The sequence below is a fragment of the Heterodontus francisci genome, chromosome 5, assembly GCF_036365525.1.
Source record: "Heterodontus francisci isolate sHetFra1 chromosome 5, sHetFra1.hap1, whole genome shotgun sequence".
NCBI lineage: Eukaryota > Metazoa > Chordata > Chondrichthyes > Heterodontiformes > Heterodontidae > Heterodontus > Heterodontus francisci.
The window spans coordinates 60909697-61466344 of record NC_090375.1 but is presented as its reverse complement, the minus strand read 5'-3'; the positions used below and the strand labels follow the sequence as shown (position 1 = coordinate 61466344).

Genomic DNA, 556648 nt, shown 5'->3' with positions numbered 1-556648 from the left:
TCTCTTTCTCTCTATCTTTCTCTTTCTCTCTATCTTTCTCTTTCTCTCTATCTTTCTCTCTCTCTCTATCTTTCTCTTTCTCTCTATCTTTCTCTTTCTCTCTATCTTTCTCTCTCTCTCTATCTTTCTCTCTCTCTCTATCTTTCTCTCTCTCTCTATCTTTCTCTCTCTCTCTATCTTCTCTCTCTCTCTATCTTTCTCTATCTCTATCTTTCTCTATCTCTATTTCAGCTTACAAGCTTCAAACTCTGCTTATTGACTGACCACCTTTGCATACTCTGGCAACAATCAGAAACCCCACTGGAGGAAATCATCCACATCACTGTCTCTAAGAGACCCACTGAACCAGTCATCTACCTCTTCTAACTAAAAGCCTCAGGACCACTGAATTCAGCTGGAAGCCAGCTGAATCACCAAACCCCACAGACTGTATACCCATTTTTTCTATGGACTCTAACTCAACCAATCTACCTTTCCCCACTCTGTAAACTATTTGTGTGTGTGTAAACCTCTAATGTCTGTGTGTCAGTGAAAGTTGCCATGTAGTTTATTATTTTTATTAGTTTGTTTTAGGTACAATAATGTTAACCTCATTCTTTGTTAAACTCAGGAAAACATGCCTGATTGGTTCTGGTTATGGTCATAGCAAATAAGTAATCAAACACCTACTGAATTGGCCAGCACATCCACTTTACGAAAGAATTAAACCTGTTGTGGTCAAACAAGGAGATGGAAAAGGGGGAAGCCCTTCAACCTCTCCTCACTTGACCGTAAGAGAGGAATTAAACCCTAAGTTTGCGAATGTGAAATTCTTTTCCAAACTGGATGTCAAAAACAGGTACTGGTCAGTCCATTTGGTGAAGTCATCTCAAGAACGAACTATGTTTCGTACTCCATTCGGAAGATACCGTTTCCAAAGATTACCACTTGGGCTGTCCATTAGCCAGGATCTCTTCCAGCAACATATGGACCGCATCACTTGTGAGCTCGCAGGACTTAACTGTATAGCAGATGACATTGCTATTGTTGGCAGAATGAAGCAGAGGAGCATGACTGTAACCTACTTCTCCTCATGGAAGCAGCACACCAAGAGGGACATGTTTTTAACAGCCAGAAGTGCAACATCAATGTGAAGCAGATTAATTTCTTCAGGTCCATCTATTCAGATGTAGGTGGAAGACATGACTGCTATGCCAAATCCAAAAGACAACCTAGATTTGCAATGTTGCCTAGGCTTATTTAACTTCTTATCGCCATATATTCCACATTTTGCGCAAAAATCTTCATCTCTTCAGGATCTCCTGAAGAAGGAAGTTCCATTTGTGTGGCACAAAGATCATCAGCACCATAACCCTACCTTCCTAGTAATGCTGTATATAAGTTAGCATCTTCAATAAAAGATCCCACCTTTTTAGATTGTGTGATTGGTGTGTTTGTGTTAAGCAAAAGAATACAACAGTCGCCACCCCGCAGGTTAAGAGTATGCAGGGAGAGGGGAATGGATGACCACCAGGCAGACAAGAAGAAACAGGCAGGTGGTGCAGGAGTCCCCTGAGTGCATCTCACACTCCAACAGGTATACAGTTCTGGATACTGATAGCTTATCTGGGGAGTGAAGCCAGAGCCAAGTTGGCTTAGCTGTGCATGGGGGCACGAAGACTGGAAGAGCAATAGTGATAGGAGATTCGATAGTTAGGGGAACAGACAGGCAGTTCTGTGGCCACAGATGTGAATCCAGGTTGGTATGCTGCCTCCCTGGTGCCAGGGTCAAGGATGTCACCGAACAGCTGCAGAGCACCCTGAGTGGGGAGGGTGAACAGCCTGCAGTCATGGTCCACATTGGTAACAACAACATTGGCAGAAAGAGGGATGTGGTCCTGCACTTAGAATTTAAGGAGCTAGGTAGGAAATTAGCAAGCAGGACCTCAAAAGTAGTAATCTCCAGATTACTCCCAGTACCACGTACAAGTGAGTATAGAAATAGGAGGATGAAGCATATGAATGTGTGGCTGGAAAGTTGGTGCAGGAGGGAGGGCTTTAGATTTCTGGGACATTGGAACCAGGTCTGGGAGAGATGGGATCTGTATAGGCCAGAAGGGTTGCAGCTAAAAAGAGCTAGGACTAACTTCCTTGCAGGCTGATTTGCTAGTGGAGAGGGTTTAAACTGACTCACCAGGGGTGTGGGAACCAGGAGGTTAAATGAGAGGAATATCAAGGTACAAAGAACAGTATAGCACAGGAACCCATTCGGCCCTCCAAGCCTGCGCCGATCTGATGCCTGCCTAAACTAAAACCTTCTGCACTTCCGGGGTCCGTATCCCTCTATTCCCATCCTATTCATGTATTTGTCAAGATGTCTCATAAATGTCTCTATGGTACCTGCTTCCACCACCTCCCCCGGCAACAGGTTCCAAGCACTCACCACCCTCTGTGTAAAGAACTTGCCTCGTACATCCCCTCTAAACTTTGCCCCTCTCACCTTAAACCTATGTCCCCTAGTAACTGACGCTTCCACCCTAGGAAAAAGCTTCTGACTATCCACTCTGTCCATGCCGCTTACAACTTTGTAAACCTCTATCATGTCGCCCCTCCACCTTGGTCGTTCCAGTGAAAACAATCCGAGTTTTTCCAACCTCTCCTCATAGCTAATGCCCTCCAGACCAGGCAACATCCTGGTAAACCTCCTCTGGTAGTGTGGCGACCAGAATTGCACGTAATATTCTAAGTGTGGTCTAACTAAGGTTCTGTACAGCTGCAACATGACTTGCCAATTTTTATACTCTATGCCCCAACCGATGAAGGCAAGCATGCCGTATGCCTTCTTGACTACCTTATCCACCTGCGTTGCCACTTTCAGTGACCTGTGGACCTGTACGCCAGATCTCTCTGCCTGTCAATACTCCCAAGTATTCTGCCATTTACTGTATACCTCCCAGCGGCATTAGACCTTCCAAAATGCATTACCTCATATTTGTCCGGATTAAACTCCATCTGCCATTTCTCCGCCCAAGTCTCCAACTGATCTGTATCCTCTGACAATCCTCATCATTATCCGCAATTCCACCAACCTTTGTGTCGTCCGCAAACTTACTAATCAGACCAGCTACATTTTCCTCCAAATTATTTATATATACTACAAACAGCAAAGGTCCCAGCACTGATCCCTGCGGAACACTAGTCACATTCCTCCATTCAGAAAAACACCCATCCACTGATACCCTCTGTCTTCTATGACCGAGCCAGTTCTGTATCCATCTTGCCAGCTCACCTCTGATCCCGTGTGACTTTACCTTTTGTACCAGTCTGCCATGCGGGACCTTGTCAAAGGCTTTACTAAAGTCCATATAGATAACATCCACTGCCCTTTCTTCATCAATCATCTTCGTCACTTCCTCAAAAAACTCAATCAAATTAGTAAGACATGACCTCCCCTCCACAAAACCATGCTGTCTCTCGCTAATAGGTTCGTTTGTTTCCAAATGGGAGTAAATCCTGTCCCGAAGAATCCTCTCTAATAGTTTCCCTACCACTGACGTAAGGCTCACCGGCCTATAGATTTCCTGGATTATCCTTACCACCCTTCTTAAACAAAGGAACAACATTGGCTATTCTCCAGTCCTCTGGGACCTCACCTGTAGCCAATGAGGATGCAAAGATTTCTGTCAAGGCCCCAGCAATTTCTTCCCTTGCCTCTCTCAGTATTCTAGGGTAGATCCCATCAGGCCCTGGGGACTTATCTACCTTAATGCTTTGCAAGACACCCAACACCACCTCCTTTTTGATAATGAGATGACTGAAACTATCTGCACTCTCTTCCCTAGGCTCATCATCCACCAAGTCCTTCTCCTTGGTGAATACTGATGCAAAGTACTCATTTAGCACCTCACCCATTTCCTCTGGCTCCACGCATAGATTCCCATCTCTGTCCTTGAGTGGGCCAACCCTTTCCCTGGTTACCCTCTTGCTCTTTATATACGTATAAAAAGCCTTGGGATTTTCCTTAATCCTGTTTGCCAATGACTTTTCATGACCCCTTTTAGCCCTCCTAACTCCTTGCTTAAGTTCCTTCCTACTGTCTTTATATTCCTCAAGTGCTTCATCTATTCCTAGCCTTCCAGCACTTACAAACGCTTCCTTTTTCTTTTTGACTAGGCTCACAATATCCCGTGTTATCCAAGCTTCCCGAAACTTGCCAAACTTGTCTTTCTTCCTCACAGGAACATGCTGGTCCTGGATTCTAATCAGCTGACGTTTGAAAGACTCCCACATATCAGATGTTGATCTACCCTCAAACAGCCGCCCCCAATCTAAATTCTTCAGTTCCTGCCTAATATTGTTATAATTAGCCTTCCCCCAATTTAGCACCTTCACCTGAGGACTACTCTTATCCTTATCCACAAGTACCTTAAAACATATGGAATTAGTGCACAAAATATTGGGAGAGATTGTTGCACTAGAGTAGGAAATAGTAAGTTATTAGTTGGTTCAGAACAAGGGGGAAAGTAATAAAGTCTAAATTAGGTTTACTGTGCATGTATGTGAATGCGTGAAGGGTGATAAATAAAATTGGTGAGTTGCAGATGGAGATGCCATGTGGAAATACGATGTTGTGGCTATAGCAGAGACCTGGCTCAAAGGGAAGGACTGGGTATTAAATATTCCTGGATATAAGGTGTTCAGGAAAGGTAGGAAAAGAAGGAAGTGGGGTGGGGGGCAGGGGGTGGCAGTGTGGATTATGGAGATCGCTGCAGTGCTAGAGAGAAATGATGTCTTAGAGGGTCAAGGGCAGAATCAATTTGGCTAGAGTTTAGGGGAAAAAAAGGTGCAGTTACATTGCTCAGTGTAGTCTATCGGCCACCAACTAGTCGGAAAGATCCAGAGAAACAAATTTGCAAGGAAATTACAGAGTGGTGCAAGAATTATGGAGTAGTTATAATGGGAGACTTTAATTATCCAAATATAGACTGGGATAGTAGTACTGTAAAGAGCAGAGAGGTGCAAGAGTTTCTAGATTGTGCTCAGGAGATTTTCTACAGCAGTATGTTTCCAGTCCAATGAGATGGGAAGCACTGTTGGATCTGGTTCTTGGGAAGCAGATGGGCCAAGTGGATCAAGTGTCAGTAGGGGAACATTTAGGGACAGTGATCATTGTATCATAAGGCTTAGGTTGGTTATTGAAAAGGACAAGGAAGAATCAGAGTAAGAATAATTAACTGGGGGAAAGTCAACTTCAATGGGGTAAGAATGGATCTGACCCAGGTAAATTGGAATCCGAGGTTGGCAGGCAAAACTGTAACTGAACAATGGGCTGCCTTTAAAGAAGACAAAGTTCAGGCACAGTCAAGGTATATTCCCAAGAAGGAGAAAGGTAGGGAAAACAAATCCAGAGCTCCTGGATGACAAAAGAGATAGAGATTAAGATGAAGAAGAAAAAGTGTGCTTATAACAGATGTCAGGTGGATAATACAACAGAGAACCAGGCTGAATATAGAAGGTTCAGAGGGGAATTGCAAAAGCAAATAAGCAATGAGAGAATATGAGAAGAGACTGGCAGCTAACATAAAAGGAATCCAAAAGTCTTATTTTAGGCATATAAATAGTAAAAAGGTGGTAAAAGGAGGAGTGGGGCGGATTAAGGCCCAAAAAGGGACGCATGGAGGCAGGGGGCATGGCTGAGGTATCAAATGAATTTTTTGCATCTGTCTTTACCAAGCAAGAAGATGCTGTGCAGGTCATGGTGAAAGGGGAGGTAGTTCAGATGCTAGAAGGGTTTAAAATTGATAAGGAGGAAATATTGAATAGGCTGTCGGTACTTAAAGTTGATAAGGCAACAGGACTTGATCAGATGCATCCAAGGATACTGAGGGAAGTGAAAGTGGAAATTGCGGAGGCACTGGCTATAATTTTCCAATCTCTCAGACTTGGAGTGGTGTCAGTGGTATGTAGAATTGAAAATGTTACACCCTTATTCAAAAAAGAGTGTAAAGATTGTTACAACCAGGTGAGAAAGGGGTCTAGGGGTTCCCTCTCAGCCTTTTCCTGGTTTGACCGTAACAGGGTTTAATTTTTAAAACATCGTGTTTTTAGCTTCCCCTCAGTGAATCCTTGTTCACTGCTTTCCAATTGTAATGGCAAAGAAATCAACCAGACAGGTTTACTTAGATTTAAACAAGAAAGTTGTAAGTTTATAAACCTTAAAACTCTAATTCGTATAAAACTACTAAAAATACAAGACATGACCACACAAGCATGCATACGCAATAAACACACATGCAGATAGAGACAGAAAAGGAGAAAGAATCAAGGGGAAAGGTTTGAAGCAATAGCTGGAGTTCATTTACTGTCTTTTGAGGTCGATGTAAAATCTTTGATTGCAGTTAAACCTTGATGTTTCGTTGGGGCTCAGTTCACGCTTTGGTGGATGGAATGCTGGCTTTTTACACAATCATTGTGTGGTGATCAAAATCCATTTGGGTTAATTGAATTAGGGAGCAGTTCCATTGTCTTCTCCATGCAACTGTCTCTTTGGAATGCAAATGTTTCCAGCCACTGTCCTATTAAAATGCAGGTACAGATTTAAGGTAATTGGCAAAAGAAGCAATGGTGACATAAGGAACAACATTTTCACACAGCAAGTAGTTACGATTTGGAATGCACTGCCTGAAAATGTGGTCGAGGCAGGTTCAATCAAGGCATTCAAGAGGGAATTGGATTATTATCTGAAAAGGAAGAATGTACAGGGCTGTGGGAAGAAGGCAGAGGCATAGCACTATCTCTTCAGAGAGCCAGCAAAGAAATGATGAGCTGAATGGCCTCCTTCTGTGCTGTAACCATTCTATGATTCTATAGGTGTTCAAAATCAGGAGGGTATAGACAGTGTAGACAGAGAGAAACTGTTCCCATTGGCAGAAGGATCGAGACCAGAGGTCACTGATTTAGAGTGATTGGTAAAAGAAGCAAAGGCAACATGAGGAAACATGGTTTTATGCAGCAAGTGGTTACAATCTGGAATGCGCTGCCTGAAAGGGTGGTGAAGGCAGATTCAATCATGGCTTTCAAAAGGGAATTGGATAAGCACCTGAAGGGAAAAAACTTGCAGGGTTACGCGGAAAGGCTAGGAGTGGGACTAAGTAAATTGTTGTTGCAGAGAGTAGCACGAACTCAATGGACCAAAGGTCCTCTAGTTCTACCACTGAGCAAAAACTGATAAAGACAATGCGTTGTTCACATTCTTTCTAATTTTCCTCCTCCTTCATCTATGGGTGCCAACACTTGCTACAGCATGATTCCATGGTTACAATGTGACAGGTTGTGTGTTTTGCAAAATTCTAGAAAAGGAGTGCCAAGATATTGTTCAACCATGAATGCCATCATCGCCAGGCATGTTCATATATGCATGGTTTCCAGTAGGGGTCCAGGGGCAAGATTCCTCACTAGGTCAGGGTGCCAAAGGAAGGTGGAACATCACCTTTGATGGTGGATGGGGATTGCTGAAGCAATTATAATAAGGTGGTGCTCAATTCTTAAGATATATTTGGCAAGTCGTGCAGCTGAGGGAATGCTTTTCTTGTTACAATTACCCCAAATTTTCTTATTCACTTTATACTGAAATCTCAAAATGCTCAAGTTTGTTTACATAGCTTGAGGTTCTTTTCAGTGGCTGAATGCAGACAGCTTATAAATAGAACGCATAAATGAAGTATTGTGAAATTGCATTATTGTCACTTCACTGGTCAGAAATTTCTCAGTCAGCCTCTCACATAATAATGTATTTCATGAAGTGATTTTTTTAATTCTTGTAGGAAGGAGAAACCTAAGAGGAGATTAGGGATGGGGGTGGAGGACATCAGTCAGTCAAAATGACAGCTGATTTTGTTTTCCTGTTTGTGGTAGAAAATGGTATCCCATTTGGATGCTTCTTCAAAGGGATTCGTATTCCATCATTAGAGCTGGGTTTTCCGCCCTCTCATGTACACACTTCTTGCTTAAATTGCAGTCACTTTTCCCACTGACAGTTTGGCAGGATGATGACTGGAAATAGTTTAGCAACTACGCACACAACACTAAGCTACTGCTCTATGTCCATCTTCGAGAGCAGCTGGTTGCTGCTCCAGCCACAAGTTAGCACTTGCTGTTGTTACGGCCAGGTGAGGAGAGGGTCTCAGGCTCCCCTCTTGCCCTTCCTCTTCTTTGACCACAACGGGGTTTATTCCTTTTAAACAGTGATTGTGCTAATCACCTCTGTGAGTGTTTTACCTTTTTACCTTTACTGTGATCATGAAAGAACCAATTGGACAGGTTTTCTTGAGTTTAAACTGGTTGCTGCCTGTAGCAGTTTGTAGGCTTGGAGGGTTAACAGTCGCAGACAGTTTTCAAACTTGATGTTTTCTGGGGAGAGAGAGAAAAAGAGAGAGAAAGGGAAGCAGGCAGCTTTCTGCTGCTGCACACTCAGTTACTGCTTGTCTTCTGTGAGTGTAACAAAACTCCTGTTTTTTTCAGAGATGGACAGACAGTCACATGGTTCACTCAATCCCCTTTGTTTTTAATGGGATGCAAGGTTTAGAATTGGCTCCACAGGTTCCAGGATGCCAATATTTACACTCGGAGGGGTTTGCTCTTTCAAAGTCAATGTGTCAGGATGGCCTTGACTGCCTTGCTAATAAAGCAATTCTAGGTAATTCAATTACTTGGAGCAGTTCAATCTCCTGGTATTTCAGATGCAAATTGCAGTGGCTATCTTGGCTGCTGGATTTTTAAAAGTCATTTTAGCATTTTTTTCCCATTAAAAGTCTAATGTAAGTTTCCAACAAATGAAATTAATATTTCTCATTTGGGCTATGGGGTTTTCTTGACACTGGAAATCTCTTCTTAATCCACAATGCCCCCTTTCTCTTTTACTTTTTTTCAACACTTCCAATTTTGCATCTTGTGCCCCTCTTGGTCCCTCAACCCACTCACTACTACTCCTCCATTTTGTGCTGTCATCCCAGGTTTGCCACCTTCATGGTTTCTCTCTGCTCCAGTCCAGGCATCCTGCACTCTATTCTCCACCATTCCCACAATTGGCCCTCATAAGGTAGCAACCAACTTTGCCTAATCTCCCTATACAAGCACAACTCCCATCTATCTGCATCTCAGAAGATCAACCCATTTGACTTCATCCTTTCAGAACACTAACCCTACTGCTCCCTCTGACAGAATCTATCGGTTTCCTACTTGGATGCAGAATCCTGGCCTCAACCCTGCAGCCCATTAAAGTTGTCAATCATCCTAAGTTTAAACAAATACTCCTTATATCTGTCCGAAGCTTATCTTTTAAAGTATCAACCTATACTTTCTGGTTCTGCTACACTTGTATGCCTAAATGTGTCATGTTATGTTTACCTTCTCTATCCATGTGAGTTTTATAAGTTTCTCTAAAAGAGGTAGCTGTGGAGAAATGTGGATGCACTGGTTATGATTTGCCAAAATACCTTAGCTTCTAGAACAGTCCCAGAAGATTGGAAGTTAGCAAATGTAACACCGCTATTCAAGAAAGGAGGGAGAGAGAGTACGGGGAACTACAGGCAAGTTAACATGAGATCAGTCATCAGGAAAATTCTGGAATCTATTATTGAGGCAGTCTTAACAATACACTTAGAAAACCGTAGTTGACAAGAGTCAACATGGTTTTATGAAAGGGAAATTGTGTTTGACAAATTTATTGGAGTTTATTTGAGGATGTAACTGAAGGGTTGCTTTTAGATGTAGTATACTTTGATAAGGTGCCACGCAAAAAGGTTAATATGGAAGATAAGGGCGGTAATATATTATGGAGGATTGGTTAACAGACAGGAAGCAGAGTAGGGATAAATGGACATTTTCAATTTGGCTGGCTGTAACTAGTGGAGTGCCACAAGGTTCAATGCTGGTGTCTCAAATACTTACAATCTCTATTAATCACTTAGATGAAGAGAACGAGAGTGATATATTCAAGTTTGCTGACAATACAAAGAGAGGTGGGAATGTAAGCTGCAGGGAGGACACAAAGAGGTATAGACAGGTTAAATGAGTAGGCAACAAGGTGGCAGATAGAGTATAATGTAGGGAAGTATGAGGATATTCACGTTGGTAGTAAGAATAGAAAAGCAGAATTTTTTTTGAAACGGCATGAATCTTTTAAATGTTGATGTTCAGAGAGACCTGTGTGTACTCGTACAAGGAACACAGAAAGTTAGCATGCAGCTACAACAAGCAATCTGGAAGGTAAATGGCATGCTGGATTTTAGTGCAAGGGGATTGGAGAACAAGAACAAGTTTTGATACAATTGTATAGGGCTTAGGTGAGACCACACCTGGAATATTGTTCACAATTTTGGTCTCCATATCTAAGGAAGGATATACTTGTGTTACAGACAGGTGGGAAATGATAGGGATGGTTTCCCTTTTTCACCTCTCAACTGACCGAGGACAACATTTTTGTTAGAAATGTGTTTTAACCTGAGTGTTTTAAAGGTCAACAAAGGCAAATGACAGGCTTTCTCGTAGGTTTAAAGAAAGATAAATGTTTATTATACACTTTGCAATGTCATCCTTTCTCACACGCATACAGAAACACACAAGAAAAGAGAGATTAAAAGATAACATGCATGTAGATCTGATGGTTTTTAAAAAGAGTTCACAGCAAATCTTGAGTTCTTACAGGGGGTGAAGATTTTTAAGAAAAGAACAGGCCTGTTTTCCTTTTTCCTGGTTTGTTGAAGACAAAACTTGGAAAGTTCAAGGATGGAAAATGTGTTGTTGCAGACTTTGGTTGTATCTCAGCCACAGTTCAATGTTGAAAACCCTGGTACAATTTCTCAGGTAGGGAGTTCAAGGCCACTTCCGGTCACTGCCTAACTGTAGTTTAAAAATGGTATGCTTAGGCAGGGTCTTTCTTCTTCCACTTGAGCAGATGGATATCTTCTCTCAGCCTCTGCCTTTTTCTGCCCAGTATATACTTTTATTAAGCTCCTTATCAGACCCTTGGGTTTTTTTGTCATGTGACCATGGTTTCTCTTTACCATTGTCCTCATAAATGGTATTTGATGGTGGGGCCATTGTTAGACAATGGGGTCTGGGTGTCACCCATCTTCATTCCATTTTGATAAAGTGGAGTTTTTCACACCCATTCATTTGAGTTTGAATTTGGAGACACCATGTCCGCTATGCCATTGTTAACCCAATTTGTTGGAGAGGTAGCCATCAACACAAGATGGACCGTTTACATTTTAATGCCTTCTCCAAGGCAGGTCCAGATGTGAAGATTGATACGGGGCTCTTGTAATTTCCATGTGTATTGGCAGTACAGGATAAGTTCACCTGACCTTTCTAGCTTGTTTTATCTTGAGGGAAAGTGTCCATTTTGGTTTGTTTCATAAGTTCATTGTATATGTTACAAGGATTTCCTGTTTTTGTATTAAAATTTGGGATTATATCGATCTAAAAACTAAAAAGGATTTCAGTGGACATTGAGACATCTGGAGATAGCTGAACTTTATTGATGTTTTTGAAAGGAAGTTCAACAAAAGTTGAACTGATAAACAAGGATGGGAAAGTAGGTAATTTCAAGGAAGCCAGCAGGGGGGTTGACCTAAGTGTTACCCTCTGTTGTGACAATGGAGAATTTATGACTTAGCATGTGACTCGTTTCTGAACGGTTTTGGTTTTATTCTTGAACTTTAAAAGCCAGTGGGTTTGGACAAAAGCAGGCAACTGGAATTTGATTTTGACCTGCCTGGAGGTCAGAAGAACCAGAAAAGTATAATCTCTCTATAAAAAATCCTTGCTGTTGAAAAGCAAAAACTTGTATGAAGTGGTACTGTTGCCTTCTGTACTTTCGAAGAAACCCTGTATCTGCAGAAATCGTGCATCTTTTTAAAAAAAAAAAGGACTTTTGCAGCAAATGTGAGAACTGACCCCTGTTGCTACACAGCTGATGGAAGACCTATGTGAAGCTTTCTACCATTGAAGTTCTTTGAACGCCTACCCATCATAGACTATTCATCAACCTCGCATGGAAAGACTTTGAGTAGCATCCAACTATTCGACCTTTGGTCACCTCGCCAAACCGAAGAACTTCCTTCCAGATCATAGCAGTCCAAGTTTTTATTATTCCTTTCATTCCTTTGAAACAGCTGGAAACCAAAAATCCCTTTTTTCCTGGGTAATCAGTTTTTGGATGGATGTAGGGAAAAATAAGGAGCTTTAATATTTCAGTTTATATATGGATTTACTTCATTATTGGTTAAGACTTGGTTTTATAATGAATGGTTAATTTTGTTGTTTATTAAAGAAACCTGGTTGGTGTGCTTTATTCTGGGGACAAATAGAGTATCTAATTAGTTGTTTCAGTAAGTGGAAAATTTATTGGTATGCTATGACCTATGGAGAAGTTGGACCTTGGTTGTAACATATAGTTCATAATTCCTCCTTGCGTGAGTGTGACATGGCCTTGGAGATGATGATACAGCAAAGCTTCATGAGATTGGTTCCTGGGATGAGAAGGTTTTCCTATGATTAGAGGGTGAGTAAATTAGGGCCTACATACTCTCTGGAGTATAGGAGAATGAGAGGTGATCTCATTGAAATATACAAGATTCTGAAGAGACTTGACAGGGTAGATCTAGTCTATCCTCTGGTTGGAGAAGTTACAACAGAGGCACAGAGTCAGGATAAGGCGTTAATCATTTTAGGACAGAGATGAGGAGAAATTCAGTCACTCAGAGGATTGTAAATCTTTGGAATTCTCTACCCCAGAATGTCGTTGATGCTCCATCATTGAGTATATGCAGTGCTGGGATAGATAAATCTTTGATCTCTCATGGATATAGGGAGTGGGTGGAAAAGTGGAGTTGAGGCAGAAGAACAGCCAAGATTGTATTGAATGGTGGAGCAGGCTCGAGGGACTGGATAGTCTATTCCTGCTCCTGTTTCTGATGTTATGAAATGGAACCTCTTTTGCCCACACCACTGCTTCAGCCACATGCTAATTTGCATGTGGTATGGGTAATAACCCAGAGATCATAAGTGTTGAGGTCTTGGCACCCTCAAAACAGGACCTCTTGCCTACTCTTCCCTAGATTGTTGGTCCCAACATGGATCTGGCCCCTCCCTGTCCAATATCCTTTCAAGTTGATTCGAGATATCCCTCACCCAGATAGGCAACATACCATGTGGGACTCTCAATTCTGCTTACAAAAGGATGCCATCTACCCTATCCCTTCCAACTACCATTATGTTTCCCCTTTTCCTCCTCCTCCCACTTTGGACAGCCTCTTGCTCCAAGGCGCCATGGTCACCATTCTGGCTGTCCTTCCAACAGTCTTTATCCTCACAGGTGGCAAGTACATTGTACCTGCTGCATAGAATCAGAATTCTGCAGATACTCATTCTCTATAGCACCTGGGCTCCCTTTACTCTGCATGCTACTTGTATGCAAACTGTCCAGATATTTCTCTCCCTTTTGTGTTGCAGTGTCTTTACTCACACTCCAGCTCAATGACTCTGAGCTGGAGAGGTTCGAGGTGGAGACACTGCAGATGTATTCAGTCAGGATCGTCTCCGTGTCCACGAACTCCCACATAGAGCAAATTGTGTGTCCAGACTGCAGTATCATATGTTTGTCTAGATTACTTATATTACTGAAAAAAAATATGCTGTTGACAGCACTTACTGAACAATCCCAAGTGTGCTAAGAATTACACTAACAACTAATTTATTATCAGTTGGGTTTACAATGTAGCTCACTTACACTTGCTAGAAGCTACATATATTCATACGCAGGGACCTGTCCTCTACAGGCAAAAAGGAACATGTCCAGGTGTTGCTCCTTTTTTGAATTAAACAAAAGCATGGGGAACAACAGCTCCCTGGTGCATTCTCCATGGCAACCAAGCAGTATAAATTGTTGCTCCCTTTGAAATTTGGCATTCTTGTATGTCCTGATGAAAGCTAGATGAAAAGCTTCAACAGCATGCCACTTTCTTCAGCAATACTCAGGTTCTATACTACCAAGTAACTATTTATTTATATTACTTATATCTCCTTTTTAGTTCATAGCAGATTTTTCTTTTTCTATGCTAAAACACTGGACAAAATTCTAAATAATCACTCCCCCAGACTTGAACGAACCACTACAAGTACTGAGGCAAAAAGCAGCTCCTCCTTCCCCCTTTGCACTGAATTTCCACTTATTAAATTCTTAACTTATGTTCTCATATCTCTGAGATTCCAATTCTGAGAAGTATAATTTTAAGGCTGAAAAACTCATGTTTATCTGGATCCTCAGTACCTCTTTACTGAAAACAATGGGCATACATTTCCATTTTTTCTGCTACCCCAACTCAACAGAATACAACTTGCCAGGCATACCAACTGACGTTATTTCCCACCATCTTGAATCGGTAATGGCAATTGTAATTCATAGAAATCCTTTAACTTGGCAAAAGCATCCCAAGAGCTTTTACTGAGGAGTGAAGAGATACTAAAGCCACAAATTTAACTCCTGGTCCGGAGTTGTGCAAGTGGAGGGCAGGGTGGGGGAAAATCGGATGGCATACCAACTAGGTATAATGTAATATATTATATAAAGTATGATCTGATAGCCACGACATGGATTGGGACCTGAATATTGAAGGGTACATGGCATTTAGGAAGGACAGGAAGATAGGAAAAGGTAGAGGGGTAGCTCTGTTAAATTATTGATGGTATTAGTGCAATAGAAAGGAATGACCTAAGTTCAGGAAACCAGGATGAAGAAGCAGTTTGGATAGAGATGAGAAATCATAAAGGCAAGAAGTCACTTGCAGGTGTGGTGGACAGCCACCTAACATTAACCATACTGTAGGACGGGGTATAAAGGAAGAAATAATGGCAGCCTGTCAGAAAGGTACAGCGATAATCATGGGGGATTTTAATCTACATATCGACTGGAAAAATCAGATGGGCAGAGGTAGCCTAGATGAGGAGTACATAGAATGTTTTCAGGATAATTTCTTTGAACAATACGTTCTGGAGCCAACCAGAAAGCAGACTATACTAGAACTGGTATTGTGCAATGAGATAGAATTAATGATCTCATAGTTAAGGCGTCCCTAGGTAGCAGTGATCATAATATGTTTGAATTTTACATTCAGTTTGAGGGAGAGAAGAGTGGGTCCAAGATAAGTATTTTAAACTGAAATAAGGGCAATTATAAGGGCATGAAAGCAGAGCTAGCTAAAGTAAGCTGGCAAATTAGGTTAAGGGATAGGTCAGTAGAGATGCAGTGGCTATTTAAGGGGATATTTCAGAATACATAGAATAGATGCATTCCAATGAGAAAGAAAAATTCCAAGGGTTTTGTTAGATACTTAAAAAAGAAAAGAGTAAACAAGGTGAACATTGGTCTTATAGAAAGTGAGTTTGAGGAATTAATAATGGATAATAAGGAGATGGCAGATAAATGGAACAGGTATTTTGCATCTGTTTTCACCATAGAGGATACGAGCAACATCCCAGAACTAGCTGTAAGTCAGGAAATGGAAGGGAGGGAGGAACTCAAGAAAATTACAATCACCAGGCAAGTGGTACTGAACAAACTGTGGACTGACAAGTCCCCAAGTCCTGATGGATTTCATCCTTTGGTGTTAAAAGAAGTGGCTAGTGAGATAGTTGATGCATTAGTTTTAATTTCTAAAATTCCCTAGATTCAGGGAAGGTTCTGCTAGACTGGAAAATAGCGAATGTAACTCCTTTATTCAAAAAGGGAGAGAGACAGAAAGCAGGAAACTACAGGCCAGTTAGCTTAACATCTGTCTTAGGGAAAATGTTAGAAGCTATTAGTAAAGACCTTATAGCAGGGCACTTAGAAAAATTGAAGGTAATCAGGCAGAGTCAACATGGTTTTGTTAAAGGGAAATCATGTTTAACCAATTTATTGGAGTTCTTTGGATTTACATGTGCTGTGGATGAAGGGGAACTGGTGGATGTATTGTACTTAGATTTCCAGAAGGCATTTGGTAAGGTGCCAAAGGTTATTGAAAAAAATAAAAGCTCATGGTATAGGAGGTAACATATTGGCATGGATAGAAGATTGGCTAGCTAACAGGAAACAGAGTAGGCATAAATGGGTCATTTTCTGGTTGGCAGGATGTAATGAGTGGTGTGCCACAGGGATCTGTGTTGGGGCCTCAACTTTTTACAGTATATTAAAATGACTTAGATGAAGGGACCGAGGGTATAGTTGCTAAATTTGCTGATAACACAAAGATAGGTAGGAAAGTAGATTGTGAAGCGGACATAAGGAGTCTACAAACAGATACAGATAGCTTAAGTGAGTGGGCAAAAATCTAGCAGACGGAGTATAATGTTGGAAAATGCAAAGTTGTCCATTTTGGCAGGAAGCATAACAAAGAAGCATATCATCTAAATGGTGAGAGATTGCAGAGCTCCGAGATGCAGAGGGATCTGGGTGTCCTAGTGCATGAATCGCAAAAGGTTAGGATGCAGGTACAGCAGCTAATTAGGAAAGCTAATAGAAGGTTATCGTTTATTGGGAGGGGTATTATACTCAAACACAATCTATAACATAATGGCCTGGCATATTCCCCATTCTACCATTACCATCAAGCCAGGAGACCAAACCTGGATCAACGAAGAGTGGAGGAGGGCATGCCAGGAGCAGCACCAGACATACCTCAAAATGAGGTGTCAATCTGGTGAAGGTACAACACAGGACTAATTGTGTGCCAAATTGCATAAGCAGCATGCAACAGACAGAGCTAAGCGATCCCATAACCAATGGATCAGATCTAAGCTCTGCAGTCCTACCACAGCCAGTCATGAATGGTGGTGGACAACTAACTGGAGGAGGTGGCTCCACAAATGTCCCCATCCTCAATGGTAGGGGAGCCCAGCACATCAGTACAAAAGATAAAGCTGAAGCATTTGCACAATCTTCAGCCAGAAGTACCGAGTTGATGATCCATCTCAGCCTTCTCCTGAAGTCTCCAGCATCACAGATGCCAGACTTCAGCCAATTCAATTCACTCCGCGTGATATCAAGAAATAACTGAAGGCGTTGGATACTGCAAAAGCTGTGGGCCCTGACAATATTCTGGCAATAGTACTAAAGACCTGTGCTCCAGAACTTGCCGCGCCCCTAACCAAGCTGTTCCAGTACAGCTACAACACTGGCATCTTCCCAGCAAAATGGAAAATTGCCCAGGTATGTCCTCTACATAAAAAGCAGGACAAGTAAACCCGGTCAATTACCGCACCATCAGTCTACTCTCAATCATCAGTAAAGTGATGGAAGGTGTCATCAACAGTGCGATTAAGCGGCACTTGCTTAGCAATAACGTGCTCAGTGACACTCAGTTTGGGTTCCGATAGGGCCACTCAGCTCCTCACCTCGTTACAGCCTTGGTTCAAACATGGACAAAAGAGCTGAACTCCAGAGGTGAGGAGAGAGTGACTGCCCTGGACATCAAGGCAGCATTTGACCGAGTATGGCATCAAAACTAGCAAAACTGAAGTCAATGGGAATCGGGAGGAAAACCCTCTGCTGGTTGGAGTCATACCGAGTGCAAAGGAAGATGGTAATGATTGTTGGAGGTCAATCATCTCAGCTCCAGGACATCACTGCAGGAGTTCCTCAGGGTAGTGTCCTAGGCCCAATCATCTTCAGCTGCTTCATCAATGACCTTCCTTCAATCATAAAGTCAAAAGTGGGGATGTTGGCTGATGATTGCACAATGTTCAGCACCATTCGTGACACCTCAGATACTGAAGCAGTCCGTGTAGAAATGCAGCAAGACCTGGACAATATCCAGGCTTGGGCTGATAAGTGGCAGGCAATGACCATCTCCAACAAGAGAGAATCTATCTATCTCCCCTTGTGGGAGAATCTAGAACCGGGGTCATTGTTTAAAAATAAGGGGTCGCCCATTTAAGACCAAGGTGAGGTGAAATTTTTTTCTCTGAGGGTCGTGTGTCTTTGGAACTCTCTTCCTCAGAAGGCGGTGGAAGCAGAGTCTTTGAATATGTTTAAGACAGAGGTAATATATTCTTGATAAGCAAGGGGGTGAAAGGTTATCAGGGGTAGGTGGTAATGTGGAGAAATCAGTTCAGTTATGAACTTATTGAATGGCGGAGCAGGCTCAAGGGGCCGAGTGGCCCACTCCTGCTCCTAATTCGTATGTTCATATGTTAACTCTGCAGTGTGAGGCATGACAGACTTTAAATCTTCGATCTCCCCCCCACAAACCTGGCAGGAAGCCCTAGGTGGCCGGCCGGAGTAAGACTTCCAGCAGCAGGAAGTTACTGTCAGGTAGTCATTGAGCGAACAGTCCACAGCACTCAGGTGTGGTTGGGTTGGACTCATGGTTGGGGGGAAGAGAAGCCCCAAGCCTACATGAAAACTGAAGAAAATTCTACTCGCTTTTTGTCTCTTCTGGCCCTGGCTCCTGATTGGAACCACCACAGACCTTATCTCAGTCAAGACCGGGGTCAAGCAAAGCTGTCATTACACCAACGCTCTTCTCCATTTTCCTCGCTGCAATGCTGCACCTCACCTCCAGCAAACCACCCACAGGAGTGGAGAGAATCTACAGAACAGACAGGAAACTGCTCAACCTATGCCGCCTTCAATCCCAAACCAAAATCACTTCAATCTCAGTCGTTGAGTCTTAGAATGCAGATGACGCTCGCGTGTGCGTTCACTACAAAACTGGCTCCAGATCATTGTCCATTCCTTCTCCGAAGCATATGAGAAAATGGGTTTTTCACTAAACACTCGGAACATAAAGGTCCTCTTCCAGCCAGCTACCACAGCAAACATCGGCCCCCGTCAATCAAGATCAATGGTGAATTCCTGGAAAATGTGGACATTTTCCATGTCTTTGGAGCCTCCTCTTCGCGAAGGAAGACGAAGACAATAAGGTGCCTCATTGCCTCCAATGTGCCAACTCAGCCTTCGCTATCTGAGGGAGTATTTGAAGATCAATGTTCCCTGCACTCTGATATGCCTTGGAGACTTGGACAATCAACAGCAGGCACCTCAAAGCATTGGAGAAGTATCACCAGAGGTGCTTCCACAAGATCCTCCAAATCCGGTGGCAAAAAAGGCGGTCCAACAGCAGCTTCCTCTCCTAAGCCAACTTGCCCAGCATCAAGGCGGTAATCACAAAAAAACAGCTCCAGGCAGGACATGTCATCCACATGCCTGACACCAGACTCCCGAAGCAGCTGTTCTACTCAGAACTTGGTCACACAGGAGATTCCCAGGGCAGTGGAAACGCTTTACATGTCCTCAAAACATCCCTGAAGAGATCAAACATCCCCATAGAGTCATGGGAGTCCCTGGCTTGTGACCATCTGAGATGGAGAAAGCTCATTCGGGAAGGCATGGTACACCTCGAGGGACTTCATTGGGAACAAGCAGAGGGGAATTTGAGGCATTGGAGGGAGCACACAAACCTCCAAACTACTCATCTACCTGACCCTTCAAGTACTATACATTGGACTCATCAGCCATCTCAGAACCCATCGAACCGGAGTGGAAGCAAGTCATCCTTGATCTTGAGACACTGCCTAAGACGACTTAGAGAATTGCAACCGCTACACCAAGAAATATCACACTTAAGTCAACACTACTCATTGCTGTGCAATACACTTGGGTGCGATACTCATTAGCACAAGCAGTGGGTTTCTGCTTCAACACAAAAGGATAGATGCAAAAATCGATGAACCAAATGTTTAACTTGGCATCAGGATTTCCTCAAATCTTCTGCAACCGAGAGCAAATCTACATAAAAGTTGAGCTGTTTTTCTTCTACCTGCTGCTAATCTTGTGGTAATTATATTTCAAATGCAAAAGAGCTGTGAAGGATGAGCTAAAATGTGTTTTTGGTGGAAGCAACTCAAACACTGTACAATGTATTGTACGTGTATCTAAAGAGGATATTGCTCAAAGTTACAAATGCAGCAAACGGATGATTTACCATGGTTATAAACACAACTTAAATTAAAATGCCATTGCCAACTACAACTCCTGTGGATTTGGTCAGCTGTAAATAATGCTGTGTACATTTGGCTTCTTTAAAACTATCCCTAGTTATCATAGTTTTTGGTGTTCGGTGGTGTTACAGTACCGAACCCCAAATGGCAGTGATTAAGAACATCTCTCTGCTCTTGTTTCCTGTTCTTTTCTTTGCTACTTCTCAGGAAGTGAGCATCACTGTCAAGACCAGCATTTATCGGCCATCCCTAGCTTAAGTAGCGAGCCTTTTTCCTGTACTGCTGATGGTACTGGCTTGATTGAGCAAGCCACTTAGTTCTGTCACTTCAGAGGGAAGTTAGGAGTCAACCACAGTGTTGAAGGACTGGAGTCGCATTTAGGCCAGACTGGCAAGGACAGCAGCTTTCCTTCCTGAAAGAACATTTTTATGACCGAGGCGGGAGAAGTGCACTGTTAATTCAGTCCCACTTCTCCACAGATCACAGCATATCAATAAATTTTCCCACTTTCCAAAGCAGTCAATTAGATACTCTATTTGTCCCTGAATAAAGCACACCAACCAGGTTTCTTTAATCAACAACAAAATTAATTATAAAACCAAGTCTTAATCAATAATGACGTAAATCTATATATGAATTGAGATATTAAAGCTCCTTATTTTCCCCAACCCTCATGCATATGCACATACATCCAAAAACTGGTTAACTGGGGGAATAAAACAGGATGTTTGTTTACAACTGTTTCATAGGAATGAAAATAATAATAAAAACGTAGTCTGTCATGATCTGGAAGGCTGTTCTTCAGTTTGGTGAGGTGTCCCAAAGTCAAATAGCTGGATGCCACTCGAAATCTTTCCAGGCGAGGTTGATGAACAATCTGTGATGGGTAGGCGTCCAAAGAACTTCAACCGTAGAAGACTTCTCATAAGGTCTTCCATCAGGTGCGCAGGAATAAGGATCTTCTTAGGTCTTACAGCAGCAGTATAACAGTTTCTTCCAATATTCAGGATTTCTTAAATGCAGGAGGCAACAGTACAGCTTGATGCAGGGATTCTTCAGAGACAGGAGGCAATAGGAATCTGCCACATTTAAAATACAGAGTTTCTTCTCAAGAGATGTAGGATTCCTTTAGAGAGGTGATACTTTTTCTGGATCTTCTTCCGATCTGCAGGCAGGTCGAAAATCAAATTTCAAATGCCTGCTTTTTGTCCAAACTCACTGGCTTTTAAAGTTCAAAACTGAAACCAAAACCTTCCATAAACAAGTCACATTCCCAGTCATAAACTGTCTCCTGTCATAACAGAGGATAGCTCTGAGGTCAACCCCCTGCTGGTTTCCTTGAAATTACCTACATTCCAGTCCTTGTTTACCAGTTCAGCTTTAGTTGAACTTCCTTTCAAAACATCCATAAACTTCAACTATTTGCAGGTGTCTCAATGTCCACTGAAATCCTTTTTCAGTTTTTAAAAACACAGAATCCTAAGTTTCAAGAGAAGTAAAAATCCTCATAACACTTACTCCCTTGACGAAATGAAATGCCATTCTTGAATGTGTTTCATTACAATGCAAAAAAAAAGTCAACATTTTAAACACATTTTCGCACTCATGCTCCCCATTCACTCGCCTTGTGGTTAATACAATTTTCTTTGTGCCATCTTTACTCATATAACTCAACAAAGTTAGATTTGCACAAAGCATCTGCAATAACATTATATTTTCCTGAAATATGGACAATCTTTAAGTGATAAGGCTGTAACAGTAAACTGCATTGGAATATTCTGGGTTTTAAATTTTTACACAAAGTTGAATGGGTTATGGTCAGTATATGCCAATGTTTCTCTGTAGTCGTGGCGGACATATACTTCAAAAAATGTTTAAGAGCCAATAACTGACCTAATGCTTCTATTTCCCCGGTGGAATACTTCTTTTTTGGTGGGAATTCAGTTTTTTAGAAAAAAAAAGTATCCCACTGGTTTTCCTATGCCTGATTCATCATCTCGTAACAGGATTGCACCAAACCCCAGGTCACTAGCATCAATTGCTAACTTGAAGGGCTTATTAAAATTTGGAGCAGCCAACACTGGTTCATTAGTCAAAATAGCCTTCAGCTTTTCAAAAGATGCCTGGCACACCCCTGACCACACTTCCTTTGTTTTCTTTTTCTGTTGCAAATCTGTTAGTGGAGCAGCGACAATATGGAAATTTGGTACAAACTTTCTGTAGAGACCACACATCCCCAAAAAGCTCATTGTTTCACGCTTAGTCTTAGGGATAGGGAACTCCACCAAGCCTTGTACTTTCACTACTTCTTGGCAACAATTGTCCTTGCCCCACTATATGCCCAAGGTAGGTCACTCTTGTTTATGCAAATTCACTTTTTGCCAGATTTACCATTAAATCAGTTGCTTGTAATTTTTTTAAAAAGAGTTTCTAGCTATTTCAAGTGTTCATTCCAAGTGTTACTATATATTAGCACATCAAGATACACTACACAGTTGGGAACACTGACCATCACTTGATTCATTATTCTCTGAAAGATTGCTGGGGCATTTTTTAGCCCGAATGGCATCACTCGGCACTGGTAAAGACTGCCTGGCATGACAAAAGCTTATATTTCTTTAGCTCAGGGTGTTAATGGAACTTGCCAAAATCCTTTTAACAAATCTATCTTTGTAAGAAACATGGCACTGCCCACTCTGTCAATACAGTCACCAAGTGAAGAATTGGGTAGGAGTCTGCCTTTGTTACTGCATTGACCTTTCTGTAGTCTATGCAAGGTCTGGTTGACCCATCAGGTTTAGGCTCTAATACTATTGGTGAGTTCCAGCTGCTTTAACTGTGTTCAGTTAAGTTGTTTTCCAGCATGTATTGGATTTCTGCTTTTACTTGGGCCTGTTTGGCTGGACTTAAGTGGTAAGGATGTTGTTTCATAGGAACGGATTCCCCTACATCCACATCATATGTGGTTAAGGTTGTATATCATGGCTTATTCCTACAGGCCCTTTTAAATGCTGTGAGTAGCCTTGTTAGGTCTTCTCATTGTTCTGCATCTAAATACAAAAGCATAGTGTCCAATCTTCCCAATCATTCCGTATTAACTAACCGGATAGGAGGTGGTTCAAATTGAGAATTGTCTAGGCTTCCTCAATATCCTTTTCATTCTTAACTGTCTCTATTACCTGATATACCTGTACTTGCTTATCCTCCTCCCTGCAATAATATTGCTTTAACATATTGATGTGACACAGCCGACTCTTTTTTCGGTGATCTGGGGTGTCAACCAAATAATTTACCTTACTAATTCTTTTGATCACTTTATATGGACCACTGAACCGTGTTTTTAATGGTTCACCCTGTAAAGGTACTAATACTAACACTTCATCCCCTGGTTGAAATGTTTGGGTCTTTGCATGTTTGTCTGCCCATTCTTTCATTGTGGTTTGGGATGCTTTAAGGTGTTCCTGAGCCACATTGCAAGCTTTCGTGAGCCCTTCCTGGAATAGGGATACATAGTCTAGTACAGAAGACTCATCCCTCTGTTCGAAAAACCTTTCTTTTCTTAGTTTTAGAGGACCTCATATCTCATGTCCGTAAACTAATTCAAAAGGACGAAAACCTGTAAACTCGTTCGGTGAATCTCTAGTGGCAAAAAAGAACGTCTTGCCCTTTATCCCAATCATGGGGATATTCGTGACAGTATGCCCTAATCATTGTTTTGAGATAGTTAGAACCATAGAAAAGTTACGGCATGGAAGGAGGCCATTCAGCCCATCATGTCTGCGCGAGCTGAAAAACTAGCCACCCAACCTAATCTCACCTTCCAGCACCTGGTCTGTACCTTGCAGGTTACAGCACTTCAGGTGCAGGTCCAGGATAGTTTGATGGTACCTTTCTAAAGCTCCCTGTCTCTGTGGGTGATATGCTGAAGACTTTAAACTGTGTCATACCCAAATTACCCATAACCTCTTGAAATATTTTAGACATAAAATTGGAACCTTGATCGATTGAACTTCAATTGGTAATCCATATCTCAAAGAATTGGGTTAACTTCTCTACTACAACCTTAGCAGTAATTGTTGTCAAGGGAATGGTCTCTGGAAATCGAGTAGCCATAGCTATGATAGTGAGTATATATTGTTGTCTTGCTTTTCTCTACTGCAAGGGTCTACCAAACAGTCTACCAATGCCCTATTAAATGGTTCCCCAATAACTCATACGGGAATTAGAGGTGCCAATTTAATGGCAGGTTGTGGTTTTCCCACAATCTGGCACGTATGGCATGTTTTACAAAACTGCACCATGCCCTTGGTAAGAACTGGTTAGTAATAATGGTGATTTGTATGTGATTTGGTCTTCTGGATCCCCATATGTTCTGCTAAAGGAATTTCATGCGCTGACTGTAATAATTCCTAGCGATACTTAGGTGGTACCACTATCTGTCAAACAACCGCCCAGTCTTTGTCCGCAGGTCTGTGAAGTGGTCTCCATTTCCTCATCAGAACCCCATCTTTAACATAATAGCCTTCTGGAACTCTTTATGTCTCAGCTTCTGCCAGAGCTGACTGCCATTTTATTTAACTCTGGATCAGGTTGTTGTGCTGTGTCATGCAGGCCCCCACCTGCCAAGAATATGGCACATAGGTTTCGCCACATGGACATTAACTTTCAAAATTGTTGCTGGGAAGAAAAGACGGCCTATTACAGGGGGTTGCCAAGCCCCTGGCTAGAAAGACATTTTTTTCATGCAGGCAGACAATGTTGGAACAAAGGAACCAGACCCTCCCCCAATACACAGAAGAGACCCGATCAAACCAGTCAGTCACGTGACCACATACTGGCCAACTGGGGGAGTTTTAAATTGGAGAAACAGTGTTTGAGGACAGAAAGCTGTTTGCTCCTGGATTGACAAGGCCTCTAGTGGCTGGCTTGCTGCAGCCTCTCCTGTCTGCTTCCGTCTCTTTCTTACGAACTCCAACACCCATTGAAGACACATGAACCCCAAGAGAGAGAAGTCCCCAATAGTGAACAAGGTTTAAGAAGAATACGAGGCCCCAACGAAAAGCAAGATCTACCTACTATCAAGGATGACAGTGAGCTCGAAGCACAGTAACAAACCCCCTTCAGAGATTGCCTCAAACATTTTCATTTATTTTTCTTCTGCTCCTATTTGCATGTGTGTATCGTGTGTGCATGCTAGCGTGGCTGAGTCATGTATCCGTAGACGTTAACCGAATTAAAGTTTAAGTTTTAATAAATTTAATTTTTCTTTGTTAAACCTAAGAAAGCGTGTTTGTGCTCATTTCTTTTCCTTATAATTGGAAAGAGGTGAACAAGGATTCACCAGGGGGAGCTCAAACCACGGCGTGTTTAAAATTAAAAGCCTGTTACAATAAGAACAGGTGAAGGCTGAGAAAGACCCCTTGACACCTTTCTCACCTAGTCGTAACATGCTTCGATAGAGAAGATTTGTTAAACACCTCATTTGGATTATCTAAATCCCCATGGAAAGTTTCAGATATTTGGCTGTCTGTGGTACCAATTTTACCTCCGACAATGGAACTTGTTTAGCCATTGCTCCGGTTACTACACACAAAAAAAAAATTCCTGGAACTTTGTCCTGTAATTGTTCTGTTTCTTTAACAGCACTTTGACTATGGGAGAAACTAATGCTTTTGCTCCGGCCAAATCATTTCCTAGGGATAGGTCAATTCCATCTACCGGCAAACAATGGACAACTGCAAAAGTTACCATCCCAGACATTAGGTCACACTCTAGGTGCACTCGATACAAAAGGTAACGTTACATACTCCCCGCCAACACCACTCACTAAAACCTTAGCATTCAATGCGCTTTCTGGTGGAAATGTTATGCCTTTCCCCAGCAAGTGTGTTTGGACTGCTCCTGTGTCCCCAAGTATAACTATAGGTTTGCCTGCCTCACTTAAGGGATAAGGAGTGACTTTTCCTTTCGACAAGAATTCCCTATAATTTTCAGGTATCTTATTCTCAATCCTTATACTCACATTGGTTTTTGTATCTGGTTTTACAGCTGATCTGCTGTACTCTCAGTCACAGCCCCTTTCCCTGCATTAGCTTTGTGTATCCCAACGAGTCTCATGGGTTTACCTCGCAATTTCCAGCATTCTGAACGAAGATGTCCCACCTTGTGACAATGATAACACTTCAGCTTGTGGATCTCACTTCCATCCTCAGCACCTTCCTTTCTGGCCTGAGGAGGTGATCCTTGGGCATTCCCAGCTATTCCTTCTTGTCCCCAGCTACTTACCTTCCTTTCACCCTCCCACCTTCTATCCTTCTCGGGTTTGTGGGGGTGATGGACAAAGGGTTTGGGCTTATTCACAAACTCAAAATCATCAGTGATTTCTGATGCTTGTCTGGCTCTTGCAACCTTTTGGTTCTCTTCATGAGTTCTCACTACCGGAGGGAGTGAATTTTTAAATTCTTCCAGGAGAATTAGTCCCCTAAATTTCTCATACGTGGCTTCCATCTTTAGTGCTTGTATCCAATGACCAAAATTAATTTGCTTTACCCTCTCAAATTCTACAGAAGTGTGCTCAGCCAATCTCTGAAACTTCTGTCAGTAAGCTTCAGGGACTAACTCATATGCAGCGGGAATAGCCTTTTTTGCCATCGCATAATCTGCAGAAGCCTCTTCAGAAAGCATGGCATAAACTTCATGAGCTCTGCCCATCAATCTGCTTTGAATAAGCAGTGTCCAGCTTTCCTTTGGCCATTTCATTTGTTTGGTTATCTTTTCAAAAGGAATGAAACATGCCTCTATGTCCCTTTCATCAAACTTAGGGAGAACTTGTATAAATTTAAACAGCTTTTTGCTGGGTCCTGGGCTGGACTCAGATTCTTCCTGACCAGAATTTTTCCTGGAGTGAAGACCAGCCTTTTGTCTTAGTTGCATCTCTCAATTTGAATTCCCTTGCTTCTCTTTCACTTTCTCTTAGAAATTCAAGCCTAAGTCTTTCCAATGCTATTTCTTTTTCTGTTTCCTGTTGAACCCTAAGTTTTTCCATTTCTTGTTCTTGCTCAAGCTTTTTCAGTTGCAATTGAATTTTAGCTAACTTTTTTAAAAATTCATTCATGGGATGTGGGCATCACTGGCTAGGCCAGCATTTATTGTCCATCCCCAATTGTCCTTGAGAAGGTGGTGGTGAGCTGCCTTCTTGAACTGCTGGGGTAGGTACATCTACAGTGCTGTTAGGAAGGGAGTTCCAGGATTTTGACCCAGTGACAGTGAAGGAACGGCGATATAGTTCCAAGTCAGGATGGTGTGTGGCTTGGAGGGGAACTTGCAGGTGGTGGCGTTCCCATGCATCTGTTGCCCTCGTCCTTCTAGGTGGTAAAGGTTGTGGGTTTGGAAGGTGCTCTCTAAGGAACTAACTCAACTGCACCACCACCTGACTTACTGTCTCCTCCTTCTACTTCAAATGTTGGGCTATGACATCAATTATCTCTGCTTTTTTAGCACCTGATTTCAATTCTAACCCCAATTGTGCTGCCAAATCCTTTAATTTAACCTTGGTTAAGATTCACAAGTCACTGAGGGATATATTCTCCTGCCCCAGAAAAGTTTCTGCAACTGCTACAGACATTCCGGTGGTATAGACTTTACCCGATTACACAAGAAATCTGGTTCTTTTGTTTTCCTCTTTCAATTATTATTACTCCCCTTACAATTAAATGTTATTGGCGTTGGACTTAATCCCGATAAGAGCCTCCAACTATTATGTTACGACTGAGGCGGGAGGAGTGCACTGTTAATTCAGTCCCACTTCGCCACAGGTCACAGCATATCAATAAATTTTCCCACTTACCGAAGCAGCCAAATAGATACACTATTTGTCCTTGATAAAGCACCCCAACCAGGTTTCTTAAACAGTTAATTTTGTTGTTGTTTAATTATAACAAAGTGACTCCTGACAACACAGCCCAGCGCCAATATCATCAGAACGCTCCCAGATTTGCACATGCGCAGTATGAAGCCTTGCTGTCAGTATGGTGCTGCCTATGTGCAGCCTATGTCAGCAACAGACTTGCCAGGATTAATTCATGCACGCACATGAAAATGTCATCGCATACCATAACGTCTGCTCACCACTCGTTCCCCGCCTTGCCACTTCACCTACCGGTGGCCCACTCACTCCCGATCTCACCACTTCCCCTTCGGCCACTCGCTCCCCGCTTCACCTCCTCGCCAACCTACCTGTGAGCCACCCGCTCCCGGCCTTGCTGCGTCCACCCCTCTGCTCTGCTTCCACACTCCCTCTTGCTTCTGGTCCCTGCTCCCTCCCCCGATCACCGCCTTTCTTCCCCGCATGGGGGAAGCGGGGGAGAGAGAGTGACAAAATAGGTAGGGGAGGGAGAAAGTGACAAGATAGGGGAGGAGACTGTGAGTGGGACGGAGCAGGGAGCAGAAGCAGGAGGGAGCAGGGAGCAGAGGCAGAGCAGACTGGATGAAGCAGCGAGGCTGCAAGCGAGTAGCCCACAGGTGTGAGTGGAGGGTGAAGCAGGGAGTGAGTAGCCAAGGGGAGAGAAGTGGCGAGGTGTGGAGCAAGCGGCGAGCAGACTTATGCGGGAGGCAGCGGCAAAAAGAAGCGCGATGACAGGAGGGAGTGGGGTACAATTGGGGGTGGGATGGAGGCAGCAATTGCAGCCACCATGGGCATTTGGGTTTGATTTGTTTTTGTAATAAATTGAGCAGTGCCATCTTTACTACTGGCAGCTGCCAAAAACGTCGCAGACACTGACATTTCAGTCCATGAGCCTGCATTCGCACATGCGCAAGTACTGCATCACCTAGTGGTTGCACTGTGAGCAAACGCAGCCTAATTATCAAACCAAGTCTTAACCAATAATAAAGTAAATCTATATATGAATTGAGATATTAAAGCTCCTTATTTTCCCTAGCCTGCATGCACATACATCCAAAAACTGGTTAACTGGAAGAAAAAAGGATTTTTGTTTACAGCTGTTTCATAGGAATGAAAATAATGAAAACTTAGTCTGTCATGATCTGGAAGAAAGCTCTTCAGTTTGGTGAGGTGTCCCAAAGTCGAATAGTTGGATGCCACTCGAAGTTTTTCCAGGCGCGGTTGATGAACAGTCTGCAATGGGTAGGGGTCCAAAGAACATCAACCATAGAAGGCTTCACATAAGCTCTGCCAGCAGGTGTGCAGCAACAAGGATCTTCTTAGGTTTTACAGCAGCAGTAAAAGGTTTCTTTTAATATTCAGGATTTATTAAATGCAGGAGGCAACAGTACGGCTTGATACAGGGATTCTTCAGAGACATGAGGCAATAGGAATCGGTCACATTTGAAATACAGGGTTTTTTCTCAAGAAATGTAGGATTCCTTTAGAGAGGTGATACTTTTTCTGGGTCTTCTTCTGATCTGCAGGCAGGTCAAAATCAAATTTCAAATGCCTGCTTTTTGTCCAAACTCACTGGCTTTTAAAGTGCAAAACTGAAATCAAAACCTTCCATAAACAAGTCACATGCCCAGTCATAAATTGTCTCCAGTCAGAACCGGGGGCAGCTGAGGTCAACCCCCTGCTGGTTTCCTTGAAATTACCTGCATTCCAGTCCTTGTTTACCAGTTCAGCTTTAGTTGAAAGTTTTCCTTTCAAAACATCCATAAACTTCAACTATTTGCAGGCGTCTCAAAGTCCACTGAAATAATTTTTCTGTTTTTAAAAACACAGTATCCTAAGTTTTAATACAAAAAAAATCATTGTAACAACATTAATGAGCAATGGGCATTTTATAACAATCCAACTGCTTAATGATCACTTTTACTGTTACCAGTTTTTCTTTTTAAAACAGAGTTCAAATTCTTAAACTGCCCTAGTGGAATTTGAACTCATTTGCCTGGAGTTTCTGTTCAATTGTATGGGCTTTTTCAGTACAATTAGCTGGTATCAGTACAACTGGTGCAAAATGATTACAGAATTTTAAACACTAATTGCTTTCATTGCAACTCGAATTTTTAGCAATCTTTTGTGCCTATGTTGAAAACATTGCTGGCCATGTCCCAGGCTGAATTAATTGCCTCTGGGAGTTTCCATTAATTATGTTTGTTTGCTTGTCGTTAAGGAAGCTCAAAAAATTAAGCTGGATCTTATGGCCACAAGGATTCTGAAGGGGCTTGACACTGGGAAATTGTTTCCCCTGGCTGGGGAATCTAAAACAAGGGGACACAGTCTCAGGATATGGGGCCAATCAATTAGAACTGAGATGAGGAAAAATTTCTTCACTCATAAAGTTGTGAATCTCTGGAATTCTCTACCCCAGAGGGTTGTGGATGTTCCATCATTGAATATATTTAAGTCAGAGACAGATTTTTAGCCTCTCAGTAAATTAAGGGATGTGGGGAACAGGCAGGAAAATGGAGAAGCCGCCGAAGATCAACCGCGATCGTACTGAATGACGGAGCAGTCTTGACGACTGTATTGTCTACTCCTGCTCCCATTTTCTATATTCTTATGGACACTAATACGTGTATATTGAAAATTTAAAAAAATATAATGACATGACTACTGTACCCCAATCTAACCAGGAAAATAAATTGTACATTTTTCAAAAAAGTTATTTGCAATAATTTAAAATCGGGTTACTCACAGGTGGTGGATTGACACTGATTTATTGCGCCCAAAGGAGAACTTCTATCTTATTCTTTGTATTGTTAATCCAGACAACAACAACAAAGAACAAAGAACAGTACAGCACAGGAACATGCCATTCGGCCCTCCAAGCCTGCGCCAATCTTAACACCTTCTGCACTTCCGGGGCCCATATCCCTCTATTCCCTTCCTATTCATGTATTTGTCAAGATGTCTCTGAAACGTCGCTATCGTATCTGCTTCCACCACCTCCCCTGGCAGCAAGCTCCAGGCACTCACCACCCTCTGTGTAAAAGACTTGCCTCGCACATCCCCTCTAAACTTTGCCCCTCGCACCTTAAACCTATGTCCCCTAGTAACTGACTCTTCCACCCTGGGAAAAAGCTTCTGACTATCCACTCTGTCCATGCCACTCATAACTTTGGAAATCTCTATCATGTCGCCCCTCCACCTCCGTCGTTCCAGTGAAAACAATCCAAGTTTTTCCAACCTCTCCTCATAGCTAATGCCCTCCAAACCAGGCAACATCCTGGTAAACCTCCTCTGTACCCTCTCCAAAGCCTTCACGTCCTTCTGGTAGTGTGGCGACCAGAATCGCACGCAATATTCTAAATGTGGCCTAACTAAGGTTCTGTACAGCTGCAACATGACTTGCCAATTTTTATACTCTATGCCCCGACCGATGAAGGCAAGCATGCCGGATGCCTTCTTGACTACCTTATCCACCTGCGTTGCCACTTTCAGTGACCTGTGGACCTGTACGCCCAGATCTCTCTGCCTGTCAATACTCCTAAGGGTTCTGCCATTTACTGTATACCTCCCACCTGCATTAGACCTTCCAAAATGCATTACCTCACATTTGTCCGGATTAAACTCGATCTGCCATTTCTCCAACCGATCTATATCCTGCTGCATCGTCTGACAATCCTCATCACTATCCGCAACTCCACCAACCTTTGTGTCGTCCGCAAACTTACTAATCAGACCAGCTACATTTTCCTCCAAATCATTTATATATACTACAAACAGCAAAGGTCCCAGCACTGATCCCTGCGGAACACTAGTCACATTCCTCCATTCAGAAAAACACCCATCCACTGATACCCTCTGTCTTCTATGACCGAGCCAGTTCTGTATCCATCTTGCCAGCTCACCTCTGATCCCGTGTGACTTCACCTTTTGTACCAGTCTGCCATGCGGGACCTTGTCAAAGGCTTTACTAAAGTCCATATAGATATCATCCACTGCCCTTCCTTCATCAATCATCTTCGTCACTTCCTCAAAAAACTCAATCAAATTAGTAAGACATGACCTCCCCTCCACTAAACCATGCTGTCTTTCGCTAATAAGTTAGTTTGTTTCCAAATGGGAGTAAATCCTGTCCCGAATAATCCTCTCTAATAGTTTCCCTACCACTGACGTAAAGCTCACCGGCCTATAATTTCCTGGATTATCCTTGCCACCCTTCTTAAACAAAGGAACAACATTGGCTATTCTCCAGTCCTCTGGGACCTCACCTGTAGCCAATGAGGATGCAAAGATTTCTGTCAAGGTCCCAGCAATTTCCTCCCTTGCCTCCCTCAGTATTCTAGGGTAGATCCCATCAGGCCCAGGGGACTTATCTACCTTAATGCTTTGCAAGACACCCAACACCTCCTCCTTTTTGATAATGAGATGACTGAGACGATCTGCACTCCCTTCCCTAGGCTCATCATCCACCAAGTCCTTCTCTTTGGTGAATACTGATGCAAAGTACTCATTTAGCACCTCGCCCATTTCCTCTGGCTCCACACATAGATTCCCATCTCTGTCCTTGAGTCGGCCAACCCTTTCCCTGGTTACCCTCTTGCTTTTTATATACGTATAAAAAGCTTTGGGATTTTCCTTAATCCTGTTTGCCAATGACTTTTGATGACCCCTTTTAGCCTCCTAACTCCTTGCTTAAGTTCCTTCCTACTGTCTTTATGTTCCTCAAGTGCTTCGTCTGTTCCTAGCCTTCCAGCCCTTACAAATGCTTCCTTTCTCTTTTTGACTTTCTTTCTTTTTTCTTTCTTTTGGGCCTCCTTATCTCGAGAGACAATGGATACGCGCCTGGAGGTGGTCAGTGGTTTGTGAAGCAGCGCCTGGAGTGGCTATAAAGGCCAATTCTGGAGTGACAGGCTCTTCCACAGGTGCTGCAGAGAAATTTGTTTGTTGGGGCTGTTGCACAGTTGGCTCTCCCCTTGCGCCTCTGTCTTTTTTCCTGCCAACTACTAAGTCTCTTCGACTCGCCACAATTTAGCCCTGTCTTTATGGCTGCCCGCCAGCTCTGGCGAATGCTGGCAACTGACTCCCACGCGTTTTCCAAGCTTCCCGAAACTTGCCAAACTTGTCTTTCTTCCTCACAGGAACATGCTGGTCCTGGATTCTAATCAGCTGATGTTTGAAAGACTCCCACATGTCAGATGTTGATTTACCCTCAAACAGCCGCCCCCAATCTAAATTCTTCAGTTCCTGCCTAATATTGTTATAATTAGCCTTCCCACAATTTAGCACCTTCACCCGAGGAATACTATTATCCTTATCCACAAGTACCTTAAAACTTATGGAATTATGGTCACTGCTCCAGAAATGCTCCCCCACTGAAACTTCGACCACCTGGCCGGGCTCATTCCCCAATACCAGGTCCAGAATGGCCCCATCCCTAGTTGGACTGTCTACATACTGTTTCAAGAAGCCCTCCTGGATGCTCCTTACAAATTCTGCCCCATCCAAGCCCCTAGCACTAAGTCCGTCCCAGTCAATATAGGGGAAGTTAAAATCACCCGCCACCACAACCCTGTTACCTTTACATCTTTCCAAAATCTGTCGACATATCTGCTCCTCTACCTGCCGCTGGCTGTTGAGAGGCCAGTAGTAAACCCCCAACATCGTGACTGCACCCTTCCTATTCCTGAGCTCCACCCATATTGCCTCGCTGCATGACCCCTCCGAGGTGTCCTCCCGCAATACAGCTGTGATATTCTCCTTAACCAGTAATGCAACTCCCCCACCCCTTTTACATCCCCCTCTATCCCGCCTGAAGCTTCTAAAGCCTGGAACATTTAGCTGCCAATCCTGTCCTTCCCTCAACCAAGTCTCTGTAATAGCAACATCATATTTCCAAGTACTAATCCAAGCTCTAAGTTCATCTGCCTTACCCTGTTATACTTCTCGCATTGAAACAAATGCACTTCAGACCACCAGTCCCGCTGTGCTCAGCAACATCTCCCTGCCTGCTCTTCCTCTTAGTCCTACTGGCCTTATTTACTATGTCCTCCTCATTTATTTCACTAGCTGTCCTACTGCTCTGGTTCCCACCCCCCTGCCACACTAGTTTAAACCCTCCCGGGTGACGCTAGCAAACCTTGCAGCCAGGATATTAGTGCCCCTCCAGTTTAGATGCAACCCATCCTTCTTGTACAGGTCCCATCTATCCCTGAAGAGAGCCCAATGGTCCAGATATCTGAAACCCTCCCTTCTACACCAGCTGCTCAGCCACGTGTTTAGCTGCACTATCTTCCTATTTCTAGCCTCACTGGCACATGGCACAGGGAGTAATCCAGAGATTACAACCCTAGAGGTCCTGTTTTTTTTAAACTTACTACCTAACTCCCCCTGCAGGACCTCATCACTCTTCCTGCCTATGTCATTTGTACCGATGTGTACCACAACCTCTGGCTGTTCACCCTTCCCCTTCAGAATGGCCCCTGTCCGTTCAGAGACATCCTTGACCCTGGCACCAGGGAGGCAACATACCATCCTGGAGTCTCTTTCACATCCACAGAAGCGCCTATCTGTGCCCCTGACTATAGAGTCCCCTATAACTATTGCTCTTCTGTGCTTTGTCCCTCCCTGCTGAACAACAGTGCCAGCCGTGGTGCCACTGCTCTGGCTGCTGCTGTTTTCCCCTGATAGGCCATCCCCCCCAACAGTATCCAAAACGGTATACTTGTTCGAGAGGGGGATAGCCACAGGGGATTCCTGCACTGACTGCCTGCCCCGTCTGGCGGTCACCCATCTATCTGCCTGCACCTTGGGTGTAACCACTTCTCTAAAACTCCTGTCTATGACGCTTTCCGCCACCTGCATGCTCCTAAGTGCATCCAGTTGCTGCTCCAACTGTTCCATGCGGTCTATGAGGAGCTGCAACTGGGTACACTTCCTGCAGATGGAGTCGCCCGGAACGCTGGAAGCGTCACGGACCTCCCACATCTCACAGGTGAAGCACTTCACCCCTCTCACTGACATTTCTAGCACTAATTAATAAATTAATTTAAAATAAATAAATGCTTATTAAATCCTTACTAAATTATGACCTCCAGATAATGAGCCCAGTAAGATAACCATTGCCATACCCCTATGGTTCATATGTCGGTTTGGCTCAGTAGCGCATGCAGTCAAATTCCACTCTAGGACCATTACACATAACCTGGAGTGAAACTTCAATTATTGAGGGAATTCTGTATTATTGGAGGCCCCATCTTTCAAAGTAGGCATTAAACCAAGACCATGCCAGCTTGTTCAGGTAGACATAATATTTGAAGGAACACGGAGTTCTCGCAGTGTCTCAGCCAATATGTAATTCTCAACAAGCATATCTGAATTGCTGATTTGTGGGACCCTGTCGAATGCAAGTGTCATGTTGCCCACATAGCAACAGTGACTACACTTCCTGTGAAGTGCTTTGGGATGCCTTCAGGATATAACCAGCTGCTATATTGAAAACAAGTTCCTCTTCCCCTGCATTCTTCCTTTTATTCAATCCTAACACCTCAATTATGTTCGAAATCTGACGAAGAATCCTTACCAAAGCCATTCTGCTTTTCAGATATTGACCTACAAACATACAAATTAGGAGCAGGAGTGGGCCACTCGGCCCCTTGAGCCTTCTCCACCATTCAATAAGTTCATGGCTGAACTGATTACTCCACATTCCCACCTATCCCCGAAACCTTTCATCCCCTTGCTTATCAAGAATCTATCTACTTCTGCCTTAAAAATATTCAAAGGCTCTGCTTCCACTGCCTTTTGAGGAAGTGAATTTCAAAGACTCTCAACCCTCAGAGAAAAAATTTCTCCTCATCTCGGTCTTAAATGGGCAACCCCTTATTTTCAAACAGCAACCCCTAGTTCTAGATTCTCCCACAAGGGGAAACATCCTTTCCACATTTACCCTGTCAAGACCCCACAGGATCTTATGTTTCAATCAAGTTGCCTCTTACTATTCTAAATTCCAGAAGATACAAGTCTAGCCTGTCCAATCTTTGCTTGTAAGACAGCCCACCCATTCCAGGTATTATTCTAGTAAACCTTCTCTGTACTGCCTCCAGTGCACTTACATCCTTCCTTAAATAAGGAGACCAGTACTGTACACAGTACTCCAGATGTGGTCTCACCAATGCCCTGTATAGCTGAAGCATAACCTCCCTACTTTTGTATTCAATCCCCCTCATGATCAACGATAACATTCTATTAGCTTGCCTAATTACATGCTGTACCTGCATACTAACCTTTTGCGATTCATGCGCTAGGACACCCAGATCCCTCTGATCGCAGAGTTCTGCAATCTCTTACCATTTAGATAATGTGCTTCTTTTTTATTCTCCCTACCAAAGTGGACAATTTCACACTTTCCCACATTATACTCCATTTGCCAGGTCTTTGCCCACTCACTTAACCTATCTATATCCCTTTGTAGTCCCCTTATGTCCTCTTTACAAGGTACTTTCCTACCTATCTTTGTGTCATCAGCAAGTTTAGCAACCATACCTTCAGTCCTTTCATCAAAGTCATTTATATTGTCATGCAGGCCCCCACCTGCTAAGAACGAGGTACACATTATTTCACCACATGAAAATTTAAAAACTTAAAAATGTTGCTGGGAAGAAGAGGGTCTATCACAAGGAATTGCCAGACCCCTCGCCGTAAACACCTTTTTTGCATACTAGATGACAGTGTTGGAACAAAGGACTTAGTCCCTGCTTCTCCAATACACAGAAGACCTGGTCAGACCAATTTAGTCACATGACTAACTGGCTGTTTGAATTTGAACTTGCCACAGAGTGTTTGCACTGGAGTGCTGACTTGGGTTGCATTAGAGTGTTAAAGTGGAAGTTTGGTGACTGAGGAAGTTCGGTGAGGAGGGAGCGAGGAGCTCCTTTCATTTCCTACCTGTCCTCAGAGTGAGGGGAGCCGAGAGTTTCCAAAGAGCACAGCTGACTGGTGAGTAAGTCCTGGTGGGTATTTTCCAAAGTGGATCGAACTGTAAGTCATTGTTTCAGCAACACTTAGTTGTTTTTTTTTTATTATAATCTTCTAAGGTTTTAAATTTAAAGGGTTTAGTCATGGCAGGAGAGCTTGAAGCCGTGGTTTGCTCCTCTTGCTGCATGTGGGAATCCGGGAACATTTCCAGTCCCCGGGACCAGCATGTGCGCAGGAAGTGTATCCAGCTGCAGCTCCTGGAAGCTCGGGTTTCAGAGCTGGAACAGAGGCTGGAAACACTGTGGAGCATCTGCGAGTCTGAGAGCTTTGTGGATAGCACGTATAGAGAGGTGGTCACACCGCAGCTGAAGGGACTTGAGGAAGGAAGGGAATGGGTGACCACCAGGCAGTCCAAGAGAATCAGGCAGGTAGTTCAGGAGTCCCCTGGGGTCCCACTTGCAAATCGGTATTCCATTTTGGAGGCTGATGAGGCTGGTTCCTCCAGGGAGTGTGGACAGAGCCAAGCTTCTGGCACCGCAAGCAGCCTGTCTGCACAGGAAGGGGGGAAAGAGAGGAAGAGCAATAGTAATAGGGGATTTGAGTGTCAGGGGAACAGATAGGCGCTACTGTGGCCGTCAACGTGACTCCAGGATGGTGTGTTGCCTCCCTGCTGCCAGGGTCCGGGATGTCACTGAATGGCTGCAGGGCATCCTGAAGGGGGAGGGTGATAAGACAGAGGTCATGGTACAAATTGGTACCAATGACATAGGTAGAAAGAGGGATGAGGTCATTCATCAAGAATTCAGGGAGTTAGGCAGTAGACTAAAAAGCAGGTCCTCTCAGGTTGTAATCTCTGGATTACTCCCAGTGCCACATGCTAGCGAGTATAGAAATAGGAGAATAGCACAGATGAATGCGTGGCTTAAGAGATAGTGCAGGAGGGAGGATTTAGATTCCTGGACTACTGGGACCGTTTCTGGGGAAGGTGGGCCCTGTACAAGTGGGACAGTCGACATCTGAACCAGAGGGGGACGAACAACCTTGCTGGTGGGTTTGCTAGTGCTGTTGGGAGGAGTTTAAACTAATTTGGCAGGGGGAGGGGATGCAGACTCCTAGCAGAATAGGGACACAGCTAAACACAGGAAAGCGAACAAGTCAGAGGGAATACAACAGAAGTAAGTTTCAAGGGAGTAAGACCAGGATGGAAGACCTCTACCTTAATGCCAGGAGTACTGCAGGTAAAACGGATGAGTTAAGGACAATGATTGACATGGGGAATTGTGATATAGTAGCCAGTTACTGCAGTAAGGAGAGATGATATCTTGGAGGGGGCATCAAATGAAGCTTTATGGGTAGAGTTTAGGAATAAAAAAGGGACAGCCACATTGCGAGGTGTTTATTATACACCCCCAGATAGTCAGCGGGAAATTGAGGAGCAAATATGTGCGCATTTTGCAGAGGTGTGTAAAAATAATAGGGTAATTATATTAGGTGATTTCAACTTTCCCAACAATAATTGGGATAGTCATCGTGTTAAGGGCTTAGATGGAGTGGAGTTCTTAAAATGTATACAGGAGAACTTTTTAGCTCAATATGTTGAGGATCCAACAAGGGAGGGTGCAGTGCTGGGCCTAAATCTGGGGAATGAAGCCGGACAGGTGGTTGATGTGTTGGTGGGGGAACATTTTGGTGATAGCGACCACAACATGGTACAATTTAAGCTTGTTATGGAGAAAGAAATAGACAAGTTGCAAAAAAAGGTTTTGGATTGCGGGAGAGCGAATTTTAGTAAAATAAGGCAGGATCTGGCCAAGGTAGACTGGAAAGAGTTACTTGTCGGGAAATCTACAGAAGAGCAGTGGGGGGCATTCAAAAAGGAAATGGGGAGGGTACAGGCCCAACATGTTCCCTCTAGGGTAATAGGTAGGAGCAACAAGCCCAGAGAACCATGGATGACCAGAAACATTCAGGGTACGATGAGAAGGAAAAGAGAGGCTTTTAGCAAATACTAGAAGAGCAAATCAATGGAAGCATTAGTGGAGTACAGAAAGTGTAGGATGGAGCTCAAGAAAGTAATTAGGAGAGCAAAGAGGGGATATGAGAAAGCTCTGGCTGGTAAAAGTAGAGAAAATCCCAAGATATTCTATAAGTATATCAATGGGAAGAGGATAACCAGGAAAAGAGTAGGACCCATTAGGGACCAAGGGGGAAGTTTGTGGGTGGAGACAGAGGACATTGGTAGGGTGTTGAACGAATACTTCACATCTGTCTTTACCCAAGAGAATGAGGATGTAGATATGGAACTTAGAGAGAGAGACTGTGAGGTTCTTGAGCAAATTGTCATAGGGAGTGACAAGGTATTGGAGGTTTTGGAAGGCTTAAAAGTAGACAAATCTCCAGGTTCGGATGATTTGTGTCCCAGGATGCTGTGGGAGGCGAGGGTGGAGATTGCAGGGGCTCTGACCCTAGTTTTTAATTCCTCTCTGGCCACGGGGGAGGTGCCAGAGGACTGGAGAACAGCTAATGTGGTCCCACTATTTAAGAAAGGTTGTGGCGATAAGCCAGGGAACTACAGACCAGTGAGTCTCACGTCAGTGGTAGGGAAACTATTGGAGAAAATTCTGAAGGAGAGAATCTATCTCTACTTGGAGAGGCAAAATTTGATTAGGAATAGTCAGCATGGCTTTGTCAGAGGGAGGTCATGTCTAACAAATTTGATTGAATTTTTTGAGCATGTGACCAGGTATGTAGATGAGAGTAGTGCAGTTGATGTAGTTTACATGGATTTCAGCAAAGCCTTTGACAAGGTCCCACATGGGACACTTATCAAGAAAGCAAATGCACATGGGATACAAGGTAACTTGATAATGTGGATTCAAAATTAGCTTAGCTGTAGAAGACAGTGATGACAGGCAGCTGTTTTAGTGACTGGAAGCCAGTGTCCAGTGGCATACCACAGGGATCGGAGCTGGATCCCCTATTCTTTGTCATTTATATAAACGACATAGATGACTATGTGGGGGGTAGGATCAGTAAGTTCGCGGATGACACAAAGATTGGCCGAGTGGTTAACAGTGAGGTGGAGTGTCTCAGGTTACAGGAAGATATAGACGGGATGGTCAAATGGGCAGAAAAGTGGTAGATGGAATTTAACGCTGAAAAGTGTGAGGTGATACACTTTGGAAGGACGAATGTGACACGGAAGTATTCAATGAATGGCCTGACACTGGGAAGTTCCGAGGAACAAAGGGACCTTGGAGTGTTTGTCCATAGATCTCTGAAGGCAGAAGGGCAGGTTAATAGGGTGGTGAAAAAGGCATATGGGACACTTGCCTTTATCAATCGAGGCATAGATTACAAAAGCAGGGAGATCATGTTGGAGTTGTACAGAACTTTGGTAAGGCCACAGCTGGAGTACTGTGTGCAATTCTGGTTGCCACATTATAGGAATGATGTGATTGCATTGGAGGGGGCGCAGAGGCGATTCACCAGGATGTTGCCTGGGATGGAACATTTAAGCTATGAAGAGAGGTTGGATAGGCTTGAATTGTTTTCGCTGGAGCAGAGAAGACGGAGGGGTGACCTGATCGAGGTGTACAAGATTATGAGGGGCATGGACAGGGAGCAGCTGTTCCCCTTAGTTGAAGGGTCAGTTACGAGGGGTCACAAGTTTAAGGTGAGGGGTGGGAGGTTTAAGGGGGATTTGAGGAAGAACTTTTTTACCCAGAGGGTGGTGATAATCTGGAATGCCCTGCCTGGGAGGGTGGTAGAGGCGGGTTGCCTCACATCCTTTAAAAAGTACCTGGATGAGCACTTGGCACGTCATAACATTCAAGGCTATGGGCCAAGTGCTGGCAAATGGGATTAGGTAGACAGGTTGGGTGTTTTAATGCATCGGTGCAGACTCGATGGGCCGAAGGGCCTCTTCTGCACTGTATTATTCTGTGATTCTGTTTGAAACTCAGAAATCTGTTTGCTCCTGGACTGAAAAGATCTCGCTCCTGTCTGCTCCCATCTCTTTCTCACGGAACTGAAGACCCATTTAAGACACATGAATCCCAAGAGAGAAAAGTCTCCTGTAGTGAACAAGGTTTAAGAAGAATACTGGGCCCCAACGGAAAGCAAGACTACCTACAATCAAGGACTACAGAGAGCTCGAAGCACAGTAAAACCCCCTCTTCAGAGTATGCCTCAAACATCTCTACTTTGCTTTTCTTCTGTTCTTTTCAATCTCCATTTGCATGTGCGTATCGCATATGCATGTATCTGTGAGCGTTAACCAAATTAGAGTTTAAGTTTTAATAAATTTCACTTTTGTTTAAATCTAAGAAAGCCTGTTCGTGCTCATTTCTTTGCCTTAGAATTGGAAAGCGGTGCACAAGGATTCAGCAATGGAGAGCTCAAAATACTGTGTTTAGAAATGAAACCCGTTAAAATAAAACTAGGTGAAGACCAAAAGAGAGCCCAAGACACCTTTCTCACCTGGTCGTAACAGAAATTCTGGCGCTTGTGCAGGATTTTACACACAGACAAACGAGAGAAATTGGAAGTGGGAAGCCAAATTATTGCCAATCAAAAAAGAGCAAAATTAATACAGGTTTTCTTATGGTTGCATCTGATTGAATACTAACATGTAGCAACTGAAGCGAATAGCTCTCCAAGCCAGGGCGAAGTAACTTGGGATAAGTTAAAAGCACTGTCTATGGAAGAGTTGAGGAAAATGACTGAGCAGTGTGGGATCACTGTACGTGGCAAGTCAAGGAAGTCTGAACTGCTAAGGTTAGTGGCCAACCATTCTTCCAGAGAGTGAGAGAGTGTGTGAGATCTTAAAATACAGCTCAGCTATGAGACTCTCAGAGAAGTAATCCTGTTAGAAGGATTTAAAAACTCTCTCCCACTCTCAATAAAGACCCGTGTGCAGGAGCAGCGGGTTCAGGGAGCCCGGCAAGTGGCCCTTCTGGCCAATTAATTTGCTTTAGTTATAAAGGGGAGAAGCTTTCCTAATCAACCTCACAAATCCGCAAAGGACAAAGGGTGGGAAGATGATCTCCACACAGGCAGTCCTGGGACAGCAAGGAAAGCAGGAGACACAGGGGGCCCTCCTCCCACCAAAAAGGAAGGTGCTGTGAGCAAGAGTGAGACACGGAGATCTGCGTGCTTCCATTGTAATACAGCAGGGCATTTAAAAGCTGATTGCTGGAAACTAGAGGGAAAACTGGTAGGGTTAATCAGGGCACATCTGCTCAGTGCAGATGGGACCCTGATGGAAAGCACAGAACAAGCTGTGGTTTTAACTGCAGTAAGAGTGCAACCCAGGAAGCTTACTACAGCCAGTGCAGGAAAAGTTAATAGGATTCCTGAAGGTTATCAGGCTTTTGTGTCAGAAGGGAAAGTAATCCCATACCCCTCGAGTGAGGCAAGCAAGCTCATAGTGATTCTCAGGGACATGGGGGCCAATAGACCCCTTTTACTGGGAAAAGGCCTGACCTTTCCCCCAGGGAGGGCAGTGTATGCCTGTACCTGTACACTGGGTGCACCTGGAGTACGACCTAATTTCGGGACCAGTGTCGGGATTGTAGGGATTGTCCCTAGTTTGCCTGTGGATGGGGTTGACCTGCTCCTAAGTAATGATCTGGTAGGGGTGAAGATGGTAGTCCCCCCCCCCCCCACCCGCAGTAATGAAAGAAAGACCACAGGAGGTCAGAGAGACAGGGCAGTGGCAGGAGACAGTTCCCTGCAGTTTCCCTGAATGTGTAGTGGATCAGGCCATGATCAAACCAACTCCCCAGAGGCGGCTACATAGCCACTGCAGGCAAATGACCATGAGGTCTGCCTGTCTGAGACTTTCTTTGGAAAGTTAAGGAGACCCAGGGAATGAATTAAATGGATTTCCCCCAGCTGAGTCTCAGCGAGCAGACCCAGTATTGCAAGAGATAGCACAGGCTGCCCAGTCAGAAAGTGAAGCAGAGGGAGTCCCTGATTGCTACTATTTAAAGACTGAGGTACTGATGAGGTAATGGAGTTCTCCTCACAGACCTGAGGGCAAGGAGTGGACAGTAGTTTACCAGTTGGTGGTGCTACAGAGGTACCGGAGAGAAATATTAAGAAGGGCCCACGAGACCACAGTGCCTGTATACGAAAGACCAAAGCCCGCATAAGACAGCAGTTTGACTGGCCAAAACTCCATAAAGATGTGGTGGAGTACTGCAGGAGTTGCCACATGTGCCAGGTTGAGGGGAAACCCCAACCAACAGAGAAACCTGCATACTTAAGACCTGTACCGGTGTTAGGAGGACCCTTCAGCCAAAGGCTGGTGAACTGTAAGGGACCCCCGCCGAAAACAAAAGGGGACAGGCAGGCACACGGCTGGCAAAAGTTTAGAAAGGGAAGGGAAAAAAGGGACCAAGAGGGCAGGTTAAAGGAAGTCCAGGAGGAATTCCGGGTGAAAACCCCTACTGTCTGGTCAACTGACCCCAAAAATGTGAAAGGTTAGACCCCACATCCTCCTGTGTAAACGTAGACTCTAGAAGCACCCCACCAAAGTTGCTAACATCATTTACAGGAACCTGCAGAGACAAAGAGAGACTTCTAGGGGGCATAGAAACCATGAGGGGGATGCCTCACCTAGTCAAAGTGCCACTGGAGAGTGCAGTCAAGTCTGCACACATACTTGCAGGTAGGCGTATCCCCAGAGAACAAAGGGGAGAAGAACCATGTTCTTTGGCAACTGGGCTGACCGATCCTTTGTCCCCTTCACCGTCAGGTCAGATTACCTGAAGGTGCTGGGGATATGGTTCGGAAGGGCCGGGGCGTGCACCAAAACATGGGAGGAGCGAGTAGCCAAGGTACGACAAAAGTTGGGCATGTGGGGGCAGCGATCTCTCTCCATGGTGGGTAAGAACCTGGTCATCAGGTGCGAGGCGCTCACGTTGTTGCTCTACGTGGCGCAGGTCTGGCCCATAGCCCACTCCTGCGCCGTGGCAGTCACCCGAGCCATTTTCCGCTTCGTCTGGGGATGTAAAATGGACCGGGTCCGGAGGGACACGATGTTCAAATCTCTGGACAAGGGCGGGAAAAATGTACCCAACGTGGCCCTCATCCTGATGACCACCTTCGTGTGCGGCTGCATCAAGCTGCGTGTAGATCCCCAGTACGCAAACTCCAAGTGTCACTACGTGCTGAGGTTCTATCTGTCCCCGGTGTTGCGAAGGATGGGCCTGGTCACATTGCCGCGGAACGCTCCATGCAGTTGGGCGGTGCCGTACCACCTATCCTTCGTCGAACAGTTTCTGCGGGAAAACACCTTTGACCACCGGTCCATCAGGCAGTGGTCTGCACGGAATGTCCTCAAGGGCCTACGGGAAAAGGAAACGGTGGATCCTGTCGGATGGTTCCCCGAGCAGACCGTCAAAGTCATTTGGCGGAATGCCTCATCACCAGAACTTTCAAACAAGCACCAAGACGTAGCTTGGCTGGTGGTGAGAAGGGCCCTCCCCGTCAGATCCTTCATGCACACCCGAAGTCTCGCCCCCTCCGCACAATGCCCCCGCGTTGGCTGTGGTGGGGAAGAGACGGCCGCCCACCTCCTCCTGGAATGTTCCTTTGCAAAGCAGGTGTGGAAAGAGATGCAGTGGTTTTTGTCAAGGTTCATCCCAAGCAGCTCTGTAACACAGGAGTCTGTGCTCTACGGGCTGTTCCCAGGGACACACACCGAGACAAACATCAACTGCTGCTGGAGGACTATCAATTCGGTGAAAGACGCCCTTTGGTCTGCCTGAAACTTGCTGGTCTTCCAGCACAAAGAGTTGTCCATCACCGAATGTTGCAGACTGGCACATTCCAAGGTCCAGGACTACGTGCTGAGGGACGCACTAAAGCTTGGGGCAGCCGCAGCAAAGGCTCAATGGGGAAAGACCACAGTGTAAGGTTCCCCACCAAGCTGGACTGAGGGGCTGGATCCATGGGAAACCCCTCGAACTGTATCGTTAATATTCTCAATTGCTGTAAATGTAAAACTGTAATGGACATGACAATTGTGAAACGGAAGGGTTGGGAAGAAACTCATGACAGTATTGAAGGAAACTGATCTCCCTTGCAATGTTTGTATTTTTTGGTGCTGTTTGGAAACTGTTTGGCAATGTAATTTTTACAGATTTTTATGAATAAAGTATATTTTGGAAATAAAAAAAAACAAAAGGGGAGAAGAAACCATGATCATTGCCTTTTGATCCTGGGTAGGCTTTGAGTAAAATGGCTATAACCAATCTTCAAACTTCAAGCTAGGGAGTGCGGACCACCGTTCGGGTGGTCGTGAAGGACAAGGAAGGAGATGCACCGGTCGATCGCACCTTCTTCATCAAGAAAATCCTCAATCGATTGCTGTGGATTTCAAGCTACGGACGTCTTCTGCCTGCAGGATTTCCCCAGCAGTGGATACTTCGACGTGATGTTCCGGAACGTGGCGGGATGCATCAAGTTCCTGAAGGCGTTCAAGGAGAAAGGGGACCGGGCGCCACTGTCGATCCTCAAAGTGGAGCCGCACTTCATGCTTCCGTCACAGCAGGATCGGGTGATGACGATTCACCTCGACAACCCCCATGTTCCGGTGGTGGATGTACTCACCTTTCTCGCCAGGTACGTCGAGGTGGCCGGCAGCAGCACTGATGTCAAGGACCCATTTGGGATTGGGACCAGCAAGCGGTAGGTCAAGGTGACCTTGAAGGTCGATGCCAGTGGAGCCATTATTCACCCTCCCTCCAGCTTCGCTATCGGGGGAAGTCGAGGCTTCTTGGTCTACGCTGGGCAGCACAGAGTTTGCCGCACCTGTGGCAAATCTGGTCACGTGACAGCAAACTGCAGCACGGTTGTTTGCAAGAACTGAAAGGAGGAAGGCCATCAGACCAAGAACTGTAAGCAGACTAAGTGTTGCAACTTGTGCGGTGCGGCAGGCCACCTCTACAAAACCTGCCCCAAACGCTGCCTCAGTTATGCTCAGGCGGCAAGGTCCAAGAAAAGGCCAGGAGAAGATTCGACGAAGGCATCCGGTGCTGGAAAGGAGACCAGCCACCTTCTCCGCAGTGAGGAACTTCAACCTGAGAAGGAAGGGGAGGCAGCTGAAACCAGCGACCCAGCACCTACCCTGCGCTCGGAAACTCCTCCTCCACAGACAGAATCAATGGAGGAGGAGACAGCAGATGGACAAACAGGTCAGTGGCAAGTGGTACAAAGGAAAATCACAAAGAAAAGACCTCCAAAAGCGGAACAGGCCACCACCCAAACCAGTGGCAAGAGGAGGCTACCTTCTGAGGCAGACTACAACAGCTCCTCTTCACTGGACGAGGAAGTGCTGGAACGATGGCCCCTTTAAAAGAGGTGGCAGAACTCCAAGGAGCTGGAAGATAAAGCCCCCCAGCCCCCGGGCACTGGAAGCTGTGATGGGCCCGGCGTGCCCCAACCCCAAAGTGCCACACCTAACGACATGGCCAGCGCATCCCACAGAGAAAAGACACGTCTGGCACACCTCAGCTCCGGGAAGCCAGGAGCAGTGATGTTTTCGAGGAGGAACAGAGGAAAGTATTCAGCATGGAGCTCGGTGACCAGTGGTGTTCCACAAGGATCTGTTCTGGGACCTCTGCTCTTTGTGATTTTTATAAATGACTTGGATGATGAAGTGGAAGGCTGGGTTAGTAAGTTTGCCGATGACACGAAGGTTGCTGGAGTTGTGGATAGTGTGGAAGGCTGTTGTAGGTTGCAATGGGACATTGACAGGATGCAGAGCTGGGCTGAGAAGTGGCAGATGGAGTTCAACCTGGAAAAGTGTGAAGTGATTCATTTTGGAAGGTCGAATTTGAATGCGGAATACAGGCTTAAAGACAGGATTCTTGGTAGTGTGGAGGAACAGAGGGATCTTGGGGTCCATGTCCATAGATCGCTCAAAGTTGCCATCCAAGTTGATAAGGTTGTTAAGAAGGCGTATGGTGTGTTGGCTTTCATGAACAGGGGGATTGAGTTTAAGAGCCGCGAGGTTATGCTGCAGCTCTATTAAGCCCTGGTTAGACCACACTTGGAATATTGTGTTCAGTTCTGGTCGCCTCATTATAGGAAGGATGTGGAAGCTTTAGAGAGGGTGCAGAGGAGATTTACCAGGATGCTGCCTGGAGTGGAGGGCATGTCCTACGAAGAAAGATTGAGGGAGCTAGGGCTTTTCTCATTGGAGCGAAGGAGGATGAGAGGTGACTTGATAGAGGGGTACAAGATGATGAGAGGCATAGATAGAGTGGATAGTCAGAGACTTTTTCCCAGGGCGGAAAGGGCTATCAACAGGGGGCATAATTTTAAGGTGATTGGAGGAAGGTTTCGGGGAGATGTCAGAGGTAGGCTCTTTGCACAGAGTGGTGGGTGCGTGGAATGCGCTGCCAGCGGTGGTAGTAGAAGCGGATACATTAGGGGCATTTAAGCGACTCTTGGATAGGTACATGGATGATAGTAGAATGAAGGGTAGGTAGTTAGTTTGATCTTAGAGTAGGTTAAATGTTTGGCACAACATCGTGGGCCGAAGGGCCTGTACTGTGCTGTACTGTTCTATGTTCTATGAAGCAGCAGAGGACAACCCAATCCTTGCTGCCTACAAGACCCCCCCACAATGTCACCCCAGCAGAACAAACCCTGCATGAAAAACCAGGAGGGGTTTCTGAGCCCAAGTAATGTGAAACAGCTTGCTCACACGATGGGGATGCGGGAACATCCCGAAGGACTGGGACTAGCAAGGACAAATGATATGGGAAGCAACAACCAACTTTAAAAAAATGGGTGTAAGGATTGCTTCCATTAATGTTCGTAGCATTAAATCCACAACGCGATATGTTTCAACCTTGGATTACCTAGCCAAGGTCAAAGCCAACCTACTGTTTAAGCAGGAGAGTGGAATACTACACCTCAGCACCTACAGGGAGTGGTCGCAATGGTGGTCCCACGGGCCATCGATCTGGTCAGGGGGTAATGAGTGCCGTTCCTCCGGCCTGGGTATTCTGCTGCGGGGAGGTAACTTCACCATCTCCGAAGTTGAGGTGGTGGTGGGCGGTCGCCTCCCCGTAGCAGACATAATGTACAACAACGCTCCGTTCCGGTTGATCAACGTGTACGCCCCGGTACAATGCAGCGAGCGGCTGACCGTTTTCCAGCAGCTCCCACTGCTGCTGGCGACATGCAGGCCGGTCATCCTAGGCGGTGACTTCAACTGCATCATCGATGCGGCTGGACGATCCGGCAGAGACGATAGCAAATTGGACGCTACGTCCAGATTCCTAATAGAAACGGTTAAAGACGCCAAACTGCACGATGTCTTCAGCAAACCTGCAGACGGAGCGCAGCGCAGATACACATGGTCAAGATTGGACAGGTCTGCCCGTTCCAGGATTGACTTCCTGTTTGTGTCCAATGCTGTCACGGTCGGATCCACCGACGTCAAGCCAGTGTTCTTCTCTGACCACTGCCTCTTACTGGCCGACTGTCACTTACAGGACGACCAGCGGGTTGGCAGAGGGACGTGGAAGCTCAATGCGACACTGCTGACCCCAGAGAACGTTGAGGAACCCAAAAGGGATTACAAAGGTTGGAGGACCGTGAAACCCCTCTTTGAGTCTCCAGTTCACTGGTGGGAAGTGATCAAGGAGAACATCAAGAGGTTCTTTATCCACAAAGGTGTTCAGAGGGCGAGAGAGAGAGAGAGGGAAATGTCCCGACTCCAGAAAAGTATGCAAAATCTGCTCCGGCTGCAGTCGATGGGAGTCGAGGTCAAGGAGGACCTCCAAGAGGTGAAGCGCCAGCTGGCCTCGCTCTTTGCCACGGAGGCATCCAAGATCATCTTCTGGTCCAGAGTCCGCTCCATCGAGCAGGATGAGACGTGCTCGCGTTACTTCTTCCAAAAGGTACACAGAGAGAGCTCTGTTATCGGCAGCTTGAAGGAAGAGGATGGCTCAGTGATGTCATCGCAGTCCGACATACTAAGGATCAGCAAATCCTTTTATGCTGGGCTGTATGACGCAAAGCCCACAGACAGCAGAGCCTCCCAGTCCTTCCTGTCATCTATCACAGAGGTCTTAGATGACAGTAGGAGGGAGAGACTGGACAAGCCGCTAACTCTGGACGAGCTGACAAAGGCCGTCGAGTCCATCGAGACAAGTAAACCTCCCGGAAGCGACGGCTTACCGGTCGAGTTGTACTCGGCCCTGTGGGACTGGGTCGGCCCGGACCTGCTGGAAGTATACGAGAGTATGCTCCTGGCCGGCAGCATGTCAGAATCCATGAGAAAAGGCATCATCACCCTCATTTACAAGCAGAAGGGGGAGAGGGCAGAAATCAGAAATTGGCGGCCCATCTCGCTGCTTAATGTTGACTACAAGATTCTGTCCAAAGCCATCGCCAGTCGAGTCAAGTCTGCTCTGGAGCTGGTGATCCACCCAGATCAGACCTGTACTGTACCCGGCAGGAAGATCTCTGATAGTTTCGCGCTACTCAGGGATACGAGCGCCTATGTACGGGACCGTAGGGTGGACACCTGCCTCATCAGCCTGGACCAGGAGAAGGCTTTTGACAGGATATCGCACACCGACATGATGGACGAGCTTTCCAAAATGGGGTTTGGGGAGGGAATCTGCAATTGGATCAAACTGCTCTACACAAACATCAGTAGCGCAGTCTCAATCAATGGGTGGGAATCGGAAAGTTTCCCGATCCAATCTGGAGTCAGACAGGGCTGTCCTTTCTCCCCGGTCTTGTTTGTTTGCTGTATTGAACCCTTTGCTGAGTCTATTAGGAAGGATGCGAGCATAAGAGGGGTGACAATCCCAGGCAGTGGAGGCACTCAGGTGAAAACCTCCCTGTACATGGATGACGTCGCCGTCTTCTGCTCAGATTCGCTGTCTGTGGGCAGACTGATGAGCATCTGCGACCAGTTCAAACTGGCCTCAGGAGCCAAAGTTAACCACGGCAAGAGCAAGGCCACGTTCTTTGGGAAATTTGTCCCCTTCACCGTCAGGTCAGACTACCTGAAGGTGCTGGGGATATGGTTCGGAAGGGCCGGGGCGTGCACCAAAACCTGGGAGGAGCGAGTAGCCAAGGTACAACACAAGCAACCTGGGAGGAGCGAGTAGCCAAGGTACAACACAAGCTGAGAATGTGGGGGCAGCGATCTCTCTCCATTGTGGGCAAGAACCTGGTCATCAGGTGCGAGGCGCTCACGTTGTTGCTATACGTGGCGCAGGTCTGGCCCATCCCCCACTCCTGCGCTGTGGCGGTCACCCGAGCCATTTTCCGCTTCATCTGGGGATCCAAAATGGACCGGGTTCGGAGGGACACGATGTTCAAATCTCTGGATAAGGGCAGGAAAAATTTACCCAACGTGGCCCTCATCCTGATGACTAACTTTGTGTGCGGCTGCATCAAGCTGTGTGTAGATCCCCAGTATGCAAACTCCAAGTGTCACTACGTGCTGAGGTTCTATCTGTCCCCGGTGTTGCGAAGGATGGGCCTGGTCACACTGCCGCGGAACGCTCCATCCAGTTGGACTGTGCCGTACCACCTAGCCTTCGTGGAGCAGTTTCTGCAGGAAAACACCTTTGACCACCAATTCATCAGGCAGTGGTCTGCACGGAATGTCCTCAAGGCCCTACGGGAAAAGGAGACGGTGGATCCTGTCGGATGGTTCCCCGAGCAGACCGCCAAAGTCATTTGGCGGAATGCCTCATCACCAGAACTTTCAAACAAGCACCAAGATGTAACTGGTGGTGGGAAGAGCCCTCCACGTCAGATCCTTCCTGCAGGCCCTAAGTCTCACCCCTCCGCACAATGCCCCCATGGTGGCTGTGGTGGGGAAGAGACAGTTGCCCACCTCCTTCTGGAATGTGTCTTTGCAAAGCAGGCGTGGAAAGAGATGCAGTGGTTTTTGTCGAGGTTCATCCCAAGCAGCTCTGTAACACAGGAGTCTGTGCTCTACGGGCTGTTCCCAGGGACGAACACCGAGACAAACATCAACTGCTGCTGGAGGACTATCAATTCGGTGAAAGACGCCCTTTGGTCTGCCCAAAACTTGCTGGTCTTCCAGCGCAAAGAGTTGTCCACGACCGAATGTTGCCGACTGGCACATTCCAAGGTCCAGGATTACGTGCTGAGGGATGCACTAAAGCTTGGGGCATCCGCAGCAAAGGCTCAATGGGGAAAGACCACTATGTAAGGTCCCCCCACCAAGCTGAACGGAGGGGCTGGATCCATGGGAAACCCCTCGAACTGTATCGGGAAAATTTTGTGTGCTGTAAAATGTAAAAATGTATATGGCATGACAAATGAAATGGAAGGGTTGTGAGGCAACTCATGATTGTATTGAAGGAAACTGATCACCTTTGCACGGTTTGTAATTTTTGACTTGGTGCTGTTTGAAACTGTTTGGTAATGTTTTTTTTTTTACAGATTTTTATGAATAAAGTATATTTTGGAAATAAAACAAAAAGGCGAGATTAACAAAGAATCCTGAAGTCAAAAGAATTTGCATGACTCAGAGTTCAAGATAGACCCACTCATTACTAACTCTCCGGAAAACAAGGGGAAGTTAAAGCAGCACTGGCACCCAAAAAAGGATCATTTTAATAGCCTTTTAGATTGATGAATGAATGGAAATGAAAGAGAAATGCTTGGTTTTTCTTTCTGTATCTTATATTTCCCTCAAACCTTGTAATGATATGCGCTTATTTTTTTCCAAATCGCATTTCATTCCCCTGGGTGTGGAGGTGTCATGCAGGCCCCCACCTACCAAGAATGAGGCACAAATTATTTCACCATATGAACATTAAAAAAACGTTAAAATATTGCTGGGAAGAAAAGTGGGCCTATAACAAGGAATTGCCAGGCCCCTCGCCGGCAACACCTTTTTTCCATTCTTGCAGACTGTGTTGGAACAAAGGACCCACACCCTGCTTCCCCAATACACAGAAGACCTGGTCAGACCAGTTTAGTCACATTACTAACTGGCTGTTTGAATTTGGACTTGCCACAGTGTGTTTGAAACTCAGAAAACTGTTTGATCCTGGACTGAAAAGATCTCTCTCCAGTCTGTTCCCATCTCTTTCGCACGGAACTGAAGACCCATTGAGGACACATGAACCCCAAGAGAGAAAAGTCTCCTATAGTGAACAAGGTTTAAGAATAATACTGGGCCACAACGAAAAGCAAGACTATCTACAAGCAAGGGCTACAGCGCGCTCAAAGCACAGTAAAAACCCCTCTTCACTGACTGCCTCAGACATTTTTACTTTATTTTTTTTCTGCTCTTTTCCGTCTCCATTTGTAAGTGCGTATCGCGTATGCATGCTCGTGTGGGGCGTGGCGTGTATCCATAGGCGTTAACCGAGTTTAAGTGTAAGTTTTAATAAATTTCACTTTTCTTCTTTTAACCCAAGGAAGCCTGTTTGTGCTCATTTCTTTGCCTTATCATTGGAAAGCGGTGAACAAGGATACACCAAGGGGAAGCTCAAAACACTGTGTTTAAAAATTAAACCCTGTTACAATAAGACCAGGTGAAGACTAAAAGGGTATACCAGAGTTACAATGTGGTTGCCTTCATAAGTGGCATACCTGGAACTTAATCACACAAGATAATTACAAATGGAGGTCATTCAAGTCATAAGTTATTGATATAAAGATACAGCAGCACCTGTGAATATTTTTACCTTCACCACATTATCTGCAAAAGCATTCTACATATATGATTACAGTCCCAAGAACTTAGAACAATTAATGCTAGATTTACTCTTCAATACTTTGAACCCATCTCCTTATCCTACTCTCAAAATGTAATATTCTGTATTTGTTTTCCATTCCCTCAACTCTTAGACAACCCTAAGATCACTTCTCAGACAACTCTTTTCCAAGTTTTCAAAAAACTAAGTATCTTCAACCTTTCCTCAAAACTAAAACCCGACACTCGGGATCCACTCCATGGTTCTTCTCAACATTGCCTTCAACCTTAAATATCTTCCTTGTTTTGCAGCAATAAGAACAGGACACAGTACAGGGGAAGTAGTCTGAACACTGCACATTCTAATCACAACTTCCTGATTTGTGCTGCTGCTCGCTATTCAAATCAACTTTCTCTTTGCTATGTTGATCAGCATTGGTTGGACATGATGAGATTTGAGTCCACTAAGACTTCTTATTCAATTTCAGTATCTGCCTTCAGAGGTTATTGGTCATCATTGCTTACTTGACACATCACTGTTTTGCCAGAGCTTTGTTTTTGTTCTCCAGATTTGGCACCACCACATAAAATGCCATTCTCCAGTTGTCCTTCAAAGATAGTGTCTTAACATACTACATTCACAATCTACTAGTGGTGGATATTGAATTCAGTGGCAAGGGCACTGATTGAGTGCACACTTTGTCCTTTTTTTTTATTATTAATTTTCTAGATATGAGCATATGACAAATAGTCAGGTGTGAGCTACACATTGTAAAGAACTCAGCCACTGCTCTGCTCTAGCAGCCAGTGTTGATACAGCTGGTCCATTTCATCATCTGATTAATAGTAACCCGCACCCATGGATGTTAATGGTGAGCCTTTGTTGGAGATGGTTAATTTTTAGCACTGACACAAACCATATTACCTGCCACTTCTCAGCACAACCCTCGATGTTGTCCAGAACCTGCTAGGCGACTCAATTATTAGAAGTCTTTGAAGGTGGCAGGACAAGCTGAGAAGGCTGTTCATAAGGAAAATGAGATATATGTCTATGTACAAAAGCGAGGAAGTTACGCTAAATCTTCACACAACATTGGTTCACCCCAGCTGTCGTATTGTACCGAATACAGGGCACCACACATATGGTTGTTTTCATAAGAGCACAACAGGTAAGGGGAAATTGAATAGAGGTATTCAAAATCATGAAGAGTGTGGGGAGAGTAATAAAGGAGAAGCTGTTTCTGGTATCAGAAAGGTCAGTAACCAGAGGACAAGACTTAAGATAATAAGAACAAAAAATGCTGGAAATACTCAACAGCAGGAGCTGAAACATTGGCTGGAATTTTTCGGCTCCTGACGACTCCAGGGCGGAAGCAGCCGAGTAAGCCAAAACCGCGCCACGCCACCCACCCACCGGCATCATGCGGGGCAACCAATTAGCGGCTCCACGGTGTGTTCGGCACCCGACAAGGCAGGTGTGGAAGCTTCAAATCAGTATATTTGGGGGCAGGGCCAATGTAAGCCCTTTGAAAAGGCATACAGCATTACAATGGAGCAGCTGCTTAGGGGAATACATTAAAGGCCTGCTACCCGACCCGAACCCAACGACGTGTCAGATTCCGGTCGGGTTGGGTTGCACTTCCGGGTCCGGCATTCGGGCTCGGGTCGGACACACTTTATCACAGGTAAGTGGCTCCACTGTTAATTTAATTTTTGGACTAGAAAGGTGGTTTTGTTAGTTATCTTAAGCTTGTGCAGATTAGCAACAAAGTGAAAAATGGAAGTCAAGTTAAATGATCGGGTCAGGCGCGGAACAAAATGGAAGGATTCAGGCCGGGTCGGGTTTTTTTTTGCAGAACCGAGCAGGCCTTTAGAGTGCATCGGAGGAGGAGCTGTGAGTGTAACCAAGGCAACTGCAGAGGTGACCAACTGACTGTAAAGTCAAGAAGTGAAGGAAGACAGTGCCCAGGGGCAGGGAAGGAGAAAAGATTTGCAGAAGAAATGCAGATTGATGGAGGGGAGAAGGTACACCGCAGCCCCCAGATTCTCAGAGGAATTTCTGCAGGTCCTCCTCCAGGTGGTGGAGGCCAGGCGCAACATATTATTCAATGTCGATGGCCAAAGGCGGCTCGCAGGCGAGACCTAGAGGGCCTAGCTGGAGGTCGCTGAGGAGGTCAGCAGTCGCTGTGTGGTATGGAAGACATGGCTCCAGTGCCACAAGAGGCTCAATGGCCTGCTTCGTTCTGCCCGGGTAAGGGGTAATCCTCATTAATCTCATTGTGAATGTGTCAGGGAAGGGTCAGTTTGTCCTAACGATGCAAGGTGGTAACCAGCAATGAGCAGTCCGTGCCTGCTGCATTGTATTGGGACGCAAGATGGGCAGGTCTGAGATGCATAGTGATCCATATGTGTTCAAATTGGGCACTGCATTGCAGTAGTGGTGAAAAGCAACAACAAACCCAATGAGTGAGGGTGAGAGAGACCAAATCATATGTCGAATCTGAGTGTGCTTGTTTAAATAGGAGAAGAGGGCACACAATGCCCAAGAGGGGGCCCGGACCAGTGGTGGCCATGGCAATCAGGCATACCTGACCAGTATGAAGGAGGATGCCATGATGCTGGCAGGGGAGGACGGAAGACGTGCCGTAGCAGATGGCGAGGTTGGCAGCCCTGGCTGTCAGTGAGTAACCCATACTGTGGTGGGAGGCTGTTGAAGTGGTGATGGTCTCATGCACTGAAGTTTGCTAATAAAAGTTTATTCACAAAAATGTGATCAGAATGCAGTAAGGGACATGTGCCTAAATCCGTGGTGCTGATCAAACTGATCAGTTTGATTTTCCCTGCAGGTGAAACACATCAGCATCCAGGAGGGATCCCGGGGGCTCAATTGACCCCCTCTGAGGATGAGATCATCGCCGCAGAGGGTGCACTGTCACAGCATCGCACTTCACCAAGCACCAGAGAGACTTCCGCTATGGTTGGGATTACTGTCTCCGCGGAAACAATACCACTTACAGGCATTAGCACAGCACAGCAGCTGGACCAGCCACCAGAGGTAAAACCTGCCGACGCCTCACACACAGAGGCCAGTGCAGAGCCGCAAGCTGATGACACACCCCTGAGAACATCCATTCGGCAGGAGATGTTGCAGGTTCAACATGAGGTGCATGGACATCTGGCGGAGTTGTCAGAAACACTGCGAGCTGCAGCACATACTCTGGAAACGTCCATCCAGGGCACGTCAGCTGCAAACTCCCAGGCATTTGTCCATCTGGCATCCTCCATTGACAGATTGGCGGCTGCAGTGGAGGGGTCAGTACTGGAAGCCATCCGTAATCTCAGGGGGAGTGTAGCCTCCCTGGACCAGGCCATCAGGGCGCAAACTGCGGCAGGTCGAGGCTGCTCATCCTTGGAGGACAAGTCGAGCCTCAGAAGGGCACAGGGGCAGCAGCCAATAGCACATGGGAGCTCCTCTCAGGACGCTCCTGATGCATCATGCAGCTCCTTGCACCCTCTGCTAGTGACATGTCAACCTCAAACTCCCAGGGTGTTCGTGGGTGCTCCTGATATTTCTCATGAGCACGCTGATACGCCACGACCTGTATGGCCGCGAGCAGGCAGAGGACGTCAGCCAAAGCCATCAACAGCAGGGTGGCAGCCCTATCAGCCGCTTGCCTCTGGTGAAGCTGGTGGCAAGAGATCGTCCATTGGTAACAGCACCCGCAAAAGTTTTAAGAAATCATCGTAACATCACTTCTGATTCACTGAGTTACCTTCTGACTATTTATTTGAATTGGACATTGGATCACTGTAAATAAATTTGTGCTTTGAACATTTAACTTTGCATAGGTCATCCATGAGGTTGCATCAGACATGGTTGCTCTGCTCAAGCGGTTATATATGAGATGTCACACACTTGGGTTGGGTTCATCATGACATGATGCTGTTTTTAAGCTGATCATCTCTTCCCTTGGATGTGTGTGTCCTTCCCGTATCGAAATCTCACAATGGCTTATTGCATGCCACAATGTTTTATCTTTGCATGGAGCGATCCTCTCAAGAGAAACACTAGCCTATTAGGGCCTCCTGGGTCTCTCTTGTTCTTAATTCCAGAGAACATTCTGCTTCCTCTCCCCTGCCATCATATGGAGGGTGCTCAACGTCCTCATCAAAAACTCCATCTTCATCTGAAGACGCCTCACTATGACCTTGAACCTCCTCAGTGGTGTCTCCCCTTTCCATCGCAAGGTTGTGCAAGCACAGCAAACGACAATAATCCTGGATACCCGTGCTGCAGTGATCCACCGGAATGGTCCAGACACCGAAATCTCATCTTTAACAGGCCAATTGTTTGTTCGAGTGTCACTCTTGGCAGGGCTCTCATTGAAGCGTTCCTCAGCATGACCCCTTGGGATTCTCACAGGTGTCATTAGCCATGTCATCAAAGGATAACTCCTGTCGTCAAGTATCCAAACTTTTAGTCTGTCCAGAGGACTGAAAAGAGCAGGTAGCTGGGAGTTTCCGAGAATGTACGCATTTTTTAAAATTTATTCATGGATGTGGGCGTCACTGGCTATGCCAGCATTTATTGCCCATCCCTAATTGCCCTTGAGAAGGTGGTGGTGAGCTGCCTTCTTGAACCGCTGCAGTCCATGAGAGGAAGGTACACCCACAGTGCTGTGAGGAAGGGAGTTCCAGGATTTTGACCCAGCGACAGTGAAGGAACGGCGATATAGTTCCAAGTCAGGGTGGTGTGTGACTTGGAGGGGAACTTGCAGGTGCAGGTGATGTTCCCATGCATCTGCTGCTCTTGTCCTTCGAGGTGGTAGAGGTCGCAGATTTGGAAGGTGTTGTATAAGGAGCCTTGGTGCATTGCTGCAGTGCATCTTGTAAATGGTACAGACTGCTGCCACTGTGCGTCGGTGGTGGAGGGAGTGAATGTTTGTGGATGGTGTGCCAATCAAGTGGGCTGCTTTGTCCTGGATGGTGTTGAGCTTCTTCAGTGTTGTTGGAGCTGCACCCATCCAGGCAAATGGAGAGTATTTCATCACACTCCTGACTTCTGCCTTGAAGATGGGGAGTCAGGTGGTGAGTTACTCGCCTCAGGATTCCTGGCCTCTGACTGGCTCTTGTAGCCACGGTATTTATATGGCTACTCCAGTTCAGTTTCTGGTCAATGGTAGCCCCGAGGATGTTGATAGTGGGGTTTCAGCGATGGTAATGCTATTGAATGTCAAGGGTAGATGGTCATTGCCTAGCACTTGTGTGGCGCAAATGTTACTTGCCACTTATCAGCCCAAGCCTGGATATTGTCTAGGTCTTGCTGCATTTCTACACAGACTGCTTCGGTATTTGAAGAGTCGTGAATGGTGCTGAACGTTGTGCAATCATCAGTGAACATCCCCACTTCTGACCTTATGATTGAAGGAAGGATTGTGGCAACTCCCTGGGTACCTTGCACAAACCTGCATGATTCTCTTGTGATGATCGCATACAAGCTGAACGTTCAATGAACGGAAGCCTTTTCTGTTAATGAATGCCCCTGAATGACCTGCTGGTGATCTAACTGCCACATGCGTACAGTCCATCACACCCTGAACCATTGGGAACCTCAGCTATTGCGCTGAATCCTCTTGCTCTTTCAGCCTGGCTGGTGTTATCAGTTTTGAAATATCTGAACAATGCATCAGTCACCACCTTAATGCAGTGGTACACAGCTGCTTGGGAGACTACGCACAAGTCTGCCGTCGAAGCCTGGAAAGAGCGACATGCATTAAAGTTAAGGGCGACAGTCGCCTCGAGAGCAACTGGCATTAGATGGCCGAAGCAGTTTGAGGCTACACTGCCACCATTTCAAAGAAATGTCACGGTCTCACGTGACAAATGCAGCCTTCTTCTGCACTGGCATTCCGACAGGTGCAGGTAGCTCAGACGCAGCCGGTATACCCTGCCTGTTGGGTAGGTTGTGATATGTGTTCGCTCTCGGCCGACTGCCACCCGCTTTCCGTTCCACATAACAGGAAGCCACTTGACCAGCTGCTTGCACATGCCCATACCCAGCTGTCCTTTGGTCCCTGATTGGGGCATGGTTCTCCTCCTCTGAAGAGCTGCCTCCAGAAGGCACAAGCCCCATCGTTGGACTGGTTATCAGATTCAATGACAGAATCTCTTAAGTTCTAGCTGGCAGGACAGGCGCACACACAACCCCCTTCCTTCCACTCACTGACTGACTCAGGACAGATAGGTCCTGAGCTGCAGTGAGCCAGACTCAGTTGGAGCCATCTGCACAAGCTACAAATGTCTACAATGTATCTTCTTTGGCCTCCTTGTCTCGAGAGACATAGAACATAGAACAGTACAGCACAGTACAGGCCCTTCGGCCCACGATGTTGTGCCAAACCTTTAACCTGCTCTAAGATCAAACTACCTACATACCCTTCATTCTACTATCATCCATGTACCTATCCAAGAGTCGCTTAAATGTCCCTAATGTATCTGCTTCTACCACCACCGCTGGCAGTGCATTCCACGCACCCATCACTCTGTGTAAAGAACCTACCTCTGACATCTCCCCGAAACCTTCCTCCAATCACCTTAAAATTAAGCCCCCTGGTGATAGCCCTTTCCGCCCTGGGAAAAAGTCTCTGGCTATACACTATCTATGCCTCTCATCATCTTGTACCCCTCTATCAAGTCACCTCTCATCCTTCTTCGCTCCAATGAGAAAAGCACCAGCTCCCTCAACCTTTCTTCTTAAGACATGCCCTCCAGTCCAGGCAGCATCCTGATAAATCTCCTCTGCACCCTCTCTAAAGCTTCCACATCCTTCCTATAATGAGGCGACCAGAACTGAACACAATATTCCAAGTGTGGTCGAACAAGGGCTTTATAGAGCTGCAGCATAATCTCGCAGCTCTTAAACTCAATCCTCCTGTTAATGAAAGCCAACACACCATACGCCTTCTTAACAACCCTATCAACTTGGGTGGCAACTTTGAGCGATCTATGGACATGGACCCCAAGATCCCTCTGTTCCTCCACACTGCCAAGAATCCTGTCTTTAAGCCTGTATTCTGCATTCAAATTCGACCTTCCAAAATGAATCACTTCACACTTTTCCAGGTTGAACTCCATCTGCCACTTCTCAGCCCAGCTCTGCATCCTGTCAATGTCCCGTTGCAACCTACAACAGCCTTCCACACTATCCACAACTTCAGCAACCTTTGTGTCATCAGCAAACTTGCTAACCCAGCCTTCCATTTCCTCATCCAAGTCATTTATAAAAATCACAAAGAGCAGAGGTCCCAGAAAGATCCCTGCAGAACACCACTTGTCATCGAGCTCCAGGCTGAATACTTTCCATCTACTACCACCCTCTGTCTTCAATAGGCCAGCCAATTTTGTATCCAGACAGCCAACTTTCCCTGTATCCCATGCCTCCTTACTTTCTGAATGAGTCTACCATGGGGAACCTCATCAAACGTCTTGCTAAAATCCATATACACCACATCCACTGCTCTTCCTTTATCAGTGTGTTTTGTCACATCTTCAAAGAATTCAATAAGGCTTGTGAGGCATGACCTGCCCCTCACAAAGCTACGCTGACTGTCTCTGATCAAACCATGCTTTTCCAAATAATCATAAATCCTGTCTCTCAGAATCCTCTCCAATAATTTGCCCAGAACCGACGCAAGACTGATTGGTCTATAATTCCCAGGGTTATCCCTATTCCCTTGCTTGAACAAGTGAATAACATTTGCCACCACAGTGCATCTTGTAGATGGTACACACTGCTGCCACTGTGCGTCGGTGGTGGAGAGAGTGAATGTTGGTAGATGGGTGCCAATCAAGCAGATTGCTTTGTCCTGGATGGCGACGAGCTTCTTGAGTGGTGTTGGAGCTGCACCCATCCAGGCAAGTGGAGAGTATTCCATCATACTCCTGACTTGTGCTTTGTAGATGGTGGACAGGCTTTGGGGAGTCAGGAGGCGAGTTACTCGCCTCAGGATTCCTAGCCTCTGACCTGCTCTTGTAGCCACGGTATTTATATGGCTACTCCAGTTCAGTTTCTGGTCAATGGTAGCCCCTAGGATGTTGATAGTGGGGGATTCAGCGATGGTAATGCTATTGAATGTCAAGGGGAGATGGTTAGATTCTCTCTTATTGGAGATGGTCATTGCCTGGCACTTGTGTGGCGCGAATGTTACTTGCCACATCAGCCCAAGCCTGGATATTGTCCAAGTCTTGCTGCATTTCTACACAGACTGCTTCAGTGTCTGAGGAATTGCGAATGCTGCTGAACATTGTGCAATCATCAGCAAACATCCCCACTTCTGACCTTATGATTGAAGGAAGGTCATTGATGAAGCAGCTGAAGATGGTTGGGCCTAGGACACTACCCTGAGGAACTCCTGCAGTGATGTCCTGCAGCTCAGATGATTGAAATCCAACAACAACCATCCTCCTTTGCGCTAGGTATGACTCCAGCCAACGGAGGGTTTTCCCCCCCCCGATTCCCATTGACCTCAGTTTTGCTGTGGCTCCTTGATGCCATACTCGGTCAAATGCTGCCTTGATGTCAAGGGCAGTCATTCTCACCTCACCTCTGGAGTTCAGCTCTTTTGTCCATGTTTGAACAAGGCTGTAAGGAGATCAGGAGCTAAGTGGCCCTGGCAGAACCCAAACTGAGCGTCACTGAGCAGGTTATTGCTAAGCAAGTGCCGCTTGATGGCACTGTTGATGACACCTTCCATCACTTTACTGATGATTGAGAGAAGGCTGAAGGGGCTGTAATTGGCTGGGTTGGACTTGTCCTGCTTTTGTGGACCAGACATACCTGGGCAATTTTCCACATTGCAGGGTAGATGCTAGTGTTGCAGCTGTTCTGCAGCACAGGTCTTCAGTACTATTGTCGGAATATTTTCAGTGCCCAAAGCCTTTGCAGTATCCAGTGCCTTCAGTCGTTTCTAGATATCACGCGGAGTGAATCGAATTGACTGAAGTCTGGCATCTGTGATGCTGGGGACTTCAGGAGGAGGCCGAGATGGATCATCAACTCGGCACTTCTGGCTGAAGATTGTTGCTTCAGCCTTATCTTTCACACTGATGTGCTGGGCTCCCCCATCATTGAGGATGGGGATATTTGTGGAGCCACTTCCTCCAGTTAGTTGTTTAATTGTCCACCACCATTCACGACTGGATGTGGCAGGACTGCAGAGCTTAGATCTAATCCATTAGTTATGGGATTGCATGCTGCTTACGCAGTGTGGCATGCAGTAGTCCTGTGTTGTAGCTTCACCAGGTTGACACCTCATTTTGAGGTATGCCTGGTCTCCTGCACTCTTCATTGAACCAGGGTTGACGGTAATGGTGGAGCCAGCTTGGTCAGTAGTGGTGCGACCAAGCCACTCGGTGATGGACATTGAAGTCCCCCACCCAGAGTACATTCTGTGCCCTCGCCACTCTGTGCTTCCTCCAAGCACTGTTCAACATGGAGGAGAACTGACTCATCAGCTGAGGGAGGGCGCTCGGTGGTAATCAGCAGGTTTCCTTGTCCATGTTTGACCTGATGCCATGAGACTTAATGGGGTCCAGAGTCGATGTTGAGGACTCCCAGGGCAACTCCCTCCCTGCTATATATCAGTGTGCCGCCACCTCTGCTGGGTCTGTCCTGCCAGTGGGACAGGACATACCCGGGGATAGTGATGGCAGAGTCTGGGACATTCTCTGTCAGGTATGATTCCGTGAGTATAACTATGTCAGGCTGTTGCTTGACTAGTCTGTGGGTCAGCTCTCCCAACTTTGGCACAAGCCCCCAGATGTTAGTAAGGAGGACTTTGCAGGGTTGACAGGGCTAGGTTTGCCGTTGTCGATTCTGGTGCCTCGATCGATGCTGGGTGCTCCGTCCGGTTTCATTCCTTTTTATTGACTTCGTAGCGGTTAGATACAACTGAGTGGTCTGCTAGGCCATTTCAGAGGGCATGTAAGAGTCAACCACATCGCTGTGGGTCTGGAGGCACATGTAGGCCATACCAGGCAAGGACAGCAGATTTCCGTCCCGAAAAGGACATTAGTGAACCAGATTGGTTTTTACAACAATCGACAATGGTTGCATGGCCATCATTAGATTAGCTTTTTAATTCCAGATTTATTAATTGAATCTAAATTCCACCTTCTGCTGTGGTGGGATTTGAACCAAAGCAATACCCTGGGTCTCTGGGTTACTCGTCCAGTGGCAGTACCACAACGCCACCGCCTCCCCCTAGGTGTAGTATCGACTTCCCACTGATACCATTCACTAACACCTTGGCATTCAGTACACTTTGATGGAAAGGTTATGCCTTCACCCAGCAAGAGTTTGGGTGGCTCCTGTATCCCTTAGTATATACCTGCCTCACTTGAGGGATAAGGAGTTACTTTTCCTTTTGACAAGAATTCCCTGTAACTCGCAGGTATCTTGTTCACGTCCACTGTGCTCAGTGGTTTTTGTACTTGGCCTTACAGCTGCAATCAAAACTACAGCCTGATCTGTTATACTCTTGGTCAGAGCCCCTTTTTCTGCAGTGGCCTTGTGTACCCCCAATAGGTCCCATGGGTTTACCCTGCAACTTCCAGCATTCTGCATGAAGGTGTCCTACCTTGTGGCAATCAAAACACTTTGGCTTGCAGACCTCACTTCCACCTGCATCATATTCCTTTCTGGCCCAAGGAGATGATCCCGGGCCATTCCCAGCTGTCCCTTCTTGTCCCCGGCTATTCGCCTTCCTTTCACTCTCCCACCTTCTATCCTTCTCGGGTTTGCGGAGGTGACAAAGGGTTTGGGCTTGTCAACAAGCTCAATTTTCAGCAATCTCAGCAGCCTATATGGCTGTTGAAACTTGCTGGTTTTCTGCATGGCTTCTTGCTAACGGAGGGAGAGAATTTAAAAATTCTTCCAGGAGAATTATTTCCCGAAGGTTCTCATAATTGACCACATTTAACAATCAAAATTAATTTACTTGCCCATCTCACTTTCTATATAGGTCTGTCTCTGGAGGTTCCGAATTTTTTGCCGAAAAGCTCAGGGACCAACTCAGCGAAAATAGCCTTATTTCCAACTCAATCTGCAGAAGCCTCCTCAGAAAGCACAGCATAAACTTCATGAACTCTGCCCATCAACCTGCTTTGCATAAGCAGTGTCCAGCTTTCCTTTGGCCACTGTGTCTGTCGAGCTATCTTTTCAAATGAAAAATGCCTCTATGTACCTTTCTTCAAATTTCAGGAGGGCTTTTATAAATTTAAACAGCTCTCCGCTGCGTCTTCAGCTGGAGTCAGAGATCTTTCCTCACCAGGACTTTCCTTGGCGTCAAGGCATTCTTTTGACTTAGTTCCAGCTTTGTAAGTTTGAATTCCCTTTCTTTTATCTTTGAACTACTCTCTCTTTTGCCTTTCCTCTCTTTCAAGTTTCTCCATTGTCAATTCTCTTTCCTGTTCAAGCTCAAGTTTTTTCATCCCTTTTTCCTGTTCAAGGTCAAGTTTTATTCGTGTCCAATTCTCTTTCCCGTTCCAGTTCAAGCAGCTTCATCTGCAACTGAATTGTAGCCAATTCAACTGGATCATCTGGATTGCCTTTTCCTCCTTCCAATTTCAAATGCCGTGCTGTTACCTCAATTATGTTTGCTTCTTTAGCTCCTGGTTTTAACTCTAACTGCAATTTTGCTGCCAATGCTATTAGACCAACCTTGGTTAAGTTTCTCAAATCACTTTGGGATAAATCCTCCTTCTCCAAAAAGGTCGTAGCAACTGACAAATCCATTCCGGTAATGTAAAATTTAAACTTTACTCTAATGCACAAGAAGCCAGTTATTTCCTTTTCCTCTTTTCAATTATTATTACCCCACTTACTATTGCATGTCATCGGCTTTGGGTTATCCCACACAGAGCCCCCAATTATATGTCATGACCGAGGCAGAAGGAGTGCACTGTCTTTCTCTTGTTCCACTTCTTCACAGGTCACAACATATATTTAAATGTTTACCCAGTTACCATTATGGTCAATCAAATACTCTACTCTTTATCCCAGAATAAAATACACCAATCATGTTTCCTTAATAAACAATGAAATTATCAGATTATAAAAAGACTTATCCAGTAACGAAGCAAAGCATTAACACAGATTGAAATATGGAAGCTCCCTGTTTAACTATCCCACAAACACACTGGAAGGGAGAAAAAAATAAATTTTCTCTGCAGAGGTATTTTACAGAAAAAGAGACAGAAACAAATACTTTAACCAAATACTTGTTAATTCTTGGTCCAAGTACACATAGATGGGTCACTGGGATCTTTTCTGGAGCAGTTCTTTTCAGGCAGCATCAAGAATTAATCTGGCAGGCCTTCCAGGAATGTCTCAGGAGCATGGCGGCATCAGGAGTTTTAGCTCTCACACACTGGATTTGCAAGGTTTTTCCAAAGAGGTAGAGAAAGAGGAGTCTTTTTCTTTTTAAATTAGGTTACAAATCCAACTGCTTTCAACAGTCCACACCCCAACTGAACCAAAACAATATCCTACAAGTGAAACCTTCTGACCACCGTAAATCCTGACATGTCACTTCTCTGTAAACATCTTCCCCAAGGTTCCTGTTGTTGAATGAGCTTAAGGCATGTGACATCCAGTAAAGGTTTGTTTTCAAACAAGACCTCTGTGACCCTTGTAAAATAAAACATCCATGAAATTGATTTATTTGGGAAAACTGAAACAATGTCCATAATTCTAAAATAGGAGTCCTCAAAAACAAAATTAAAAAAAAACACTTTCATAACACTATCTATGCTAATATATTACCGCCAACTCCACGAGCCCTTATTTTGCATATTAACCTTTTGTGCGACACCTTATCGAATGCCTTTTGGAAATCCAGATATACTACATCTACTGGTTCCCCTTTATCTACTCTATTAGTTACATCCTCAAAAAAGTCTAATAAATTTGTCAAACAGGATTTCCCTTTAGTAAAACCATGTTCTGATCATACTGTACTTTTCTAAGTGCATGACTAAGACTTCCTTAATAATTGATTTCAGCATTTATCCAACGATTGATGTTCGGCCTAACTGGTATGTACTTGCCCATTTTCTCTCTCCCTCCTTTCTTGAAAAGCGGTGCAACATTTGCCAACTTCCAATCTGATGGGACCGTTTCTTAATCCAAAGAATTTTGGAAAATCATAGCTAGTGCAGCCACAATCTCTGCAGCTATCCTTTTTACAACCAGAAGATGTAGCCCATCAGGTCCTCGAGACTTGTCACATTGAACTCCCTTAAGTTTCTCCAATATTTTTTCTCTAATGATATGAATTTCCTTAATTTCCTCACTCTTTTTAGTCCCTAGGTTATTGTATTTCTGGTTTGGAACTTGTGTCTTCTACTCTGAAGACAGACACACAATTTTTGTTCAATGCCTCTGCCATTTCCTCATTCCCCATGATGATTTCTCCTGTCTCTGCTTCTAAGGGAACAACGTTTACTTTAGCTACTCTCATTCTTTTGATATACCTAGGAAAACAGATTGTAAGAGTTTTTATATGACTGGCTAGTTTACTCCTGTTCTATTTTGTCCTTTTTAAATCAACTTTTGGTGGCCTTTTGCAGGTTTCTAAAACACTCCCAATCCTCAGACTGGTTACTCTTTTCTGCAACATTACAAGCCTCTTTTAATTTATTATCCTTAACTTCCTGAGTGGGCCACACAGGAGTCTTTCTTGCTGAGTTTTCTCTCTCAAAGGAATGTATTTTTGTTGAACATTTTGAATTGTTTCCTTAAAGGTTTTCCAATGTACACTACAAACAGCAAGAGTCCCAGAACTGTTCCTGTGGTACACCACTGGTCACAGGCTTCCACTCGCAGAAACAACCCTCGACCATCACCCTCTGCCTCCTGCCACTAAGCCAATTTTGGATCCAATTTGCCAAATTGCCCTTGATCGCATAGGCTCTTACCTTCTTAACCAATCTCCCATGTGGGACCATATTAAAAACCTTACTGAAATCAGTGTTTTTTGATTCTTGCTATTCCTTATTCCCACCCATACTGATTCTACTTCATGATCTTCTGAGGCCAGATCCTTTCTCACTCATGCCCTTACGTCATCCTTTACCATCTGTGCTACCCCGCCTCCTTTGCTATTCTGTCTTTCCAAAATATTGTGTACCCTGGAATCTTTATTTCCTAACCTTGATCACCATGTAACCATGTCTCTAATGGCGATTAGATCCAAATCATGAAGTAGCGGCACAAATAGAGGTACGTCTATCTTATCGCAGATGCTTAGCACATTCAGATAAAGAACCTTTAATTTCATTTTTTTTTTGCTTCTATTCCCTTCAATGACCTTAATTACTGATATACAATTTTTGTCCCTTCCTGCTCATCTTTACCCACAAAGCTACACTGTTCTGATGCCTTGGCCTTTCTCTCTGCATTTCGAAATATCCCCTCTCCCGAACTCTTCTCTCCCCCATCCCCCACTCTTACTTCATAACCTTGAGTCTTATGTGCTGGTTCACTCTTGAGTTTGTGCACACTGTCCCTTGTCTAGGGTAATTAGGGATGGGCATCAAATGCTGGCTTTGTCAGCGCTCACATCCCATGAAAGAATGAAAAATAAAAACACTGCCCTAGTTATACGACTTGCCAGAACACTGGTCCCAGCACAGTTCAGATCTAGACCATCCCAACAGTACAGCTCCCACTTTCCTCAGTACTTGTACCGGCAGTCCATGAATCAAAACCCATTTCTCCCACACATTTAACTGTCAAAGGAGCCTTGGTGAATTGCTGCAGTGCATCTTGTAGATGGTACACACTGCTGCCACTATATACCAGTGGTGAATTGAGTGAATGTTTATGGTGGTGGATGGGGTGCCGATCAAATGGGTCGCTTTGACCTAATCAACTGCTTTATTGTTGAGCTTTCCTCTCCAGTTAGGAGAGGGGCTGCATTCAGCTTCATTCACAACTCCATAGAATGATAGTGGCAGCAGTGTGTACCATCCACAAGATGTACTGCAGCAATTCACCAAGGATCCTTTGACAGCACCTTCGAAACCCACGACTTAAAGTCACTGGCCTCAGGAACTCTAGTAGTGACATTGAGGTTACAGTGATTGGTCTCCGACAATTATAATCATCTGCCACTGGAGTTTTTTCCCCCCAATTATCTCAGTTTAGCTTGGGCTTGCTGGTGGCATACTCAAATACTGCCTTAATAAGCAGTTACCCTCATCTGTCTTCTACTGTTCAACTTTCATCAATGGCTGGATTAAAGATACAAGATCTGAAACCCCAAATTATGCTGGAACTCAAACTTACCACAAAGAAAATGGTGCTGTTGGTTAACAATGTCAATTATTTCTTCAGTCACTTTGCTGATGATTGGGAGGAGGCTCACAGGACAGCAACTGGCTGGGTTAGATTTTTCTGTTTTGTGAATAGGATAGGCCTGTGCAATTTTCTACATTGCTGGATAAATGCTGTTATTGCTGCATTGGCAAGTCCCAAGGTTTCTTTGACAGCACCTCCCAAATCCACAATCACTACCACCAAGAAGGATAAAGACAGCAGGTGCACAAGAACACCACCACCACCTGCAAATTCCTTCCAAATCACACACCATCTTGATTGGGAACTATATTGCCCTTCCTTCGTCTCTGGATCAAAATCCTGAAACTCCCTACCTAACAGCACAGTGCGAGTGTCTACAATGCATGGACTGCCAGTTCAAGAAGGCAACTCACCACCACCTTCTCGAGGGCAATAAATGCTGGCCTTGCCAACACATATCCCATCAACGAATATAAGGAAAAAAATGATATAGCTGAGCTGGGGGGGCAGCTACTTCCAGCGTAGAAGTCATTAGCAGAATATCTCAGACATTCTCAGCCACTTTTTAAACATTAAGTAGACGGAGAAGAATAAGCTGGACAATGATACCTCTGATGCTGGAGCCAGAGGATGCACTGTTAGTTGGAAGATCTTCGCCAGCACTTCATGCTTCTCTTGTACACTCACAAACCAGGTTCCACATGGTAGAGGCTAGGATAATCATAGCGATGCCTGCCTACACTAGTTGTAGAATGGTCCACCACTCACTAGATGGGTTAGGGCCATGAAAGTTTGCTCTGATCCATTAGCTGTCTATAACCATTTGCATTTGGTGTTTGGCATGCAAGTAGGCACTGTTATAGCTTCATTAGGTACATGCCTCATTCTGAAGTATGGCTGATCCCATAACATTCTTCTACATTTGCTTTTGAATCAGGGCTGACTGTCTCAACACCACAGTATGTCAAAGGGTGCTCCTCGCTATGAGGACAACTTTATGTTATTGACTTGTATGCATCCAGCATCCCCCTTCCCAGTAATAACAGGACTGTACTTAATGTCAAATAACTCACTAACAGAAGGTCAATACCCATACCAAACAACTCAAAATGCTCTCCCAAGATGTATTACCATATTGGAACAGAATCCATTAATTGTTCTGCAGGACAAAGACGGCAAAATAAAAAATTTACACACACGATCAAATTTACTGAAATCCAAGTCATTGTGTCAGGCAAACCCCGCCCCCCCACCGCCCCCATTCCAAGACTGAGGCAGAAATGATTTCGCCACATGAACATTGAAACTTAAAATTGCAAGCCCCTGACTGGAAAGACACTTGCATAGAAACCAACAGTGTTGGAACAATGCGGACCCAGTCGTTGCTTTCCCAGTACACAGAAGTAGTGGTGGTCAGAAGAGTTTTGGTCACATGATTGATTGTTGGAGGTTTTGAATTTGAACTTCCAACAGAGAATTTGAACTCAAAGCCATGTGCTCCTGGTTGGAAAAGAACCACCTCTCCAGTCCTGCCTGCCTCCATCTCTTTCCCATGGAACTGAATCTTGTGAAAACACATGATCAGCGAGGAAAGTCTCCTACGTGAACAAGGTTCAAAAAGAACACTGGGCCCTGACGAACAGCAAGACGACCTACAATCAAGTGAGTTCGAAGCACAGTAAACAAGAAACTTTTCTAATATTGCCTCAACCCCCCTCTACTATATTTTCCGGTCCTCTTTTCTGCCCCTATTTGCATGTGCGTATCGCGTGTACATGCTAGCATGGGCGCATCATATATCCGTAGGCGTTAACCGTATCAGAGTTTAAGTTTTAATAAAATGTCATCTTTCTTCTTTAAACCTCGGTAAACCTGTGTGAATTGCTTTCTTTGTCTTATAATTGGAAAGCTGTGTACAAGGATTCACAAAGGGGCAGCTCAAAACATTGTTTAAAATTAAACCCTGTTACACTAAGACCGGGTGAAGACAGCAACAGACCCCTAGACACCTTTCTCACCTGGCCGTAACAAAATGGGTTTAATAGTTATCAAGAGGACATTAACTACTTAACCAGCTATTGCTTATTAAATACAAAGGCAACATGGTTCATTTTCAAAGTGAACAATGCAATTCAACTCCTAAAACAAATGACCCAGATACACAAAAACTCTAACAAATAAAGTCCCAGAGACCTTTTTTTTTTAAATTTGGTTTTAATTTCACAGGTAGAACATCACACCCTAAGCAGTACCCAGCCAACTAAGTCACAAAGTCATTGGGGGAGGGACACACTGGAGAGCAAAACAGGAGGAATAACAGAAAACATTGTTAAACTAGTATTATGGATTGGTAGGAAGCGGACTCAAGCCCACATTGACCCATGTGCGAAAAACTGTCAGACCCCAGCTGCGTCAGTACCAGACCTGCAGAGTGCAGGCTGCCACTAAGAGGATCTTGGGCAGGGCTGAGAGAATCAAAAGACTAAACTGCTTCTAGCAAGGCCACTAAATTAATTTGAGGAGCTGGCTTCAGTACCACTGGAAAAGCAAATCTACCAGCTTTTAAGTTACACCTCTATATACACACATGGTCTATACTCCTGAAACTAAAGGAGACGAGCATCGTAAGGTAATAAAAACAATCAAGCTTGATGCAGAGTTGTGTAATAAAATCGTTTTTAAAGAGGAAGGAGAAAGAATATGAAAAAAAATTATGATAGTCAGTGTCAACCATGATATCCACACCTATGCTGCTTTCAGACATATCTTTACACTTGAGCCATCACCATGGCATCATAGCATCAGACAACATAACTGCTGCTGCTCTTTAAATTATTTAAAAAAAACACTGCAATTCTGTAACAGCAAGAAAAAAGATTTCATTTTTCAAAGAAAAATAAAATAAAATTACCCCTCCCTCAAAGCCTTCCTCACACTGCTTACTTGGGACAGCATCGCTCAAGTACAAGTCAAAATTAGGATTCAAACTGTGGTATCCTTGAAGTACAACTCTCTGAAGCAGTAGCCACCGACTCACTCTAGCTAATGGTCCTCTGTAGCCCAGCAATGTAATCAGTCAAAAGATGGCACTGCACTTTCTCCAACCTTAAAAGGAAAATACAGAATACCTAAGTAAAAGAAGAGGGTCCCTATGCTGTTACTTCCGATATTTCCTGAATGAAATAGCTGAGACCAAAGCCCAATCCCCATGGGTCGGAGGAACAGCTCCTGTATCATTCAGGGGTAGGATTCTCCGAGGCGCAAGTTCAATTCTGCAAAGCACTGCCACAAAGCTAAGTGCTTGGTCCTTTGTGTATGAAATAATAGTACGCCACAATATCCTGTGCTATCTGAGATCTTGCAGCAGCGGTTTCATCAGATCTGTCCAAATGGGTGGTCTACATCACATGGCTCGCTGTCTCAAACTGAATATACATCGTACAAAACGTTTTGCAGATGATGGAAATCTGAATATTAACAGAAAATCCTGGAAACATTTTCCAGTTCGGATGAAAGGTTACAGACCTGAAACATCAACTCTTTGTCTCTCTCCACAGACGTGGCCTGACAAGTTGAGTATTTCCAGCATTTTCTATTGATACACATGGCACATTGGTCAATTAAACACGAATCAGTGTTACTCTCCAATAAAAACAAGTTAACTAGATTTGTTGGCTTCCCAGCAGCAATTAAACTTGCATCTTTCATCACCACTCTTACCCCACTACCCTGTTTCAGTTTACAGATAAAAGGGCAAATCAGCTCTGATTTACCAGGAGTATCCAAGCTTTTAGGCATTATTTAACCATGAAGCTGTGGGGCTATACCAAGTTTAAACAGATGTTAACATTAAATTTGCAAGTTGCTGATATGAACCAAGCTCAATGTTCCAATTTAGGATTTATCCATTAATGAGGCAACAATGTTATGAACAGCCCTTTCCAAAGTCCAGGCCCAAGTAATTTAACTATTGATTTAGAAACCTCAGCTCAAATAGGATCGAATTGCCTGGGCCTTGGATGTAGTTTGGACCCTCCTGTGATGCACCATGCTGCAACAGCAGACGAACCAATTCAATCACACAAATACAAGTGGCACTCAATGTGGACTGATTCCATCCCAACTTTCTCACCTGTCGGCCCTCCCCAGATGATAGTACATGCCAGTGAACCTGAATTCTCTGGGATTTGCACAAGAGAGTTTTTTTTTAAAAAAAACACATGTGGTTCCTATATAGTAGTTTTACAGGACATCACTGCTCAAGGGAAACTGCAGCCCTGAGCTAAAAAACGTAAGTACTCCAATTATAAGGGCTATATGTAGTCTATCACTGTATTATGCATTTGTTCTGTGAACCACAGCTCGGCTATTTTAAGCCTACCTGCAACACAGAATTCAACATAGGAAAGGAATGTATTTTGGTATGGCCAATGTTTTCCAAACTTGATATGCTAGATAGATATTGCTGACCGAACCAGTAGATTCACTTTTGACCTTAAGGACTGTATTGTGTGCGAGTTTGCAAAATGTTGTCTAGAACTTAAGAACACCCTTATGCCCACGATTCAGTTTGTAAATTTACAGGCCAGGAATCATCCAGATTCCACCCCAGCCTGATCAGTTTCAACCAAGACAGCAGTGGTGCCAAGACTCAAGGAGAGAGAGAGAAAAAACAAAACCAGCCAGGGTTTCCACTCCCAATTGCGAGCCACTGACTGTGGTGCTACAAAGCAAAGACACGTGAACATCAGGCGAAATCAGGATCAGCTGTGGTACCCCTCTCTCATTCACTGTTTAGGCTATCCCAGGACCAGTGCTTTCAAAAGGAGAGAGGGAGAGGGAGAAAGAAAGTGAAAGGAAAGTGGGAGGCGACAGAAAGGAATAAAGAGAAGCTCCCAACATGAAACTCCATTAGTTGATTAAACTTGGCCAACATTAGAGAGGGAAAGAGGTTTTGCTCCTCCAACAATGCTGCCTTCTAGTCAATAGTCTAAACCTACATTTATATGCTTCCCATCTGAAAACCCTCTTTTGCCACTGTGAAGCAGATTTACAGAACTGCTGACTGAAAGGGACATTATTTCTGATCATGAATGAACGCCCTGAACAAACCAGTCTATTTCACTACAAAGACCACAAAGGAGGTAGGGCAGAAGCAGTGCCCAGTTGCCCTGAAATCCACAAAAAACAGGGAGGCAGACAAGTAACCTGGTATTGTTACTGGAATAAGTGACTACAATGTGTTTTAAAAAAAATTTTTGCCAAATAAATTTTGGTTCTCCAAAAAGAAAACTTGACTGCAATAAAGAGGGGGAGCAAAAATAAAATGAGGAAGGCAAGCATTTGTAATTCAGTGTCTTCAAGAAGGGAGGTAGCTGGACAGAGGCTAGTAGGAGATGGTTGCTTGGGTTTAAGTCTCCTACTGAGAGTATCAGGTTGTTGTATTCCATTCACACTGGTTACGGCACTGCAGGCGCTTGTGCTGTCGTTGTGGGCACCACGACACCTTCTGGCTGTATGGCTGGGCCTGGATCTGCAGAGTCAGACAACAAGATCAATAAGCTTTTAACACAACAAAAAGGTTACAGACTATGTTCTAAAGAAAAACACTATTTTCCCATTTGATCTCTTCCTTCCAGGATACCAACCATACTCGCTTTCCCTTTACATCTAAATGTACAGACAACAGGACCTCAGTTTAAAATCTCATTGGAAGGTTGGTACATTGCAGCATTCCAACACTGCTTACATTAAGTGCTCATCTCGTGTGATGGAATGCCAAAAGCATCTGACCCCAAGGACAGGGTGCAATCAAATAAATCAAACTGATGCTTGAAAATGAGGAAACATCTTGGATTGCATGAGTCCTCATGGTGCAGGGTCACATTAAAAATTAAGAACGTTTGGAGTAACAGAGGTCAGGCAAAACTCTACCTAAAGGGTAATGTGGAGTAAGTTAGCAGTGAAGAACAATGAGGTAGACAATATAAACGGGGTTAAAGCAAAATCTGTTTGTGGAGAGAGGGATTGAGTGACCTGAATCATCCCTCAACCAACATTATAAAAGCAAATTACTGGTTACTCATTGCATTGCTGTTTGAGAGATCGTTCTGTGCACAAACTGGCTGCCATATCCACCTACAAAACAATAGAGACAACACCTCAAAAAGAACCCATTGTCAACGTCCTAAAGCACTTCATGACCAATGTAAACTGAGTTGAATGACAAAGTTTTTTATGTGGTGAAATTGAGCCATACTCAAGAGACTGCATTAATAGAGGATTGAAGAACTACTGACATTGTACCTCTGTTTAAAAAGGAAGCAAGAGATAGACATCTAAAAGCACTTTACAGTCAAAAAGCCATCAGAAACACGGCAGCCGATTTGTGTATGAAAAGGTCCAACAGCAGAATGATGACCAAATAATCTGTTTTTAGGCGTTGGTTGAGGAATAAATATGAAACAGGATACTTGGGTAAACTCCACTGTTGTTCTTTGAATAGCGCATGGGCACATGAAAGGGCAGCCAGGGTCTCAGTTTAACATCTCATCCAAAAGACAGCATCTCCATTGTTACAGCACTCCCTTAGAACTGCATTGGACTGTTGGCCTACATTTTGAAAGAGGGGGAATGATGCAAATATTGTAGTTAAGGAAGAGGGGTGAAGTATTGGATGTGATCAACATAGGTAAAGAGGACGTATTAATGGGATTAGCATCCTTGAAAGTTGATAAATCACTGGATGAAATGTACCCCAGGCTGTTAAAAGAAGCAAGAGAGAAATAGTGGAAGGTTTGACCATCATTTTCCAGTCCTTGCTAGATACAGGTGTGGTGCCGGAGGTTTGAAGAAATACTGACATTGTATTTCTGTTTAAAAAGGAAGCAAGGGATAGACCGAATAATTACAGGCCAGTCAGCCTAACCTCAGTAGTGGACAAATTATTGGAATCTATTCTGACAGACAGAATAAACTGTCACTTAGAAAGGCACAGATTAATCAAGCATAGTCAGCATGGATTTCTTAAGGGAAGATGGTGTCTGACCAACTTGATTGGATTTTTTTGAAGTAACAAGGAAGACAGATGAGGGTAGTGCAGTTGATGTGGTCTACGTGGATTTTAGCAAGGCTTTTGACAAGGTCAGACATGGCAGACTGGTTAAAAAAAATCCCAGGGGATCCAAGGAAATGCAGCAAGGTGGATACAAAATTAGCTCAGTGGCAGGAAACAAAGGGTAATTGTTGACAGGTGTTTGTGATTGGAGGGCTATTTCCAGTGGTATTCCGTAGGGCTCAGTACTGGGACTGCTGCTTTTTGTGGTATATATTAACGATTTGGACGTAAATGTGGGGGGCATGATCAAGACGTTTGCAGACGACACAAAGATTGGCCGTGTGGTAAATAGCGAGGAGGATAGCAGTAGCTTGCAGAAAGATATTGATGGCCTGGTCAGATGGGCAGAAAAGTAGCAAATGGAATTCAACCTGGAGAAGTGTGAGGTGATGCGTTTGAGGATGTCAAACAAGGCATAGGAATACATGATTAATGGGAAAATACTGAGAGGTGTAGAGGAAATGAAGGACCTTGGAGTAAATGTCCACAGATCCCAGAAGGTAGCAGGACAGGTCGATAAGGTGATTAAGAAGGCATATGGAATCCTTTCCTTCATTTGCCGAGATAACGAATTATAAGAGCCGGGAAGTTACGCTGGAACCGTACAAATCATTGGTTAGGCCACAACTTGAGTCGTTCGCGCAGTTCTGGTCACCTCATTACAGAAAGGATTTAATTGCACGAGAGAGGGTACAGAGAAGATTTACGAGGATGTTGCCGGGTCTTGAAAAATGCAGCAATGAGGAAAGGTTGGATAGGCTGGGGTTGTTCCCCTTGGAGCAGAGAAGGCAGAATGGAAATCTGATTGAAATGTACAAATCTTTGAGGTGAAGGGTCTATTTACCTTAACAGAGAGTTCAGTGACTAGGGGGCATAGATTTAAAGTGATTGGTAGAAAGATTAGAGGGAAGATGAGGAAAAGTTTATTCATCCAGAAGGTGGTGGTGATCTGGAACTCACTGCCTGAAAGGGCAATTGAGGCAGAAACCCTCAACTCGTTCAAAAGTAGTCTGGATATGCACCTGAAGTGCTGTAATCTGCAGGGCTATGGACCAAATGCTGCAAGGTGTGTTTAGAATGGGTGGAACGTTTTTCAGCTGGCACAGACACGATGCACCAAGTGGCCTCTTTCTGTGCCGTAAACTCTCTATGATTCTATGAAAGGAGTATTCGGGACAAAATTAATAGTCACTTGGACAAATGCAGGTTAATTAAGGAAAGCCAGCATAGATTTCTTAAAGGAAAATCATGTTTCACTAACTTGCTGGAGCTTTTTGAAAAGGTGACAAGAGAGGGTTGCAGTTGATGTGGTGTACATTGTTTCCAGGTTTCCATTCTTTGTTAAAATTTGAGAATCTACATTTTAAAAATTGGAAAGGAATTCATGGACATTGTATCATCTGGAGATTGCTGAACTTTGTGGGCGTTTTATTTTAAAAAGGAAGGTTGACCAGTCAGCAAGTTTTTACTGGAAGGCACATGATTTCAAGTGAACATAGCAAGGGGTTGTTGTGACAAGAGAGCATTTATGATCATAGGACTTGCCTGGAAAAAGCTGGTTTCATTTTGAACTGTTAAAAGCCAGCTGGAGAAATTGCTGGAGCTTCTAACAAAGGCAGTGTAATAATTGTGGGGGTCTTCAATCTTCATATAGACTGGAACAATGAAATTGGCAAGAGCGGTCTAAAAGATGAGTTTGTAGAATGTTTTCAGGACAGCATCCTGGAGAAATACCTTGTGGAGCCACCTAGGGATAAAGCTATCTTAGATCAAGTATTGTGCAATGAAACAGGATTAATTAGCAATGTCATAGTAAGAGATCCATTTGGAAACAGTGACCATAATTATTTTTATTCATGCATGGGATGTGGATGTCGCTGGCTAGGCCAGCATTTATTGCCCATCCCTAATTGCCCTTGAACTGAGTGGCTTGCTTGACCATTTCAGAGGATATTTAAGAGTCAACCGCATTGCTGTGGGTCTGGAGTCACATGTAAGCCAGACCAGGTAAGGATGGCAGATTTCCTTCCCTAAAGGACAGTCGTGAACCAGATGGGTTTTTACAACAATCGACAATGGTTTCTTGTTCACCGCTAGACAAGCTTTTTACTTCCAGATTTATTAATTGAATTCAAATTCCACCATCTTCAGTGGTGGGATCTGAACCCATGTCACCAGAGCATAAGCCTGGGGCTCTGGGTTACTAGTCCAATAACATTGCCACTACGTAATGTTTTGTCACAACATGGAGCCACAGCCTCAAGTCATTGGGATTCGGGTGAGCAGAGATAGGTTACTGGACAAATATACAGTGGAATGAGGTGATAACAGAAGTTTTCCCAATGTTGGTCTCCATGGGATCAGTCATATCCTTAGATAAATTACATCCTTGGTCCAAACATGGACATAAGAGCTGAACAAGAGGTGAGGTGAGAGTGACTGCCCTTGGCATCAAGGCAGCAGTTGACCAAGTGTGGCATCAAGGAGTCACAGCAAAACTGGAGTCAACGGGAATCAAGGGGAAAACTCTCCACTGGTTAGAGTCATACCTAGCACAAAGGAAGATGGCTGTGGTTGTTGGAGGTCAATCATCTCAGACCCTGGACATCAGTGCAGGAGTTCCTCAGGATAGTGTCCTAGGCCCAATCATCTTTAGCAGCTTCATCAATGACCTTCCCTCCAACATAATGTCAGAAGTTGGGATGTTCGCTGATGATTGCATAATGTTCAGCACCATTCGTGATTTCTCAGATACTGAAGCAGTCCACGTCCACATGCAGCAAGACCTGGACAACATTCAGGCTTGGACTGATAAGTGGCAAGTAACATTCACGCCATTCAAGTGGCAGGCAATAGCCATCTTCAGCAAGAGAAAATCCAACCATCTCCCCTTGACATTCAACAGCACTACCATCGCTGAATCTCCCACCATCAAAATCCTGGGGGTTACCACTGACCAGAAACTGAACTGGACCGGCCGTACAAATACTGTGGCGACAAGAGCAGGTCAGAGGCTGGGAATTCTGTGCCGAGTAACTCACCTCCTTACTCTCCAATGCCTGTCCACCATCTAGAAGGCACAAATCAGGAGTGAGATGGAATACTCTCTACTTGCCTGGATGGGTGCAGATCCAATTAGACTCAAGAAGTTTAACACCAACCAGGACTAAGCAGCCTGCTTGATTGGCACCCCATCCACTACTTTCAACATTCACTCCCTCCACCGACAGTGGCAGCAGTGTATACCATATACAAGATGCACCGCAGCAACTCACCAAAGCTCCTTTGACAACACCTTCCAAACCCGCGACCTCTACCACCTAGAAGGACAAGGGTAGCAGATGCAAGGAAACACCACCTCCTGCAAGTCGGTGTTGGGACCCTTGCTGTTTGTAGTGTACATGAATGATTTAGACATGAATATAGGAGGTATGATAACTAAGTTCGCAGATGACACAAAACTGGTGGTGTCGTAAACAGTGAGGAGGAAAGCCTGAGGTTACAGGACGATATAGATGGGCTGGTAAAATGGATGGAGCAGTGGCAAATGGAATTTAATCCTGAGAAGTATGAGGTGATGCATTTTGGGATCACTAACAAGACAAGGGAATATACAATGGATGGTAGGACCCTAGGAAGTACAGAAGGTCAGAGGGACCTTAGTGTACTTGTCCATAGATCACTGAAGGCAGCAGCACAGGTAGATAAGGTGGTTAGGAAGGCATATGGGATACTTGCCTTTATCAGCCAAGGCACAGAATACAAGAGCAGGGAGGCTATGATGGAGCTGTATAAAACGCGAGTTAGGCCACAGCTGGAGTATTGTGTTCTGGGCACCACACTATAGGAAGGATGTGATTGCACTGGAAAGGGTGCAGAGGAGATTCACCAGAATGTTGCCTGGGCTGGAGCATTTGAGCGTTGAAGAGAAACTGAAAAGGCTAGGGTTGTTTTCCTGAGAGCAGAGAAGGCTGAGGGGGGACATGATTGAGTTATACAAAATTATGAGGGGCATTGATAGGTTAGATAGGAAGCCACTTTTTCCCTTAGCGGAAGGGGTCAATAACCAGGGGGCATAGATTTAAAGTAAGGAGCAGGTGGTTTAGAGGGGATTTGAGGAAAATCTTTTTCACCCAGCAGGTGGTTGGAATCTGGAACGCACTGCCTGAAGAGGTGGTAGAGGCAGGAACCCTCACACCAATTAAGTATTTAGATGAGCATTTGAAACACCACAGCATACAAGGCCAAGTGCTGGAAAATGGGATTAGAATAGGTGCTTGATGGCTGGTGCGGACACAATGGGCCGAAGGGCCTGTTTCTGTGCTGTATAACTATGACTATGACCATCCTGACTTGGAATTACATCGCCATGCCTTCACTGCCACTCGGTCAAAATCCTGGAATTCCCTTCCCAACAGCGCTGGGTGTATCTGCACTACATTGACTGCAGCAGTTCAAGAAGGCAGCTCACCACCACCTTCTCAAGGGCAATTGGGGATGGGCAATAAATTCTGGCCTTGCCAGTGACGTCCACCTCCCATGACAAAAAGAATTTAAAAAATAAGCACACTCCCCCCAACATCCCAAAAGATGAAAAGGCAATTCCCACTTATGAAATAGGTATTCAAAATTTGATATCAAATTGAACAAAAACTGAAGATATTAGATTTGGTTTTCTTTAATGCCTTCCCATCTATAAGATCACAGGACAACTACCTTCCTATCCTACAAAAGCTGTATATTTCAACAACATCTTAGCTCAGCTGGTAATACTGCCCCCTCTGAATTAGAGGACTGTGGGCTTCAGCCTCATGTTGACTTCAATCTATAATCTAACTGTCCATTCAGTGCAGTGGTACACAGAGTCAATGATTCTGATAAAACTACATCCCCGCCTGCCTCTTGAAAAGGGACTTCTCAGTGCCCTAGCCAACATTCCTCCCTCATCTACCAAATGTAGATGAACTGATATAAAAACAAGAAATGCTGGAAATACTCAGCAGGTCTGGCAGCATCTGTAAAGAGAGAAGCAGAGTTAACGTTTCAAGCCAGTGACCCTTCATCAGAATCAATAGATGAACTGCTGTCTGTTTAAAACAATTCATTGTAGGAAAAGCACATATTTCTGTCCTTGACACAAAGAAGTGAAAGCCATATTTCTGAAGAGCCCTTACACATGCCATTCGTGGCAGCTGCTGGTCGTGGGCCCATCATGTTACCATGTGCTGCTGATGGCACAACGGTTGGGTTTGAATGGGGGGGTGCTCCCAATGGCATATTCGGCTGAAGGTTCGGCATCATCCGGCCTGCCAATGGCTGCCCCGGCATCAGCGTCGCAGCTCCTGACATCTGACCTATTGAAACACAAGTATCACAAACCACTTAACTAGACTTACAGGAATTATCAAAAGTACACACTCAACCCAGCATATTAAAACTCAAATCCATTTACATCACCATATCCAATTTGACATTTTGAACTAAAGATGGGCATCAACCATGGGGACTTCAACAAGCACTTTCTTGACCGAGTGCCAAACACTTCAGACGGTACAGCAAAGGCAAACTGCAGAGCAAAGCAGCCTTTATACAGAGTAATAGCTTTACACCAGATGTAAAACACAAGCTGAATTCAGAACCAAGCTCCTTTCAGTCTGCCTCAACAATTTGGCCTCGCAACTGTTAATCTATCCACCTTCCACACAGTACGTCATTGCAGCTTTGGTGGCGTTAAGAATTCAAATCACTTCAAGTGTGCAAGTTTCCCACATCATGAGTTAAGACAGTCAAATCTAGACTCCAGAGGTAAAACTCTTCAGCACACTTCACGACCCAATCACTTTCTACTCATCTAATTTAAGGATCTCAAGTAGAGAAGTAATAAAGCATTTCCTTCAGGTGTCAGTGCTGCTTCAGTCGTTCAATGGTTTTATCAACATTGCCAAGGAAAACCCAATTCAATTTCTGGAGCACAATGAATTTGCTGATGAGTATGTTTAAGGGACTACAGTTGGTCTCAAGGGATGGAGGGAGGAATTTCCAAGTACTATCCAGTGATCCCGACTGGAAGGTCAGTGACCTTAAAACAATATGGTCATGGGCAAAGATTTTGTAATTCAAGATTCTCTCAAGTGGATAGTCAGAGTCAAAGAACAAAGAACAGTACAGCACAGGAACAGGCCATTTGGCCCTCCAAGCCTGCGCCGATCTTGATGCCTGCCTAAACTAAAAACCTTCTGCACTTCCAGGGTCCATATTCCTCTATTCCCATCCTATTCTTGTATTTGTCAAGATGCCTCTTAAACATCTCTATGGTACCTGCTTCCACCACCTCCCCCGGCAACAAGTTCCAGGCACTCACCACCCTCTGTGTAAAGAACTTGCCTCGCACATCCCCTCTAAACTTTGCCCCTCGCACCTTAAACCTATGTCCCCTAGTAACTGACTCTTCCACCCCAGGGAAAAAGCTTCTGACTATCCACTCTGTCCATGCCACTGAAAACTTTGTAAACCTCTATCATGACACCCCTCCACCTCCGTCGTTCCAGTGAAAACAATCCAAGTTTATCCAAACTCTCCTCATAGCTAATGCTCTCCAGACCAGGCACCATCCTGGTAAACCTCTTCTGTACCCTCTACAAAGCCTCCACGTCCTTCTGGCAGTGTGGCGACCAGAATTGCACGCAATATTCTAAGTGTGGCCTAACTAAAGTTCTGTACAGCTGCAGCATGACTTGCCAATTTTTATACTCCCTTTTATACACCCAACACCTCCTCCTTTTTGATAATAAGATGACTGAGACTATCGACACCCCCTTCCCTAGGCTCATCATCCACCAAGTCCTTCTCCTTGGTTAATACTGATGCAAAGTACTCATTTAGTACCTCGCCCATTTCCTCTGGCTCCACACATAGATTCCCTTCTCTGTCCTCGAGTCGGCCAACCCTTTCCCTGGTTACCCTCTTGCTCTTTATATACTTATAAAAAGCCTTGGGATTTTCCTTAATCCTGTTTGCCAATGACTTCTCATAACCCCTTTTAGCCCTCCTCACCCCTTCCTTAAGTTCCTTCCTACTGTCTTTATATTCCTTAAGGGATTCGTCTGTTCCTAGCCTTCCAGCCCTTACGAATGCTTCCATTTTCTTTTTGACGAGGCTCACAATATCCCGTGTTATCCAAGGTTCCCGAAACTTGCCAAACTTATCCTTCTACCTCACAGGAATATGCTGGTCCTGGATTCTAATCAACTGACGTTTGAAAGACTCCCACGTCAGATGTTGATTTACCCTCAAACAGCCACCCCCAATCTAAATTCTTCAGTTCCTGCCTAATATTGTTATAATTAGCCTTCCCCCAATTTAGCACCTTCACCCGAGGACTACTCTTATCCTTATCCACAAGTACCTTAAAACTTATGGAATTATGGTCACTGCTCCCAAAATGCTCCCCTACTGAAACTTCCACCACCTGGCCAGGCTTATTCCCCAATACCAGGTCCAGTATGGCCCATCCCTAGTTGGACTATCTACATATTGTTTCAAGAAGCCCTCCTGGATGCTCCTTACAAATTCTGCCCCATCCAAGCCCCTAGCACTAAGTGAGTCCCTGTCAATATAGGGGAAGTTAAAATCACCCACCACCACAACCCTGTTACCTTTACATCTTTCCAAAATCTGTCTACATATCTGCTCCTCTACCTCCCGCTGGCTGTTGGGAGGCCTGTAGTAAACCCCCAACATCGTGACTGCACCCTTCCTATTCCTGAGCTCCACCCATATTGCCTCACTGCATGACCCCTCCAAGGTGTCCTCCCGCAATACAGCTGTGATATTCTCCTTAACCAGTAATGCAACTCCCCCACCCCTTTTACATCCCCCTCTATCCCGCCTGAAGCTTCTCAATCCTGGAACATTTAGCTGCCAATCCTGTTCTTCCCTCAACCAAGTCTCTGTAATAGCAACATCATATTTCCAAGTAGTAATCCAAGCTCTAAGTTCATCTGCCTTACCTGTTATACATACTTCTTGCATTGAAACAAATGCACTTCAGACCACCAGTCCCGCTGGGCTCCGCAACATCTCCCTGCCTGCTCTTCCTCTTACTGTCCTTATTTACTGTCCCCCTCATTTATTTCACTTGCTGTCCTACTGCTCTGGTTCCCACCCCCCTGCCACACTAGTTTAAACCCTCCCGCGTGACGCTCGCAAACCCCGCAGCCAGGATATTTGTGCCCCTCCAGTTTAGATGCAACCCGTCCTTCTTGTACAGGTCCCATCTGTCCCTGAAGAGATCCCAATGGTCCAAATATCTGAAACCCTCCCTTCTACACCAACTGTTCAGCCACGTGTTTAGCTGCACAATCTTTCTATTTCCAGCCTCACTGGCACGTGGCACAGGGAGTAATCCAGAGATTCCAACCCTAGAGGTCCTGTCTTTTAACTTTCTACCTAACTCCCTAAACTCCCCCTGCAGGACCTCATTACTCTTCCTGCCTATGTCATTGGTACCGATGTGTACCACAACCTCTGGCTGTTCACCCTTCCCCTTCAGAATGCCCCCTGTCCGTTCAGAGATATCCTTGACCCTGGCACCAGGGAGGCAACATACCATCCTGGAGTCACTTTCACATCCACAGAAGCACCTATCTGTGCCCCTGACTATAGAGTCCCCTATAACTATTGCTCTTCTGTGCTTTGTCCCTCCCTGAACAACAGTGGTGCCACTGCTCTGGCTGCTGCTGTTTTCCCCTGATAGGCCATCCCCCCCAACAGTATCCAAAACGGTATACTTGTTAGAGAGGGGGATAGCCACAGGGGATCCCTGCACTGACTGCCTGCCCCTTCTAGCGGTCACCCATCTACCTACCTGCACCTTGGGTGTAACTACTTCTCAAACTCCTGTCTATGACACTTTCTGTCACCTGCATGCTCCTAAGTGCATCCAGTTGCCGCTCCAACTGTTCCATGCGGTCTGTGAGGAGCTGCAACTGGGTACACTTCCTGCAGATGTAGTCATCCGGAACGCTGGAAGCGTCACGGACCTCCCACATCTCACAAGTGAAGCACTTCACCCCTCGAACTGACATTTCTAGCACTAATTAATTATATAATATAAAGTAAATAAATACTTATTAAATCCTTACTAAATTGTTATAATTAACGATATGGTCCCCAGTGCTCGATTCCTACTATAAATATTAAATGCTGACTAAATACAGTAATCTCCTCCCTCTGGTTTAGTTACTCTACTTATTAATTAGTTAATTAGGGTTTTAATCAATTCTTACTAATGTTTTATTTTCAAATTCAGTACAAATTCCCTACCAGCCAATCAGGTCACAGCTTTCCTGTGACGTCACTTTTCAGTTTTTTTTTTACCAGAGGTAACTTTTTTATACCGGTCCGGAACTCTGCCCTCAAAGTCTTCTCCGTGAATGTCATTTACAGCTGGCTCTCCATGGAGCTATGCTGTCAGTCCCACTCCCCGTAGCCCTGCCCTATTAGAGCTTCGAGCCAGAAATTTAATCCTCCAAATAAGGTTAGGTACTTACCAAATGACTTGACTCAGGGAAACAACAACTGTGAGTATGCAGTTCTGGAGCTTGGTCTTCTCAAGTCAAATCCAAATTCCCATGACAATCTGCCAGTTTATATACCTTTGACGACACATCACTAATCATGTAACTGCCTCCCAAAGCTACTAGAGTCCTTTTTTATACTGGAGAGCAGCCAATGTGGCTGGTGACAATTTGCCATTACCAGAAGCATCAAGTACAAAGGCACTGCCAGCTATTTCAGGCAGTTCGACCATTAAGCGCTTTCTTCTCAGTCCCTTCCTACTCTCTATTTCTCTCTAGTTTGTTTTAATTAAGCAGTTTCATAAGGATTGCTGCATTTTTCATTTCAAATTGTTGCTACTGTTCGATCTAGATAAAAGTAATATATTGGGTGATAAATTCAACACAGACACCAAGACAGATCTGGGCAGTAATGATCCTTTTCCGAAAATTTCTTCACCAGATTGAAACTAAAATTATCGCTGGAATTAAAAGATATCAAACATGACACTTAAATGAATCAAACAATTCAACTGGTCAGTGTAGCTCTTTCAGAAACTGTGGGTGACTCTTAAAAAGAGCCCCTGATATTTAATGTCCCACAGCCAAGAACCTTGCGTCAGCTCCTCCGTTACAAACTTTTGACAGGATACTTCCTAAGATGTCATCTCGAAGAAATGCAGTACATAGTAACATTTGTTTCCCTATAATTTATGAAAAAAAACGAATAAAACACTTAGAAAAATACGTAACAAACCAGCTTAATGATTGCACCATTGACATTTAGTTTGCACGATGGTTAAGGGATCCTGATTATTATAAAGGAATGGCAACGCCACTTCTTCTGCAGTACACTAGTTTATTTTTAATTTGGGGGGGGGGGGGGGGGTGCTGGCCAGATGTTTCATGGAGATAAAGATTGAGATGTGAAGTCAATTTCAAATATATTTAACAAGAAATCAAATGAATGCCGCAGTGAGTTTTTAAAAATTAATTCCCAGAACATGGGTACTGCTGACAAGGCCAGGACTTGTTGTGCATCTTAGTTGCCCTATGTTGGTTCCAAACTCTATGCCTTAATTGGGTATTTGCTGCTTATCTGCAGATGTTTAGCATTAGTTTCAGCACCTAAGACCTTCATTGAAATGAACAGCGACTCAGTTGGATTCAACTGTCATCGCATGGAGCAGATAATTTGCATTCACACAAACTTGCTCACTATAATCGGGGGGACTGTATATATGACTAATAGGTAAAATCATTGAACATGGATGAAGGTGACCTTGTTACTAGTGTGCAAGTGCTCTCCTCACTGATGTGCACAAACTGGCTGCCGCGTTTCCAACAATACAATTGGGAAAATGCTGGAATCTATTATTAACGAAGACTTAACAATGCACTTAGAAAAGCACAGTATGATTAAAACAAGTCAACATGGTTTTACTAAAGGGGAATTCTGTTTCACAAACTCATTAGAGGTTTCTGAGGATGTAACTAGTAGGGTAAATAAAGGGGAATCAGTGGATGTTGTATACCTAGATTTCCAAAAGGCATTTGATAAGGTGCCACACAAAAGGTTAATTGGCAATATAAGGGCTCATGGTGTTTGGGGTAATACATCAACATGGACAGATGATCGGTGAACAGACAAGCAGCAACGAGTGGACACAAACGGGGCATTTTCAAGTTGGCAGGCAGTAAACGGTGCAGTGCCACAAGGATCAGTGCTGGGGTCTCAGCTATTTATAATCTATATTAATGACTTAGAAGAGGAGACAGAGAGTAATGTATCTAAGTTTACTGATGATACAAAGGTGAGTGGAAAGGTAATCTGTGAGGAGGACAGAGGTTGCAAAGAGATATAGACAGGTTAAGTGAGTGGGCAACAAGATGGTAGATGGAGCATCAAGTAGGGAAGTGTTAAGTTATGCACTTTGGTCATAATAGAAAAGCAGAATTTTTTTTTTTTTTTAAATGTGAAACTTGTAAGTGATGTTTAAAAAGACTTGGAAGAGCTTGTCCAAAATGCAGAAAGTTAACATGCAGGTACAGCAAGCAATTAGGAAGGCAAATGGCATGTTGGCCGAAATTGCAAGCGAATGGAGGGCAGGAATAAGGAAGCATTGCTACAATTGTACAGGTTTTGGTGAAACCACATCTGGAATACTGTGTGCAGTTTGGATCTCCACATTTAAGGATATACTTGCATTGGAGGCGATGCAACAAAGGTTCACAGATTGGCCCGTGGGTTGACCGATGATGAGAGGCGAAGTAAATTTGGCCTGTATTCTCTGGAGTTTAGAAAAATGAGAGGCGTGATCTCATTTAAACAAAAGGTTCTAAAGGGGATGGATAAGGTAGACAGATTATTTCAGCTGCTCAGGGAATCAAGAACACAGGACACCGTATCAGGATCAGGGGCTGATAATTTAGGACTGAGATGAAGAGAAATTACTTTACTCAAAGGGTTCTGCATCTTTGGAATTCTTGACCCCAAAGGGTTGCAGATGCTCCATCGTTGAATACATTTATGGCTGGGATAGACAGATTTCTGGTCTCAGGGAATCCAGGGGTATGGCAAGCAGTTAGGGAAGTGGAGTTGAATCCCAAGATAAGCCATGATCGTTTTGAATGGCAGAGCAGGCTCAATGGGCCATATGCTCTGCTCCTGTTGCTATTTCTGGTGTTCCAGTGTTCTAATACCACAGTGACCAGATTTCACAAGTACTTAAATGGCTGTAAAGTACTTTGAGACATCCTGAAAGGCACAAAAGTCTCTTTTTTGCTCTCTCTACTTGGTCCCAGGGTGAAGGTGCTTGCCCCTCCCTGCCACTACTGATGCTCTTCCTAATCCCAGGAATTCACCTGCTGTCCCCTCCTTGCCCCAGGCTTTGACATTTGCCTCTCCGACTGCTAAGTATGCTGGTGCTTGCCCTGGTACACTTTTATTTTTATTCGTTCATGGGATGTGGACGTTGCTGGCAAGGCCAGCATTTATTACCCATCCCTAATTGCCCTCGAGAAGGTGGTGGTGAACTGCCTTCCTGAACCACTGCAGTCCTTAGGGTGTAGCTGCACCAACAGCGGTTAGGAAGGTAGTTCCAGGATTTTGACCCAGTGATAGCAAAGGAATGGCGATATAGTTCCAAATCAGGATGGTGTGTAACTTGGAGGGGATCTTGCACTGGTGGCGTTCCCATGCATCTGCTGTCCTCGTCCTTCTATGTGGTAGAGGTTGCGGGTTTGGAAGGTGCTGTCGAAGGAGCCTTGGCGAGTTGCTGCAGTGCATCTTGTAGATGGGACACACTGCTGCCACTGTGCATCAGTGGTGAAGGGAGTGAATGTTGAAAGCGGTGGATGGGGTGCCAATTAAATGGGCGCCAATTAAGTGGGCTGAGAGTTTCTTTTGTTGTTGGAACTGCACCCATCCAGGCAAGTGAAGTGAAGAGCATTACATCACACTCCTGACTTGATGGTGGACAGCCCTCACTGAGCCTGCCCTCTTTGTCAGGCTCTTTTGCAGATGCTGCCCTCACTGGAGGTTTTTGAGCTCCAGTGCTCAAACACCTGTTTTGACCTTTCACTAACCCCCACCCCTCCTTCCCAAGATATTTCATGGCATCTGTACTTGGACATGAAACACAATTAGTTTATTTAATCTAATATTAATTCTCCTTCTTAATGAACTGAACATCAAGCTTTTACAATCATAGCCAAGCATTCGACAATTAGCCAACAGACTGCATCTCAGAAGGATGGGGTTTGGTTGAGGTGGGGGTTGACGTGCGGAGCAGAACGGCATGGAGGGTAGGTTCAAACATTTGTATTCTTGCAGCCAATGCACTTATGGACGAGGTGACTTCAAAGATTTGATTCTTGCATTCAGCTGGAACATGAGGCAATATAGAATTGTTTCAGAAAGAGGTGGTCGATGGAGGACCAAAGAAACGTTAAACAGCTGTTACTGCAGGACTGTTCAAGGCCCTGCAGTGAGAGCAGAAACCTCAAAAGAGCTCTCAAAAAGGTTTGTTCACATTGGAAAATAGCATATGCCACTCCATCATTTAGCAAAGGAGTACAGGGGCAAGCAGGGAATTGGAGACCGGTTTTTGGAAAATTAAGAGTATATAGTTAAGGATAGAATGACTGAATACCTTGAAATTTTGCAGCTGATCAGACAGCACCAGCTAGCATTTATAAATGATCGGTCCGGTCAGCCAAACCTGATTACTTTAATCACCTCTTCAAAAAAATTCAGTGGACAAGAAAACACCTATGGACGGTGAGCCTTACGTCAGTGGTGGGAAAGTTATTGGAAGGGATTCTGAGAGACAGGATTTATATGCATTTGGAAAGGCATGGTCTGATTAGGGATAGTCAGCATAGCTTTGTGCGTGGGAAATCATATCTCACGAATCTGATGGAGTTTTGAGAGGAGGTGACCAAGAGGATTGACGAGGGCAGGGCGATGGACATTGTCTACATGGACTTTAGTAAGGCCTTTGACGAGGTCCCGCATGGTAGGCTGGTCCAGAAGGTTCAAACACTTGGGATCCAGGGTGAACTAGCCAATTGGATACAAAATTGGCTTGGTGATAGGAGGCAGAGGGTGGTAGTGGAGGGTTGTTTTTCAGATTGGAGGCCGGTGACCAGTGGTGTGCCGCAGGGATTGGTGCTGGGCCCTCTGTTGTTTGTCATATATCCTAATGACTTAGATGTGAATGTAGGGAGCATTATTAGTAAGTTTGCAGATGACACCAAAATTGGTGGTATAGTGGACAGTGAAGAAGGTTGTCTAAGGTTACAACAGGATATAGATCAACTGGGAAAGTGGGCAAGGGATTGGCAAATGAAATTTAATGCAGACAAGTGTGAAGTGATGCATTTTGGGAAGGTAAACCAGGACAGGACATATACAGTGAATAGTAGGGCCCTGGGGCGTGTTGTTGAGCAGACACCCCTTGCGGTGCAAGTACATAGTTCCCTGAAAGTGGCAACACAGGTAGACAGGGTGGTGAAGGAGGCGTTTGGCATGCTTGCCTCCATCAGCCAAGGCATTGAGTACAAGAGTACATAACGTTGGTTAGGCCGCATTTGGAGTCCTGTGTGCAGTTCTGGTCGCTGCACCACAGGAAAGATGTGGTTAAGCTAGAGAGGGTGCAGAAAAGATTCACAAGGACGTTGCCTGGTTTGGAGGGCTTGAGTTATAAAGAGAGATTGGATAGGCTGGGTCTGTTTTCCCTGGAGCGAAGGAGGCTGAGAGGGGACATGACAGACGTATATAAAATTATGAGGGACATAGATAGGGTAGATAACCAGAGTCTGGTTCCCATGGTAGGGGTGACTAAAACTAGAGGGCATAGATTTAAGGTGAGAGGGAGGAGGTTTAAAGGGGATCAAAGGGGTAAATTTTTCACACAAAGAATAGTGGTATCTGGAATGAGCTGCCTGAGGTGGTGGTGGAGGCAGGGACAGTAGCAACCTTGAAGAGGCATCTGGATAGGTACTTGAATGAGCAAGGCACAGAGGGATAAGGAATTAATGAAGGTAGGTGGGATTAGTATAGATCGGCATTATGGTCGGCATGGACACGGTGGGCCGAAGGGCCCGTTTCTATGCTGTACGACTCTATTTTGCTATTTATATGTGCTTCTCAAAGGCATTTGATAAAGTCCCTCATAAGAGATTGTTTTGAAGCTCAGAATTGAAGGCACATTATTGACCTGGTAAGGAAATTGGCTGAGTGGCAGGATAATGTAGGAAGTGTAGGTATAAATGGAAAGGCATTCCAATTGGCAAGATGTGATCAGTGGTGTCCCACAAGGATTTGTGTTGGGGTCTCAACTATTCACCACTGTATTTATTAATGACTTCGATGGCGGGATGGAAAGCCACATATCCAAGTTTGCCGATGACACCAATAGAAGGCATTGCAAGCAGTGTGGATATAAGTGTAAAATTACAAGATGATATTAATAGGTTAAGTGAATGGGCAAAACCGCAGTAAATAGATTTCAATGTGAGACATCATCCACTTTGGACCTAGAAAGGAGAAAACAGTATTCTTTCAAAATGGTGAAAAGCTAGAAACTTTGAGGCCCAAAGAGACTTAGGGGTTCATTACGTAGATTGTTAAAATTTCATGGACAGTTACAGAAAATAATCACAAAGGTTAATGTAATGCTGGTCTTTCTATCCAGAAGACTAGAAATACAAGGGGGTAGTAGTTGTGTGACAGTGATACACAACCCCAGTTAGACCACACCTGGAATACTGCATTCAGTTCTCAACACACTTTAGGACCTTGTAGGAGGTGCGGTGTATGTACACCATAAAGATACCTGGACACCAAGGGTTAAATTACAATGAAAGATTCTACGAACTACTGTTAAATTTCTTAGAAAATTTAGAAGGTTAAGGGGTGATTTAATCATAGCTCTCCTTAATATCTTGAAAACAAATTGGGTACATCGAGAAAAACAGAAGTTAGTGTGAAACTATTTTCTCTGGTTGAGGAATCTAAGAATGGGGGTATAGTCTAAAAATTAGTGCTAGGTCTTCCAGGAGTGAGGTTGAAAACACTTCTCCATGCAAAGGGTGGTAGAGGTTTGGAACGCCTTTCGCAAACGGCAGTTGACTCTTGGTCAATTGCGGATTTAAAATCTGAGATTGGCAGACTTTTGTTAACCAAAAGGTATTAAGGGATATGGGACAAAAGCAAAATAGGCTGGATTTTCCCTGCTGAGAAAATATGGGGGTGGGGGAAGAGAAAGAGTCAGGTCAGGTCAGCTCCCGAACTCATTGCCGCCGCTGGGTAACTTTCCCAGGGACGGGCTGGGGGTAGGATGGTCTGCACGTTCCGTGGAGGCGGGCAGCCAGTTAAGATGTTTAAGGCCTGAAACAGGTCTGATTTTGCAAGCTCACTGGCATTTTACCGCTGGCGCAGTGGCCCCCACTGCTGCATGCGGAGAACACCAGCTTAATGGGGGATGCATCCCTGCAGCAGTCCAGGGGGCCCATTGGATTCAGAGAGTCCAAAGACAGGAAAGGCCTCACCCACAGCTCAAATGGTTCACCCAGAGGGATTTCTACTTCGATGGGCCTAACAGCCCGCCCATCATAATTTTTAGTTTAGATCCATGCTTCCAAGGGCACCTCCATGTTGAGGTGACCTCGCAGTCCCTGATCTGCCTCAGCATCCTCTCTTGGTGGGGCCGCTGAGACTTCAGAGCTGCCAGTCGTCTGAGGGCAGAGGCAGCCAATTATGAGGCCTCCTCAGAGAAGACTGCGCTGTTGATTTTGCTGCCAGCAATTGCAGGCTCAGGGTCTTCATTTGGTCCCAATGCACTGTCCCAAAGAACATGGTAAAATCCAGCCCATGAAGTTAGGTCATAGATCAGCCATGATCTCACTGAATTGCATAACATGCGAGTGGCTAAATGGCCTTGTCCTGTTCCTTGAAAAGGTGGGTGGGGGGGGCGAGTAAACAAAGCAGCACCTGCAGAGGTCACTCCTTACTCCCCCCCCCCCGCCCACCCCATTAATAACAATCAGACTCTACAGCAATCCCATTTCCACCTCAACCCATCTCCCTAACCACTAGCAAACACATTTAGGGGAGATGATCCAGATAAAAATACAAAGACAACAATTCCCAGATGATCAAGCTCAGCTTGTGATGTTCGCTGAGCCCAACAATTACATTCCAGCATGCAACTCACTTCTGGGTGTCCATTATTTGATGCATATAAAACATCCAAATACCTGGATTAGATTCCAAACTGTAATTCACTCTTATTGTGCTGTTTTGCCACAGGAGGATCTGATGTCTGTTTCTGCACTGTGTGTGTCTTGGAATAACTTTCATATAGAAGATACAAATACATCAACATACGAAAAAAGTGGATAACATGTTTATTGGGATGGAGACCAATAAGAACAAATCAACTGTACAGCGCATGAAAAGGTCACATCCAATACGCCTGCATTAGTTGCACTCTAATTAGTGCATGCCTGTGTATGCACAATAGCATGGGAGTGAGGAAAAAAAAAAAGAGAATGCAATGGTGAGGCAGCAAGAGCACAAGTCAAATTGGAAATTAAACTAGTCAGTGCTGTAATTAATCCCATTTCAACATGAAAAGCAGATCACCAAGTACTCACCCGGCAATAATAGATTTCCGATCTAATAAACTGTTTCACAACATTTCAAGGTGGAAAAAATTCAAAAAGAAAAAAGTTGCCTATGGAAATCCAGGGGTATGTGGCAAACTCATTCTACAGATTATATTCTGAAAACAGAATTTCTGCCTTATTAGTGCGCACTTTTCCACAATGCCCAGCAGATTTACAACCTCATTCCAGCCAGACTAGAAAGATATTCATTTCTGTTTACCCTCCAAGAGATGGGGTGTGTGTTCAACGTTATTGGAATGCCAAATCCATTAGCCACAATAAACTTGGCCCAAGTAATCAGGCTGCGTGTCACTCCGCAGGGTCACACTCGGCCCTGTTCAACTGATGCTCAGCATTTTTAAGTTAGACAGGGCTTGACCTTTCTGCTAATGTGGACCTTCTTCTCGTGTTCTCAAGCCGGTGACTTCGAAATTACCATCCACAAATAGGGTGCAAAGTCCCATCAGTCCACACCAGTGTCAGCCTTGACTTCGTGAGTAGCACTGAGTCAGAATTGTGGGTTCAAGTTCCAGTCTAGAGTTTAAAGCCCATAATGTAGACTGGCTCCTCAGCACAGCACTGCAAGAGAGTGCTGCACGGTTGGAGGTGTCGTTAAACCAAGTCCCCATCTGTTTTCTCAAGTGTTCATAAATGATCCATAGCACTACTCAAAGAGCGAGGGAGTGCTCCCAGTGTCCTGGCCAATGTTTATCCATCAACTAACATTGAAATAAAACAGATTACCTGATAATTATCGCATTGCTGTTTGTGGGACCTTGCTGTGCATACATTGGCTGCCAAGTTTCCTTTGATACACCACTGACTACATATCTGAAGTACTTAATTGGCTGCAAGAGACTTTGAAATGTCCAGGGGTCATGAAAGGAACGATATAAAATGCAACTTTGTTCTTTTATCCTCCACATGAGCAGTAGTCCTAAGCCCATTACTTGCTCTGTTCCCAGAACACTTTATTCTCCTTTTTACAGTAGGCTGTCAGAAAACAACATAATGGGAGAGAGTACAAGAAATTTGAGACATAAAATTTAGCAAGCGTACCATGCTTGGGAGAAACAAGTGTCTTCAGAATCATGTTTCCCAAAGATGTCGATAACTGGGTGTTTTCTTCACCTTATGTCTTGGTCTTCTGTAGACTAATTGAGGGATCGAATGCCATGATTCGCCAACAACTCCTTCACTATTATATGACTACGAATATGGTGGAAAGCAAACTAGATAGGAATTGGACAAAAAAAAAAATCTATGCATCCCGTCAGGCCCTAGCCGTTTGTCCTCCTTTAGCTTAACTAATCTCTAATACTTCCCTTTTGTAAAGGAAGGTGTAGCAAGCAGTCAGAGCAGAATATGCCAGGTCTGATTCTGGGTCTGCGCTGCATCTGCTGATATCAGTTGAGGCAGCCGTTGCAGCATTGCAATGGGCTCCAGTTTCCCTTGTCAGATTAAAAAAAAAAATCCCACTTTTGCTTTTAAACAATTCAGGAATTACTCCATCCACAACATCCTTCTCTTTTGTAAACATTGGTGCAAAGTGTAAAGGAACCCCTGCCAAATATTCTTTACTAACTCTGTCCTCTCCTCGTAGGTGCCCCAATTCACATTTAACAATTTCTAATATACTTGTAGAACATAACTTTTATTTGCTTGCAATTTGACAAACACCTTGCCCAAACCACTCCACATGTTCAAGTTTTAGCAAGGTATTGGATTACATCAGGAACAACAAAGCCATATCCTATCCTTAGCAGTCACCCACTCTTTCCAGCAGGAGATATCAGATGGAAAACTGCAGCAAGACCTTATCTTTCTGGCATTTTCTGTGACACCGACCACTCCCTGGTGTGCAGCAAAGTCAGACTCAAACCAAAGAAGCTACATCACTCCAAGCAGAAGGGCTGCCCGCGCATCAACACCAACAGAATTTCTTATCCACAGCTGTGACATAAGTTTTTAAATTCACTCCTTCAAAACACTCCTACAAGGGATGCAGAAACCAAGTGGGCCCACATCAGAAGTCATCAATGCCTCAGCAATGACCACCTATGACAAACATGAGAAGCAGAATGCAGACTAGTTTCAATCTCACTTTGAAGAGCTGGAACCTGTCATAGCCGCTAAGCACACTGCACTGTTGAACTACAAGAAAGCCCCCAGCGAGTTAACTTATGTAGCACTTAAAGCAGCCAGAAGTGCTGCACAAACAGCCAGGCGCTGCGCAAATGAAGCGACAGGCAGGATAGAGGGGGATGTAAAATGGGTGGGGGAGTTGCATTACTGGTTAAGGAGAATATCACAGCTGTCGTGCGGGATGGCACCTCAGAGGGGTCATGCAGTGAAGCAATATGGGTGGAGCTCAGGAATAGGAAGGGTGCAGTCATGATGTTGGGGGTTTACTACAGGCCTCCCAACAGCCAGCGGGAGGTAGAGGAGCAGATATGTGGACAGATTTTGGAAAGATGTAAAGGTAATAGGGTTGTGGTGGTGGGTGATTTTAACTTCCCTTATATTGACAGGGACTCACTTAGTGCTAGGGGCTTGGATGGGGCAGAAATTGTGAGGAGCATCCAGGAGGGCTTCTTGAAACAATATGTAGATAGTTCAACTAGGAATGGGGCCATTCTGGACCTGGTATTGGGGAATGAGCCCGGCCAGGTGGTCGAAGTTTCAGTGGGGGAGCATTTCGGGAGCAGTGACCATAATTCCATAAGTTTTAAGGTACTTGTGGATAAGGATAAGAGTAGTCCTCAGGTGAAGGTGCTAAATTGGGGGAAGGCTAATTATAACAATATTAGGCAGGAACTGAAGAATTTAGATTGGGGGTGGCTGTTTGAGGGTAAATCAACATCTGACATGTGGGAGTCTTTCAAACGTCAGCTGATTAGAATCCAGGACCAGCATGTTCCTGTGAGGAAGAAAGACAAGTTTGGCAAGTTTCGGGAAGCTTGGATAACGCGGGATATTGTGAGCAGAGTCAAAAAGAAAAAGGAAGCATTTGTAAGGGCTGGAAGGCTAGGAACAGATGAAGCACTTGAGGAATATAAAGACAGTAGGAAGGAACTTAAGCAAGGAGTCAGGAAGGCTAAAAGGGGTCATGAAAAGTCATTGGCAAACAGGATTAAGGAAAATCCCACGGCTTTTTATACATATATAAAGAGCAAGAGGGTAACCAGGGAAAGGGTTGGCCCACTCAAGGACAGAGATGGGAATCTATATGTGGAGCCAGAGGAAATGGACGAGGTGCTAAATGAGCACTTTGCATCAGTATTCACCAAAGAGAAGGACTTGGTGGATGATGAGCCTAGGGAAGGGAGTGCAGATAGTCTCAGTCATCTCATTATCAAAAAGGAGGTGGCGTTGGGCGTCTTGCAAAGCATTAAGGTAGATAAGTCCCCAGGGCCTGATGGGATCTACCCTAGAATACTGAGGGAGGCAAGGGAAGAAATTGCTGGGGCCTTGACAGAAATCTTTGCATCCTCATTGGCTACAGGTGAGGTCCCAGAGGACTGGAGAATAGCCAATGTTGTTCCTTTGTTTAAGAAGGGTGGTAAGGATAATCCAGGAAATTATAGGCCGGTGAGCCTTACGTCAGTGGTAGGGAAACTATTAGAGAGGATTATTCGGGACAGGATTTACTTCCATTTGGAAACAAACAAACTTATTAGCGAGAGACAGCATGGTTTTGTGAAGGGGAGGTCGTGTTTCACTAATTTGATTGAGTTTTTTGAGGAAGTGACGAAGATGATTGATGAAGAAAGGGCAGTGGATGTTATCGATATGGACTTTAGTAAAGCCTTTGACAAGGTCCCGCATGGCAGACTGGTACAAAAGGTGAAGTCACAGGGGATCAGAGGTGAGCTGGCAAGATGGATACAGAACTGGCTCGGTCATAGAAGACAGAGGGGATCAGTGGATGGGTGTTTTTCTGAATGGAGGAATGTGACTAGTGTTCCGCAGGGATGAGTGCTGGGACCTATAAAAATTGGCAAGTCATGTTGCAGCTGTACAGAACCTTAGTTTGGCCACACTTAGAATATTGCGTGCAATTCTGGTCGCCACACTACTAGAAGGACGTGGAGGCTTTGGAGAGGGTACAGAAGAGGTTTACCAGGATGTTGCCTGGTCTGGAGGGCATTAGCTATGAGAAGAGGTTGGAAAAACTCTGTTTTCACTGGAACGACGGAGGTGGAGGGGCGACATGATAGAGGTTTACAAAATTATGAGCGGCATGGACAGAGTGGATAGTCAGAAGCGTCAGTTACTAGGGTACATAGGTTTAAGGTGCGAGGGGCAAAGTTTAGAGGGGATGTGCGAGGCACATTTTTTTTTTTTTTTTATACACAGAGGGTGGTGAGTGCCTGGAAGTTGCTGCCAAGGGAGGTGGTGGAAGTAGATATGATAGCGACGTTTGAGACATCTTGACAAATACATGAATAGGAAGGGAATAGAGGGATTATGGGCCCCGGAAATGCAGAAGGTGTTAGTTTAGGCAGGCATCAAGATCGGCGCAAGCTTGGAGGGCCGAATGGCCTGTTCCTGTGCTGTACTGTTATTTGTTCTTTGTACTGGCAACACCTATGCAGTCGTATTTAGCTGGCCTCCGACACCGGAAACTTCAGAGGAATGTATGATGGCATTAAGAGGAGATCTTTTGGGTCAACCATCAAGAAGATCGCCCCCTCAAGTCTAAATCAGGGGACACAATCACTGACCAACACAAGCAAATGGACCGCTGGGTGCAGCACTACCTAGAACTGTACTCCAGGGAAAATATTGTCACTGAGACTGCCCTCAATGCAGCCCAGTCTCTGCCAGTCATGGATGAGCTGGATGAACAGCCAACAAAATCGGAACTCAGTGATGCTACTGATTCTCTAACCAATGGAAAAGCCGCTGGGAAGGATGGCATTACCCCTGAAATAATCAAGAGTGCCAAGCCTGCTATACTCTCAGCACTCTACGAACTGCTTTGCCTATGCTGGGACGAGGGAGCAGTACCACAGGACATGTGCAATGCCAATATCATCACCCTCTAAGAACAAGGGTGACCGCAGTGACTCCAACAGCTACCGTGGAATCTCCCTGCTCAGCATAGTGGGGAAAGTCTTCGCTCGAGTCATTTTAAGCAGACTCCAGAAGCTGGCCGAGCGCGTCTACCCTGAGGCACAGTGTGGCTTCCGAGCAGAGATCCACCATTGAAATGTTGTTCTTCCTTCACCAGCTACAGGAGAAATACCGTGAACAACAGATGCCCCTCTACGTTGCCTTCATAGATCTCACCAAAGCCTTTGAACTAGTCAGCAGATGTGGTCTCTTCAGACTACTCGCAAAGATTGGATGTGCAAAGCTACTAAGTATCATCACCTCATTCCATGACAATATGAAAGGCACAATTCAGCATAGCGGTGCCTCATCAGACTCCTTTCCTATCCTGAATGGCGTGAAACAGGGCTGCGTTCTTGCACCGACACTGTTTGGGATCTTCTTCTCTCTGCTGCTCTCACATGCGTTCAAGTCTTCAGAAGAAGGAATTTTCCTCCACACAGGATCAGATGGCAGGTTGTTCAACCTTGCCCGTCTAAAAGCGAAGACCAAAGTACGGAAGGTCCTCATCAGGGCACTGCTCTTGGCTGACGTGTCTGCAGAGACTCATCAATAGAATTGCAGCTGCCTGCAACGAATTTGGCCCAACAATCAGCCTCAAGAAAACTATCATGGGACAGGACGTCAGAAATGCTCCATCCATCAATATCGGCAACCACACTCTGGAAGTGGTTCAAGAGTTCACCTACCTAGGCTCAACTATAACCAGTAACATGTCTGTCGATGCAGAAATCAACAAGCGCATGGGAAAGGCGCCTGTTGCTATGTTCAGACTGGCCAAGAGTGTTGGAAAATGGCGCACTGACAGGGAACACAAAAGTCCGAGTGTATCAAGCTTGTGTCCTCAGTACCTTGCTCTCCGGCAGAGAGGCCTGGACAACCTATGTCAGCCAAGAGCGACGTCTCAATTCATTCCATCTTCGCTGCTTCCGGAGAATCCTTGGCAATGGGTGGCAGGACCATATCTCCAACGCAGCAGTCCTCGAGGCGGACAACATCCCCAGCATATACACCTTACTGAGCCAGCGGCGCTTGAGATGGCTTGGCCACGTGAGCCGCATGGAAGATGGCAGGACAGCGAGCTCGTCACTGGTATCAGACCCACCAACCATCCATGTCTCCGCTTTAAAGGTCTGCAAATGCGACATGAAGTCTTGTGACACTGACCACAAGTTGTGGGAGTCAGTTGCCAGTGATCGCCAGAGCTGGCAGACAGCCATAAAGGCAGGGCTGAAGAGTGGCAAGTCGAAGAGACTTCGCTGTTGGCAAGGAGAGAGCCAACTGTGTAACAGCCCCAACAACCAATTTTATTTGCAGTGCCTGTGAAAGAGTCAGTCACTAGAACTGGCCTTTCGAGCCACTCCAGGTGCTTACCCATTGTCTCGAGACAAGGAGGCCAAAGAGCGAGAAGAGACTTTCTTAACTCTCACAAAGGGAACTGAAGCCAACTACAAAACCCCAACTGCTGCTTTGGATGGGTTCAGCAGTCAAAATCAAATCTGGCATATTCCCTCTATGGCTTCGGACATGCCTGGTGGTACCTTTATGCACTCACTGTGACACTGCAGTTTCTCTCACCCATTCCCTCCCATCACCGCTGAATAGGAAGTTTGCTCGTATTTCTGGGAACCGAATTCTCTGCTCTGCATGTGATAAATACTTAAAATCAACAAGTGACCAGTAGACTTTAACCAAAAAGAATCTGAATTTAATAGTGCCTGTGCCTCGCTCAGGATGTCCCAAAGGTCTTCACAATGGCAAACAGGAACATAATAGTAATGTTGCTAGACTAGTAATCCAGAGACCCAGACTAATGGCCCGGAGACAAGTTCGAATCCCACCAAGGCAGCTGGTGGAATATAAATTCAATTGATGAATAAATCTGGAATGACAAGCTAGTATTAATATGATCATGAAACGATCAGATTGTTATAAAAATCCATCAGATTCACTCATATCCTTCAGGGAAGGAAACCTGCCGTCCTTACCCAGTCTGGCCTACATGAGACTCCAGGCCTACAGCAATGTGGATGACTCTTAACTGCCCTCTGAAATGGCCTAGCAAGCCACTCAATTGTATTGAACCCCTGCAAAACAAAATGTCAACTAAAACGGAGGTACGGGAAATGGCAAAGGTCCACCCTGCCCAGTCAACTTTGCAAAGTTCTCCTGCCCAACATCTGAGGACTTGTGCCAAAATTGGGACAGCTGTCCCACAGACAAGTCATGCAACAGCCTGACAATCATACTCACTGAATCATACCTTACAACCAATGTCCCAGACTCCTTCATAGTCATCCCTGGGTATATTGTGTTCAACCAGCAGGGCAGCCCCACCAGAGGTAGTGGCACAGTGCTTATTCAAGTGAGAGTTTGTGGCCATGGGAGTCCTCAGCATTGCCTCTGGACCCCATGAGGTCTCATAGCATCAGGTGTAACACAGGCAAGGAAATCTACCTTTTTCCCTCAACTGATCAATCAGTACTCCTCCATGTGGAGCAGCAGTTTAACTACCCTTGCATAACATGGCAGCTGCGACAGTGCAGCACTCCTTATGTGTTCAAGTCTCAAGAGGTCTTCAGCTCATGGCCCTTCCAACTCAAAGCCACAGCGCTACCACCGAAGCAAAAGACGCAATGACGTCACTATGCAGGGTCACTTGCTACTTTCATATTTAACCTGCTCAGCATAGGGAAACAGCATTCAAAAGTATATTGGCACCAATTCACCCTAGAGTTAGAGCTCAAAATCTCTTTGCAGACACTGTTGGAGCTTTTTCAAGTTATCTTTCCCCAGACACAGTAAAAGATTTTCACACGGTTAGAGTAGAGTTGCCTCAGAATGAACCTGAAAACTTGATTGAAGCCAAGTTCTCAACAGAAGCACAGAATACCAATGTACCAAAATGCAATGCATTGAGTAGAATCCTGGGCCAAGCACAGTGTTTACCTATTTGTCTATCCTAATGCTATGGATGCAAAACTGCCACAAATGGACTGTCAGATTTCACCCTGAGCACAAAGACATCTAATCACTTTGCTGCAAAAAAGAGAAATCAAATCAAAAAAGGCAGGCACACATGAAGGTTCCTTCATTTCATCTGCAATTTATAGAAATCCTGAAGTAACAAATAACAGTAGGCCAATTCAGACCCTTCAGCCTGGTTCAGTCATGCAATTAGATCATGGCTGATCTCTACCTCAACTCCATTTAACCAGCTTGGTTTCATATCCCTGGATACCCTTATTCAAAAAAAATCAATAGTGGCAACAAAGTTCTGGAGTTTTTTTCTTTAAAATTACCATTTTCTCCCCCCTCCTTCCCCAAACACCGTACCTCCAAGTGGCCATTATTCATGTGCAAGCATTGGCAGTGGAGATAATTATTGCTCCTGCCAGGCCCAGGGGTTCCAGGATGTAGCATCCAGTTACTGCACCAGCTGAGATGCAACTTAGAGGCCAACAATAAATCCCAGACCTTCCAAGTCTGGTAATACTCAATAAGCCATCAATGCACCTCAGAACTTTGTAATGCTGAGTGGCAGGATTTAAGAACTTGCTCAACATTTGCAGGTTACCAAAATCTCAAGAACTACTGGAATGCCACACAATTTTCCCCCATTTCTGCTCTAACACTATCTTTGAGCAGCTAATTACAGCCATTGCTAAAAGGGCTGAACACAGGTCATCAGGTTTCTAAACGCTCCTGGTGATTGTTATAAACCACCTAGATCCAATTACTGTACAGTTAGCTGAATTTTTACATGTCAGGATGCAGACAATGCCAAGTATTTATTGCCCACTGCGAACTGGGTAGCTTGCTAAGCCACTTAGGAGGGCAATAACAGTCAACCACGTTGGGTGTGCAGCTGGAGTCAGAGAGGTCAGACCATGAAGTGATGGCAGTCTCCCCTCACTTAAGGTCATTAGGGAACAAGTTATAATTTCAGTCGTTTCATAGTAATTTTTTTCAGCCCACAACCCTAATCTCTCCAACTTCCCTTCCCATTTTAAAGCCTCCCCAAGTATCTTAACCACTCTGTCAGCCACCACTACTACTCACGACCTTCTCACCACTAAAGTAGTTTGGGATATACACAGCATTAAAGATGCTGCAGAGACATGGTTGCTGAAGAACATTTGGTGGTCAGAAATCAAACAAATAATTGTACATATTGAATCAATAATCTTGGCAAGTTGCATAGCAAGCAGAAATAAAAACAATGAAGTTTGTTTCTAAAGGATTCCATTATACTTGACACTGGATGAGTGAAGATGCATTCATCTGAATTGATTTTTTTCCTTTTTGATATGCTGATTCTATTTGCTATAAGCAAATACAACAAAAAGCTCAGTTTCAAACTAAGTCTGTTTCAAAATGAAATTTTGTTATGACTAGAGGAATGAAGTATTAACAAGTAGAGATTACTCAAGCCCCACAGATCAGGAAGCTGCCAGGTTTGATTCTTGGTCTGTAGAGTTAGCTCTCAGCCATAGAGGAAGTACAGCTAGTACAAGATTTGAGCTCATTACATAAAAGGCGACATTCTCACCCCACTGGCAATCCACTGCTGCCAACTGAAATGTGTGGATAAGGGGGGGAACTGGGGTTGACTGGTGGTGATATTCCAAACAAGGAGTCAATCGCTTCAGTAAGAAAGAAAATTAGATTCATAGAAATTACCATTTAATTATTCCTTTCTAGCTCAGGCTTTATATCATTAATGCAAGAGAGTAGTGCACACAAACAGAACACCACCTTATTATGCAGGTATTTAATTGATTCAATGAAGGGCGTCACTTGCTGTCATTCCCTCTGCAGAACTCAGTCCAAGGGGAAAATAAGAGACAGATGGTATAAAGATTAAGGACAACAGAGCAGATAAAAGCAACAGCATGAGCACCATAAGAAAAATCAAAAAAACGCCTACGTAGACATAATTGGAGAGCTTATTTGACTAAACGTAAAACATTGCTGCTTTAATATAGTCGTGCATTAACCCAATTAAGCACGCCAAGTAATGCAGCCAGGTGACGACATCCAGCTTCATCCTCTGTTGACAATCCAACTTGACGGCTTAGCTGATTTGCTGAAGTTTGCTGGCAAAATGCCTTCCATTAGCACCAGGTTTTGTTTTTCGACCATTATGAAAACACCAACTGTTGCTGAGGGGCACAATGACCTTCCCAGCCAAAGGGTGCAGAGCAGTGTTGCAATACAACTAATGCCCCAGCTAAGACCAGCGAACTGTACAATCTGGGAATTGAATGACACCTCAGCTCCCCCCACTTCCTCAATTTGGAAGTCAATATCCTCCTGTCCTATCTGAAACTCTCCCTCCATATAAAGATTCCTACACACATTCAGTAATCCCATTCCCATGAACTTGATCGATGACAAAATTATCGCCAAACACCCCTGCATTCCTCAACACCTTAGCCTTCGCCAAATCTTACTTCCTTCAGCATCTGTCCCTGGGAGAAAAGAAATCTCTACATTCTTTACAACCACACTTTCAAACTCTGAACTGCTGGGCCTTTGACCAGTCATTTGCCACAACACCAACTCTCGATATATTCCAATACTCTGATATCTCCCGTGTTCAATAGCCTCGTCCCAACAAGACCTCCCATCTCGTCCAGCAAAGTTCTTTCCCCTGCCCCTTACCTCCAAGTATGTGGAACTCATGTTTTTTTTCTCTCAGCAAGATAGCAACCACTCAAAGCTACTTGTGCTGTTTCCCTCCATTTCCCCAAGACCCAGAACAAACTGAATGTCCTCTACCCTCCCTAATCCTATCAGGCTAACTCAGAATCCTGGTGAGCTGACCGAAACCCCACCCTATGAACTTCTCCACCTTTTGCTCCCTCAAATCTACTCCAACTAAAGATTTACCCATGCATATTCCATCCTGACTCCTGTGCTAGCTGACATAAATGGAATAAGAAAAGGTCATTCGGCCCTCGAGCCCACTCAGCTATCCAATTAGATCATGGCTGACGTGCACCTCAACTCCCAGTTCTCCTCCTTTAAATTCTGCCTCCCTTACCCTTGAATAACACAATACATCTCAAAAACAATTCCTGATCCCACACCAGCCATTCTCTTCAACTACTGCCCTAAAATTCAACATCTTTAACCTCATAATCCTTCAAGAAGTTGTCAGTTTCTTGCTCTGTGCACGCCTCTGCCACAACTCTGTCAATTCCTCCACTCTGGCTTCAGCCTCTGCCACAGCACCTGAACAGTCTTCAGCAAAGCCTCAAAATATTGTGACCCTGGTACATTATACCTCACCCCCCAGCAGCTTTCAGCCAGTCACACCTTCCTCCTCCTACATCTCTCACGGATTGTCCAGCTCAGTGGGACTGCCCTCACCTGAATCTATTCTTAGCGATACAGTCATTCGCAGGGCATCTCCAGGAATGACTTTGCTTTCCACTCTCACACTGTTACCCATCATGACCCCCTTGGCCACTACACCACTCATCTCATCTGCAAGAACTTCTAAGCAACTTTGTCAGCCAACAGTCAGCTTTGACATGCATGTTGATGACATCCAGCTCTTCCTCTCCACCACCTCTGAACTCTTCCAGCACTTCTGTGACGTCAGGCTGTTGGTGCAACATCAAGTTTTGATTAAGTCTTAATTTTATGAAAGGCACTGAGTAAAAAACATAGGAAAAAAAATAGAAAATAGGAGTAGGAGGCCATTTGGCCCTTCAAGCCTGCTCCGCCATTCATTATGATCATGCCTGATCATCCAACTCAGTAACCAGTTCCCGCTTTCGCCCCATACCCTTTGATCCCTTTAGACCCAAGAGCTATATCTAACTCCTTGAAAATATACAATGTTTTCGCCTCAATTGCTTTCTGTGGTAGTGAATTCCACAGGCTCACCACTCTCTGGGTGAAGAAATTTCTCCTCATCTCAGTCCTGAAAGGTTTACCCCGTATCCTTAGACTATGACCCCTGGTTCTGGACTCCCTCACCATCGGGAATATTCTTCCTGCATCTACCCTGTCAAGTCCGGTTAGAATTTTATAGGTTTCTATGAGATCCCCCCTCACTCTTCTGAACTCCAGCGCATATAATCCTAACCGACTCAATCTCTCCTCATACGTCAATCCCGCCATCCCAGGAATCAGTCTGGTAAACCTTCGCTGCACTCCCTCTATAGCAAGAACATCCTTCCTCAGATAAGGAGACCAAAACTGCACATAATATTCCAGGTGTGGCCTCACCAAGGCCCTGTATAATTGCAGCAAGACATCCCTGCTCTTGTACTCGAATCCTCTCGCTATGAAGGCCAACATACCATTTGCCTTTTTTACCACCTGTTGCACCTGCATGCTTACCTTCAGCGACTGGTGTACGAGAACACCCAGGTCTCGCTGCATATTCCCCTCTCTCAGTTTACAGCCATTCAGATAATAATCTGTCTTCCTGTTTTTGCTACCAAAGTGGATAACCTCACATTTATCCACGTTATACTACATCTGCCATGCATTATCCCACTCACTCAAATTGTCCAAATCACCCTGAAGCCCCTCTGGTTCCTCCTCACAACTCACCCTCCCATCCAGTTTTGTGTCATTAGAATGAAACAACTTACTTAAGCCCCCATCATAAACTCCACACCTCACTGCTGACTCCATCCTTCTTCAGTTACCATCTTACCTCAACCAAACTATTCACAAGCTGTGTTCTGTTCAGCTTAGAGCGAAATTTCTAACCCGTATCTCCTCCACTACAAAGACAATCTGGTTGCAACTCCAGAATCATTTAAAACTCTGTCCTGTCCTTCGCTTATCCAGCAACCCCCAGACACTCCACAACCCTCTGACCTACACTAGCTCCCAATCCCTCAACATTACAAAACTAATTTTTCTTCTTGTATGACTTCAAACCTTCTCCAGCTCGACAACATCTCCCCACTGTCAAACCCTGCATTCCTCTGACCACAGCCTCTTCTCCATCTGTCCCTCCATTCAGCCTACCATCTGAAGCCAACTCCCATGCATTTCCTTCCTTAAACCCGTCAATTTCAGATTCTCCTCAAAATCCAACACTTAGACCTAGTTGTTGGTCACTCTCAATCTCTTCATCTCCTCACACTGCTGTAATGGCCTGTGTTACGACTGACCGCTCAAGTCAAAGCCCCCAGTCAAAATATACGATTCTGATTGTTGTGGGAGAAATGCACTGTTGATTCAGTCACGTCCCACTACACTTCGCCTAACATATCATTTTTAAACTTTCCAAACTTAAGACCCAGCCAAATTGTACCATCTATTAATCCCTTAATGAAGCCAACCAAACCAGGTGCCTTCAGATCAACAAATTAACTGTTTAATTCGAAAAACTAAAGCTATAAAGATTTAAAACAGAAAAATTAGTGTCCTTACATATTTACACTCCTGTCAAAATGAAATCTTCCAGAGTGGAACAGTCTAAGGTTGCTTGAAGTAAGTATAATAAATAAGGTTTAAATAAAGCACGCGCAAGCGAGGGAGAGCGCGCGCGCCAGCGAGGGAGAGAGCGTGAGCTCTCTTTTCCTTCAGTATATGCTGGTCCAGCTGTCTGTGTATCTGTTAACTGTGTTTCAAAAGCCAGTTTTTCAACTAGTTTCAAACATCAATAGGCAACATTGTAACTCGTGTCTTTGGTCCTTGCCGTATCCTACGGCAAAAAGAATACATATTTGAAACTGGCTGTACCCTATGGCAACGCGAATGCATCCTTTGACTCAGTCTCTGGAGCTTGCTGCCTTAAAGTAGTACTGATCCTGTTACAGCCTTAAACGCACACCACATACGTCCTGGAAAAAAAAAATCTACAGGTTCGTAACACCCATGACCCATTTCTTCTTTAAAAGACGCTGTATGAATATAAATAGGCAATTAATAAGTAAACATTGCCAATGGCGCTACACTGTATGATGCATTCAGTTTTTCCTTTCAGGCGAAACACATGTCCCACCAGTTACAAATTTCTGTAAAGACCAAATCTGTCTCGGACTTCAATGCCACTTCCATAACTAGCAAGGCTCTTGCAGAATTGCTCTTGGAAGCCGATGATAATGATTACCAATCTGACAACTGATAGCAATCTTCACTTTTGTCTTCAACCTCTCTGCTCCATCAGAGCCTACTTTGTAGATAATGCTGTCTGAATTTACCTTCTTTGTCCCTATATACAAAGAGTGTCCCACTCTTTCTTTCAACTTCTTGTGTTTAATGAAGAACACAATTGCAGGCTTAATATACTGTAAAGAAAAAAAGTAGCAGTCCTCATTGATTGACACTTTTTTCCTGTTTGGCCTCAAGGTATGAGGAACATTGCCAAGGACATGTTTATTGCTCATCCCCAATTGTCCTGAGGTGGCAATGGTGGGCCACCTTCTTGAATCATTGTAGTTTTCACATTGTAGCAGTGGTTTTCAACAGTAAGGTAGCTTCCCAGGTCATTTCATACAGCACGAAGAGTCAACCAGAGTTACCGGAGTCACTTGTAAGCCTTACTTGGGGTAAGACTGGCACGATACATTAGTGAACAATTGGGAAGCTTTCAGGGCCTTTTTTTGGTGCCAGACAAACTAAATTTGTTCAATTCAATTTTAGTTGAGAGTCCAACACCAAAACCACTACAATACCATACCATAATTACAAAAGGTCAACAAAGTGCCAAATTGCCAAAAAAGAGGTTTGCCCTTATTTTGATGAAAGAGGGAGCAAGAACAAAGATTGAGAACACAAGGAGGGTGCAGGATGGGAAGAGTGTCTATAAGCAATTATTCAAGACAGAAGTCTTAATATTTCAGTCTCCGCTGCCTCCAACCTAAATAAAAAAACAGCAGAGACAGGATAATGTGAAATGAAGCAGCAGCATTTTTACACCCACCCCTTTAAGAGCTTATAGGATTACCGAATGCTCCTTGACCTTTTCTGAAGCCAGTAAAGTAATTGTTGAGAAAAAGAAAAGTTACATTTATAAAGCAACATCCTCACATCTCAAATCACTGCACATTTAGTGTGATAAAGAATTATATAAAAACTTTTGAAATCTCTCCAATTCCATAAAACTGCCAGTTGAAAGGAATACTTACAAATATGAAAATAATGACCAAGAAAAGGCCAGCTGATCCATCAAGCCTATCCCACACTCATGAATCCTGGAACATGATTAAAAGCCCTCCCTCTGCTACAGCCATGTGATCACAGAGAACTCAGTATTAAATAATCATGAGGCAACTTTAGCCAAGAGAATACTTCCACTCAGATGTCAAAGAACAAAATTCCATTTGCAAAGTCAACACTGAACATCACTAACCTGTCAACCTCGAATCGGAAAGGCCGCATGCAAGGATAACTGGCGTGGGAAATTGAAACCGAACATTGGTTCATAAGGGGTGCTGTTCTAAAGCTGAGGTAACAAGGCATGGTTGGGACAGTGCAAGGGAGTATCTAACTGGATCATCTCTAACCTACAACCACTCTATGCTGACAGCTGATTGAACTATTCTATTCCCTGGTGCTGAAATCACAATGTGCTTAAACATTCAACCTGTATTTTAACAAAAAAAAATCAAAACGGAAAATTTCAAAGCAAAGCACTCTCCTGCTAAATGTCTTTGTATCCCACAGCTCTTGCACAATAGAATCCATTCCTCATTCCCCGTAAAAGGACAGACGACCTGACGGGAACGCTAAGAACTTGAAAGAATGACTGCTTTGGTCAACAATTCATCTCAAGCAATAAGAAAAAAAACACAAATACAAAACTAACTCTGATGAAGCCACTCACTCAAAATACAAAACTAACTCTGATGACACCTCTCTTTTCATTTTATCAATCCACCAATGTTTCACCAAGGAATGAACAGCTTTCCCAAAGCAATGAAGTGACACACTGAGAAGACAGTGTCCAGAATGACCATGCCAAACACCATGTACTCAAACACAAGCAAATCTGCAAAACAAAACTTGGAAAGCACAGAAACTGTTATAAAGAAAAGGCATAATGTTAAAAACATTACATTGAAATGGCTTCTGTTGAGTATCCAGCACCCAGTAGGGCCTGATTTCACCAGTTTTGCCCAATGAAAATACAACTGAAAACAAATCAGTAGCCAGTGATCTTTTCAAATATCATGTTGATTGCTGGTGGACGGAAATGAAACGGAAGATCTTAAATACAAAGTTTGTGGAGCACCAAGTGGCATGTTATTTGCAGCAAGGCAGTATCTTGAAAGCTTTCTTGGAGATTTTTCAGTTTAAAGGTTGATAATTTAAGAAAAATTACTCTCTAGACATAGATGATGCTGACAATGCCACATTCATTGCCCTTCCACTGTTGTACCGAGACAGCAATTGTGAATCTTCTCAACCGCAGTGGTCCTTGGTGATTTTCAAACAATAGCATTAGGTAGGGAGTTCCAGGATTTTGATCCTTCAACGTCCATGTAGCAAGATTCTGGAGTTTCTGACATAAAAACATCAGAATACTATTACAAGAACTTGAATGGCTCAATGCAGATGCCCATTACCACATGACTGCCAGTGGTGGAATTTAAGTGCAAGGGCAACATTTGTTCATGCTTATGCAATTTGAATCAATAAACATGCTTGTGCATGTGTCTGGATTGAGCTTCGCCAATGGAGATTGCTTCGCTCTCAGTCTGCGCTGAATTTTCTTCAAACTAAGCAAGTGCTAAGCAAAAACACATTATTGGGATTCCAAGAGAAATGGCGAGAGAGAGAAATTATACAATTTACTGGATCTGTAATTTCATAAAAAGACCCAGCTGTAGTTATAAACTTCGCATTCTAATTGCAGACTGCATCTGCAGATAATATTTTGAGTTGTAAAACAACAAACTTAAGTGCCGCTGGTGGTGGAAGTGGTAAAAGTAGTTTGAGGTGTCGATCAAAAGCATCATGCAAGAAAGTATCAGCTTAAGGTTAATTTTTTTCTGAAGGAATATGAATACCAATGTACTAAATCACTTCAGCTGATTGGTCATACAAATAAAACAAAGATTCTGCATGCAATGAGCGACAAGCAACATACGTTTCAGCACCCAGTAATTCTGCAGTCCTTACTGCTTGACCTTAAACCTTTATCTGCTGCTTTGATTTACTGCATTTACTTTAATGCAAGAAGCCTTACAGGTAAGGCAGATGAACTCAGAGCATGGATCGGTACATGGGATTGTGATATTATAGCTATTACGGAAATGTGGTTGAGGGATGGGCAGGACTGGCAGCTCAATGTTCCGAGGTACTGATCTTTCCGGCGTGTCAGAGGTGGAGGTAAGAGGGGAAGGGGAGTTGCATTATGGAATAGGGAGGACATCACGGCAGTACTTAGAGAGGATATCCCGAGAGGCAACGTCCAGCTTTGATGGGATTATACTATAGGCCCCCCAATAGTCAGAGGGAAGTGGAGGAGCATATATGTAGGGAAATCACAGATAGGTGTAGGAATTATAGGGTTGTAATAGTAGTTGATTTTAACTTCCCTAATATTGACTGGGACTGCCTTAGTGCTAAGGGATCAGATGGGGAAGAATTGTTAAATGTGTCCAGGATAGTTTTCTGAAGCAGTATGTGGATGGCCCTACTAGAGAAAGGACTATACTCGATCTGCTCTTAGGAAATGAGGATGGGCAGGTGGTTGATGTGTCAGTGGGGGAGCACTTTGGGACCAGTGACCATAACTCTATTAGCTTCAAGATAGTTATGGAAAAGGAAAGGACTGGTCCTCAGGTTGAAGTCCTAAATTGGGGAAGGCTAATTTCAATGGCATCAGACAGGAATCTCAAAAGTTGAATAGGAGAGGCTGTTTACAGGTAAAGGGACATCTGGCAAGTGGGAGGCTTTTAAAAGTGAGATAGGAAGAATTCAGGGCCGGCATGTTCCTGTTACATGGAAGGGCAAGGCTGGCAAGTTCAGGGAACCTTGGCTGATGAGGGATATTGAGGGTCTGGTCAGGACAAAGAAGGAGGCATATGTCAGGTATAGGCAGTTGGGATCAAGCGAGTCCCTTGAGGAGTATAGGGGATGTAGGACTACACTTAAGAAGGAGGGCGAAAAGGGGCCATGAGATTTCCCTGGCTGATAAGATAAAGGAGAATCCTAAAAGATTCTATTAGTATATTAAGAGTAAAAGGGTAGCTAGGGAGAGAGTAGGTCCCCTTAAGGATCAGTGTGGCAAACTGTGTGTGGAGCCATGGGAAATGGGCGAGGTCTAAATGAATATTTCTTGTCAGTATTTACAGTGGAGGTGGTCATGGAAGCTAGTGAGTTCAAGGGGGGGGGGGGGGGAAGGAAACACCGATATCCTGTAGCATATCAACATGACAAAAGGAGATGGTGTTGGAGGTTTTGAAACCCATTAAGGTGAATAAATCCCCAGGGCCTGACCAGGTGTATCCGAGGATGCTATGGCAAGCAAGGGAGGAGATTGCTGGGGCCCTGGCAGAGATTTTTGTATCATTGTTAGCCACGGGTGAGGTACCAGAAGACTGGAGGAGAGCCAATGTTGTGCCTTTATTTAAGAAGGGCAGCAGGGATAAGCCAGGGAACTGCAGGCCGGTGAGCCTTACATCAGTGGTGGGAAAGTTATTGGAAGGGAATCTGAGAGACAGGATTTATATGCATCTGGAAAGGCATGGCCAGATTAGGGATAGTCAGCGTGGCTTTGCGTGTGGGAAATCATGTCTCACAAATTAGATGGAGTTTTTCAAGGAGGTGACCGAGAGGATTGACGAGGGCAGGGCGATGGACGTTGTCTACATGGACTTTAGCAAGGCCTTTGACAAGGTCCCGCATGGTAGGCTCGTCCAGAAAGTTCGAACACATGGGATGCAGGGTGAGCTAGCAAATTGGATACAAAATTGGCTTGGTGATAGGAGGCAGAGGGTGGTAGTGGAGGTTTGTTTTTCAGATTGGAGGCCGGTGACCAGTGGTGTGCCGCAGGGATCGGTGCTGGGTCCTCTGTTGTTAGTCATATATATTAATGACTTGGATGTGAATGTAACGGGCATTATTAGTAAGTTTGCAGATGACACCAAAATTGGTGGTATAGTGGACAGTGAAGGTGGTTCTCTTAGGTTAGAATAGGATATGGATCAACTGGGAAAGTGGCAAGGGAGTGGCAAGTGGAATTTAACGCAGACAAGTGTGAAGTGATGCATTTTGGGAAGTTAAACCAGGGCAGGACATATACAGTGAATGGCAGGGCCCTGGGGAGTGTTGTTGAGCAGAGAGACCTTGGGGTGCAAGTACATAGTTCCCTGAAAGTGGCAACATAGGTTAACAGGGTGAAGGCGGCGTATGGAATGCTTGCCTTCATTGGCTGAGGCATTGAGTACAAGAGTTGAGACGTCATGTTACAGTTGTACATGTCGTTGGTTAGGCTGCATTTGGAGTACTGTGTGCAGTTATGGTCGCCGCATTACAGGAAAGATGTGATTAAGCTAGAGAGGGTGCAGAAAAGATTCACAAGGATGTTGCCTGGTTTGGAGGGCTTGAGTTATAAAGAGAGATTGGATAGGCTGGGTCTGTTTTCCCTGGAGCGAAGGAGGCTGAGAGGGGATATGTTAGAGGTATATAAAACTATGAGAGGCACAGATAGGGTAGATAGCCAGAGTCTGTCTCCCATGATAGGGGTGACTAAAACTAGAGGGCATAGATTTAAGGTGAGAGGGAGGAGGTTTAAAGGGGATCAAAGGGGTCAATTTTTCACAGAAAGAATAGTGGGTATCTGGAATGAGCTGCCTGAAGTGGTGGTGGAGGCAGGAACAGCAGCAATATTTAAGAGGCATCTGGACAGGTACTTGAATGAGCAAGGCATGGAAGGATATGGAATTAATGCAGGTAGGTGGGATTAGTATAGATAGGCATTATGGTCGGCATAGACGCGGTGGGCTGAAGGGACTGTTTCTATGCTGCACGACTCTATGACTCTGTGATTGGAAGAGTGACCCAAATGTTTGCCACAGCTTCTCAAAGATGCCCAGGTGAAATGTCATCATGCATACAATCTTCTCCAAATAAACTACCACAACAGTACTCCACTCTAGCTGGTAACCTACCTTATCATGTAATAGCTTAAACACTGCTTATTGGCAAATCAGAAAATGACAAACATTTGAACACAAAATTAACTCAATTTAGGAAAATAGGGGGCACAAAAACCCTTTCAAAAATAAGTAATACAGACTGCACAACTACCAGGCACTGCAAGCATCAGGGTTTTAGATTAGATTAGATTAGATTAGATTAGATTAGATTAGATTAGATTAGAGATACAGCACTGAAACAGGCCCTTCGGCCCACCGAGTCTGTGCCGAACATCAACCACCCATTTATACTAATCCTACACTAATCCCATATTCCAACCAAACATCCCCACCTGTCCCTATATTTCCCTACCACCTACCTATACTAGTGACAATTCATCATGGCCAATTTACCTATCAACCTGCAAGTCTTTTGGCTTGTGGGAGGAAACCGGAGCACCCGGAGAAAACCCACGCAGACACAGGGAGAACTTGCAAACTCCACACAGGCAGTACCCGGAATCGAACCCGGGTCCCTGGAGCTGTGAGGCTGCGGTGCTAACCACTGCGCCACTGTGCCGCCATTAGTTTCCAACTGTGTTGTGACTTATTGGATGAGGCACAGCCACATGGTATTATTTGTGGTATGTCCCTCCCACACACTGGTCAATTTGTCTTCTTTTCAATAAGACCTTCAAGAGTGCCCTTAAAACATTTTCTCTGTCGTGGAGAGCAGGTGCCATCTTTAAGTTGAGAGAAGAGGATCTGCTTCGGAAGCCGACTTTTTGGCACACACCAGTTGTTATGGCCAGGTGAGGGGGTCACAGGCTCCCCTCATAATAGAAAGTGTACAAACAAGAAAATTACAGCACAGGAACAGGCCCTTCGGCCCTCCAAGCCTGCGCCGATCCAGATCCTCTACCTAAACATGTCGCCTATTTTCTGAGGGTCTGTATCTCCTTGCTTCCTGCCCATTCATGCATCTGTCTAGATACATCTTAAAAGACGCTATCGTGCCCGCGTCTACCACCTCCGCTGGCAGCGCGTTCCAGGCACCCACCACCCTCTGTGTAAAGAACTTTCCACGCATATCCCCCCTAAACTTTTCCCCTCTCACTTTGAACTCGTGATCCCTAGTAATTGAATACCCCACTCTGGGGAAAAAGCTTCTTGCTATCCACCCTGTCTATACCTCTCATGATTTTGTACACCTCAATCAAGTCCCCCCTCAACCTCCGTCTTTCTAATGAAAATAATCCTAATCTACTCAACCTCTCTTCATAGCTAGCGCCCTCCATACCAGGCAACATCCTGGTGAACCTCCTCTGCACCCTCTCCAAAGCATCCACATCCTTTTGGCAATGTGGCAACCAGAACTGCACGCAGTATTCCAAATGTGGCCGAAGCAAAATCCTCTACAACTGTAACATGACCTTCCAACTCTTGTACTCAATACCCCGTCCGATGAAGGAAAGCATGCCGTATGCCTTCTTGACCACTCTATTGACCCGCTCAGAAAGAGGCCACTTGGCCCAACGTGTCCGCACTGGCCGAAAAACAATCCACCTATTCTAATCCCACCTTCCAGCATTTGATCCGTAGCCCTGCAGATTATGACACTTGAAGTGCATATCCAAACTCCTGTTCAGGCAGTCAGCTCCAGACCCCCACCACCCTCTGGGTGAAAAAGTTTTTCCTCATCTCCCCTTTATTTTTTTCTACCAATCACTTTAAATCTACGCCCCCTCATCACTGACCCCTCTGCTAAGGCGAACAGACCCTTCACCTCCACTCTATCCAGACCCTTCAAAATTTTGTACATGTCAACCAGATCTCCCCTCAGCCTTCTCTGTTGCAAGGAGAAGAACACCAGCTTATCCAATCTTTCCTCATAGCTGCATTTTTTCCAGTCCTGGCAACATCCTCGTAAATCTCCTCTGTACCCTCTCTAGTGCGATTAAATCCTTTCTGTACTGAGGTGACCAGAACAGCACACCGCATTCAACTTGTGGCCTAAGCAATGATTTATACAGTTCCAGCATAACTTCCCTGCTCTTATATTCAATACCACGGCTAATAAAGGAAAGGATTCCATTTGTTTTCTTAACCACCTTATCGACCTGTCCTGCTACCTTCAGGGATTTGTGGACATTCACTCCAAGGTCCCGTACTTCCGCTACACTACTTAGTATTTTCCCATTAATCGTGTATTCCTTTGCCTTGTTTGACCTCCCCAAATGTATCACCTCACACTTCTCCAGGTTGAATTCCATTTGCCATTTTTCTGTCCATCTGACCAGACCATCAACATCTTCCTGCAGCCAACAGCTATCCTCCTCACCATCTACCACACGGCCAAACTTTGTTGGCCGCAAACCTCTTGATCACGCCCTCTACATTAACATTAAAATTGTTAATATATACCACAAAAAGCAGGGGACCCAGTCCTGAGCGTTGCAGAACACCACTGGAAACAGTCTTCCAGTCACTAAAACATCCAATGATTACCCTTTGTTTCCTGCCACTGAGCCAATTTCCCTGGATCCCATAGGATTATTTTTTTAAACCAGTCTGCCATGTGAGACCTTGGCAAAATCCTTGCTAAAATCCATTTTGACCACATCAACTTCACCACCCTCATCTATCTTCCTTGTTACTTCTTCAAAAAATTCCATCATGTTGGCAAGACAAGATCTTCCCTTAAATCCATGCTGACTATCCTCGATGAACCTGTGCCCTTCTAAGTGAGAGTTTATCCTGTCTCAGAATAGATTCCAATAATTTTCCCACAACTGAGGTTAGACTGACTGGCCTGTAATTATTCGGTCTATCCTTCGCTCCCTTTTTAAACAGAGGTACAACGTTTGCAGTTCTCCAATCCTCCAGCACCACAACTGTATCCAGTGAGGACTGGAAAATGATGGTCAGACCCTCTGCTATTTCCTCTCCTGCTTCTTTTAACAGCCTAGGATATATTTCATCTGACCCTGGTGATTTATCAACTTTTAAGGACGCTAATCCCATTAATACTTAATCTCTCCCTATGTTTATCACATCCAATACTTGACACTCTTCTTCCTTAAATACGATATCTGCATCATCCCCCTCTTTTGTGAAGACAGACGCAAAGTATTCATTAAGAACCAGACCAATATCGTCCGCCCCTACACATAGGTCATCTTTTCGGTCTTTTATGGGCCCTACTCTCTCCTTAGTTATCCTCTTACTGTTAATGTATTGATAAAACATCTTTGCGTTCACCTTGATTTTGCTTGCCAATATTCTTTCATGCCCTGTCTTTGCTTTCCTAATTTACTTTCTGATTTCACCCCTCCACTTTCTATACTCTCGGCTTTCTGTAGTATTGAGTTCTCGGTGTCAGACACAAGTTTTCCTTTTCTGCCTTGTCTTGCCCTGTAGGCTCTTTGACATCCATGAGGCTCTAGATTTGGCTGCCTCACCCTTTTTCCTTGTGGGAACAACTTTACTCTGAACCTCTTGAATCTCCCCTTTGAATGCCTCCCACCATTCTGACACTGATTTACCTTCAAGCAGCTGTTTCCAGTCCATTTTCGCTAAATCACTCCTCAGTTTAGTAAAATTGGCCTAGCCCCAATTGAGAATTCTGACTCCTGTTCTATCTCTGTCCTTTGCCATAATTATGTTAAAGCTGACTGAATTATGATCACCTACCACCAAAGTACTCTCCCATTGCCAATCCTTCCACCTGCCCATCTTCATTTCCTAAAACTATGTCTAAAACTGCATCTCTCTTGTTGGACTTGCTACAAACTGGCCAAAAAAGTTCTCCTGAATGCACCTCAAGAATTCTGCTCCCTCACTTCCTTTCACACTAAAACTATCCCAGTTAATATTGGGGTGGTTAAAATCCCATGCAATTACTGCCCTATTGTTCTGGCACTTCTCAGAGATTTGCCTACATATCTGCTCTTCTTTCTCCCTCTGACTGTTTGGGGGTCTACAATACACTCCCAGCAGTGGGATTGCCCTTTTTTTGTTCCTTAGCTCAATCCATATGGCCTCATCGGCTGAAGCTTCCAACATATCATCCCTCCTCACAGCTTTAATAGTTTCCTTGACCAAAATTGCCACTCCCCCTCCTTTCTTATCGCCCTCCCTATTGTGTCTGAAAGCCCCGTAACCAGTAACGTGAGCTGCCATTCCTGTCCCTCCTTAAGCCATGTTTCTGTCATAGCTATGATATCATACTGCCACGTGTCTAACTGCGCCCTCCGCTCATCTACTTCATTTGCTATACTCCTTGCATTGAAATAGAAAACCTTGAGCACCGTCAAACTCTTTATTTTCTAACCCTCGTTTCCTCTGTATTCCAGATTCAAACACGAATTTTCTGCTTTCCATTTTAATTCCTGATTTTGTCCCAACTGAGTCTACCCTCAGGTCCCCATCCCCCTGCCAAACTAATTTCAACCCTCCCCAACAGCACTAGCAAAACGTCACGCAAGGAATTCAGTCCCAGTTCTGTTCAGGTGCAACCCGTCCGGTCTGTACAGGTCCCATCTCCCCCAGAGCTGGTCCCAATGTCCCAGGAATCTAAAGCCCTCCTCCCCTGCACCAGCTTTCCAGCCACGCCTTCAGCTGTCTTAACCTTTTATTTCTATACTCACTAGCGCATGGCACTGGGAGTAATTTGGAGATTACTACTTTTGGAGGTCCCGCTTGCTAATTTTTTCCCGGGCTCCCTAAATTCTGACCGCAAGACCACATCCCTCTTCCTACCTATGTCGCAGGTTCTGATGGGGAAGCATGACTGCTGGCTATTCACCCTTCCCCTTCAGAATGTTCTACGGCCGCTCAGTGACATACTTGACCCTGGCACCAGGGAGGCCGCGTCTGCGGCCACAGAAAAGTCTGTCTGTTCCCCTGACTATTGAATCACCTATCACTATGGCTCTTCCAGTCTTCCCTGTACCCCACTGTGCAGCTGAGCCACCTGTGGTGCCATGGGTTTGGCTCTGGATGCACTCCCCAGCTGAAGCATCCCCTTCCTCAGTATTCAGAATTGAATACCTGTTGAACAGTGAGATGCACTCAAGGGTCTCCTGCACTACCTGCCTGATTCTTTGACTGCCTGGTGGTCACCCATTCCCTCTCTCCCTGCATACTATTAAGCTGGAGGGGTGACCACATCTATAAATGCGGTATCCATGTAACTCTCATCCTCATGAATGCACTACAGTTGCCACTCAAGTTCCAAAACCCAGAGCTCAAGCTGCTTCAATTAACAACACTTACTGCACATGTGCTAAAGATAGTCACTTCGTCACCCAGTAAATTGCTGGTGCCTTTAAACCTCCATTCCCAATAACACTTAGCACTTTCAAAACATAACCACTACAATATTGTACAACGACAGGATAGGGTAATGTATTGGCTCGAGTACACTCACTGGACTAATACTCCAAAAAAGGTAAATTCAAATCCCTCCAAGGCAGTTTGAGAATTTGAGTTCAGCTTAAATAAAGTCAAGAACATTCTCTCACACAATGAGGCCCTGGGACCCTCTCAAAGTCTACATATGACTTCAGGCTCACACGAACATGGCGGACTCTCAACTTCCCTTTGAAGTGGCTTAGCAAGCCGCTCAATTGTATCAAACTGCCACAGCACTGTATCAAGGCCAGTAAGATAAGTGCCAGCCTTGACAGCGTATGAATTTTTCTTCTTGGGGAGAAAAGGGAAGAAAAGCAGAGACACTTTTGTTTTATTATACAACAATACACAATTATGCAGTGCCTTTTAATGTGCTGGAGCAGTCTGACAAGAACTGGCACCAAGCCAAAGGAGGAGATATTAGGAAAGGTGAAAAGTTTGGTAAAGAGGTAGTTTGTAAAGGGGGACGGGGCTCCTAAAGGAGGAGAGCGTGTGGGACAGATTTAGGGAGGGAATCTCAGAGCTTAGGACCAGAATGGTTGAAGGCACAGCAGCCAATAGAGAGAGGTGAGGGGAGTGAAAAGATGCCAGAATTAGAGGGACCAAGAGGTCTTAGGCTGCAAGAATTTACAAAGATAGAAGGAGGCCAGCCCACAAATGGATTTAAACATGAGGGTGAGAATTTTAAATTCAAGGCATTGGTCAATCAGGAGTCATGCAAGTCACAAGTACAGGTGTCATAGGGACTTCTGGTGAACTCGTTTATTAAGGATGCAAGATGGGAGGTTGGCTGAGAGGGCATTGAGTCCTCATGAGGTAACAAAAAGCATGGATGACGGTTTCAGTAGCAGATGGGCTGAGACATTGAGGTTACAGAGATGGATGTAAGTGATCTTTGTGATTGAGATAATATGCCCTGCATCAGTGTAATCAGAATCCTCGAATCTTAAAACACAGAAGTGGGACTATTCAGCCTGCCATCCAAGTGCAAGCTCAGTAAAGAGCATTCTCCTGCCTATACCCTCATATCCAAATATTTATCCATTGTGCTTTCAAAAAGGTGTTGGGATTCTGTTTCCATCATTGTTGCTGGCAGGGCGTTCCATGGCCTAAAAACCCTCCATATAAGAAGAAAATTCAAATGTTCTCCCTTTAATCTTAGAAATAGTTTCTCCCAAATTAATCAAAACTCTTCAAACTGCCAAATCAGGAAAATCTCAACTTCTGTTCTGATCAAAAAAAAAAATTCCAGTGTCTCCTCATCTCTTCTGCAACCACTCCATTGTCTTGATGACCTTTCCAATACAGGCTGTCCAAAACTGGACTTAATATTGTAACTGTGCTCTCTTTGCTTTTATATTCTGTGCTCCTTTTAATAAAATTAGGATCTTGTTTTTCTTTAAAAGAAACAGTTGTTTGAACTTACTCGCACATCCCCTATCTCGACTTCAAAAAAAAGCCATCAAAACTTGGCGCTGTGTCTACACGTTCCATTAATATTGGTTTCATAAGGATAAATAAAAGAGGGGAGGGGAAGACCAAAGTAATGAGAATGTTAAATGAACAAAATGGTAAGAAACAGAATTGAACACAAACAGGAAAAATATTGAAGTCGAGAAAATGTTTAACGAGCTTGCTGGTTGCATAACTGGGAACAAAAGCAGTTGAGACAAGCTCGCACTGGCAAATCAAAGTGTGTGGTAAAAATAAATAGCAACAGATAAATACAAGTATTACAATAATTGATGACAACAGATTTAGTGTAATTTAGTGTCTCCGACAAACCACTAATATTAATGTACAATTTATGACAGAGTGGACAGAGCGAGTTACCACTTGTGAGGAAGAGCAAAACTAGATGTCATCAACCTAAGATAATCAAGAAATCAAATAGGAACTTCAGAAAAAGCTTCTTCACCCGAAGAGTAGTAAGAATGCGGAACTCACTTCGACAGGGTGTAGTTGAAGCGAAAAATTTAGATGCATTTAAGGGGAAGCTAGATAAGTACATGGAGAAGGCAATAGGTGGTTTTGTTGATAGAGTTAGATGAGGAAGAATTGGAGGAGGCTCAAGTGGAGCAGAAGTACCGGCATGGATTGGTTGCAAATCAGCACTGTCTATTCCATGTAATTCTTTTCTCTCCATCTCTCTCTCTCCTCCTTTAAAAGGTCCTCCTTGCAACTGAACCAATAAAGCTTCTGGACATCCTTCCTTTGGTTCAGCATTCATGTATTTTCCCATTAAGTCTCTGGGAAGTTTTTTTTAAAGACTCTTTTCAATGTTAATGCCAATGACAAGTATTGTTGTATTCACTGCCCAAATGCCACAATTTTATATTAAACCCTATATGCAGTGAATGCCAGTTTCTGAGTGGGCAACAAACTGTTTGGACAGATAACAAGCCACAAGAGGTACACAAGAGTGTTACCAATTATTGCCATCCCTGCTTGCTGCAAAATTCTATAGCCGAGAGTTTCTTAGTTTTTGCTGCATCAGCACTTGACGTTCATGTGTAAAACTGTCACGATAGATGGCCTTTTCCATAACTGTAGGTGATAATTAAATGACTATTGAAGGGGTTAAGTAGAAACAAGTTGAGCTTTAGAAAAACATCTCAGCAGAATTTAACAGTCAGGTTGAGAAAAGAGACAAACATGCTGCTGGGATAAAAGGGCAGGATTAGGGAGCAAAGGTTGGAGCCAGGGCCTCGAGGCCACTGTTTCCGTGGAAGGTTGGTTTGATGGGAAACAAAAAGATAATAGGATCGGTATGGAGCCATCTGGTATGTGTATTGATAAAGTTGAGGATGTGTTCTCATTGGAATGTGTAATCAATCGCCATTGTTTTATGATCAATCATCCGTTGTTTGAACACATTGCATGATAAGAACGGCATACAAGTTTGTGCTCTTGAATGTAAAGTAAGAGTATTACCCTGGAATACCCGAGGTGGAGTCTCTCCCTACGTACACTTTAATAAATTGATTGAACCTGTACCTGAGCCTCTTCGTGTGGTGGTAGGTTTGTGGGACAACTCAATCATGGAACTTTAAAATTATACTGAATCTGGACAACTGGCATGCTTCAAAAAAAAAAAAAAAAAAATTCTCTCCTCCGAATCCATTAGCCGCACAATACACTAAAGATGCTGGTTCTTACCAGACTAGTTACAACAAGGGTCATTGACCTGAAATGTTAAGTATTTCTATGGATGCTGCCAGACATGCTGAGATTTCCAGCATTTTATGTTGCCATAAGTAATAGACATGGTGGCAGCCTCCAGTACCTCACCTTGGTGATCATAGTTCATGTGTATATCTGGACAATGAGTAAGGGTAAGGGTAGCCTCAGAGGTCAGCCTCATCCAAAGCCCAAATGTGAACATACACAGATTCTAGCAGGAGCTAGAGAAAGCAGAATGGAGTTAAAAACTTTGGTCAATGTGCCCCTTCCGAGCAATCCACTGGTAAATAATGTTAATCATTACATAAGATACTGGATCCAAACCAAAGACCTCAAGTTCCTTTGCCTTACTATCACACCATATGATGTCATCACCCAGCAAAGCATGAAGGGTAGCTACGATGGTGAGTAACTGAGATGACAAGCGATAATTGGGCACATTCTGCCCATTTATTCCATTATTAGTTTGCACTTTGGTTAAATCGATCTCTTATTTCCCCGGTGTGTGAACAGTCTACTGACCTAGCTGTTGCTGCATTTGATGGTGCATCATTGGATAAGGAGGTGGTGGCGTTGGACCTTGTTGCATCATACCCATAGAACCCAGCTGCTGTATACTGGGAGCAGAGGGGGTGTTTTGCGAATGCTGCTGCTGCTGTTGTTGCTGCTCCAGCTGCTGTCGGGCTCTCATTTCAGCATATTTCAACTGTTCCATGTGGAAGGCCTGCCGCTCCGTGAGCAGCTGCTGTCGCTGCTGCTCCAGCTGAAATCAAGTGCAAAGACAACACACGTGAATGCTGACCAACAAATGAGTGTGTAAACTAATGTTATGCCCTTCAGTATACTGCAGCATACTTCTAAGCTGCCAGGGCTACCAAATAACTTCCATAAATCTTGGTGAAAATATGGACAGTGCGCATTAGTAGATTATTCGACCGTGCCTGGTGTTGTGGTTAAACCTAAAAATCAATCAGATCACACACTTTGAACTGAAATTTAGAAATCGTATTCTGCACAGTTCAGTACAACAGTTGGCATCTTCACCAATTGGTTCATCAAGGAATTTACACATTTATTAAGGGCTATGGTTTTTATTTTTCTTTCCTTTACTACAAGAGAATTTATACAAGTTTCTTTTACTTGAACCTCACAGACCGCTCAATGCATATGATCATTTACAGACAGGCACTCATTCTAGTTTTTGGTAATCTCAAAGTTATTTCAACACCCTGGCGCAACTCTATGCAAATCAGTTCATTCCATTTGTTGACTCTAATTCCAAACTAGCATCATAGGCGTATCATCATAGAACCATTACAACACAAAATGAGATCCCATGTGCCTTCTCTTCAAAGCCCTCAGGTCGGAGGGGAGCAGAAAATGGGATACATGGAACGCACAGATGAAGTATTTAAACCAGTTCATTTATATGTTTTTGGCAGGAGGCTATTCACTCGATCTAGCCAGTTACACTTCGTTAGCTGCAGCAAATCTATATTTTTAATGCCAATTTCATAACCGTTCTCCACATTACTTAGTTTCCAAATAAGCACCTATCACATTTTTCAACAGGTTAATTGATTGTCCAGTTTATGGTCTCCTGCGACAGTCTTTTATAGAATTATAGAATGATACAGCACAGAAGGAGACCATTTGGCCCTCTGTGCCTGCGCTGAATCTTTGGTGGAGACTTTCAATTAGTCCCGCCTCTTTGCTCTTTCCCCGTAGCATTGTAAATTTCTTCCCTTCAAGTTCACTATTAAACCCCTTTTTAGGAATAGAGGAACATAGGAAATAGGAGCAGGCCATTCAGCCCCTCGAGTCTGCTCCACCATTCAACTATTTCATGGCTGATCAACTACCTCTATGCCATTTTCCTGCACTATCCCCATATCCCTTGATATCCTCAACATCTAGAAATCTATCAATCTATGTATGAACTGACTCAATGACTGAGCATCATACACATTATATTCCATCTGCTATGTTCTTGCCCACTGACTTTGCCTGTCTAAATCCCCCTGAAGCCTCTGTGCAACCGCCTCACAACTCACATTCCCAACTTGTTTTGTGTCATCAGCAAACGTGGAAATATTACATTTGGTCCCCAAATCATTGATATAGACTGAATAGCTGGGATAGATTATTATTAGCTGGGACCCAAGCACTAATCCTTGTGTTACCCCACTAGTCACAGGCTGCCAACCTGAGAATGACCCGTTTATTTCTACTCTGTTTTTTGTCCGTTAACCGATTCTCAATCCGTACCAATATTTTACCCCTAATCCCACATCATCTAATTTTGCTTTCTACCCTCCTGTATGTGACCTTATCGAAAGCCTTCTGAAAATCCAAGTACACCACATCCAGTTTCCCCTTATCTATTCTGCTAGTTGCACTCTCAAAAAACTCCAACAGGTTTGTCAAACATGAGTTCCCTTTCATAAATCCACGTTGACTCTGACCAATCCTACCATTATCTTCGAAGTGCTCCGTTATAACATCTTTTATAACAGATTCTAGCCTTCTCCCTACTACTGATGTCAGGCTAACAGGTTTGTAGTTCCCCATTTCCTCTCTATCTCCATTCTTAAATTGCAGGGTTACATTTGCTACCTTCCAATCTTCAGGAACCATTCCAGAATATATAGAATTTTAGAAGATGATCAACACATTCATTATCTCCGCATCCAGCTCTTTCAACACTCTGGGAAGATGCATCATCAGATCCAGGGTATTTATCAACTTTCAATCCCATTAATTTTTCCAGTACTACTTTTTCACTCTTACTACGTTCTTTCAGTTCCTCATCCTCACGAGTTCCTAGGTTCTTGAATATTTCTGGGAGATTTTCTGTATCTTCCTCAGTGAAGACAGACGCAAAGTATTTGTTTATTTCCTCTGCCATTTCCTTATTCGCTATTATCAATATCCATCTCCGCCCGTAATGGGCCCACATTTGTCTTTGCTGATCTTTTCCTTTTTACACACCTATCAAAGCTTTTACAGTCCGATTTTATGTTTCTCGATGGGTAGGTCGTGCCTCACAAACCTTATTGAGTTTTTCGAGAAGGTGACCAAACAGGTGGATGAGGGTAAAGCAGTGGATGTGGTGTATATGGATTTCAGTAAGGCGTTTGATAAGGTTCCCCACGGTAGGCTATTGCAGAAAATACGGAAGTATGGGGTTGAAGGTGATTTAGAGCTTTGGATCAGAAATTGGCTAGCTGAAAGAAGACAGAGGGTGGTGGTTGATGGCAAATGTTCATCCTGGAGTTTAGTTATTAGTGGTGTACCGCAAGGATCTGTTTTGGGGCCACTGCTGTTTGTCATTTTTATAAATGACCTGGAAGAGGGTGTAGAAGGGTGGGTTAGTAAATTTGCAGATGACACTAAGGTCGGTGGAGTTGTGGATAGTGCCGAAGGATGTTGTAGGGTACAGAGGGACATAGATAGGCTGCAGAGCTGGGCTGAGAGATGGCAAATGGAGTTTAATGCGGAAAAGTGTGAGGTGATTCACTTTGGAAGGATTAACAGGAATGCAGAGTACTGGGCTAATGGGAAGATTCTTGGTAGTGTAGATGAACAGAGAGATCTTGGTGTCCAGGTGCATAAATCCCTGAAGGTTGCTAACCAGGTAAATAGGGCTGTTAAGAAGGCATATGGTGTGTTAGCTTTTATTAGTAGGGGGGTCGAGTTTCGGAGCCACGAGGTCATGCTGCAGCTGTACAAAACTCTGGTGAGACCGCACCTGGAGTATTGCGTGCAGTTCTGGTCACCGCATTATAGGAAGGATGTGGAAGCTATGGAAAGGGTGCAGAGGAGATTTACTAGGATGTTGCCTGGTATGGAGGGAAGGTCTTACGAGGAAAGGCTGAGGGACTTGAGGTTGTTTTCGTTGGAGAGAAGGAGGAGGAGAGGTGACTTAATAGAGACATACAAGATAATCAGAGGGTTAGATAGGGTGGATAGTGAGCGTCTTTTTCCTCGGATGGTGATGCAAACACGAGGGGACATAGCTTTAAGTTGAGGGGTGATAGATATAGGACAGATGTGAGAGGTAGTTTCTTTACTCAGAGAGTAGTAAGGGCGTGGAACGCCCTGCCTGCAGCAGTAGTAGATTCGCCAACTTTAAGGGCATTTAAGTGGACATTGGATAGACACATGGATGAAAATGGAATAGTGTAGGTCAGATGGTTTCACAGGTCGGCGCAACATCGAGGGCCGAAGGGCCTGTACTGCGCTGTAATGTTCTAATTCTAATTCTAATATTCTATTGCCTTTGTCAAATTCTTGGTCCTCCATTGATGAATTCTAAAATGCTCCAATCCTGAGGCTTACTACTGTTTTCAGCAACTTTATAAGTCTCTTCCTTTGAGTTAACATAATCTTTAACTTCTCGTTAGCCACAGTTGGATCACCTTTCCTATTGGGTTTTTGTGCCTCAAAAGGAATGTAAATTTGTTGTAAATTACATATTAATTCTTTAAATGCTAGACATTGCCTGTTTACCGTCATATCTTTTAATGTAGTTTACCAATGTACCACAGCCAGCTTGCCCCTCATACCTTTGTAGATTCCTTTGTTTAGATTTAACACCCTAGTTTCAGACTGAACATCACTTCCAAACATAACGCAAAATTCTATCATATTATGGTCACTTTTCCCTATAGGCTTCTTTACAAGATTATTTATCAGTCCTTTCTCATAGCACAATACTAAAACTAAAATAGCCCATTCTCAAGCTGGTTCCTGAACATACTGTTGTAGAAAAGCATCTCATATACATTCCAGGAATTCGTCCTCCACAGCATTAGTGCTAATTAGGTTTACCCAGTCGATGTGTAGATTTAAGCCCCCCCATAATTACTGTATTAGCCTCGTCACATGCACCTCTAATTTCCTGGTTTATACCATGCCCTATATTACCATTACTATTTGGTGCCCTACAAACGATTTTTGCTGCCCCTTGCTGTTTAAAAAGTTACCACTGAATCTGTTTCCACCACCCTTTCAGGCAGTGCATTCCAAACCACAACAACTCACTGCTTAAGAAAAAAGTTTCCTCAGATTACTTCTGTTATTTTGTAAATTAATTCTGTGTCCTCTGGTTACTAGAAACAGTTTCTCTTTATTTACTCTATTTATGTGAAAATGATTTTTGTGGCTTGGTTACGTTCCCTTGTACAGGATACGACGATGGAACAATCTGCATTTATATAGCATATAATACATAGCACAAAAAAGATCCAAGGTGCTTCAGAGGTGCAAGGAGAAAAATCTTAGCCAAAGGAGGAGGAATTAGAAGGGGATAACCATAAGCTTGGCCAAAGAAGTCAGTATTAAGAAGGATCTTAAAGGAAGAGGGGGAGATAGAGTTGTGGAGAAGTTTAATGGAAAGAATTATAGAGCATAGGGTCCAAGCAGCTGAAGGCACAAATGCTAATAGTGAGATGAAAAGACAAAGTGGGGCAATGACAGAAGAATGGAGGGTTTTTGGGGATATCGGGAAGAGAAAAGCCAGCCTCTATCTAACCGCCATTATGATTTTAAATGGCTCATTAAGGACGTTATAAACTAATCTCCCTGAAATATAACCCAGTCACTGATTTTTTTTTCTTTTGAAGGTTGTGCCCAAAACTGAACACAATCCTTCAGCACTGTGAGCAACTGCAGGAGCACATCCTCGTTCTTACGTTTTATGCCTCCGTAATCAAGTACAGTTTCTGACTCGTCTCCAAATGTTTTTTGAGACAGTAATCTAGCTTAATGACTAATGCACTGAGGCCCCGAAATTCTCTTGTCCTTCCAATAATAGAACTATCCCTAATGCTTGGCTAATTCTATTAGTGCAACATTCATGTTTAGTTCAGTACTAATGCACCTGTTTTAAAACAAAAATACAATTAGCCTAGGGAGACCAAAGCTTCCCAAAACATGTCAGCAAATGTCGCCTTCAATCAATGTAATAGATTGCTATTTAATGCTGCACCTTTATCATATGTACCACCACAACACAAGCGAGGGCGGCCCAAACTCAGCTTGCACTCAGACACTGACAAGGGCAGTAACAGCAGGCAAGTCGGGGCTGCAGTTTTCTTATAAAAATTGAACAATCCCCTGTTTTCAAATGTTATTAGCACATAACTACTTCACAAGTGGATGCAAGTCTCCTGACAGAACCGTGCCCCATTGAACTACAGTGTGGATGTGTGAGGGGGCGGAGTTGCTTTCCATTAGAAGGACAACATATAAATCTTGACCTACTGACTGCTCCAGCCCACCTATCAATTGCTCAGTTGTACTGTGCTTTTGCATCCTATTTAAGCTAATGTAGTTAGTGCCAGAAACAAATTTATGGCACATACATTTGCCAATGCTAATTAGCCTGTTTACAAAAGGAATAAAACTCCACAAAGTGAATACATTACCCAGTGCAGTATAATTACATGCACCAGATCGGTTAACAGGCAGCTACATGCCAGAATAAAAATTCTGTTTCAGTTCAAGTGCCTTTATTTAAATAAACGTTGTAAATTAAGCATTCATCACTTCTTGTCTGCCTTTCCCAGTTAATAATATACAACAATATGGTGAGTTAATTATACAGCAGTCTCTTTATGGAGAGCACACTATTCAATCAACAAGCAACACTCTTCTGCAGTTTTCTGATTCCTATGTTGTAAATTTAAGCATCATTTAATAAGATGCAGTTCTTCAAAAGAGTGCTTTTAACACATGTAGGATATATTCAGAAAAACAGAGAAGCCCAACGCAACCTTCTCAAATGTAATCCAAGAACATACATTATTCAAATGAGATAACATGCTTAAAGATGAAAAATCTTAGGACCACAGCTCCTAATTGTTTTTTTGCCAATACGATCCCACACACAGAGCTTGCTTTCTTTCCCTCGCTCACTAACAAATGGCTGAGTATACTCAGCTGGTTGGCATTCCCTTCCTGTTCAGATTCAACAAAAAGGAAAAGGTTATCCTGGTTGCAGCTATATTTCGACCATGTCAATACAGTTATGCTTGCTCCAAGAATGAGCAACAGACTTGTAAGTATCAGTACTTCACAAATAGCGCTACACAGCACAAAATGTTCTCCAGACACAGCCGAAGTTTGGAATGACAAATTATATTTGAGAGCCTTTCACATTTCAAGTCATACACAACACCATTACAGTTGACTGAATTGGAACAATGGAGAGCCATATCGTTAGCTCAACTATTTAAACAGACTAAATACTAATTGGGCTGTGGAAAATCAGCAAATGAGATAATTATAGGCTCAAAAAAAAGCACATCTTCTGCATGACCCCTGAAGATTTAAAATTTAAAATAGTTAGAATCCACCGATTACACACATTCATATCTTATTTGAATAATTTGTGCACACCTGCTAACTCTTGACTTACATGGAGCTTGCACGACGGCAAGACTTCCACCCATGTCACTCACTGGTTTCAGTGCTGTTTCTGGCCGTTCTTAATGCACTTTTAACAACCTGCATTTATATAGCACCATTACATTGCATCTCAGAAAACATCTGAAAGTGCTGCAAACAATAAAAAAGAAAGCCAAGTACATTAGGAGGGATGGTCACAAGCTTCAAAGATGCAGGTTTCAAGAGGCTCTTTAAGCAGAAAATTACAAAGCAAGGCATCTAGGCAGGTGAAGGCATGGCAAGTGGTGGGGGAGGGTGAAGAAAATGGAGAGGGGGCACTAAGAATCACAGGAACCGAGTGTTTGGAGCTTCAGGTCACAGGGATAGGGAAGGGTAAGATTATGAAGAATTAAACACAAGGATGAAATTTTTCAACTTCAACAGGTTAAAGCTTGAGGAGCCAATGCAGGTCAGCGAGCACAGGGATGATTGGCGAATCTGACTTGGTGCAAGGCAAGAGTTTTAGATGGGCAGCAGTTTATGAAGGTTAGAGAATGAGAAGCTGGACAAGGAAGCATTGGAATAGTCAAATCTGGAGCGAACAAAGGCATGGATGATGCATGGGTAGATGTTGGTAATACTAGAGGTGGGAGTAGGCACACTGTGAAGACAGAGTTGCAAGCCGAGCTCAGAATTTAGTAGGGTGCCAACGTTTTCAACATTTTGTTTGACAGTTGTCAGGGAGAAAATGGGATCGCTGGCAAGGGAATGGAATTTGTGGCCAGTTAGCTTCAGTTTTTCAAGGGTTGGCAGGTCATGTAAGACTGAATGTCAAACAAGCAATGCAACACAGAGGCAAAAAGATAGATTGAGTCTTGGGGAGGTTTAGCATTCAGCAAGGGAAGGGGTCAAGCCAAAGAGACAGCTTGAACAGATGGTCTTAAACTCAGTGATAAAAAGGTTCATGAGCTCCTTGCACTTGTAGGGCAAGAGCAGAAGACAAAGAGGAGGGGATTTGAAGAGATAGTTTGTATTGGAGTTTGGAAGCTGAGTGTTACCTTAACATTCCAAACTAAGATATTGTCTAGATAGTTAAATATCGCAGCATGCTTTTCCAGAAGGCTAAGTAGTCAGAGAATAGAGCTCCTACAATAGCCAGACGGACCAAATGCTGGAAGGCGGGATTAGAATAGGTGGATCGGTTTTCGGCTAACACAGACACAATGGACCAAGTGGCTTCTTTCTGTGCCTTAAACATTCTATGATTCTATGGTAGCAGACATGATAAATGGAGTCAAAAGGCAATTAGTAGTTTCTGGAAAAAGAGAAGGTGGAGAGAAGACCATGTTTCAACAAGTTGGACCTAATGACCCTTCTCTTGTCTTAAATACACTTTTGATGAACTGCACAATCTTATTGGCAGTTCTTGTTAACCACAAATATTCCAAATAAAGTCCTTACTGCTTCTCTCTCTCGGTCCATAATAGTTTCCAATTCCTCAAAGTGGCGAAGCTTTATCTCCAGTTTCTTCATTTGGGTTTCAACCAGAAGAGCTACAAGTGATTTGATCTTCCTCTCCTCCACTGCTGCAAGGTGCTGAAATAAATGTGCAGCAGGAAATTCAGTAACCAATTCTGTGAGGGAAAACAAAATCCAGCAAAAATTCATGAACAACCCCCTCCCCCAGCATGGATTACATATTTAACAAAAATAGGAAAAAAAAAACAAAAAAAAAACAAAAAAAAAAAAAACTTAGGTTGTCTAAGGATATAGATCAGCTGGGAAAGTGGGCAAGGGATTGGCAAATGGAATTTAATGCAGACAAGTGTGAAGTGATGCATTATGGGAAGTTAAACCAGGGCAGGACAAATACAGTGAACGGCAGGGGCCTGGGGAGTGTTGTTGAGCAGAGACACCTTAGGGTGCAAGTACATAGTTCCCTGAAAGTGGCAACACAGGTGGACAGGGTGGTGAAGGCGGCGTATGGCATGTTTGCCTTCATCAGCCGAGGCATTGAGTACAAGTGTTGAGACGACGTCATGTTACAGTTGGTTACGTAACATTGGTTAGGCTGCATTTGGAGTACTGTGTGCAGTTCTGGTCGCCACACTACAGGAAAGATGCGATTAAGCTAGAGAGGGTGCAGAAAAGATTCACAAGGATGTTGCCTGGCTTGGAGGGCTTGAGTTATAAAAAGAGAGATTGGATAGGCTGGGTCTGTTTTCCCTGGAGCGAAGGAGGCTGAGAGGGGACATGATAGAGGTATATAAAATTATGAGAGGCATAGATAGGGTAGATAGCCAGAGTCTGTTTCCCATGATAGGGGTGACTAAAACTAGAGGGCATAGATTTAAGGTGAGAGGGAGGAGGTTTAAAGGGATCAAAGGGGTAAATTTTTCACACAACGAACAGTGGGTATCTGGAATGAGCTGCCAGAGGAGGTGGTGGAGGTAGGAACAGTAGTGACATTTAAGAGGCATCTTGAATGAGTAAGGCATAGAGGGATAAGGAATTAATGCAGGCAGGTGGGATTAGTATAGATAGGCATTATAGTCAGCTTGCACGCAGTGGGCCGAAGGGCCTGTTTCTATGCTGTATGACGATGACTCTACAGCTAATGAAAACCTGGAATCAAAAATGTTGAAACACCACAAATCATCTGCAGTTAGGTTAACAGTCTCAGATGAGACCCTTGGGTAGAATTATAGGCAGTTATTTTCCACATAGTTCGTTGTTCAGTGAACATGCCACCGCAAGTCTTCTCCAATTTAATAGATCAAGTCACTTACAGTTTACCATCCAGGTTTCAATTCTGTCAAATTTGAGAATTATTGGAAGAGAATGTTGACTTTTCCACCTCCATAAGGCTTTCTTTGGAGAGCACAATGAAGTGTAAATGCCATAATAATCAAGTGACAGATTGTGAATGATGCGCAATGAGCTGGGGAGCCAAACTTGTATCAATAGGTTCAGATCAACACAAACAGAATCTTCTACAGCACTGAGGGACTGCTGCAGTCAGAAGCAGCATCCTTCAGTGGAGGCTTGAATCCAGTCTGCCATATGAATCTGATATCCAGTTGGTAGAATGCTTATTTCTGAGCCATACAGTCAGGATTTATGCCTGGAATATAATCAAAGTTTACAACTCAATGCCGTACTAAAGGTGTGCAGCATCATCAGAGGTGCCATCTTTTGGACAGGATGGTCAACTGAGGCCCATCTGTTCATGTGGACATGAGATCCCATTACAATGTTCAAAGCAGCATAAGGAAGGTATCCAAATATGCTGGGCAACATTCTTCCCATAAGGAGCACCTCGAAAAGAGATGAACTACTCATTCATCTCCACAACGGAATCTTTAGGCTTATTGTTAACATTCCCACTGGTTAGTCAAAATGAAACCGGTTATGAACCCCATTCCAGGCAGTCCTGGTGAGTGAAGACATCAGCTCCGCTTCCAGTTGAGTTGACATTCCATGTGATGATACCTGGCGAGGGTAAACCCCCTGGACCTTGTGGGTTGTGGCACCCTATAAAACAGCTGGTATATAGTTACAAGCACAGAAGGAGCATTCACTTTTCGCCTATCAGGCCGTTAATCAGAATGCAAATGCTTCTCCCACTGAACATTACTCTGCAAGGGAAGGGCATGGAAATGAAAACTTCCTACACCGTAAAGTTTTCTGGGCACAAACTAACTACTCCAGTTCTTGACATAACAGTGGCAGCACCTACAAAATGCAAATAGTTTGACATACATGTAAGGTGCTATGCAAATTCGTTTCCTTTCCATACAACTGCCCATAAGTGAATTGGTGTGTCAAGTGCATCCCCAAAAAAGGCAAGCATGAAAAAAATTCAACTTGATCCCTTTAGATATAATAGCTGCAACATCAGCTGGGGTTAGAAATAGAGACATAGAACTAGCATCCACAGCCAGAGATGTACATTGCTGCAGTATGTATTGGCTTTATTGCTATTCAATGCCCAACAGAAGAGAATAGCACTGGGTTGGCAAAGTGGCGTCCACTGCCAAACTATTGCCAAGATATTCAAATCCTTTAATGGCAGCACCCAGAGGATGAGTTTGAATGACCTCTGCTCAAGCTTGATGCAACTCAAGAAAGGGATAATGACTGTACCACACACTTGACAAAACGAAGAATATGTCTGGTGGCCTTTGCACAGCAAGAGGCAGAGGCCAATTTTAATTTCTACAGAAGGAAACAAGACAATATCCGTTTTTTTTTTAAATTAAAAAAAACTATCACACCACAACCTTGAAATAACTGACTTCAGTGAACACATGGGGTTTCCATTTCACATACTACACAGCAAGATCCTAAATTAATGCACTTTCATATCAACGGTGACAAGCCTGAATCAAACACATAAGCTTCTTCCCCTTCCCAATCTACTTTAAACATCGGCAAATCCTGCAACCTCAGTTAGAATCATTACCCTAACTGAGCAGAGACCTGCACAATGAGTTAAGTTTTCAAACTATGCACACACAAGCCGGTGAGTTAAAAGGAAGGATACAAGTTGAAAGTGCCTTGTGTGTATTCTTGCAAATATCTGCCACACTGCTGGTGAGCCACCACACTAAAACATGTGCCACATTACTATCCTGCTCTCAGTGTCCCACCACCATCAGCAGCCACCAGATTGCAAAGCACATTGGAACGAGGTGCTATGTCAGTTAAGTGCTCAACCGCTCGACTCACTAAAGGATGAAAGCAGCCTTCTCACAAAGCTCTGGTTCAGCCGCAACTAGAGTGTGTGCCCAGTTATGGTCACCACACTTTAGAAAGGATCTGAGGGTCCTTGAGAGGGTGCAGAGCAGATTTACCAGAGTGGTTCCAGGGAAGAAGGATTTTAGCTACAAGGTCAGTTTGGAGCAACTGGGGTTGTTCACCTTAGAGCAAGGAGGTTGAAGGGGAGATTTGATAGAGGTGTACAAGATTATGACCATTTTCGATAAGGTAGACAAAGAAAAGCTGCTTCCATTAGCTGATGGTACAAGAACGAGGGGACAGAGACTTTGGTTTTGGGCAAGAGATGCAGGGAATATGAGAACGAACTTTTTTTAATGCAGCGGGTGGTAATGACTTGGAACTCGTTGCCTACAAGGGTGGTGAAGCGGAGACAATCAAATGATTCCAAAAGGAAATTGGAATGGCACTTGAAGGAAATAAACTTGCAGCATTAGAGATACAGCAGGAGGAGTGAGACTGACTAGGTTGTTCGAGAGACAAAGCAAGGACTCCATGGGCCAAAAGGTCTCCTTCCGTGACAATCACTGCATGGCTGGGCACTAAACATTCTAGGATACATGGTGTTCAGGAAAGACAGAAGGAAAGAAAGTAGCAGCATTACGGAATACTGTAAATGCTGCAGAGAAAGCCCCCGAGGGAGTCAAGGACAGAATGGATTTGGTTAGTTGAGAAACAATAGCGGTTAGCACCGCAGCCTCACAGCTCCAGTGACCCGGGTTCGATTCTGGGTACCGCCTGTGTGGAGTTTGCAAGTTCTCCCTGGGACTGTGTGGGTTTCCTCCGGGTGCTCCGGTTTCCTCCCACAGCCAAAGACTTGCAGGTGATAGGTAAATTGGCCATTGTAAATTGCCCCTAGTGTAGGTCGGTGGTAGGAGAATTCTGGGGATGTAGTAGGGAATATGGAATTAGTGTAGGATTAGTATAAAATGGGTGGTTGATGGTCGGCATAGACCCGGTGGGCCGAAGGGCCTGTTTCAGTGCTGTATCTCTAAATAAAAATAAATAGAGGGACCATTAACACTACTGGTGTATTCTATAGGCCATCAACCAATGGGAAAGATATAGAGAAGTACATTTGCAGGGAAATTACAGAGGTGCAAAAGTAACAATTAATGAGCGCATGGATGAACTGCAACAATTGTTTATTCCTGTCTGGCACAAAAGTAAAATGGGCAAGGTAGCCAAACCATGGCTTACAAGGGAAATTAGAGATAGCATTAAATCCAAGGAAGAGGCATATAAATTTGTAAGAAACAACAGATCTGAGGATTGGAAGCAGTTTAGAATTCAAAGGAGGACCAAGAGTTTGATTAAGAAGGGAAAAATAGAGTACAAGAGCAAGCTTGCAGGGAACATAAAAACTGACTTACAAGATTCTATAGGGATGTGAAGAGAAAAAGATTACTGAAGACAAATGTAGGTCCCTTACAGTCAGAACCAGAAGAATTTATCATGGGGAACAAAGAAATAGCTGACCAACTAAATGCATACTTTGGTTCTGTCTTCACAAAGGAGGACATAAGTATCATCCCAGAAATGCTAGGGAACACAGGGCTTAGTGAGAGAGAGGAACTGAAAGAAATCAGTTGTCGAAAAATGGTGTTGGGGAAATTGAAGGCCGATAAATCCCCCGGGCCTGATGGTCTGCATCCCAGAGGACTTAAGGAAGTGGCCCTAGAAATAGTGGATGCATTGGTGGTCATCTTCCAAGATTCTATAGATTCTGGAACAGTTCCTACAGATTGGAGGGTAGCAAATGGAACCCCACTATTTAAAAAGGGAGGTAGAGAGAAAGCAGGGAATTGTAGACTAGTCAGCCTGACATCGGTAATGGGGAAAATTCTAGAGTCCATTATCAAAGATTTTATAGCAGAGCACTTGGAGAACAGTGGTAGAATTGGACACAGTCAGCATGGGTTTACGGAAGGGAAATTATGCTGGACAAATCTACTAGAATTCTTCAAGGATGTAACTAGTAGAGTTGATGAGAGGGAGCCAGTGGACGCGCTTTATTTGGACTTTCAGAAGGCTTTCGACAAAGTCCCACATAAGAGATTAGCATGTAAAATTAAAAGCGTGTGGGATTGGGAGCAGTGTATTGCGACGGATAGAAAATTGGTTGGCAGACAGGAAACAAAGAGCAGGAATAAATGGGTCTTTTTCCGAATGTCTAAGTGGGGTATCGCAGCTATTCACATTATATATTAATGATTTAGATGAGGGAACTAAATGTAATATCTCCAAATTTGCAGATGACACAAAACTGGGTGGGAGGGTGAGTTGTGAGGAGGATGCAGAGAGGCTTCAGGATGATTTGGACAAGTTGAGTGAGTGGGCAAATGTGAGGTTATCCACTTCGGTAGCAAAGACAGGAAGGCAGATTATCTGAACAGCTATAAACTGAGAGGGGGGGATATGCAGCGATACATGGGTGTTCTCGTACACCAGTCGCTGAAGGTAAGCATGCAGGTGCAACAGGCAGTAAAAAAGGCAAATCGTATGTTGGCCTTCAAAGCAAGAGGATTAAAATACAGGAGCAGGGATGTCTTGCTGCAATTACACAGGCCTTGGTGAGACCACACCTGGAATATTATGTGCAGTTTTGGTCTCCTTATCTGAGGAAGGATGTTCTTGCTATAGCGGGACTGCAGCGAAGGTTTACCAGATTGATTCCTGGGATGGCGGGACTGACGTACGAGGAGAGATTGAGTCGGTTAGGATTATATTCGCTGGTGTTCAGAAGAGCGAGGGGGGGATCTCATAGAAACCTATAAAATTCTAAAAAGACTTGACAGGGTAGATGCAGGAAGGATGTTCCCGATGGTGGGGGAATCCAGAACCAGGAGTCATAGTCTAAGGATACGGGATAAACCATTCATGAAGAAATTTCTTCAGCCAGAGAGTGGTGAACCCGTGGAATTCGCTACCACAGAAAGCAGTTGAGGCCAAAATATTGTATGTTTTCAAGAAGTTAGATAAAGCTCTTGGGTTTAAAGGGATCAAAGGATATGGGGAGAAAGCAGGAACAGGTTACCCAGTTGGATGATCAGAAATGATCATAATGAATGGCAGAGCAGGCTCAAAGGGCCGAATGGCCTACTCCTGCTCCTATTTTTTATGTTGCTATGAGGAACTTCACCCTAATTTAGATTAGGCAGCAATAATGTAAAGGGCAAGACGGGGACACATTCTGAAGTATTTTCAGGAGAATGTTTTTATTCAGTGTGTTTCTGGCCGAGGAAAGAGGCATTGCTGAATCTGAAATAAAAACAAGAAATGCTGGAAATACTCAGCAGGTCTGGCAGCATCTGTGGAGAGAGAAGGAGAGTTAATGTTTCAGGTCAGTGACCCTTCATGAGAACTGGCAAATATCAGAAATGTAATAGGTTTTAAGCAAATAAAGCAGGGGTGGGGCAAGAGATAAAAGAGGTGGTGTTGATAGGACAAAGGGTCACAGAGAATAACTGTCCAGAAGGCCATGGAGCAAAGGCAAATGGTATGTTAATGGTTTGGTGAAAGACAAAGCATTAGTGCAGAGAGGGTGTTAATTGACAGACAAATGAACAGACCTGGCCCAAAGCATAAACATGAACAAACAGTGGGTCGGCACAGGAGAAACAAACCAGACAAACTAAAATAAAAAATTTTTTAAAAAGAAAAAATAACAAAAAATAAAAATAAGGGGGGCCCTCTTATACTCTGAAATTATTGAACTCAATGTTCAGTCCGGCAGGCGATAGCGTGCCTAATCGGTAAATGAGATGCTGTTCCTCAAACTTGCGTTGATGTTCACTGAAACACTACAGAAATCCCAGGACAGAGATGTGAGCATCAGAGCAAGGGGTGGGGGGGGGGGGTGGGTGGGGGAAGGGGGGGGCAGTGCTGAAATGGCCAGCAACCGGAAGCTCGAAGTCATGCTTTCAGACTGAACATAGGTGTTCAGTGAAGCAGGCACCCAATCTGCGTTTGGCCTCCCCAATGTACAGCAGCGAATACAGGAAACTAAACTGAAAGTACAAGTAAATCGCTACTTCATCTGAAAGGAGTGCTTGGGGCCTGGGATAGTGAGGAGAGAGGAGGTAAATAGGTAGGTAGTACACCTCCTGTGAATGCATGGAAAGGTGCCATGGGTAGGGGATAAGGTGGTGGGGGAAATGGAGGAGGAGTGGACCAGGGTGTTGCGGAGGGAATGATCCCTTTGGAAAGCGGACGAGGAGGGAAGGGGAAGATGCGTTTAGTAGTGGCATCACGATGGACATGGCAGATGATGATCCTTTGGATGTGGAGACTGGTAGGTGAGGACAAGGGGAACCCTGTCGTGGCTCCAGGAGGGAGGGGAATGGGTGAGAGTAGAGCTGCAGGAAATGGGCTGGACATGGTTGAGGGCCCCGTCAACCATAGTGGTGGGGAATCCTCGGTTGAGGAAAAAGGAAGACATATCAGAAGCACTGTCATGGAAGGTTGCATCGAGTAGATGCATCAGAGATGGAGAAACTGGGAGAATGGAATGGAGTCCTTACAGGAGGCAGGGTGTGAAGAAGTGTAGTCGAGGTAGCTGTGGGAGTCGAGACTGTTTGCCTTTGCTCCATGACCTTCTGGTCACTTATTTTCTGTGACCTTGTCCTATCAACACCTTCTCCTTTGTTATCTCTTGCCCCATCCCCACTTTATTTGCTTAAAACCTATTACATTTCTAATATTAACCAGTTCTGATGAAGGGTCATAGACCTGAAACTTTAACTGTGCTTCTCTCTCCAGCATCTGCAGTATTTTGCTTTTACATTGCTGAATCTGGTTCAGGGGAATGAGGTGGGTTAAGTTGGTTCAGCATCAGGAGAGGAGCTTTTAAGGAAAAGTGATAACAGTATAAGGTTTAGGCTCACCATGGAAAAGGACAAGGAGAAATCTGGAGTAAAAATACATAATTGGACGAGGCCAATCTCTGTGGGGTGAGAAAAAAATCTGGCCCAGGTAAATTAGAAGCAATGGTTTGCCAGCAATACTGTAATTGAACAACTGGCTGCCTTTAAAGATGAGATTATCTGGGTACAGTCTAAAGAATGTTTCCAAGTATGGGGAAGGCAACCAAAGTCAAAGTCAGAGCTCCCTGGATGGAGAGAGAGATAGACTGCAAGGGCGGCACAGTGGCGCAGTGGTTAGCATCGCAGCCTCACAGCTCCAGGGACCCGGGTTCGATTCCGGGTACTGCCTGTGTGGAGTTTGCAAGTTCTCCCTGTGTCTGCGTGGGTTTTCTCCGGGTGCTCCGGTTTCCTCCCACAAGCCAAAAGACTTGCAGGTTGATAGGTAAATTGGCCATGATGAATTGTCACTAGTATAGGTAGGTGGTAGGGAAATATAGGGACAGGTGGGGATGTTTGGTAGGAATATGGGATTAGTGTAGGATTAGTATAAATGGGTGGTTGATGTTCGGCACAGACTCGGTGGGCCGAAGGGCCTGTTTCAGTGCTGTATCTCTAATCTAAAATGAAGCAGAAAAAGGCATATGACAGATGTCAGATTAACAATGCAAGTGAGAACCAGGCTGAATATAGAAAGTACAGAGGGGAAGTGAAGAAAGTAGCAACAGAAGCAAAGAGGGATCATGAGAATAAACTGGGAGCGAATATAAAAGAGAATCCAAAAGTCTTCTTTCGGCATATAATTAGTAAAAAGGCAGTTAAGATGAAGAGTAAGGCCAATTAGGAACCAAAATGGGGAACTATATATCGAGGCTGAGAGCATAGCTAAGATACTAAATGAGCACAGTGGCGCAGTGGTTAGCACCGCAGCCTCACAGCTCCAGTGACCCAGGTTCAATTCTGGGCACTGCCTGTGTGGAATTTGCAAGTTCTCCCTGTGTCTGCGTGGGTTTCCTCCTGGTGCTCCGGTTTCCTCCCACATGCCAAAGACTTGCAGGTTGATAGGTTAATTGGCCATGATAAATTGCCCCTAGTATAGGTAGGTGGTAGGGAAATATAGGGACAGGTGGTGATGTGGTAGGAATATGGGATTAGTGTAGGATTAGTATAAATGGGTGGTTGATGGTCAGCACAGACTCGGTGGGCCGAAGGGCCTGTTTCAGTGCTGTATCTTTAAACTAAACTAAACTAGCACTTCGCATCGGTCTTTGCCAAGGTAAATTTGTCAGAGTCATTGCAAGGTAATAGAAAGGATGATTATACTTAAAGTTGATAGGTCACCAGAACACGATGGGATGCAGCCGATGTTGCTGAGGAAAGCAAGTATGGAAATTGCTGAGTTACTGACCATGACCTTCTAATCCTTCTTTGATACAAGGGTGGTGCCAGAGGACTGGAGAATTGCAAATGTTACACTCTTGTTCAAAAAAGGGTGCAAGGATAAAGCAAGCAATTACAGGCCAGTCAATTTAACCTCAGTTGTGGGAAAGCACTTAAACAATCTGGGACAAAAATGTCACTTGGACAAGTGTGGATTAATTAAGGAAAGCCAGCATGGATTTGTTAGAGGCAAATAGTGTTTAATTTACATGATTGAGTTTTTTCGGTGAGGTAACAGAGTGCATAATGCAGCTGATGTGCTCTATATGAACTTCCAAAAGGCTTTTGATAAAGTGCCACATTATAGACTTAACAACAAAATTGAACTGCATGAAATAAAAAGGGACAGTGGCAGCATGGATACAAACTTGGCTGAGTGACAAGAAAGTAGTAGTAACAAACAGTTGTTTTTCAGACTGCAGTAAGGTTTACAGTGGGGTCCCCTGTAGTCGGAGTTGACACAAAACTTGTCAGTATTGTGAACAGCGAGGAGGATAGCAACAGTTTTCAAGATGATACAGGCTGGCTGTTGGAATGGGCGGACACGTGGCAAATTAAATTTAATGCTGAGAAGGGTAAAGTAATGCATTTTGGTAGGACAGGCAATAGAAGGACAGGCAATAGAAACCGAAGGGTAAAATACAAAGGGTACAATAAAAGGTGCAGGAACAGAACGACCTGGGTGGATATGTGCAATAATCATTGAGGGTGGCAGAGCAGGTTGATAAAGTGGTCAAAAAAGGCATATGAGATCCTGGGCTTTATAAATACAAGCATAAAATACAAAAGCAAGGTGAACCTTTATAAAACGCTGCTTTGCCTCAACTGAAGTAGTGTGTTCAATTCTGGGCACCAAACTTTGGGAAGGATGTGAAGGCATGAGAGAGGGTGCAGAAAAGGTTTACGAGAACAGTTCCAGAGATGAGGGACTTTAGTTACAGGGATAGACTCGCAAAGTTGGGGGTTCTTCTCCTTAAAAAGAATCATAGAATGGTTATAGAACAGGAGACCGTTCAGTCCATCATGCGTGTGCCATATCTCTGCAAGAACAACTCAGCTAGACCCACTCAACCACCCTTTCCTCCTAGCCCTGCAAATTCTCTCTTCAGGTGCTTATCCAATTCCCTTAAGGCCTCAATTGAATCTGGCACTGCCACACTCTCAAGGCAGTGCATTCCGGATTTTCACCACTTGCTGCATAAAAACGTTATTCCTTATGTTGTCTCTGGTTCTTTTGCCAGTCACCTTAAATCGGTATCTCCTGGATCTCAATCCTACTGCCAATGGGAACAGTTTCTCCCTATCTACTCTGTCTCAGAAGAACAGCCCTAGCTTTCCCAATCTATCCACATAGCTGAAGACCCTCATCCCTGGAACCATTCCTGTAAATCTTTAGCATACCCTCTCCAATGCCTTGACATTTTTCCAAAAGGTGTGGTACCCAGAATTGGACATTACTCCAGTTGAGGCCAGGTCTTGCTGCATGTGGGCATAGACTGCTTTAGTACCGAAGGAGTTTCGAATGGAACGAACACTTTGTAATCAATAGTGAATATTCCCAGTTCTGAACATATGATGGAGGAAAAGTCAGTGATGAAGCAGCTAAAGAAAGTTGGGCCGAGAACATTGCCCTGAGGAACTCCTGTAGTGATGGCCTGGGGCGGAGATGATTGGCCTTCAACAATCACAATCAAGTTCCTTTGTAATAGGTGCGACTCCAGCCAGCAGCAAGATTTCCAATTCACACTGACTTCAGTTTTACTGGGGCTCCTTGGTACCAAACTCGGTCACTCCACTATTTAGTCACAGATTCATAACAGCACAGGAGGCCGCCATTCAGCCCATTGAGTCCAATGCTGCCTTGATGCCAACCATCACCACTGGCCAGTATTCTCATGGTTGTTTGTGGGACCTTGCTGTGTGCCAATTGGCTGCTATATTGTCCTACATGAAAGAGACTGCACTGACAAAGTACATGACTGGAGCACTTTGAAATGTCCCGAGGTCACGAAAGGCACTATAAAAAGACAAGAGTTTTCTTTTAAACTCATCACACAAAAACTTAACAGTTGAATATTTTAAAAAAAAGTTACCTTTGCCTTAGTAGCAGCTGAAGCCAGTGCTGCCGCGGCAGCAGTGACAATGTTCCCTTCGCCAATGTGATGTTCTAGCTTCTTCTTCCCAATTTCCAACTCTTTGTCTTTGCCACTGATGTCTATGTTCTCCTTGTTCTCTTCTTTATCTTTTTCATCTGCTATAACTGTCGGATCAAAACACCAAGTAAATTCAGAAAGATGTGGAAATTTAAACATAGCTCTTGGTTTTGTCCACTTATTTTTGTTCCTTTGGGAGCTGAACAAACCAGTTTGACGTTCAAAACTAGTACTTGATCTTCCATAAAATACATTCCATCGAACTGCTTTTGCTGTTTTCTGACACATGCTTTAAAAATCCAATAAAGTCTTGCCAGTTCTCTCAGAAGCAGCGCTGGTGCAAAGGTGTCTCATTAGTAATTAAGCACTAAGTCTGGCAGATGTCAGGGACTCACACCTACACAGAAAAAGATGAGTGACACTGTGCTGTGGGTAATTCACTTGCCATGCACTTTGTAAAACTGAACACAGTCCCAAATGTTCTGCACTATTACCCCATACCCCACAAACTCCTCAAAATGACTGAAGACAAACTCAGAACTGATGTCAGAAAGCAAACGTAAAATTTACAACTGGAAATAGGATGTTGTCCGCAACCAGTCCCTGTTGGTGTTCACCCTCCACATGAGCAGTAGTCCTCATCCCATTTTCCCATCCTGTTGTCTTTTCTTCAACCTTCTATCCAACCCATTAAATGCTGGCATGGTCTCTGCTCCAATCATAAAGTCTGGTTGCTGCTGTCAGTCCCTCAAAACAAGGATGACATCTGCCAGGCTTCATGAATTGTGTCCTCAATTGACGCAACCAGCCAATCCTGGAGCCATAGGTCTTGTGGCAGAGGGAACAGGAGTTGCCCTGAGAAATTGAGGGGTGGGGAGGTTCTCAAGCCAGGGTTCTGCTCTCTCTCCTTGCGCTTGCATCGCTTCTCCACAGCAGAGTTTTAGATTAGATTAGAGATACAGCACTGAAACAGGCCCTTCGGCCCACCGAGTCTGTGCCGAACATCAACCACCCATTTATACTAATCCTACACTAATCCCATATTCCAACCAAACATCCCCACCTGTCCCTATATTTCCCTACCACCTACCTATACTAGTGACAATTCATCATGGCCAATTTACCTATCAACCTGCAAGTCTTTTGGCTTGTGGGAGGAAACCGGAGCACCCGGAGAAAACCCACGCAGACACAGGGAGAACTTGCAAACTCCACACAGGCAGTACCCGGAATCGAACCCGGGTCCCTGGAGCTGTGAGGCTGCGGTGCTAACCACTGCGCCACTGTGCCGCCATTAGTTTCCAACTGTGTTGTGACTTATTGGATGAGGCACAGCCACATGGTATTATTTGTGGTATGTCCCTCCCACACACTGGTCAATTTGTCTTCTTTTCAATAAGACCTTCAAGAGTGCCCTTAAAACATTTTCTCTGTCGTGGAGAGCAGGTGCCATCTTTAAGTTGAGAGAAGAGGATCTGCTTCGGAAGCCGACTTTTTGGCACACACCAGTTGTTATGGCCAGGTGAGGGGGTCACAGGCTCCCCTCATAATAGAAAGTGTACAAACAAGAAAATTACAGCACAGGAACAGGCCCTTCGGCCCTCCAAGCCTGCGCCGATCCAGATCCTCTACCTAAACATGTCGCCTATTTTCTGAGGGTCTGTATCTCCTTGCTTCCTGCCCATTCATGCATCTGTCTAGATACATCTTAAAAGACGCTATCGTGCCCGCGTCTACCACCTCCGCTGGCAGCGCGTTCCAGGCACCCACCACCCTCTGTGTAAAGAACTTTCCACGCATATCCCCCCTAAACTTTTCCCCTCTCACTTTGAACTCGTGATCCCTAGTAATTGAATACCCCACTCTGGGGAAAAAGCTTCTTGCTATCCACCCTGTCTATACCTCTCATGATTTTGTACACCTCAATCAAGTCCCCCCTCAACCTCCGTCTTTCTAATGAAAATAATCCTAATCTACTCAACCTCTCTTCATAGCTAGCGCCCTCCATACCAGGCAACATCCTGGTGAACCTCCTCTGCACCCTCTCCAAAGCATCCACATCCTTTTGGCAATGTGGCAACCAGAACTGCACGCAGTATTCCAAATGTGGCCGAAGCAAAATCCTCTACAACTGTAACATGACCTTCCAACTCTTGTACTCAATACCCCGTCCGATGAAGGAAAGCATGCCGTATGCCTTCTTGACCACTCTATTGACCCGCTCAGAAAGAGGCCACTTGGCCCAACGTGTCCGCACTGGCCGAAAAACAATCCACCTATTCTAATCCCACCTTCCAGCATTTGATCCGTAGCCCTGCAGATTATGACACTTGAAGTGCATATCCAAACTCCTGTTCAGGCAGTCAGCTCCAGACCCCCACCACCCTCTGGGTGAAAAAGTTTTTCCTCATCTCCCCTTTATTTTTTTCTACCAATCACTTTAAATCTACGCCCCCTCATCACTGACCCCTCTGCTAAGGCGAACAGACCCTTCACCTCCACTCTATCCAGACCCTTCAAAATTTTGTACATGTCAACCAGATCTCCCCTCAGCCTTCTCTGTTGCAAGGAGAAGAACACCAGCTTATCCAATCTTTCCTCATAGCTGCATTTTTTCCAGTCCTGGCAACATCCTCGTAAATCTCCTCTGTACCCTCTCTAGTGCGATTAAATCCTTTCTGTACTGAGGTGACCAGAACAGCACACCGCATTCAACTTGTGGCCTAAGCAATGATTTATACAGTTCCAGCATAACTTCCCTGCTCTTATATTCAATACCACGGCTAATAAAGGAAAGGATTCCATTTGTTTTCTTAACCACCTTATCGACCTGTCCTGCTACCTTCAGGGATTTGTGGACATTCACTCCAAGGTCCCGTACTTCCGCTACACTACTTAGTATTTTCCCATTAATCGTGTATTCCTTTGCCTTGTTTGACCTCCCCAAATGTATCACCTCACACTTCTCCAGGTTGAATTCCATTTGCCATTTTTCTGTCCATCTGACCAGACCATCAACATCTTCCTGCAGCCAACAGCTATCCTCCTCACCATCTACCACACGGCCAAACTTTGTTGGCCGCAAACCTCTTGATCACGCCCTCTACATTAACATTAAAATTGTTAATATATACCACAAAAAGCAGGGGACCCAGTCCTGAGCGTTGCAGAACACCACTGGAAACAGTCTTCCAGTCACTAAAACATCCAATGATTACCCTTTGTTTCCTGCCACTGAGCCAATTTCCCTGGATCCCATAGGATTATTTTTTTAAACCAGTCTGCCATGTGAGACCTTGGCAAAATCCTTGCTAAAATCCATTTTGACCACATCAACTTCACCACCCTCATCTATCTTCCTTGTTACTTCTTCAAAAAATTCCATCATGTTGGCAAGACAAGATCTTCCCTTAAATCCATGCTGACTATCCTCGATGAACCTGTGCCCTTCTAAGTGAGAGTTTATCCTGTCTCAGAATAGATTCCAATAATTTTCCCACAACTGAGGTTAGACTGACTGGCCTGTAATTATTCGGTCTATCCTTCGCTCCCTTTTTAAACAGAGGTACAACGTTTGCAGTTCTCCAATCCTCCAGCACCACAACTGTATCCAGTGAGGACTGGAAAATGATGGTCAGACCCTCTGCTATTTCCTCTCCTGCTTCTTTTAACAGCCTAGGATATATTTCATCTGACCCTGGTGATTTATCAACTTTTAAGGACGCTAATCCCATTAATACTTAATCTCTCCCTATGTTTATCACATCCAATACTTGACACTCTTCTTCCTTAAATACGATATCTGCATCATCCCCCTCTTTTGTGAAGACAGACGCAAAGTATTCATTAAGAACCAGACCAATATCGTCCGCCCCTACACATAGGTCATCTTTTCGGTCTTTTATGGGCCCTACTCTCTCCTTAGTTATCCTCTTACTGTTAATGTATTGATAAAACATCTTTGCGTTCACCTTGATTTTGCTTGCCAATATTCTTTCATGCCCTGTCTTTGCTTTCCTAATTTACTTTCTGATTTCACCCCTCCACTTTCTATACTCTCGGCTTTCTGTAGTATTGAGTTCTCGGTGTCAGACACAAGTTTTCCTTTTCTGCCTTGTCTTGCCCTGTAGGCTCTTTGACATCCATGAGGCTCTAGATTTGGCTGCCTCACCCTTTTTCCTTGTGGGAACAACTTTACTCTGAACCTCTTGAATCTCCCCTTTGAATGCCTCCCACCATTCTGACACTGATTTACCTTCAAGCAGCTGTTTCCAGTCCATTTTCGCTAAATCACTCCTCAGTTTAGTAAAATTGGCCTAGCCCCAATTGAGAATTCTGACTCCTGTTCTATCTCTGTCCTTTGCCATAATTATGTTAAAGCTGACTGAATTATGATCACCTACCACCAAAGTACTCTCCCATTGCCAATCCTTCCACCTGCCCATCTTCATTTCCTAAAACTATGTCTAAAACTGCATCTCTCTTGTTGGACTTGCTACAAACTGGCCAAAAAAGTTCTCCTGAATGCACCTCAAGAATTCTGCTCCCTCACTTCCTTTCACACTAAAACTATCCCAGTTAATATTGGGGTGGTTAAAATCCCATGCAATTACTGCCCTATTGTTCTGGCACTTCTCAGAGATTTGCCTACATATCTGCTCTTCTTTCTCCCTCTGACTGTTTGGGGGTCTACAATACACTCCCAGCAGTGGGATTGCCCTTTTTTTGTTCCTTAGCTCAATCCATATGGCCTCATCGGCTGAAGCTTCCAACATATCATCCCTCCTCACAGCTTTAATAGTTTCCTTGACCAAAATTGCCACCCCCCTTTTCTCGTCTGAAAACCCTGTAACCAGGAACGTGTGCTGCCATTCCTTAAGCCACGTTTCTGGAACAGCTATGATATCATACTGTCACATGTCTGTCTGTGCCCTCAGCTCATCTGCTTTATTTGCTGTACTCCTTGCATTGAAATAGATACACTTGAGCACTGTCAAACTCTTCAATTTTCTAACCTTAGTTACCTCTGTCTTCCAGACTCATCTATTAGTTTTCTGCCTTCCATTTTCATTTGATTTTGTCCCGATCCTCATGTCGCCAAGCCCGCCAAACTAACAAAACGTCCCGCAAGGAACTCAGACCTGGCTCTGCTCAGGTCCCATCTTCCCGAGAGCTGGTCCCAAAGTCCCAAGAATCTAAAGCCCTCCCTCCTGCACCATCTTTCCAGCCATGCATTCATCTGTCTTATTATTCTATTTCTGTACTCACTTGCGCATGGCACTGGGAGATTATAACATTTGATGTCCTGCTTACTAATTTATTACCTAACTCCCTAAATTCTGACTACAGGACCTCATCCCTCTTTTTATCTCGGTCATTGGACCACGACTGCTGGCTATTCACCCTTCCCCTTCAAGATGCTCTGCAGCCGCTCAGTGACATCCTTGACCCTGGCACCAGGGAGGAAACACACCACCCTGGATTCACGTCTGCGGCCACAGAAATGCCTGTCTATTCCCCTGACTATTGAATCACCTATCACTATTGCTCTTCTCGTCTTCCCTGTACCCAACTGTGCAGCTGAGCCACCCGTGGTGCCATGGACTTGACTCTGGCTGCACTCCCCAGGTGAAGCATCACTTTCCTCAGTATTCAGAACTGAATACCTGTTGGACAGTGAGATGCACTCATAGGTCTCCTGCACTACCTGCCTGATAGTCACCCATTACCTCTCTCCCGACTTACTCGTGATCACCCCACAGCTCAAATCTAAAAATGTGCTTTCCACGTAGCTCTCATCCTCACGAATGCACCGCAGTGCTGCCAGCTGCCGCTCAAGTTCCAAAACCCAGAGCTCAAGCTGCTGCAATTGACAATACTTCCTGCACAAATGGTTCGCCAAGATACGGAAAGTATCCTGGAACTCGCACATAGCACAGGAGGTGCACTCTTGAGGTTGAAGCACCCCTGTTATTCCTTTAATTATTAGTTGGCCCTTTGCTACTGCTAAAAAAAAAACTTAATGCTACAACACCTTAGAATTAATAAAACCTTACGAGTACTAATAAATCCTTCTAAAAATCAAAACAGTTCACTAGCTAAAATAAAACAAACTCAAAGAAAAAAAATTATACTCAGCAGCTACTTATTTGTTCCATATTAATACTTCTTTTTGACTCCATTAATCTGCCAGTTGTTGAGATGCTATCACCCAACTATTTACACATGTACCCTAACAGTAGTGTACTAACACAGCTATTTACTGATACTCCCTAATAACAGTTACTCACCAACCAAACAGGGCCTTGGTGAGACCTCATCTGGAGTACTGTGTGCAGTTTTGGTCTCCTCAGCTGAGGAAGAATGTTCTTGCTATGGAGGGAGTGCAAAGATGATTTACTAGGCTGATTCCTGGGATGGCAGGATTGACGTATGAGGAGAGATTGGGTCGATTAGGCCCATATTCACTGGAGTTCAGAAGAATGAGAGAGGATCGCATAGAAACCTATAAAATTCGAACAGGACGATACAGGCTAAATACAGGGAGGATGTTCCCGATGGCTGGGGACTCCAGAACCAGGGGTCACAGTCTTAGGATACGGGGTATGCCATTTAGAGATGAGGAGAAATTTCTTCACTCAGAGGGTGGTGAACCTGTGGAATTCTCTACCGCAGAAGGTGGTGGAGGTCAGGTCATTAAATATATTCAAGAAGGAGATAGATACGATTTCTTAATGCCAAAGGGATCAAGGGATTATGGGGAGAAAGCAGGAACAGGGTACTGAATTAGACGACCGGCCATGATCTTTTTTGAACGGCGGAGCAGGCCCGAGGGGGTCGAATGACCTACTCCTGCTCCTATTTTGCTATGTTTCTAATCGCCTTACAGCTTTCCTGCAATGTCACTGTTCACTTTTATTTTCAACTCCGTCGCGCCTGGACTCCTCTCTGCTCCGCTCTCCCGGAAGGCAAGTGTTGTAGGCCTCAATCCTTGGGCTGCATTTATCGGCTCCCCGCTCAGTGTTCCTTTTCCATGGTCTTCCGGATGAAGTTGTATTATTGAAATCTTTGGCTGGTCAAAGTGCACTTTCCAAATGGCCAACATGGCTATTAGTTTTGTTGGAGATAGGCTTGTGTGTGGTTCGCTTCACCTGGTGTCTCTGTCAGTAGCAATCTGTAGACCTGAACGGTCCACAGTTGCAGGCAGTTGTCAAACTTGCGCAGTTAACTGGAGAAAGGGGGGGGGGGGTGAGGGAGCCCAAGAGATTGAGAGCAGGAATCATCTTAGCTGCATCTACCCTGTCCATCCCTTTGAGTATTTTTGTAGGTTTTAATGAGATCACCGCCCATTCTTCGAAATGCGAGAGAATACAGGCCCAGTTTCTCCAATCTCTCTTCATAGGACAGTCCCGCCATCCCGGTAACAAGTCTGGTGAGCCGTTGTAGCAATCCTCGATGGCAATAAATATCCTTCCAACGATAAGGGGACCAAAACTACACACACTACTCCAGCAGCGGTCTAACCAAGGTTCTATATAATTGAAGCAAAACTTCACTACTCCGGTCATCAAATCCTCCTGCAATAAAGGCTAACATACCATTCGCCTTCTTAATTGCTTGCTGCACCTACATGTTAGCTTTCAATGACGTATTGACGAGAACTCCCAGGTCCCATTGTACTTCTATACTTTGACAACTTTCCATTTAAGAAATACTTTGCACATCTATTCTTCCTACCAAAGTGGATAACCTCATATTTTTCCACATTATATTCCATCTGCCACGTCTTGCCCACTCACCAAGTCAAACCCCCTCGAAGCCGCTTTGCATCTTCCTCACAACACATTCCCATCCAGTTTTGTGTCATCCGTGAACTTTGAAATACTACATTTGGCCCCCACATCCAAATCATTGATATATTGTGAACAGTTGGGGCCCAAGCATTGATCCCTGGCATGCCCCACTCGTCACAGCCTTCCAACCCGAGAATGATTCGCTTATTCCTGCTCTGCTTTCTGCCTGTTAACCAACCCTTAATCCGTTCCAGTATACTACCTCCTATCCCATGTGCTTTACTTTTGCTAACCAACCTCTTGTGGGGGACTTTACCAAAAGCCTTCTGAAAATCCAAGGATACCACGTCCACCAACTCCCCTTTAATCAACTCTATTAGTAACTGATTTGAAGTCCAATTAAGACTTGGGTATACAAGGAACGACTGCTGGGTTCAGGGTTTTTGTTGGATGAGATGGAAGAAGGAAGGCAGTTCAGAAATTATAATTACACAAACAGGCACTCTAGAGCAAATTGTACCAGCTGCAGTCCCCCTTGGCAGTCCTTCTGAGACCATGGAGTCTCCACTACAAATAATGCAAACTTCATGTCTCAGGTCTCCGATCTGCCAATGGAAGCACAAAACTTTAATAGCATCCAAATGCCATTCCATTAGAGCCCTCATGATGTAAAAACACAGAATAGCCTCAGTACCCATGAGCCAAACCAGATGAACAAAAGTAACTGGACAACAAATTGGCAGGTTTCATTAACCACTGCCTGCAAGTTAAACGTGGCCATAAGTGCACTTCAGTCGCAAAGAATCACACCCCACTCATTTCATTCAAACTGCATTTAGCCAAACAGAACTATATAGAAACAGCAATCAATCTCAGGAGAAATTATTCAGTGAACACATGCATTATTCAGCACCACTACAGCAACAAAATGAAAAGCATCTATTCAAGAAGCAAAATGGTCTTGAAACAGAGCCCCACTTCAAATCCCACAATTTACCTAACTTGACAACATCAAAGCTTCTTCAAACCCTTACATTATTTTGAATGGAGCAAGGCAGTGCCCAATGTTTCTTTGAGGTTAGTCACAATAGTAAAAAGGAGAAAGCAGCTGAAATCCAGCCATTCAAGAAAAAAACACTCCATGCAGTAACTCGGAAAATTTAAGAGCACAGGTCCAAAAAAGTACAAGAATATTACAAGATACATCAGACATTAAAACTGGACTACTAAAATAACTGAACAGTATAATACCCTGCAGGCGACACAATCTAAATTAACACCTTCCCCGAAATTTTCCCTTCCTCCCCTCTGAGCATATTGACTCTTTGGGATGCAACAGTATAGTGGATATGGCACTGGACAGGCAACCCAAATCATTTCCGTTCAGCAAACTTTGAAACTGAATTCAACAAATGTGGTAATCTCATGGCAGCATTTAAAAATATGGTAACGGAAATCAAAAAAGATGGTTTTTAAAAGCCGACCAGTTCACTTTCTTCTGGGACAGAAAATGGCTCATCCCACCCAGCATGTGACTCCAGAGCCAAACTAAGAATTTGATCCTTAACACCTTCTGAAGTGGTCTTACAACTGACATTTAAAAGGCCAGCACCACCTTCTCAAGGCAGTGGAGAATGGTCAAAAATGCACCTTGGTCAAAAACAACCACAGAGAACAAGAAACTCTGACTGAGTGTTTTGAAGCTCTGATGCCTTGCCCACATTCGCACACTACAGTGCGCACTGACAAATTAATTCACAAATTGAGAACTATCAGCTAAATTGAATTGTAAGAAAAGTTCGCATACACACAGGTCACACAACCCTTCTCGATTTCTGTGGTTTATTGCTGCGAAGCAGCAACTCAAGAGCTGATATTTCGTGCAACTGTTTCATTCCCATTCATACCGCAGGAGAAGAAAAGCTGCAAATTTAACATGCCGCTGAAATATCTTAGAATGCTGCATACAACTTGACTGGTCTGTCATCAATAAAAGAGAGAGAAGGATTGGATCTGAGAAGCAGTTTTGAAAAGTGAAAAACTGAAGTGCACTGTATTGATTGCCCTTCAATACATTCGATTAACAGAATATCTAAAGTTGACCTGGTAGAAGTGAACAAGGTTTATTTTGTGGAACATGAGAATGATAATTCAATTTCAAAAGTTAACTTTTCAGCTCCTCTGAACACCTGCATGCCTTTGCCTTGGTCTTCAAGGACGCAACTCAGGCTAAAATCACAAAATGAAATTTGGTGTACATCTCAACCCCCATCTCAACTTACCACCCACACATCTGTTCATGACAAGACTGCTCCAAACAACTTACATGGCTTCATCACCTAAATGTCGAATTTCTCCATAAACACCACGAGCTTCCCAAATCAACTTATTACAGATCACAACTTGTCGACCATTACATCTTCTCCAGCCTTGTACACGAATATGTACCCTGCAGTCCTCGACAATGAGTTACACCAGGCAGTTCCTTAGTCAGTAACTGTGGCCCAGTATGTGAACTTTCTACTCAAATCCTCGCATTTTGTCACTTCCCTCTATGATTAGAAAACCCTTACACTCCCTACACTACTAGAAAACACTCAACTTGGCCTCCTGTTCGCAGTCCATTTTCAAATAATTCTATGCCATGAAAGACACCTCTTATACCTACCTGGCTTAATGTCTGTGCTGGTCATTTCCCCTTCCATGGGTTTCTCAGATGTCAGCTCCTTGGGAGACGGGACCGGCATCTTCTCTGTACTCTCAGAGGCTACTTCGGTCTCTTCTTTGTTTTCCACCTAGTAAAAGGCAAACATAATTCCCTTATCAAGTTTTCTTGTCTGTAGTGGAGTAAGATGGTAAAGTGAATCATATAAAAAGTTGCAGAGAGGGCAGGAAGAACAAGGATGGATAGTGCACCAGGCTTATAAATGTTAAACCCCAGAAAGCTCATTAGGAAAGGATACTGCTGGAGCCCATCTTTACTCAGCTGTACATTCACATTTACTGTACAGCGTAAAAGGATTATACATATGCAGCTCCGGGAGAGGGGGAGAAGGGGGGAAAGGGAACAATTCAAAAAAAGCAGGCAGAATGGAGGACGGGGAGTAGCTCTGATATATTATCGTTTACGAAGGACAGTCATAAGCAAGTATATTGGTACAGATTACGAAGCAGAATTGTTAGATATGGTGATTAGAAATAATAAAGGCCAGAAAGGGCTGGCGGTCAGCATTTTTAGCCCCTGAAAAGTCGTTTTTTAGTTATTTCGTTGGACAGAGCATTGAGCAAGAAAGAGATTTACCAAAGAAATATCTTAATTGTCGGGAACTTGAATCTGGACACCAAATTGGCATTGATAGTCCGGAAGATGAATTTGTACAATGTTTTTGCAAGATTTTTGTAGAACAGCAGTTTGGGATCGTGACTGCTGGCCCCATTTCTTTGCTTGTTTTTTATTTCGCTGGTTCGTTTTTCCCACCCCTTGTTCATGTCTTGGTCTCTTTGCTATGTCTTTGGACTGCTGCTGTTCTACTACTCGCACCTCAACCGGACACCTTTTGTTCCTTTGCTTGACATTGTGCCATGAGGCCTTGTCGTTTGGTCTCTCCTGCCCTCCATCCTGTTGTGAACCTTCCTTTTTATTGTTCTAACACCTCCCCCCCACCCTCCACCACCTCACTCAGTCCCCTTTTCACTTGCTCAAAGCCTGTTGCATTTCAAGCTTTTGCCAGTTCTGGTTGGGGGGGGGGGGCGGGGTGGAGGGCGGGGGGTCACGACCAGAGACTTGACTGTTTTTCTTTCCATGGATGCTGCCTGACCTGTTGAGCGTTTCCAGCATTTTCTGCTTTTGTTTCAGGTTTCCAGCATCTGCAGTATTTTGCTTTGGTCCCCTAGCTTATTGGTAGTGGTAGAATGAGGAATGCGACGGGCCATGAGGTTACCAAAGTGATTGAATACAATTCTGCTGACGGCCTGCAGTGCCTCACGAATGCCCAAATTTGAGCTGCTAGATCTGTTCTGAATCTATCCCATTCAGCACAGTGGTAGTGCCACTCCTCAGTGTGAAGATGGGAATTGGTCTCCACAAGGACTGTGCAGTTGTCACTCCTAACCATGTTGTCATGGACAGATGCATCTGTGACAGTTGGACTGGCAAGGATGAGGTCAAAAGTATGTTTTTCCCTTTTGTTGGTTCTCCCATCACCTGCTGCATGCCCAGTACGGCAGGCATGTCATTCGGGACTCGGCTGGTTTGGTCAGTAGTAATGCTACCAAGCCACTCTTAGCGATGGACGTTGAAGTCCCCAACCCAGAGTATGTTGGGCTACGGCCTGCACATACATGATGGGCCAAGTGGCCTCTTTCTGAGCCTTAAACATTCTATGATTCTCTGAATACACTATGGAACCAACTAGGAACAAGGCAGCTTTAGATCTCGTATTGTCATAAGACGGGGTTAATTAGTAATCTCACAGAAGAACTTGTTTTGGGGGGGCGGGGAGAGCCATATAATAGAATTGAATTCCATATTAAGTTTCAAAGTGACATGCTCAAGTCCAAACCAAGATTCTTAGGCTTCCACGAAAGTCAATTATGCAAATATGAGGGGAGATTTGGCTAAAGGTGATTGAGTAAATAGACTAAAAGTTATGGTGTCAAACAAACACTGGGCAATATTTAAACTAAAATGAAGAGGCGATAAAGATATAGAAAGACTGCTTGCTGATGACCAAGCTCGCAGGAAAGCAAGCTGTGAGGAGGACACAAAGAAGCTGCCAAGAGATATCGACAGGTTAAGTGAGCGGGCAACAAGGCAGCAGATGGAGAATAATGTGGGGAAGTGAGAGATTATTCACTTTGATAGCAAAAACAGAAAAACAGAATATTTTTAAATGTTGATGTTAAGAGGGACTTGGGTGTACGTGTACCAGAAACACAAAAAGGTTAGCATGCAGATACAACAAACAATGAGGAAGGTAAATGGCGTGTTAGTCTTTATTGCAAGGAGATTGAATTACAAGAATAAGGAAGTCTTGCTACAATTGTACAGGGCTTTGGTGAGACCACACTTGGAATACTGCGTGCAGCTTTGGTCTCCATATCCAAAGGAGGATATATTTCCCATGCAGCTGGTACAGCAAAGTACAGATTTGTTCACGGAATGAGGGTTTTCCTATGAGAAGCTGACTAAACGAAGCCTACAGTCTCTGGAGTTTATAACAATGAGGTGACCTCATTGAAGCAAAGATGATTCTGAAGGGGCTTGATAGGGTAGTTTCCCCTGGCTGGGGAATCTAGAACACGAGAGCACAGCCTCAGGATAAGGGGCCGATCATTTAAGATAGAATCACAGAATAGTTTTAGTGCAGAAGGAGGCCATTCGTGTCCGCATTGGCTCTCTGAAAGAGCATTTCCCTCAGTTCCATTCCTCCGCCTTTTCCCCATAACCCTGCACGTTCTTCCTTTTCATATAATTGTCTCATTCCCTTTTGAATGCTTCAATTCAACCTGCCTCCACCACACTCAGGCAGTGCATTCCAGACCATAACCACTCGCTGCGTGAAAAAGTTTTTTCGCATGTCACTTTTGCTTCCCTTACCAAATACTTTAAATCTGTGCCCTCTCCTTCTTGATCCTCACACGAGTGGGAACAGTTTCTCAATTTGCTCGGTCCAGACCCCTCTATGAAATCACCGCTCAGCCTTCTCTTCTCCAAGAAAAACAGTCCTAACTTCTCAAATCTATCTTCATAACTGAAATTCCTCATCCCTGGAAAAATTCTCGTGAATCTTTTCTGTACTCTCTCCAATACCCTCACGTCTTTCAAGTTCGGCACCCAGAACTGGACGCAATACTCCAGCTGAGGCCGAATTAGTGTCTTCCATAAGTTCAACATAACTTCCTTGCTCTTGTACTCTATACCCCTATTAATAAAGCCCAGAATACTGTATGCTTTATTAGCCGCTCCCCTAACCTGTTCTGCCACCTTCCATGACTTTTGCACATATACATCCTGCTCCTGTAGTCCCTTTAGAATTGTACCTTGTATTCTATTTTGTCTCTCCATGTTCTTCCTACCAGAATGAATCTCTCTAAATTGAACTTAATCTGCCACCTTTCTGCTCATTCCACCACCTTGTCCATGTCCTTTTGAAGTTCTACACTATCCTCCTCACAGTTCACAATGCTTCCAAGTTTCGTATCATCTCCAAACTTTGAAACTGCGCCCTATACACCATGGTATAAGTCATTAAACAAAAAAATCAGGAAAAGCAAGGGTCCCAACACTGATCCCTAGGGAAATCCACTAGGTTGCAACGGGACATTGACAGGATGCAGAGCTGGGCTGAGAAGTGGCAGACGGAGTTCAATCAGGAAAAGTGTGAAGTGATTCATTTTGGAAGGTCGAATTTGAATGCGGAATACAGGTTTAAAGACAGTTAGTGGTAGGGAAGCTGCTGGAGAAGATACTGAGGGATAGGATCTATTCCCATCTGGAAGTAAATGGGCTTATCAGTGATAGGCAACATGGTTTTGTGCAGGGAAGGTCATGTCTTACCAACTTAATAGAATTCTTTGAGGAAGTGACAAAGTTGATTGATGAGGGAAGGGCTGTCGATGTCATATACACGGACTTCAGTAAGGCGTTTGATAAGGTTCCCCATGGCAGGCTGATGGAGAAAGTGAAAGCGCATGGGGTCCAAGGTGTACCAGCTAGATGGATAAAGAACTGGCTGGGCAACAGGAGACAGAGAGTAGCAGTGGAGGGGAGTTTCTCAAAATGGAGACGGGTGACCAGTGGTGTTCCACAGGGATCCGTGCTGGGACCACTGTTGTTTGTGATGTACATAAATGATTTGGAGGAAAGTATAGGTGGACTGATTAGCAAGTTTGCAGACGACACTAAGATTGGTGGAGTAGCAGATACTGAAGGGGACTGTCAGAATACAGCAGAATATAGATAGATTGGAGAGTTGGGCAGAGAAATGGCAGATGGAGTTCAAATCAGGGCAAATGCGAGGTGATGCATTTTGGAAGATCCAATTCAAGAGTGAACTATACAGTAAATGGAAAAGTCCTGGGGAAAATTGATGTACAGAGAGATTTGGGTGTTCAGGTCCACTGTTCCCTGAAGGTGGCAACGCAGGTCAATAGAGTGGTCAAGAAGGCATACGGCATGCTTTCCTTCATCGGACGGGGTATTGAGTACAAGAGTTGGCAGGTCATGTTACAGTTGTATAGGACTTTGGTTCGGCCACATTTGGAATACTGCGTGCGGTTCTGGTCGCCACATTACCAAAAGGATGTGGATGCTTTGGAGAGGGTGCAGAGGAGGTTCACCAGGATGTTGCCTGGTATGCAGGGCGCTAGCTATGAAGAGAGGTTGAGTAGATTAGCATTATTTTCATTAGCAAGACGGAGGTTGAGGGGGGACCTGATTGAGGTGTACAAAATCATGAGGGGTATAGACAGGGTGGATAGCAAGAAGCTTTTTCCCACCAGAGTGGGGGATTCAATTACAAGGGGACACGAGTTCAAAGTGAAAGGGGAAAAGTTTAGGGAGGATATGCGTGGAAAGTTCTTTACGCAGAGGGTGGTGGGTGCATGGAACGCATTGCCAGCGGAGGTGGTAGACGCGGGCACGATAGCGTCTTTTAAGATGTATCTAGACAGATACATGAATGTGCAGGAAGTAAAGAGATACAGACCCTTAGAAAATAGGCGACAGGTTTAGATAGAGGATTTGCATCGGCGTAGGCTTGGAGGGCCGAAGGGCCTGTTCCTGTGCTGTAATTTTCTTTGTTCTTTATTCTTGGTAGTGTGGAGGAACAGAGGGATCTTGGGGTCCATGTCCATCGATCGCTCAAAGTTGCCACCCAGGTTGATAGGGTTGTTAAGAAGGCGTATGGTGTGTTGGCTTTCATTAACAGGGGGATTGAGTTTAAGAGCCGCGAGATTATGCTGCAGCTCTATAAAGCCCTGGTTAGACCACACTTGGAATATTGTGTTCAGTTCTGGTCGCCTCATTATAGGAAGGATGTGGAAGCTTTAGAGAGGGTGCAGAGGACATTTACCAGGATGCTGCCTGCCTGGACTAGAGGGCATGTCCGACGAAGAAAGATTGAGGGAGCTAGGGCTTTTCTCATTGGAGCGAAGAAGGATGAGAGGTGACTTGATAGAGGGGTACAAGATGATGAGAGGCATAGAGTGGATAGTCAGACGTTTTCCCAGGGTGGAAAGGGCCATCACCAGGGGGCATAATTTTAAGGTGATTGGAGGAAGGTTTCGGGGAGATGCCAGAGGTAGGTTCTTTACACAGAGAGTGGTGGGTGCGTGGAATGCGCTGCCAGCAGTGGTGGTAGAAGCAGATACATTAGGGGCATTTAAGCGACTATTGGATAGGTACATGGATGATAGTAGAATGGAGGGTAGGTAGTTAGTTTGATCTTAGAGTAGGTTAAAGGTTCGGCACAACATCGTGGGCCGAAGGGCCTGAACTGTGCTGTACTGTTGTGTGTTTAGTTTAGTTTAGAGATACAGCACTGAAACAGGCCCTTCGGCCCACCGAGTCTGTGCCGACCATCAACCACCCATTTACACTAATCCTACACTAATTCCATACTCCTACCAAATCCCCACCTGTCCCTATATTTCCCTACCACCTACCTATACTAGGGGCAATTTATAATGGCCAATTTACCTATCAACCTGCAAGTCTTTGGCATGTGGGAGGAAACCCACGCAGACACAGGGAGAACTTGCAAACTCCACACAGGCAGTACCCAGAATTGAACCCGGGTCGCTGGAGCTGTGAGGCTGCGGTGCTAACCACTGCGCCACTGTTCTGTGTTCTAAACCTTCCTCCAGTCCGAAAAACATCCATTAACCGCTACTCTTTGTTCCCTGTCACTCAGCCAACTTTGTATCCATGTTGCTACCATCCCTTTTATTCCGTGAGCTGCAAGTTTGCTCACAAGTCTGTTGCGTGGCACTATCAAATGCCTTCTTAAAGTCTGTGCACCACATCAACACTCTTATGTCCTCAAAAAACTCCAGCAAGTTACATGAACATGATTATCCCTTAAGAAATCTATGCTGGATTTCCTTAATTAACTCGCATTTGTCCATGTGACTATTGATTTTGTCCCGAATTATTTTTTCTACAACTTTTCCCACCAGCAAAGTTAAACTGACTGGCCTGCAGTGGCTGGGCTTACCTTTACACCCTTTTTTGAACAAGGGTGTAACATTTGCCATTCTCCAGTCCTCTGGCACCACCCCAGACTCTAAGGAAGACTGAAAAATTATGGCCAGTGCCTCTGCAACTTCCACTCTCACTTCCCTCAATATCCTTGGATGAATCTCATCTGGTCCTGGTGTTTTATCCACTTTAAGTACAGATAGCCTATCTAATACTTACTCTTCTTCAATTTTAAACCCCTCTAGTGTCTGACTTACCTCCTCTTTCAACATTGCCTGGGTTGCATCTTCTTCCTTGGCAAAGACAGATGCAAAGTATTCATTTAATACCTTCGCCATGCCCTCTGCCTCCACGTGTAAATCCCTTTTCTGGTCCCTAATCGGCCCCACTCCTCCTTTTACTACCCTTTTACTATTTATGTACCAAAAGAAACCTTTGGGACTTCTTTTAATGCTAGCTGCCAGTCTCTTTTCATGTTCTTTTTGCTCCTTTTATTTGCTTTTTCACTTCCCTTCCGGACCTTCCACATTCAGCCTGGTTCTCAAAAGCATTTTCTACCTGGCATCTGTCATAAGAACACTTTTTCTTCAACTTAATCACCTCCTCTTTTGTATCCAGGGACCTCTGGATTTGTTGGCCCTACTTTTCCCCTTCAAGGGAACGTACCTTGACTGTGCTCGAATGATCTTTTCTTTGAATGTCACCCATTGTTCATCTACTGGTTTTCCTGCCAGATTTTGACTCCAATTTATTCACCCCAGCTCCATTCTTATCCCACTGAAGTTGGCCTTCCCCCAGTTAATTCTTCTTACCCTGGATTGGTCTTTGTCCTTTTCCATAGTCAGCCTAAACCCTATGATACAATGATCACTGTCCCCTAAATGCTCTCCTACTGATACTTGACCCACCTCCCTCCCAAGAACCAGATCGACCAGTGCCTCCTTTCTCATTGGACTAGCAATGTCCTGTTACAGAAAGTTTTCCTGAACACATTCTAGGAACTCTTGCCCCTCACTGCCCTTTACGCTATTATCCCAGTCTATGTTTGGATAATTCAAGTCCTCCATTATGGCTAACCCACAATTTTTGCCTCTCTAATTTCCTTGCAAATTTGTTCCTCCATGTCCTTCCCATTAGCTGGTAGCCTTCAGACAACACCGAGCAATATAACTGCACCTTTTTTGTTCCTTCGCTCCAGCCAAATTGATTCTGTCCTCAATCCCTCTCCAACATCCTTTTTCTCCAGCACTGCAATGCTCCCCTTAATCAATACCACCACCCTTTTTGCCCTTTCCTATCTTTCATGAACACCTTGTATCCAGGAATATTTCACACCCAGTCCTGCCCTTCTTTGAGCCAGGTCTCTGTTTATAGCCACTACCGCATGGCAATCTGTGCCTTTACCTTACTAATCTTATTAGCCACACTCAGTGCATTCACATACATGCACATTAACCCTCATTCAGACTTTATTCCTTGCTCCCTTACTCTGACCCCACCTAATAACATACTAATCCCCACTCGAGTGCTGTCTACCTCCCCCAGCATTCTGTGCACCTTGGTATTCCTCTTTGATACTTGCTCCTGGTTCCCACACCCCTGACAAGTTACTAGTTTTGCTTTCCTCCAATCTGAGCTCCCCCTCAGGTTCCCATCCCCCTCAATTTAGTTTAAACCCTCCCCAACAGCACTAGCAAATCTCCCTGCAAGGATATGCGTCCCAGTCCTGTTAAGGTGTAGTCTGGCCATCTTGTACAGGTCGCACCTGCCCCAGAACCGGTCCCAATGCCTCAGAAATCTGATGCCCTCCCTCCTACACCACTTCTTCAGTCACGTGTTCAATCGCTCAATTCTCCTATTCCTATGCTCATTTACATGTGGGACTGGGAGTAATCCTGAGATTACTGCTTTTGAGGTCCTGCTTCTTAATATCCTTCCTAGCTCCCTAAAATCTGCTTTCAGGACCTCATCCCCTTCTTACTTATGTCATTGGTACCAATGTGGACCACGACCTCTGGCTGTTCACCCTCCCCCAGAAGAATGCCCTGCAGCCGCTGTAGTACAAGTCGTATAGAGAGGGAGTTCCAGAATTTCCACACAGTGAGTGACAGTGAAGTAACAGCAATATAGTTCCAAGTCAGGATGGTGCATGGCTTGGACAGGAACTTGCAGGTGGTGATGTTACCATGTATCTACTACCCTTGAGCTTCTGGGTGGTACAGGTCGTGAGTTTAGGAGGTGCTGTCAAGCGAGCCTTGGCGAGTTGCTGCAGGGCATCTTGTAAACGATACACTGGTGCCATTGTGCATCAGAGGTGAAAGGAGTGAACATTGAAGGTGGTGGATGGGGTGCCAATCAAGCAGGCTGCTTTGTCCTGGATGGTATCAAGCTTCTCGAATGTCGGAGGAGCTGCACTCATCTAGACAAGTGGAGAGTATTCCATCACACTCCTGACTTGTGCCTTAGAATCATAGAAAGTTTAAGGCACAGAAAGAGGCCAATAGGCCCATTGTGTCTGTTCTGGCCAAAAAACGATCCACCCATTCTAATCCCACCTTCCAACATTTAGTCCGTAGCCCTGCAGATTACTGCACTTGAGGTGCATATTCCGACAGACCTTGGGAGTCAGGAGCCAAGTTACATGCTGCAGAATTCCCAGCCTCTGACCTGCTCTTGTAGCCACAGTATTTATATCGCTGATACAGTTAAATTTCTGGTTTATGGTGATCCTCAGGATGTTGATGGTAAGGGATTCCACGATAATAATGCTGTTGAATGTCATGGGAAGATGGTTCGATTCTCTCTTGCTGCAGATGGTCATTGCCCAGCACTTGTGAGGCACGAATGTTTCTTGCCACTTATTAACCCATGCCTGAATGTTGTCCAGGTCTTGCTGCACGGGGACAAGGACTGCTGCAGTATCTGAGGAATTATGAATGCACAATGTTTAGTACCAAGCATCAGTGAACATCCCTACTTCGGACCTGATGGAGGGAAGGTCAAGTCCTCAGATGTTAGTGAGTGGGACTTTGCAGGGAGTGCCTTTCTCACTTCTGGTGCCATGGTCATCCATCCGGTTTAATTCTTGATTTGACTTCGCTTGTAGAGGTTTTAATGCAACTGAGTGGCTTTCAAACTATTTCAGAGGGCAGTTATGAGTCAAGCATATTGCTGTGGGTGTGGAGTACAACGTAGGCCAGATTGGGTCAACGTGGCAGATTTCCTTCCTTGAAGGACATGAGTGATCCACATATGTTCTTACAAAAATCTGGTAGTTTCATGATCAATCCTGAGACGAGCTTTTCATTCCAGATTTATTGATTATTTAAATTCAAGTTCCCCCAGCTGCCATGGTGGGAATTGAACTCTTATCCAAGCCTCTGGCTCACCAGTCCAGTAATGTTAGCACAACTCTACCGTCCTCGTGCTACTATTTCTTAGGTTCTTATCCAGGCTGACATTCCATGCAGTACTGAAACAGTGCAGCAGTATCTGAAAAAATCTTTTCAGATAACACTTCAGATCAAGACCTTACTTGTCTGTTGAGGAGGATGTTTTAAGACCCCATGACACTGCAGCAAGGAATGCTCCCTTTCTGAGCGAAGAGTAAAACTGGATCAACCAATGCATGGGAAACGACAAAGGCACAACCTACCCACAAAATTAGAACAGTGTAAGACATTTGGACAGCTCTTGTATTTGTGTTATGCTGTGAGACATGTGTTATTATCTGCTGCATTTCTGTTCATAAGTAAAAGGTAACCTGTTAAGGTGTGAACCAGCGTGTGGAGCCTACTCGGTGGTAAAAATGTGGAGGCAAGGGACATTCGAGATGAAGGGAGAAGAATCCTGACCGAAGACATAATAGCTGGGGTTCATATTGGACTTTTTAAAAATGAAAAGACAGCATAACTGAACTCAGCCCCACACACATACACAGTCAGGACATGCCGCTGATGTGGTAGCCTGGACTGTTAAAACAAATAGCCTGTCTGCAACCACATTCACCGACAATGGCCTTTAGAAATGTGTGAATGGTTTCCTTCTTGCCTCATCAAGATGTAGATATCACATCCATGTGTGGCAGGCACCCAAGAACTCCCCCTGCTGAGAGTGGGATATGACCACATGCAGATGGTCTTGCACTGAAACCCAATCAGATGACCCAATTCAAAACACTGCCTTATATGTAAAAGGGTCAGGGTCAGAAAGGGGTTAAAAAAAATTATATTTCCAAAATATACTTTATTCATAAAAATCTGTTAAAAAAAAAAAATTACAAAACAGTTCCAAACAGCACCAAGTCAAAAAATGCAACAATGCCAAGGAGGTCAGTTTCCTTCACTACAGGAATGAGTTGCCTCACAACCCTTCCATTTCATTTTTCATGCCATATACATGTTACAGCAAACAATAATTTTCCAGATACAGTTCAAGGGGTCTTCCATGGCTCCAACCCGGTGGGGGGACCTTACACTGTGGTCTTTCCCCATTAATCTTTTGCTGCGGCTGCCCCAAGCTTTCGTACGTCCCTCAGCACGTAGTCCTGGACCTTGGAATGTGCCACTCTGCAACACTCGGTCGTAGACAACCCTTTGCGCTGGAAGACCAGCAAGTTTCGGGCAGACCAAAGGGCGTCTTTCACCGAAAGGGGTAAAAAGCCACAGCTCACTAGGACATTGTTGCTGCAGCCGGGAAGTGTGACTTGGTCAGCCACAGGAAGTCATGAGGGAGAACTTGTTCGCAACGAACCTGACCACCTGGGAACGAGCTCTGTATGCGGGTCTAATAAGCAACTGGTGTTCCAAGTATACACTACTGCTTGGTGAGTTAATAAAGGTGTTCCACATAAAGTGGAAATTGTATCCAAAGTCTGTTTCTTGCTATTGATACTCAGGGGTCAAGACCTTAGAGGGAATTGAGACCCCCTTTTAAGAGTCTTACACAAGCAACAGCCGGACATAGTCAGACTCATTAAATCATACTTCACAACCAATGTCCCAGATTCCACCATCACCATACCTGGGTAAGTCCTGTCCCAACAGCAGGACAAACCCACTAGAAATGGGAACACCGTGGTATACAGTCAGGAGGGAGTGTCTGTGGGAATCCTCAACATTGACTCCAGACACCATAAAGTCTTATAACATCAAGTCAAACTTGGGTGAGCAAATGGCCTGCTGATTGATCAGCTGAGGGTGGGTGATAGCAGTAATCAGCGCTGCTCCATGTTGAGCACCACTTACAAGAAGCACGGAGGGTAGCAAGGGCACAGAATATTCTCTGGGTGGGGGTTTCAATGTCCATAACCAAGAGTGGCTTGGTAGCATCATGACTGACCAAGGTAGCAGAGTCCTGAAGGACATAACTACCAGACTGGGCCTGCAGGAAGTGGTGAGAAAACCAAAAAGATGGGGAAAAAAACCTACTCGACCTCGCCCTCACCAATCTACCTGTCATAGATGCAAACGTCCATGACAGTACTGGGAGGAGTGAAAATGGAACAGTCCTCGTGGAGATTAAGTCCCATCTTCACACTGAAAACAATACCGCCATGCTAAATGGATAGATTCAAAACAGATCCAGCAGTTCAAAACTAGACATCAGTGGACTATGTGAGCCATCAGTACCTCATGTAACCTCATGGAAGCTTCACTAACTGAGTAGTTGTGAATGATAGTGATCATTGTACAATCAGCAAACATTCCCACTGCTGACCTAATGATGGAGGGAAGGTCATTGAAGCAGCTGAAGATGGTTGGGCCTAGGACACTACCCACTTTCCTGGATGAGTGCAACTCCAACACTCAAGAAGCTCAATATCATCCAAAACAAAGCAGACTGCTTGACCCCATCCACCACCTAAAACATTAATTCCCTTCACGACCTGCGCACAGTGACAACCGTGTGTACCATCTTCAAAATGCACTGCAGCAACTCTCCAAGACACCTTCGACAGCACCTTCCAAACCAGTGACCTCTACCACCTAGAAGGACAAGGGCAGCAGACACATGGAAACACCACTTGCAGGTTTCCCTTCAAGCCATGCACCATCCTGACTTGGAATTATGTTGTCGTTCCTTAACTGTTGCTGGGTGTAAAACCTGGAACTCTCCCCCTGAACAGCATTGTGGTGTACCTACACCACATGGACTGCAGCAGTTCAAGGCGGCGGCTTACCACGACCTTCTCCGGCCATTGGGGATGGGGAACCTTGCCAGCGATGCTCAAATTCCACAAACGAATAAAAAATAACATTCTTCCCTCAATCAATGCCACTGTTAACAGATTAACTGGTCATGTATTTCATGGCTGCATGCCTGTCATCTATTTGGTAAGAATGGAGTCTTCACAGTTAGAGTACTTGAACAATAAGTCACTGCATCAAGTACTTTGGGATGCAATGTCACCACTAAATGGGACTACACAAACTGAATAATCCCCCAGTGTGCAAAGCACTACTGCACTCACTTTTTCTGGTTCTTGACCTTCAGATTCCTGCGTTTCCATCTTTTCCTCTTCAACATCTGCTGCATGAATAAAAATTTAAAAGTTAGAATATTCCAAATACTTGTTACATTTCCAAGTTTAATAGTGAAGAGCACCCAAGAGTCACACTTCACTTAGTTTCTTTGTAAACTTATGTTGCAATTGCTGTAAACAAAATTTACCATTCTAATCATCTCATGCTAAAGACATATTGGTACCTGCTTCAACATAGATGATAAGCAACAGCATGCAATCAGAACATGCTGGTCATCACAACCAATATCACAGGAGACAATCAGGAGCAAGAAGCCTGGTTGACCTGCTCCCATGCAAGGTCATTGGAAGGGCAGCCAATTGCAGCTGTACTTCTAACTGCGCAGATCAAAGCTCTGACTTTACGATCTGTATAATTAACGAGTGTGAAAAAGATACGCATTTCAGTTTCACTTGCGCTTTTTATTACATGTGTTGACTGGTTCCTTTTGAGTTTGCGCACTGAGATTTGCCAGGAGCTGCTGCTAGTGCTGTTGCCTCACTGGTAAGCAAATCCTAAATGAGAACACCAAAATGTCACCATCAGCAAATTCACATTAATGAAAATTGAGGACATGGATTTAACCTTTTGACCTGGAGGTTCCCAGTTATCAGCGCAATTCAACTGAAATCAGCCAAACTTGCAGAGATCACAGAATTCTAAATGTTAATTACTTGATGGCAAATTGCTGTTTAAAAAACATCGCAATGGAAGCTCGGCCCATCAACTAAACTGGCCACATACCCAGACTGAAATAATGAGCGTAGCAAGTTTCTGCTAGTAGACGTTCGAGGAGGTTCTTAAAATAAATTTTCCTTCTTTTTAAGGAATACGGCATCAGTACACATGATTTAATTTACTGTAAAACTGATTGGTGTCAGCTGTGCCTCGGTTGGTAACACGGTCACCTGAGTCACAAGGTTCCTGGTTCAGATCCCACTCCAGCACTTGAATACAAAAAGTTACGCTGTCTTTTGGATGAAAGTATAAACTGAGGCCTCATCTGCCTGTTCAGGTGGAGGTAAACGATACCATGGCACTACTTTAAAGAGCAGGGAAGTTATCCCTGGTGTCCTGTCCAATATTTATTCCTTCAATTAACATTTCGAAAAACAGATTATCCAGTCATCACATTGCTGTTTATGGGAGTTTGACGTCGTCAAAGTGGCTGCTGTGTTTCCTACAACACTGACTATACTTCAAAAGTACTTCATTGGCTATAAAGCGCTTTTGAGGCATCCAGTGGTGGTAAAAAGCACTAAATAAATGAGAGTCTTTCTTTGCTAGATTAATGTGAGTCTTTCTTTAAAACTAGTGAATAGTACAGTACAGTTTTTTTCAGTGATTTAAAATTAGGTTACTCACATGTGGTAGACCAGACACATATTTTGTGATAAGCCTATTTTCAGCACCAAGTTACAACCCTAATGACAAAAAACATTCCTTAAAATACAAGGGGGGAAAAAGTAGGTTCTATGATATTGCCCGATTGCACTGGTGCATGGAAGATCTTACATTTGTGATAACGCAATTGAGTTGCAGATACTTTAAAGCACAATTCACTTGGGGGGGGGGGGGGGGGAGGAAGAAAAGAGGGGGGAAAAAAAGCACAATTCGTGCCCAACATGCTGACTGCATCCGAAGCAGAAATTCCAGCCCTACATGCAAGTTTCCAGGTTCTTTCGTGCTCACATACGTGGCTAAAAATAACTGGCTTAGTCAACACCAGTGAGTGCCTTCACTCACTTGGCCAACAGGCAAGGTAAAAACAAAATCCCAAGTTCAAAACCTACCAATGAGCGGTGGAACTGAATTAGATAGATCAAAGAACTTGTGAGCTGGCATTTGGGGGGGGGGGGGGGGGGGGGGGGGGGGGCGGGAAATGACCACAAAAGCTACTGGATTGTCTTAAAAACCCAACTGCTTTTCTCATGACCTTCAGGGAAGCAAACCTATGATCTCGTCTGGCCAGCACAGAACCACAGTTGCTTGTGTGCTTGACTCTTAATAGCCCCTGCAGCAGCTTAGCATGACAATCACTACCTGGTACGTATTTCAAGTTGGGCTGGGCTTGTGCTGAGGTCGTGACGGGTAGCGTGCTGTGGAATGCAGTCGAGGGCACTCGCAGCCAGACACGAGATCGAAAAGTCCATCCGACAGCTAAAAAAAAAAGGCTGCCAGTAGACGGAATTCCTGCCGAAATTCTAAAATACGGCAGAGAGTAAAGCCTGGCTACCCAACCGAACCCGACTAGACCCGACTACATGTCGGGTTCAGGTTGGGTCGATATTCAGAGTCTGGCATTCAGGCTTGGGTTGGGTCGGGCTGGAGAGTGCTGCCTCCGGGAACTCACGGGATCAGGCACACCCATGATACCCCACAACTCCATCTGCAGGAATTGCCTGCTACCAGAACAGATGAACGGGATCACAAGCATTACCATTTGGACAAGGCAGAACACAATAACATGTTTGATACCATTAAATTTATTGTGATATTTGTGTCCGGTCAGGTCAGGCGCAGTAACAAAATTCAAGGATTCGAGCCAGGGTTGGGCTCGGGTTGGCTGTGGTCGGGTCAGGCCCAGGTCGGGTTTCAATTTTATACCCGAGCAGCCTTTAGCAGAGAGGCACTCTTGACACGAATATATGGTCTCATGTCCCTCATCTGGAAGGAGGGTAGCATGTTCGGGGATCTCAGAGATGCCGTAATTGCGACAATCTTCAAAAAAGGCGACAAGACCGACTGCTGCAACTACAGAGGGGTGTCCCTGCTGTCCGCCACAGGGAAGGTCATTGCAAGAGTCCTTCTCAACTGCCTCCTTGCCGCAGCTGAAGAGCTCCTGCCAGAATCACAATGTGGATTCCGTCCATCAAGAGGCACAGTGGACATGATCTTCATAGGGAGCAGCAGCAACCTTCATACATGGTCTTCTTTCCCTTAAAGGCCTTCGACTCTATCAATTGGGAGGGATCATGGCACAGACTCCTCAAATTTGGCTGCCCGGAGAAATTTGTTACCATCCTCCGCCTGCTACACAACGACATACCAACAGATCTGCCACTGACCCAATCTGAGTGCAAAGTGGGATCAAGTAAAGTTGTGTCATCGCACTAACACTCTTTTCTATCTTCCTCGCCTCAACACTTCATCTCATCTCCATGAAGCTCCCTACCAGAGTAGATCTACTCGACAGCACGAGCGGGAAACTACTTAACCTACATCACCTCCAGTCCAGAACCAAAGTCACCCCAACCTCCATCATCGAGCTGCAGTTCACTGACTACGTTTGCATATGCGCCCGCTCAGAGAGAGCTTCAAACGCTCATTGATGCATTCACTGAGGCGGATGAAAGAATGGGCCTTAAATCAAACATCTGGAAGACAAAAGGTCCTCTACCAGCAGGCTTCTGCAGCGCAACACCGCTCCCCAACTATCAGATCCATGGTGAACCACTGGACAGTGTGGATCACTTCTCATACTTCGGGAGCCTTCTCTCAGCAAAGGCAGACATAGACGATGAAACTTAGCATCGCCTCCAGTGTGCCAGCACAGCCTTCGGTCGTCTGAGGAAAAGAACAGTTGACGATAATGACCTCAAACCTGGCTCTAAGCTCAAGGTCCACAGGGCTGCAGTGTTACCTGCACTCCTGTATGCGTCACAAACATGGACACTGTACAGCAGACATCTCAAAGCCCTGAAGAGATATCACCAACAGCACCTTTGCATCATCCTGCAAATTCAGTGGCAGGACAGGTGCTCCAATATCAGCGTCCTCCCGCGCGCCAACATCCCTATTATCGAGACACTGGTCATAGCTAGTCGGTTACATTTAGCGGGCCACATAGTCTGAAAGTCTGACAAGACTCCCAAAACAAGCTTTCTGCTCCGAGCTCAGTCACGGCAAGAGGCTACCATGAGGGTAGAGGAAATGCTACAAGTAGGTCCTTAAAGCCGCCCTGAAAAAATGTGTCCTCTCTACTGGTTCATAGGAATCTCTCACCCGAGACCCCCCAAACTGGAGAAGCAGTATCCACAAAAGGTGCCAGCCAGTTGGAAGAACGTCGACATGCCCAGGCAGCGACCAAGTGCAAACAGCGGAAGGAGTGTTCAGAAATTGGAGTATCTCATTCACTCGCCTCACCAAACACCACCTGCGGCACAGTGTGCAGATCCAGAATTGGACTATTCAGTCACTTAAGAACGCACAACCCTACAGTGGACGAAAGTCATCCTCGTTCCCAAGGGACTGCCAAAGAAGGGGAAGTACTTAAAGCAATGAAACACATGCAGATGCACCACACAAGGCAAAATTCAGCTTCAATTTGTTTTTTTTATCTACATGGCTTAGAGGCAAGCTAATGCCACCAGACCACAACAGCCAGCAGCAATTGTAAACAAAAGCCTTCTCTGCTTTACTCCCTCTGTTATTCTCCTGCAACCATTCATACATCCTCTGGACAGGTTTTGTTTGACTAATTTCTCCTATTGTCACTTCCCTTGGTCTTGCACCATCATTTCTCACTAGTGAGAGGGACCTGGTCATTTGTGAGGACAGCATGGAACAGGCTGATATGCTCGAACAGGTTGAGGTTAAGAGGGAGGATGTGCTGGAAATTTTGAATGATATGAGGACAGATAAGTCCCCAGGGCCAGACGGGATATACCCACGGATATTACGGGAAGCGAGGGAAGAGACTGCTGCGCCTTTGGCGATGATCTTTGCGTCTTCACTGTCCACTGGAGTAGTACCGGGTGATTGGAGGGTGGCAAATGTTGTTCCCTTGTTCGAGAAAGGGAATAGGGATAACCCTGGGAATTATAGACCAGTCAGTCTTACGTCGGTAGTGGGCAAATTATTGGAGAGGATTCTGAGAGATAGGATTTATGATTATTTGGAAAAGCATGGTTTGATTAGAGACAGTCAGCATGGCTTTGTGAGGGGCAGGTCATGCCTCACAAGCCTTATTGAATTCTTTGAAGATGTGACAAAACACATTGATGAAGGAAGAGCAGTGGATGTGGTGTATATGGATTTTAGCAAGGCGTTTGGTAAGGTTCCCCAAGGTAGGCTCATTCAGAAAGTAAGGAAGCATGGGATACAGGGAAAGTTGGCTGTCTGGATACAAAATTGGCTGGCCCATAGAAGTAGAGAGTGGTAGTAGATGGAAAGTATTCAGCATAGAGCTCGGTGACCAGTGGTGTTCCACAAGGATCTGTTCTGGGACCTCTGCTCTTGGTGATTTTTTTTATAAATGACTTGGATGAGGAAGTGGAAGGCTGGGTTAGCAAGTTTGCCGATGACACGAAGGTTGCTGAAGTTGTGGATAGTGTGGAAGGCTGTTGTTGGTTGCAACGGGACACTGACAGGATGCAGAGCTGGGCTGAGAAGTGGCAGATGGAGTTCAACCTGGAAAAGTGTGAAGTGATTCATTTTGGAAGGTGGAATTTGAATGTGGAATACAGGCTTAAAGACAGGATTCTTGGTAGTGTGGAGGAACAGAGGGATCTTGGGGTCCACGTCCATAGATCCCTCAAAGTTGCCACCCAAGTTGATAGGGTTGTTAAGAAGGCGTATGGTGTGTTGGCTTTCATTAACAGGGGGATTGAGTTTAAGAGCCGAGAGGTTATGCTGCAGCTCTATTAAGCCCTGGTTAGACCACACTTGGAATATTGTGTTCAGTTCTGCTCGCCTCATTATAGGAAGGATGTGGAAGCTTTAGAGAGGGTGCAGAGGACATTTACCAGGATGCTGCCTGCCTGGACTAGAGGGCATGTCCTACGAAGAAAGATTGAGGGAGCTAGGGCTTTTCTCATTGGAGCGAAGAAGGATGAGAGGTGACTTGATAGAGGGGTACAAGATGATGAGAGGCAGAGATAGAGTGGATAGTCAGAGACTTTTTCCCAGGGTGGACAGGGCCATCATCAGGGGGCATAATTTTAAGGTGATTGGAGGAAGGTTTCGGGGAGATGTCAGAGGGAGGTTCTTTACACAGAGTGTGGTGGGTGCGTGGAATGCGCTGCCAGCGGTGGTAGTAGAAGCAGATACGTTAAGGGCATTTAAGCGACTCTTGGATAGGTACATGGATGATAGTAGAATGAAGGGTAGGTAGTTAGTTTGATCTTAGAGTAGGTAAAAGGTTCGGCACAACATCATGGGCCGAAGGGCCTCTACTGTGCTGTATTGTTCTATGTTCTATGTCTGTCATTTCATCACGACCGCCCTCCATCCAATTACACACCCTTTTTGCTCTTTCCTGTCCCTTTTCACCTGTTCGATACCTGTTTCTAACATTTTGTCCACAACATCTTACAGTTCAGACAAGAAGTCACAAATCTGAAACGTTAATACTGCATTCCTTCACAGATGCTGCCAGACAGGAGTGTTGCCAGCCTTTTGTTTTTTCCTCAGCCTTCCAGCATCTGTGTTCTTTATCCTTTTGCAAAGTAAACGAGCAAAATTTGCCTTGGTAGCTGTCAGTTTACATTATCAAAACAGCAGAAATTACTTATGTTTTCTTGATTTTAACTTCTTAAATTGAGATTAGCAAGATTGCAAAGCCCAAATATGGTCATACACACCTGCCTCACTTTCCTCCACCAAACTACCCCATTCAAGCACAAGCTGGACCGATACTCCTGTGCAGTACTGAGGAAATGGTCTATTAACATAGGTGGTCTTTCAGATGAGAGGCTAAAAAAAAAATTAAAGGCCCCACCTACCTGTTCAGTGGCCACTCAAGATTCCACAGGACTATTTGAAGAGCAACAGGGAGTTATCCAACCACTCTACCCACCAATCGTCAATCCATTTAACCAAATAACACGACATTGAAGCCAGATATAAATGCAAGCTGCTCTTCTTGTTGATCACTTTTTTCCCCCAAGTTTGTGCAGATCACTGGTGGAGATGTCGACTGTAGTTGGGTATAGTCCTTTAAGATCTAAGTTACCATGTTTAATACCTTCACTCACATCCCTTCGCCAGTTTTCAAACCCTACCAGCTCCTCGTGCCCTAAAATGACTAAGATCATTCTACATGCCTTGAATACCTCCTCCCATAGCTCATCAGTCGCCTCAAATCATACATCGCTTCACAAATTTAATACTTATCATAAGAACTAGGAGCAGGAGTAGGCCGTCCAGCCCCTCGAGCCTTCTCTCCACTTAACTGCGCTCTCACCGTATCCCTTAATTCCTTAACTGTTCAAAAAGATATCTACCTTAGCATTAAAAACGTTTACTGAAGAAGCGTCAACTACTTCACTGGGCAAGGAATTCCATAGATTAACAACCCTCTGGGTGAAGAAGTTCCTTCTAAATTCAGTCCTAAGTCTGCTCCCTCTAATCTTGAGGCTATGCCCTCTTGTCCTAGCTTCACCTGCCAGTGGAAACATCCTCTCTACTTGTATCTTATCTATTCCCTTCATGATTTTATATGTTTCTATAAGATCCCCCCTCATTCTTCTGAACTCCAATGAATATAATCCCAATCTACTCAGTCTCTCCGCATAAGCCAACCCCCTCAACTCCGGAATCAACCTGGTGAACCTCCTCTGCACCCTCTCCAGTGCCAGTATATCCTTTCTCAAGTGAGGAGACCAAAACTGCACAGTACTCCAGGTGCGGTCTCACCAGTACCTTATACAGCTGCGACATAACCTCTCTGCTTTTAAACTCAATCCCTTTAGCAATGAAGGACAAAATTCCATTTGCCTTCCTAATTACTTGCTGTACCTGCAGACCAACCTTCTGCGATTCATGCACAAGGACACCCAGGTCCCTCTGCATAGCAACATGCTGCAACTTTTTACCATTCAAGTAATAATCCTTTTTACTGTTACTCCTACCGAAATGAATGACTTCACATTTATTAACATTGTATTCCATGTGCCAGCCCTTTGCCCACTCACTCAATGTATCTATGTTCCTCTGCAAAGTTTCACAGTCATCTGCACACTTTGCTTTGCCACTCATCTTCGTGGCATCTGCAAACTTCGACAACCTACACGTGGTCCCCAACTCCAAATCATCTATATAAAAATTGTAAATAACTGCGGTCCCAACATTGATCCCTGAGGCACACCACTAGTGACTGATTGCCAACCAGAATAGCACTCATTTATCCCCACTCTCTGCTTCCTGTTAGTCAACCAATCCTCTCACCATGCTAATACTTTACCCTGAACGCCATGCATCCTTATCCTTACTTACTCCTTGATTGCCTGTTCCCTTCATTCCACCATCCACAAGTGTCTCCAAGCACCATACATACTTCAGCTTTCTGGAAAGGTCTTTGGCAGCACTTGTACTATGTCACATCCTGCCCCTCAAAAGATTTAAAACATATTCCATCATGAGACATTAAGCTGAGGCCCTCTCAGGTGAATGTAAAAGATCCTATGGCACTGTTCAAAGAGCAGGCAATTTTTCATGGTGTCCTGGCTAATATTGATCACTCAACCTTCATCACTAAAACAAGCATATGGTCATCATTGGCTGTCATGTTTACAACAATATAATGGGGACCAAACTTCATCAGCTGTACAGCCCTTTGGGATATCCTGAGTTCTTGAAAGGTACTATATAAAAGCAAGTTTTTCCTTTTCTTAATCCTGCTTTGCCACCACTCATAACACCATCTTCTTCCTGTTTCCTCCTGCTCTTCGCAGCCTTTAACATGACCCCATAATTCAATGCAAGGAACCCACGAGAAATGCAAGTTGGCACAAGGAGTGCAACAAGACTGCCAATTATCTCTTCTGCTCAAGTCATTTTTGTAATGCAGCACTCCAAAACAAACAAAAATGTCAAAATCTTGAATTGCAGAGCATCCACACCATCGTGCATCAATTGATGCAATATACTTGCAATCACCACTCTCACTGGTGTTCATTTATAAAGCACGCTGCCGCTCTTGACCCTACACTACACGTCAAGATCACCACTTTTATCTCAGGAGATTGCAGTCAATGGCAGCTGACTCTCCTGCCATCAGTTTGGCCCAGTAATAGCCCTCTCACCTCAAAGACCAGAATTTGGGTTTCACCTACACTCCAGGTTATAAGTGAATGAGCTGGCATGACTTTTATTTATATCATTCTCGGGCTCTGGGCGTCATTAGCAAGTCCAGCATTCACTGCCCATCTCTAGTTGCTCATCATGACAAGGTGGTGGTCAACTGGTCAAGATACTCTCTCAATGCTATAGGTTGGGAATTCTAGGATTTTGACCCAGTGACAATGAAGGAGCAGTGATTTGGAGGGAACTTAGAGACGTTAGTATTTCCAGATGATGTTTTGGAGGTGCTGTCGGAGAAGCCTCGCCAAGATACAGTGCATACTGTTGGCTGAGGGATAAGTATTAAACATAGAAAATAGGAGCAGGAGTAGGCCGTTTGGCCCTTCGAGCCTGCTCCGCCATTATGATCATGGCTGATCATCCAACTCAGTAGTCTGTTCCTGCTTTCACCCCATACCCTTCGATCCCTTTAGACCCAAGAGCTATATCGAACTCCTTTTTGAAAACATACAACGTTTTGGCCTCAACTGCTTTCTGTGGTAGCGAATTCCACAGTCTCACCACTCTCTGGGTGAAGAAATTTCTCATCTCAGTCCTGAAAGGTTTACCCCATATCCTTAGACTACGACCCCTGGTTCTGAACTCCCCCACCATCGGGAACATCCTTCCTCCATCTACCCTGTCAAATCCTGTTAGAATTTTATAGGTCACTCTTCTGAACTCCAGCGAATATAATCCTAACCGACTCAATCTCTCCTCATACGTTAGTCCCGCCATCCCAGGAATCAGTCTGGTAAAGCTTTGCTGCACTCCCTCTATAGCAAGAACATCCTTCCTCAGATAAGGAGACCGAAACTGCACACAATATTCCAGGTGTGGCCTCACAAGGCCCTGTATAATTGCAGCAAGACATAATTGCAAGAGGATTCGAGTACAGAAGCAGGGAAGGCCAACATACGATTTGCCTTTTTTACCGCCTGTTGCACCTGCGTGCTTACTTTCAGCAACCTCTGCACGAAAACATCCAGGTCTCGTTGTATATTCCCCTCTCTCAGTTGAAAGCAATTCAGATAATAATCTGCCTTCCTGTTTTTGCTACCAAAGTGGATAACTTCACATTTATCCACATTATATGGCATCTACCATGCATTAGCCCACTCACTCAACTTGCCCAAATCACCCTGAAGCGCCTCTGCATCCTCCTTACAACTCACCCACCCACAGTTTTGTGTCATCTGCAAATTTGGACATATTACATTTAGTTCCCTCATCTAAATCATTAATGTATATTGTGAATAGCTGGGGTCCTAGTACCGATCCCTGCAGTACCCCACTAGTCACTGCCTGACATTCGGAAAAAGACCCATTGATCCCTACTCTTGGTTTCCTGTCCACCAACCAAGTTTCTATCCATCGCAATACACTAACCCCAATCCCACGCGTGTTAATTTTACATAATCTCTTATGTGGGACTGCGTCGAAAGCCTTCTGAAAGCCCAAATGAACCACATCCACTGGCTCCCCCTCATCAACTCTACTATAGTTACATCCTCGAAGAATTCTAGAAGATTTGTCAAGCATGATTTCCCTTTCATAAACCCATGCTGACTGTCCAATTCTACCACTGTTCTCCAAGTGCTCTGCTATAAAATCTTGGATAATGGATTCTAGAATTTTCCCCACTACTGACGTCAGGCTGACTGGTCTATAATTCCCTGCTTTCTCTTTACCTCCCTTTTTAAATAGTGGGTTACATTAGCTATCATCCAATCTGTAGGAACTGTAGAATCATGGAAGATGACCACCAATGCATCCACGATTTCTGGGACCACTTCCTTAAGTACTCTGGGATGCAGACCATCAGGCCCTGGGGATTTATCGGCCCTCAATCACATCAATTTCCCCAACACCATTTCTCTACTCATACTGATTTCCTTCAGTTCCGCTCTCTCTCTCACTAAGCCCTGTGTTCCCCATATCTGGTATGATATTTGCATCCTCCTTTGTGAAGGCAGAACCAAAAGTATGCATTTAGTTGGTCAGCCATTTCTTAATTCCCCCATTATAAATTCCCCTGTTTCTGACTGCAAGGAACCTACGTTTGTCTTCACCAATCTTTTTCTCTCCACATACCTATAGAAATTTTTAGTCAGTTTTTATGTTCCCCGCAAGCGTGCTCTCGTACTCTATTTTCCCCTTCTTAATCAATCCCTTGGTCCTCCTTTGCTGAATTCTGAACTGCTCCCAATCCTCAGGTCTGTTGTTTTTCATGGCAAATTTATATGCCTCTTCCTTGGATCTAATGCTATCTATAATTTCCTTTGTAAGCCATGATTTGGCTACTTTTCCCATTTTACTTTTGTGCCAGAGAGGGATAAACAATTGTTGCAGTTCATCCATGCGCTCTTTAAATGTTTTCCATTGCCTATCCATCGTCATCCCTTTAAGTAAGGTTTCCCAATCCGTCTTGGCCAACTCGCGCCTCATACCTTCGTAGTTTCCTTGATTAAGATTCAGGACCCTTGTCTCAGAATCAACTGCATCACTCTCTATCTTGGAGAATTCCATCATAACATGGTTGCGCGTCCCCAAGGGGTCTCGCACCACTAGATTGTCAATTATTCCTCTCTTATTACACAAGATCCAATCTAGGATGGCCAGTTCTCTAGTTGGCCAGGACACAAGGGAGATTGTACTTTTTCTTGGAAACAGTGCCATCTTTTACACCCAACCAAAAGAGCAGAAGAGTCCTCAGTTTAACGCCTCATCGAAAAGATAAGCAGTCTAGGACTCCCTCAGTAGTGCACTGAAGTGCCAGCTTAGATTGCGAGCTAAGTTTCACTAACATCTGCTGAGATGGCAAGTCTCAACTGGAGCAGTCAACAGAGTCAGTACTTAACTCAGTGCCATTAGAGATGGAGCACATAATGTTAACATCTGATCATTTTTCCAGTGTTGGGTGATGCAGATTTGGACATAACTGTAATGGTCCATTTCATTGAACAGCCTGGCTGTATGCACTGCAGATTTCATGTGTATCTGTATGAAGCAACGATGATTGCTGGTAATCTTGGATCATCAAAAAGCGACTAAGCACGTCTAATAGTGTTATGAATTCTACACTTCGCCACATGATTGGGTTTTAAAAATTGTCATTTTTCAAATTTAAGATGGAGGTAGGGGGAGAGCGAGGGAGTGGTTTGGGGGGGGGGGGGGGGGGGGGGGAGAAAAGAGAGCACGCGAGAGAGGGAGAGCGACAGAGAGGAGGTTCACAGCACTTATTTTAATAAGAATGGTCTCACTGAGGTCGTTAAAAATGCCACATTTCCAAGTGTGCCTTACTTCAAATGGAGATGCTAAACAAAGAACATAACCCTCAACCATCACCACACACAATAACTGGCCATTCAACACACTGTCTGTGGCTACCATGTTTCTCTCCAGAACAGACACTGCATTTGAAGTGCTCAGGTACTAAATAAAACTCGGTAGTGAGACTTCATTGCAAAAAGAGGACAGTAAAATTCAGCAAACTGGGGAAGAACTCATCAATACTCAGCATTTGCACATGCAAATCCTTACAAATTATTTTTTGGGACTATATTTTATGAAAAACTGAACACTGGTGGCAATTGTTAACTGAAGTGATGAGTGTCCACTTCAATATTAACAATCCTTCTCAGCTCATCACTCGCAAGACCATACATTGAAGAAAGCTTACAAACAAACATCTCATTTCCAGAATCAAGAACAGGAAAAGCACATTACAACAGCTCACTCTGCTGCATGCAGATGCCAGCACATCAGAGCCAATTACCCAGCTGCAGTTTGATGAGGGAAGATGGTTGAGCCTTTTCGACAGGTCAGGCCAAGCGTGATGGAAGGGATGTGGAAAAAAACCACATAAACCGCCAGTTGGCAGGATGCTACCTCTGTCTCATGAATACAATTACCAAACGGTTTGCCTCCTCTGAAAGGATGCTGTAGGTGGTTGGAGTAGTGTGCATCAGTGTAATCAAAGGTCTCTCTCCCGCTGAGGAGCGTGCCACCCCCCCCTGCTGTCTTCCCCCACCCCCCCGCCCCAACCCCAACTACAGTAGCAAAACATGAATAGTAGGATGTACAGCAGGGTCACTGTATTACACATTTTTATTTTCAACACATCTTCGAAAAATTGTCAGATTAACATGCTGGCTGAATTAGTGAGTGCCGAATGCAACGGAGTTCTCTGCACCAGAACGTCCCAAGTTCAATCCCTCGTCTATGTAGCAGTACCTGACTTCAGCCAGGGTTGGTAGTCAATCTATGACAATTGGCTTCAGCACACTTGGGTACAGAGAAAAGCAGAAGAGTAAAGGAATGTAATCAGTTATTCCACTCTGGATTACAACGGTTATCTCCCCCTTGCAAAAGGTTCACATGAAGTTAATGAGTACAGGAATTCCCTTTATGGATAAATGGGCATATACTCCGCTTAAGCTCACACATGGAAAATAGTCACTTGATTCAGCCACCAAAAGTGTACTGGTAATCATGGACCTATACCACAGCATAAGTCTGTGTTCAAAAGGAAAGACAAAAAAAGTACAGTGCAAAGGAGACACACTCAAGCACCTGTGCAGGGCCAGTGACAGACTAATGTGCGCAGAATCCTGCGGTATGGGTGGAAGGGGTGGAAGTGGGATTACTTGTAGATTGTTCTAGCTAAGCGTTAGTGCTGACAATGGACAGAATACCCACATTGTGTTGTAAACCTCAAAAGGTTCTTTCAGAGTCGTGAACATTTATTTAGGGAAGGGAGAGGTAGCGAGAGAACAAAAAGAAAAAAATCAGAGGGGGAATAGTTGAATCAGAAGGTTAGTTTATGAGCCATTTCACATATTAATCATAGGAATCATCAGTTGATCCAAAACTGCGCTGCTCATAGCCTAACATGCAATAAGTTCCATCACCCATCACTCCTATGCTCAGTGACTGACATTGGTTCCCAATCCATCCATGTTTCATGTTTCAAGCTCTCATCATTGTGTTCAGAGAATCATTACAGTGCAGGAGGTCATTCGGCCCATCATGTCCACACTGGCTCTCCGGAAGAACAATTCCCTCAGTTCCATTCCCCTACCTTCTCCCCATAACCTGGCGCATCCTTCCTTTTCATATAACTGTCTCATTCTCTTTTGAATGCTTCAATTCAACCTGCCTCCACCATGTTCTCAGGTAGCACATTTTAGTCCTTAATGACCCACTGCTTGAAAAAGTTTTTCCTCATGTCACTTTTGCTTCTCTTCCCAAATACTTTAAATCTGTTCCCGCTCGGTCTTGATCCTTTCGTGAGTGGGAACAGTTTCTCTCTATCGACTCTGTCCAGACCCCTCATGACTTTGAATACCTCTATGAAATCACCACTCAGCCTTCTGTTTGCCAAGAAAAACAGTCCTAACTTCTCAGATCTATCTTCATAACTGAAATTCCTCATCCCTGGAATCATTTTCGTGAATCTTTTCTGCACTCTCTCCAATGCCCTCACGTCTTTCCTCAAGTTAGGCACCCAGAACTGGATGCAATACTCCAGCTGAGGCCGAATTAGTGTCTTCTATAAGTTCAACATAACTTCCTTGCTCTTGTACTCTATACCCCTATTAATAAAGCCCAGAATACTGTATTCTTTATTCACCACTCTCTCAACCTGTTCTGCCACCTTCAATGACTTATGCACATATACACCCAGGTCCCTCTGCTCCTGCACCCACTTTAGAATTGTACCCTTTACTCTATATTGTCTCTCCATGGTCTTCCTACCAAAATGAATCACTTTACATTTCTTTGCATTGAACTTGATCTGCCATCTGTCTGCCCATTCCACCAACTTGTCTATGTCCTTTCTAAGTTCTGCACTATCCTCCTCACAGTTCACAATGCTTCCAAGTTAATCATCTGCAAACTTTGAAATTGCACCCTGCACACCATGGTATAGGTCATTAATATACATCAGGAAAAGCAAGGGTCCCAACACTGATCCCTGAGGAACTCCACTACAAACCGTCCTCCAGTCTGAAAAACATCCATTAACCAAGATTCTGTTTCCTGTCACTCAGCCAATTTCATATTCATATTGCTACCATCCCTTTTATTCCATGAGCTACAAGTTTTCTCACAAGTCTGTTGTGTGACACTATCATATGCGTTTTGAAAGGGCATGTACAGCACATAAACAGCATTGCTCTCATCAATCCTGTTATCTCCTCATAAAACTCCAGCAAGTTTCTTAAACATGGTTTTCCCTCAAGAAATGCATGCTGAATTTCCTTAATTAACTTGCATTGTCCATGTGACTTTTGATTTTGTTCCGAAGTATTTTTTCTAGAAATTTTCCCACCAAAGTTAAGCTGACTGGCCTGTAATTGCTAGGCTTATCTTTACACCCTTTTTTTCAACAAGGGTGTAGCATTTGCAATTCTCCAGTCCTCTGGCACCACCCCCTGAGTCTAAGACAGACAAATTATGGCCAGTGCCTTTGTGATTTCCACCCTCACTTCCCTCAGCATCCTTGGATGCATTTGATCTGGCCCTGGTGCTTTATCCACCCTAGGTACAGACAGCCTATCTAATACTTCCTCTAAATCAATCAATTTTAAACCCCTCTAATGCCTGACTTACCTCTTTCAACATTACCAAGGAAGAAGATGCAACCCAGGCAAAGACAGATGCAAAGTATTCATTTAATACCTCAGCCATGCCTTCTGCCTCCACATGGAAATCCCCTTTCTGGTCCCTAATTGGCCCCACTCGTCCTTTTACCACCCTTTTACTTTTTATATGCCTATAGAAAACTTTGGGATTTCCTTTAATGCTAGCTGCCAATCTCTCTTCATGCTCCCTCTTTGCTTCTCTTATTTGCTTTTTTACTTCCCTTCCGGACCTTCTATCTTCAGCCTGGTTCTCGATAATATTTTCTACCTGCCATCTGTCATAAGCTCATAGCACACTTTTTCAACTTTATCTTAATCTCTACCTCTTTTGTCATCCAGGGAGCTCTGGATTTGTTTGCCCTACTTTTCCCCTTCAAGGGAACATACCTCAACTGTGCCCGAATTATCTCCTACTCTTTAATCCACTAGTTTTCCTGCCAGATTTTGACTCCAATTTATTCACCCCAGCTCCATTCTTAACCCACTGAAGTTGGTGTTCCCTCAGTTAATTATTCTTACCCTGGATTGCTCTGCGTCCTTTTCCATAGTCAGCCTAAACCTCATGATACAATGATCCCTATCCCCTAAATGCTCTCCGAATGATATTGATCCACTTGGCCCACCTCACTCCCAAGAACCAGGTCTAGCAGTGCCTCCTTTCGCGTTGGACTAGAAACATACTGCTGTAGAAAACTTTCCTGAACACACTCAAGGAACTCGAGTTCCGAAGAAGGGTCACTGACCCGAAACGTTAACTCTGCTTCTCTTTCCACAGATGCTGCCAGACCTGCTCAGTGAATCCAGCATTTCTTTTTTTTGTTTCAAGGAACTCTTGCCCCTCACTCTACTTTACACTATTATCCCAGTCTATATCTAATTAAAGTCCCCCATTATAACTACCTATAATTTTTGCACGTCTCTAATTTCCTTGCAAATTTGTTCCTCCATGTCCTTCCCACTAGCTGGTGGCCTTTTGACAACACCGAGCAATGTAACCGCACCTTTTTTTGTTCCTGAGCTCCAGCCAAATGGATTCTGTCCTCGACCCCTCTGACATCCTTTTTCTCCAGCACTGCAATGCCCTCCTTAATCAATACCAACCCCCTGCCCCTTTTCTATCTTTCATGAACATCTTGTATCCAAGAATATTTCACACCCAATCCTGCCCTTCTTTGAGCCAGGTCTCTGTTTCTTGCCACTACTGCATGGCAATCTGTGCCTGTACCTCACCAGTCTTATGAACTACATTCCGTGCATTCACATACACAGTAACCCTGATTCAGACTTGCTTCCTTTCTCCCTTACTCTGACCCCACCTAATAACTTATTCCCTACTCTCATGCTATCCATCTCCCCCAGTATTTTGTGCACTTGGTATTCCTCTTTGAAACTTGCTCCTGGTTCCCACACCCCTGACAAGTTACCGGTTTTGCTTCCCTCCAATCTGAGCTCCCTCTCAGGTTCCCATCCCACTGACAATTTAGGTTAAACCCTCCCAAACAGCACCAGCAAATCTCCCTGCGAGGATATTCGTCCCAGTCCTGCCAAGGTGAAGCCCATCCATCTTGTTCAGGTCCCACCAGCCCCAGAAACAGTCCCAATGTCTCAGAAATCTGATGCCCTCCCTCCTACGCTAGTTCTCCAGCCACGTGCTCAAATCGCTCAATTCTCCTATTCCTATACTCACTTGCACGTGGGACTGGAAGTAAACCAGAGATTACGGCTTTTGAGGTCCTACTTTTTAATATCCTTCCAAGCTCCCTAAAATCTGCTTTCAGGACGTTATCCCCCTTACCAATATCATTGGTACCAATGTGGACCACAAGCTCTGGCTGTTAATCATCCCCCAGAAGAACGTCCTGCAGCTGCTCAGTGACATCCTTGACCCTGGCACCAAGGAGGCAACACACCATCCTGGAGTCACGTTTACTGCCGCAGAAATGCCTATCTGTTCCCTAACGTATCCCCTATCACAACTGCTCTTCCACTCTTCTTTGGCCCATCCTGTGCAGCTGATCCAACTGTGTTATCACAATCTTGGCTCTGACTGCACTCCTGAGGAGCCATCACCCTCACCAATAACCAAAATGGAAAACCAATTAGCGAGCGAGATCATATCAGGGGACTAATGCACTACCTGCCTGGTTCTCAAAGACTGCCTGGCGGTCACCCATTCCCTCTCTGCCTGTATGCTCCTAACCTGCAGTGTGACCACCTCCCTAAACATGCTCTCCATGTAGCCCTCCGCCTTCCAGATGCACAACAGTGACTCTAGCCGCCATTCGAGTTCCGAAACTCTGAGCTCAAGCTTCTGCAGGCGATGACACTTCCTGCAGATGTGGCTGCCTGGAACACATGGTGCTTCCATGACTTGCCACAGGCTGTACATTACACTCAGCAGAGCTGCCCTGCCATACCTTGACTTTACAGACTATTTATCATAAGTAGAATAGCTCACCAGGTACTCACCAAACAGCTCTTTCCACTGCACCAAAACAAGAACCAAATACTGGAGGGTTAAAGAAGCAGAAAAGTAAGTAGAAAATGGAGCAACTCCGCCCTTCTTCACCAAACACACCACTCACCAAACTCGAATCTCCACACTCAGCTTGCAATCTGCACACCAATTTGAAATCCCTCAATGACCCTGCCCCACCCTCTCTCCATCTCCAGTCTGACAACCATCTGTGCATTCCTCCAATTCTGGCCTCGTGTGCACCCCTGATTTCCTTTGCTCCACCATTGGTGGCTTTGCCTTTAACAGTTTCAAGGCTGAACTTTGGAATTTGCTCCCGACACCTATCCACCATTCTCTCCTCCTTTAGGAAGCTCCTTAAAACTCATCTCTTGAACCAAACTTTGGACTACCTGCCCAAATATCTCATGAGGCTGGTCATCAAATTTTGTCTGACCATGCTCCTGTGAAACACCCTGGGACATTTAACACAATCAAGACACTAGATAAATGCAAGTTCTTGTACTCCTTACAGGAAGCGTAGCAACGTGAGTAGGTCATTCAGCCCTTCAGCCTGTTCTGTCATTCTGTTAGGTCACAGTTGATCTGTACCACAACTCCATCCACTTGCTTTTAGTCCTTATATCAATACCCATATATATTTAGCTATCAAAACTTACCCAAAATTTAAATTTCAGTACAGGATGTAATTCAGTCAATTGTACTGTTGCTCGCTCCTCCACCAGATCTCAATTCTACTTCTTTGTACCCTTCAATATTATTTTTTTCTTCAAATGTTTTTCTAATTGCCTCTTAAAAGTCATTTAAGAAAACCACGAAAATGGAGGCTGCAGTTTAGACGAATGATGTTAGAAGAACTACTAAAAACCACATCTGGTGGGTTTTCCAACCAACTTGGGATCGGTTTCTACTTGGTGTGAAAATCCTTCAGCCATTCTGAAGGGCGAAGGACAAAAAATGAATGTTTCACGCGCCATAAACTTAGCGACATTAAATTTCAATCAGGAAATTACAAACCGAGACTAATGTAAAAAACAAATGGACTTAAAGCAGCTTACTCACTGGAAAAAAGATCATGTCCTTATTCACAATTCCCTGCCCAGCCAGTGACTTCATTCATCAGGGGCACAGGACAACAAATCGAAGCAGTATGTCAATTGCATTCAGTCACATTAACAGTCAAATGTCAATGCTTCAATTTCAAGGGATCCACAGGAGGCAGCTTATGCTGCTGAGATTTAAATGGCTCCAAAGACAATGACAGGAGCTTCAAATACCAGGTGACTTGCTGCACTCGAAAAACGGAACTAACTTTGCTCCTACAAAGTATTGAAGCTCTTGAATAAGCCAATTTCACTTGCTCTTCTCAAGGATGGCAGCGTTTCGTGTGGGATACAGTTTTCGCATCTTGCAAGTAAGCCACTGTGTAGAGATGGGAGAGAATTCACACAGGCAGCAGAACCCCCAGCTAACTTTTTTCCCTTCCTTACTCAAGGGTGTTGAGGCCAGATACAGTGTCCCAAATAGTCCCCTGCCTCAATACAAAGCAATGAGTCTGAGCAGCTCAGTGCGACACTGGGTAGTGCACTTACCCAACAGGTCATCAGGCACCACAACGCCAATGAATTTAGAACATGCCCATGATGCTGCAGATACCAATGCCAGTAGTTATGTAGAATTACAGCATTCCTCCCAACAGCAGGTCATAAACCAACATTGGGAGATGTCTGCCAGGTCATCAGCCTGACTCTTAACCAGGAGAAATACATGGCATGAGGAGTGGAGGAAAAGCAAAATTGATGAAGATTCCTCACATTGAGACAACACTAACCTGAAAATCACCAGAACAAAAAATGAAAGTTCAATGCAAACCTTAAAGCTAGATGAAATATGCTGATAACCATCAAGAGCAGATTTGTTAAGAAAGTCATTTGGTGGAACTGAGAAATAAATGTCAATGGTCGCACTCTAATCAAAGTTAGATGCAAATGGGAAGATTCATCCCGCAAAAAATATTCTTGTTGGGGTAGCATGGGCTCCTTGCCTGCAGGACATGAGTGAACCAGTTGTGTTTTTGTATCGATCAAACTGCTTCCACAATTATTCTTCTGGTGACAACCCATAAATGACCAGATTTACTGAATTTAACTGAATATCCTGTGAGGGCATTTGCGCTTGCAAAGTTTCGTGGTGAATTCTCAATGAACAGGGCCTCAAAGCACAAATGGTTACATCTACTTGACCAGGCAAACATCAGGTGCAGTGCGACCAAGTTCAAGAGAAAGCTGAATAGGACTTTTTGGCAAAAGCAGCTGCTCAGGATAATGCAAAAACAACCCAAGGAGCACGGAGAAAACACATGGGAAAAAAAAAAAAATACAATTTTGAAAGCCTTAGGATTAATGTTCCCTGTAAAGGTTTGTTGTTCAGCCCAGCCAGTTTTTTTCAATGGGCATGACCTTTAATATTTTTTGGACAAACGCAGTATTGAATACCGAAAAAGGGGTGTGTGGTGGTACCTTCAAGGCTACAACTTAGCCAGAATATTGCTTGGGACCAGTTAAGCAGAACACAAGTTTTTTTAAAAAAAAAATAAAGCTCCCCACATGGGGAGGCGGTGGCATAGTGGTCTTGTCACCAGACTGGTAACCCAAACACACAGGATATTGCTCTGGGGACAGGGGTTCAAAACCCACCACAAAAGGTGTTGGAATTTGAAATCAAGTAATAAATCTGCAATTAAAAGCTAATCTAATGATGACCATTGTCAATTGTTGTAAAACACATCTGGTTCACTAATCTCCTTTAGGGAAGGAAATCTGCTGTTCTTAACTGGTCTGACCTACATGTGACTCCAGTCCCAAAGCAACGCGATTGACTCTTAAATGCCCTCTGAAATGGCCCAGCAAGCCACTTAGTTGTATTAAAACGCTACAAAAGCAGTAAGGATTGAAACCGGACGGATCAACCAGCATCGACCTAGGCACCGGAAATAATAACGGCAATCCCAGCCCCGTCAACCCTGCAAAGTCCTCCCAACAATCATCTGGGGGCTTGAGCGCAAGTTGGGAGAGCTGTCCCAAAGATGAGTCGAGCAGCAGTCTGAAATAATCATACGCATGGAATCATACCCAACGACGCCCCAGACGCTGCCATCACCATCCCCGGGTATGTCCTGTCCCACCAGCAGAACAGACCCAGCAGAGGTGGTGACACAGTGGTATACAGTCAGGAGGGAGCTGCCCTCAACATTGATGCTGAACCCCCTGAAGTGTCATGGCATCAGGTCAAAGATGGGCAAGGAAACCAATGCTGATTACCACCTACTGTCCCACCCCCAGCTGATGAATCAGTGCTTCGCCATCTTGAACACCACTCGGAGGAAGCACCGAGGGTGGCAAGGGAACAGAATGTACTCTGGGTGGGAGACTTCAATGTCCTCACCAAGAGGCGCTCGGTAGCACCATTACTGACTGAGCTGGCCACGCCCTAAAGGACATAGCTGCCAAAGTGGCTCTAGGGCAGGCGAGGGACCCAAGAGGTAAAAACATACTTGACCTTGTCCTCACCAATCTACCGGTCACAGATGCATCTGTCCAAGACAGTACTGGTAGGAGTAACCACCGCACAGTCCTTGTGGAAACGAAGTCCCGCCTTCACATTGAGAATACCCTCCATTGTGTTGTGGCACTAGCACTGTGCTAAATGGGATAGATTTCAAACAAATCTAGCAATGCAAAACTGGGCATCCATAAGGCGCTGTGGGCCATCAGCAGCAGAATTGTACTCAACCATAATCAGCAACCTCAAGACCCGGCATATCCCCCATTCTACCATTACCATCAAGCCAGGAGATCAACTCTGGTTCAATGAGTGCAGGAGGGCAAGCCAGGAGCAGCACTAGGGATTTTTCTTCCAATATTCAATCATGGGATGTGGGCATCACTGGCCAGAACAGTATTTATTGCCCATCCCTAATTACCCGAAGAGGTGGTGGTGAGCTGCCTTCTTGAACTGCTGCAGTCCATGTTGGGTAGGTACATCAACAGTGCTGTTAGGAAGGGAGGTCCAGAATTTTGACCCAGTGACAGCAAAGGAACGGTGATATAGTTCCAAGTCAAGATGGTGTGTGGCTCGGAGGGGTACTTGCAGGTGGTGGTGTTCCCATGCATCAGCTGCCCTTGACATTCTCGGTGGTAGAGGTCACGGGTTTGGAAGATGCTGTCCAAGGAGCCTTGGTGCGTTGTTCATACCTAAAAATGAGCTGTCAACCTGGTAAAGCGACAACCTAGAAATACTTGCGTGTTAAACAGCGGAAGCAGTATGCGTTAGACGAGGCTAAGCGAGCCCACAACCACATCAAATGTAAGCTCTGCAGTCCTGTCACAACCAGTCGTGAATGGTCGTGGACAATTAAACAACTAACTGGAGGAGTTGGCTCCACAAACATCTCCAACCTCAGTGATGGGGAGCCCATCACATCAGTGCAAAAGATAAGGATGAAGCATTTGCAACAATCATCAGCCAAACGTGCCGAGTGGATGGTCCATCTCGGCCTCCTCCCAAGGACCCCAGCATCACAGGTGCCAGTCTTCAGCCAATTCGATTCACTCCACATAATATCAAGGAACAACTGAAGGCACTGGATACTGCAAAGGCTATGGGCCCTGATGATATTCCGGTAAGGGTCCTGAAGACGTGCTCCAGAACTTGCCGCAGCCCAAGCCATTCTGTTCCACCCCCCATGCAGCACTTGCTTAGCAATAACCTGCTCAGTGACACTCAGTTTGGTTTCCGCCAGGGCCACTCAGCTCCTGAACTCATTACAGCCATGGACAAAAGAGCTGAACTCCAGAGATGGGTGAGTGACTGCACTTGACATCAAGGCAGCATTTGACCAAGTATGGCATCAAGGAGCCCTAGCAAAACTGGAGTCAATGGGAATTGGGGGGGAAACTCTCTGCTGGTTGGAGTCATACCTAGTGCAAAAGGAAGATGGTTGTGGTTGTTGGAGGTCAATCATCTCTGCTCCAGGACATAACTGCAGGAGCTCCTCAGGGTAGTGTCCTCGACCCAACCATCTTCACCTGCTTCATCAATGACCTTCCCTCCACCAGAAGGTCAGAAGTGGGGAGATTCACTGATGATTTCACAATGTTCAGCACCATTCACGACTCCTCAGATACTGCAGCAGTCCATGTGGAAATGCAGCAAGACTTGGGCAATATCCAGGCTTGGGCTGATAAGTGACAATTAACATTTGCACCACGCAAGTGCCAGGCAATGACTACCTCCAACAAGAGAGAATCTAACCATCCCCCCCATGACATTCAATAGCATTACGATCACTCAAGTCCTCATCAACATCCTGGGGGGGTTACCATTGACCAGAAACTGAACTGCAGTAGCTATATAAATACTGTGGCTACAAGAGCAAGTCAGAGGCTAGGAATCCTGCAGCGAATAATTCATCTCCCAACTCCCCAAAGTCTGTCCACCATCTACAAGGCACAAGTCAGGAGTGTGATGGAATACTCTCCACTTACCTGGATGGGTGCAGCTCCAACACTACTCAAGAAGCTCGGCACCATCAAGAACAAAGCAGCCCGCTTGATTGGCACACCATCCACAAACATTCACGCCCTCCATCACTGATGCACAATGGCAGCAGTGTCTACCATCTACAAGATACAGTGCTGCAACACACCAAGGCTCCTTAGACAGCACCTTCCAAACCTGCGACCTCTACCACCTAGAAGGAGAAGGACAGCAGGTGCATAGGAACACCACCTGCAAGGTCCCCTCCAAGCCACACACCATTCTGACTTGGAACTATATCGCCGTTCCTTCACTGGGTCAAAATGCTGGAACTCCCTTCCTAACAGCACTGTGGGTGTACCTAACCCACACAGACTGCAGCAGTTCAAGAAAGCGGCTCACCAACACCTTCTCAAGAGCAATTAGGGATGGGCAATAAATGCTGTCCAAGCCAGCGATGCCCCCATCAAAGCCTGGTTACCCGACCTGAACCAGATTACGCGTCGGGTCTATATTCCATGTCCAACATTCGGGCTCAGGTCAGGTCGGGCTGGATTGTAGTGGCTCCGTGTTTCATAAATAAATGTATTACATTTTAGCAAGTGTTTTTTCCACTTCTTGGTGTGCAAACGGCTCCTATAATTACTTCTGATCACAGGGGATTCCATTCATGGAGATAGTCGGGTCGGGTCAGGCATGAAAAAAAATTCAAGGACTTGGGCTCCAGTTGGTTTCGGTTTGTCTGTGGTCAGGTCGGGCCCGGGTCATGTTTTAAATTTCTACCCGAGCAGGCCTTTAGCCCACATTCCATGAACCAATAAAAAAATTATATATCTCATATAAAACAAGAAAGAAGAGAAGTGAACACAGCGGCAGAAGGGGACTTAACCCTATACAAGTCACAATGACCAATCATAATTGTACAATGAGCGCAGTTGGGGCCATTGCCTGGGGTACCGGATATGTAGGAACAGAATGCTGAAGTCAGTTTAACTTACCAGTTTTCTCTGGTTCCTCTGGGGCAGTGCCTGCAATGCCACTGTTTTCCAGACCATAGGAAGGATCCACTTTTCCAGAAGACCGGGCCATCTCTTGTACCTTTTTCACATGAGCTTCCACCAGTTCAACTGGCACCTCCTCCCTCACATGTGAAAATTCCTCTGCCAAGAGAAATATAATTACATGCAAATGTCCCTCAGTTAACATGTTACTCTAAAGCATTTTTAAAAGCAGATTCTCAACTTCTCATCCAACCATGAATATCAACTTCAAGCATCATACAAATCAAATGATACAGTCCCTCTTCTCCCACAGCAACTGCCAATTAAAATCCAACACCAATAGATTAAAAACATGATCACTCTTGATTGCTGCAATAAGTGAAAACTGCATTAATCTTTTGCAGAATATTAATCATTTGCAGAATATTAAAGAAATGTATCCAAATCATCATACTGCGTTCTAAAAGGTAGGCGTTATTTACATGCGTCTCATATCTGTGTCTGGTTACCACGTTCAAAACTGCAAGTTGCAATCAGTTGAGACAGCCATTTTCCAACACCATCCTTGCTGTGACATAAATGATAACATGAGTGAAGATGCAAACGTATAGAGCACACTGCAGCACAATTGGTCAAATGGGCATGCTTCATGGGCTTGAAATGGAAAAGAGTCAAATCAAGAGACTTCATAGGAACGGAACTAGATAACTGGATTAACTGGCCAGATAGATGGATCAGTGATGTCCTGATCAAAACACTCTACGCTCAATTATACTGTCATAGCAGTGATGGATTATGCAAACTGTCTATTCCAAGAGAGATTGTAACCACAAGTTTAACTAGCATAAAAAAATTATTAAAATATTAGATATTGTACGTTGCAGGAAGTGGTCACTCAACAGGCTGGAAGAGCTCAGGATAGTAAATAGGTGGCCATCCAGAAGAGTAAGAAGTGCAGGAGCATTGGGAGTGACACCACCTTGAAGGAGTGCAGTCCAGATCATGGCAGCAATGGCAAAGGAGTGTACAGGAAAAAACAGCAAAGATTGGAAATGCAGTATTAATAGCAGATTCCATAGTTAGGGGGCCGAACAGGCATTTCTCTAACTGTCATTGAGAGTTCCATATGGTGTGTTGTCTCCCTGGTGGCAGGGTAAAAAAAAAAAAATCACGGAGAGGGTGCAGAGTATGCTGCACCGGAAAGGTGAACAGCCAGATGTTGTGGTACACGACAGAGAGCAGGCAGTGAAGACCTACAGTCTAATTTTCAGGAGCTAGGGAGGAAGTTAAAAAGTAGGACCTCGAAGGTTGCAATCTCTGCATTACTCCCAGTGCCACACACAAGCGAGTAAAGAAATAGAAAGACAGGGAGGATCAATGCATTGCTTGAGGCAGGGCTTCAGATTCTTGGTACATTGGGACGAGTTCTGGGGTAGAAGGCACCTATTCAAAAAGGGACGGGATGCTCCTCAATGGGACTGGAATGGAAGTCCTCATGGGGAGGTTCACAACTCCAGTTGGGGAGCATTTAAACTAAAATCGACAGGGAGATGGGCTCCAGCATATACAAGTAGAAAAGAGGAATAAGGTGCATAAAGTAGTGACAGTGTTGGATAGTACTAGAAAAAGTAGTTCTGTATTAGATAAGGTTAGTAAGCTACAAGCACAAATAGCCATGTAATGTTGCAGTGATATTGGAAATGTGGCTGAAAAATGGTGAGGACGAGGATTAATATTCAAAGATACAAAGTGTTCAGAAAAGATAGGGAAGGAAAAAAGGGAGGGTTGCAGTACAGATTCAGGAAGAGATTGTAGTGCTGGAGAGAGATGTGGCAAAGACAGAATCCATTTGGGTAGAAGTGAGCAACAAAAAAAGGGGACGAACATGCTACGGGGCATTCTTTCGGCATCCAAACATTAAGAGACGGACAGATAGAGGAGCAAATGTGCGGGGAAATTAAAGGTGTGCAAGATATTGGCGGACTTGAATTACCCAAATATTGATTGGGATAATGTTCGAGTAAAGGGAAAGGAAGAGGAAGAATTTCTGAAATAGGTTCAGGAGAAGTTCCTGACCAGTATGTGGAGACCAACTCAGGAAGAGACATTGCTGTATCTAGTGCTGGGAAATGAGGCGGGCCAAGTGGACCAAATGTCTGTGGGGCAACACTTGGGCAACAGTGATCAATGCATCATAAGGTTGAGGTTAACAATGGAGAAGAGGAGCAAGGAACAATCTAAATTAGACCTTCTGAATTGGAAGAGGGCTCCTTCAATGGGAGGAGAGGGGATCTAGCCAGAGTAAAATAGAACAAAAGACAAACAGGGAAAACGAACAGAGAAATGGGTGATTTTTAAAAGGAAGACATGTCTCAGTTACAAGCGAGGTACATTCCAAAAAGGGCGAACAAACAAATAGCGTATAATGCGTGTCAGGCGAATTCTTCAAGCAAGAACCAGGCCAAATTGAGAGGGAGTGAGAAGGAAAGCAAGACTGGCAAAGAAAATATGAGAATAGAATGGCAGTTCAGATAAAAAGGAATCGAAAAATTTTGACACGTAAATAGTAAGCATGTAGGAAGAGCTGGTGTGGATCCTATTAAGGACAAGGAAGGTGATATATGCTTAAAGGCGCAGGGCAAGGCTAGAATACTTCAGTACTTTCTCTAAGTGTTTACTGAGACAAAGGATACACACAAAATATAAGAAAAGGAAATGGTAGAGGCAATAGATGATGTGAAAAGTGATTGGCACCCATGTACTGGAAAGGCTTACTATGCTTAGGGTGGATAAGTCACTGGTCAGGATGGCTTGCATCCCAGGTTGCTAAACAAAGCAGGAGTGCAGATAGCAGAAGGGCTTGCCTTAATCTTCCAACCTTCCCTAGATACAGGGAAGGTGCCAGAGGATTGGATAGTGGCAAATGTAACACCCTTATTCAAGGAAGGGTGTAAGGACATCCCTAGTAACTACAGGCCAGTCAGTTTATCAGCAGTGGGTCAGGTTTTAGAAACGGTAATCTGGGGGTGTGGGAAAAAAGAGAAAATCAACAGGCACTTGGAGAGGTTTGAGTAAATTAATGAGAGCCAGCACAAATTTCTAAAAGGCAGATCATGCTTGACTAATCCAACTCATGTTTTTTGATGAAGTAACAGAGAAGGCTGATGAAGCAAAAGCAATGGATGTTGTCTAAATGGATTTTAAGAAAGCTTTTGACAAAGTACCACAAAAAAGGCTGGTCACCAAAATTGAGGCTCAAGGAATGAGGATCAGTGCCAGCTTGGATTTTAAAAAAACTGGTTTAAGGACAGAGAACAGCAAGTGGTTGCTGGTTGCTTTTCAGACTGAGAAATGGTAGACAGTGGTGTTTGTTCCCCAAGGTTCAATGCTAGGACCACTGTTCTATTGATTCTCCTGAATGACTTGGATATTGGAATACAAAGTAAAATTTCAAACTTGGTCAATGATAGAGTTTGGAGATGTGGCAGACAGTAAGGATGATACCAATCAACTGCAAAAGGACACAGATAGGCTAACAGAATGGACAGACAAGTGGCAGATGGAATTTAAGAGAATTAAATGAAATTAAATTGGTCCATGTAGGTACCAATGACATAGGGAGGACTTGGAAAGAGGTTCTGCAAAGTCAGAATGAGGAACTAGGCAGCTAATTAAGCAGAACTTCAAAGGTAATAATCTCTGGATTTTTTCCTGAGCCACGTGCAAATTGGCAGAGGGCAAATAAGATGAGAAATTAATGCGTGGCTCAAAGACTGGTGTGGTAGAAGTGGGTTCCGGTTCGTGGGGCACTGGTACCAGTACTGGGGAAGTAATGGCTGTACCACTGGGACGGTTGACACCTGAACTGTGTTCTAGCGAGTTGCATAACTAGGGAAGTGGAGAGGGTTTTTAAACTGAATTGTGGGAGCAAGGCATCAAATTTGGGAAGATATGGTAAATCGAGTAGAGACAAGGCAAGAGAGAAAGGTATTAATATGGGAAATGATGAACAGACTGTGACAGGAAGGGACAGAGTGTACAAATTCAAGAGTAAATCAACAGATAAGGCTATAGGTTACAAAAATAATAAAAAAGGACAAAACTAAAGGCTCAGTATCTGAATGCACGTAGCATTCGAAACAAAAAACAGATTGAGAGCATAAATAGAAATCAAGTAGTACAATATGGTTGCCATTACAGAGACATGGCTGCAGGACGACAGATTGGGACCCGAATATTGAAGGGTGCATGGCATTTAGGAAGGACAGGAAGCTAGGAAAAGTCAAGAGATAGATCCGTTAATTAATGATGGTATTAGCGCAATAGAGAAGGATGACCCAAGTTCAGGAGACCAGGATATAGAAGCAGTTTGGGTAGAGATGAGAGATCATAAAGGCAAGAAGTCACTTGTGGGAGTGGTGTACAGGCCACCTAACATGAACCACACTGCAGGACGGGGTATAAAGGAAGAAATAACGGCAGCTTGGCAGAAAGGTACAGCGATAATTATGGGGGATTTTTACCTACATATTGACTGGAAAAATCAGATGGGCAGAGGTAGCCTAGATGGGGAGTACATAGAATGTTTTCAGGATAATTTCTTGGAACAATACATTCTGGAGCCATCCAGAGAGCAGGCTATACTAAACCTGGGATTGTGCAACCAGATAGGATTAATTAATGACCTCATAGTTAAGGCGCCCCTAGATAGCAACAATCATAATATGATTGAATTTTACATTCAGTTTGAGGGAGAGAAGAGTGGGTCCAAAACTAGTATTTTAAACTTAAATAAGGGCAATTATGAGTGCATGAAAGCAGAGCCCGCTCACGTGAACTGGCAAATCAGGTTAAGGGACAGGTCAATAGAGATGCAGTGGCAGACATTTAAGGGAATATTTCAGAATACACAAAATAGATACATTTCAACGAGAAAGAAAAAAGTACAATCCGCTATCTGTGGTTAACTAAAACAGTTAAAGATAGTACCAAACTTAAAGAAAAATCATATAATTGCAGAGGGGAGGCAAGTCAGAAGATTGGACAAAATATAAAAAACAGCAAAGGAGGACTAAAAGATTGATAAGGAAGGTAAAATTAGAGTACGAGAGAAAGTGAGCTAGAAATATGAAGACAGATGGCAAGAGTTTCGAGAGATATTTAAAAAGAAAAGAGTTAACAAAGTGACCATTGGACCAACAGAAAGGGAGTCTGGGGAATTACTAATAGATAATAAAGGAGATGGCAGATGAATTGAAAAGATATTTTGCATCGGTCTTCACTATAGAGGATACAAGTAACGTCCCAGTATTAGCTATAAATCAGGAAATGGAAGGGAGGGAGGAACCCAAGAAAATTACAATCACCAGGCAAGTGGGACTGAACAAACTGTTGGAGCTGTGGGCTGACAAGTCCCCAGGTCCTGATGGACTTCATCCTTGGGTGTGAAATGTGGCTAGTGAGATAGTTGATGCATTCGTTTTAATTTTCCAAAATTCCTGAGTTTCGGGGAAGGTTCCATTAGATTGGAAAATAGCGAATTTAACTCCTTTATTCAAAATAGAAGGGAGACAAAAAGCAGGAAACTACAGGCCAGTTAGCTTAAGATCTGTCTTAGGGAAAATGTTAGAAGCTATTATTAAAGACATTATAGCAGGGCATTTAGAAAAATTCAAGGTTATCAGGCAGAGTCAACATGATTTTGTGAAAGGGAAATCATGCTTAACCAATTTACTGGAGTTCTTTCAGGGATAAAAGGGTTGCAGTGTACTTCGATTTCCAGAAGGCATTTGATAACGTACCACAAAAGTTATTGCAGAAAATAAAAGTTAATGGTGTGGGGTGGGGGGGGTAAACATCTTGGCATGGGGAGAAGATTGACTCACCAGCAGGAAACAGTAAGCATTCCTGGGTCATTTTCTGGTTGGCAAGATGTAAGGAGAGGTGTGTCACAGGGATGTGCGCTGGGGCCTCAACATTTTACAATTTATATGAATGGCTTAGATGAAGGGACCAAAGGTATGGTTGCTAAATTTGCTGATGACACAAAGACATTTAGGAAAGTAGGTTGTGAAGAGGACAAAAGGGGGCGACAAAGGGATATAGATAGGTTAAGTGAGTGGGCAAAGACCTGGTAAATGGAGTATAAATATGGAAAATGTGAAAATGCCCACTTTGGCAAGAATTTAAAAAAGCATCATCGAAATGGTAAGAGATTGCAGAGCTCTAAGATGCAGAGGGATCTGAGTGTCCGAGTGCATGAATCACAAAAGGTTAGTGTGCAGGTACAGCACATAATTAGGAAAGCTAATAGAATGTTACTGTTTATCACGAGGGGAGTTGAATACAAAAAAGTAGGGAGGTTATGCTTCAGCTATACATGGCATTGGTGAAAACACATCTGGAGTACTATGTACAGTATTGGTCTCCTTATTTAAGGAAGGATGTAAATGCTTTGGAGGAAGTACAGAGGTGGTTTATTAGACAAATACCTGGAATGGGCGGGCTGTCCTACGAGGAAAGATTGGAGAGGCTAGGCTTGTATCCGCTGGAGTTCAGAAGAGTAAGAGGCGACTTGATTGAAACAGACAAGATCCTGAGGGGCCTTGACAGGGTGGACGTGGAAAGGATGTTTCCCCTTGTGAGAGAATCTAGAAAGGGGTCGCCAACTTAAGAGCGAGATGAGGAGAAATTTCTCTGAGGGTCGTGAGTCTTTGGAATTCTCTTCCTTAAAAGGCGGTGGAAGCAGAGTCTTGGAATATTTTGAAGGCAGAGGTAGGTAGATTCTTGATAAGCAAGGGGCTAGAAGGTTATCGAGGGTAGGTGGAAATGTGGAATAATCAGTTCAGCCATGAACTTATTGAATGGCGGAGCAGGCTCGAAGGGCCGAGTGACCTAGCCCTGCTCCAAATTCATTGGCTCGTATTTTAATTGTGAGGTGTTGCATTTCGGCAGGAGATAGGGAGAGACTACATAGATTAAATTGCACAATTCTGAAGAGTGTATAGGGACAAAGGGACCTAGAGATTCATGTACATAGATCTTTGAAGATGGCAGGACATATTGACAGTAGTTAGCAAAGTATATGGGATCTTGGGCTTCATAAATGGAGGTATCGAGTACAAAAGCAGGGAGGATATGCTGAACCATTATAAAGTTCTGGTTGGGCCACAATGAGAGTATTGCATCCAGTTCTAGTCACCATGCTTTAGAATGTGAGGGCCCTTGAGAGGGTGCAGAGAAGATTTACCAGAATGGTTCCAGGGACGAGGAATTTTAGCTACAAGGTTAGGTTAGAGAAGCTGGGGTTGTTCTCCTTGGAGCAAAGGAGATTGAGAGGAGATTTGATAGAGGTGCACAAGATTATGATAGGTTTGGCTAGGGTAGACAAAGAAAAGCTGCTCCCACTCTACAAAGACTAGGGTACACAGATTTAAGGTTTTGGGCAAGAGGTACAGGAAAGATGGGAAGAACAACTATTTGACGCAGCAAGTGGTAGGAAGCAGAGATCAAGAATTTTAGAAGGAAATTAGACACTTTGAGGAAAATAAACTTAAAGCTACGGGGATAGAGCCAGGGAATGGGACTGATTGGCTTGCTCTACCGAGAGTCTGCACTGGCTCGATAGGCCAAATGGCCTCCTTCTGTGCCATTAGGACACTCTTAACATATGAACATAAGAAATAGGAGCAGGAGTAGACCCAACGGCACTTCGAGTCTGCTCCCCATTCAAAATGATCATGACTCATCTTGGGCTTCAACTCCACTTTTCTGCCTGCTCCCTATACCCATTGATCCGGAGACCAAAAATCTGTCTCTCTCAGCCTTAAATATATTCAATGATGGCATATCCACAACATTCTGGGGCGGAGAATTCCAAAGATTCACAAACTTTGAGTGAAGATATTTCTCCTCATCACAGTCTAAATGATCTGCCCCTTACCCTGAAACTGTGCCCTTTTGTTCTAGATTTCCCAGCTAGGGGAAATGTCTCAGTATCCACCCTGTCAAGCCCTTCATAATCTTTTCTGTTTCAATGAGATCACCCCTCATTCTTCTAAACTCCAAAGAATACAGACTCAATTTCCTCAGCCTCTCATCATAGGACAACCCTCTCATCCCAGGGACCAATCTAGTGAAACTTCACTGCACTGCCGACAATGCAACTGTATCCTTTCTTAAATTTGGAAACCAAAATTGCATACAGGATTCCAGGTGTGGTCTCACCAAAGCCCCTTACAATTTTAGCAAGACCTCCTTATTCTTGTATTCCAAACCGCTTGCAAAAAAGACCAACATGCCATTTGCCTTAACAGCCTGCTGCGCCTGCATGTTAACTTTGTGTGTTCCTTGCACGAATACACTCAAGTCTCTTTGAATATCAACACTTAACAATTTCACACCTTTTAAAAAATATTCTGCTTTTCTATTTTTACGACCCAAAGTGAACAACTTCACACTTCCCTACATAATACTCCACTTGCCATCTTGTTGCCCACCTACTTAACCTGTCTACATCTCTTTGCAGCTTCTTTGTGTCCTCTTCACAGCTTGCATTCCCACCTAGCTTTGTGTCATGAGCAAACTTGGATACATTACTCTCTGTCTCTTCATCCAAGTCATTGTAAATAAATAGATTGTAAATAGCCGAGGCGCCAGCACTGATCCTTGCAGCACTTCACTAGTTACAGCCTGCCAACTTGAAAATACCCCACTTATCCCGAGTCTCTGCTTCCTGTTAGTCGACCAATCCCCTAACCATGCTAATCTATCATCCCACGAGTCCTCATCTTCTGTATTAACCTTTCGTGTGGCAACTTATCAAATACCTTTTAGAAATCCAAGGTATACTACATATACTGGATCCCCCTTTATCTACCCTACCGGGGGGAATCCAGAGTAAGATGTCAATCTAAAATTAGAGCTCAGCTTTTCAGCAGCAAAATCAAAAAGCATTTCACATGATCGACAACCAAAATCTGAAACTTCCTACCCCAGAATGCTGTGGATGAGCGGGCAACTGAAGCTTCTAAGCCCACAACTGATAGATATTAGATAAGAATATCCTACCAAGAGATAAGAAACAAGGATGAATAAATGGAGTTGACGTACTGTTCACACATGATCGAACTGAATGGCAAAGCAGACTCAAGGGGCTGAATGACCTACTCTTGTTCCTACAAAATATCAGCAAAATTTTAATTATTTTTCTCAGGAGAACTATCCTTTGTGTCTAATAACTTGAAATGCAGTCACTTGAGATGGTACTGCCAGAGTGAAAATACTTGATTTTCATATAGCACCCCTCACAAATATCTCCAATCACTTCATGAGGTGAAGAGTACACCACTGAGCAGAGAAGAACAAAGCTTAATGGTGAGGAAATGCAAGTGTGCTTGAAGACGCAGGCTCTTCAGGAGATTCTAAAGAGATAGCACAGCAAAGTTGTTTAAAAAGAGAATCCCAAAGAGGTGCATTGACAAATTTCTGATTCCAACTGCAGAAAGGAGGGAAACAGATGGTACGGGCTGGAATATGCAGCTGAAGATCACTCAACAATACAGGCAATCTGCAACTCTCCTACTGATATGGCCAGTGCACTGACTAAGTTTCTCAAATCCAAGCAATCACATGCGAAAGAATCCGGCAATAATGAGGGGTTATAAGGTTGCTAGAATTATTTTCCCATAATGAGGGATTACATTTTTTTTTTTATCTAAAGTGTTCATCTTCCTAAAAGGTTTACAAGTTCATGGACATGCCTTTGTGAAGGTTTGCCTCATCTTAGAGGCAGCTGTCACAAACCCCACCACAGTAAAACATGGATAACAGTTTTACAAATGGTCACGGAAAGTACCACAGTGTAACAGTTGCTAAGATGGTTTTATGCGGACAGCCCGAAATCACAAGCACCTGAATTTTTGATAAAAGTGACCAAACCCAAAAAACTGAAATTATAATCTTGAAAATACTGTTAGATGGCTAATCAAAACTGACCATTATGAGAGAGACTCATAGCTTGCTGCGAGCCCAGCCTCTCTTCGGAATCAAAGAAGGTGGATCTTAACTAGAAATCAACAGTTATAGAGCCTTATTTTGAGAATTAAAGGGGACGAACTTACCTAAAGAGGAACACCCCCATATGCAAGAAATTAGTTAGGTAATTTGAAACAGAGTATAAATATTGGAAGCACACATCGGATTTTTCGATTCGTTGGACTCGCTCCAACATGTCTCAGGGTATATGTACGACTATTGGGGTGCGGCGATAACAGTTCCCCCCCCATTAACTGGGCAGAGACATCGCACTAAACGCTGCAGTCTTCTACTCGAGGATTTAAGGTAAATGTAACTCAATTATGAAAGTATCATAAATATTGTTAAAGTAAAATATTTAAATTTAAAAGTGGATTCTCTACTAGAAATAAGGTTGTACTTTCCTTCTTTGCCTGAACTATTAACGTTGTGATTGACTGCCTCACCAACTGTGAATGACAATTTCAGTTCAATAAATTTAGAAATTATATTGTCTCTCCGTCTTCTGTATTGTTAACTCGTGAACCCATCGCCGTATGCTCTTTGCTGGAAAGGTACATTACGGAGGAGAGATTCCTGGACCCTTATAATACCTGTATTATATAATCTGGCTGAAACGTGTTCAAAAAGCTATCTGGAGGACATTGATATTCTCAGCTGGTTCATAGAAACATAGAAAATAGGAGCAGGAGTAGGCCATTCGGACCTTCGAGCCGGCTCCGCCATTCATTATGATCATGGCTGATCATCCAACTCAGTAACCTGTTCCCACTTTCCCCCCATACCCTTTGATCCCTTTAGACCCAAGAGCTGTATCTAACCCCTTCTTGAAAACAATGAATGTTTTGGCCTCAACTGCTTTCTGTGGTAGCAAATTCCACAGGCTCACAACTCTCTGGCTGAAGAAATTTCTCCTCATCTCAAACCTGAAAGGTTTACCCCGTATTGTTAGACGATGACCCCTGGTTCGGGACTCCCCCACCATCGGGAACATCCTTCCTGCATCTACCCTGTCAAGTCCTGTTAGAATTTTATAGGTTTCTATGAGATCCCCCATCACTCTTCTGATCTCCAGCAAATATAATCCTGTCCCACCGGCAGGACAGACCCAGCAGATGTGGTGGCACAGTGGTATACAGTAGGGAGGGAGGTGCTCTGGGAGTCCTCAACATAGACTCCGGACCCCATGAAGTCTCATGGCATCAGGTCAAACATGTGCAAGGTAGCGTCCTACTGATTACCACCTTCCGCCCTCCCTCAGCTGATGGCTCAGTACTCCTCCATGTTTAACACCACTTGGAGGAAGCACTGAGGGTGGCAAGGGCACAAAATGTACACTGGGTGGGGGACTTCAATGTCCATCACCAGGAGTGGCTCAGTAGCACCACTACTGACCGAGCTGGCAGAGTCCTAAAAAACATAGCTGCTAGACTGGGTCTGCGGCAGGTGGTGGGGGAAAACAACACGAAGGAAAAACATACTTGACCTCGTCCTCACTAATCTGCCTGCTGCAGATGTTTCTGTCCATGACTGTATTGGTAGGAGTGACCACCGCACAGTCCTTGTGGAGACGAAGTCCCGCCTTCACATTGAGGATACCGTCCATCGTGTTGTGTGGCACTATCACCGTGCTAAATGGGATAGATTTCGAACAGATCTAGCAATGCAAAACTGGGCATCCATGAGGCGCTGTGGGCCATCAGCAGCAGCAGAATTGTACTCATCCACAATCTGTAACCTCATGGCCCAGCATATCCCCCACTCTACCATTACCATCAAGCCAGGAGACCAACCCTGGTTCAATGAAGAGTGCAGGAGGGCATGCCAGGAGCAGCGCCAGGTGCACCTCAAAATGAGGGGTCAACCTGGTGAAGCTACAATACAGGACTATCTGCGTGCCAAACTGCGTAAGCAGCATGCGATAGACAGAGCTAAGCGATCCCATAACCAACGGATCAGATCTAAGCTCTGCAGTCCTGCCACATCCAGCCGTGAATGTTGGAGGACAATTAAAAAATTAACCGGAGGTGGTGGCTCCACAAATATCCCCATCCTCAATGATGGGGGAGCCCAGCACATTAGTGCAAAAGATAAGGCGACAGCATTTGCAACAATCTTCAGCCAGAAATGCAGAGTTGATGATCCATCTCTGCCTCCTCCTGAGGTCCCCAGCATCACAGATGCCAGACATCAGCCAATTCGATTCACTCCGCGCAATATCAAGAAACGACTGAAGGCACTGCACACTGCAAAAGCTATAGGCCCTGACAATATTCCAGCAATAGTACTGAAGACCTGAGCTCCAGAATTTGCCGCGCCCCTAGCCAAGCTGTTCCAGGACAGCTACAACACTGGCATCTACCCTGCAATGTGGAAAATTGCCCAGGTATGTCCTATACACAAAAAGCAGGACAAATCCAACCAGGCCAATTACCGCCCCATCAGTCTACTCTCAATCATCAGTAAAGTGATGGAAGGTGTCATCAACAGCGCCATCAGGCAGCACTTGCTTAGCAATAACCTGCTTAGTGATGCTCAGTTTGGGTTCCGCCAGGGCCACTCAGCTCCTGACCTCATTACAGCCTTGGTTCAAACATGAACAAAAGGGCTGAACTCCAGAGGTGAGGTGAGAGTGACTGCCTTTGACATCAAGACAGCATTTGACAGAGTATGGCATCAAGGAGCCCGAGCAAAATTGAGGTCAATGGGAATAGAGGGGGAAACCCTCCGCTGGCTGGAGTCATACCTAGCGCAAAGGAAGATGGTTGTGGTTGTTGGAGGTCAATCATCTGAGCTCCAGGACATCACTGCAGGAGTTCCTCAGGTTAGTGTCCTCGGCCCAACCATCTTCAACTGCTTCATCAATAACCTTCCTTCAATCATAAGGTCAGAAGTGGGGATGTTCGCTGATGATTGCACAATGTTCAGCACCATTCGTGACTCCCAAGATACTGAAGCAGTCCGTGTAGATATGCAGCAAGACCCGGACAATATCCAGGCTGGGGCTGATAAGTGGCAAGTAACATTCGCGCCACTCAAGTGACAGGCAATGACCACCTCCAACAAGAGAGAATCTAACCATCTCCCCTTGACATTCAACAGCATTACCATCACTGAATCCCCCACTATCAACATCCTAGGGGTTACCATTGACCAGAAACTGAACTGGAGTAGCCATATAAATACCATGGCTACAAGAGCAGGTCAGAGGCTAGGAATCCCGAGGCGAGTAACTCACCTCCTGACTCCCCAAAGCCTGTCCACCATCTACAAGGCACAAGTCAGGAGTGTGATGGAATACTCTCCACTTGCCTGGATGGGTGCAGCTCCAACACCATTCAAGAAGCTCGACACCATCCAGGACAAAGCAGCCCGCTTGATTAGCACTGCATCCACAAACATGCACTCCCTCCTCCACCGACGCACAGTGGCAGCAGTGTGTACTAACTACAAGATGCACTGCAGCAATGCACCAAGGCTCCTTAGACAGCACCTTCCAAACCCACAACCTCTACCAACTAGAAGGACAAGGGTAGCAAATACATGGGAACACCACCATCTGCAAGCTCCCCTCCAAGCCACACACCATCCTGACTTGGAACTATATCGCTGTTCCTCCACTGTCAGTGGGTCAAAATCCTGGAACTCCCTTCCTAACAGCACTGTGGGTATACCTACCCCAAATGGACTACAGCTGTTCAAGAAAGCAGCTCGCCACCACCTACTCAAGGGCAATTAGGGATGGACAATAAATGCTGGCCTGGCCAGTGTCACCCACATCCCATGAATAAGTAAAAGAAAAACTACTCAATCTCTCCTCATACGTCAGTCCCACCATCCCAGGTTCCTTTTCTTTTGGGAGAGTTAGATCAGTCCTTCAGACCCAAGTGTTTCCAGGATCTACCTTTTTCCAAACTGAAGAGAGCGTGATCATCTGAGAAGTACACCTGATCTGGGATAGCCCCAAAAAGGGGCTAGGATCATCATCCACTACACACAGGGATTAATTATCCGTCCTCTTCCTTGTTGGTTCCAGTAGCAAACAGGTCACCATAGTCATACATGAATCACCTTTTATGACATGTCGCACTGCATAAAATTTCAGACATGCACCCCTCTTAACAAAAGGTAGACAAAAGAGTCAAGTGAATGATCGCATTTGTTCAATTTCACTGGTACAGCCAAGACAAGCTTCTCACTGATCTGTCATAATCGTGTGTGGCGGAGCGAAGGTGGATAGCTCATTTAACAGGAAAGCTCGAACAAGGTCAGTGGCGCAGTGGTTAGCACCGCAGCCTCACAGCTCCAGCGACCCGGGTTCAATTCTGGGTACTGCCTGTGCGGAGTTTGCAAGTTCTCCCTGTGTCTGCGTGGGTTTCCTCCGGGTGCTCCGGTTTCCTCCCACATGCCAAAGACTTGCAGGTTGATAGGTAAATTGGCCATTATAAATTGCCCCTAGTATAGGTAGGTGGTAGGGAAATATAGGGACAGGTGGGGATGTGTTAGGAATACGGAATTAGGGTAAGATTAGTATAAATGGGTGGTTGATGGTCGGCACAGACTCGGTGGGCCTAAGGGCCTGTTTCAGTGCTGTATCTCTAAACTAAACAGGACTGTCCTCAGTTGTCTCATTAATATTTGAAGAGATTCATCAACCAAATTTGATAATTCTGGCTCAGTAAATGCACATATTTACCTCGATGACAAAGCAGCACAGTCCCCCATCCCACGTCTCCCACAGAGGTGTATACACAAAAGCACAGATAATTTTCAGCCACCCTATCTGTCGCTCCCACTGGGATCGGAGAGAGCCCGATTTGGTGCTCAAGAACCTTCAATTTTATTTAACACCATATAAATTGCAAGCAGCTGCTGTCCACCATTCTGGACCTTACCCTAAATTCAGCATAAATTAAAAGGGAAGAGTAAAAAGCATTGTTCATGCTATCAAGAAGTGGTTAATAATGAGCAGGAAGGAAAGGCGATCAAAGGTGTGGAAAAAGAAAATTGGTTTTGAAGGAGACAAAGAGAAGTCGAGACAGGGTTGCATATTTTCCTCTTGCAGGATGGCAGTTACTTGGAGTAAACTGCAGCCAACATTTTACTTGGCAACTGTTGTACATCTGCAAGTTTGTCTGCCTGCCTGCTCCAAGGGATATGAAAACGCATCAATAGGAGGGTCAGTCAGGTTGGTTTTCTGGAGGAATGAGATCAAATAAAGGACTTTACTCATCCAAAGTGATCATCATGCAGGAAGTGAAAGTGATATGTCAGGCAGAGGCAGTTGGGATTGAGCGAGTCCCTCTAGGAGTATAGGGGATGTAGGACGACACTTAAGAAGGAAATTAGGAGGGCGAAAAGGGGCCATGAGATTTCCCTGGCAGATAAGGGAAAGGAGAATTCTAAAAGATTCTATAAGTATATTAAGAGCAAAAGGGTAGCTAGGGAGAGAGTTGGTCCCCTTAAGGATCAGTGTGGCAATCTATGTGTGGAGCCATGGGAAATGGGCGAGGTCTTAAATGAATATTTCTCATCCGTATTTACTGTGGAGGTGGTCATGGAAGCTCGTGAGTTCAAGGGAGGGCACACCGATATCCTGCAACATATCAACATTACAAAAGGAGTGGTGTTGGAGGCTTTGAAGCGCATTAAGGTGAATAAATCCCCAGGGCCTGACCAGGTGTATCCTAGGATACTATGGGAAGCAAGGGAGGAGATTGCTGGGGCCCTGGCAGAGATTTTTGTAGCATCGTTAGCCACGGGTGAGGTACCAGAAGACTGGAGGATAGCTAATGTTGTGCCTTTATTTAAGAAGGGCAGCAGGGATAAACCAGGGAACTACAGGCTGGTGAGCCTTACGTCACTGGTTGGAAAGTTATTGGAAGGGATTCTGACAGACAGGATTTATATGCATCTGGAAAGGCATGGTCTGATTAGGGATAGTCAGCGTGGCTTTATGCATGGGAAATCATGTCTCACAAATTTGATTGAGTTTTCCGAGGAGGTGACCAAGAGGATTGACGAGGGCAGGGTGATGGACGTGGTCTACATGGACTTTAGCAAGGCCTTTGACAAGGTCCCGCATGGTAGGCTGGTCCAGAAGGTTCGAACACATGGGATCTAGGGTGAGCTCACAAATTGGATCCAGAATTGGCTTGGTGATAGGAGGCAAAGGGTGGTAGTGGAGGGTTGTTTTTCAGATTGGATGCCGGTGACCAGTGGTGTGCTGCAGGGATCGGTGCTGGGCCCTCTGTTGCTTGTCATAGATATTAATGACTTGGATGTGAATGTCAGGGGCATGATTAGTAAGTTTGCAGATGACACCAAAATTGGTGGTACAGTGGACAGTGAAGAAGGCTGTCGAAGGTTACAACAGGATATAGATCAACTGGGAAAATGGGCAAGGGAGTGGCAAATGGAATTTCACGCAGACAAGTGTGAAGTGATGCATTTTGGGAAGTTAAACCAGGGCAGGACATTTACAGTGAATGGCAGCACCCTGGGGAGTGCTGTTGAGCAGACACCTTGGGGTGCAAGTACATAGTTCCCTGAAAGTGGCAACACAGGTAGACAGGATGGTGAAGACGACGTATGGCATGCTTGCTTTCATCGGCCGAGGCATTGAGTACAAGAGTCGGGACGTCATGTTACAGTTGGACATAACGTTGGTTAGGCTGCATTTGGAGTACTTGGTACAGTTCTGGTCGCCGCATTACAGGAAAGATGTGAGTAAGCTAGAGAGGGTGCAGAAAAGATTCACAAGGATGTTGCCTGGTTTGGAGGGCTTGAGTTATAAAGAGAGATTGGATAGGCTGGGTCTGTTTTCCCTGGAGCGAAGGAGGCTGAGAGGGGACATGATAGAGGTATGTAAAATTATGAGGGACATAGATAGGGTAGATAGCCAGAGTGCGTTTCCCATGGTAGGGGTGACTAAAACTAGAGGGCATAGATTTAAGGTGAGAGGGAGGAGGTTTAAAGGGGATCAAAGGGGTAAATTTTTCATACAACAAATAGTAGGTATCTGGAATGAGCTGCCAGAGGAGGTGGTGGAGGCAGGAACAGTAGCGACATTTAAGAGTTATCTGGACAAGTACTTGAATGAGCAAGGCACAGAGGGATATGGAATTAATGCAGGCAGGTGGGATTAGTTTAGGTCGACATTATGGTCGGCATGGACGCAGTGGGCCGAAGGGCCTGTTTCTATGCTGTACGACTCTATGACAGCAATTAACAGGTTTACCTAAACAACCATTCCAGATCACTGCAAGTGCTGTGGTGATCTGCACAGCCATTGTGTACTGAAGAAAAAAAAACTTAAACCTACATCACTCCTTTCACAAGATCAGTGTGTTCCAAAGCATTTCACAGACATTTGATATTTAGTCATTGTTGTAACCTAGGAAAACAGCAACCAATTTGCACATAGCACAATTTCACAAATAGCACTGAGATAATAACCAAATGATCAGATTTTGGTGTTGATTGAGGGATCAAGGGACCGAATGAACTCCCCTGCTCATGAGAATCATGCAACAAGACCGGTTATGTCCACCTGATGGGAAAGATGGGACCTCAGATTCAAGTCTGATCCTAAAGTCAGCACCTGTGACAATGCAGTACTCCCCTAGTACTGCACTTGTATATGCTAGGATTTTGATGCAGATGCCAGGGTGCTGACGCATAGCTGGCAGCTAAAGTTTTGCTAATTCCTGATGCTCTGCCAGTGAACTGCTGCTGTATACAAAGGTTTTGCCTCAAGATTCTAATCAAATTAGAAAATCCCAACATAATATGACTCTATAATGGGCGTCCACAGTTCTTGAAACATCCACAGCTAGAAGGTTTACACTTAAGTAGAATATCTTTACCCGAAAACCAGTTACAGCACCAGTTTCAAAGCTTCTCAATTTCACTGCTCAACTTTACAACCAGGCGATGTTCAGGCCAACAGATTCACCTGTTTTCTCTTTCTCATGATAACAGAGACATAATTGTTTTCCTATATGGCCTGTTAACAAGCCAGAAGACTGGTGTCCCATCAGCATCATCCTCCCAGTGTTTCTTTTGCAACGTCCTAATAGGATGGTGCACCATATTACTGGCTACAAAAGTTCAGGTCATGAATGGTTGGCATCTTCCATCTACTGAAGATGATGGACTCACATTAAACAATCCATTTAGGTGGGATGTCTTCTCTTGGTGCACCTTAGTTGACAGCTGTGAAAGCCAATCCTCAAGTTGCATGTTCTGCCACAAGTGCTGCATGTGAACATAAGACAAGAAATAGGAGCAGGAGTATGCCAATCAGCCCTTCGAGTCGACTTCACCCTTCAATGACATCATGGCTGATATTCTATTTCAACACCACTTTCCGGCACTATCCCTTGATGTTTTTAATATGTAGAAACCCAATCGATCTCAGTCTTCAACATACTCAATGACTGAATCTCCATAACTCTCTGGGGCAGAGAATTCAAAAGATTCACCACCCGAGTGAAGAAATTCCTCCTCAACTCAGTCCTAAAAGGCCTGCCCCTTATTCTGAGACTGTGTCCCCCGCTGCGAGTTGGTGTTTTTGACATTGGCGCCTGTTGCCAAGCTGCTGTGGCAACCGGTCATTGTGGTTGTGCACACCAGTCCACAGAATATGTTACCATTTCCCTCTTTCGCCAGTTCATGACTCCCAGGTGCGATAGTCGACATTTAGGGCTTTCATGTCACATGTGCAAACATCCTTGAAGTGGAGCTCTCGGGATCCAATGGTCATCTGGCCCCAGCTACATCACCAGACAGAAGGTCCTTGGAAATGCAACAGTTTTCAATCCTGCGGACACGAATGCAATCCTATAACTGCACACTGCTGAGTTCCAATTACAACTCTGCAGGATGATGAAGCACTCCGTGCAGCTGGACCTGAACAACATTCAGGCTTGAACTGATGAGTGACATGAACGATACTTGCCAATAACGCGGCAGGCAATGATCATCTCCACCAAGAGGGTCTAACAACCTCACCTTGACATGCAACGGGATTATCATAGTTGAATTCCTCACCAACATCCTGGGACTCACCATTGCCCAATAAATTAACTGTCTCAGCCACATTAACACTGACTACAAGAACAGGTCAGAAGCTGTGAATTCTGCAGCAAAGTGAAACGGCTGACTCCCCACAGCCTTTCCACCATCTACAAGACACAAGTCAAGAGTGTGATGGAACTCTCTCCATTTTACATAGGATTACATAGGATATACATCACAAACAGGCCAGCCAGGTCTATGCTGGCATTTATGCTCCACTTGAGCCTCCTCCCATCTTACTTCATATAATCGATAATCCTAACTCTCTATTCCCTTCTCCCCTGTATGCTTGTCTAGCTTTTCCTTAAATGTGTCTTCGCTTCAACCACTCCCTCTGGTAGAGACTTTCACATTAACACCACTCTGAGTCAAAAAGTTTCTTCTGAATTCCCTATTGAATTTCCTGCTGACTATCTTATTTTGATGGCCTCTAGTTATGATCTTCCCCACAAGTGGAAACATCCTTTCCACATCTACCCTGTCAAGACCCCTCAGGATCTTGTATGTTTCAATCAAGATGCCTCTTACTCTTCTAAATTCCAGCGGATACAAGCTTAGCCTGGCCAATCTTCCCTCATAAGACAGCCTGCCCATTCCAGGTATTAGGCTAGTAAACCTTCTCTGAACTGCCTCCAACACATCCTGCAAGTTCCCCTCCAAGTCACACACCATCCTGTCTTGGAAATATATTACTGGTCCTTCATTGCTGCTGGGTCTAAACTCTGGAACTCCCTGCCTAACGGCATGAGAGGTGTGTGCGTACCACCATGACTGCAGTGGCTCATCACTTTTTCAAGGGCAATTATGGATAGGCAATAAAAGCCTGTGACACCGACATTCCAGGAATGAATTTAAAATAAGGCAAAAGGCGTACAGCACTATTTCAGTACCGCCAATGGTAAATTACAAATGTGAAGGTCATTGGTTCGGCCACAACGGACACACGGTACAAAGTTTCTGAAGGTATACCGGAGGACAACTGAGCCGATAACAGAAATTAAGCATCTCTACAAGGAGATGAGGTAAACAGCGAGCATTGAGACTCAGATACAGAGCGCACTTGACATATTACTGGCCTAGTAATGCCAAAAACTAGACTATTAATTCAGAGAATGCAAGGTTCTGCCATAAGAGATCAAATTTTTTTTTTTTTTTTTAAAAGCTGGATAGTGACCGTGAAGTGGTCAGATTGTCGTTAAAAACCCATAGTTCACTCATGACCTTTAGGAAAGAAATCTGCCACCCTACCAGGCATGGTCCATGTGTTTAGCTCCACACTAAAGGTGGTTGAATAAACTTCCAAATAGCTTAGGGCGCTACGGAGTTGTATCAAAGCAAGTAATGAGGGATGGCCAATAAGTGATGACCTTAGCAGCAAACTTCACACCCAGAGAATGAATTTTTTTTTTTAATAAAAGGCTCAAGGAACATTTTCCAAGTTGTCCAGATATAATGGTGTACAGATAAACTCGACCATAATTAAAAGTTTGACAAGTAAACAACCAGTGAGGGCAGCATGAAATTCATTAAAGTCCGGCTCTCTAAACTGAAATACTTCGCTTGAATCATGTGTGGAGTACAGGGAAACCATGGAAGTAAATAGTATCAGCAAATTCGGGGGGGGGGGGGCGGGGGAATCATGAATATGGAATGCATTTTTAAAATCCTAAACAATGTGTTTCTATTACCACAGTGCAATTGGTCAGCAATTCCCTTGGGGCCAGAGAATCAAGAGGTTCACAGCACAGGAGTCCATTCAACCCATTGTGCCTGGCCATAATCCCACAGTCCTGCTCTCTTCCCAAGAGGAAGAAAAGGATAAACAGTTGGAAAGCTGAACCTGGCCAGACAGATATTTAACAATCCAAATAGGGAAAAGGCATTGGACAGCATTAAACTGGAAAAAGATGCAAAAGGGCAAGACTGATCAGCAGACATGGTTCAATTGTGTGAAGCATCACAATCATGCCAGTTATCCACAAATTAGTGTTTTGCAATCTGTTATCCTCTCCCCATGACACCAATTCTTTGTTGCAGTAGTTTTTTGCAGTGCCATATTGCTCCTATATCGCAACCGAGTAGTCAATCTTCATCTGTAGCATTAAGAGTATTTGGTTATCGAGGGTATCTCAGTGTAATCCATCTCAGTTTTTCTAATGAGAAAATCATGAGGGGTCTGAACAGAACAGATAATGAAAAACTGCTCCTGTTGGTGGAAGGATCGAGAAGAGAGCACAGATCAAAGGTAATTGGCATAAGCAGCAATGGGGACATAAGAAAACTTTTTCACAGCGAGTGGTTAGATTCTGGAATGCACTGCCTGAGTTGAGTGTGATGGAGGCAGGTGCAATTGAGGCACTCAAGACAGCATTGAATTGTTATCTGAAAAGGAAGAACGTGCAGGGCTGCAAGAAGGCGGTGGGTGAGTGGCAGTAGGTAAATTGCGCTTTCGGAGAGCCAGCACAGACATGATTGGTCCAATGGCCTCCTTCTGCACTGTAACAATTCTGTGATTCTGAGAGCATCAATAGGGTGCCACCATTAAAGCAAGTGACTTTTATTTATAGTGATTTGTTACCAAGTGCCTGTTTTTCATAAAAAGTTCTGGAGACAGTGTATTCCATGTCTTACCTTGCACCAGGGCAAGAAAAAGTTTGAAGCTCCTTGTATAATGGCCCGATTCAAGTTCAAGCCAAACTGCAAATTTAAGATAACTAACTAACTGGTTTAAAAAACAAACTATTTTACATTCCAGGCAAGGAGAGAGACAAAATCACTTGTGATTAAGTACTGTGAGTAAGTCAACAGCCTCGCTACATAAAGGAATCATTGCACATCAGCAACTGAATGGTGATTCACAATCAGATCAAATACATCAGCGAGTGAGTTATAAAGGTATAATTCCAAGGTATTAACCAGGGCTCACCAGTATTACTCTCGCCCCTCTCCAAATGCACGAACATATAATCTAGGCTGGTATTTGAGTGCAGTACTGAAGGAATACTGCACTCCCTACAGTGACATCTTTCTGGTGTGATGTTAAACCGAGGCCTCATCAGCCCTTTCAACTGGATGTAAAAGATCCCAGGGACGCTATCAGAAGAAAGGGTGAGGAGCTCTCCCTATTATCCCTCAACCATGATAAAAATAAATTATCTAGTCATGTATCTAACTGCTGTTGGTCAGACCTCGCCTTGTGCAAAATGACTGCCATCTTTTCCGACATGACAACAGCGAATACATTTTAAAGGACTTCACTGGCTATGAAGCACGTTTTAATATCTTGGGTTACAGAAAGAGTAATAAAAATGCATCTTGCAAATCCAAAACAATCTCAGGTAATGCCAGAAATCAGACAGACAAACATCAGAGCCCTCCGAATAAATGAAGCGTGACAGGGTGGATGTGGATAGGATGTTTCCTCTGGCCAGTGAGTCTAGAACCAGGGGACACAGTCTCACACTAAGGGGCAGGCCATTTAAGACCGAGATGAGGAGGAATTTCTTTACTCAGAGGGCATTGAATCCGCGGAGTTCTCCACCCCAGAGTGCCGTAGAAACTCAATCGTTGAGCATGTTCAAGACAGAAATTCACAGAGTCCTGAATACGAATGACATCAAGGGATATGGAGATAGTGGGGAAAAAAGGCATAGAGGCAGATGATCAGCCATGATCTGTTTGAATGGCAGAGCAGGCTCGACGGGACGAATGGCCTACTCCTGCTCCTATTTCCTATGATCCCATGAAGCCTCATTTTAGGGTAGGGCTCATGAACATTAAGATAACACAGATTGCAAGGACAACATTTAAACATGCCTTACCCAAAGCAGCCTTGGCAGCAGCTGCAGCCACTCGGGGATCCACAACAGAGGCTAGGAATGCCACAGTGCTCATAACAGGATTGCCAGACTGGCTGAAAGGAACAGGCTGGAAGGCCAGAGGGCCAAGGGAGGAGTCGGTGTCTTCCAAGTAAGGGTCTTCAATGGGCAGTCGCAGGAAGTTCAGTATGCACTCATCCTGAGTGCGGCTCCCGACGTGCTCGGATACTTTGTTCCAGTCATCTTTGTACATTTCCAGAGCCTACAAAGGACAACAATAAACAGGTTTTGTTCAAATAAATCAGTAGCATTTACTGATTTAGCAAATAATACTTGGAGCCAATTAAGGAAATTGGGAAAGCTCAGGACATGACCATGAGTGCAATCCATCTGACTGATACCAAAAATTGATCACTTACTCCCTCAAATATCCATGCAATTCTTTCTTCAATTTCTCTTCACTACCTTTCTCCTCGGCAGTCTTGTCGATGTGTAAAACAGTTAAATGTGAAGTGTTAGCATATTTCCCTCTTCTGAACTTGAACTAGCAGGTGACACTCTCAAACAGCCATATACAGAACTCTAAAGACCACTGAAGTTCATTTTCTTGTGCAACGATTACCGAACCCCCATAAGCTGATTTTTTTCCACGGACTACTTACATGTCGAGTAACCGCTTCACCTCCCCCAACCCAAGAATGCATCATGGCTAATGAAAAAAATCACCGTGTGCCAATTGAGTATGTATGTATGTAGAGATAAAGCACTGAAACAGGCCCTTCGGCCCACCGAGTCTGTGCCGACCATCAACCACCCATTTTTATACTAATCCTACGCTAATTCCATATTCCTACCACATCCCCACCTGTCCCTATATATTTCCCTACCACCTACCTAAACTAGGGGCAATTTATAATGGCCAAATTACCTATCAACCTGCAAGTCTTTGGCTTGTGGGAGGAAACTGGAGCACCCGGAGGAAACCCACGCAGAGACAGGGAGAACTTGCAAACTGCACACAGGCAATACCCAGAATTGGAGCAGTGAGGCTGCGGTGCTAACCACTGCGCCACTGATGTAGCGGCACAGTAGCTCATGAGCATGCTAACTCATGCTATTTTGCCTTCTGTTGGCACACATCATAAAATACAGCACAAAAAGGAGGACATTTGGCCCATCATGGCTATTTTGGCTCCAATAGGATTAAATAGTGAACAATCCCCTGGCCCTGATGATCGGCATGCTACGGTTTTAAAAGTAGTAGCTGCAGAAGTAGCAGATGCATTGTTTTTGATCTTCCAGAATTCCTTAGATTCCAGAATGGTTTTTAAAGATTGGAAGGTAGCAAACATAACCCCATTATTGAAGAAAGGAGGGAAGAGAGAAAATAGGGAACCATTGGCCAGTTAGCCTACGATCAGCAGAACGCAAAATGCAAGAATCTATTAGTGATGTGGTAATACAGCACTTAGAATTAATCATATGATTTAGCTGCGTCAACAGGACTTATGAAAAGGAAATAGTGCTTGACAAAATCTGTTGAGTTTGAGAATGCAACTAATAAGATTCATAAGGGGAGTAAAAAAAAAACAGTGGATATAGTATATTGGAATTTACAAAAAGCATTTGAAAAAATGCCACACAAGAGGTTACACAAAACTAGGACTCATGGGACTGGGGTAATATATTAGAAGGTAGACAGTTTAAGATCTCATCCACCAGTCAATATATTTCCCACAATACACTGCCACAAACTCAAAAGGTAGACAAAAGCCAGAGCTCCCAGGATGAAAAAACAAGATCCAGTATGAAGCAGAAAATGGGTACATATGACAGATGTTAGGTGATAATACAAGTGAGAACTAGGCTGAAGGTGAAAAGTTCAAAGGGTAGGTGAAGAAAGTAATCAGAGCAGCAAAATAGAGAATCGAAAGAAACTGGCAGGCAACATAAAAGGGATTTCACAAGTCTTCCGTCGGAAGATAGTGAAAGGGTGGTAAAAGGGTTAGAGGGGTGGGGCTGAATCGGGACCAAAAAGGGGATTTATGCATGGAGGCAGAGGGGATGGCTAAAAGGTACTCAATGAGTACTTTGCATCCATCTATTTACCAAGGAAGATGCTGCTGTTAAAGTCACAATGAAAGAGGAGGCAGTTGAGACACCGGGTGCTCTAAGAATTCATAGAGAGGATGAATTGGAAAGGCTGGCTCCAAGTCACCATGACCAGATGAGATGCATCTGAGGATACTGAGCAAAGGAAGGATGCAAATTGCAGAGGCACTGGCCAGAATCTTCCAATCCTCTTTAGATACAGGGGTGGTGCCACAGGACTCAGGAATTGCAAATATTCCACAGAATAAAAGCATAATAGTGCAGAAACTGGAAATCTGAAACAGAAACAGAAAATGTTTGGAACACTCAGGTCAGGCACCATCTGTGAATAGAGAAACATAGTTAATGTTTCAGGTCAATGACCTTTCATCTGTTTTTATTGCAAATGTGTCCACTAAAAAAGGGTCGAAGGATAAGCCCAGCTACTACAGGGCTACCTTGGTTTAACCTTGATGATGGCAGAGCTTTTAGAAACAATAATCTGGGACACAAATGGCAATTGGATAAATGTGGATTCATTAAAGAAAGCAAATCAGGTTTAACCAACTTGATTAAGTTTTTTGATGAGGTAACTGAGGGTTGGTGAGGCCGATATGGACTTCCAAAAGGTATTTGATAAAGTGCCACATAATAGGCTTGTCAGTAAAGTTGAGGCCCATGGAATAAAAGGGACAGTGGCAGCATGGATACAAAGTGGCTGAGTGATGGGAAACAGAGTAGTGGTGAACAGATCCTCTAAGGACTGGAGGGAGGTATACAGTGGGGTTCCCCAAGGATTGGTACTTGGACCACAGCTTTGCTCATCTACATTTATGAACTAGATGCGAGTGTGCAGAGCACAAATTCAAAATCTGCAGATGACAAAGAACTTGGAAGTATTGAAGAATGAAGAGGACAGGATGGCTTTCAAGAGGACAGACAAGCTCGTGGAATGTGCAGACACATGACAGATGAAATTTAATGCAGCAGTATGAAGTAATATATTCTGGTAGGAAGGACGAAAAAAGTCAATACAAAATAAAGAATACAATTCTAAAAGGCAGTGTGGAATGGAGGGACCTGGAGATGTACGAGCACTAATTGTTGAAGGTGGCAGAGCAGTTTGATTATGTTGTTAATGAGGCATACCAGATCCTGGGCTTTATCGATAGAGGTATGGAGTACAAAAGCAAGGAAGTTTTGGTGAAGCTTGATAAAACACTGGTTCAGCCTCAACTGAGAGCAGGGTGTCCAATTCTGGGCACCACATTTTTGGAAGGATATTAGAGAGGATGCAGAAAGATTTACGAAAATGGTTCCAAGGATGAGGGACTTCAGTTATATTGATAGATTGGAGAAGCTGGGACTGTTATCCTCAGAGAAAAACAGAAGCTGGAGAGGAGATTTGATAGATGCGTTCAAAATCATGAGGGGTCTGGACAGAGTACAAAAGTAGAAACTATTTCCATGAGCAGAAGGGTCGAGAACTGGAGGACACCGACATAAGGTGAATGGCAAAAGAACCAAAAAAGGAGACATGAGGAAAAACTTTTTTTTCTTTTTTTTTATATAAACGCAGCAAGTGGTTAGGTTCTGGAATACACTGCCTCAGTGGTGAAGACAGTTTCAATCGTTGCTTTCTAAAGGGAACTGAATAATTATCTGTAGATAAAAGAATTGCAGGGCGACAGAGAAAGGGCAGGGGAGTGGAGTAAAGGCGTGCTCGGGTATACAATTTAAACCCGACCATATCTAATCCGAACTGGGCCAGAGTCCTTTGGTTTTTTCCCGCTCCCGGCCCGACTTGACTGCCGGAAATTAAAGACACTTAAGTCTTACTCCCCTTTCCCTGCCTGACCAAAAAGCAGCACGCCCAACCCGACCCAAGCCCAAATGCCAGACCTGGAACAGCGATCCGACCCAGACACATGTTGTCAGGTCCAGGTCAGATGGCTATGCTGCAGAGTGGAACAAGCAGAGTTGTCCATGCTGGCTTTCTGCAAGAGCATGAAAAGCCAAATGGTCTCCTTCTGTACTGGAACCATTCTGTGATTCCATGATTGTCTCTAACAATGCAGCACTCTGAGCCACCAAATGGCTCTTGACCGAACATTATTGGTGTTGTACAGCTGCCAAATCTGCCTACATAACAGCAGTATTCCAAACACGTTCCTACAGAGAAGGGTTCGAAAATGTAGCAGAGTATGATAGAAAGCAATATAAATGCAAGTAATGAGAATCAAAACAAAGAAATGATAAACTTACACAAAACATTCGTTAGGCCATAGTTAAAGCAAAGTGTGAAATTCGAAGCAGCCTGTTCTAAGGGAGGCAGCAACAGAATGTTGGAAAGAGACCAACTGAAATGAAACCAGATTTGAGATTCTAGTTGTAAAGAGTTCAGCCTTTCCACAGTAATGGAAAGTTAATCTTCTCTGCTCCTTATTCCACAACTTGATCTTTTTACCACTGATACAGTGCATTCAGCAGTCATACCTTCATAACTTCATACCAGTGTCACAGCAGGGCAGTCTGGTTTAATCCCATCTCCCTGACCTATCCTTGTATCGTTAATTTTCTTGCAGACAAGTATTCCCCAAATGGTCATTTAAATGTGACTGACTCACTTCCAATATAGAAACTTGCATGTATATAGTGCCCTTAATATTGTAAAAGTTCCAAAGTTGCTTACTGACTAACTAACAAAATCTGACACATACGCACAAAGAGACAAGTGACCAAAAGCTTGGTAGAGGTAGGTTTTAAGGCAAACCTTAAAGGAGGCGACACAGAGGTGTTCAGGGAGGGGAATTCCAGAGCTTAAGATCTCAACAGCCAATAGTAGTGATAAGAAAATTGGGCTTGCGCAAAGAGGCCAGAATTGGACGAGCATCAATATCTGAGGGTTGTCAGGCAAAAATAGCCCTTTGCATTGAAGGACAATTCGCCATTATCCTTCTGGCTCTTCAGTTACAGATGAGCCAAGCAGTGGAAATAATATTTTACTTGTACCTTTTCAAAACTTGGAACTGCTTAGATTCCACCAGCTCTCCAGTGCATACAGCTTTGGATTTTAAAAATCATAATTTCCCTCATTGAAGACTAGCCAAGCTACCTTCCACCTTTTCCATTCTTTCTAGAATGGGTGCCAAAGTTTGCAAGCAATATTCCAACTGTTTCCAGATCCATGTTTTTAAAGTCACCAACACCCTTGCTTAATATAGAAGACAGTCACAAACTTGTATGGTGATAGCTGCCATTTTTCATGCTGCCGACTGGAAGCAAGAATGGAAATCACCAAACTGACAGGGTCAACAGAGCCTGGAAGCATGCCATCTCTAACTAATCTAACTAACCAACTAGACTGAGTGCAACAAGTTTGATTGATACTTCCTGTTTGCAGAGGATTGCAAGGAAGCACAGACCATATTACAAAATATACACAGCTGAATAGTACAATCAACTAATTTACACATCGTCTCTTCACAGAGCTCTCAAAATAAATGACAAATTATTTTAATGCTGTATTCTGGAACTGCTTCTTCAATAACTAAATATTCCAGCCAACCCTGCAAGAGTGAAGTTATGAATGAGAAGCACTCACCTCAAGGAGCAACAGAGTTTCCTGGTCCGTCCAGTCCCTGGCTGCACTGGCCTTACTTTGCTGCAAGACAGAGGCACAGAGAAATAGGAACATTCAAAATGAAAAAGCACAAGAACAAACAGTTTCAATCCCCGTTTTCGATACTTTTGTTAATTTTCATACGGCCCTCTTTCTTCCATCCAAGGAGCAAACCATTGCTAGCATACAATCTTGCAGAGGTCGACAGCTCTTTGATGCTTGTCCAAATGGCTATGCTTCACAGAAATACCGAGAGCACAGATAGGATATTAAACTGTGGAGACCAAAGCCAATTGAAAACCTGTACCCATCCAATGACAATAACCAGAATTTTCCAGAGGGATTGTGGGATGGCAGCAAGGATCAGCTTCCTGTTCCATGCTGAGAAACACTCCAGAAACCCTAATACTTACACAGTAATATATGAACAAAGAACAAAAAAAATTACAGCACAGGAACAGGCCCTTCGGCCCTCCAAGCCTGCGCCGATCCAGATCCTCTATCTAAACCTGTCGCCTATTTTCCAAGGGTCTGTATCTCTTTGCTTCCTGCCCATTCATGTATCTGTCCAGATACATCTTAAAAGATGCTATCGTGCCCACGTCTACCACCTCCGCTGGCAACGCGTTCCAGGCACCCACCACCCTCTGCGTAAAGAACTTTCCACGCATATCCCCCCTAAACTTTTCCCCTCTCACTTTGAACTCATGACCACCAGTAATTGCATCCCCCACTCTGGGAAAAAGCTTCTTGCTATCCACCCTGTCTATACCTCTCATGATTTTGTACACCTCAATCAGGTCCCCCCTCAACCTCCATCTTTCTAATGAAAATAATCCTAATCTACTCAACCTCTCTTCATAGCTAGCGCCCTCCATACCAGGCAACATCCTGGTGAACCTCCTCTGCACCTTCTCCAAAGCATCCACATCCTTTTGGTAATGTGGCGACCAGAACTGCACGCAGTATTCCAAATGTGGCCGAACCAAAGTCCTATACAACTGTAACATGACCTGCCAACTCTTGTACTCAATACCCCGTCCGATGAAGGAAAGCATGCCGTATGCCTTCTTGACCACTCGATTTACCTGCGTTGCCACCTTCAGGGAACAGTGGACCTGAACACCCAAATCTCTCTGGACATCAATTTTCCCCAGGACTTTTCCATTTACTGTATAGTTCACTCTAGAATTGGATCTTCCAAAATGCATCACCTCGCATTTGCCCTGATTGAACTCCATCTGCCATTTCTCTGCCCAACTCTCCAATCTATCTATATTCTGCTGTATTCTCTGACAGTCCCCTTCACTATCTGCTACTCCACCAATCTTAGTGTCGTCTGCAAACTTGCTAATCAGTCCACCTATACTTTCCTCCAAATCATTAATGTACATCACAAACAACAGTGGTCCCAGCACGGATCCCTGTGGAACACCACTGGTCACACGTCTCCATTTTGAGAAACTCCCTTCCACTGCTACTCTCTGTCTCCTGTTGCCCAGCCAGTTCTTTATCCATCTAGCTAGTGCACCTTGGACCCCATGCGCCTTCACTTTCTCCATCAGCCTACCATGGGGAACCTTATCAAACGCCTTACTGAAGTCCATGTATATGACATCGACAGCCCTTCCCTCATCAATCAACTTTGTCACTTCCTCAAAGAATTCTATTAAGTTGGTAAGACATGACCTTCCCTGCACAAAACCATGTTGCCTATCACTGATAAGCCCATTTTCTTCCAAATGGGAATAGATCCTATCCCTCAGTATCTTCTCCAGCAGCTTCCCTACCACTGACGTCAGGCTCACCGGTCTATAATTACCTGGATTATCCCTGCGACCCTTCTTAAACAAGGGGACAACATTAGCAATTCTCCAGTCCTCCGGGACCTCACCCGTGTTTAAGGATGCTGCAAAGATATTTGTTAAGGCCCCAGCTATTTCCTCTCTCGCTTCCCTCAGTACCCTGGGATAGATCCCATCCGGACCTGGGGACTTGTCCACCTTAATGCCCTTTAGAATACCCAACACTTCCTCCCTCCTTATGCCGACTTGACCTAGAGTAATCAAACATCTGTTCCTAACCTCAACATCCGTCATGTCCCTCTCCTCGGTGAATACCGATGCAAAGTATTCGTTTAGAATCTCACCCATTTTCTCTGACTCCACGCATAACTTTCCTCCTTTGTCCTTGAGTGGGCCAATCCTTTCTCTAGTTACTCTCTTGCTCCTTATATATGAATAAAAGGCTTTGGGATTTTCCTTAACCCTGTTTGCTAAAGATATTTCATGACCCCTTTTAGCCCTCTTAATTCCTCGTTTCAGATTGGTCCGACATTCCCGATATTCTTTCAAAGCTTCGTCTTTCTTCAGCCGCCTCGACCTTATGTATGCTTCCTTTTTCCTCTTAGCTAGCTTCACAATTTCACCCGTCATCCATGGTTCCCTAATCTTGCCATTTCTATCCCTCATTTTCACAGGAACATGTCTCTCCTGCACGCTAATCAACCTCTCTTTAAAAACCTCCCACATATCAAATGTGGATTTACCTTCAAACAGCTGCTCCCAATCTACATTCCCCAGCTCCTGCCGAATTTTGGTATAGTTGGCCTTCCCCCAATTTAGCACTCTTCCTTTAGGACCACTCTCGTCTTTGTCCATGTGTATTCTAAAACTTACGGAATTGTGATCACTATTCCCAAAGTAGTCCCCTACTGAAACTTCAAACACCTGACTGGGCTCATTCCCCAACACCAGGTCCAGTATAGCCCCTTCCCGAGTTGGACTATTTACATACTGCTCGAGAAAACCCTCCTGGATGCTCCTTACAAATTCTGCTCCATCTAGACAGCACAGGGCGGCACAGTGGCGCAGTGGTTAGCACTGCAGCCTCACAGCTCCAGCAACCCAGGTTCAATTCCGGGTACTGCCTGTGTGGAGTTTGCAAGTTCTCCCTGTGTCTGCGTGGGTTTTCTCTGGGTGCTCCGGTTTCCTCCCACAAGCCAAAAGACTTGCAGGTTGATAGGTAAATTGGCCATTATAAATTGTCACTAGTATAGGTAGGTGGTAGGGAAATATAGGGACAGGTGGGGATGTTTGGTGGGAATATGGGATTAGTGTAGGATTAGTCTCAATGGGTGGTTGACGGTCGGCACAGACTCGGTGGGCCGAAGGGCCTGTTTCAGTGCTGTATCTCTAATCTAATCTAGACCTCTAACACTAAGTGAATCCCAGTCAATGTTGGGAAAATTAAAATCTCTCATCACCACCCTGTTGCTCCTACATCTTTCCATAATCTGTTGACATATTTGTACCTCTATCTCACGCTCGCTATTGGGAGGCCTGTAGTACAGCCCCAACATTGTTACCGCACCCTTCCTATTTCTGAGTTCTGCCCATATTGCCTCACTGCTCGAATCCTCCATCGTGCCCTCCTTCAGCATAGCTGTGATATCCTCTGACCAGTAATGCAACTCCTCCACCCCTTTTACCTCCCTCTCTATCCCGCCTGAAGCATTGATATCCTGGGATATTCAGTTGCCAATCGTGCCCTTCCTTCAACCAAGTCTCAGTAATAGCAATAACATCATACTCCCAGGTACTAATCCAAGCCCTAAGTTCATCTGCCTTACCTACTACACTTCTTGCATTAAAACAAATACACCTCAGACCACCAGTCCCTTTGCTTTCATCATCTGCTCCCTGTCTACTCTTTCCCTTAGTCACGCTGACTTCATTATCTAGTTCCTTACAGGCTTTAGTTACTACCTCCTTACTGTCCACTGACCTCATTTGGTTGCCATCCCCCTGCCACATTAGTTTAAACCCTCCCCAACAGCGTTAGCAAAAGCACCCCCAAGGACATTGGTTCCAGTCCGGCCCAGGTGTAGACCGTCCAATTTGTAATAGTCCCACCTCCCCCAGAACCGGTCCCAATGTCCCAAAAATCTGAACCCCTCCCTCCTGCACCATCTCTCAAGCCACGCATTCATCCTGACTATTCTTTCATTTCTACTCTGACTAGCACGTGGCACTGGTAGCAATCCTGAGATTACTACCTCTGAGGTCCTACTTTTTAACTTGGCTCCTAACTCCCTAAATTCTACTTGTAGGACCTCATCCCGTTTTTTACCGATATCATTGGTGCACAACGACAACTGGCTGTTCACCCTCCCCCTTTAGAATGTTCTGCAGCCGATCGGAGACATCCCTGACCCGTGCACCTGGGAGGCAACATACCATTCGGGAGTCTCGTTTTCGACCACAGAACCGCCTATCTACTCCCCTTACAATCGAATCCCCTATGACTATAGCCCTTCCACTCTTTTTCCCGCCCTTCTGAACAGCAGAGCCAGCCACGGTGCCATGAACCTGGCTACTGCTGCCTTCCCCTGGTGAGCCATCTCCCTCAACAGTATCCAAAACGGTATACCTGTTTGAGGGAGATGACCGCAAGGGACACCTGCGCTGCCTTCCTGCTCTTTCTCTGTCTTTTGGTCACCCATTTCCTTTCTCCCTCAACAATCCTCATCTGCAGTGTGACCAATTCGCTAAACGTGCTATCCACGACCTCCTCAGCATCGCGGATGCTCCAAAGTGAGTCCATCCGCAGCTCCAGAGCCGTCATGCAGTCTAACAAGAGCTGCAGCTGGACACACTTCCAGCACGTGAAGGAGTCAGGGACATCAGCCGTGTCCCTGAGCTCCCACATTGAGCAAGAGGAGCATAACACGGGTCTGAGATCACCTGCATCAACTAACTCATGAAAACTGTTGATACAAAACAGTATCCTAGCAATTATACCAGTTTTATTAAAGTGCATTGAATAACAATTTTAGATTGTAAACTCCATCCCCATTCTGTTTTGTTTGTCTTTGCTGAAGGGTCTTTTTCCCTCATTTCCTTTTCTTCTCTTTTGATGGCAGCTATTCAGGATCCTGTCATTCACATTTCCTCCCATCATAACTTTTGTTCCTTGACTTGTGCCATTACAACTTCCTTTGGCCTTGCACCTAAAAACCTGTGTCATTTAATCTTTCCTGCCCTCCAAACTGGCACAGACCTTCCCTTTTGTTCTTTTTCCCATCCTCAGCTTTCACTTGCTCAAAACCTCTTACATTACAGTGGAGGTTGCATCACTGAACACATTCAAAGCTGAAACAGATTTTTGATCTGCAAGACAGCGGAAGGTTATGGGGGGCCAGGCAGTAAAGTGGAATTGAGGCCATGATCAGATCAGCCATGATCTTATTGAGTGGCTGAGCAGGCTCAAGGGGCCAAATGACCTACTCATGCTATTTCCTATGTTCCAACTTATCCCAGTTCTGAGGAAAGCTCACAGACCTGAAAACATTAACTTGGTTTCCCTGTCCACAGATGCTGGCAGACCTGCAGAGTATTTCCAGCATTTATTTCACGTTTCCAGCATCTGCAGTACTTGGATTTTTTTTTTTTTATTATACAAAATCCAACTTGGCATAACCCAATTTGATTTACAATGAAGTTTTGATATTTTTAATAGGACAGTGAACATGTTTATGATCTGCAATTACATACACCAATTTAAGAAACTGAAGATTACTATTCATGATTTATCACCTGCAAACTCCTGCTCAAAAAAGGACCGAAATGTAAAATTTGCAGCAAAATGAGCAGGGTTTAAAAGCAATAATCAACTGAGCTATAGACGTAAAGATTGGGTAAACCTAATCAGCACAAACATTATGGAGGATGAATTCCTGGAGTGTGTATGAGACGGGTTTCTGGAGCAGTACATTGAAGAACCAAGTAGGAAGCAGGCTATTTTAGATTTAGTATTATGTAATGAGAAAGGGCCAATAACCTTGCTGTAAAAGGAGCCTTTGAGAAATAGTGACAATATGATAGAATTATATATTAAGTTTGAAAGTGATAGTTATGCAGAGCCCCACCTGCCAAGAATAAGGCATATTAATTTTGTCATACAAACACTGATTTTAAACTGTTGCTGGAGCAAGGAAATGACTTGTTAAACAGATCAGCTGTGGCTGGAAAAAACATCTAAATGCCAATAGACAGTGCTTGTGGAGACAAAGGACCACTCCCTGACACATTCAACCCACAAAGGACTTCGATCACCAGACATTGAAGGTGAGGAAGTTCACATTCCAGGGTGACTGCAAAGATGGCCAAATCCACAAACAGATGCGGTCAAACCAGCTGGTCACATGACTAACCTGCTGGGCAACTTGAGTTTTTTTCTTTAATTGGACTGACAGTTTGAGGGAAGAAAAAAAACGGTTTGATCTCGGACTGAAGACCTTTCCTGTCTGCTCCCATCTCTTTCTCACGGAACTCCAAACCCGCTGAAGACACGTGAACCTCAAGAGAGAAAAGTCGCCTACATCGAACAAGGTTTAAGAATACTGTGTCCCAACGAAAAGCAAGACCTACCTACAATCAAGGACTCTACAGCGAGCTCTAAGAACAATAACCAAAAGCATCTTCAGATATTGCCTCAAACTTTTCCACTTTATTTCTTCCACTCTGTTCTGTCTCTATCTGCTTATGCATGCTAGCGTGGGCACGACATGTATCCATAGGCATTAACCAAATTAGAGTTTAAGTTTAATAAAGTTCAACCTTTCTTCTTTAAACCCAAGAAAACCTGTTTGGCTGGTTTCTTTGACTTATAATTGGAAAGCAGTGAACAAGGATTCACTAAGAGGGAGCTCAAAACAGTGTTTAAAAATTAAACCCTGTTATGTTAAGACTAGGTGAAGGCCGAGAGGGAACCCTTTCTCACCTGGTTGTAACAGTGACATAATTCATTCCGAAACCAGGATCTTAAATCTGAACAAAGGAAACTATGAAGGTACGAGGGGCAAGTTGGCTATGATGGGTTGGGAAATCACAGAAAAATTTAACAGTAGACAGGCAAAGGCTAGTAATTAAATCAGTATTACATGGTTTAAAACAAATATACATTTCTCTAAGACACAAAAATCCAACGAGAAAATTGTTAGCCACAGTCGGCCTGAAGATTGGGAGCAATTTAGAATCCAGCAAAGGATGACCAAGAAACTGAAAGAAAGGGAAAAGAGAATATGAATGTAAGCTGGCAAGAAACATAAAGCCGGACTGTAAAAGCTTCTTTAGTTATGTGACAAGGAAAAGATTAGCAAGGACAAATGTAGGCCCATTACAGGTGGAGACAGGAGAATTTATAATATAGAATAGGGAAACGGTGGAGAAGCTAAAAAATTATTTTGTGTCCGTCTTCATGGAGGAAGATACAGAAAATCTCCCAGAAATGCTAGGGAACCAAGGGACTTGTGAAAATAAGGAACTGAAAGAAATTAGTATGAATAAAGAAGTAGCACTCAAAAAATTAACTGGATGGAAGGTTGATAAATCCCCAAGACTACATGAGCTACATCCTAGAGTGTTGAAGTAGGTAACAACAGAGATAGTGAATGCATTGGTGGTTATCTATCAAAATTCTATATATTCTGGAAAAGTTGCTGCAGACTGGAAAGTAGCAAATATAACCCCACTATTCAAGAAAGAAGGGAGAGAGAATAAAGAAAACTACACTCCTGTTCGTTTGATGTCAGTAGTAGGGAAAAAGTTCAATTTTTTAAAAATTCATTCATGGGATGCGGGCGTCGCTGGCCAGGCCAGCATTTATTGCCCATCCCTAATTGCCCTTGAGAAGGTGGTGAAAATCTATGATAAAAGGATGTGAAAACTAGACACTTCAATATTATTGGGCAGGGTCAACATGGATTTATGAAAGGGAAATCATGTTTAACAAACTTTTGGGAGTTTCTTTTTGAGGACATTACTTGTAGCATAGATAAAGAAGAATCAGTGGATGTGGAGTATTTGGACTTTCAGAAGGCTTTTGGAAGTTAGTAAACAAAATTAGAGGACATGGGATTGGGGGGTAATATACTGGTGTGGATTGAGAATTGGTTAACCTACAGAAAACAGAGTGTCGGAATAAATGAGTCATTCTCAGTATGACAGGCTGTTACTAGTGGGGTACCGCAAGAATCAGTGCTGGGGCCACAGCTGTTCACAATCTGTACAAATGATTTGGATGTGGGGACTGAAAGTAATATTTCAAAAACTGCCTGATGATACAAAATTAGGTGGGAATATAAGTTGTGAGGAGGATGCAAGTTGGCTTCAAGCGGACCTGGACAGGCTAAGTGAATGAGCTAGAACATGGCAGATGGAATATAACCTAAGTGTGAAGTGATCCACTTTTGTCGGGAAAAAAAAAAAAGAGTATTTCTTAAATGGAGAGGGGTTGGGAAGTGTTGATGTCCAAAAGGACCTGGGTGTCCATGTTCATGAGTCATTACAAGCTAGCATGCAGGTGCAGCAAGCAATTAGGAAGGCAAACTTTATGTTGGTCTTCATCGCAAGGGGTTTTTGAGCACAGGAATAAAGACATCTTGTTATCGAGCCTTGGGTGATATCACACCTCGAGTATTATATCCAGTTTTGGTCTCTTCACCTAATGAAGGAGATACCTACTCCTGCTCCTATTTTCTCCTTTCCAATGAGCTCCTCTCCCCGACATCATAAGGCAAAGTCTCAAGCACGCGTCTTCAATACAGTTAAGGGCAATTACTGCAGGTCCTGGATTGCAGGATTATTTGGAGCCAATGGGAGGAATCTCAGCACTCTCAATTGTATTAGTAAGCCACACTAGCTTGTAAATCACCACAGACAGAGCCAAGTGATCCCACAATGAACTGATCAGATCAAAGCTCTGCAGTCCTGCCACATCCAATCATGGATGTTAATGGACAATTACCAACTAACTGGAGGGTCCATAATATCCCCAACCTCACTGATGTCAAGACCCAGCACGTGAGTGTAAAGGACAAGGCTGAAGCATTTGCAACCATCTTCAGCCAAAAGTGCAGAGTGGATGATCCACCTATCTCCTCCCGAGGTCCCCAGCATCATAGAAGCCAGCTGTCAATCATTTCGATGCACTGCACTTAATATCAAGCAATGCTGAATGCACTGGATATAGCAAAGGCTATGATGGGCCCCAACATCCCAGCTGTAGATTTGTACTCCAGAAGCCGAGCTGCTACAGGACAATTACTATATTGACATCTATCAGACCATGTGGAAAATTGCCCAGTTATGTCCTGTCCACAAAAAGCAGGACAAATCCAACCCAGCCTATTACCACCTCATCACTCAGCAAAGTGATGGAAGGCACCGCCAACGATGCTGTAAAGTGGCACTTACTCAGCAATAACCTGCTCACTGATGCTCAATTAGGGTTCCACCAGGGTCACTCAGCTCCAGACCTCATCGCAGCCATGGTCCAAACATGGACAAAAGAGCTGAATTCCAGAGGTGAGGTAAGAGTGACTGCCCTTGACAACAAGGTAGCATTTGACCAAGTATGGCATCAAGGAGCCTTAGCAGAATTGAAGCCAATGGGAATCAGGGGAAAATTCTCCATTGATTGGAGTCAAATGGAGATGACTTAGCCTCCTCAGCCTCAGGACATTGCTGCAGGAGTTCCTCAGGGTATTGGGCTCAGCACAACTATCTTCAGCTGCTTCATCAATGACCTTTGCTCCAACATATGGTTAGAAGTGGGGATGTCAGTTGATAATTACACAGCATTCAGTACCATTCGCAACTCCTCAGATACTGAAGCGGTTTGTGCCCACATGCAGCAAGACAGCACAACATTCAGATTGGGCTGTTTAGTGGCAAGTAACATTCGAGCCACAAAGTGCCAAAGACGATCACCAACAAAAGAGAAGCTGATCATTGCCACTAGACGTTCAATAAAATTGGCATTGCTGAATCCCCACCAACATCCTGGGGTTATTATTTACCAGAAATCTAACTGGGCCAGCCATATAAACACTGTGGCTACAACAGCATGGCAGCTGGCTGGGAATTCTGCAGCGAGTAACACCTCCTGATGACGCAAAATCTGTCCACCACCCACCAAGCACAAGTCAAAATGGGTAACAGAAGTTAAACTAGATGACATTTCTGTATACTTAAAGCAATTAGAATGTGACCTTCAACGAACATTACTCTTCTTCAGCAGATCCAAAAGCTGATAGAATTGTACAACACAAAAGAAGCCTGTTCCACCCTATCCTCCTTGTGCTGACTCTGAAAGAGCGATAAACTAGTGCAGCTCCCTTTGCCCTTTCCCCATAAGACTTTTAAGTTCTCAAACAGCTATCCAGTTCCCTTTTAAAAGCTATTCGGGATTTTGGTTCCACCACAGTTAGTCATGGAGTCATTTACAGCACAGGAGGCCATTCAGCCCATCAAGTCCATACCAGCTCTCCGCAGAGCTATCCATTCAGTCCCACTTCACCCACTCCCACTCCGTAGCCCTGCAAGTTTATTTCTTTCAAGTGCTCATCCAATTTCCTTTTAAAATCACTGATCGTCTCTGCTTCATCTATCCTCATGGGCAGTAAATTCCAGGTCATTACCATTCACTGCATTAAAAAGTTCTTTCTCACATTACCCCTGCATCTCTTGCCCAAAACCTTCAATCTGTGTCCAGATTGTCCTTGCACCATCAGTTAATGGGAACAATTTTGCCTGGTCTAACTTAGCTAAGCATGTCATAATCATGTACATCTTCCCTCAATCTCTTGGCTGCAGGGAGAACAACCCTGGCTTTTCTAACCTAACTTGGTAACTAAAATCCCTCATCCCTGAAACTATTCTGGGAAATCTCCTGTGCATCCTCATATATCATTCCTTAAGTGTGACGACCAGAACTGGATGCAATACTCCAGTTGGAGCCTAACTAAAGCCTTATAAACTTGCATCATAACTCCCGTGCTTTTGTATTCAATGCTCCTATTTAAGAAGCACAAGATCCCATATGCTTTACGAACCACTCTCTCAATGTGTCCTGCCACCTTCAAAGACCTATGCACATGAACGGCCAGATCCCTCTGTTCCTGCACACTCTTAAGAACTGTGTCATTAAGTCTATATTGCCTCACCCTACCCCTTCTGCCAAAACGAATTATCTCACACTTGTCTGTATTAAACTCCATCTGCCACTTGTCTGCCGATTCTGCTAGCATATCCATGTCCAGTTGCAGGTGGTTCATATCATCCTCACTGTTTGCCACACCTCCAAGTTTTGTATCATTAGCAAATTTTGAAATTTTGCTCTCTATTCCAAGATCCAAGTCATTTATATATAGCAAAAAAAAAGCAGTGGTCCCAGCACTGACCCTTGGGCAACAAACGGTCCACCATCCTCCAGTCTGAAAAAAAAAACATTTACCACGACTCACGGTTTTCGGTCCTTGAAGCAATTTCTTTAGCCAATTGAACACTCACCCTCCTATTCCACGAGCCTCAATTTTGTTATCCAGCCTTTTAGGTGTTATTTTATCAAACACATTTTTAAAATCCATATAAAAAACATCCCCCACATTTCCTTCATCAACCGGTTACTTAATCAAAAAATTCAAATTAAATGAGTAAAGCACGATCTGCCTTTTACAAATTCATGCTGGCTATCCTTAATTAACCCAAAGCTCTCCAAGTGTCTGTTGATTTTTTTCCCTGACTGTTTCTAAAACCTTCCCCACCACTAATGTTAAACTAATTGGCCTGTAGTTGCTAGAACTGTCCTTACACCCTTTCTTTAATAAGGGCGTCACATTTGCCACTCTCCAATTCTCTGGCACCTCCCCAATATCGAGGGAAGATTGGAAGATTATGGCAAGTCCTTCCACCATCACCTCCTTCAGCAGCCTGGGCTGCAAGCCATTCAGACCAGGTGATTTACCTACCCTAAGCATAGCCAGCCTTTCCAGTACCTCCTCCATCTCAATTTTTACCCTATCCATTGCCTCTACTCTCTCCGCTTCTACCAATATTCTGTCAGATTCCTCTTGCTCAGTAAACACAGATACAAAGTACTCAATAAGTATTCAAGCCTTGCCCAGTGTCTCTAAAAATATATAACCCTCTTGGTCCCCAATAGGGACCACTCCACCTCTTAATATCTGCTTACTATTCACACGCTGGCAGAAGATTTTTAGGTTCCCTTGTACGTTGACTTCCATTCTATTCGCATTCTCTCATTGCCAGTCTAATTTTCTTCATCTCCCCTCTCAACTTATTGTATTTAGCCTGGTTCTCACTTGAAGCATTCACATGACATGAATCATACACCCTCTTTTTTTCTGTTTCATCATAACCTCTATCTCCCTCGTCAGCCAAGGAGCCTTGTTTTTGGTTCCCCTACCTTCTGCCCTTGCTGGAATGTACCCAGCCTGCACCTGAAGCATTTCTTCTTGAAGATAACCTATTGCTCGGTTAGATTTTCCCCATCAGTCTGGCTAGATCCCTTCTCATCGCATTGAAATTAGCCCTCTTCGAATCTAGCCAACCTATCTTGTATTGTTCCTTGCTTTTCTGCATTACAAGACTAAACCTTATGATACGATGACCACTGTTACCAAAGTGCTCCCCCACAGACACTTGGTCCACTTGACCCACCTGATTTCCCAACACCCAAATGAGCAATGCTTCCTTTCTAGTTGGGCAAAGAACATACTGATCAAGGAAGCTCTCCTGAACACAAATCAGAAATGCCTACCCCTCCTTTCCGTTTACTCTAAAACTATCCCAATCGCCATTTGGGTATCGAAAGTGCAGTGGGATATTCTCGATCCCCAGAACCCTATGCTCTAGACTAATCATTTCAGGCAAAAATAAAGCACTTACTTTGGCTAAGGTGCCCTTCTTGGTATACATGTCAGTACGCAGGCCAAAGTTCTGTAGGTCAGCCGGTTTGTCCTTTGGCTTTTCTGGAAAGTTCAACATCTGCTGAGAGGCAGGAATCTGCACAGGAGTTTGAGATTTGAGTGGACATGGTAGAAAATAATAATTACATACAAACATACGAATTAGGAGAAGGAGGCCATTCGGCCCCTCGAGCCTGCTCCGCCATTCAATAAGATCATGGCAGATCAGTTTGTGTCTCGAATTCCACACTCCCATCTACCTTTGACAACCTTTGATTTCCTTGCCTAAGAAGAATTTATCCATCCCCACCTTGAAAATATTGAATGACCCTTCCGCTACCACATTCTGAAGCAAGAGTTCCAAAGTCGCACAACCCTCAGAAAAAGATTCTCATTTCTGTCCTAAAAGGGCAACACCGAATTTTAAAACAGTGCCACCCACCCCCCCCCTCCACTCCACAAAGTCTGGATTCACCCACAAGAGGAAACATCCTTTTCACATCCAACTTGTCAACACAGTTTAGGATCTTATATACATCAATCAAGTCTCCCCTCACTCTTCTAAACTCCAGTGAAACAAACCCAGTCTGTCCAACCTTTCCTCATAAGACAACCCACCCATTCCAGGTTTCAAACTAGTAAACCTTCTCTGAACTGCATTCACATCCTTCCTTAAATAAGGAGACCAAAACTGCACACAGTATTCGAGATGTGGTCTCACCAATGCCTTGTATAACTGAAGCATAACATCCTGATTTTTATTTTCAATTCCTCTCGTAATAAAGGATAGCATTCACATTAGCCTTCCTTGCTACTTGCTAGATCTGCACACTAACGTTTCGTAACTAGAACACCTAGATCCCTTTGCAACTCAGAGTTCTGCAGTCATTCTCCATTTAAGTAATACTCTGCTTTTGTATTCTTCCTGCCAAAGTGAACAACTTCACATTTTCCCACATTATACTCCATTTGCCAGATTTCTGCCCACTCACTCAACCTATCTATATTGGTCTGCAACCTCATGTCGCCTTCACAACACACTTTCCGACCTGTCTTTGTCTCATCTGCAAATTTAGCTACCAAGCCATCGCTCCCCTCATCGAAGTCATTGATATAAATTGTAAAACATTGAGACCCCAGAACAGACCCCTGTGGGACTCCACTCCTCATGTCCTGCCAATCAGGAAAGGACCCATTTCTGCATACTCTGTTTTCTGCCAGCCAGCCAATCTTCTATCCATGCTAATATGTTACCCCCTACACCATGAGCTCCTACTTTGCGCAATAATCTTTTATGTAGCACCTTAAAATTGGAATTTGGAAAACTAAGTCAATTAAAAGGAGTTCATTGTTGGCTTCAGACATATGAACCAAAGCATTCAGTTACATCAATGTCCCACATGAATTACATGTAAATAGGAAAAGAGAGCATGCAACAGAAAATAAAGGAAAGACAGGAGAAAATATCAGGGAGGAAAGAACACAATGGTGTGTAGTGCATGGAGAGAAAAAAAACAACAGCTAACTTTGCACTTGCAAAACCAAATCCAAACATTTAAGGCAAAGCGCACATGGTGAAAATCCGAAATAAAAATAAGTTTTTGAAAAGGACTGATATACCCAAATTTCAACCCCTTTTTTCTCCGGTCACAGGTAACGAAAAACTGGTGTGCATTTTCAGAGTTTACAACCTAATGGGGCCCACTTAAATGAATGCAGATCATGAGAACTTATTTCCACAAAGCCTTCAGGAAAGAGAAAACTATATGTAAATTGTAACATGAAGCAATTCTGCTGCTCAGTTACTAAATCAATTGGTAAATACCCCACCAAAACAGGCTACATGAATGAGAATCGTATCTGGGGGTGGGGCATAGGGAGAAGGGAAGAAAGAGAAAACGTGCAGTTGATTTTTCAGGTCTTACCTGAGGAGTCCTGAGATGAACTGGTACCAAGCCCGAGGGAGTATCTGCAAGAACATTGAAGTGAGGGGTCGGAGGAGGACCCATGGGCAGAGGTCGACTGTCAGCGTCCACCTGGTAATTCACAAGGCCCCACTGCTCCAGGAATGCATGAACTCTAAAGAAATAGTGTGCACATGAATGCACACAGTACAATGTCACAGCATGCAATCTGCCAACAGTTATCTGTTATTTTGATGTTACCTCAAGACCCTCACACACTGCAGGTATGATCGGTGTATGCAGTGCAGTTCGAAGTTAACTCCCTCAAGAAACAAACTTCTGAAGCTATGAAAAAAGAAACGCCCTTTCCAAACCCCAACCCAAACAAGTCTTCAAAATCCAACCATTAAATTAAAAACTTCATCTAAAGCCAGTAAAAAGTCAAAATTAAAAAAAATGCACTGACAGGCTCCCACGTTAATAGGAGCACCATTATAACTTTAGTACTCCACACATCAAAGATGTCATTAACTGAGGGAACAAAATAGCCTTTAGATTGTGAAGGAACAACAGTAAAACTGTCAGCTTGGTTCCATGGTAGTACATTCAACACAGAACCAGGGGGGTTATGGGTTCAAAACACAACCTGAGGTGATTCTGCAGTTCAGCACTCTTCCAGTACTGAGCTATTAGAGATGCCATCATTCACACAAGATTTTAAACCAATGTCCCAACTGTCTTCAGGTTGATTCAATGGATCCCCTAGCATTATTCTGAGTACAGGGAGGGCCACCATGTTCCTGTTAACAGTCAGCACTCAACCAACATCTGTAAAACATTTACCTCCTCTGCTTTGCGTAATTTCACTACCTTCAAATTGGCTGACATTTTCTGACTGTGACTGCACATTTCATAATTATTGAATTAGTTGAAGTATTTTGGGACAGACAGGAAAAGATCAAAATAAAATGAAAATTGAACTGGACAAACCAGTTCCAAAAGTGTGTGCTGGACTCAGACCTGAAGTACAAACCAGGCCACATCAAGGTTCATGTGGAAAATGGAAAATGAAGCACTGCTACAGTGGAGTTCACTGTTGGTTAGGGCTGAAGCATACTATTGCAGCAGACCAGAAAAGCTTCACTTCTGTCCCTGACTGATATCCATGCTGGATATCCAAAAAGCAAAGTGTTCAATGGACTCGCACTCCTATCAATCCAAAAATCCATGCTACCATGCCTTCTCTGACCCCAGACCACTGCAGACTGCAGACATCATAATAGAGCCTTTTTTTCTTTAATAGGATGTGGGCATCGCTGGCAAACCCAGCACTTGTTCACCCCTAATTGCCCTTGACAACTGAGTGGCTTGCTAGGCCATTATAGAGGGCAGTTAACAGTCAACCATATGGCTGTGGGTCTGGGAGTTACATGTAAGCCAAGGACAAGAGTGAACCAGATGTGTTTGTGACAATTCATGATAGTTTCTTGGCACTATTACTGAGACTAGCTTTAATTTCCAGATTAAGCAAATGAATTTATTAATTTGTTGACTTTATTAAATAATTGAATTTAAATTCGACCAACTGCTGTGGTGGGACTTGAACCCAGGGAATTAACCTGGGCCTCTGGATTACTACTTCAGCGACATGACCACAATGCACCATCTAACCGCCTGATGTTCGGATCACCCAATTTGTACTTTTCAGCTGAGAATACTGGACAATAAGGAGCAGGAGTCGCAAGTAATTTTTACCCTTCCATGGTCCTGACGTTCACAAGTAATCCCAGTAACCGAATTATGCCACAGGTGCCATCAACAAATTCGCACAAACCCAGCAACAAATTGGTGACTTGGATTTATATGGTTCAATGCCACACCAAAGGAGCACTTGCACTCCACTAGGCATCAGGGAAACCAAAATACAAACAATGAAACACAATTGAGGGCACAGGCAATGCTAACAAAGTTGCCATTATTGCTGGTCCCCTATTGTCCAGTGGTGGTGGCCAACTAAGCTGCATTACAACACAGCAGCCTCAAAGGTACTGCAATGTGTCAATCCCAAAATGCTTCACAAGCAATTCATTAATTATGAAGTGTGAAATCACAACAGGGTGCCACTGCCATGCAAAAAATTTAAAAAGGGTAGTGCAGTGAAAAAATTGGCCATGAACAACAATTAAATTTAGAGGGAACACTGGTGGTGGCTGCCTTGTTGAACCACTGCCGTCCATAGATGATACTCCCACAACAGTTTCATTGGGAAGTTCAGGATTGTGTACAAGTAATGCAATGAACGAGCAGCTACATACTTTCAAAGTCAGGGTGATGTGTGACATCAAGTGGAACTTAGGAGACAACAGTGTTCCTAAGACATTGCCCCTCATCCTTCAGAGATCAGGTCACAGGGCTGGAAAGCACTAAACTCAGAATTTGGTGAGTGAGAAAATTTTAAGGGTTAACCTCCTTAGAAAATTTAGTTAAGTTTTACATTTAACATTTAACTTAACTTAAACCTTAACTTGTAGTTTCTTGTAGTGTTCGTGGTAAACAAGCTGCCTACTTGCAGCAGTTGCACAGTTAATAAATGAGGTGACTTGGTCATTACTAGTTCTAACGTCGTCGGGGGCTGACTCAGTTCTTTGGAATTTTTGCGACTATAAATACAGGAGGCTTTTGCTAATGGACAGAGTGCCAAACTCAGGAAAGCTGGTGTGAGGAAAGGGAAGAGGTGTTGTTCTAGTATTTTGAGAATACAGGGAGTGGTCCAAAAGAGGGAGCAGGAGATGGCAAGAGCTCAGGGTTGAGGTCTCGAGGCATTAATTAAAATTAATAATTTAAACATGGTATGAACTAGATTCTAAAAGAGGACAATTTTTTTTTTAAAAAAAGGTCAAGGTTGCCTGCACCATGTGGGAACTTCAGGACACCTCATGTGACTTACGAAACTACGTGCGCTGGAAGTGTCTTCAGCAGCTTCAGCTCGAGCTCAGGGTTTCTAAGTTTGAGGGGCATCAGGCAGGATGACAGTTTCCTGGATTGCTTGTTCCACAAGGTGGCCACCCCACAGGTAGTGAGTGTTCAAGAGAATAGATGGGTGACCATCCGGAAGAGCATGAAGAGGCAGGAGGCGCAAGAGTCTTTGGAGTGCGTGCCACTCTCAAACCAGCACTCAGCTTTGAGAGACTGCAGAAATAAAGACACCTTGAAGGAATGCATACCAGACCATGGCACTAATGGGCAAGGGACTACAGAGTGTGTAAACGCAATCGTTAAAAGGATATTCCATAGCTAATTGAGGGTCAGACGGGCATTTCTGTAACCATTATTGTGAGTTCCACATGAAGAGTTGTCTCCCTGGTGCCAGGGTCAAGGTCATGATAGAGAGGGTGCAGAATTTCTGCAGGAAAAAGGGAAAGCCAGAAGATATGGGACAATTTGGTACCAACGACAAGAGGGCAGTTATTGAGGTCCTGCAATCAGATCTCCAGGATCTCGTGAGGAATTTAAAACTTCGGACCTCAGAAGAACTTTCTGGCCAGCATGTTCATGGTCTAATAAGGAATGAGTCATTGCTGGATCTGGTGCTGGGGAATGAGGTGGACCAAGTGTCTGTGGAGGAACACTTGGATAAGCGTGATCATATCATGAGGTTTAAGTTAGTAATGAAGAGCAAGGAACAATCTAATGTAGAACTTCGAAATTGAAGATGGCTAACTTCAGTGGGACGAGGGGGGATCTGGTAAAATGGAACGAAAGATTGACAGGAAAAACTAACAGAGCAATGGGTAATCTTTAAGGAGATGCTCTTTCAGGTATTCGATGAGCCAAGTGGCCCCTTTCTGTGCCTGAAGCTTTGTTTGATTCTATGATTTTACAGACTGGTACATTCCAACAAAGGCAAAAGGTAGGGGAACCAAAACCAGGCTTCTTGGATGACGAGGGCGATAAGAGAATATGAAGGAAAAAAAAAGGGCTGCGTTCAAATATTTAAGTAGACATCTCCTTCAACTGCTCATTGTTGGAAGCTTTCACACAAGGTAACTGGTGCGCCCTTCCGCAAAATACACCATCCTTACCTCATTACTGCACAAACGTCACCCGTTAAATTTCTGCGACAAGACGTACTGGTTAGATACTCCTGAGGATTTAGCCGATAGGTGTCGATCATGAAGTTTCGATACGCCAAATATCTGTTCGTGTATGTACACAGGAAAAAAAATAATGACTTTTTCCAGCTCCAGATAGCAGTGAGATAGTAACATGAAATCAGACAAGATTAAAACTTGAGGTTCTGCAAATAGTTTGCCAGCCAGAATATCGCACATTCCACGTCGATGTTCAGTGGCTGTAAGCAGAGCCTGTTTAATGAAATACTGCCCAAGTAGGGAAAAAACAAACACTGCCTGTCAAGACACTGCAGCTTTTCACTCATCCCCCAAAGGGAATTTAAACAAGTCCTTTGAATCAGTATTATTTTATATAGTTTTGAAATTAGTTCTTGGTGTCCTTGATTTACAAGCCATGAAATTTTATGCAGGGCTCACTGTTCACTGTAAGCATGAAGGCACACACATTAAAGAGAATTAACAACTGTGATGCTGTCAGCACAAGTTTACCAAGAAATCATGCAGTGATACCATGCAGAACCACTGGGAAAGTCAACTTTCACTATATTTATTTAGCAACCAATTTAGCTCACTGCAGGTACGTTCTTCAGGTGGAAAACAGTTGAAATATATCCCAAGATATATTCTTGAAATGAACCTACAAATGTACTAAAAGAAGTGGGAAAATAATGAATATTCACGTCAATCCAAAATGGTTTTACTGAAGTTTAGTTTAGTTTCGAGATACAGCACTGAAACAGGCCCTTCGGCCCATCGAGTCTGTGCCGACCATCAACCACCCATTTATACTAATCCTACACTAATCCCATATTCCTACCACATCTCCACCTGTCGCTATATTTCCCTACCACCTACCTATACTAGGGACAATTTATAATGGCCAATTTACCTACCAACCTGCAAGTCTTTGGCATGTGGGAGGAAACCGGAGCACCCGGAGAAAACCCATGCAGACACAGGGAGAACTTGCAAACTCCACACAGACAGTACCCAGAATTGAATCCGGGTCGCTGGAGTTGTGAGGCTGCGGTGCTAACCACTGCGCCACTGTGCCGCCCAATGGAAAGTCTGAATGGAAACCCCTACAAACTCTTGTCTAGCCATTCTTGCCCTTGGTCCTTGATCTTAGTTAACCCCGAAGCATGAAAAAGTACAGTGCGTATGTGAGATTCAAAACCACATCAGGATTTTGGTATTGTCTTAAAAAATGTGTCAAAAGTGAAACGTGACTGCAGCAAGTTAATTATTTCCTTGTTTAATGTACCTGCTCCTTACAGATACAGACAAACAATACAAAAAAATACTGGGCAGTATTTAACCCATCTGCAACCTTTTGTTTCTTTATCTGCTTTCCTGATCAACATTCCTGCATCTTTTGTTTTGAAAAAGCAAAATGACATTTCTGTAAAATGGCAAATGTGATTCTTCTTCACTCGACAGTGAATGATGCTGGAAACGCTTTATCCAGCACTGGGTAGATGCCAATTTTAAACCAAAACTAAAGTAAAACAGAACTCTACGTGAGAAAATAAAATTATGTAGTGTCATTTACTTAGCAGCAATCTAATTTGTTTCATTACATTACAAAATCCATTTCAAAAAGGAATGAATCTTCTGTTGCGATACAAGATAAATGAATTGCCTAGAAAGACAGATCAACATAACTGAATATGACTCATCACAATATAATTATCTCACAGCACCTACCATATATACTCAACATAGCAATTCAGGTTTTATAAAAAATAAACAAATTTCCACATTGAAGGTTCTGCTCAAAAAAATCCACAGTCCTTGAAAATGATGAGTATCAAAACGACTGAGCATGGCAAGCTTGGACAGAGGGGCAAGGAGGAAAAGTTGCCACTTAAGTAACTCAGCACTGGAGCAGCGCAGTAAATTGATAGATAAGTTGTTATGGCGCTGTTACTAGCATTAGTCATAAGCAAAATTATGACAGAATGAAACCTGGAGTATCCAAAATGCTCAAATACACAAACATGCACACAAACGACAATGATGCCAGTCCACCCATTGCAGAAACACAGTTTTAATCCCCGTTTCTATCTCAGCCTTAGGGAACCATCAAGCAAAGTACAGGCATGCCTTGCTGGGCAAAGTGCCAGGGGGGTGGTGGGGTTTGGGCTAGGGGCAAGGACACCAGCATTAAGCTGCTGCCGCATACCTCTAACAGTTGAAGAACAGCACTGGTGCAAGCAAGATTCCAGCCCCAGTTCACCAGCAAGATTGTAGCTCCAAGTACTTCTGAGAGAAGATAATGGGGTTCAGACAGGAACCCACACAGAATGGAAACAGAGCCTCAAAAGCGAAAGCTCAAACTGCAATGAAACTATTTTTCATTTCCATTTAATTAAATTCAAATATTCGATAAACTTGTGTCAGGTATCAATATTAACAAGGGTCATTTAACAGGGTCATGTAACCCATTACGCAGCAATCAGTTTTATCCAACTGAACCCATCAGCTGCAGCTTATGGCAAAGAACAATATCCTCTCCAGTGAACATTAAAGTGATAAACCTTGAAAAAATGGCACTTGGCAATTATTTTCAAACTAATAATGACAAAATAAAAACATAGAAAACACAGTTCAGGCTAATTTTTTATGTACATTAACTTCAATTTATTCTGTATACTTACATTTCTGGGCTTTTGGACTTATTTTTCCCATTGAAGAATTCTGGCAAGGCACGACGTTCAATCTCATGTATACTACAAGATAGGGAAATTCAATTAATTAACTCCTTCAATTAAGTAATTTCTATTACTAAATACATGTCAGAAAGGAAGTCAAGAACTCAACACATCCCTACAATGGAATCAAATTCTGGAAAAATAGATAAAACACTGGCAAAAAGTAGTATTATGGAGCTGAAGTCTCTGAAGTTCTTTAGGGAAAAAACTGGAAGGCAACATAATCATTTTTTTTTGGAAACTGTCATATTTTAAACATTTCATTTGAATCTTTAGGTGATGAAACAAAAATGCATTTACAATCCTCCACAAAACTATTCCCTCCACTGCATCAAAACATACCAGTGAAGTTTTGGTAAGATCTTGCAGCTGTGTAGATTTTGGGGGAAAATAATGAAATCCTGTGAGCCAGCATACACATCAACATAACGCTTTGGCCCCAAGAGATACAGGTGCACAACTCAACACCATGATTCCACACACAGCAAATTTCCACTCCCAGCCTAGCTATGAGAATTGACAAAATATCAGTATAAGTGGAGAGAGCAGAAGCAATACATAGGGTATAAATTGAGGTAGGTACTAAAAAGGCTGGCTACACTTAGGGTAGGTAAGTGACATGGGCCAGATAGCATGCATCCCAGGCTGCGAAAGGAAGTGGTGATGGTGATATAAGATATGCCTGCAATCTTCCAGCAGGGGGGGGGAGGAGACGAGGGGAGGGGAGGAGACGAGGGGGGGGGGAGGAGACGAGGGGGGGGGAGGAGACGAGGGGGGGGGAGGAGACGAGGGGGGGGGAGGAGACGAGGGGGGGGAGGAGACGAGGGGGGGGGAGGAGACGAGGAGGAGAAGAGGAGGAGGAGGAGGAGGAGGAGGAGGAGGAGGAGGAGGAGGAGGAGGAGGAGGGAAGAGAAGAGAAGAGAAGAGAAGAGAAGAGGAGAGGAGAGGAGAGGAGAGGAGAGGAGAGGAGAGGAGAGGAGAGGAGAGGAGAGGAGAGGAGAGGAGAGGAGAGGAGAGGAGAGGAGAGGAGAGGAGAGGAGAGGAGAGGAGAGAAGAGGAGAGGAGAGGAGAGGAGAGGAGAAGAGGAGAAGAGGAGAAGAGGAGAAGAGGAGAAGAGGAGAAGAGGAGGAGGAGGAGGAGGAGGAGGAGGAGAAGAGCGGGAAGGGGGGGAGAGGGAGGAGGAGGAGGAGAAGAAGAAGAGAGGGAAGGGGGGGGGGAGGGAGGAGGAGGGGGGGGGCAAGAGTAGGATAGGGAAAGCGGTGGGGAGGGGAGAGGTGAGGGGGAAAGCACAAGAGACAACATATACTAAATGGGACCTACGGGTGCCTGTGCTTCCATCTTGGAAGGTGGCAGGGCATATTTTCAGAGAATGGTGAGCATAGCATATGGGATGTTATGATTCATAAATAGAGGCATTGAGTGAAAAAGCAGGAAACGTGCACTCAACATTTATAAAGCTTTGGTTAGAACACAACTGGAGTATTGCATCCAGTTCTGGTCACCACACTTTAGGAAGGACGAGGGGATCATCGGGACGGTGCAGAGATTTACCAGAATGGTTCCAGGGATGGGGGATTTTAGTTAGGTTAGGTTGAAGAAGTGGGGTTGTTCTCCTTCGAGCAAAGGAGATTGAGGTAAGATTTAATAGAAGTGTACAGGATTTTGACAGGCTTAGATAAGTTAGACAAGGAAAAACTGTTCATTAACTTTTGGTACAAGCACTAGGGGACACAAGAGATGCAGGGGGAATATGAAGAAGCACTTCTTTTACGCAGCGAGTGGTGATGACCTGGAACTGCTTCCACCGCCCTTGTGGACAGCGAGAGACCAATGACTTCAAAAGGAAATTGGATGGCCACTTAAAGGAAAGTAAACTTGCAGGGCGACAGGAACCGAGCAGGGGAGTGGGACTGACTGAATAGCTCAGTGGAGCGCTGGCATGGATTTGATCGGCCAAATGGCCTCCTTGTGCCATAAATCACTGATTAAAGTAGGCCAAAAGGTAAGGGAAGTCAGGAAAAACTAATGCTTAACCTAAACAATTGATTTACAATCTGTAGTGTCTGTGTGGCATGTGCAAACTTGAGAGGGGGTTGGAGAGGTACCTATAATTAAAAGCACATACTCGGGAGCAGCAGCGCAAATAAAATGCAGGGTGGGGGGGTGCACAGCACAGTTGCTGAAAAAGGTTGCGGGGGGGGGGGAAAAAGAGTGGGCAGGCAGGGGAGGTAAATTCTTTGACCAGGATAAAGATTCAATGCACACTGTACCAGACTCAAGTGATACTTCACTATCAGGAGTGTCAAAACTGGAAGCAATTTGCCTGCAGCAACATTTGACAGTCATAACAAAAAATGTATTTACTCCCAAACTTGATAAATTGCAAGTCAATAGTCTTGGGTTTCTCACAAATCTGTTATACCACTGGGTGTTAATGACGTCATCCAAAGCAAAGTCACTGGAGCTCAGGGGGGAGCCCGACAGTGTGAGGGACCTGTATACAACGATCACTGTAGCTTGCTACTGTAAAATAACCTATTCTTGAATAGGTGTGCGTAAGATTAGGGCTTGGTTCCATCTCACATGATTAAAGATTTTCTTTTACTTGGATAACTTGTAGATTGACACTGCAGCTAGAAATTAAGTATATTTCAAGTTGTTAACTCCCAGGATGCTTTAGGGTTTAATGCATCACTGCACAACTCAGCCAACAGTGTTGTTTCACTTCTGCTGAGGTGCAGGATGTTGGTTGCAAGATGTGACTTTTTGTCGTCAAATGTCAAACGAAACAGTCAAGACAGTCTTGAGATACGAAGTGAAACAATAGGCGAGAAGGGTAAACATGTGGGGATTTTTGGAACATGAATTTTTGGGGGACTTGTTCACACAAACAATCGTCATGCCATAACTGATCAGCAAGGACAATTTGTGTGGCTGTAGACTTATAAAGGCCTTGAGCTTTCCTCAACAATTTGTTTTCAAGGAGGATCAAGATAACATCCCTACCCAAAGGAACAAGAGAGTTCGTTTTGTTTATTCCTGTCTCCTGCATAAAGATATCGTGAGGCTCAAAGACTTGGTTGAACGCAATAAAAGGACACATTACAAGCAACTTAGGTTTGTCAAATTCGAATCATCTTACACGAGGTCAAGAACTAAAGCTGCAACAAACTAACTCTTCCCAACCAGTAACCTATGTTAATCAGTGCACCCTGAGGGATACTATTTCACCTCACTAACATTGCCAGGCTCAAAAGACTTCTACCAACCAACAATTTTAAGTCAGCAACCTGAGGATGTCAATTCAGTTCCCTCAAGCACCCGTGCTCACTGACCTACATGGGCTCCCTGGTCAAGCAATTCATTCTGATGAAGGGTCACTGATCTGAAACGTCAACTCTCCTTCTCTCTCCACAGATGCTGCCAGACCTGCTGAGTATTTCCAGCACTTCTTGTTATTGTATTAAAATTCTCACCCTTTTTTTCAAGTACCTCCATAACCTCGCTCCTTCCTATTTTGGTACTCTCTGCCAGCGCCACAGCCCTCGATATAACTGCACTGGGCTATTCCTGGCCCTTGGAGCATGCCTGATTTTAAGTGCTCCACCCTTGACAGCCATGTCTTCAACTGCATAGGCCCCAAGCTTGAGAATTCCCTCCCTTCAGCTGTCCGCCTCTCTACCTCTTTCTTCCTTTAAGATGCTCCTTGAAATCTACCACTGGCCAAGCTTTTTGCCATCTGCCCTAACATTGTCTTACATGACTCGGTGGCCAACTTTGCTTCCTAACGCGCGTGTGAAGCACCTTGGGATGCTATATTACATTAAAGGTCCTGTGCGAATACAAGCTGCTGCTATCAGGCTCAGGAATACTGGAGTTAACTCTCAATTCAGGTTGTTAAGCAGCATTGAAAGGTGAGTGAGGCACCCAAGGTGGCTTTTCCAGGTGCCTTCAGAAATAGCGACATGAACAACTATCGCTAGCCACAAAGGGGCCTCCATTTGCTAACCCGCAAAAAGACACAAGGAGCGATCCAGCGACCACAAGTTGAAGTCACAATTGACTGATCAAGTTGCGGAAGCAGTTGACAGCTAACAATGCAGAATCTGCCTGAAATACAAATCATCACCAGCAGCCAAAACAAATACAGAACTTGCAATTTAAAGTAGCGTGTCAGCCAGACAATTCTTACCGCCCCAGCCAGTACCCTGTTACCATCTCTACTGAAGTTACATTCTTGCACTCAGTATCACCTCTGATCCAAGGTGCTGTGCTACTCACTGTAGGCACTGAACACTTAAAAAAAAAAACCTTTTTCCTGCAGTCGCGGAGACCCAAATTTAAAACTTTTATTATCTTGGTCAATGAATTGACTGCCTTCAGCTCTGCCAAAAGTCTGATCGAGAGTGGCAGCAGTGCAAGTGTCAACAGGAGACATAAACACTGGGATGCTGGTCTCATATCATTGTGAAAACCAGTGAAATATAATGGCACACAGCACCTCCACGGATGTTACTCTATCTCCCTCATACTTTCAGGGTTCGTAACTGCTCCCATCCAGCCCCATGACATGACTGATTGCGTCTTGTCGAGGTTCCAGTTTGCACTTGAAAATTGAATTCCACAACTGAGGCTTCCAATATCCTGTATTTCATTACCTCAAAGTCCCACCATATCACATTTCTCCCCTTAAAGTGAAATAACTTGCTCCTCTGTCTCTGGAAATGCTGCTCAGTTTTACACACATGGGAAGAAGGATTTCCTGCTGGAAAGCAAAGCTTCTGGCATCACCAAAATACAGTTAGGAAGTTCACTGTGCAAAGAGGTCATAAGAATCAATTACAGCCCAGCACTTGACAGCTGGGAGCATTTAGAGCTCCAAAGTACTGTGTCACCTATCCACAGCAAACCAACCTTCATTGCTAAATTGGTGAAGGCTGCACGTGACTGGCAGAGACAAATGTCCAGGGTTTGATTCTGTGACTTGTTATAATGCTTCCCCCAGCACTCGCCCGGAACTCAATCTCCCCTCATACAATCTCTGAGCTCAACTTGTCCATGAAACCCACCTCTTACTCCCTCGATTCTATTCCCATTAAACTGCTAACCATCCAACTTAACTTCTTGGTCTCCATGTTTCACCGATATTGCTCACTGTTCTCTTCAGGTGTTGCCCTCTCTCCTTGAAATCTGCAGTCAGCATCCCTCTCCTTATAAAAAAGGACCCTTGACCCCACCATCTTTGCAAACTACCTTCCATCTCAAACCTCCCTTTCCTCTCCAAAGTCTTGGAAAGTGTAATCACCTCCTAAATCCGCTCCGGTCATTCCTGGAAGTCCATATTTGAAACCCTCCAAATCAGGTTTCCACCTGACCACAGTACCAAATCCCCTCTTAAAGTCATAAATGACATCCTGTGTGACTGTAACCAAGGTGACTGCCTGCAGCCTTTGTCAGCGTTGACCACACCATTCTCCTCCAACACCTCTCCAATGTTGTCCAGTTGACGGGCACTGTTCTCACCTGGTTCCATTCTTAACGAACTGTAGCCAGAGAATCACTTGCAATGGCTTCTCTTCCTGTTCCTGCAACGTTACCTCATATCCTCCAAGGATCTACTCTCAATCTCCTATTTCTCATCTACATGCTGCTCCTTGGCGACAACAACCAAAAGCACAGCGTTGTGTTTTACACGTGTGCTGACAACACCCAGCTCGTCATCACCACTACCTCTCTCGACTCATCCGCTGTTGCTAAATTATCAGACTGCTCATCATACATCCAGTACTGGATGAGCAAACATTTTCTCCAGTTAAACATTAATACGACTGAAGCCATTGACTTCCATTGCTACTCCAAACTCCGCTCGCTAGCTACCGACTCCATCACTCTCCTGGCCAGTCTGTTTGCAATCTTGGTGTTACATCTTACCCGAGATGAGATTCTGGCCTCATTCACACGATCAATAAAACCACCTATTGCCACTTCCGTAACATGTCCCGACTTCGGCCCGTCTCAGCTCATCTGCTGCTAAAACCCTTATTCATGTTTTTGTTACCTCTAGACTTGACTACTTCAATGCTGATGGCCCACATTCTACCCTCCATAAACTGGAGGTTATCCAAAACTCTGCTGCCCATGTCTTAATCGCACAATGTCCTTTTCCCCTGTGCTTGCTGGCCTGCAATGGCTCCTGGTCTAGAATGTCTTGATTTTAAAATGCATCATAGTTTTCAAATCCTTCCATGGCCTCGACCCTCCTCATCTCTAATCTCCTCCAGCACCACAGCTCTTCCAGATATCTGGGCTCTTCTTAATCTGGCCTCCTGAGAATCCCCGATTTTAATTGCTCCACCATTGGTGGCAGCACCTTCAGCTGTCGAATCCTTAAGCTCCAGAATACCCTCCCCTACACCTCGCGGCCTCTCCACCTCACTTTCCTCGTTTAAGACACTCCTCAAAATGTACCTCCTTGACCAAGCTTTTGGTCATCTGACCCAATATCTCCTCATGTGGATCAGTATCATAGTTTTATAATGCCCTTGTGAAGCACCTTGGGGCATTTTACTACGTTAATATAAGTTGCTGTTGTTTTGTCTGTGCTAAGTTATTTCATCTCAAACAAATTAACAGTTACATTTCTGACCTGTTATAGTCAAACCAGGCTGAGTAGCTGGGGATGATGATGTGATGCGTCTGTTCTGTGACGTTATCCTCCGCTTGATCCACAGGACGGATGTGATCGCCTTTAGCATTGGCACTGTCCTCTTCTTCCTAGTGAATAATTTGCCAATCACTTCGCTCTCAGTTCAAATACTTTAAATCAATGACATGCTTAACAACTGAAGCATTACTATTGAGAACACACGTTCAGATTGGCAAAACAGCTTTGGATCTGGATATAAAAGGGATTTGAATCAACCAAACTGTCAGTTTAAAATTGACAGATTTCCATTAAAATCTAATTGTTTCTTATATACAGGAAAATTGATTATAAAATTATTACTTTGCATTCAGAACTTCTGAATTGCAAGTCAAACAAAAGAACAAACAACAAAGAAAAGAACAAAGAAAAGAACAAAGAAAATTACAGCACAGGAACAGGCCCTTCGGCCCTCCAAGCCTGCGCCGATCCAGATCCTCTATCTAAACATGTCGCCTATTTTCTAAGGGTCTGTATCTCTTTTCTTCCTGCCCATTCATGTATCTTGTCTAGATACATCTTAAAAGACGCCATCGTGCCCGCATCTACCACCTCCGCTGGCAACGCGTTCCAGGCACCCACCACCCTCTGCGTAAAGAACTTTCCACGCATATCCCCCCTAAACTTTTCCCCTTTCACTTTGAACTCGTGTCCTCTAGTAATTGAATCCCCCACTCTGGGAAAAAGCCTCTTGCTATCCACCCTGTCTATACCTCTCATGATTTTGTACACCTCAATCAGGTCCCCCCTCAACCTCCGTCTTTCTAATGAAAATAATCCTAATCTACTCAACCTCTCTTCATAGCTAGCGCCCTCCATACCAGGCAACATCCTGGTGAACCTCCTCTGCACCCTCTCCAAAGCATCCACATCCTTTTGGTAATGTGGCGACCAGAACTGCACGCAGTATTCCAAATGTGGCCGAACCAAAGTCCTATACAACTGTAACATGACCTGCCAACTCTTGTACTCAATACCCCGTCCGATGAAGGAAAGCATGCCGTATGCCTTCTTGACCACTCTATTGACCTGCGTTGCCACCTTCAGGGAACAGTGGACCTGAACACCCAAATCTCTCTGGACATCAATTTTCCCCAGGACTTTTCCATTTACTGTATAGTTCACTCTTGAATTGGATCTTCCAAAATGCATCACCTCGCATTTGCCCTGATTGAACTCCATCTGCCATTTCTCTGCCCAACTCTCCAATCTATCTATATTCTGCTGTATTCTCTGACAGTCCCCTTCAGTATCTGTTACTCCACCAATCTTAGTGTCGTCTGCAAACTTGCTAATCAGTCCACCTATACTTTCCTCCGAATCATTAATATATATCACAAACAACAGTGGTCCCAGCACGGATCCCTGTGGAACACCACTGGTCACCCGTCTCCATTTTGAGAAACTCCCCTCCACTGCTACTCTCTGTCTCCTGTTGCCCAGCCAGTTCTTTATCCATCTAGCTAGTACACTTTGGACCCCATGCACCTTCACTTTCTCCATCAGCCTGCCATGGGGAACCTTATCAAACGCCTTACTGAAGTCCATGTATATGACATCAACAGCCCTTCCCTCATCAATCAACTTTGTCACTTCCTCAAAGAATTCTATTAAGTTGGTAAGACATGACCTTCCCTGCACAAAACCATGTTGCCTATCACTGATGAGCCCATTTTCTTCCAAATGGGAATAGATCCTATCCCTCAGTATCTTCTCCAGCAGCTTCCCTACCACTGACGTCAGGCTCACCGGTCTATAATTACCTGGATTATCCCTGCTACCCTTCTTAAACAAGGGGACAACATTAGCAATTCTCCAGTCCTCCGGGACCTCACCCGTGTTTAAGGATGCTGCAAAGATATCTGTTAAGGCCCCAGCTATTTCCTCTCTCGCTTCCCTCAGTAACCTGGGATAGATCCCATCCGGACCTGGGGACTTGTCCACCTTAATGCCCTTTAGAATACCCAACACTTCCTCCCTCCTTATGCCGACTTGAACTCGAGTATTCAAACATCTGTTCCTAACCTCAACATCAGTCATGTCCCTCTCCTCGGTGAAACAGAATAGTAAGCAGTTTTTTTAAAATATAAGAGCGAATGACTGCAACAATTTGTGGTGTTTGCAGACCTAGGTATGGACGTACGCCTGTTTCCACATGGCAATCAAGCCACTGCATGTTCAAAGAAGAGTGCAGGAGGGCATGCCAGGAGAAGCACCAGACATACCTAAAACTCAGGTGTCAGCCTAGTGAAGCTACAACACTTGCATGCCAAACAGCAGAAGCAGCATGTGATCGACAAGGCTAAGCGATCCCACAACCAACGGATCAGATCTAAGCTCTACAGTCCTGCCACATCCAGTTTTGAATGATAGTCGACAAATAAACGACGAACAGAAAGATGAGGCTCCACAAAATATCCCAATTCTCAATGAGGGGGGAGCCCAGCTGATCAGTGCAAAAGACAAAGCTGAAACATTTACATCCATCTTGAGCCAAAAGTGCTGAGTAGGTGATCCATCTCAGCCTCCTACTGAGGTCCCCAGCATCGCAAATGCCAGTCTTCAGCCAATTCGATTCACCCCATGCGATATCAAAAAACAGCTGATGGCATTGGATACTGTAAAGGCTATTGGCCGTGAAAACATTCCAACAATAGCACTGAAGACTTGTACTCCAAAACTGGCCGTGCTCCTAGCCAAGCTGTTTCAGTACAGCTACAATACTGGCATCTACTTGGCAATGTGATAAATTTGCGCAAGTATGTCCTGAACACAAAAAGCAGGACAAATCCAACCCGGCCGATTACCACCCTATCAGTCTACTCTCAATCATCAGCAAAGTGATGGAAGGTATCAACAGCGCCATCAGGCAGCACTTGCTTAGCAATAACCTGCTCAGTGACACTCAGTTTGGGTTCCGCCAGGGCCACTCAGCTCCTGACCTCATTACAGCCTTTGTCCAAATATTAAGAAAAGAACTGAACTCCAGAGGTGAGGCGAGACTGACAGCCAAATGCTACCTTGAAATTAAGGGACGAGTATAGCATCAAGGACCCAGAGCGAAACTGGAGTGAATAGGAATCGGAGCGGGGGGGGGGGGGACTCTCCGCTGGTTCGAGTCGTACCGAGTAGAGGAAGATGGTTGTGGTAATAAATGCAAAATACTGCAGATGCTGGAAATCTGAAACAAAAACAAGAAATGCTGGAATCACTCAGCAGGTCTGGCAGCATCTGTGGAAAGAGAAGCAGAGTTAACGTTTCGGGTCAGTGACCCTTCTTCGGAAGATGGTTGTGGTTGTTGGAGGTCAATCATCTCCGCCCCAGGACATTAGTGCAGGAGTTCCTCAGGGTAATGTCCTAGGTCCAATCATATTCTGTTGCTTCATCAATGACCTTCCCTCCATCATAACATCAGAAGTAGGGATGTTCACTAATGATCGCACAATGTTCAGCACCATTCGCGACTCCTCAGACTGAAGCAGCCCCTGCCCAGATGAAGCAAGACCTGGACAACATCAGGGCTTGAGCTGATAAGTGGCAAGTAATATTCGCGTCACACAAGTACCAAGCAATGACCATCTCAACAAGAGAGAATCTAACCATTTCCCCATGACATTCAACGGCATTACCATTGCTGAATCTCCCACCAACATCCTGGGGGTCACCAATGACCAGAAACTGAACTGGACCAACCACAAATACTGTGGCTACAAGAGCAGATCAGAGACAGGGAATTCTGCAGCAAGTAACTCACCTCCTAACTCCCCAGTGCCTGTCCACCATCTACAAGGCACAAGTCAGGAGTGTGATGGAATACTCTCCACTTGCCTGGATGGGTGCAGCTCCAACAACACTCAAGAAGCTCAACACGATCCAGGACAAAACAGCCTGCTTGATTGGCACCCCATTCACCACCTTCAACATTCACTCCCTCCTCCACAGATGCACAGTGGCAGCAGTGTGTACCATCTACAAGTAGTTCTGTAGCAACGCACCAAGGCTCCTTCAACGGCACCTTCCAAACCCACGACCTCTACCAACTAGAAGGACAAGGGCAGCGGATGCATGGGAACATCACCACCTGCAAGTTCCCCTCCAAGCCACACACCATCCTAACTTGGAACTTTATCGCCGTTCCTTCACTGTCACTGGCTCAAAATCCTGAAACTCCCTTCCCAACAGCACTGCGGATGTACCTACACCGCAAAGACTGCGGCGGTTCACGACCACCTTCTCAAGGGCAATTACGGATGGGCAAAAACTGCTGGCTTAGCCAGCAAAGCCCATATCCGATGAATGAATAAGAAAAAAAGGTAGAACTAAAGTCAAGAGCTTTGCCATAGACAAATAGGGGAAAAAAGGTGCACTCTGAAGACTGCTCTCAACCTCCTGGTATGGCAATCAAAATCAGCACTTCAGAGAGCCGGTAGCTCATCACTTGTTCTCCTAAGGTACAGTTGTATCTGCCCTTAATATATACAGTTCTACAAAAATGAAGCAAAACACAGACTTCGAGAAGTTCGTTCAATACCTTGAATACAACACCTAAATTCCTGCAAAAATCATGCTTTGCAAAAACCGATATTATACTTACCATTACTTCCAGTTTCCAAACTTGTTAAGTATCAGTCTCAATCAAACTATATTAAAGCTGATCCACTGACAGCATTCTCACCTCTGGGTCAGAAGGCTGCAGGCTCAAGTCCCACTGTCTGACCTGAGCAAATTAGGGAAGCAAATTGCAGTCAGAGCTCTCGCCTGTTAGAGGAGGCCCCATCAGTGGATATTAAAGATCCCATAGCATTATTTAAAGAGCACAGAGTTTCCCCGTCCAAATTATTTTTCCTTCTACTGACTTCACCAAAAATTGATTTGCTGCATATTAGCCTCAGGGCTGTTTATGGATCATGGAATTCCAGTATAAACACAAGCATTGTGTAAGGCACCTGTTGAAAACTCTCCTTTTTAATTTACCCATGTTTTTGTTTTTACACATTTTATTCCCCTTTTACTGGGGGTCTGGAGTTGCTGGAGAAAAAAAAATGAGTCAGCAACTGCAGGCAAAGTTGTGTGTAAACAGGTGACAACCAATGCCAGGAAGGAAATTATCAGCACATGCACACTTTTAGTCTGCTACACATTCTTCAAATCAAGCCCAAGTGGAGTAGACCTATGGGGTTTCTGGGTGTGGGTACATGTAGTTAACTAGGAAGGAGGCAACAGTGATCCAGGGTTGAGACTGCTCATTTTGCTTTTTGGGAGGGGCGGGGTGGGGGGAAAAAGCAGCCAGGGACAGTGGAATGAATTTTGAGAGAGTTGAATAGATAAAAAATTTTAGGGTGCATCATGGTGTGGGTAACGACGTGTCAGGACTGATTAAAACCGGACAACTAATCCAGCAAAAAAGTCAACTTGGATTTCGTCACTCAACAGAAAAATAAGACCAAACAAATGTGGAACAAATAAAAACAAAGTGCTGGAAATACTCAGCAGCTCTGTGGAGAGAGGCAGAGTTAACGTTGCAGGGTCTGTGACCTTTTATGTGGGGCAATGTCACAAGATGCCACCTTTACCAGGTTACAAAAAAAACACCACTAACATTATTTATTTTAATCACTAACATGATTATTTACACAAGAAATAGTCAAAAAACCCAAAATGTACTCATGATGCATGTGAACACCACAATCTGCATTTGCAGCCTGTAGAGACAAAGACTCCTGCAACAAATTCCTACCTATACTTTACACCTTCAGTATGTGACAAGATAGGCTGCCCACACTGTGCAAAGCTCTAGAGGCAGGGAAGTGAAAGTTGCCAAATATATCTGAATAATTCCCTTGTCCTCAACATCCATGACTTGACAATCATAAGGAAACTGCCTCCCGCCTCCCCACCCCCCACCACTCCAAATAGCATGCCACGTCAATACCACATTCACACCTGCATTGTCAATGCAAGGCCGATACTGAAAAACAGCTCTGGAGCCTAACAGATTAGTTGCCATAGTTACCATCTCCAGGCAGCGACTGGGTAAGCAAAACCACCTTTTTCTGTTAATTACCTTCCCTCCTGCAGACAATGGCTCATCCTCTTGCTCATCTGCAATGAGATTAATTCAGGATATGTATTAGCTTGCATAGGCATGATTGAGCCCTTAGAAAAGGTGAAACAGATATCAGCAGCCACACTGTAATCATGGGTTTTGTCATGGAGGCACGATCTGCTGAGCTACCACTGAATTACCGCACCGAGAGGTTCCATATTTATCATTTGCAACAGAGGCCATAAAGTAACTTGTATGCTTTTTTAAAAAAATTTTATTTCCAAAATATACTTTATTCATAAAAATCTGTAAAATATACATTGCCAAACAGTTTCAAACAGCACCAAAAAATACAAACATTGCAAGGGAGATCAGTTTCCTTCAATACAATCATGAGTTGCTTCACAACCCTTCCATTTCACATTTGTCATGCCAATTACATTTTTACATTTACAGCAAATGAAAATTTTCCCGATACAGTTCGAGGGGTTTCCCATGGGTCCAGCCCCTCAGTTCACCTTGGTGGGGGGACCTTACACTGTGGTCTTTCCCCATTGAGCCTTGTTTTGCGTCCCATCTGATTTCATCTGCACTCTAACAGTGGCAAACAAACTACACTGCCATCATCAGGATGATAGTGAAGCACATCTTGGATAAACGGTCGAATTTTATAGCCAATGAATCAGTCGCAAGCAAGGCCCTGGTCTTTCAAAGCTAGCACTGCAACTGTGACAATCACGGTCCTGTGTTTGGTAGTCAGTGTGGTTGACCACATCGCTTATCATTTTCACCAGGAGAACTTAAAGCAATGCTCCAGTCTTTCGCCCCCACCCACCCCCAACAGGTCTCCTCCCAGACTGGAATTAGGCAGAGTTCAACAACAGCAGGTTATATTCATGACAGCAGCACAAAACAGGTTACAATGCTACTTAGCTTGCCAGACAAAATTCTCAAGAACGATCACCAAAAATAGTGACCTGCCAAAGGATCATTTTGTCCACAACACAACTGTACCAATACACAGCAGAAATTATACAGGAGCTAACTTATTTCAATGTCATGTGATGCTTCTAATTCATGCACTCCAGCTGTTCCTACCACTTGTACTTCACCCTGTAGTAATTTCCAATTTTCCAGACTGAGACCGATAGATGTGCATTAGGGTGGGGCATCAAGGAATATATATGTCTCTAAGGGATCAAATATGCATACAAGGTTCGAGAGTAAAAGGTGTTGAGATACTGATCAGCCATGATCGAACTGAATGGTGGTACAAGCACATAAGTTTCTATCAAGAAGTAGATATCAAGGATTCAGAACAAGTATGTGCCCACATAGAAAAAAAAAGAAGTGGGACTCCCAAATCTAGAGCACCGTGGATGTCAAGGAGCATACAGGGTAGGATAAAGAAAAAAAGGAAAGCTCGTCCAATAAGAACAGATTAATACTTTAAAGGAGTCCAGAAAGTGCAGGGGTGATAATAAAAAAGAAAATTGGAAAACAAAGAAAGGGCGTGAAAAATATTGGCAACGAAAATAAATGAAAACTCAGATGTTTTATAAATACATAGAGAGCAAGAAGATAACTAAAAGGAGTAGGGTCCATTAGAGAAAAAGGTAACCTGTGTATGGAGGCGAAAGCCGTGGGCATAGTCCTTAATGAATACTTGATGTTGGCCTTCACATGAGGGGGACAATGTAGCTAAGAGTTGCGAAATATTTAAGATAAATATGGTCAGAGGAATGAAATGTGTCACGGGCTGTTAAAAGAAGCAAACAAGGAAACGGCAGAGGCTCTGCCCACCATTTTCCAATTCTCTCTGGCTACAGACATGGTGCCGAACGACTGCTGAATTTGAACTATTGTTTAGAAAGGGAGAAACGGCAGACCAAGTAATGACAGGTCAGTAAGCAAAACCTCGGTGGCATACAAATTACTGGAAGGGAACATTATAAATGGTCACCAAGAAAGGCATGGCTTAATCAAGGGCAGGCCAAAAGAAATCCTGCATTTATATTGCACCTTTCATGACCACCAGACTTCCCCAAGCACTTCACAGCAATTAAGTACTTGCAAAGTGTAGTCACAGTTGTAGTAAACGCAGCAGCCAATTTGACAACAGCAAGCTCCCACAAACAGCAATATGACGACGACCAGATAGTTTCTTTGTGAGGTTGAGTGAGGGATATAGATCAGCCAAGACACATGGACATACAAAATAGGAGTAGAAGTTGGGCACTGAGCCCCTTGAGCCTGCTCTGCTATTGAACAAGATCATGGCTGATGAGATTGTAACCTCAACTCCACATTCCCACCTACCCCAATAACCTTTCACCCTCTTGGTCAAGAATCTATCAACCTCTGCCTTAAAAATATTCAAAGGCTCTGCTTTCCCCACCTTTTGAGGAAGAGAGTTCCAAACACTCACAACCCTCTGAGAAAAAAATTCTCATCTGTCTTAAATGGACAACCCCTTATTTTTAAACAGTGTCCCCCTACTTCTGGATTCTCCCCCAAGAGGAAACATCCTTTCCACATCCACCAGTCAAGACCTCTCAGGATCTGATTGGTTCCAATCAAGTCACCTCCGACTCTGCTAAACATCAGCGAATACAAGCCTAGCCTGTCCAACCTTTCCTCATAAGACAACCTGCCCAATCCAGGTAGTCTAGTAAACCTTCTCTGAACAGCTTCCAACACATTTACATCCTTCCTTAAATAAGGAGACCAATACTGTACACAGTACTCCAGATGTGGTCTTACCAATGCCCTGTATAACTGCAGCATAACCTCCCTGTGTATTCAATTCCTCTCTCAACAAAAGAGAACATTCTATTAGCTTTCCTAATTACTTGCTGTACCTACATACTAACCTTTTGCCATTCATGCACTAGGACACCCAGATCCTGCTGCATCTCAGAGGTCAGCAATGTCTCACCGTTTAGATAATATGCTTTTTTATTCTGCCAAAAATGGGCAATTTCACATTTTCCCACATTATACTCCAGTTGCCAGATCTTTTCCCACTCACTTAACCTACCTATATCCCTTTTTAGCCTCACGTCCTCTTCACAACTTAATTCCACACCTATCTTCATGTCATCAGCAAATTTACCAACCATACCTTTGGTCCCTTCATCCAAGTTATTTCAATAAATTATCAAATGTTGAGGCCCCAGCACTGATCCCTGTGGCACACCTCTGGTTACATCTTTGCCAACCACAAATGACCCATTTATGTCTACTGTTTCCTGTTAGCTAGCCAATCTTCTATCCATGTCAAGGTTACTTCCTAAACTATGAGCTTTTATTTTCCGCAATAACCTTGAAGGTGTCACCTTAACAAATACCTTCTGGAAATCTAATCTAAATTCACAATAAATCCCTCTATTGGGTCAACTCACCGCCCTATTAAAACCAGACCAAAATCCACAAGCTGCAAATTGAGTGCAACTAAACCGCCCAGACATTCCTACCTCTCACACAGAAAAGACAGTGAGCACAATCCTGCACAGCCTATTGCCATCCACTCAGTAGAATGGCACAGTCAAATTCCACTGGTGCATCCACCCGCAACCAGCACGTTACATCTTCAAAGAACTCCAACATATTAGTTAAAAATAATTTCTCTTTCACAAAACCATGTTGACTGCCCGATTATCTTGAATTTTTCTAAGTGCCCGGCTATAACATCTTTAATAATAGCTTCTAACATTTCCCAGATAACAGATGTTAAGCTAACAGGCCTGTAGTTTCCTGCTTTCTGTCTCCCTCCCTTTTTGAATAAAGGAGTTAAATTCACCATTTTCAAATAACCTCACCTCTTCCTACTGCTTCCCCCCACTCCTGACTGAAGAGTCCCGAGCATCTAAGAGAACCCTCCCCGAATCTAGGCAATTTTGGAAAATTGAAAACAATGCATCAACTATCTCACGAGTCACTTCTTTTAAGACCCAAGAATAAAGCCCACCAGGACCCGGGGACTTGACAGCACACAGCTCCAACAATAAGCTCAATACCACTTCCCTGGTGATTGTAATTTTCTTGAGTTCCTTCATCCCTTCCATTTCCTGATTTGCAGCTATTTCTGGAATGTTACTTGCATCCTCTATGGTGAAGACCGATGCAAAATATCTATTCATTTGCCATCTCATTTTCCATTATTAAATTCTCAGACTCACTTTCTATCGGACCAACGCTCACTTTGTTAACTCTTCTTGAAATATCGATGAACTCTTACTATCTGTTTTTATATTTTGAGCTTTCTTTCGTACTCCAAGTTTTCCTTTCTGAATAATCTTCGTCATTCTTTGCTGCTTTTTATATCCTGTCCAATCTTCTGACCTGCAATCTTTGTGCAATTATATGCTTTTTCGTTAAGTTTGAAACAACCATTAACTTTTTTTTTAATTTAACCACAGATGGTGGGTCCTCCCCTTAGAATTTTTCTCTCTTTGGGTTGTATCTATTCTATGTAATCTGAAATATCCCCTTAAATGTCTGCCACTGCATCTCTATTGACCGATTCCTTAACTTACATTGCCAGTTCACCTTAGCTCGCTCTGCTTTCGTGCCCTCATAATTGCTCTAATTGAAGTTTAAAATACTAGTCTCTGACCTACTCTCCTCTCCCACAAACTGAATGGAAAATTCAATCATATTATGATCACTGCTGCCTAGGGGGCGCCTTGACTGTGAGGTCATTAATTCATTAAACTGGCTGTCGAAGCTGCAATTCCTTGGGTACCATGCTTCAGCAAAACTCTCAACACTTGATAATCAGCTTCAAATTTATATGTACAGTATTCAATACTGTCTCTATCAGCTCTGTACAATGTTCCCACGAAGCTGCGCTTGTGCGGCTGGAACAAGCAGAGTTTGAGGGGAGATTTAATTGAGGTATAAAAAATTATGAGGGACCTTGATAAAGTGGATAGGAAGGCCCCATTTCCCTTAGCAGATGTCAAAAACCAGGGGCATAAATTTGAAGGAATCAGTGAGATGATGAGGGCAGTTGAGTAACTTTGTCCACCCTGGGGTCCAGAACTCACTGCCTGCAAGGGTGATGGAGCCAGAAACCCTCATTGCATTTGAAAAGCAGCTGGATATGCATTTGAAGTGCCGTAACCTGCAAAGCTACAGACCAAGAACTAGGAAGTGGGAAATAAAAACAAGAAATGCTGGAAATACTCAGCAGGTCTGGCAGTATCTGTTGAGAAAGAAGCAGAGTTAACATTTCAGATCAGTGACCCTTCTTCAGAACCCATGCTGCCAGACCTGCTGAGTATTTCCAGCATTTCTTCTTTTTATTTCAGATTTCCAGCATCCGCAGTATTTTGCTTTTAACTAGGAAGTGGGATTTGGCTGGATAGCTTTCTATGCCGGCACAGACACTGAGCCAAATGGACTACTTCTGCACCATATATTTCTATGGTTCTATGAATTTATTGTTCAAATGCTCCTGCCAAACTCCAGGTTGCAAGAGCAAAATATGTAATTTCATTTACAGTTCAAGTAGGTGTAGTACTGCAACAACTACCGTGGAATCTCCCTGCTCAGCATAGTGGGGAAAGTCTTTGCTCGAGTCGCTCTGAACAGGCTCCAGAAGCTGGCCGAGCGCGTCTACCCTGAGGCACAGTGTGGCTTTCGTGCAGAGAGATCGACTATTGACATGCTGTTCTCCCTTCGTCAGATACAGGAGAAATGCCGTGAACAACAGATGCCCCTCTACATTGCTTTCATTGATCTCACCAAAGCCTTTGACCTCGTCAGCAGACGTGGTCTCTTCAGACTACTAGAAAAGATCGGATGTCCACCAAAGCTACTAAGTATCATCACCTCATTCCATGACAATATGAAAGGCACAATTCAACATGGTGGCTCCTCATCAGAGCCCTTTCCTATCCTGAGTGGTGTGAAACAGGGCTGTGTTCTCGCACCCACACTTTTTGGGATTTTCTTCTCCCTGCTGCTTTCACATGCGTTCAAATCCTCTGAAGAAGGAATTTTCCTCCACACAAGATCAGGGGGCAGGTTGTTCAACCTTGCCCGTCTAAGAGCGAAGTCCAAAGTACGGAAAGTCCTCATCAGAGAACTCCTCTTTGCTGACGATGCTGCTTTAACATCTCACATTGAAGAATGCCTGCAGAGTCTCATCGACAGGTTTGCGTCTGCCTGCAATGAATTTGGCCTAACCATCAGCCTCAAGAAAACGAACATCATGGGGCAGGATGTCAGAAATGCTCCATCCATCAATATTGGCGACCACGCTCTGGAAGTGGTTCAAGAGTTCACCTACCTAGGCTCAACTATCACCAGTAACCTGTCTCTAGATGCAGAAATCAACAAGCGCATGGGTAAGGCTTCCACTGCTATGTCCAGACTGGCCAAGAGAGTGTGGGAAAATGGCGCACTGACACGGAACACAAAAGTCCGAGTGTATCAGGCCTGTGTCCTCAGTACCTTGCTCTACGGCAGCGAGGCCTGGACAACGTATGCCAGCCAAGAGCGACGTCTCAATTCATTCCATCTTCGCTGCCTCCGGAGAATACTTGGCATCAGGTGGCAGGACTATATCTCCAACACAGAAGTCCTTGAAGCGGCCAACACCCCCAGCTTATACACACTACTGAGTCAGCGGCGCTTGAGATGGCTTGGCCATGTGAGCCGCATGGAAGATGGCAGGATCCCCAAAGACACATTGTACAGCGAGCTCGCCACTGGTATCAGACCCACCGGCCGTCCATGTCTCCGTTATAAAGACGTCTGCAAACGCGACATGAAATCGTGTGACATTGATCACAAGTCGTGGGAGTCAGTTGCCAGCATTCGCCAGAGCTGGCGGGCAGCCATAAAGACAGGGCTAAATTGTGGCGAGTCGAAGAGACTTAGTAGTTGGCAGGAAAAAAGACAGAGGCGCAAGGGGAGAGCCAACTGTGCCCCAACAAACAAATTTCTCTGCAGCACCTGTGGAAGAGCCTGTCACTCCAGAATTGGCCTTTATAGCCACTCCAGGCGCTGCTTCACAAACCACTGACCACCTCCAGGCGCGTATCCATTGTCTCTCGAGATAAGGAGGCCCAAAAGAAAGAGAAAAAAGAAAAAAAAGTACATAAGATAAGAAATAGGAGCAGGAGTAGGCCATTCAGCCCCTCAAGCCTGCCCTGCCATTCAATAAGATTATGGCTGATCTGTCCCAGGGCTTAACTCCTCTTTCGGGTCTGTTCTGCACAACCCTCAACTCAACCAGATTTCAAAAATCTATCTACCTCCTCCTTAAATACATTTAGTGAACTAGACTCCACAACTCTGAGGCAGAGAATTCTAGAGATTCACCACCCTCAGAAGAAATTCCTTCACAATTCAGTTTTAAATGTGCGACCCTTTATTCTGTAACTATGTCCCCTAGTTTGAGACTCCCCCACCAGTGGAAACATATTCTCAACATCTACCCTGTCAAGCCCCCTTAGAATCTTTTATGTTTCAACAAAATCACGTCTCATTCTTCTCAACTCCAATGAATAAAGGCCTAACCTGTTCAGCTGTTCTTGATAAGACAGCCCCTTCATCCCAGGAATCAGCCTAGTGAACCTTTTCTGAACTGCCTCCAATGCTAGTATATCCTTCCTTAAATACGGGGACCAAAATTGCATGCAGTACTCTAGGTGAGGCCTCACCAACACCCTGGATAGTTCTAACAAGACTGCCCTATTTTTAAACTCTAACCCCCGAGCAATAAAGGCCAAAATTCCATTTGCCTTCCTAATTACTTGCTGCACCTGCATGCTAACCTTTTATGTTTCATGCACAAGAACACCCAGATCCCTCTGCACTGCAGTATTTTGTAGTCTTTCTCCATCTAAATAATAATCTGCCTTTTTAATCTTCCTACCAAAGGGGATGACCTCACACTTTCCCACACTGAACTCCAACTGTCAGGTTTTTGCCCACTCACTGAACCTATTTATATCCCTTTGCAGATGCCTTGCGTCCTCATCACAACATGCCTTCCCATCTATTTTTGTATCATCAGCAAATTTGGATACACTACATTCTGTCCCTTCCTCCAAGTCATGAATATAGCTCGTTGAGGCCCTAGGACAGATCCTTGTGGCACCCCACTAGTTACGGCTTTCCAACTTGAAAAAGACCCACTGATCCTGACTCTCTGCCTTCTGTGTGTTATCCAATCCTCAATCCATGCCAACACATGACCCCCAATACCACAAGCTTTTTTCTGTGCAATAACCTTTTATGTGGCAACTCAAACACCTTCTGACAATCCAAATACACTACATCTACCGGCTCCCCTTTATCCACTCTGCTGGTTATATCCTCAAAAGAACTAGAAAAATTTTTTATTTATTTTTTGTTTAGAGATACAGCACTGAAACAGGCCCTTCGGCCCACCGAGTCTGTGCCGACCATCAACCACCCATTTATACTAATCCTACACTAATCCTATATCCCTACATCTCCACCTCTCCCTATATTCCCCTACCACCTACCTATACTAGGGTCAATTTATAATGGCCAATTCACCGATCAACCTGCAAGTCTTTTGGCTGTGGGAGGAAACCGGAGCTCCCGGCGAAAACCCACACAGACACAGGGAGAACTTGCAAACTCCACACAGGCAGTCCCCAGAATTGAACCCGGGTCGCTGGAGCTGTGAGGCTACGGTGCTAACCACTGCGCCACTGTGCCGCCCAACTTGTCAAACATGATTTCCCTTTCATAAAACCATGTTGACTCTGTTTGATTGCATTGTTTTTCTAAATGTCCTGCTATTTCTTCCTTAATAATGGACTCAAGCATTTTCCCAATAGAGTCATAGTCATACAGCTCAGAAACAGGCAAAGACAGATGGTAAGCCAACTGGTCTATAGTTTCCTGCTTTCCGTCTCCCTCCTTTCTTGAATAGGAGCGTCACATTAGCGGTTTTACAATCCGCTGGTACCCGACAGGAATCCAGTAGGTTTTGGTATATTATGACTAATGCCTCCACTATCTCTGCAGCCACTTCTTTTAAAACCCTTGGATGTAGGCAATCAGGTCCTGGCGACGTGTCTGCCTTTAGTCCCATCAGTTTGTCCACCTTTAGCCCCATCAGTTTGTCCAGCACCTTTTCCCTTGTGATAGAGACTGTTACAAGTTCCTCCCTCCCATTTACACCTTGTTCATCTATTGTCAGGATGTTTATAGAGTCCTCCACTGTGAAGACCGATGCAAAATATTGGTTTAAATTATCTGCCATTTCACTGTTCCCGGTTATTAATTCCCCATTCTCATCCTCTAAGGATCCCACACTTACATGAGCTACTCTCTTCCTTTCAATATACCCATAGAAGCTTTTACTGTTGGTTTTTACATTCCTTGCCAATTTACACTTAATTTTCTCCCCCTTAGTTTTTTTAGTCATCCGCTGCTGGTTTCATAAAATTTCCCAATCCTCTGGCCTACCACTAGCTTTCGCCACTTTGTACGCCTTTATTTTTGACTTGATACTTTCCTCAACTTCCTTTGTTATCTACGGGTGGTTCATAGTTTTCGAGTCCTTCCTTCTGACTGGAATAAACGTTAGTTGAGTGTTATGAAATATCTGCTTAAAAGTCTGCCACTGCTCCTCTACTGACTTTCCCTGTAGTCTATTTTCCCAGCCTGCTGGGAGTGGTCAGTGGTAGGGAAATTATTAGAGAGGATTCTTCGTGACAGGATTTACTCCCATTTGGAAACAAATGGACTTATTAGCGAGAGGCAGCATGGTTTTGTGAAGGGGAGGTCGTGTCTTAGTAATTTGATTGAGTTTTTTGAGGAAGTGACGAAGATGATGGATGAAGGAAGAGCAGTGGATGTTATCTATATGGTCTTCAGTAAAGCCTTTGACAAGGTCCCTCATGGCAGACTGATACAAAAGGTGAAGTCACATGGGATCAGAGGGATGCTGGCAAGATGGATACAGAACTGGATCGGTCATTGAAGACAGAGGGTAGCAGTGGAAGGGTGCTTTTCTGAATGGAGGGATGTGACTAGTGGTGTTCCGCAGGGATCAGTGCTGGGACCTTTGCTCTTTGTAGTATATAGAAATGATTTGGAAGAAAGTTTAGCTGGTCTGATTAGTAAGTTTGCGGACGACACTAAGGTTGGTGGAGTTGCAGACAGTGATGAGGATTGTCAGAGGATACAGATCGGTTGGAGACTTGAGCGGAGAAATGGCAGATGGAGTTTAATCCGGACAAATGTGAGTTAATGCATTTTGGAAGGTCTAATGCAGGTGGGAGGTATACAGTAAATGGCAGAACCCTTGGGAGTATTGACAGGCAGAGAGATCTGGGCGTACAGGTCCACAGGTCACTGAAATTGGCAACGCAGGTGGATAATGTAGTCAAGAAGGCATACGGCATGCTTCCCTTCATCGGTCGGGGCATAGAGTATAAAAATAGGCAAATCATGCTGCAGCTGTACAGAACTTTAGTTCGGCCATGCTTAGAATATTGCGTGCAATTCCGGTCGCCACACTACCAGAAGGACGTGGAGGCTTTGGAGAGGGTACAGAAGAGATTTACTAGGATGTTGCCTGGTCTGGAGGGCATTAGCTATCAGGAGAGGTTGGAAAAACTCGGATCGTTTTCACTGGAACGACGGAGGTGGAGGGGCGACATGATAGAGGTTTACAAAGTTATGAGCGGCATGGACAGAGTGGATAGTCAGAAGCTTTTTCCCAGGGTGGAAGAGTCAGTTACTAGGGGACATAGGTTGAAAGGTGCGACGGGAAAAGTTTAGAGGGGATGTGCAAGGCAAGTTCTTTACACAGAGGGTGGCGAGTGCCTGGAACTTGTTGCCGGGGGAGGTTGTGGAAGCAGGTACCATAGAGACATTTAAAAGGCATCTTGACAAATACATGAATAGGATGGGAATAGAGGGATACGGACCCAGGAAGTGCAGAAGGTTTTTGTTTAGGCAGGCATCAAGATCGGCGCAGGCTTGGAGGGCCGAATGGCCTGTTCCTGTGCTGTACTGTTCTTTGCTTGAGACAACTTTCTTCATACCTCCGTAATTGCCCTTGTTTAAGTTGAAGACACTGGTTTGAGACCCGAATTGCTCACCCTCAAACTGAATTTGAAATTCTACCATGTTATGATCGCTTCCCCTTAAAGGATCCTTAACTATGAGATCTCTTATTAATCCTACCTCATTACACATTACCAAATCTAAAATAGTCTGTTCCCTGCTAGGTTCTGCAACATTTTGTTCTCAGAAACAATCCCTGAGGCACTCAACAAATTCATCTTCCATGCTACCCTTGCCAATTTGATTTGTCCAGTCTATATGCAGATTAAAATCACTCAGGATAATTGCAATGACCTTCTTACACACCTCCATTATTTCCTGATTAATACTTTGTCCTACAGAAAAGCAACTCTTCGGGGGCCTATACACCACTCCCAATCGTGATTTCTTTCCCTTGCTATCCTTATTTCCACCCAAACTGATTCGACATCATGATCTATTACACCTATATCATTACTCTCAACTGCACTGATCCCTTCCTTTAATAACCAAGTTACCCTACCTCCTTTTCCTTTCTGCCTATTCTTCTGGAACGCCGAATACCCTTGAACATTGAGTTTCCAGTCCTGGTCGTCCTGCAACCACGTCTGTGACAGCTATCAAATCATATTAATTTATTTCTATTTGTGCCGTCAGCTCATCTATCTTGTTATCTGAATGCACATAGCATTTGTCAAGAGCCTTAAGCTTCAACTTTTTAACCATTTTTACTGACTGATTCTAATTTCTGCTGTACCCTTATGCTTGTATTCGATCTCTTCCAGTCACACTCTGATTAATGTATGTTCCTTCACTACCCTGCACCTTTGCTCTCTCGTTACTTTACAATTTTTTTTTAAACTTAACTTCAATTGAACCGTTCTCCACACCCCCCCCCCCCACCCCGATATGCTTTATTGAATTCTAAATGGCAACCCAGCCTCCCCCTCCTCTCGCTGTTCTGACAATGACTGGCTTCTGGCTGCAACGCTGAACCAAAGTGAAGGAAGAATTTAAAACTCTCCCCTCATCACACAAATCCACCATTTTAACATTGTGACCACAACTCTTGTTTATGTTGCATTGTATGGCACTCAGGTACTCAAAATGTGCTCTGAGTTTAAAATGGACAAGTGCCAGATCTACTTGAGTGTTCTAAAAGCAATAACAAGCACATTACTGCGCATCATTTAATAAATGCTGGTCTGGTCAGCGATGCCCATATCCCAAACAATACAACACTGCGGCTGTTTGTTGCCAACGTCAGGTGGCTTGCAGCTACGTTGCGATCATAAAAAAAAAGATAAATGGTCAATTCATTAAAGTAGGTTCTCAGGAGAGGAAAGATCAACTGAATCATTGGACACTTCCAGTAAATGTAAAAGGAAAGAAAATACACCCTACAACACTCCCTCTAATTTTTTTTGACTGCGCGGGCAATTGCAATATTTTGCACAGCCACACACCAGGATTTTTGGGTTGCTGCACACTTCCACAGCTTAGAGGGAATATTGCCTACAAGACCCCTGATCCAAACAGCATTTTCAATGTGCCATCCCTTATTGTAAACCACTGATTCAAGCTCAGCATTTCTTGGAAACTCAAGGCATGTCTTTTGGCAGCTATCAGTGTACCTGGCTCGCATCCAGATGGTCACAGATTTGACTCAGTTCTGTCAACTCAGCTCACCTTCCACATAAATATTACTAAAAATAGCAAACAAGGTTAGCTGACTACAAAATCAAGAGTGTTTGCCAAGACAGTGGGAAAAAGGACCTCATAATACAAGCAAGTGATAAAGCCAAAAATACACTGGATGTTCCTAACCAGGTCTGGAGAAGTGGGGAAGATAATGTTAGACACACACTCCAGGTCTATCAGCATCTGAAATGACAGATTGAGGCTTCACATGGAGACCAGTCACTAGCAACATGCATCTCTTTCTGAATGGGACAGGCCTGCTGTGCACTTGCCTACTTTTACTTTAGATTTACACCAATGGCACTGTTTTTGTACTGGACTGTAAAGCCTGGCTCGGGTATAAAATTAAAGCCCAACCTGACCACAGCCAACCCGAAACGAGCCACAGCCCTCTAATTTTTTTTATTCACACCCGACCCAACACGAATCTCCTTCATCTGTTCCGAAAGCAGGCTATTCCTGCAGTCGGAGTTGTGGGGAATCATGGGTAAGCCTGATCACGTGACTTCCCGGAAGCAGTGTATATCCCAACCCGACACCGAATGAAGAACTCAGAATTTCGACCCGACCCCAACAAATGTAGTTGGGTCTCGTCGGGTTCGGGTCAGGTAGCCAGGCTTTAGTAGACTGGCAATCCAGAGGTCACAAATTCAAATGCCACCACAGCAAGCTGCAATAGTAAATGCAATGAATCTCAATTTGTGAGCTGCCAACAGGAAAAAGGTGATGGAAATGTTTTCAATGTTGTGAAAACACAAACGATCTCCTTCAATGAAGGGAATCTACCATCCCACCCAGGCTGGTTCCTAATGCCGTAAGAGACCAAGCAAATCACCCACTTGTACAGAAGGCCCTTCTCAGGTCAACTTGAAATGGGCATAGAATGTGGTTTTTGCCAGAGTCAGCCACATTCTCATAATGGAAGAAAAAGACTTTTTCCTTTTATCAGGAGGGTAAAATGTAAGTCTCTACATATGGAGCTGCCACAGGGACAGTCCGAAATCTCTTGCAATGCTACAATTTCAATGATTCGAACAGATACAATTGATTAACATTTCATGAAGCATCCTCAAGAGCAAATATGCTGCGTATTACCCAGTCTCAAGCAACATACTTGAGAAACAGAAGCAAGATTTAGAACAACCAAGAAAATCATGGTAACTGATTTGCTTTCTTACTACATAAAATAGCCAGAACCACAAAAAGTCATGCTAAAAAAGGTATAAATCCCTTGCAATGAATGCAGATTGCCTGCAACACAATATCAGTGCAACTAAATTTAAACATCCAAAAATCAAAAAACCCAATCCCAGAAGACTGAAAAAAAATCCTAGAATCTCACATAATGAAAACAGATTTTACTTTTTTTTTTAAACAAAACAGTCTTTAAACCAGTGCTACCATAATTAGTTCAGGTTTTTGACAAGTTTTTACGGTAACTAAAAACAGAAACATCGAAATGTGGCCCACGTAAAAATTTAGACAACATTGAAAAATGCAGCATGTACAAAGTACAGAGTGCGTAGGTAAAGGGAAAGATCTTGTGTATAGACAAACAGAATTCAGTGTATAAAATTTTGTTGCTGTGCATGGTACATGTACAGCCACACATGCGCAGCTCAGTGGGAACAATGTACAGAGCTGATAATGAGAATGCATTGGATGCTGTACATATGTATTTTAAGCTGATTATCAAGCGTTGAGAGTTTTGCTGAAGCATGGTATCCAAGAACTTGTCGCTTCATGGACAGCCAGAGCTAGGGGTCACGAAACAGGTGGTCTAGGGTAAACAGGTTTCTCAGATTGGCATATTGTGACTGGTCCGGTGCTTCAGGGGTCTATCGTTGGATCTCTGCTCAGTGATAGAGACAACAGCATTTCTATCAGATTAACGATTCTAGCACATTCAGGAGATAAATTGCTAAAAAAAAAATTGCAGGACAGATGCTGTTCAATGCAAAGAAATAAAATATGCGTCCAAGACCAAACAAAAAATGAAATAATGGCAAGGTTCTTATCGACAGCTAATGAGTGAAAGATTGGGGAGTGCAGCAGTGAAGAGTGAAACAGACAGACAATCAGGATGCCTAGATCCTTAAATGTGCAAGTGGAAAATGCAATAAATAAGCAAATGAAATGAGTTTTACATTCGGGGAAATTAATATAAAAGGAAGCGACACAAACTTTGTACAAGAGGTGGGCTGGATCAGTTAGGAGTATTAAATGCACCACTGTGCACCCCATTGCAGTAGGTGCATTAAAACCATGAAATGGGTAAAACAAAATTAAATGACAACAGAAATCGCATTTCATGCATCAACTATCCGCTCCTCAGACCAACTGGAAAAACAAGGTTCATGCAGAACAGGGAGATGCAAGTTAAAAATATAATTACCTAGATCTGCAATTGTGCCTCCCTTCACAGGCGTGTGCTCACTGTCCTTTTTGGGGTTCACTGGTAAAGAAAGGATTCATAAACAGGCCATTAAAAACATACCTAACCTGATCAAATTTGAAGGTTGTGTGTTTTAAGTAGCTGTTAAATTAAACAACAAATGGTACAAATTAATTCAAAAACATCCTCTACTTCGTTCTGCTCCAAAAAACTTGGCTCAGTTCAAGAATATTAGAATATTACAGCAGATTGGGTAATAATTTGGCCCACTGTACCAATAGCAATTTCTAATCGCAACTCGGTTCTCTCCTCATAGCCCTGTACCTTCAAACATTTATCTAATTTCCCTTTCAAGAACACAATGTATTCTGCCTCAACAACCCCATAGCAGAGCATTATCTGCACCAATAATCTTAGAAAAAACCTTTTGCCGCCACCTTAAGTCATAATTTTAAATTCACAATCCTCACCACTGACTCCCCAACAGATAAAAGTCTTAAACTTTTCACTCTCAAGCCCTTCAGTTCTTTTTTTAAAAAAAACCTCAACCCCTCTTCACATTTTCAGACAACAATTGAAAGGAGGGAAGAATTGGATTGTGTGGAGTGAGTATGGGTATGTTCTCAACCTCTAATTGGCAGCTGCACCTAAGCCACATAGCCCCACACTGAGGAATGCCCTCCACCACTTTGCCTCTGAAATACCCTGGAACTTTGAGATTATGGGCGCAACATTAATCATAACGCTGCTGTTGGATCTGGATGCAGGTTTTGGATTAACTTTCTATTTCCTTTAAGTATCTCCTATACCAGTGAGGGCCTCTCTCAGATCTCTTGCTTAAACTAAAGCCACAGCTTGTCAAATCATTCTGTTTAGCTCTTGTTTCACAGCATGAAATCAGTTCTGCAGGTCTGTTCAATAACACAGCTCTCAGAAATGGTGCCATGACCAAGACATTGTTACTGTATCTAGCGTTGCAGGTACAACTTGACCAAGACAGATTCTGGGGTTTTAAACTTTTATTACTGATACACACGCATCCCAAAAAAAAACTAGCTTGAATCTCAGTATTTCCTCTCCTTCACCAAGTTCTTCGAAAAACTCCAGACAACCTATAATATTGCTCCAATGACACCTTCGACGGACCATGATGATAGTAGCTAAAACTGGTTGGTGCAGTGGGGTTGACATACCTGGGGCTGCTTGAAGTCATCAGTTTAGAGTGCATTCTGTTTTATATCCACCTGCACTATATGCAAACTCTGGTTGTGTGGGGAATGAGGGGACACACAGAGAGAAGTTACAGTTGCCTGAGTGAAACACATTTGCCAGAGTAAAGTTGGAAATTTGGCACACATGGGAATTCAGTGCAGAGGGAGAAAGAGGGGCTCCTTTTCCGATGTTTTTCAGCCTCCAGCAGCTGGTACGCCATCTTCCCTTGACCCCAAGGTAGATGAGTGCAACTTTCCATTACTTCAGCTTGAATTAAACACTAATTGACTAATTAAGAAATAAGGTTGTACAGAGATAGCAGGGCAGGTGCTGTGCTACAATTGCAGCATGTGGGAATTTGTGGAATGCACTGCAAGCCTGGACAACCATGTCTGCAGTAAGTGTATGCAGATTGCAAGACTTCAGCTCACAATTGCTGATCTGGAGACTGAGTTGCAGATATTGTGGAGCATCAGGGAGGGGGATGAGTTACTTGGACACTGTTCCAGGAGGCAGTCACACCCCTTAGAGTAGGGAGAGCATTAGAGATGGCCAATGGTCAGGGACAGGAGGGCGTGACTGTGAGAAAGGCAAGTAGGGAGAATCAGCATGTAGTGATGGAGCAGCCTCAGCCTCCTGACCTTTTCCGACAGGTACGAGGTCCTTGCTACCTGCGTGGATGAAGAGAACGACGGCAAGGTGGATGAACAGACTGACCATGGCACCATTATGTGGCAGTGATAGGAGAAGGTATAGTAAGGGGGATACTGTTCTCTGTAGCCACGAACAGGAGCTCTGACAGCTGTGTTGCCTGCCATGGTTAAGGACATTTCCTCGCGGCGGGAGAGGAACCTGGAGTGGGAAGAGGAGGATCCAGTTGTTGTGGTCCATGTGGGAACCAATGACATTGGTAGAAGCAGAAATGATGTTCTGCTTGGAGAATTTGAGGCGTTAGGGTCCAAACTAAAACAGGACAAAGGTAATCATCTCCGGATTGTTACCTGAACTACACGCAAATTGGCACAGGGTCAAGCAGATTAGAGAACTGAACTCGTGGCTCAAAGAGTGGTGTGGGAAGAAGGGGGTTTTGATTCTTGGGGCACTGGCATCGTTAATCATGCAAGAGGGAGCTATCTGTTGGAATGGGTTTCACTTGAACTGGGCTGGAACCTGTGTCCTGGACAATCGCACAAATAGGGCTGTGGACAGGGCTTTAAACTAACGTGGAGGGAAGGAAGGGGGTTTGGGTTTGGGTAAAGGGAAGCTTAGCAATCCAGAGAGGGGTCAGGACATCAGAGCAGGATAGTTATGTGGTTAACTCCCAACAGAATGGGACTGGAAGGGACGGAGAGTTGAACAAAAATTGTACATCAGCAAATACGGTCACAGCAAGGAATAAAAAAGGTAAAAAAATGAAACTAAGGTTCCTTTATCTGAAAGCACGAAGCATCTGTAATAAGACAGATGAACTCGTGGAACAAATAGAGGTAAAAGATTTAGATCTAATTGCCATTACCAAGACACAGTTACAAGATCAAGGTTGGGAAATGAATATTCCAGGATACACAATATATTGGAGAGACAGTCCTGACAGTAAAATGATGGCATAAGGACATTAAAAAGGGATCTGGCCTCAAAAGATCATGAAGTAGAATCAGTTTGGGTGGAAATTAGGATAGCAGGAGTCAGAACACACTGGTGGGCATAGTTTACAGGCCCAATAGTTTTATGATTGGACAGAACTTTAAATAGGAAATAACTGGAGCATGTAAAAAAAGGTTATGGATTAATTGTGGGAGATTTTAATCTGCATATCGGCTGGGACAATAAAATTGTCAACATTGGTCTAGAAGATGAGATTGTAAAATGCTTTTGGGACAGTTCCTTAGAACAATACGTTGCAAAACCAACTAGGCATAAAGATATCTTCGATCTCGTATTGTGTAATGAAGCAGGATTAATGAGCAATGTCATAGTAAAGGATCCACTGGGAAGTAGTGATCATAATACCATTGAATTAATATTAAGTTTGAAAGTGACACATTTCATTAAAAAAATCTTAAAGCCAATTACGAAGGTGAGAGGAGAACTGGCTAAGGTTAATTGGGTAAATAGACTAAAACGTATGGCAGTAAATGAACAGTGGGAAACATTTAAAGAAACAATTCAGAGGTTTCAACAGAAGTGCATTCCATTCAAAACCAAAAACTCTAAGACACACCCATCCATGGCTCACTCAGTAAGTTAAGGAGAGTATTAAAAGAACAGGCTCACAATGTAGCAAAAGAATAGTAGCAAGTGTCAGGATTGGGACTGTTTTAGAAACCAAAGGGCCACCAAAAAGTCAATAAAGGGAAAAATAGAATAAATTAAAATATAAAAACGGATTGTAAAAGCTTTTATAAGTACATAAAAAGGAAGAGAATAGCTAACGCAGACGTTGGTCCCTTACAGGCAGCGACAGGAGAAATCATCATGGGGAATGAGGAAATGGCAGAGGCATTGAATAAATATTTTGTGTCCGTCTTCACAGTAGAAGAGACAAGTTACATACCAGAAATAAGCAAAGAAAAAGTGAGGAAATTGAGATCGATAACAGCTGAGAAAAAGTATTGAAGAAACTTAAGGGACTAAAATCTGACAAGTCCCTGGGACGAGATGGCTTACATCCTAGGGTTCTGAAGGAGAAAGCTAGAGATAGTGGATGTGCTGGCTCTGATTTTCCAGAATTCCTTAGATTCAGCAATGGTCCCATCAGATTGGAAGTTGGCAAATGTTACGCCGTTTTTCAAGAAAGGAGGGAGAGAGAAAACAGGGAGCTATAGGCCAGTTAGCCGATCAGTCATTGGGAAGATGCTGGAAACTATTAACATTGCACTTGGAAAAGCATATTATTAGAACAAGGCAGCATGGTTTTATTCAAAGGAGATCCTGTTTGACAAATTTATTAGAATCTTTTGAAGATGTAGCTGGTTGGGTAGATAAAGGGGAACCAGTAGATGTACTGTACATGGATTTTCAAAAGGCATTTGATAAGGTGCCACATGAGACATTAATAGACAAATAAGGGGTCATGTGTTGGGGGTAATATATTAGCGTGGAGAGAGGATTGGTTAACAGACAGGAAGCAGAGAGTGGGCATAAATGGGGCACTTTCACGTTGGCAGGCCGCAAATAGTGGGGTCTCGCAAGGATCAGTGCTGGGGCCTCAGCTTTTTACACTCTATATAAAATGACCTGGAAGAAGAGAAAGAGAGTAATGTATCTAAGTTTGCTGATGATAAAGCTCGGTGGAACGTTAAGCTGCAGGGAGGACGTAGAGAGGCTGCAAAGAGAGGGCAACAAGATGGCAAATGCAGTATGTCAGGCAGTGTGAAGTTGTTCACTTTAGTCATAAAAAATAGAAAAGCAGAATTTATTTTTTTAAAAAGGTGTGAAACTGATAAATGTTGATGTTCGGAGAGACTTGGGTGTACTCGGTGAAAGAACACACAAAGTTAACATGCAAGTGCAGCAGGCTATTAGGAAGGCAAATGGCATGTTGGCCTTTATTGCAAGGGGATTGGAGCACAGGAATAAAGTTGTCTTAATAAAATTGTACTAGTCTTTGGTGAGACCACACCTGGAATACTGTGTGCAGTTTTGTTATCCACATTGAATAACAGGGTAGAAGCTGAGAGATTGTTCCCACTGGTCAGGGAATCTGGAACACAGGGACACAGTCACAGGATAAGGGGCCAATCATTCAGGACTGAGTGCAGTAATTTCTCATCTCAAAGGGTTGTGAATCTTCAAAATTCTCTACCCCCGAGGGTTGTGGATGCTCCATCATTGAACACATTTAATGCTGGGATAGATTGATTTTTGGTCTCACAGGGAATAAAGGGTTATGGGGAGCAGGCAGGAAAGTGAAACTGAGGCCAAGATCAGCCATGATCGTGTTGAACGGCAGAGCAGGCTCGATGGGCCATCTGGTCTACTTCTGCTCCTATTTCTTGTGTGCAATGGAAATGACAACACTACTGTCACTCAAACATATTATGAATTTTGTTGGTTCATAAAAACCTAGCAAGTTCCTAACCTTCATGAGCAAAAAGAAATTCGACATTATGCTGCGGAAGTACCAATGAATGCAGAACAAGGCCCAATGACCTGCACTGACGTTTGTTTTTCTCTTTCCATAGTTGCAAGGAAGCATCATCACCTCAACTGCAAGTGCACACTACTGAGTGTGCACCTCATTAAGAGGTGTGAGGCTGTTAGAATACTTCCACGTAATAAAGTCAAAAGAAATTTGCAAGTAAAAACATGGCTTTTTTTGCACATTAGGCTACACAGGAATGATTCACTGCACTAAGTGTTGCTTTCATAAAGTCAACTGCATCATTCATGAAAACCAATTTCACACAAGCTTATATTTTGCTCTTTCTGCTACAGACCAGGTACAGAGAAGTGGGGCCCAGAATGCTCACAAACTTTCTGCACAGATATCCATTTTTGTGTGATTCTCATCTTTGAAGCGCTGGAAAATTCTGGAGAACAAACATAAAATTGGCAATTTTTTCCAAACTATCTAATGGACTTGGAAGGACAAGGATTTGGAATTTCAGCCAGAGATCTTTGTCTTCAACCAACACTGTATCCCTCTGCCCTCACATCGAAGTAGTAGAAGGGGTTAAAACCACTGATGCCAAGTTAAGTGATTGAAAGGCAGTGTGGCAGAAGGTAACCACCCCAAGAGCCAACAGTAGATAATTTGAGAATGAAAAAAACCCATACATGTTGGTGTTGGGATCAACACCATAAAAATCTTTTGACACATTAAACAACACTAATAACACACATTTACTACTTACCAAGAGCCATTAACAGAACAAGGAAGGAAAGAGTCTTGTTCCTTACCATTTTTAGGTAAAATAACTTCCTCTACATTGGGTACTGGAGTGGGATCTTCCATGTCTTTGGTCAGGTCTTCCTGCTCCTCTTCATCTCTTTGCCCTCTCCTCTTCAGGTATGGTGTGGGCTGCCTAAACGCAACAGAAACTTACCAAAGCTCACAACAACATTGCTGTGTATTCGTAAAGTGACAAACACATTAAGCTTGATTGTCGAGGTGAGGTACCTATGTTTTTCACTTTCGCACTATACATTCCACTGAAAATAATGAACTTTAATTTGCTTCATCTGGGCTCAAAACTATTACAGTTTTAAAACTGTTAGAACAAAATTGAACATCCTCACCATCAGTAAAAAAAAACTAAAAATGATGGCTACATTCTTGCAAACTCCAATTCAAAAAGTATCAGTCACCGAGGCAAAAATCAGGGCAGAAAGACATCACCTCCCTAGATTAAATTACAGCTGATCATTTAACCAAGGGGTAATGAAAACAACTGCATTTGTATCGCACCCCTGGGGGCATAACAGTGGCGCAGTGGTTAGCACCACAGCCTCAGAGCTCCAGCAACCCAGGTGCGATTCTGGGTACTGCCTGTGGGGAGTTTGCAAGTTCTCTGTTTCTTGGGTTTCCTCCCACAGCTGAAGACTTGCAGGTTAATAGGTAAATTGGCTATTGTAAATTGCCCCGAATGTAGGTAGGGGAATGGTGGGGATGTGGTAGGGAATATGGGATTAATGTAGGAATAGCATAGGTTGTTGGTCGGCACAGACTTGGTGGGCCAAAGGGCCTGTTTCAGTGCTGTATGACTCTCTATGACCTTAAACGTAATAACGCATCCTATGGCAGAATTGATGTGTCAGTTGTCAACATTGACAGGGATGGTGACTGCAAGTCTGCTATAAAACATCAAGAATAGTCACACAGTCGAGGTTTACAGCAGAGATCATCATTCGGTCCATCTGGTCTATAAACATCTCTGGACTGCAGCAACTGAAAATTAGTTGGACTGCTCAGTTCCTTCCCCAATCTTCACCTGCTTCAAATACACATCCAATTTTTCCTTAAAATATGCAATCACCTCTACTTCAATCACTTCCTGCTGCAAAGCATTCTCCAACAAACCTCCAGAGAGAACAATTTCTCCTTATTTAGTTCTTCGGTCTCTTCAATTTTTAAACCCATGAAGGTACAAAATAAATGCAAGTTGTTGTTAACTTCCCAACATATCAAAAGGGACTGATTTTTAAAAATTCTTTTGAAGGACTCAGGGGAAAGTTTTAAAGGTTTTGGGCAGAAATGCAGGAGGGTTGAGGGGAAGAATTTTTTTTTTTATTAACGCAGCAAGTGGTAATTACTTCAAACTTGCTGCTTATGAGGGCGGTGGAAGCAGAGATGAATGATTTCAAAAGGAAATTGGATGGGCACTTGAGGGAAATAAAGTTAAGGCACTACAGGGATAGAGCCAGGGAATGGGACTGACTGGATTGCTCTGCAGAGGGCCTGCATGGACTTGATGGGCTGAATAGCCTCCTTCTGGGTCATACTGACTGAGACTCTTACAAATATCCTCTTGGCTTGCTTTGATCCAGTGGGACCAGTTCTAGTATCTCATGTCACTCCTCTAAACTACAGCTTCCCTTTCCTGGCATCATCCTGGTGAATCCATGTTGCAATCTCTCCATCCTTTATAAAATTGGAAGCACACAAAAGTGCACCAAGCGTAATAACTAATGCCTCACTAACGTTTTGTATAAATTCATTACCACTTAATTCCTGGACTCTATGACCTTATACATAAAACAAAAAATTCATTTCATGGCTTTATCTAACCACATTTAACTTCTACGTATTACGTAATCAAACCCTTACAGGTCTCTGTTCAGACACTCTTCAGAGCTTTGCCCTAAATCTAGACTTCCATTCAATGCTTTTTCCCCTCCCAAAATGTATTAACTCACACTTAAATTAAAATTTCACTTGCACCCCCCCCCACTCTCCTAACTTATCTTCTTGTCTTATACAGTCCTCCTCATGGTTTATCAAGCCTGACTTTTGCATCACCTGTGGTTAAAAATATAAGAAACAGGAGTAGACAATATGGCCCATCAAACCTGCTATGCCACTCAATATGATCATGGCTGATATTTGGCTTCAACCCCATTTTCCTGCCTGCTCCCCATACCCCTGGATTCCCTGCGACACCAAAAATCTGTCTATCCCAGCCTTAAATGTATTCAACGATGGAGCATTCACAACCCTCTGGGGTAGAGAATTCCAAAGATTCACAACCCTCTGAGTAAAGTAATTTCTCCTCATCTCAGTCCTAAATGATCAGCCCCTTATCCTGAGACTGTGCCCCCATGTTCTTGATTCACCAGCCAAGGCAAACAGGCTCAGTGTCTACCCTGTCAAGCCCCTTCAGATTTCCAGCATTTGGCTTTCATCTCTTCGGTATCTTGTATGTTTCAATGAGATCACCTCGCTTTCTTTTAAACTCCAGAGTATATAGGCCCAATTTACTCAACCTCTCATCATAGGAAAACCCTCTCATCCCAGGAACCAATCTCATGAACCTTCACTATACTGCCTTCAAGACAAGTATATCCTTCCTTGGATATGAACACCAAAACAGTGCACAGTACTATAGGAGTGGTCTCAGCAAAGCCTTGCACAATTGTAGCAAGACATCTTTATTCTTTTATTCCCATCCACTTACAATAAAGGCCAACATGCCATGTGCCTTCCTAATGGCTCTCTCCCTACACGCGAACTTTGTGTTTCTTGTCCACCCAAGTCCCTCTGAACATCAACAATTACAAGTTTCCGCCTTTTCAAAAAGATTATGCTTTTCTATTCTTACTACCCAAGTGAAAAACCTCACACTTCCCCATATTATACTCCATCTGCAACCTCGTTGCCCATTCACTTAACCTGTCTGTATCTCTCTGCATTCTCCTCAGCTTTGTATCACCAGCAAACAAAGATATATTACTCTGTCTCTTTGCCCAAGTCATTAATACAGATTGTGAATAGCTGAGGCCCTAGCACCGATCCTTACGGTACTCCACTAGTTACAGCCTGCCAACTTAAAAATGCCTCTTTTATCCTTACTCTTTGCTTCCTGTCTGTTAATCAATCCATGATCCACACTAGTATATTACCTCTAACTCCATGCACCCTTATCATGCCCATTAACCTTTTGTGTGGCACCTTAGCAAATGCTTTTGGAAATCCAAGTATACGATATCTACTGGTTCCCCTTTGTCGACCCTACTAGTTACATCCTCAAAAAACTCGAATAAATTTGTCAAACCATATGATTTAAGTGCATTGGTAAGACTTCCCCAATAGATTCTAGCACTTGTCTGACAACTGATGTAAGGCTGACTGGTCTGTAGCTGTTTGCTCTCTCCCTCCTTTCAGGAATAGCATTGTTATATTTGCTAACTTGCAATCCACTGGGACCATTCTAGAATCCAGGGAATTTTAAAATCATAATCCACTATCTCTGCAGCTACATTCTTTTAGAACTCTATCAAGTAGGCCATCACTTCCTAGGGATTTGGTGGATTTTAGTCCATGTTTCTCCAACACTTTTTCTCCGCTGACATTAATTACCTAAGTTCCGCACTCTTATTGGCCCCTAAGTTTCCCACTACTTCTGGTATGCATAGTGTGTCTTCCAGGAACATAGAAGCATAGGAAATAGGAGTAGGCCATTCAGCCCATCAAGCCTGCTCTGCCATTCAACTAGATCAAGTCATTTCTACCTCAGTCATTTTCATGCACTATCCCCATCTCCCTTGATATCTTTAATATCTATAAATCTATTATCTAGCAATTTATTAATCGCTATAACATACTCAATGACTGAGCTGCCACAGCCCATTGGGTAGAGAGTTTGAAAGATTCACCACCCTCTGAGTGAAGAAATTCCTCATCACAGTCCTAAATGGCTGGCCTCTTAATCTGAGACTGTGCCCCCTGGTTCTGGACCTACCCCAGCCAGGGGAAACATCCCTCCTGCATTTAACCTGTTGAGCCCATGAAGAATTTTGTATGCTTCAATGAGATTACCTCTCATTCTTCTAAACTCTAGAGAATACAGGCAGAGTCTTCTCAATCTCTGCTCACAGGGCAATCCCACCATCCCAGGGATCAGTCCAGTGAGCCTTTGTTGCACTCCCTCTATGGCAAATATATCTTTGCTGAGTAAGGAGAGCAAAACTGCACACAATACTCCAGCTGCAGTCTCACCAAGACTCTACAATTCCAACAAGCCTTCTTTACTCCTGTACTCAAATCCTCTTGTGATGAAGGCCAACATACTATTTGCCTTCCTAATTGCTTGCTGCACCTACATGTTAGCTTTCAATGACTAATGAACAAGTCCCTTTGGACATCAACACTTCCCAATCTGTCACCATTTAAGCAATATTCTGCATTTCTGTTTTTCCTACCAAAGTGGATAACTTCACATTTTTCCACATTATATTCCATCTGCCATGTTCTTGCCGACTCCCTTAACCTGTCTAAATCCCCTTGAAGTCCCTTTACATTCTCCTCACAACTCACATTCCCAGCCAGTTACGTCTCATCAGCAAACTTGAATATTACATTTGGACCCCAAATCCACATCATTGATAAGATTGTGAAGAGCTGGGAACCAAATACTGATCCTTGCAGTATTCCATTGGTCACAGCCTGTCAACCTGAGAATGACCCGTTCATTCCTACTTTGTTTTCTGTCCGTTAATCAATTCTCAATCCATGCCAGTATATTACACCCAATCCCATGTATTCGTATTTTGCTTTCTATCCTCGTGTAGAATTTTATTGAAAGCCTTCCGAAAATCCAAATACACCACATCCACTGGTTCCCCCTTATCCATTCTGCTAGTAACATCCTCAAAACACTCAACAGGTTCGTCAAACATGATTTCCCTTTCATAAATCCATGCTCGACTGTGAAGACAGGGACAAAATATTTGTTCAACATCTCTGCAATTGCCTCATTCCTCAATTTCTCCAGTCTCTGCCTCTAACGGACCTCAGCTACTTTCCTCCTTTTTATATACTTGTAAGAGCTCTTACAATCTGTTTTTATATTCCTGGTTAGTTTACTCTAATTTAAATGGAACATTCTGAACGGTTTCTGTAAATGCTTCCCACTGTTTATTTAACGTATCAACCTTAGCTAGCTCTCCCCTCATACCCAAGTAATGGATTTTGTTTAAGTTTAAGATTCTGGAGTAAGTCATTTTCAAACTTAATATGACATTCAACTGCATTAGGATCACTTTTTCCCCCCCCAATAGATCTTTTACTATGAGATTACCAATTAACCCAATCTTATTGCACAATACTAGATCTAAAATAGTGGCACCAACTAGGGATAAAGCTAAGTAGATGAATAACTGTCAAGTCAATTCTTCCAGTTGAACTAAAGGAGAAATGGTAGCTAGCTGCTAGGAAATTCTTGATGCATACTCATGCAGTAAAACATTGTCAACAGAATTGTTTGTGGAGGTCAAGTATAAAGCCCCAAATTCAGTCTCAACAGAAATTGCTGCCCCAGAGCAACCATATTATATAGGGGGCTCAAATCCTTCCACAACTCCCATTTACAGGGCATTCATCAATTCCCACCCTAAGCTCCTGTGTGCAATTTGAGCTTTTACACTAGTTTTTACACCATTCAAATTTATATACCACTGATATACAAAAGGAGGAGATGTGAAAACAAGGATTCGACTGAACCAATGTTGGAACAACTGCACCACTTGCCACAGAAGCTAAAACCATCTTAATTTAATACTACGACGAATGCGATAATTCTGTGATCCCAATGAGAAGACAAAGCTCGAAAGGTGCACAGGTCAGACACCTGGCTGCAATGCTGCAGGAGCCCTAATTCTCTGGCCAGTGCTCAGTGCCATCACCTCCAATATTTGTTCCAAAGTCAGAGCAACCTTCAATGAATAAAAGACTTCTAAAAAGAAAGCAAGTACCTGTGCAGGGCAGTAGCACAAATCTACAGCATTTATACTTCCTACACTAGTTTAGAAAAAATTATTTTTTTCTCCTGCAGCAGGAAAAAACTGCAATAGTAACAACCCAAACAACTAAATAGAGAAAAATATGCCCAATTTCCACTGCCAATTTAACTGTCTAACACAGCCAGATAGAGCTCATCAACTGGTGCACAAGAGCAGCTTTGTTTACCCTTTCTTTCCACTCTTCTTCCTGGATTCAGCTGGCGTGGATATTGGTGAAGGGGAACGGGAATGCTTCCTCTTCTTGGCTGCAGCTGTCGATTTTCTGTCCTTTCTATCTGGCGTACGTGAGGCCTGGTTGAAATAGACTTGTAAGTGTTTGACATACTGACCACACAGCAATATGAACAAAGAGTCAGAAATAAACAGGTTTGTCAGCAAAAGCCAGGTGCGATGGTTTCAAGTTTCAAATATCACACAACTTTCTCCCAAAAACCTGTACGTCATTTTAATTTAATGGATCATGAAAAATAATGCACAATCTCATCGAGCAGGCAAAATGACAGAAAACAAAGAAAATTCTTGAATTGCATTAGGTCATGCAGCAGCTCTGGGAACTAAATATGACTCGTTAACTTTTCATGCCAGACTGTCTTTTCTTTCCAGGTACTTGATTTGATTTTACTTAAAATTTGCTGTGATCTAGTATGGCAGTGTTGTGATTATATTACTGGCACGGTTAATTCAGAGGCCTTCACAAATAAAATCCTGAGAACTCGAGTTCAAATCATTGCTGTTTTGAGAATGATTTCTTTTTAGAAATTGGAAATAAAAACCAGAGTATCATTAAAAGTGATTATGAATTATAACCACGTTGGATTGTCATAAAACCCAAATGGTTCACGAATGAACTTCTGTGAAGGAAACCTTCCCCATATCCATCTGGCTGATAGGCACCTGCAGTACATCAACATGATTGAATTACAATTTCCCTCTGAAGCCGTTGGCAAACCACTCATTTGCATCAAACTGCTACAAATTCTTAAAAAGATCTTCCATCAGTAGAGAAAACTACAGGCAAGTAATAAAATCTGTCCTTGCCAGCAATGCCGACATACAGAGAATGAAGAACAAAACAGTTCATTTGGCTATTCTCCAGTCCTCTGGGACCTCACCTATAGCCAATGAGGATACAAAGATTTCTGTCAAGGCCCCAGCAATTTCTTCCCTTGCCTCCCTCAGTATTCTAGGGTAGATCCCATCAGGCCCTGGGGATTTATCTACCTTAATGCTTTGCAAGATGCCCAACACCTCCTCCTTTTTAATAACGACATTACCCAGACTATCTACACTCCCTTCCCAAGACTCATCATCCACCAAGTCCTTCTCTTTGGTGAATACTGATGCAAAGTACTCATTTAGCACCTCGCCCATTTCCTCTGGCTCCACACATAGATTCCCTTCTCTGTCCTTGAGTGGGCCAACCCTTTCCCTGGTTACTCTCTTGCTCTTTATTTGCGTATAAAGCGCCTTGGGATTCCCCTTAATCCTGTTTGCCAATGACTTTTCATGACCCCTTTTAGCCCTCCTGACTCCTTGCTTAAGTTCCCTCCTACTGTCTTGATATTCCTCAAGAGAATAGTCTGTTCCTAGCCTTCCAGCCCTTACGAATGCTTCCTTTTTCTTTTTGACTAGGCTCACAACATCCCGCATTATCCAAGGTTCCCGAAACTTGCCAAACTTATCCTTCTTCCTCACAGGAAGATGCTGGTCCTGGATACTAATCAGCTGACGTTTGAAAGACTCCCACGTCAGATGTGGATTTACCCTCAGCCGCCCCCGAATCTAAATTCTTCAGTTCCTGCCTAATATTGTTATAATTAGCCTTCCCCCAATTTAGCACCTTTACCCGAGGACTACTCTCATCCTTATCCACAAGTACCTTAAAACTTACGGAATTATGATCACTGTGCCCAAAATGTCCCCTACTGAAACTTCCACCACCTCATTCCCCAATACCAGGTCCAGTACGGCCCCATCCCTAGTTGGACTATCTACGTATTGTTTCAAGAAGCCCTCCTGAGTGCTCCTTACAAATTCTACCCCATCCAAGCCCCTAACACTAAGTGAGTCCCAGTCAATATTGGGGAAGTTAAAATCACCCACCACCACAACCCTGTTACCTTTACATCTTTCCAAAAAGTATTTATTTATTTTTTTATTTAGAGATCCAGCACTGAAACAGGCCCTTCGACGCACCGTGTCTGGGCCGACCAAGAACCACCCACTTATACTAACCCTACAATAATCCCCTATTCTCCTACCACCTACCTACACTAGGGGCGATTTATAATGGCCAATTTACCCATCACCTGCAAGTCTTTTGCGGTGGGAGGAAACTGGAGCACCCGGCGAAAACCCACACGGTCACAGGAAGAACTTGGGAACTCTGCACAGGCAGTACCCAGAATTGAACCCGGGTCCCTGGAGCTGTGAGGCTGCGGTGCTAATCACTACGCCACTGTGCCACCCTGTCAACATATCTGCTCCTCTACCTCCCGCTGGCTGTTGGGAGGCCTGTAGTAAACTCCCAACATCGTGACTGCACCCTTCCTATTCCTGAGCTCCACCCATATTGCCTCGCTGCATGAACCCTCCGAGGTGTCCTCCCACAGTGCAGCCGTGATACTCTCCTTAACAAGTAATGCAACTCCCCCACCCCTTTTACACCCACTCCAACCCACATGAAGCTTCTAAAGCCCGGAACATTTAGCTGCCAATCCTGTCCTTCCCTCAACCAAGTCTCGAATAGCAACAACATCATAGTTCCAAGTACTAATTCAAGCTCTAAGTTAATCTGCCTTACCGGTTATACTTCTCGCATTGAAACAAATGCACTTCAGACCACCAGTCCCGCTGTGCTCAGCAACATCTCCCTGCCTGCTCTTCCTCCTCGTCTTACTGGCCTTATTTACTAGTTCCCCCGCTGTCCTACTGCTCTAGTTCCCACCCCCCGCCACACTAGTTTAAACCCTCCCGAGTGACACTAACAAACCTTGCAGCCAGGATATTTGTGCCCCTCCAGTTTAGATGCAACCCATCCTTCTTGTACAGATCCCACCTGTCCCTGAAGAGATCCCAATGATCCAGATATCTGAAACCCTCCCTCCTACACCAGCTGTTCAGCCATTTGTTTAGCTGCACTATCTTCCTACTTCTAACCTCACTGGCACATGGCACAGGGAGTAATCCCAAGGTTACAACCCTAGAGGTCCTGTCTTTTAACTGTCCACCTAACTCCCTAAACTCCCCTGTTCCTGTGCTGTTTTGTTCATTTAGGCTACAGTAACCTCCTGCCCCCAATCTGATATAACTCTTCTGATGTTAATCTGAAGATGGCTTCTGAGCTAGAGTGGTGACGGGGAACTGCACAGGTGTAAACCAAGTCAATAATACAGGTCGAAATCTGTGTATCAACTCAACTGTAACAATTCATTTTGACTTCCAAGTTTCACATCTCCAAACTATGCAGCAGGCGTGACAGGCACCAGCATGACACGAACGCAGCTGTATTCCACAAATGGAAATTGGGGCCATCAGGATGGATGGTGGATATGGAGCAAAGGCAGCACCCTGGTTTAATGACACCTCGCTGGAATTACTGCTGGTTGCAGTCAAGAGGAGGGAGGGACATATATTTTTTTTTAAACCAACAAGGGGAGGCCTTTCTGGCCTCACCACAGCATGGTTGAAGGCAGCTGAGGTGAGCAGCAGGAGTATTGTGCCCAGGTCTTGAAAGCAATGCAGGAAGCAATTCAACAACCAGCTCAGGGGAGTGTTTGCGGATTCAATTACTTACTGTGCTTTCAGCCCCTCCCCACCCCCACTCTGGTCTGACTAAGTATTCTTGATCACGTTACTTGTCACCCGACTCAACTTTCAGCAGCAACCAGCCTTCACTTCCTGTGCACTTCATCACCTCCCTGTTTATCTATCCACTGTTGACACTCAGGCCAATCGTTAGTGATGCAGGTGTCTCAAATCATCTTCACCAAACGCATTTCATCCATCAGGTGAAAACCTCAGTCACCAACAGATCTGTTCTTTCACCTCTTATAGAACCATAACAAGTTTAAGGCACAGAAAGAAGACACTTGGCCCATCATGTCTGTGCCGGCCAAAAAACGGAAAGACAGCAAAACGCAAAAGAGGGGGACAGGATTGGAGGTGAGCTACCACAAGTAGCTCAGCTCAGATGCAGAAGATGCCCTGGAGCTGAATGACACCAAGTATTTCTGACACAGATGCTGACTTGATTTCATCAATGACAAATAAGAAAAGTGAGTATAGGGTTGGTCAAGATTGCAATTTTGCCAGGACTAAACCTTTTGCCTGTCTGAGCCTTCACATACAGCAAAAAAAGCAGGGTATGCATGAGGAAGATGCTCAAAGGACCTCATTCTTTCTAAGAAGTGAAGAGTCATGAATCAGTGCAGACAGTTGCATTGCAGTGGTCCACTTGGACAGACAGTAGTTCGGTTTTCATCAGGTGATTCACACCTCACAAGTGAACACAAGCAGACATGGTGTTAAGGACTGCATTGGGGTACAGTCCTCTGCAAGTTCTGCGCAATTGGACACCAATGCTAAACCCCAGGGGCTAGACTGAGAAGGAGAATGCCAGAAGTACATGAGCAACTTTGCTAGGTCCCGAAAGACATGCCACACAGTTGAGAGGATGGAGAAGGTGAACGGGATTGCTAATGGATTGGTGGTGCAGGGAGTTGAGAGCAAGAGCGAGAGGGAATGGCAAGAAAGGCCAGCTCCATGGAGCTTCAAACAAAGCTGCCAAGTGAGTACATACAGGCCCTGACCACAGTTGTGTAGACCTGGAATGCCAATGTCTGTCAGCTTAAAACAAAAAGGACAACAGCTACCTTAGCTGTGGTCTTACAACATATCACTGATCTTCAGCCATGTGGTTCAAAGTACATTGGTAGGACAGATATGCCAATCATTCAGGAGAGGGATGATTGTTCAAGGGGACATACAAGTGGGTACTCCAATCAAAAGCACTCCCACTTCTCACCCAATGTCCCCTTCTCTCCCCCTCACTCACACCAATTCCACGATCACCACCAGACCCATTTCCATGCCCCAGCCAGTACCCACCAGGTTGCCTTGTCTCCCGATGGCAGAAGCTGGTCAAACGATCTTAGGTGGGGCCCTCAATGGCTTCAAAACCCAGAAGGCATAGGCCAAAAGTAACTCAGCAGTTAAGGTAGGGACCTGAGCAGCCTGCCTCTACTGAAGCCACACACAAAACACAGCACGTTAAAGCAGAAGGAAATATAAAATGAAGAAATTGTAATTCACCAAGGCTACGTACATGGATGATAAAAATTTGTTATCTTTGAAAAAAATATTTCTTGATTCACACTACTTCCACATCATCTTCATTGTTGTGTCCAAAGGACAAACTCACCCCTTGAATTGCTTTTAGGATGACATTAATGCATGATATGACCCTTGAAGAGCTACTAGTCCAAAGGAAGGGGGTGGTGCTAGCAACACACCCAGGATTTCATGCTGTACTTCACACTAGGTGAATCTTGACAATATTAGGGCACCCATGTAAGCAGCTGGTCTGACAATGGGTGCCCCAAATTCATTCTCCTCCTCCACCTGCAACTATCCATTTTTGGGCTATGTCATGCAGGATGCAGCACATCATTCTGGAAATCCTGGATGGCACCTCCGAACCTATCTCAGCTCCTGAAGCTCAAACGGCTTGCTCAATGAAGTACCTGGTGGACATGTGGCCCTCATTGTATTGCTCCTGCATCCCAGTTCTCAATTTTTTTCTGATTCGTTCATGGGACGTGGGTGTTACTGGTTAGGTCAGCACTTACTGCCCACCCCGAATTGCCCTCGAGAAGGTGTTGGTGAGCTGCCTTCTTGCACTGCTGCATTCCATGTGGGGTAGGTATACCAACAGTGCTGTTAGGAAGGGAGCTCCAGGATTTTGAGCCAGCGACAATGAAGGAAAGGCAAAAAAGTTCCAAATCAGGATGATGTGTGGCTTGGAGGGAAACTTGCAGGTGGTGGCGTTCCCATGCATCTGTTGCATTGTCCTTCTAGGTGGTAGACGTCATGGGTTTGGAAGGTTCTGTCTAAAGAGCCTTGGTGCTGAGGAAAGATGGTTCATCTGGGGAGTGCAGCCAGAGCCAAGGACATGGCACCACAGGTGATAGGAGGATACAAGGAAGACTGGAAGAGTGATAGTAATAGGAGATTCAATAGTCAGGCGAACAGACAGGTATTTCTGTTAACAAGGACGTGAATCCAGGATGGCGTGTTGCCTCCCTGGTGCCAGGATCAAGGATGTAACTGAACAGCTGCACAGCATTCTGAGGTGGTTTGAGGGGGGGGGGGGGGGGGGGAAAAAAGAGCAGAGAGGGTGAACAGCCAGCAGTCGTGGTCCACATGGCTATCAATGACATAGGTAGGAAGAGGGATGTGGTCCTGCAGAAAGACTTTAGTGAGCCAGGTACTAAAGTAGCAAGTAGGACCTCAAAAGTAGTAATCTCGGGATTACTCCTAGTACCACGTGCAGGTGAGTACAGAAATCAGGATAATGCAGATGTATGTGTGACTGAAAAGATGGCGCAGGAGGGAGGGCTTTAGATTCCTAGGACACTGGGACCAGTTCTGGAGAAGGTGGGACCTGCAAGGCCAGACGGTTTGTATCTGAACAGAGCTGGTACAAAATGTCTTTGCAGGGCGATTTTCTGGTGCTATTGGGGAGGCTTTAAACTAACTTCGCAGGGGTGTGGGAACCAGGAGGAAATATCAGAGTAACACCAAAGTGCACAGAATACAGGTAGAGATAGATAGCAGTACAGTAGGGAATAGTAAGTTATTAGGTGGGGTCAGAGTAAGGGAGAAAGTAATAAAAGCTGAATCAGGTTTAACGTGCACATATGTGAATAGACGGAGTGTTGCTGATAAGATTGGTGAGTTACAGGCCAAGATTGCCATGTGGAAATATGATGCATCTATAACAGAGACCTGGCTCAAAGAGGGACAGGACTGGGTGTTAAATATTCCTGGATACAAGCAGAGGAAAAAGGAAAATGGGGGAGGCGTGGCAGTATTAAGGAAATCATTGGTGTGCTGGAGAAAAACAATGTCCCTGATGGGTTGAGGACAGAATAAATTTCGCTTGAGCTGAGGAACCAAAAAGCTACATTGTTCAGTGTTGTCAAAAGGCCACCAACTTGTGGGAAGGATGTCGAGGAATAAATTTGTACGGAAATTACAGAAAGGTGTAAAAATTATAGGGTAGTGATAATGGTGGGGGGGTGGTTGCAGGCTTTAATTATCCAAACATAGACTGGTATTGTATTAGTGTAAAGGGCAATGAGGGGTAAGAGTTGCCAGAGTGCGTTCAGGAAAATTTTCCGGTCCAACCAGGTTGCTCTGCTGCACCTGCTTCTTGGGCTTCTTGGTGGACCAAGTGGATCAAATATCAGTCGGAGAGCATTTAGGGGACAGTGATCACTGCATCAAAAGGTTTAGGCTGAGTATGGAAAAGGTCAAAGAACAATCCATAGTCTGAATAATTAACTGGGGGAAAGCCAACTTCAATGGGTTAAGAATGGAGCTGGAACGAATAAATTAGAGTCAAAAGCTGGCAGGAAAAGCAGCATCAAAACAATGGGCTACTTTCAAAAACAACAGTCAAGGTAGGGTAAACAAATGCAGAGCTCTCTTGATGACAAAACAGATGGAGATTGAGATAAAGAAGAAAAAGTGTGCTTATGACAGATGCCAGGTCGAAATACGAGAGAGAACCAGGCTGAAATAAGAAGCAAAAAGAGAGAATGAAAAGAGGCTGGCAGTGAACATAAAAAGGGAATCCCAAAGTTTTCTATAGGCAAATAAATAGCAAAAGGGTGGTAAAAGGAGGAGTGGGGCCGATTAGGGACCGAAAACGAGATTTGCGTTTGGAGGCAGCTGAGGTATTAAATGAAAACTTTGCATCTGTCTTTACAAAGACATGGTGAAAGAGGAGGCAAGTCAGACACTAGGAGGGGTTTAAAAACTGATGAGGAGGTAATCTGTACTTGAAGGGGATAAGGCACCAGGACCGGATGAGATGCACCCAAGGATACGGAGAGAAATTACAGTGGAAATCGCGGAGGCACTGGCACTTTTTCAGTCATTAGACTCTGGGGTGGCGCCAGAGGACTGGAGAATTGCAAACATTACACCCTTGTTGAAAAAAGGGTGTAAAGATAAGCGCAGCAACAAGAGGCCAGGGAGTTTAACTTCGGTGGTGGCGAAACTTCGGGAAAGAATAATTCGGGACAAAATGAATAAGAAATAGGAGCAGGTAATCCGCTGGTACCCTACTGGAATCCAGTGAGTTTTGGTATATTATGACGAATGCCTCCACAAAATCTGCAACCACATCTTTTAAAACCCTTGGATGTAGGCCATCAGGTCCTGGTGACTTGTCTGCCTTTAGTCCCATCAGTTTGTCAAGCACCTTTTCCCTCATGATAGAGATTGTTACAAGTTCCTCCATCCCATTTACACCTTGCTCATCTATTATTGTCGGGACGTTTATTGTGTCCTCTGTGAAGACCGATGCAAAATATTGGTTTAAATTATCTGCCATTTCCCTGTTATTAATTCCCCATTCTTGTCCTCTAAGGGTCCCACACTTACTTTAGCTACTCTCTTCCTTTGAATATACTCGCGGAAGCTCTTGCAGCTTGTTTTTATATTTCTTCCCAATTTACTCAATTTTCTCCCTCTATTTGTTCCTTAACCATCCGCTGCTGGTCTCTGGAAAAAAAATTCCCAATCCTCTGGCCTACCACAATAGTCACATGGACAAATATGGGTTAATTAAAGAAAGCCAGCAGGGATTTCTTAGGGAAAAATCATGTTGAACTAACACGGGAGCGTTATAAAGAGGTAACAGAGGGGGTTGATGAGGGTAATGCAGTTGACATAGTATACATGGACTTTCAAAAGGCGTTTGACACAGTGTCGCACAACAGACTTGTGAGCAAAGTGAAAGCCCATGGAATAAAGGGGACGGTAGCAACATGGATATGGAATTGGCTGATGGCAGGAAACAAAGTAGTGGTTAATGAATGTTTTTTGTGCTTCAGGAAGGCTTGTAGTGGAGTTTCCCAGGAGCCACTTATGGACCCTTGCTTTTCCTGATCATATATTAATGACCTAGACCTTGGTGCACAGGGCACAATTTCAAAGTTTGCAGATGAGAGTCATGCAGGCCCCCAACTGCCAAGAATGAGGCACATTTAATTAGCCACATGGACATTAAACTTCAAATTGTTGCTGGGAAGAAAAGAGGGATTGATACAAGGAATTGTCAGGCACCTTTGACAGAGACATTTTTTGCATACTAGCAGAGTGTTGGAACAAAGGAACCAGTCCCTGCTCCCATACAATACACAGAACAGACGGCATCAGACCAGTTTAGTCACATGACTAACTAGCTGCTGCAGAGTTTTGAATGGAGTTTTATGTTGGCCACGGAGAATTTGAAAGCAGAAAGCTGTTTGCTTCTGGACTGAAAAGACCTCTCGTGGCTGGCTTGCCGCAGTCTCTCCTGTCTGCTTCCATCTCTTTCTCACAGAGCTGCAGACCCATTTAAGACACATGAACCCCAAGAGAGAAAAGTCTCCTACAGTGAACGAGGTTTGTGAAGAATACTGGGCCCCCAACAAAAAGCAATATCTACCTACGAGCAAGAGCTACAGCGAGCTTGAAGCACAGAAACAAAAAGCCCTCTTCAGAGATTGCCTCAAACCTCTCTACTTGATTTTTCTTCTGCTCTTTTCAGTCCCTATTTGCATGTGCATATCACGTATGCATGCTAGCATGGGGTGCGGCGTGTATCCGTAGGCTTTAACCAAATTAGAGTTTAAGATTAAGTTTTAACAAATTTCACTTTTCTTCTTTAAACCCAAGAAAGTCGGTTTGTGCTCATTTTTTTGCCTCATAACTGGAAGGCTGCATTTACGGACAATGCAACTACAACGTGGCACAGTACTTGCACATGCGCAAATGTGGACTCTTCAACTGGAATGTCAGTGTCTGCAATGTTCAGGCAGCTGCCAGAATTAAAGATGGCACCGCTCAAGTTATCAGAAAAAATGCTTATGGCTAGGTCTTTATGACAAACTAACCTTACATTAAGTTGGATGGAAGCCCAGTAATATGCTACGTAGTTATAGGATGCTAACTGTAATCCTCAGATCCATTCAATATTCCAATAATCCAGGAAGTGGTGAGCAAGCAGCCAGAGCGCGGGTGGCACGAATAGAGGAGCAGGAAACAATTTTTTTTTTTTTTTAAGAATATTACAGCGCAGTACAGGCCCTTCGGCCCTCGATGTTGCGCCGAGCTGTGAAACCATCTGACCTACACTATTCCATTTTCATCCATGTGTCTATCCAATGTCCACTTAAATGCCCTTAAAGTTGGCGAATCTACTACTGCTGCAGGCAGGGCATTCCACGCCCTTACTACTCTGAGTAAAGAAACTACCTCTCACATCTGTCCTATATCTATCACCCCTCAACTTGAAGCTATGTCCCCTCGTGTTTGCCATCACCATCCGAGGAAAAAGACGCTCACTATCCACCCTATCTAACCCTCTGATTATCTTGTATGTCTCTATTAAGTCACCTCTCCTCCTCTCCAACGAAAACAACCCTAAGTCCCTCAGCCTTTCCTCGTAAGACCTTCCCTCCATACCAGGCAACATCCTAGTAGATCTCCTCTGCACCCTTTCCATAGCTTCCACATCCTTCCTATAATGCGGTGACCAGAACTGCACGCAATACTCCAGGTGCGGTCTCACCAGAGTCTTGTACAGCTGCAGCATGACCTCGTGGCTCCGAAACTCGACCCCCCTACTAATAAAAGCTAACACACCATATGCCTTCTTGACAGCCCTATTAACCTGGTTAGCAACCTTCAGGGATTTATGCACCTGGACACCAAGATCTCTCTGCTCATCTACACTACCAAGAATCTTCCCATTAGCCCAGTACTCTGCATTCCTGTTACTCCTTCCAAAGTGAATCACCTCGCACTTTTCCGCATTAAACTCCATTTGCCATGTCTCAGCCCAGCTCTGCAGCCTATCTATGTCTCTCTGTACCCTACAACATCCTTCGGCACTATCCACAACTCCACCGACCTTAGTGTCATCTGCAAATTTACTAACCCACCCTTCTACACCCTCTTCCAGGTCATTTATAAAAATGACAAACAGCAGTGGCCCCAAAACAGATCCTTGCGGTACACCACTAGTAACTAAACTCCAGGATGAACATTTGCCATCAACCACCACCCTCTGTCTTCTTTCAGCTAGCCAATTTCTGATCCAAAGCTCTAAATCACCTTCAACCCCATACTTCCGTATTTTCTGCAATAGCCTACCGTGGGGAACCTTATCAAACGCCTTACTGAAATCCATATACACCACATCCACTGCTTTACCCTCATCCACCTGTTTGGTCACCTTCTCGAAAAACTCAATAAGGTTTGTGAGGCACGACCTACCCGTCACAAAACCGTGCTGACTATCTCTAATGTACTTATTCTTTTCAAGATGATTATAAATCCTGTCTCTTATAACCTTTTCCAACATTTTACCCACAACCGAAGTAAGGCTCACAGGTCTATAATTACCAGGGCTGTCTCTACTCCCCTTCTTGAACAAGGGGACAACATTTGCTATCCTCCAGTCTTCCGGCACTATTCCTGTCGACAATGACGACATAAAGATCAAGGACAAAGGCTCTGCAATCTCCTCCCGAGCTTCCCAGAGAATCCGTGGATAAATCCCATCTGGCCCAGGGGACTTATCTATTTTCATACTTTCCAAAATTGCTAACACCTTCTCCTTGTGAACCTCAATCCCATCTAGCCTCGTAGCCTGAATCTCAGTATTCTCAACAACGTTTTCTTTCTCTACTGTAAATACTGACACAAAATATTCATTTAACACTTCCCCTATCTCCTCTGATTCCACACACAACTTCCCACTACTATCCTTGATTGGCCCTGTTCTAACTCTTATCATTCTTTTATTCCTGATATACCTATAGAAAGCCTTAGGGTTTTCCCTGATCCGATCCACCAATGACTTCTCGTGTCCTCTCCTTGCTCTTCTTAGCTCTCCCTTTAGATCTTTCCTGGCTAGCTTGTAGCTCTCAAGCACCCTAACCGAGCCTTCACGTCTCATCCTAACATAAGCCTTCCTCTTCCTCTTGACAAGCGCTTCAACTTCTTTAGTAAACCACGGCTCCCTCGCACGACAACTTCCTCCCTGCCTCACAGGTACATACTTATCAAGGACACGCAGTAGCTGCTCCTTGAATAAGCTCCACATTTCGATTGTTCCCATCCCCTGCAGTTTCCTTCCCCATCCTACGCATCCTAAATCTTGCCTAATCACATCATAATTTCCTTTCCCCCAGTTATAATTCTTGCCCTGCGGTATATACCTGTCCCTGCCCATCGCTAAGGTAAACCTAACCGAATTGTGATCACTGTCACCAAAGTGCTCACCTACATCTAAATCTAACACCTGGCCGGGTTCATTTCCCAGTACCAAATCCAATGTGGCATCGCCCCTGGTTGGCCTGTCTACATACTGTGTCAGAAAACCCTCCTGCACACACTGGACAAAAACTGACCCATCTAAAGTACTCGAACTATAGTATTTCCAGTCGATATTTGGAAAGTTAAAGTCCCCCATAACAACTACCCTGTTACTTTCACCCCTGTCGAGAATCATCTTCGCTATCCTTTCCTCTACATCTCTGGAACTGGGAATTGGGAAGAGAAGTCAGGGGGAGCAGAAAGGTCTGGGGCGAGCGGCTGAGGGGAGGAAGCGTCAAGGCCTGCAGCGAGTTTCCGAGAAGGGGAGAATTCCAGGCGCAAAGTCTTCCATTCAGCTGCTCCCTCCAGCCGAGTGGGGGGCTGGATACCCGATGACACTTAATCGCGCATGCGCGAAGATGGACCAGGCACAGATACACGATGACATCATTCCACGCAGGCACCACTTAGTCTTGGCAAGCTGTAGCTGAGCACGTGCGCAGCTTGGCACACACTAATGACGTCCGCGGGCCGCTGCGTTGTCAGGAATCACTTTGTAATTGGAAAGCGGCGAACAAGGATTCACGAAGAGGGAGCTCACTATACTGTGTTTAAAAACAAAACCGTTACCTTATAAGACCAGGTGAAGGCTCAAAGGGACCCCTCGACACCTTTCTCACCTGGTCATAATATGCAATTTGAAAGCATTGTGAACTGTGAGGAGGATAGTGTAGAATTTCCAAGGACATACACAAATTGGTGGAACAGGCGGACAGGTGGCAGATGAAGTTCAATGCAGAGAAATGTGAAATGAAACATTTTGTTCGGAAGAACATGGAGAGACAATATAAAAGGGTACAATTCTAAGAGGGTGCAGGAGCAGAGGGTCCTGCGTGTATATGTGCCTAAGTCATTCAAGGTGGCAGGACAGGTTGAGAGAGCAGTTAATAAAGCACAGAGTATCCTGGGCTTTATTAATAGGGGCATAAAGTACACAATCAAGAATTTATGTTCAACTTATATACGACACTAGTTCAGCCTCAGCTGGAGTACTGCATCCAGTTCTGGGTGCTGGGCTTTAAGAAGGATGTGAAGGCATTAAAGAGGGTGCAGAGAAAAGTCACGAGAATGGTTCCAGGAATGAGGAATTTCAGTTATTAAGACAGATTGGAGAAATTGGGACTGTTTTCCCCGAAGAAGAGAAGGCTGAAAGCTGATTTGATAGAGGTATTCAAAATCATGAGGGGTCTGGACAGAGCAGATAGAGAGAAACTGTTCCCACTCGTGAAACAATCGAGAACGAGCAGGCACATATTTCAAGTATTTGATAAGAGAAGCAAAAGCAACTCAAGGAAAAACTTTTTCACACAACAAGTGTTGAGGTCTGGAATGCACTGCCTCAGGAGTATGATGCAGGCAAGTTCAAATGAAGCATTCAAAAGGGAATGAGATAGTTATATGAAAAGGAAGAATGCGCAGAGTTTTGGGGAGAAAACAGGAGAGTGGCACTAGGTGAAATGCTCATTAGGAGAGCTGGTGCAGACCTGGTGGGCCAAATGGCCTCCTTCTGCGCTGAAACAATTGTGAACTGTGATTGTGATTTATGGTGGGCCACATGCACAGGCGTCAAGGGCCAAGTTAATATCTGATCTCCTATGAGCCTACTCTTAAGGCTCTGAAAGGCCATAGACCTGAAATATTAACTACTTTTCTCTCCACAGATGCTGCCTGACCTGCTGAATATTTCCAGCATTTTCTCTGGTTATGCTCAAGGCTGCTTCCTGGAATGAAAAGATGCAATGTTTCACTACCTCAGTATTAGGCATCAGGAGAGCTCCCGGGGAATCTGGTGCACACCAACACGAACCTCCTCTTAAGACTCCACACTAGCTGTGCATTGATGGATGAAAATCCCTTGCCATTTATAAAAATTCCCTTTTGCTGTAGTGGTGCCTGGATTGCCACATGCACCCTGTACCTGGGAGATTCTAGCTAGAGAGGAGAATCAGAGCCCACTCATACTGGCTACTGGCATTGTCATCACAGGAAATCTGCATAATTGTCAGCCCTGCCTGTCACTTTGAGTCACTGGTAACAGTCCAGCTGGGATCTAGTCTCGCTGAGGAGGCTGCAAGTGTCTACCACCACCTGACATGACAACCTAAGCTTGCCAAGGAACTGCTCAAGACGAAGAGTCAAACCTCTATCTGTAAACCCTATGATGTAGGTAGGTCCATGCAACTGGAGCCCTGCCCGCCAACCCTCCACTGCACCTCCCTCCTGTTCATGGGCCAACCACACCAGAACACATGTCATTACTATGGATGGGTGATGCTCTTTCTCTTCTGAGACTACCATACACGTACATACATATAACATGAACATAAGAAATAGGAGTCGGCCATGCAGCCCTTTGAGCCCGCTCCACCAATGAGATCATGGCTGATCTTCTACTTGAAAACCATTTTCATACACTATTCCCGTAATGCTTGATGTTTTAATATGGAGAAATCTATTGATCTGAGTCTTGAACATGCTGACTGACTGAGCCTCCACAGCCCTCTGGGGCAGAGAAATCCAAAGATTCACCACCTTCTCAGTGAAGAAATTCCTCCTCATCTCAGTTCTAAATGGCCAGCCTCTTATGCTGTAATTGTGTCTTCTGGTTCTGGACTCCCCAGCCAGGAGAAACATCTTGCTGCATCAATCCTGTTGAGCCCTCTAAGAATTTTGTATGTCTGAATGACATGACCTTTCATTCTTCTAAACTCTAGAGAATACAGGCCTAGCCTCCTCAAACTCTTCTCACAGGGCAATCCCACCATCCCAGGGATCAGCCTAGTGAACCTTTGTTGCACTCCCTCGATGGCAAGTATCTTTTTCCTTCGGTAATGAGACCAAAACTGCGCACAATACTCCAGGTGCAGCCTCATCAAGGCTCAATATAACTGCAGTAAGAAATCTTTACTCCTATACTCAAATCCTCTTGTAATGAAGGCCAACATACTATTTGCCTTCTTAATTGTTCACTGTACCTGCATGTTAGCTTTCAGTGACTCGAACCAGAACACCCAGGTCCCTTGGAAATACAACACTTCCTAGCCTCTCACAATTTAAGAAATACTCAAACCTCACATTTCTCCACATTGTATTGCATCTGCCAAATTTTTGTCCACTCGCTTAGCCTCTCCAAATCCGCTTGAAGGGTCTTTGCATCCTCCTCACAACTCACACTTCCATCGAGTTTCTTGTCATCTGCAAACTTGGAAATATTACATATAATCCCCACATCCAAATCATTTATTATAGACTGTGACTAGCTGAGGCTGATCCTTGTGGCACCCCACTAGTCACAACCTGCCAATCCAAAAATGACCCATTTATTCCTACACTCTGTTTTTTGTCTGCTAACCAGTTCTCAATCCATGCCAGTATATTGTCCCCAATGCCATGTGCTCTAATTTTGTTTACTAACCTCCTGTGTGGGACCTTATCTAAAGCTTTCTGAAAATCCAAATAAATCATATCCACCAGTTCCCCCTTATCTATCCTGCTAGTTATATCCTCAAAAACTCCAACAGGTTTGTTAAACATAACTTCCCTTTCATAAATCCAGAGTGATCTGCCCATACATAGTTCCCTGAAAGTGGCAACACAGGTAGACAGGGTGGTGAAGGTGGTGTATGGCATGCTTGCCTTCATCGGCCAAGGCACTGAGTACAAGAGCTGGGACGTCATGTTACAGTTGGTTACCTAACGTTGGTTAGGCCGCATTTGGAGTACTGTGTGCAGTTCTGGTCGCTGCACTACGGGGAAAATGTGATTAAGCTAGAGGGTGCAGAAAAGATTCACAAGGATGTGGCCTGGTTTGGAGGGCTTGAGTTATAAAGAGAGATTGGTTCCGAAGAAGGGTCACTGACCCGAAACGTTAACTCTGCTTCTCTTTCCACAGATGCTGCCAGAGCTGCTGAGTGATTCCAGCATTTCTTGTTTTTACTTTGGATAGGCTGGGTCTGTTTTCCCTGGAGCAAAGGAGGCGGACAGGGGACATTAGATAGAGGTATATAAAATTATGAGAGGCATAGATAGGTTAGATAGCCAGAGTGTTTCCCATGGTAGGGGTGACTAAAACTAGGGGGGGCATAGATTTAAGGTGAGAGGGAGGAAGTTTAAAGGGATCAAAGGGGTAAATTTTTCACACAATGAATAGTGGGTATCTGGAATGAGCTGCCAGAGGAGGTGGTGGAGGCAGGAACAGTAGCAACATTTAAGAGGCATCTGGACAGGTACTTGAATGAGCAAGGCATTGAGGGATATGGAATTAATGCAGGCAGGTGGGATTAGTATAGATAGGCATTATGGTCAGCCGAGACGCAGTGGGCCGAAGGGCCTGTTTCTATGCTGTACGACTATGACTCTAATCCTACCATTATTTTCTAAGTGACCTGTTATCACATCCTCCATTATAGGTTCTAGCATTTTCTCTACAACTGATGTTAGGTCTGTCGCTCCTTGTTTTTTCTATCCCTTTCTTAAATAGTGTGGTTACATTTGCCACCTTCCAATCTGCAGGAACCACTGCAGAGTCCATAGAATTTTTAAAGATGACCACCATCTACTATCTCTAAAGCCACCTCTGTCAACCCTGTAGATGTAGATCAGGTCCAGGAGAATTAATCAACTTGAAGTCCCATTACTATTTTTTACTGATATTTTGCAGTTTCTCTTTTACACCGGCCGCTTGATTCTCCCCGATTTCTGGGAGGTTTTTGGTATTTTCTTCCGGGAAAACGGTCACAAAGTATTTTTTTGGTTTCTCTGCCCTTTCCCTATTCCCTACTATAAATTCTCCTGACTTCACTTGTAGTGGACCCACATTAGTCTTGGCTACTCTTTTCCTTTTTACATACCTGTAGACGCTTTTACAGCCCATTTTTATTTCTCACGAGTTTAGTCTCATTCTATTTTCCCTTTCTTAATCTTTTTCTTGGTCCACCTTTGCAGAATTCTGAAATGCTCCCAATTCTCTGGCTTACCATTGTTTTTTGACAACTTCATATGCCTCTCCTTTTGCTCTAATACAATACTTGATTTCTTTCATTAGCCACAGTTGGAACACTTTCCTTGCAGGGTTTTTGTACATTGAAGGATTGTATTTTTATTGTAAACTATATATTAGTTCTTTAAATGATAGCCATTGCCTGTCTACTGTCATACCTTTTAGTGTAGTTTCCCAATGCACCATAAGCAATTGTCTCTCATACCTTCATAGTTTCCTTTGCTTAGATTTAATACCCTAGTTTCTGATTAATTTTAAAAATGATGTAGTTCAATGTAAATTCTATCATATTATGGTCACTCTTGCCTGAAGCTCCGAGATGCCTCCCATGCTGACCTTGTCAACTTGAAATCAGAAAGTTGAAAAAAAACTGTATTCACACAAGCACCTTCTACCAAGCAACTGACAGAGGGAACTGATACAGCAGGTGCATTCAGTGACCTTTTACACATAGGGGATAATGACAAGATTAAATATCAACCTAAACTGCTGCTCAAACTTGCCTCCACTTCCCTGGTCAGTTCCCAAACCCCAGAAAACCATGTTGCTCAAGTAAAATTTGGAACCAAGTAAACAATTTTGAAATACACGAGTAAAATCCAAGGACATGAATTGTGCCAATAAGTTCCCACCCATATCCAATTATAAATTCCACAACTTCAATAGTTTGTTGCCAGCATCCAAACATATCTTAATCAAACCTGGGAAGTGGATGTGTTGCAAGTCAGGTTGCACTCCCCATTTAAAATATCTAAATTATTTACCCCCACCTGCTCCCAAGCCACTCATCCTTAGGGCATACAAGTTCTCCTACAAGTCAGTATGTTACACTTGATCAGCTTGGGACTGATAACACCAAAAATGATCGAGAACATCTGCATTTTCTGTTGCTGCAAATTCAAATCTAAGAGGTGTACAAGATTGTGACAGCTTTAGATAAGGCAGACAAAAGAAAAAGCTGTTCCCATTAGCTGATGGTACAAGGACAGAGGACAAAAATTTAAGGTTTTGGGCAAGTGATACAGGGGCGTTGTGAGGAAGCACTTTTTATTTAATATAAAACAGAGTGAGTGGTAATGACCAGGAACTCACTGCATACAAAGGTGGTGGAAGCAGAGACTATGATTTTAAAAGGAAATAGGCTGGGAACTTGCAGGACTACAGGGAGAAAGCAGGGGAATGGGACCAAATAGATTGTTCTGGAGAGCCAGCATGGACTCGATAGATCGAATGGCCTCCGTCTGTGCTATGACTCTAACAAGAGGACGTCTTTTCAAAATAAAATTAATAAATTTCCAGAGGGTTTTTTTTTTTTTTAAATAAGTTTGGTGAATTGATGCGTCTTGAAAACTTAGATGGGTTGATTACCAGATAAAACTCTTTCTGCAGAACAAAAGCAATTTATACACGTCATAAAATATACATTTGCCTCAGATTATAGCCACCTCTGTGCCAGAAAAGTTGTGGGTTTAAATACCATTCAATGATTTGGTTATTTGGCTAGGTGGCAGATGGGCATACAAGTGAGAACCAGCCCAGGGTTTGTTAGTAACCTGCCCTCAAATCTGAATGCCAACGAAGAACATGCGTTTATATAGCGCCTCTCAACCTCAAGGTTTCAAAGCACTTCTGAATAGCTTTGAAGTGTAGTCACTCTTGTAACCTCAGGAACTTGTAACTAATTTGCACACAGCTAGATCCCACAAACAGCAATGACCAAATAAGCTGCTCTGTAGATATTTTTTGCAGGATAATCGTTGAAGACACCAGAATGCCCCTGCTGTTCTGCAAATAGTGCCATGGGATCTTCCAGCTTCACCGAAGGCAGCAGACAGGGGCCCGGTTTAACAACAGCTTCAACAATGCAGCACTTGCTCGACTCTGCACCCGAATCTCAGCCTATGAGACACGCTGAAGTCTCTGCAGCGGAACTTCAACCTACAACGCTCTGAGTAAGCCACACTAACATCCATCAGACCACCTCAGTAGAAGTGCTCTTGCCTGAGTCAGCAGTTTGTGGGTTTTCTATTTACATATTTGTGCCAAGCTTCAATTTATTGAGGCTCTAGGTCTGGAGATGAAAGCTCTCTTACTGCTGGATTTAGATCAATGAGGGAGCAACCATTTTTCCACATACTAAGAGCCTCCATTAATCATATGGACACAAAACATTCAAAACACACCAATTTCAGAATGTCAACAGCAGTAGAGATTAAGGGGGTTGCAGCATTTAGTGTTAGGCAGAATTAAGTGAGTTAAGTGATGATCAGGGAGGCAGAGGCCAGCAGAAAAGGTCGCACAAAATACAGAAAGCTTTTGAGCCCATCGACATGATCGACAGCGCAGCAGACAAGACCCAGCAGCATGGTCAACAGTGGAGCATATAAAGCCCAGCAGAGTGGTTGATGGCAGAGTCATCCAAGTTCTTTTACATTTGATACCAGATAAAGTGCTGTACAAGTCCAGTTTACTCTATCAACAAAAGAGCGTTTTGTGACAATGTTTAGCAATCGCCGATGTCATCAGTGCATCCAAGCATTTGCCAGCATGCATTTGCACATGCACGCAACCACATCACCATGCAATGCACCAGATGCAAGGACATCCAAGTGTTGCCTCACCTCTCAATGGCTACAATCGCCACCTCCAAACCGCCTCCCCCGAACAGTACCTGACTTCAACTGCTTGCTTCCCAGCCTCACCGCTCGCCCCCTTGGCCACTCCTTCCCAGCCTCGCTACTTGCCCCCTCGACCACTCCTTCCCAGCCTCCCACTCGCTGTTTCGCAACACCGCCCCCCACCCCACCACTGGGCCAATCGCTCCCCAATGAGTCACCCGGAGAAGCAGCAGGGAACCAGCCACCAAAGGTGGCGCAAGCAGCCAAGGGAAGGCAGCGGCGAGGCAGGAATCAGGAAGAGAAGCGCAATGACGGAGGGAGCAGGATACTGTTGCGGGTGGGTGGGATGGAGGTGGCGAGCGGAGCCATTGAGGGGGTTTGGGTTCAATTTTATTTCAACAAATTGAGCAGCGCCATCTTTATTACTGGCAGCTGCCTGAGACGTCACAGACAGTGATGTTTCAGTCCACGAGACTGCATTTGCGCATGTGCCAGTGCTGCGCCACCTAGCAGTTGCGTTGTCAGCAAATGCAGCCTAAACAAAAATCGATACCAGGACACCAGCTGCTGACATTGCACAAAAGCCTTTAACATTTATGACTTTGTGCTGAAACAACCCAAGGTCCCAGTTCCATTCATGTTAATTGGCACGATTTCGACTCAATACCCCTACACAGTGAATTCACAACATAAATAGGAGCAGGAGCAGGCCACACAGCCTCTCGTGTCTGCTCCGCCATTCAACAATTGTACGCTGTACTCTAGGTGCAGTCTCACCAATGCATTGTACAGTTGTAGCAAGACTGGTCTACTTTTATACTCCAACCCCCTTGCAATTAGGCCAACATTCTATTTGCCTTTCCAATTACTTGCTGTACCTGTATTTTTTGTTTTGTTTTGAATGTACGAGTACATTCAGATCCCTCTGTACTACAGGATTCTGTAGTCTCTTCATTTAAATAAATTACTTCTCTATTCTTCCTACCAAAATGGATCACCCAAAGTATACTCCATTTGCCCAATTTCTGCCCACTCATTAAAACTACCTATTAATTTGCAGATTCTGTCCTCCTTGAAACATGCTTTCCCACCCATCTTTGTATTGCAGAAAATGTGGCTACAAGACACAGTCCCTTCATACATGTCATTAATATAGATTGGAAATAGTTGAGGCCCCAGCACTGATCCCTGTTGCACCCACGAGTTACAGTTGGCCAACCTGAAAATGACGACTTTATTCTTTTTGCTGATAATTAGCCACTCCTTTATACATGCCAAAACTCCAACAGCAGGAGCTCTTATCCTGTGCAGTAATCTTTTATGTGGCACCTTATTGAATGCCTTTTGGAAATCCAAATGCACTACAGATCGATAGATAAACACAGGCCACAGAGACCCACCCATTATTACTCTGCTTAAATAATTAAGTGACAAGATGAAGGAATGGGTAATTTGCTGTACTTGGCCATTCCACTCCATTAACATGAAGACATTCAGTCAGGGGCTACTAAAACCACTAGACATGTAGCCAGAATAACAAAGCTGATGAACTGGAGGATAACAATGCCAGCAAATCCCCACTCGGCAAATTCATGACCTTGCCAGTGCCAAGCAAAAGTCAGCTAGTATGCCGCAGGGAGTGATTTACTATAATTTAAAGCTGCCACAGCTCCCTATGGCTGGCTTAACTGCCAAACTAAGAAACTCAGCAGCAGAGCTTACTTTTGTCAGTCCAAGAAGAATGTGAAGTAAATGCTTGGAGAACAGGGAAGGTTAGAGATATGTGGGGTGAGGATGATGTCCTAATCATTTCCCCTGACTGGGATGTACCATGGAAGATAGCAGGAGAAGTTTGGCTGACCAGATTTGGCACTATCAATGTTTCACTATTACTATTAATGCTTCATGTCAATAATCTTTCAGCAGAAAGGTCATCGACCTGAAACATTAACTATTGCTCTCTCCACAGATGCTGCCATGAGTATTTCCAGCACTTTGTTTTTAGTTTAGATTTCCAGCATCTGCAGTATTTTGCTTTTACTTAAGTTTGTTTGAGGTTATATGCAAGTACATTTAATTACTGTCAACTTTTGATCAGAGGAGTATTAGGTTAAACTTGGTTAAGTCTCCTACTTGCTCCACTGATGGCTGTGTAGTTTGATCAAACACACATCCAGTCAGTAAAATGGATTCAGCCAAGGAGAAATGGAAGCATTCAATATCCTTAAGTGGAGGTAAAATGGCAAACAAAGTCAGGGTGGGGCTCCCACTCCTGATTAGTGACACCTGCTGGATGTAAGTATCTGTTAGAAAACAGGTTAAAAAAAAATTAGAAAACCAAATCAAGGAACATTAGAAAAATTATCTACAGACATGAACAAAGGTTTAAAAAAAAAATCAGGAATGGGATGGGGCCACTAAGGGATAAACAAGTTAAACTCTCATAGTGACAGCAAAATGACAACAATATTAAAGAGTTACTTTGCCTCAATATTTACTAGGGTGATAAACACTGTAGACAAGGCATCAGAAGACAAAATCCAACAGGATATAAAATCTTGCAAGATAGAAAGGAGCGGTATGGGGGAAGTTCATTGATAAACTTAGCAAACTTGAGACTAAAAACTTAAACTCAGACACAAAACCAGAGTGAATAAAACCCCTGGTGCAGATGGCAACATATTAAAAAGAAATTAGGGAAGAGATAATACAGGCACTATTACACATACATAAAAATTCATTAGAAAAGGGACTAGTGCAAGACAGCTAATGTAGTTCCTAAATTTAAGATAGAACAAACCCAGGGAACTGTAAACCCGTTATGTCTTGCCAGCGACATTAAGTTAAGAGGCAAGTGGAAAAACATAGAAACCAAAAACATAAAGAAGAGTGCAGTCATGCTCAACCAAAAACCTACTGAAATCTTTGAAGTAGTAACAACAGAAAGAGTTGACAAGGATAATATTTTAGATATAGTTGGATTTGCACAAAATACCTTCCGTGAGGTGCCACATTGTAGACTTATAGGACTGGGGAAGGTTGCAAGGATAAGGAGGGGCGAGATGAAATTTTAGATTTGAAGCACTGGAGGACTGGAATGTAGCAAGCTGGACTTGCAAGATAGGATACGGACAGCAGAATTTTAGAGAAACCATTGGTTATGAAGGCTGGAGATTGAGAGGCCAGCCAGGAAAGCATTAACAGTCATGTCTGGAGGTGACAAAAGGCACAGCTTCATTTACCACTGTGCAGTCAATCACATTTCTGAAATTGGGCAGCAACTGAAGTGCTACAACTGGTTTAAGACGAGATCCTGGAACAGCCAAGGTTCCTGTTCCCGATAGTTATACATCCCCGAGTGCAATGTACGTTGGCAGGCAATTGACACATTTGGGGCATCTTAACTAAGACCCATACTTGGCACCAAACTAGCCTCTGGGATAAATCAATGGTAGGCTACCGACACCAGTGAACACACAGCACCTGCATGAAGCCCTTTCTTGCGAACTGAAGGGGTCGGGTGGGTGGGGAGAAGAGAAAAAGTGTCTTTTGCAGGACTTGAAAAAGGAACAATAAACCTGAACAAGCATAGGAACATTTTCACCTATCCCCATTCACATTTCCAGTATCAGGACTAAGACTATCATTTCAGCTTGATAACAAAAGTGAAAGATGCTGAGAATTTGTGTGTTTCAAAGAAAAATTAACTGCAACAGAAATACATCAACACCCATCGCAGTTCGCTGACAGACATTTGTGGCTGGGGGTGGAAGCTTGGAGGGAGTTTGGAGCTTAATTTGCATCGTTGTTTGCCACGGTCAGATAGAACTTCATGCAGAGGCTCCGTCAGTCACGCTATGCAGGAGTTCAAATGAACTTGCATTTATATATAACACTTTTAATGTAGAAACATGCCCCAGAACATGTCACAGAACAGTAAGCAGACAAAACCAACAGGAAACTCTGAAGAACAGGACAGAAGTATAGTTAGGGAGAGGATTAAAAGGGCCACAAAAACATGTAACATTAGAAAAGGAGCAGGAATAGACCAGACAGCCCCTTGAGCATGCTCTGCCATTCAATACGATCTTGGCTGATGCTTGGCTTCAACTCCGCTTGGCCGCCTGCTCCCCAACTCCCTGAATTCCCCAAGACCAAAAATCTGTCTAGCGCAGCCTTAAATATATTCAATGGTAGAGCATCGACAACTGTCTGGGGCGAAGAATTCCAAAGACTCACAACCCTCAGTGAAGAAATTTCTCGTCTCCGTCCTAAATGATAAACCCCTTATCCAGAGACTGTGCCCCCCTGTAATACATTCCCCAGCCAGGGGAAACAATTGAAAATGTTATCACATCTCAAGTATATTAAAAAAAAGCGAGGAAAAGATGTCATCTTCCAAAATATCAACAAAGAAAGAGACCGGGACCAGCTTGCACTGTGGCTTATATATTAGTCTTACACTGGGTTCAAATTCAGCCTAAACCGCTGTGACGAAAGTCTCCTAGGTCTGAAAAATGAAAATGAAATTGCGATTTGGGCATGAGACTGAAGCACATACAAATTAGGGGCAGGAGTAGGCCACTCGAGCCTGCTCTGCCATTCAATAAGTTCATGGCTGAACTGATCACTCCACATTTCCACCTACCCCCAATAACCTTTCACCCCCTTGCTTACCAAGAATCTATCTACCTCTGCCTTAAAAATATTCAAAGATTCTGCTTCCACCATCTTTTGAGGAACAGAACTCCAAAGACTCACGATCCTCAGAAAAATTTTCTCATCTGTCTTAAATGGGTGACCCCTTATTTTTTTTTTTTAAAAACAGTGACCCCTCGTTGTAGATTCTCCCACAAGGGAGAAATATCCTTTCCACATCCACCCTGTCAAGACCCTTCAGGATCTGACATCTTGTATCTTAGTTATCGTAAACTACTGATAATTCTGCACTCTTTGAATTTTTAATATTTTTTAATGAATTCATCCCCACTATGTGGGAATCACTGGGAAGGCCAAAATTCATTAGCCATTCCTAAAAGTCATATTAAGGTAGTGATGCAACTGAATGGCTTGCTATGCCAGTTCAGAGGGCAGTTAAGAGTCAACCACATTGGTCTGGGACAAGACTAGCCAACGATGGCAAGTTTCCTTTCCCCAAGGATATTTACAAACCATTTAGACTTTTTAATTCAACCGAAGTGTATTTATTAAAGTAAAATCTAATTACCAAACTGCTACGCTGGGATTTGAACTCACGTTCTCTGGAATTACTAATCCAGTCAAATAACCACTATGCTACTGCACCCATCACATTGGCAATACCATTTCAGCTAAGTTGAAAACAAACAGTTTCTAGCCACATTGATTCAGAGGTGAGTATTAAAGTCCCTTCTCTTACCGAAGGTGCAGAATGATAGATTTAATCACAAAAGGACACCCTCAGAAAAGAAGTGAAGCTTTCCTCTTGGCCAACCCATCACTTATCATTGTAAATGTTGACAGATATTGTACTCTACCTCTTCAGCTACCGTCCTGATAGGAATGTGCTGTCGGTAACTAACAGGTTTTCTGTTATCATCAACCTCATAATCCTCTTCATTCATCCACTCATTGAACACGTCGGTGTCCAGGATCCACTTGGCATGCACCTGGATAGGTCAATACAACATTACAATGCTTTGCAAAATCGGCCGAGAAGAAAATGTTCAAAATGCCCAAATGGGTTGAAACACAGGTTACATTTTCAGCTGTGGGGAAGAAAACACAGATTCCATGTGTGACCCAAAAGAGCACTGCTGATGCTACATTAGAAGAGCTGCTTAAGAGTGTATCGTTCCTACATGGCTCATGCCCTATATTGTTGATCTTAATGAAATTCACCTCGGAGTTGCATCTGTTCCTATTGTATGCAGCAGTTTGTCACATCACAGTATTTCAGCAATTCTGGTTAGTGCACCTCTGTGCTCTGCTTGGGTCAAGTGATTGTGAAAAGATTTGAGCAGCTCCTTGTTTCTCCCCAGCTGAATTTGGGTGCAATCGATGGGATATTCTACTGATTTTCACAAGTGATGTTTCCTACCGAAGGTTTTTAATTTACCAGACCCCATCTTAAACCCCCTTTACTGCAGGTACCCGAATCTATTGTTGTCACCCAACTCCAGAATGTCATCTCCCACCACTCCTCGTTTCTACCTGGTTTGATTCCTAGCCTGCCCATTACAGCAAATTTCACAGACCAACACCAACATCTCATTTAACAGCAGCAATTATCGACCCTCGATTGTTATTCAGCATTCAACATGATCAATCCTGACAATTTGTTCCACCACCTCCCACTTAGGTGATCTCCAAGTGACTGCCTTTATATGATTTCACGCCTACTTGTCAGCTGGCCATTCAGTTGGTGGCACGTTTGCCTCGAAGTTAAATGGTTATGGGTCCAAGATGAGCACATAATCAAGGGGAACTACAGTAATGACTGATTGCTACACTGGAGAAAAAAGTCAGCCAATCGCAGGAAACATTAAACAATACCCTGTCTGCCTGTGGAGCAGAGATTAAAAAAGATCCCAATGGCACTGCTCAAAGAATAGAGCTCCATGGCCTGGCGAACAAACTTTCATCCCTCACCACCAAAATCAAATGTATTGGTCCTTCACTTCATTACAGTTTATGGAATCTTGGTAATGACTGGCACACTTCCCTACTGAAGTGATTGTACTTCAAAGCAATCCAATGTAGGTGAAACATTTCAGGGCCTTTGGAAAGACGGAGAAAAGGGTTACATAGAAAAATAAAATGGGATCGTACAGTGTTTTAGCCACATTCACAGGACATACCAAAATGCTTCACATCCAACGAATTATTTCATTTCTTTTTAAAAACATATCTGTGTGCAATTTTAATGTCGTGTTCATGATTTGTTGCTGGCAGAACATGTTCTGTTATGTAGTTGTACACCTCACTGCTTGTGCATATTGATCTTTCCCGATTTAGTAACATTTTAATAATTCTTCAAGAATGATGTCACTTGCTTTGCACAAATACATTTATCTTACCTTCCATGGCCTTTCAGGGATTGGTGGTTCCTCAACTTCAGCATCAATTTCACTGGCAGGCATCCAAGTGTCATAACTGGCAAACAAACAATTAATATTTCATTGTGCTTCTTGGAAAAAATTCAAAGGATAGCGATAATTTTGTGAATTGCTTGTGAATCGATCAGAGGGAGGTTTGTGCTGGTGAATGACAGTTTCTCCTTAAGGTAGCAGGACAGATGCATTGGTAAAGTTTCTTCTACACTGCCCCAACAATGCACCTCAGGGCAGCAGCAACAATCGCCAATGTTCTCTCTAAGCTGCGCAGCAACCAGGAAGTTTCCGTGCAGTTTGAGCACAAGTCGGTTCCTTTAAGTTACCGTATGTGCGTGGCCGTAGGAAAAAAAATTTTCAGGGTCCGCACACTTAGATGAATAGGCCACAAGCAAAATAAAATTAGAGGAAACCTACCATACTGGTATTTTTCTTGAAATTTCTGACACTAGTCTTGATCTGCAACAGATTTTAATGCCATAACTGAGAGTGGCTTAAACAATACGGGTTAATTTCTAAGAATAATCTACATCGGGGTCTAATTTTGCACTGGACCCTTAAAACTAGTAGGTACAGCATTGTTAATTTGGCTGTTCAGCTCTACAGCCAGAGTTCAAATCCAGCTCAGTGTTTAGCCACTTCACCACTCAGAAGAAACAATTTACTTTTGCCAAACAACATTGGCATCAAGCACGCTTGGGCCAGGTACAGCACAAGCTCCAAGAACCCAAACCCAGGTTTGTTCCCTTTGTAATTTCCCTTAACAGCTCAAAAAATAACTTCTTACTGCATAACTGAGATTTTCAGAATCAGACCACCTACCCTCTCCCAAAGAAAAGCGACTGAAGACTGTCCAGTCTGTCCCAGGATCTCGGAGGCAGAGACCAGTGGGGTACCACTGGGATCGGTGTTGGGACCCTTGCTGTTTGTAGTGTACATTAATGATTTAGACATGAAGAAAGGAGGTATGATAAGTTCGCAGGTGATACGAAAATTGGTGGCGCCGTAAACAGTGAGGAGAAAGGCCTTCGATTACAGGCTGATATTGATGGGCTGGTAAGATGGGTGGAGCAGTGGCAAATGGTATTTCATCCTGAGAAGTGCAAGGTGATGTATTTTGGGAGGATTAACAAGGCAAGGGAATATACAATGGATGCTAGGAAATATAGAAGGTCAAAGGAACCTTGGTGCACTTGTCCGTAGATCACTGAAGGCAGCAGCACAGGTAGATAAGATGGTTAGGAAGGCATATGGGATACTTGCCTTTATTAGCCGAGGCACAGAATATAAGAGCAGGGAGGTTATGATGGAGCTGTATGAAATGAGAGTCAGGCCACAGCTGCAGTACTGTGTACAGTTCTGGGCACCACACTATAGGAAGGATGTGATTGCAAAAGAAAGCGTGCAGAGGAGATTCACTAGGATGTTGCCTGGGCTGGAGCATTTCAGCTATGAAGAGGGACTGGATAGGCTAGGGTTGTTTTCCTTGGAGCAAAGACAACTGAGGGGGGGGGACATGATTGAGGTATACAAAATTATGAGGGGCATGGATAAGTAAGATAGGAAGAAATTTGTCCCCTTAGCGGAGCGGTCAATAACCAGAGGGCATAGATTTAAGAAAAGGGGTAGGAGGTTTAAGAGGGGATTTGAGGAAAACATTTTTCACCCAGAGGGTGGCTGGAATCTGGAACGCACTGCCTGAGGTGGTGTTAGAGGCAGGAACCCTCACAACATTTAAGTATTTAGATGAGCACTTGAAACACCATAGCATGCAAGGCTATGGGCCAAGAGCTAGCAAATGGGATTAGAATAGTTAGGTGCTTGATGGCCGGCACGTACACGATGGGTCGAAGGGCTTGTTTCTGTGCTGTATAACTCTGACTATAGAATTCTTGACCTGCTTGCAGGTCTTTTAAAATCAAAGCTTGGCATCACCAACCCGCTCTTCTCTATTTTTACTAGTTTAACCTTTGTACTAAAACGCTCTGCAGGAGACTGTGATTAATTAGATGGCACAGTCACAATGAGTCTGCTTGTGCATTGTATCACACTATGATTATATGTATTGCAATGCTTAAAATTTGAGGCACGAGAAACCACTATATCAGAGGAAGACAGACAGAAAATGCTTTAAATTTTCAACAGGTCTGGAAATATGTTTGAATAAAGAAAGAGTTAACATTTCAGTTCAATGAACTTTGTCACAGGAAGACTTGGAGTTAATATGACTAATGCAAAATGAACTGCAAACTGGGCAAACAAATGCAATGGATTATAATTTTTTTTTTTAAGATACAGAATAGGTAAGAGAGAAGTGTTAATACTGGTGAATGAGGTAATACATGCTGTCAAAAAAGGTTCATATGTTGCTTTTATCTTCAGAGGTAAAAACAATGTGCATATATGTACATACGAATTAAGAGTAGGCCAGTCGGTTCCTCATGCCTGCTCCACCATTCAACAAAGATCATGGCTGATCTGATTGTCACTTCAACTCCACAATCCCACCTACCCCATTGACCTTTCACCTCCTTGCTTATCAAGAGTCCATCAATCTCGGCCTTAAACATATTCAAAGACTCCTCCTCAAAAGGCAGTGGAAGCAGAGAGTTCCAAAGACCCTCAACAACAAAGAATTTCTCCTCATCTCTATCTTAAATGGGCAACCCCTTATTTTTTTAAAACACAGTGACCCCTAGTTCTAGATTCTCCCAAAAGGGGAAACATCCTTTCCACATCCGCCCTGTCAAGACCCCTCAGGATCTGTTATGTTTCAATCAATTTCCTCTTACTCTTCTAAATGCCAGCAGATACAAGCCTAGCCTGTCCAATCTTTCCTCTTAAGAGCCCGCCCATTCCATGTATTAGTCTAGTAAACCTTCTCTGAACTGCTTCCAATGCATTTACATCCTTCCTTAAATGAAGAGACCAGTACTCCAGTTGTGGTCACACCAATGCCCTGTATAACCAAAGCCTAACATCCTTACTTTTGTATTCAATTCCCCTCACAATAAATGATAACATTCTATTTGCTTGCCAAATTACTTGCTGGACCTGCATACTAACCTTTCACGATTCAAAACAAAGGGATTATTGTATTAATGTGATTATAGTACAGACTCGCCCATCTAATTGTGGGATAGAAATTAAAGAGGAAATCTATAGAATGATCAGAGTTAAGAATCGGAACAACAAAACTGTTTCAGGAGATTTTAAATTACATAATGATTGGGACTGGAAGGGAGCAATCAGAAAAGGGAACAGAATTCCTTAACTGTGCATTTGATGCCTTCAATCTGTTCACACACCTGCAAGGGGAGGTGGGTTGCAAGTTGAGCAAAGAACATAGTAACTTGCATTTACGTAGCACTCTTTACTACCTCAAGATATTACAAAGAACTTTATATCCAGTGAATGACTTCAAAAAAAAAAATGTAGCCACTGTTGTAATGCAGCAGGCAATTTTCACACAGTAAGATGCCACAAATAGGAAAGACACGAATAACCAGCTTGTCTGTTGGTGGTGTTAGTTGAGAGATTAATGATGTCCATGAGAATTTCCCTGGTGGTCAGAGCTTTTAAAAAGCATCTTAAAAGGGGGCAGAGGGGCATTCCAGAGTTCAGGACCTAGGTAAATGGAAACACAGCTGCTAATATTGGTGCAATGAAAATCAAGGACGCATGAGACACCAGAATTGCTGGAGTGTAGAGATCCCAGAAGCTTGTACGGTAGGAGGAGGATACAGATAGGGAAGGGCCTGAATGGGAGCCAATGTAGGTCAACAAGGACAAGGGTGATGGGTGCATGGGACTTGGTGCAAGTTCAAATACAGGTTTTAGATGAGATCAGGTTTATGGAGGGTGTATCATAGAATAGTGCAGAACTGAAGATGGCCATTCAGTCCATCGTGCTCATGGAAAGAGCTTCTAATCAGTCCCACTCCCTCCGCTTTCCCCAAAACCAAACAAATTTTTCCCCTTCAACTCTTCATCCAATTCACTTTTGAAAGTTACTAATGAATCTGCTTCCACCACCCTTGCAGGCAGTGCATTTCAGATCACAACAGCTCACTGGTAATTTTAAAATATGTTTCTTCATGTCACCTATATTTCTTTTGCCAATCACCTTAAATGTGTCCTCTAGTTACTAACACTTCTGCACTGGAAACAGTTTCTCCTTACTCAAATCCATTCATTATTTTGAACACTTCCATCAAATCTCCTCTTAACCTCCTCTGATCCACGGATAACAATTCCAGCTTCTCCAGTCTTCAGACACAATTGAATTCCCTCATCCCTGGCACCAGTCTAGTAAAATATATTCTGCACCCTTTCTAAAGGCTCTGCAACCTTTCTGAAGTGTGGTCCCCAGAATTTAACAATCTTCAGTTGAGGCCTAACCAGTGTTTAATAAAAGTTCACCACAACTTCCTTGCTTTTGTATGTATGCCATGAATAAAACAAAGATTTTTTTTTTATAAAAAGAACAGCTTGCTCAACTTGTCCTGTCAAAGTTTGCGCATCCAGGCATCTATGTACCTGCGCCCCCTTTAAAGCGATATTTAGTTCCTATTGCCTCTCCCATGCTTCATACCAAAATGCATCACTTCACACTTCTCCCCATTAAAATCTCATTTGTCACATGTGCCCATTTCATCTATCGTCATTATTTTCTGCTTTTGTAAGTTTCATGTCATCTGCAAGCTTTGAAATTCAGCCTGAATACACAAGTCCAGGTCATTAATACACATCAAAATGCAATTGCCCCAATACTAACCCCGGGAAACACCACTGCATGCTTCCAGAGTGACTGAAAAACAAGTGTTATCCATTACCCTCTGCTTCCTTCTGGTGAAAGGTTAACTGTTTCTCTCTCCACAGACGAGTATACCTGCTGAGTATTTCCAGCACTATTGTTCGTCGCAACCATGCTGCCGCTGTCCCTAAAATTGCATGGGCTTTAATTTTATTGAAAAGTATATTACGTGGTACTTTGACAAATACCTTTTGAAAGTCCATATGCACAACACTCTGCATTACTTCATCAAAAGAAGTCCATCAAGTTAGTCAAACAATTTGTTTTTAACATATCTTTCTGGACCTTCAGTTATCAGCCCAGTTTTCCAAATGACAATTTTATTTTATTTATTGATTTTTTTTTTTTTTAATTTATAACAGATACAGCACTGAAACAGGCCCTTCGGCCCACCAAGTCTGTGCCGACCATCAACCATCCATTTATACTAATCCCACATTCCTACCACATCCCCACCTTCCCTCAATTCCCCTACCACCTACCTATGCTAGGGGCAATTTATAATCGCCAATTTTACCCATCAACCTGCAAGTCTTCGGCAGTGGGGGGAAACCGGAGCACCCGGCGAAAACCCACGCGGTTACAGGGAGAATTTGCAAACTCCGCACATGCAGTACCCAGAATTGAACCCAGACTTTTGTTCGCTATTACAGAATTGTAGAAACTTACAGCACAGGAAGCAGCCATTTGGCCTGTTGTACCCATGCTGACTCTTGGAAAGAGCAGCCATGCTTCGTCCCACGTCCCTGCTTTTGGTACATAACCCGATAAGTTTCTCGTCCTCAAGAAACTGTCCAACTCCATATAAAATTAATTATGCAATCATCTTCTACTACCTTTTCAGGTAGCGCAATGGAGATCCCAACAATACTCACGAGAAAGAAATTGTTCATCTCTCCTCCTGAGCTTTTGCCAACGATTTTGAATCTATAACCTCTACTTATAACTTGCTTGTCAAAGTGAGAAGCTGAACAAAATAATTGTCAACTCAATCAAAATCCCATCACCTTGAAAAACTCCATTAGTTCACCTCTGAACTTTCGCTGTTCGTAGGAGAAAAGTGTTAATTTTTCAACCACTCCTCATTGAAGTCCCTCATTGCTGTTAATATCCTGACCAAACACACTCTGTACTCGAAGGCCTTTATAGCTTTCCTGAAGTGTGGAACCCAGAATTATCCATCATACTCCAGCTGACATGTAACCTGACTGATTTATAAAGTTCTAGCATGATCTCTTTCCTTTTATATTCTATGCCTCTATTTACAAAGCAAGTAACAGATACTTTTTTTAAAAACTACTTGATCAACCTGCCCAGCCTCCTTTAAAGATACACTTGTCAAAAACATGCCATTTACAATATACAATCTTACATATTATAATTCCTTTGGGGAGGCCAGTCACACTTCTCCTGTGTCCATGGCACGCTCAAGTCTACAAATATCCTCAACACTATTTACTGCTTTGCTAAATCCATGCTCACTCACTTCAGTTTTGTTTTGCCCAGATAATAGTTTCCAATAATTTCCACACCGAGGTTAGGCTGTAGTTGTCTGGTTCATTGCTTTCCCCTTCCTTGAATACTGGCACGACATTAGCAACTCTCCATTCCTCCACATCTACTATGTACCCAAGGAGAAGAAGTGAAAGGTTGCGACCAATGCCTCTTATTTCTACGTTTGCTTCTTCCAGCAACCTCAGTTGGATTCCATCCAGACCAAGTGACTTACAGGCTTGCATCAATGCTAATCTTTTAGTTTGCCTTGTCTACCTATTGCTATCATGTCCAGAATCTTCCCCTCATCTTCTGGTGTAATCTTGACATTATCTGCTCCTTTGTGAAGACATGCAAAGTACTCATTTAATACTTCAGCGGGTTCCTCTGCCTCAACATGAAGATTTCCCTTTGGATTCTCAATAGGCCTTACTGCTTTGCTCGCTAAGTGCTTACACTTAACATTCATAAAATGTTTCAGGGTTCACTTTACTGTTGCTATTAACCTCATTTCATAACCTCTTCGCCTCCTGCATTAACTTGCTCCATTCCCTCTTCTACAACCCATATTCTTCCTGGTTACTAACTGAATCTTGCTCCTGACATTGACCTAAGCCGCCTTTTTGTTTCATTTCCTTTGTAACCTAGTATGCATTAGGCCTAGTTTACTCTATCTTCCATGATTGCCTTCCATTGCTCCGTTACCCCTTAATGTTGCAATCTCCTATTCCAATCTACCTGTGCTAAGTCCCACTGAAATTCATTATCTTTCCCCAGTTGAAAAATTTTACCTTTGATATTTTCTGGTCTCTTTCCACAATCACTTCAAACCAAATTATGTTGTAGTCGCCATTAGCTAGATGATCTCCTACAGTAACACATTGCACTTGCTCTACTTCATTTCCCAGAATCAGAAAGTTGTTTTCTTCATTATTGGACTAAAGGCAAATACATTTTTTTTTTTTTTTTAAAAAGTTCTCCCCTATACACAACAGACACTCCTCTCATTCCCACTATATTTTTCACAGTCTATATTAGGGTAACTGAAGTCTAAAATTACTGCCCTTGTTTGCATACCTTTGAAATTTGCCAACAAATTTGCTCATCTATCTCCTTCTCACTGTTGGAGCGACTCAAGTGGCACAGCGGGGATACAGTGGCCGAGGGATTGGAAAGCGGCAAAGCTGGAAGTGAGCAGTGGGGGGTGGGGGGGGGGGGGGGGGAAGTTAGCAGTGAGGCCTGGGGCACGGGGGTTCACAAGGCCAGGAGCAAGTGGTGGCCAAACTGCTTTAAGGCTCTGCCTCCGATACCTAATGAATCTGCAGTAAAGACCATACCTAGGTCAAGAGGATGTTCCAGATGTAAAATTGGGCAAGACAAGGTTTAAAAAGCATAAGAAATTAAGGCTACAAATTGAATCTACTGCCTTAAGGTTGTACAGTATCAGACACTGAAGAAACAGTTAAAACGTTGGCAGAACTTGGTATATTTAAGAATGTAGCAGAGGTCTGAATACGATATTGGTGTGAAGATCAGCTCTGGAAAAATAAAGCCTGGAAACGGCCTGGCCCAGATTTAAGATACTAACAGCAGCTTCACAACGGATGGATAACTAAGAGCATGATCATATATCCCTGCAAGTAAACTGACACCTTAACTCTCAGTGGCAAGAATGTACCATCTGTGGCAAGTGAGTACGTGGTATACATACATACAAACAAATAAAAGTGTGACAAATGTGGAGAAAAACTTCACTGCAAGAACAGCACTTGAATTATCAGTTATAGCAACTGGATGGTGAAAGGGAAACAAGCAGCCAGACGCTCAGCTAGCCTGGACAACTGGAGCAGAAGCACTGGCACTGTCAGTGGCAGAATCAGGAAGGGTTGGCTTTTATAGTTAATTCAGCACTCATACCTGTGCTGGCGTGAACATTCTGTATAACAATCAGATTCTTGGGTTGCCATTAAAGTCAACTATTGTACATCTTTTTCACTCCCAATTCTACAGCAAGAGAAATTCCACAAAATGATATAAACTTTGTCAGTATGGAATCTCAGATGACAGGAGTTCAAATAATCAAAGTGAAACATATATCCACATCTCCTAAAGGGCACACTTCCCCATTATGAAACATGCTAGGAAACCACCGCTACACCTACAAACTACTTATGTTACAAGACAATATGCAGAACTATGCACAGGGGTCAGTATTAAGACCATGGCTTTTCTTCTTGTACATAAATGACATGGACTTTGGTGCAGGGAGTACAAATTTGAAGTTTGCGATCAATACAAAACTTGATAACATAGTAAATAGTGAACAGAATAGAAGCAAACTTCAGAAGGACTGGTAAAATGGGCAGACAACAGCAGATGCAATTTAATGCCGATACGAAGTGAAGAATTTGGTGGAGTCAGCAATTTTTACTTGTGACTCTGCAGTCCAAATTGTTTAACCAATTGGTAAACAATGACCCGAGCACCAAATGCTGTGCAACACCATTTCCCACCTTCTGCCAGCACGCATATGTACCCTTAAAACTTGTCATTAACTCTTCCAGAACAAATGTTTTGTCTTTTACTATGGTGATGACTACTCCCTTTGCCTTTTATTCCATGACGTCTTGGTCATTTAAACTCTCCTGCCCTCCGCCCCAATCACTTGCTCAAAACCCATCACATTTCTAATGTTTGCTAGTTCTGAAGAAAGGTCACAGAGCTGAAACAGGAACGCCGTTTCTCTCTACAGATGCTGCCAGACCTGCTGTGCATTTCCAGCAGTATTTTGCTTTTATTATACCTCAACACCTGTCCTGTTTGGTAGCCAGCTTGCTATCCATTCTGTTTACCTGTTCCTTGAATCTACATGTTGACCTTAGTCATAAATATTATGCACTAACCATATCAAAGACCTTTCAAAATACAAATACATTACATCTGCTGCATGACCATAACTTTTCCTTTGAAAAATTCAGTAAAGTTGGTCAAGCAGAACGTCCCTTTCAAAATCCATGTTGACTATATTTTTGGTTTTCAGGTGTTTTTAATTATATCATTGCATAAAGATTTCCTTACCTTTCCTACCAATGATACTCAGCTAATTGGTCTATAGTACCCTAAACTTGTTCTCTCCCTTCTTGAAAAATATACCAATCGTATTAGCTGACTGCCAATTGTCAGGCAAGCCCCCCACCTGCCAAGACTGAGGCACACATTATTTCACCACATGAAAATTAAAACTGCAAGCTCCTGACTGGAAAGACATTTGCATAGTAAAGGAGAACGTTGGAACAATGGGGACCCAGTCGTTGCTTCCCCAATACAAAGCATTGGTCAGACCAGTTTTAGTCACATGACTAATTGGCTGTTGCAGAGGTTTGAACTGAGTTTTAAATTAGAGGGGGAAAAAAAGTGTTATACAGCACAGAAATCGGCCCTTCGGCTCATCGTGTCCGTGCCGACCATCAAGTACCTAACCATTCCAATCCCATTTTCCAGCTCTTGGCCCGTAGCCTTGTATGCTATGGCATTTCAAGTGCTCATCTAAATACTTCTTAAATGTTTGAGGGTTCCTACCTCTTCCATCTCTTCAGGCAGAGCGTTCCAGATTCCAACCACCCTCAAATTCCCTCGAAACCTCCTTCCCTTTACCCTAAATCTACGCCCCCTGCTTATTGACCCCTCCGCTAAGGGAAAAAGTTTCTTCCTATCCAACCTATCAATGCCCCTCATAGTTTTGTATACCTCAATCATGTCCCCCCTCAGCCTTCTCTGCTCTAAGGAAAACAACCCTAGCTTTTTCAATCTCTCTTCATAGCTGAAATGCTCCAGCCCAGGCAACATCCTGGTGAATCTCCTCTGCACCCTCTCCAGTGCAATCACATCCTTCCTATAATGTGGTACCCAGAACTGTACACAGTACTCCAGCTGTGGTCTGTCTAGTGTTGGAAATCGGAAAGCGCCTGGCTCCTGGTTTGAGAACAGCTCTCTCCTGCGTGCTCTCATCTCGCTCTCACCAGCTTTGGAAACCACTGAAAACACATGAACCCAAGAGAGAGAAAAGTCTCCTCCAGTAAACAAGGTTTAAAGGATAATATTGGGCCCCAGCGAGAAAAGCTGCCTACAATCAAGGACTCCAGGGTGAGCTGGAGAAACAGAAACAGTAACAAGAAACCCCCTTTAGAGACTGCCTCAAATCTCAGTTTTAATTTTATTTTGCTCTTTTCTGTCCCTATTTGCATGTATCGCATGTGTGCGCTAGCGTGGACACATTGTACATCCATAGGCGTTAACCATATTAGAGTTTAAGTTTAAGGTTTTCTTTTTTAAATTTTACTTTTTTTCCATTAAACCGAAGCAAGCCTGTTTATGCTCACTTCCTTGCCTTATAGTTGGAAAGCTGTGAACAAGGATTCACAAAGGGGGAGCTCAAAACACCGTTTAAAATTAATACCGTTACAAGAAGACCAGGTGAAGACAGAAAAAGACCCCCAAACACCTTTCCCACCTGGTCGTAACATAATCTTCTGGGACTATTCCCTTTTCTAATAAATTTTTATATGTATTCAATTGTGTTTCACTATTCCTTTGCCAGTTTTGTTTTTATATGCATGGATGCAATCCATCCAGACCAGGGTTTTTATTGTCTACAAGTTAGACTGGTTTATCAATTGGCCCCCCCCTTTCTAGCTTAAATGTCCTACCTTGTTTCATCTTTTCTTTCATGTCAACTTTCAGATGAACTTAGAGCTTGAATTAGTACTTGGAAATATGATGTTGTTGCTATTACAGAGACTTGGTTGAGGGAAGGGCAGGATTGACAGCTAAACGTTCCAGGCTTTAGAAGCTTCAGGCAGAATAGAGGGGGATGTAAAAGGGGTGGGGGAGTTGCATTACTGGTTAAGGAGAATATCACAGCTGTACTGCAGGAGGACACCTCAGAGGGGTCATGCAGCGAGGCAATATGGGTGGAGCTCAGGAATAGGAAGGGTGCAGTCACGATGTTGGGGGTTTACTACAGGCCTCCCAACAGCCAGCGGGAGGTAGAGGAGCAGATATGTAGACAGATTTTGGAAAGATGTAAAGGTAACAGGGTTGTAGTGGTGGGTGATTTTAACTTCCCCTATATTGACAGGGACTCACTTAGTGCTAGGGGCTTGGATGGGGCAGAATTTGTGAGGAGCATCCAGGAGGGCTTCTTGAAACAGTATGTAGATAGTCCAACTCTGGATGGGGCCATTCTGGACCTGGTATTGGGGAATGAGCCCGGCCAGGTGGTCGAAGTTTCAGTGGGGGAGCATTTCTGGAGCAGTGACCATAATTCCATAAGTTTTAAAGGTACTTGTGGATAAGGATAAGAGTAGTCCTCGGGTGAAGGTGCTAAATTGGGGGAAGGTTAATTACAACAATATTAGGCAGGAACTGAAGAATTTAGATTGGGGGCGGCTGTTTGAGGGTAAATCAACATCTGACATGTGGGAGTCTTTCAAACGTCAGCTGATTAGAATCCAGGACCAGCATGTTCCTGTGAGGAAGAAAGACAAGTTTGGCAAGTTTCGGGAAGCTTGGATAACACGGGATATTGTGAGCAGAGTCAAAAAGAAAAAGGAAGCGTTTGTCAGGGCTGGAAGGCTAGGAACAGATGAAGCACTTGAGGAATATAAAGACAGTAGGAAGGAACTTAAGCAAGGAGTTAGGAGGGCTAAAAGTGGTCATGAAAAGTCATTGGCCAACAGGATTAAGGAGAATCCCAAGGCTTTTTATATGTATATAAAGAGCAAGAGAGTAACCAGGGAAAGGGTTAGCCCACTCAAGAACAGAGATGGGAATCTATGTGTGGAGCCAGAGGAAATGGGCGAGGTACTAAATGAGTACTTTGCATCAGTATTCACCAAAGAGAAGGACTTGGTGGATGATGAGCCTAGGGAAGGGAGTGCAGATATTCTCCGTCATCTCATTATCAAAAAGGAGGTGTTGGGTGTCTTGCAAAGCATTAAGGTAGATAAGTCCCCAAGGCCTGATGGGATCTACCCTAGAATACTGAGAGAGGCAAGGGAAGAAATTGCTGGGGCCTTGACAGAAATCTTTGCATCCTCATTGGCTACAGGTGAGGTCCCAGAGGACTGGAGAATAGCCAATGTTGTTCCTTTGCTTAAGAGTGGCAAGGATAATCCAGGAAATTATAGGCCGGTGAGCCTTATGTCAGTGGTAGGGAAACTAGTCTCCACAACTAGTCACCAAGTAAGAGCAATCACTCAAAAAAATGTAAGCAGTACAAGTAAATGTGCTAATCCCCACTTTCAAAGGTCTCATTAGAACAAAAATAAAAGCTTGTAAAAAAGACATGCATTGAAATATAGTGCCTTTCACAACCTCAGGAGGCCCAAAGCACTTCAGAAATGTAGTTACTGTTGCAATGTAGGGAAACATGGCACAACCAGATAATCTTATTTACTGATAGTGGCTCAGGAATAAATATTGCTTTGCGCAGTGGGAAATATATCCTCTTTTTCACCCAAAAACGCCATGGGATCTTATACAGGCATCTAAGAGGGCAGACTGCACCTTGGTGTCAGTCTCATCCAATCGGAAATTAGACTATTCCCCACTTTCATAAGGGGTGAATGAGTGATGAACTTGGGGAACAGATGATGTCAATTTAAATGAGTCTCCGGAATTCTCTTCCTCAGAAGGCAGTGGAAGCAGAGTCTTCGTATATCTTTACAGCAGAAGTCGATAGATTCTTGATAAGCAAGGGGGTGAAAGGTTGTAAGGGGTAGGTGGAAATGTGGAGTAATCAGTTTCGCCATGAACTTATTGAATGGTGGAACAGGCTCGAGGGGCCGAGTGGCCTACTCCTGCTCGCATGTACATATGTAATAGTAGAGGACGACTCGGGCTCAAACAAGTAGAAGCTAAGTTTCGGACAGATACCAAGAAATAGTTCATTATGCTGAGTGATTAACGTAAGGGAATGGAATCCCAGTTAAAGCAGTTTAGTGGAAAAGCTTGAAATCATTCAAGAACTAACTGCATGCTGCAAAGGGGTAGGGGAAGACATTTGGGTCATACTGGATGGATGAATTTAAAAAAAGGGCAAATGACCATCATCCAATGAACATGAGCAGACAACAGATGAGAGCTGGATTACTTCCTGCGGTGATGTCTATCAACATTTATTATTTTTTTCATACAAGTACAAAAGAATAAGATAGGGAATAATACAGGAGAAATACTTGGAAGCAGTATCCATAATAGCTTTTAAAAATGTGTCGAAATATTTGGGGGGGGCGGAATTAAATGGTACGGGGAAAGAAAAGAGGAAAGATGGCACAGTCAGCATGGCTATGATGCACTAAATGGTCTCGACTTGTAAAATTCGATGATTCTATGCTCTTTACCTGCTAGCATTTTTACAACAGTCGCACTGACACATACCTGTCTGGGAACATTCCCCAATGAACCAAGACTTGCTTTTCTCTCTTCATAACAGGTCTCAACCACTCCTCTGCAACAGGGAATATTTAACAAACAGATCAAAAGAGTTCTGCAAATTTATCTTAATACCTTCCAAACCAAATCCTTCATTTCAGAGAGAATATGCAGACATTTAAATGTTATGTAGGTGACTATATGGGTTAAGTACCAGAACAGATCTGCAAACTTGGACATTGGAAGGAATTTTGAAGCCATCACAATCTTGCTTACCTTCATCGAGAGAGCTGGGAATAGAATAAATGATATGGGAGCCTTTCAATTTGTCTTCTGTTATTGTTCCCTAAAGCGTGAGAAAAAGCAGGGATTAGAATGAGCAGCACAAAAAAAAACTTGCAAAGCATTAATTACTTATGTGCTCCTTACATGATAATTTAATAGGGAATACCCGCAAAGAATTAGGTGCATTATGCCTTCAAATCATGCAAGACATGCCTTTTGTTGGCTCTGCTGGTAAGGGATAGAATTGTGGCTGAACCCACTGCTCAATAAAGGCAGGGTACCTGCAGGGACATTGGGACTATCCGAGATCTGAGGAAGGTTCGATCTGCTTGGGATGCTTCAGTCTTCAAATGTGATGGAACAAAAGGTCTTTTAGATACACAGGGTGCCAAGGGTAAGGGAAAGACTAATTCAGAGTATTGCTTCAAGTTAAACCATGACTGCAGGACGAAGGAATATCGGTGCTAACCAGTAAAAGCAAGATCACGACTGATTAATACCTGGAATGATCTCGGTGCGGAAATCATTCAGGAGACAGTTGAGCTGGATGACTCAAATAGTCTCCCCATCTCACTGTTCTTTGAGACAACAAACACAATTTGACCCACCTTAGCCCATCCATTAACAATAAACATTAAAAAAAAAAGAGTGGTGATGGGTTGTAACGATTACAGGGCTTTTACATTTACTGACCAATCAGGAAATCCATTCCAAGCGTGTCGCAAATCTAACTACCCAAAATCAGTCCAAAGTCACTTGAAGCCAGTTGAAAGTTTGAGCTAGAAAGGACGAATAGCTTTTCTCATCTGAACTCTTTTGTAATTTGCACGACCATGACGAAAACATCTAAACACAAGAAACTGGCTTGATGTACCTCATGGGACAGCAGAACAGGCAAATCTTTTGACAAAATAGGACAAGATACACAACAACAAAAAAACCAAAGCTCTCCAACGCAAGGGACAGTGCGAGACGTAGGAACAAGAAAGACCATCATTCAGACTCTCCTGCCTGATCCGCCATTATTAAGAACAATGAATGCCAGCTGTAAAAAAAAAAGCCAATCTCGTTTGCGTTCAAACATCCTACAAGCCCCACGATGCAACAAGAGACTAATAGTGAAGTAGATCATCTTCTTCTTTGGCCTCCTGGTCTCAAGAGACAATGGCTAAGCACCTGAAGGTGGTCAGTGGATTGTGAAGCAGTGCCTGGAGTGGCTATAAAAGCCAATTCTGGAGTGACAGGCTCTTCCACAGGTGCTGCAGATAAAATTGGTTGTCAGGGCTATTACACAGTTGGCTCTCCCCTTGCGCTTGTCTTTTTTCCTGCCAACTGCTAAGTCTCTTCGAGTCGCCACACTTTAGCCCCGCCTTTATGGCTGCCAGCCAGCTCTGGCGATCGCTGGCAACTGACTCCCACAACTTTTGGTCAATGTCACAAGACTTCATGTCGCGTTTGCAGAATTCTTTAAAGCGGAGACATGGACGGCCGGTGGGTCTGATACCAGTGACAAGCTCACTGTACAAAGTGTCCTTGGGGATCTTGCCATCTTCCATGCGGCTCACATGGCCAAGCTATTTCAAGCGCCGCTGGCTCAGTAGGGTGTATATGCTGCGGATGTTGGCCGCCTCGAGGACTTCTGTGTTGGAGATACGGTCCTGCCACCTGATGCCAGGGATTCTCCAGAGGCAGCGAAGATGGAATGAATTGCGACGTCGCTCTTGGCTGACATACGTTATCCAGGCCTCACTGCCGTAGAGCAAGGTGCTGAGGACACAGGCTTGATACACTCAGACTTTTGTGTTCCGTGTCAGTGCGCCATTTTCCCACACTCTCGGCCAGTCTGGACATAGCAGTAGAAGCCTTTCCCATGCGCTTGTTGATTTCTGCATCGAGAGACAGGTTACTGGTGATAGTTGAGCCTAGGTAGGTGAACTCTTGAACCACTTCCAGAGCGTAGTCGCCAATATTGATGGATGGAGCATTTCTGACATACTGTCCCATGATGTTAGTTTGCTTGAGGCTGGTGGTTAGGCCAAATTCGTTGCAGGCAGCCGCAATCCTGTCAATGAGTCTCTGCAGACACTCTTCTGTGTGAGATGTTAATGCAGCATCGTCAGCAAACAGCAGTTCCCTGATGAGGACTTTGCATACTTTGGTCTTCACTCTTTGACGGGCAAGGTTGAACAACCTGACACCTGATCTTGTGTGGAGGAAAATTCCTTCTACTGAAGAAGTGAACGCATGCGAGAGCAGCAGGGAGAAGATGATCCCAAACAGTGTAGGTGCAAGAACACAGCCCTGTTTCATGGCACTCAGGATAGGAAAGGGGTCTGATGAGGCACCGTTATGCTGAATTGTGCCTTTCATATTGTCATGGAATGAGGTGATGATACTTAGTAGCTTTGATGGACATCCGATCTTTTCTACTAGTCTGAAGAGACCACGTCTCACCATGTTTCCTCGAAGGGGAAAGGTAGGGCAAACAAAGCCAAATCTCCCTGTATGACAAAAAAGAGGTAGCGATTAAGAAAAAAAAAAGTGTGCTTATGACAGGCACCAGGTAGAAAATACTATTGAGAATCAGGCTGAATATAGAAGGTCCAGAGGGGAAGTGAAAAAGCAAATAAGAGAAGCAAAGACAGAGCATAAAGAGAGACTGGGAGCGAGCATTAAAAGGAAATCCCAATGTTTTATATTGGTATTTTAATAGTAAAAAGGTGGCAAGAGGAGGACTGGGGCCGATTAGGGATCAGAAAGGGGATTTACACATGGAGGCAGAGGGCACAGCTGAGGTATTAAATTAATATTTTGCATCTCTCTTTACACCAAGGAAGATGCAGCAACCAAGGCAATGTTGAAAAAGGAGGTAAGTCAGACACGAGAGGGGTTTAAAATTGAAGAGTAAGTATTAGATAGGCTATCTGTACTTAAAGTGGATAAAATACCAGGACCAGATGAGATGCATCCAAGGATACGGAGGGAAGTGAGGGTAGAAATCAGAGAGACACTGGCCATAGTTTTTCAGTCTTAGACTCAGGGGGTGGTGCCAGAGGACTGGAGAATTGCAAACATTACACCCTTGTTCAAAAAAGATAAGCCCAGCAACTACAGGCCAGTCAGTTTAACTTTGGTGGTGAGGAGACTTCTACAAATCATTCGGGACAAAATTAAGTCACATGGACAAATGCAGGTTAATTCAGGAAAGCCAGCAGGGATTTCGTAAGGGAAAATCACATTTAACTAACTTGGAGTTTTTTGAAGAGGTAACAGAGGGTTGATGAGAGCAATGCTCTTGAAGTGGTGTACATGGTCTTTCAAAAGGCATTTGATACAGTGCCACACCACAGACTTCTGAGCAAATGTACAACTCATGGAATAAAAGGGACAGTCGCAACATGGATATGGAATTGGCTGAGCGACAGGAAACAGAGTCTTAGTTAATGGATGTTTTTCAAGCTGCAGGAAGGTTTGTAGTGGAGTTCCCCAGGGATCAGTGTTGGGACCTTTGCTTTTCCTGATGTATATTAATGACCTAAACCTTGATATACAGGGCACAATTTTAAAGTTGGCAGATGAAATGAAACTTGGAAGTATAGTGCAGAACTTAAAAAAGGACAGGGAAGTTGGTGGAATGAGCAGACAGATGGCAGATGAAGTTCAATGCAGAGAAATGTGAAGTGATTCATTTTGGTCCAAAGAACATAGAGACACAATATAGAATAAAGGGTACAATTCTAAAGGGGGTACAGGAACAGAGGGAGCTGGGTGTCCAAGTGCATAAGTTATTGAAGGTGTCAGGACAGATGGAGAGAGTGGTTAATGAAGCATACAGTATTCTGGGGCATAGAGTACAAGAGCAAGGAAGTCATGTTGAACTTATACAAGACACTAGTTCAGCCTCAGCTGGAGCATTGCATCCAGTTCTGGCGCCGAACTTTAGGAAAGACGTGAGGGCACTGGAGAGAGAGTACTGAAAAAATTCACAAGAATTGTTCCAGGGATGAGGAATTTCAGTTATGAACATAGATTGAAGAAGTTAGGAATGTTTTTCTTGGAGAAGGCAGAAAGGTGATTTGATAGAGGTATTCAAAATCCTGAGGGGTCTGGACAGAGTTGAGAGAGAGAGAAACTGTTCCCACTCACGAAAGGATTGAGAACAGGAGGGCACATATTTAGATTTGGTACGAGAAGCAAAAGTGACATGACGAAAAACTTTCACGCAGAGAGTGGTTAAAGTCTGGAAATGCACTGCCTGAGAGAGTGATGGAGGCAGGTTCAATTGTAGCATTCAAAAGGGAATTACAGTTATATGAAAAAGGAAGAATGTGCAGGGTTACAGTGAGAAGGCAGAAGAAAGGAACTGAATGAATTTTTCAGCCAGTGCGAACACGATGGGCCAAATGGCCTCCTTCTGCATTGTAACAATTCTGAGATTCTGTGAAGAGTATAGTGCAATTTCATGAGAAAGACACTGCAGCCTGAAAGGTTTAATGATAAGAGTTTTGTTTATCCACGTATCCTGCCTGACCTCATGAGTAGCTGCTGCATTTTCTGTTTCTGCAGATCTAATTCACTGATTTTGCCAAGAAGATATCTTGATCAGCACCACCCCAAGGCCAAGATGTGCAGTTGCCTGGATGTTGCCCAGACGAGACTGGATGATTTTGCATACAATGCCAGATGCTCATTGTCGCAATTAAACATAGCACCACCTGCAGGTGTAGCAGGAACTGCATAGAATGCCAAGTTCCCCATCCATCTTAATGTACCAATAGATACGTTCCTGACGGATGTCCCGTGGAACTGATTACAAATGAAAGCCCATTAAAAAAAACAAGGCATTTATGGAGCTTTTCTTGACGATCAGATGTCTCACAGCACTTTCCTGCCAACTAAGTACTTTTGAAAAGTAGTCACTGTTTTACTGTAGGAAACATGGCAGCCACTTGGCACACAGCAAACTCACAAACAGCAACGTGATAATGACCAGATAATAAATTTTTGAAATGTTAGGTGAAGGATAAATATTGGCCAGGAGACCAGGGATAACTCCTCTGCTCTTCTTGGAAATGTCATGGGATCTTTTGCATCCACCTGAGGGAGCAGACGGGGCCTCAGTTTAATGTCTCATCCGAAAGACAGCATCTCCAACAGCGTAGCACTTGCTCAGTACTGCACTGGATTGTAAGCCTAGATTTTGATGTTTTCAAGTCCTGGGATGGGACTCAAATCCAGCCATAGCACATGGAAGGCAAGAAAATACGCAGAGTACAACAGAAATGAAAAGCTTCAAGAGGCGTCTGTATACTCCAATCGTTTGCAATTATTGTGTGTTTTCCACACTGGTGTTCGACCGATTATCAGGAGCATGAGGGGAAAAATGTGTGAAAATTAGGCCACATTTAGCGATCATATCGGAACAGAATTAACACAAACAGTACTGCAAGGCTCCTGACTTGTTATTTTGAACACACAGCCAAAAGAGAGGCAGCAAAATATCATCCTGCATTTATCTTTAATCAGAAGTTGAAGGGAAAAAAAATCATGAACCCCTCAGAACATTTAAAGGAAACAATGAATCTGAGCAGAATAGGTCATCAAGGATTTAAAGGCTTCAAGCACTTTTTTTTTTTAAATACACACTGCAGGTACAGTCTGACGATAAAGGAAAGCGAGCAAGATACATATTGCAGTGTCGTAATAAAAGGAGGTAAACACTGGCCATTAAGTACATAATAGGCATTATTTTTAGGGCTGAGTTTGCTGACAACCCAACCACCAGGTGGTGCAGTACTTGGACATGCACAAATGCAGCCGAGTGCACTGAAATGTCCCTGACATTTTTGGCAACTGCCAATAATAATTACGGCGCTGCAATGAAACCCAAATGGCCACAGTGGCTGTGATCGCCACCTCCATCCCACTCTGAACAGTCCCCTGCTCCCTCCTGCCATCATGCTACTCTTTGCCACTTGCTCCACACCACCACTTCTCCCCTCACCCCACCTCAGGCCACTCGCCACTTCCTCCAGTCTGTTCCCCACACCCTCCAACTCGCAGTCTCCGCCCCCCCCCCCCTCCCCTGCCTATCTGGTCACTCTCTCACAATCGTTTCCCCCCCCCCCCCCCCACCTTCTCAGTGTAGGGAAGAAAAGCAGCGACTGCAAGAGGGAGCGGGGCGCAAAAGCAGAGCAAAGGGGAGGAAGCGGCGAAGCCTTGAGCGAATGGTCCCAAGGTAGGTTAGGGGGGTGGTGAGCGGCCGACGGGATAGAAGTGGCAGTGCCAGGAGTGTGTGGCCAACAGGTTTGGTTGAGGGGCGGTGGTGGGGTGGGTGGTCGGTGAAGCAAGGAGCGAGCGGCTGAAGGGAGAGAAGAGGCGAGGCAGGGATCAAGCAGCGATCGGACATTGCAGTCCACTCCAATAACATTTCAACGCGCATGCGCAAATTAGTCCTGGCAAGCTGGGTACAGATATAGGCTGTGCATGTGCAGCACCATACTGACAGCAAAAGTCTATTCTGCACATTTGTGAAGCTGGGAGTGATCTGATGTCGTCGGAGCTGGGCTGCATTGTCAGGAGTCACTTGGTACTTTCAGGTTTGACTTCAGAACTGTCAAATGTTCAGTGTCACACAGCAATAAAAATCATGACAAAGGGAGCAAGTGCAGACATAATAAATCAAACATCTTCTGAATTCAAAATATGCATACCTGATGCCTTTTGACAATATCTTTACATTTATTTGCCAGCTTTGGGTCAAGGTCAGGCAGGAGGTAGATTGTGGGTCTTGTTAAGCAGTTGTTCTGCAAAACAAACATTTTATACTCAAGGCGTACTGGAACATTCATACATGAAATATTTCTTTTGTCTCCAGAGTTTCTCACACCACGTCTTACCTGGAGAGTCAGGAGCGGCGAAAAACCTGCAAGGAACCTACCACCAGAAGCAGATAACAAAGAGACCCAGACTTGGGGCCTTCCACTTACCTGGAGAGAGAGAGAGAGTGGAAGTGGCGGAACTGCGAGAAACCCAGTACCTCAATGTGATGGAGTATGAAGATTTTTTTTTAAATCAAATCACGACATCACAGGAAAGCAGAGAGTTGATTGGCTGATGAGTATTGCTGCTTTGGGAATTTGGTGAGTGAGGTAATCTTGAGGGTCAACCTCTTGCTAAAAATCTAATATTGACTGAATTTAGTATTTAACTGAAATTTACTGTTTAAGTAACATTTAAAGTTCCTTCCAGCCTTCGGCAAGGATAAACAAGCTCTACTGGAGAGCAGCTGTAATTAGTTCTTTCGTTAGCTGGTTTACCTGATTTCTGTAGCTACAGGGGAAAGAGCTGATTGATGAGTAACTGACAAGTATTCGACTGATAATACTTTCTAAAGTTAAGGTATGGCAGGACAGCTCAGACGAATGGAATGCGCATCCTGTGGCATGCGGGAAGTCATGGATGCACCATGTGGCCTAGACAAACACTTGCAGGAAGTGTCATACGCTGCAGAAGCTGGAGCTCCGGGTTTCAAAACTCTAGCGGCAATTGGAGTCACTGTGGTGCATCCGCAAGGCAGAGAACCACATGGATAGCAGTTTCGGGAGGTGGTCACACTGCAGGTAGAAAGGGAAAGTGTGACTGCCAGGCAGTCTAAGAAAACCAGGCATGGAGCACAGGAGTCCTCGGAGACTATATTGCTCACTAACCAGTTCACCATTTTAGGTACTGGTGAGGGTGATGGTTCTTCAGAGGAGTCAAGTCCATGTCACCATGGGTGGCTCAGCTGCACAGGAGGGGAGGAAAAAAAAAACTTGGAAGAGCAATAGTGATCAGAGATTTGATATTCAGGGGATCAGACATTTCTGCAGCCATAGACGTGACTCCAGGACGATACGTTGCCTCCCTGGTGCTAGGGCCAAGGATGTCAAAGCGCCTGCAGGACATTCTTCTGGGAGAGGGTGAACAGCCAGAGGTCGTGGTCCACATGGTTACCAATGACATAGGTCGGAACAGAATGAGGTCCTGAAAGCAGATTTTAGGGATCTAGGAAAGAGATTTAAAAAGCAGGACCTCAAAAGCAATACTCCCAGGATTACTGGGGCGGCACAGTGGCGCAGTGGTTAGCACCGCAGCCTCACAGCTCCAGCAACCCGGGTTCAATTCTGGGTACTGCCTGTGTGGAGTTTGCAAGTTCTCCCTGTGTCTGCGTGGGTTTCCTCCGGGTGTTCCAGTTTCCTCCCACATGCCAAAGACTTGCAGGTTGATAGGTAAATTGGCCATTATAAATTGCCCCTAGTATAGGTAGGTGATAGGGATAGGTGGGGATGTGGTAGGAATATGGAATTAGTGTAGGATTAGTATATAAATGGGTGGTTGATGGTCGGCACAGACTCGGTGGGCCGAAGGGCCTGTTTCAGTGCTGTATCTCTAAACTAAAAAAAAAACTACTCCCAGTGATAGTGAGCATAGGAATAGGAGGATTGAGCAACTGAAATTTAGCTGGAGAATTGATTTAGGAGGGAGGGATCATTGGCACCAGTTATGGGGCAGGTGCTACCTGTACAAGATGGACAGGTTATACCTTAGCAGGACCAGGACCAACAACATTACTCGTGCTGTTGAAGGTTTAAACTAGATTGGCAGGGGGATGGGAACCTGAGAGGGAGCTCAGATTGGAGGGAAGCAAAACTGGTAACAGCAAATGGAAAAGTACTAAGCAAAATTAGAAGATAGATGAAGCAAAGGCAACCAGCAAATTGGATCAGAATGTGGAATAATGTTAAAAAGACACAGTTAAGGACACTATCTGAAAGCATGCAGCATTCACAAGTTAAATGATTTGAAGGCACAAAATGAGGTAAATGGGTATGATTTATTTGCCATTACAGAGATTTGGTTACAGGGTGAAGACTAGGAACTGAATATTCAAGGGTATTCATCATTTAGGAACGAGAGGCAAAAAGGAAAAGGAGGTGGATTAGCACTCTTAATAAGAGACAAGATCGGAACATTAGTGAGAGGATCTTAGATCGAAGCAGCAAGATGTAGAACCAGTTTGAGTGGAGCTAAGAAACAGCAAATATTGGCAGGAATTGTTTATGTTATTCATGTTGGGCACAGTATAAATCAGCAAATTAGGAGGTGCATGTAACATCAGTAATACAGTAATAATGGGCAACTTCAATTTACATGTAGACTGAGTGAACATAATCAGCCCTAATGCTGTGCAGGATGAATTTCCTGGACTACGTACGAGATGGGTTTCTGGAGCAACTAGGCACCAACTAGGGATCAGGCTATTTTAGACTTAGTATTATGTAATGAGAAAGGGTTAATTAACAACCATGCTGTCAAGGAGCCTTTGGGGAATTGCGACCATAATTTGATCGAATTTCACATTCAGTTTGAATGTGATGGAGTTCATTCTGAAACTAGGGTCTTAAATCTGAAGAAAGGAAACTATGAAAGTATGGGGACATAATACCAGTAAGTGCTAGAAATACTCAGCAGGTCTGGCAGCATCTGTGGAGTCAGAAATGGCAAGTGTCTAAAATTTGAGGATAGGTTGATAGAACAGTTGAAATTTTCAGCTAATCAGAAAGAGCCAGCATGGATTTTGTAAAGGGCAGGTCATGTCTGACGAATGCATCTGAATTTATTTAAAACAGGTGACTAAAGCAGTGGACAAGGGAAATGTCGATGGATGTTATTGCAGGAAGACATTTAATGAAGTCCCTCAAAAGAATAGCTAGCTGAAGCCCACACACATGGAATTAAAGGCAAATTATTGACCGGATTAGAAAATTGGTTGAGCAGAAGCAGACAGACTTGGGGATAATGGGCATATACTCTAATTAGCAGGGTGCGCCCAATGATGGTCTGCGTGGATGTGTGTTGGGCCTCAACTATTCAGTTTCACTTTCAACTGTTAATAAATACAATCAGGGAAGCCAGCACCTTCAGCAGAAAAAAAAGTGAGGAAAAAAAACTGGAAGAGGAATATTGCAGAAACATAAGCAGTCAAAGCTGCTTGGCATAACCACCAGTATAACGCAAAAAAAGGGATTAACGGATGGAGTTTCAGCAAAATAAAAAAGCAATTATTGCTCCAGTTGTGTATATCTCAGTTCAATTGAGCAATTTTGAAAGCCAAGTCAGATGACATGACAGATTTGCTTGTCAAGTAAAGTTTGAGGGAGGCATGTTAACCAAAGCTTTAGAACTCCCTGCTCATAGCAGTAGCATAAATCCTCAACATAAACCTGAACCACAGAAGACACTGCACCAATGTTTAACCTGGCATACAAAAAACAGCAGCTCCAGCAAAGCACTATTCTCATACTATCACAGTGCTAACCTCGATTATGTGCTCAAGTCCCAGTGCGGAGTTTGAGCCGGAAACCTTCTGAATTAGAAGACAGCATGCTGCCAAAGCCGGAGTAGCAAGCCCTCTTCTGATTCAAAGGGTTTTATGTCTAAAAGCCGCACACAGATTTTACTTTATCAGTTGAGACACGTACCTGCACCAGTGTCTTTTCTATTGTCATAAACATTTCTACATTACGATCCATTCTGGATGGATTTTGCAAGTCGAATCTTCTCCTAAGGTATGAAGCAAAGTCTTAGAACTCTCATTAGATTGGAAATGTCATTTCTCAAAGTAATTGCATCTTTGTGCACATCAGCCTTAGCCACCGAGCGCTGAGATGCTTATCAGCTTCCTTCATCTCAAAGAAAAATGTTAGTTAATTCCCATGAAATAGACCAACTGCACTCAATCACCACGGATAAAACCAAAAAACTATCCATGATTCAATCCCTGATCACCACATGGTTACTCATGCTAGAAAACAGACATTTGTCAGTAACACCTGAAAAAACAATGGCATCCGATTGTGAAGCTCCACCAATCTCAATCAACTCATAGCCTAGTTTATCAGATGAGATACTTACTTGCACCCATGACTAATATATTGTCAAAAAAATTTCAGCATTATGATCTACTCTGGATGGATTTTGCAGGTGGAAAGGATAAGTTGGCCTTGGAGGGAGTGCAGAGTAGGCTTACTAGAATGATACAAGGCCTTCAAGTGTTATGTTTTAAACAGAGATTACACCAACTGGAATTTAGAAGTTTAAGGACTGATTTGATCAAAGAGGAACACGCCAGGTAAAACACAGACATAGAAAACAGGAGCAGGAGTAGGCCATTTGACCCTTCAAGCCTGCTCCACCATTCATTATGATCATGGCTGATCGTCCAACTCAATAGCCTGTTCCAGCTTTCGCCCCATACCCTTTGATCCCCTTAGACCCAAGAGCTATATCAAACTCCTTCTTGAAAACATACAATGTTTTTGCCTCAACTGCTTTCTGTGGTAGCAAATTCCACAGGCTCACCACTCTCTGGGTGAAGAAGTTTCTCCTCATCTCAGTCCTGAAAGGTTTACCCCATATTCTCAGACTATGACCCCTGGTTCTGGACTCCCCCATCATCGGGAACATCCTTCCTGTGCCTAAATTGGGAGAAACTACTGCTGCCAGTTGGGGAGTCTGGAACTGGGGGCATAGTATAAAAAATTAGAACCAGACCTTTCAAGATTCAAATTAGAAACACTTCTTGATGCAAAGGGCATTCGAAGTGTCAACTCGAGGCGCAAATGGCAATTGATGCCAGATCGATTGTTTTTAAAACAGAGATCAATAGATTAACAACCAACGGTATTAAGGGATATGAGGCAACGGTGGATCTTTGGAAGTAGGCTAGAGATCAGTCATGATCTCACTGAATGGTAGAACAGGCTCAAAAGGACTAAATGGCCTACCCTGTTGCCATGTTGAGTCCCAGACAGTGAATGCCAATAGGAAAATGTGTTCCTCTTAATATCTTAAACTTGAAACATGATCACCCCTCAACCTCCTAAATTCCAGGAACTTCAAGGCTAGTTTGTGCAACCTCTCCTTCTAATTTAATCTTTAAACATTTCTAATCCCCGGGACCAGCATGTGTGCAGGAAGTGTGTCCAGCTGCAGCTCCTGGAAGCTCGGGTTTCAGAGCTGGAACGGCGGCTGGAAACACTGTGGAGCATCCGCGAGTCTGAGAGCTTTGTGGATAGCACGTATAGAGGTGGTCACACCGCAGCTGAAGGGACTTGAGGAAGGAAGGGAATGGGTGACCACCAGGCAGTCCAAGAGAATCAGGCAGGTAGTTCAGGAGTCCCCTGGGGTCCAGCTTGCAAATCGGTATTCCATTCTGGAGGCTGATGAGACTGGTTCCTCCAGGGAGTGCAGACAGAGCCAAGCTTCTAGCACCACAAGCAGCCTGTCTGCACAGGAAGGGGAAAGAGAGGAAGAGCAATAGTAATAGGGGATTCTATAGTCAGGGGAACAGATAGGCGCTTCCGTGGCTGTCAAAGTGACTCCAGGATGGCGTGTTGCCTCCCTGGTGCTAGGGTCCGGGATGTCACCGAACGGCTGCAGGGCATCCTGAAGGGGGAGAGTGATAAGGCAGAGGTCATAGTACATGTTGGTACCAACGACATAGGTAGAAAGAGGGATGAGGCCTTGCATCAAGAATTCAGGGAGTTAGGCAGCAGACTAAAAAGCAGGACCTCTCAGGTTGTAATCTCTGGATTACTCCCAGTGCCACGTGCTAGCAAGTAGAGAAATAGGAGAATAGCACAGATGAATGTGTGGCTTCAGAGCTGGTGCAGGAGGGAGGGTTGAAGATTCCTGGACCACCGGGACTGTTTCTGGGGAAGGTGGGCCCTGTACAAGAGGGACGGTCTACATCTGAACCAGAGGGGGACTAACATCCTTGCTGGTGGGTTTGCTAGTGCTGTTGGGAGGAGTTTAAACTAATTTGGCAGGGGGAGGGGATGCAGACTCCTAGCAGAATAGGGACACAGCTAAACACAGGAAAGCAAACAAGTCAGAGGGAAGACAGCGGAAGTAAGTTTCAAGGGAGTAAGAAAAGGTTGGATGGCTTCTACTTTAATGCCAGGAGTATTGCAGGTAAAATGGATGAGTTAAGGGCAAGGATTAACATGTGGAATTGTGATGTAGTGGCCATCACAGAGACATGGTTGAGGGGGGGGGGGGGGCAGGATTGGCAGCTCAATATCCCGGGATATAGAATCTTCAGGCGAGACAGAGGAGGGGGCATTGCAATATTAGTTAAGGAGTCAGTTACTGCAGTAAGGAGAGATGATATCTTGGAGGGGCATCAAATGAAGCTTTATGGGTAGAGTTTAGGAATAAAAAAGGGACAGCCACATTGCGAGGTGTTTATTATACGCCCCCAGATAGTCAGCGGGAAATTGAGGAGCAAATATGTGCGCATTTTGCAGAGGTGTGTAAAAATAATAGGGTAATTATATTAGGTGATTTCAACTTTCCCAACAATAATTGGGATAGTCATCGTGTTAAGGGCTTAGATGGAGTGGAGTTCTTAAAATGTATACAGGAGAACTTTTTAGCTCAATATGTTGAGGATCCAAGGGAGGGTGCAGTGCTGGACCTAATTCTGGGGAATGAAGCCGGACAGGTGGTTGATGTGTTGGTGGGGGAACATTTTGGTGATAGCGACCACAACATGGTACAATTTAAGCTTGTTATGGAGAAAGAAATAGACAAGTTGCAAAAAAGAGTTTTGGATTGGGAGAGAGCGAATTTTAGTAAAATAAGGCAGGATCTGGCCAAGGTAGACTGGAAAGAGTTACTTGTCGGGAAATCGACAGAAGAGAAGTGGGGGGCATTCAAAAAGGAAATGGGGAGGGTACAGGCCCAACATGTTCCCTCTCGGCGAACAGGTAGGAGCAACAAGCCCAGAAAACCATGGATGACCAGAAACATTCAGGGTACGATGAGAAGGAAAAGACAGGCTTTTAGCAAATACTAGAAGAGCAAATCAATGGAAGCATTAGTGGAGTAGAGAAAGTGTAGGATGGAGCTTAAGAAAGCAATTAGGAGAGCAAAGAGGGGGTATGAGAAAGCTTTGGCTGGTAAAAATAAGGAAAATCCCAAGATATCCGATAAGTACATCAATGGGAAGAGGATAACCAGGGTAAGAGTAGACCCATTAGGGACCAAGGGGGAAGTTTGTGGGTGGAGCCAGAGGACATTGGTCGGGTGTTGAACGAATACTTCACATCTGTCTTTACCCAAGAGAATGAGGATGTAGATATGGAATTCAGAGAGAGAGACTGTGAGGTTCTTGAGCAAATGGTCATAGGGAGTGACAAGGTATTGGAGGTTTTGGAAGGCATAAAAGTGGACAAATCTCCAGGTCCCGATGATTTGTATCCCAGGCTGCTGTGGGAGGCGAGGGTGGAGATTGCAGGGGCTCTGACCCAAATTTTTAATTCCTCTCTGGCCACAGGGGAGGTGCCAGAGGACTGGAGAAGAACAGCTAATGTGGTCCCACTATTTAAGAAAGGTTGTAGAGATAAGCCAGGGAACTACAGACCGGTGAGTCTCACGTCAGTGGTGGGGAAACTATTGGAGAAAACTCTGAAGGAAAGAATCTATCTCCATTTGGAGAGGCAAAATTTGATTAGGAATAGTCAGCATGGCTTTGTCAGAGGGAGGTCATGTCTAACAAATTTGATTGAATATTTTGAGCATGTGACCAGGTGTGTAGATGAGGGTAGTGCAGTTGATGTAGTTTACATGGATTTCAGCAAAGCCTTTGACAATGTCCCACATGAGAGACTTATCAAGAAAGCAAATGCACATGGAATACAGGGTAACTTGATAAGGTGGATTCAAAATTGGCTTAGCTGTAAGAGACAGAGAGTGATGACAGACGGCTGTTTTAGTGACTGGAAGCCAGTGTCCAGTGGCATACCACAGTGATCTGTGCTGGGTCCCCTATTGTTTGCCATTTATATAAACACAGATGACTATGTGAGGGGTAGAATCAGTAAGGTCACGGATGACACAAAGATTGCCCGAGTGGTTAACAGTGAGGTGGAGTGTCTTGGGTTACAGGAAGATATAGACGCGATGGTCAAATGGGCAGAAAAGTGGTAGATGGAATTTAACACTGAAAAGTGTGAGGTGATACACTTTGGAAGGACGAATGTGACACGGAAGTATTCAATGAATGGCCTGACACTGGGAAGTTCCGAGGAACAAAGGGACCTTGGAGTGTTTGTCCATAGATCTCTGAAGGCAGAAGGGCAGGTTAATAGGGTGGTGAAAAAGACATATGGGACACTTGCCTTTATCAATCGAGGCATAGATTACAAAAGCAGGGAGGTCATGTTGGAGTTGTACAGAACTTTGGTAAGGCCACAGCTGGAGTACTGTGTGCAATTCTGGTTGCCACATTATAGGAATGATGTGATTGCATTGGAGGGGGCGCAGAGGCGATTCACCAGGATGTTGCCTGGGATGGAACATTTAAGCTATGAAGAGAGATTGGATAGGCTTGGGTTGTTTTCGCTGGAGCAGAGAAGACGGAGGGGTGACCTGATAGAGGTGTACAAGATTATGAGGGGCATGGACAGGGTGGATAGGGAGCAGCTGTTCCCCTTAGTTGAAGGGTCAGTTACAAGGGGTCACAAGTTTAAGGTGAGGGGTGGGAGGTTTAGGGGGATTTGAGGAAGAACTTTAACCCAGAGGCTGGTGACGGTCTGGAATGCACTGCCTGGGAGGGTGGTAGAGGCGGGTGGCCTCACATCCTTTAAAAAAGTACCTGGATGAGCACTTGGCACGTCGTAACATTCAAGGCTATGGGTGAAGTGCTGGCAAATGGGATTAGGTAGACAGGTCAGGTGTCTTTAATGCATCGGTACACACTCGATGGGCCGAAGAGCCTCTTCTACACTATTATTCTGTGATTCTGTGAATCTTTGGTGCCCAAGTAGCATTCTGGCAAATCGACATTGCACTCCCTTCCAAGACCAATATATCCTCCCTATTGTGTGGTGCCCAGAACTGCTCATAGCACTCCAGATGTGGTCGAACCAGGGCTGTGTGTTGCTGAAACATGAATTCTACCCCCTTGCATCAGGGTTCTCTCGAGCTAAAAGACTAGCATTCTATTGGCCGCCTTAATTATTTTCTGTACATATCCACAAAATTTTAATGATCCATGTACCTAGACCCCCAAATCTCTTTGGGCCTTCAGTGTTTCTAGATTTTCATCATTTACAAAGTACAATTAGGTTCAAAGTGAACAGCCTCACATTTGCCTACATTGGGAAAACAGTGGCAAATGGGTTTCACAACCCATCAACATCGCTTTGTAACTTTATGCCTCCAACTACACTCCTGATAATACCGCTTATCTTCACATCAGCAAATTTGGTTATGTGGCTATCTATCCAATAATCTAAGTTGTTATCAATTGGGATAATTCTACAGGAAAGGGTAAGTGAGCAGTTGGTGGTGGGGGGGGGGGGGGGGGGGTGGCAAAGAATTTCTGAAATGTAATGTAATCAGGAGAGCTTCCTTGATCAGCATGTTCTCAGCCCAACTAGCAAGGAAGCATTGCCGTATCTGAAGTTGGGAAATGACGTGGACCAAGTGTTCGTCAGGGTGCACTTGGATAAGAGTAACAGTCGTATCATAAGATTTAGATGTGTAATGCAGAAAAGCAAGGAACAAAATAAAGTACAATGGCTAGATTGGAAGAGGGCTAATTTCAGCGCAATGAGAAGGGATCCAGTCAGGGCAGAATGGAACTGCAGACAGACAGGCAGAGCTGTATGGGAACAATGGGTTATCTTTAAGGAAGGGATGCTTCAGGTACCAGCTCGCTATATTCCAATGAGGTCAAAAAGTAAGGAAACTAATAACAGGGTTCCTTGGATGACGAAGGAGATAGAGATTATGAAGAAACAAAAAAAAAAAGTGCACAATTCACGTCAAGTGAACTCTTCAAGTGAGAACCAGACCATATACAATCAGTTGAGAGGGGAGGTGAAGAGGAAAGAAAGATTGGCAAAGAGAATATGAAAATAGAATGGCAGTCAACACAAAAATCATCTACCAGCAGAGAACAGTAAGTGGATAGTAAGAGGTGGAGTGGGGCCGATGAGGAATAAAGAGGGTAATATATGCTGAGAGGCGTAGGTCAAGGGCAATATACTTAATAATTACTTTGTATCATTGTTCACTAAGAAAGTGGAATCTAAAATAATCGATAGAAGCAAACACAATAGAGGCAATGTATAGGGTAAACATTGAGAGTGTGGTGGGGGTGGGAAAAAAAGATACTAAAAAGGCTGGCTACGCTTAAGATAGAAAGTCACCTGGTCCAGATGGCTTCCATCACACGTTGCGAAAGGAACTGGGGATGAAGATAGCGGAGGGGCTTGCCATAATCTTCTAATCTTCCCTGGATATGGGGGAGGTGCCAGAGGATTGGAGCGTAGCAAATGTGACAGCCTTATTCAAGGAAGGCTGTAAGCACAGTCTGAGCAACTACAGGTCAGTGTAAGGCATTTGGATGGCTCTTGTATTTTTATTATGCTGCGAGGCATTTGTTAATATCTCCGGATTTCTGTTCACAAGCAAAATGTAACCAGTTGGACCAGCGTGTGGAGCAGATGGTAAAAACATGGAGGCGAAGGGCATCAGGACAAAGGGAGGAGAATTCTGACCGAGTACATCATCGCTGGGGTTCATATTGGAGTTGGCAAAAATAATTGACAGCGTACCTGAACAGCAGCACACACATGCACACAATTAGGTCAGGATATGCCACTCATGTGGTAGCCTGGGCTGTTAAAACAAACAGCCTGTCTATTCCCCCTGAGAGCAGGATATGACCACATGTAGGTGGTTCTGCAGAGCCAGGGTGGGATTGATAAGGCACTGAAACCCAATCGGATGACCCAGTTGAAAACATTACTTGAAACGTTGAGGAACCAGGGTCAGAAAAGGGTATAAAGTCACAGCTCACAAGGACATTGTTGCTGCAGCCGGACAGTGTGACTTGGTTCGTCACAAGAATTCGTGCAGGAGAAGTTGTTCAGCAGACCTGACAACACGGGAACGAGCTCTTGTATGTGGGTATGTGTTGTAAGTATATACTGTTATTTAGTGAGTTAATAAAAAGGTGTTCCAAATCAACTGGAAATTGTATTCCAAGTCTATTTCATGCGACTGATACGCAGTACAGGGTCAGGACCTTAAGGAGGAAGTGAGAACCCCTTTTTAAGAGAGTCTTATACCAGTTATTTTATCAGTGGTGCATATGGTTTTAGAAACAATAATCAGGGAAATTTAAAAAAGACACTGAGAAGTTTGAGTTAATTAAGGATAGAAAGCACAAATTTGTAAAAGGCAGATCACGCTTGACTAATCAAACTGAATTTTTTGATTAAGTAGCAGAGAAGGTTGAAGAGGAGAATGCAGGGATGTTGTTTATATGGATTTTAAGAAAGCATTTGATAAGGTACCACATCAAAGGCTGATTAGTAAAATTGAGGCTCATGGAATAGGAGGGTCAGTGTCCAATTGGATAAAAAGTTAGCTTATGGACAGAAAACAGCAAGTTGCAATAAGTGGCTGTTATTCGGACTGGAGGACACGTAGACAGTGGTGTTGCCCAAGGGTCAGTGCTGGGGCCACTGTTTATGCTACATATATATGAACTGGATCTTGGAGTAGAGTGGCATTTTAAAATTTGCCAATGACAGCATACTTGGAGGTGTGGCAAACAGAGAATATGAACCACCCATAACAGGGCATAGATAGGTGAGCAGAATGGGCAGACAGATCACAGATGGAATTTAATACTAACAGGTGCGAGGTGATGCATTTTGGCAGAAGCAGTAGGGAGCAGCAATAGATACTTAAAAGGTACAGTTGTAAAGAGTGCACAGGAACAGAGGGACCTGGGGGTTCACGTGCATCGATTTTTGAAGGTGGTAGGAGATATTGAGAAAGTCGTTAGTAAAGCACATGGGATCATGGGCTGATTCAGCTGTTAACTTGTCCAGCAGATCAATCTTCCAAACAGTAATCATTAGCTCAAGAGGAAAAATCAGCCATACTGAACTTGCACCAACCTCTGCTGACATCCATGCACTTTCCAGCAGGTGTCACTGGGTAGTGGCAAGTAACAACACTACCATAAAATCAACTCCAATATCATTATTGCAACAGCGACTGAGATCAGCTAACCAGAGCCAGAATCAGCACTGTCCCTCTTTGTGCTGATGCTTTCATACCAAATCTTGCTGTAAAAAAAAAAGTACTAGCTAATATGGAGTTTTCAATAAATATCAAGCACTACTTGGCAGCATCTTCCAGGAGCAGCAACTGTCCAAAAGCAGCAGCCCATGTCAGGATGAAGTGCCTGCTTGGTCAGGGGTCCAGAATGGTTGGTTTCATCTTCCATTTCTTCCAGCAAAGACCTCCCTCACCCCCACTGCCATGACACAATAGTGGCTTCTATACAGTAGAAACAATTTTTCCAAAGCGGTTATGTTTCTCACTGCAGGCAGCTGCTGATCACTGTAGAGAGATCATTAACCAAGTGACACACTGTTTGCTGATTAAAAGACCCGAGGCAAAGCAGAAATCTCATCACTGGGATGGGGCTTCAAACTTAATGAAGATTTCACAGCAGGCCGAGGAAATAAATAAGGGCGAGTCTATCAGATTCATTCACACAAGAATACAAGTCGGCTCCTTCCAATTTTTTTTGTAGGAAACCTTGCATTTATATAGCACCTTTAATAGAGTGAAAGGTCCTTCATAGAAGTAATAACAGACAAAAATAGTCTCACCAGACTCACTTAGCCAGGTTATTGTAAAATTGTACAGTGCCCCCAAACTCAGTCCCAAATCTAGCTCAGTCATCAATTTGAATGGATTTGGAGCTGACTTACCATCCCTGCTCACTCTTGAATTTGTAAGCAGCACCTAGGATATGACCCAAGGGCCCCCCGGCCTTGAAATCGAGGAAGCATTTTGCCTACATTTTTAAAAAGAAAACAAAATTTCAAAACTCGTCATGTACAGTTCTTCAGAGAGCTTTTACAATTTACTCCCAATAACACAACTAACAACTCTGTCTGCAAGATCATCCAGCTGTAAGATACCTCTGTTTTGATAAAGTGATCTCTGGTGGAGTTAGTTTTGCTAACTGGTTGTCTGGGATCTGCAGCCCAGATAGTGATTTCCAGTTGCTGTACTGTCTCAAAGCACATTGTTCACATTCATCCCTTGAGACATATGTAGATTCTGGAGGTAAATTAAAGCTCGATTGCTGTTACGGAGCCAAGTTTACCCTTTGGTAAATGTTAAATTTTTGAAATCCCTTCAAAAAAGTTCTCTGTTCCCCGACCTAGATAAGCTCAGACAGATTATTTTTATAAAATAAATTTTATCTGAGTCGCCTATTCATTTCACTTTTCTTCATCCTGAATCTGTTTCTGGAATTCAGTATATGAAAAGACAAATTCCAATTTATAAAATCCCTTCATGGTTTTTGATTGCTTCTCTCCTCTCCCTTCAGTTGTTTTAAATTTTAGGAAAAAAAAGTGCCAGAATTCAGTCACTTCCCATACATCAGTTCTCCATGTTCAGAATATTACGGGCCTCTTCTGAACTTACACCAACACAAAATCCCGTGGTGGCAGTAGTGGAGGGCCACGGTGGAACAGCTCCTGAGAGCATTACAGCCAGGGAAGTTTCCTTGGCTCAAAGATTGGTGTGGCAGGAGAAATGGGCTTTGATTCGTGGGGCACTGGCACCAGTTCTGGGGAAGTGGGATCTGTACTGTCGAAACAGTCTTTACCTGAATCGTGCTGGGACCAGTGTTCTGGCGGGTCGTATATCTAGTGCGGTAGAGAGGGCTTTAAACCAAGAGTTTCTACTGGTATTTAAAAAGGAAAAATAAAAAAAAAAGTGAAGTGACTGTTGGTCCTCCAGAGTGTGTTTGGGGAGTAATAATAGAAAATAAGGAGATGGCAGATGAATTGAACAGGTATTTCACAACTGTCTTCACTGTCGAGGATACAAATAACATCCCAGAAATAATTGTGAATCAGGAGGTGAAAGGGAGGAAGGAACTTAAAACAATTACAAACACAAGGGAAAGGGTACTGGAAAAATTATTACAAACTAAAAGCTGACAAGTCCCCAGGTCCTGATAGACTTCATCCTAGGGTCTCAAAAGAAGTGCCTGCTCAGGGTAGATGCATTGGTTTTAACTTTGCAAAATTCTACAAAAAGGTCCCATCAGATTGCAAAATAGTGAATGGGACTCCTCTATTAAAGAAAGGGGACAGACAGAAAGCAGGACTTTATAGGCCAATTGGCTTAAAACATCCGTCATAGGGAAAATGCTGGAATCTATTATTGATGTTACAGTGGGACACTTACAAAATCTCAAGGTAATCAGGCAGAGTCAACATAGTTTTATGAAAGGGAAATCATGTTTGACTGATTTATTGGAGCTCTTTGACAAGTGACAAACAACATGGATAAAGGGGAACCAGTCTGCTTAGATTTCCAAAAGGCATTTGACAAGATGCCACAAAGATTACTAAGCAAATCAAGAGCTCCTAGCGTTAGGGGTAACATTACAGCACAGATAGAAAATTGGCTTGCTAAAAGGAAACAAACAGCAGGCATAAACGGGTCATTTTCAGGTTGGCAAGATTGAACAAGCGGTGGGCCTCAACTATTAACAATTTATATCAATGACTTGTATGAAGGGACCGAAGGTATGGTTGCTAAATTTGCTGATGACACAAAGATAGGTAAGAAAGCAAGTTACGAAGCCGACAGAAGGAATCTGCAAAAGTGATATAAAAGTGAGTGGACAAAGATCTGGCAAATGGAGTATAATGTGGGAAAATATGAAATTGTCCATTTCGGCAGGCAGAATAAAAAAAAAGCATATTATCCAAATGGTGAGAGGTTGCAGAGCTGAGATGGAGAGGGATCTGGGTGTCCTAGTGCATGAATCGCAAAAGGTTTGTATACAGATACAGCAAGTGTTAGGAAGGTAAATAGAATGTTTTGTATATTCCATTCCTCTTGCAATAAACAAGTAGCGATGTTATGATACTTTTAGTTTAGTTTAGAGATACAGCACTAAACAGGCCCTTCGGCCCACCGAGTCTGTGCCGACCATCAACCACAAGGTATAGGGTATTGGTGAAATGGCATCTGGAGTACTGTGCATAGGTTTGGTCTCTATTCGAGTAGAGTAGAGGCAGTTCAGGGAAGGTTCACTCGGCTAATACCTGGAATTGGGGAGGGGGGGGGGGGGAAGGTGGTGAGTGAGTGAGTGGGGGCAAATCTATCTTGCGAAGGAAGGTTGGACAATTTGAGTCTTTATCCATTGGAACTTAGAAGAATGAGAAGTGATCTTATTAAAACATACAAGATCTTGAGGGGACTTGACAGGGTGCATGTGGAAAGGAGAGATGAGAGCAAGGGGGCACTGTTTAAAAATAAGGGATTGTCCATTTAAGACAGAGGAGACGACATTTCTTCTGAGGGTCATGAGTCTTAGGAATTCTCTTCTTCAAAAGGCAGTGAAAGCAGAGTCTATGAATATTTTTAAAAGCAGAAATAGATAGATTCTTGATAAGCAAGGGGGTGAAAGGTTAAACGGGATAGGTGGGAATGTGGAGTTGAGGTTACCATCAGATCAGCCATGATCTCATTAGAAAGACGGAGGTTGAGGGGGAACCTGATTGAGGTGTACAAAATCATGAGAGGTATAGACAGGCTGGATAGCAAAAAGCTTTCCCCCCCCCCCCCCCCCAGAGTGGGGGATTCAATTACATGGGGTCACGAGTTCAAAGTGAAAGGGAAAAAGTTTAGGGGGGATATGCGTGGAAAGTTCTTTACGCAGAGGGTGGTGGGTGCCTGGAACGCGTTGCCAGCGGAGGTGGTAGATGCTGGCACGATAGCGTCTTTGAAGATGTATTTAGACAGATACATGAATGGGCAGGAAGTAAAGAGACACAGACCCTTAGAAAATAGGCGGCATGTTTAGATAGAGGATCTGGATCGGCGCAGGCTTGGAGTGCCGAAGGGCCTGTTCCTGTGTTGTAATTTTCTTAGTTCTATCTCGTTGCATGGTGGAACAAGCTTGAGGGATCGAGTGGCCCACTCCTGCACCTAATTTGTATGCTCGTATGTTCATTCCTGAAATATTGTAAACTGTTCTAGGTACCACACCTTCGGAATCTGTTCACCCATCAACCCTGTGCTCACTGACCTACATTGGCATCCAGTCTGGTGACACCTCCCTTATAAAATGCTCATCCTCATTCACAAATCCCACCCACCCTATACCCTCAGATATCTCTGCTTGTCCAATTCAGGCCTTTTGCACATCTTCAATTTTAACCAGTTGACCACTTGCACTGTGTCTTCAGCTGCCTGAACCCCCTCCCAAACATCTCCATCCCTTTCCCCTCCTTTAAGACACTTCTAAAAACCTAGCACTTCCACCAAATTTTGCGATACTTGTTCTAAAATCTCCCTATATGATCAAGTGTCAAAATTTATTAAATAATGCTCCTGTGAAGTGCTTTGGGACTTACTATGCTAAAGGTGCTATACAAAATAAAACTTTATGCTGTTTCCTCCCCCGGAACCCATAAATTTTCTTCTTGCTTCTGGAACACATTATTACAAACTGCTCGATGATATCACGAGCACCATTTTCCCACATAGGTGAAGATGGTCACCGGAGTCTAAGCAGAAAGTTTCAACTGTCAACATTACGCATGACAACCACCTGGTTCATGGTTTGTATTAATATTTTAGAGGTCATTTTTAGTTTTGTGAAATTAAATGTGTAGCTGTAAGAATTTCAAAAGGTTGCAGACCACCCAAGATTTAAAATTCAAAAATCTCACCATGAGCGCTTATAGAAAAAGGAGAGTTAGAGAGGTGAGAGCCATAAAACGGCAGGTGGGCTCGTTAAGTTGGACCCAGAAAGTTGAGAATAAATTGTTCCATCATAATTAGCATTATTATTCAAAGAGATGTTTTGGGAGTTGGAGGTAATTAGCTTAAATTGCTATCGAAATGAATTCCTAAGAGCTGCGGTAGATATTGGATTGGTTCAATGAAATGTGAACAAACTGCCAAGATCCTCTAACATATAGGGGAACTCTTAGGGTGGAAGTCACAGTCAAACATGAGCATTCTGCTGAGATTAGAAGTTAACGTTCTTGATTTTCAGTTTCAAACATAAGTGCTTTCAAGTTGCAGTATTAGTGTTTTGCTTTAACCCTTGTACAGTGAAGTGTTTTTGTTTAAAACATGAAATCTTGTGGCGTAATTCTTTCAGTAATAGCTGAGAATTCAATTCGACTTTGTCATGTAAAAGGTTGATGGCCCCTAATAGAATTTTAACTAATTATATCAGACCTAAATCCACTTTTGTCCTCATCTAATCCATGTATACATATCAGCTGACCCCGACATACTATTCATTGGAAATTACTTACTGGGAGTTTAGTTAATGCAGGATTGTTGACGTGCTTGCCAAATGCATCCTCCTGAAACTGAAGCAGTTGCACCACAAGACCAGCCAGTGTTTTGTTTGAAGGTGAATCTGCCTGCACAAACTGAAAAACACAAAACTTATGAATCGGCTTTGTCCATCAAAAGCGTAAAAGGAACCTTAGATTTGCACCTTACCTTTGCAATGGGATTGTCACCAGGACGTCAGTCAAATTCAGTGCTGAATATGGGAAAATTTCACACTTAAAACCATGAATACGCAGCAGTATAATTTTGGATTTTGTTACTCTAAACTTTGGTTACATCACTTTTGAGACATAAAATACCAGAGTGAACTAATGTGGCTTCAGGTAAGTCACAAGTGATAGCAGAAACTGAAGATGAATTCAAGGAATTCCATCAGGTTAAGTGTCAACATTCATTCATCGACAGGATTACGGCTGCCTGCAATGAATTTGGTCTAACCGTCAGCCTCAAGAAAACGAACATCATGGGACAGGACGTCAGAAATGCTCCATCCATCAATATCGGCGACCACACTCTGGAAGTGGTTCAAGAGTTCACCTACCTAGGCTCAACTATCACCAGTACCCTGTCTCTAGATGCAGAAATCAACAAGCACATGGGAAAGGCTTCCACTGCTATGTCCAGACTGGCCAAGAGAGTGTGGGAAAATGGCGCACTGACACGGAATACAAAAGTCCGACTGTTTCAAGCCTGTGTCCTCAGTACCTTGCTCTACAGCAGCAAGGCCTGGACAATGTATGTCAGCCAAGAGCGACGTCTCAATTCATTCCATCTTTGCTGCCTCCAGAGAATCCTTGGCATCAGGTGGCAGAACCGTATCGCCAATGCAGAAGTCGAGGCGGCCAACATCCCCAGCATATACACCCTACCTAGCCAGCGGCGTTTGAGATGGCTTGGCCATGTGAGCCGCATGGAAGATGGCAGGATCCCCAAGGACACACTGTGCAGCGAGCTCGTCACTGGTAACAGACCCACTGGCCGTCCATGTCTCTGCTTTAAAGACGTCTGCAAACACGACAAGAAGTCCTGTGACACTGACCACAAGTCGTGGGAGTCAGTTGCCAGTGATCGCCAGAGCTGGCGGGTCGCCATAAAGGCGGGGCTAAAGTGTGGCAAGTCGAAGAGACTTAGCAGTTGGCAGGAAAAAAGAGACAGAAGCGCAAGGAGAGCCAACTGTGTAACAGCCCCGACAACCAATTTTATCTGCAGCGCCTGTGGAAGAGTCTGTCACTCTAGAATTGGCCTTTATAGCCATTCCAGGCACTGCTTCACTAACCACTGAGCACCTACAGGCGCTTACCCATTGTCTCTCGAGACAAGGAGGCCAAAGAGGAGGAGTGTCAACATTGCTGAATTGATGTGAATCAACTGCAGACTAATTAAATTGCCAGATTTGCTAAAGCCAGTGACTGTTTACTGGGACAACTCTCCATTTAAAGGAGCATTCCGAGCAGTCTTTCAGGAAATCTGGTACAGGATGTGCAAGATGCACACATTTAGTTAACTCATTAATTAAAATGTACACCTCCACTTACTTGGTATGGAGTTTGGGAAAGGGGGCCGACAGCCTGTAGAAGATCGAGAGTTCGAGAGAGACAAAGCCCTGAAGGGATATAACGGCAAGGATGGGAATTTAAATCTGATGCAACGGCACTGGGATTGGAAGCGACACTCCCTCCAAACTGCTGGCGGAGAGAGACAGAGTGGGGCGGTGGGAACAACACGCGCACACTTGCCAGCCAATATAATTGAACCCTGCTGAGCCAAGTTGGAATCGAGCTGCAGCAGCGACTTTTCCCACTGGTGAGAATTGACCCACGACATCAATACAGTCTTGAACCCAAAGTGAACTGCCAGGAGACAGCCCAACGAATACCAGACAACCAGTAAACAAGCCTGCAACTTTAAAAAAATTCACCTTCTGAGGGGGATCCCATAGGTTATTCCTGAAATAACAGACTGAAAACTGAATACTTATCCTGTCCTTTACTATCCATCCTCTATTGAGGGTGCATGCGAGAGTGAATGCCTGCGCTGTGATCATTGAGGGATTTATTAAAAATTTGTTTGTTTTTTTTTTTTAAAAACTAGTCACCTGTCCACAGAGCAAAAACAATACGCAGGGACTAACTCACGATTTTAAAACTAAACACGATTGTGATCAGTAGGAGCTTTTTTTTTTAATTTCCAAATATATTATTCATAAAAATCTGTAAAAACTACATTACCAGTTTCAAACAGCACCAAAAAATACAAACACTGCAACGGAGATCAGTTTCCTTCAACACAATCATGAGTTACCTCACAACCCTTCCATTTCATTTGTCATGCCATTAACATTTTTACATTTTACAGCAAATGAAAATTTTCCCGATACAGTTCGAGGGGTTTCCCATGGATCCAGCCCCTTCGTTCAGCTTGGTGGGGGAACCTTACACTGTGGTCTTTCCCCATTGAGCCTTTGCTGCAGATTCCCCAAGCTTTAGTGCGTCCCTCAGCATGTAGTCCTGGACCTTGGAATGTGCCAGTCTGCAACATTCGGTGGTGGACAACTCTTTGCGCTGGAAGACCAGCAGGTTTCAGGCAGACCAAAAGGCGTCTTTCACCGAATTGATAGTCCTCCAGCAGCAGTTGATGTTTGTCTCGGTGTGCGTCCCTGGGAACAGCCCGTAGAGCACAGACTCCCGTGTTACAGAGCTGCTTGGGATGAACCTCGACAAAAACCACTGCATCTCCTTCCACACCTGCTTTGCGAAGACACATTCCAGGAGGAGGTGGGCAACCGTCTCTTCCCCACCACAGCCACCGCGGGGGCATTGTGCGGAGGGGGCGAGACTTCGCGTGTGCATGAAGGATCTGACGGGGAGGGCCCTTCTCACCACCAGCCAAGCTACGTCTTGGTGCTTGTTTGAAAGTTCTGGTGATGAGGCATTCCGCCAAATGACTGACGGTCTGCTCGGGGAACCGCCCGACAGGATCCACCGTCTCCTTTTCCCGTTGGGCCTTGAGGAAGTTCCGTGCAGACCACTGCCTGATGGACCGGTGGTCAAAGGTGTTTTCCCGCAGAAACTGCTCCACGAAGGATAGGTGGTACGGCACAGCCCAACTGCATGGAGCGTTCCGCGGCAATGTGACAAGGCCCATCCTTCGCAACACCGGGGACAGATAGAACCTCAGCACGTAGTGACACTTGGAGTTTGCGTACTGTAGGTCTACACACAGCATGATGCAGCCGCCCACGAAGGTGGTCATCAGGATGAGGGCCATGTTGGGTACATTTTTACCGCCCTTATCCAGAGATTTGAACATCATGTCCCTCCGGACCTGGTCCATTTTAGATCCCCAAATGAAGTGGAAAATGGCTCGGGCGACTGCCACAGCGCAGGGGTGGTGTATGGGCCAGACCTGCGTCACGTATAGCAACAACGTGAGCGCCTCGCACCCGACGACCAGGTTCTTACCCACAATGGAGAGAGATCACTGCCCCAACATGCTTAACTTTTGTTGTACCTTGGCTACTCGTTCCTCCCAGGTTTTGGTGCACGCCCCGGCCCTTCCGAACCATATCCCCAGCACCTTCAGGTAATCTGACCTGACGGTGAAGGGGACAAATGATCGGTCAGCCCAGTTCCCAAAGAACATGGTCTCGCTCTTGCCGTTGTTAACTTTGGCTTCCGAGGCCAGTTCGAAGTGTTCGCAGATGCTCATCAGTCTGCGCACGGACAGCGGATCCGAGCAGAAGATGGCGACGTCATCCATGTACAGGGAGGTTTTCACCCGAGTGCCTCCGAAGCCTGGGATTGTCACCCCTCTTATGCTCGCATACTTGCTAATAGACTCAGCAAAGGGTTCAATACAGCAAACAAACAAGACCAGGGAGAGAGGACAGCCCTGTCCGACTCCAGATTGGATCGGGAAACTTTCCGATTCCCACCCATTGATTGAGACTGCGCTACTGATGTTTGTGTAGAGCAGTTGAATCCAATTGCAGATTCCCTCCCCAAACCCCATTTTGGAAAGCACATCCATCATCTAAGTGCGAGATATCCTGTCAAAAGCCAAGTCATGCCATCACCCACCTGACCATAACAATGCACTGCAACCAGAAACTTAGAGCACAGGCCACACACAAGTAAGTCCCTTTTAAGTTAGCGCGTTTGTGAAATCACAAAAAATTTCAAGGGTCCACATTGTACAAAAAACTGAGGGTACATTGATTGGAAGCCAATGTAGCTCAGTGAGTCAAGGGCTACGGATGAATGGATGTTCATGCGCAATAGGACATATTATGGTGAGCAGTTTACACAGTATGGGAAATGAAAGGCCAGCCAGAAGAGCATTCGAGTAGTCAGGTACAGGGGTAATATAAGCATGGTGAAGATCTCAGCAACAAGGGTGAGCAATGTTACAGGTGTGGAAATAGTCTTCACAATGGAGAGAATGTGAGGTCAGAAACACAGAAGGCACAATACAAAGCAAAGCAACTGGGCCCCGACAACATCCCAGCTGTTGTACTGAAGACATGCTGCATAATTATCTACATCGCTAACTAAGGTAAAAACAGAAAGTGCTAGAAACACTCAGCAAGTCTGGCAGCATCTATGGAGAAACAGAATTAAAGTTTCAGGTCTGTGAAAGGTCATAGATGCTGAGCATTTCCAGCACTGTTTTTCCCCCCCAGATCTCTGGCTGCCACAGTAGCTTTTTTATTCTCACATCCATAACTAAGCTGTTCCAGTACAACTACAACACTGGCATCTAAACAACAAAGTGGAAAATTGCCCAGCTATGTCCTGTAAACAAAAAGCAGGGCAAATCCAATCCAGACAATTACCACCCCATCAGTCTACTCGCAATCAGCAAAGTGATGACGAAGAAAGGTTGAGGGAGCTAGGGCTTTTCTCACTGGAGTGAAGAAGGATGAGAGGTGACTTGATAGAGGTGTACAAGATGATGAGAGGCATAGATAGAGTGGATAGTCAGAGACTTTTTCCCAGGGCGGAAAGGGCTATCACCAGGGGGCATAATTTTAAGGTGACTGGAGGAAGGTTTCGGGGAGATGTCAGAGGTAGGTTCTTTACACAGAGAGTGGTGGGTGCGTGGAATGCACTGCCAATGGTGGTAGAAGCAGATACATGAGGGACATTTAAGCGACTCTTGGATAGGTACATGGATGATAGTAGAATGAAGGGTAGGTAGTTAGTTTGATCCTGGAGTAGGTTAAAGGTTCGGCACAACATCATGGGCCGAAGGGCCTGTACAGTGCTGTACTGTTCTATGTTCTTGATGGATGGAGTCATTGAATGGGTTATCAAGCAGCACTTGCTCAGCAATAACCTGCTCACCGATGCTCAGCTTGGGTTCTGCCACAGCCACTGGGCTCCAGACCTCAAACCAGCCTCGGTCCAAACATGGACAATAGAGCTGAACTCCAGAGGTGACGCAGGAGTGCGGCATCAAGGCCCAGCAAAATTGAAGTCAATGGGAACCAGGGGAAAAGTCTCCACTGGTTGGAATCAAACTTAGCACGAAACAAGATGGTTGCAATTGTTGGAAGTCAATCATCCAAGTCTCAGGAGTTCCTCATGATAGTTCCAACACAATAACTGCTTCAACCACCTTCCCTCGGTCTCAAGATGGCAAGGGAGTCCAGGACCAGGGATCACAGTCTAAGGGGTAAGCCATTTAGGACTGAGATGAGGAGGGATTTCTTCACCCAGAGAGTGGTGAACCTGTGGAATTCTCTACCACGGAAAGCAGTTGAGGCCAAATCATTAAAGATATTCAAAAGAGAGTTTGATATAGTTCTTCCGGCTAAAGAGATCAAGTGATACGGGGAGAAAGCGGGAACAGGGTACTGAGTTTGGATGATCAGCTATTATGATATTTGATGGTGGTGCAGGCTCAAAGAGCTGAATGGCCTACTCCTGCTCCTCTCTCTCTTTTCCCCCCCGCCCCCCCCCCAAAGAAACTTTCTAAAGATGAGTGGGAATATTTGCGAATTATTGTACTATTCAGTACCATTCTCAACTTCAGAAACTGAAGCAGCGCAGGAAGATCCGGACAGCATTCAGGTTTGGGCTGTGAAGTGGCAAGTGACATTCACACCTCCAGTGGCAGGCAATGAACACCGCCATGAGAAGCTAACCATCATCGCTTGCCAATCAATGGCATTATCATCACTGAATCCCCCATCAACTGACCAGAAACTTAACTGGAAAATTCAAAAATAATGTGGCTCAAGAACAGGACAAAGACTGGAAATTCTGCAGCGGGTAACTACCTCCTGACTTCCCGAAGCCTGTCCATCATCTCTTCTTAGCAAGTCTCTCAGGAACGAGAATGACTTTCTTCCACTCCAGGGTTGTGGGTCCTTAGGTGACTGAATCGTCCAATTCTGGATCCGCACACTCTGCTACAGGTGGGCCAAGTGGTGTTTGGTGAGGCAAGTGAATGGGATGCTCGAATTTCCAAGCACTCCTTCCACTTGGTCGCTGCCTGGGCATTGATGTTGTTGGAACTGGCCGGCACTTTAGCGGATGCTTCTTCACCATTTTGGGCGGTCTCGGCCAAGAGATTCCCACCAACCAGTGGAGAGGTCACATTTTTTCAGGGAGGCTTGAAGGTCACACTTGCAGCGTTGCCTCCATCCTTCTGCTGTGATGGCGCTTGGAGTAGAAAGCTTGTTTTGGGAGTCTTCTGTCAGGCATTTGGACGATGTGGCCTGCCCAACCTAACACAGACTAGCCATGACCAGTGTCTCGATACTGGGGATGTTGGCCTGAGAATGGACACTGATATTGGAGCACCTGTCCTGCCACTAAAATTGCAGGATCTTGCAGAGTCACCATTGGTGATACATCTCCAGGGCTTTGAGATGTCTGCTGTACAGTGTCCAGGTTTCTGATGCAGAAAGGAAGGCAGGCAACACTGCGGCCCTATGGACCATGGGCTTGGTGCCAGGTTTGAGGTCTTGGTCATAAAAGATTCTTTTCCTCAGGCAACCAAAGGACGCGCTGGCAAATTGGAGGTGATGCTGAGTTTCATAGTCAATGTCTGCCTCTGCAAAAAAGGAGGCTCCCAACGTATGAGACGTGATCCACATTGTCCAGTGGTTCGCCATGGATCTCGAAAGTTGGGTGGGGGGGGGGGGGGATGCAATGCTGCAGAAGCAGGCTGGTAGAGGACCTTTGTCCTCTGGATGGTTAGCTTAAGGTCCATTCTTTCATACCTCAGTAAATGCTTCAACAAGGGTGTGAAGCTCTGCCACAGAGTGGGTGCATACCAAACGTCGTCAGCATACTGCAGCTCAGTGACAGAGGTTGCAGTGGCCTTAGTTTCCCACTCGTCCTGTAGATTAGATCTACTCCAGCAAGGAACTTCATGAACATGAGCTGAGTGTTGCAGCGAGGAAGATGGTAAAGAGCGTTGGTGCGATGACACAGCCTTGTTTGACCTCAGTTTGCACTCAGATTGGGTCTGTGGCAGATCCGTTGGCAAGGATTACAACTTGCATGTCGTCATGTAACAAATTTCTCCAGGCAGCCAAATTTGAGGAGTATGTTGCATAATCCCTCTTGGTTGATAGAGTCGAAGGCTTTTGAGGTCAAAGGCAGCCATGTAAAAAAGGTTGCTGCTGCTGCCTACATTTTTCTTGGAGTTCGAGTCAAAGAGTCAGAGTTATACAGCACAGAAACAGGCCCTTCAACTCAGTGCCTGTGCTGGCCATCAAGCACCTATCTATTCTAATCCCATTTTCCAGCACTTGGCCCATAGCCTTGACTGCTATGGTGTTTCAAGTGCACATCTAAATACTTCTTAAATGTTGAGGGTTCCTGTCTCTACCACCTCTTCAGGCAGTGTGTTCCAGATTTCAATTTTTTTTCTCCCTCAAATCCCCTCTGAAATCTCTGCCCCCTGATTATTGACCTCTCCGCGAAGGGAAAGAGTTTCTTCCGATCTATGCCACTATCTATTGTATACCTCAATCAGGTCCCCCCTTAGCAGTCTCTGCTCCAAGGGTAACAACCCTAGCCAACCCAGTCTCTCTTCATTACTGAAATGCTCCAGCCCAGGTAACATCCTGGTGAATCTCCTCTGCACCCTCCCTATATTGTGGCGACCAGAACTAGACACAATACTCCAGCTGTGGCCAAACTAGTGTTTGACAGCTCCATCATAATCTCCCTGCTCTTATGTTCTATGCCTCAGCTAATAAAGGCAAGTATCCCATATGCCTTCCTAATCACCTTATCTACCAGTGCTGCTGCCTTCAGTGATCTATGGACAAGTACACCAAGGCCCCTCTGACCCTCTACTTCCTGGGTCCTCCCATCCATTGTAAATTCCCTTGCCCTGTTAGTCCTCCCAAAATGCATCACCCCACACTTCTCCAAATTAAATTCCATTTGCCACTGCTCTGCCCATCTTACCAGCCCATCTATATCGTCTTGTAATCTAAGGCTTTCCTCCTCACTATCTACGACACTAATCATACCTCCTATATTCACGTCTAAATCATTAATGCCCCCGAAGCATGGCTACCCAAACCAAACCCAATGACATGTGTTGGGTTGGGTACACTACCACCAATGTTAATGTACTATTCTACTACATCCTTTATCCTCATCTACACACCTAGTCACCTCCTCGAAAAATTCAAGTCAAGTTAGTTGGACACAATCTCCCCCTGACAAAGCTATGCTGACAATCCCTGATTGTTCCCTGCTTCTCCAAGTGGAGATTAATCCTGTCCCTCAGATTGTTTTCCAATAGTTTCCCTACCACTGATGTTGACTCATTGGCCTGTAATTAACTGGTTCTCTGGCACCTCTCCTGTTGCCACAAAGGATTTGAAAATTTTTGTCAGAGACCCTGCAATCTCCTCCCTTGGCATCCTGGGTTACATCTCATCTGGGCCTGGGGATTTGTCCACTTTTAAGCCTGCTAAAACTGCCAATACCTCCTCCCTTACAAGGCTAACTTGTTCAAGTGTATCATAATCCTCCCCCCCCCCCCCCCCCCCAGATGTATGTTTCAAGAATGCCTCTCCGACAGATTTTAGAATTTCAGCAGGAGTTCAATCTACGCCGGCAGCCTTATTGTTTTTTTAGTTGTCTGATGGACTTTGATCTCATGTCGGGCTGGGGTTGTGCTGAGGTCGTTGCGGGTAGCAAGCTGTGGAATGTGGTCGAGGGCACTCGCATCAAGGACTAAGTCACGATTGGAAGGAGCACTTCGAAGATCTCAATGACTGCTGGCTGCCTCTGTCCTTCATCAGCGCCACTGCATTCTTTGCTCTCAGGGTAGGTACTTGGGCCATACATGGTCTTGACTGCGCTGAAGAATCCCTGCATGTCGTGGCTATCAGTGAGTTGCTGTACTTCCCACTTTCTTTCAGCACTCCAGCTGTTCTTTCAGTCACGGAGTTTTTGTTCAATTTTCTGCATACCTGCTTTTTATCCCCCTTGAATTTAGCCGATGCTTCCCGTTGAGGAATCCTTGCACTTGCAATTTAGTCGCTCCTGAATCTCAGTTGTTCTCAAACCAGTCTTGATATTTCCTGGTCGAGAAACCAACAATATCTTCGCAAAAGCTGATTATTTTTTATTTAGAGATACAGCACTGAAACAGGCCCTTCGGCCTACTGAGTCTGTGGCGACCCAACAACCACCCATTTATACTAATCCTACACTAATCCCATATTCCCTACCACATCCCAACCATTCTGCGACCACCTACCTACTCCAAGTGCAATTTATAATGGCCAATTTACCAGTCAACCAACAAGTCTTTGGCTGTGGGAGGAAACCGGAGCACCTGGCGGAAACCCACGTGGTCACAGGGAGAACTTGCAAACTCCGCACAGGCAGTACCCAGAACTGAACCCGGTTCGCTGGAGCGGTGAGGCTGCAGTGCTAACCACTGTGCCTGGTTTAAAATTTTAAACAAAGCTTGGCAGTTAACGGTCAGTCACCATAAACTGGTGCATTCACCATGGCAACACTTACCAACCAATCAACACTCTCTTCATGCAGTATAAGTAGTTGTTCTCCCTTATATTGGTTATTGTTGCAATTGCATTGAGTGCAAAACAAAAGCTTCAACATCATGTCTATTTTCAGCAATTCTCAAGTTCTGTACTATGAAACGACTATTAAAAACTTAAATTGGGGATTTTTCATTAGAACAGCAGATTATTGGGAAATATGATTGAAGAGCTAAAAATATTATGAAGATTGCACAGGGTAGAAAGCAAATATTTTCCAGTAATTGACAAGTCAAGACAAAGGACTACAGGGATGGTGACAGTAGCATAGTGGTAATGTTACAGTGGTAATCCAGAGGCTTGGACTAATCCTTCAGCAATTGGAGTTCATTTCCCAGTACAGCTTAATATTAACTGAAATGAATAAATCTGGAATAAAATGCTAGTCTCATGAATAAAAGATCACGAAACTACCAGATTGTGACTCGCGTCCTTAAGGGGAGGAAATTTACTGTCCTTCCCCAGTCTGGCCCACATGTGACTCCAGACAGACCCACAGCAATGTGGTTTAATCTTAACTGCCCTAGCAGCCACTCAGTTGCATCAAACCACAACAGGAAAGTCAAAGAAACAAACCAGATGGACCACCTGGCATTGACCTCGGCACTGGAAAAGAAAAAGGCACATCTTACAAATGTCTCCTCACAAACATCTGGAGACTTGAGCCAAAATTGGGAGAGCTGTCTCAGACGAATCAAGCAACAGCCTGACAGCAATACATAGTGAATCATACCATAAAAGGCAAAATCCCAGGCTCCACCACCATTCCACAGGTGGCGACACAGTGGTATACAGTGGGGAGGGAGTGGCCCTGGGAGTCCTCAACATAGACTTCATGGGGCCCCAGAGTCAAACATGGGCAAGGAAAATTCCTGATCACCACCCACTGCCCTCACTCAGCTGATGAATCAGTCCTCCTCCATGTTGATGACCATTTGGAAAAAGCACACAACTGTAAAAACATAGAACATTGAATAATAGAAAGTTTAAGACACAGAAAAAGGCCACTTGGCCCATCCTGTCTGTGCCGGCCGAAAAGTTATCCACCTATTCTAATCCCACCTTACAGCATTTGGGCCATAGCCCAATATACTCTGGATGGGGGACTTCAATATCCATGACCAAGTGTGGCTTGGGAGCATTACTACTGACCAAGCCCCGAAAGACATACCTGTCATGCTGGGCATGCAATAGGTGATAGGAAAACCAAGATGGAAAAACACACCTTTTGACCTCATCCTCGCCAATCTGTCACAGATGCATCTGTCCATGACAACATTGGTTGGAGTGACAACCGCACAGTCCTTGTGGAGACCAAGTCCAATCTTCACACTGGAGGAGTGGCACTACCACAGTGCTGAATGGGACAGATTCTGAACAGATCTAGCAGCTCAAAACTGGGCATTCATGAGGCACTGCAGGCCATCAGAATTGTTTTCAGTCACATGGGTAACCTCATGGCCCGTCACATTCAGCACTATCATTTACCAACAAGCTAGGGGACCAAAACAAAATACTGCGGATGCTGGAAACCTGAAACAGGTCAGGCAGCATCCGTGGAAAGAAAAACACAGTTAAGTTTCTGGTTGTGGCCTTTTATCAGAACTGGCAAAAGTTTGAAATGCAATAGGTTTTCAGCGAATAAAAAGGGGAGGGGGGGGTGGTGGGGAAGAACTGCAATAAAATGGAGGCAGGAGAGATTAAACAACAGAAGGATTCACGGTACAGTCACGTATAAAAAAGGCACAAAAGACATGTCTGGATGAGGTGCAAGTGGCAGAACAGCAGCCGTTCAAACACAAAACAGAGACCAAGAAATCAACAACGGTTAGGGGGCGAGAGTGGGAATGGGAAAAACAAACTAGCGGGGAAAAAAAATGGAGACAGCAATAATGATCCTAAATTATTGAACTTAATGTCGAGTCCGGAAGGCTTCAAAGTGTCCGGTCCCAAGATGGCGTGCTGTTCCTCAAGTTTAGGTTGAGCTGAATTAGACAGATGTTTGATCCACAAGTCAATTGTAATGGGGGGCAAGCAGGAAAGTGATTTTGAGGCTGTTATCAGGTCAGCCACATTCTTAACAAAGGATGGAGCAGGCTACAGGGGCTCAACGGTCTACTTTTCAATCACCCCCAACACCACCCCCTTTCCTATGGCACATTGCCAAGCAAGCACATGAAATGTAACACCTGCCCTTTTACCTTCTCCCTTCCCACCATCCAGGGCCCCAAACACTGCTTGCAGGTGAAACAGCGATTTACTTGTACTTTCAGTTTAGGATACTGTGGTCTCCTCTACTTTAGGGAGACTAAACAAACTGGGTAGCTGCTTTGCAAAACACCTTCGTTCAGTCCGCAACCACGACAGAGCTTCCTGTCACCGGTCACTTTAATTCCTCCCTCCTCCCATTCTGACCTCTCTGCCCTTGGCCTGCTACAGTGTTCCAACGGAGCTCAACGCAAGCTCGAGGAACAGAACCTTGTCTTTCAACTGGGCACCAAGCCTTCTGGACTCGGAGTTCAACTGTTATAGATCATAAAAGCTGCCCCCATTTTTTTCCTGGTTCATTTCCCCCCCACCTTGTAATCCCTAACTTTACTTGGACGGCCGCTATTTCTCCATTTACAGCTTATCCAAACACATCTTTTGTTCCTTTACTGGGCTTCGTAGCACGAAACCTTCTGTCATTTAATCTCTCCTGCCCTCCATTTTATCATAGATCTAACCTTGTATTGTTGTTCTCCTCCCTCCCACCCACTTCACTTGCTCAAAATCTGTTACATTTCCAACTTTTGCCAGTTGTGATGAAAGGTCACTACTAGAAAATTGACTCTTGTTCTTGCCACATGTGCTGCCTGACCTGCTGAGTCTGTCCAGCATTTTGAGATTGTTTAAGCCTGGGGACCATAGCCTTTGCTGCATCAAGGTATGAGCCCTGACAACATCCCAACTGCTGTAAAGACGACTTGTGCGCTAAAACTAGCCAAGCTGTTCCCAGACAGCAGCAATGGCATATACTTGAAAATTTGGAAAATCACACATATGCCCTGTCCAGAAAAGCAGGACAAATCCAATCCAGCCAACTACCACCCCATCAGTCCACTCTCAATCAACAAAGTAACGGAAGGTGCAATCGACAATGCTATCAAGCGGTACTTACTCAGCAACAGCTTGCTCGCCGATGCTCAGTTTCCTTTCCACCAGAGCCACTCAGCTCCAGACCTCATTGCAGCCTTGGTCCAAACATGGACAGAAGAGCTAAATTCCAGCGATGAGCCATGAGTGACTGCCTTGACATCGATGCAACATTTGACCACGTGTGGCATCAAAGAACCCTGAATCAACTGACATCAATGGGTATGAGTGGTATAGCTTTCCAGTGGTTGAAGTCATACCGAGCACAAAAGATGATAGTTGCAGTTGCTGGAAGCAAATCACCTCAGCCCCAAAACATTACTGCAAGAGTTCTTCAGGGTAGTGTCCTAGGCCCAACCATCTTCAGCTGCTTCAAAAACGTTCCCCCAATCATAGGGTCAGAAGTTAGGATGTTTGCTGATGATTGCGTAACGTTCAGCACCATACATGACTCCTCAGATACTGAAGCAGTCAGTGCTTCATATGCGGCAAGACAGACGACATTCAGGCTTGGGCTAAGTGGCAAATAACATTTGCTCCACACAAGTGCCAGGCAATTACCATCTTCAACAAGAATCCAACCATCTTGCCTTGAAATTCAATGGCATCAACATCGCTGAAACCCCCTCTGTCAAAATCCTGGGGGTTACCATTGACCAGAAAATGAACTGGACCATCCATATAAATACTGTGGCAACAAGAGCAGATCAGAGACTGGGTTTTCTGTGACAAGTAACTCACCTCCTGACTCCCCAAAGTCTGTCCACAAGGCACAAGTTAGCAGTGTGATAGAATACTCTACACTTACCTGGATGAGTGCAGCTCCAAAACTCAAGACGTTTGATGCCATCCAAGACAAAGTAGGCTGCTTGGCTGGCACCCCACCCACAACCTTAAACATTCACTCACACCACCATCATTGCACAGTGGCAGCAGTGTACATCATCTACAAGATGCAATGCAGCAACTCACCAAGGCTCCTTCAAAACCTACCAAAACTGCAACCTCCAACACCTTGGACAAGCAACACCACCACCTGCAAGTTCCCCTCCAAGTCACACACCATCCTGTCCTGGAACGACAATACTACCTCTCGACCGTCGTTGGGTCAAAATACCAGCAATGTTCACATTCCAAGAATATAATAGAAACTCAAGATTAATTTAACAATAGGACAGGAGAAACTTACTGACAGAATTGAAGCGCTGTGGAAATCACACCCAGGGTTCCTGGTTGAAATTGCACTTCTGTCACCAATCAAGACTAGATGAAGGCAAAGGGATTGAAGGGAAATGGCAATGGGAGCAGGGAGAATGGGGGAGGAGAACGTGATTTTTTTAAGCAAACAATTCCCATCAATAATGACGATCAAAAGGGCTGTAGTGGTTCAAGACCCAGCCACATACTGCCCGTCAAGGGCAACTTGGAACAGCCTTGAGTTTAACACCAGCAAAGTGAGAAAGAGAGAAGAATTGTAGCTTTACCATTGTCCTCCATATCCCATGAACATGGGAAATGCATTGCGCAAGTAAATAGATAACGCATTATGTTAAAACCAGTCCTGTTGAAATCCTCACTCAACACACAAAGGGTACAAAGAATAAAAATAATAAGTCATTCAGAGTTCACTAATGCTTTGTATCCAGAGTTCCATTACAACTAAGCACGTGGATAGCAAGAGGCTTTTTCCCCCAGAGTGGGGGTTTCAATTACTAGAGGACACGAGTTCAAAGTGAAAGGGGAAAAGTTTAGGGGGGATATGCGTGGAAAGTTCTTTACGCAGAGGGTGGTGGGCACCTGGAACGCATTGCCAGCGGAGGTGGTAGATGCGGGCACGATGGAGTCTTTTAAGATGTATCTAGACAGATACATGAATGGGCAGGAAGAAAAGAGATACAGAACCTTAGAAAATAGGCGACATGTTTAGAGAGAGGATCTGGATCGGCGCAGGCTTGGAGGGCCGAAGGGCCTGTTCCTGTGCTGTAATTATCTTTGTTCTTTGTTCTCTTTGTAAATCCATTCCACCAGTCACTGACTACAGCAAACAAATTGATTTTACACAAAACACTTTAAAAAGGTGCACAATTTCTTGTAGACTTGTCATTGGAATAGCACATCCACAGTACTGGATTTTACACCAAAATTCCCAGAAAATTATGGTAAACGAGCTACAGCAATATTTATTACACCATAATCGCCTTGGATTTTTGCAGTGCTCCAAACAATGCCCTCCCTGAAAACGAGCATAATCGATTATTACAGCTCCACAGTTAAGTCAATGGTGATCACATTGCCTGGATTTGTGCCACTTTGACTCCAAAAATCACGGCACAGGTAAATGTCAAAACATGTGCTCAAAACAATGGTGTGCAGCAAATAAAATCTCTGCTCTTAGATATTTTTAATTCTTAGATGAGAAGACCTGCCAAAACTGCTTAGTCATTGTGTGGTATTAATTGAAAACAATGTATATTGCGTACATGGTGCAGACACTGAAAAACCTACACAAGCCTTTGATTAAACTGAGGTGGGGGAAAAACTCCTTCAAGCTCATTTTCAGGTCCGAAGTTTCATCACACACTCAGCACGTCAAAAGTTGGAGGGACGAGGCCCATTCAAAAACGGACCTCCTGTGAATATTTGACACTGCGGTCCTGTCTCGGAGAGCAACTCGTCTGTTACCTTTGGACCAATTTGACTGTCAGGTAGGCCCTGAAAAAGTTAGGCAGGCAAACCAGAGTCTGCAAGAGCCAACAGTCATGCTGTAGCACCAAAAGCAGTACATTCAGCTAAATTAAAAAGGCAAATGTTCTGTACTGTATTGAAAGAAACTGATCTGTACTGCAATTTATAGGTGGTCAAATTTGAACTGGTACGTAATAAAAACAAGAAATGCTGGAACCACTCATTTTCCGAATAGGCACACTACAGCCTGCCGGTCTTAACATCGAGTTCAATAATTTCAGAGCATGAGGGGCCCCCAATTTTACTTTTATTTTTAGTTATTTTTTCTTTTTTACATTTTTTTTTCTTTTGTTTATTGCATTTCATCGTAGTTTGTTCAGTTTGCTTACCCACTGTTTTTTTTTCCATGTTTGTACTTGCTGCTGTTCAATCTTCAGTTCGTTAACACCCTATCTGTACTAATGCTGTCTTTCAACACACCATTAACATAATGTTTGTCTTTGCTCCATGACCTCTTGGTTAGCTATGTGGCCTTGTCCAATCTACACCTTCTCCTTTGTTATCTCTTGCCCCGCCCCCAGCTCACTTGCTTATAACCTTTGACATTTCTAATATTTGCTAGTTCCGAAGAAGGGTCATGGACCCGAAACATTAACTCTGCTTCTCTTTCCACAGATGCTGCCAGACCTGAGTGGTTCCAGCATTTCTTGTTTTTATTTCAGATTTCTAGCATCCGCAGTATTTTGCTTTTATTGAACTGGTACGTAATTACTTTATTCATAATGTGAATTTTTGAAAGTTTTGAAAGTTACAAAAGAGTATTTCCATGGTAGCCGACTCCTTGAAGGACATCATGTTAGACTGTAGGAGGAACTGGAAAAGGCAGGGGCAGCATTCCTGGTGTCTGCTCAGTTTCTGACAATTTTCAGAGAATACACCTTAAAAAGGCATTCTGCCCCTCATTAGCATATTGAAGAGGCCTGACACCTGTTTAAGCTGGGCATCAGATGGATTTCTGGTGCCCTTGCAAAGCAGGAAATGGCCCCCATTCTTGCCTGAGAAATGGGAAAATCTACACCCAATTCTGCCTTGTTTAATTTGAGATTTAGTTTAAATTACTAACATCACCTTTTAGTTTAAAACAAAACTAACAGAATATTCCAGGAAACATAATAAAGCAGCTGAGTGTGGTCATATCTCACAAAAAGCCACAAGTTAGACTGCGTGCCCCAATCTTCCAGCAGATTTATGCCAAAACTTGCTGGAATAGTCATTTGAACACACCACAGTGGTAATTCAGAAGCTGCGCATTCAATGGGCAATGAAATAACCCAAACACCAAAAGCTAAAACATCCATGATGATGCAATGGATTCCAGCTGGAGATTACTGTATTAAATATATTATTTGGGCATGAATTCAAATTAACATTTAAGAGACCTGGATAATGGGATAATCTGCCAAGAAACAGCAGTCAGGAAATGCCTGAAAATTAGTTCAACCCTGTGCTCCAAGACAACAGTTGTCTTTTTAAAAAGACACGGTCAAGTACTTGACTTTTTTCCCCATACTCAGAACGTGAGCATCACTGGCAGGGCTGGCTTTTACTGCCCATCCTTAGCTGGTGAAACTGAGTGGCTTGTATAGGTCACTTGAACTTGTGCTGTGGAACTGGAATCACTTCTATGCCAGACCAGGTATGGACGAGTTCAAAATGACCTTCCATAACAGACTTGATTAAACCAGTGGGTTTTTAAAAGGACGATCTGACAGCTACATGGCCACGTTCAGCAACAGCATTCATTTCCAGATCTTGAAACAATACTATTTCTCAAACTGTCATGTGGAATTGAACTCATGCCCTCTGATTAGAAGTCCAGTCATCTGGGTTACTGGTCCAGTAAGCATTACATTGCAGCACCCTCATTTTGTAATGGATAAAAATTCTGTTTCAGATCAGCTACAGGGCATTCAACCAGCTCTTCTACCTTCACAATTGCCTCAATTTCTGGTTGTTCTGTCAAATTAAGGGAGGTGGTGGCATAGTGGTATTATCACTGGACTAGTAATCCAGAGACCCAGGGTATTGATCTGGAGACATGGGTTCAAATCCCACCACAGCAGAAGGTGGAATTTGAATTTAATTAATTAATCTGGAATTAAAAGCTAGTCTAATGATGGCCATGAAACCATTGTCAATTGTTGTAAAAACCCATCTGGTTCACTAATCTCCTTGAAGGAAGGAAATCTACTGTCCTTACCTGGTCTGGCCCACATGTGACTCCAGACCCACAGCAATGTGGTTGACTCTTACATGCCCTCTGAAATGGCCTAGCAAGCCACTCACTCAGTTGTACCTAACCGCTACAAAGTCAATAAAAAGGAATGAAACTGGACGAACCACCTGACATCGACCCGGGCACCGGAAATGACAAAGGCAAACTCAACCCTGTCGACCCTGCAAAGTCTTCCTTACCAACATCTGGGAGCTTGTGCCAAAGTTGGAAGAGCTGTCCCACAGACTAGTTAAGCAACAGCCTGACAGTCATACTCACGGAATCATACCTTACAGACAACGTCCCAGACACTGCAATCACTAGTTCTGGTATGTCCTGTCCCACCAGGACAGACCCAGCAGAGGTGGTGGCACAGTGGTCGAAAGTAGGGAAGGAGTTGCTTTGGGAGTCCTCAACATCGACTCTGGACCCCATGAAGTATCAGGTCAAACATGGACAATCCTACTGATTACCACCTACCACATTCTCCCAGCTGTTGAGTCAGTCCTCCATGTTCAGCACCACTTGGAAAAAGAACAGCGCAAGGGCACAAAATGTACTCTGGGTGGGGGACTTGAATGTCCATCACCAAGAGTGGCTCAGTAGCACCACTACTGACCGAGCCCTAAAAGACATAGCTGCTAGACTGGATCTGCGGCAGGTGGAGAGAGAACCAACACGAGGGAAAAACATACTTGACCTTGTTCGCACCAATCTGCCTGCCGCAGATGCTTCTGTCCATGACTGTATTGGTAGGAGTGACCACCGCACAGTCCTTGTGGAGACGAAGTCCCGCCTTCACATTGAGGATACCCTCCATCGTGTTGTGTGGCACTATCACCGTGCTAAATGAGATAGATTTCAAACAGATCTCGCAATGCAAAACTGGGCATCCATGAGGCGCTGTGGGCCAGCAGCAGAATTGTACTCCACCACAATCTGTAACCTCATGGCCCAGCATATTCCCCACTCCACCATTACCATCAAGCCAGAAGATCAACCCTGGTACAATGAAGAATGCAGGAGGGAATGCCAGGAGCAGCACCAGGGATACCTAAAAATGAGGTATCAACCTGCAGAAGCTACAACCACAGTCTACTTGCATTCCAAACTGCATAAGCAGCATGCAATAGACCGAGCTAAGCGATCCCATAACCAACGGATCAGATCTAAGCTCTGCAGTCCTGCCACATCCAGCTGTGAATGGTGGACAATTAAACAACTAACTGGAGGAGGTGGCTCCACAAATATTCCCATCCTCAATGATGGGGGAGCCCAGCACATCAGTGCAAAAGATAAGGCAGAAGCATTTGCAAACAATCTTCAGCCAAAAGTGCAGAGTTGATGATCCATCTCAGTCCCCAGCATCACAGATGCCAGACTTCAGCCAATTTGATTCACTCAGTGTGAATCGAAGCAACGACTGAAGGCACTGGATACTGCAAAGGCTATGGGTCCTGACAATATTCGGGCAATAGTACTGAAGACCTGTGCTCCAGAACTTGCCGCACCCTGAGCCAAGCTGTTCCAGTACAGCTACAACACTGGCATCTACCCTACAACATGGAAAATTGCCCAGGTAAGTCCTGTACACAAAAAGCAGGACAAGTCCAACACAGCCAATTACCGCAATCAGTCTACTCGCAATCATCAGCAAAGTGATGGAAGGGGTCATCAACAGTGCCATCAAGCAGCACTTGCTTAGCAATAACCTGCTCAGTGACACTCAGTTTGGGTTCCGCCAGGGCCACTCAGCTCCTGACCTCATTACAGTCTTGGTTCAAACATGGACAAAAGAGCTGAACTCCAGAGGTGAGGTGAGAGTGACTGCCCTGGACATCAAGGCAGCATTTGACCAAGTATGGCATCAAGGAGCCCGAGCAAAACTGGAGTCAATGTGCATCAGGGGGAAAACTCTCTGCTGGTTAGAGTCATTCCTAGCGCAGAGGAAGATGGCTGTGGTCGTTGGAGGTCAATCAACTCAGCTCCAGGACATCACTGCAGGAGTTCCTCAGGGTAGTGTCCTAGGCCCAACCATCTTCAGCTGCTTCATCAATGATATTCCTTCAATCATAAGGTCAGAAGTGGGGATGTTTGCTGATGATTGCACAACGTTCAGCACCATTCGCATCTCCTCAAATACTGAAGTAGTCCATGTAGAAATGCAGCAAGACATGGACAATACCCAGGCTTGGGCTGATAAGTGGCAAGTATCATTTGCGCCACACAAGTACCAAGCAATGACCATCTCCAACAAGAGAGAATCTAACCATCTCCCCTTGACATTCAATGGCATTACCATCGCTGAATCCCCTATCAAAATCCTAGGGGCTACCATTGACCAGAAACTGAACTGGAGTAGCCATATAAATATCGTGGCTACAAGAGCAGGTCAGAGGCTAGGAATCCTACGGCGAGGTAACTCACCTCCTGACTCCCCAAAGCCTGTCCACCATCTACAAGGCACAAGTCAGGAGTGTGATGGAATACTGTCCACTTGCCTGGATGGGTGCAGCTCCAACAACACTGAAGAAGCTCAACACCATCCAGGACAAAGCAGCCCGCTTGACTGTTTGTGGATGGTGTGCCATTCACTCCCTCCACCACCGACACACAGTGGCAGCAGTGTGTACCATCTGCAAGATGCACTGCAGCAACGCACCAAGGCTCCTTCGACAGCAGCTTCCAAACCCGCGACCTCTACCACCTTGAAGGACAAGAGCAGCAGATGCATGGGAACACCACTACCTGCAAGCTCCCATCCAAGTCACACACCATCATGACTTGGAACGAAATCGCCGTTCCTTCACTGTCGCTGGGTCAAAATCCTGGAACTCCCTTCCTAACAGCACTGTAGGTGTACCGACCTCACATGGACTGCAGCGGTTCAAGAAGGCAGCTCACCACCACCTTCTCAAGGGCAATAAATGCTGGCATAGCCAGTGACACCCACTTCCCATGAATGAATAATTTTTTAAAAATTGCCGATAAGCTTATTGCTTGGCAAGGACTGAATCCCAGCCAAACCACTCAAGCACGGAAATTCAAATCTACTGCCACACTTTTATGACCTCCTTCTTTGCTGGAAAGTAGGCTCTGTTCTAACAGGAGATGCAAGATAGCAAAATCATCACACCATAGAAAAACAAAGGCAACAGAGGAGACTGCAACAACTGCAAGGACATCTCACTCCTTAGCCTCACAGGGAAGGCCTTTGCTAGGGTCATAGTGAAAACTCCATTTACTTGCAGACCAAGTGTACCCAGAAGCACAGTATGGCTTTTGTGCCAGCAGATCTATTGTGGAGATGAACTAGTCAGCTGCAAGAGAAGTGTAGAGAATAAAGTATATCCCTTTACTTTCGCAGATCTCACTAAGGCATCTGACAGTCAGCAGAGCAAGGCTCTACAAGATTTTGAGAAAAGTTGGCTGTGCACCGAAGCTCCTCAGTCTCATCCACTCCTTCGATGACAACATGCACTGCACAGTTTGATGGCTCCACTCCCAACAGTTTGAGTGAATAATGGAGTGAAACAGGGTTGCGTCCCAGCCCCCACTCTGGCATATTCTCCATACTCCTGACCTTCGCCTATCCTGCAGATATCGAAAGAGTCTCCTTGCACACTCCGTCAGATGGCAAGCTCTGCAATCTAACGAGGCTGAAAGCAAAGACAAAATCATGTCCTGATCAGAGAACTCCTCTACACTGATGCTGCTGTCACGCACGCTCACACAGAAACCCAACTATGATTCATGGACTGTCTCTCCTATTCCTGTAACTTGTTCTCAACGACAAGTCTCAAGAAAACTGTGGTCATGGGACAAGGTGTTGCATCTCCGCCCCTGAACACACTAAATAACGCCCCACTGGAAGTGGTTAGCAAATTCTGCTACTGTGGGTCCACTGTGACAGACAATCTTCCCCTTAATGCAAAGCTCAAGATATGCATTGAGAAGGCAGCTATCACCTTTGGACGACTCGCGAAACACACATGGGTAACCCTTCGGACCAAGCCCAGGGTTTATAAAGCCGGTGTGCTCAGAACCTTGCTGTATGGCTGTCAAGTATGGGCAACCTACAGCTATCAAAAAGCAGAAGAGTGGGTGGTGTCGTGGTAATGTCACTGGACTAGTAATCCACAGGACCACACAAATGCTCTGAGAACATCGGTTTCAATACCGCCATGATTCAGCAGATGGTGAAATTTGAGTTCAATTAATTAAAAGCTAGTCTAGTGGTGACTATGAAACCAATGCCAATCGTCACAAAAACCCATCTGTATCACAAATGCCCTTCAGGGAAGGAACTCTGCCATCCTTACCTGGTCTGGTCTACATGCAACTCCCAGACCCACAGCAATGTGGCTGACTCTTAAATGCCCTCTAAAATGGCCTAGCAAGCCACTCCATTCTGTCAAACCACTATGAATTCTAAGAAAAAGAATGACCTACACCCCAAGGACAGCAGCGGTTCAAGAAAGCAGCTCACCACCACCTTCTCAAGGGCAATTGGGGATGGGCAATAAATGCTGGTCTAGCCAACGACATCCACGTCCCACGAATGAAATGTAAAATTTTTTTTTTTAATTTCCATGTTTGTTGTCTGCATTATGGGTATAACCTGGCAGGACAAATCACAAATGCAGCAGCTCTCTCAAAGGCATAGCACCTATGTGCGTTGGCACAAATCAAACTGAGACAGCTTCAGTGGACATGTCTGCAGGATGAAAGATGGTTGCATTCCCAAGGACCTTCTGCATGGTGAGGTCACTAGGGCCAGACGACCAGGCATCCAAAGCTCTGCTTCAAGGATGCTTGCAAGTGTGACATGAAAGCCCCAAGTAACGACAATCGCACTTGGGAGCTGGCCAAAGAGGGAAATGGCGACATTTCCTGTAGGCTGGTGTGCACTACATAGAACAGGAGTAGACCTTTCGAGCCTGCTCCGCCATTCTTGAAAATCATGGCTGATCATCCAACTCAGTAACCTGTCCCCGCTTCCCCCGTATCCTTTGATCCCTTTCAACCAAAGAGCTAAACCTAAAATCCTTCTTGAAAACATACAACGTTTAAGCCTCACCTGCTTTCTGTGGTAGCAAATTGCACAGGCTCACCACTCTCTGGGTGAAGAAATTTCTCCTCATCTCAGTCCTGAAAGGTTTACCCTGCATCCCTAGACTATGACTCCTGGTTCTGGGCTCCCCCACCATTGGGAACATCGACCTGGTCAAGTCCAGTTAGAATTTTATAGGTTTCCATGAGATCCCCCCTCACTCTACTGAAATCCAACGAATATAATCCTAACCAACTCAATCTCTCCTCATACCTCAATCCCGCCATCCCAGGAATCAGTCTGCACTCCCTTTACAGCAAGAACATCCTTCCTCAGGTAAAGGAGACCAAAACTGCACACAATATTTCAGGTGTGGCCTCACCGAGACCCTGCATAATTGCAGCAAGACATCCCTGCTCCTGTACTCGAATCCTCGCGCTTACGAAGGCCAACATACCATTTGCCCTTTTTAACCACCTGTTGCAACTGCGTGTTTACCTTCAGCGACTGGCGTACGAGAACACCTTGGTCTCGTTGCATATTCCCCGCTCTGTAGCTGTTCAGGTAATAATCTGTCTTCTTGTTTTTGCTAACAAAGTGGATAACCTCACATTCGTCCACATTATACTGCATCTACCATGCATTTGCCCACTCACTCAACTTGTCCAAATCACCCTGAAGCCTCTCTGCATCCTCCTCACAACTCACCCTCCCACCCAGTTTTGTGTCATCTGCAAATTTGGAGGTATCACATTTAGTTCCCTCATCTAAACCATTAATATATATTGCGAATAGCTGGGGTCCTAGCACCGATCCCTGCAGTATCCCGCTAGTCACTGCCTGCCACTCAGGAAAAGACCCGTTTATCCCTACTCTCTTTCCTGCCCGCCAACCAATTTTCTATCCATTGCAATACATTACCCCCAATCCCATGCGCTTCAACTTTACACGCTAATCTCGTGGGACTTTGTCGAAAGCCTTCGGAGAGTCCAAATAAACCATATCCACTGGCTTCCCCTCATCAACTCTACTAGTTATATCCTCGAAGAAATCTACTAGATTTGTCAAGCATGATTTCCCTTTCGTAAATCCATGCTGACTCTGCCCGATTCTACCGCTGTTCTCGAAGTGCTCTGCTATAAAATCTTTGATAATGGACTCTAGAATTTTCCCCACTATCGACGTCAGGCTGACTGGTCTATAATTCCCTGTTTTCTCTCTACCTCCCTTTTTAAATAGTGGGGTTACATTAGCTACCCTCCAATCTGTAGGAACTGTTCCAGAGTCTATAGAATCTTGGAAGATGACCACCAATGCATCCACTATTTCTTGGGCCACTTCCATAAGTACTCTGGGATGCATACCATCAGGCCCTGGGGATTTATCGGCCTTCAATCCCATCAATTTCCCCAACACCATTTCTCTACTAATACAGATTTCCTTCATTTCCTCCCTCTCTCTAAACCCTGTGTTCCCCAACATTTCTGGTATGATATTTGTGTCCTCCTTTGTGAAGACAGAACCAAAGTATGCATTTTGTTGGTCAGCCATTCCTTTGTTCCACATCATAAATTCCCCTCTTTCCGACTGTCAGGGACCTACACTTGCCTTTGCCAATCTTTTTCTCTTAACATACCTATAGAAACTTTTGCAGTCCATTTTTATGTTCCCCGCAAGCTTACTCTTAATCAATCCTTTGGTCCTTCTTTGCTGAATTCTAAACTGCTCTTAATCCTCAAGTCTGTTCTTTTTTCTGGCAAATTTGTATGCCTCTCCCTTGGATCTAATGCCATCTCTAATTTCCCTTGCAAGCCATGGTTAGGCGACCTTTCCCGTTTTACTTTTGCGCCAAACAGGGATAAACAATTGTTGCAGTTCATCCATGCGCTCGTTGAAAGTTTGCCATTGCCTATCCACCGTCATCCTTTTAAGTAACGTCTCCCAATCCATCATAGCCAACTCGCGCCTCATACCTTCTTAGTTTCCTTTAAAAGATTCAGGACCCTCGTCTCAAAATCAACTTTGTCACTCCCCATCTTGATGAAGAACTCTATCATATTACGGTCGCTCATCCCCAAAGGGTCTTGCACAACTAGATTATCAATTATTCCTCTCTCATTACACAATACCCAGTCTAGGATGGCCTGTTCTCTAGTTGGTTCCTCAACTTATTGGCCCAGAAAACCATCCCGTATACACTCCATGAATTCCTCCTCTACGGTATTGTGACTAAATTGATTTGCCCAATCTACTTGCAGATTAACGTCCTCCATAATTACAGATATTCCTTTATCGCATGCATCTCCAATTTCCTCTTTAATGCCACTCCTAGCATCACCACTACAGTTTGGGGGTCCATATACAACCCCCCACTAATGTTTTTTGCCCCTTTGTGTTTCTCAGCTCTACCCATACAGATTCCATATCGTCAGAGCTAATATCCTTCCTCACTCTTGCATTAATTTCCTCTTTAACCATCAATGCAACTCCATCGCCTTTTACTTTTTCTCCGTCCTTCCAAAATACTGAATACCCCTGGATGTTAATTTCCCATCCCTGGTCACCTTGCAGCCATGTCTCCGCAATCCCGACTACATCATACCCGTTTACATCTATTTGCGCGATTAACTCATTCAATTTATTGCAAATGCTCCGCGCGTTAAGACACAAAGCCTTCAGGCTTGTCTTAACATTACTTGTCCCCTTCCCAATATTTTTCCACTGTGTCCCTGTTTGATTCTGGCCCTTGATTTCTCTGCCTATCACTTTTCTTATTCCCCTTACTGTCTTTTGTTCTTGTCTTTAATCCCCCCTCCTCTGACTCTTTGCAAAGGTTCCCACCACCCTGCCATTTTCGTTTCAACCCTCCCCAACCACTCCAACAAGTACTCCCCCTGGGACATCAGTTCCGGTCCTGTCTAGGTGTAACCCGTCCAGTTTGTACTGGTCCCACCTCCCCCAGAACCAGTCTCAATATCCCAGTAATCTAAAACTCTTCCCCCTCACACCATCTCTTCAGCCGCGTATTCATCCGATACATCCTACTTCTACTCTGACTAGCACATGGCATTGGTAGTAATCCTGAGACCACTACCTTGGAGGTCCTTCTTTTCAACTTACTTACTAACTCCCTATATTATGCTTTTAGGACCTCATTTTTTTTTTTACCTACATCATTTGTACCAATGTGTACCACGACCACTTTCTGTTCACCCTCCCACTTCAGAATATCCTCTAATAGCTCTGAGACATCCTTGGCCCTAGCACCAGGGAGGCAACATACCATCCTGGAGTCTAGTTTGTAGCCACAGAAACGCGCATCTATTCCCCTTACAATTGAATCCCCCATCACTATTGCATTCCCACACTTCTTACTCCTCCCTTGTGCAGCAGAGCCAACCGTGGGGCAACGAATTGAGCTGTTGCTGCATTCCCCCCAACACTATCCAAAGCAGCATATCTGTTTTGCAGGAAAATAGCCACAAGAGATTCCTGCACTGCCTGCCCAATCCTCTTGCTCAGCCTCGTGATCACCCACTCCCTTCCAGCCTGTGGGGTCTGAGCCTACGGTGTGACCACCTCTCGAGAACGTGCTATCCATGATACTCTCTGCCTCGTGGATGCTCCAGTGTCCCCAGCCGCCGCTCCAGCTCTGAAACACGGGCTTCCAGGAGCTGCAGCTGGAGACACTTCCTGCACACTTTGATCCCAAGCACTGGAATTGTTCCTGGCTTCCCACAGAGCACAAGGAGCACACCACTGCTTTGAGCTCTCCTGCCATAAAACTTAACCCTTTAAATTAAACCTTTTTTGAAGATTTTAATATCAAATAATATCAATTACTCTAGCGCCCTTCTTCCCTGGTCCTCGTTACTGCTTAACTCCCTAAACTACCGCAACAACCAGTTGCTACAGCAGCTTGGCAACAGGCTCCATAGTCAAAAACAACTCAGCATCACTTAGCAGCTTCATGTGCAGCACTTGTGGCAGAAACTGCCTCTCAAAGCCTGGCCTTCACAGCAAAAGCTGCATAAAGAGGAAAGGAAAAGTGATCTAAATGGATTGTTTGCTGCATATCTAAGATTTTTTTATGGATGGAAGGATGCCAACCCTACTTGCTCAGTAAGCCAATGCCTTTTCCAGCTTCTCCAATGAAACTGGCATTTCTTTCTTCAGTGCAAATCAGCTCACCAGTAGTTCAGTCCAAGTGGCAGCAGCAATCAGAGCAGTGTTAATACAGCAGAATGGACACGACCACTGATTGTATCAAGGGTTGAACTATGAAAACAAAATTCTCATGGTTGTGAGAAGGAACCATTCAGTGGGTTCCAGGAACTTTTGGTGTGGCGCAAGTTATGGCTTGAGTCACATTCACCACAATTTGCTTCAAAATGTGCGTGCCATTGCTGCACCACTATAATGATGTGTTATCAAGTGTAGTGTAAGAAAACTATTTGACATTCAGAAGTCTATCACTCAAGTGTTGCAAATACTGATCTGCTTCATTGATACTTTGTGCAAGTCACTAAATTTCTGATGGATACATCGGGCAATGTGCCTTCAGCTAGTTAAGCAACAGAACACATTGGACTCCTTCCTTCAGGAAGTCTCACTCGACTTAATTCTTTTGTCCAGCCACATCCAAGTCCATTTGTACTCCCAATATTGCATCAAAACTATGGCTATAGTCTAAATGCACTTGAAGATATTTAGTTTAGTGATACAGCACTGAAACAGGTCCTTCGGCCCACCGAGTCTGTGCCGACCATCAACCACCCATTTATACTAATCCTACACTAATTCCATATTCCTACCACATCCCCACCTGTCCCTATATTTCCCTACCACCTACCTATACTAGGGGCAACTTATAATGGCCAATTAACCTATCAACCATCAAGTCTTTGGCATGTGGGAGGAAACCGGAGCACCCGGAGGAAACCCACGCAGACACAGGGAGAACTTGCAAACTCCACACAGGCAGCACCCAGAATTGAACCCGGGTCGCTGGAGCTGTGAGAGAGGTTGCGGTGCTAACCACTGCACCACTAAGACATACTGCAGAAGAAACCACATATTTCAGTTTGATTGTTCCCTTAAATGAAATCTTGCAATTATTAAAACAAAAACAATTACAGGCACATCGATTTTGTTTTGCCATTCTGATTCTTCTAAACAAAACGCTTCTTCACCAAGACTAAGTCACACTCGCTCATCGCTTTTCCATCTGAAAAGAGTTTCAAAATCTAAAATAGTGATCGGAAAACAGCACCAAAATACTGCATTCAAACTGTCACTAGTAATCGCCCCTGCATTATCTATCTCCCACATTTTCTTCATATTTCCAATGTGTGCTTTATTCAATTAATCTGGACAGGAAGGAAATATATATTTAATACAAAGTTGTTCACCAACGACCCTACCTACAGTTATCCAAGCAGGCAGCTTGGATTAAACTATTTGCTTCTGCCCTCACTAACTGCATGATTCATCGTCCATTGCTGCACTCGTCTGGTTAAACATGTTATCAGTTCCTTTGCTCTGTCACGTTGACTGCTAATCCAACTAACTCCTCACGATAAACAAAATGTTTAACACACATTTACAACATAAAATATTAAGTTACAAAAATGACCGGGTGACAAAAACCTAGCATTGCACATTCTAGACTTTGAGAATTTAAATTTTGCAAACTAAAATTTTAGAAACCTTAGACACAAAATTACATTCAACTGAAATAAAAACTAAGTTCCCTAATCTCCCACCACAAACAAAAACAGCCTTACGTTAAAAAGTAGCAATGTCAGTTTACATTTCTTGTGTTAGAGAGAATAATAAATAAAAATAAATTTGACGTTTCCCCAACATAACCGACCACCTACTCTCATCCTTACCCCAACACAAAAGCGATGAACTCTTGACGCCTTCCCGACTGAAATTCAGTGAAGTCTGGACAAAAGCTAGACTTTATAAACCCAGACCGGGGAAGAGACAACTCTTCCACCTCCCCTCCATTACACCCTCCCCCGCCCGCCTTAAACTGGCACTCCGAAGGCCAAGGCCGCCATTTGACACCAGGTGAAGCCGGTTCAGTCTCTCTGGCTCGCGCCCCCGAGGCCTCAAACACTCACTTTCTTGTAGTTCTTGCCCAACCACAACCTCAGGCCGTCGAACTGCGCCACGGTTTCGGACGCCTCCAGGAACCTGACGTTCGGTCCTCCATCTTTCTTGCGCGACGCCCCCACTGCCACTGCCGCCGCCGCCATGACGCCCCTCTCCCGCTCCTCACACACAAGAAAAACAATAAGACAACAAAACCAAACTTTATTGTTCCCGTAGCGCATGCGCAGTAGTTATTCTCGGCCCACATGGAGTGTCTGCGCATGAGCACCGTCTTCAGTTGTGAAGGGAAGTCAGGATGGAAATTGTGCAAGCTCAACCTGCAATCTTGCAAATCTCCTTTCATAAGGGAGTGATTGGAGGATTGCAGACGTCACATCTCTTTCAAAAAGAGGGGAGGGTTAAACATAGAAATTGGAGTAGTCAGGCTAATGTAAGTGGTGGGAAAACTTTTAGAGACACGACATGGGACAAAATGAATTGGCATTTGGAAAAATATGGGACAATACATGAAAGCCAGCCTGGATTTGATAAAGACAAATCACGTTTGACTAAACTTGGTTCAGTTCTTTGATGAAGTCACAGATTGTTGAGGAGATTATGCCTGATGTGCATATGGACTTTCAAAAGGCATTTGATAAAGTACCACTTGTTCACAAAATTGAAGCCCATGGGATTAAAAGGGCATTGGCTGTCTCGATAAGAAACTGGCCAAGGGACTGAAACGGAATTGTGGTGAAATGTTGTGGAGGGAGGTCGGCAGTTTTACCCCCAACAGGTCGGCATTGCAACCACTGCTCTTTTGATTTATATATTACTTCTCTCAAAGGGTCGTGAATCTGTGGAATTCATTACCCCAGAGTGCGGTGGATGCCGGAACATTGAGTAAATATAAGGAGGAGATAGACAATTTTTAATTAGTAATGGGTTGAAGGGTTATGGAGAACGGGCAGGAAAGTGGAGTTGAGGCCGTGCTGAGATCAGCCATGATCCTATTGAATGGTGGAACAGGGTCGAGGGGCTGAATTGCCTACTCCTGCTCCAAGTTCTTACGTTCTGATATTACTTACCTGGACTAAATGGAATTTATCGCAGCGAATGTGAAATAATTTAGTCGGAAGAATGCTGAGAGGCATGATGAACTCAATGGTACAATTTTTAGGGGTTATATGTGTGTTATAGTCCAGAAAGCCAAGTGGTGAAGGATAGAACTGGAGCCAATCTTTACACATTTTAATAAGCATTTATTTGCAGAGATACACATCACAAACATGCACCACCTAACCCAACAACCACGGTTTCGGCCTGTTCCTTTTTATGACTATACATCCTTTATGGCAAATTTGAACATGTCCATTATCTAGAGTGTTTGGTAGGGTTCTAGTGAGTACGTAGATGACTGCCAAGTTCGATCTGCACCCGGAAGGTTCTGCTGCAAATAGGGCAGGATACCACAGACAATTGAGTTTTGGATAAGCTACTGGCTCGGGATTTCCTCTCGTTGCGTCTTCTCTCTGCCTCTGATAAGCACTTGCTTTCAAAGGAGGCCGCACCCTTTTTATAGTAGCACAAGTGAATCCTCAGTTAATGCCCACCACCTGCATACAATTAAATACAATTGATATACAATTAACAGATTCCCTTCTCTCTCTTTAAATATAATGAAATATAAATTATTACAACCAACATTTAGAAAATAATGTAATCAAAGTCCTTCATCTTCTGTACAAAGCATTACATTATGAGATGCCCCTCTTCGAGGACCCTAACAATTTCTTTGTACATGCATTTGATGACTTGCATTCACCTATTTATATATTTAAAAGTTACGGAAGCCTGACTCCCAATTTTAAATTGTACCCTAATCTTATTAACAACTCATTTCTCAAATTCTGCAGTTTCACCCAATAAGAAATCATCAATATGCATTATGAAGATGCCTGCAAGTTTTCCATTATGATACCAATAAAACATTGCAAGATCTGCTTTTGGTTGAACACAACCTATTTTCAGCAAAACAGAGCTCAACGAACAAAAAACATACCCTGGAGGCATCATTCAGTTTCCATAGTTTTCCTTCTGCATCTGCTGCCTGTTTAGGTGCTTTCAGAAAAACTTCTATCTGAAAGGTATAGCCCTGTGGAAATGCAGCTTTAATGTCAATTGAGCTACACTCCTGTGAATATGTAATTAAAACAGGGAAAAAGATCTTTAAGATTTTTTTTTTCCAATATATACTTTATTCATAAAAATCTGTAAAAATTACATTGCCAAACAGTTTCCAAACAGCACCAAAAAATACAAACATTGCAAGGGAGATCAGTTTCCTTCAATGCTGTCATGAGTTTCTTCCCAACCCTTCCGTTTCACAATTGTCATGTCAATTACAGTTTTACATTTACAGCAATTGAGAATATTAACGATACAGTTCGAGGGGTTTCCCATGGATCCAGCCCCTCAGTCCAGCTTGGTGGGGGAACCTTACACTGTGGTCTTTCCCCATTGAGCCTTTGCTGCGGCTGCCCCAAGCTTTAGTGCGTCCCTCAGCACGTAGTCCTGGACCTTGGAATGTGCCAGTCTGCAACATTCGGTGGTGGGCAACTCTTTGCGCTGGAAGACCAGCAAGTTTCGGGCAGACCAAAGGGCGTCTTTCACCGAAGATCTTTAAGATTACTTTTCCAGCTGTGGGAGAATCCACTCTAACATTAGTATCACCCAGTCGCCCTTCAGAACATCTCGCAACTGGCCTCACTTTAACCTTATAAGTGTCATCTGCAAGGACTTTTTCAGTACAAATCCACCTATGTGACAAAGCTATTTTGTCCCTTATTGGTACCTCAGAATAAACTCCAAACTATCTCCAACTGTCTAACTCCCTTTGTTTAGCTTCTCTTTTGAGTTTATCCTCAAGTTTACTGGCAGCCACCAAAACTTGACAATCATGACTACTTCTGCTTCTAGTTCTGTTGAGAGACTGTTCGATGCCCTTTATTTCATTGTCTAATCTATTCAGAAGCACCGCTCAAAGAACAGCCAGGCGCTGTGCAAATGACTACTGGCAACACCTATGCAGTCGTATTCAGCTGGCCTCCAACACCGGAAACTTCAGAGGAATGTATGATGGCATTTAGAGAGCTTTTGGGCCAACTGTCAAGAAGATCGCCCACCCACCCCCCAAGTCTAAATCAGGGAAATGATCACTGACCAATGCAAGCAAATGGACCACTGGGTGCAGCACTACCTAGAACTGTACTCCAGGGAAAATGATGTCACTGATACCGCCCTCAATGCAGCCCAGTCTCTGCCAGTCATGGATGAACAGCCAACAAAATCAGAACTCAGTAATGCCATCGATTCTATAGCCAGTGGAAAAGCCCCTGAAATGGACAGCATTACCCCTGAAATAATCAAGAGTGCCAAGCCTGCTATACTTTCAGCATTCCATGAACTGCTTTGCCTGTGCTGGAATGAGGGAGCAGTACCACAGGACATGCGCGATGCTAATATCATCACCCTCTATAAGAACAAGAGTGACCACGGTGACTGCAACAAATAGCATGGACTCTCCCTGCTCAGCATAGTAGGGAAAGCCTTCATTCGGTCGTTTTAAACAGACTCCAGAAGCTGGCTGAGCGCGTCTACCCTGAGGCACAGTGTGGTTTCGAGCAGAGAGATCCATCATTGACATGCTGTTCTCCCTTTGCCAGCTACAGGAGAAATGCCACGAATGGATGCCCCTCTACGTTGCCTTCATAGATCTCACCAAAGCCTTTGACCTCATCAGCAGAAGTGGTCTCTTCAGACTACTAGCAGAGATCGGATGTCCACCAAAGCTACTAAGTATCATCACCTCATTCCATGACAATATGAAAGGCACAATTCAGCACAGCGGTGCCTCATCAGACCCCTTTCCTATCCTGAGTGGCGTGAAACAGGGCTGTGTTCTCGCACCTACACTGTTTGGGATCTTCTTCTCCCTGCTGCTCTCACATGCGTTTAAGTCTTCAGATGAAGGAATTTTCCTCCACACAAGATCAGATGGCAGGTTGTTGCTGCAATAACATCTCACAGGGAAGAGTGTCAACATTCATTCATCGACAGGATTGCGGCTGCCTGCACCGAGTTTGGCCTAACCATCAGCCTCAAGAAAACGAACATCATGGGACAGGACGTCGGAAATGTTCCATCCATCTATATCACCGACCACGCTCTGGAAGTGGTTCAAGAGTTCACCTACCTCGGCTCAACTATCACCAGTAACCTGTCTCTCGATGCAGAAGTCAACAAGCGCATGGGAAAGGCGTCCGCTGCCACGTCCAGACTGGCCAAGAGGGTGTGGGAAAATGGCACACTGACACGGAACACAAAAGTCCGAGTGTTTCAAGCCTGTATCCTCTGTACCTTGCTCTACGGCAGCGAGGCCTGTACAACATATGTCAGCCAAAAGCAACGTCTCAACGCATTCCATCTTTGCTGTCTCCGGAGAATCCTTGGCATCAGGTGGCAGGACCGTATCTCCAACGCAGAAGTCCTCGAGGCGGCCAACATGCCTATCCATTTCTCTGTGATTTTGTCTGGAATAACCCTTTTGTCCTTACGATACATTATTGCAGAAAGACTAAATCTGGTTGCCAAGTCTATAAAATATAGACTTAAAATATTTCTGTCTTTGTCCCATACCTTTAAATCCATGGCAACCACTTCATTAAAGTCATGTACGAATGAAAGATTTACAGCTCACTCATCTCTTATATTAGCTTTCATCGACTACACCTGTATCTTTTAGCAGGCTATTTAACCATTGACAAGTAGGGTGAGGAAATTGTCCATATAACTTTAAGACAATTTTCTTTCTCTCTGATTCTTATCTCCTGATGCCATTAATACTTGTCTGACACTGATGAGAAACATCAAGTTTTGTTAAGGGGATACATACAATAATATGCTGATTGGGTACATTGCAGATCCACTGACTTTCCAAAAATAATTGCCTTCTCATACTCCATGTCAAGTTTCATTTGGGCTTTTTTCATGGAAGGTTTTCTCAGCAGCATAGGTATCTTACTGGAGACTACATAAATGGATTACTCCAGCTCTTTTACATGGAATTCCAACTGTTCAGTGACCACAATGTGTTGCCATCACAAAACCTAAATCAAATAATACTCTTATAATCCTTAACCTTATGTCCATCCTCTCTGCATAGTGAATCAAGATAACATTTTACCCTATCTGTCCAACATACTGTTAAAGTACAGTTCTGGGCACCACCCTATTGGAAGGATGTGATTACACTGGAGGGGGTGCAAAGGAGATTCACCAGGATGTTGCCTGGGCTGCAGCATTTCAGCTATGAAGAGAGGCTGAAAAGGCTAGTGTTGTTTTCCATAGAGCAGAGAAGGCTGAGGGGGGACATGACTGAGGTATACAAAATTATGAGGGGCATTGATAGGTTAGATAGGAAGAAACTTTTTCCTTTAGCGGAGAGGTCTATAACCAGGGGGCATAGATTTAAGGTAAGGGGCAGGAGGTTTAGAGGGGATTTGTGGAAAAAAATTTCACTCAGAGGGTGGTTGGAATCTGGAATGCACTGCCTGAAGAGGTGGTAGAGGCAGGAACCCTCACAACATTTAAGAAGTATTTAGATGAGCACATGAAATACCATAACATACAAGGCTACAGGCCAAGTGCTGGAAAATGGGATTAGAATAGTTAGGTGCTTGATGGCCGGCACAGACACGATGGACCGAAGGGCCTGTTTCTGTGCTGTATAACTCTATGACTCTATAGTAAAAGCACTATCTAGTACTGCGCAGTCAAAGGAGTCGATGACTAGTACATTCATCACAGGACTAAAGCTCCTTGTGACCAGTATAATTTGTTCAGATTTATCATTATCTTCATCCTCTTCCTCAGAATTCTCTTTGTCATTTTGAGAACCCTTCGCTTTGGGCAGTTCACCGCATAATGATACTTTGAATTACACCTGACACATCTATTAACTGTTCCTTGGGCATTCCTGGGATTCATTCACCCATTTTTGTTCCAATTTTGTCTTCTGTTGTAATAGCTAAAGGTGCTTTTATCCTCATTCTGCCAGTGTTTAATACTTTCACACCTGCATTCAGTGTCTGGACTATTTCAAAATCTGGCAATTACTGAGTTTTCTATTCTTTATGTCACTGGGGAATGTCTCAGTTGTTCCATTAAGGCTCAAGCAAAAGACTGCCTCCCAGGATTTTTTTTAAGGCAGCAGATATCTGATCCAACAGGGTCTTCTTCGCTGAGAACCAGGAACCTGTCCATATGAGACAGTTCAGCACAATTCAGTCATTTAAATGCTAGTACTGATCCAAGCATCCCCAAATTGAATTTCATCAATCTTTCATACAATCTGTTAAAGTAAAGTTTCCAAGGAAGTAAATTCTGCCAAAGTCACAGTGAAAGAGGAGGTAGTTGAGAAAATGGATGGGCTACAAATTGATAAAGAGGAGGTATTAAAAATGCTGGCTCTACTTAAAGTTGATAAGTCACCAGGACCAGATCAGATGAATCCGAGGATACTGAAATAAGTGAGGTTGAAATTGAGAGGCGCTGACCATAATCTTCCAATCCTCCAAAGGACTGGAGAATTGCAAATGTTACACTCTAGTTCAAAAAAGGGTGTAAGGATAAGCACACCAACTACAGGCCATTCAGTTTAACCCTGGTGGTGGGAAACTCTTCGAAACAATAATCCAGGACAAAATTAACAGTCATCAGGACAAATGAGGATTAATTAAGGAAAGCCAGCACAGATTTGTTAAACTTAATTGATTGAGATTTTTGATGAGGTAATCGAGAGAGTGGATGAGGGTAATGCAGTTGATGTGGTGGACATAGACTTCCAAAAGGTGTTTAATAAAGTGCTTCATAACAGGCTTGTCAGCAAAGTTGAGTCCCATGAAATATAATTGACTGTGGCAGCATGGATACGAAGTTGGCTGAGTGACAGGAAACAGAGAGGAGTGGTGAATGGTTGTTTTTCGGACTGAAGGAAGGTATGCAGTGGTGCTCCTGAGCAGCTGGTGCTAGGACTACTTTTTCTGATATATATTAATGATTTAGACTTGGGTGTGCGGGGTCCAATTTCAAAATTTACAAATGACACAAAACTTGGAAGTATTGTGAACTGTGAGGAGGATATTGATAGACTGCATGAGGACATAGATTAGTGGAAAGGGGGATAGATGAAATTTAATGCAGAGAAATGCAAATGATATATTTTGATAGGAAAAATGAAGAGAGGCCATATAATGTTATGATCACAACATGGAGATCACAAACCAACCAAAAGAATCTAATCCATCAACAGAGCCCAATTTAGAAAATGAAAGCAATGGACAAGATTTCACTTTCATAAATTTTAATTTGACACTCAAACCAAAACCAACATGAATTCAACATGAACTCATAGTTAAATCACAGTCTATCTACATGTGTGTGTTTATTGTTACGGCTAGGTGAGGAGGGGATCTCAAGCTCCCCTTTTCGCCCTTCCTCTTGTTTGACTGCAACAGGGTTTATTCCTTTTTAAAACTGTGGTTGTGTTTACCAATTCAGTGAGTGTTTTATCTTTTTCCTCAAATGTGATTGCAAAAGAACAGGTTTTCTTGAGTTTAAACAAGAAAGAGGTAAGTTTATTATACTTAACATTAAAGTCTAGAATAAATGAACTTAAATACAGTCTAAATCCAGTCGTCCTCGGCTGAAGCTGTATTCTTGAAGTCCTCGCTGGTCAAAATGCACTTTGGTTGGCTTGCTTTGCTCAGAGTTTTACTGAAGACAGAACTGGTAGTTGATTCTCTTCCCTTGGTTGCTGGCTGTCGTGGTCTGTAGGCTTGGAGGGTCCCTCGGTCTCGGCCAGTTCTTTTCTTGATATTGTCTGGGGAGAAAGAGAGACACACAGAGGAGCAGCTGTCTGCTTCGCTGCTGTACATTCAGTTACTCCTTGTCTGCTGTCTGTGTCACAAAACTTCTAGTTTCTTCAGAGATGAGCTGGCAGTCACATGGTTCTATCAATCCCCTTTGTTTTTAATGAGGTCCAAAGTCTAAAACCCAAAACTCCTCTTAGGTGAGATTGCCAGTGTTTATCCCCTGGAGGGACGTCTTCACTTCTGAATGTCTCATGATGAATTTGAATGGCTCACTAAAGAGGATCATCTGGCTCATCTACTCAGTTAGTCAAAGCATTGTTCTGGCTGGGATTCTTGTTAGACTGTGTGTCTCCAGTTCAGTCTCCTAGTGTTTCAGATGGAAATGGCATTGGCCATCTTAGCTGCTAGTTTTTTAAAAAGTTACTGTAGGGTTTTTTCCATAAGAAGTCGAATGTAAGTTTCCAACAGATGAAATGAATATTTCCCATTTGGCATAGAGGGTTTTCCTGACAGTATATATATACTTGAATAACTGATGCAACGAAGATAGATGTCACAAATCTTCTTGACAGGCCTCTCAGCACAGATAGCACCAATTACAGCCACAAAGTCCTTCAGGTCTTTGAACTTTTCAAATAGATCTTCAGATCCCGTCTTCCAAGATGCACCAGCCAATTTCTATTCAATAGTAGTTCCCCTGCAATCCGAACTCCACTGATATCATCGCCACCAAAACTGCGCACCCTTCCAGAACCTCCATTTTCTGCTCACAACATCCTGATGGCGTAGTACTACCAGTGTCACCTTAAGTAAATCTTTGAGTCACCAAAAATGGCTTGTAATCGCTGAGGGCCAGCTCCCAGAAAACAGGTTCCAATTACAACAGATTGTCCCCTTTTTTAAAAACAGTTGTACTTTGCTGCTTGCTTCAAGACATTCCAGAGCAATCTTGTAAACAGAAACCTGAACTCCAGTCATATGTCTCTGGTCACACCTCTGATCACAGGACTGTTTGTTCTAACTGATACTAACCAGTTCTAGGTTCCACAGAACTCTGAAGCTTTCAGTTTCCTTTTCCAGTAAATGACTGTTCCAGAAAAAATACAAGTTTTGAATCCCACAGTCAGTCCACCTAGCAGTACATTCAAAAGGTCAACTCTTCAGATAACAGTCTGCACACTTGGACTCCATCACAATAAAATACAGGAGTGATTCCAAAAGGGGTGGAGGAGCAGAATGACCTGCGGCTGTATGTGCACAAATCACTGACGGTGGGAGGGCAGGTTGAGAAAGCAGTTAATAGGGATCCTGGACTTTATAAATAGAGACATCTCCTCACCCAACAAACACAGTTTCAGTCTGTTCCTTTTTTGTGGGGCACATGTGAATCCCCAGGTAATATACACCCTACTGAGTCAGCGGCACTTGAGATGGCTTGGCCATGTGAGTCGCATGGAATATGGCAGGATCCCCAAGGACGCATTGTACAGCGAGCTCGTCACTGGTATCAGACCCACCAGCCGCCCATGTCTCCGCTTTAAAGACGTCTGCAAACACGACATGAAGTCCTGTGACATTGACCACAAGTTGTGGGAGCCAGTGATCGCCAGAGCTGGCGGACAGCCAAAAAGGTGGGGCGAAAGAGCGACGAGTCAGAGACTTAGTAGTTGGCAGGAAAAAAGACAGAAGCACAAGGAGAGAGCCTTGACAACCAATTTTGTCTGCAGCACATGTGGAAGAGTCTGTCACTCTAGAATCGGCCTTTATAGCCATTCCAGGTGCTGATTCACAAACCACTGACCACCTCTAGGCGCTTACCCATTGTATCTTGAGACAAGGAGGCCAAAGAAGAAGAAACCACCATCTACGCACAATTAAATACAACTAATATACGGGTGTGGAAACAAATAGACCTGGGGGTATAAGGACAGAAGTAAAAAGACAAAAGCAAGGAAGTTACGCTAAATTTTTATAAATCGCTGGTTCGACCTTAGAAAACATGTTGTACTCAATTCTGAGCACCATACTTTTGGAAGCATGTCAAGGTCTTGGAGAAAATTTGCTACAATATACAGGGATGAAGAACTTCAATTATGTGGAGTAGCTGAAGAAACTGGGGCTATTCTCCTTAAACTGCAGCAGTTCAAGAAGTCGGCTCACCACCACCTCCTCAAGGCCAATTAGGCATTGGCAACAAATGCTCGCCTTGCTAGCCCATGAATGAATTTTTTTTTAAATGCCAGATACCAAGGAAATTAATTCTCAAATCAGGTATGAGGACTCAGCATCATTAACATAGCAAATTAATAATAGTGAAGAAAATAATGGCACTAAAGAGTGGCAAATTTCCAGGACCAGATGGTTTCCATCCCAGGATTTAAATGGAAGTAGGTGAGAACATTGCAGATGCCCTAACTATGATCTTACAAAGTTCTCTCAACTTAGGAACCATTTCTTTGATTGCAAAACTGCACATCATTGCTCTATCGATGTAAGGTGACACACGAATTAGGAGCAGGAGTAGGCCACTTGGCCCCTCAAACATGCTCCACCATTCGAGAAGATCATGGCTAATTTTATTGTAACCTCAACTCCACATTCCCGCCTACCCCCGATAACCTTTCACCCCCTTGCTTATCAAGAATCTATCTACCTCCGTCTTTAAAATATTTAAAAACCCTGCTTCCACCGCCTTTTGAAGAAGAGTTCCAAAGACTAACAACCCTCAGAGAAAAAAATTTCTACTCATCTCTCTTAAATGAGCAACCTCTTATTCTTAAATAGTGACCCTTAGTTCGAGATTCTCCCACAAGGGAAACCATCCTTTCCCTATCAACCCTGTCAAGACCCCTCAGGATCTTATGTTTCAATCAAGTCGCCTCTTACTCTTCTAAACTCCAGCGGATACAAGCCTAGCCTATACAACCTTTCCTCATAAGACAACCCGCCCATTCCAGGGATTAGTCCAGTAAACCTTCTCTGAACTGCTTCCAACGCATGTGCATCCTTCCTTAAATAAGGAGACCAATACTGTACACAGTACTGCAGATGTGGTCTCACCAATGTCCTGTATAACTGAAACATAATCTCCCTTTGTATTCAATTCCCCTCGCAATAAATGATAACATTCTATTAGCTTTCCTATTTACTTGCTGTACCTGCATACTAACCTTTTGAAATTCATGCACTAGGACACTCAGATCCCTCTGCATATCAGAGCTCTGCAATCTCTCATCATTTAGAAAATATGCTTCTTTTTTATTCTTCCTGCCAAAATGGACAATTTCACATTTTCCACATTATACTCCATCTTCCAGATCTTTGCCCACTCACTTAACCTATCTATATCCCTTTGTAGCCTCCTTATGTCCTCTTCACAACTTCCTTTCCGACCTATCTTTGTGTCATCAGCAAATTTAGCAACCATACCTTCAGTCCCTTCATCCAAGTCATTGATATAAATTGTAGAAAGCTGAGGCCCCAGCACTGATCCCTGTGGCACACCACCCGTTACATCTTGCCAACCAGAAAATGACCCATTTATGCCGACTCTATGTTTCCTGTTAGCTAGCCAATCTTCTATCCATGCCAATATGTTACACCCTACACCATTAGTTTTTATTTTCCACAGTAATATTTGATGTGGCGCCTTCTGGAAATCTAAGTGCAGTACATCCACCGGTTCTCCTTTATCCACAGCACATTTTACTTCTTCAAAGAACTCCAATAAATTGATCAAGCATAATTTTCCTTTCACAATACTATGCTGACTCTGCCTGATTACCTTGAATTTTTCTCAATGCCCTGCTATGACATCTTGAATTATAGCTTCTAACATTTTCCCTGTGACAGATGTTAAGCTAACTGGCCTGTAGTTTCCTGCTTTCTGTCTCCATCCCTTTTTGAATAAAGGAATTGCATTCGCTATTTTCCAATCTAACGGAACCTTCCCCAAATCTAGGGAATTTTGGAAAATTAAAACCAATGCATCAACTATCGCACGAGCCACTTCCTTTAAGACCCTGGAATGAAATCTCAGGACCCAAGGACTTGTCAGCCCACAGCTCCAACAATTTGCTCAGTACCACTTCCCTGGTGATTGTAATTTTCTTGAGTTCCTCCCTGCCTTTCATTTCCTGATGTATAGCTATTTCTGGCATGTTCATTGTATCCTCTATGGTAAAGACCAATGCAAAATACCTGTTCAATTCATCTGCCATCTCTTTATTTTTCTTTATTAATTCCCCAGACTCACTTTCTAAAGGACCACTCACTTTGTTAACTCTTTTCATTTAAAAAAATCTTTAGAAATTCTTACTATCTGTTGTGACGGAAATCACACCTACCAAAAGGAAACATATTAATTTCATCATTTGGGACACTACTTGAAACCTTTTTACTGGACATTGCAAATAATTTGTTTTAAAAAAGCAGAACTGGCCAGCTGAAAACATGGTTGCACATTTGCATTCTGAGAAGACAAAGAATAGCTGAGAGACAGCCGAATAGAGAAACAATGGGAGTGTTCACTGATTCAATTAGTGAGATGGGTTTTGTCAATAGTGATGATCAACATCCTTTGACTGTGTAAGAGCTGGAACTCCATATCCCACCCAGTGTGACTGGAAAGCTTTGAAATCCAACAATCCTCCAAGAAGCTGCTGTTTCAAACAAAAAGATGATCGCATGACCTACCTGCTGGCCAGACTGGGGTTTTTTTGAATTGTGCCTCACAGAGAGAGGAGAAAGACTGCAATTTGAACACCAGGGAGAAGATCGATCTCTCTCTCTCTCTGTCTCCCTCTCCAGCAAAGTCGCAGGGAACCCACGATGGCAGCTTAGACTTCAAGACTACAGACAAAGCCCCTCTTCGGACTTCTGGTACCAGAGAAACAAGTCTAAAATTGTACACGTGGCCCCAGCAAGGACTCCCAGACCTTAACTTTGATCAAGGACATTACATCAAGGACAAAGGACAGGACCTGTATTCCATTTATTGCCAACTCTACTTCAACCCTGCCAATTCTTTCTTCCCCTTTGTATCTATTTGTGTGTGTGTGCCTCTCGTATGCATGCGAACGTTGTTGTGTCACGTATTTTAGTCATTTTAACCAGGTTAGAGTGATAAGGCTAATTAACTTACGTCTTTCTTGTTTAAACCTAAGGAAATCTGTATGATTGGCTCATTTGCAATTGTAATGAGAGAGCAGTGAGCAAGGGCTCTCTAAGGTGGTAAGCTAAAATCGCTGTGTTTTAAAAGATATACCCTGTTACGGCCAAACCAGAGAAGGGGCAAGAGGGGAGCCTGAGACCCCTTCTTCACCTGGTCGTTACACTGTCTTTATATTTCTAGCTAGCTTTCTCTCGTACTCTAATTTTCCCTCCTTAATAATCTTTTAGTCATTCTTTGCTGTTCTTTATATGCTGTCCAATCTTCTAACCTGCCGGCCATCTTTGCCTTTTCTTTAAGTTTGATACTATCTTTAACTTTTTTAGTTAACCACAGATGGTGGGTCCTCCCCTTGGAATTTTTTGTTCTCGTTGGAATGTATCTATTCTGTGTATTCTGAAATGTCTGCCACTGCATCTCTATTGACCTATCCCTTAACCTACTTTGCCAGTTCACTTTTGCTAGCTCAGCTTTTATGCCCTCATAATTGCCCTTATTTAAGTTTAAAATACTAGTCTTACACCCAATCTTTTCTCCCTCAAACTGAATGTAAAATTCCAGCATATTGTGATCGCTGCTGCCTTCACTATGAGGTCATTAATTAATCCTATCTCATTGCACAATACCAGGTCCAGTACAGCCTTCTCTCTGGTTGGCTCCAGAATGCCCCAAGCTTTAGTGCGTCCCTCAGCACGTAGTCCTGGACCTTGGAATGTGCCAGTCTGCAACATTCGGTCGTGGACAACTCTTCGCGCTGGAAGACCAGCAAGTTTCGGGCAGACCAAAAGGCGTCTTTCACCGAATTGATAGTCCTCCAGCAGCAGCTGATGTTTGTCTCGGTGTGTGTCCCTGGGAACAGCCCGTAGAGCACAGACTCCTGTGTTACAGAGCTGCTTGGGATGAACCTCGACAAAAGCCACTGCATCTCTTTCCACACCTGCTTTGCAAAGACACATTCCAGAAGGAGGTGGGCAACCTTCTCTTCCCCACCACAGCCACCACGGGGGCATTGTGCGGAGGGTGCGAGACTTCGGGCGTGCATGAAGGATCTGACGGGGAGGGCCCTTCTCACCACCATCCAAGCCACATCTTGGTGCTTGTTTGAAAGTTCTGGTGATGAGGCATTTTGCCAAATGACTTTGGCGGTCTGCTCGGGGAACCATCCGACAGGATCCACCGTCTCCTTTTCCCGTAGGGCCTTGAGGACATTCCGTGCAGACCACTGCCTGATGGATCGGTGGTCAAAGGTGTTTTCCCGCAGAAACTGCTCCACAAAGGATAGGTGGTACGGCACGGTCCAACTGCATGGAGTGTTCCGTGGCAATGTGACTAGGCCCATCCTTCGCAACACCGGGGACATATTGAACCTCAGCACGTAGTGGCACTTGGAGTTTGCGTACTGGAGATCTACACACAGCTTGATGCAGCCACACACGAAGGTGGTCATCAGGATGAGGGCCATGTTGGGTACATTTTTCCCACCCTTATCCAGAGGTTTGAACATCGTGTCCCTCTGGACCCGGTCCATTTTAGACCCCCAGATGAAGCGGAAAATGGCTCGGGTGACCGCCACAGCGCAGGAATGGGGTATGGGGCAGACCTGCGCCACATACAGCAACAAAGTGAGCGCCTCGCACCTGATGACCAGGTTCTTACCCACAATGGAGAGAGATCGCTGCCCCCACATGCCCAACTTTTGTTGCGCCTTGGCTAATCGTTCCTCCCAGGTTTTGGTGCGCGCCCCGGACCTTCCGAACCATATCCCCAGCACCTTCAGGTAGCCTGACCTGACGGTGAAGGGGACAAAGGATCGGTCAGCCCAGTTCCCAAAGAACATGGCCTTGCTCTTGCCGTGGTTAACTTTGGTGCCCGAGGCCAATTCGAACTGGTCGCAGGTGCTCATCAGTCTGCGCACAGACAGCGGATCCGAACAGAAAACGGCGACGTCATCCATGTACAGGGAGGTTTTAACCTGAGTGCCTCCGCTGCCTGGGATTGTCACCCCTCTTATGCTCGCATCCTTCTTAATAGACTCAGCAAAGGGTTCAATACAGCAAACAAACAAGACCGGGGAGAGAGGACAGCCCTGTCTGACTCCAGATTGGATCGGGAAACTTTCCGATTCCCACCCATTGATTGAGACTGCGCTACTGATGTTTGCGTAGAGCAGTTTGATCCAATTGCAGATTTCCTCCCCAAACCCCATTTTGGAAAGCACGTCCATCGTGTAGGTGTGCGATATCCTGTCAAAAGCCTTCTCCTGGTCCAGGCTGATGAGGCAGGTGTCCACCCTCCTGTCCCACACGTAGGCGATCGTATCCCTGAGTAGCGTGAGACTATCAGAGATCTTCCTGCCGGGTACAGTACAGGTCTGATTGGGGTAGATCACCAACTCCAGAGCAGACTTGTCTCGACTGGCTATGACTTTGGAAAGAATCTTGTAGTCAACATTAAGCAGTGAGATGGGCCGCCAATTTCTGATTTCTGCCCTCTCCCCCTTCCGCTTGTAAATGAGGGTGATGATGCCTTTCCTCATGGATTCTGACATGCTGCCGGCCAGGAGCATACTCTCGTATACTTCCAGCAGATCCGGGCCGACCCAGTCCCACAGGGCCGAATACAACTCGACCGGTAAGCCATCGCTTCTGGGAGTTTTACTCATCTCGAAGGACTCGACGGCCTTTGTCAGCTCGTCCAGAGTTAGCGGCTTGTCCAGTCTCTCCCTCCTGCTGTCATCTAAGACCTCTGTGATAGATGACAGGAAGGACTGGGAGGCTCTGCTGTCTGTGGGCTTTGCGTCATACAGCCCAGCATAAAAGGATTTGCTGATCCTTAGTATGTGCGAAGAGGTTACCAAGCCATCCTCTTCCTTCAGGCTGCTGATAACAGAGCTCTCTGTGTACCTTTTGGAAGAAGTAACGCGAGCACGTCTCATCCTGCTCAATGGAGCGGACTCTGGACTGGAAGATGAGGCCTCCTTGGCAAAGAGCGAGGCCTGCTGGCTCTTCACCTCTTGGAGGTCCTCCTTGACCTCGACCCCCCACGGACTGCAGCCGGAGCAGATTTTGGATACTTTTCTGGAGTCGGGACATTTCCCTCTGTCTCTCTCTCACCCTCTGAACACCTTTGTGGATGAAGAACCTCTTGATGTTCTCCTTGATCGCTTCCCACCAGTGAACTGGAGACTCAAAGAGGGGTTTCACGGTCCTCCAACCTTTGTAATCCCTTTTGAGTTCCTCAACGTTCTCTGGGGTCAGCAGTGCAGCATTGAGCTTCCACATCCCTCTACCAACCCGCTGGTTGTCCTGTCAGTGAATGTCGGCCAGTCAGAGGCAGTGGTCGGAGAAGAACACCGGCTTGACGTCGGTGGATCCGACCGTGGCCGCACGGGACACAAACAGGAAGTCAATCCTGGATCGGGCAGACCCATCCGATCTTGACCATGTGTATCTGCGCTGCGCTCCGCCTGCAGGTTTGCTGAAGACATCGTGCAGTTTGGCATCTTTAACTGTTTCTATTAGGAATCTGGACGTAGTGTCCAGTTTGCTGTCGTCACTGCCGGATCGTCCAGCCGCATCGATGATGCAGTTGAAGTTACCGCCTAGGATGATTGGCCTGGACGTCGCCAGCAGCAGTGGGAGCTGCTGGAAAACGGTCAGCCGCTCGCTGCGTTGTACCGGGGCGTACACGTTGATCAACTGGAGCGGAGCGTTGTTGTACATCACATCTGCTATGAGGAGGCGACTGCTCACCACCTCCTTAACTTCGGAGATGGTGAAGTTACCTCCTCGCAGCAGAATACCCAGGCCGGAGGAACGGCAATCATTAGCCCCCGATCAGATCGATGGCCCGTGGGACCACCATCGCGACCACTGCCTGTAGGTGCTGAGGTGTGGTATTGCACACTCCTGCAGAAACAGTAGGTCAGCTTTGATCTTGGCGAGGTAATCCAAGGTAGAAACATATCGCGTAGTAGATTTAATGCTACGCACATCAATGGAAGCAATCTTTACACCCATTTTTTTAAAGTTAGTTGTTGCTTCCCATACCATTTGTCCTTGCTAGTCCCAGTCCTTCGGGATGTTCCTGCATACCCATCATGTGAGCAAGCTGTTTCACATTAGCTGGGCTCAGAAACCCCTCCTGGTTTTTTATGCAGGGTTTTTTCTGCTGGGGTGACATCGGGGGGGGTCTTGTAGACAGCAAGGGTTGGGTTGTCCTCTGCTGCTTCCATCTGTTCCTCCTCAAAAACATCACTGCTCCCGGCTTCCCGGAGCTGAGGTGCGCCAGACGTGTCTTTGCTCTCGGTGTCCCAGAGCTGGGATGCGTTGGCCACGTCGTTACGTGTGGCGCTTTGGGGTTGGGGCACGCCGGGCCCATCACAGCTTCCAGTGCCCGGGGGCTGAGATGCTTTTTTTTCCATCTCCTTGGAGTTCTGCCACCTCTTTTGAACGGGCTGTCGTTCCAGCATTACCCCGTCCAGTGAAGAGGAGCTGTTGTCGTCTGTCTCAGAAGGTAGCCTTCACTTGCCACTGGTTTGGGTGCTGGCCTGTTCAGCTTTTGAATGTTTTTTCTTTGTGGTTTTCCTCTGGACCACTTGCCACTGACCTGTTTGTCCATCTGCTGCCTCCTCCTCCATCGATTCTGTCTGTGGAGGAGAGGTTTCCGGGCGCAGGGTAGGTGCTGGGTCGCTGGTTTCAGCTGCCTCCCCTTCCTTCTCAGGTTGAGGTTCCTCGTTGCGGAGAAGGTTGCTGGTCTCCTTTCGAACACCGGACGCCTTGGACCTTGCCGCCTGAGCATAACTGAGGCAGCGTTTGGGGCAGGTTTTGTAGAGGTGGCCTGTCGCACCGCACAAGTTGCAACACTTAGTCTGCTTACAGAAACAAAAACAAGAAATGCTGGATTCACTCAGCAGGTCTGGCAGCATCTGTGGAAAGAGAAGCAGAGTTAACGTTTCGGGTCAGTGACCCTTCTTCGGAACTGTTGTTGTAGTCTGCTTACAGTCCTTGGTCTGATGGCCTTCCTCCTTGCAGTTCTTGCAAACAACCGTGCTGCAGTTTGCTGCCACGTGACCAGGTGCGGCAAACTCTGGGCTACCCGGCGTAGACCAAGAAGCCTCGACTTCCCCCGATAGCGAAGCTGGAGGGAGGTTGGATGATGGCTCCACTGGGATCGACCTTCAAGGTGACCTTGACGTGCCGCTTGCTGGTCCAAATCCCAAAGGGGTCCTTGACATCAGTGCTGCTGCCGGCCACCTCGGCGTACCTGGCGAGAAAGGTGAGTACATCCACCACCGGAACATGGGGGTTGTCGAGGTGAATCGTCATCACCCGATCCTGCTGTGACGGAAGCGTGAAGACCGGCTCCGCTGTGAGGATCGACAGTGGCGCCCAGTCCCCTTTCTCCTTGAATGCCTTCAGGAACTTGATGCATCCCGCCACGTTCCGGAACGTCACGTCGAAGTATCCACTGCTGGGGAAATCCTGCAGGCAGAAGACGTCCGTAGCTTGAAATCCACAGCAATCTAAGAGGATTTTCTTGATGAAGAAGGTGCGATCGACCGGTGCATCTCCTTCCTTGTCCTTCACGACCACCCAAACGGTGTTGCACACTCCCAGGCCTGAAGCTCGAAGATTGGTTATAGCCATTTTACTCAAAGCCTACCCAGGATCAAAAGGCAATGATCATGGTCTCTTCTCAACCAAGTAAGCACTGATAAGAACAGATGCTACACTTGATCTTAGCCAAAAGGCCGAGAAACGTCCCATCATGTGGTTAATGTTAAGGAGCCTGTACACCACTCCCACAAGTGACTTCTTGCTATTATCATTTCTCATCTCGACTCAAACCACTTCTACATCCTGGTTTCCTCAACTTGGGTCATCCCTCTCGATTGTGCTAATACCATCATTAATTAACAGAGCCACTCCTCCACCTGTCCTTCCTAAATGTCATGTACCATTCAATATTCAGGTTCCAATCTATGCTCCTGCAGCCATGTCTCTGTAATGGTTATCAGATCATACTTATTTATTTCTTGTGCACTATCAGTTCATCTGTTTTGTTTCGAATGCTGCATGCATTCAGATACAGAACCTTTACTTTTGTCCTATTATTTTTGTGACCTCTAGTCTTGTCTGCTGATTTACTCTTAGATTTGTCACAAAGTGACAAATTGTGACAAGGATAAACCGGGGATTTACAGAACTTATTCGGTTAACATCTCTCGTCAGGCAATTACTAGAGTTTGTAATTGATCAGAAAGTGATGACCTAACATCTTGAATATTTTCAGCTGATCAGAGAGCCAGCATGGATTTGAAAAGTATAGATCATGCCTGACAAACCTGATTGAATTTTTGCTGATTGAATTTTTGCTGATGGAATTTTTTGGTGACTGAAGTAATGGACAGGGGAATGCCGATGGATGTTAATTATATGGATTTCCAGAAGGCATTAAATAAACTCCCTCATAAGTGACTGTAAGCTAAAATTGAAGCTTATGGAATTGAGAGCAAATTATTGACCTGATTCGGAGACTGGCTGAGCGACTGGAGACAGAAAGGAGGGATAATGGGCAGGTCGTGAAATTGCCAGGATGTGATTAGTAGTGTCACAGAGGGATTTTTGTTGGGCCGCAACTATTCCCTGTATTTATTAATGAATTAGACAATGGGATAGAGAGCCACATAGTCAAGTTTGCTAATGTAGACAGCATTGTAAACAGTGTAGATTGAAGCATAGAATTACAAAGATATGAACAGGATTAAGTGAATGAGAAGAACTATGACAAATGGATTGCAAGCAAGGGTGACATCATCCACTTTGGATCAAAAAAAGGATTGATCAGAGTACTTTCTAAATGCTGAAAAGCTAAAAACAGTGGTGGTCCAAAGATACTTAGGGGGTCAATGTACCAGGATCATCAAAATGTCACAGATAGATATATAAAAAAAATCAAAATGGTTATTGAAATGCTAGAAATTGATCCGGACGAAACTGAAGAGCTCAGCTGTCGATACTTCAATCTCCGATCCTGCTGTCTTCACCTCCCAGAGTGTCTGCGGCCACAGTGTGTGGTCAGTCCATTGAGGAGAAGAAGGAGCAGCGGGACTCTAGGGAAGCCTTGAGAAAAGGTGCTCCGAACACCCAAAAAATCCATGAACGGCTCCTCGGCCGCAACTTCAAAGCGCCCGCGGGAGATGGCTCGGAGAGCATCTGCAGCGCACTGTCGGCAATGCGGTATGCCTTTATTTAAACCACATCAAAAAACCCTTAGTGAATATAATCACCTTTGTAAGCCTGCCCAAAGATGCTTCACCTCCTGAAGGACGCGGATGAGCTTTCCAGACGTCGATGGTGGGAACTGAGGAAATGGCTTATTACCTGCACCCGCTTTCCCCCCCCTTCCCCTTCCCTGCTCCACTCTCTCAGCTCACCCCCTCACAACCCCGTCCCAGCACCCCCCTCGCACCATCTTCCCCCTGCACTCCCTTTCCCTGCACCCCCCCCACCCCCTTACAGCCCCCTTCCCAGCTCCCCCTCGCACCCCTCTCCCTCCACACCCTGCACCCCACCCACCCCTTTACAGCCCCCTTCCCATCTCCCCCTCGCACCCGCCTCCCTCCACCCCTCTCCCTCGCATCCCCTCCTCCCACCGGCATCATCCTACCCCTGCGTAGGGGCCCTAACAACCCCACTGCCTTGTGGGCGTCTCGGGAGAGACCAAGGCTAAGGGAGTAAACCCTAACAGAAAATCAGGAGCGGAACCCCGTCGGCAGTCATGTGTCACCTTTGGCATGTTTCCGGCAGTTCCTGCAGCCATACCGGTGCCAAACGTCGTGCTCTGCACTCCTTTGGACCCCACCAGAAAGGCCAAGAGTGGGGTTTTGACGACTGGGCAACTCTCAACCTCCATACATTCGCCCAGGCATGCGCCATGGAGAGGTCACTCCATAGTTGCCTCACAGCGACTGAAACAACATGGAAGGCAGCAGTTACGGGTTATCAGTCCAGATAAATTGGCGTAGAAACTGGGCGCCACGGGTTGCCTTTGTCGGTGGGAGAGGTCATCGCACCTCACTGGACAGCTACCGCCCGCCTCAAACCGGGCAGCCCCCGGTCAATAAGGTTCTGTCCCGCCACGGTCTACCTGCTTCAATGGGTGCTTGGAGCTCAGGGTCATTGCCCGAAAGGTGGACTGAAACACCGCAGCAAACAACATGGAAAAAGTAAAGAAGGTACCAGCCCTTCGCTTTGCAAGCTGGAATGTCAGAACTATGTGTCCTGGCCTGTCGGAAGACCTTACACAAATCAACGATTCTCAGAAGACCGCCATCATTAATAACGAGCTCAGTAGACTCAATGTAGACATTGCAGCACTTCAGGAGACTCGCCTCCCCGCGAGTGGATCTCTAAGAAGCAAGACTACACCTTCTTCTGGCAGGGCAGGGATCCTGAAGAACCAAGACAGCATGGAGTGGGCTTCGCCATTAGAAACTCCTTGCTCAGCATGATAGAATCACCCTCAAATGGCTCAGAACGCATACTGTCCATCCGACTGCTCACCACCTCTGGTCCAGTACACCTACTCAGCATCTATGCTCCAACACTCTGCTCCCCACCTGAAGCTAATGATCAGTTCTACGAGGAACTCCATAACATCATTAGCAGCATCTCCAACACCGAACACCTAATCCTGCTGGGGGACTTTAATGCCAGGGTTGGGGCCGACCATGACTCATGGCCCTCCTGCCTTGGGCGCTATGGCGTTGGAAGGATGAATGAGAACGGGCATAGACTGCTTGAGTTGTGTACCTATCATAACCTCTGCATCACCAACTCGTTCTTTCACACTAAACCCTGTCACCAGGTTTCATGGAGGCACCCAAGATCGCATCGATGGCACCAGCTAGACCTCATTGTCACAAGGCGAGCCGCCTTAAACGGTGTTCAAATCACACGCAGCTTCCACATTGCGGACTGCGACACAGACCACTCCCTGGTGTGCAGCAAGGTTAGACTCAGACCAAAGAAGTTGCATCATTCCAACCAAAAGGGCCACCCGCGCATCAACACAAGCAAAATTTCTCACCCACAGCTGTTACAAAAATTTCTAAATTCACTTGTAACAGCCCTTCAAAACACTCCCACAGGGGATGCTAAGACCAAGTGGGCCCACATCAGAGACACCATCTATGAGTCAGCTTTGACCACCTACGGCAAAAGTGCGAAGAGAAATGCAGACTGGTTTCAATCTCATAATGAAGAGCTGGAACCTGTCATAGCCGCTAAGCGCATTGCACTGTTGAACTACAAGAAAGCCCCCAGCGAGTTAACATCCGTAGCTCTTAAAGCAGCCAGAAGCACTGCACAAAGAACAGCCAGGCGCTGCGCAAACGACTACTGGCAACACCTATGCAGTCATATTCAGCTGGCCTCAGACACCGGAAACATCAGAGGAATGTATGATGGCATTAAGAGAGCCCTTGGACCAACCATCAAGAAGATCGCCCCCCTCAAATCTAAATCAGGGGACATAATCACTGACCAAAGCAAACAAATGGACCGCTGGATTGAGCACTACCTAGAACTGTACTCCAGGGAGAATGTTGTCACTGAGACTGCTCTCAATGCAGCCCAGCCTCTACCAGTCATGGATGAGCCGGACATACAGCCAACAAAATCGGAACTCAGTGATGCCATTGATTCTCTAGCCAGTGGAAAAGCCCCTGGGAAGGACAGCATTACCCCTGAAATAATCAAGAGTGCCAAGCCTGCTATACTCTCAGCACTACATGAACTGCTATGCCTGTGCTGGGACGAGGGAGCAGTACCTCAGGACATGCGCGATGCCAATATCATCACCCTCTATAAAAACAAAGGTGACCGCGGTGACTGCAACAACTACCGTGGAATCTTCCTGCTCAGCATAGTGGGGAAAGTCTTTGCTCGAGTCGCTCTAAACAGGCTCCAGAAGCTGGCCGAGCGTGTCTACCCTGAGGCACAGTGTGGCTTTCGTGCAGAGAGATCGACCGTCGATATGCTGTTCTCCCTTCGTCAGATACAGGAGAAATGCCGTGAACAACAGATGCCCCTCTTAATTGCTTTCATTGATCTCACGAAAGCCTTTGACCTCGTCAGCAGACGTGGTCTCTTCAGACTACTAGAAAAGATTGGATGTCCACCAAAGCTACTAAGTATCATCACCTCATTCCATGACAATATGAAAGGCACAATTCAACATGGTGGCTCCTCATCAGACCCCTTTCCTATCCTGAGTGGCGTGAAACAGGGCTGTGTTCTCGCACCCACACTGTTTGGGATTTTCTTCTTCCTGCTGCTTTCACATGCGTTCAAGTCCTCTGAAGAAGGAATTTTCCTCCACACAAGATCAGGGGGCAGGTTGTTCAACCTTGCCCGTCTAAGAGCGAAGTCCAAAGCACGGAAAGTCCTCATCAGGGAACTCCTCTTTGCTGACGATGCTACTTTAACATCTCACACTGAAGAGTGCCTGCAGAGTCTCATCGACAGGTTTGCGGCTGCCTGTAATGAATTTGGCCTAACCATCAGCCTCAAGAAAACGAACATCATGGGGCAGGACGTCAGAAATGCTCCATCCATCAATATTGGCGACCACGCTCTGGAAGTGGTTCAAGAGTTCACCTACCTAGGCTCAACTATCACCAGTAACCTGTCTCTAGATGCAGAAATCAACAAGCGCATGGGTAAGGCTTCCACTGCTATGTTCAGACTGGCCAAGAGAGTGTGGGAAAATGGCGCACTGACACGGAACACAAAAGTCCGAGTGTATCAAGCCTGTGTCCTCAGTACCTTGCTCTATGGCAGCGAGGCCTGGACAACGTATGTCAGCCAAGAGCGACGTCTCAATTCATCCCATCTTCGCTGCCTCTGGAGAATACTTGGCATCAGGTGGCAGGACCGTATCTCCAACCCAGAAGTCCTCGAGGCGGCCAACATCCCCAGCTTATACACACTACTGAGTCAGCGGCGCTTGAGATGGCTTGGCCATGTGAGCCGCATGGAAGATGGCAGGATCCCCAAAGACACATTGTACAGCGAGCTCGCCACTGGTATCAGACCCACCGGCCGTCCATGTCCCCGCTTTAAAGACGTCTGCAAACGCGACATGAAGTCCTGTGACATTGATCACAAGTCGTGGGAGTCAGTTGCCAGCGTTCGCCAGAGCTGGCAGGCAGCCATAAAGGTGGGGTTAAAGTGTGGCGAGTCGAAGAGAATTAGCAGTTGGCAGGAAAAAAGACAGAGGCGCAAGGAGGGAGTCAACTGTGTAACAGCCCCGACAAACAAATTTTTCTGCAGCACCTGTGGAAGAGTCTGTCACTCTAGAATTGGCCTTTATAGCCACTCCAGGCACTGCTCCACACACCACTGACCACCTCCAGGCGCTTACCCATTGTCTCTCGAGACAAGGAGGCCAAAGAAGAAGAAGAAGTCTTCACATCTAGAGGAAGAGAATACAAGGGGTTCAAAGTCATACTACAGCTATAAAAAGCCCTGGATAACCCACACCTGGAGTAATATGTTTAGTTCTGGACACCAAAGCTTAGGAAGGATATACTGAAAGAGTGCAGTGTGGATTCACTAGAATGATACCTGGATTCCAAGGGTTAAATAATGAGGAGAGATTACACAAACAAGGATTGTATTCCCTGTAATATAGAAGATTTTTTTTCTTTGTTCATGGGATGTGAGCGTCACTGGCCAGGCCAGCATTTATTGCCCATCCCTAATTGCTCTTGAAAAGGTAGTGATGAGCTGCCTTCTTGAACTGCTGCAGTCTATCTAGTGTAGTTACACTAACAGTGCTGTGAGGAAGGGAGTTCCAGGATTTTGACCCAGCGACACTGAAGGAATGACAATATAGTTCCAAGTCAGGATAGTGTGTGGCTTGGAGGGGAACTTGCAGGTAGTGGTGTTCCCATGCATCTGCTGCCCTTGTCCTTCCAGGTGGTAGAGGTCACGGGTTTGGAAGGTGCTGTCGAAGGAGTCTTGGTGAGTTGCTGCAGTGCATCTTGTAGATGGTACACACTGCTGCCACTGTGCACCAGTGGTGGAGGGAGTGAATTTGAAGGCGGTGGATGGGGTACCAATCAAATGGGTTGCTTTGTCCTGGATGGTGTTGAGCTTCTTGAGAGTTGGAGCTACACCCATCCAGGCAATGGAATGTATTCTGTCACACTCCTGACTTGTGCCTTGTAGATGGTAGACAGGCTTTGGGAGTCAAGAGATGAGTTACTCACTGCAGAATTCCCAGCCTCTGACCTGCTCTTGTAGCCACAGTACTTAAATGGCTAGTCCAGTTCAGTTTCTAGTCGATGGTAACCCCTAGGATGTTGATAGTGGGGAATTCAGCCATGGTAATGCCATTGAATGTCAAGGGGAGATGGTTGGATTCTCTCTTGTTTGAGATGGTCGGATTCTCTCTTGTTTGAGATGGTCATTGCCTGGCACTTGTGTGGCGTGAATGTTACTTGCCACTTATCAGCCCAAGCTTGAATGTTGTCCAGGTCTTGCCGCATATGGACACGGACTGCTTCAGTATCTGAGGAGTCATGAATGGTGCTGAACATTGTGCAATCATCAGCGAACATCCCCACATCTGACCTTATGATGGAGGGAAGGTCATTGGTGAAGCAGCTGAAGGTGGTTGAGCCGAGGACACTACCCTGAGCAACTCCTGCAGTGATGTTCTGGGACTGAGATGATTGACCTCCAACAAACACAACCATCCTTTGTGCTAGGTATGACTCCAACCAGTGGAGAGTTTTCCCCCGGTCCCCATTGACTCCAGTTTTGCTGAAGCTTCTTGATTCCACACTCAGTCAAATGCTGCCTTGATGTCAAGGGCAGTCACTCTCATCTCATCTCTGGAGTTCAGCTCTTTTGTCTATGTTTGGACCAAAGCTGTAATGAGATCAGGAGCTGAGTGGCCTGGGAGAACCCAAACTGAGCATCACTGAATAGGTTATTGCTGAGCAAGAGCCACTAGATAGCACTGTCAACGACACCTTCCATCACTTTGCTGATGAACGAAAGTAAACTGATGGGGTGGTAATTGGCCGGGTTGCATTTGTCCTGCTTTTTGCTGACCTGGGCAATTTTCCACATTCCACTCAGAGGCTGAGCTTCAAACCCTCGTTGATGCATTCATGGAGGCGTATGAAAGAATGGGCCATAAGCTAAACATCTGGAAGACAAAGGTCCTCCACCAGCCTGCTCCCGAAGCGCAACACTGCCCTCTGACTATCAAGATCCACAGTGAACACGGACAATATGCGTCACATTTCATACCTTGGATGCCTCCTCTCAGCAAAGGCAGACATCGATGATGAACCTCAGCATTCCCTCCAGTGTGCCAGCGCAGCCTTCAGTCATCTGAGGAAAAGAGTGTTTGACGACAAAGACCTCAACCCTGGCACGAAGCTCATGGTCTACAGGGCCACAGTGTTACCTGTTGTCCTGTATGCGTCGGAAACATGGACACTGTACAGCAGACATCTCAAAGCCCTGGAGAGATATCACCAGCGGTGCCTCTGCAAGATCCTGCAACTTCAGTGGCAGGACAGGCAATCCAACATCAGTGGTCAAGGCTAGTCAGTTACGCTGGGCAGGTCACATCGTCTGCATGCCTGACACAAGACTCCCAAAACAAGCTTTCTATTCTGAGCTCCATCACAGCAAGGGGCGACAGGACGGCAGAGGAAACGCTGTAAGGTTGTCCTTAAAGCCTCCCTGAAAAAATATGACATCTCAACTGATTCGTGGGAATCTCTTAGAAAAATCGTAGAAAGTTTAAGGCACAGCAAGAGGCCACTTGGCCCATCCTGTCTGTGCCGGCCAAAAAACGATCTACCTATTCTAATCCCACCTTCCAGCATTTGGTCCATAACCCTGCAGATTAGGACACTTGAGGTGCATATCCAGATTCCTTTTTAATGAATTGAGGGTCTCTGCCTCAACTACCCTTTCAGTCAGCGGGTTCCAGGCCATCACCAGCAGCTGGGTGAAAATGTTTTTCCTCATCTCCCCTCTAATTTTTCTACCAATCACTTTAAATCTATGCTCCCTCGTCACTGACCTCTCTGCTAAGGTGAACAGACCCCTTCACCTCCACTCTATCCAGGCCCATTAACATTTTGTACATTTCAATCAGATCTCCCCTCAGCCTTCTCCGTTCCAAGGAGAACAACCCCAGCCTATCCAATCTTTCCTCATAGCTGCATTTTTCCAATCCCAGAAACATCCTCGTAAATCTCCTCTGTACCCTCTCTAGTGCAATTACATCATTTCTGTAATGAAGTGATCAGAACTGCGCACAGTACTCAAATTCTGCCCTAACCAATGAGTTATACAGTTCCAGCATAACCTCTCCCTGCTCTTATATTCTATACCTCAACTAATAAAGGAAAGGATTCCATATGCCTTCTTAACCATCTTATCGACCTGTCCTGCTACCTTCAGGGATCTGTGGACATTCACTCCAAGGTCCTACACTTCCTCTACACCTCTCAGTATTTTCCCATTAATCATGTATTCCTTTGCCTTGTTTCACCTCCCAAATGCATCACCTCACACTTCTGCAGGTTGAATTCCATTTGTCACTTTTCTGTCCATCTGACCAGACCATCAATACCTTCCTGCAGCCAACAGCTATCCTCCTCGCTATCAACCACACGGCCAATCTTTCTGTCGTCTGCAGACTTCTTGATCATGCTCACTTGCCCGAGACTGCCCAAAATGGAGAAGAAGCATCTGCGAAGGTGCCAGCCAGTTTGAACTACGTCGACATTCCCAGGCAGCGACCAAGTGCAAACAATGGAAGGACCATTTGGAGATTTGAGCATCCCATTCACTCGCCTCACCAGACACCACCTGCCCCACCTGTGGTGGAGTGTGCAGATCCAGAATTGGACATTTCAGTCAACTAAGGACCCACAACCCTGGAGGGGAAGAAAGTCATCCTCTTTCCCGAGGGACTGCCTAAGAAGAAGAAGAAGAATTGGTCGCGTTGCACTTGTCCTGTTTTTTGCATACCAGGGCAATTTTCCTCATTGTCAGGTACATAGAAACATAGAAAAATAGGAGCAGGAGTAGGCCATTTGGCCCTTCAAGCCTGCTCAGCCATTCAATACGATCATGGCTGATCATCCAAACTCAGTAACCTGTTCCTGCTTTCTCCCTGTATCCCTTGATCCCATTAGCCCCAAGAACTATATCTAACTCTTTGTTGAATATATTTAATGATTTGGCCTCAACTGCTTTCCGTGGTAGAGAATTCTACAGGTTCACCACTCTCTGGGTGAAGATGCCACTGTTGAAGCTGTACTGGAGCAGCTTGGTTCGGGGCTCAGCCAGGTCTGGAGCACAAGTCTTCAGTACTATTGCCAGAATGTTGTCAGGGCCCATAGCCTTTGCAGTATCCAGTGCCTTCAGCCATTTCTTGATGTCACATGGAGTGAATCAAATTGGCTGAAGCCTGACATTTATGATGCTGGGGACCTCAGGAGGAGGCCAAGATGGATCATCCACTTGGCACTTCTGGCTGAAGATGTTTGCAAATGCTTCAGCCTTGTCTTTCGCACTGATGTGCTGGGCTACCCCATCGTTGAGGATGGGGATATTTGTGGAGCCACCTCCTCCTGTTTTTTAATTGTCCACCACCATTCACGACTGGATGTAGCAAGACTGCAGAGCTTAGATCTGATCTGTTGACTGTGGGATTGGTTAGTCCTGTCTATCGCATGCTGCTTCTGCTGTTTGGCATGCATGTAGTCCTGTTGTAGCTTCATCAGGCTGGTGCCGCTCCTGGTATTCCCTCCTGCATTCTTCTTTGACCAAGTTGATCCCTCGGCTTAATGGTAATGGTAGAGTGGGGGATACGCCAGGCCATGAGTTTACAGATTGTGGTTGAATACATTTCGGCTGCTGCTTATGGCCCACAGCACCTCATGATGCCCAGTTTGAGCTGTTAGATTTGTTCGAAATCTATCCCATTTAGCACGATGGTAGTGCCACACAATATAATGGAGGGTATTGTCATGCAGGCCCCCACCTGCCAAGAATGAAACACATTGCTTTTGTCATATGAACATTGATTTTGAACTGTTGCTGAACAACTTGTTGAACAGATCAGCTGTGGCTGGGAAAAATATTTACATACGAACAGACAACGGACCATTCCCTGACACGTTCAACCCACAATGGATGTTGATCACCGGACAGTGAGGGGGTGGGGAAGTGCATTCCAGGGCCTGCTGGGATAATGCAATCCACAGGGGCCAGGACTGGTTGAACCAGCTGGTCACATGACTAACTGGCTGTTCCAGGGTTTTTTAAACTCGCCACAGAGAGTTTGAATTCAGAAAGACTGTTTGCTTCTGGAATGAGAAGATCTCTCCTGTCTGCTCCCATCTCTTTCTCACAAGCCTCTGAATCCACTGAAGACACATTAACTCCAAGACAGAAAAGATTCCTACAGCACCAATGAAAAGCAAGATTTACCTACAATCCAGGACTCTACATTGAGCTCGAAGAACCGTATCAAAAACTCTTCAGATATTGCCTCAAACTTATCCATGTTATTTTTCTTCTGCTCTTTCCTGTCTCTATCTGCATGTGTGTATCACGTATGCAAACTAATGTGGGCGTGTCGTTTATCCGTAGACATTAACCGAATTAGAGTTTAAGTTTATTAAATTTCAACCTTTCTCCTTTAACCCCAAGAAAACCTGTTTGTGCTGGTTTCTTTGCCTTATAATTGGAAAGCGGTGAACAAGGATTTACCAAGGGGGAGAAAAAAATACTGTGTGTTTAAAATGTTATGCTAAGACCAGGTGAAGGCTGAGAGGGACCCCCAGACCCCTTTCTCACCGGGTGGTAACAGTATCCTCAGTGTGAAGACAGGACTTCTTCTCCGCAAGGACTGTGCGATAGTCACTCCTACCAATACTGTCATGGACAAATGTGTCTGCGACAGGTAAATTGCAATCGGACAAGATCAAGTAGGTTTTCCCTTTTCTTAGCTCTCTCACCACCTGCTGCAGACCCAGTCTAGCAGCTATGTCCTTAATGACTCGAGCAGCTCGGTCAGTAGTGGTACTCCAGAGCCACTCTTGGTGATAGACATTGAAGTTCCCCCACCCAGAGTACATTCCCAGAGTAAATCAATGTTTTCAAGACAATAAGAACAACTGATAGTTTTTCTCTATCTACCCTATTTCTGCTGATCTAGAAAAAGTGGACATAGCCTAAAGGTTAGAGCCAGGCCTAGGTGTGAAATTAGAAAATACCTCTACCCACAAAGGGTGGTAAAGGTTTGAAACTCTATTCCGCAATTGGCAATTGAAGCAAGATTCTTGTTAATTTTATATCTGAAATTGATAGATTTTTGCAAGAAAGGTATTAAGGGAAATGGGCAAAGGCAGATATTTAGGTCACAGATAATCATTGTCATGCACACCAGGAGTGCGATGATACAACAATCATGGACTAACTCTGAAGAGTTATGGAAAATGGACTTTGTATTAAAAAATGAACCTTTTTTTAAAAAGTGAACAATGATCCAAAATGGGCGGCACAGTGGCGCAGTGGTTAGCACCGCAGCCTCACAGCTCCAGGGACCTGGGTTCGATTCTGGATACTGCCTGTGCGGAGTTTGCAAGTTCTCCCTGTGACCACGTGGGTTTTCGCCGGGTGCTCCGGTTTCCTCCCACAGCCAAAGACTTGCAGGTGATAGGTAAATTGTCCGTTGTTAATTGCTCCTAGTGTAGGTAGGTGGTAGGGAATATGGGATTACTGTAGGGTGGTTGTTGGTCGGCACAGACTCTGTGGGCCGAAGGGCGTATTTCAGTGCTGTATCTCTAAATAAAAAAAAAATGACTGTCGAAGAAAAAGGGGATTGACGTTTTGTGTATTCAAGTAGTCTGACAAAGACAAAGGACAAAATCTTCAAAGCCAAAGGTGTTAATGGAACCCATCTTATATCTATCCTAAAAACATTCCAGAATTGAATGTCTTCTTCTGAAACAAAGGAGGTGTGAAGGAGCCACATCCTGGGCCATTGTGCGATTGCCATGGGGAAGAGAGGAGAATGTCTCCTACCAGGAGGAGAGAGGTGGCACAGTTTTACCTTAAAAAAAAAGACAGCCAGAAAGAGAAACTGACCCAGAAGGTGAAGCGAGATGTTTACGTGTGTGTGTGTGTGTGTGTGTGTGTGTGTGTGTGTGCGCGCGAATGCATGAGTGGATGTGGTTGCAACAATTTCGGGATAAGGCATACTGATCAATAAAACTATTGATTTTCTGTTTTTAAACCTACAGTAAAAGCTGTTGCTGTCTGGTTATTTGAAAAATAAAACACCAAGAGGCAAAACTCTAATACAAATATACTTGCTGCAGTCAGGTGGGGCATTGAACAGTAGGAACCACCCACCTGGCCGTAACAAATTGGGAGCTCAAAGCCAGAATCTGAACCGGCAGACAAATGAGAGATTTGGAAAACAGAAAGAAAATTGACCTCTACAATTGTGGAAAAATAAACAAACAGGTTTGCTTGTATTCTTCTGTTTTTTTACGTTGCCAGAAACAAAAGAGATGGCAGAGCCGGGAGAGATATCCCATGATAAGTTAAACAAATCAAGTGTTAAATATTTAAAAAGCCTAGCTACAGAGGTGGAAATAACTTTCAGACGAGAAGCAAACAAACCTTAAATGGTGAAGAGTCTAGCTAACCGTTTTAAACTTACCCCTGACCTGGAAGAAGAAAGCCTAGAATCAGAGTCTGAAAAAATAATTCAAGCTAGAATCCAGTTACAGATGAAAAAGGAAGAAAGAGTGTTTCAGCTTCAAAAGGAAAATGAAGAAAAGGAGTTTCAGCTTCCAAGGGGAAAAGAGGAAAGGGAAGAGATGCAATTTCAGAAGGAAAGAGAAGAAAGAGAAATGCAAAGAGAGAAAGCGGCAAGAAGGTTTGAGTTACAGACTGCAAACCCAAATTAAACTGCTACTGGTGTTATGTGCGCACTTCTATTTTTCTTTGTAAAATATGTTTTAAGAAATTATAGTTGAATTTTGGACATTGAATCATCTGGAGATTGCTGAACTTTGTGGGTGTTACTGGAAAGCATCTGATTTCAAATGAACACAGCAGGGGTTGTGTTTTGACCTGAAGGGACAGATGTTTACACGGAAATGACAGAGCACTATTTATAGATGTCGTAGGATGTGTTACCTACCCAGTGCCAGGGTTTGGGACATCAGCTCAGGATTGGACAGGAACTTGGAGTGAAAGGGGGAGGATCCAGTTGTCGTGGTCCATGTAGGTACCAACAACATAGGTAGGATTAGGAAAGAGGTTCTGCTTAGACAGTAATGGGAGCTCGGCACCAAATTGAAGAGCAGAACCTCAAAGGTAATAATCTCTGGATTATTACTTGAGCCACGTGCCAATTGGCAGAGGGCGCATATGATTAGTGAAATGAATGCATGGCTCAAAGCCTGCTGTGGGAGAAGTGGGTTTTGGTTCGTGGGGTACTGGCACCAGTACTGGGAAAGTGGGGGCTGTACCATTGGGACGGTCGGCACCTGAACCGTGCTGGGACCAATGTTCCAGCAAACCATATAACTAGGAAGTAGAGGGGGCTTTAAACTAAACAAGGTAGGGTGAGGAATCAAGCTTGGGTAGATGTAGCAAATCAAGGGGTAGAGCCAAAGCAGGAAAAGAGAATAGTAATATGGGAAATGAAGATAAGCGAATAACAGGAAGGGACAGAGGAAAAAACCTAAGAACACACCAACAGTCAAGACGAGATGTTAGAGATAACAAAAAGACAAAGCTAAAGGCTTTGTATCTGAATGCACATAGCATTCATAACAGAGTAGACAAACTGATAGCGCACATTGAAGTAAATAAATATGATCTGATAGCCATTATGGAGACGTGACCGCAGGACAACAAGGATGGGGTCCTGAAAATTGAGGGGTTTATGACATTTAAGAAGAATAGGAAGCTAGGTTAAGGTGAAGGGGTAGCACTATTAATGAAGGATGGCATTGGCGCAATAGTGACAGATGACCTTGGTTCAGGAGATTAGGATGTAGATTTGGTTTGGGTGGAGATGAGGAATACTAGGGGAAAGAAGTCATGAATGGGAGTGGTCTACAGGCCCCCGCAACAGTAATCACAATGTAGGACAAAATATACAAGAAGAAATATTGCCTGCATGTGATAAAAGGACGGCAATAATCATGGGTGATTTTAATCTACATATAAACTGGAAAAATCAGATTGGCAATCGTAGTCTGGATGAAGAGTTCAGAGGATGCTTTCAACATAGTTTCAAGATAGCATTTTTAAAAAATTTTTTTACTTCCAAAATATACTTTATTCATAAAAATCTGTAAAAAATACAATCCCAAACAGTACCAAGTCAAAAAATACAAACAGTGCAAAGGAGGTCCGTTTGCTTCATTACAACCATGAGTTGCCTCATAACCCTTCCATTTCACATTTGTCATGCCAATTACATTTTTACAGCAAATGAAAATTTTCCCGATACAGTTCGAGGGGTTTCCCATGGATCCAGCCCCTCAGTTCAGCTTGGTGGGGGGACCTTACACTGTGGTCTTTCCCCATTAAGCCTTTGCTGCGGCTGCCCCAAGCTTTAGTGCGTCCCTCAGCACGTAGTCCTGGACCTTGGAATGTGCCAGTCTGCAACATTCAGTCGTGGACAACTCTTTGCGCTGGAAGACCAGCAAGTTTCGGGCAGACCAAAGGCCGTCTTTCACCAATTTGATAGTCCTCCAGCAGCAGTTGATGTTTGTCTCGGTGTGCGTCCCTGGGAACAGCCCGTAGAGCACAGACTCCTGTGTTACAGAGCTGCTTTTTTTTTTAGAACATTACAGCGCAGTACAGGCCCTTCGGCCCTCGATGTTGCGCCGACCTGTGAAACCATCAGACCTACACTATTCCATTTTCATCCATATGTCTATCCAATGACCATTTAAATGCCCTTAAAGTTGGCGAGTCTACTACTGTTGCAGGCAGGGCGTTCCACGCCCCTACTACTCTCTGAGTAAAGAAACTACCTCTGACATCTGTCCTATATCTATCACCCCTCAACTTAAAGCTATGTCCCCTCGTGTTTGCCATCACCATCCGAGGAAAAAGACTCTCACTATCCACCCTATCTAACCCTCTGATTATCTTATATGTCTCTATTAAGTCACCTCTCCTCCTCCTTCTCTCCAATGAAAACAACCTCAAGTCCCTCAGCCTTTCCTCGTAAGACCTTCCCTCCATACCAGGCAACATCCTAGTAAATCTCCTCTGCACCCTTTCCATAGCTTCCACATCCTTCCTATAATGCGGTGACCAGAACTGCATGCAATACTCCAGGTGCGGTCTCACCAGAGTTTTGTACAGCTGCAGCATGACCTCGTGGCTCCAAAACTCGATCCCCCTACTAATAAAAGCTAACACACCATATGCCTTCTTAACAGCCCTATTAACCTGGGTAGCAACTTTCAGGGATTTATGCACCTGGACACCAAGATCTCTCTGTTCATCTACACTACCAAGAATCTTCCCATTAGCCCAGTACTCTGCATTCCTGTTACTCCTTCCAAAGTGAATCACCTCGCACTTTTCCGCATTAAACTCCATTTGCCATCTCTCAGCCCAGCTCTGCAGCCTATCTATGTCCCTCTGTACCCTACAACACCCTTCGACACTATCCACAACTCCACCGACCTTAGTGTCATCCGCAAGTTTACTAACCCACCCTTCTACACCCTCTTCCAGGTCATTTATAAAAATGACAAACAGCAGTGGCCCCAAAACAGATCCTTGCGGTACACCACTAGTAACTAAACTCCAGGATGAACATTTGCCATCAACCACCACCCTCTGTCTTCTTTCAGCTAGCCAATTTCTGATCCAAAGCTCTAAATCACCTTCAACCCCATACTTCCATATTTTCTGCAATAGCCTACCATGGGGAACCTTATCAAACGCCTTACTGAAATCCATATACACCACATCCACTGCTTTACCCTCATCCACCTGTTTGGTCACCTTCTCGAAAAACTCAATAAGGTTTGTGAGGCACGACCTACCCGTCACAAAACCGTGCTGACTATCGTTAATGAACCTCAACAAAACCTTGGGATGAACCTCAACAAAAACCACTGCATCTCGGGGAGGGCTCTTCTCACCACCAGCCAAGCTACATCTAGGTGCTTGTTTGAAAGTTCTGGTGATGAGACATTCCGCCAAATGACTTTGGCGGTCTGCTCAGGGAACCATCCGACAGGATCCACCGTCTCCTTTTCCCGTAGGGCCTTGAGGACGTTACGTGCAGACCACTGCCTGATGGATCGGTGGTCAAAGGTGTTTTCCCGCAGAAACTGCTCCACGAAGGATAGGTGGTACGGCATGGTCCAACTGCATGGAGCGTTCCGCGGCAATGTGACCAGGCCCGTCCTTCGCAACACCGGGGACAGATAGAACCTCAGCATGCAGTGACACTTGGAGTTTGCGTACTGGAGGTCTACACACAGCTTGATGCAGCCGCACACGAAGGTGGTCATCAGGATGAGGGCCACATTGGGTACGTTTTTTCCGCCCTTATCCAGAGGTTTGAACATTGTGTCCCTCCGGACCCGGTCCATTTTAGATCCCCAGATGAAGCGGAAAATGGCTCGGGTGACCGCCACAGTGCAGGAATGGGGTATGGGCCAGACCTGCGCCCCAAACAGCAACGTGAGCACCTCGCACCTGATGACCAGGTTCTTACCCACAATCGAGAGAGATTGCTGACCCCACATGCTCAACTTTTGTTGTATCTTGGCTACTCGCTCCTCCCAGGTTTTGGTGCACGCCCCGGCCCTTCCGAACCATATCCCCAGCACCTTCAGGTAATCTGACCTGATGGTGAAGGGGACAAAGGATCAGTCAGCCCAGTTCCCAAAGAACATGGCCTCGCTCTTGCCCTGGTTAACTTTGACTCCCGAGGCCAGTTTGAACTGGTCGCAGATGCTCAGTCTGCACACGGACAGCGGATCCGAGCAGAAGACGGCGACGTCATCCATGTACAGGGAGGTTTTCACCTGAGTGCCTCCACTGCCTGGGATTGTCACCCCTCTTATGCTCGCATCCTTCCTAATAGACTCAGCAAAGGGTTCAATACAGCAAACAAACAAGACCGGGGAGAGAGGACCAGCCCTGTCTGACTCCAGATTGGATCGGGAAACTTTCTGATTCCCACCCATTGATTGACACTGCGCTACTGATGTTTGCGTAGAGCAGTTTGGTCCAATTGCAGATTCCCTCCCCAAACCCCATTTTGGAAAGTATGTCCATCATGTAGGTGTGCGATATCCTGTCAAAAGCGTTCTGCTGGTCCAGGCTGATGAGGCAGGTGTCCACCCTCCTGTCCCGTACGTAGGCGATCGTATCCCTGAGTAGCGCGAGACTATCAGAGATCTTCCTGCCGGGTACAGTACAGGTCTGATCGGGGTGAATCACCAACTCCAGAGCAGACTTGACTCGACTGGCTATGACTTTGGACAGAATCTTGTAATCAACATTAAGCAGTGAGATGGGCCGCCAATTTCTGATTTCTGCCCTCTCCCCCTTCCGCTTGTAGATGAGGGTGATGATGCCTTTCCTCATGGATTCTGACATGCTGCTGGCCAGGAGCATACTCTCGTATACTTCCAGCAGGTCCGGGCCGACCCAGTCCCACAGGGCCGAATACAACTCGACTGGTAAGCTGTCACATCCGGGAGTTTTACTCGTCTCGAAGGACTCGACGGCCTTTGTCAGCTCGTCCAGAGTTAGCGGCTTGTCCAGTCTCCCCCCCGTGCTGTCATCTAAGACCTCTGTGATAGATGACAGGAAGGACTGGGAGGCTCTGCTGTCTGTGGGCCTCATGTCATACAGCCCAGCATAAAAGGATTTACTGATCCTTAGTATGTCGGACTGCGAAGACGTTACCGAGCCATCCTCTTCCTTCAGGCTGCTGATAACAGAGCTCTCTCGGTGTACCTTTTGGAAGAAGTAACGCGAGCACGTCTCATCCTGCTCGATGGAGCGGACTCTGGACCGGAAGATGATCTTGGATGCCTCCGTGGCAAAGAGCGAGGCCTGCTGGCTCTTCACCTCTTGGAGGTCCTCCTTGACCTCGACCCCCATCGACTGCAGCCGGAGCAGATTTTGCATACTTTTCTGGAGTCAGGACATTTCCCTCTGTCTCTCTCTCGCCCTCTGAACACCTTTTTGGATGAAGAACCTCTTGATGTTCTCCTTGATCGCTTCCCACCAGTGAACTGGAGACGCAAAGAGGGGTTTCACAGTCCTCCAACCTTTGTAATCCCTTTTGAGTTCCTCAACGTTCTCTGGGGTCAGCAGTGTAGCATTGAGCTTCCACGTCCCTCTGCCAATCCGCTGGTCGTCCTGTAAGTGACAGTCGGCCAGTAAGAGGCAGTGGTCGGAGAAGAACACCGGCTTGACGTCGGTGGATCCGACCGTGACAGCACGGGACACAAACAGGAAGTCAATCCTGGAACGGGCAGACCCATCCGATCTTGACCAGGTGTATCTGCGCTGCGCTCCGTCTGCAGGTTTGCTGAAGACGTCGTGCAGTTTGGCATCTTTAACTGTTTCTATTAGGAATCTGGACGTAGCGTCATGTTTGCTGTCGTCTCTGCCAGATCGTTCAACCATATCGATGATGCAGTTGAAGTTACCGCCTAGGATGATTGGCCTGGACGTCGCCAGCAGCAGTGGGAGCTGCTGGAAAACGGTCAGCCGCTCGCTGCGTTGTACCGGGGCGTACACGTTGATCAACTGGAGCGGAGCGTTGTTGTACATTATGTCTGCTACGAGGAGGCGACCGCCCACCACCTCCTTAACTTCTGAGATGGTGAAGTTACCTCCCCGCAGCAGAATACCCAGGCCGGAGGAACGGCAATCATTACCCCCCCGACCAGATCGATGGCCCGTGGGACCACCATCGCGACCACTGCCTGTAGGTGCTGAGGTGTGGTATTCCACACTCCTGCAGAAACAGTAGGTCAGCTTTGACCTTGGCGAGGTAATCCAAGGTTGAAACATATCGCGTAGTGGATTTAATGTTACGCACATTAATGGAAGCAATAATTACACCCATTTTTTTAAAGTTAGTTGTTGCTTCCCATACCATTTGTCCTTGCTAGTCCCAGTCCTTCGGGATATTCCTACATACCCATAGTGTGAGCAAGCTGTTTCATGTTGGTTGGGCTCAGAAACCCCTCCTGGTTTTTCATGCAGGGTTTGTTCCACTGGGGTGACATTGGGGGGTCTTGTTGGCAGCAAGGATGGGTTGTCCTCTGCTGTTCCCCTCTGTTCCTCCTCGAAAACATCACTGCTCCCGAATTCCTGGAGCTGAGGTCCGCCAGACGTGTGTTTGCTCTCGGTGTCCCGGAGCTGGGATGCGTTGGCCACGTCGTTACGTGTGGCGCTTTGGGGTTGGGGCACGCCGGGCTCATCACAGCTTCCAGTGCCCGGGGGCTGGGGGGCTTTATCTTCCATCTCCTTGGAGTTCTGCCACCTCTTTTGAAGGGGCCGTCGTTCCAGCATTTCCCCGTCCAGTGAAGAGGAGCTGTTGTCGTCTGTCTCAGAAAGTAGCCTTCTCTTGCCACTGGTTTGGGTGGTGGCCTGTTCCGCTTTGGGGTGTTTTTTCCTTGTGGTTTTCCTCTGGACCACTTGCCACTGACCTGTTTGTCCATCTGCTGCCTCCTCCTCCATTGATTCTGTCTGTGGAGGAGGGGTTTCCAGGCGCTGGGTAGGTGCTGGGTCGCTGGTTTCAGCTGCCTCCCCTTTCTTCTCCTTCTCAGGTTGAAGTTCCTCACTGCAGAGAAGGTTGCTTGTCTCCTTTCGAACACCGGACGCCTTCGTCGAAACTTCTCCTGGCCTTTCCTTGGACCTTACCACCTGAGCATAACTGAGGCAGCGTTTGGGGCAGGTTTTGTACAGATGGCCTGCGGCACCGCACAAGTTGCAACACTTAGTCTGCTTACAGTCCTTGGTCTAATGGCCTTCCTCCTTGCAGTTCTTGCAAACAACCGTGCTGCAGTTTGCTGCCACGTGACCAGATTTGCCACAGGTGCGACAAACTCTGGGCTGCCCGGCGTAGACCAAGAACCCTCGACTTCCCCAGATAGTGAAGCTGGAGGGAGGGTGGATGATGACTCCACTGGGATTGACCTTCAAGGTGACCTTGACCTGCCGCTTGCTGGTCCAAATCCCAAAGGGGTCCTTGACATCAGTGCTGCTGCCGGCCACCTCGGCGTACCTGGTGAGAAAGTGAGTACATCCACCACCGGAACATGGGGGTTGTAGAGGTGAATCATCATCACCCGGTCCCGTTGTGACGGAAGCGTGAAGACTGGCTCGGCTGTGAGGATCGACAGTGGCGCCCGGTCCCCTTTCTCCTTGAACGCCTTCAGGAACTTGATGCATCCCGCCACGTTCCGGAACGTCACGTCGAAATATGCTGGGGAAATCCTGCAGGCAGAAGACGTCCGTAGCTTGAAATCCACAGCAATCGAAGAGGATTTTCTTGATGAAGAAAGTGTGATCGACCGGTGCATCTTATTCCTCGTCTTTCACGACCACCCGAACAGTGTTGCGCACTCTCTGGCCTGAAGCTCGAAAATTGGTTATAGCCATTTCACTCAAAGCCTACCCAGGATCAAAAGGCAATGATCATGGTCTCTTCTCTGCCAAGTAAGCACTGATAAGAACAGATACTACACTTGATCTTAGCCAAAAGGCCTGGATTGATACTTGGAATGAGTGGGTTGTCTTATGAGGAAAGGTTGGACAGACTGGGCTTGTTTTCACTGGAGTTTGGAAGAGTGAGGGGAGACTTGATTGAAGTATACAAGATCCTGAACGGTCTTGACAAGGTGGATGTGGAAAGAATGTTTCCTCTCGTGGGTGAGTCCAGAACTAGGGGGCACTGTTTTAAAATTAGGGGTCGCCCTTTTATGATAGAGACGAGGAGAAATGTTTTCTCTCAGAGGGTTGTGACACTTTGGAACTCTTTACCTCAGAAGGTGGTGGAGGCAGGGTCATTGAATATTTTTAAGGCGGAGGTAAGTAGATTCTTGTTAGGCAACGGAATCAAATGTTATTGGGGGTAGATGGGAGTGTGGAATGCGAAACACAGACAGATCAGCCATGATCTTATTGAATGGTGGAGCAAGCTCAAGGGGCCAAAAGGCCTACATCTGCTCCTAATTCGTATGTTCGAATGTTAATTGCTGCTCAACAGTTTTTGTTTCATTTTGAACAGTTAAAGCCAGTTGGTTTGGCTGAAAACAAGCAGTTGGAGTTTGTTTATTGACCTTATAGAATCAGAATTGTTACAGTGCAGAAGGAGGCCATTCCGCCCATCGTGTTTGCACCAGCTTTCCGAAAGAGTAATGTACTCATTTCCATTCCCCCGCCTTCTCCCTGGAACCCTGCACAGTCTTCCTTTTCATATAACAGTCTAATTCCCTTTTGAATACTTCAATTGCACCTGCCTCCACCACACTCTCAGGCAGTGCATAACCACGCTCCACGTGAAAAGATTTTTCCTCATGTCACTTTTGCTTCTCTTACCAAATACTTTAAATCTGTGCTCTCTTGTTCTCAATCTTATCACGATTGGCAACAGTTTCTCTATCTACTCTGTCCAGACCCCTCATGATTTTGAAGTTCTATGAAGGAGTAACATGTGCTGTGGATAAAGGGGAGCTCATTGACACTGTACTTGGATTTCCAGAAAGCATTTGACATGGTGCTTTTGAATACCTCTATCGAATCAAACCTGCTAGGAGAGCAGAAGAAAAGCCAGACAGCTGATATCTTCCTCTCTTTGAAGAATCCCTGCTCTTGGTTAAGCAAATCCTGCATCAAGTTGTACTGTTGCCTCCTGTATTTGAATAAATCCTGAATGTTTGCAGAAACCTTGCATCTTTGAAGGAATTTTGCATCGAATGTGTGAGAATTGAAACATTTGTTGCTGCACACCTGATGTACGACCTATTTGAAGCCTTCTGTGCTGAATCTCTTTGAAAGCCTACCTAGACTGTTCAACAACAATGCCTGGAAAAAAAACTGTTCTAGGAAAATTCCTAGTGGCAGCCATCTATTTGTCTTAGGGATACCTCACCAAAACAAAGAACTTCCATAGCTTCTCTTCAGTCTAAATTTTTTTTATTCCTTCTATTTCATTGTAACAGCTGTAAACAAAAATCGCATTTTGCCCGGTTAACCGGTTGTGTATGTGAGTGTGAGTGCCAGGATAAATATAAGGGGCTTTAATATTTCAATTTGCATGTATGTTTAGTTTATTATTGGTTAAGACTTGGGGTATAATAAATGGATAATTTTGTTGTTTATTAAAGAAACCTGGTTGGTTTGCTTTATTCTGGGGAAAAGTAGAGTATCTAACTGACTGTTTCGATAAATGGGAAAATTTAAATATATGTTGTGACCTGTGGATAAGTGGGACTGAATTAACAGTGCACTCCTCCCTCCTCGGTTGTAACACTACTTACTCAAACCTTATCCCCAATTCAGAGCAAAACTTTGATGTGCTGAGATACTCTAGGTTAGTGCCAATATTTAATGAGGAGGAGGTTGAGTCATACTTTATCTTATTTGAGAAAGTAGCTACCAGGGTAAAATGGCCGAAAGAATCCAGGACTCTTCTCTTATAAGGCGAGTTCGTGGATAGGGCTTGTGAATCTTTTCCCCTGTTATCAGAAGAAAGTTCCTCTGATTATGAACAAACTAAAACTGCATTCTAAATGCATATGAGCTGGTACTGTAAGCATACAGACAGATTCCGACACACCTGGAAAATACCCACCCGGACTTAGATTTAATTCAAAAGAATCAAACATATGGCTTTTGATCGCTGGATACGGCCTCTCAAGAAAGAACCCTCGTGGAAATTTGAGAGAAGTGATGTTGTTGGAAGTGTTTAAAAATACATAAATCCCTACCTCCGAATAAATACATACAATTAGGAATTAGGAGCAGAAGTCAGCCATTTGGCCCCTTGAGTATGCTCTGCCATTCACTAAGATCATGGCTGATCTGATTCTGTCTCGAATTCCACACTTCCATCTACCCCTGATAACCTTGGATTCCCTTGCCTAACAAGAATCTATCTACCTCCACCTTAAAAATATTCAATGACCCCCACCTCCACCACCTTCTGAGGCAGAGAATTACAAAGTCGCACAACCCTCAGAAAAAAATTCTCCTCATCTCTGGACTAAAAGGGCGACCCCTAATTGTAAAACAGTGCCCCCTAGTTCTGGACTCACCCACAAGAGGAAACATCCTTTCCACCTCCACCTTGTCAAAACTGTTCAGGATCTTATATACTTCAATCAAGTCTCTCCTCACTCTTTTAAACTCCAGTGAAAACAAGCCCAGTCTGTCCAACCTTTCCTCATACCAGGTATCAATTTAGTAAATCCCCTCTGAACCACCTCCAATGCATTTACATCCTTCCTTAAATAAGGAGACCAAAACTGCATTCGAATGCCCTGTATAACTGAAGCATTACTTACTTTAATTTCAATTCCTCTTGTAATAAAGGATAGCATGCCATGAGCCTTCTTTAATACTTGTTGAACCTACATACTAACCTTTTGTGACTCATGCACTGGAATATCTAGATTCCTCTGTACCCCGAAATTCTGTAGTCGTTCTCCATATAAGTAATATTCTCCTTTTTTTATTCTTCCTGCCAAAGTGAACACCTTTACATTTTTCCACATTATACTCCATCTGCTAGATTTTTGCCCACTCACTCAACCTATCTATATCAGTCTGCAACCTCCTTATGTCCTCTTCACAACATACTTCCCTACCTATCTTTGTGTCATCTGCAAATTTAGCTACTCCACCATTGCTCCCCTCATTAAGTCATTGATATAAATTGTACAAAGTTGAGGGCCCATCACAGACCCCTGCGAAACTCCACTCGTCACATCCTGCCAATCAGAAAATGTCCCATTTATGCATACTCGGTTTTCTGCCAGCCAGCCAGTCTACTATCCATGCTATATGTTACCCCCTACACCATGAACTTGATTTTGCGCAATAACCTTTTATGTAGTACCTTGTCAAATGCTTTCTTGAAATCCAAGTACAGTACATCAACCGGCTCCCCTTTATCTACAGTGCATGTTACTCCTTCAAAAGAACTCTAATAAATTGGTTAAGCATGATTTCCCTTTCACAAAACCATGCTGACTATTCCTGATTACCTAAGTTTTTCTATGACCTCCTTAATGATTGATTCTACCACCTTCCCCACGACAAACGCCAAGCTCACTAGCCTATAGTTACCGGTATTCTGCCTCCCCCCTTCTTGAATAGAGGGGTTATATCTGTTACTTTCCAGTCTGATGGAACCTTTCCAGAATCTAGCGAATTTTGAAAAATTAACACCACGCATTCACTACCTCATTAGCCATCTCTTTTAAGACGCTGGGATGAAAATTTGGCTACAGTAACCCCTACAAGCTTGGGAGAGATAGCAGGGATGTAGAGGAAGCAATAATGGACTTGCGAGAAAGGGAGAGCAGGGAAGGAAAACACAAGTTTCTCCAACTTTTAAAAGAATTAACCCAGGGGACAAACCAGTAGGGGTCCGGCTGAAAGGTTTCCAATGTGGCAAATCTGGGCATGTCCAGGCCAATTGTTGGTGTGCCAAAAAAACAGCAGGAGCGCTGCAGTTAAGCCTGTATCTGTGGCTTTAAAAGTGATCAGCTTGTTTTCTAATACATGCACGAGCGGAGCACATATCAGAACTTTTTGCACAAAGGAAAAGTGACTCCTTTTGTGTCCCAGGTACCAGACAAGGACCCTACTGGCAGCCAAACTGGCAAAAATAGCACCGGAAAGCAGAACAAATACCACAGTGTTAGTAATAAGGCTTATTGGCAAATGCTAGAAGGTTCCCTTAGTTAAAATTTGCCAACAGAGTTTTCCATTCTTTCCCTTTCTTTTTCCCTTCTCCATCTGTCTCTTGTGTGTGTGTCTGTGTGTGTATGTGAACCAATGCCTAAGTGGATGCAGTTGCGACAATTTCAGGATAAGGCGCATTGAAAATAATCAATTGACTTTCTATTTTTAAAACCTACAATAAAACCTGTCGCTGTCCACTTTTTTGAAAAAAGGAGCTAAACTCTAATACAAATACACTTGCTGCGGTCAGGTGGGGAGTTGAACAGTGGGAACCACCCCATCACACCACGTGGCCTTAACACCATGATCTCATTGAATGCTGGAACAGGCTTGACTGGCTAAATGGCCTACTCCGGTTGTAGCTTTCCTATACTTTTTTAACAGCCTTCCCGACTTGCCCTGCCACCTTCAAAGATAAGTGTACATACATCCTCAGGACTTTCTGTACTGCACCCTCTTTAAAATTGTATAATTCAGTTCAGATTGCTTCCCCTCATTCTTCCATCCAAAATCACTTAACACTTCTGTGTTCAATTTCATCTGCCCAATTAGCAGTCTATGTCCTCCTGAAGACTGTTAATACCGGTCTCATTGTTGACTACATTTCCAAATTGTACATCATCTAAAAAAATTGAAATGATATTCTGTGCACCCAAGTCAAGGTCATTGACATATTAAAAAAAAACAGTGATCGTAATACAGAACCCTGGAGAACACCACTGTATACTTCCCTCCGCTCTCAAAACAACCACCACTCTGCACTTCCTGTCTCTTAACCAATTTTGTATCCATGGGCTTTTATTTTGCTAATAAGTCTATTATGTGGCACTTTCTTAAAAGCCTTTTGAAAGTTCATATACACAACATCAAGCACACTGCTTTCATTAACTCTTTCCACTACTTCAAAAGGACTTGATCAAGTTCTTGAAACATTTGCCTTAAAAAAAAATCCATGCTGACTTTCATTCATCAGGCCACACTTTTCTAAGTGGCAATTAATTTTGTCCGGATTATTGTCTCTAATGATCAGCTGATTAGTCTGTTGTTGCCAGTTTTATCCCTCTCACCTTTTTAAAACAGGGGTGTAACACTTGCAGTCCTCCAGTTCTCTGGCACCACCCTTTTATCCAAGCAGGATTGTAAGATTGTATCCAAAGACTCCTGAATTTCCACCCTTACTTCTTTCAATAAGTTAGAATGAATTCCATCAGGACTGAGTGACTTTTCTACTTTGAGGACTGCCAACCTTTTAAGTACATCCTCCTTCTCTATTTTATCTTATCCAATATTGCTACTATTTCCTCATTTACTGCTACATTGACAACATCCTCTTCAGTTGTGAAGACCGATGCAAAGTACTCATTTCATACCTTCGCCATGCCTTCTGCCTCTACGAGATCTCTTTTTTAAAAACTCTAATCAGCCCCATCCTTCCTTTGACTACTCTTACTATTTTTATTGTCATGAACAGGTGTTATGCCGAATGATGATTTTTTAATCCATCAGTTGGAAACCTGAACTAAAAACCGGAAAAAAAAAAGAACTGATGAAAGGTGATTGCTCGCAGCTAAAATGGCCACCACAATTTGCATTAAAATACCCTACATTCCAATATATCGAAGTGGAGATGTAATGTCCAGTCAGTCCCCATCCAGAACAATGGCCTGGGGATTTTGAATGGACTACCGATCCTGTCCTCATCAACAAGACTTTAAAGCCAATCTTGGAAAATTAACACTGATGGAGACCACTCAAAAGGTAATCACTGGAACAATGGGACCCTGAAAGAGATTGGAATTCCTAGACATGAACTCATTAAGTTGCAAGAGAGAGACCCACTGTCATGCCAACTTGTTTTGTTGAATGATAATTTTCTTTAATCCACTGACTGGGGATCTGGATTTATATTTTTTGAAGAAATTTAAGTAAGAACAGATAGAAAAAATGACTTTGCTAGCAGCTTAGGATGGCCACCTAATTTGCACCACTCTATCCTAAATTGCAAGGCCTGTGAGGAGGGAGACAAAATATCTGCTCATTTTCCCAGCAAGAACTAAGACCCAGTAAGTTTAAAGGAACTGTTTGTTATCTCTTTTTAGATAGAATGAATACTGTTAACTGTAGGGTATGTTTGAATCACTGAGTGGGGGTCCCTCTCTCCCTATTTCAGCTTACAAGCTTCAAACTCTGCCTGTTGGCTGACCACCTGTGCATTCTCCGGATACAATCAGAAACCCAGTTGGAAGAAATCATCTGCATCGTTGAACTTCAAACTAAAAGCCTCAGGACCACTGAATTCAGCTAGAAGCTAGCCAAAATCACCAAACCTCAGACTGTATACCCCTTTTCTCTATGGACTCTAACTCAACCAATCTACCTTTCCCGACTCTAACCTATTTATGTGTCTGTAAACCTTTAGTGTGTGTGAGAGCGAAAGTTGGCACGTAGTTTACTACTTTCATTAGTTTGGTTTAGATACAATAAAATTAACCTATTTCTTTGTTAAACTCAAGAAAACCTGTCTGATTGGTTCTTGTTATGATCATAGCAAGTAAGTCATCAAACACCTACTGAATTGGCCAGTACATTCACTTTAAGCAAGAATTAAACCTATTGTGGTTAAAAAAGTAGAAGGAAGCCCTTCGACCCCTCCTCCTTTGACCGTAATATCCACCAGTGCGTTTTAAGCTAGCTGCTCTCTCTCTCTGCAGGCAAACACTGAGACTGACCAGTAAGGAACCAAGTGGGGTCCCTCCCTCTCCAGACCATCTTGCAAGTTCGAACCCTGCTGGCTGTAACCATCCAAGCCTATCATTGCTGCAGACAGAGACCCAATGAAGAAAACCATCTGCATCACTGTCTCCAAGAAAACCCTGAACCAGCTGGCCACATCTACAAACTAGAAACCTCAGGTCCACCGGGTTCAGCCAGAAGACAACTGAGTTACCAAACTCCAGACTGTATACTCTATTTCTCTGGACTCTAATCCAACCAATCTATTCTTCGCCACTCTGTAACCTATTTGTGTGTGCGAATCTCATGTGTGAAAGTTGGAGCGTAGTTTAAGATTTGACTTAGATTGGTTTTTAAGTACAATAAAGCTAACCTCTTTCTTTGAAAAACTCAAGAAAACCTGTCCGGTTGTTCTTTTATGATCATAGCATGTAAATGGTTAAACACTCACTGAATTGGTGAGCATATCCACTTTTTAAAAAGGAAATAAATCCTGTTGCGGTCAGACAAGGAGCTGATCGTAACAATATGTTTATAAAAGATTTTAGGGCTCTCTTATGTTACCTTTGATCTATTCTCATGCTCCTTTTATTCCCATTTTTTGATGATCTCTGTACTTTTTATATTCTGCTTAGTTCTGTACAGTATTATGAACCTTCCAATAGTCACAAGCCTCCTTTCCCTGTCTCATTTTAATCTGTATCTAATGAGCTCGAGCATTGGATGCCCCTCCTTTCCCCCCTTATTGGATTGTCTACTGTGTCTGAACCATCTCCTCTTTTAAAGCCTTCCTTTACTGTCTTGCCTCCCAATTTTGATTCCAATCCATCTAGCCAGATCCCTTTTCAACTCACTGCTGTTAGCCCTCCTCCAATTAAGTATTTTTATGCTTGATTGCTCTTGGTCCTTTTCCATAACTATTCCTGATGATAATATGAACACGGTTCCTCAAATGCTCGCCCACTGATGTATGCTCCACTTGATTCCCCAGAACTAGACCCAGTGCTGCTTCCTTCCTCATTGGGCTGAAAACACACTGTTTGTGATAGAAATGCAATACTGTACCAATGTGCCTCCTGGCTTGTTGTAGTCATATGACCTCTACCATGAGGCACTCACTGCAGGCAGCCATTACAGTTTCAATAAAGACAGAGTCCACACCAAACTGGTGTCCTGTGAGCTCGTAACATGGTGTCAGAGTGGAGCTGAGACTGAGTGGTGAAAAGCTGTTGAGAAGCACAGCTGCAGAACGAAGGCCACAGGAATGGTCAGAACAGCTAAAAGCCACAGAAATGGAACAAAGAAACAGCTGAAAGCACAGGGTAAGACAATGGCTGCAAATTTTCCTTTGCCTGCACCGGTCGAAATGAAAGGTAATATGAAACAGAATTGGCAGTTTTTCCACTCGTCATGGCAAAATTATGAAATTGCGACAGATTTAATTCACAAATCAGAACAGCTGCGTGTAGCTACAATTTTATCACTGTTGGGGAGAGAGTGTTACAAAGTGTATTCCACCCTAAATCTCTGAAGAACAAAAAAAAACAGAGCAGAAATTTTGAAAGCCTTGAAGGCATGCTTTGAACCCCAAGTGAATGTAACTTATGAACGGTATGTGTTCAATATTGGGGCCCCAAGGTGAAAAAAAAAGAGTCCATTGATCAATATGTGACTGCATTAACACAGCTTGCAGAATCCTGTGAATTTGCACAACTAAAAGATGATCTAATTAAAGACAGGATTTTATGAGGCATAATGTGGTGGATGTGGTGTATATGGATTTCAGTAAGGCGTTTGATAAGGTTCCCCACGGTAGGCTATTGCAGAAAATACGGAAGTATTGGGTTGAAGGTGATTTAGAGCTTTGGATCAGAAATTGGCTAGCTGAAAGAAGACAGAGGGTGGTGGTTGATGGCAAATGTTCATCCTGGAGTTTAGTTACCAGTGGTGTACCGCAAGGATCTGTTTTTGGGGCCACTGCTGTTTGTCATTTTTATAAATGACCTGGAAGAGGGTGTAGAAGGGTGGGTTAGTAAATTTGCGGATGACACGAAAGTCGGTGGAGTTGTGGATAGTGCCGAAGGATGTTGTAGGGTACAGAGGGACATAGATAGGCTGCAGAGCTGGGCTGAGAGATGGCAAATGGAGTTTAATGCGGAAAGGTGCGAGGTGATTCACTTTGGAAGGAGTAACAGGAATGCAGAGTACTGGGCTAATGGGAAGATTCTTGGTAGTGTAGATGAACAGAGAGATCTTGGTGTCCAGGTGCATAAATCCCTGAAGGTTGCTACCCAGGTTAATCGGGCTGTTAAGAAGGCATATGGTGTGTTAGCTTTTATTAGTAGGGGGATCGAGTTTCGGAGCCACGAGGTCATGCTGCAGCTGTACAAAACTCTGGTGAGGCCACACCTGGAGTATTGCGTGCAATTCTGGTCACCGCATTATAGGAAGGATGTGGAAGCTTTGGAAAGGGTGCAGAGGAGATTTACTAGGATGTTGCCTGGTATGGAGGGAAGGTCTTACGAGGAAAGGCTGAGGGACTTGAGGTTGTTTTCGTTGGAGAGAAGGAGGAGGAGAGGTGACTTAATAGAGACATATAAGATAATCAGAGGGTTAGATAGGGTGGATAGTGAGAGTCTTTTTCCTCGGATGGTGATGGCAAACACGAGGGGACATAGCTTTAAGTTGAGGGGTGATAGATATAGGACAGATGTTAGAGGTAGTTTCTTTACTCAGAGAGTAGTAGGGGCGTGGAACAGCCTGCCTGCAACAGTAGTAGACCCGCCAACTTTAAGGGCATTTAAATGGTCATTGGATAGACATATGGATGAAAATGGAATAGTGTAGGTCAGATGGTTTCACAGGTCGGCGCAACATCGAGGGCCGAAGGGCCTGTACTGTGCTGTAATGTTCTAATTCTAATTCTAAGATATCCTGCAGTGAGAGCACGTCAACGGAGAGAAGACAAACTTATTCTCAGGAAAGTGACTGACATGTGCGTAAGTGTTGATGTTGTAAATCAGCAGCTAGACCATATTCATGGCAGAACAGACCAGGCCTTGCATTATGCGGATTGACTTTCCAGACCGAAAAGGTAGAAAGATCACGGACAAAGGACAGGATGCAAATACTGCGGAGGACATCACGCACAGGAAAAGATGGCATGGTCCAGCGTGGGAAAAGCAGTGTTTTCACTGCAAGAAGCCGAATCATTTTTCACAAGTGGTTGACTAAAAGGAAGCACAACAAGCAGGTACGGATGGCCACATGTCAGCTGAAGATTCTGACGAATCACTATACACAATATAACAGGTTGGTTCAGTCAGGTCGATAGGTGATAAATGGTTTGTGACTGTTGGAATGATGACTGCAGCGGAGAATATCAAGTCAATATAAAGTGCCAGATAGACACTTCACAGACCTGTACAAAGTGGCTTAATACGGTGATCCAAAAATGAGCCCTCGAAATTAAGATTGAGGCTATATGATGGCACCATACTAGTGCCAAGAGGATAAGTTACTCAGAGCCTGATGCAATGGCAAGAATGAAGATCTGGAGTTCCAGATCATAGATGGCAAGCAAAAGACAGTATCTCTGTAACCAGAGTAACATCTTTAGCAGACGCTTTGCAGATAGTAGCAGCTTAAGGAAAAAGCTTTAAAGTGGCTTGTGGTCAGACTTGACAGACACTGTCTCAAAGCAGGTATTGATGAAAATGTTCACAAGCAAAGACAATGGCCAGGCACTCTTTCTCGATCTGAGCGTAGCATTGGTCCATTTGCGTTATCGCCCTGGATGCAAATGCAACCGGTTGTTCTTGCAGCCGAAGCTTGGACTGGCAACCCTCAACGTGCAAAAAGAGATCTGCAAAGTGTCGCAGCGCACTAAACCATTGACCGTGGAACAGATCCTAGAGGAACACAACCATGTATTGACAGGTTTAGGATGTCTTCCTGGAGAATATCATCTTGAAGTAGATGAGAGGGTAAGACCAATTCAGCATCTGCCAAGGAAAGTTCCAGCTGCCCTCAAGGCCAGCCTGGAAGGCAATATAGAAGAGCTGGAAAAGGAGGGAGTAATCAAGAAAGTGACAACCCCGACAGAATGGAGTAGCAGCATGGTATGAGTGAAACAACTTGGAAAGCTGAGAGTGTGCATCGACCCAAAGGATCGAAGTTAAGTTCTGAAGTGATCACACTACCCCATGCCAACCAAAGGAAATCTTGCCACAACTTGCAAAGGCAAAAATCTTCACTACCCTAGATACGAAAGGATGGTGACTGGCAAGTGAAGCTGGATGAAAGCAACAGCTTTCTCACCACATTCTGGACACCATTCGGGAGATACAGATGGTTGCATATGCCATTTGGCATTTCCACGGCTCCAGAGAAGTATCAATGCAGACAGCATGAGATAGTTAGTGATCTTCCCAGAGTGGAAGTTATAGTGGATGATCTGCTAGCTTATGGATGCGGAGACACAATAGAAGAAGCCATTGCTGACCATGATCAAACTCTAGTGCGACTGCTGGACAAAGCTTGCCGGATGAACCTGAACAAGAAAAAATTGCATTAAGGATGCCCGAACTCAAGTACATAGGTCATGTACTGACAGCAAAAGGTCTTGGCCCTGATCCCGAAAAGGTGAGAGCACTAGCAACGATGCAGCGACCAACAGATATAAAAGCAGTGCAACAATTTGTTGGATTCATTCGATATTGAGAAAAATTCTTGCCCAATTTGTTGTCGGAGTGTGAACTATTACACCAACTCACTGCCAAGGACATGCACTGGTTTTGGGGGCACAGAACAAGAAGCAGCATTCACTAAAATCAAGCAACTCGTGACTGCAACGCCAGTGCTCAAACACTATGATGTAAAAGATGAAGTTACTCTGCAGTGTGATGCCAGTGAGCAGGACTTGGAGCAACCCTAATGCATTTGCATCCAGGGCATTAACGCAAACGGAATGAAGTTACACTCAGATCAAGAAAGAGTGCCTGGCCATTGTCTTTGCTTGTGAACATTTTCATCAATACATACTTTGTACAAACAAAGTGACAGTCGAGTTCGACCACAAGCCACTTCAAAGCATTTTCCTCGAGCCGCTACTATCTGCTTCAAAGCGTCTGCAAAGGATGTTACTCTGGTTACAGAGATATCATCTGGATGTGACATACAAGCAAGGGAAACAGATGTACATCACTGACATTCTGTTGAGAGCTGCATTCCCTATTAAGAAAGTAGAGGATGCTACGACAGTGTGAAATCTTCCAAATCCAACATGAAGCTGCAGCTCAACATGTTCTGGAAGTCATCAACCCCACAGAAACATTGAATCTGACAGACACGCGCCTTGCTCAAATCAAGCGAACTCCCCAACAAGATCCAACTCTACAAGTGTTGCAAGAAGTAGTGATGAAAGGATGGCCTGACAGCAGCAAGGACACTCCTGTGGTCACAAGAGCATATTGGCTTAGAGATGAATTGACAGCCCAAGATGGTATCTTGTACAAAGGAAATAGAGTCATTATCCTTAAAGAGTTGAGAGGAGAGATGCTAAAGTGCATCCATGCAAGCCACCAAGGAATTGAGTGGAGTATGAGGAAGACAAGAGAAGTACTCTACTGGTCAAACATGAGCAATGAAATCAAGGACCACATCAGCCAGTGCAGTGCATGCAACGAGTACCAAGCGAAGCTAGCCAATGAGCTGCTGATGCCACATGACATCCCAGACAGACCTTGGATGAAGCTCGGAGTAGACCTCTTCACTCTCGCAGGAACTGATTATCTTGTCACTGTAGACTACTATTCTGACTACTGGGAGGTAGACTTGCTGACCTCAATGACTACCAGTGAGATTGTAGAATGCCTGAAAGCATGCTTCAGTCATTACTGCATTCCAGACATTGTGATGACTGACAATGGCCCGCAGTTCACGAGCGAAGAATTCAGCCGCTTCATAAAGGATTGGGAAATTCAACACCATACATCATCTCCACACTATCCCCAGTCCAATGGAAAGGCTGATGAGGCAGCAGTGAAAATCGCCAAAGGAATCATAAAGAAATTGAGCAAATCTGGCACAGATGTATACAAGGCAATCCTTGAGTGGAGAAACACACCTACCAAAGGCATGGAAAGTAGTCCGGTACAAAGACTAATGTCACGCTGCACCCAAACTACTCTTCCAATTGAAAAAAAGCTATCGAAGCCAGAAGTTGTTATAGGCGTGAGTGACAAAATCAAGGTGAAATGGCAGAAAGCCAAAGTTCACTTTGACAAAACTACCAAACCATTGCCAGAATGGAGCATTGGAGTGCCAGTAAGGGTACAAACCTTCAATGCTCTCAACAAGTGTCAGCCCAAGTGGCAACTTGGGACCTGCGCAGAGCAGTTGTCACCTCGATAGTATGCGGTGGAAGTGAACGACTGTTGCAACCGCAGACACATATGCACAACTGGAGAAGCTGTTCCGTCACAGCAGGTGGCCAATCAGGAAGATAAGCAATCACCAACTGCACAGACCACAGAACAACCATCAGTCCCAGAGGTCCACAGCACCCCAACAGAAATGTAACAACAACAGTTACCGCAGCAACAAGTGACACGGGAATGACACCCGCCGGAGAAGGAAAATCAACCAGATGGACAAACAACGACAACGCGCACCATTACGAGACCGGCATGATTTAATGACTGTGTGTGCAATGCATGTGGAGAGACTGACAAGAATGACGAACTACTACTGTATGAGAACAGTTGTGTGCATAGTGGGTAACTTGGGCAACTGACAGTGTCAATGATAATTGATACAATTTTTTTTGTATGAGAAGGGGGATGTTTGGGATAGAAATGCAATACTGTACCAATGTGCCTCCTGGCTTGCTGTAGTTATGTGACCTCTAACATGAGGCACTCACTGCAGGCAGCCATTACAGTCAATTTCAAGAAAGACAAAGTCCACACCAGACTGGTGTCCTCTGAGCTCATAACACTGATCAAGAAAGTTCTCTTGTATACATTTCAGAAATTTCCTCCCCCCACCCCAACCCCAACCCCATTTGCCTTTTCCACTGTTAATATCCCAGTCTATATTAAAATAATTGAAGTCCCCGATTATCACAACTCTGCATTTCTTGCATCTTTGTTTCTTTCCTTCAAATTTGCTCCTCAATCTCTATCCCTGGACTTGGTGGCCTATAGTATGCACCCAATAAATTAATAGCTCTTCCATTCTTCCTCAATTCTAATCAAATAGACTCTGTCTTTGATCCGTCACATACAGCATCCCTCTCTTGTGTGAAAACAGTTCCTTTGAACAATACTGACAACCACGCTGCCACCCCGCGCCTGCCCTCCCTCGCCCTGCCACACACTCACACATTCCCATACACACAGACATCTTTTTTTCCTGAATACCTTGTAGTCAGGAATGTAAAGTTCCCAATTCTCTCCTTTTTGCAGTGAGATCTCTGTTTACCATACGATGTGCATTTATGTGCTTGCGCTCCAAACCCATCTGAAACTGCTTCACTTAAACTGCCTCCTCTTAATTGTATATTATTCTCTGCAGGTGGTGGGCATTAACTAGGATTTCATTTGTCATCCTATACATAAGAACAGACTGAAACTGTGATTGTTGGGTGAGTAGGTACATGTTTGGAATGTGTATCTCTCTAAATAAATGCTTATAAAAGTGTGTAAAGATTGATTCCCATTCTATCCTTCACCTGGCTTTCTGGGAGATTGCATGGTAGCAGAGAATGGTTGCCTAAAAATGAAGGTTGGAAACTAAGAAGCATTTTTTCAGACAGAAAACTAAAATCCTAGTAGCCATTGTGAAAATGGCAGAAAACAAGTGAAAAATGTTAGCAGATGGTTACTCTCCGATGTTCTCGGAGTTTGAATCAGATGGCCAGTGGAAGAATGAAGTAGATATATGGAAATGGGTTATGTCCCTATCAAAGACGAAACAAGGTATGGCCTTGGCATTGCCGCATCCTACAAGAAGTAAATCAGAAGTAAAGTATTTTGTGAGATGGAAGCCCCTGAGTTGGATCGTGATAAAGGTTTGGTTCTTCCATTAGAGTTCTTGGATGAAATTTGCAAGAAAGATGAGCTGTTAAATGTCTATGAGGCATGATCAGAACTTCATAGATCTTGAAAAACATATGGTCATTCCATAGAAGAATATACCATAGACTTTAACAGATAGTATAAAATTGATGAAATTCAATTAAGAGACCCTGAACTAGTACTAGCTTTTAAATGACTGGATTGTGCTATGGTGTCTCATATGGACAGGCTACTGCTTCTAACTGATGTTTGGTTCTCGGAGAAGGAGATCCTGCTGGATCAGATGTCTGCTGCCTTAAAAATATTCCTGGGGAAACAGTCAGTTCCTTTAGTCTTAATGGAACAAATGAGGCATTCTGTGGTGAGACAAAGAACAGAAGACTCAATGATTGGCAGATTTTGAAATAGCCCAGGCGTCAATAAACCAGAGACATTAAATACAGAAAACCGAGGATGAAATCACCTTCAGCAGATCTGGCTATGACAGCAGAAGGCAAAATTGGAACAAAAACAGATGAATGAATCCCAGGAATGCCCAAGGAACAGTTAATAGGTGCGTCAGGTGTGATTTGAGGTATCCGTGTGCAATGAACTGCCCAAAGTGAAGAGGGAGGGTCCTTAAAATGACACATGACAAAGAGAATTCTGAGGAAGAGGATGAAGATAATGATGAATCTGAACAAATTACACTGGCCACAAGGAGTATTAGTCCTGCAATGAAAGTGTTAGTCAAGGACTCCCTTAACTTTGCAGTACTCATCGAATCATAGAAAGTTTACAGCTCAGAAAGAGGCCACTTGGCCCATCGTGTCTGCGCCAGCTGAAAAAAAAGAACCATGCAGCCTAATCGCACTTTGCAGCATTTGGTCTGTAGCCCTGCAGGTTACGGCACTATTTAATATTCTGCTTTTCTATTCATGACCAAAGTGCATAACTTCACTCTTCCCTACTTTATACTCCATCTGTCATCTTGTTGCTCACTCACTTATCACCTGCCCCCTCCTTTCCCACCGCCCCCCCCAATATCCAGTTACTTAATTCCTTGCCCTCTCACCTACCCCGGCCATGTAAATAAGCTAGTGCCGTAACCTGCAGGGCTACAGACCAAATGCTGCAAAGTGCGATTAGGCTGCATGGTTCTTTTTAAAATGAGATAAGGTTTTCTGCCTCTACCATCCTTTTCAGGCAGTGAGTTCCAGACCCCCACCACCCTCTGGGTGAAACAATGTTTCCTCATCTCACCTATAATCCTTCTACCAGTCACTTTAAATCTATGCCCCTAGTCACTGTAAATGCCGGCGACCCAACCCGAACCTGACGGGACCCGATGACATCTGTTGGGTTTGGGTCGGGCCACGTTGCACTTCCGGGTCCAGCATTTGGGCTCGGCTCGGGTCAGACATGCTCTATCACCACCTCCGGTAAATGGCTCCAATGTTAATGTACCTTTTGGACTTGAAAGGTGGTTTTGTTACACTTATTGTAAGCTTGTGCAGACAAGCAAGAAAACAGAAGTTAGATGAACTGATGGTCAGGTCGGGTCGGGTCGGGTTCGGCATGGGAAAAAATGAAAGGACTCTGGCCGGGTTGGGCTCGGGGTCGGATGTGGCTCTGTCGGGCTCGGGTCGGGTTTCATTTGCAGACCCGAGCCGGCCTTTAAGTCACTGACCTCTCTGCTAAGGTAAATAGCCCTTTCAAAGAACAAAGAAAATTACAGCACAGGAACAGGCCCTTCGGCCCTCCAAGCCTGCGCCGATCCAGATCCTCTATCTAAACCTGTCGCCTATTTTCTAAGGATCTGTATCTCTTTGCTTCCTGCCCATTCATGTATCTGTCTAGATACATCTTAAAAGACGCTATCGTGCCCGCGTCTACCACCTCCGCTGGCAACGCGTTCCAGGCACCCACCACCCTCTGTGTAAAGAACTTTCCATGCATAGCCCCTCTAAACTCTTCCCCTCTCACTTTGAACTCGTGACCCCTAGTAATTGAATCCCCCACTCTGGGAAAAAGCTTCTTGCTATCCAGCCTGTCTATACCTCTCATGATTTTGTACACCTCAATCAGGTACCCCCTCAACCTCCGTCTTTCTAATGAAAATAATCCTAATCTACTCAACCTCTCTTCATAGCTAGCGCCCTCCATACCAGGCAACATCCTGGTGAACCTCCTCTGCACCCTCTCCAAAGCATCCACATCCTTTTGGTAATGTGGCGACCAGAACTGCACGCAGTATTCCAAATGTGGCCGAACCAAAGTCCTATACAACTGTAACATGACCTGCCAACTCTTGTACTCAATACCCCGTCCGATGAAGGAAAGCATGCCGTATGCCTTCTTGACCACTCTATTGACCTGCGTTGCCACCTTCAGGGAACAATGGACCTAAACACCCAAATCTCTCTGGACATCAATTTTCCCCAGGACTTTTCCACTTCCTGTATAGTTCACTCTTGAATTGGATCTTCCAAAATGCATCACCTCGCATTTGCCTTGATTGAACTCCATCTGTCATTTCTCTGCCCAACTCTCCAATCTATCTATATTCTGCTGTATTCTCTGACAGTCCCCTTCACTATCTGCTACTCCACCAATCTTAGTGTTGTCTGCAAACTTGCTGATCAGACCACCTATATTTTCCTCCAAATCATTTATGTATATCACAAACAACAGTGGTCCCAGCACGGATACCTGTGGAACACCACTGGTCACACGTCTCCATTTTGAGAAACTCCCTTCCACTACTATTCTCTGTCTCCTGTTGCCCAGCCAGTTCTTTATCCATCTAGCTAGTACACCTTGGACCCCATGCGACTTCACTTTCTCCACCAGCCTACCATGGGGAACCTTGTCAAACGCCTTACTGAAGTCCATGTATATGACATCTACAGCCCTTCCCTCATCAATCAACTTTGTCACTTCCTCAAAGAATTCTATTAAGTTGGTAAGACATGACCTTCCCTGCACAAAACCATGTTGCCTATCACTGATAAGCCCATTTTCTTCCAAATGGGAATAGATCCTATCCCTCAGTATCTTCTCCAGCAGCTTCCCTACCACTGACGTCAGGCTTACCTGGGTTCTCCCTGCTACCCTTCTTAAACAAGGGGACAACATTAGCAATTCTCCAGTCCTCCGGGACCTCACCCGTGTTTAAGGATGTTGCAAAGATATCTGTTAAGGCCCCAGCTATTTCCTCTCTCGCTTCCCTCAGTAACCTGGGATAGATCCCATCCGGACCTAGGGACTTGTCCACCTTAATGCCTTTTAGAATACCCAACACTTCCTCCCTCCTTATGCCGACTTGACCTAGAGTAATCAAACATCTGTCCCTAACCTCAACATCCGTCATGTCCCTCTCCTCGGTGAATACCGATGCAAAGTACTCGTTTAGAATCTCACCCATTTTCTCTGACTCCACGCATAACTTTCCTCCTTTGTCCTTGAGTGGGCCAATCCTTTCTCTAGTTACCCTCTTGCTCCTTATATATAAATAAAAGGCTTTGGGATTTTCCTTAACCCGGTTTGCTAAAGATATTTCATGACCCCTTTTAGCCCTCTTGATTCCTCGTTTTAGATTGGTCCTACATTCCCGATATTCTTTCCATCCACTCTATCCAGGCCTCTCTCAATTTTGTACATCTCAATCAAACCTCCCCTCAGCCTCCTTTGTTCCAAGGAGAACAACCCGAACCTATCCAATCTTTCCTCATAGCTGCAATTTTCCAGTCCCGGCAACATCCTCATAAATCTCCTCGGTACCCTCTCTAGTGCAATTACATCCTTTCTGTAATGAGGTGACCAGAACTGCACACAGTACTCAAGTTGTGGCCAAATTAATGTTTTATATAGCTCCAGCATAACCTCCCTACTCAAATAGTCTATGCCTTGGATTGACAAGGGTCCTTTGTTCCAACACCCTCTGCTAGTATGCAAGAAATGTCTTTCCGACGAGGGGCCTGCCAATTCCTTGTGATAGGCCCTCTTTGCTTCGCAGCAACATTTTAAAGTTTTTAATGTTCATGTGGCGAAATAATGTGTGCCTCATTCTTGGCAGGTGGGGGCCTTCATGACACCCACATACTGTTGAAGTACAGACACGATTTGGTATGGTGTGGTGCCGAATGATTGGAGGTCGGCTGACGTTGCATCCTTTTTTTAAAAAAGGAGCGAAGAATAATCCAGTCAGTCTAACTATTAAAGGAAAGGATTCCATCTGTGTTCTTAACCACCTTATCAACCTGTCCTGCTACCTTCAGGGATCTGTGGCCATTCACTCCAAGGTCCCTCACTTCCTCGATATCTCTCAGTATCTTCCTATTTATTGTGTATTTTCTTTGCCTTCTTTGACCTCCTCAAATGCATCACCTCACACTTCTCTGGGTTAAACTCCATTTTCCCCTTTTCTGCCCACGTGACCAGTACATTGATATATTCCTGCAGTCTCCTCGCTATCAGCCACATGGCCAATTTCTGTGTCAAGTGCAAACTTCTTGATCGTTCCCCCAACATTTACATCCAAATCATTAATATAGACCACAAAAAGCAGAGGACCTCGTACCGAGCCCTGCGGAACGCCACTAGAAACAACCTTCCAGTCGCAAAAACATTTGTCAACAATAGCCCTTTGTTTCCTGCCAGTGAGTCAATTTTGTATCCGGCTTGCTGCATTCCCTTGGAACCCATGAGCTTTATTTTTAACCAGTCTGCCTATGGGGCCTTGTCAAAAGCTTTGCTAAAATCTATGTAGACCACATCAACTGCACTACCCTCATCAATACTCCTAGTTACCTCCTCAAAAAATTCAATCAAGTTAATCAGACATGACCTTCACTTAACAAATCCATGCTGACTATCCTTGATTAATCTATGCCTTTCTAAGTGACAGTTTATCCTGTCTCTCAGAATTTATTCCAATAATTAGCCCACTAACAAGGTTACTCTGACTGGCCCATAATTATTTGGTTTATTCCTCGCTCCTTTTATGAAACAAGGGTACAACGTCAGCCGACCTCCAATCATTCGGCACCACACCATACCAAATCATGCCTGTACTTCAACAGTATGTGGGTGTCATGCAGACCCCGACCTACCAAGAATGAGGCACACATTATTTCGCCACATGAACATTAAAAACTTAAAAATGTTGCTGGGAAGAAAAGAAGGCCTATCACAAGGAATTGCCAGGCCCCTCGCTGTAAACACCTTTTTTGCATACTAGCAGAGAGTGTTGGAACAAAGGACCCTTCTCCAATACACAGAAGACCTGGTCAGACCAGTTTAGTCACATGACCAACTGGCTGTTTGAATTTGAACTTGCCACAGAGTGTTTCAAACTCAGAAAGCTGTTTGCTCCTGGACTGGAAAGATCTCTCTCCTGTCTGCTGCCATCTCTTTCTCACGGAACTAAAGACCCATTGAAAACACATGAACCCCAAGAGAGAAAAGTCTCCTACAGTGAACAAGGTTTAAGAAGAATACTGGGCCCCAATGAAAAGCAAGACTACCTCCAAAAAGACTACAGTGAGCTTGAAGCACAGTAACAAGAAACTTGTCTGATATTGCCTCAAACCACTCTACTTTATTTTTCTTATGCTCTTTTCTGTCTCTATTTGCATGTGCTTATCACATATGCATGCTAGCGTGGGGCACGGCGTGTATCCGTAGGCATTAACCGAATAAGAGTTTAAGTTTAAGTTTTAATAAATTTCACTGTTCTTCTTTAAACCTTAAACTTAAACTCTAATTCGGTTGACCAGTAAACAAGTTTTTACTGGAAGGCACATGATTTCAAGTATAGACAGCAGGTGGTTGTGTTTTGACCTTAAAAGCTATTTGCTTATTGACAAGTCAGGATTTATGGTGTCATAGGACTTGCCTGTGGAAAGGTTTTTGTTTCAGTTTGAACTGTTAAAAAAAGCCAGGTGGTTTGGCTAAAAACAGGCAGTTGGAGTTTGATTATTGACCTGCCAGGAGAACGGAAAATCCAGCCAGCCCGTCTTTCTCTCTTGGAAAGCAAATTCTGCATCAAGTTATACTGTTGCCTCTTGTATTTGAAGAAATTCTGAATGTTTGCAGAAACCTTGCATCTTTTAAAAGAACCTTGCATCGAATGTGTGAGAACGGAAACCTTTGTTGCTACACATCTGATGTAAGACCTATTTGAAGCCTTCTGTAGCTGTATTTCTTGAAAGCCTACCCAGATTGTTCATCAACATCACCTGGAAAGATTCCTGGTGGCAGCCACCTATTCACCTTTGGGACACCTGACCAAAACAAAGGACTTCCTTCCATAGCCTCTTTTGAGCATAAGTGTTATTTTTTATTCCGTCTATTTCTTTGTAACAGCTGTAAACAAAAATCCCTTTCTCCTGGTTAACCGGTTGTGTATGTGAGTGTGTGTGTGAGGGCTAGGATAAAAATAAGGGGCTTTAATATTTCCATTTGCATGTATGTTTACTTTATTATTGGTTCAGACTTAGGGTATAATAATCGGATAATTTTGTTGTTTATTAAAGAAACCTGATTGGTATGCTTTATTCTGGGGAAAAATAGAGTATCTGATTGACTGTTTCGGACAGTGGGAAAATTTTAATATATGCTGTGACCTGTGGAGAAGTGGGACTGAATTAACAGTGCACTCCTCCAGCCTCACAAATGTGAGGTAATGCATTTTGGAAGGTCTAATGCAGGTGGGAAGTATACAGTAAATGGCAGAACCCTTAGGAGTATTGACAGGCAGAGAGATCTGGGCGTACAGGTCCACAGGTCACTGAAAGTGGCAACGCAGGTGGATAAGGTAGTCAAGAAGGCATACGGCATGCTTGTCTTCATCGGTCGGGGCACAGAGTATAAAAATTGGCAAGTCATGCTGCAGCTGCACAGAACCTTAGTTAGGCCACACTTAGAATAATGCGTGCAGTTCTGGTCGCCACACTACCAGAAGGACGTGGAGGCTTTGGAGAGGGTACAGAAGAGGTTTACCAGGATGTTACCTGGTCTGGAGGGCATTAGCTATGAGGAGAGGTTGGATAAACTCGGATTGTTTTTACTGGAACGACGGAGGTGGAGGGGCGACATGATAGAGGTTTACAAAGTTATGAGCGGCATGGACAGAGTGGATAGTCAGAAGCTTTTTCTCAGGGTGGAAGAGTCAGTTACTAGGGGACATAGGTTTAAGGTGAGAGGGGCAAAGTTTAGAGGGGATGTGCAAGGCAAGTTCTTCACACAGAGGGTGGTGAGTGCCTGGAACTTGTTGCCGGGGGAGGTTGTGGAAGCAGGTACCATAGAGACATTTAAGAGGCATCTTGACAAATACATGAATAGGATGGGAATAGAGGGATATGGACCCCGGAAGTGCAGAAGGTTTTAGTTTAGGCAGGCATCAAGATCGGCGCAGGCTTGGAGGGCCAAATGGCCTGTTCCTGTGCTGTACTGTTCTTTGTTCTCAGTTGTAACAAAGGACACTGCCACATCCGATCGTAAGGCTTCAATTGGCACATGACTTTGCCATGAATCTATTCATGGAACAAAGATCGAAATATATTCATCCTACATTTTGTAGACCTGGCGACCAGATTTAGTATTTCTACAATAACACATTTTATGGACAAAGGGTTATTATAGACAAAATCATGCAGAAATAGATAGGGACCAGACTTGGGTCATCAACAAAGATTCTGGCTGATAATGGAAGGGAATTTGCCAATGATGAGATCAGAGACATGTATGAGAAGCTGAACATTGTGGACATGAATTCCGCAGCTGAAAGCCCCTTCAGCAATGGACTCTGAAAAGAATCAAGGCGTGATCGATGAAACGCTGTGTAAAATTTTAGCTGATCAATCATATGGCAAGTTGATAACAAACTTGGCTTGGCTGGTTCATGCAAAGAATTCACTCCAGATGGTTGGAGGATATAGTCCTTATCAGTTCGTTTAAGGGCGATCCAAAGAACATGAAACTAATAATTTTTAGTGATGCTTCACATGCTAATCTTCCTGATGGTTTTTCTAGTGCAGCTGGTGTTATAATATTTCTGATGGATGAGAAGGGGAAATGTCAGCTTGAGAAGCTAAGAAAATAAAAAGGTTGTTGAAAGCACTCTGGCTGCTGAAACACTGGCTCCTATGGAGGCAGTGGACATGGGATTTCATTTGTCAAATATTTTAAGTGATATTCTGTAGAAAGGGCATACTGAAGACAGTATACCCATTGAATGTTATGTAGATAATCATTCCTTGGGAGATAATGTACACTCTAAAAAATGTGTGAGTGAGAAAAGGTTACCTTGCTGGCTTGAAACAAATGCTGAACAAAGAACAAAGAGCAAAGAAAATTACAGCACAGGAACAGGCCCTTCGGCCCTCCAAGCCTGCGCCGATCCAGAACCTCTATCTAAACATGATGCCTATTTTCTAAGGGTCTGTATCTCTTTACTTCATGCTCATTCATGTATCTGTCTAGATACATCTTAAAAGACTCTATCGTGCCCGCGTCTACCACCTCCGCTGGCACCCACCACCCTCTGCGTAAAGAACTTTCCACGCATATCCCCCCTAAACTTTTCCCCTCTCACTTTGAACTCATGACCCCTAGTAATTGAATCCCCCACTCTGGGAAAAAGCTTCTTGCTATCCAGCCTGTCTATACCTCTCATGATTTTGTACACCTCAATCAGGTCCCCCCTCAATCTCCGTCTTTCTAATGAAAATAATCCTAATCTACTCAACCTCTCTTCATAGCTAGCACCCTCCATACCAGGCAACATCCTGGTGAACCTCCTCCGCACTCTCTCCAAAGCATCCACATCCTTTTGGTAATGTGGCAACCAGAACTGCATGCAGTATTCCAAATGTGGCCGAACCAAAGTCCTATACAACTGTAACATGACCTGCCAACTCCTGTACTCAATAACCCGTCCGATGAAGGAAAGCATGCCGTATGCCTTCTTGACCACTCTATTGACCTGCGTTGCCACCTTCAGGGAACAATGGACCTGAACACCCAAATCTCTCTGTACATCAATTTTCCCCAGGACTTTTCCATTTACTGTATAGTTCACTCTTGAATTGGATCTTCCAAAATGCATCACCTCGCATTTGCCCTGATTGAACTCCATCTGCCATTTCTCTGCCCAACTCTCCAGTCTATCTATATTCTGCTGTATTCTCTGACAGTCCCCTTCACTATCTGCTACTCCACCAATCTTAGTGTCGTCTGCAAACTTGCTGATCAGACCACCTATACTTTCCTCCAAATCATTTATGTATATCACAAACAACAGTGGTCCCAGCACGGATCCCTGTGGAACACCACTGGTCACATGTCTCCATTTTGAGAAACTCCCTTTCACTGCTACTCTCTGTCTCCTGTTGCCCAGCCAGTTCTTTATCCATCTAGCTAGTACACCTTGGACCCCATGCGCCTTCACTTTCTCCACCAGCCTACCATGGGGAACCTTATCAAACGCCTTACTGAAGTCCATGTATATGACATCTACAGCCCTTCCCTCATCAATCAACTTTGTCACTTCCTCAAAGAATTCTATTAAGTTGGTAAGACATGACCTTCCCTGCACAAAACCATGTTGCCTATCACTGATAAGCCCATTTTCTTCCAAATGGGAATAGATCCTATCCCTCAGTAACTTCTCCAGCAGCTTCCCTACCACTGACGTCAGGCTCACCGGTCTATAATTACCTGGATTATCCCTGCGACCCTTCTTAAACAAGGGGACAACATTAGCAATTCTCCAGTCCTCCGGGACCTCACCCGTGTTTAAGGATGCTGCAAAGATATCTGTTAAGGCCCCAGCTATTTCCTCTCTCGCTTCCCTCAGTAACCTGGGATAGATCCCATCCGGACCTGGGGACTTGTCCACCTTAATGCCTTTTAGAATACCCAACACTTCCTCCATCCTTATGCCGACTTGACCTAGAGTAATCAAACATCTGTTCCTAACCTCAACATCCGTCATGTCCCTCTCCTCGGTGAATACCGATGCAAAGTACTCGTTTAGAATCTCACCCATTTTCTCTGACTCCACGCATAACTTTCCTCCTTTGTCCTTGAGTGGGCCAATCCTTTCTCTAGTTACCCTCTTGCTCCTTGTATATGAATAAAAGGCTTTGGGATTTTCCTTAACCCTGTTTGCTAAAGATATTTCATGACCCCTTTTAGCCCTCTTAATTCCTCGTTTCAGATTGGTCCTACATTCCCGATATTCTTTCAAGGCTTCGTCTTTCTTCAGCCACCTAGACCTTATGTATGCTTCCTTTTTCCTCTTAGCTAGTCTCACAATTTCACCTGTCATCCATGGTTGCCTAATCTTGCCATTTCTATCCCTCATTTTCACAGGAACATGTCTCTCCTGCACGCTAATCAACCTCTCTTTAAAAGCCTCCCACATATCACATGTGGATTTACCTTCAAACAGCTGCTCCCAATCTACATTCCCCAGCTCCTGCCGAATTTTGGTATAGTTGGCCTTCCCCCAATTTAGCACTCTTCCTTTAGGACCACTCTCGTCTTTGTCCATGAGTATTTTAAAGCTTACGGAATTGTGATCACTATTCCCAAAGTAGTCCCCTACTGAAACTTCAACCACCTGGCCGGGCTCATTCCCCAACACCAGGTCCAGTATGGCCCCTTCCCGAGTTGGACTATTTACATACTGCTCTGGAAAACCCTCCTGGATGCTCCTGACAAATTCTGCTCCATCTGGACCTCTAACACTAAGTGAATCCCAGTCAATGTTAGGAAAATTAAAATCTCCTATCACCACCACCCTGTTGCTCCTACATCTTTCCATAATCTGTTTACATATTTGTACCTCTATCTCACGCTCGCTGTTGGGAGGCCTGTAGTACAGCCCCAACATTGTTACTGCACCCTTCCTATTTCTGAGTTCTGCCCATATTGCCTCACTGCTCGAGTCCTCCATAGTGTCCTCCTTCAGCAGAGAAAGGAAATCTCTAAAATTAAATGGGTAGATGTAAAACATCAACTGTTGGATTATTTTACAAAATAAATACATTTCCAAAAAAATTGTTAGGGGTCCGAGAGGAGGGGCATCTTGCAATGTAATACTTTGTAGAGAATATGGAGGCCTTTGATTTAATTTGCTTTGAAATTTTGTTTGTACATATAAGCTCCAATTTATATTTAAACAGAGAGAAGGGAATTGTATTTAATTGTATGCAGGTGGTGGGCATTAACTGGGGATGCACTTGGGACAGACTGAAACTGTGTGCGAATTGTATATCAATTGTGTTTTACTTGAGCACATAATAAGAGACACTTACTGAAACAGTGGGAGGTTGACTTAGAAGGTATATGCTTATAATATTTCACTTTCTAAATAAATATAAGACTGAGTAAAGATTGGCTCCAGTATCATCCTTCACCAACTGGCTTTCCAGACTGTAACATGGTAACAGAGAATGGTTGCCTAAAGGTGAAGGCTGGAAACGAAGAAAAATAATTCAGACAGAAGATTACAATCCGAGCAGCTATTTTGAGAAATGGCAGAAAACAAGTGTAAATTGTTAGGGTATGATTAACTTCTGATGTTCTCGGAGTCTGAACCATTTGACCCGTAGAAAAATGAAGTGGATTTGCGGACACGGGTTATGTCCTTACCAAAGAGGAAACAAGGTATGGCCTTGGCATTGTTGCTTCCTACCAGACATAAAACCAGAAGTAAAGTATTTTGTGAGATAGATGCCTATCAGTTGGATACTGATGAAGGTTTGGATCGTCTATTAGAGTTGTTGGATGAAATTTACAAGAAAGATGATCCACTAAATGCCTATAAGGCATGGTCAAAATTTGATAGATTTTGGAAAACAGATGGAAGGATATACATGGCCTTTAACAAACTGAATAAAAGTTTTTTTTTATTCATTCATGGGATGTGGGTGCCACTGGCTATGCCAGCATTTATTGCCCATCCCTAATTTCCCTTGAGAAGGTGGTGGTGAGTTGCCTTCTTGAACTGCTGCAGTCCATGTGGGGTAGGTACACCCACAGTGCTGTTAGGAAGGGAGTTCCAGGATTTTGATCCAGTTCCAGTGAAGGAACGGCAGTACAGTTCCAAGTCAGGATCATGTGTGCCTTGGAGGGAAATTTGCAGGTGGTGGTGTTACCATGTATCTGCTGCCCTTGTCCTTCTCGGTGTTCGAGGTCACAGGTTTGGAAAGTGCTGTTGAAGGAGCCTTAGTGAGTTGCTGCAGTGCATCTTGTATCTGGTACACACTGCTGCCACTGTGCATCATTGGCGGAGGGAGTGTTTAAGTTGGATGGGGTGCCGATCAAGTGGGCTGCTTTGTCCTGGATGGTGTCGAGCTTCTTGAGTGTTGTTGGAGCCACACTCATCCAGGCAAATGGGGAGTATTCCGTCACACTCCTGACCTGTGACTTGTAGATGGTAGATTATCTTTGGGATTCAGGAGGTGAGTTACTCGCCTCAGGATTCCCAGTCTCTAACCTGCTCTTGTCCCCACACTGTTTGTATGGCTGGTCCAGTTCAGTTTCTGGTCAATGGTAACCCCCAGGGTGTTGCTAGTGGGGGATTCAGCAATGGTAATGCCATTGAATGTCAAGGGGAGATGGTTAGATTCTCTCTAGTTGGAGATGGTCATTGCCTGGCATTTGTGTGGTGCGAATGTTACTTACCGCTTCTCGGCCCAAGCCTGAATGATGCTCGGGTCTCGCTGCATATGGACATGGACTGCTTCAGTATCTGATGAGTTGCAAATAGTACTGAACATTGTGCAATTGTCAGAGAACATCCCCACTTCTGACCTTACGATAGAGGAAAGGTCATTGATGAAGCAGCTGAAGATGGTTGGGCGTAGAACATTACCCTGTGAAACTCCCACAGCGATGCCCTGGGACTAAGATGAATGGCTTCCAATAACCACAACCACCTTCCTTTGTGCTAGGTATGATTCCAACCAGTGGAGATTTTTCCCCTGATTCCCATTGACTTCAGTTTAGCCAGGGTTCCTTGATGCCATACTCAGTCAAATACTGCCTTGATGTCAAGGGCAGTCACTCTCACCTCATCTCCTGAGTTCAGCTCTTCTGTACATATTTGTACCAAGGCTGTAATGAGGTCAGGAGCTGAGTGGCCCTGGCAGAACTCAAACTGAGCATCAGTGTGAAGGTTATTGCTGAGTAGGTGCCGTTTGATAGCACTGCCAATGACTTCCATCAGTTTGCTGATGATCGAGGGAAGACTGATGGGCGGTAACTGGCCGGATTAGATTTGTCCTGTTTTAAGTGGATAGGTAATACCTGGACAATTTTCCACATTGTCGGGCAGATGCCAGTGTTGTAGCTGTACTGGAACAGCATGGTTAGGGGCGGGGGTGGTTCTGGAGCACAAGATTTCAGTACTATTGCTGGGATATTGTCAGGGCCCATAGCCTTTCAATTTAGAGATCCCTTGTTCAGTGCTAGCATTTAAATTGCTGGACTGTGCTAAGGTCTCACACATGGACAGGTTTCTGGTACTAACTGGGACTGCCTGTTGGATCAGATGTCTGCTGCCTTGAAAAAATTCCTGGAGTAAGTCATTTCCTGCAGCCCTGGTGGAACAAATGGGACATTCCACAGTGACACAAAGAATAGAGAACTCAGTGATTGCTCAATTTCAAAATGGTCTCGGTACTGGATGCAGGCATCAGTGCAATGGAAGAGTTACAGATAGGTGGAATAGGGATGAAAACACCTTGACCAGATCTGGCTATTACAGCAGAAGCAGAAGACAGAATTAGTACACCAACAATCGGCGAATGAATCCCAGGAATGCCCAACTTAATAGACACTTCAGGTGTGATTCAAAGTATCATTTTGTAATGAGCTATCCAAAGTAGAGAGGCAGTGTCCTCGAAATGACACATGACACACAGAATTCTGAGGCAGAAGATGAAGATAGTGATGAATCTGAACAAATTGTATGAGTCACGAGGAGTTTTAGTCATGTGATGAATTTGTTAGGTGCAGACATGTTCAACTGTGCTGTGCTAGATAGTTCTTGCACTTCAACACTATGTGGAACAGACTGATTAAAATGTTATCTAGATTCACTCAGTAGTGAGGATCGATGCCAAATTAATGAGTATAAAAGTACTATTTGCTTTATGTTTGGCAATGACAAATTGAGGTCACTAAAGAGTTGTAATTTCATGTAACATAGCTACAGTAAGCCACTTTATCAGTCGTGATGTAGTCTCTAGTGAGATATCTTTGCTGTTGAGTAAACCTTCCACAAAAAAGGCACAAATGAAACGTGACATGGAGCATGATAAGGCAATTATTTTTGGGACCTGCAGTTTACCCAATCAGGGCATTATTTTATCTCCTCAACAAAACCTTTTTTTTAATTCATTCATAGGATGTGGGCATCGCTGGCTTGGCCAGCATTTATTGCTCATCCCTAACTGCTCTTGAGAAGATGGTGGTGAGTTGCCTTCTTGAACTGTTGCAGTCCTCATGTTTCTGAGCAGACTGTTCAAGAAGTATTAATGGCATTAGGTGATAAGAATCAAAGAGGTAAAAAAGCAAATTGTATTAAAGTTACATGGACAATTTGCTCACCCTACTTATCAAAGATTAAACATCCTACTAAAGGATGCAGGTAGAGTTGGTGAAGAGTATACGAGGCTAATGGAACTGATCAGAGAGAAGTGTGAAATTTGTAAAAGGTTTCAGAGTATGCTGCAAAGTCTTATTGTGAGCCTTACACTGGCATATGAGGTTAATGAGGCAGTTGCCATGGGTCTAAAGGTATGGGACAAAGACAGAATTATTTTCATTCTACATTTTATAGACCTAGCAACCCGATTTAGTCTTTCTAAAATTATACATAGCAAGGACAAAAGGATGATTATAGACAAAGTCATGGAGAAATGGACAGTGAACTAACTTGGGCACCAGCTAAGTTTCTGACTGATAATGGAGAGGAATTTTCCAATGACATGTTCGGAGACATGTGTGAAAACATGAACATTATGGTCATGAATACCACAGCTGGAAGTCCTTTCAGCAATGGATCCCGTGAAAGGAATCACGTGGTGTTTGATTAAATGTTCCATAAAATCTTAGCTGATCAACCAAATTGCAAGTTGACAACCGCCCTGACATGGGCAGTGCATGCACAGAATTTGCTTCAGACGATTGGAGGGTATTGTGTCTATGGGTGAAATCCCAAATTGCCTTCTGTGCTGTGCACTTGTCCTCCTGCTCTGGAAGGAACTACATTTAGTTCCATTTTTCTGCATACTTGAATGCTTCACAAGCAGGCTTTCATCAAGGCTGAGGTCTCCGAGAAAATTTGGAGAGCTCTGAGGCATTGTATACGATCATCCGAGATATGGTGTATTACAAAACACAGAGTCATAGGGAATGGAAAGGTCCTGGTAAGGTAGTGGGTCATGACAGTACGACAGTTGTTATCAAACATGGCAATCAAACTGTTAAGGTTCATTCCTCATGATTAATTAGGATTAATTACAAAATCTCAGAATCTGAGCAACTGATAGAAAGAAATGAGGCACCTTGTACCTTAAATACCCATGTGTTTTGTGATGAAGGTCCTGAGGAACAGAGTACCGTAGATCAAGGGCTGAATAGTAGTAATGTGAGTGATCATGATGCACAGGACAGAGTTATCACATCCAAAGGCCAATTGCCCAGAGTGAGTACTCAGCAACATATATTCCAGAGGGGTCAAATCAATGGAGGGATGTGACATTTGTGGGACATGCAGGAAAAGCTACTGGTAAGTTTAAATATTGGTTGAATGTCCAGGATGATGGCCAAGAAGCAAACTCCGTGGACTGGCAGAATGAGGTGAAAGAGTGGAGAGTAAGAAAATGCAGTGCAAATTCGAATCATGGGGCTGGAAGTGACTCTTGTGTCAGAAAGCAACAATGTACCACAGAAAGAGCCTCTGTTAGTGCGAGAGGGAGATCTTACAGTAGTAGTCCCGAAGACAATGAATTGCAAGCAGAGGCCATAGCTTGAATAGATTACACAATGATATGAGGGCTACAGAAGTCTCAGAACAGAACTAGAAATAGAAGTCCTCATAACTATGAGGTTTTGGTGGCTGCCAATAAACTTGAGGATAAACTCATATGAAAGGCAAAACAAAAGGAAGTAGATAGTTGGAAAAAGTATGGAGTTTATCCCAGATAAGGGACAGCCAACCTTGTCACATAGATGCATTTGACCTGAAAAAGTCCTTGCACATGGGACTTATAAAACTAAGGAGAGGCTAGTTGCTAGGAGTTTTGAAGAGTGACTGGGTGTTACAGATGTTAGAGTGGATTCTCCCACAGCTGGAAAAGTAATCTTAAAAATATTTTTAGCTCTTTTGGCCACATATTCACGGGAGTGCAAATCAATCGACAAAGAAGCTGCATTCAGAGAGAAGTGCTTTTGAAACCGCCCAAAGAGACAGCAGATGCAGGAGAGAAACTATGAAAAGTAAACAAATGCGTCAACGGCCTGAAAATAGTTTGTGTTCAACTAACAGCAGATTCCACTATCTTTTATTGGTATGATAAAAGAAAACTGAGGCATCTTCATGATGCAGTAGTAGTAAACATTCGTCCGTCTCAGAAGCCGATGGACTGCACCTGGGGTGTATGTCACTTCTGAGTTGAACATCGCCTCTTGTGGCTGTTGAGGCTGACTCGTGAGTGGCAACCCCTTCCACAGCTGGCACAGATGAATATCGTTGACCTGAGGTTGACTGATGTTTTTTCCTTCCGCCGGACTCTCTTTTCTGCTATCTGTTCATTTCTTTTGTCCTCTGCTTTTTCCATGCCCTTCCTGACTGCCATTCTCCAGGAACTCTGGTCAGCAGCAAGGGCTTCTCATGCATCGACATTGATCAGAAGAACATAAGAAATAGGAGCAGGAGTACATCATTCAGCCCTTTGGGCCCACTCCACCATTCAATGAGATCTTGGCTGATCTTCTACTTCAACACTATTTTCATGCACTATCCCCGTAACCCTTAATGCTTTTAGTATGCATAAACCTATCAATCTCCGTCTTGAACATACTCAAAGACTGAGCCTCCACAGGTCTCTAGGGCAGAGAATTCCAACGATTCACCTCCCTCTGAGTGATGAAATTCCTCCTCATCTCAGTCCTAAATAGCCTGCCCTTTATTCTGAGACTGTGTCCACTGGTTCTGGACTCCTCAGCCAGGGGAAACATCATCCTGCATCAACCCTGTCAAGCCCTGTAAGAATTTTGTATGTTTGAATAAAATCACCTCTCATTCTTCTGAACTCCAGAGAATAAAGGCCCAGTCTATTTAATCTTTTCTCATAGGACAATCCCTCCATCCCAGGAATTAGTTTGGTAAACCTTTGTTGCACTCCCTCTATGGCAAGTATTTCTTTCCTCAGGTAAGGAGACCAAAACTGCACACAATACTCCTGATGCGGTCTCACCAAGGCTCCAGATAACTGCATTAAGACATCTTTACTCCTATACTCAAATCCTCTTGTAATGAAGGCCAACATACCACTTGCCTTCACAAATTATTGTTGTACCTGCATGTTAGCTTTCAGTGACTCATGTACAACGACACCCAGGTCCCTTTGAAATTGTGTCTCACCATTTAAGAGATGCTCTGTATTTCTGTCTTTCCTCCCGAGTGGATAACCTCACATTTCTCCACAGTGTATTCCATCTGCCAAATTTCTGCCCACTCGCTGAGCCTCTCCAAGTTCCCTTGAAGTGTCTTTGCATCCTCCTCACAACTCATACTTCCACTTAGTGTTGTGTCATCTTGGAAATATTACATTTAATCCCCACATCCAAATCATTGATATAGATTGTGAATAGCTGAGGCCCAAGCACTGATCCTTGCAGTACCTCACTAGTCATAACCTGCCAATCCTTAAATGACCCATTTATTCCTACACTCTGTTTTCTGTCTGTTAACCAGTTCTCAATCCATGACAGTATATTGCTCCCAATTCCATATGCTTTAACCTTGTTGACTAACCTCTTGTGTGGAACCTTATCAAAAGCTTTCTGAAAATCTAAATATACCACATCCACCAATTCCCCCTTATCTATTCTGCTAGTTACATCCTCAAAAAGCTCCAGCAGGTTTGTTCAACATGACTTCCCTTTCATAATCCATGTTGACTCTGCCCAATCCTATTATTATTTTTTTAACTGTCTTGTTATCACATCTGCTATTATAGATTCTAGCATTTTCCCTATGACTGGTGTTAGGCTAACAGGTTTCCTATTTTCTCTCTCACTCCTTTCTTAAATAGTGGGGTTACAATTGCTGCCTTCCAATCTTCAGGAACTATTCCAGAGTCTATAGAATTTTGAAAGATGACCACCAATGCATCTACTATCTCTACAGTCACCTCTCTCAACACTCTGGGATGTAGATCATCAGGTCCAGAGGACTTATCTACTTTAAGCCCCGTTAATTTCTCTAGTACTTTTTTTTAACTAATATTAATATCTTGCAGTTCCTTGTTTACATTAGTTCCTTGATTCTCCATTATTTCTGGGACTTTTTAGTATTTTCCTCCGTGAAGACAGACATGAAGTATTTGTTTAGTTTCTATGCCATTTCCTTATTCCCTACTATAAATTCTCCTGACTCCGCTTGTATTGAACCCACATTTGTCTTGGCTAATTTTTGCACACCTATAAAAGCTTTTACAGTCCGTTTTTATGTTTCTCGCTAATTTACTCTCATTCTATTTTCCCTTTCTTAATCTTTTTCTTGGACCTCCTTTGCAGAATTCTGAAATGCTCCTAATCCTTGGGCTTACCATTGTTTGGGCAACTTTATACACCTCTTCCTTTGCTCTAATTCAATCCTTGATTTCTTTTGTTAGCCACGTTTGGAACACTACCGTTGCTAGATTTATGTGTATAAAAGGATTGTTCTTTTGTTGTAAATGATGTATTAGTTTGTTAAATGTTAGCCATTGCCTGTCTACCATCATACCTTTTAACATAGTTTCCCAATCCACCACAGCCAATTTGCCCCTCATACCTTCACAGTTTCCTTTGCTTAGATTTAAGATCCTAGTTACTGATTGAACTACATAGAATTTTACATTAATTTTAAAGATTATCATATTATGGTCACTCTTTCTTGAACGCTCCTTTACAACAAGATTATTAATTAGCCCTTTTTCATTGCATAATACCAGATCTAAAATTCCCTTGTTGGTTCCTCAATACACTGCTGTAGAAAACCATCTTGTATACATTCCAAGAATTTGTCCTCCACAAGTTTAACCAGTCAATATGAAGATTGAAATGCCTCATGATTACTGGATTACCCTTGTTACATGCACCACTACTTTATACAGTGATTTACATTACCACTGCTGTTTGGTGACCTATGAACAACTCCGACCCCATGCTGTTCCTTAGTTCCACACAAACTGATTCTACATCTCTCACTACAGTACGAATGCCCTCTTTAATTAACAGAGCTACCCCACCACCTTTTCCCAGCTTCCTGTACTTCCTGAATGCCGTGTACCTTTGGATATCCAGGTCCCAGCTTTGGCTTCCTTGTAGCTACATCTCTGTAATGGCGATCAGATCATACAGATGAATTTCTGTTTGAGCTGACAATTCATCTGTTTCATTGCGAATGCTGTGGACATTCAGATACAGAACCTTTAATTCAGTTTTTTTTCACTGTTTTTGTAAACTCTGGCCCTAACTGCTGGCCCTAAGTTAGCAATCACAGTCCCTTCCTGCAATACTCTGATCCTCATTGCCTTTGATCCATTGCCTTGTCATTTCCCTTTAATTTACTCAATCTTCCCCAACATGATCCCTTCCCCCTTCTATTTCGTTTAAAGCCCCATCTACTTCCCTAGTTATACGACTTGCTAGAACACTGGTCCCAGCACAGTTCAGGTGAAGTCTGTCTCAACGGTACAACATCCACTTTCCCCAGTACTGGTGCCAGTGCCCCACAAACCAGAACCCACTTCTCCCACACCAGTCTTTGAGCCATGCATTCATCTCTCTAATCTTATTTACCCTATGCCAATTTGCATGTGGCTCAGGTAATAATGCAGAAATTATTACATTTTCAGGTTCTGTTTTTTAATTTAGTGCCTAGTTCCTCATACTCCCTATGCAGAACCTCTTTCCCAGTCCATGTCGTTGGTACCTACATGGACCATGACTACTGGATCCTCCCCCTTCCACTGCGAGTTCCTCTCCAGCCCTCAGCAGATGTTCCGAACCCTGGCAGGGTTCTGGACTCTGCTCTCAACTGCAGAGAACAGTGTCTAGCCCCCTGACCATACTGTCCCCGACTACCACTACATTCCTTTTAACTTCCCCTACTTGAATGGCTTCCTGGTCAGTCTGTTCATCCACACTGCAGCCCTTGCTCTTGTCCATACAAGCTGCAAGAACCTTGAACCTGTTGCTCAATTGCAAGGGCTGAGGCTCATCCACTCCTACCTTCTTGAACCCCCTACCTGCCTGACTCGCAGTCATTCCCTCCTGTCCCTGACCACTGACCAAATCAGATGACCCTATCTTAAGGGGTGTGACTGCCTTCTGGAACAAAGTGTCCAGGTAACTTTTCCCCTCCCTGATGTATCACAATATCTGCAGCTCGGCCTTCAGCTCATCTACTCTGAGCTGAAGCTCCTCAAGCCGTAGACACTACAGACATGGTTGCCATAGTATCCAGGAGCTCCCACATACTACAACCATAGCACATCACCTGTCCTGCCATCTTTATTGTGTTAATTAAATTACATTTATTTTTCTAAATTAATTTATAGTTCCCCTCTTCACCGAACTCCTTCACTCACCAAATTCCCTTCTTCACACTCTGTGCACTCAAACAGCACTCAGAGACCTCTGAATTTATACTCTCTGAAAAATAATGATGTGTCAGCTTTGTCAGAGCTCTGCTAAAGCTCAGAAATCAGTTTAAGCTCGCTACCTAATTAACTAGCGACAGCTGCTTTCTGATAGCTTGGAGATCCCTGCTTAAAACTGGAAGAAACTTAAATTTCCTCTTAATTTAAACAGTCATTTTTGTTAATTGCTAAATGTAAACAAAAACTGGACTTTAGAGAGACACTAACCCATAAGATCCCATCACTCACCAAACTCCCTTCTTCACACTCTGTGGTCATCTTGAGATCGTGCTTGCAGACATCCTTGCATTGCAGATGTGGGCAACCTATTGTTCTCGTGCCAATAGAGCATATCTTTGGGGATGCAGCCGTCATCCATACAGCACACATGACCCAGACACCAGAGTCGCCGCTGACTCAAGAGAGCAAACATGCTGGGGATGATTTCTTATGGGGTGGTCTTGTGGAATTTTAAATATATTAGTTTAGATATTAAGCAGGATAGGTCTGGAATACCTTTAAATCAACAATCAACAGTGTTATTTCCATCTCGATTAATCGTGCTCGGCCATCACAGAAAGATGATGTCATATTTAAAGAAAAGACAGAACAATTGCAAAGCTGAAATAAAAACCGAAAGTGCTGATTGCTTGATTGGTAAATTGAACTGATTGTGCTCTCAGACTAGACCAGATGCTAGTTTTGATGTGTTGGAGTTAAATACTATGATGAAATACCCTAAAGTCAAGAATGTTTTAAGGGCAAATAAAACATTGAAACAAATCAGATGAAACTCGTCATTTTTAATGATGCTGCACATGCTAATCTTCCTGATGGGTAATTGAGTGCTGCTGGTTTCATAATATTTCTGATGGGTGAAAATGGGAATGTTGTCCTTTTAGTTTGGGAAGCTAAGAAAATAAAATGGTTGTTAAAAGTACTTTAGCTGTGGAAACACTGTCGCTTGTGGAGGCAATGGATATGGGGTTTTATTTGTCAAATATTTTAAGGAGATTATATACAAGGAATATACTCAAGATAGTATGCCCACTGAATGTGTAGTAATCGTTCTTTGTGGGATAATGTACACTCTACAAAAAAATGTGAATGAGAAAAGGTTATGGATTGACCTTGCTGGCTTGAAATAAATGCTGGAGGGAAAGGAAATCTCTAAAATTAAATAGGTAGATGCAAGTCATCAATTATCTGATTGTCTTTCAAAAAGAAAAGCTTGTACAAAGCAATTGTTTGCAGTCCTAGAGGAGGGTCGTCTTGCAATGTAATGCTTTGTACAGAATATGGAAATTTTTAAAAATTTGTTCTGAAATGTTTGTGCATATTAACTCTTAAGTTGTATTTAAAGAGAAAGAAGGGAATTTATTTATTGTATATCAGTTGTGTTGAATTATAATCAGGGGGAGGGCATTAATTGGGGATTTACTTTGTGCACACATAACGGGACACAGACACTGGGAGGTTGAGTTAGAAGGTATATGCTTGTAACATTTCACTCTGTGAATACATGTAATACTGAACAAAGATTGGATCCAGCATCATCCTTTACTAACAGGCTTTCTGGACTATAGCACTGTTGTTGTTTATTTGAGAGGTGCATGTTTGTAATGTGTATCTCTGCAAATAATTGCTTATAAAAGTATGTGAAGTTTGGCTCCAGTTCTATCCTTCAACACCTGGCTTTCTGGGAGATACCACCACTTGTCGGATTTTGTTTTATTCATTCATGGGATGTGGGCACTGCTGGCAAGGCCAGCATTTGTTGCCCATCCATAATTGCCCTTGAGACGGTGGTGGTGAGCTGCCTTCTTGAACCACTGCAGTCCATGTAAGTACACCCACAGTGCTGTTTGGAAGGGAGTTCCATGTTTTTGACCCAGCGACAGTGAAGGAACGGCAACATAGTTCCAAGTCAGGATGGTGTGTGGCTTGGATGGGAACTTCAGGTGGTGGTCTTCCCATGCATCTGCTGCGTTTGACCTTCTAGGTGGTGGAGGCCACGGGTTTGGAAGATCCTGTCAAAGTAGGCTTGGCGTGTGCATCTTGTAAATAGTGCAAACTGCCGCCACTGTGCGCCTTCTATTTCTGAACAATTCGCCTCTCCCTGTCCTCTGTACACCTTGTTTCTCCTCTCTTATGTCTCATCCTGGTGCCCAACCCACTTCCAAATTAGCTTAACCCTTCCTCCACAGTACTAGTTAACCTTCCCGCAAGGATACATGTCCCAGTTCTGTTTAAGTGCAACTCATACACTTTGAAAAGGTCCCTCCTGTCCCATAACAGATTCCAGGGGAATTGGGACCAAAAGCATCTAAATAGTCCCCCCTGCACCATTTCTCCAGCCAATTGTTAACCTATTTTATCCTACTATTCCTGTACTCACTCGCATGTGGTACTGGGAGTAATCTAGAGATCCTTAAGGTCCTGCTTTTCACCTTCCTCTCTAACTCCTGAAACTCTGACTGTTGGATGTCAATCCTTTTCCTTCCTATGATATTCGTTCTCACACGGACTACGACTTCTGTATGTTCCCCTTCCCCCCCTCAAAATCTTCTGCATCCTCTCAGTAATGTTCTTTATGCTGGCACCAGGGAGGCAACACACTTTGCAAACTCACATCAATGGTTGCAGAAATACCAGTCTATCCCCCAGACTATCAAATCCCCTATGACCATATATTTCTGCATTTTGTTGTGCTCCACAGTGTCATAGAGGTGCTCTAGACTGCACTCCCCCAAGGTGTCATCTTGCTCACTTGTATTCAGTGCTGAAAACCAGTTTGAGAGTGCCACACTTTTGGAGGATTCCTGCCCTGCCTGCCTCTTCCTACCCTGCTGAATGGGCACCCACTTAATATGTTGCTGAACTCTCTGTAGGTGCACTCCAGGAAATTCTCAGCCTCTAGTATTTCCTGCTCCTCAAGCTCAGAAATGCTTATCTCAAGTTCGAGCAACTGGAGGCATTTACCTAACTTGATCTTTTTTTGTCCATATATAATGCTACTCCTTTCTATCTGTTTGTCCAAGCTAATACCTAATTTCCTTATTTATTTCCATCTTTTAGACATTTTGAAGAGGACACCATGGTAACCCATTTTCAATCGTCCAGATGTCCCCAGCATATATTAATGACCTCATCATGACTTTCAGTCCCTCATAAATCTCTATGCTGTACCTGTTCGTGCCGCTGGGGTGAGCCCTCCGTGGGCCACAGGGTGCCTGATCAGGAGGGACAGTGTCCCCCTAAGCCTGCAGGGTATTCATATGGCGAGGTGCCCATATGCTGCTGGTAAAATACCAGTGGTGGCAGAAAGAGATCCTTAGGTGGCCATTTATTGGCCACCAAAGGGCCTCAATTGGCCTAAGTGCAGGGGATCTACCTCCACCTACCCTGCCGCTGGTAAAATGCCAGTGGCAGTGGAAAGCTGTCAGCACACCAACCCCCCCCCACCCGCCTCGGCCATCCCACCTGATTTTACATCCCTTCCCCCGCCTCACAGTCTGCTCCTGGTGGGGGGGGGCATAAAATCCTGGCAAATGGGTCCTTGAGCCAACAAGGGAGCATGCCATATTAGATTTAGTAATAATTAATGAGCCTGATTTAGTTTACAGCCTATTGGTGCATGAACATCTATCTAATAGTGATCATAATATGATTTCAACGTAGTGTTTGAAAGGGAGAAACGCAAAACAGATACTAAGATTCTACATTTAGGTACGTCTGACTTCAATGCGATGAGATAGGGACTATTCACAGTAAACTGAGCAAATCTGTTAATGGATAAAATGACAGATGATTATTGGGGGGGGGGGGTGTTCATAAAAAGAATTTAATGTGATACAGAACTATTTTTTCACCTGAAGGGAAAAGAGCACTACTTGCCAAAAAGTGCCATTGATAACAGAAGATATAAGAGACAACATAAAACTAAGAGAAAAAGCATAAAAAGTGCAGAAAAAGACACAGATCCTGGCGAATGGGAAAGATACAAAGTAAAGCAAAGGGTGGCAAAACAGATGGTAAGAGCAACAAAAAGGGACTATGAAAAGAAACTTGCAAGGGATATCAAAATCAATACAAATTTTTTTTACAATCATTAGAAAAAACAGGGCGTCAGGAGCAACCTTGGCCCCTTGAAAACCAATGACGTTGATACTGTCAATGAAAATAAGGAAATGGCGGACATGCTGAATAATTACTTTGTATTAATATTGTGACAGAAAACCCACATGCCAAATGGAAAAATATTAATTTCGTCAATTGAAACTTTGCCTTTTATCGGACATTATTACAAATAACTTATAAAAAGCAGAACAGAACAGCTAAAGATGGCCACACACAATTTGCATATGAAAAGCCAAAGACCAGGACAACAAAGAACCCAGATCAAAGACCTTTTTGAAAAGCAGAAACTGCAGCGGTATAACATCTAAAGAACAATGGGTTTCACCCTCCCAGATATCTTTCAGATCATAAACAAGAAGCCAGTGGTTCTGAAAATGCAAATATGAATTGAAATGGCTAACACCTGGAAACAGTGGAAAACCTGACTGGTTCTGCTGTAGCCAAACTTGTGGACTTTGCTTATTGAAGAAAACAATTAGCTATTGACTTTTGATTCCAGATAAATACAACAGATTTTCAGAAGGCAGACAGGTTGTAAGGAAGACCGGAAGAAGACCAGCAGTAGCAGCCTTAGAGAGGAGTGAGAGAGCGAACACCTGCTCTCAGAAGACTGGTACAGTGAAAGACTGCAAAGACTTGAACCTGTTTTGAAAGTCGAGGTTTGCAGAAAAGAAAAGACAATGGGATCACCAGAAATCACCTTATTCATGGATGTCTAAGTCAAAAGTGCTCGGAAAAAGTGAGTGGAGAGGACATTGACTTTGAGAAAGGTCTGGGAGATCCAACTGACTGCAAGTGGGAGGAGTTTGCAACTTTTGGCTGCAAAGATCAAGGAGGACTGTGTAAAGTATAAGTGTAGTGTGAGGTTTTCAAGTGTTTTAGTAAGTGAAGAAAATGCCTTTCTCTGTAATTTGGGGTATCAGCTACTTACAAAGTGCTATTTAGTTAATGGTGATATTTTTAGTTTAGTTGTTATAAGTCTTAAAATATGAAATCTTGTCATGCAATTCTTTAAATTGGTCTGGGAAGTTCATATCTCGTTTTTTAACATTAACTATCTCACTAAGGTCGTAACAGTAAGCAAAACAACAGTAATGAAGAAAATAATAGGATAAGGGGCCAATCATTCAGGATTGAGATGAGGAGAAATTACTACACTCAAAGGGTTGTGAATCTTTGGAATTCTCTACCTCAGAGGGTTGTGGATGCTCCATCGTTGAATACATTTAAGGTTGGGATAGACAGATTTTTGGTCTCGCAGGAAAGTGGAATTGAAGCCCAAGATCAGCTATGATCGTATTGAATGGCGGAGCAGGCTTGATGGGCCTTTTTGGCCTACTTCTGCTCCTATTTCTTGTGTAAAGAATGACAAATCACCAGCACCAGATGGTTTCCATCCCAGGATTTTAAAGGAAATAGGCAAGAACATTGCAGATGCCCTAACTCTGATCTTCCAAAGTTCTCTCAATTCAGGAACTGTTCCTTTAGATTGGAAAATTGCACAAGTCATTCTGCTTTTTAAGAAAGGTGACAGAAAGAAACCAGGGAATTATAGACCAGTTAACCTAACATTTGTTGATGGAAAATTGCCAGAGTCTGCAATTATGGAAAGGGTGACTGAACACCTTGAAATTTTTAAGCTGATTCGAGACAGCCAACATGGATTTATAAAGGGTAGGTCATGCCTGATGACTGAATCGTTTGAAGAGATGACTGAAGTAGTCAAGAGGGAAATGTCTATGGATCTTATTATGTGGTCTTGCAGAAGGCATTTGATAAGAGACCATCATCTAAAGTTGAAGCTCGTAGAATTGAAGGCAAATTATTGACCTGATTAGGAAATTGGCCGAGCAGCAGAAAACAAGAGAGTAGGGATAATGGGTACTCTAATTGGCAGGATGTGACTCATGGGGCTGAATTTTACTAGCTCTCCGGCGTCGGGGGTTGTGCCAGGGGTGGGGGCCAGAAAATTCTTCTGGGAGAGGCCTGCCTTGACCCCCGATGCATTTTACCAGTGGTGGCCAGGCCTCGGTGCAACACCCCCACTGCACAGTGACGGAGCCATCATTTGCATAATAAAGTTAGTTCAAATGCATGTTAATGAACTTACCTGGACCAGGCAGCCGTCCCATGCCAATATTCCGGCCGGTGGTTGGAAGTTCTGTGCCTTCGGATCCTCATTTGGGGACCCGAAGCGACACACTGGTGGGGAGGAGGGAGGAGTGTAATTTCCAGGTAGGAGGGTGGGAGCGGAGCAAACTGATTCCATTGGCTGAGGGGATTTTGGGAAGGGGTTGAAGGGAAAAGATCTTTAAGTTTGGGGGGGGTGAAAGGTCGGGACCGGCAAAGCATTTTTCGGGGGGGTGGGGGGAGGAGAGGGCAAATGAAACCTTTCTATATCATTGGTGGGAGGGTAGAAGAGGGGCCTCGCTTGTTTTTTATTGTGACCTTTCACATTTTCCCTTTAAAAATGCAAGTTTCTTCTAAGGGCTTGAAGCCCTTTAAAAATCATGCCAGCGCCTGTGCTGTTGCTGGGGACGGAGTGGCGGCCCCCTTTATGTCATCGGAGGCAGCTGCCCCGTCCCCTCCATTTAAATGAGCCCCCTCACAAAGTATCGCAGGAGCTCAGCGGCGGCCACTCCGCACAGGCGGGCCACCAACCTCAAAGCGCACCGCTGCGATTTGCAGTGCGCTATTAAAATTCAGGCCTTGGTGTCCCGCAAGGGACTGTGTTGCAGGCCACAACTATTCATGGTATTTATTAACGACCTAAATGATGAGATAGAAAGCCAAATATCCAAATTTGCTGATGACAAAAAGATAGGTAGCATTGTAAGCATTGAAGATGGAAAGAAAATTACAAAGAGATATTGGTGAATTTAGTTACTGGGCAAAACTGTGGCAAATGGATTTCAATATAGACAAATGTGAGGTCATCCACTTTGCACCTAAAAATATATCTATCTTTAAAAGGATAGAACAGGGTATTTTCTAAATGGCAAAAAGCTAGAAACAGTTAAGCTTCAAAGAGACTAGGGGCCCCAGGTACACAGATCATTACAATGTCATGGATAGGTACAGAAAATAATCAATAAGGCTCACGGAATACTGGCCTTTGTATCTAGAGGACCAGAATGCAAGGATGTAGAAGTCATACTTCAGCTATACAAAGCTCTGGATTAGCCAATATCTGGAGTACTGTGAGCTGTTCCGGGCACCAAACCTTAGGACAGATATATTGGCCTTGGAAAGAGTGCAATGAAGGTTATCTGCTCTTTATCACATTGCTGTTTGTGGGAGCTTGCTGTGTGCAAATTGGCTGCCACTTTTCCTACATTACAACAGTGACTACACTTCAAACTTACTTTCTTTTGGGCCTCCTTATCTCGAGAGACAATGGATATGCGCCTGGAGGTGGTCAGTGGTTTGTGAAGCAGCGCCTGGAGTGGCTATAAAGGCCAATTCTGGAGTGACAGGCTCTTCCACAGGTGCTGCAGAGAAATTTGTTTGTCGGGGCTGTTGCACAGTTGGCTCTCCCCTTGCGCCTCTGTCTTTTTTCCTGCCAACTACTAAGTCTCTTCGACTCGCCACAATTTAGCCCCGTCTTTATGGCTGCCCGCCAGCTCTGGCGAATGCTGGCAACTGACTCCCACAACTTGTGATCAATGTCACACGATTTCATGTCGCGTTTGCAGACGTCTTTATAGCAGAGACATGGACGGCCGGTGGGTCTGATACCAGTGGCGAGCTCACTGTACAATGTGTCCTTGGGGATCCTGCCATCTTCCATGCGGCTCACATGGCCAAGCCATCTCAAGCGCCGCTGACTCAGTAGTGTGTACAAGCTGGGGGTGTTGGCCGCTTCAAGGACTTCTGTGTTGGAGATATAGTCCTGCCACCTGATGCCAAGTATTCTCCGAAGGCAGCAAAGATGGAATGAATTGAGACGTCGCTCTTGGCTGGCATACGTTGTCCAGGCCTCGCTGCCGTAGAGCAAGGTACTGAGGACACAGGCCTGATACACTCGGACTTTTGTGTTCCGTGTCAGTGAGCCATTTTCCCACACTCTCTTGGCCAGTCTGGACATAGCAGTGAAAGCCTTTCCCATGCGCTTGTTGATTCCTGCATCTAGAGACAGGTTACTGGTGACAGTTGAGCCTAGGTAGGTGAACTCTTGAACCACTTCCAGAGCGTGGTCGCCAATATTGATGGATGGAGCATTTCTGACGTCTTGCCCCATGATGTTCGTTTTCTTGAGGCTGATGGTCAGGCCAAATTCATTGCAGGCAGACGCAAACCTGTCGATGAGACTCTGCAGGCACTCTTCAGTGTGAGATGTTAAAGCAGCATCGTCAGCAAAGAGGAGTTCTCTGATGAGGACTTTACGTACTTTGGACTTCGCTCTTAGACGGGCAAGGTTGAACAACCTGCCGCCTGATCTTGTGTGGAGGAAAATTCCTTCTTCAGAGGATTTGAACGCATGTGAAAGCAGCAGGGAGAAGAAAATCCCAAAAAGTGTGGGTGCGAGAACACAGCCCTGTTTCACACCACTCAGGATAGGAAAGGGCTCTGATGAGGAGCCACCATGTTGAATTGTGCCTTTCATATTGTCATGGAATGAGGTGATGATACTTAGTAGCTTTGGTGGACATCCGATCTTTTCTAGTAGTCTGAAGAGACCACGTCTGCTGACGAGGTCAAAGGCTTTGGTGAGATCAATGAAAGCAATGTAGAGGGGCATCTGTTGTTCACGGCATTTCTCCTGTATCTGACGAAGGGAGAACAGCATGTCAATGGTCGATCTCTCTGCACGAAAGCCACACTGTGCCTCAGGGTAGACGCGCTCGGCCAGCTTCTGGAGCCTGTTCAGAGCGACTCGAGCAAAGACTTTCCCCACTATGCTGAGCAGGGAGATTCCACGGTACACTTCAAACTTACTTAATTGTCTGTCAAGTGCTTTGGGACTTCCTGAGGTCATGAAAAGTAAATATAAATACAAGTCTTTCTTTCTCTCTGTCAGGAAAAGCAGCAGCTAATATGCACACAGTATTGTCCCATAAACAGCAATGAAAATCATTTGTTTTAGTGATGTAATTTGACGTGATATAAATTTTGGTCAGGACACCGGGAGAACTTCCCTGCTCATCTTTGAATAGTGCCAAGGGACTTTTACATCCACCTGAGAGGGCAGGTTTGGCCTCAATGTAACATCTCATTCAAACAACAACACCTCTGGAACCCCTGCACTTCCTGTATTGAAATGTCAGTGCTAGATTACTTGTTGAAATCCTGGATTGGTGTTTGAACCAACACCCGAACACCCATCTGGCTCAGAGGCTATTGTGTTATCATTGACCTATAAGGCTGAAAAAGGCGAAGAAAATAACTTGCATTTATATAGCACCCTTCACAACCTCAGGGCATCCCAAACACTTCACAGCCAATTAAGTTAAGACCACAGTGTGCAGTTGTTGGCTCCATACTTTTGGAAGCATGTTGAGGCATTAGAGAGGATAAAGCACAGATTGACTAGGAAGTTTCCTATTATGGGAATATATATATATATATGAAGAAAGACGTGAAAAAATGGGGCTGTTTTCATTAGAACAGAGGAGAATATGAGGTAATTTAATGGTTTTTAAAGTTATTAAGGGATGAGACAGAGTGCATAGAAACAGATTGTTTCCAGTAGTTGAAGGATGTAGAACAATGGGACTATATATAAGATTAAATGTAAGAAACTTAGGACAGACAGCAGGAGAATCCTTTTTACACTGAAGGTTATAAGACTAAGGATGTAGTACCAGAGTTAGTAATCAAAGCAGAAGCCAGGTCCATATTTCATAATGGGTTGGATAGGTGGTTGAAGAAAAAGGGATAAAGGGCTGTATGGGAACAGGGGATTTGGATTATTGCTCGTGTGCAGCATTAACACCAGCACAGACTGAGGTGTGAACAGGCAGACCTACAGTAAAACAGTGGAAGGTATTCAATGAACTATTTTGTACAATAGTATTTAAGCAAGACCAATACGTATCCCTTAAGAGCAAAAAATCCACTTGTATAGTCAAGCAAACATGATCAACAACAACTTCCATGGTAAAACATTCCAAGTTGCTTCACAGGAGCATTATCAGACAAAATTTAATGCCAAGCCAAATAAAGAGATATTATTACAGTGAAAGAGATAGGTTTTAAGGAGCATCTTAAGAGAGGGGAAGGAAGCAGAGAGGTTTAGGGATGGAATTCCAGAATTTAGAGCCTAGGCAGCTGAAAGCACGGCCGCAAATGGTGAAATTATGAAAATTGGGAATGTGCAAGAGACCAGAATTTGAGGAGGACAGAGATCTTGGAGGGTTGTAGGGCTGGAGGAGGTTGCTGAGATTAGGAGGGCGAGGTCATGGAAGGATTTGAAAACAATGATGAGTATTTTAAAAATCAAGCATTGCTGGACCAGGAGCCACAGTTGGTCAACGTCAGGGGTGATATGTGAGTAAGACTTGGTGCAAGTTAGGATAAAGGCAGCAGAGTTTAAAATGAACTCACATTTACGAAGGGTGGAAGATGGGACGGTTGGCCAGGAGAACATTGGAATATTTGATTCTTTAAGTAACAGAAGCATGGAGGAGGGTTTCAGCAACAGATGGGCTGAGGCAGGGTGGAGAAGGGCGATATTGCAGAGGCGGAAGTAGGCAGTCTTGGTGATGGAGAGGATATGGGGTCGGAAGCTCAGTTCAAGATCAAATAGGATGCCGAAGTTGGGAACAGTCTGGTTCAGCTTGAAACAACGGCCAGAGAGGGGATAGGAATCAGTGATCAAGAACAGAGCTTTTGGTGAAGACAGAAGACAATGAAAGAAAGAAAGGAAGACACTTAATAGCTTTGATCTTCTCAGTATTTAATTGGAAGTAATTTCTGCTTATCCAATTCAATCAGGGTGACAAATCAGGTGCAGTGAAGGGGTCAAAGTAAGATCGAGTTTAATGTTAAATCTTACATAAATGCCAAAAAAAGTGGCAATCCAGAGGACTGGGAGAAATATCAAAAACATCAAAAGGATACAAAAAAGGAATATGAAAAAACTTGCAAGTAATATTAGGACTAATAGTAAAAATTTCAATAAATGTATTAGGTTAAGAGTGTGGATAAATGAGATATGGGCCCATTAAAGACAGATGTAAATGACATGGTAATAGACAACAAGATAATGGCAGATTTATGAAACAAATACTTCGTATTTTTCCACAGGAGAGGAAGAGAATGAAGTACCAGTGATTGAAGGGAAACTAAAAATAAACCAAGGATAGGAACTTCTTTCAGATTTGATCCATTTCTCACAATTTATTGTATTCAATATTGGTTGATAAAATGGTGTGGGAATTGTGCCTTTAAACTGGAAAATTGCTAATGTCACTCCATTATTTAATAAGGGTGGGAGAGAGAAACCAGATAACTACAGGCAGGTCAGTTTAGTGTCCGTTGTGGGGAAGCTACTAGAATCTGTCAGTAAGGATAGAGTGACTGAGGTATTTATCAAATATAAGTTGATCAGAGAGAGCTAGCATGGCTTTGTTAAAGGTAAGTTTATGTCTGATTATTACAAATGGCAAAATACTGCAAATGCTGGCAATCTGAAATATAAACATAAAATATTGGAAATACTCAGCAGGCCACACACGTGGAGAAAGAAATAGGGTTGACATTTCAGGTCAGTGATATTTCGTCAGAACGGTGATATTAAAGGGTACAAGCAGGATTGTGGAATTAGACTAGGGTGGGATATTAAATGGTATGGGGAGTAAGCAAGAACATGGGGTTAGACTGAGGGAGATATAAAAGGATATGGGAAGTGAGCAGGAGCATGCGATTAGACTGGATGTCTAATGTGGCAAAAAAAATCTGTGCAGATGTGATGAATCATAGGAACAGAGGAAATATGAGCAGGAGTAGGCCATTTGGCCCCTCGAGCCTGCTCCGCCATTCAACGAGATCATGGCTGATCTTCCACCTCAACGCCATTTTACCGTACTATCCTCATATCCCTTGATATCTTAAACATCTAGGAATCTATCGATCTCTGTCTCTAACATACTCAATGGCTGAGCCTCCACAGCCCTCTGGGGTAGAGAATTCCAAAGATTCACCATCTTCTGAGTGAAGAAATTCCTCCTCATCTCAGTCCGAAATGGCTTACCTCTTATTCTGAGACTATGTCCCCTGGTTCTAGACCCCTCAGCCAGCGTAAACATCCTTCCTGCATCAACCCTGTTAAACCCTTTAAGAATTTTGTATGCTTCAATGAGATCACCTCTCATTCTTCTAAACTCTAGAGAATACAGGCTGTCTCCTCAATCCCTCCTCATAGGACAATACCGCCATCCAGGGATCAGTCTGGTGAACCTTCGTTGCACTCCCTCTAAGGCAAGAATATTTTTCCTGAGGTTAGGAGACCAAAATTGTACACAATACTCCAGGTGTGGTCCCATCAAGGCTCTATATACAATTACAGCAAGACCTCTTTATTCTTGTACTCAAATCCTCTTGCAATAAAGGCCAACATACCATTTGCCTTCCTAATTACTTGCTGAACCTGCATGTTAGCTTTCAGTGACTGATGAACAAGGACACCCAGGTCCCTTTGGATATCAACACTTCCCAATTTCTCACCATTTAAGAAGTACTCTGCATTTCTGTTTTGCCTATCAAAGTGGATAACTTCACATTTTTCCACATTATATTGATGGATTAAAGGGCTTGTTTCTGTGATTTTATAATGAAATTCATTCCTACTTTGCCAAAATTGCAGGCCATCGATCATCATATGAACCTGTTTAGTGTTAACTCACTGAACTGCGAACAGTGTAATTCAACACTCCTGTGTGGTTTGTGGTCTCATCTCCCATACTCTTTTGGAATGATAATTCTCCTTCCTTTATCTCCCTGGTGTTGGCAGCCTTGTATGCGGAGCTTTTAGTTTTGTTATGTGGGGATTTATTGATCCATGTAACTCCCCAACCCTCCTAAAACACACTCCTGCACACTGGGCCAGCTCCCATAATGGCAACTGGCAAACCAAGGAAGGGGAAAAACTACAATTCCCAGTATGCCCCGTGTGACTTCCGCCCTCCGTCCACTTGACGACGGATGAGGCGTCATGAGTGTGCAGCTGATTGACAGAGAGATTCGCCTATAGGACTTGGGAACCGATAAAACCACGATAGGAGGGGCCAACAGGAGGCGAGGATGATCGAGAAGGTGGGTGGGATATCCGGATGGGAAGCTCAGAGCCTGCAGCTTTGCACAGTTGGACTGATTATTTGTGGAATGATGATAAAAAAATATAAAAACTCCAAAGGGGTGATTGGCCCCAGAACTTCGTAGCAATGCAGGTAGATATCTGGTGTCCGATGAGAGCAGTTTATGTTAATATTTCTCTTTGTTATTAATACAGGAGAGAGAAGTAGGAAATTAACTGCTTGGGGTGAGTGCATCCTGTATATTTGCAAAATAGTATTTAATGGAAATGAATATCTCAAAGTCTTAACCCCCTATTCAAATCGAAACTTATTTATTTGTCTTTGCAATTGTTGTCATCATTGATGCAAACTCGAGTCGTTGACCAGGTTTGTTTTTATGTGTAAGTACTTTGCATACAAGTGTGACAGTTTCCTTGTCCCACCTCCAGAAGAAATTCTGTACAGGCTTTCACTTATCAATGTTCTTTTTGCTATTTTAAAAGGCATCATCTATTCTGTGTAAAATAGACTTTTTTAAAAAACTTGATTTTATATATTTTATTTTGCTTGATTTTGTCTGAAATGATGGCCTAAAGTATTGAAAATGCAGCTAGAGTTCAGCTTCATTACTGTGCACTGAATGACTGACTGAACAAGGAGGGGTGGTGATGGGTGTGGGGGAAATTGGATTTATTTGGCAGTAAACCTGTTTTTGCAAAAAACAGAAACTGGCAACCTTGTGTGTCAGCTGAAGCACAGTGGTATAACTCTTGTCCCTGAGTCAGAGATTGTGCAGTCAAATCCTGCTACAGAAACTTGAACACTCAATCCAGGCTGACACTCACAGTGAGTACTGAGGGAGTGCTGTATTGTTGCTGGTGGGTCATCTGGATAAGATGTTAAACTGATGCCTGGTCTGCCCATGGGTGGAAGTAAAAGATTGTATGATCTTATTTTGTGGAAGAGCAGGGGAGTTCTCCTAATGTCCTGGCCACTATTAATCCCTCAACCAGCACTTTTATTTTAAAAAAAAAGCATTTATCTGGTCATGTCACATTGCTGTATTTGGGACCTTGCTGTGTACAAATTGCTGTTTCTGTACATTGCTAAATGACTCTACTTTAAAAGTGCTTCATTTGCTGTGAGCAGCTTTGGGATTTTCTTGCTCTAGAAATACATTTTTTTTAAATGATGGAAGGACTCAGCAAGTCTGGCAACATGTGTTGAGAGAAACATAGAGTTAAAGTTTCAGGTTGGGAAGGGTCATTGGCATGAATCTTTAGCCTTGTGTTTCTTTCTCCACCTGATCTGAGTGTTTCCAGAATTTTCTGTTTTTTTTAAATTTCTGGTTTCCAGCATCTGCGTATTTGGATTTGTTTTATTTTTCAGCTGAGTGTGTGCATGTATCTTGAAAGAAAAATAGCAACTGTCAGAAGTTTGTTCTGTAAGACACTTGTAATCTGGAAGATTTGTTTCAAGAAGCAAATACACGTTTTCAATAAATTTTATAAAATCTTTTCCCAATGGGGTACTGTTTCTGAGAAAGTAAGAAACTAAATGGGGTAGAGAAGCCATGAACTTTGGTTATCATGATATATAATTTATTACAAGTGTTACCATGAGTTGATAAAGCCGTAAAGAGTGCAAATGAAGTACTGGGGTTCATTTCTGGAGAAACAGAATACAAAAGGCGGGGAGGTAATGTTAAATTCATACAGAACCTTGGTTAGACCACCCTTGGAATACTGTGTGTAGTTCTGCTCGCCATGCTGTAAAATGATATTGAAGCACCTGGGGAAAGTGAAGAATAGTTTTAAAAAGATGTTAGCAGAATTTAGAAGATGCAAGGTTGAAAAGGAACGGGCTTTTTTTTCTTGGTAGTCTTAAGAGGGCACATGAAAGGTTTTTAAAATTATCACTAAGGGGTTTGATGGTGTGGATGTGGAGAAACTGTTTTGACTTGAGTGAGTCCAGACAAGGAAATGAAATATCAGATGGCCACAAACAGATCAAATCAAGAATTGAGAGAGAGAGAGAGTTTCTTTTGTCATGCAGACCCCCACCTGCCAAGAATGCGGCATATTAATTTTGTCATATGAACGTTGATTTTTAAACTGTTGCTGGAGTGAAGAAAGGACTTGTTTTAAAAAAGAAAATCACCAGACACTTGGCTGGAAAAACGTTTGCATATGAACAGACAGTGCTTGGAGAGACAAAGGACTCTTCCTTGGTCCACTTAACCCAAAATGGACTGTGATCACCAGACATTGAAGGCGAGAACGCTCACATTCCAGGATGACTGCTAAGGTGGCAGAATCCTCAAACAAGGAAGTAGGCAAACCAGCCAGTCACATGACTGACCTGCTGGGTAACCTAGGGTTTTTTGAATTGTGTCAGAGGAAGAGGCAGAAGGCTGTTTCAACTGGAACCTGGAACAAGGAAGCTCCATGTCTCCATCTCACTCTTTTCCTCCCAGGGCACGGAAGACATGTAAACCTCAAGACAGACAGCGACTCACTTCGAAACAAGTTGAAGCATGCACTGGGCCCCAGTGAACTGCAAGTCTGACCGGCAACCAAAGACTTCACAGCAAACTCAAAGGACAGTAAAATTGAAACCCATCTATTGCCTCAAACTTTTCCCCTTTTTTATTCTTTACTACTTTTCTGCATGTGTGTTTATTGTGTACGCATGCTAGTAGTTGTGTCGTGTAGTCGTTAACCAGGTTAGAGTTGAAGATGAATAAACTTCCACCTTTCTTGTTTAAAATCTAAGTGCCTTACCACTGGAAAGCAGTAAACAGAGATTCACTAAGGGGGAGCTGAAACACTGTTTTTAAAACTAAACCGTGACAGTTAAACCAGGTAAAGGCTGAGGGAGCCCCTAGACCCCTCTCACCTGGTCGTAGGACTTTCCAGAAGGTGATGAGAACCTGGAACTTTTTGCCATATATAATGGTTAAAGCAGGTAGCATTGCATCTAAGGGAGGCTTGTTGCCCACTTGAAGGGGATTGTATGTTTCATGTTTCAGGTCAGGAAAAGTAATTGCGTTGTGTTATTAACCTTGTTTTTCTGTCTTGTCCCATACCTGGTGACTGTTTCCAAAATCTGCATTTTTTGCTTTTTGGTTATATGTGCACAAATGTTCGAAGGTGAACGGGGCAAGGCAGTCAGAGGTAATTAGAGTGGATTGAGGCTCATGTGGAGCGTTAACACCAGCGTATGCTATTTGGATTGAATGGCCAGTTTCTGTGCTTTAGTTTTTATGTAATAGATCCAAGTTTGCTGGGGACAGTGTCTGAGATTGAGGGTGAAATAGTTCACATGGCTTTCGAGGATCTCAACCAAGTGGTCATTTAACTAAAGTCAGCCTTGATGCTGTGCATCAGCAGAGCTGTTGACCACCAAGCTTGGTGCTATTCTCACCTGATAATCGCAGCACCTTTCAGCAACAGTTCACTCCGTGGACAAGGGCAGGAACTAGTTTATTTCGTTTTTCTTTTTTTAACCAACGATACTGCTGAGAGATCAGCAAACTCTGCAGATTCAGTCAATCCTGGAATTTTCAGACAAATGTATGAATTAGAGGTAGGAGTAGGCCACTCGGCCATTCAAGCCTGCTCCGCCATTCAATACGTTCATGGCTGAACTGATTACTCCACATTTCCACTTTCCACCCCCTTGCTTATCAAGAATCGACCTACCTCTGCCTTAAACTGGTTTGTGAGGGGTTATCCATTGATCAGCTGAAACATAATGAGTCAGGACGGGGTGAGTGAATGTTTTTGTTTCTTTTTGGGAAGAATGTATTTTTACTGCCTTCATTTTGCTTTTTTTCCTTTTGTTCATATCCCAATTTTCTTTTTTCACATGTTTGCTAAAATCAATTCTCCTCCCCCCCCCCCCCCCCAAAACTGTGACATGAATTTAATGAGATGAAAATGAGGTTGCAGGGGCATTTATGGTTTCATTCCTGATTTCAGCAGAATTGGATGCTGCTGGCTAAGACAGAGGATGGTACATTTGGTTTTGGCACTCTTGGATCAGGAAGAGATTTATCAGCCTGCTGTCCTTAGTAATTTTTTATTCATTTATGGGATTTGGGTGTCGCTGGCCAGGCCAGCATTTATTGCGCATACCTAATTGCCCTTGAGAAGGTGGTGGTGAGCTGCCTTCTTGAACCGCTGCAGTCCAGTTGGGGTAGGTATACCCACAGTGCTGTTAGGAAGGGAGTTCCAGGATTTTGACCCATCGACAGTGAAGGAACAGCGATATAGTTCCAAGTCAGGATGGTGTGTGACTTGGATGGGAACTTGCAGGTGGTGGTGTTTCCATGCATTTGCTGCCCTTGTCCTTCTAGTTATTAGAGGTCTCGGGTTTATTGTAGATGGTACACGCTGCTGTCACTGTGCGTCAGTGGTGGAGGGAGTGAATTTTTGTAGATGGGGTGCCAATCAAGCGGGCTGCTTTGTCCTGGATGGTGTCGAGCTTCTTGAGTGTTGTTGGAGCTGCACCCATCCAGGCAAGTGGAGAGTATTCCATCACACTCCTGACTTGTGCCTTGTAGATGGTGGACAGGCTTTGGGGAGTCAGTAGGTGAGTTACTCGCCGCAGGATTCCTAGCCTCTGACCTGCTCTTGTAGCCACGGTATTTATATGGCTACTCCAGTTCAGTTTCTGGTCAATGGTAGCCCCTAGGATGTTGATAGGGGATTCAGCGATGGTAATGCCATTGAATGTCAAGGGGAGATGGTTAGATTCTCTCTTGTTGGAGATGGTCATTGCCTGGCACTTGTGTGGCGCGAATGTTACTTGCCACTTATCAGCCCAAGCCTGGATATTGTCCAGGTCTTGCTGCATTTCTGCACGGACTGCTTCAGTATATGAGGAGTCACGAATGGTGCTGAACATTGTGCAATCATCAGCGAACATCCCCACTTCTGACCTTATGGTTGAAGGAAGGTCATTGATCAAGCAGCTGAAGATCTTTGGGCCTAGGTTACTACCTTGAGGAACTCCTGCAGTGATGTCCTGGAGCTCAGATGATTGACCTCCAACAACCACAACCATGTTCCTTTGTGCTAGGTATGACTCCAGCCAGCGGAGAGTTTTCCCCCTGATTCCCATTGACGTCAGTTTTGCTAGGGCTCCTTGATGCCATACTTGGTCAAATGCTGCCTTGATGTCAAGGGCAGTCACTCTCACCTCACTTCCTGGAGTTCAGCTCTTTTGTCCATGTTTGAACCAAGGCTGTAATGAGTTCAGGAGCTGAGTGGCCCTGGCGGAACCCAAACTGCAATACTGAGCAGGTTATTGCTAAGCAAGTGCCGCTTGATGGCACTGTTGATGACACCTTCCATCACTTTACTGATGATTGAGAGTAGGCTGATGGGGCGGTAATTGGCCGGGTTGGACTTGTCCTGCTTTTTGTGTTTAGGATATACCTGGGCAATTTTCCATGTTGTAGGCTAGATGCCAGTGTTGTAGCTGTACTGGAACAGCTTGGCTAGGGGCGTGGCAAGTTCTGGAGAACAGGTCTTCAGTACTATTGCCGGAATATTGTCAGGGCCCATAGCCTATGCAGTATCCAGTGCCTTCAGTCGTTTCTTGATATCACGTGGAGTGAATCGAATTGGCTGAAGTCTGGCATCTGTGATGCTGGGGACTTCAGGAGGAGGCCAAGATGGATCATCAAATCGGCACTTCTGGCTGAAGATTGTTGCAAATGCTTCAGCCTTATCTTTCGCACTGATGTGCTGGGCTCCCGCATCATTGAGGATGTGGATATTTGTGGAGCCACCTCCTCCAGTTAGTTGTTTAATTGTCCACCACCATTCACGGCTGGATGTGGCAGGACTGCAGAGCTTAGATTTGATCCGTTGGTTGTGGGATCGCTTAGCTCTGTCTATCGCATGCTGTTTATGCAGTTTGGCACACAGGTAGTCCTGTGTTGTAGCTTCACCAGGTTGACACCTCATTTTGATGTATGCCTGGTGCTGCTCCTGGCATGCCCTCCTGCACTCTTCAGTGAACCAGGGTTGGTCCCCCGGCTTGATGGTAATGGTAGAGTGGGGGATATACTGGGCCATGAGGTTACAGATTGTGGTTGAGTACAGTTCTGCTGATGGCTCACCGCCTTATGGATGCCCAGTTTTGCATTGCTAGATCTGCTTTGAAATCTATCCCATTTAGCACGCTGGTAGTGCCACACAACACGATGGAGGGTATCCTCAATGTGAAGGTGGTACTTCGTCTCTGCAAGTACTGTGTGCAGTGGTCATTCCTACCAATACTGTCGAGGACAAATGCAACAGCGGCAGGCAGACTGGTGAGGACTAGGTCAAATATGTTACTCCCTCGTGTTAGTTCCCTCACCACCTGCTGCATGCCCAGTCTAGCAGATATGTCCTTTTAGGGCTCGGTCAGTAGTGGTGCTACTGAGCCACTCTTTTTGGTGATGGACATTCAAGTTCCCTTACCAGCGTACATTGTGCCCTTGCCACCCTCTATGCTTCCTCCAAGCGCTGTTCAACATGGAGTACTGACTCATCAGCTGAGGGAGGGTGGTAGGTGGGAATCAGCAGGAGGTTTCCTTGCCCATGTTTGACCTGATGCCATGAGACGTAATGGGGTCCAGAGTCTATGTTGAGGACTCCCAGGGCAACTCCCTCCCTACTGTATATCACTGTGCTGCCACCTCTGCTGGGTCTGTCCTACTGGTGGGACGGGACATACCCGGGGATGGTGATGGCAGTGTCTGGACATTGTCTGTATGGTATGATTCTGCGAGTATGCTTATGTCAGGTTGCTGCTTGACTAGTCTGTGGGACAGCTCTCCCAACTTTGGCACAAGCACCTAGATGTTAGTAAGGAGGACTTTGCAGGGTCGACAGGGCTGGGTTTGCCATTGTCATTTCCGGTGCCTTGGTCAATGCCAGGTGGTCCGTCCGGTTTCATTTTTTTTTTTTTGTTGTCCTGTGATTTATCCCCAACCTTTCTTGGATGTTGGTGTGATGACTGGATTGGGTTTGGTTGTGATGCCCTCCATGGTTGAATAGCCTGGATTAGAGATGCTATCCAGCTTCAGCTGCTAATCGGCTGCTTGGATGATCTGTGGTCCAGCACAAGTGGTCTGAGGTTTTGCACCTTCAAGTTGTATTTCTTGAGCATGCATTACACAGACAGGCCTCTGAGTGCTGGATCATGAGTGAATAACAAGCTGGGGGAATGTATTAATCATTTTCGCTCACAACAGAATGGCTAAATGCCAAGATCTTGAGTGTTGGATTCATGGAGATGTTGAAAGGAGTCCCAGAGGGTAGAGGCAAGGTGGCTGAAGGCACACATACTTGATGGTAAAGGGGAGAATGTCCAGTTGGGATCGAGGAGATAATGGAGGCTGAAGGCTTCTCAGGATTTCAAGCTGAGGATGGGAATATTGAAATTGATTTATGTGAGAAGCTAGTGAAGGGTGACTAGTACCATAGTTGGGGGGTCTTGGTGCGGGTGAGGAGGTTTGACCTGAGTTCGAAATGGATTGTACTTCAAACAAAAGCAAAAAGCGTACTGGAGAATTCCAACCGAGAGGCAATTAAAAAAAAAACACAAGTGTTGAATAGAGCACCCGTGGTGAAAAAGATAAAAATTAGAAAGGGAAAACCAAGTATAAAATTGTGGAAATATCAACCTCCCAATACGACTTGCTCATGAGCAGTGGGTGATTCGCTTTTAGAATTACTGACCAGCTTTACGAGGTGATAGGAGTGATGAGTGCCAATATGGTGGTGAATCTTGGAAGTTTTTCGCAATTGCAGCTCCCCTGACCATTTTTTTTCCCGTAAGTAATGTGAGGAATGGTTCCAAATGCCCTGTCTGTTGGCTGGCACATCATGCAAGTGCCAGTTGAAGCATTGGGTTGGTGAGGGTCATGCGGTTGTTGTGGTGTACATGGAATTCCAAAAGGCATTTGATAAAGTGCCACCTAACAGGCTTGTCAGCAAAGTTCGAGCCCATTGGAATAAAAGGGACAGTGGCAGCATGGATATAAAGTTGGCTAAGTGACAGGAAACCGAGTAGCAGTAAATGGTTGGTTGTGTTTTGGACTGGAGGAAGGCATATTACCAAGTTTGCAGATGATACAAAACTTGGAAACATTGTGAACAGTGAGGAGGATAGTGTAGAACTTCAAAAGGACATAGACAAGTTGGTGGAATGGGCCGATAGGTGGCTGATGAAGATCGATGCGGAGAAATGTGAAGTGATTCATTTTGGTAGGAAGAACATGGAGAGACAATATAGAATAAAGGGTACAACTCTAAAGGGGGTGCAGGAGCAGCGGGACTTGTGTGTATCTGTAAAAGTAATTGAAGGTGGCAGGACAGGTTGAGAGTGTGATTAATAAAGCCCAGGACACTATGCTTTTTTTTCTGGGGGTATAGAGTACAAGAGCAAGGAAGTTATGTTGAACTTGTACAAGGCCTCACCCATAGTATTGTGGTCCAGTTCTGGGGGCCACACTTTAGGAAAGACATGAGGGCATTGGAGAGAGTACAGAAAAGATTGAAGAGAATGGTTCCAGAGATGAAGAACTTCAGTTATGAAGATAGATTGGAGAAGTTAGGATTTATTTCCTTGGAGAAGAGAAGTCTGAGGGGTGATTTGATAGAGGTATTCAAAATCATGAGGGGTCTGGACAGAGTAGATAGAGAGAAACTGTTCCCACTCATGAAAGGATTGAGAACGAGAGGGCACAGATTTTGAAGTAATTGGTTAAAGAAGGAAAAGTGACATGAGAAACTTTTTCACGCAGCGAGTGGTTAGGGTCTAGAATGTACTGTCTGAGAACGTGGTGGAGGCAGGTTCAATTGAAGCATTCGAAAGGGAATTGGACAGTTACATGAGAAGGAAGAATGTGCAGGGTTATGGGGAGAAGGCGGGGAATGTAACTGAGGGAGATGATCTTTGACAGAGGTGGTGTGGACATGGGCCAAATGGTGGCCTCCTGTGCTGTAACAATTGTGTGCTGTAGTGGGGTTCCCCATTGGTCTGTTAGGACGACTTTTTTTTAATTGAGATTAACGAACCTAGACTGAAGTGTACAGGGCACAATTTCAAAATTTGCAGAAGACCGACAACTTGGAAGTAATGTCAACTGTGAGAAGGATCGTGATTAAGAGGACATGGGCTGATGGAATGGATGTACATGTGGCAGATGAAATTTCATGCAGAGATGTGTGAAGTGGTACATTTTGGTGGGAAGAACAAGGAGAGGCAATATAAAATACAAGGTACAATTATGAAGGGGATTTAGGAATGGAGAGACCTGGGGGTATAATGTTCATAAACTGTTGAAGGTGGCAGGGTAAGTTGAGAAAGCAGTTAAAAAGGCATACAGGATCCTGTGTTTGATAAATAGAGGCCGAGAGTACAAAAGCAAGAAAGTTATGGTGAACCTTTTATAAAACACTGGTTGGGCCTCAACTGGAGTATTGTCTCATTCTGGGAACTGCATTTTAGGAAGGATGTGAAGGCTTTAGAGATGGTGCAGAAAAGATTTGAGAATGGTTCCAGGGATGAGGGACTTCCAATATGTGGAAATATTGGATAATTTGGCACTATTCTCCTGAAAGAGGAGATTTGATTGAGGTGTCCCAAATCATGAGGGGTCTGAACAGACTAGATAAGTAGAAACTGTTCCCATTGGCAAGGGTCGAGATCTAGAGGGCACTGACAGGTGAATTGCAAAAGAAGCAATGGTGACATGAGGAACTTTTTTTAACACAGCGAGTGGTTAGGATCTGGAATGCACTGCCTGAGTTTAATGGAGGCAGATTTAATCGTGGCTTTCAAAAGGGGATTGGATAATTATCCAAAGAGAAAATATGTGCAGGGCTACAGGGAAAAGGCAGGAGAATGGGAATAGGTGAGTTCCTCTTGCAGAAAGTCAGCACAGACATGATGGGCTGAATGGTCTTCTGTGCAGAAAGCATTCTGATGCTATGTTTAAACAAAAGATTGAAGGAGGACTACAGTGATGGTCTTGGCACATTTGATGAATAGAAACGGCCAGTGTACCTTTCATGGCCCTGCGTAGAGTTGCATCGAAAAAGAAGTCAAGGGAAGCCAAGCAAATGGTGAATGTCAACATGAAGAGTGATTTGTCACAGAAAATGATAGATGACTCAAGCAGCTGAGCTAGTTCAGAACTAGTGAGTGAATTTGTTTGACCCCATTGCTGCTGAGCAGGAATTCAGTCGTATTGTTTGTCTGTGTTTTCATGGTGTTGGTTGAGGGAAAACTGTTGTGCAGGATAGTGGGAAAACTTGCCTTCGAATAGGGCATGGAATCTCTTTCTTCTACCTCCAGACACAGATGGGTCCTGAAAGACAGCACTTCTGACAGTGCTGCATTCTCTCATTACTGCACCAGAGTGACTGCATAGATTAGTTTTTCTAACTTTTCTGTTCGTACAGTACTGTGCAGTATTTTGCAGTTCTTTCCTTACTTACCGGAGTGTTTATGATAGTGCAAGAAACATTCTATCTGGGGGATTTAAAGAGCCAGGTCGAGCATGAAACTGAGAGGCTGAGAAATGTGAACAACTGATATACACACAGATTAAATGGAATTGGAGAGGGTTCAGGGAATGTTGATGGTCCTTGTTATTCTTGAACTGCTGCAATCCATGTGATGGTGCTCCCACAATGCTGTTGGGTAGGGAAGTCCAAGATTTGAATCCAGTCATGACTTAAATCCACCAAAATGGACAAACTCACATTTTCCCACGTTATACTCCGGTCAATTTTTGTCTAACCTATCGATAATCCCTTTACAGACTCTTTGTGTCCTGCTGGCAAGTTGTTTTCCCACCTATCTTTGTTTTGTCAGCAAATTTGTCTACAAAATACTCAATTGGCAGGCAGTAAATAGCGGAATGCTGCAATGATCAGTGCTGGGCCTCGGCTATTTACAATCTTTACTGTCCATTCATCTAAGTCATTAATAATGTATCTAAGTTTGCTGATACAAAGGTAGGTGGAAAGGTAAGCTGTGGGGAGGACAGAGAGGCTGTTAAGTGAGTGGGCAACAAGATGGCATATGGAGTATAATGTAGGCAAAAGTGATGTGTACTTTGGTTGTAAGAATAGAAAAGCAGAATTTTTTTTTTAAAAAGGTGTGAAACTTGTGTCGATATTTGAAGAGACTTGTTGTGGGTGCTGGCCAGTAAGAAATGAATGGTGGTAGTTGTAGATAGAAATATTCATGCTGGTACTGTTTTGGGAGGAAACTGTGTGGTACCCCCAGAAATAATCATTTTTAAGGTTTATCAGATCCATTCACTCTGGCTACAGGATGATGCTAAAGAGGGTGAACTAAGTCTCTGGACTGAGCTGTCTGATCCAGCACCTGGTGGCTGCAGGAGTAAGCTGCAGGGCAAATTTAGTCTTGTTCAGCTTCCAAAGAGCAAGTTATGTGAGGTTATGAAAGTTTCAAAAAAATTAAAGCTGTAAACTCAATGTGTTCATCCTTGTCTGCTATAATCGCATGCATTTCTATAGTATTTAGTGTATCAGCATGTCCCACAGTGCTTCATGGAAGTGTAATCAAACAAAAAATTCAGGTAATCTTGGCTGCGGATACATTGATGGATTGATCTGGTACATGTTGTAATGTCACCACCAAACTAATCCCCGCTAACTCTGGTCATTGATTAAAGGTGACTGGGCATTCGTACACTAAATGTGGGAGTGATTCACTCATAGTTCACTTGCTAATGTGTCACCCTGTTCTTCTGCTTTCCTTTTTGGCAGTTTTTATTCTTTTAATTGTGATTGTCAGTGCTGGAAGTCTTGTTCTAGTTTTTGTTGTGGAAAGTCTAGGTGTTTTGGGTTAGTCAAGAGATCGCACCCAGAGAAGGTTTACTAGACTATACCTGGAATGGACGGGCTGTCTTGTGAGGAAAGATTGTGCTTGTATCTGCTGGAGTTCAGAATATTTAAGAGGCGACTTGATTGAAACATGTAAAGTCCTGAGGGGTCTTGACAGGGTGGGATGTGGAAAGGATGTTTCTCCCTTGTGGGAGAATCTAGAATTAGAGGTCACTATTTAAAAATAGGACGTCGCCCATTTAAGACAGAGGAGAGATTTTTTTTTCTGAGTGTCGTGAGTCTTTAGAACTCACTGTTCCTCAAGAGGCGGTGGAAGCTGAGTCTGAGTATTTTGAAGGCAGAGGTCGGTAGATTTTTGATAAGTAAGGGGGTGAAAGGTTATCTGGGGTAGGCGGGACTGTGGAGTCAAGATTACAATCAGATCAGCTATTATCTTATTGAATGGCAAAGCAGGCTCGAGGGGCCAAGTGGCCTACACCTGCTGCTAATTCGTACGTTCATAGACTTGGGTGTGCTTGTACAAGGAATGCAGAAAGGTAACATGCAGGTTAAAAACTGGCTACCTGACATGAACCTGACTACACGTGTCGGGGTCAGGTTGAAATTCCGAGTCCAGCATTCGGGCTCGGCTCGGGTCAGGTTGGGCTGAACACTGCTTCCGGGAAGTCACGGGATCAGGTTTGCCCACGATTCCCCACAACTCTAGCTGCAGGAATAGCCTGCTGCTGGAACAGATAAAGGAGATTCGTGTCAGGTCGGGTGCAAAAAAAAATTTTAAGGGCTTGGTTCGGGCTGGCTGTGGTCAGGTTGGACCCGGTTTTAATTTGATACCTGAGCCAGGCTTTAATGCAGGTACAGCAAGCAATTAGGATGGCATGTTGGCCTTTATTGCAAGGGGATTGGAGTACAGGAATAAGGAAGTCTTGCTCCAATTGTACAGGGTTTTGGTGAGACCACGTGTGTAGTACTGTGTGCAGTTTTGGTTTCAACGTTTAAGAAAATATAAAAGCAAAATACTGCGGATGCTGGAAATCTGAAATAAAAACAAGAAATGCTGAAACCACTCAGCAGGTCTGGCAGCATCTGTGAAAAGAGAAGCAGAGTAAACGTTTCGGGTCAGTGACCCTTCTTCGGAATTTAAGAAAATAGATACATACATTAGAGACAGTGCATCAAAGGTTCACAAGATTGGTCCCTGGGATGAGGGGGTTGTATTATGATAGACTAAGTAAATTGGGCCTGTATTTTCTGGAGTTTAGAAGAGTGAGGGGTGAACTCATCGAAACATAAGATCCTAAAGGGGCTGGATAGGGTAGACATAGAGATTATTTAGGCTGGCCGGGGAATCTAAAACACTAGAGCACAGTCTCAGGATAAGGGGCCAATCATTTAGGACCAAGATGAGGAGAAATTACTTCACTCAAAGGGTTGTGCATCTTTGGAATTTTCTACCCCAGATGGTTGTGGATGCTCCATTGTTGAAAACATTTAAGGCTGAGCTAGACTGATTTTTGGTCTCAGGGAATCGAGAGGTATGGCAAATGGGTGGGAAAGTGGAGCTGCGTCTTAAGATCAGCCATGATTGCTTTGAATGGCGGAGCAGGCTCGATGGGCTATATGGTCTTCTCCTATTTCTTGTGTTCTTGTGTCCCTTCATCCAAGTCATTAATATAGGTTGTAAATAGTTGTGGCCGCACCACTGGTCCTTGTTATCACCCACTGGTTACCGTTTGCCAACCTGAAAATGACCCATTTGTCCCAACTCTGTTTCCTGTTAGTTGACCAATCCTCTATCCATAGTAATATATTACACTTGACACCATGAGCTCTTATCTTGTTTAGGAACCTTTCGACTGCCTTTTGGAAATCCAAACAAACTACATCTACTGTTATAAAAGCAAAATACTGCGGGTGCTGGAAATCTGACATAAAAACAAGAAATGCTGGAAATACTCAGCAGGTCTGGCAGCATCTGTGGAAAGAGAAGCAGAGTTAACGTTTCGGGTCAGTGACCCTTCTTCGGAACTCAATTCCGATGAAGGGTCACTGACCCGAAACGTGAACTCTGCTTCTCTTTCCACAGATGCTGCCAGACCTGCTGAGTATTTCCAGCATTTCTTGTTTTTATTACATCTACTGTTTTTTCGATCCGTCTCGCTTGTTAGATCCTCAAAAAGCTGGAATACATCTGTCGAACATGATTTCCCTTTCACAAAGCCATACTGACGATGCTGGTTTATTATGATTTTTCTAAATCTCCTGCTACTACTTCCTTTTAATGATGGATTCCAGCAATTTCCCAATGACAAATGTTAGATTCACGGGCCTATTATTTTCTGCTTTCTGTCTCCCTCCTATCTTGAATGGGGATACACAATTCTTCCAACTCACCCCACCAACTCTTTCCTGATATCCCTGCAAATTTTTTCTCCGAGTTATTCAGTTCCCCACCCTGAAGGCTACTATTGAATCCGTATCCACCACCTGATCAGGCAGTGCGTTTCAAATGCTAACCAGTTGCTTTAAAAGATTTTTCTTTGTGTCGTCTCTTTTGCAATTGTCTTAGTATTGCTTGCAGGTTAGAAAACTGAGTTTTACAAGATGTGATAAGGAACTTCAAAACTGTTTTTCAATGAAGTATAGTTAGAACTGTCAACCTGAGAGCACAGGGGCGTAGAGTAATTCAGCTTATTTGATCATGTAGCTTGTAATTCATTTGCCCTTGGAATTAGTGTTCATATCTAAACACTGTTACTCAGTTATTTCCCTGTAACATCAACATTGCCCTGCCACAAATTTCAAACCAGAAAAAAACCGCTGTAGCTTTTCTAGTCAGTGTTGGTGCAATCCATTGACCACAGAGTCGAGGTGCTGATGACCGTAGTCGGGCCTGTACTGTCACTTAATCTGAAATTTGCTAGTTTTTGAAAGAGAGGGTATGGAACTTGTGAAGCTATCTAAAAAGGACCTAACTTGACTGTGGTGCCGCTTGCTGATCTTGCTGCGTCAGCTTATGCTGAAATAATAGCCACTTAATGGTGGGGCCTATGTAGCTGTAATTCCTATTCCCGTTAAGGTTGGGGGTGGAGGGGTGACAAAGTTGTGGGGTTGGGGTGCAAGTGACTCTTACAATGAGTTGTATCTCCAACTCAGCACAGTGGCGCAGTGGTTAGCACCTCAGCCTCACAGCTCCAGCGACCCGGGTTCACTTCTGGGTACTGCCTGTGTGGAGTTTGCAAGTTCTCCCTGTGTCTGCGTGGGTTTCCTCCGGGTGCTCCGGTTTCCTCCCACATGCCAAAGACTTGCAGGTTGATAGGTTAATTGGCCATTATAAATTGCCCCTAGTATAGGTAGGTGGTAGGGAAATATAGGGACAGGTGGGAATGTGGTAGGAATATGGGATTAGTGTAGGATTAGAATAAAATGGGTGGTTGATGGTCTAAGCGCATTGCACTTTTGAACTACAAGAAAGCCCCCAGCGATTTAACATCCGCAGCACTTAAAGCAGCCAGAAGTACTGCACAAAGAACAGCTAGGCGTTGCGCAAACGACTACTGGCAACACCTATGCAGTCATATTCAGCTGGCCTCAGACACCGGAAACATCAGAGGAATGTATGATGGCATGAAGAGAGCTCTTGGGCCAACCATCAAGAAGATCACCCCCCTCAAATCTAAATCGGGGGACATAATCACTGACCAACGCAAACAGATGGACCGCTGGGTTGAGCACTACCTAGAACTGTACTCCAGGGAGAATGCTGTCACTGAGACTGCCCTCAATGCAGCCCAGCCTCGACCAGTCATGGATGAGCTGGACATACAGCCAACCAAATCGGAACTCAGTGATGCCATTGATTCTCTAGCCAGCGGAAAAGCCCCTGGGAAGGACAGCATTACCCCTGAAATAATCAAGAGTGCCAAGCCTGCTATACTCTCAGCACTACATGAACTGCTATGCCTGTGCTGGGACGAGGGAGCAGTACCCCAGGACATGCGCGATGCCAACATCATCACCCTCTATAAAAACAAAGGTGACCGCGGTGACTGCAACAACTACCGTGGAATCTCCCTGCTCAGCATAGTGGGGAAAGTCTTTGCTCGAGTCGCTCTGAACAGGCTCCAGAAGCTGGCCGAGCGTGTCTACCCTGAGGCACAGTGTGGCTTTCGTGCAGAGAGATCGACTATTGACATGCTGTTCTCCCTTCGTCAGATACAGGAGAAATGCCGTGAACAACAGATGCCCCTCTACATTGCTTTCATTGATCTCACCAAAGCCTTTGACCTCGTCAGCAGACGTGGTCTCTTCAGACTACTAGAAAAGATCGGATGTCCACCAAAGCTACTAAGTATCATCACCTCATTCCATGACAATATGAAAGGCACAATTCAACATGGTGGCTCCTCATCAGAGCCCTTTCCTATCCTGAGTGGTGTGAAACAGGGCTGTGTTCTCGCACCCACACTTTTTGGGATTTTCTTCTCCCTGCTGCTTTCACGTGCGTTCAAATCCTCTGAAGAAGGAATTTTCCTCCACACAAGATCAGGGGGCAGGTTGTTCAACCTTGCCCGCCTAAGAGCGAAGTCCAAAGTACGGAAAGTCCTCATCAGAGAACTCCTCTTTGCTGACGATGCTGCTTTAACATCTCACACTGAAGAATGCCTGCAGAGTCTCATCGACAGGTTTGCGTCTGCCTGCAATGAATTTGGCCTGACCATCAGCCTCAAGAAAACGAACATCATGGGGCAGGATGTCAGAAATGCTCCATCCATCAATATTGGCGACCACGCTCTGGAAGTGGTTCAAGAGTTCACCTACCTAGGCTCAACTATCACCAGTAACCTGTCTCTAGATGCAGAAATCAACAAGCGCATGGGTAAGGCTTCCACTGCTATGTCCAGACTGGCCAAGAGAGTGTGGGAAAATGGCGCACTGACACGGAACACAAAAGTCCGAGTGTATCAGGCCTGTGTCCTCAGTACCTTGCTCTACGGCAGCGAGGCCTGGACAACGTATGCCAGCCAAGAGCGACGTCTTCGCTGCCTTCGGAGAATACTTGGCATCAGGTGGCAGGACTATATCTCCAACACAGAAGTCCTTGAAGCGGCCAACATCCCCAGCTTATACACACTACTGAGTCAGCGGCGCTTGAGATGGCTTGGCCATGTGAGCCGCATGGAAGATGGCAGGATCCCCAAAGACACATTGTACAGCGAGCTCGCCACTGGTATCAGACCCACCGGCCGTCCATGTCTCCGTTATAAAGACGTCTGCAAACGCGACATGAAATCGTGTGACATTGATCACAAGTCGTGGGAGTCAGTTGCCAGCATTCGCCAGAGCTGGCGGGCAGCCATAAAGACAGGGCTAAATTGTGGCGAGTCGAAGAGACTTAGTAGTTGGCAGGAAAAAAGACAGAGGCGCAAGGGGAGAGCCAACTGTGCAACAGCCCCAACAAACAAATTTCTCTGCAGCACCTGTGGAAGAGCCTGTCACTCCAGAATTGGCCTTTATAGCCACTCCAGGCGCTGCTTCACAATCCACTGACCACCTCCAGGCGCGTATCCATTGTCTCTCGAGATAAGGAGGCCCAAAAGAAGAAGAATAAAATGGGTGGTTGATGGTCGGCACAGACTCGGTGGGCCGAAGGGCCTGTTTCAGTGCTGTATCTCTAAACATAAACATAAACTAAACATAAACAAACACATGTATATTTTGTGTGATATTCTGATTATCCCACAAGGTGGCACTGTTGGTTAGACATTTGCAGGTTCTTTGCCAAGGCAAGGGAGCAGAATTTCAGCTTTGGGTACAATTGGGAAATTGTGCTTGTTACATGACAAATCCAGTTTCCACTACAATTTAATTGCATAATAAGTAAAATCATGGGGCAGAGTGATTGAACTTACTTTGTTTTTCTTTGCATTAAAACGTGTTCCTTTATTTTCTAGTTGTATAGTAAGAGTGTAGTTTTATTAATAAAGCTGAAAATGGGGTCATCAAAAAATAAGCATCTGTAATGAGGGTGTCCAGTTCTCCACCTGCAAGTAACCTGACTCAAAATTATTCAAAAAGATTTGAGAGAAAATTGTACAAAGCCTTTGATAGTTTTTTTTTTGTAGGTGTACATGAGTCAGTTTCTCGGTAAATGTTTTTTGATGTTTAAAATAAGTAATCATTTGGTAGTACAGAACTTGAGGATTGTTGAAGAGAGACATGCTGTTGAAGCTTTGTCTTGCACTCCAGACAGATGCAAGAATGCCAAATTTCAAAGGGAGCAACAATTTATGTTGAGAAAAGGGTGCTGATTGGCAAGTCGACTCTGGTAATGGCGTTGCCATGGAGAATGCCCCCACACTTTGTTTAATTCAAAAAAGGCGCAATACATGGACATGTTCCTTTTGCCTACAGAGGACAGGTCCCTGCGTATGAATATATGCAGCTTCAAGCAAGCATGTAAGTCACGTTGTGAGCCCGACTGATAAATTGGTTGTTAGTGTAATTTCTGGCATTAAACGCCTCTACCATAATCCACTTGCCAACCCTCCAGCACCCTTTTCTCATGCAGTATAAATAGTTTGTTCCCTTTTGAAATTTGGCATTCTTGTGTCTATCCTGATGAGTGCAAGATGAAAAGTTTCGACAGTGTTTTTTTTCCCAGCAATACATAAAATAAGTTTAACTTTGTGCCCATAACGTCAAGAAAATTAGTGCAATTTGACCTGCCTTGGCAAACGAGAACAATGGATTAAATTTTGACCTTGGGGGCGTGACCAGTTTATGGGCAGGACCTGATTCGAGTGACATTGAATCTTGATGCAGTATAAAAGATCACATAATACATAAACCCAAGTGGTTTCTGGAGATAACTCACTGACACTTAAAGTTGCCCTTTTTCTGCACTGGCTCAGCAGATTTTTTTTTTCTGGTCCAGATTATGCTGTTTTTAATGTCAGAAACTCTACCAAAAGTTTGAGGAATTTTTATACAGCTGTCTGCTCCTTCAGTATGGATCTGCTGAAATGCCTGCACCTAATATAAAAAGACTTGAAAAAAAAATATTGATGATTAGGCACTGGAAGTCCATAATCCTGCCAACAGTCGAAAGAATAGATGACTGCATTGCTCAGATTGAACTGTTTCCCTTCTCTTCTGAATGTGGTGATGTGCTGGGGTATGATTCTTTGAGCATCCTATCGATGTGGTCATTATTGTATATATGGACATTAGAAACCAACCTTCAAGAAAAATTTGCAGGGCTAGGAGTATAGCAACAGGAGTAGGTCATTTCACACCTCGAGCCTATACTGATAATCAATGAGATCGTGGCTGCTCTGCAACCTAACTCCATGTGCTGGACTTTGCTCCATATCCCTTTTTATGTGGAGAAAATTGTTTTCGAGAACTATTGCATAACCGTTGGAGCAGCCAGTTTCCTTTTATCAATCTTCCGACCCATTGGTGAAGGGCTTCTTACAGCTCAAGAATGAGGCCTTTGAGCCTAAGTGTCAGCTGAGCAGTGCCATGAGGTGTATATTTAGCTTCTGTGGCCCTGAGCTAGGAATGGGAAAGTTAGGCAGGGTAATGCCCTCTACTGTCAAAATATCTGACCTGACATTTGCTGTCTGGAGAATTCCAAGTCAGCACGGGTGAATGATTGATTCATGTTGACCCATAATGTAGTATGGAGCATTAAATAGTGGAGCTGAATTTTTAAATTTTAATTTAGTGATCGGAATGTTCCCTGTGTTCTCAAAGTTTTGTGCAATTTTTTTTTCCCCAGGGCAGAGTTTGGGGGAGGGCAAACCTGTACTGCCCAGATCATGTCGCCTATTCGAATGTGGCTTTCCTGCATTATCTGCTCATTGGATTACAATGTGGAGTCCTGGATTTGTTTGAATGAAAGGAATTCTGGAAGGGAGTGGTCGATCTGATGGCGGAAGAGTGGGTGAGCTGTTCGTTTAAAGGAATGGTATTTATCGGGGCTCGCTTTTCCATGCTGAGGCTGGCTTTTTGTAGACTGAAAGGACCTGCATGAAGGAGAAAAAGCAGCAGATGCCTTGCACGGTCTGTCCTTGGTTCTATGACATTGGACTTGCTTGTTATCAAGAGATTGTTGTGTTTGGTGCTCGTGATTGTAGGTTGAAGGCAGAATGTCATGTCACTAGAATTGTTTTTGCGTAATTTCTGTTGGGTGTGCGAAATCTTGGTACCATGCTTGCTTAGCTCAGAATACACTTTGACTTTTGTAACCCCCAGGTTATAAGTGGTGCAGCAGATTAGCAATTTGAGCTGAGCAGTGCCAAGAGGTGTCTATTTAGTTTCTATGGCCTTGAGCTAGGAATGGAAAAGTTAGGCAGGGTTCCTGATATTGATCACTTTGCTGAGACTAATTTTTGCATATGACAAGAGTGGCATATAATCAAGTGTACTGCCTGTTCTTTTATACTTGATGGTACTGGACAAGGGAGTAAGACCAAAGCCATTTTCAGTTGAATCAGATTTCTGGCTATTAAATAAAAACAGAAATGCTGGAAATACGCAGCAGGTCAGGCAACATCCGGAGAGAGAACTGAGTTAACATTTCAGGTCAATGACCTTTCATCAGAACTCCTAGTCCTGTTATTTCTTCCTCATTTTTGATGTGGGTATCCCTGTTGAGGCTGACATTTATTGCTGATCATGAGCTGCCTGGAGATGCTGGTGATGGGCTTAATTTAATTGTAGTCATTGTGGTGAAGATTCTCTGAAAGTTTGAGAGTTCCAGGATTTTGAACCTGTGACCATGTGGGAACGGTGACATATGTCCAAGTCAGGATGGTATGTAACTTGGAGGGGTATTTGGTTGTGTTCCCATGCATCTGCTGTCTTCACGTTGTCTGGATGGTGGAGGTCGCAGGTTTGGGAGGTGCTGCCGAAGTAACATTGGCAAGTAACTGCAGTACACATTGCAACCGCAGTGGGTGGAGGGTTGGATGGGCAACTGACGTCGATGAGGACTTCTTGGTCCTGGATGGTGTTGAACTTGTTGTGTTGTTGCAGTCCTGCCTATCCAGGCAAGCAGAGAGTGTATTGGAACAGGACATGAAGATGTATTTCTGTCCCAGTCAAAATTTGTTTGTTTTGGCACTGCTTTGGTATATTGATAAAATCAATGGTCTGTTTTTATATATTTGTAACCAATCCATTTTTATGTTTTGTATCGTGAATGTATTTACAGTACTTGGTCAGTCACTAAAAATCCTTTCCCTTTGGGGTCCAAGCAATCCTGACTTGTTAATCACGAAATTTTACTATCATTTCTTCTCTTTTATTTAATGCTTTGACAATTGGCCAACAAAATTTTAGTGCATTAAATGTGGCGATATGGTTATTATAGAACACAAATTTACAGATTTCGAATGCTCACGAGCCCATGACAATGACTGTTTTTCAGTTTTTAACTCTGCTTTCCTCTTTTAACATTGTCTCCAGCCCCTGAACTGCTCCTCTTTGTCGCCCCAAGTCTCCCCTCTCCTGCATTGTCTCGTGTCTCTTTTATTTACTTTTCTTCTACCTGTGTTTCTCAAGCTCCCCTCTTTTCCTGCCTTGCACTTCTCCCTCCCACTGGACTTCTGCCTTCCTCTATCACTTAAATTTGCAGATAAATTTTAAACGGAAATTGCTTATGTAAATTTTTCACACTGCTTAGAGTCATGGAGTCGTACAGCATAGGAACAGGCCCTTCGGCCCACCGCGTCCATGCTGACCATAATGCCTAACGATACTAATCCCACCTGTCTGCATTAATTCCATATCCCTCAATGCCTTACTCATTCAAGTACCTGTCCAGATGCTTCTGAGATGTCACTGCTGTTCCTGCCTCCACCACCTCCTCTGGCAGCTCATTCCAGATACCCACTATTCATTGTGTGAAAAATTTACCCCTTTGATCCTCTTTAAACCTCCTCCCACTCACCTTAAATCTATGCCCTCTAGTTTTAGTCACCCCTACTATGGGAAACACACACTCTGGCTATCTACCCTATCTCTTCGTTGGCATTGTCATGACAGACAATGGGTAAGCGCCTGACTGTGGTCAGTGATTTGTGAAGCAGCGTCTGCAGTGGCTATAAAGACCAATTCCAGAGTGACCGACTCTTCCACAAGTCCTGCAGATAGAATTGCCTGTCAGGGCTGCCGCTGGCTCAGTAGGGTGTATATGCTGGGGATGTTGGCCGCCTCGAGGACTTCTGTGTTGGACATAAGAACCGTATCTCCTACCCTATCTATGCCTCTCATAATTTTATATACCTCTATCATGTCCCCTCTCAGCCTCCTTCGCTCCAGGGAAAACAGACCCTGCCTATCCAATCTCTCTTTATAACTCAAGCCCTCCAAACCAGGCAACATCCTTGTGAATCTTTTCTGCACCCTCTCTAGCTTAATCACATCTTTCCCATAGTGCGGCGACCAGAACTGCACACAGTACTCCAAATGCAGCCTAACCAATGTTACGTACAGCTGTAAATTGACATCCCTACTCGTACTCAATGCCTCGGCTGATGAAGGCAAGCATGCCATACGCCGCCTTCACCACCCTGTCTACCTGTGTTGCCACTTTCAGGGAACTATGTACTTGCACCCTAAGGTGTCTCTGCTCAACATTGGCCTCCATTCGTTGGAGGGTGTAATTACTATGTGCCTAGTTTACACAGGCAGTTTCCATAAATGTGGACATGTGCCATTTTAACAAGTGCGTGCAGATGTATAATTGTCACCAGATTATTTGTTTATCCCCTGTCATGTAGCAAACAAAATTTGGAGAATATGCTTTTTCTCTAACTTGTTTTTTGCTACCTTCGTTTTGCAGTTTCTCTGTTAAAAGGCCATGTGGATTAAGCCAAGGAACAAAAAGGCAATCCCACTGCTGGGAGTGTACTATAGACCCCCAAACAGTCAGAGGGAGATACAAGAGCAGCCAAGTAGGCAAATCAATCGGCGATTTTAATTCAATATTAACTGGGATATTTTTGTGTGAAAGGAGTTGGAGGAGCAGAATTCTTGAGCTGCATTCAAGAGTACTTCTTTGACCAGTATGTACCAAGTCCAATAAGAGAGCGCAGTATTAGACTTTAGTTTTAGGAAATTAAGATGGGCAGGTGGAAGGAGTGGCAGTGTGAGAGCATTTTGGTGGTAGTGATCATAATTCAATCAGTTTTAACATAATTATGGAAAAGGACAAGGATAGAATAGCAGTTAGAATTCTCAGTTGGGGCAAGGCCCATTTTACTAAACTGAGGAGTGATTTAGCGAAAATGGACTGGAAACAGCTGCTTGAAGGTAAATCAGTGTCAGAGCAGTGGGAGACATTCAAAGGGGAGATTCAAGGAGTTCAGAGTGAACATGTTCCCACAAAGAAAAAGGGTGAGACGGCCAAGTCTAGAGCCTCATGGATGTCGAGGAGCTTACAGGGTAAGATGGGCAGAAAAGGAAAGCTTATGTCTGACACTGAGCATATGATCTAGAATGGTGGAGCAGGCTTGAAGGGATGAATGGCCTATTCCTGCTCCTATGCTGGGAGTGTGGAACTTGGTGCATGGAGAAAATACAAGCAATAAAGTTTCTCATTATCTGAAGTTGAGGGAGGCTGGCCACGAGAGTATCGGAGAGTATCTGGACAAGAGTTGCAGATGCAGATGATTTGAGTTGGGGTGATGTTCTGAAGTTAGAAACCTTGTGATGGAGACAGGTCATAAAGAAGGCTGATGGAATGCTATCTTTTATTACAAGAGGAATTGAAAATAAAAGTCAAGATGTGATGCTTCAGTTATACACTGCATTGGTGAGACCACATCTCGAATACTGTGTGCAGTTTTGGTCTCATTTAAGGAAGGATGTAAATGTGTTGGAGGAAGTTTACTAGATTGATACCTGGAATGAGCGGGTTGTCTTATGAGGAAAGGTTGGACAGACTGGGCTTGTTTTCACTGAAGTTTAGAAGAGTGAGGGAGACTTGATTGAAGTATATAAGATCCTGAATGGTTTTGACAAGGAGAATGTGGAAAGGATGTTTCTTCTTGTGGATGAGTTCAGAATTAGGGGGCACTGTTTTAGGACAGAGATGAGGAGAATTTTTTTCTGAGGGTTGTGAGACTTTGCAACTCTGTGCCTCAGAAGGTGGTGGAGGTGGGGTCATTGACTATTTTTAAGGCGGAGGTAAATAAATTCTTGGGCAAGGGAAGATGGGAGTGTGGAATTTTAGTTAGAAACAGTTCAGTTATCATATTGAATGCTGGAGCAGACTCAACAGGCTGCATGACCTACTTCTCCAAATTCGTATGTTTGTGTGTTAAAGTTCTGAACAGTCTGATATCAGCCTAAAACGGTGGCCGTGGAGGTGGATGGAGTTGGAGGGGCGAGGGTACAATTCATGATCAAAGCCCAATTTTTAGCTATAGAAAGTTGAGACTCATCCGAGACTGGATATCATAAAAACGCAAGTAGTGGAAGGATTGAGATGGATGGCTAATAGGCAGAGTTAAATGTTACCCACATTTGAAAGTTAACCTGTCAGCAGATAATGCCACCATGTGAGAGTATATAGAAAAGGAGGGGCAGGGGCAAACAATGACTGATCTGTGAGGTTCTCCCAAAGTGATGGTGGGAAGAGAAGCTCTTGGTTGATATGCTCTGGTTCCACTCTTAGATGTCCAATCCTAACAAAATGAGAGCAGTCCTGTTGAACTGCACATCAGAGGATGCTATCCCTGTCCAAGTCTGGAGATGGGTTAAAGAAGGGTAATGCACCTCGGTCACAGAAAATGACTTTGCTTAGGACAGTTTCAGTGCTCTGGGGGATGGTTGGGGGGAGCGGGTGGTGTGTGCGATGTGTCGTGGGAAGAGAATCATATCCTTCCTGCAATGCGATGACAAGAACTGTATGCAGTATTCTAGTTGTGGTCTAACTCGTTTTTTATAGTTCTGCTATTACCACCCTGCTCTTATTGGCCAAGGCCTGGAGAATAAAGGAACGTATCCCACATGCCACCTTATCTACTTGTCCTGCTGCCTTCAGGGATCTGTTGGTGTGCACTCCAATGTCTGCTTGTTGCTCGACACTTCTAAGTATCCTACTATTCATTGTATATTCCCTCGCCTTATTTGCCCTACTCAAATGCATTACCTCACGCTTAGACTCATAGAATGGATGCAGCACAGAAGGTGCCATTTGGCCCATGCCAGCTGCTGACAAGAGCAACTCCGCTCGTCTCACTCCCTTGCCTTTTCCCCAGTCTTGCAAATATTTTCTTTTCAGATTATTATCCAAGACCTGTTTGAGAGCCATGATTGAATCTGCCTCCACCGCAGTCTCAGGCAGTGTCTTCCAGATCCTAACCACATGCTGCATAAAGATGTTTTTCCTCCTATAGTCTTTGGTTCTTTTGCCAATCACCATACATGGTGTCCTCTGGTTGGTTCTCAACCCTTCTGGCAATGGGAACAGTGCTCCTGATCGACCCTATCTACTCTGTCCACACTCCTCATGATTTTGAATACCTCTGTCAAATCTCCTCCCAACCTTTTTTTTCAAGGGGAATAGCCCATGTCTCATCCCTAGAACCATTCTCATAAATCTTTCCTGCACCTGCTCCAATGCCTTCACATCCTTCCTTACGTATGGTACTCTGAATTGGACACAGCACCAGTTGAGACCGAGCCATTGTTTTATGAAGGTTGACAATTTCCTTGCTTTTGTACTTGTGCGTTTATAAAACCCAGGATCCCGTACGCTTTGCTAACGGCTATATCAATCTGTCCTGCCACCTTCAATGATTTGTGCACATAAACCCCCAGGTCTTCTGCACCTGCACCTCCTTTAGAAATATAGAAAAATAGGAGCAGGAGTAGGTCATTCGGTCCTTTGAGCCTGCTCCGCCATTCAATACGATCATGGCCGATCATCCAAACTCAGTAACCTGTTCCCACTTTCTCCCCGTATCCCTCTATTCCTTTAGCCCTAAGGACTATATCTAACTCTTTTTCTTTATTGAATACATTTAATGATTTGGCCTCAACTGCTTTCCATGGTAGAGAATTCCAGGTTCACCACTCTCTGGGTGAAGAAAGGTTACCCCTTATCCTTACACTGTGACCCCTGGTCCTGGACTTCCCTGCCATCGGGAACATCCTTCCTGCCTCTAGTCTGTCCAGTCCTGTTTGAATTTTGTAGGTTTTTATGAGATCCCCTCTCATTCTTCTAAACACTAGCCAATACAAGCCTAATTGACCCAATCTCTCTTCATACATCAGTCCTGCCATCCCAGGAATCAGTCTGGTGAACCTTCGGTGCACTCCCTCTATAGCAAGAACATCCTTCCCCAGATAAGGAGACCAAAACTGCACACAATACTCCAGGTGTGGTCTCGCCAAGGCCTTGTATAATTGCAGCAAGACATCCTTGCTAGGAAGGCCTGCATGCTTACTTTCAGTGACTTGTGCACAAGGACACCCAGTCTCACTGCACAGCGCCCTTTCCCAATCTATCGCCGTTCAGATAATCTTCCTGTTTTTGCAACTAAAGTGGATAAGCTCACATTTATCCACATTATACTGCATTATTCTGCCATGTATTTGCCCACTCACTCAACCTGTCCAAATCACACTGGAGCTTCTCTGCATCCTCCTCACAGCGCTCACACTCCCACCCAGCTTTGTGTCATCTGCAAACTGGGATATATTGCATTTAATTTCCTCATCTATATAAATATATATTGTGAATAGCTGGGGTCTGAGCACTGATCTCAGCAGTACCCCATGCCTGCCACTTGGAAAAAGACCAGTTTATTCCTACTCTTTGTTTCCTGTCTGCCAACCAGTTCTCTATCCATGTCAGTACCTCACCCCCAATCCCATGTGCTTTAATTTTGCATGCTAATCTCTTATGTGGGACTTTGTCGAAAGCCTTCTGAAAGTCCAAATAAACCACATCTACTGACTTCCCCCTTCATCAACTCTATTAGTTACATCCTTGAAGAATTCTAGTAGATTTGGCAAGCATGATTTCCCTTCAGTAAATCCATGCTGACTTTGTCCGATCCTGTCATTGTTTTCCAAGTGCTCTGCTGCTGGATCTTTTATAATGGACTCTAGCATTTTCCCCACTACTGATGTCAGGCTAACCGGTCTATAATTCCCTGTTTTCTCTCTACCTCCTTTTTTTAAATAATGGGGTTACATTAGCTATCCTCCAATCCGTTGGAACTGTTCCAGAGTCTATAGAATCTTGGAAGATGACCACCAATGCATCCACTATTTCTGGGGCCACTTCCTTAAGTACTCTGGGATGTAGATTATCAGGCCCTGGGGATTTATCGACCTTCAATCCCATCAATTTCCCTAACACCATTTCCCTACTAATACTGATTTCTTACAGTTCCTCCTTCTCACCAGACCCTATGTTCCCCAACATTTCTGGGAGGTAATTTGTGTCCTCCTTTGCGAAGACAGAACCAAAGTCTGTATTTAATTGGTCTGCCATTTCTTTGTTCCCCATTATAATTTCCCCCGTTTCTGACTGTAAGGGGCCCACATTTATTTTCACGAATCTTTTTCTCTTCACATATCTATAGAAGCTTTTACAGTCAGTTTTTATGTTCTCTGCAAGCTTGCTCTCGTACTCTATTTTCCCCTTCTTAATCAATCCCTTTGTCCTCCTTTGCTGAATTCTAAACTGCTCCCAATCCTCAGGTTTGCTGCTTGTTCTGGCCCTTGAATATTTCTCCTCCTTGGATCTAATACTATCCCTAATTTCTTCCGTAAGCCATGGTTGAGCCACACTTCCTGTTTTATTTTTGCACTAGACAGGAATGAACAATTGTTGTAATTTTTCCATGCACTCTTTAAATGCTAGCCATTGCCTATCCACTGTCAACCCTTTTAAGTAACGTTCCCCAATCTATCATAGCCAACTCGCGCCTCATACCGTCATCGTTTCCTTTATTTAGATTCGGGACCCTAGTCTTGTAATCAACACTCTCACTCCATCTTAATTAAGAAATCTATCATGCTTTGGTCGCTCTTCCCCAAGTGACCCCGCACAACAAGATTGTTAATTAATCCTTTCTCAGTACACAATACCCAGTCTAGGATGGCCTGTTCTCTAGTTGGTTCCTCAACGCATTGGTCCAAAAAACTATCATGTACGCACTCCAGGAATTCCTCCTCTACAGTATTATTGCATTTTGGTTTGCCCAATCTATTTGTAGATCACTGTCACCCATAATTACAGTTGCACCCTTATTGCATGTGTCTCTAATTTCCTGTTTAATGCCATCCTCGACATCACTGCTGTTTGGGGGTCTATATACAACCCCCACCAATGTTTTCTGCCCCTTGGTGTTTCTTAGCTCCACCTATACAGGTTCCACATCAGGATTCTCTGAGCTAGTATCCCTCCTCGCTAATTGTACTGATTTCCCTTTTTTACTAAAAATGCTACTCTGCCTCCTTTCCCTTTTTGCCTGTCCTTCCTAAATATTGAATACCCTTGGATGTTCAGTTCCCATCCTTGGTCACCCTGCAGCCATGTCTCCGTAATCGCAACTAGATCCTATCCATTTAAATATATTTGCGTGGTTAATTCGTCTACCTTATTGCGAATACTCCGCATTGAGACACAATGCCTTTAGGCTTGTTTTTTTTTTAACATTCTTCGTCATCTTAGCGTTATTTCGCACTGTGGCCCTATTTGTTTCTTACCCTTGATTTCTATCCCTTCCACTTTTCCCTTTTTTGTTTCTTGCCTTTAGTTTCTATCCTTGTTTCCTCCTTCTCAGTCTCCCTGCTCAGGTTCCCGTCCCCCTGCTATTCTAGTTTAAATCCTCCCCAACAGCACAAGCAAGCGCCCCTGCGAGAACATTGATTCCGGTCCTGTCTGAGTGTAACCCGTCCCGCTTGTACAGGTCCCACCTTCCCCAGAACCAGTCCCGATGTCCCAGGAATCTAAATTCCTCCGTCCTGCACCATTTCTCCAGCCACTCATTCATCTGGTCTCTTCTCCCGTTCCTATACTCACTAACAGGTGACACAGGAAGTAATCCTGAAATTAATACCTTTTGAGATCCTGTTTTTTTAATTTAGCTCCGAACTCCTTAAATTCATCTTGCAGGGCCTCATCCCTTTTTATACCTATGTCGTTGGTACCGACATGTACAATAACCACTACCTGTTCACCCTCCCCCTTCAGAATGTTCTGCAGCCGCTCCGAGACAACCTTAACCCGAGCACCAGGGAGGCAACATACCATCCTGGAGTCTCGTTTGCAGCCACAGAAACACCTGTCTGTTCCCCTTTAAAATTGAATTTCCTATCACTATGGCTCTTCCAGTTTTTCCCCTGGGAGGCGCCCCAACAGTATTCAAAATGATGTATCTGTTTGAGAGGGGGATGGCCACAGGGGACTCCTGCACTACTTGCCTGCACCTACTACTGCGCCTGGTGGTTACCCTTCCTTTTCTGCCTGTGCAGCCATTACCTGTGGTGTGACCGCTTCACTAAACATGCTATCCACGACGTCCTCAACATCGCAGATGCTCCACAGTGAATCCACCCACAGCTATAGTTCCCTAATGCAGATAGCCAGTAGCTACAGATGGATACACTTCCTGCACGCATGGTTGCCAGGGACACTGGAAGCGTCCATGATTTTCCACATAGCGCAGGAGGAGCATATCGCGGGTGTGAGCTCTCCTGCCATGACTCGGCTTGTTTAGTTACTCCCTTTAATTAAAAAATACTAATTACGGTAGGTGCTTTGTTCTACCCCAAACACTACCCACGACAATCTAAAGTCCTTCATAAATTACACTAATTTTAAAAAACACTCTTTAGTAGTACTAACCTGATCACTTATCTGGTAGGTTTATAAAAAGAACTTTCCCTGATTTTTTTTTAAAGCTATTTCCAGGCACTAACAGCTGTTACTCACCAGCTAATAACTTTGCAGCTTTCCTGTTTCACTTTTGACTTTTTTTTTTCAAACTCTGGCCATTCAGATTCAGATTTAGAATTTTTTTTTGAATATAGCCTCTCCTCATTCTCCCGACCAAAAGCAATCACTTCACACTTTACTACATTAAATTTCATCTGCTACATGTCCACCCATTCCACCAGCTGGTCTATGTCCTCTTGAAGTTATCTTATGATCTTTTTCACAGTTCACAATGATTCCAGGTTTTTTGTCATCAGCAAATTTTGAAATTGTGGTTCACACGCCAGGCTGTTGCTCTGGTGAGAGTACAGAGGGGATTTACAAGAATCTTGCCAAGGCTTGAAAATTGTAGCTGTGAGGAAAGTTTGGTTCGGCTAGGGTTATTTTCCTTAGAACAGAGGAGGCTGAGGGGTCACTTAATTGAGGCATACAAAATTATGAGGGGTCGAGATAGAGTAGACAGGAAGGACCTGTTCCCCGAGCAGAGAGGTCAGTTACCAGGGGGCACAGATTTAAGGTGAAGGTCGAAGGATTAGAGGGGACATGAGGAAAAACCTTTTCACACAGAGGGTGGTGCGTGTCTGGAATTCACTGCCTGGAAAGGTGGAGGCAGAAACCCTCAACTCATTTAAAAGGTATTTGGACCTGCAGCTGAAGTACTGCAGCTGGCAAGGCTACGGACCAGGTGCTGGGAGGTGGGATTAGATTGGGCAGCTAGTTTTTTCAGCTGGCACAGACATGATGGGCTGAATGGTACCTTTCTGTGCTGTAAAATTGTATGGTCTAGGTCATTAACATAGATCAAGAAAAGCAGTGCCGATCCCTGGGGATTCCCACTATCTACCTCCCTCCAGTCCTTGCACACCATTCACCACTACTGTTTCCTGTCACTTAACCAACTTGGTGTCCATGCTGCCACTGTCCCTTTTATTCATTGGGCTTCAACTCTGCTAACGAGCCTCTTAAGTGGCACTTTATCTAACACATTTTGCAAGTCCATGTACTCTACATTAACCACATTACCCTCTCTGTTATCTCATCAAAAAACTCAATCAAGTTAGTTAAAGATGATTTACCCTTAACAAATCCTTTGCTGCCTCTCCTTAATTAATCCACATTTGTCGAAGTGACTATTAATTTTGTCCCGGCTTATTGTTCCTCAAAAGCTTTCCTACTGCCAAGGTTAAACTGGCTGGCCTGTAGTTGGTGGAGTTATCCTTTTATACCCATTTTTTTTTTTTTTTGAACTTGCGTTACTCCTCCAGTTCTCTGGCACCACCCCCATATCTAAGGAGTACTGAAAGACTATGGCCAGTGCCTCCGCAATTTCCATCCTCATTTCCCTCAGTATCCTCAGATGCATCTGATTTGGTCCTGGTGACTTATAAACATTAAGAACAGCCAGCCTTTCTAATACCTCCTCTTTATCAATTTTTGCCCATCCCATGTCTCAACTCCCTCCTCTTTAACTACACTCTCTGGATGGAATTCCATTTGCCTTTTTTCTGCCCACCTGTCTGGTCCTTTTGTTATCTTGATGCAGTTTACAGCTTTCTTCCTCACTATTAACAGAATGGCCAATTTTTTTCATCATCTGCAAACTGTTTGTTTAATCATGCCCCCTACATTTAAGTCTAATGCATTTATATATACAGTGAAAAGCAAGAGGCCTCCTAGTGAATCCTGCAGAACCCCACTGGAAACCACCTTCAAGTCACAAAAGCACCCGTCAACCATAACCCTATGCTTCCTGTCCCTTGGATCTCCTGGGCTTTTAATTTTCTGACCAGTCTGCCATGTGGGACTTCGTCAAAAGCCTTACTAAAGTCCATGTAGGTTACATCCAACTACCCTCATCAAGTCTGATTACCGCCTCTCAAAAATTGAATCAGACATGCCCTTGCAACAAATTCATATTGTCTTTGATTAATCTGTGCCTTTCTGAATGACAATTATACTGTCCCTCAATTTTTTCCGTTAAGTTGCCCACCACCAAGGTTAGTCTGACGAGCTGTAATTACTTGGTCTATCCCTGCCTTCCTTTTTGAACAATGGCACAATGTTAGCAGTCCTCTATCACCATGCCTGTTGCCAGTGCGAATTGGAAAATGATGGTCAGAGCCTCTGCTATTTCCTCCCTTGCTTCTCTTAGCACCCTGGGGTACATTGCATCTGGATGGTTGCCGCTCCAACAACGTTCAAGAAGCTCGACGCCATCAGGACAAAGCAGCCTGCTTGATTGGCACCCCATCCACCACCTTCAACATTCACTTCCTTTACCACTGATGCACAGTGGCAGCAGTGTGTACCATCTGCAAGATGCACTGCAGCAACTCACCAAGGCTCCTTCAACAGCACCTTCCAAACCTATGGCCTGTACCACCGAGAAGGACAAGGGTAGCAGATGTATGGGAACACCATCACCTGCAAGTTCCCCTCCAAGCCACACCCCATTCTAACTTGGAACGATATTGTCGCTCCTTCACTGTTGCTTTGATCAAAATCCTAAAATTCTCTTGCTAACACCACTGTTGGTGTACCTACACCCCACTGACTGCAGTGGTTCAAGAAGGCAGCTCACCACCACCTTCTGAAGGGCAATTTGGGATGGGCAATAAATGCTGGCTTAGCCAGCGACACCCCCATCCCATGAACGAATGGATTTTTAAAAAATCCAAGTCTGGTGATGTATCTACTTTCAAAGATGCTAATGCCCTTAATATTCTGTCACTTTTTATCCTATCCAATAATTCACACTCCTCCTCCTTAACTACAATATCTGCGTCGCTTCCCTCTTTTGAGACAGACGCAAAGTATTCATTAAGAGCCATGCCCATGTCTTCTGCCTCCGCGCACCAGTTACTTTTCTGGTCTTGAGTAGGCCTGAACCCCCCTCTTTAGTTATACTCTTGCTCTTTGTGTAGTTATAAAACCTCTTTGTGTTTTCCTTTTGATTTTATTTGCCAGTTTGTTATGTCCCCTTTTTTGATTTCCTTTTCTACATTTCACTACTGCACTTTCTATACTCCTATGCTGTCTGCAGTATTGAGCTCTTGATTATTAAGTTGAATTACATCAAATTTACAGATCAAACAGGCCATTCAGCCCAACTGGTCTCTGCTGTTGTTTATGCTCCGCCTTAATTCATCATAACCTATCTGCATAATCTTTTATTACTTTCTCCCTCAAGTATTTGGCCAGCTTTCCCCCACGTACATCTATTCTGTTTGCCTCAACCACTCTGGTAGAATGTTCTGAGTAAAGAAGTTACTCCTGAATTCTTTATTGGGGTTTTTTTGTTGGTTTATTCGTGATTACCTTATTTATTTGTGTTGAAAGTCACACAAATGGAAGTCCTTCTCTACATCTAAATTTATCAAACTCCTTCATAATTTTCAATATCTGACATAAGCTTCTTTTTTATTGTCTTATCCTATTCTGTATGTTCCTTGACATCCAAGGGGCTCTGGACTTGGGAGCCCCACCCTTTTATGTTGTGAGAACACATTTGTTCAAACCCTGGAATGTCTCCCACTGCTTTGCCACTGATTTACCTTCAAGATTCTGTTTCCAGTCCACTTTGGCCAAATCGCTTATCAGCTGAGTAAAATTTCCCCAATTGAGAACTTAGACTCCAGGTTTATCCTTTTTCTGTAAGTGTACTAAATCTAACTGAATTATGATCACTACCACCAAAATGCTCTTCCACTGATGCCCCTTCCACCTGTCCAGCTTCATTTACTAAAACTCCATCAAGAGCTGCCCCTTCTCTTGTTGGCTTGTTACATACTGACTAAAAAAATTCTCCTGAATGCATTTAAGAATTTTTCACCCCCTCTCATTTAAACTGATTCTATCCCAGTTGAAATCCCCTACTATTGCTGCCCTATTGTTTTTGCACTTCTCAGCAATTTGCCAACATATATTTACTCTTCTGACTGTAAGGGGTCTACAGAATACACTCACCAGTGTGATTGCCCTTTTTTGTTGTACCTCAGTTCAACCCATATGGCCTCGTTTGATCATTCTTCTAGCATATAATCCCTCCTCATAGCTGTGATTGTTTCTTAAACCAATGTTACTACCTTTTTTATCCTCTCAGCCATCAACACTCAAATCTGAAACCCTAAAACTAGGAATGTTAAAGTGCCATTCCTGCCCTTGAAATTATTTTTCAGTAATAGCTGTGATTTCAAACTTCCATGTGCCGATCTGTGCCCTCAGCTCATCTGCCTTATTCACTACAATCCTTGCATTGGAATATATACCATGAAGCACTGCTAAATTCCATTTACTATTTTCTGGCCTTTGTTTCCTCTGCTTTCCACACTTGCTTAAGAACTTTCTGCCTTCCATTCTTAGCTTTGCTTGTCTCCCTTGTGATCTCATTCCCCACGTCAAGCTTTTTTTAAATCCTCAATAGCACTCGCAAACCTCCCTGTGACAATATTGGTTCCAGCCCAGTTGAGATGCAAACTGTCTGACTTTTATACAGGCCCCACTTTCCCTACAACTGGTCCCAATGCCCCAGGAATCCAAACCCCTCCCTTCTGCACCATCTCTTGAGCCACACATTCATCTACACTAATCTCCCATTTCTGTACTCGATAGTGTGTGGCAACAGGAGTAATCTGGTGATTACTACTTTTTTGAGATCCTGTTTTGTTAATTTTTCTAGCTCCCTAAAATCTGCCTGCAGGACCTCATCCCTCCTTCTGTCAGTCATTGGACCATGACCTCTGCCTGTCACCCTCCCTCCTCAATGTTCAGGAGTTGCTCAGGGACATTCTTGATTATGGTACCAGGAAGGCAATATACAATCCTGGAATCATATCTGCAACTGCAGAAATGCTTGATTGTTCCCCTAATTATTGAATCTTTTACTTCCTCCTAGTCCTCCATCCAGTTGGGCTGCCCATGGTGCTGTGAACTTGGCTCTGGCTTTACTCACCAAAGGAACCATTGCCCTCAGCAGTTTGCAGAACTGAATACTGGTTGGAAAGCAAGATGTACTCTTCGGGGGGGTGGGGGTTGGGAACTCATGCACAACCTGCTTGGTCTTCCTTGGTCTGTCTGGCAGTTGCCCCATTCCCTTTTTGCCCACACACTTTTTAAGCTGTGGGGTGACCAGTTCCTGAAATGTGCTATCCACATAGCTCTCAGCCTCACAGATGCACTGTCGTGACACCACCTGCTGCTCAAGCTTGGAAATCTGGAGCTCGACGTCTTCCTCCAGCTTATGACGAATATTTGCTCTCTTTTTGGTGTGTAGGCATTTGAAATTTTTTTGCACATGTGGTAAATTCAAGGGGCCAACTTGCGCTCTCTTCACAGGAACTTCTTGATTGATGCTGGCTGATGATGCTTTCTGCACATACGGTTGTCCAAGACTTGAAGCTTCCTGGAGTTCCCCTGTGGCACAGGATGTTCATTTGACAGGACTGAGATGCCCTGCCGTGCCTCTATTTATTAGACTACTATCTAAACTTAGGACTGTCCCTGTTCTGGACAGAAAGTACTCACCAGCTACTCACCAGTCAGTTCCTTCCCCTGTGCTGATGACATTTTAAGTGTTTTCTTTACCTCTCTCTGATGCTCACTCTCACTGACTTCTTTGTCTAGATTTATTTGTAGGTTCTTTTGAGCTTTATTTCTGTTTTGCTGTTAGTTAAACAGTTATACATCAATGACTGAAAACACTAACCATTAAACTTAAAACTTAGCTGTGCACTCCCCACTCTGTGGACTGCGATATCACTTTTTGAGTTTTTCCCTCTTGGTGTCTGCTGCTCTGGTGCTGAAAGGTTTTGGCGCACAGTTTAAATCTGCTGCTCTGCTCCCCATATCCTCTGTGGTAAGCCCACCATATCAGCTTAAGAATTTGAAGCCAATTTAAATAAAAAATCTGGAAATAAAAAGCTAATGCTCATGAAAGTGACAGGGAAACTATTGGATCATTGTAATACCCAACTAATTCATTAATGGTCCTTGGGGAAGGAAACCATACCCAGCCTGGCTTCTGTGACTTGAATCCCACACCAACTGTCGATTGGGGTAGTTCAGGATGGGTAATAAATGCCAGCCTTGCCAGTGATGTCCACGTTCTGAGAATGAATAGGGATCACGAGGGAGATGCTGGCCATTGGCTGAATTCCCCTCCCCCCACCGCCCCAAAAACCAGCAACAGTGCTTCACTTCAGACCACTTAAATGATCAGGGAACCAGGTTAAATCTAGTGATCTTTCTGATCTGAGCTCCTTTCTGAATAAATTTGCTGCTGCTTTGGGAATGGAGGTAGGGAATTGACATCAAGAAAATGTAAGGTGCAGCCTTTATCCCTCCACCGGGTGGCGCTGTGGACCAGCTGTTCCGCTGGTGTCGGCCTTTTCTGTGGTAGCACTTGCCTCTGAATCAGAATTCAGTTTGAAGTCACACTTGGGAGACTTTATGTACACAAGGCAGATACCAATATGGTACTGAGGGAGTGTTGAACTGTCAAAAATGCTGATTTTCGAATGAGCTGTTCAGCTGAGGTGCCATCTTCCCTTTTCACAAGTTAAATACCTGAAGACAAAAAAGTTGCAGGCTATGTGGAAAGGCCCGGAGACTAGCTAAATTGCTCTGAGAGCTAGCATGGACTCGATGGGTCAAATGGTGTCCTTCTGTGCTGTAACCATTCTATGAATGTACATGAAGTTATATTTTTATTGTGCCTTTGACAAAATAAAATGTCCCAAGGCTTTGCATAGAAGTGTTCTAAAACAAAATTAGATTCTGAGCCACGCAAGGTGATATTGGACCAGACAGCAGCAAGCTTGGTCAGAGATTGGTTTTCAGCTTTTCTAAGAGCAAGTCAAGCTTGGGACAATAGCAAAAGAGCAAGAAGGTCAAAGAGTACTGAGGATTGGGGTAGGGAATTGGGAGGGCAAAGTACCTGAGTGGAGAAGTGCAGGGAGGCATGATAATAGAGGGGTCCAGGAGATGTAAAGAATTAGAATTAGAACATTACAGCGCAGTACAGGCCCTTCGGCCCTCGATGTTGCGCCGACCTGTGAAACCATCTGACCTACACTATTCCATTTTCATCCATATGTCTATCCAATGACCACTTAAATGCCCTTAAAGTTGGCGAATCTACTACTGCTGCAGGCAGGGTGTTCCACGCCCCCTACTACTCTCTGAGTAAAGAAACTACCTCTGATATCTGTCCTATATCTATCACCCCTCAACTTAAAGCTATGTCAGCTTGTGTTTGCCATCACCATCCGAGGAAAAAGACTCTCACTATTCACCCTATCTAACCCTCTGATTATCTTATATGTCTCTATTAAGTCACCTCTCCTCCTCCTCCTCTCCAACGAAAACAACCTCAAGTCCCTCAGCCTTTCCTCGTAAGACCTTCCCTCCATACCAGGCAACATCCTAGTAAATCTCCTCTGCACCCTTTCCATAGCTTCCACATCCTTCCTATAATGCGGTGACCAGAACTGCACGCAATACTCCAGGTGCGGTCTCACCAGAGTTTTGTACAGCTGCAGCATGACCTCGTGGCTCCGAAACTCGACCCCCCCTACTAATAAAAGCTAACACACCATATGCCTTCTTAACAGCCCTATTAACCTGGGTAGCAACTTTCAGGGATTTATGTACCTGGACACCAAGATCTCTCTGTTCATCTACACTACCAAGAATCTTCCCATTACCCAGTACTCTGCATTGCTGTTACTCCTTCCAAAGTGAATCACCTCACACTTCTCCGCATTAAACTCCATTTGCCATCTCTCAGCCCAGCTCTGCAGCCTATCTATGTCCCTCTGTACCCTACAACATCCTTCGGCACTATCCACAACTCCACCGACCTTAGTGTCATCCGCAAATTTACTAACCCACCCTTCTACACCCTCTTCCAGGTCATTTATAAAAATGACAAACAGCAGTGGCCCCAAAACACATCCTTGCGGTACACCACTAGTAACTAAACTCCAGGATGAACATTTGCCATCAACCACCACCCTCTGTCTTCTTTCAGCTAGCCAATTTCTGATCCAAAGCTCTAAATCACCTTCACCCCCATACTTCCGTATTTTCTGCAATAGCCTACCGTGGGGAACCTTATCAAACACCTTACTGAAATCCATATACACCACATCCACTGCTTTACCCTCATCCACCTGTTTGGTCACCTTCTCGAAAAACTCAATCAGGTTTGTGAGGCACGACCTACCCGTCACAAAACCGTGCTGACTATCGCTAATGAACTTATTCTTTTCAAGATGATTATAAATCCTATCTCTTATAACCTTTTCCAACATTTTACCCACAACCGAAGTAAGGCTCACAGGTCTATAATTACCAGGGCTCTCTCTACTCCCCTTCTTGAACAAGGGGACAACATTTGCTATCCTCCAGTCTTCCGGCACTATTCCTGTCGACAATGACGACATAAAGATCAAGGACAAAGGCTCTGCAATCTCCTCCCTAGCTTCCCAGAGAAAGAGAAAAGCTTAAAGAAAAATGTGGAAATGGAGTGATGGGGCTTGGGTCTGGAGCAGCAGCCAAAATGCCGATGGGAATGGACTTGGAAAGCTTAAGTTACATAGGCCTGGTTACATAACAATTAGGATACATAAAAGCCTGATTGTAAATAGGGAGAATAGTTAACAAGAAGGAGTCCAGAGTTGAAGTTTGAAGTCCTGTGGTAGGTTAACAATAATGTCGGTAGGGTGGAGTCGGCTTGGAGCATCGACGAGCTGTTGTCTGAGTTTGAACACAGTTGTCATGAGTCTAGTCCAGAAGTTGTTTGAGGTTAGAGTATTGGAGGACACAATGACCTTGATCACACACTATTCGAAGAGCAGAGGAGTTGTACTGGCCAATATTTATTTCCCAACCAACATCACTAGAACAGATTGAGGTTATTATTTCATTGCTGTTCATGGGACTGGACTGCGCACAAATTGCTGTCCTATTTCCTACAGTACAAGTGATAACGCTTTTAAAAGTACTTAATTGGTTGGTTGTAAAGAGATTTGGGCATTCTGTTGTCATGACAATATAAATGCAATTCTTTCTTTGACATTCCTTTTTGCAAACTGCATAACTCAAAACCAGAAATGCTCAGCAAGAAGCATGTTTGGAAAGAACAGAGTAGTTAATGTTTTGGGTCAAATCTGAAGGATATTACAGATGGAGTGTTTAAAAAGGAAAAAGAGCAAAGTGGAAGTGGGAAACCAGAAAAATACGTGAGAAATAAAACAGCTAGTAAAGTGCTTCAGTAGAAGATAGAGAGTTAAAAGACTGGTAACATTCTTGAGACTACAGGAAGCATTGTAAAAATCATCAAGCAAAATGAAGACAGACCATGGAGTGATGGGGTGAAATAGATGAAAATGGAAATACCTTTTTTTTTCCACTGGGAAGCAACTGAGCAGAATACAGGCACCGAGCAGATTCAGTGTGTTTGATTTTAGCATGGTGCTGTTTTGTGTCATATCACAAGCCCACAGATGGGAGACCAGTTCTATGCATTTTGTGCAAAGGTTATCTGATGAATGAAGACTCTGGAGTGCCTTGGGACTGTGATACTGTAGGTTTTTGAGAAGTTGGTTTGGGAGTGTTGAGGTGCAGGAGAACTATGCACCTCAAGCTGGCAAATAAGTGCTGTTAATGTTAGTAGTGTTTCATAAAGAAAACAAATGGTATATCTTGTTGATTTGATCATCTGATTTCAAATACCCTCCAGTGACTGTGCCTCTGTCTGGCTTATGATGGTGTTCAAACTGCTTCATTTTAAAATACCACAGTGTGGCTTGCGAGCAGAGAGACATGCTGTTCTCCCTTCGTCAGCTACAGGAGATGCCCCTCTACGTTGCTTTCATTGATCTCACCAAAGCCTTTGACCTCATCAGCAGACGTGGTCTCTTCAGACTGCCAGAAAAGATCGGATGTCCACCAAAGCTGCCAAGTATCATCACCTCATTCCATGACAATATGAAAGGCACAATTCCGCATAACGGCACCTCATCAGACCCCTGTCCTAGCCTGAGTGGTGTGAAACAGGGCTGTGTTCTCGCACCCACACTGTTTGGGATCATCTTCTCCCTGCTGCTCTCACATGCATTCAAGTCTTCAGAAGAAGGAATTTTCCTCCACACATGATCAGGGGGCAGGTTGTTCAACCTTGCCCGTCTAAGAGCGAAGTCCGGAAAGTCCTCATCAGGGAACTCCACTTTGCTGACGATGCTGCATTAACATCCCACACAGAAGAGTGCCTGCAGAGTCTCATCGACAGGATTGCAGCTGCCTGCAACGAATTTGGCCTAACCATCAGCCTCAAGAAAACGAACATCATGGGACAGGACGTCAGAAATGCTCCATCCATCAATATCGGTGACCATGCTCTGGAAGTGGTTCAAGAGTTCACCTACCTAGGCTCAACTATCACCTGTAACCTGTCTCTTGATGCAGAAATCAACAAGCGCATGGGAAAGGCTTCCACTGCGATGTCCAGACTGGCCAAGAGAGTGTGGGAAAATGGTGCACTGACACGGAACACAAAAGTCCGAGTGTATCAAGCCTGTGTCCTCAGTACCTTGCTCTATGGCAGCGAGGCCTGGACAACGTATGTCAGCCAAGAGCGACGTCTCAATTCATTCCATCTTCGCTGCCTCCGGAGAATCCTTGGCATCAGGTGGCAGGACCGTATCTCCAACACAGAAGTCCTCGAGGCGGCCAACATCCCCAGCTTATACACCCTACTGAGTCAGCGGCGCTTGAGATGGCTTGGCCATGTGAGCCGCATGGAAGATGGCAGGATCCCCAAGGACACATTGTACAGCGAGCTCGCCACTGGTATCAGACCCACCGGCCGTCCATGTCTCCGCTTTAAAGACGTCTGCAAACACGACATAAAGTCCTGTGACATTGATCACAAGTCGTGGGAGTCAGTTGCCAGTGATCGCCAGAGCTGGCGGGCAGCCTTAAAGGCGGGGCTAAAGTGTGGCGAGTCGAAGAGACTTGGCAGTTGGCAGGAAAAAGGACAGAAGCGCAAGGAGAGAGCCAACTGTGTAACAGCCCCGACAACCAATTTTATCTGCAGCACCTGTGGAAGAGCCTGTCACTCTGGAATTGGCCTTGAAAGCTACTCCAGGCGCTGCTCCACAAACCACTGACCACCTCCAGGCGCTTAACCATTGTCTCCTGAGACAAGGAGGCCAAAGAAGTGCAGACAATGTTAAATCAAGGCAAGGTTGCATAAAGTTGCTTTGTATTTCCTTGTGCTGAGAAGGTTGAAGGGGAAAGGAAAGGAGACTGACCATTAATGGGGTCTGGTTCCACAGGTGTTGTGCCCATGTATGTGTGAGCTGAGATACAAGATCATAAATAGGAGCAGAAGTAGTTCATGTGGCCCCTCGGGCCTGCTCATTAATAGGATCATGATTGATCCGCAACTTTATTTCCACTTTCCCATCCGATCCCTATATCCCTTGACTCCCTTCGAGTCCAAAAATCGATGGATCTTGTCCTTGAATGTATTCAATGATTGAGCATCCACAATCCTCTGGGGTAGAAAATGCTAATTGGACAACCCTTCAGAATGAAGAAATTTCTTCTCATCTCTGTCTGAAATGGCCGATCCCTTATCCTGAGACTATTCTCCCTGGTTCTAGACTCACCAGTCAGGTTAACAGCCTCTCAGCATCTACCCTGTCAAGCCCACTCAGAATCTTGAATGTTTCCATGAGATCACCCTTCATTCTTCTAGAGTATATGCCCATTCTACGCCATCTCATAGGACAACCCTCATCCCAAGAATCAAACTAGTGAACCTCTAAGACAGTCGAAGCAGTAGATACATTGAGTGTAAGTTGTTTAGTGATCAACTGTTCTATCAGAAAACCAATGCCCAATTTGTGTTGGACCAGATGGCTGTGGCTTCAGATATTTTTGCTGCATTAGATTCAAAAGTAGACATGAGCTGAATACCAAAGGAGAGGCTTGCCCTTAACAGCAAGGCAGCATTTGACTGAGAATTGCAACCTCAAGATCGCACTCTAGTTTCTTGTTGGGCTGAGGATGCTTCCACAATCTCCAGTTATTATCCTTGAGGGAAGGAAACCTGCTGCCCTTAACTGGTCTGACAGACGTGTGACTCCAGTCCCACACGAACATGATTTGACTCTTAGCTGCTGTCTGAAGCAAGCTGCTCAGTTGGATCAAACTACAGGGTCTGCAGCAATACAACAAGAAGTTCCACCTTCTCGGGGAAATTAGGGATCAGAATAAATGTCAGCCTTGCCAGTAACACCTACATCCTGAGAATGGTGGGGGGAGGAAGCTGCTTTCTCATTGTTCTTTCTACCATTGTCAAGTCAGCAATGGTGTTGCTCGCTGATCATTCTACTTTGTTCAGATCCATTCAAAACGTGTTTATTTAGAGATATAGCACTGAAACAGGCCCTTCGGCCCACCAAGTCTGTGCCAGCCAACAACCACCCATTTATATTAACCCTACAGTAATCCCATATTCCCTACCACCTACCTACATTAGGGGCAATTTACAACAGCCGATTTACCTATCACCTGCAAGTCTTCGGCGGTGGGAGGAAACGGGAGCACCCGGCGAAAACCCATGTGGTCACAGGGAGAACTTGCAAACTCCGCACAGGCAGTACCCAGAATCGAACCCGGGTCCCTGGAGCTGGTGCTAACCACTGCGCCACTGTGCCGCCCCTGTGTTGGGTGAATATGGTAGCCATTGTGCACTTTGCAAGCACTCTTTGATGCCATGGCACTATTCAAGCTGCCTCAGTTTAATTTCTCATCCCTTTTGACTCTTCATGAAATTTTTCTTCCATCCTCGAGCTGAATTGATGATAAATCGAGTTGTCACAATGTAATGTAACAAAGATGGCTGTTTCCATGTTAGGAAATGAATGTCTTTAAATATGGATTCACAGAGAACAGAATGTTGACAGCTCCATTGTTGCAATGTTTAAGAATGATTACACCAGTACAGGTCACCCCTTTTTTTTTATTGGCCTGATGCATTGGTTAAGCAATATTTCCACCCCCCCACCCCCCACCACCCCACTCCCTTACTACCCCCCAGTGGTACTGGATTGTAAATTTGTTCTCGTGGGTTGTGTGGAATTTTTTTTAAAAATCCAGTCTGCGAAAGGTCAGTGTTTATTAAAACATAAAAGACATACCTTCATAAGGGAAGGTGATCAAGAGGAATTTTTGAAGAAATCTAGTAACATAGTGCAAGGAATACACATCAGTCAGTATAGAGGAGTGAAAATGGGTTCATGATTCATGTGAAAATCCATTCCTAGAATTCCAAACGAAAACAAAAATGGTTGGAAATACCAAGCAGGTCAGGCAGCATCTGTGGAGAGAAAAAACAGACTTGATGTTTCAGGTCTGTGACCTTTTCAGCAGAACTGGAGAATTTCAAACTTTTCCCCCAGACAAATCTTGTACGTTTGTTTCCAGCATTTTCTGTATCTTTTGTGTTCAGGATCTCATATTTGCTATAATTTTCTTGGCAATTTTTTGAGCTATTGAACTGAGGGGGCATCACATTTGTGCCATATCCACCTCTGAGGTAAACACGGGCACTTTCCAGCAGGTAGGAGTTAGACATGGATTTTTTTTGTCTTTCCTCCCCTTGAGACACAGGGGCACTTGTGATTTTAAGCACCCCTTCCCTTGTCCTGATTTGAGGTCAGCTAACTCGTAACAGGCCAGGATGAAACCTGGAATCTTTCTGTTGGTCTCACCACTCGCTTTTATGAATCACTCGTTGACAGCAAGGGAAACAGTTTTTTTTCCCTTCCTCCTCTACCCTCTCCCCCACCAATCTCCAATACTTGAATGGAACTATAAAGAAGATCTGTTTTAAGACAAATTGGTTCTTTATCAGGATACTGGACCCAGAGGGCTTATCTGGCATTCATTTGCAATGTGGCTGAGTGAGCTTGTGCATACAAGCAAGTTCTTTTTGGCCTCTTGCTTATGCAGTCACATGATGAAGGCATCACTTTTTGCAAGGTCATGGTGGTGTGATGAGCTCTGCAACATAAACAGGAACTGTAGTAGAGAATGAACTCTGAGTCTCCAGTCACTGGGAAGGGCAGAGTCTGACTCATGGTCCTTTCTCCTGTCTTGCTTTAATCAATGGATCTTTTGAATTTTTCATTTTACTCAGAATATCCAGTGTGATACAGCATCTGCTGGTTGCAAAAATAAAAGCTATTTTAACCTTTTTCACTCCACATCAAAGTTATTTACTTAATATTTCTGCCCCTCTCCCACCAGTTTTTTGGAAATAAAATCATCGAAAGGGCAATGAATTAACATCCACCTTGCTTCACTTTTTAAGGGGAAAAAAATACCAACTGAAGCATGTATTAGATTGGCACTGCCCCACTTCGAAAGCCCTCATCCATGATTTAGTCACAAACCAGCACTCAACTCAACGACCTCTTTAGGTCCACTTCAAACTCATTCAAAACTTTGATCACAGTCTGACCTGCACCCTTATGGCCCTATCCTAGTAGTTCCCTATCCCCAAACACAACTAAATCAATCTATTTTTACTCCATTTATGTTTTTCCCTTCCCTCTCCAACACTGCAGCCTCTTCCAGCTGTGTGTGCCCTCCACTGTTCGAACTCTGACCTTTTTGAAATCCTTGGTCCTGTCCTCCTCCATCTTCAGTTTCACAATCATGCCAAACACTGCATGCTGTGATGTCACTCAACCTTCAGAAGTGTCCTCAAAGCCTCTGACCAGGGCCCAGTTCTTGCATCTATGCAGTGTTTGCTTTTTTTATCTTTGCGAAGTGGGTTGTTTTAAGAAAAAGGAGGTACCAAAAGCTTGTGTAAAGAAGTGGTTTTTAAGGAGGGCCTTAAAGGAGGAGAAGGAGGTGGCGAAATTCTGGTAGTGAAGCATGGGGACCAAACATTTGAGTCACTGCTGACAGTGGTGGGATAAAGGGAGTCCATATTCATAAGAGGCCAGAGTCGGAGAGTAAATTCTGAGGATTGGATGATTGTTAAACATTGCAGGTTTTCCAGTATTTATTACCCATTACCTAATTGCCTTCTTGATTACAACTGAGTGGCTTGCTAGGCCATTTCAGAGGGCAGTTAAGAATCAGCCACATTGGTGTGGGTTTGGACTACAGATAGTCCAGACTAGGTGAGGATGACATAGTTCCTTCCCTGAAGGGAATTAGTGAACAGATGGGTTTCTATGAAAATCCAGTAGTTTCATGGTCACTATTTACTGATACTAGCTTTCTATTTCAAATTTATTTAATTAAGAGTTTAAATTTCCCAGCTGCCATGGGATTTGAACCCGCATCTCTGGGTCATTAGCTCTTTCAATTCATCATACGCACATACAAACATACGAATCGGGGCAGGAGTAGGCCACTCGGTCCCTCGAGCCTGCTCCACCATTCAATAAATTTATGGCTGAACTGATTACTCTCCATCTCCACCTACCCCCGATAACCTTTCATCCCCTTGCTTATCAAGAATCTGTCTACCTCTGCCTTAAAAATATCAGTGACTCCTGACAATGCAGCGGCCCGCTGATGTCATTGGAATGCGACAAGCTGCGCACATGCGCAGCTACATCTTGCCAGGACTAAGTGGTGCATCTGCAGGATGATCTCCTCTCACAGCGGAAATGTCATCGTGTATCCGCCTTTAATCCTGGCAGCCGCCTGAATGTCGCTGACACTGATGTTCCAGTTGAAGAGCCCACATTTGCGCATGTGCAAGTACTGCGCCACCTGTGATTACGTTGTCAGCAAACACAATCTAAAATATTTGAAGACTCTACTTCCACCGCTTTGAGTTTTTAAAAAATTCATTCATTGGATGTGGGCCTCACTAGCTATTTATTGCCCATCCCTAATTGCCCTTGAGAAGGAGGTGGTGAGCTGCCTTCTTGAACTACTGCAGTCCATGTGAGGTAGGTACACCCACAGTGCTGTTAGGAAGGGAGTTCCAGGATTTTGACCTAGCAACAGTGAAGGAAAGGCGATATAGTAAGGGAATTCCAAGGACTCATGACCCTCAGAGAAAAATTTCTCCTCATCTCTGTCTTAAATGGCAACCCCTTTATTTTTAAACACTGACATCTAGTTCTAGATTCTCGCACAAGGGAAAACATCCTTTCCACATCCACCCTGTCAAGGCCCCTCAGGATCTTATCTGTTTCAATCAAGTCGCCTCTTAGTCTTCTAAATTCCAGCAGATACAAGCCTAGCCTGTCCAGTTTTTCTTCGTAAGACAGCCCGCCCATTCCAGGTATTAGACCAGTAAACCTTCTCTGTACTGCCTCCAACGCATTTACATCCTTCCTTAAATAAGGAGACCAATACTGTACACACTACTATCCAGATGTGGTCTCACCAATGCCCTGTATAGCTGAAGCATAACCTCCCTGTGTATTCAATTCCTCTCTCAACAAAAGAGAACATTCTATTAGCTTTCCTAATTGCATGCTGTACCTGCATACTAACCTTTTGTGATTCATGCACGAGGACACCCAGATCCCTCTGCATCTCCGAGCTCTGCAATCTTTCACCATTTAGATAATATGCTTTTTTTTTCCACCTGCCAAAATGGACAATTTCACATTCTCCCACATTATACTCCATCTTCCAAGTCTTTGCCCACTCACTTAACCTATCTATATCCCTTTGTAGCCCCCTTATGTCCTCTTCACAACTTGCTTTCCTACCTATCTTTGTGTCATCAGCAAATTTAGCTACCATGCCTTTGGTTCCTTCATCCAAGTCATTCATATAAATTGTAAAAAGTTGAGGCCCCAGCACAGATCCTTGTGGCACACCACTCGTTCTATCTTGCCCACCAGAAAATGACCCATTTATTCCTACTCTGTTTCCTGTTAGCTAGCCGATCTTCTATCCATGCCAGTATGTTACCCCCTACACCATTAGCTTTTATTTTCTGTAATAACTTTTGATGTGGCACCTTCTCAAATGCCTTTTGGAAAGCAAAGTACAAGACATCCACCGGTTGCTGCACAGCACAAGTAACTCCCTCAAAGAACTCCAGTAAATTGGTTAAACATGATTTCCCTTTCACAAAACCATGTTGACTCTGCCTGAATACCGTGAATTTTTCTAAATGCCCTGCTGTAATGTCTTTAATAATAGCTTCTAACATTTTCCCTAAGACAGATCTTAAGCTAACTGGCCTGTAGTGTTCTTCTTTCGGTCTCCCTTTTTGAATAAAGGAGTTAGATTTGTTATTTTCCAATCTAATGGAACCTTCCCCGAAACTCAGGAATTTTGGAAGATTAAAACTAATGCATCAACTATCTCACAAGCCACATTTCACACCCGAGGATGAAGTCCATCAGGACCTGGGGACTTGTCAGCCCACAGCTCCAACAGTTTGTTCAGTCCCACTTGCCTGGTGATTGTAATTTTCTTGGGTTCCTCCCTCCCTTCCATTTCCTGACTTACAGCTAATACTGGGATGTTACTTGTATCCTTTATAGTGAAGACCGATGCAAAATGCCTGTTCAATTCATCTGCCATCTCCTTTATTATCTATTAGTAATTCCCCAGACTCCCTTTCTATAGGACCAACGCTCACTTTAAGTCTTTTCTTTTTCAAATATCTATAGAAACTCTTACCATTTGTCTTTATATTTCTAGCTAAATTTGTCTCGTACTCTGATTTTACCTTCCTTATCAATCTTTTAGTCCTTCTCTGCTGTTTTTTATATTCTGTCCAATCTTCTGACCTGCCACCCATCTTTGCGCAATATTATGCTTTTTCTTTAAATTTGACACTGTTTTTAATTGTTTCAGTTAACCATGGATGGCGGGTCCCACCCTTGAATACATCTTTCTTGTTAAAATGTATCTATTCTGAGTATTCTGAAATGTCTGCCACTGCATCTCTATTGACCTATCCCTTTAGCTAGTTTGCAAATTCACTTTCACTAGCTCTGTTTTCATGCCCTCATAATTGCCCTTATTTAAGTTTAAAATACTAGTCTTGGACCCACTCTTCTCTCCCTCAAACTGAAGGTAAAATTCAATTATATTATGATCGTTGCTACCTTGCCTTAACTATGAGGTCATTAATTAATCCTATCTGGTTGCACAATACCAGCTCGAGTATAGCCTCTTCTCTGTTTAGCTTCAGAACGTACTGTTCCAAGAAATTATCCTGAAAACCTTCTATCTACTCCTCATCTAGGTTACCTCTGCCCATCTGGATTTTTCCAGTCTATATGTCGGTAAAAATCCCCCATAATTATCGCTGTACTTTTCTGACAAGTTGTCTTTATTTCTTTCTTTATATCCAGTCCGACAGTGTGGTTAATGTTAGGTGGCCTCTACACCACTCCCACAAGTGACTTCTTGCCTTTATGATCTCTCATCTCTACCCAAACTACATCTGGTCTCCTGAACTTGGGTCATCCTTCTCTATTGCGCTAATACTATCATTAATTAACAGAGCTACCCCTCCACCTTTTCGTAGCTTCCTGTCCTTCCTAAATGCCATGTACCCTTCAATATTCCGGTCCCAATCTCTGTAGTCCTGCAGCCATGTCTCTAATAGCGATCAGATCGTACTTATTGATTTCTATTTATGCTCTCAGTTCATCAGTTTTGTTTTGAATGCTATGTGCATTCAGATACAGAGCCTTTAGTTTTGTCTTTTTTTATTATTTTTGTAACCTAGTCTAATCTGTTGATTTACTTTTAGGTTTGTACACCTCTGTCCCTTCCTGTCACAGTCTGTGCATCATTTCCCATAATAATACCTTTCTCTCTTGCCTTGTGTCCACTTGATTTACCATATCTTCCCAAATTTGATGCCTTGCTCCCACAATTCAGTTTAAAACCCTCTCCACTTCCCTAGTAACCCAGTAACATCTCCATTATGTGACTGCCTGATGATTGGGTGGGGAGTGGCCATGAAGGGATTTGAAGACAAAGATGAGAAGTTTAAATTTTAGCCATAGTGGAATGGGAACTAATATAGATCAGTGAAGGGTGATCTGGAGTTAGTGCTGGCTAAGATGAGGCTTTGAGTTTTGGATGAGTTGAAGTTTTAAAAGATGGAGAATGAGAGGCTGGCCAGGGGAACGTTGGAATAGTAGAGTCTGGATGTGACTAAGGCATGGATGAGGGTTTTGGTAGCAGATGGGTTTAGACAAAAGCACAGGTGGCCCTTGTACTGCAGAGGATTTGGGGTTGGAATATCGGCTTGTGATGAGGTCTGATTTTGCAGTTATCAGCCTGGTTCAACATCACCGTGGAAGGGGAGGAGCAAACAGTGGTGGAGGTTGAAGTTTATATTCACAAATTGGCATTCTCATCAAGATCTTCAGATGGCTGGTGTGTCAAGTGTTGGAACAGGGGCGAAATCCCATTTGTGCTGAAAATGAGACCAACGCATGTTATTGGGGTAGACTTCAAGGAAGGTTTACTGCATTTGGCTGTGCTAACCTGGGATTACTTGATACTCACATTGGGTATTTGAAGTAAGATGTCTGGTCTGTCGTACTAACGTTGCCCTGAGTTTTAAAAAAAAATAAGTATGTGGAGGTGAGTTGCTGGTATGAGTCGTGTCAAACAGGGAGCCATTGAGCAGAGGCTATGGCATCTTCCAGCAGATGTGATTGATAATTAAAAAGTGAAAAAGATCAAAAAGAAATCTGACCTGAATTTACATAGCTTTGATATCGGAAAATGGTTTACGTAAAATGAATTAATTTCAAGTGCAGCAATTCGTCAATGTAACAGCCATTGTGCAATCAGCAGCAGTGGGGTTTAATGCCCAGTTGCTATTCTCCATGATGAAGTCTAGGAGACTGGGAGATCTCCCTGCTCCTCTACGAATTATGTTATGGGATATTCAAGATGTGCTTGAACATTAGAACTGACAAATGGGGTCTAAGATTAACAAATCTGACCTTTAATGCTGTGCTTGATGATCAAGCTAAATTGTGATCACTTCCAGGAGTAGGCTTTTCACTGACTACTTCGTGAGACTGATTTCTGCTTCAGAGGAATGCCTGGAAGGTGTCTCTTGCCTCCTGAAAGCCAGTTGGAGAACTTATTGGTAGTCCCGTGGGAGCTGGCCATGTGCTGTCTGACTAAATGTTCTGAATTAAAGTATTGCAACGTGACTGGCCAAAATGGCCAATGTCTATGTATGGTCTGTAGTGGCTTCCAAATAAATTGCTTGGTAAAAGAACTGACTTTAAAGTTTGTCTCTTCACATTTATTCAAATTATTTTTGCCAGTAAATTTTGTTCAGGTTGGCGGGGGAGAAAATTGACAGAGGTGCAGTACAGGGGTATCGTGCCTTTTCTTGCCCAAGTTGCCATTCCTGCTGAGCCCAATACTGTCCTTAAGCCAAATGCACATGTCCACTTCACAGCAGGAATTGATGGATGGCAACTGGAAATAGGAACATTGCCAATATTTTAACGCCTGCCATCATGCTGAGTTTGTGCGAACTTAAGGCTTTGGTACCTTTTTATGTCCTCAGCACTTGATGGCCAATGCATTCGTTTTGAAATAGTCATTGTTTCTTAATGTAATAAAAGGCAGCAGTCAGTTTTCCCACAGTAAGGTCTGTGAGCAGTAATGACACAATTGATCAGATCTATAATAGTCAGGTTGGTTGAAGGAGAAATGTTGGCCAGTACACCAGAAGATCTTCTAATTTTAGAATTATGATATTTCTTGTCCGCCTGAAAAGGCAGATGGATTCTCCGTTTAATGCCTTGTGTAAACAATGGCACTTCCACAACCGCTTCCAACCCTGCAAAACTCAAATCTTTGCGCTGCTCTAATATTGGCCTCTGGCAGTTCCCTGATTTTCATGGCTCTACCACTGGTAGGTAGGTCTTTGGTTGCACAGGCCTTAAGATCTGGAATTCCCTCCCGAAACCTCTCTGCCTTTCAACTTTGCTTTCCTCCTTTAAGATACTCCTTTAAATGAGAGTCTTTTTTAAAAAAAATATATGTACTGCCTTTCATGACTCAGTGCATTAGAGCCAATGAAGTAATTTTAAAGTGCAGTCACTGCTGTAATGTAGGAAACGCGGCAGCAAACTCAACAAACAGCAGTGTGATAATGACCAGATAATCTATCTGTCTGAGGGATAAATCTTGCCCAGGACACCAGGGATAAGAAATCATGCCATGTGATCTTTTACAACCACCCAAGCAAGCAGATGGGCCTCGCTTTAACATCTCATCTGAAAGACAGCACCTCTGATAGTGCAGCACTCCACTGGAATGTCAGCCGAGATTTCTGTTCTCAAAACTCTGGAGTGGGGCTTGAACCCCACAACTTGTTTACTGAGGTGAGAATGCTACCCAGTGAACCACAACTGACATGACCTTTGACCAAGTTTTTAATCACTTCTCTTTAGCTCCTTGTGTGGCTCAGTGTTAAATTTTGTTCTGTAATGCTCCTGTGAAGTTTCTTGGGATGTTTTACATCTTAAAGATGCTGTGCAAGTTGTTGTTGCACCCTCTTTGCTGGAGTATCAGTTTATGTGCTGCAATCCTGGAGTAGAGCTTGAACCCACCAACATTGGCCTCAATCTTTACAAGGTAGATGGGGGGAGATGCAGATGTTCCCAGTAGCTGGTGAAGAACCAGATCTTAACGGGGCTTTATTTGAATTAATCTCTTCAGACTCCTGCTTGACACAACCAGTTTGACTACCTCGCTGGCGAGCCTTTGGCAGCAGCCAGTGACTTGTGTGAACAGTTTGAGTAGGAAAGGGAGACTCTCGGTTTGGGATGCAGGAATAAGGCTGTGTGCAAAGGTTGGTAGCCTGGCAGGTTGGTGGCAAGATCAGAGTGGGGCAAGAATATCATATTTTAACTGCCTCTGCTGGCAGGAGGCGTGGGAAAGGCAGTTGAAATCGGGCCATGGGAACTTCAGTAGGACATCTAGCTTGTTGAGTCTCATAATGCTACTAACTTTGCCAAGTGACAGACTGTTGGCTTAGCTGCTTTGATATTTGGCAAGATGTAAAGGTAACAGGGTTGTAGTGGTGGGTGATTTTAACTTCCCCTATATTGACTGGGACTCACTTAGTGCGAGGGGCTTGGATGGGGCAGAAATTGTGAGGAGCATCCAGGAGGGCTTCTTGAAACAGTATGTAGATAGTCCAACTCTGGATGGGGCCATTCTGGACCTGGTATTGGGGAATGAGCCCGGCCAGGTGGTCGAAGTTTCAGTGGGGGAGCATTTCGGGAGCAGTGACTATAATTCCATAAGTCTTAAGGTACTTGTGGATAAGGATAAGAGTAGTCCTCGGGTGAAGGTGCCAAATTGGAGAAAGGCTAATTATAACAATATTAGGCAGGAACTGAAGAATTTAGAATGGGAACGGTTGTTTGAGGGTAAATCAAGATCTGACATGTGGAAGTCTTTCAAACGTCAGCTGATTAGAATCCAGGATCAGCATGTTCCTGTGAGGAAGAAAGACAAGTTTGGCAAGTTTCGGGAAGCTTGGATAACACTGGATATTGTGAGCCTAGTCAAAAAGAAAAAGGAAGCATTTGATAGGGCTGGAAGGCGAGGAACAGACTAAGCACTTGAGGAATATAAAGACAGTAGGAAGGGACTTAAGGAGTTAGGAGGGCTAAAAGGGGCCATGAAAAGTCATTGGCAAACAGGATTAAGGAAAATCCCAAGGCTTTTTATACATATATAAAGAGCAAGAGGGTAACCAGGGAAAGGGTTGGCCCACTCAAGGACAGAGAAGGGAATCTGTGTGGAGCCAGAGGAAATGGGCGAGGTGCTAAATGAGTACTTTGCATCAGTATTCACCAAAGAGAAGGACTTGGTGGATGATGAGCCTAGGGAAGGGAGTGCAGATAGTCTCCGTCACCTCATTATCAAAAAGGAGGAGGTGTTGGGCATCTTGCAAAGCATTAAGGTAGATAAATCCCCAGGGCCTGATGGGATCTACCCTAGAATACTGAGGGAGGCAAGGGAAGAAATTGCTGGGGCCTTGACAGAAATCTTTGCATCTTCATTGGCTACAGGTGAGGTGCCAGAGGACTGGAGAATAGCCAATGTTGTTCCTTTGTTTAAGAAGGGTGGCAAGGATAATCCAGGAAATTACAGGCCGGTGAGCCTTACGTCAGTGGTCGGGAAATTATTAGAGAGGATTATTCGGGACAGGATTTACTCCCACTTGGAAACAAACGAACTCATTAGCGAGAGACAGCATGGTTTTGTGAAGGGGAGGTCGTCTCTCACTAATTTGATTGAGTTTTTTGAGGAAGTGACGAAGATGATTGAAGGAAGGGCAGTGGATGTTATCTATATGGACTTCAGTAAAGCCTTTGACAAGGTCCCCCCCTGGCAGACTGGTACAAAAGGTGAAGTCACACGGGATCAGGGGTGAGCTGGCAAGATGGATACAGAACTGGCTCGGTCATTGAAGACAGAGGGTTTCAGTGGATGGGTGTTCTTCTGAATGGAGGGATGTGACTAGTGGTGTTCCGCAGGGATCAGTGGTTTTTGCTGTTTGTAGTATATATAAATGATTTGGAGGAAAATATAGCTGGTCTGATTAGTAAGTTTGCGGACGACACAAAGGTTGGTGGAGTTGTGGATAATGATGAGGATTGTCAGAGGATACAGCAGGATATAGATCGGTTGGAGACTTGGGCGGCGAAATGGCAGATGGAGTTTAATCCGGACAAATGTGAGGTAATGCATTTTGGAAGGTCTAATGCAGGTGGAAGGTAGACAATAAATGGCAGAACCCTTAGGAGTATTGACAGGCAGAGAGATCTGGGCGTACGTGTCCACAAGTCACAAAGTGGCAACGCAGGTGGATAAGGTAGTCAAGAAGGCATACGGCATGCTTGCCTTCATCGGTCAGGGCATAGAGTATAAAAATTGGCAAGTCATGTTGCAGCTGTACAGAACCTTAGTTAGGCCACACTTAGAATATTGCGTGCAATTCTGGTCGCCACACTACCAGAAGGATGTGGAGGCTTTGGAGAGGGTACAGAGGAGGTTTACCAGGATGTTGCCTGGTCTGGAGGGTATTAGCTATGAGGAGAGGTTGGATAAACTCGGATTGTTTTCACTGGAACGACGGAGGTGGAGGGGCGACATGATAGAGGTTTACAAAGTTATGAGCGGCATGGACAGAGTGGATAGTCGGAAACTTTTTCCCAGGGTGGAAGAGTCAGTTACTCGGGAACATAGGTTTAAGGTGCGAGGGGCAAAGTTTAGGGACGATGTGCGAGGCAAGTTTTTTTTTTTTTACACAGAGGGTGGTGAGTGCCTGGAACTTGCTGCCAGGGGAGGTGGTGGAAGCAGATACGATAGCGACGTTTAAGAGATATCGTGACAAATACATGAATAGGAAGGGAATAGAGGGATATGGGCCCTGGAAGTGCAGAAGGTTTTAGTTTAGGCAGGCATCAAGATCGGCGCAGGCTTGGAGGGCCGAATGGCCTGTTCCTGTGCTGTACTGTTCTTTGTTTGATATCCATTTGAGAGAGGGGGAGATTCCTGTTTCAGTTTTTTCCCAACCGTTTAGAATGTCTGGTCGATGCTGAGGCAGCAGTAGGGATGCTATAAATTAGCTGTAGTGTTCCTGGATTAGGGTCAGAGGTGATTTATAGCATCTCTACTGCTGCACGAAGCTCGTTCTACTGATTGGCTAACAGTGATTCCTGCCTCAATATTAGAACTTATTTGGCTTGACTCACTTCTTTCAAAACTAGGGAGTTGACAGAAAAGGAAGTTGAATGCAGACTTCACTCAAATGATAAATTTCTGGAAGAAGTTTCTGCTGAAGGCAATTCTAGCTGATGGGGATTGATTCAAGAGGCAACTGTTGAAAAGGAATGTCCTTGTTGGGCCAAATAACCATTTCCTGTGCCCGTCATTCTCCCAGATGTGCAGAACAGGTGTTGCAACATCCATTACTGTCTCTTCCATGTGCTAAGCCAGACTCTCGTGGTGGGAGAGTGTTCTTTAAATATGCTGTATATTGGGGATTGTTTGGCAACTCTGATTTGAAAAATAATTCATACAATGGTTATAGGACAGAAGGAAGCCATTCGGCCCATCAAGTCCATCCCAGCTCTCCAAAAGGAAATTATCAGGTCCCTGGGCATTTCCCCACAGCTCTGCAACTTTTTGCTCTTCAGGTATTTATCTTCTGAAAGCCTCCTCCACCACACTTTCAGACAGTGCATTCCAGATTGTAACCACTCATGACATAGAGGTTTTTTCTCGTGTCGTCTTTGGCTCTTCTGCCAAGCACCACCACCTTTTATAGAGAGAGAGAGTCATACAGCACTGAAACAGGCCCTTCGGCCCACCAAGTCTGTGCCGACCAACATCCACCCATTTATACTAATTCTACATTAATCCCATATTCCCTACCACATCCCCACCATTCTCCTACCACCTACCTACACTAGGGGCAATTTACAATGGCCAATTTACCTATCAACCTTAAATTGGTGTCCTCCTGGTTCTCGACACTTCTGCCAGTGGGATTTGTTTCTCTCTATCTACTCTGTCTAGACCCCTCATGATTTTCAACAGCTCTATCAAATCTCTTGTCAGTTTCTCTTCTCCAAGGAGAACAGCTCCACCTTGGGCAATCCTTTCAAGTAATTGAAGTTCCTCCTCCCTGGAATCATTCTTGTAAATCTTGACTGTACCCTCTCTAATGCCTTCACATCCTTCCAAATGTGTCGTGTTCAGAATTGGACACAATACTCCAGTTGAGGCCAAGCCATAAAGGTTCTGTTAGGGACAGAATTGAGGGAGAACTGAAAATCCCGTTCTTTTCCCTTTATTGTCCGTAATCAGAGTTTTTTTGACGAGCAAGAGGTGTGTGTTTCTTAACCCGAATGTATGGTCAACTTGAATAACCAGTAGCACACTTTTTGGAATGAAGAGGATTTTTATTTGCATTTTCACCCTGAAAGTCTAACTCAACCTCTCTCTCCACTCACTCACTCACTCACACCACACATGCTTGAGAAAGAAAGCTGTTAAAAAGGATAGTGCACTTGTACAAATTACAAGCAAAGGGATAGTTTGTAAGTCAAATAATTTGGCTCGTCTTTGGAAAAAGGCAGTCATTACAGGACCAGTGAGGAAGGCGTTTTCACTCCTGAAGTGTAGCTCAATGGATTCGCTAACTGGAGTACTATGTCGAAGTTACTGCAGGATTCTCGAAGAGGTGGATTTTCAGCAGTCATGAGTTAGTTGCTTGTAGTCTCATTACTGGGAGGTTGGTTTTCTGTATTGGTGGACTTGAAAAGCAACAGGCTCGGAGACAAAGAACAAAAAACAAACAGCACAGCACAGGAACAGGCCATTCGGCCCTCCAAGCCTGCGCCGATCTTGATGCCTGTCTAAACTAAAAACCTTCTGCACTTCCGGGGCCCATATCCCTCTATTCCCTTCCTATTCATGTATTTGTCACGATATCTCTTAAACGTCGCTATCGTACCACCTCCCCTGGCAGCAAGTTCCAGGCACTCACCACCCTCTGTGTATAAAAAAAAAACTTGCCTTTCACAACCCCTCTAAACTTTGCCCCTCGCACCTTAAACCTATGTCCCCCGAGTAACTGACTCTTCCACCCTGGGAAAAAGCTTCTGACTATCCACTCTGTCCATGCCACTGATAACTTTGTAAACCTCTATCATGTTGCCCCTCCACCTCCGTCGTTCCAGTGAAAACAATCCGAGTTTATCCAACCTCTCCTCATAGCTAATGCTCTCCAGACCAGGCACCATCCTGGTAAACCTCCTCTGTACCCTCTCCAAAGCCTCCACGTCCTTCTGGTAGTGTGGCGACCAGAATTGCACGCAATATTCTAAGTGTGGCCTAACTAAAGTTCTGTACAGCTGCAACATGACTTGCCAATTGTTATACTCTGTGCCCCGACCGATGAAGGCAAGCATGCCGTATGCCTTCTTGACTACCTTATCCACCTGCGTTGCCACTTTCAGTGACCTGTGGACACGTACGCCCAGATCTCTCTGCCTGTCAATACTCCCAAGGGTTCTGCCATTTACTGTCTACCTCTCGCCTGCATTAGACCTTCCAAAATGCATTACCTCACATTTGTCCAGATTAAACTCCATCTGCCATTTCTCCGCCCAAGTCTCCAACCGATCTATATCCTGCTGTATCCTCTGACAATCCTCATCATTATCCGCAACTCCTCCAACCTTTGTGTCGTCCACAAACTTACTAATCAGACCAGCTACATTTTCCTCCAAATCATTTATATATACTGCAAACAGCAAAGGTCCCAGCACTGATCCCTGCGGAACACCACTAGTCACATCCCTCCATTCAGAAAAACACCCATCCACTGTTACCCTCTGTCTTCTGTGACCGAGCCAGTTCTGTATCCATCTTGCCAGCTCACCTCTGGTCCTGTGTCACTTCACCTTTTGCACCAGTCTGCCATGCGGGTCCTTGTCAAAGGCTTTACTGAAGTCCATATAGACAACATCCACCGCCCTTCCCTCATCAATCATCTTCGTCACTTCCTCAAAAAACTCAATCAAATTAGTAAGACACGACCTCCCCTTCACAAAACCATGCTGTCTCTCGCTAATAAGTTCGTTTGTTTCCAAATGGGAGTAAATCCTGTCCCGAATAATCCTCTCTCATAGTTTCCCTCCCACTGACGTAAGGCTCACCGGCCTATAATTTCCTGGATTATCCTTACCACCCTTCTTAAACAAAGGCACAACATTGGCTATTCTCCAGTCCTCTGGGACCTCACCTGTAGCCAATGAGAATGCAAAGATTTCTGTCAAGGCCCCAGCAATTTCTTCCCTTGCCTCCCTCAGTATTCTGGGGTAGATCCCATCAGGCCCTGGGGACTTATCTACCTTAATGCTTTGCATGACACCCAACACCTCTTTTTTGATAATGAGGTGACGGAGACTATCTGCACTCCCTTCCCTAGGCTCATCATCCACCAAGTCCTTCTCCTTGGTGAATACTGATGCAAAGTACTCATTTAGCACCTCGCCCATTTCCTCTGGCTCCACGCATAGATTCCCATCTCTGTCCTTGATTGGGCCAACCCTTTCCCTGGTTACCCTCTTGCTCTTTTTATATATGTATAAAAAGCCTTGGGATGTTCCTTCATCCTGTTTGCCAATGACTTTTCATGACTCCTTTTAGCCCTCCTAACTCCTTGCTTAAGTTCCTTCCTACTGTCTTTATATTCCTCATGTGCTTCATCTGTTCCTAGATGTTAGTCTCCAGTTCTCAAGGCACAATGGTACTGCTTTTTCTGCAGTCTGTATTTTAAATATTTTTAAAACAGACTAACATGGTTGCTTCACCATGTGACTTCTCACCATTCCTTTTCCAAATATGGTGGGGGTCTAGGCTGATTAGCCCCATCCTGGTTTATTGTGGCAAGACTTTCCTCCTGAGGGAGGTTTAAGAGGTGACTTTTTTGTTTTGGGATAAACCCATTCAATTCTGCTATGTCTCCTGATGGTTTCAGGATTGGAGTTGATGACTCCTCTTGCTCTGGAATGTTTTGTTTTATCCTTTCGAGATAGTGAGTAGTCCTTGAAGTACACTGGTCAGGTCAGCTGACCAGCCATTTTTGCAGCCCACATCCACGTTTAATGTCCATTGTGCTTCATGTAAAACAAAAGGAAAATGCAGTTCCTTAAGATGCTGTGTTGAATATAGTCCATGTTTAAACTTATGAAAAGGACATGCCTGTACAGGGCATGACCGTTCACCTTAACTTGCTTGCTTTTGAAATCGATACCTCTATTTGTTAAGCTCAGTATCCCATGTGCCTTTTTAACCAGTTTCTCAACCTGCCCTGCTGCCTTCAACAATTTGTGCAGTTAACTTCCCAGGTGTCTCTATTCCTGCACCCCCTTTAGAATTGTATTCTTGAGTTTATATTGCCTCTCCTCTGTGTCTTATCTCTTAGATTTCTCTGCATTAAATTTCATCTGCCATGTGTCTGCCCATTCTCCGAACCTGTCTTATTCTCTTATGGTCAAGCTGCTAGTTTCTGTAGTTATACAAAATATACTTCTTAAAGACAAAGGCAGACTCAACCACACAGAGCAGAAAGTCTCAGGCTGAGTTCCCAGACTATGCTGCGTTAGCTGAACTCAACCCTGGCAGCAGTTAGGGAGCTGTAAATGACTTGGGTGCCACTTGGAACAGAAGAGAGAAAAATCAGCTCTGGTTTCCACCCACTGCTGTCCACGATCCCAGTTGGTAAGTGCATGTGTGTACTTTGAATGTCATGAGGTTGGGCTTGGTTGTGGGGCAGTACAACCAAATATGTTTGCATATGATGAATAGCTAGCTGGATGAGCTACTGTAAGTGCTCTGGGACTGTATCACTGAGAAGTTAACTTTTCTGGTACAAACTTTCACTGGAACAAGTTATCGCTGAAACATTGTCATCTTTGCAGTGATTTCTGAAGTGTTGTCAACGTTTACTGTTTGTTTCAAAAGCTCCAATGTGCTTTGCTCTAGATTAGTTATTGTCCCACGAGATTAACATCTCGGGCATGTTGGGGCGGCGCAGTGGTTAGCACCACAGCCTCACAGCTCCAGCGACCCGGGTTCAATTCTGGGTACTGCCTATGCGGAGTTTGCAAGTTCTCCCTGTGTCTGTGTGGGTTTTCGCCAGGTGCTCCTGCAAAAGACTTGCAGGTTGATAGGTAAATTGGCCATTATAAATTGCCCCTAGTATAGGTAGGTGGTAGGGGAATATAGGAACAGGTGGGGATGTGGTAGGAATATGGGATTAGTGTAGGTTTAGTATAAATGGGTGGTTGGTCGGCACAGACTCGGTGGGCTGAAGGGCCTGTTTCAGTGCTGTATCTCTAAATTAAAAAAAATGTTGCTCTTTTGAATGCTGAATTCAGCCTGTGCACTCTCGTGCTTATGAAGGATCATCATCACCCTTAACCCCTCAATTCTATTCTTCCAATCCACATAGGTTAGTCGTTAAGGTAGACCGGTTTGACCTGAGTAAGAAAATGCAGATTCAAGCCTGATGACCATGATAAATATGTGGAATTGACTTGGGTAGGATTTTGGAGGCCGAGAACATGGAATCGTTCAACAAGCAGCAAAAACACTAATGTGGAGAATGTAGGTTTTTTGTTTTCAGAATGGATGACCTAGTTTGGTTTGATTGGCTGTTTTCGTCTGCGTCTGTCTTTATATATTTTTATCTCAACTGATGGGTGATCTGAACTTGGGCAACGAGACTGGTGTTGGAAGTGGCCTTGACAAAGCTGAGGCGAGAGGTATGAGTGAAAAATCAGCCAAAATTTTTGTTCCTGATTGCTGTCCACTGACACATGTTGAATATTGGATGAGGACAGGAGTTGGTTGGACTGTGCTACCTTTTAATCTTGCTTCTTGGCTCATGCACAGAAAAACATCTATTTTGGTGAGATACCAGAAGTCAACTGGTGTCTGTGTAATCATAGTTGTTCAAAAAGCTAACATATTGAAGACGATAGAGGGGAAGGGGAGAAAACGGTTGAAACGAGAGGGGGGGAAATGAAGATGTTTGAATGCTTCAGCGCAATAGGGAAGGAGTATCCAACTATCAACCCTGATTCTTAGCCATATGTTTCTTGAAGCCTAGGCAACTGTATCTGTTCTCTTGAAATTTCATGGGTTTGTGAGCTCAGTTACCTGACTGCTTCTTGTTTATTTTGAACACTGCACCTTTTACTACCAGTCACTTATTTTAAATTTAGTCTTTTTGTATCCTCACTGACTCTTTTGAGGCATTAAGCTGAAGTCCAAGTAGCTTGCCAGTACTCTGCCCAATTAGCATATTTAGATGTGAGCTGCAGTGATATGAAGACCACAAATACAAACATTGACCAATGTAATCCATTCGCTCTGAAGCATCTTGCAACATCCCAAGGAAGCATAAGATATTAAAAAAAATGCAAATTAATTTTCATGTGAGCCTCTCCTTGTCAAATATTTTGCAGTAATGATTCCTGTCTATTGATCAGGAAGATGAACTTGCTCATCTTGGAAATCTCCTTCCCAGCCCAAAACCTGAGATAAAATGTCATCTCCTTGGCTGTGTGGCTCAGTGATGTGTGTTGTTTGCAGCAAGTTTGAATGTTGCCAAAGCATGACAGAACATTGGTGATATATATACAAGGTTGTATGAAGATGTTTGAGTAATCATAAAATATAATTTTAATTACATAGAGGAGCTGATAAAGTCGATTAAAAACTATTTGTACTGTTGGGAAGCCCAAAACAAGGGGGCATCACCTTGAAATTGGAGCTCAGCCATGTCCCGTCAAGAAGCAGTTTGCACAAAGACAAAGGTTAGTGGAAAACTGCAACTCACTCCCCAAAAAGCAATTGAGGCAATGTCAATCAAAAATGTTAGACCTGAATGATTGGTAGATTTTTGTTGGGCAAGGTGGGCACATGGGGTTGAGACACAGATCAGCCATGATCTAATTGAATGTCAGAGCAGACCTTGTGGAGCGTAATGGCCTTCTGGTTAGATTTTAAATGAATGTTTGTTTTATTTAAAAGAAAACTCTTCAGGGCTCTGCAGCACATTTTTGTCTGTCAGTCACTAACCTGAACCATGTTGCGACCCACAGTTGCTCATGTACATGGCTCAGCTTGTCTGTTCAACTTCTCATGGTAGAGATCAGTACCTCATAGAGTGAGTGTTGTAACAGCATATGGAGCGGTTCTTTTGAGTTGGGTCGAGGGACAGCAAATCTGTCCTCTAAATTTCTGCAAGAACCCTTATTTCATGGCCACCTCCTTGACCTAGCCATCTTGTGTGGTCTTGCTAGTCCCAGCATATCAATCACAGATAAGACCATCTCTGATCACCTTCCTTGTATCACTCACAACCCCATGCACACCCAAACCGACTTCCTTCTGTATCTGTCCCTGTGGGGGAGAAACTATTCCACCACCCCCCCCCCCCCCCACCCAAATTCACTTTGCAACTGCACTTGGGGGAAAAAAAAAATCCCAACTGTCTAGCCTGTGGCCCTCTGTTTGCCACAACATTTCTGCAGCTACTGATTTTTATTAACGACATCTCCACCTTGATGTGCAAGTCCACAATAAAACCCTTTCCTCTCTCTCTTCATGGTACAGCCCTCACCTCCACTCCCTTAAGTCCTGGAGACACAGACTTGAATGGCTATGGCAGACAACTGGTTGTGCCATTCACCACCAGACGTGGCCGGATGCACAAAGTACGATCTGGTCCTGCTGTTGTCTGCTAAAACGGCTCATTATTCCAGGATCATCCTGGAATGCAAGGATATCCCCTGGCTTCATTGCAAACTCTCCCTCCACCCTTACTTCCAACACTAAGTGCGAGAAGCTCATGAAGATGGAGACCATCTGCCTCTGATGCATTCTTCCCTTCCACTGGCCCACCAGGCCAAACTTCCTCTAAAGCTCCCTCTCCCTGAACCCTCATATTTCCCTCGTCTCTCCTATCTCCCCATGTGCCCTTTCTGAGCTCATAACATAAGAACAAGGAGTAGGAGTAGGCAATTCAGCCCCTCAAGCCTGCTTCGCCATTCAATACCATCATGGTTGATCTCATCTCGGCCTTAACTCCACTTTCCTGCCCATTCTCCATAACCCTTCAACCCATGACTAATTAAAAATCTGTCTTTCTTAAATTTACTCAATGTCGCAGCATCCACTGCACTCTGGCGTAGTGAATACCACAGACTCGCCACCCTTGAGAGAAGTCATTTCTCTTCATCTCTGTTTTAAATCTGCTACCCTTTTATCCTAAATCTATTACCTCTTGTTCTAGATTGCCGCACCAGAGGAAACATCCTCTCTACGTCAATCCCCTTAATCATCTTATATAGGTCAATTAGATCTCCTCTCATTCTTCTAAACTCGAGAGTAAAAGCCTAAACTGCTCAATCTCTCTTCATAAGACAAACCCCTCATCTCTGGAATCAATCTAATGAATCTCCTCTGAACTGCCTCCAATGTAAATATATCCCCCCTCAAGTAAGGGGACCAAAACTGTACACAATAGGTGCAGTCTTACTCGTGCCTTGTACAGTTGTAGCAACACTTCCCTACTTTTATACTCTTTCTTTAGCAATAAATGCCAAAATTCCATTTGCCTTCCTTTATTACCTGCTGTACCTGCATACTAGCTTTCTGTGAATCATAGACGAGGACACCCAGATCCCTCTGCACCAAAGCACTCTGAAGTTTCTCTTCATTTAGATAATTTGCCTTTCGATTCTTCCGACCAAAATGGATAACCTCACACTTATCCACGTTAAACTCCAACTACCAAATTTTGACCCATTCAACTAACTTTCATATCCATTTGTATATTTCTTTATTGCAACTTACTATCCCACCTATTTTAGTGTCATATGCAAATTTGGCTATAGTACCTTCTATCCCTGTATCCAAATTATTAATATAGATTGTAAATAGTTAGGGCCCAAGGACCGAATCTGTGGCCCCTAACACCATGTGATCTTACCTTGTGTATTAACCTTTTGTGTGGCACCTTATCAAATGCTTTCTGAAATTCCAGATTTACTACAGCTACAGGCTGCCTATTATCCACTTTGCTTGTTACTGCTTCCAAGAACTCTAGCAAATTAGTCAAACACGATTTACCCTTCATAAAACCATGTTGATTCAGATGGTTTGTGTTTTGATTTTCTAAATGTCCTGTTGGTATTTCCTTAATAATGGATTCCAACAATTTCCCAACGACTGTCGTTAAACTAGTTGGTCTAATAGTATCCTACTTTCTGCCTTCCTTTTTGCATAAGGGTGTTATATTAGCTTTTTACAATCCACTGGAACCTTTCCAGTATCCAGGGAATTTTGGAATATTATAACCAATGGATCCATTATCTTTGTCATTTCCTGTAAGACCTTCGGCTGTAGCCCTTTAGATCCAGCGGACTGATCTGCCTTCAATCCCAATAGTTTGCTCAGTACTTTTTCTCGAGTGATGAATTCTGGGTCCTTTTAGTATGTGGAGAAGTTGTTCTATCATTACGCTGTTGTTGCAATGGCATGCTGCACGATGGAGAAGGAAAGTGTACTCTTTGCATGGAGCTGATTTGTTGCCATCTTCCCAATTGGCTTTAACCAAAAGCTCCACCTGCAAGGGTTGTAGATACAGAAGATTTTGTCTAATTTTAAAACTTGTGAAAAAAAGTAAACACTTATTTTCCATCCCCTTTTATCTAGTTTTTACTTGCTTTAGTATTAAATTTTTCTAATGTAGGATTAGTTAAACTTAAGTTATAGAATGAAGATGTAACTTTGCAATTTTGGATATAAAGCATACGTGTCATAGGGGAAAAAACACACACACAGAAATCGGTAAATTAGGTTATTAACGGAGCCCGACTTGGGGGCATTTTTTTCCTTCGATTTGACCCATATTGTCGGTTGGAATTGCAGGTGCGCGCGCTTTTTCTCCGTGCCTAAGCGCGGGCGCCATTTTGTGGTGGGGGAGGGGTGGAAAGATCTCGCGGACAAGGTGGGGGAGGAGATCAGAGTTATAGATGGGAGGGTGGGGGTGGGGGCGGGGGGGTAGGAGAGATATAGATGGGAGGGTGGGGGAGGGTAGAAAAAAAACAAGATGGCCGCCGGCCGCTTGAAGCGAATGGTTTCCCCGGCTGTGAGTGAAAGCGCTGGCGAAGCGCGGCAGCAGCACCACGGACTCAACTTGGCGGTGTCGTCATCATCACTACCACCGCTATCGTCGTCGCCTCCTTCAGCAGCGTCCTCGCCACCCTCGTCTTCGCTGCCTTCCTCTTCGGCCCCAAATGGCACTGTAGACGAAGAGGAGGAAAATAATAAAAATAAAAAACTCGCCGGCCCTTTATTTTTCTCGGTCGACCGTATGGACTCTCTCTTTTTGGCCCGGCCGACCAGAGTGCGGCGGCGCCCCGAGCCTTTTTACCGCGGCGAGAGGTGCGCGGCAACCGCTCGAGGAGGAGCGAAAGTGCCCGAGACAAATAATTATAACCACCACAACCATCACAACCACCGTCACCATTCTCCTCACCGTCGGCACCATCGTCACCACCAGGCCGGGGAGCTGCAGGGGGTGAGTTCTACGGCAGCCCCCGGTCTCGGCCTAAACAGGGGGCATTGCGGCAAGCACCAGGACGGAATGAATTCCGATGGATTTTTTTCCACTACTGCAGGCGAGGAGCAGGAGCGGGGCAAGGCTCCGGTATCGAGCACCGCCGGCAACGGCCTGGCCAAAGAGCCGCCTTGTCTTAGCCGCGATTCCGGCCTGGTGAACGGCAGTAACAAAGCGTCGGGAGGTTGTGGTGTCCAGCGGAGTAACGGCGCCATTTCGCTGAACTTAGCCTCGCCTGGTAAGGGGAACCCGGATAAAAGCCGCTGGCTCCTGCTGCAAACAAGCACCAACGCTGCCGCCTCCGACCTCGGCCTACTGTCTAAAGGCAGCAGCAAAATCCCCGGCCTCGACTACGGATATCGAGCCGAACTTCATGGCGCCAACCACGGGGAAGGTTCGCTTAAACTCCGCTGCAGCGAAATAAATCTTAATAATTGTATGGGGACTGAGACCCAAAACACACAAAAACATACCGATGGGAGAAACAGTACCAACATTGGCACCATTAATCACCATAATTGTAATAGTCTCAGTAGTAATAATTATAACCACAATAATATTAGTGTTAGTCAGGATGAGGTGAGTGCTCAGAGTTTATTAGTTGCCAGTAAACAAGCTGAGATCAGGAGCAGGGCTGATCGGCTCTGCAAACGTTTGCAGGTAGTACAAGCTAAGCAGGTGGAGCGCCATGCCCAGCAGCAGCTGGCAGGTTTGGTGGGGCACAGTTTAAAGCAGTTTTCTTCCTCTTTCACCGAAAGTTTTATTAATAAGAGCAGTAACAGTAATAATAAATATAAAAGTACTTTGCACGGGAACAGCACTGGATCTTCGCTGCTGAGGAGTTTTCCAAGAACGGATTTAGAAGGAAGTGGTGTCGATGCTTTTTCTAATCCCAGCTCTTCCCTTCGATCTGGCGGGGGCAGTAAATGTTTATCTTCACTGAATGGGGATGCTTTCTCTGGTTTTGTGAAAGATCGAGCTATTTCTGAGGATCTGCTGAAACTGGTGTCCAGCGTGACTGCAAAACTCAGGACTTCGGAGAGGGCTTTCGATTCCGATGCCACTGAAAGCAGCTCAGGGGGTGAGACGGATGTGGAGGAGGAATGCACGGGTGGTGCAAATTTCGAGCATCGGCATGCAGTTCTGTAAGTAATCAAGAGGTTGTTGTAGTTTTTGACTCCTGCAGCAGCAATGAGCTACTTCTTTAAATGCACATTTCTTGAGCTTGTATTTGCCGCATAAGATTTCTGCCCCCATGTAGAAGTATGTGTTCTTAGTTCCGCAGACTACTGTGGCTTGAAATAGGGTAAATATGATTTACAAGAATTGAAATTTGAGATCTACGTTCTTTGTTTTTGATGTTTGTTCACTGGTGAAAGGAGATCTTAATAGGCCAGCAGTAAAGCTGGCTGGGAGCACTTCTTCACTGCAATTGCATGGTGCATGCATATTGACTCCAGTTGGAAGCTTATTGCTGGAAGCTGTTGCTCTTCGGGTTGCACAAGCTCTGCAGCACGTCTGTCAGTCAGACATTCTGTCAGTATCTGCAGTACACACTGCGTGATGCTGTGTTTTATAAACATTTTATGATGGTGCAGCAGACTTTTTGGAGATTTATTAGTGCCAATTGATTGGCAGGATCTTGTTTAATTAAATAGACATTTTAAATGCTTAGATTGGCCTTTTTGTTTTGTTGGCATCATGAATTATCTCATTTTGTGACCATAAAGCCTATTGTATTTTAAAAATATTTTCACTATATCTGAATTGAAAATGTGAGGATGTACAGTGTGAATCTGTTTCGATTCACCAGTTACTCAAGCTGAAAGCAGTGAATTGTGACCTCATCAGGTAATTGTGTTTTGTTTCATACAGATGGCAATTAGTGGAAAGCTGTCTTGTAACCGTTTTTCTTCTGCTAGGTTTTAAATCCCTCCTTGTCTTTGGCACTCAGTGGCGCTTCAGTTTTGACCAGAATTATCCTGAGTCAGCTTGTAGAAATCAAGATTGCTTGTAAGTGTTGTGATCCTTGCTCAGTGTTGTGTAAAAATGTCCCCAGATTCTGCTCACTGTAAACCGAAGTGACTCACATTTGCACCTGTGTGATATCAAATTTAATTTGCTCTGGTCAGTCGTCCCAAGTTCTTCCCATTGAATTAAGCGTACCCTGCTCCCTTATTTCAAAAGCCTACCATTGGTTATTTACAGCATGCAGACTTGGAGTGAGCAGCATAAAAGGAAATATCTGCCATTCCCATCATCATCTGGACCTTTCTTCCCTTCTTAAAGAACCTGTTCATTTAACATAAACTGGATTGAGATTAGGTATGTGGTTTGATCCCATTATATAGCTCACATTGGATTGTTGAGGAAACGTTAGAAACATCGAAAATAGGAGCAGGAGTAGCCCATTCGGCCCTTCGAGCCTGCTCCGCCATTCATTATGATCATGGCTGATCATCCAGCTCAGTAACCTATTCCCGCTTTCACCCCATACCCTTTGATCCCTTTAGACCCAAGAGCTATATCTAACTCCTTTTTGAAAACATACAATGTTTTGGCCTCAACTGCTTTCTGTGGTAGCGAATTCCACAGGCTCACCACTCTCTGGGTGAAGAAATTTCTCCTCATCTCAGTCCTGAAAGGTTTACCCCATATCCTTAGACTATGACCCCTGGTTCTGGACTCCCCCACCATCGGGAACATCCTTCCTGTATCTACTCTGTCAAGTCCTGTTAGAATTTTATAGATTTCTACGAGATCCCCCCTCACTGTTCTGAACTCCAGCCAATATAATGCTAACCGACTCAATCTCTCTTCATACGTCAGTCCCTCCATCCCAGTAATCAGTCTGGTAAACCTTCGCTGCACTCTCTCTAGCAAGAACATCCTTCCTCAGATAAGGAGACCAAATCTGCACACAATATTCCAGGTGTGGCCTCACCAAGGCCCTGTATAATTGCAGCAAGACATCCCTGCTCCTGTACTCGAATCTTCTCGCTATAAAGGCCAACATACCATTTGCCTTTTTTACTGCCTGTTGCTCCTGCATGCTTACCTTCAGCAACTGGTGTACGAGAACACCCAGGTCTCGCTGCATATTCCCCTCTCTGTTTATAGCCGTTTAGATAATCTGCCTTCCTGCTTTTGCTACCAAAGCGGATAACCTCACATTTATCCACATTATACTGCATCTGCCATACATTAGCCCATTCACTCAACTTGTTCAAATCACCCTGAAGCCTCTCTGCATCCTCCTCACAACTCACCCTCCCACCCAGTTTTGTGTCATCTGCAAATTTGGAGATATTACATTTAGTTCCCTCATCTAAGTCATTAATGTATATTGTGAATAGCTGGGGTCCTAGCACCGATCCCTGCGGGACCCCACTAGTCACTGCCTGCCATTCGGAAAAAGACCCATTTATCCCTACTCTTGGTTTCCTGTCCGCCAACCAATTTTCTATCCATCGCAATACATTACCCCCAATCCCATGCGCTTTAATTTTACATGCTGATCTCTTATGTGGGACTTTGTCGAAAGCCTTCTGAAAGTCCAAATAAACCACATCCACTGGCTCCCCCTCATCAACTCTACTAGTTACATTCTCGAAGAATTCCAGTAGATTTGTCAAGTATGATTTCCCTTTTGTAAATCCATGCTGACTCTGTCCGATTCTACCACTGTTCTCCAAGTGCTCTGCTATAAAATCTTTGAGAATGGACTCTAGAATTTTCCCCACTACCGACGTCAGGCTGACTGGTCTATAATTCCCTGCTTTCTCTCTGCCTCCCTTTTTAAATAGTGGGGTTACATTAGCTACCCTCCAGTCTGCAGGAACTGTTCCAGAATCTATAGAATCTTGAAAGATGACCTCCAATGCATCCACTATTTCTCGGGCCACTTCCTTAAGTACTCTGGGATGCATACCATCAGGCCCTGGGGATTTATCGGCCTTCAATCCCATCAATTTCCCCAACACCATTCCTCTACTAATACTGATTTCTTTCAGTTCCTCTCTCACTAAGCCATGTGTTCTCCAACATTTCTGGTATGATATTTGTGTTCTCCTTTGTGAAGACAGAACCAAAGTATGCATTTAGTTGGTCAGCCATTTCTTTATTCCCCATAATAAATTCCCCTGTTTCTGACTGTAAAGGACCTACATTTGTCTTCACCAATCCTTTTCTCTTTACATACCTATAGAAACTTTTACAGTCAGTTTTTATGTTCCCCGCAAGCTCGCTCTCATACTCTATTTTCCCCTTCTTAATCAATCCCTTGGTCCTCCTTTGCTGAATTCTAAACTGCTCCTGTTCCTCTGGTCTGTTGTTTTTCCTGGCAAATTTATATGCCTCTTCCTCGGATCTAATGCTATCTCTAATTTCCCTTGTAAGCCATGGTTTGGCTATCTTTCCTGTTTTACTTTTGCGCCAATATCAGTAATTGTTCTGCATGTAATTTTCAACATTTTTGGGCAGATCTTCCATTGTGTTGCTCAGAGTGAGTCAGGTGTTATCTTGAAATTTGATTTTTTAAAAGTGACCACAAATGTGTGACAAGAAGTAAGTGTGAATCTTGGAGGAAGTGTGCAATGTCCACCAATTTAATCTATTATAGATAAATGTCTCAATGTAGAAGCTTGATCAGTTTAGAGAGGTACACTGAATAATATTTTTGAATCCTTGCTGGAATGCTGATGACTTAAAGAGTCATAGAGTTATACAGCACAGAAACAGGTCCTTCGGCCCATCGTGTCCATGCCGGCCAGCAAGCACCTAACAATCAAGCATTATGCTATGGTGTTTCAAGTGCTCATCTAAATACTTCTTAAATGATGTGAGGGTTCCTGCCTCTACCACCTCTTCAGGCAGTACGTTCCAGATTCCAACCACACGCTGGGTGAAAATTTTTTCCTCAAATCCCCTGTAAACCTCCTGCCCCTTACCCTAAATCTATGCCCCCTGGTTCTTGACCCCTCCGCTAAGGGAAAAAGTTTTTTCCCAGCTATCAATGCCCTTCATAATTTTGTATACCTCAATCATGTCCCCCTTTTCCTGCAGTAGTTTGGATCTGTAATTTCAAGTGCAGATATTGAAATGTTACAGGAACAGTTCTTAAGGCTTTTGTGACTGCCTGATAGCTCATTGATTTAAAAAAAAATCTGCCAATAGTTTAGATATTCACATCCGGTCGTCTGAGCTGAGTTGCTGCCGTCGCAAAGCGAGATCGGAAAGTTTGGGTCCTGTAAAGATGAGTCCTTACTTTTTGTTATGCAGTTGCAGTTGTTTTGTGTTGTCTGATAGAAGTAGCAGTGCCGCTATTGGCTTTTCTCCCTGCCTTTACAGAAAGAAAATCGTCCAATATTAATTTCCAGAAGGCATTTGATAAGGTGCCACATCAAAGGTTATTGCTTAAAATAAAAGCTGATAGTGTAGGGGGTAACATATTGGCATGGATAGAAGATTGGCTAGCTAATAGGAAACAGTAGGCATAAATGGGTCATTTTCTGGTTGACAAGATGTAATGAGTGGTGTGCCACAGGGATCAGTGCTGGGGCATCAACTTTTTACAATTTATATAAATGACTTGGCGGAAGGTACGGTTGACAAATTTGCTCTTGTAACAAAGGTGGATAGGAAAGTAAGTTGTGAAGAGGAGATAAGGGGGCTACAAAGGGATACAGATAGGTTAAATGAGTGGGCAAAGGTCTGGCAAATGTGAAATTGTCCATTTTGGCAGAAAATATGCTTCTTTCGCATTCTGTCTAAATGGTGAGAGATTGCAGAGCTCGGAGATGCAGAGGGATCTGGGTGTCCAAGTGCATGAATCGCAAAAGGTTAGGATGCAGGTACAGCACGTAATTAGGAAAGCGAATAGAATGGTAGCATTTATTGCGAGGGGAATTGAATACACAAGTAAGGAGGTTATGCTTCAGTTATACAGGGCATTTGTGAGACCACATCTGGAGTACCGCGTACAGTATTGGTCTCCTTATTTAAGGAAGGATGTAAATTCCTTGGAAGCAGTTCAAAGAAGGGTTACTAGACGAATACCTGGAATGGGCGGGTTGTCCTTTGAGGAAAGGTTGGACAGGCTAGGCTTGTATCCGCTGGAATTCAGAAGAGTAAGAGGCAACTTATGAATATAGGTACATAAGAATTGGGAGCAGAAGTAGGCCATTTGGCCCCTCGCGCCTGCTCTGCCATTCAATAAGATCATGGTTGATCTGTTTGTGCTTCGAATTCCACTCTCCCACCTACCCCTGATACTCCTCGATTCCCTTGCCTAACAAGAATTTATCTTCCTCCGCCTTAAAAATATTCAATGTCCCCGCCTCCACCACCGAATGAGGCAGAGAGTTCCAAAGTTGCACGACCCTCAGAGAAAAAATTTATCTTCATCTCTGTCCTAAAAGGGCATCCCCTAATTTTAAACTCGCCCACTAGAGGAAACATCCTTTCCACATCCACCTTGTCAAGACCATTCATAATCTTATCAACTTCGCTCAAGTCTCCCCTCACTCTTCTAAACTCCACAGAAAACAAACCCAGTCTGCACAGCCTTTCCTCATAAGACAATCTGCTCATTCAAGATATCAATCTAGTAAACCTTCTCTGAATTGCCTCCAAAGCATTTACATCCCTTCTTAAATAAGGAGACCAAAACTACACACAGTATTTGAGATGTGGTCTCATCAATGCCCTATATAACTGAAGCATAACATCCTTACTTTTATTTTCAATTCCTCTTGTAATAAAGGATAGCATTCCGTTAACCTTCTTAATAACCTGCTGTACCTGCATACTAACTTTTTGTGATTCGTGCACGAGAACACCTCGATCCCTCTGCACTTCGGAATTCTGCTGTCATTCTCCGTTTAAGTAATATTCTGCTTTTTTATTCTTCCTGCCAAAGTGAAAAACTTCACATTTTCCCACATTATACTCCATCTGCCAGATTTTTGCCCAGTCACTCAACCTATCTATATCGGTCTGCAACTTCTTTATGTCCTCTTCACAACATACTTTCCTACCTATCTTTATGTCATCTGTAAATTCAGCTACCATGCCATCGCTCCCCTCACCGAAGTGATTGATATAAATTGTAAAACGTTGAGGCCCCAGTACAGACCCCTGCTGGACTCGACTCGTCACATCCTCGTCACAGCCAATCAGAAAAGGACCCATTTATGCGTACTCTCTGCTTTCTGCCAGCCAGCCAGTCTTCTATTCTTGCTAATGTGTTGCCTCCTATACCATGCACTCCTACTTTGCGCAATAACCTTTTATGTGGCACCTTGTCAAATGCCTTCTGGAAATCCAAATACAGTACGTCAATGGGCTCCCCTTTATCCACAGTGCATGTTACTCCTTCAAAGAACTCCAACAAATTGGTTAAATATGATTTCACTTTCACAAAACCATGCTGACTATTCCCGATTACCTTGAGTTTTTCTAAGTGCCCAGCTACAACCTCCTTTATCGATTCTAACACCTTCTCCCTGATAGATGTCAAGCTAACTGGCTTTTCATTACCTGTTTTCTGCCTCCCTCCTTGAATAGAGGGGTTATATTAGCTACTTTTCAGTTTGATGGAACCTTACCGGAATCTAGCGAATTTTGAAAAATTAACACCAACGCATCTACAGCCTCATTAGCCACCTCTTCTAAGACCCGAGGATGAGGTTAATCAGTACCCGGGGACTTGTCAACCTGCAGTTCCATCAGTTTTTTTATTTATTGTTTTATTTAGAGATACAGCACTGAAACAGGCCCTTTGGCCCACCGAGTCTGTGCCGACCAACAACCACCCATTTATACTAATCCTACATTAATCCCATATTCTCTACCACATCCCCACCATTCTCCTACCACCTACCTATACTAGGAGCAATATACAATGGCCAATTTACCTATCAACCTGCAAGTCTTTCGGAGGTGGGAGGAAACCGGAGCACCTGGCAGAAACCCATGCAGACACAGGGAGAACTTGCAAACTCCGCACAGGCAGCACCCAGAATTGAACCCGGGTCGCTGGAGCTGTGAGGCTGCGGTGCTAACCACTGCGCCACTGTGCCGCTTCCCCGGTTATTATAATATCACCAAGTTTCTCTCATCCTTCCACCTCCTGATTTACAGCTATTGCCGGAATGTTTTTTGTATCCTCTATAGTGAAGATGGAAGCAAAATATTTATTCATTGCATCCACCATTTCCTTATCATCTCCTCTTAACTCCCGATTCTCATTCTCCAGAGGACCAACACTCACTTGACTTACTCTTTTCCTTTTTAAATACCTGTGGAAACTCTTATTATCCATTTTTACATTTCTAGCTAGCTTCCTCATACTCTAATTTCTTTCTCCTGATTAACCTTTCAGTCATTCTCTGCCGTTCTTTATATTCTGACCAATCATCTGACATGCCAGTCATCTTTGCGCAGTTTGATGCTTTCCTTAACTCCTTCAGTTAACCACGGATGGTGGGTCCTCCCCTTAGAATTTTTCTTTAGAGAAGGAATATACTTCTGAGTATTCTGAAATATTCCCTTAAATGTCTGCCACTGCTTCTCAATTGATCTATCTCCAAGCCTAGTAACTCAGTTCACTTCAGCTAGCTCAGCTTTCATTCCCACGTAGTTGCCCTTATTCAAGTTTAAAATTCTAGTCTTAGATCCACTCTTCTCTCTTTCAAACTGGATGTAAAATTCAATCATATTGTGGTCTCTGCTACCTAGAGGTGCCTTTACTCTGAGGTCATTAATTAATCCTGTCTCATTACACAATACCAAGTCTAATATAACCTGCTCTCTGGTTGGTTCCAGAACGTGCTGCTCTAAGAAATTATCTTGAAAGCATTCTATGAACTCTTCTTCCAAGCTACTAGTGCCAATCTGATTTTTCCAGTTTATATGTAGATTAAAATCACCCATGATTTTTGCCGTCCCTTTATCTTTTTGGATACTTCATTGTGGTTACTCTTAGGGGACCTGTAGACCACTTCCACTCGTGACTTCTTTCCCCTACTGTTCCTCATCTCCACCCAAACCGATTCTACATCCTGATCTCCTGAACCAAGGTCATCTCTAACTATTGCACCAATGCCATCCTTGATTAACAGTGCTACCCCTCCACCTTTACCTAACTTCCTGTTCTTGAATGTCCTATACCCCTCAATATTCAAGACCCAATCCTTGTCATCCTACAGCCACGTCTCCGTATTGGTTATCAGATCATGTTTATTTACTTCAAGGTGCGCCATCAGTTCGCCTACTTTGTTAAATGCTACATGCATTCAGCTACAGAGTCTTTAGTTTTGTCTTTTTGTTATCTTTGTAACATCTAGTCTCAACTGTTGATGTGGTCTTAGGTTTTAATCTCTCTGTCCCTTCCTGCCATTGTCTGACCTTCATTTCCCATATTACTATTCTGCTCTCCTGTCTTGACTCTACCCTTTGGTTTGCTACATCTAACCAAGCTAGATCCCACTCCCTTCTTGTTAAGTTTAAAGCCCTCTCTACTTCCCTAGTTATACGGTTTGCTAGAACACTGGTCCCAGCACATTTCAGGTGCAGACCGTCCCAACGGTACAGCCCCACTTTCCCCCATACTGGTGCCAGTGCCCGACAAACTGAAACCCACTTCTCTCTACACCAGTCTTTGACCCACGTATTCATTTCACTAATCTTCTATACTTATGTACCCTCTGCCAATTGGCACGTGGCTCAAGTAATAATTCAGAGATTATTACCTTTGAGGTTCTGATCTTCAATTTGGTGCCTAGCTCCTCATACTGTCTAAGCAGAACCTCTTTCCTAGTCCTACCTATGTCGTTGGTACCTACATGGACCACGACAACTGGATCCTCCCCCTCTCGCTCCATGTTCCTGTCCAATCCTGAGCAGATGTCCCGAACCCTGGCACCGGGTAGGCAACACAGCCTTCTGACTGATGCTCTTGGCACAGAACAGTGTCAATCCCCCATCACTATACTATTCCCCATCTACCACTACATTCCTTTTTGCTCCCCCGCTTGAATGGCGTCCTCTACCACAGTGCCATGGCCCATCAGTAACAAGGAAATTTATGTAACTAAAGAGTGAGAAATCCCCAGGACCTGACGGTTTCCATCTGAGGGTGTTAAAAGAAGTCGGGGAGCATATTGTAGATGCCCTAACTGTAGTCTTTCAGAGTTCCCTAGATTCAGGAGTGGTCCCTCTGGATTGGAAAGTTGCACATGTCACTCCACTTTTTAAAAAGGGTGAAAGGGGGACATCCAGCATGGATTCATGACGGGAAGGTCATGCCTGACAAATCTCATTGAATATTTTGAAGAGGTGACTAAGGTAGTGGACAGGGGAGTGTCCATGGATGTTATTTATATGAACTTCCAGAAGGCATTTGATAAAGTCCCACATAAGAGACTATTAACTAAGGTAGAAGCCCATGGAGTTGAGGGCAAATTATTGATATGGTTAGAAAGTTGGTTGAGTGGTAGGCGACAGAGAGTGGGGATAATGGGTAAGTACTCCGATTGGCAGGATGTAACTAGTGGTGTCCCGCAGGGATCTGTGTTGGGGCCTCAGTTATTCACATTATTCATTAACGACTTGGATGATGGCATAGTAAGTCATATATCCAAATTTGCTGATGATACAAAGTTAGGCGGCATTGTAGACAGTCGAGATGTTGACAGACTAGGTGAGTGGGCAAAACTGTGGCAGATGGATTTCAATGTGGGCAAGTGTGAAGTTATCCATTTTGGACCAAAAAAGGATCGAGCAGGATACTTTCTAAATGGGAAGAGGTTAAGTACAGTGGATGTTCAGAGAGACTTGGGGGTTCAGGTGCATAGATCTTTAAAATGCCATGAGCAAGTGCAGAAAATAATCAAAAAGGCTAATGGAATGCTAGCTTTTATATCCAGAGGATTGGAGTATAAAGACACAGAGGTTATGCTACAGCTGTACAAAACCCTGGTTCGACCCCACTTGGAGTACTGTGGGCAGTTCTGGGCACCACACCTTAGAAAGGATATATTGGCCTTGGAGGGAGTGCAACGTAGGTTTACAAGAATGATACCTGGACTACAGGGGTTAAGTTACGAGGAGAGATTACACAAATTAGGCCTGTTTTTGCTCGAATTTAGAAGGTTAAGGGATGATCTGATCGAAGTCTTCAAGATATTAACAGGAAGAGACAGGCGAGATAAAGATAAACTATTTCCACTGGTTGGAGATTCTAAAACTAGGGGGCATAGTCTAAAAATTAGGAGCAGACCGTTCAGGAGAGATGTCAGGAAGCACTTCTTCACGCAAAGGGTGGTAGAGGGTTGGAACTCGCTCCCACAAACAGCAGTTGAAGCTAGAACAGTTGTTAATTTTAAATCTGAGATAGATAGATTTTTGTTAAGCAAAGATATTAAGGGATATGGGCCAAAGGCAGGTATCTGGAGTTAGGCCGTGGATCAACCATGATCCCATTGAATGGCGGGACAGGCTCGAGGGGCTGAATGGCCTACTGCTGTTCCTTTCTTCCTATGTTCCTAATCTGCTCATCCACCTTGCAGACTTCGCTTTTGTCCGCACGGGTTGAGAGCACCTCAAACCTGTTTGACAATTGAAAAGTCTGAGGCTCCTCCACTACTGTGTGCTTGGTCCTTTCACTCACAGTTGCATCCTGCTGTCGCTCACTGCAGACCAAAACAGATGACCTTGTTCTAAGAGTGACAGTCTTCTGGAACAAAGTGTCCAGGTATTCCTCCCTCTCCCTTATGTTGCACAGTGTTTGCAGTTTGGTTTCCAGATCAACAATCCTGAAATGGAATTCATCTTGCTGCTTACACTTTGTGCAGAAGTGTTTTTCCTGGATTGCCTTGGCAATTACTTAAGCTATTAGTTAATTTATTTTAATTACTTTTTTAATTAAGTTAGAATAATTCTTAGAATTTACTGTGCTTATTAAATGCAAGTACCACCTACAACTGGAGTTATTCTTGATTATTTAGATATGCAGACCTTTCTACTGGTAATAGATCTTCCTAATGCTAATTAAGCTTTGCCTATACTAATAAACACTACTATTAGTAAACCTTACAAATGCTGATAAATGCCAATAATACTTAGGACAACTTAATACATAAGCTGTATTAATTTGAACTAATACATTCCCTGTTGGTCACTCTCTATCACTCTGATATAAATTTTAAAATCCGCTTTAGTTTCTAATTTATATACTAATGAATCGATCAAGTCTTATTTCTTATTTAATTGATTTAGATTAAATTAAATTGAAAGCTTACCGGGTATACTCATCCCAGCTGTTTTCTGTTTCCCTGCTCGCTCTGTTAATTTTGACATCACTCTGAAGTCACTTTTCGATTTATTTTTTTTGGGCTGCGTTTGCTGATAACGCAACCACTAATTGGTGCTGTACTAGCACATGCGCAAATGCAGCCTGTTCCACTAAAACGTCACTGTCTGCGACGTTCAGGCAGCTGCCAGGATTAAAGATGGCACTGCTGAATTTATCACAAAAAAACAACTTCAACCCATGGCAGCACACAATGGACATGTCAGATACTCGGAGAAAGTTTAACGTCTCATCAGAAGGACAGTGTTGCAAACCGTCTGTAATTCTCTGAGGTTTCAGTGCCATGCAGCTCTCTGGCCGCTTGCTCCCTGCTTCCCCATTCCTGCTGTCTGGCCGCTCGCTCCCTGCCCTTACATCCCGCTCTCTGGCCGCTCGCTCGCTCCCCACTTCCCCGACCGCCATCCCCCCCACCCCATCTCTGCAGACGCTAGCTTTAGGCCGCAGGCTGCGCCGCTTCCCTCCTCTCGGCCACTTGCTCCTGCATCGCCCTGTCACCCCTCGCAGACCGCCTTGCTTCTTCGGGCAGCGCAGCGAGGAATGATCGAACGTAGCCCAGAGCTACTGTCTGGAGCGAGTGGCCAGGGAGCGGGGAGCTAGTGGGGGTGGGGGCATGCGCCAGTTACTCCTGGCAAGGCAAGACGTATGCTGCGCATTCACAGCACCTCCGGGCGCAGGAGACCGTTTGCGCACGAGCAGTTTGGAGTGCTCTGATGACGTCAGTGGGCTGCTGCGTTGTCAGGAGTCACTTTGTTTTTTGTTTCCCCCCCCCCCCCCCCCTCCCAACTCCGCTCTTGCCCCTCTCTCTATCCCTCCCTCCCTCGTTTGAAACATATGGGATTCTGAGGGGTCTTGACAGTGGATGTGGAAAGGACGTTTCCTCTTGTGGGAGAATCTGGAACTGTGGGTCACTTTAAAAATAACGGGGTACCCATTTAAGACAGATGAGAAATTTTTTCTGAGGGTCGTGAGTCTTTGGAACTCTCTTCAAAAGGTGGTGGAAGCAGAGGCGTGAAATATTTTTAAGGCAGAGGTAGATAGATTCTTGATAAGCAAGGGGGTGAAAGGTTATTTGGGGGGGGGTAAGTGGGAATGTGGAGTTGAGGTTACAGTGAGATCAGCCATCATCTTATTGAATGGTGGAGGGGCCGAGTGGCCTACTCCTGCTCCTAATTCGTATGTTCATATGTAAGTATATATGTATGCATGTTCGTATTGCTAACTGTCAACAGCTGCTGTAAATGAAGAGTGTGGGTGAGGACATTGGCTGTCTTGGGAAAATCACCTACCAGCAATCATTATCTTGGGTCATGCATGAAGGTGTCCATATGGGTGATTAGGAATGTAGAATCATAGGAACCTAGGACTGGAGTAGATCATTTAGTCCCTCAAACCTGTTTCACCATTTAATAAGATCATGGATGATCTTTTGCGTAACTCCATATCCTGTAATACCGTTGGTTAACAAAAATCTATCAACTGTTGTTTTAACGTTACCAATTCATCTCTCATCGATTGCCGTTTGCAGAAGAGAGTGGCAAACTTCTACCACCCTTTGTGTGTAGAAGTGTTTCCGAATCTCACTCCTGAAACGCCTGGCTCTAATTTTTAGATTATACCACCTAGTTCTCGTCTCTCCAACCAACGGAAGTAATTTCTCTCTAGCTACCCTATCTGTTTGCCTTATTATCTTGAAAGCTTCGATCAGATCGCCCCGTAACCATCTAAATTTCTTGGAATGCGATCCCAGTTTGTGTAATCTCTCTTTGTAATTTAGCCCTTGGAGGCCGGATATCACTCTGGTAAATCCCTCCATCGCCATAATATTGCTGTGAAGATGTGGTGCCCAGAACAGCTCACAGTACTCCAGGTGTGATCTAACCGGGGCTTTGTCTAGTTGAAGTTTGACTTCTGCCCCTTTGTATTCTCATCCTTTTAGGTATAAAGGTCAGCATTCTGTCAGTCTTTCTGATTAATTTCTGTACCTGTTCATGACATTTGAATGATCCATGTACTTGGACCCCAAGTCTCTTTGGACCTGCATTGTTTTGAGCATTTCATCCTTTTTAGGGCCAAAGTGGATGACCTCACATTTGACTATATTGAAGTCCATTTGGCAGAATTTTGCCTATTCACTTGCTTTATCTATTTCTCTTTGTAATTTAGGGGGAGGCGGTGGCAAAATGGTAGTCATGGCTAGTAATCCAGAGCCCAAACGAATACATGGGTTCAAATCCCACCACAGCAGATGGTGAAATTTGAATTCAATTAATCTTAAAAAAAAAAAATCTGTAATTTAAAAATAAAGCTAATGGTGACCATGAAACCATTGTCTGGTTCACTCATGTCCTTTTGGGAAAGAAATCTGCCGTTCTTACCTGGTCTGGCCTACGTGTGACTCCAGACTTACAGTAATGTGGTTGACTCTTAAAATGCCCTCAGAAACTCAAGGGCAATTGGGAATGGGCACATCCCACAAACGAATAAAGAAATTATGCTTCTGTCCACACTGCTTCCTATCTTTATGTCAGCAGCAAATTTGGATATGTGGCTTTCTATCCTATCATTTAAGGCATTAATAAATGTGGTGAATAGTTGAGGCACCAACAGAGATCCTTACGAGTCACCATGAGTCACATCCTGCCATTTAGAGTACCTACCCATTATCCCTACTTTCTGGCTCCTGCCGCTCACTTAGTCTCCTAACCAGGTCAGTAATTAGCCTTCAGTTTCATGGGCTTAAACATCAGCTGACAGTCTCTTATCAGGGACTTTATTAAATGTCTTCCTGGAAGTCCATATAAATAACATCCGTAGATATTCACCTGAACGCTACTTAATCACCTCTTCAAATAAATTCAGTCAGGTTCATCAGGCAAGACCTATGTTTTACAAATCCATGCTGGCACACTCTGATCAACTGAAAATTTTCAAGGTGCTCGGTCACCCTATCCTTAATTACATACTCTAGTAATTTCCCGATCCCAGATGTTGGCTAAAAGGTGTATAATTCCCTGGTTTCTCCCTCTCATCTTTCTTAAAAAGCAAATTGACTTGCACAATTTTCCAATCTAAAGGAAGTTGAGAGAAATTTGGACGATTCAAGTTAGAGTATGTTAAATGTTCTCAGTCCTTCAAAATCCTGGATTTGTAACCATCTGTTCCTGGGGATTTATCACTTTTAAAGCCATTATTTTCTTGAGTACTGTTATTTCAACATTAATTTTGCTGAGAAAAGAGTGGTGGAGACTGCAGACATTGAACCCGCTGCACTTGTCATGCTAAATGAGTGCAAACCATTTGAGCTAATTCCCTATTCACTCAATGAATAGTTGTACTGTTCAGGAAGGGAAGGGAATAGGCTAGATTGGAGATTTAAAAATGAAATTTGAGAAACCCAAGTCCCATAAACAGGACAGTCCTGAATATATGTACTGCTTGAAACATCCCTCCAACACTTTCAGCTAAATAATTACGTTTTGAATGGTAGCTAATTTTTCTGTTGTCAAACAGTTACCAATTTGCGCACAGCATGTTTCCATAAACAGGAATAAGTTAAATGACCTGTTAAACTGCTTTGGTGGTTGAGGCATATATGTTGATTGGGATCCCTGGATTTGAAGGATGTAAAGCTTCAGCAAATTATAAACTTGTGGTCAATTGATGCTAAGTTGGTGTTTCAAACTTGAATGTTGTTGGAGGAAGGGAAAACTGATGGAGGTAATGAGTTCCACGGTTTTGAGGTCCTGGCAAAAAGTGAGCTTTACTAGACAATATGCTGGATCTTGTTTTTAACATAATGCTGTGTGCGAGAGGAAAAATTCAAGCTGACTGGCATGTTCAAGCTGCTGTTTCATCACAAGAATGAGAGTTAATTTTTTTTGCAAAATATGCAGGGCCTGTAATACAAGGAGTTAATGGCTCTTATGAAAGGCACAAATGACATCCTGTGTAACTGATAATGGTAAACTATGTGTACTTGTCCTTCTTGACCTGTCTGGAGCCTTTGATGCGGTTTACCCTTCCATCCTCCTCCACTGCCTCTCCATCGCCATTCAGCTGGGTGGGATTGAATTTGTTTGGTTCCAGACTCTTATATCTAAAGATAACTGGAGAATCACCTGGAAATGGCTTCTTTTTTCACTCTTGTACCATTACATCTGGTGTCCCCCAAGGATCTAGTCTTGGCCCCCTCCTATTTCATCTCGTCTATTGCTTCTCTTCCTTCAGTAACCTCATCTGAAAACAGTGTCAGTTTGCATATGTATGCGGATGATGCCCAATTCTGCCTCATCACCATCTTTCTCAACCCCTTCATTGTCTCTAAATTGTCGGACTTCTTGTTCAACATCCAGTATTGGATGAGCAGAAATCTCCAACTAAATATTGGGCAGATCAAAGTTGTAATATCGTCCGACTCTGCCCTGTCTCAGCTCATCTGCTGCTGAAACCCTTATTTGTGCATTCATTACTGCGAGACTTGATTATTCCAGTGCACCACTGGTTGTTCTCCCACATTCTACCCTCTAAACCTGAGGTCATCCAAAATTCTGCTGCCCGTGTCCTAACTTGCACCAAGTCCCATTTATCTAACACCCCTGTGCACACTGACCTACATTGACTCCCAATAAAGCACAACACCTCTATTTTAAGATTCTCATTGTTTTCTTCAAATCCCTCCAAGGCTGCCTCACCCCCTTCCTTTTTATGTATTCTCCAGTAGACCTACAACCATCTGAAATATTGGAGTTGGTGCAATTCTTCCCTCTTAACCATTTTAATCATTTTTACCATTGGCGGCTGTATCATCAGCTGCTCAGGCCCAAAGCTCTGAAATTCTCTCCCTAAACTTCTCGGCCTCTCTAGCCCTCTCTCCTCCTTTAAGACAATCCTTAAAACCTAGCTCTTTGTCCAAGTTTTGATCATCTGCCTGATTATCTCCTTATGTGGCTCAGTGTCAAATTTTGTTTCATAATGCTCTTGTGAAGCACCTTGGGATGCTTTATTATGTTAAAGGCACAACATAAATGCAAGGTGGTGATAGTGCTGCTGCCACCTATGATGTGGTATGTGAGACTTTGGGGTGAACCATGGGATGTCAGCATACTTTGAAGTGGATGATTTGCTATGAAAAATGCATTTCAACTTTTCAAGGTCATCTTTTATATATTAAAAAATCCATGCCAACTTAAATTATTATTGCTTAACCTGATACTCCAATCCAGTGGTTGATTTGAAAACTGTAATTTCTAGCTTGTAGCCAAGTAAATCCTGGCACTCTTGTGTACCTGCATGTGTGTGTGTGCATTTACGTGCACACACAAGCACTTTTCAGTTCATTTATGATAATCTTAAATTGTTCCTGCAAACTGCACCAGTCGACTTCATTTAAGTATTTGTCGGATACATTTTTTAGCATAGTGGGCTCTGCTGACTAACGTAGAGTTCAGTAGCTCTCTGCATCTACTTTTGCAGAAGCAAATGGCCTATTTCCACTGTGTTCCTGCTGATCACTATCCACTGACCCCTTTTGGAAAGTGAGCATGCGTGGATATTAGATGCGACAGGATTGATCTTGGCTTTGTTGTCTTGCAGGGTCAAGAAGTTTGGCAGTCTTCCAGGCTCACTTGAAAGAAAGTATACCCGGATTACTGCAACCGTTGAACCCATAATCCCAGCAAGAGCCAACCTGCTGGGTCTTGAAGCATGTGAAACCTTCTGGGATGGTATTTCTCATTATTGTGATATGTCACAAAATCATAGTTGAACTCCAGTTATGTACAGATGAGATTAATTCAGTTCATTCAACTGAGGATCATGTGCAGGTTCTATTGTACTTTTCTGTATTCTTGAATTCAGCTCCTCACCAGAGGATAGCTTTAGAATATCCTGACCTGTATTCTCTGGAGTTTAGAAGAATGAGAGGTGATCTCATTGAAACATAAAAGATTCGAAAGGGGCTGAGTAGGATAGACACTGAGAGATTAGAACCATAGAAAAATTACGGCACAGAAGGAGGCCATTCAACCCATCGTGTCCGTGCCGGCTGGAAAAACTAGCCGCCCAATCTAATCGTACCTTCCAGCACTTGGTCCATAGCCTTGCAGTTTACAGCACTTCAGGTGCATGTCCAGGTACCTTGTAAAAAGAATTGAGGGTTTCTGTCTTCACCACCATCCCTGGCAGTGAATTCCAGACACACACCACCCTCTGGGTGAAAAAGTTTTTCCTCATGTCCCCTCTAATCCTTCCACCAATCACCTTATATCTGTTCTCCCTGGTAATTGACTTCTCCGTTAGGGGAAACAGGTCCTTCCTGTTTACTGTATTGAGGCCCCTCATAACTTTGTATACCTCAGTTAAGTCACCCTTCACTCTCCTCTGTTCTAAGGAAAACAACTCTCGCCTATCCAATCTTTACTTATACTGCAACTTTCAAGCTCTGGCAACATTCTTGTAAATCTCCTCTGTACTCTCTCCAGAGAAATTATGTCCTTCCTGTAATACAGTAACCAGAACTGTACACAATACTCCAGCTGTAGTGTACATTAATGAATTAGACTTGAATATAGGAGGCCGAATCAGTAAGTTTGCAGATGACACTAAAATTGGTGGTGTCGTAAATAGTGAGGAGGAACGCCTTCGATTACAGGACGATATAGATGGGCTGGTAAGATGGACAGAGCAGTGGCAAGTGGAATTTAATCCTGAGAAGTGTGAGGCAGTGGCATAGTGGTATTATCACTGGACTAGTAATCCAGAGACCCAGGGTATTGATCTGGAGACATGGTTTCAAATCCCACCACAGCAGAAGGCGGAATTTGAATTTAATTAATTAATCTGGAATTAAAAGCTAGTCTAATGATGGCCATGAAACCATTGTCGATTGTTGTAAAAACCCATCTGGTTCACTAATGTCCTTGAGGGAAGGAAATCTACTGTCCTTACCTGGTCTGGCCTACATGTGACTCCAGACCCACAGCAATGTGGTTAACTCTTACATGCCTTCTGAAATGGCCTAGCAAGCCACTCAGTTGAACCTAACCGCTACGAGGTCAATAAAAAGGAATGAAACCGGACGGACCACCCGGCATTGACCTAGGCACCGGAAACGACAACGGCAAGCCCAGCCCTGTCGACCCTGCAAAGTCCTCCTTACTAACATCTGGGAGCTTGTGCCAAAGTTGGGAGAGCTGTCCCACAGACTAGTGAAGCAACAGCCTGACATAGTCATACTCACGGAATCATACCTTACAGACAATGTCCCAGACACTGCAATCACTATCCCTGGGTATGTCCTGTCCCACCGGCAGGGCAGACCCAGCAGAGGTGGCGGCACAGTGGTCTACAGTAGGGAGGGAGTTGCCCTGGGAGTCCTCAACATCGACTCCGGATCCCATGAAGTCTCATGGCATCAGGTCAAACATGGGCAAGGTAACCTCCTACTGATTAAAAGCAAAATACTGCGGATGCTGGAAATCTGAAACAAAAACAAGAAATGCTGGATTCACTCAGCAGGTCTGGCAGCATCTGTGGAAAGAGAAGCAGAGTTAACGTTTCGGGTCAGTGACCCTTCTTCGGACCCGAAGCATACAGCATGAAAGTTGGGTGTGTTGCCTTCCTGATGGGCTCAGTTCTGAAATAGAATGTGATGGCAATTTGCATAGGGACCTGTGAGTTCAACACTTGTTGTCATACTTTAACATTGTACAGTCATGGAATCCTGTGACTTAACTGCTCTAAGAAAGAAGGAATAAAGACTTAAATTTACATCACACCTTTCACAACTTCAGGATACCCCAAAGCACTTTACAGTCAATTAAGTACTTCTGAAGGGTAGTCACTGTTGTAAGAGACATGAAGTTACATCGAGTCTACAGCACAGAAACAGTCTTTTTAACCCAACTGGTCTACGCTGGCATTTAGGCTCCACACAAGCCTCTTTCTACCCCTCTCACCTCTTCATCTAGCAGTCGACAGGGCTCTAAAGTAATAGAGGGGATGGGAGAATTCAAGAAAGGAAAACTTCATAAGCAGCAGGTAAAAATAAGCAGAGTGGGTCAGAAAGGGACAGAGTAACGCTAATAGGGCTTTAGTGTCTAAATTGACATTGGGGAAAATTTGAAAGAAGTCAAAGCTAAAGGCACGATAACTGTGAACAATTTGCAACAAATTAGATGAATTAATAGCTTAGATAGAAATTAATAGGTTTAATCTAATAGCAATTACAGAGATGTGGTAGCGAAGTGACCAAGGTTGATAACTAAATGTTCCACGATACTTTACTTTGGAAGAGATGGGAAAGAGGAGAAAAGGAGGAGTGGTAGTCTTCTTAATAAAGGATGGGATAAAGACAGTAAAGGGAAGGGATCTGTGCTCAGAAAATGAAGTATAATCAGTTTAGATGGAGTAGAGAAACAGCAAGGGGCAGCAGACATTGGGGGAAGTTGTTTATCGGGCACCTAAAAGTAATTGTAGCGTAGGGAAGAGGATAAATCACGAAATTAGAGGTGCATGCAACAAGTGTAATACACAAATTATAGAGGACTTTAATCTTATACACTGGTCAAACCAAATTTGCAGTGTTAGCATGGAGGAAGAGTTCATGGAATATATACAAGATAGATTTCTAAATCAGTATGTCAAGGAATCAATTGGGGAGCAGGCTATTTTTGTGCAATGAGTAAGGTTTAATTAATACCTTGAAGTAAAGGATCCTCAAGGGAAGAGTAACCAGATATGATAGAATTTTATATTGAGTTTAAAAGTGATTTAGACAAGTCCAAAACTCGGGTCTTAAATCTAAACGAAGCAAACTACGGAGGTATTGGGGGCGAGTTGGCTTCGGTAGATTGAGAAATTACATTAGAAGATAAGACAGTATTGCTGAAAATCGAGATACGTTGTCAAAGCTTTTTGTCTTGCACCCGTCAGGACAATCGCAAGACTAACCAATGTAAGGGAAAACAACAACTCATACTGCATGCGAAGAGAGTGCTGATTGGTTGGCAAGTGTACTCTTGATTAGTAGAGGCGTTGCCATGGCAAATGCACCAATTTACGGTGACTGACAGTTAACCGCCAAGCTTTGTTTGAAATTTAAACCAGATAGCTTGACTCTGGTCAAGTTATTGCCCTGAGGAATGAACATGTGAATGGCTCACTTATTTTGTTCAGCTGGAACAGGCACAATGTTTGTACAGATTCTTTCTATCTGCAAAGAACAGGACCCTGTGTATTAGTATATGTAGCTTCCAGTGCATGCAAATGCGCCGCACTGTGAGCCCTACTGACGATGTTAAATTGGTTGTCAGCGTAATTCTTAGCACACTGTGGATTATTTAGCAAATGTTGCTTAATCGCGGAATCACACTTCATGTTGGACGCCATGTTTTGAGTTTTGCAAACGTGGGCTGGTTGGTTGCAGCCCGTACCTTGCCCATTGCGAAAAGCAGAAGGGACATGTTGTTTGATACGATCCGCATTGAAATTCATATATCACATTCCTCATTTGTGTGATAGGCAGAACGTCTTTTTGGCTTGACAGCAGCACCTTGTAAGTGGTGAACACCACACATGTTGTGACTGCATAGTAGCTGCTTGAAACAGCTAGCTTTACCTGTTGCACAAATTTTTGGGATACATTGTCCTTCCAGGATAATTTGAGGTAGACTGGGCACTTTTCAGGGCCGAGAAAAACAGCCTTGGGCCCATTCATAAGGTAAAGTTAGCTGTTTGACGCTGCTACTATGCAGTAGCAAAACGTATGGTGTTCCCTCACTGTAGCCCAGAAAAATGTTTATTTCCTTCAAGTGTCCAACTAATTCCCTTTTGAAATCATTGATTGTCCCTGCTTCCACCACCCTCGTAGGCTGCAAGTTTCAGGTCATTACCACTCACTGTCAATTTCCACCCTTCCTTAGATAGTTGATGTTTTGGGTTTTGATCTTCCAGAATTGCTTAGATTCTCGAACAGTTCCCAAGGTTTGTAGGGTTGCAAACATAACCCTGGTATTTAATGAGGAAGGAAGAAAACAAGGAACTGTAGGCCAGTTCGCCAAACAGGAGGAAAAATGCTAGAATCTATTTTTAGGGCTGTAGTAACAGGGCACTTAGAAAATCATAAAATGGTTAAGCAGATTTATGAAAAGGAAATTGTGTTTCCCATATCTTTTTTTGAGGATGTAACTAGTAAGATGGATAAGGATGTCGTGTATTGGGGTTTTTAAAAAGTGTTCGATAAGGTGCCACACAAGAGGTTATAAGATAATATTAGGACCCATGGGATTTGTGGTAATATATTACCATTGACTGAGGATTGGTTACAGACAGAAGACAGAGTCAGAATAAATGGCACATTTTCATTTTTGCAGTCTATAACTGGTAGGTACCACAAGGATCGTTACTTGGGCCTCAGCTGTTTACAATCCATATTAATGACTTAGATGAGGGAACTGAGTGTAACATATCCACGTTTGCTGAGTATGCAAATTCAGGTGAAAAAATAAGCAGTGAGGAGGACGGCAAGCGACTACAAAGGAATATAGATAGGTTGGGCTGCAAGATGGCAGATGGATTACAATGCGGCAAAGTATGAAGTTATCCTGTTTGGTAGGGAAAATAGAAAAGCAGAATACTTTTTGAATGATGAGACTGGGAAATGTTTGTGTTCAGAGGGACCTGAGTGTCCTTGTACGTGAATCACAGAAAGCTAACATGCAATTCGGAAGGGAAATGATAACGTTAGCTTTTGTTATGAAGGGATCGGAGTATAAGAGTTAAGATGTTTTACAACATTTGTACAGGGCGTTGCTAAGGCCACGCTGCACTGTGTGCAATTTTGGTCTCCTTACCAAAGGAAGGACATACTTGTTCTAGAGGGAATGCAATGAAGGCTCACTTGACTGTTCTGGGGATGAGGGGATTTTCCAATGAGAAGAAATTGTGTCGGCATCCTTGACATTTCGAAGAATGAGAGGTGATCTGATTGAAAGATAACGTTGTTAAGGGTTCATAGAATAGGTTCTGAGAAAATGTTTCCCCTGGCTGGGGAATCTAGAACATGGAATCATAGTCTCAGACTAAGGGGTTGGCCATTTAGGACTTAGATCATGAGAAATTGATTCACTGAGAGGGTTGTCAACCTGTGGAATTATCTACTGCAGAGTGCTGTGGCTGCACAGTCATTGTCTATTTTCAAAATAGAGGTCAATAGATTTTTGGGAATTAAGGGATATGGGGTAGTGTGGGAAGGTGGAGTTGAGGTAGATCATCTTATTGAATGGCAGGGCAGACTCAAAGAGCCAAAAGGTCTACTCTCGTTAGTATTTATTATTATCCTTCTATTCTATTCTCCCTCGTGCTTATCTAGCTTCCCTTAAATGCATCTGTTATATGCCTTAACTACTCCTTGAGGAAGCATGTTCCACATTCCTAGCACTCCTTGGGTGCAGAGGTTTCTCCAGAATTCCCTATTGGATTTATTGGTGACACCTGTCTAATTCTAGGCACCACACTTTGGGAAGGACATGAAGGCTTTGGAGAGGATACAGAAGAGATTTATTGGAATGGTTCCAGGGATGAGGGATTACAGTTAGCATAGATAGATTCGAGAAGCTGAGGTGGTTGTCCTTACTGCAGAGAAGGCTGAGTGAGGTGAATTGATAGAGGTTTTGAAGTCATAAGGATTGAGTAAAAACAGAAAAATTGTTTCCAGTAGCTGAAGGGTCGATTACTAGAGAGGATAGATTTAAGGTGAGTGGCAAAAGAAAGAAAGGAACATGAGGAAAACATTAGTTTGGAATACACTGTCTGTTAGGGTGGTGGAAATTGATTCCAAAGCAGCCTTCAAAAGTAAATTGGGATAAATAGTTGCAAGAGGGGAAAAAATTTGCAGGGATGTGGGGAAAAAGGAGGGGAGTGGGACCACATGGAATGCTGTTCCAGAGCAAACACAGACTCAGTGGACCAAGTGGATTCCTTCTGTGCTGTACTATTCTATGATTCGTATGACTTATAGATTAGGGCTCCGCAAGAAATGGAAAGGATTTTATCTATGTTTATCCTATTTAAACCCTTTCATAAACTTGAAGTCCTCTGTCAGGTCACCTTTCAGACATTTTTTTCTTGAGAAAAGAACTCCAGTCTTTTCATTCTTTACTGATTCTTGTACCAGTTCTGGTGTCATACTTGTGAATCATTTTGCACCTTTTCCAATGCCTCTATATCCTTTTTCTAATATCAAAACAGGCACTGTGCACAGTAAGTAGTGTGGTCTAAACAAGGTTTAGTACAAGTTTAACTTTTCTGCTTAGTCCCTCTGGAAATGCATCACAATGCTTGCTTTTCTTTTTTATTAGTCTGATGAACCTGCTTTGCTACTTGTAGTGATTTGTGAATGTGTATCCCTTGCCCTGTTAAATCCTAATTCTTAATAAATTTGAGCTGACAGGTTTTTGCCTGTGTACGTGTGAGTCCATGCAAGACTTTGCCTTTTTTTTAAAGAGTTGTTTTGGTGGATCAGTTAGGTTCATGCACAAGACTTCCTGAGGAGTGAGCTATTTTAAATGACAGTGTTTGGGGAGGGGGGGCGGAAAGCATGGATGTAGGAGGAGTGGTGGGTTGAATAGAGGTTAAGGGATCCTGTAGAGTAGAAATTTGGATATTAGTATTCTAAGCAATTCCAGGAAATTGATAATAGAGTGGTATTGGCAGAATTGAACAAGTAGCTGTTGATTTACTTCCAGAATATTGGACATCATGCTGCAGTAACTGACCATCAGGGTCAAACAGTTTTCTTCCATCAGGGCCAACAGTCCACATTACATTGAAAAGTTGGAACGTCCCAAAGGAGCTTCATAAATCGTGCAGAGATGAAGTGGAGACTGTTTGTTTCTCAAGTAGACAAAATGTGAATCAAGGTGCCATCTTGGGTGCTTTCTCAAGGACTTGTGTGTATTGACAGGGCACAAGAACAATGAAGGGCAACTTCAAAATTACTATGCCATTCTCCCAGTTTCTCGGTCTCCAACGCATCTTCTCTGAAGATGCTACCTTCCATGACAGCGCTTCTGATATGTCTTCCTTTTTCCTCAACTGAGGATTTCCCCCCCCCCTCCCCCCACTGTGGTTGACAGGGCCTTCAACCGTGTCCGACCCATTTCCTGCACCTCTACCCTTACCCCTTCCCCTCCGTCCAAGAACCGCGACAGGGTTCCCCTTGTCCTCACTTTCCACCCCATCAGCCTCCATGTCCAAAGGATCATCCTCTGGCATTTCTGCCACCTCCAGCATGATGCCACTACCAAACGCATCTTCCCCTCCCTTTCCCTGGCAGCATTTCGAAAGGATCGTTCCCTCCGCGACACCCTCGTCCACTTCTTCATTACCCCCACCACCTCGTCCCCTTCGCATGGCACCTTCCCCTGCAATCACAGGAGGTGTAATACCTGCCCACTTACTTCCTCTCTCCTCACTATCCCAGGCCCCAAACACTCCTTTCAGGTGAAGCTGCGATTTACTTATACTACTTTCAATGTAGTATACAGTATTCGCTGCTCACAATGTGGTCTCTTCTACATTGGGGAGGCCAGACGCAGACTGGGTGACCACTTTGCAGAACACCTCCGCTCAATCCGAAAGCATGACCCTGAGCTTCCGGTTGCTTGCCATTTCAACACTCCCCTCTGCTGTCATACTCACAGCTTGTCCTGGGATTGCTGCAGTGTTCCGGTGAACAGCAATGCAAGCTCGAGGAACAGCACCTCATTTACTGATTAGGCACACTACAGCCTGCCGAACTGAACATTGAGTTCAGTAATTTCAGAGCATGACGGGCCCCCCATTTTATTTTTATTTTTAGTTCTTTTTTCTTTTTTTTTTGTTTTATTTTATTTTATCCTAGTTTGTTCAGTTTTCAGTCCATTAACATCCTATCTGTACTCATGCTTTGTCTTTCAACACACCATTAACATATTGTTTTCCTTTGCTCCATGACCTTCTGGTTGGTTATTCT

At 44.2% G+C, this 556648-nt stretch overlaps 2 protein-coding genes and 2 pseudogenes across 3 annotated transcripts in view; 1 reads left to right on the top strand and 3 right to left on the bottom strand.

Moving 5' to 3' along the window:
• Positions 1 to 70180: 70180 nt before the first annotated feature.
• Positions 70181 to 376126, bottom strand: smarcc1a (SWI/SNF related, matrix associated, actin dependent regulator of chromatin, subfamily c, member 1a). 2 transcript variants are annotated; one of them, XM_068031537.1, is made up of 28 exons: positions 375935 to 376126; positions 346565 to 346684; positions 341969 to 342054; positions 332639 to 332720; positions 328829 to 328921; positions 322107 to 322176; positions 321837 to 321906; positions 308054 to 308129; positions 306512 to 306643; positions 280888 to 281012; positions 274665 to 274789; positions 268551 to 268610; positions 253424 to 253461; positions 247303 to 247430; positions 240603 to 240674; positions 237892 to 238005; positions 233831 to 233984; positions 231886 to 232002; positions 219116 to 219175; positions 213424 to 213682; positions 190484 to 190645; positions 165707 to 165762; positions 152701 to 152827; positions 142180 to 142346; positions 130467 to 130601; positions 122136 to 122376; positions 80272 to 80451; positions 70181 to 73513 (listed from the first exon to the last, which is right to left on the bottom strand). In XM_068031537.1, exons 1-28 carry the CDS (start codon positions 376067 to 376069, stop codon positions 73440 to 73442), a joined length of 3258 nt encoding a protein of 1085 aa, XP_067887638.1. In that variant the 5' UTR covers positions 376070 to 376126; the 3' UTR covers positions 70181 to 73439. The 2 variants fall into 2 exon arrangements, with proteins under 2 accessions (XP_067887638.1, XP_067887637.1); XM_068031536.1 differs by having other exon boundaries at positions 165707 to 165765; positions 375935 to 376125.
• Positions 376127 to 394642: 18516 nt separating this feature from the next.
• On the bottom strand, positions 394643 to 394773 carry LOC137370357 (U2 spliceosomal RNA; annotated as a pseudogene).
• Positions 394774 to 415729: 20956 nt separating this feature from the next.
• Positions 415730 to 415873, bottom strand: LOC137370362 (U2 spliceosomal RNA; annotated as a pseudogene).
• Positions 415874 to 529736: 113863 nt separating this feature from the next.
• The window catches only part of LOC137369874 (KAT8 regulatory NSL complex subunit 1-like), a 306772-nt gene continuing 279860 nt past the window's right edge, over positions 529737 to 556648 (top strand). The window contains exon 1 of the mRNA XM_068031535.1: positions 529737 to 531409. Coding sequence (XP_067887636.1) covers positions 529755 to 531409 — 1655 coding nt within the window. The 5' untranslated portion in view covers positions 529737 to 529754. The remainder of the gene's footprint in view (positions 531410 to 556648) is intronic.

Bases quoted from the DNA above. Each gene is read 5' to 3' on its own strand.
- smarcc1a (XM_068031536.1), bottom strand. From the start codon at position 376,069: ATGGCGGCGGCGGCAGTGGCAGTGGGGGCGTCGCGCAAGAAAGATGGA. The intron at 332,721-341,968 runs GTAAGTCAGCTC...TTCATACCTTAG, and splicing joins TTCAAGAGTGAGCAGGGATG to GAGAAGATTCGACTTGCAAA. The intron at 190,646-213,423 runs GTAAGGCATGTT...TTCTCTTGGCAG, and splicing joins TGCTGCCAAGGCTGCTTTGG to AGGAATTTTCACATGTGAGG.